This window comes from Thermobia domestica, chromosome 6, assembly GCF_964235325.1.
Source record: "Thermobia domestica chromosome 6, izTheDome1.hap1.1, whole genome shotgun sequence".
Classification (NCBI taxonomy): domain Eukaryota; kingdom Metazoa; phylum Arthropoda; class Insecta; order Zygentoma; family Lepismatidae; genus Thermobia; species Thermobia domestica.
Window position 1 is genome coordinate 180,806,491 of NC_137459.1, and position 576,716 is coordinate 181,383,206.

Sequence of the window (576,716 nt, forward strand, 5' to 3'; positions counted from 1 at the left end):
CATGAAATTAGACTAACGAAAATAAGAGTTATGATAAAGACTTGTGTTGAAGCCTGAAACGTTATACTTTGTTCATAATTTGAGTGATTATCTATAAACCATTTTTCTCTTCATTTCGCTTCAGCAACTTATGCACTAACACTAAATGGTAAAAAAAAAAAAAAAAAAAAAAAAATCGTATTATTTTAGGCCAAAAATTTTATGAATATATGGAATCTTGTTTATTTCTTTTCTGAGTTGTTTTTCTATGGCTAAGCTAGTTTAGATATGCTTCTTGTCTCTGAATTTTTTTAATTGGTCATATACACATATTTTAACTAAATACAAATATGATATTTTATAACAAACAAGCAAAAAAAAATCTATAACACCGTTTTATCTTTTATTTCGAATGTGTTGTAATTTTATCATGTAAGTTTCGTAAAATGTATTGTGCACTTATATATACACTTTGATCAAATAAAAGTAGATAACTAAGTTTTGTGTGGAATGTGATATAAATCAAAGCATGATAATGAAATATCATTTAGTATATTGCCTTTAATCTACAAAGGGATTATGTCTTTTTTCTCTCTCTCTCTCTCTAAATGATGATCAATTACTCACAAACTGTCATGTTTAAGTAATGTTGTCCACATTACAAAAAGTTTCTCTACCTTTCACCTCCTGTGTGGGAACGAGGAAGCCTAGGTAAGCTATCAAATACCTTACTTTTTAATAAACGGTGTATTCTGGAAGGATGGCATTTAGTTTCTAGTTCGCTACATTCGTAGTGAAACTGATTTTCATGTTCTACAAAGCAATGGAAAGCATTTTAAACTTCTGTTACTACGTTTCTCTTCTATTTTACCTTTTAATTAACTATTTAGCATTATTTTAAAATGTCATAAATGCTCCAAATACAAGGCTCTGTTTACGGACAATAGAAGATCTTTAAATTTTGATATCATCATCATCATCTAGTGCAATTATACTGGAAATGAAGTGCAATTGACGGTAAGAACACGAGTCTAACATAATTACTCCCATATGGCAAATCACTGCGCAAAAATACTTTTGTTCAATAATTTACGAACATATTCCTTTATTTACTGCGTCTAATATTTAATGTACTAATTAACTGTATTGTTCCAGTGCTCCCTAACACATTCCTCAGCAGATCGGGAACTCATTGGCAATCCACCTTACTCCTCAGAATTTACACTTATACTATTTGTTAATATTCCCTTGCATTAGAATCCTCTTCTGTTCAAACTGTTCATTGCTCTGAAAAACTTATGCAAAATACTTTTCTGAACACCTGTGCAATTTTGTGCTAATTTGTAGAACATTTGCTCACTTCTAACTAGCACACTCAGTACACACTAGAATAAAATTACATATGTTCATAAGAATTTTCTGCGAAGTTTTTCACACCACTAAACAACTTCAAAAGAAGACGATTCCAGTGTAAGGAATTTACATTTTTATATTAAAAAATAGTGCAAGAGCAAAGCCTGAGAAGTAAGATGGATTTCCAGGGAGTTTCTCGATCTGCTGAGAAAGGTGTCACGGAACACCGAAACAGTACTGTTAATGGTACATTAAATATGAGAGAAATAAAAAAGTACGTATAAAAATTATTATAACCATGCATCATTCTATAACCTTAAATACTTCAATTTATCTTCCAATAGTAAAGTTGGCACTCGTGTTCGTTATGTTCTGTTGTGACTTCAATAGGTTGAAGAAAAATTGCGATGAACATAGTGATCGTTTTCTACATGGGAACGAGAACAAATGTAGTCCGATGACGATAGCTGATAAAAATTCGAAAAATTATGGAACTATCCGTCAGCTGAACACATGCAAGATTTCCAGATGACTCGACTTCAGCAGTGACATTTGTAATAGACATCCTGAACCTAGATTAAACTCCGTTTCAGATGGCAATTATCTACAGCAGCTTTTCTAAACTTTTTCCTTTTCGTTAGAATATATTAAGGGTCATCCTACTCTTGTCAACTTCGAAAGGAGATGTATCAATCTTTTATGTTGAGAGTACATACTAATAGTAACATTTATATTTCTTTAAAAACGTATTATTAAAATTCTATTAATATCAATACAAAATTAAGGGAAAAGATTACTTATTAGCTTTTCATTAAAAAAAAAATGAAGAATATAAGGAATATTCTATAATAAAATCTTGAGGTGCCGTATCGGACCTAAAGTTTGAAAACATGAAAAAAAAAAAAAAAAAAAAAAAAGAAAGAAAGAAAAAGTACTTTTGGTGTAAATTTTGAAAAATATTATTTTATATATTTATCTGAACATGGTACTTTGCATGTAAAATAGATCAGGCCCGAAACCAACCACACAAGTTTAGGGGGCTATGAACATGTTGGGGGGGGGGGGAGTCTTCAAAAATTCTCTTACAAATATCTAAGTTGTGATTTTTGTATTGAGGTCCGGAAGGGCCAAGTCATCAAAAATTCTCTTACAGCTAAATTGTGTTTTTTGTATTGAGGTCCGGAGGGGGAACAAAGTTTAGGGGGGCCAGCCACCCTCTAGTTGCGGGCCTGATGTAGATCATATCTAAATGATATAAACAATCCTACAATAATAATAATGGGACTGCCGGAACTCTCTGGCCGGATTAACATATAAGCCTAAGTCAAAAAATGCGAAAACTAGGCTAAATTCTATATTTCCGATATGCATTTTGAATTGAAATAAAGAGCTTTGTAGGACATTAAAAAATATAATTTGTTTTGGAAGCGGGCGTATCAATATTCAATAATTTGTTGCACTGTTCAGGCGAGAGGGATTAGCTTTGAACTTGCAGATAAAACTTATCTGAACAACTTTTCACTTCTAGAACAATCTATCTATTAAAATGCTACAAAAGCAATAAAAACGCCTGAACTCCTACCTCTAACTTGATTTCAAACCGTTGATTTACGGTTATTTGTGATTTCACGTTTAAACAGACAAATATTTTAAAGAATGTGTACTTTAAATAAATTATTTAAATACATCTTTTTTTAAATAAAATGTATGTTTTAAAATTATTGTTCAAAGCCTTTGTATTTTAATAAGCCTTCTCCAAAATCAATGCAAACGAATTGTGCTGACATCTTTGGAGTTCTTTTAAACTATATGTTTGTGGACATTTATATGTTTGTGGCCAATCCTTTCGACAATGAGATCTCGGAAACTACAGGCTCTAGAAAGATGACGTTTTCACTGTTCGATTGCAAATTTTGCATAGATTGTCCAGTTCTAATTGAATATTTAAAAAACATGACCATTACTTCTTTATTACATTTTTACAGGTACACTGGAAGTGTTGAAATTAAAAAAAAAAAAAAAAAAAGCAAGCAAGCAAGCATCATATTCTACGCATTATACATTCCAACACCACATAGTTGTATATGTCTCAGGCGTTTGTTTCATGGCCAAATAATAATGAAAAAAGGAAGGATAACCATTTCTCCAGTCTAAGATGAATCTTTATTTTAGGAGTATTTTGTCCAATGAACACCACATATAACTGACATTATAATTAATTGTGTATGTAATATATTTGCTTATTACATACTGCATGCAAGAAGAAAGAAAACTCTGATCATACATGAATTAGATACTTCAACCGGAAGTAGGCTCAAATCTTGCAAACGGTCCGAGATATTGAAAATATAATCGAAAAAATCTCCCCTTTATAGTATCCTTTGCCGAATTTTTATCACGTCGTCTTTAACTTTTGTCTGTAAAGGGACATGTACAGATGTTGTGAGGAATGGCAGGGAGATTCATGCTCATATGCGAATGATGCGCTGTGTAAAGAGCGCAGGTTCAGCTAGTGTCTTTTAACAATTAGTTTTTCAACAATTTAAAGTTGGTGTCTCAACTTTTACCGCGGATTTCTTACCAAATGAAACTGAAACTGAGACGGACTCAGAAAAGAAGTACCACCCTTCTAAAAGACAAAAAAACATCCACAGAACCTCTCCAGCAAATGAGACTGAAACTTCCTTACTTTGCTAGTGGATTTACAGGACCCAAGTTCAGCTCTTCTATTTTCATCTTTTTTGGAAGATGTACGCCTTGTTTCTGCTGATTGTAGAGAAAAAATGATTGGCTCAAACAAAATTCTTAGAGAGACAAAATAGGTGAAATATTTGTGGAGGAAACTGCATCATCACTTAAGTAAACTGAAAGAGTTATATTTTGACGGAAGATGTGATGAAATAATGATCCGGAGAAAGAACAATAACTCTTACCGGGTTTTTGCAAGGGAGGAACACATTGTTCTTATACATGAGTCAGGGTCCAACTACATCGGTCATGTAACACCTATATCCGGAAAAAGGAACGGCATTGCTGAAACCATCCGAAATTTTCTTTAAGAAAATGATATCGATATGTCGGGACTCGTCGTAGTAGGTTGCGATGGAACGTCTATTAGTATGGGACAGAAGAATGGTGAGGCGAGGAAGTGATTTTGAGTTTAACGCCACCTTCAGCAGCGAGGCTATATGAGACGGGATCTACTGATTAACGTGGAATCCGAACCACGTAAGCTCCCGCCGGGAAAAATACGACAGAAGAATGGTGTTATAGCCCAACTGGAATAATATCTCAAAAAGCCTCTTCAAATATTTGTTTGTCGAAAGGCGCATCATTGACGAAATTGATGGAAAAAGTGCTGGACCTATACGTTCACACGACCAATTGGAGTGGCGCTACAAGACTGCGAGAATACGCCGGTGCAACGGTCTCACAATGTGAGATTGTCTTGGACTGCCGACTAAACCTCCGACCAATAGTATCTTCTCTGCATTTGTAAAACTGTCTCAAACGGTGATTGCGACACTGGAGTGACAGAAGCATCCTGAGAAGTTACATCATGTTAGGTGGCTGACAACTGCTAATACTAAGTTTGTGCATTGCAACGGAGAATCCGTCTGAAACGCTGCAGGCATTCGTCCAGTACATTTTGAACGTGTAGCTTCTCTTTGGTTTTTCAGCAGGAAAAAAACATCGTGCATTGAAGGTGGCCGACACCTGTGTTTCTTTTATCTGCTTCCCGCTGCATGGACAAGTACAGAAAAATAATCGATCCTGTGTTGACGTGAAACGCCTGGTTTGCCCACCTTCTTCTGACAATAATTTCTGATAACGACCCCAAATGTAAGGATACTGGGTTGGAGAAGAATTCTAAAAGCACAATTTTTCATCTTCTAACATCACTCGAGAATTCAAAATTCCAGAAATTGTTATCGACACAGGCAACTATGTCGATATGATTGATTGGTCTAAGTGCCAATTGTCTGAACTACCATTGACACGACTCTTAAGTGTGAAAAAAGTACAAGATAATATTAACTCAGCATCTTATCCGGAGAAGATATCACTTGTTTCCCTGTTTATACACAAGCAGTCGAAAGACATGTAAAAATTGTGACGGAGGCTGCAGCATCAGTGTGACAAAGAAGAGCGCCATAGATTTGTTTTGGCAACACTTAAATCTCGTGACCGCATTCCACGATTTTCCACTAAGGCAGAGTACAAAACAACTACACAGAAATACAGCAACGGGTTGAACATTTCACAGTAAACCAATGCAAGGGTGGATGGAAGGGCAGAACTCAACCTGCAGTCATCTCCTCGTGGTAAGTTATAGGATATTCTCGAAAAAAAGCGTTTTTTTAAATATAGGCGGAGAGCTGCAGACAAAGCATTATAAACCGTACGAGTTGTCAAAATGAATGCGTTCTATTTTCATCGGAACAAGAAATGTAATAAAGAAATATATCGACATTATGTTAAGGGAATTTCGGCAAAACCTTCGAGCTCAGGTATTCCTATAGATACCCTACAATGCCCATTATTATTATTTGTAGCATTGTTTATATCATTTGGAGATAACCAGCATGTAAAATGCCATCACCAGAGAAAAAATTCTATTTTTGAAAATTTTCACCAAAAATATGTACCTTTTTTTTTTTAATTTTTTCTCAAATTGTAGGTTCGATGTGACACCTGAAGACTTTCACCTATCGAAAAATGAAATAAAAATCTTTTGAGTTTTACGTCCCACGGTTATGCCGGTTAGGCTAAAGGAGACTTGTGATGATGAGTAATGAATGAAATGGTGGAATGAAGAAAGTAGCAGGAAACGGGGGAACCCCGAGGAAACCCACGCACACGGTGTTTGTCCACCACAAAGTCCACTTGGCGGGGACTAGGATCGAACTCGGAACCCCAAGCACCAGAGGTGAACGCTCTACCAGTGAGCGACCGCGGCCCCTTCACCAATCGAGTTCAAACTTTGCACACTTACTACATCAATTTCGCCAAAAGTTAGCAATAGCCGCAAGCTAGTTTCGAAATAAGTATTTTTTCGAACCACCCTAATACGCAATGACTAACTTTACTTTTTGTCCTTTTTGGACTAAAGTTCAATCTAACACGGCAGGGTTCCACAAATTGTCGCTAAGATCTTATTGCCATATATCACATCTGATAGAGCATCATGAGAAATGAAAATGAACAAAATTTAAGATGCTATGGACCAGAAGGAGAGAAGCTACGGAGCTTTAAAATTTGAATATCCAAAAAATTATATCATGGAATTATGTATGTTTAAAGTAAATATCTTGAAAATTATTAAAACAATCAAAACAAAAGTTGCACAATTTAATGAGAAAAAATGACCTATCGAAAACCACAAACAGTGTTGCCATAGATGAAACAGTGTTGCCAACTTAGCATAAAAATATGTTGTTTCAAATAGCACCATATACAAGTGTTCACAGATTTAAAACCCACTATTATCACTAGACATAACAGTGAAGTGTAGTGGTACAGTGTTGGACACTGTTGGAACTACGCATGCTGAAAATGTACAATGGGGAAGTTTGATATGTGGCAACACAGGGTAATAAATGAATGCATTGGAAAAAATGATGGATCTGCATTACACTTCCGTAGCCTCGGTGAATAAACAGACAAATCGCGAAAAAAAAAAAAAATGATACACGCTTGGAAAGAAAAACATGTTTTCTAATTCTGTAAAATGATTCTCCAGATTATCTTATCAATATTTGGAAGAGTAGTTTCTTGCCATATGTCTTTCGTGTTAAGTGACGTACTCTTTTACTTCCTTTCCCACATTCCATATGATTAAGTTTGTACACTGTAATATTATCATATTCATACTGGAAATATAATTATTTTATTACTACCTCATTTCGTTTTTAGTCGACCCGGATAACGTGTGCTCTAGAAGGCTAGACAACTAACCTATTAGGGATGAGAGTTCCAATTCTGCCTCAGACATGTTTTTGTTGTACTTTTCACTTTACATTTCATTGTTATCTTCCTTTGTCATAGTGGTTCGGATCCTATTTTACACTATAGGTCCCGTCCTATATAGCTTCGAAGCTGACACAGGACATTAAAATGGCATCACTCAATTTCGTTTTTCAAATGCATCAATATTTTGTGACACTGGTGACATTTTGCTATGTTATACTATCGGTGTTATGCATTTGAACTAAATTCATAATATGAGACCCAGATTCCATTATTATCATCTGTTGTCTCATATCAGACTTCTCCATTGTACATTTTCAGCACACGTAGCTCCAATTGTGTGCAACACTGCACAATTACACTTCACTATTATGTTCAGTGATAACAGTGCGTTTTAAATCTGGGAACACTTGTATATGGTGCTATTTGAAACATATTTTTATGCTGAGTTGGCAACACTGCTTCATCTATGTCAACACTGTTTGTGGTTTTCGATAGAGCATTTTGTTCTCATTAAATTGTGCAACTTTTGTTTTGATTGTTTTAACAGTTTTCAAGATATTTACTTTAAACGTACATATACCATGATATAATGTTTTGGACTTTCAAACTTTGAAGCTCCATAGCTTCTCTCCTTCTGGTCCATAGCACCTTAAATTTTGCTCACTTTCATTTCTCATGATGCTCTATCAGATGTACTATATGGCAATCAGATTTTAGCGACAATTTGTGGGACCCTCCCGTGTAAGAAGACCACAACTTGAGAAACGCTCATCTAGTCTTCAAGACTGCAGTTGGAGCTTCACCGTAGTGCTTTGGTAAAAGCTACAATCAAATTTCTCTATTTTTTTGCTGTTGCTAATATCGAGCGTAGCACTTCTGGAACAGCTCTTCATACTATCAGTCATCTGCTTAAAGGTAAAATGCCTTGGAAACGTCATTTGGGTATCTTCGAACTTACACTGATAGTTCACAAAGATAAAGGCCTTACTGTTGTAAAATAATTACGCACGTACACATGACACTACAGACATTTGATTGTACACTGTGTAACTCTGGATTCTGTATGTGCAAGAAGTACTTACCATTTTCATGACTCATCATAATTTTTACTAAAATGTGTTATAAATCAGCGCGTTCCACGAATAACACTAAGGCCCGTCTCCTGAAGAAACCGAGGCAGATAGAAACATGAAATTTTTCGTATCCTTCAAGGGACATAAAAGGCAACATTATGGTGATAAGGAGAATCCCCCAAGAGGGGGGCTTAATGGAGTTACGGGGATAACTATAAAATTTTAAATAGCAACCCCCATCGTGTGGTTTGAAAGCTGACATGTAGAGACCAGTTCTCGAAATTGCTTGTCGCTAGCGTGTGTCTTTCCATCGTGGCGGCCATCCGTAAGTACGGTTGAAGTACTCGTAGTTACCCCCTTGCAACTCCTTTAGGCACCCCTGATGGGGGATTTTCCTTATCAGCATAATGTTGTCTTTTGTGTCCCTTCAAGGTTACAAAAGGTTTCATGCTTCTATCTGCCTTGGTTTCTTTAGAAGGCGTGCTTTAGTGTTATGAGTGGAACGTACTTCGACCGTACTTTACGGATGGCCGCCATGATGGATAAAGACACGCTAGCGACATGTAGTTTCCAAAACTGATCTCTACATGTGATTACCTTTCAAACGAGGTACCACACGGTGGGGGTTGCTGTTTAAAATTTTGTAGTTACCCCCGTGACCCCTTTGAGCGCACCTCATGGGAGGTTCTCCATATCAGCATAATGTTGTCTTTTATGCCCCTTGAAGGTTACAAATGATTTCATGTTTCTATCAGCCTTGGTTTCTTCAGGAGACGGGCCTTAAGTGTTATTCGTGGAACGCAATATATATATGCGCCACGAACAACAGAGCACTATTATACAAGTGAAAATACAGCGAAAAATATATGTATATAATTGTACACCTTTCGGATCCTCCTCTGGAAACGGAAATTGTACTACGTGGCAACGTCGCCGATAAAGAATTATAGAGTACATCTAACAATTCATCAAATAGTAACATCGAAACTCTCCAGATGGCAGTTAAAATCGACAGGCATTGAAACTAGCACCACCTATTACTGTAACAATCGATGTAACTGCTTAATGGATACGTAAAGATGCTAATGGTTCCAAGTTAATCTGAGACGTGACTTATGTGAAATCTTTAATTTCCTATAGCGGCTGAAGGAGGCTGCGGAGAGTATACAGTTATATAAAATTTTCACTTTATTTTGACCTGAAGAATAGCGCTCTGTTGTCCCCGCGCGCCATTTGTAGTAAGCAAAGCTTATTTTTGGTAAAACATACAATACAGAAATTTGTGATTTATGCGTATCAGCTATAACGCACAAGTGATACCTGCTTAGTTGACTTCCGTATCGTTTACTCAGATGCTATTTTATTTGTTCTTGTAATTGAAAGATTCGTTTCAGAGACTATATTATATGTTGATTTACAATTTAAAATAAGGAATCCGAATTGTGTGTGTTTCCCCATACGCAAGTATTAAACAAGTCTGAAATGAAATTTAAAAAGGATAATAAGTCTGCACTTTACTTTTGTAGTATATAATAGGTTGAAGACAAGAGAGAAAAAGTTATGCCAAACTCATATATATGTATCAATTCGAGGCAAGAGAAAATTAAAAACGCCATTATTAAGTATCAAATACTATATTTTAAAGCCCAGTACGGTGTACAATTGCAGTTTATTTTGACGGTATACAGATCTATTTGAAACTTGAATTAAGACCACTTCCCAGCCTGGCTCAGGTCAGAAGGATTTCCGTATCTTATTCAACGAACATTTCACACCTGTTATTAATCAAGATCTTCTACAACATTGCTATTAATTAAAAACCCAAAATGTATAGAACATAAAAGGTACAAAACCACAAACCTCCAGTACATGAATATTTACAATACGTATATAAAATAAGTTCAGCTTATTCACGTGCATGGAGGGATACCAGTTAAGGAAAAGCAAAGCATCAATTCTGAAATTACACAGAAAAAAAATACAGACAGAAAGGAAGATATAAATCTACAAAAATAATTTATAACACATTACCACAATAGATGACAGGGAAATAAAATGAAGTTTCTTAAACTGAAAAAGAGGAAAGAAATAAAAAATTCAAGCACACAGCTTTGCTTTTTCAATCATTTTAGTTTTACATCATTCATACAGAATTTTATGTTCTTTCAAAACGTGAAAATATTCACTCCAAATGGGACAATTTATTTTAATGACGTTAATACTGAATTTACAGATCGAATATTTCATCAAATGTGCATTAGTTGACATCTTTGTAATTTTATATCTTAGGACTATATGAGCCGAGAACTGCTACTCTTAAAAATTGAAAAATTAGTTTTTTTGTTTATTACTCAACAAAAAGATGGCGCAACTAAGTTGTTTTCGATTACTTCTCAGAAACAGTTTCTTTGTAAATTTGTGAATAATTTTATATCTGCTTTAAAAATGGATAAATATTTATGTATAGAAAATCAATTTAATTTCTTACATACTATTATTGGGAACATTAGCATCAACTTTACAATATCTCACCTTCGAAATTTTCACTCTGTAAAGGGGAAAAAAAAAAAATATTATAGAACTCTGTTAAAATGATTTTCCTAACCTGTAATTTGCAGATACGACAATTAGGTCTGTGTTGACCAGTCGCACAAATGTAAGTGTGTATTAGCTCTCTTTTGACAACCTGAAACCTACGAAATTTTCCTTGAGTTTACATAATGAGAAATGCCAACTTTAAAAGATAGCATGATATGATGATAATAATTTCTAATTAAAAGGTGGTTGAAGATTAAATTGCGTGGTCAAATGGGGAGGTATTCTTTATAAGATAAAATCTCTTTCAGAACGTAATTCATTGGATAATTGACATAATTAACCGATAAGCTTTGTCGGCTATAGAAATATTAACTGCTATACTTTATGGTATTACTTTTAAAACAAATTAATATAGTTTTTGAGTCATCGTGGATCCTGAATTACGGAATACGAAAACAAAATCGTTTCCGTATTTAGACAATAGAGGACAGCAAAAACGAGTTGTATAATCGTAACATATTATTCCCTTAAATATATTTTTCAACGAGAAGTACTAGTCTTTTTCCATAGTTATAATAAAAATAATACAAGATGATGTGCAACAGAAAAACGAAATATATTTAAGCATTATTTACTAAATATACCAAGAACCTTTAATCTACTTCAATAATTTACTTGGCAAAATAGGAGTTAAAAACAAAGAACTTATCGATAAAAATGTTTCATGTCCGTCAAATCTGTTAATTTTTCAAATTGGTTCATATTTTTTGTGAAGTAGATGTATGAATTGCAACGTGTATGTATCTTCCATTTTTTTCTCTCTTTCACCAAAAATGCTACTTAGTTGAATTGGACATTGTTTAATTTACGCTACGTGATTACACATGATTGCATACTCATTAATTTATATATTACTCATTCAATATATGCATAGAACGAAATAGAGTGAAAAAAAAAAAAAATATGTCAACATACCGCACTTTATGTAAAGAAAGAGATATGGAATATTCATATAAGAGCTACTCAGCAAAATCTTCAGAAATTCAATTTTGAGTTTCTTTACACATGCGCATCTTCTTGCACAGACAAAAGTACACACACACATATATATACAGACCAGACCACTCGTTTACATATTACATATATATAAATATACACCTATTCGATTCATTGCTATTTATTTCCTAAACCAAAGGTTTATTTGTATATGTTTTGGTGAAAGTTCTGTTTATCTTTCCCAATAATAATCGAACTTGACATGTAGCATGTCTGGCCTTTCTCCATTACTTCAACATATTGTAAACGCAGCTTTGTGCTGCTCAAGGAATTGAATAAACTTGATATATCTCATGACAGAGATTTATCTGTAGCAAGTGGATATGTACACTGAATTCAGTTACAGAAAATGCGCAGCAGTGAATTCAACTGAAAGTTTCTAATTTCAATATTTATCAAATTCACTAGTCCCACGTCCAAAAATAGACCGTTCTGAAGATTCACCAGTTTTAAAAACACAAAATTAACTAAGACAGAATTAACGAACCAGAAACAAAATTGCTGCCAAACAATTACTCCACGCATTATACAGTAAATATAAAATTATTTCACTTTCCATATAAATCTTGTAATTTTTAAATTGGCATTATACAGTATTAGTCTGGATCTTTTATTCTTTTCGACTCCTTATCTTTAGTCACATGCAGTGTAATTCACATATTAGCTAATACTTTGACGATGCACATTACGTTCCACACTTGATACATTAGTAATTACTGAGAAGTCAAACCAATACTCTGTACTTTTAATTATTATCAGGTATCCAGTAAATGAACAGATTAAATATGGAGCATATGACAACCACTTTTAATCTACAGTAACAACCTAAATTATGTTGGCAATATGAATAGAGGTGGATATTGACACTGACAAACAATAATACATGTACGAATATAGTTCTACAATTTTTCTTCTCCCATATGTCCTTGGAAATACATACCAAAAACAAGCACAAGACTCATTTAAATTTCACGTCAAGGACTACGAGTTTACAGGTTTAGCTTTAAACGAAGTAATAATCATAGACGGAACACAAGTTTAACTTCACAAAAATAGAAACTTGTTTAAAATAAATTCCGAAGGCATCACTGTGCCTGTGTTCCCATTTTCAGGTATTACACTTTCAAATGCAGCTCCTTAGTAAACAGATTTTCAATTAGCTTACCTTCTCCAACCCAAGAGTATACTATAACAGGTAAAGAAAATAAAGAAAAATAAATTAGAGAAGCTAGGAATGACCTCCAGCATTCTACTCTCTCCATTTTTCTTTCTTTCTATCTTTTTTTTTAATTTAGGCACTTTTCTTGCTTTAGAAATGATAAGAAATATCATTTAAAATTCTCTACTTGTCTATAATTTATAGTTATACACAATGTATTACTGAAGATTGGTGTTTAATACGGAAATTAAACGAGGCGCGTAATATTTGATTATAACACTTATTTTATGTTTGCTTCACAACCAATATGTATTGCATTTTTCTTTCCCTTTTCAATAACAATCAATAGTAACATTATTTGCAAAATATTCTTAATTAGATTTCATACATATCTACTCAGTGACCGACCTTCGATAGAATTAACATTTATGTACGTTTATTGATAAAAATATGCGAGTACATATATGTGTATATGTTGACAGCTGTGACAATTATCTTATATACATGAATACAGTGCCCTTAAAATAACAAGTGTTGAAAAACTGAGCAGAGTTTTTGATAAAGCTCTTCTGCGGTCACTTATTGACAATCAAGAATGCCGTGACAATAGTTTGATAGCCATGTACTCTTCCTCTGTTTGCACCTTGTATTCAGTAAACCAAGAGAAGTAATATACATTACAAACAGATATGACGAACACTTTTAATTAGTAATTTTGCAAACAGTAATATCATTAATATCAGTTAGCTAAATTATAGCATCTTTATACTGTCTAAAGGCAGAAACTTGTTTTTAGATCAGATGTGATGATGAACAGGCTTAAAAGAAAATGTCTCAATTATATAAAAACTGGAACATGCTACAAGTGTTTGATATGGTTTGAAACACATTCTAAACTACAGATGTTCAATTACCATTCAAAAGTGCTAGCCGGAACTCATTAGCATAACATGTGTAATGAAAATGCAAGTTCTAAACTATCTTAAAAGGAAACTGAACATACATACACATGCGAAGCAATTATCTTAAACTGATTATCAGGGATTACTATGGTTGAAAAGTAATGAGAAAGCAACTTACATTAAGAAATAGTTTAATACATACCCCATAATCTAAACAAATAAACATGTGCATTTTAGAGGCACAATACAACTCTACACACGGCTTCTTACGATTTTAATGAAAACTGTCAAATATATGTAATGCAGAAACATCTGACTTTCCATTATATATGGACACATATCATCATCTAAAAGAACGCAATATGCTCTTTAATTATTCTATTTTTACAACGATTTCTAAAAATTTGGTATTTTATCATGTCCATACATGACCAAATCAAGCTGTAACGGTTCAAGTTTAACTTTAAGCAAGAGAAAACAAAAATCAATGTAACTATTACTTGCATCTCTTGGAAGCAAAAATACAAAAGAAACACAAGAAAACTTAGAATGACTTGCACATAAATGACAAGACAACGAAAGCGTACGTAATTATATATACTCACACCATACTAGAAAATAGTAATAGAAAACAAGGTGATGAAGGATATCAATCATATTAACTCTTAAATTTAAAAAGAAGAAAAAAATGAACCTAACATAATACGCTTACTTTATTTCTTGTTTTTCACTTGCTTCTTTTCTCTACAAATATAATACACAAAATATTTGTGAAACAATATAATTATTTTTAAATGTGAGTGTACGGCAAATCGTTTGATAGATTTCTACAACATAGATCATATTCAAAAAAAAAATTTTGTAAATGTACACTCTTGCAAAAACAGAGGAAGAAAACACAGCGTCTGAGAAATCTCTTTTTTTTTCTGTAAATGCAATTTTCTTAGCTCTGAAGACATAGTAAGCTGGCTAAGAATATGAAGCAGCTATTTAAAAAAATAAACAAGTAATATGTAATGACGTTCAATACCAAAAACTATTCAATTAAATTGTGTGTGCAAATACTAAACTAAGTTTACCCTTTAATTCAGCAGCTAAAGTAATCAAGCTTTTTATTTTCTGGCAAAAATGACCAAAATAACTATAAAATGAAGAGCGTAGAACAGAACTCTGCATAAGCACAATAATTTAATATATACATACTTTATGACACGAAATATATTCAAATGATATTAACGTATTCATCACTTACTTGCAATTTTGAATCTTTGTCGCAGGCCTTCAAAGTAAATCTCTTAAGATATATCAGACGATTCATTCAATTTTCTTTACTGATAGCTCTACTACTTAATAAGTATGATAAGAATATTAAAATATCTGGAAATCGATAGGTCAACTCCCGTCAGAATCAAATTTCTTAGTTATACATTTACTTGTTTCAATTTCGCTCACAGCACTACCGATGACTTTCCAAATTGACATCAAATCTATTTTACACGTAATGATACCAAAAGGATAATACTTCTTTTTAGAAGACTACTATTGAGAAACGCGTTGAAAAATATACAGTAAAATCCTAATTACCCCTTCTGCATCGAACTTAGAACAACATTTTGATAAAAACAATGGATAGTGACAACAATGTGTATGAGGCATGTACATTGTGTGTTTGCTAACGTACTTAATTATAAAACTAAAAATCTATATCTATTTGAACCAATGGAAGAACTAGCAAAACAAACTATTGATCGGCTTCTTCTGAAGGGAAAAAACATTTACTACTACTCAAATTAAAAAAAAAAAAAAAAAAAAAAAAACTATGTTTTCTACCAGTTGTACACGTAGCTCGATCTTCAAGGAATGATAATAAATATTTTATCTCTTTTAACATATACGGGACATACCAGTAACAAATTATACAATAAGCTTTCGCAGCTACAAGAACGGATGTTCAAACATCAGTTGAAATTGCCAAAGATTACATAAAATATATGAATTAAGATAAAAATTTCAATTTTATAGCATCATATTGTGTACCCTGTCTTTAGTTCTTTTCGATTTTTAAAATAAATTAAGGATGCAGATTGCTTAACATTCTCACATTCTCAACAATCATTTAATGCAATAGTAATTAACTTCAAATATTGCTCTAAACCTGATGTTTGAGTACATTATATAGTATATATTTCTAGAAAAATATTATCTTATACTGAATGAAGGAAAGCTGACTTCTTTACCTTTGCAATACCTTGACCATCATGGCATGTCCCTTAACACCACCGAACGAAAAATAAATTTTGATGGTCAGAAAGTTGATTCTTTCCAACCTTTACTAATATCTAACTAAAGTATTTCTCTACAAACAATTATTTTCATTCTGTTCCAAATATAGTTCCCTAATTTTTCGCATACTTCCTTTTAATTTAGGGAAACGAAATGCCCAACAAAATCTTGAAGCCCAATTCTTCAGTACACAATAATTTACTTGTTGCACTAAGACCAGTTCGTTCTCACGAATTCAACCAGGGATGATTCAAACATTCTGCTGCTGTTACACGCTCATTAGGGTCAAATGCTAACATAGGAAGAAGGAAGTCTGCAAAGTCTTGTGCCTCTTTACGGTCCCATTCGTATTTCTCCGTTAAGACCTCAAAGAGTCCCCAGGGCTTCAGCCTTGTAATGTGTCTCAGTTCACCTGCAGAGAACCATGGCGAATAAATAAATAAAATATACATTTAACTTTTAAAATTCACATAATATATTTCATGATATTACAACTATAATTGACAGTGATTTTGATAAGAACAAAAAAACTTTTAATTTTTCATTAACAAAGAATATATATATATATATATATATATATATATATATATATATATATATAATCAATTTTTAGGGAATTTACTTTTTGTGGATGGTGGAAAATTGATTATGTAAACAGAACCCTTTTCCCGTAGTATCGATGGAAAAAACATGTGGTTTAACGTTTTCTACAGTTATTAGTGGCATGCTTAATAATAATAATTATACCATTTAATGTTTATAATTCTTTTTTCCAAAACCGAAGCCTAAAAGTGAAGATGTGTGAGATTCTACAGCTACATAAAAATTAGTTTTTTTTTTTCTTTCTTTCTTCAGTTTTAATTTTGGTGGTTCAAAAATGTCCCACACCTGGATTAATAATCAAGAATAAGTACAACAGCAGGAGTGGAATTACTGATGAAGAGCCTTGAAATAATCTAATACAATATTCTTTTGGGACACAAAATTAGTACTTAATTTTAATTTGTAATTGAGCCTATTACCCATTTTTCATATACTGAATTTATTTTACCTGTACTTATAAAATCCACACGTTCGATTTTCTGTACGGATTCCTTGAAAAATATTCAATAAGAGAGAGTGACTAAGTTCTGCATTCAAGATAGAATTTCAATCAAAAGAAGGAAAGAAAGAAAAGATTAAAAAATCGAGAAGGTACGGAAGTTCTTAACACGTCGTACTAGAATTAATCGCAACAGCAAAATACAACTCATAATTACAATAGTTAACAAATACCTTGGCCCAAACGATAAAATTAGCTACTTAATACTCAATTATGCAAACTAAATCCGAACCTGTGATCTGGATATCTTCACCCCACAGTTTGTTGTTATACAGTGTATCCGAAAAGTGACTCAATACTGATCTCAACAGACATTTACTTCTGAGACTGTGCAATCAATGAGAGCCTGCTAACACCATTCAGTTCCTTCTTGTGTGTACTTATTTCGGTAATTATATTAGATGACAATAAATTCAATGAAAAAATAAATAAGTATAAACGCCCCAGCACATACATATCTTTGCTACAAAAATCTTAATCTCTCAAAAACAGCTTTATCAACATTCTCCACAACACATGTACCTATTACTTTCTGTATGGGTATCGAAAATAACAAATGTACCACGTAATGCTCACAGAAGACAACACAAAAGTCAAGAATTGACGAATAACAAGATTCCCGGCGGAAGCCGATGTCGTTTGTATCCCACGTTAAGATCTAGGTCGTCTCATAAAGAATCGCTGCTGAAAGGGACGCTAAACTACCTTATCATTATGATTATATATATAATCATAATGAGCATGCTATGCTTTGTACAATGACGCAGATCTCAATTAGCTATGGAAAAAATGGTTAAGGGCTATCGGGTTTGTGCCGATATTTCTCACTGACTGCGTACATGAAAGTTTAAACGTAAAATATTTTTATTTTTGTGAAGTCAGGTTTGCTCAACTTTCGGATACCTTGTAACGCATTCAAAGCATGGTTCCCATACCATACCAGCTTCTATGTGCTACTCTTTTATTATTATTACTATTATTATACACTATCAAAATTGTTGAGGAATTTAAAAATGTGTTTTATGAAGCTTTTAACTTAGTCTTAGGTCAAAATGTATTACCTCAAAATATTGTCAGTATTTATACCCTAATTGGAATTCCAACCGTTATTGAATTAGATGTAATCGAGGTCATTAAAATAATTAAACCAAATACCACTTCAGGTCCAGATCACGTTCCATATTATGTAATAAAAGTGCAACTCCTTTAACATGGAAGCAAGTTTATTTTGTACCGACACAGAAATCAGGTGATGGAAAAATGCAAGCAACTATAACTTTTGTTAACGAATTCTCGAAGATATTTGAAGTAATTACACATAAACACATACATTTCAATGTAAGAAATTATTTTAAATGAGTCCCAATATGATTTTTATACGGACAAGTCAATTGTAACCAATCCACACTGGTTGATTCATTTATATTGAGCCTAAGTCCATGTTCAGCTGTACTGCGCATGGGCAACCCACTGCCGTGAGACTGCTACGAGGCAAGCAGCAAATCTCGTTAATCACGCGGTAGAGCAATGTGATCGATCGTAATCTGATGCCGCCGGAACTGAACAGATTCTGGAAAGGGTTCATTGTGGCTCTTTCCGAAAGTAAGTTCACGGTGTCGCAACTCTCAGAAATGTGACAAGTGCATTGTTTTCGTGTAGATCGTGCTACTGTGACTTGTATTATACAAAAATATGCGAAATATTCCCACTTGGGCCCACCACATCAACACCAGCAGCTAGAAACTGGCCTCCTGCGAAGAGGACTTTGCCACTATTGTGTGTGGTTCGGCTATGGCAGCTTCCGAAAATCAACCAAACAACGTGCGATCGCCAGGAAATGCCACATATCGCAGGCGACAATCAACCGCACCATTCATAGGGATTTACATTTCACAGTCGTTCGTGTAACTGATCCATGGTTCTATGACTCACAGCATTTTACCCGAATATATGTCTTTAATTTCACCTCATTACCACAGATTTCCTCGTTCCAAGTCTGAAGGCTATTAGAGGCGACTATGAGGAGCAAGTTGTAGCTAGTTATTGTACAAATAGGGAAGCGTCAACAAGTCATGCGATATTCTTCTATTATTTGTACTGTGAAGAAGGGTGTTCCTGACACCAAGTACAGACTGAATTCAAACATTCAAATATTATTACACATTACTTGCTACATTGCAGAAACAAGACTATATGAGACCCTACAGCTTAATGGGAATCCGAACCACACAAGCTCCTACTGGGAACTGAACCCGGGTTTCCTGTGCCAAAGACGTACGCTAACCATATAGCAGAGCTCTTTACACGTGACTTTACAAATTGTGACAGCAATAATAAATAATAATTGTCTGTATGTATCAGTAGAGTACGTACTTTGTGTATAATTTTTTGTTTGTCTGCCAAACCAGGAATGCTGAAAAAAGTAAAAACCGATTAAATAATTAACGTGGAGAATACAACCAGATTCAGCTACTGAAGAAACAAGACTAGAAATTTAATTTCTGCCCGTTGCCATTTATAGTGCTTTTACATGCACTTCATCTTCGACTTTTAAGGAACTCTTCTGATAATTGCGTTTATTAACCGGAAACAGAACAATTAAGCATTTTTAAACAGAATTTAAACTTACAGAATGTAAACAAGCAGGACTTATCTTTGATTTGACAAGATTTGTCGAACTTAAACTACGAACAGCGCTTATCAAATCAATGTACATTAACTGATTAATGTTTGTGAATCTTCAAACAGAAAAGAACCTATCATTTGAACTCAATATCATATATAACCTACCTCATTGTATGCTTTCACCAAAAAGTTAGTGAACCTTAGAATTTCAAATAACGAAAGTTACGAACTAGCTTTAAAAATGTCCAGGATCAACAATATCAGCATAAATGCTTCAATACATACTATAATTTCCAGCGAAGCATTGTAATCAAGAAGGCTGTCAGAATGCAGGCAGGCGAGTGACACATCAGAATGCATCACGGCTGTCAGAAGCCAGTTTTTATTATTACTACCTGAGCAGTGATACGAGAACAGTCAATGTTCTAACTCGTCATCACGAGTTTCTAATCTCCAATTTCGAATATTTTACTATATACATATATCTGCGATCTTGATGAATGTTCCCCGCTATGTCGAATACAATTCTTTCTCAGATCACTTTTGTACTTGGTAAATCATTCATCGTTTTCAATGCTGATTTGTACTTTACAATTAACCTGTGCTTTACCAAAGGCTAAAATGTACCAGTTTCCACCAAAATAAATAACTTGGGTACCCCACATGTGGTTTTCAGGAAAGAAATGTAACTTTCTGTCAAAATGTGTGTCTCTCCTGGTTTTGTCTTTAATTAACAACAAATATGATACGAGAATCATGTCATAAATAATGCACACTTTTTTTTTGGTCAAATACACGTTTCTTGTTTGGAGAAGACCTCTTTACAGGCCTCCAATATAATATCCCTGCTTGGCACTGACGAAATCGCAACGTCCGGGTATCTTCTGTATTCCACCATGAACGCCATGTTTGTGAAGCTGTCGAATGGTTCGGGTAACGGTTGCAGAAAGCTCTTTCAGTCATAGAAACCGATGTCCACGCACACGTTGTTTGAACTTTGAGAACAGGTTGTGGTCTGGTAGACTCATGCCCGGACTGTAAGGAGCATGAAGTGACATTTCCCTGCCGTTTTTGCGAAGCTTTTGACGCACAATATTAGCGGTGTGCGGGCGAGCGTTGTCGTGGAGAATCAATGGACTCGCCCTGAACAACTCCGGTCGGGTTCTGTGCATTTTTCTGCACAGTTTCAGCAAGGATTCACAATAATACGCTGTTATGATACTTCTTCCACATGGAACTCTGTCCGTTATAATAGTGCCTTGGTGATTATACGCAAAAATAATCATTTGTTCAACCTTTGAGATCGGAGACACTTTTTTAGTCTTGAAGATGCAGCTCTCTACTCGTTGGGTTGTGATTTCAACTCCGGCTCAAAGTCTCTGATGCATGTTTTATCAACAGCAATAATGCGACGCAGAAAGTCCTCACCTTCAACGTTGAATCTTTGTTTCACCACCGTTGCATTGTCCAGACGTGTCTGCTTCTGTTCTGCAATCAAGAAGTGGGAAACCCATCTGGAAGAAATTTTTCCCTTCTGTAAATCACTTGTCAGACTTCGGTATACTGACGCAGTGGAAATCCTGTGATGTCAGGAAGTTCCTCACATGTCACACAACGATCTTGTTCAAATGCATCTGTCACAAGTTGCACACTTCTTTCATCGGTTGATGATATCGGCCTTCCCAATCTTCCCTCATCCTTTATGCTCACACGACCACTACGGAAACGAGTAGGCTAACGAGAAACTGTACTACTGTCCACTGTTGTCTCACCACAAACTTCACGTAAGGTACTGTGAACTTCTGTGGGGCTTTTGCCACGTAAAGTTTTAATCTTCATGTACGACCTCTGATCTTCAATAGACATGTTACCCGAGACACCTGCCGCCTCCATTTCCAACAATTGCCACAGCCACTGTATTCACTAGAGAGCGCACAAGCATATGTCTTGCTGCCTCAACTCCTCAGCTTCACCTGACGAAATGTTTACCTCGACTTCATCATGCACTCCGCAGTGTTACCAGCGTGTGCATTATTTATGAACTGGTTCTCGTATAATAAAATTATTATAGCAGTGGACAATGTTTGAAGTGGGCAACGGTCACTTTTATTGAAATGGAAACTTCACATAGTTTTAAGTAACTTAACGTTAGCCATCCTAACACTATTGTTTCAATACTTTTTCTTAGTTTTTATACTGATTTTTATTGTTTTCGAAACATACAAACGTTACAGTACATTTATCAATTCCGTAATACACCAACACGGGTAATTGAGTTAGCCCATAACGTATTTCTCAATCTAAACTAAACAATAATTAGTATATTACTAAGTATACTTAGGTGTTCGACTTTTATTACAATAAAATTATAGAAGCAGACCTACTTTTCTCCTAAAATATTTTCATTACATTTTTTATGAACAATAAACGTTGAGGTAAATCTTATGCCGAATATTACTCTACTTATGGCTCTAACAGTTCGATTTTAAAACACACACATATTTTCCATAAGTAGAAGCTTTGCTTTGTATATACTTAAACACAAACAAACTATTTGCTGAGCAAAACAATATATTCACATAAAAAAAAAACTACATACGCGTTACAGTTTCGCCAACTAACATTTTGGCTTCATCAGACACTATCCGAGAGAAACTGTAACACGTATGTAGTTTTTTTATGTGAATATATTGTTTTGCTCAGCAAATTGTTTGTTTGTGTTTAAACACACATATTTATCGTTATGTTACAGAATACATTATTGAACAGCTAATATTCTGCAGGAAGTTTTACACTCAAATTCAGAAAGACGTAATAGATTCCTAGTTACTGTGTAAGACTAACTAGCCCGACGAAGTTGGAGCTAGTAGGTGTGGTATTTATTCGACGATAAAAAAAGGGAGAACAAATACTATCGCTATGACATCTGTATAGTCGCTCATACATCCTTCAAATTTGTAGCTATTGTACAAATTTGAAGGAACTGTAAAACGAACTTTTATGTGGGACTACTCAGAATGGTCTTCCGAGGAATTCTGGTTAACTTGGACACGACGACACAGTATATTTTCCTTCTGGAATATTTAATCGCTATGAAGATAAATGTACTTCAAGAAGAACTGAAACTAATCATCAAGCACTGCAACACTCTTAGGTCACCAGTCAATACGTGTTTGGAAAGGATAGTGAGTCCATTTCATGCTATGTGAATAAACTCCACACCAATACAGAACCATCACCATCCTTCAGGATGTATTACCGATAACTAGTATGAGCATCCACTGGATGTCTGCATCACATCTGCAGTTAAATGTTACCACAAATGACACACGCTCCCAGTTCTAGAGGATTCAATCACCGTGATAAGGAAACTAAGTGAAGTGCTGCGTCCAACATCGTGGCATTAACATGAGGCACTCTGATAGTTCTCCTGTTAAACCCATTTAAGGAGGCTAAAGCCGCTGCACGCTCTTGCCGTGAACAAGACAACAGTATCAGACGCCATTGGTCACGATTAACTTCCTTTAGTTATATTTGTTCACAATGAGTAGTGATACCTTCCATAACATCCAATGGTAAATAGAAGAATGTTAAATGTTCGCAAAGCTACGAAAATTGAATGCTTCAACAGTCTGGAACCCACTTTTACGCACCCATTAGAAAACGGTAATTCATTGATATTTTCGAACTTATTAGACACGGTAATTTTGTCTAATTGCCATACTCACAGTGGCGGCATTACTGCTGTATCGCCGGACCATACGAAAATCAAAAATTATATGCGCTACAGGAGAAAAATGCACAAGTTCTTATGCCATACGTTTACACTGTATTTAGAACAATACTCACTACCAAGCAAGCCAGGGTCACAACCTAGTATTTCAAGGACAGGAACTATTCTCCCCAAAAATGCTATGTTTTGACCCTGGCTCACTTGGTAGTGATTATTGTTCTAAATACAGTGTGGACGTACGGCATAAAAACTTGTGCTAGGTGACCACTAAAAGCACGAAAGCACCAACGCCATCTAATAGAGACAGAGCAGAAGCACAGCAGGGGGCCCCGAGAGGCAGCGAGGGGGTGGGGACCTAAGGAGCAGGCGCATCAGCGGCGGTGGGTATACGCCTAAGCGAGGATAGTGGAAAAATACTTTCTTTATATATCGTAAAATGCACGTTGCACGTATTGCACAGATTTGGCTGAGATACTAAATGCCATTCAAGAAAAGTACCAAATGTACTTTTACATTAGGTTAGATTCGAATAGGTTTGGTTAGATGTTCCTTTTCTTTTCTGTAGTTTCAATTCGTTTCCACACTTACGATAACTGTTCGCTTGTTTAGTAGATCTTGTGTTTCACACAATTTCAACAACTGACATTCCTTATTTATGTACCTATATAACTCGATAAAACTCAAACACAATGTGTCACAATTTTGTCGTTTACGCATTTCCACGTTGCCTGTCTCATAAATCATAAGTGTACCTTTCGGCCAAACAGTCCCTTCCGCCTCCATATATAATGCCGCTTACAATATCAAAAACAACAAGTATTTTTCTTAACTTCAACTATTCCCCTCACCTGCCTTTCACTCACTCTTCCTGACAAACCAAAATAAATTCTCCAACTCATATAGTAAATTTTATAAAATTGGTCCGGCGGCATTTTTTTCCGAAGTTGGTCCTCCTGCTAGTTTTTTGGTTAAAAGCGTAATAATTGGTTCCTTTGTGTACCAAAGTTTAATATTTAAATCAAATAGTATTACCGAGTGAGAGTTAGCGAGTGAAGGCAGGTAAGAGCCCCGCAGGGCACGTTGTTTTTTGTCTTTATTACAACTAAATGGAAAGGGAGACCTGTGTTTTAGAACCTTTCCACCATGTTGGATATGTTACCGTTACATAGACAAGTATAACTTTCTCCAAGTTTCTTTACAGTTATTTCCTTACCACATTTTGTACGTCTATTTTTAAGATTTATTAAACCATGACTTTTACTTACTTTTAATAGATTTTCCTGATTATTACCAGCCATGTTTACAAAACAAATGCTCATTACATTCCCATAATCCTACCATGAAGTAATCTTGCGCGTAGTATTTCCCTCTGCTCGCCAAAGAATTCCATATTTAGAATAGTTTATGTAAGAAAATAAACAACTTTCGCTCTCGTTGTACATTATCAAGCACACAAACAAGCAAATTATTCATTTCTTTCCGGTAAATTTACAAAATTTTGCTCGTAACGGATGACCAACTATGGAAGTTAACCCGGTCCGGCGATACACCAGTTAACCCAGAGTGGCTGCTGTTTAACCTGGCATATCGTAACATTTCACCGATTAAGTCATTTGTCAGGTCATCATGTGATTAAGTTTCCTTTTCCTAGTAAACCTGATTTGGAAGCAAAAATGTGAGTTTTGGAATTCTGCAACACAGGTTCAGAGAGAAAGGGCATTATGTAGAGTCGTTTTGACGTATGATTAGGGTCGTACTAAACGAAACATACGTTAGTCGAACTCTTTAGTATGGCACTAATAACACTTCAGGCGACTCTCCATAAGGCCGAAAGTGACAAAATTACCACACTCATCGTGCCACTGTTGATAATACATTGTTTGGGATATGTCGGTTCTTGGGGGGCGAAAACTAGGTAGAGAAACGGATTGTTTACAGGAAGAATGAGTTCATGTTACGGAAGGATAAATGATGTGTGAGTAATCAGTGAAGTCAATAGAACGGAAACGCAATGTGTGTAATGGAGGAGTGGGAAATGTTGCAGGGAATATTTGCAGTTAGCAGAAGAGTACAAAACAGGAAAGGTAAGTACAAATACAAGTTACAGCAAAATACCTAACCTAACCTAACCTTACATAATCTAACAAACAAACTAACCTAACAGTCTAACATATGTTCGCCATTATTTAACAATTAAGTAAAAGTATAATGAGCACATACCGAAAAATAGCTACGATTCTCTTAACTAAGCTGCACCGGCCGATTGGCGTGCATGAACAACTAACAGTCCGGGATCATTCATTCCCAGGCTACGTGGAGTATCATCTGCGTGTATAGCAAAAATTATGCAAAAAATCCACAGTGCCAAAATCAATATTGTTTTTGTAACAATAGTAGCGCAATATCTCTCTCAACGGCTCATTGTAGTCCTGTGAAAATGTCATAGCATTTCCATGTTCATCTTGAACGTCAATGAAGATTTCCTGATACTCCATTTTGGAAACAATAATCAGAGTTGCCAAGTAAGCTCTTTTAGCTACAGGTGTAGATTTTTTGTAGCACTGAAAGTGTAATTAATTTTATCAATTCTGGATATTTCGTGAAATTTGTTTTGTTACGCTGCACATTACGTACGAAAAATTTGTAGTGTATTGTGAAAACGAATGTTGGTTGAACGTGTTGGAAGCAATGAAAGATACATATAAGGCATTTCGTATTACATATATTTTTCGTTTCGTATTGACTCCTACGTATTTTCCACCGTCATCCAATTTCAGCAGCATTATTTTATGCATAAATATTACTGGGAAACAACCGGAGATATTGGTGCAAACAAGGTCAGTTAAAAGCTTGTACAATCCGCGGCAAAAAACCTGCAACATGAAGATGTAAGTTTATTGTGAAACTACGCCTAACAGCACAGGGAATGAACATAACGTCTAAGTGAAACGAATCACGCCAGGATAAACCTCGATCTCCTCCCGTGCACACTTATTTTGGAGCAAAAGACTTCGTCATTTCACAATAAACTTATATGGTCATGTTGCAGGTTTTTTGCCGCGGATTGTACCAGTCTACCGATTTATTTCACAAGTGTTCTTACTTTATTCTTTGATTCAAATCTGGCGCTGGTCAAGTTCGGATCCACAAAATTCTGCACAATTTACAGCTAACTTCAATGCTCTGCATAGAAAAACAAGTTTATAAGTAACAAGGTTAATTGTGGATCGAGAATAGTCAGCCAAATTAAAAAGAAATCACTGTCTTACTTTAAATGATCCCTTAAAACGTTCTGGACTGTTCTTACCCTGGCGTATGCCCAAATAATTGTGTACGTATTGATAAGTGCAAACGCACGTTATACCTAAAAATTGATTCTTAGGGTGGGAGTTTCATTCACTGGTGCAGATTCACCTTACGAGGACTTCTGCTTACAGGGTAAATACGAGTCCGACTTTATGGAATAAATATGATCGTGTAAAAAACGTGCTAGGTGGCCCGAGAAGCGAAAATACTATCTAACTGAGTCAGGGAGGGAGCGCAGTAGGGTGAAAATTCTTACAGAACTTCTTACAGATATAAATACGCGTCCGAAAGTATGCCATAAAAACAACCGTGCAAAGAACACAAACTAACTTGTGCTAGACGGCCAATGAAAAGCGAGGATGCTAGTAGACCTAGTTTGGTCAGGTGCGCAGCACGGGGGTATGTGAGCATGCAAAAGGGGTGTCAGCGCAAAGTATGCGCATAAACAAGTATACTACAAAAACACATGATATCGTGTAAAATTACATAGGTTAGAGGATTTCAATTGTTTCAAACATGTAATTCTATACTTGTAAACACTAAATACTGGTTTCCTACATAATGCAGAAATACTCTAGCGGTGGAAATTAGTACGTTATACAGTTGTCTTTCATATGCGCTGTTTCATTTAAACATTTATATACCCGTTGTAAGGTTCCATACTTGTAACATTACACTTCTGAACATGAAATACTGACTTCCTACATTATGAAAAATCCTCCAACGCTGGGATTTAATATCCTACACAATCTTCTTCCATATTAACTTACTCATTTCAACCGCAAAATTACTATTTTCATGACACATTATTGTACAGTACCCCGATTTCTTGCAAGTAATACAGCTGTATTTTATATTTACAAGTAGTGGGTTACTATTGTAAAAACATTACAAGTGTTTTACGACGGTTATGTGAGTGATCATGGATGATTATTGTATTGGAAGAATTGTAAAAAACTATTTTTCGCTAGCGCAGTACTTCTGCAGTGTACGAAAGCTGTATTTTATGTTTACAATGCAGCGTTACTAATGTTAAACTATTATAAGTGATATCGGGACCCGTATCATCGCAATAACCAACGTGTTTTCCTTCCATTTGCTTACGCACATACCCACCGTCGTTGACGCACCTGCTTTTTCGCACGCACTTTCATCTAATGCGATGGCCCATATGATTCGCCAATCCTGACTTGTTTAGGTAGTAATCGTAAATTTTTGTACCCACCTAATACAGGTTGGCCTATATTTATTTTGCACTGTACTTTTTATGGCATATGTGCGCATGCTTAATTTATATGCAAATTTTGGAAGAATTGTAGTTTTTCAACGATTACAAATAAAATGAAATCTTTGAGTTTTACGTCCCACGATTATGCCGGTTAGGCTAAAGGAGACGGTGATGATGAGTAATGAATGAAATGGTGGAATGAAGTGGGAGGAAACGGGAGAACCCCGTGAAAACCCACGCACACGGTGTTTGTCCACCACAAAGTTCACTTGGCGCGGCTGGGATCGTACCCGGGACCCCTAGCACCAGAGGTGAACGCTCTACCACTGAGCCACCGCGGCCCCTTCAACGATTACATCACAACTGTATTTCATCTATGCTAAGTGAGGTATTCCCATGTTGTGCAGCGCAAAACTTTGGAGGACAATAGAAGGAACTTAGTGAAAGAATTATAAATTTAGAAAAATATTTCGAGTGGTGCGTTTAAACTGAACGTGCACGTCAAATAATGTATTTTACGTGATTATCTTAGTTTTATTGTCAGCTTTCTAGATTTCGTGAAACGATATGATTGTTTAAAAATTGAGCTTTATATGACCCGTCAAGATACTTCCGTGTATGATACTAAAAGATAATTAAAAATAGGGTTTCCAATGTTGAATTTCTTTAAATATTCTATCATTTGCACACGTTCGACTAGTAATATTTATCGATCGTAACTCTTCTATAAGTGACCTCCCACAATTACAACCCATAGTTGTACAGATAAAGAACGCGGGTGCACCCATATACTGTCTACAAGTGAAAGGAATTACATAGTGACTAGCATTATACTGTTTCTTTAAACAGTTCATCTCTTATAACAATCCAATTCTAATAGCGTCTTTCCATATTAAGAAAACACGTCTTCATAAAAACGACGTCGCGGATATCACTGCAATGACTGCAAACATAATGTTTCATCGTACACGTTGTGTAATGCTCTAAGAACTCTCATTTTCTTACGGGCTCCTCACTTTTACTGGATATAATTGCACAACAGAATTGATTGGTAACACTTTCGAAAGTGCGGAAGCCCGAGTGAATTTATGCCTTGTTTTTCACTTGAATGCCATGCGCAAAAATAAGTTGCTTACATATTCTTTGTGAAACTATACAATTCACCCGTAGTCTCCAGATTTTTGGCAACACTTATAACGACCATCACATGTAACTCAATATTGAGTTATTCGGCGCACAATTACTTTAGAAGAATCAGTACCAATACATGCGAGAGATTGTGTAATTTTACATGCTATGATTTGCACTTTTTCTATTTAGGTTCGTGCCAGCGTATTTGTGCCGCGACCCACCCATTCGCACGTGGCTGAGCGAGGACAAGTGAGTATCAAAGAATGCTACGGTCCAGGGAACGCATATGTGTAACAGAAAGGGCAAACAAGCTTTCCAATAAGTTTCTGAAAATGAAGGAGTGTTGAATGGATTGTAGGAAAATTGAGCAAAGGGGATTAGAAGAAATTTGCACGAACGATAACAAGATATTACGTAAATCTGGGAAATGTACACCGATAAACTGCTGAAATTTTATGTACTGAAACTCTTCCTGGGGTACTTGGTAATCAATTTTAATACCCGAGCATATCCCTATAGCCGGGGAGAAATTTAAGTGTCAGGAATGTAAATAATAACGTAAATACTTCTTAAGGTTGTACGTTTCATGATTAACACGATTTACTGTGTTTTGTCTAGAAAGGTAGAAAAAATAAAGTAGAAAATAGAATGATACAGGAAGAAAATATACAAATATTCATTGGTATATAAAATTGTACATCATTAGTCACCTAACTATACAAGTTGTGAGCAAGGAACTGATTTACCCTTTCTTTGAAGAACTCCTGCTTTCTTGAAGCTTCCAAATCGAGGGATGTTTGTACCCAACTATGTGGGAAAACTTATCATCTCATGCTTTGTAATAATTATTCGTTTCTGAGTTCACATTTAATGCAGCGTCTTTTATATTCCAAAATTCTAGGATAAATATGAGATTATTTCTCTGTACTGTAAAACCTTCTGCATGTACCGCCCCAAATTTATTTTTTAAAACGTCCTGAAACTTAAGTAGAGTCACAATGATTAACAAGGTATGTTACTACTTTTGGCTTAACTTTTCGTTCGTAACTTCATTTAATGGAAAAAACGCTGAGTCCTCTAATTTGCAGCAGAATAATTCAAATTGTTCTGTATGTTTCTGCAAGTCCTAAACTCTGAATTTTTCTCCAGAAATTTAAATGAAGAAAGTATTCCTGTATCAGCCTGTCCTCTCAGAGAATATTTCTAACAACATTAATAACTGCTCCTAGAAGTATCAAATCATTCTTATGGTAGCAGGAAGAAGTTATTTCGATCGCATTTATCCATCAGGACCTGCGGAAGCAAACAAATATAGAAATCGGGTAACAAATCAACATGCACGGCAGTGCATGGTAGACAAGTTCTGCGGAAAAAAAAAAAATGAAAACTGGCCTGCACTGCCGTAAGCACATTAAAAACGAACAAGGGTTTTGGGTAAAATCGCCGATTTCGAGGCTCTGTAAAAACGATTCTATTAAAGGTAGAAACATGAAGTTTAGAATTTAAGGAAATATCCGAGAGATGTACTCATATGCCAAATCTCACATTCCTAACTTCAACCATATTCGAGTACTGGACCTCTAAAATATACAGTTTTCAGGCTCACTGGCTCACTCATCAAATTGATTAGGTGCTTCCCAACGAGATAGAGACATTAAACTTTGCATAAAGGTACTCTATAATGACTTGAGTATGGAAACAGTCCCAAATCTGAGAAATGTGCTATGGGCAAAAAGCTGTCCTTAACCAGGAAAAAAATTATCTCACTCACTCACTCATCACATTCATTAGGTACTTCCCAATGAGACCTTGCATAAAGGTACCTATAATGACTTGAGTATGGAAAAAGTACGAAATCTGAGGAATGTCCTATGGGAAATTTTTATGGGCTTAAAACTGTCCTTAGCCAAGCAAGAAATTGTTTCACTCACTCCCTAATCAAATTGATTAGATACTTCCCAATGAGGCAGAGACGTGAAACTCTGCACAAAGGTACCCTATAATGACTTGAGTACAGAAAAAGTCCGAAATGTGAGGAATGTGCTATGGGAAATTTTTCTTGGGCGAAAAACTTTCCTTAGCAAAGCAGATAACGGTTTATTCACTCATTCATCGCATTGATTTGCTAGTTCCCAATGAGATAGTGACATGAAGTTCTGCATAAAGGTACCTTATAATGCCTTGAGTGTGAAAAAGGTCCGAGGCACCCTATAATGACTCGAGTACAGAAAAAGTCCAAAATGTGAGGAATGTGCTATGGGAATTTTTTCATGGATGAAAACTGTCCTTAGCAAAGTAGAAATCGGTTCATTCATTCACTCGTCACATTGATTTGCTAGTTTCCAATGAGACAGAGACGTGAAACTCTGCGTAAAAGTACCTTATAATGACTTGAGTGTGAAAAAAGTCCGAAATGTGAGGAATGTGCTATGGGATTTTTTTATGGGTGAAAAACTGTTTTTAGCCAAGCAGAAATCGGTTCATTCACTCACTCGTCACATTGATTAAGTACTTGTTTACGAAACATTGACGTAAATGTATGTATATTGGTACCTTATAATGACTTGAGAATGAAATTTGAGGAATTTGCTATGGAAAATTTTTCATTGGCAAAAAAACTGAATCGTTCCCGATTTCTGATTGTAAGGACAGTTATTCAACACATCATGTGCATAATGATAATGTTGTCAATCGTCCGAGTGGTCGAGTGGGTCCCGGGTTCGATTCCCCGTGGAAGAGCCTTTGAAATCTTAACTCTCCTCGATGTTTCTGTGTCCCTATCGTTCTAAGTTAATAGAAAAACGAGCTAAGGTCACTGAGAAAAATCCGTAATCCGACAGCGGTATATTGTACAAACATAGGGGATCCTTATGTTTACTACAGAAATCAATACTTAATATACGTTATCCATATGCTACACACGTACTGCCCTCTTTCCCGCTTAGATGTTACACACAATGTCGTTGCTGGATGTCTGACATCTAACAGTCTTCTGTACATTACGTACGTAAGCTATAAGTTACATACGGACATCTGTATGTGAGATCCTGACCGCCTACATACAGTTTTTTCGTTCGTGAGGAAAGTACATTTATTCGGAACACTTATACGGAAAGTATGTTTAAAATATACTTTTTCAGTTATACGTTTAGTGTACGCTAAGTCCAAAAACTACAGGATTTCCACATGTAACCTACGTTTTTAGTACGCTACGTACATTTTTTCTCAGTGTACAAGTAAAATAAGTGAAAGCTAGTAATAAGTAGTTAAGGAAGTTAATGAGGCACGTTCTGTGAATCAGTTAACTTTTAAAAACGTGGGCTAAGACACGTATATACTGCCGTAAATTTCATGGTTGGAAACCCAGACAAGGAAAGCCAATATTTTTTTCTTTTTTCGATGAAGATTTTTCCTTTATTGCAGTCATTGGTATTAAATAGATATTGAAATTAATTTGATAAGAGAATGTAGAGGTGAGGATATTAAGAATTAATGAAGTTTTCGAAGGAATGAGAAATCCAATTGTTCGAATTTATGTGAGACTGGCAACAAAATGTAACCGATTTCGTAAATATTTTGGTACCACGAGTTATATTATAGTTACCACAGTCGTTATGTAAAAATGTTTTTGATGCTTCGTGTCTCTATCTGTGAACAGTGTGCGAATCTCTTACGTATCAGCCTTCTCATCAACAGTGAATTCCGTGCCTTTGCTCTTCATATTTCCTGAATTTGCCCACCTGGGGGTTCGCCCCCATACCCCCGTCTTTGCTCGGCTACTTCCTCACACCTCTTAAGCTCACAATTCTACCAAATTTCAAGTTTCTTTTACTATTTCAACTATCTAAAAGATAAGATTTTGTATCCCAGGAAAACGCCTATTTAAATAACATGGGGATTTCTTAATCTCCCTTTAGAATCCTTGAAAATTAAAAATATTCACTTTTAGCAATTTTCCTCTAGGTTAGTCCCGGGAAGCTACAATCGTGCCAAATTTCATCATTCTAATCCTGCCGGAAGTGCCTAAACATTTTGGGGTGTAAAAGGTGTCCCATATAAATAACATGGGAAAGATTTTTCAGTTCCCCATAAAACCACTCTAAAGTTGGAATTGTTTGTTTTTACTGATTTACTTAGGTAATACTAATAAAAACTACAAGCATACCGAATTTAAAGTTTTTATTCCAAGTTCCTAAAACATGAGATTATAGGTCCAAGAAAAGACCCATTTAAATAACATGGGAAAATTCTTCATCCCCCTTCACCATTTCAACTTTCCACATCAACTGGAAGCATCCCTTTAATTTATGTCAGTTCATGTAGTTTTATATACAGTTAGGATATGAACTCCATAATTTCGCAATGTGGAAAGGTAGAGAACAACTAAGTATAATGAAACACCAACCATGTCTAGTGTTGTAACAGCGAAGATTCAGCATCAAGGGTTTTGGGCCCTGTTGATGCTCTTCGTATTTAGGTAATGAAAAATGAAATGTTAGCGATCGTGATTTTGTAGTTCGGGTAAATGAATTAGAATCTCGTTTGGACACAACTCTCTGACAGATATTTAATAGAATAAATCCTCCCCGCTGTTCTAGTAGCTAACATGTGCGCCTTTCTTGTACAGGGTCTTGGGTTCGATTCCCGGTGGGAGAGCCCTTGGCAACTAATGTTGCATGTGACACATTATGACTCCTTTAAAAATGTACAATTTTAAATTTAAATCCAGCAATATGCCACAATTGAGAATCCCAATATACGATATTGACATGGTGAACTACAAAAAGAAGTGAAATATGAACAAAAACACCAGAGGTACAAAAAGTGCAGCCAAGTTCGTCAGCCTCAAAAAGTGTTGAGATGAGGATGGATGAGTTAAGTTCCTTGGCCACTGCATCTGAAACGAACACTGGAACTTGACGCGAGGTGTCAAGGAAAATTATGTTAACGAACTTTAGGGATAGTGGTGGTGGGCGTGGTGGGTTTGGGACCACCACCAACCTTAGGAATATCAACTTTGCTCAGGTGCTAAGGCACATATACCTAGTACAGTATACTGCAGTAAGATTGGTGGTTGGAAACTCAGACAAGAAAAACTTATATTCCTCCACGAAGTGTCAAGGTAAATGTTGTTGACGAGCCTTAGGGATGGTGTTTGTGAGCGTGATAAATTTGGGGGGTCACCACTAGCCTTAGGGCTGAAATGTCCCGGCCGTGAAACTAGGAACAGACATCTTAATGTATTCGAATATGTTAGACACCTCGCGCCAAGTTCCAGTGTTCGTTTCAGATGTAGTGGCCAAGGAACTTAGCTCATCCCTCATCTCAACACTTTTTGAGGCTGACAAACTTGGCTGCACTTTTTTCACCTATGGTGTTTTTGTTCATATAAATAGTGTACGGAACTAATTAATGTAACACTACGAAATAAATATAGCCCTGGAATACACAGAGGGATGCTGGAGCACCCCAGACGTTATACTTATCGCCACTGTGGCACTGTTCTCAGGCACATTGGTTGGTGCTCCCGTGTATTCTCATTTTGGAGCGTGACATTCACGGTGGTGGGTTTGAAGTAAATTGTCACCTTTCAGAAGAGAATATATTCAAGGGGTGGGGTTCTGCAACACCCCACCTGTGTATTCACGTACGTGAAATTCAATTTTTGATGGAATTCGTTTTAGATACTTGGCGTGCATATTTGTTTAATTGCATGATGGCAAAAGTGTGTGCAGGGTCAAGCAAGTTTACAGACTTTGTACTCAACACGTTTGAAGAAGATTATGATTCTGAAGGTAATTTCATTGTGTCCGATGACAATATTGAAATACAATCGAAAGTCTATGATGAAATTAGTGCAAGTGACACTAGTGACATGAAGGGAAACATCAAAAATGACCCAGCCATAAGGGAAGCCTCTATATTAGGGAGAAACAGTCGTAGATGGAGTTCTCAACCACCCGTTCGGAGTTTCTAAAAGAACTGGGGATGTAGTTAGCTAGACCTTACATGTTGGAGCGTCTCAAGAAGAATCTTCCCACTGATTTGTCTACTGGTATCAGAATATCCTTGGTATTCAAGAAGAACCATCACCTGCAATTTGTTGAACACCTAGTCTTCCGTAGCAAGCACGATGTCGAATGTACCCTAGGAATAAGGACAGAAAAACTAATCTTTTTGTATCAGATGCAAAATAGCTGTTTGTGCTGAGCACAGAAAGGAAGTCTGCATTTCGTGCAGTAAGGAATAGCTGTGTCTGTTCAGAAATATATATACGAACTACTATTGTGTATTCTTTTAAGTGTTAAAGTGAAATAAACATGTTTAAGTTCGTGTACTATAATTTTAGTAGAGTTTAATTATATGGGGTATGGTGGCACCCCACCTGTGAATTCACGTAAGCTTTACTTTTGACTGTGTATTCCAGGGATACAAGTCTCAAATAGTAAACCTGGAATACTAACGTAAGGAGCACGCAATTGTTTTACATACATACTCTAAACGTAATTAAGAAAGATTTAATTTAAATTCAAATAAGTATCTCAATCCTTTGAGCATCATTCATAAATTAATTTTGTAAGAGGAGAACTAATCTAATCTTATCCTGCAATATATAGTCCTAAAACAACTTGCAAAACTCAAATTTATGGTCTGTAGCCGTAGTCATGTTATTCTAATAGAAGTCAAAACAAAAGGCATTTCAACAAATTTTATACGAAAACTTACTACTAAATACTATAAACAATTACCTTTAATCTTAAGGTCTTCCAAAGACAGATTCAGGTGAACGTTCTGATTGCCGCTGGTATCTAATTATCATTTTTCAGGATTTTTCTGAAGTAAAAAATTGCCTTAGCTTCTTCATTAAGTAGACTAACAACTGTTGAATATATAAAAGATGAACTGCATGTAGTTTCCTATGCAAGCTTCTTCATTTTCATTTTGCTATTTACACAATCAACTTCAACACGGTTTAGAGGATGTTTATAATCCTTAACAGATCTCCGAGTTTCCTTTACGTTGCCCGTATTCAAAACTACTTTGCAGTTAAAACTGTGCCTCTCTATATGTCTCCAACATATACCCGACACTATAGGTTTCTCTTCGGTGTACAGGAAACCATATAACGGTATATTATCATAATCATTATCAGTGACGAGAATCTTTATATCGACGTGCAATACATTATGCAAATCGAAGGTCAAAATTGTATTCCTTTGAATAAACAGGATGTTATAGCTCCATCTCTGATCGTTTATCAAGGCAATTAAAGGTTATTTAATCACAATTTTAACTTGAACTCCAAAACAAACTTTTTGCAAAGGAAGTTTTAGCAGATGCCTGTGTATCACTTAATTTTCCTCCTATTGCTGTCGACTAAATATCCGTTTACCGTTGAAGAAAGAAAAAAAAAAAAAACTAGAAATGCAGCATGATCATGGCTATAGTCAAGTGTGACTAATCGTAGCGTCGTCAGAAATATTTTAGAAATAAATTTTTCGTTCTGTACAGATGATGAGTATGAAAAATTTACCTCTCAGATAAGTTTCGTGGATTCTGAGGTGAAAAGTTGAAGTGTTTATATAGTATACACACAGTTGCCTTACGATTCTCACTCAATTCAGGATGTTCTGGTGTAAATCTGAATTATCCTTACTTGTACAACATAATACTACTTTCAACACTGCGCATCAAAATCAAAACTTTCCGTGTGTATAAAAATAAGTTTAGTAATAAATCTATTCCATCCTGATACTGACTTCTTTGTGTGGTTAACATGTATTTATAGAGGCTTAAGCTTCTTCTGAAAAATGCTTTCAACATCATTGGGAGACATGTTGATATATTTTTCCTTTCTTCTTATATACACCTCAGTAATGATTAAAAATGATGGTATTTGTGTTTGTATCAACAAATTGATTGTTCGAATCGTTAATTGACTAGCAGTCTTGCAAAACTACCTGTAATCTCTCTTTAATAAAACTGTTTTACTAGCCAGCATACAGTACCCATATAGGTCATATATTAATTTCAGATCAGATTTGAGGAATTCGCGAAATAGAAAATGTAAACTACAACGTGTAAATTAATTCTGATTATGTTTTTATATGTTCGTGGTAAAAGAGGAGAAACAGAAAAACTGGCATCAACAACCGGCACGTATGAGCAATAATTCACAGGCGGTGGTCCACACATTAACGGCACAAATGAAAGCTCCGCCAAGTGAACTTTGTGGTGGACAAACACCGTGTGCGTGGGTTTTCTCGGGGTTCTCCCGTTTCCTCCCACTTTCTTCGTTCCACTATTTCATTCATTACTCATCATCACCGTCTCCTTTAGCCTAACCGGCATAACCGTGGGACGTAAAACTCAAAGATTTCATTTCATTTTTTCACAAATGAAAGCTGATTTAGGGTAGAGTATGATAGGGCAGGGTACGTTGTATTTGAACCACTTTTGCGAAACTTACTCCATATTAAAAAAAAAAAAAAAAAAAAAAACTCATTATTTCTATGCACCAAGTTGCGTTTATCGCAATAAGCACACTTGGTAAAGGACAGAGTGGACTGTGATGGTAATCAGAAATGAATGCATGACACTAGTGAAAAAGTATCAATTTAGGTGTATTGTCGAAAAAGAATGCAGGAAATAAAGGAAATAAAGTAGACCGAAATAAACTGCAATAGAAAGATAAGGTGAGATTTTTTTTTTTTTTTTTAAAGAAAAAACCCAAACTTTGTGTCACTCGCCTGCTTGCTTTCCCCGGTGGGTCACCAAACAACCTCACTTTTGCAAGCAACCTACTAAACTTTTTTTTTTTTTTTTTTTTTTTTAAATAGGAAGTTTGGAGCCAATTTAGCGAAGAAAATGATGTATTTATAGCTATTGTGCTTTTACCCTTGGGTAAATACGTATTAAGTCAACTAACAATGATTGCTAACAGAAGTTATTATTATTATTATTTAATTTTTGCGCATACAATTGTAATACACTTACAGACTTCAAAACAAATATTCGTTCAGTTTTTCAGATGGTTAGTTTTTTCTTTAAGCGTCTATTTTGTATAGGCGCGTAAGCCTATTTCGCTTCTTACAAAGGTATGCGGTAAATGCCGTAGCGCCGTCATTTTCGAAGATATTGATTTCAAACGAAAACCACTTGAAAGAGATATGAATGTGCAACATTTTATGTCTAATGCACATTTACCCTACATACATTTTTTTTTTTTTTTTTTTTTTTTTTTTTTAATGTTGAATGTGGAAGTTTGAAAAACGTAAATTAACATATTTGAAATTAAAAATCTTAAAGAAAGAAAAAAAAGGCCCATTGAACATGTTTTCCTAGATGCAGGCTGCGTCGTATACCATTTCCTTAAAAGGTCTAATTGAGTGTCTTATTCTTTTGTTACATGTCTTCAAACATTGCGATTTTTCGAAAATAGATTATCTTCAAACTGTAGTATCATTTATTCCGACAAGCCATACGCGTAAACAGCACATACGTGTGTTTTGGTGGCGCGATGTTGCCATCAATTAAAGTTCTTTGAAAATTTGGATATTTTAACCGATTATTGCTAGATGTATATATCTGAATATGTAGGTATTTTAGCCCCTTTGTCTAGCAGAACTAGGCAGGCCACTGAACTCGTAAAGCAGAAGAGACTCTCCATATAATTGCTTAAATAGTAACCCAAATAGGACTTCCTATTAATGTAGTGGTCTTCACTACATTAGGGATTCCGTAAAATAAAACATGGTTTATTTTTTATTATTTAGTTCCTTCAAAACATGATTAAAAATTAGTTTGCCCCAGTCAAACATTACTACAATAAAACAATAAGCACAATTGAAGAAAAAAATAATGGTGAGTCTAATTTTTCCTTTAAAAACGAAATGAAATGAAATCTTACTTTAACGTCCACGATTATGCCTTTTGGGCTAAGGGAGACGATGATTAAAGCAAGTGAATAAAATACAAGATTTGGTGGAATGAAAAAGTGGAGGAAACGGGAGAACCCCGAGAAAGCCCATTGACACGATGCTGTCCACCACAAACTTGACCGGGGATCGAATCAGAAACCCTACGCACTAGCCACCGTGAGCCACTGAGTTTTTCCTTTAAAATTTTAATTTCATCAATGACAATTTACTTTTTTCAAACGTAAAGATAGGCGTTTCAAACATAAAGATACTTTTTTCAAACGTAAAGATACTTTTTTTCAAAAGATCCGACATTTTTTTACTGTACATTTAAAACATGAATGAGCGCTCATTTTCTGCTCTCTAAATATAGTATTAATAGTATCCAAAATAATTTATAATAAATATTTTCAGCAATCTTTTAATCAGAGATTGGGTGATTTGAAATGGATTGACCCTCTTCTAAAGAAACTCAGCGCAGAGGAATGGACATCGTATATAAAATACGGTTATTAAAGAATACTAATACTAGTTTTTTACCGCAAAGGCACGGTATATGTAGCACATCTGTATTTGTAACCGTATTCGTAATCTGCACAAAAATATTTGTAATGTATAGATATACGAGAATATATCATTCCGTTATGAAATTTCGCAAATATGCAAAAGGATTAAGTTTATTCTTACGTCAACTTTGGAAAACTGTTAAGTTGTCTTGAAGATTTTAATCTGTATAAGAATTTAAAAATCTGTTAAAGATCGAATAATGTGACTTACCGGAAACAGTCGTCGAAGACGCAACATCGAAGATAAAGTTCTGAGAAAACTAATAAAATTGGTTTTCACAGAAGACAGGGACTTGACTTGAAAGCTCATTAAGCATTCACAAGGTCGAGGAGTATTTTTGACTGACTGAGGTTTATCACGTCAGTATTTCGAGTGTTTGCTCCTGGTGAAAATTAATGTTACAAAGCACACAAACCAGTAGAAGAATATAATATACAGTTTTTCACTATGTAAAGCGGTCAGCAAGTGTGTTTGCCCACGCCTATTTTTTCTTTGCCGAACTATTAGGAATCAATTGACGAACTTTAATGCATTTTTTTTTGCTCCAAAGCTAAGGAAGACAGCGATAATGATAACGAACAAATCATACAATGAAGAAAGTGAGAGGAATCTGTAGAACCCCGACAAAACCAAGACACATTGTGTTTGGCTACCACAAAGCCCACTACGCGAGAGCTACGATCGAACCAGAGACCCTGTGCAGCATAGGTAAACACTACCGCTGAGCCACCGTAGCCCTTGATACATAGTGTTGGTGCTAATTTTATTTCAAAACTATTCAAATCGCTCTATCATTTCTGGAGCAACTAACAATTCGATGGGTGTGCATATTTGATGGAGATTTTACCCTCTATGAAGATTTCCATATTATAATACATATTTGACTTGTCAAATCGAACAGAATGCATATTGCTATGTTGCTACATTCTATGGGTATAATCTGACCTGTGAGGATTACTTAAAGACATATCAGGTTGTCTAAAGTATAGAACTATGGGGGTCAAATTCAGAATGAATTCTATTGAGATTTGGAAACAGCATTATGCACTACATATGCACCACTTCGTTCGATGATCTTTCCCCATCTTTCCGGTAACACCATAATACCGTTGCTATAAACCTTCTGTGATTTATGGTCAAAAAACTGTGTCACGTAATCTTCGTAGGCCTATTTAAACTAAACAACCTTCAGAGAGTTTTGCAGAGACCGAAACAAACGATAGTTATAATAAGTCTTTATCTTGCGTTAATTTGAACATATTTATTATTTCTGTCAAATGAAAATATTGGACCAGATTGCTTCGCAACAGAAGCTTATTTATTTATTTATAGACTACAATGACTCATGGTTTACATTTGTTCTTCAAGCCGTGAGAATTTTTTGATAACGGACTTTACACGCAGTCGAGCTGAGAGCGGCAAAACTGTACTAGCCAATGGTGCCAACTCTTCTGGGAGCTCTCGGAGTGAAAAATTATAATATTTGAGGGGTTTTAAAGTGTTTTATTGAAAATCGTCCTGGGTTTGAGACTAAATGGTCTGAGCAGGACAGAGCTGGAAAGGACTGGTACTCATTCTACTTTTGGCAGTCAACCGTTGTACTATTGAAACATGTGAAATGTGCCACCTATGATAGTTTTTATTTTATTTTTATTCAATCTTATCGCCTTATCTATATTATAAAATTGAATTTTTTATGTTTGGTCCTCCTCTCCTTTTAACCTATTCGTTTCATTAATTTTCACTACCTTCCAGTAAGTAATATATTATACGAGGCGTCTCCGAATCTTTTCGCCTTATCTATATTATAAAATTGAATTTTTTATGTTTGGTCCTCCTCTCCTTTTAACCTATTCGTTTCATTAATTTTCACTACCTTCCAGTAAGTAATATATTATACGAGGCGTCTCCGAATAGTAAGTAACGTTCTGAGGGAAAGAAGAAAAAAACAAACGAAAAATACTAAAACAGGATGTCTACCGATACTGGAAATACTTGAATTGTACTGGAATTTAATTTTGATACTGGAAATACTGGAATTTTGATCCACATACTGGATAAATCATGAAACTGGCAGGTCAACAATATCTTTTTGAAATTGTTTTAATAGCATTAAAAACAATTTTGTATTCATTGAGATTGTAAATTTTTCCAAAGCAATGGGTGGAGTGGAGGGCCGTGAGGGAAGATGGGAGGCCCTTTAAAAAATGTTAAAAAATCATTTTTATTTAAAAAAATCAAAGCTAACTAAATTTATTAAAAACAAAATATTTTTGGTAGTAAAAATTACAAACCTAAAATCATCAAGAGTGTGATTATTCCTAGAGAACTTTCAAAAAATTATTGTATTAGGCACTGGAATTTTGCTGACAGTTATACTGAATATACTGGAATTTTGAAAATGAAACTCAGTAGACACCCTGTAAAACAGGTTTGATCAAGCTAAATTTATTTTCACACGAAAGATTATACCAACTATTTTTTGACATAGTTTCCACCAATGTTCAAACACTTGTCAGAGCATGTGACGAACTTGTCCAAACCTTCTTCAACGAAACATCCCGCCAGTGTCAGTTCCGCTCATGCTCGCTAGTTTCACTGGTTCATTACCTCTCCACTGACGCCAGTACGGTTGAGTTGTCGCGAGTGTGCTGTGTCCCGTAATCGTTTACAATGTTTAAAACAACTGTCGAACACGCCGACTGTGACATTCGTTCTTTTGTGCGGTTTTTGAATGTAAGGGATGTTAAGCCGGCCGAAATTCATCGTCAAATTGTAGAGATTTACAGTGAAGATGCAATGAGTGATGAAATGGTGCAAAAGTGGGTGAGGCAGTTCAATGAAGAAAGGACAAATGCCCACGATGAACCACGAAGTGGGCGGCCTTTATGGAGTTATGGTTGTCTTCACTGGCGGGATGATTCTTTACAAGTTCGTTTGGGCTATGAGGTATGGGGTTCGAAGGGGTTTGGACAAGTTCGTCACCAGCTATGAGAGGTATTTAAACATTCGTGGAAACTACGTCGATAAACAGTTTAAGGTGTGCTCTTTCATGTAAAAATAAATTTGAACTTTTTTTTTTTTTTTTTCCAAAATGGTACTTACCTTCCGGAAACGCTTCGTATATGGGCAACAGACTCGCAAAACACACTGAGGCTATTGAGACCCACAACACGGTACACTTTAGGGATGAAATTATTAATTTACCTGAACGACTGGCATAGGTGCCACAGATAAGTGTTATTTGTTACATTATGTGGTTCCGCAAAGAATTAAGTTAGCTTACAGAAATAAACCAAACGTAATGTATATAGAAGTTCAGTTCTATTTATGTCTACTCAATCTAATAACAGTCCTTTCTAATGAGATGAACTCCCAATCCATACTTAACCTAATCTTTTATCATACAAGTAGACTGTGTAAGTAGGATATCACCACAAAGGAAATTAAAAAAAAAAAAAGTTAAAAAAATGCCGAAATGAACAAACAGCAAAAAGCCCCTAACAACATCTAGTCTAGCATTAATCAACTGGATATGTATCAAAAAAACATATTTTTATGTTTTTGAATTCAGCCCGCCATTACATAAAGGAGAAACAGCTCTTTATAAATAAATTCTTAATCGAAAAGTACTTCTATATTAGCAAAAACTCACCTTTTTTGTTAAAAAATTCCCTGGAATACTTTCCTGAAAATGTAATTGTACGAGGCATTTCTCCTAACAACTCGATAATGTGAGCCAAATGATCTTCATCCCGCGAGTAATCTTCTCCAGAATGAGGTTCAAACAAATAGTCTCCAGTTGCCAACTCAAAGGCCTGAAACAACAAATAACGGTTTCATCATAGTGCTTTACTATCAACGGATTCTGGACTATAGCACAGTGAGAAAACCGTATTGTTTAAACACTTGAATTACGTGCCACTAAGAAAATAAATAAGAACAAACAATTTTAGATATCTCGTTTGACGTCAGAACAAAAAAGTAAAAATGAACAGCGTGTGATGATATTCAACAGTCGACCACGTTTGAAGTAATGCTCAGATCGGATGTCAATAACAGAAGAGTGCGTAGCCAGACCAAAGTTTGAGTAGGTGACAGAGATAAAACACTAGAAAGTGAGAATATACTATGCAGAAAATCACTCCAGACAGAACTGTAATGTGAAATAGTGGAGAAAGAACTGGAATGATAAAAATAGTAAAAAGAGAGAACTATAGAATATAAAATTAGTTAGAAGACTAGGAGCGATTTGAATAATAATTACATTCGAAGAAAGAAGGGGTCTTTCTACCACTTTATTTTTTTAATATCCCCACCACTAATAATAATAATAATAATAATAATAATAATAATATTATTATTATTATAAAGGACTGGTTTATTATGCCATCAGTTCTAAACATTTCTCTATCTTATTTTTTTACACTTCAAGCAGCATAATGGTTCAGGAGTACTTGCTTCTCTCTGGTGGAATGGGTCTCTGATTATATCCCATCATGTGAGTTTGTTGTGGACAACGTCATATCCGTGGATTTTCTGGAGATTCTCTTGTTTCCTCCCACATTCACGTTCCACCAATTCTGTAAATTTTCTATTTCATTAATCATGCATCTTCTTTAGCCTGAAAGGTATAATCGTTGGACGTTAATTAAATTAATAGATTCATTTTATTTTCATTTGGACACTTTCCCTTATTTGCTATTTCAACTACCATAACATACACTGTTGCCATTCTTGTTATTATCAGTCTTTCTTTCCACTTCTTTCTCCACTATTTCACATCATAACGATACAGTCACTATATTTGCAGTCATTTACGAGCCATGTTTCTCGTACTAGTGAAGGATTTTTATTTATTTATTTATTTATTTTAACGTCCCACAATTACGCCCTCTATGCTAAAGGAACCAGATGATTAATAAGTGAATTACTATGAAATCAATTTTTTAAACTAACACCACGTATCAGTTTCAATACATTATGTCTTCAGATTTTCCCTGGCTTCTTGGGAGATGGTCACCTCTCATATACCTTCCGGGGTTCAACTTTCTACTTAGTCTGTTAACAAGCACATTAGTGTTTTATCCTGTCTAGAAACTTACTCAAACTTTTTATTGGCCATCGTAACATTCAAGCACTACTCGAAACATGGGCGACCATCACATTCAATCAGATGCATTCTTATCCTTCTTTTTCTCATACTCTGAAAACAAGACGATTGCCTCGAAAGTTTAAAATTGGCTACTTTTAGTTCTTCCACAAAGTTTCTTACTGAATTTACATAATTATTCTGTAAGTACATTTTAACCGTTCAGTACACGGGTTGTGCCTGAGAAGCACGCAGCAAGCAGTAAGAATATATATTTGTTTTTTTCAATAAATAACAGATAGATACTATTGTGTCACTCAGTGTACCTTCCTTTGCAATTGCCGAGAGTCAATTGTTCATATTTGGATAGTTCGTGCTTGAGTTGTCTGTGAGAGGGAAGTTATGGTTTTTGTTGTGTGCCTGTCAGGCACCAAACGTGTGCTCACGTAACATAGAAAGCATTGATTGAAACTTTTGTTGGGGCACTCGTAATTTGTGTTTTGTAGACAATGTCAAAGAAACTGACTGTAGAAGAAACGAGAAATTTGACCAAAAATAGTGACCCGTCGGTATTGCATTTTTCGGACGATGATTCGGACTCTTACGCCACTTTTCAACATGCTAGCTCTCATAACAGTGAAACTGGGTTTCAAAGCTGCCCAGGTTTCTCATGTTCCGAAGAAAGGGAGAAGTGTTACTTTCGCCAATGCCAGTGAAACCTGAGATAGTAGAAAACCAGAAATTATAAGATTTTACGACAGGACGAAGGGTCGGGTAAATGCAGCAGATGCAATGTGCGCAGAATATGACATAGGTAGAAATATACGCAAGAATTCCATATCAAGAGGGCAGTTTCTCAAGAACCTAGGACTTAGTTACCGAATAAATGAGGGAACAAGCTCAGCTGCGTTATCAGCTGCAACACATCAGAAGCCCACTGCAAGACAATCAGAATTTATACCAGAACAAAAGGAAGACCCACTGCAAGGAAAAAGACGAAGATGCTGCAAGTACAAAGACATTGTGCAAAAAGCAGCTGTGCCTCAAACACTGTGCAATGTTATGCACGGAATGAATTGAGGACAATTTGTATGGGTGAAAATGACTCGTTTTTGACCTGTGGTTCAAACAATACACCGCACACTTAAAAACCTCAATACGTTCGTTTATGCTAACATACACTATTCTTAATATTTCATGCGTGCAATCAAATGCAATTTCCCAGAGGTCGTAATTTTACGGCGTAATATTTGATTGCATCTGTTATTAATACGGTAAAACAAACATTTTTAATAAATTTCGAGAATATATATTAAATAAAATATTCGGTTTCGTGTTTTGAACATTATATATCAACAAGTAACACATGTATCCTTTGAAACATAAAAGTATTTTATTTAAAAAGTCTTTTATATACCTTTAACTTAATTAGATTTTGTGATGCCTCACAGGCACAACCCGTGCACTATCGTAACAACAATTTCACCCGTGTACTGAAAGGTTAATATTCTCAATTTCAAGCTTTGTTCTACCAACACACAATTACATACTTGATGGGGGAATGTGGATGGATGGATTGATTAGTTTAGTGTCCATTTCTGCAGCGAGGCTATGTGAGAAGTGGACCTATAGCTAACATTGAATCTGAACTACAGGAGCTGGGAATCGAACTCCGCTCATGGAAGAATACTGTTACATAATAAAACGGTATATGAGACCCCAAGAAAATCTAAAAATTTGTTGGGTAAATATGACAGTAAACGCATAGCATTGTACTTACACGACACTAGAAGTGTGAGGACGTAATTTTGTAGCAACGTACCTCGAAAAGCAAGACTGGTTTCTCAAATTATATAGAAACCAGTACAAATATTATCCAAATATTGATGTTTCGGAATCATATGAAGCAATTAATATAAGGGATATCTGGGCATAGGGAAGAATATTCAAGTAAAAATACAACAGACCTGTTGAAGAAAAACTTGTTGCATATTATGATATTGATATTGGATTTCAATATTATTTTTAGTTTTCTTTAAATAATGATTATTATTCTTGGGTTTTATGCAACCAGACACGACAGTATTCGACATTTGTTTACTGTCTGTTGGTGGTTAGTTTAGAGTTTATTGTACCTTTTAAGCAACGAGGTTATATAAGATTGTATCTACAATTTAAGATGCGATTCAATACACACAAACCCCGTACAGGAATGGAACCGCGCTCACTCGCCTGAAAGGCTGGAACGCTAACCATTTAAGCACGAGAGAGCCACTATAATGTTTATTCGTCAAATTGATTCATATTATTATGATTTAGTATTCTTCTTCAAGTAATAGTTAAAATATTTGAAAGTATAATAACAAAGTACTTCCTGTTTATAAACTGAGCATGTGCAATTTCAGTTCGGTAAGTTTCTGACCAGTAAGAACTATTGAATAAACCAACTAAGAACTATTTTACAGAGACTTTTTAATATCTTCAAAAAGTTTTCTTACATTACTTGAAACTTGTGCCGTTTAATTACACACGTGCTTTTATGGAGAACTATAGTAATAGTTTTTGTTCTTTCTTGTTTTTATTTATTTATTTATTTCTCAGTTGCTACGACCAGATCCGAACTGGTCTTTCAGACTGCGAAGCAAAAACGCTTCACTCGGTAAATGAAGCAGATGTAGCCAAATCAAGCAGGCGCCAAGTTGATACCTATTAACAGTGTGAATTTCTAATTGTCGTGTGCCTTATAAACTATTTTCACTTTTTGTAAATTCGACAATTTGGATGTAAAACATTCGCAGCTCATTTTGAATATTTCTTGATTGTTTGGAAGTCATATTCCTTTTTATCTTGGAATCAATATGAGACATGGATCTACAGTTTAACATAGTGTCCAAACACATGTGCTCAAACCAGGGATTGAATTCGGGTTATGATTCGGTATGTTAGCAACTCGTATGATTTGAAAATTTTGTGTAGTACCAAATATAATTAAAGAAGACATGGTTTATTAGTGTCCCTTTGTTCCTCGTTTTAAGTTTTACACTTTTTTTTTTTTTTTTTTTTTTGGTCTGTCTTCCAAAACAAAGATAAGAACACAGGACTGTGATGTAGCTAATACTTCAGTTACTTCAGCAATAATGCACAAAATACTTTCCTGAGACATGCCATTTATTTTATGGATTACCCGACAATAAATGGCAGTAAGTTTCATAATTCATTTCTATTTCCTACGTACAGGATTACGAGTTTCTTTTACTGACATCCACTTGTTTCACTGACAAAAGAAGTACCCAAAGCTCTAACACCTTATACCAGATTGAGAACGTGTTCAAGATGTAATGTACTCACTTCAGCACCTATCAAAGCCATTTATCTGTAGAACTCCACCTAGCGTCATCTGAATATTAGTGTACTAGCTTCGATGCATCAAAGTTGTACAGGCAGAACAAAGTAAAAGTGAGTTAACATACAAGTGTGAGCTTGTTCTACACAAGTCGGGATTATTGATCTGTCAGACGATGCATCTGTACTAGTAATGTCTGAACGGGAACAAGTTTAAAGACAAGAAAAGCACAGTCTTAAAGGATCCACAATAACGTGTAATAGTCATTTCCCTCAAACAGATCAACATGAGACAAAAAGGCATTTGGGAATCAGGAAGTATTTGGCAAACACAAGACATCTGCGTCAAGTATAACATAGCCAGTAATGTATATTGGCTTCTGCACACATACGTCTAACGTTTTCACGTGCACTTCACATCGGACTCCACAGACCGATCTTGTATTGCCTCGATAGCTTTGAAGCAGCAAAGCTCATATGCTGAATTTCAGATGGCACTAGCTGGCGCACACGTAGTTTTACAGATGAATGGCATTTCACAGGTGCTGAAAGGGACATATTATATCTTAAATAATGTTTCTTTTAGTCATTCGAGCTCAGGTTCTTCACTTGTGGATTACGCAAGGTCTATTAAGTCTTCGAATAAAATCATTAAGATGGTCAAAAATTGTGTGTTAAATGTTACATTAATATACTGATTTTATTATAACATAACCAGATTTCCATATTATGCGAACTCATTAATACTAACCATACATGCTGTGCTCCAAATATCTGCTGGTGGACCATAACCAGCACCCAGAAGAACTTCCAGACAACGGTATTGCCTAGTCTGAATATCTTCCGTGAAATGGTGATACTACAAAGAAATAGTCAGGTAGAATCAAGATACAAATGTTTTTCCACTATGCAGACAGATTATATACAAGGGTCACTCATAGTTCCTTCAAATCAACTTTGTAAAAAAGTACTATTAAAACACATACTTATTATACTGAAATATGCTATACATTCACATGAAATATGCTTTAAATTCCTTACATTCAGTAATTTCACTCATGCTGCATTTCTCTCTGTATTCAAGAACCTATTCGTTCAATAAATACAGAACAGATTATAGCATGTGAAAAAATTATGAGTAAAAATTCATGTATATTATGTCTATTTTAATGCATTCCATAATGGACATATACGGAAAGATTGATGATTCATGGATGCCAACTCTTTCTGCAACAAGGAAGGACAGTTCGTTAAAGCAATGTTCAATGTACTAATACAATACCCCGGTACATCAACTATTTATTGATTTTAGAAAGGCTTACGACTAGGTTAGGAGAGAAACATTGTACAACGTCCTTACAGAATTTGGAATACCGAGAAAGCTAATCAGATTAATTAAGATATGTTTAAATGAATCCCAAAGTGAAGTCCGGGTAGGAAAAGATTTGTCCACGAGCTTTCACGTCGGGAATAGCTTGAAACAATGCATTGTTGCCATTATTATTGAACTTTGTCCTGGAATACGCTATAAGGAAACTCAAAGAAAGCAACCAGGGCCTAGAGTTGAACGGTGTTCACCAGATTATTGCATATGCCGATGATGTAAATTTAATAGGGGATGACAGGAGAACAATAGAAAGAAATGCAGAAGTCCTATTAAATGCTCGCAGTGAGTTGGGTTTAGAAGTAAATGCAGAGAAAACTAAATACATGGAAATGTGTCGAGACCGTAATACAGCAAATTATGGATGCGTTAAAATATTAAATAATACTTTTGATAAAGTGGATAGTTTCAAATATCTAGGATCAATATTAACAGACAAAAATCATATTCACGAAGAAATTAAAAGGGAATTCGTGTTATTATTCGGTTAAAATTCTCTCGTCACGAATTCTATCGAGTAATTTGAAGCTTAAAATATATAAAACTATAATCATGCCTGTTGTTCTGTATGGTTGCGAAACATGGTCGCTTGCTTTGAGGGAAGAAGATAGACTGAAAATATTCGAGAACAAGATCCCGAGGCGAATATTCCCGGACCCACGAGGAACGGGAATGGCGGAAACTTCATAACGAGTAACTACATAATTTATACGGTTTGCCAAACATTGTTAGGGTCATCAAGTCTAGGAGGCTTAGTTGGGCAGGTCATGTAGCTAGGATGGAAGAAAGTAGAAACGCTTTCGAAGTCTTGACTGGAAGACCAATTGGAAAACGACCATTAGGAAGATCTAGGCGCAGATGGGAGGACAATATTAAGATGGATCTCGCGGAAATACTGGATCCAGTTAGCTAAGAATAGAAGTCAGTGGAGAGCTTTTTGTGAACGCGGCATTGAACCACCAGGTTCCATAGGCCATAGAGTGAGTGAGTGAATTAGATGTCTTCATTCACGTGAATTATCTTTCCTTCTTATCAAATAGTTTTTATCACAAACCAAATTCAGAATCATTTGAAGTGATCTAAAATTACTAGTTTATTCAAGCTGTATGTGAAAGTTTCTAATGGATTCATTATCGAAAAATATATTTATTATTATCTGAATTATTCACTGGCATGATAAATCAACCTATTTTCGCAGTTCTTACATAAGTAGACATCATGAAAATTTTGTTTTATTTCAGACGGTAGAAACACGATCAGGAATATTACTGATTATCTCACTTACTTCAAATTTTGATTCTAAATGAGCCATGCACTTTCACGATCTAGGCTTTTGCCTAGAGTCTTGATTACGAATGATGATAATAGAAGTAAAAGAAATAAAAGCATCAAGGAAATTAATAGATTCACCTGGAAAGAGCAGTGCAGACGCCTTTTTTCGTATATTGCTGCAATTCACTCATCCAGTAATTGTGTAGCTCACTCTGAAATGTGTTCATTTGTCTGGCAAGTGAAGGTTACGGACTCATTTCTGTTTTGTTATTGTGCCACTATTCAGTGTATTTTCAATTACAGTCTTCTATCTGTTACCTAACCAATCCCTATTTATGATAATTCTTGACAGTTTTACAATAATAAACGAATTTTCAAACATCAGTCTTCTGAGTTACAAAATTCTTGAGACTATAATATTGTGTTGTGCTTCTTTTAAACGTTTAGAAAAATCTAAAACAGTGTGTCCTGTTTTCACATCTCTAAGATGTCTTTAAACTGAATTTGTCTCGTAGATCCATTTTTATTTCCTGATCCGTATAATGGTTCTTAAATTGGGTAATATTTTGTCCAAAGCTTTAGAGGTCTTAATTATACACGTGACTAGTACCGTGAAAATACCCTATTAAGTATAGCCGTCAATCTCGGAACACAGGTAGTCTAAATCTTTCTTTACTACTGTCTCGGTTTCAGAAGAATCAAAAATGCAAAATTCTTTGTTGCTTGATTATACCAATTAAATAAGGTGAATATGAGATATCCATTCCGATTAGCAATCCTGAATAATCATTCTTTCCTTAAAGCTGATTTCAAAGCTCGCAAGTTTTTTTTTTTTTTTTTTTTCACTTCACATATATAATTTAGTAACTGATGAATGAGCGGAACTACACTGAATAAGTATACTGTGTACCTGCGTTGGGCTTATCATGAACAGTGGTGAAGAAGTAATGCAGAAATTACATTTAGTAAAGAAGCTAGAGATAATGTAAAGTATTATAAAGTCTCGGTACGGCAACATTGAATACTACCGTAAAGTACAAACGGCAGCTACTATTGGCTAATATTTTAGTGCACAATAAACAGGTCTCCTTACGTTTGGTACCTACAATCATCTTTCCACATTAGATATTCTATGATGCAAATAAAAAGGAAGCGAAGACTGTGTAAAGGGATGAAGTTCAAGTTAAATTCTGAGAAACTGACCAGATGAAGTCTTCAGCAAGTATCAGAACGAAATATCGCTAACTAAAAATACAGCAACGCACTTATTGTAATTAAGAATTTTATTATTTATTTTAATTAATCCATACTTCAATGAATTTCTATTAATTACCTATTAACAGCTCCATTGAGTCTTCTAAGCACTTACAAAATAAAAGAATACACTCTGACCTCATTATCTGACAGCGACCTATATCGACACTTAAACGAATTGCAGCAATACACAGGACACAGATGCTGCACTACTATTCCCCAGTAAGTCCATCCTTTTTATTTTTATTTATTTCTTTTACTGCTATTTCTATCTTCCGAAAAAAAAAAAAAAAAAAAAAAAAAACAGAAAAGTGGGAGTTCACTTTTATCTGTCAAAATGTTCTATGAACTCCCCTACTCTTGGTCTCTTTAGAAGTAATTTATTTTTATTTTTTTAAAGATTTATACATAAATACACGATTTAAAAAAGTGCAAGTGTTGTTACATACATTCTAAGTCTAACCAAGAAATATTAGAACCGGACACAATAATTTGACTTTTATTGTGTTGCTACAGGTCGAGAAACACAGAAGAGTGAGCAGAGTGACCAAATGGAGAAATTAAGGGTGAGGTGTTATTGAATATTTACACAAGAAAGGTTTAAAGCCGCAGGAGATCCACATCAACGTGATTGGTACTTTAGGTGATAAGTGTCCCTTCATATGCCACAGTAAAGAAGTAGGCAGCTGAATTCAAGATGGGGAGAACCTTTATTGAAGATTACATTCGATTAGGAAGATCCGTGGAAGTAATAATTCAAGAGAACACTGACAAAGTACATGAAATCATCATGAATGATCGGCAAATGACCATCAGGAAGATTCCTACGACAGTGGACTTACTGAATTATCACCCAGAGTCTGGGAATGAGCATGGTTTCCGCGAGATGGGTACCAAAACTTATGCCAACTGATCAAAAGCTCACTAGATGCAACATTTCAAGGAAAAACCATCTCTTGCAGGCCAAATGCCTTTCGCACTCGATTCATAACAGTAGATGAGACCTCGGTCCACTATTACCAACCAGAGACCAAACAAAGTTCCAAGCAGTAGAAACACCCCTCATCCCTCCCTCTCCGAAGAAGGCCAAGTCAGTGACCTCAACTGGAAAAGTGATAGCTAAAGTTTTCTGGGATTCGGAAGGTGGATCTTCCAAAGGAGGCCAACAGCGACAGGGGAGTACTATGCTGATCTTTTACGACAGCTACGTGATAATATTCGGCCGAAGCGTCCTGGGAAACTCAGGGCACGTGTGCTCCTCTAAGACAATGCCCCTAACCACAGGTCAGCCATCGCAATAGCAGCAATTCACGATTGCTGCTACGGATTGATTTCTCACCCACCTTATTTGCCTGATTTGGCACCTTCTGACTTTCATCTCTTTCTAAAGCTCAAAAAAAGTTGGAAGGTCCTTATTTTGACACTGACGATGACGTCATGCATGTCGTAGATGAAAGTTTATACGTCTTCGACAAATATTTTTTTTACCAGCGGCGTTAACACACTTGAACATCGATGGACAAAATGTATTGACTTGTCAGAGGAGTATGTTGAAAAGTAACTCCATCCATAAACTCTCTGCTGCTCCGTTCATACGTAGGCTCAGAACTTTTGAGACAACCCTCGTATGACGCTCTTCCGCGTACAAGTCTACAAATTAATATTTAAGTTAATCACCAAAACTAACCCTCTCTACTGGTCTAGTGGCTAGCGGTGTGCTTTTGATGCAAGTGGTCCCGGGTTCTATTCTGGTGGGAGAGCACCAAAAAAAAAAAAAAATAGTTTCACAATCATTCACTTTCATTAATCATCCGTCTCCTCTAGTCTAAAGGACGTAACCACTGGACGTTAAATTAAAACATTGTATTTTATTTAATCACAAAAACTGTCAACATGTTGATTATTTTTAACGATCGTCTAATCAAATTACAAGCAAGTATTTAGTCTTGCACAGAGATGGTCATGGTACACATTAAGGGTTGCTTTCACATCTCAGGTCACTTGCATATAATTAAAGTTTCACAGACACTACTTTGCTTTTATGATTTAATCCTTCAGAGACGAAAGTTGCATATAAAGACAGAGCCGATCGTTCCGTTGAGGACGGTTGTAGTTTATAAGCTTCATTTGCATTTAGTTTGTCAAATATGTAATTGAATACACAATCATAGGCTTGGATGGCTTTTAGGGTGTCTTTTAAGTCTCCAAAGCCGTTCTTGGGCAGTTAAAATAAATAAAATAGGATTCCGGGAGATTCTTGTTGCGTATCCCTCAATCAGTTTTCATTCGTCGAATTTAATTAAGCTAAAACATACACTTTATACACAAAATAAGAATACTACAGCTAAAGCTGATTGAAAAATTAAATTTGTATTCTATGAAAAAATCTATATCCTTTAAAATTACACTAACAATAATGTACAAAAAGTGGAATTGCACATCACTTTAAAAGTCAATTGAGCTGAGTAAGTTTTTATTCCCCAATAACTTTGTTTAGTCTAAGCTTGAGACGTAGAAGTTCAACACTTAATTGCATTCAGAACTGACTGGCACACATTAGACGCGATATACACTGATGTTCAAAACAATCCAAGACTCAATCTCAGATGTTCTATATCATTATTCCTAAGTAATAATATAGCAAACGAACAGGTATATTATATATATATATATATATATATATATATATATATATATATATATATATATATATATTGGATCAAAAGATCCAATATATTTAGTCAGAAATTTTCTTGTAGTCCTTATATCTGGAGAACTACATATAGTGTAGCTAAACCAAAACTACCACTTAACTGATTATGATGTGCTTATTCCGTAAAAAAATACGAACACTCGATTTAGGGGCCATTCAAAATTTTTGTAGGCCCTGATCCAAAATATCCAATGTTTTTCATTCAATTATAAATTTTCTTTGTAGGCCTTATATCTGGAGAACTACATACAGTGTAGCCAAACCAAAACTACCACTAAACTCAGTATGATGTCCTTATTCCGTAAAAAGTACAAAATCTCGATTTAGGGTCCATTAAAAATTTTTGTGGCCCCTGATCCAAAAAATCCAATATATTTCATTCAACCAAACGTTTTCTTGTGCGTCTTATATCTGGAGAACTCCATACAGTGTATCCAAACCAAAACTACCACTTAACTCAGTATGATGAGCTTATTCCGTAAAATATACGGAAACTTGATTTAGAGGCCGTTCAAAAATTTTGTGGCTCCTGACCCAACATCTAATTATTGGCCAAGATCGCAATCTTTTGATCCATTTTTTGGATCATTTCTAAAATTCTTGTTTTCATTCCTTGGAGACTTTTCTTTTGTAAGCCCATATATAAAATTCTTACGTAGCTGAATGAAGGTAAAAACCTTTATGAAAAAGATGCACATTCAAGTTGCTTTACACATAGCTGTACATGTCTTTCAACAAGTGTTTGGCATACTTACAACCCAGCAAGCATTTCCTAGATCAGCTATTTTTACTTTTATATCACAAATGTCATGTACTGGATCTGGCTGACTACTTAGCTGTTTATGGTCTGGACAGGACGCTACTCTTCGAAAAGTTTTCCCTGCAAGGAATAAACACGTACATTTAGTGAACTAATTACCATTTTTGAAGGAAGGATAGGTTCAAATTAGTTTAGTAACATATTATTGATTTTTTTTAACTTATGCAATTAAGATTATATTCATTAAATTCCATTTATTTGTAACTGTTACGCAATGCTTGCATAACTGCCGCAATTTTCCTAATGGTTGCGCAGTACATTCTTAAAAAGTACGTATATAAGGAACAATAAAGACACTATCACAAATACAACACAAGTTTGCTTTAAGCGTTTCTGCTACATGCTTCATCAGATAAGAGGGAAGAAGAAGAAAATAAAAACTAGAGAACGAAAAAAAAAAAGTAATTTTTCTCAGTTTATTCGTTCTCAATTTAATGAAACTTTTCGAAAGGGCTTTTGCTTTATTTGTGTTTTGTAACGGTGCTTTTACTATTCTCTGGGTAAGTACCGGTATTTTGTTTTTTCCTTTGTTCCATGAACAGTTTAACAACATGGAATTTATCTTATTACTACAGTCTTTAACCAGTAGGACAAATTGTATTCGTCGCGGAATTGAGGTACACAATGGTAATCCATGAATTGTTTCAAGGAAAATAGCAGACCATTCTTCATTCATGTTGTGTACCACTTACTGATTCAGTGATAATGGAGGAGAAAACCTACGTGTTCCAGTTTATCCTGATGTTCCTCAAACCACGCCTAAACAGATCTGACTGTGTGCATCAGAGCACGTTGGCTTGGAAAACTGAGTCATATTCATTAGCAAACAACATTGTCCTTTGCACCTAAAATGTCTCTATAACCAATTTTAGTCATTCGTTCCCTGAGAGTAAAAATTTCTGCCCACAAAGCGCAGAGCCACCGACAAGTTCAACAGTAGGGAGTAGTCTTTCCTGACCACAAACTTCTTTGTGCGTCCGCCATAAAATAACCTGGTTTGTTATAGGAAATAAGATAAAGACTCATTGGACCATATGTTTTCGGCACTTTTTTTTTTTTCGCGCTACCGCATTAACAGACGTAATCAGAGGTTTTGATAATGCACACCACCGCGAATTGCCTGGTTAGTCACCAGCAAACATTGTCTATGTCTTATGCACTCGAAGCGCGGGAGGTGATTCCTGAAGAACACATCTAACGCTTGTTTGGTTTGATGCCACGACATATAAACCATCTGCAGTTTGTGAAGACATTATGCCATTACTGATTTATTAAAGTTAGAGGCGTTGTATTTCAAAGTCGTAATAATTTCTGTATCGTCATGCAACAGGCACAAATTTCAATCCAGTCACATATATTTTACTTTGTATTTCGGATTTCGATGTGAATAAGTATATCACATATAAAACAGAAAGTTTAATTCACAGGCTACGGTGGCTCAGTGGTAGAGTGTTCACTTCTGGTGCGTGAAATCATTGGTTTGATACCAGCTCGCACCAAGTAGGCTTTCGGTGGACAAACACTGTGTTTGTTGGTTTTCTTGGGACCGTGAGTTTACGTTTCCACTTACTTCATTAATTCCATTATTTCATTTATTCTCATCATCACTGTCTCCTTTAGAAATACGACATAATCGTAAGACGTAAAACCTAAAATATTTAATTTCATTTTTTAAAATTTAACAAATTAAAGCACTAAAAATTAAAAAAAACCGGATAAAACAATAAAGAGCATCACGCGAAGGACTTATGTACTAACATTACAATCTTGTAAGGCTCACTAGCTTGATCTTAATGAAATCATTAAGTTTTACGTCCCAGGATTATGCCGGTTAGGCTAAAGGAGACGGTGATGATGAGAAATCAATGAAATGGTGGAATGAAGAAACCGGAGAACCCCTAGAAAACCCACGGGCACGGTGTTTGTCCACCACGAAGTCCACACGGCGGGAGCTGGGATCGAACCAGGGACCCCAAGCACCGGAAGTGAACGCTCTACCACTGAGGCACCGCGCCCTCATAGCTTGGTCTTAATAATAAAGGCTAATAAACTCTTTGCAGTGGGAAAAGCTAAGTATGTTTTTCTCATAGGCAACCTACAACTCTTTGCTGGTATACAGGTTGCCCAATACCATGGATTTTAATCGATAGGGTACGTTAAAGTCACCGTTACGCGTGAAGTTGTAATGGATTGGCTGCATTAATAAACTCAGCCGAGACAATTACTTCAGCTGTCCACTGAAAAAAAAATCAAAATTCGCTCTTGTTCAAGTTATGTGGAATAACGGACAGATACACTAACATTACATTCTTATAAGGCAAACTAGTGCGAACCTAATAATCTGTTGCGACTATGGTAAAATAATAAAACTATTCTCAGCTAAATTCATAGAACTCCATAATAAAACATCAAACATCCTATTTTATATCAGCATCACGAATGGGACATACACTTACATAGAGCGACATGAAAAGAAAGAAAAAAAAAAGCATAAATCTGGGCTTATTTGCATGGAATTTTAATTCTTAACGCGTTCAGATATTGTTTCTTCGGAAAGTCCTGACAAAATTCATGGAAGATAGAATTTCGATCTTCGTACCAGGATAGACTTAGATAAAGTAAAAAGGATGTATAATATTTGCTTACGATCTAGGTAAATTAAAAATAAATGTTCATACAGAAAATCATTGTTCATCACCTTCTCTTTCTTGGGAAGATTCTCGAATGTCTGATATTGCCTGGCTCTCACTCCTTCCAAGCGGCGCTCTTTGGTTGTCTGAGTCATGGCCATTGCAAAAATTATTAGGATCTGATGGAATCTGCAGAGAATTATGAGAACCGGCAGGTTGAATTTCAGCATGCTCCATTTCGGCAAAGCTTTTACGGTTTTCGAGATCTGAAAAATATCAAAGTACATGATTAGCAAATTCTAATTTGTCAAAACTACACCAAATTTAATCCGTTCTAGTACATTGGCTATAAAATACTTATGGTACTCTTGATGCATTATTACTTTAGTTATAATTCCAAATATGTATTCGTAAAATCAGTAACATTGACAAAATTAGAAAGCTCGATATATAAATAAAAAAGTTACAATTTCACAAACATTTTAAGAACCCAAAATTCACATTGCTAAAAAATTCATTGTTTGGTATTCACATCGTGAATAAATTTAAAACAAATGAAAGACACATATACTTACATATAGTCTTACAGTTATTTTTCACATATTTGAAAATATGTCACTCTTTTCAATTTGTTGTTAGAAAGGTCATATACATTCTAATCCTAAAATTCAAAGGTATACAACAAAATTTCTAACTTGTTACCACTGTTGATAAATCAACTCCCTAGTACTCAGTTAATTTTCCCTCTAAATTCCTCATTACAAAATCCAAACACCACGCACTTTCAACCACATGTCTGTTTATAAAAAGGATATGGGACCAAAAAACGAGAAATTAATCTGGTCACTTTTTAAATTTCAAACTTACAAATTTAAAACATTGTATCTACAGATATCAGTAGTCTTCAAGAAAATATTTTCAAACAAAATTATGTATTCTTCTGACAAATTTTTTAAAAAATATCTAGTACATCTCGAGTTACGAACTTAACCCCTTTCGCAACACTGTTGTAAATTGAATGTTCGTAAGCCGAAATTATTTTTCTCATTAATTTAAACGTAAATACAATTAATCCGTTCTAGCCACAGAAACGTTGTACTTTATGTATTTGTTACATTTTAAAGTGCTTTCTGTGATAATGAATGTAAAATGAAAATTACATTATTGCTTCTAAAGACACATAAGTAACAGTAAATTGAACAAAATAATATGAGGGCTAAAAAATCAAAGAAGTGAAAAAAAAAAAAAGAACAAGCTTTCTTTTGTTGGATCAAAAGATCCAATATATTTCAGACAGAAATTTTCTTGTAGGCCTTATACCTGAAGAACTGCATATAGTGTATCCAAACCAAAACTACCACTTAACTCAGTTTGATGTGCTTATTCCGTAAAATATACGGAAACTCGATTTATCTAGAGGCAGTTCAAAAATTTTGTGGCTCTGGACCCAACATCTAATTATTGCCAAGATCGCAATCTTTTGATCCATTTTTTGAAACATTCCTAAAATTCTTGTTCATAGCAATCCAACAGATAATATTTACGGTAAACGCGCAAAATCACTACTGAGTGCATGGAACTGTTGGTATAAGAGTGAGTGATTGCGTCTGTATCCCAAAATATTGTTCATTAGCCAAGCAAAAACATTGATCAATTCAAAATTTGTTTGTAAACATGTCTTCGTAACCATTTTGGATTCACTGTATACGTTTTTATTTATTTTTTTAACTATTATTTTTAATAGTTTGTAAAATGAAATGTAATTTTTACACTCCTCTTCATTCTTTGCATCTTTTTCCTCAGCATTTAAATATTAAAATCAATTTTCTTCCAGCTATTTTAATCATCATAATAGTTTAAAATATCAAGTTCTCCATTCATTTTAAAAATGAAATAAGTAAATAAATAATTAAATGAAAATACAAAAGGTACAGGTCACCACACTAAATTTTCTTGCTCTAATTCCTTCAACTAAATCATGTGCTGCGAAATACGAAGAAAATTGTAAGGTGTTTTCGGAAAACCTTACCTAAAGAAAACTCACCCCGAAAAGTAAACTACTACTTGTAGATTTTGCCATAAGAAAATCACTTGTGCCATATATTAAGGTTATTAACGAAATATTTATATAAAAAATAACAATATTGCAGAAGTCATATTTCACAAAACTAAAAAACACCAAAAGTAATCTACTCCTTGTGGATTTTCTCATGGAAGTTACTTAAGTAACATTATATGAATATTTATGAAATAGTAATAAAATTACCTGAGTTGGTTTTGAGATAATCGTTCGGAAAGAAAAAAAAATCTCACTGCCAAGAATAAAATAACCTTTGTACATTTTTTTTAAAGGACAGATGAGCTATGTCACATTATCAGCTTATTAATGAAATATTTATTTATGAAATATGAACAAAAGCGGGTGGGTGTGTCGTTTGAGAAAACCGTCCGAAAAAATTCACTCCTCGTATATTTATTCAGGACAAATGAGTTATGCCATATTGTCAGGTTATTTATGAAAAAAACAAAATATATATTTATGAAATATGACAAAATCGTTTGCTCAGTTGTTAAGAAAATCGGCCGAAAAAAAATCACCCTCAAGAAAAAGCTACTCCTCGACTTTTCCCAGAAAAATGACATACCACAGTATGAGGTTGTTAATTAAAAAATGCTTTATGAAATATAAACAAAATCATCAGAGCAGTTTTTTGAGAAAGTAGCAAATTTTGATTTTCACCCTTCGGTAAATTCCCGTTGTTTATGGGGGTAAGAAGAAAATTCGATACACCCCTGGAGAATCACAGAAAAACCTTAAGTTTAAAATTTGCTCTCGATATGGCTTGTTGAATGGTGTGGCCTCTAGGCGAGTGTACATCAGGCCGAACGAACGGACAGATGTAGAAACAACTTCTTCGGTATGTATGGGTCGTGAAACGTGTAAATCCGTTGAAATCTCGATTTTTTTACTTTCCTTTCGTCGCTCGAAAGTAAAAAATAAAAATAAAAAATTAAATCTTCCTATCACTCTGTGTCTTATACTTGCTCAAACTGGAAGTGTATATATATACAGAATCGTCACAAAAGGTTGGGGATATTGTGAATAGGACAAAAGAAATAGGGACCACGCAATAATGTAGCCTGGTGATGACCGATGAAGTGTTAGAAACACAAAACTGGTACAAGAGTCCACTAGCAAGCCAATAATAATAATAATAATAATAATAATAATAATAATAATAATAATAATAATAATAATAATAATAATAATAATAATAATGCAAACAAAACAACAACTGCACGTATGCCCAACGGGAAACAACTGATCATACTTCCATTTACATGTGTTCCTATTTGAGTGTTTACAATGCCTTAATGTGTAAGAATTCCATTTGTACTGTGTAGTTAGTTGCCTGACACGTTGAAGTGCCCCTGCGTTGAGTGCATTGGTGGTGTTCTGCAGAAGAAAGTGCTATTCCATCTAGACAGTATGAATGAGCTCGTGCAGTGTTTATGGGGTCTGTGGAGGACTAGAAACAGCAGTTTTCAACATGAATGCCCAGTTCATGTGGTGAATATTAACCACACATCATCATCGTACTGCTCCTTCACGGTGTGGGTGTCCGTTATTGTCCACACACAGAAATCTGTCATATACTGGTCGCAGATTGGTTGGGCGAAAACTGAAGGACATCCTCTATATACTGTTCACGAGTTAACCTCCTCGTACAAGTCTCAGCATGTTCGATATCCAAACAGGATGCCCGACCAAACCATGACTTCGCCACTACAAAATAAATTACCTTCTACATGTTAGTACTCTTCATCACGTCGCCAAACCCGTTGTTATTGCATAGCAGGCAGAAATTGTATACGTGTTTAATCGAAAAAGAAGGCGTAGCCGACGCCATCCTTGCAAACGGACGCCAGATGCCCAAACCAGGTAATTTCATAATAAGTTGGCAGGTCTCGAGACCGTCTAAATGCTATTATGTGAATATACTGGTCTTGTCATCTTGCTGCCACTCTTTGGCGACCATTTCCGAAGTCAGTCATACATACGGTTGGTCTTTCTAATCTGTTTCCACGTTTCTGAGACTTTCTCATTTGTAACTAACAAGGCGTACTACTTCAACCTTATATGACCTACTTCAAGCAATGTTACTATTCCAGTTTGAACTAATTGGGAAATTGACACTGTGACAGCTTTCCGTCATTTGAAGCTTGCACTGCTCTGTAGACACCACTCATTACCTATTGTGTCAATGAGACAATAGCACGAAAGCAAAGACCAAATGAATCGAGCATAGACAGTGAGGTCTTTTGCTTTCAAGTGAAACAACACATTGTAGCAGTCTCTCTCCTGGACGTTCTCAGGCTTTCACGAACATGACACGGTGTCTTGCCTAGTATAACAATATTCCAAACCTTTTTGTGAAAAGTGTATGATGTTTATAGCTTTTTCTCTGTTCTTCAATTATTATTTTCTTCTCCCTCTACTTCTTTCCATCCGTATCCAATGAAGCATTTAGTGAAAGTGCTTACAGTACACTCTTTCAATGTGTATGTGATTACGTCTTCACTATTGTCTGGTAAATAATTACCAGAAAATAGAGAAGACGTGATCATATACATTAAAGAAGGTATATTATAAACTCCCTCGCTAAATTCTCCATTAGAAGAGAAAAAAAGCAGTTCATAGATAATAAATAAAAATAAGTAACAGGAAAGTAACAAGTGTACCCAGAGTGAAGATAAAACTCATGGGGCGAATGAATTGTTAAGAATGCAGAAATTTGAATGAACAAATGAAGAGAAAAATATGAATTTATCAATACACTAATAAATTCCACATTGTGAAACTACGTAGATTTCCAAATTATACGAATTCAATACTTAACTTGAAGTAGTACATCTATAATTACTGGTTGCAATAGAGGAATAATATTCAAGATAGATTTTATTCTTCGGATGTTGAATCCGTATTAAAATGCCATTACTCGCTATTCTGTACTGTTTTTGTTCTATGGCGATAGAGTGAACTGCTATTACTCATATTAGTGATCGTTGATGCGGATCTGAAGAGGCGATAGTTCCGTCAACATAAAAAGCTTGACAGTGGGTCCACTTAAAATGTAAATCATTGATTGATTTGAATTTAGCATCCCTTTCAGCAGTGAAACTATAGAAGACATGGACTTACACCTTAAAGTGAGATCGGAACCACATGAACTCCCACAGTAAATCGAACCCCGGTCAACCACGCCAAAGACGAGCACGCTAATAGCCGTTAGGGAGCTATTAGGGGCGCACGTGAGGTAGGGAACATCATCACTACCGGAATGATAGAAACTGTATTATCTACGGTGGGTTGTTGGAAGGTCAAACTGGTATCGAATATAGGACAAGTTTTCCATCTGCTTTTTGGCATTTCTTCGGTGGAGGACAGGGGTATTTCACAAGATCAGTTCTAGCAATGCGGCTGTAGAGGTTCGGGAGCCTTCCGAAGAAGATTTAAAGGCGGACCAGAAAAGCCTTTTCGATTTCAGGCTGGAGGCAAGTGCATTAGTTTGTGTAGGGGATGGATTGTATTAGCGATAATCGGAGACAAGTATGGTGACCGTAAAAAAAAAAAAAAAAAAAAAAAAAAAAAAAAAAAAAAAAAAAAAATCGAGATTTCAATGGGTTTACATCTTTGGAAGCCCCTACATACCGAGAAAGTAATTCCTCGATGCCTTTCCCTTCTGTTCTGATGTACACTCCCCTCACGGTTATGCTGGCTAGGCTAAAGGAGACAGTGATGATGAAATAATAAATGAAATGGTGGAATGAAGAAAGTAATTTACTCTTGGAGGGTAAGTTGTTTTCGGAAGACTTCCTCAAAAGCGACTCACGCAATTTTGTTCATATTTCATAAACAGATGTTCCATTGAGAAACCTGTCATATGGTGTAATCGGTTTTCATTTAGAATTTTACAAGCTATAATTTATTTTCGGGTGTGATTTTTTCCCGGATGATTTTCTCAAAAGCAGCTTACGCAATTTTAGTTCATATCTCATAAATAAATGTTACACTAACAAACCTACATTATGGTATAAATTATTTTTCATTAAAATATTAATAAAGGATAGTATATCCTTGGATGTGAGTTCTTTCTCGGACAATTTGCTCAGAAACTGTTCAGTTGATTATTTGCTCTTTTTTCACTAATAAACACTTAATTTATATTTCTATATTACAGTACAAGTAATTTTGCATGAAAAAGTCCGCAAGTCGTAGTTTACTCTTGGGGGTGTACCTGTTATTTTTTTCCTAAGCACTTTTCATGCTGCATTATCACCCATTTACATTATTGTCATCGTTTATTTTATTTTATTTGTTAGCTTTTTGTAATTTCCTAATTAATTTATATTTTCACTTCATTTATACCTTCGTTCTCCAACACTTTTGTCGACCACTGTTATTTTTGCCACTAAACTAACTAACTTCACCCTTCATTTGAAGATTACGATGCCACGCACCGGGACGATGTAAAGTTCTTTCCTGCTATTTAATTTGTCTCTGTTTTCTTCCTACTCACTAAATCACTAACGGCTGGAAGTACAAGAATGAAACAAAATGTTGGGTAAACAATATATGACGGCACATCGAATGGAGCGCTCCGCATACCTCACAACGCCCCCTATCATTAGGCTCCGAGAAGTTACTAGAAAAATTTAAACAGGTATGGTATGTGATTATTCACATTATTCAAAATATCATGCAAAAACAAATTTTGTAGGAAAAAGTTTGCCGCTCTGGGAAGGATTCCTTTGTTTTACCCTCATATGTACGAAATAATACCGAATAGAAAAAGTAGTCACCTTCTCTAGAACTACTAGTGTTGATTCATTTCTATCGTATCGATGGCGTTTCACTGGTAACAACTAACTAAATGACACATCGTTGCTGACATATTGCAAATTAAGTTAGCCTAGTTTGCCAGTCGGTTATGGAAACTGTTCAACATGGGTTGAAACAAATATATGAGAGAATGAATAAACTAAGCCATTGTGTTTGCAAGTGCCTACGGGTACACAGTAAATGTTGCACGATTTGTTAGTGTCAAAGCGACCTGTTCAAAGTGTCCACAAGGAACAGTCTAGCAACTGTAAGAACACCAAACAGTGTCAGAACAATGGTCGCAAAAACATAATAATTCAGAGAAATAGAGCTGACGAGTTTAACGCTTAATCAAAGAAAATAATTTATGAACCTGCTGCAGTATGTCAATACAAGTCCATCCAACCAACTTTCGAAAAAGCACTGCCGAGGAAACTTCACACAATGGACACTTGGAATCAAATACCACGAGAGAGACTACTTCTCACTGCATAAAGCTGAAGCTTGTCACAAAGGACTTAAGAACACAGACAATGGATTATAACGGACTGGAAACGTGTATTGTTTTTCAGCGAGTCGCGTTTGTGTCTGATTTCTAATGATACAAGGCGTCGAGTGCATTGAAAGCTCACTTACTTCCAGTGTGTGAAGAGTGATTTAACCTGGAGAAGAATTTTGTGATAGTGTGTGGGTGTTTTTCATACCACGACTTGGTCTCACTCCTATAGGCGAATGAACATGAAACCAGCATGTTTATTTACTCATTCTCAGTGATCAGGTATTGCAGTTTCTCCATCTTCATGATGAATAAATATGCAGTGGAAACTCATCTTCCAAGATGAGAAGTTCCATGTTCACATAGTCTCAAAGCATTTGTACAATGTCGCGCCTAGTCTGGCCTCCGAAGTTTTCAGATTTAAATCTAATTGAAAACTCGGTGAGACAACTGAAGGAACGGGCGAAACGCAGAAGAAAGAATCCTCGTACTCTGCTGGAACTAAAGGATAGATTAATAAGCGAATGGATTCACACCTTCTGTGGCATACCTGTGGCATCTCGTAAAATCACGAACAAAATATCCTGCAGTTATTTTGATATTAAGTAGGTTCTACGGAGATTACCGATTTATTTTTTCCTGTCTGCTTTCTACTCTATAACAAATTACAATCATATTCCAGCTTCCTTACTTTAAACACTGCTGCTATTGCAAGCAGAGGCTAAATCCATTTGAAATCACCAAATTTCATATTAAAAGAGTGCTGATAATATTTATTTATTCATTGCAATTTTTGTACACAAAGTTGTACTATTTTTAAAGAGTTGAAAACAAGCGTTTATTAGATGTTCCGTTTTTGTTTGCGCAATCATTTTATATACAATGTAAGTATTCTTTGTTCTTTACAAAGTTTTGAGGTAAAAGCTATAGCTGTGTTACTTTTTAAGATACTGTTTTGTAACGAAAACCACTTGAAAGGGGGTTAAATGCACAATAAATAATGACCAGTGCACTTTTAGGCCTATTTACACCTACAAATGCCTTTTAAAAAATACCGAAAGTTTAAAGGTTAAAAACACGAACTGTCATTTTTTAAATTAAAAATTACGAATGAAATATAAGACTCACCGTTTTTCCTCTAGCTGTGGGCTTCATGGTATGCTATTTCCTAAAACAGTTTAGCATCTGACATTTTTTTTTTTTTTTTTTTTAATGAGTCTTCAAACATTGGACTATTTCGAAAATCGGTTATGTTCAACCATAATATCTCAAAAGGGACAAGTTTGAAAAATCCCAAATCGCCAGAAAACAATCGTTATTTGTGAACTAAGAAGTGTTTAAAATTTGATCGTTGAGACTTGACTACTTTCTAACTTACGTTCTTCTTTTTCTTTTTCTTTGGGGCGGGGCGGGGGCGAAATTCGGTTTATTAGGAACTAAAGTACAACTGAACTGATCGTTAATTCTACAACTAAACTACAGATATTAGGTATTACAACATATAGAGTTCTGTTCCATTGTGCACGTTGTTTTATTGTAATAACAGTTTACTCGGACAAAGTAATTGTTAATCACGTTTCGAAAAAAAAAAATATAAAAAAATAGTGAACATCCCTTTAATAATAAATTGTCCTGTTTAGCTTACCGTTTACATAAAATACAAAAGAATACAAACAGAAAACACCTTCTTTAAAATTGGTGGCTAAACGATCCTCAGTCGGCTGCCTTTATACTGAAGCTAAGACATCTTTCGTTGACCACAACTCTTCCAGCAAGCTATAAACGGCACGTGTGTGAAGTTTCGATGAAACATTGTTGCCATCACTTTAGACCTTTTAAAAATTTGGATAATTTACCGATTATTTCTAGATGGATATATGTGAATGTGCATGTATTCTTGCCTCTTAGCCTAGCAGAACTAGATGCGTGCCACTAGACTCGTAAAGCAGGGATAGAAAAAAAGTCGACTAAGGACCGTTTGGCCGCGCCGACTTCAAAAATGTCTTTTGTGTGTATTCTTTTTATATTGTATTTAAACTGTAAGCTAAACAGAATAAAGTGGTCTTAAATACTTTATGAATTTCATAAGCTCAAACAGTATAGAAGACAAAAACAGTGTTTAAATATTTTTTCCCTCAAAACATGATTGATAATTAGTTTGTCACAATAAAATATTACAACAAAACAATATGCACAATTGAACTGAACTGTATGTTTTAATATTTAACATATATAGTTTAGGTTTTAGAATGAACCATCAATTTAGTTGTACTTCAGTTGCTTAAAAAAAGTAAAGTATCAATTATCAAACTTTAACCACCTAATAATTGACAAATAGCAATTGTTTTCTGAAAATTTGAGATTTTCCAACTGTCCCCTTTTGAAACATTTCTGATTGAATATAAATGATTTTCGAGAAATCCCAGTGTTTGGAGAGCCATAACAAGAAAGAGACTAGACTCTCAGTCATCAAACATTTGAAGTAGTAGTATAACACAAAACCTATTTCTAGAAAGGAAAAATAAAGGGTTCTCATTTTTTCTTTGACTTTTTAAATTTAAAAGTGACAGTTTGTATTTTTCAAACTTGAACTTTCACTATTTTTTAAAAGGTATTTGCAGTATGATAGCTTTAAATGTGTACTGGACTAAAAATACTGAATATTTAATTCGCTTTTAAGTTGTTTTTTTTTTTTTTGACTGAATTTAATATCTTCAAAACTAATTGAGCCGCGGTGTCTATAGTAAACCTTTGTAAAGTGCAAAATATGCTTACTCGCCTATATAAAATGGTGGCTCAAATAAAAGAGGAACACTTAGTCAGCAACCACTATTGATTGATTTGATATGGATTTACCCTACATCGTTAGAAACACTTGAGATATATATATATATTTGATAACATCAAAAAATGTAATTTGTTGCAAATAGTATTTATATGGGCGTAATATGAAATTCAATGTTCAAAATGTTACGAAATTAATGTCGCAGAATAACTAATTTCTGGTGATGTTCCATTCTTACTATTTACAGAGATTTGAGGACGAGAAATACAGAAAAAATAAAGTATTTGCTGCTGTGCAAATGTTGTGAATATATTCGGATAAAAATTAGGAAACAGCATTATGATGTTTTATTCATCTGTGTCTCTGTGCCCCGTGGCAATGTTCAAGGGAAAAAAATGAAAATCCCACACAGCTTTACACCAATTAGAGAAAATGCGATTACTCTTGTACAGATCTCGCACGTTTTTGCGTTGGTTTGCAATGGTTAAAGCTCGAAGAGTATAGTGTGTGATCCGTGACTTTTGGCTTTCTTTTTTAAAGCAAAAGTAACACCAATTTCTGGGTAAACTACCACTAATTTCTTGAAAAGTAACATTAAGTAATCTAGGTTCTTGGTAGTAACAGATAACATTAAATTCCTCATACACTCAACAAATATAACTGGCATTAACAATGACAAACATGCAGAATACCGGCAACAATGAGTACTTCAGCACCAATTATGCAAACGCTGTTTTGCTGTTTTATTTTAGACCAATAGTAGTAACATAAGCAGGACTGAATTCACCTAACGCACACTATTTTATATATAGAGAGTTAAAAAAAACAACGTTAAATCACATATTCTGAAATCACTTTGAATCATTATGCACAATCAGACGCCACTAAAAAAAAGTATTGAAATATTTTAACTCGTGAGACGTACCTTCTGAAGAACAGGACTAAAACAAAACATGTTCCAAGTAATACCACACCAAGAATCGAATATGCTTACAAGTGACCATGTACAGTATCGATATATCAAACCTTATACGCAACCTGCTCTTACTGTCAAAGAATTTATTAATTCAGTAACAACTGATATCAAGGTAGCGATAGATCTTTGTCAAAAACCTTTAACCCATGAATTAGAGCAGTGTCGAAAACGGAATAATCAGGATAAGAGGACTTTCACATGGGTTATTTCTCCATACAAGAAACTGCCTACAAGATTACAGCATACAGGCATTTGCACCAAATTGTTGACAGTTTATTTTATTACTTAACTTTAAAAATAGATCTTTCGCACGTTAATACGTGTTGCAGAAGTTATAAAATCAATCCATGTCTCATACTTAATTATCAATAATAATCTGTAATTATCTTACTCTTCGCCGGTATATACCTAGAAATATACCGTTATTGCTATCTCGAGCAGCGGGAGGTGCAATTCTGGGGAAGTTTCACTACCATACTTATTAACTTATTTATCTAAAGATAGAGGTAGTTTATACATATATGCATTATTGGTGCTGATTATAAAATACTACCAAACATTTAAAGCAAACTTTATCTCTGCTTTATATCAATGCTCCAACGTTTTCTACTACTATCGGCAGCCACAACTACCACTTCCTTCAGCAAGTCAACTGACAATTTTGCAATATTTCGAAGAAAGCTGCTCATATTAAATCGAAAAGCCTTTAACCACTTAACTGTCTGCTTTTCTTGCGAAGCACTACACAAATAACAATAATAAACTCACTCGACTTAGATTTCTTGATATCACCGTTTTGCTGAGGATTGGAAATCTTCGGCCCTTGACATTTGGGAGTGAGTTCATTGTCACCAGAGAGGCCTTTGCTAGCCTGCTGAGTATTGTTTATATCTGTAGTGTCTGTACTATGTTGGTTGTCAGGGCAAGAAACACTGGGAAGGTCTGGCACTGGAATTTCTTGGAATTCTTCTCCATCACCACCACTTGGTCCATCACTTTCTGGTTCAGCTTCTTCCCCCCCAGAATGGGCACCACTTTGACTCCTACCCTCCAATTCTTCCATTTGCTGAATTTGCTTTTCCAAAAGTTCCGCTTGCCTTTTGGCCTTCTTTTTCAGCTTCTTTTTCTTGTTCTTAGACATTTTGGTATTAAGATCTGGAGCCTGGAATTCTTTCGGTGCAGTACTCACTACAAAATAAAGAAACACGAATTATACATTAGAAAACTGTTATTACAATAATATGCATACAACAATCAGTTTTGTACGCTCAGAACTTCATTAGCAAACACTGGTGGAATTTTAAACGCTAATTTTCTATCTTTTGTTCGCGACTGAGAGAATTAAATAAATAAATTCCGTACACAACACAGAACATACATGTCAATTCAAATGTTATAATCTGAAAGCAAAGATAAACGTTACCTATCTAGACATTCTCTAGTGTAGCTTATCAATTTGTGCAACTGATGCCTTCCTTTAATTATGATACTTATGCGTATGTTATCTTTATGCAAATTTTTATATAAGGTTATAACAGATATTTCAATTAGAAACATTCCTAACTCACGTTTAATAACACTCAGATACGTAAAAGTGGTATCAATAGAAAAAGAAATTCAAAACATTTTCAGATCTGGTAAATCACTCGTAGTTATACAATTCATCACGGGCGCGATATGAGAGAAAGGTCTACTAGCATGTAAAGGTGTATTAGATATACACGACAAATTTTGCAACTTTTATGTGTTTCAGGTTTACTAACTTTTTTTTTTAATTTCTTTTTCTAATGTATATCATTACAATAAAAGCTACTCACCTTACTTTGAAATTCTGTATTCTCATCTAAAGCTGAAATTATACCTTCTTTCCCTCATTGGTATGAGTAAGATTATTAACATTCAAGTACATGACACTGAGGTTATAAAGGACAGGACCTAATATTAAATTGGGAAGGTTTTGTATTCCTTGCAGGGTCTGAACGTAGTAACTTATAGAAAATGAAGTACTGTATTAAGAACTAGCAATACATTGTGGAGAACTGCAGAAAAGAAAACTGCTAATTTCTAGCACAGAGTTTCATCATAGAAATGAATAAAACAAAGATCATTTTGTGCAAAATGTTTTTTTTTCTTTCTTTTTTAAACGACAATATTTATCATGTCTATAGGATCGTAACGTAATTAATCTATTGAAGTTAATTATTTCCTCCGAATTTTGAACGAAAATTATTACATTACATAATTTATTCAAAAGATTCTCAAAATCTGCATAAGACAAATGAGCATCAATAAACATGTTGAGTATGTTGCCAAAACTAAGTTCGTAGAAAATCGATTTAGTTTAATTGTTATTAATAAAAAAACTGATAAATCCCAGATTAAAATTTAGCAGTTTCCTACACAATATTTTTGACTCTTAACTCAATGCACAAGGATTAGTACATCTAAAAAACTATCTAGTAATTGAATGGCTAGCATAGTTACTAGACTTTGATGTACATCAATCAGATGTGTTTCTGGCAATAATTTTTCAATTTCTAGTCAGAATTTAGTCTCAGTTAGCAAATATGAAACATAGTAGCAATACTACTATTATAATAATATGAAGGGAACGATACAATAATAAATGGTAATATTGATAGCATGAGACAGTGGAAGAAAACAACAATATCCCACAGCAAACGATGTACGACTTTCGTTCTAAAAAATAATTTATTACATTTTTTACAAAATTCTTTCAGTCTCCTTCAAAGTACTCTCCATTAAATGAGATTCATTTCTCCGTCTTCTTTCCCACGGTTTGAAGCACCTCTAGAACTCTGCAACTTTTATATCGTCCGATGCGCTCTGCGAAGTTCTTTTTACAGCCTTTACACCATCAAAACATTTTCCTTTTAGATTTTGTTTAATTATCGGAAAATGTCATCATGTTGGTCAAAAACTTTGGATTACTTTTAATCTGATTTTTTCAAGTCCTGGCTCAAATTTATACGAATGATTTGATCCTGTGTGAGCAGGCGAGAAACAAACTTAGCGGCAACATGTCTCATTTGCAAAACCTCATGCTGGCACGAGCTCCAACTCACTCCTGCCTGTTTTGAAATATCATCGATCATGAAACAACGATCCTCGCTGATTTTGGGGCAGATTTGTTCGATGTTTTCGTCGTTTCGAAATGATGAAGAGCACCCAGAACGAGCATGAACTTCAACACTCATCTCACCACACTTAAAGTGTTCAAACCACTCAAAAATTGTGTGCGGTTCATAGTATCCTTCTTGAAAGCCTGTTAAAGCATTTGGTAAGTTTTCGTTTCCGATCTTCCAAGTAGGAAGCAAACGCACTCCTCGTTCCTTTGAATCTGACATAACGATTTCGCAGACGGCAAACGAGAACAGTTGAGAAAAACAATAATACGATCAAACGTTCACCTCCTACGCAGACGCCGCTTGGCCAACTGATCTGGGAAGGTCTCTATTAGACCCACTTAGCAGAAGAACTCTCTACTACGCCTAGGAACGGGAGCGCTCTTTCAATCCGGTTTCTTTTGGGTCCCCCCTCGTACATTATGTATGTCTATCTAGCACCCCACATAGATTGACCAGAAGTCTTAATTCTGATTCGATGCTTTAGATGACTCTATTAAGAAGCCACAATGGCCAACGAAAAATAATTAAAAATTATATCTTCAAGCTAAATTATGAATTTCAGAATATAATTATTTGCATTTATTTGGCTAGTTTTACGTAACACATCTACGCATTTCATGTAAGTGGAAACCTGTCTCCTACCGAAGTTTACGCACTCAATTAGGAATTAGGAATTATATATCTCGACTTTCGGTATCTATGGACATTTTGGCCCATCAGGGATAAAGGATGACTCCCTCAGCGATTACACTACCTGGGAAAGTGATGAAGTAAGGAGAGGGGTAGGGACCGTTATGTTAGATCCATCCAGGCATGCCTAGTGTGGATGAGGAAAACCCAAGGAAAAACCTCATTCAGGATGGCTAACGTGAAAAGGTTTTTACACCGATCCGGCTGTGTCTTCACTGGGAATCGAACCCGGGAGCGCTCCAAAAACGAGAGCGTTGGCAACTTTAAATATGCAAAATTATACCATTTTAACAACTATGTTGTTATATGGGCATACTCGAAAAAAAATGCCCTATTTTCATCAACTGTCTGCTTGACTGTTGTTTTACATTAAAAAAAAAAAAAAAAAAATGACTCAATGATGATATTACTTTACCCATGTTCGTCCGTGTCTATCAGCCTTGAACAAAATTATTCGCGAGATGACGGAGAAGCGCTTTTGGACTATAACCTGTTACCAATAAGTTGCTGTAACAACCAATGTATTCTACAGGAGTATCTAGAATCCTTAGGATCTAGGGCTAACTTCTAGAGCAGGTAACAAGAGTACACGCCACATGTGACCTGTTATTTATTCCCCTTAGCGTTTACTCGAAACTGTTAAACATAACCACAACTCATGATGGTTTTATCGCAAGCATAAAACCACAAACTTCTACAATCTCAGTTACTCGTAACCATCGTTCATAATCCATTGTTCGCAAAGACTTTATTAGAACTATATCAACCCTTACATTCCTAGGCTAATACATAATCATTACATACTTCCTGTACAACGTTGATTTATTGGGTTTAGAGTACACCTTCGTTACCGAGGCTAAAAAAGTCAAGAACTACTACTTAAAGTAGAACCCGAGCCACTAGTAGGTTATTTATCCGAGACTTAGTAGCCCACTGGCGACTCAACTCTGAATTACGTAGTCATGAAGCTATTCAGTAATCTAAGATTCCCGCTCTGATACGTGGTATTATAATGGAAATGTGAAAAAAAAAATGAAATCGTTGAGTTTTACGTCCCACGGTTATGCCGGTTAGGCTAAAGGAGACGGTGATTATGAGAAATGAATGAAATGGTGGAATGAAGAAAGTGGGAGGAAACTGGAGAACCCCGAGAAAACCCACGCACACGGTGTTTGTCCACCACAAAGTTCACTTGGCGGGAGCAGGGTTTGAACCCGGGACCCCATGCACCAGAGGTGAACGCTCTACCACTGAGCCACCGCGGCCCCCAATGGAAATGTGAGTAAGAGAAGTTCTTTGTTCCGCACATTTTTATTTCCGGATGACATTTATAGAAACTAATGTAACTTAACTGTAAATAAAATTGTGCTTGTCACGGGTTCCAAAGGTCTCCAGTTATATGATGCTGAAGCTACAGTATACAGTTTCCCTTGTTTCCTGTTATAAAGTTGAGCTCCAACTCTTGAGAATGAATTCGAACAGTGGAACCAACCTTTGACAAATCTGCTGGAGCATATATTTTGATTGTTGGAATTCCTTATTATGCGGTTTTGTTCAAAGCCATCTCTGCTTCCATTTTAATAATTCAAATAAGTGAGGCAGCTATGAGGAAAACTTCGGCAAATACTTTACCTAATATTCTTTTAGTTGAGGCACCTCCTTTGATGCTTCACATTTTAAAATCGCCTCTTGGTGTTTCATAGTTGGGAAAATACTCCTTGGAGAAATCGTATGTCCCAGATATGTAATTTCAGGTTGTAAAAACTGGCATTTATCCAAGCATATTTTAACGTGACATGAATGTCAACACTGTAGTACTCTATTAGTACGTTCTAAACATTCTTCTCTATATCACGCTTAGTTATTAAAATGTAGTCCAGAAGTGCGAATACTCCCAGAAAATCTTTTTTAAAATGTGCACTATTATCCTCTGAAATATGTGGGGACTGCATATCAACCCAAATGGCAACCGTTGAGGATTTAAAAGCCTACAAGACGTGTTAACTGTACGAAAAGGTTTGGATTCATCATCTGCTAATATTTGTTGATACGCTTACCGTAAAAGAGATCATTCCCAGCAAACTGTTAAGAATATCTTCCGGATTTAGCAGTGGAAAACAATTTTGTCTAGTGCTTTGTTTAATGTTACCTTATAGTCTATACACAATCTAAATCTTCCATTCTTGTTTTTCCCCCACTACCATTGGGGTAGCCCAATCCGAGTACTGTACCGGTTTCCAGATACTTTGTTTGACTAAGACTTCAACATCATTCTTTGCTAGGTCAGAAACAGTAAACGGTAATTGGTAATATTTCCTAATATCTGCACTGCATTCGGCCTAATTGGAATTTGACACACGAACCCTGAGATTGGCTAACCAACAGAATCTGAGAATACGCCAGGAAATCTCTGCTTTAAGGTGTTACTAATGTCAGTCACAAATGTATCATTCACACTGTGAGAAGGGTATTGTGTATCAGCTTTTGAAGAAATTGTCTTCCATATGTAAACATGATATCAATCCATGGCATTCCCATAATGAGATGATCTAACTTACCTGTCACTACCACAATAATCATCTTCCAAGAAAATATATATTTCACGACTAAAACTGTTTTTTCGCCTTGCACAATTATAGGTGAGCCTTCAGCCGCCTTTAAGTGAATAGCTATGGCTTCTAATTGAAGATTAGTAAAACATGCTATTTTGAACGACTGTGGCTGCATCTCCTGTGTTAACCTCATATTTCAAAGGAATGTTGTTGCAAAATAATAGTATAAAATTAAAATTTTGAGTTTTACGTCCCACAGTTATACAGTTAGGCTAAAGGAGACGGTGATTATGAAAAATGAATGAAATGGTGGAATGAAGAAAGTGGGAGGAAACTGGAGAACCCCGAGAAAGCCCACGAGCAAGGTGTTTGTTCACCACAAACTCCACACGGCGCGAGCTGGGATCGAACCAGGAACCCCAAGCACCGGAGGTGAACGCTCTACCACTGAGCCACCGCGCTCTTCTGCAAAATAACTGTATCCTACATATATTAGTTTTATTAACCATTTGTTTTCTCTTTACCAAACTAAAGAAAAGTGAATGAGCCTGGTTTTTAATTTCACCATGCGTCGTCGTCAATTGATAACTATAGATATTTCAATATTATTCCACAAGACTGTAATATACTTCACCATCGGTCTGCTGTATATTCAAGCATATAGCACATATAGACCAGCTGCACAATAATAACCTGTAATTAACTAAGGCCATGTAACCGAGAATAATATGCAGAAGATATTCTGGATGTAACTCTTTAGTCATTTTAAATGGAATGAAGTAGAAAATCGATGATAAACATTTTAGCAAACAATTCCTTGTTCACCCATATGTTATTCGAATTTACACATACTCAACGATCAATTTAAATATTTGATTTTCTTGCTCAATTGTTAAACTGCTTACTAAGAAAATATGCGAATACTTTCAATCCACTACAGTATAGATCTGGAAAAAGTTTATTTCGTTTGACGTCCGGGCACAGAGTTTTCGATTTGTGTATATAGGTCACAACTTTAATTTAAAAAATTACTGTGGTTCATCGGCGTCCTTTGGAGAACACCCGATATACAGGTACTTACCAATTTAATAGAACCACCTGAAAAAGGACAACTTACCAGAGTAATATGGAGTTGCACCACCTTTTGCTCTCAGAACAGCTCTGATGCGACGTGTAATGGAGTCACAAAGATAGTGAATGGCAGCACGTGCAATATTATATCATTCTACGTGCAGTGCATCACTACGTTTCGTGAGAGAGGATAAAGGTGGAAATCTGTGCCAGATTTAGACATTGGAGAGTTATATATATATATATATATATATATATATATATATATATATATATATATATATATATACAGAGAGAGAGAGAGAGAGAGAGAGACGTACCCACATGCGCAAAAAAATTGCGTGTATACTGTAAATCAAGATTTTTCGCATTTATTCCATTTTCCTTACGTTTATGAGTAAAATTCAGTTATTAGTATGTGGAGTATGTGGAGAAAGCTATCCATCTAAGGAAGTATTTTCAAAAAATATAATAAAATAATAAAAATATAAGCAAAAAACAAAATTACGCTCAGTTTTGTGTATACTGGCAATCATGCTTTCTAGGGATTTTTCAGTAGCAGAGCACGATTGCGAAGGGAAATTGACAATAGGCAGTGAATGAGCTGGGGGAAGGAACTGGAAAGTGGAGTAAAATATTGAATTTATTGGTTTAAACCTAGTGTCTAGATGGTGTGCCAAATATAAATTAGCATCTGTAACTAAGATGTACGAAAATATAGAATTAAACAGAAAAACTCTTATCTTAAGGTTCGAAGCGATACGCACCATGGTTATGAGCATTATTTGTTAAGAAAAAGAGAGCAAACAAAACGTAGTCTCCGTGGTTAGGTGGATGGAAAGGCGGACTAGCAGTTATTTTATTATTTTGACACGAGATCGATTCGCATTTTTTTTTTCAAAACATTATAGGAAGTGTGTAATTTTGATGTTAATAAGAACCGAAACAATATAATAAGGAAATAACTTATTGATAGTATCCTTTAATCGACGTATTTATTCAGTATTAGAATAAGTGTACTATTGGAAACAGCGTTTGTTTTCAGTTTATGGTCTTGTTTGTTACACCTCCCCTGCCCGTTCTTGAACAGTAGACAACTCACTTCGGATTTGTGTGTCAAGAACAAGAAAAAGAACATACGCGACCTTGACAGTCTTTACAGTCTTACCCCTTGTTACATCGACATGACGTTACATCGAATGTTAGAATAGCTTGTTGTCATGGAAGAAAGGAAAAAGCTGATGTCAAATTATTGATTGTGTGTGTGTGTGTGTGCTTGTTTTTTTTTTCTTTTTAGAGTATTTACTCTCTCTCTCTCTTTTTTTTTTTTTTCATATCCACAAGTGCAAGAAATGCAATAACAAGTCTATGCAAGGAATAAAGAATGCTTTCGTTGAACGAAAGTAAATTATACAGATCTATGTATGCGGAACACGAATATTTCCAAAAGATAGCATGAATATGAACGATAATCATACCATATTTCTACATTATATAGTAGCGTGAAAAGCTGATATTAAAATGATATATAAAACAGGCATAAGCTTTTTTCTAGCATGGCAACACATTAAACGTAACTCATTAAATTTTGGGGATTACAAATTATCACCTTACGTGTCGTTGTATTCCTATTCGTTTTCACGTTCGAGCGACGAAAGAAGAAATTGTAGTGATAGTGATAAAAATCGAATTCGAGATTTCAATGAATTCAAGTTTCACGCCCCCCACATATCGAAAAAGTGATTTTGATGTCTGTTCATCTGTTCGTCTGTCGGATCTTCACGCTTCTACATGCATTCAAATAGAGGCCATACTGTTCGACGTATCTGGACCGAATTCTAGACATGAAGTTTTTATAACACTTTATCGTTTCGAATTCTATATTCTCCGACACCTAAAAATAAGGGTAGTTTACTGAAGGATGAAAATTTAACATAATTAAATTGTCTCAAAACAGCTGCACAGATTTTGCTTACTTCTTTACAAGATTTTGCTTATATTTTATTAATAACCCTTCGCCGTAGTATAAATCATTGCTCTGAAAAAATACATAAGGTGTAATTTACTGTATGGGATGCGTTTTTTTCGAACAATTTTCTCAATCACATTTCATAAATAAATGTATCATTAATAACCTAACAATATGACAACTCGTTCGTTGTGTGAACATTCAGAAGGGGTAGTTTACTCTGTTTATTCTTCTCCGACGATTTACCCATTAACACCTCACGCAATTTTGTTCATATTTCATAAATAAATGTTACATAAATAACCTAACGATATGGTATAATTCCATCATCCTAAAAAGCTAGAAGTGGTATATTACTTTTCGGAGCAAGGTTTACCCTACGATTTTGTCGAGAACGACTCAGGCAATTTTGTTCGTATTTCATAGATAGCATAACTCGTTTGTCCTGAAAATATATACAAGGGATATTTTATTCTTGGGGATGACTTTTTTGACGATTTTCTCAGAAAGTACTCAGACGCTTTTGCTCATAGTTCACATACAATTATTTCCTTATTAATTCTAATATATGGCATAAGTTATTTCTAACACAAATATGATCAATGGGTACTTTACTTTTGGACGTAAGTTGCTTCGAACAAAGTTTTCCAAAACACATTATTTTATTCGCATTTCCCAAATAAATGTTTCAGTAATAGCTGCAGCGTAACACGTGTCAGTTTAAGAAATTCCAGCGAGAAATTCAGTGAGTTTCATCCGCACCCATTCTTAAATATATCTTTAAATGTTACACCTATTCTGTAATCACAATTTTCCTAACAAAATCGAAACTTCTTTTCAAATGTGCCTTGTTGTGGCCAAATGGTTCAAGTGCAATGGTTCTGGATTTGATTCCTGGTGAGAGCTAATGTATTTTTATCCAACGTTAAGGTATAGGTAATAAGTAGATGCAAAGAGAAAAGTGTTTAAACAAGCCTAACCAAGCTAATGGATAATGCAAAGAAATAATACAATATTACGAAGTTGTTAATATTAGATATTTGCGTGTGAAATGTCCAACCGATGACTGTCAACTCCAAAGGTAATAAACTGAAACATCCAATACCAGGTTAATCAGTGGTCTCTAGGTAAAGCTATCCTACTAGGAAGTGATTAAGATACCAAAAAATGTTGTAATCACTGGGAAACATGTTAGGAGAATATATTGGGTGAGAGAGTTTAATACTTCAACTCATGAATAGTATGCACCTTCGTTGAGTACTGAAGTGCGTAGGCCTATATAGGTTTGCATTGAAATGAGCATGAATACACAATATCTGTTCAACATTACGGGGAGCTTGCGGACAGGTTTGCAGTACATTTCACGGGCTTCGATATTGTAACGATCCTAGCAAACTCCTCAGCCTTCCCCACTGTACATTGTAAGTTAAATTCGTGCTTAATTAAAACTTTATTTGTTTAAATTTAACGCTGTTAACCGGTATCACCTGTGCTCTACGGGCAACAATCCGGCAGTAATTCTTTATTTTTGCCCTTTGTTTTAGCTTTTACAGACATAAATGAATGTCTTTGTTCATAAATTTCTTTGTCTATGGTTTTGCATATACGTAGCGTGGACATTAAATTTTGACTTCTACGCCATATGCATCTAATTACAAACACACCTATAGAACGAACACAACAAACTTGGAATATATATAGTTTGTGTATGCAAAATCATACACAAGGCGCTGCACGGGAGATCCGTGTGCATACATATGGCAGTCAACTTCCTAAGAAATTTATAATAATAATAATAATAATAATAATAATAATAATAATAATAATAATAATAATAATAATAATAATAATAATAATAATAATAATAAACAGAAAACGAAACAGTTATTTACATAATTTATTTATTTAAGCATGTACGTGCAATGGACTTAAGTTATCTCTCTCTCTCTCTCTGTTTGAAGACAACAACCCTTAGGGTACCAAGACATAGAAAAGGACTTGTGGCACTCACGACTATAGGGTGGTGTGGTTGGCACATCGGGTTCATTTGTTATTAGTCCCAGCTTTCTAGACCGGATGCAGTTATTCTCGGTAGAAAATACAAGAAAATATACCTTTCTAATACTACTAAAATAAATAATTACACTCATTCCCTCAATGTGATACTTGTTTGTTTAACTGTATACAGACAGCTGATCCGTGGAAGAATCGTTGGTAATAATAAATAAAATAAACTCGACAAATATTCTTGTAAATAATAGGTAAAAGTTTGCGTCACACTGTTCATTTTGCTGGGCACGCCAGTGGGCCGTGTTATCCGGTTGTGGCACACTGGAATATAGGGTATGGCTTTCTAATTTTTCCCAACTATTTTAACTGCTTCAATTGAAATGAATCTATAATAATAAGACAGTGCATTTAGTCTTCTTACCCTTCGATTTAGAAATAAGGTCCGCTAGAATTGTATATATAAAAAATAATAATACCCAGAATTTTATAGAATAGTTTGTTTTATTCGAAATGACATACTTCCTGCAACTGTTTGGGTTGGAATTATTTGAAATCAAATCTTTAAGTTTTACGATCCACGGTTATACCGGCTAGGCTAAAGGAGACGGTGATGATGAGAAATGAATGAAATGGTGAAATGAAGAAAGTGGGAGAAAACGGGAAAACCCCGAGAAAACCCATGCACATGGTGTTTATCCACCACAAAATTCACTTGGTGTGAGCTGGGGTCGAACTAAGGATCCTATGCACCAAAGGTTAACGCTTTATCACTGAGCCACCGCGGCCCCTCTGAAATTATTTATAGGAGAGAGTGACTGCTTTATGAAAACTTGATATCGAACACATTTGTTTGAAAATACCAGCTTTTTGTGAAATATTGCTTAATATTCAGGAAAACCTAAGTCAATAAAATAACAATAATAATAAAAACTCTCTGGACCTAGTGCATTGGCACAATTCCACGAATTAAAAAGAATTTATTTATTTCTCATGTAAGTGTAGAAGGACTTAATCCCTGTTGCTTTCAATATACGAACAAAGTGTTCAACTGTCAAATGATATGCTACATAAAATGCCCTATGCAACATAATGTAGTATAGAGTCATCATTTCTAGGTTGTCTAAAGAACACTTTTGTTTTAGCAAGAAAGGAAGAAAATAGAAAATGCTCAGTTTTAACCTAGTAGAAAGTTTGCAGATTTAAGGAAAAATGCACAGAGTTGCTGGATATTAAATGTAGTTCGGATTAATGGAGTAAGACACTGTAAATAGTTTATTGTTTGAAATATACTGGAAGTGACCAAGCCATTACCTATGGAAATATCGAAAGAGACACGTTAATGGTGTTAGTTGCAAACTGTTGTCGGAAAGAAACATTTAAGGAAATCTCTAAAACTCTGAAATCACAGATCCAAATTGACTGACTGTTAAGTAAAACTGCTAAATCTGACTAAAGAAAGAAAAAAAATTAATGACTTGTGTTACAGTTTCAGACATACCATTCTCATATCAAAACTACGATAGAAGTAAATTATGAATAAAGGTGAAATTACGGTTCTGGAATACCAACAAATGATTTTGCTAGATGTAAATTTTGGGAAAACTTTTTTATAAGGCTTTAGATTTATTTATTGGTTTGTTTGTTTATTAGCTTCCCCATGCCGTAAACGTCGTCAATACCTAATGGCCCACTTGCCGGTAAATGTCCATCGTCGATATAGCGACGCGTCAAAGGATTGCCGCTCGTGTGCCACTAGTGGCAGGGATTCGTCGAGTCGAAGCAGATATCTAGAATCGGGGGGTATTGAAGTTACCACCGCGTAACAGCAAGTACTTTATTTTGATCCGCGCTCCTTTGAATTGTCACGGAGAATCACAAAGGGACCAACACGAACTATCGCCAGTCATGTGCATGCGGTTATTATTTTATATTATTTTTCCCTGACTAATTGTTATTATAAGGACAATACTTGAGCTCCGGGGGTGAAGAGTAACTACTGCCTTTACATCATGAAATGAAAAATCTTGAGATGGGTGCGTATAATTGTATGAATTTAGATGTCAACTGTCGCCGATCACTAGCAAGTGAATATGGGAGAACGATGAAAAAAAGTAAATAGACGCTTGCCATTTTGTTATAAAGTTACATGGCGAGTGCATTTGATCTGATTCCAAACAGTTTTCCTCAAATATTTAATATACATGGTTAAAGGAGCACTCTGATTAGAAATTTTAAAAAGACTTCAACGATTTATCACTCTACAAGCTGTGTCTTCATAATCGCCTCCGTGGCGAATTCGGAAGAACATGCAACTAGTAACCCTCAGGTTGGTGGTTCGCGCCCAGCTCAGGGCATTTTTTTTACTTTTTTAAAAATGTTTTTAGACTCACCTTAATGCAAACAAATTACGCATATAGGCGATTTAACGTATTTTAAGGGAATAATTTTGTGGTTCGTTGACATTCCGTTGCTTCTCTGCCGCTAGTGGTATAATTTTCAAAACGGAAGTGGGACCACAGCGGGACCGCCAATTTTTGGGGACATGTTGCTAGTTGCCTATCGGTGCTCCACCGACGCTTACGGCATGGGGTTCTCCCCTTACAAGTGAGGCAGATTGTATACGACCAAGAGTGTTTTGGAACAATGGGGAACATCTTCCGACTTCAACTTCTGAATAATCCATTTAGGATCAAGTCGAATCAAGGCTGCCCCACGGGAAGGTAGAACAAGTGAGACAATCGTTCCAAGCACTACGCTTGACAGCCTCCGTCTCATTCAAGACTTAGACTCTTCAGGAAAAGTAACAAGTTTATTAATTGTAATTTATTCTTTGAGTCAAAGTATTTTGCAATAAACCATCGTTTTGTAAGATATTTTTACGATTGTATACTATTAATTTCGAAAATTGTACTCATAATATAATTTCCCATCATGGATTTGAAAAAATCAAAGTTGGAACAAAGAAATATCTCAGATCCACATGGTCTTCATGTTTGATATGGAAGTCTCATCTTCATTATTGACCCTTAATTTATTTTAGTCCTAGGTAACGCGAATCGACGGGATGACTCTAAGTGAAAACATCCATTTAGATGGTTAAGTAATCAGGAAATTCCTGCTGTTATTTCACGAAATACAACAGATCTTGAGGAAAAAAAAAAAAGAAAATTTTGCTTACCACGAGGAGGGAGTAAATCACCTGCTTACGTTTGCTTAACTAGGAAGAAGGCAAGGGCGCCGATCCTGCGGGGGCCGGGCCCGCCCAAAGCTCATGTAGGCCTCCTTTGTATTTATGAATATACAATATTTGGAATAAATTGAGTGTAATTTGTCTTAAAATCCTCATATTATATATATATATATATATATATATATATATATATATATATATATATATATATATATATATTCTACATTTGAATGCCCCCTCCCCAAATTTACAGAAAAATTGGCGCCGTTGGAAGAAGGTCTAGTGAAATGAATAAGAATGTGATAACGTAACACTTGAACAACTCTATCTAATGGAGGAAAGTAAATTAGTATTCAACACTTCTTTCAATTTTAAGCATTTCTAAGATTCTCGTAATTTAGTAGCATCCCGGATTTGCATTTTTGAAATATGGGAACTCTATCTATACCTTAACGTGGGAATCGGTTTCGGTCCATGCACTTAAGCCGCTTTGCCACAAGAGGCACATAGGAGGTTTTTTTTTTTTTTTTTTTTTTCGATTTCCTTAGGAATATTGCGAATGGTATGACTTTTAAAACTATAAATATGTTTAAAAAAGAATACACATCGACACAATAAGATGATAATCTGATACCTACGAAATATATTGAATTGTTTTTCATTTGTTTTCGCGCTACCAAAACAGTACTTATGCTTTTTTTAATTACTTTTTTTATTCCAGCCTTTTAATATAAGCATTTCACACTATTGTCTGTTCTAGGACGATACAATTCTAGTTCATGTATATGCTAGTTTTGGAATACAGTAGTATTTCCCTTATCCGACATAAACAGGCAGGCTGAACGCCGGATATGAATGTGTTCAGAAAAGAGCTATTAAAAGTAAAACTTATGATATAATTTTACATATTACGCATCTAATAATAATGTTTTATAACAAATAAATGCACTGCACTGAATCAGGGACGTATCCAGCGTGAGGGCCTGAGGGCTGTCCCCTTCCGAAACTTAAGCACTTTTTAATAAACTTGCTTTTACTCTTTTGAGGTTCTTTTATATCAGTTTACTTGGAGTCAATGTCCAAACTTTGGGCAATGTGCTGTTGTCTTGTTATAATTCTAAGAACATACCATAATGCCATTATACCAGGTGGAATTAAAGAACAGTTTTAAATAGGATTAACATTTCGTTTTTGTTCTGTTTTTAACTTTTAATATATTAGAACGATACACTCAAATGTCTTCTTGCTATTTTTGTCATGTGATATACGTAGCAGACAGTTTTCTTTAGTTACATTTCTCTCGAAAATATGTTTCATTTTGTTTGTGCTATAATGCAGTTTACGAAGTAAACCGGTTTATAAATGAAAAGTAGGAAAAAGTTTAAGAGAAATACATTATTATTATTATTATTATTATTAATTATTATTAATAATAATAATAATAATTATTGCATTATTGCTGTTGCATTATTATTATTATTATTATTGATATTTTTAAAATATTAGAATTACGTGCTTACGAGGATTCGTGTTGGACCCCCTCCGAATAGAAAACCTGGCTACGTGTCTGTACTGAATGATAGACATATGAGTCAAGGTGTAGACGGGCGCGCTAGGCGATCGACTCCAGAGCATGAAAAATAGATTAAGACCACAACTTGCAATTATCATTGCAGATAGCACTAATCGGCAAGAATATGTCGGATCATACGGTATGTGGAACAAAGCAAGGTCGGATAAGCGAGACCATGGTGTATTGGTGTTTCACGCACCTAAACCTGTAAAATGTTTGTATAAACAATTATCCTTCACTTCCTTAGCTAAATTTGTGGGTATGATCACACACCTTGCCTTATAAAGTATAGTCTTATAAAGAAAAAAAAAATATTGTTTTAGCTAAAAGCTAAAGACAAGCCAACTTCAATAATTTACTTCAGTTTTTTTTAATTATTTTTTTAATAATGGCAAACTAGTCCATTTCATCACGATAAATCACGTTTGGTACTAAGATGTCTTTTTTCTGTCCGTATATATCCTTCACACTTTGTTGGAGACAAAATTGTTCTTTTCCCAAGAAAACAGAATGAGAGAAGCTATACAACAGCATGAACTAAAAACAACAGCTATTACCAATAGTACTCTAATCCTGGATAAATACGTCATTACAGCAAAATATCAATAAGTTATGTCATTATATTGCTTCGGTTCTTATTAACATGAAAATTATAATGTTTTATAATAAAAAAAAAATAAGGAAGGGATGGGATTCGATCTAGTGTCAAAATAGTGTAACAACTACTAATCCACCACGCTACCCACCTAACCACGGAAACTACTTTTTGCTTGTTCTCTTTTTCTTCACAAATAAATGCTAATATCCATAGTGTATGTCACTTCCAACCTCAAGACGGGAGATTTCCTCTTCGTTTCTATATTTCCGTATGACATCTTGGTTACAGAAGCTAATTTATATTTGGCAAACCATCTAGACACTAGGTTTAAACCAATAAATTCAATATTTTACTCCACTTTCCAGTTCCTTCCGCCAGCTCGTTCACTGCCTATTGTCAATTTCCCTTCGCAATCGTGCTTTGTTACTGAAAAAATCCCTAGAAATCATGATTGCCAGTATTCACAAAACAGAGCATAATTTTGTTTTTTGCTTATATTTTTATTATTTTATTATATTTTTTGGAAATATCGTCTTAGATGGATTGTTTTCTATTATCTCCACATACTAATAACTGAATTTTACCCATAAACGTAAAGAAAATGGAATAAATGCAAAAAGTCGTGAGTTACAGTATACGCGAATTTTTATTGACCATGAGAGTCCGTCAGTCATTTTAACAGTCACAGAATAGAGTATATATCTTCTCCATAAAGTTTATCAACTTAAATTTCAAAAAGACAAAGCAATCTTTCTATTGCTTTACATGAATTCAGTATTGAGATAAGGATATTGTAAGTTATTAAAAAAAATAAGGAACACCGACATGGCGGTGATGATCATCGTGATGTCATTTTGTGTAACAAATACTAGCCAACTAATGCAGATGAAGCAGACCAGAAAATAATAAAGCTAACACACTGATAATACATACAGCATATTGATTCCATAAATTCTCTTGGGTGGTGTCACTTGGTTTCTATAAATTAGCACACTTATTTATACTACACAGCTAATTACTTCAACTACCTCATCATCAAGAGTACACACTATGTAAAAATTTCAGTGCTGACCTAGAAATTAATTACAAACTATATACCAAGATAGTGCGGATACACTTCTCAGCCACTATATATGCTTACAAAAAATACAAATGAATCACATTTCATGCTCAAATAATTAACACAATTTCTTTTTCCGCCATACAAGCTGACGGATACAAGATTGCCACTGTAACCCTCATAGGTTTCTTGAAATTTTCACAGAATACAGCACTAATACCAGAAATTTCCATGTAGGATCATGCAGAAATTCTAGGGAAAAAAATATAAACAATTTTTCTACCGGTCTTTGAATTACTCATTATACTAAGGGAGAAGAATAAAAATGCAAATGAAAGGTAACGAAATAATTTGGTACAACAGTATAGTGGAAGAAATCGTGAGTACCTTATGGTGCGTATGGGCAAGGTGTTAGTCCAACATGAAACTCATACCATGAGTCACAAATCTACAATTTAAAGGTCAGCGCTTTACCACTGAGCCACAATGATCTTTGAATCTGACACCTAAGGTGTACCAGAGCTAACAAACGAAAGACAAAACCACGAACAGAAAAAAAATACATAATACTAATGGATCGGATTTCTTTTTAAAACCAACACACATGACTCAATTATTATATTTGTGAAGACTCCGTCTTCGTCAAAATGAGACTGTACTTGATTGACTAAATGAGACCAAGAAGTAACTAGTAAAGTACAGAATAAGCTTTACGTACCGAGAGAACCTGGAAGCTTAATGCCCATTTTATGCCACTGAGTAGCCTCTGCTGCGAGCTTCCTCACATATGCTTCTTCCACACATAGCAAAATGTTCTCAGGTTTGATGTCTGTATGGATAATCTTGCACTTTGAATGGAGATAATCCAGACCTTCAAGAACCTGTTACACGAGAAAATTATTTATTATATACACAGATTTATTATTATTATTATTATTATTTTTATTTTTAATAATACAACGTAATATATTCTATGAATAAAGTTACCGACACAAGTAAAAACAAGGTCATAATTCAAACAGAGAAAAACATTTCTGTAAAATTATTTGGTAATTCGTAACACGAGAGACGACCAGAACCATAAAACAATAATTGATATGCATGAAACTTTATGATCAACTAGCAGCGTTCACCCCGCTTCGCTGCGGTCACCCCGGAACTTTGTTAAAAAACCATAGAAGATTGCAGTAAATCTTAACATTATATCGCCTGTCATTTATGTTAACCCGCCCCGCTTCGCTGCGGTCATCCCGGTGCTGGCATATTGTAAAAGTGTCTGTAAAAATAAGCAAATCAATTAAAAAATTTTAAACAGAAGATTCAAGCTATTTTCCGCTGTATATCGCCTGTCATTTATGTTAACCCGCCGAGTGACACGCTCATGCGGGTTGCATATAAATACGTTTATTTTTACCTATGATGAACTAATAACAAAGGATTTGTACGTTATGGACACTTGAATGGTCAATTATCTCAAGACACTGGTAATTAAAAATTAAAGTGATATGATAAAAACCATCTAGGGTCCAAATCCTAATAACCCCCCAAAAATGAAAGAAATTGGTTCAGCCGTATTAGCGTGATGAGCGGACAAAGGATTTTGTACGTTCTCTTTTATATATATAGATATATAAAACTAGCAGCGTTCACCCCGCTTCGCTGCGGTCACCCCGGAACGCAATAAACTTTGTTACTTAGATAATTTTTACTTTTTCGCTTTCAAGTGATTTATAGCGCCTGTTAGTTATGTTAACCCGCCGAGTCACAGGGTCATGCGGGTTGCATATAAATACGTTTATTTTTATACCTATGATGAACTAATAACAAAGGATTTCTACGTATGGACACCTGAATGATCAATTATCTCAAGACACTGGTAATTGAAAATTAAAGTGATATGATAAAAATCATCTAGGGTCCACATCCTAACAACCCCCCAAAAATGAAAGAAATCGGTTCAGCCGTATTAGCGTGATGAGCGGACAAAGGATTTTTTGTACGTATTGACACCTGATTGGTCAATTATCTCAAGACACTGGTAATTGAAAATTAAAGTGATATGATAAAAACCATCTAGGGTCCAAATCCTAACAACCCCCCAAAAATGAAAGAAATCGGTTCAGCCGTATTAGCGTGATGAGCGGACAAAGGATTTTGTGCGTTCTCTTTTATATATATAGATTATACAGGATTCACACACAATTCATCGGGTTACATAACATTTTGTCTGTGGAAGTCTCCAGATTATTATTATTATAAACAAGGGTAAGTCGTAATAGATTGGACCAAAAAAGACTTTTTCCAAATCAAATTTTAATAGTGCTGAAAAATTGGATCGTCTATCCAAACGTGCATTGAAAAAAAAAAAATAAAAATAAAAAATCTGGCAATATCTTCAGTTCGCGCATCGAGGTCACAGTTTCGCCAAATCGTCAAAAATTGTACTCTTTTTGCAACATCCTGTATAAAATACAGTTTACTTCTTATAGTTCTAATAGGACGGTAAGTTTTTAGTAGGCATGTAACAATACACATAAGTAAAGAAACTCGAAACCGAATAGTATGTTCGGTTCACTCATTAAGGTCCATATTTCGAAATTGTCAAAAATCGCACTTCCTGGAACACCTTGTATAAAATACAGTTTACTTATTATTGAACAAAATTTTCTTCACGACCAAAGAACGCTAAGAGTTGTTTCATCAGCAACGCAGACTGAAAGGAAAAGGCAATAATTAGGAAAAAGAAAGAAAGAAACACGAAGCTGTAATTGCTACTGTTCAATACCAAGATGACATTACATCTTCTGAGATGTGTTTGGACGAAGAGGATACCGAGACCGTTAAACACAGAACTGAAGGAAACATACAAGCTGAATGTTTATCAGCACAACCTCAAACGCAATTGAAACTGACTGCTACAGCCTCAATAAGTGATCAGTTCAGTTCATCGGACAGAGCAAGCGCAGAAGTTGCTTCCAGTGTCTTACAAGACTTTGCTTTAATTACAGAATCGGACATGTCCTTGGTTATAAATAAAAGTAAAATTAGAAGAGAAGCAGAAAATTAGAAAATCATTACAAAATACATTTGAAGTGTCACTAAAACTATATACTTTGATGGTAGAAAAGATGAAGCTCTGGTACAAGAAAACATAGGCAATAAAATGTACCGCAGAGTAAGAAAAGAAGTATATTTATATATATATATATATATATATATATATATATATATATATATATATATATATATATATACAGTGAAACCTCTACTAACGGACACCTCTTTAAAGCGGACACTCTCTAGGACACGGACAGTCTTTCTTGTCTTTTATAGGTATTATTTACCTCCGTATTACGAACACTTTCTCTAAAAACAAGTTGGAAAGCGCACTAAAAATACACTTTTAGTAATCCATACGTATGTCACCAAGGAAGAACATGTGGGTGTGACAACATTTTGCCTCCTCAACTGTCTGTTCAGCAACCCAGAAGAAGAGTCTCTGTTTCACAACACCCTCATATCCTTTGCTTGCATTCCACTCCCACTCAACCTGCTTCAGAAACAAAAGTGATTGACCAGTTGCCCACTGTTTGGAATGACACATCATTCTATTGTCCCGCTGGAATCTCTAACCAAGCAGAAGTCAAGTTTGGTATTTTTGTCCACGGGTACGCATATTGTCTTTTTAAAAAGTCATTGCTGGACTGCAATTAACTCACAAATTAAAGCAACACACCAAAAACGTAGTAAGTAGCGATAAGTGTAAAGTGCAGAAAACTAACATCTTATCCCCATGTTGTGTCTCGAATTGGATGGCGCAAGATAACGCAGGTACAGTAACATTTTGGTAATATTCATAAACACGTAATTCATGCAAAAATATTTTTTTCCTAATTGCATATTACCTTGTTTATTACTTTACGTAAGAAAGTATGGAAACCTCTCTTAGGCGGACACCTCTCTATAGCGGACAATTTTTGATTCCCCACGGCTGTCCGCTTTAGAGAAGGTTTCACTGTATATATATATTATATATATATATATATAATGCTTCTTTTCGTAAAGTCTTCGATTTTTAAGTTGCTATGTGCGAACTGAAGATACTATCCAATTTTTCTTTTCTTTTCTTTTGTGTATTACTACGTACCCACGAAAAAGTTACCGCCCTATTGAAACTATAAGAAGTAAACTATTTTATACAGAGTGTTCCAAAGAAAATACGATTTTTGACGATTTTAGATTTAGTTCTCGATGTGCGAACAAAATCTGTTACGAGATTTCAAGAACAAACAAACAAAAAGTTACATGTTTGAATAGATGGTTCAACTTATCTCCACTATTAGAATTCAATTTGAAAAAATCGCTTCTTTGACACACCCTACGTTGTAAGTCTTACAATATTTACACAACCTGAACAGCAGGCGCGTGTCTGCGCCGTGATAGACCGTAAGTACAGGGTCAAAGGCCGAAGAGGTAGTGTAGCAAGCGGACTATTTAACATGGAGGCCGCCACTCTGTAGCTATCTTCAGACAGGTTTTAGTGGCAGTGAAGACGAGTGCTGAACAACGTCTAATACGTGAACTGTCACTGTATGAGTTCGAATTCGAGCATATCGCTACGGAAGCAACCGAAAACATTTGACATACGAAACAGGAAGGGGTAGTTAACCACTGTACAGGAACTCATCAGTTCCAGAAATTTCGTGCAAGTTGTAAAAATGTCAAAGATCGGCCAAGATCCAGCCGCTCCAGGATACAGATTCTGATGTCATGCAACACACCATTGAGGAAAATACAAGAATTGTCAAACCAACTCAGCATATCTCAGTTTAACGCAGTGCATCACCTTCACGAACTCAGAAAAACTATCAGGAGCTGCCGCACTCTGCCACATGAGTAAACCCTAGCTCAGGCCAAGAGGAAAGTGAATATGTACCGACAACTGATGCATATTCGGCATGATGTGCGTTTCCTGAAACAAACTGTCACATGTGATGGAAAGCGGATGCCTTTCCGAAATACGAATGTACAAAAATAGTGGTTGACAAAGGGCCAACTTTCAGAACTGGTCGTCAAACAGGACGTTTCGAGCATAAAACAATGCTGTATGTGCGTGGTGGAACTACAAGAGGGTAATTTACTTCGAGTTCGTTCCTAATGGTCGTACCATCAATGTCGACCTTTATTCCGAACAGTTAGAGCGGATGCATGGTGTACTTCGCCAAAAATATTCTGCATTGGTGAACGAAAGCGCAACCTGCTGTAAAAGAATAACGAAAAACCATACTCGACTCGAAAACCAACAAAAAATTCAGGAACTTGATCGCATCAAGTTGATGCCACACCCGGCATATAGTCCTGACCTTTCCCCTTCGGATTACTACCTGTTTCTGTCCATGGCACACTTCCTGAAACCACGATGCTTCAGTAACCAGCAAGAGGTGGAAACAGCAGTGACTTTCTTCTTTGCTTCTACGCACAAGACATGGTATCGACGCAAAATCAAGGTACTGGCGAAAAGGTTGCTCGAGACAGTCCAACACGAGGGACTATAATTAGAATTTTGACTTGTTTTCATTGTGTTTAAGAAATACAGGAAGTTGTGTACCAGAATATTGCAAGATTTATGACTCAACCTTGTATAAATATTTTACTGTTTTACGTAATCATGAAATAACAAAAACAATAGTTTTCTTATAAACAAATATAATAATGCCAAATAAAGTAGAAAAAGTAATATGACAATTATACTTAGAAAAAAAATATCCCACTACACGTTGGTCTTGCATGTACCCATATGTAGTTTATTTTATTTATTTACTGAAGGCTGATGACAGCTGTTGTACTGCTGTCAAGAAACGAAACATTTGAAATTATACAGTGCAAGAAATGAACCTTCGTTTCTGTGGCAATATTCTTAATATCACAAAGGTTCGTTTCTTAACATATACTATAGTCAAATGTCACGCGGATTCATTTCCTTTCTGATATTTGAAACGCTATAAACGATGCATTACTTTTCTGTCGTCATTTTAACCAAAAAACAATAGGAATAAAAGAACATTTCTTGGCTAATACTGTGAAACAACTAGATGTATCATCACTAGAGCTTCAAACAACTAGGAAAAGATAGGTACTTTCTTTTGGTGACTAAAAAACTGGATTCCTGGATCTTGAAATGCAGGGTAAGTGAAACCCACTAAGCTTGTAATACAATAACAAAGTACACATGGTGCCTTTGTCAGTTCTATGGTCAGTTTCCGGTAAAATGCTGCGTAGTGGATTGTGGTATTGATGAGAATTTAAGGCAACTAAAAGAAAATGTCCGACCTTCTAGAGGACACTTCTCACGGAAGTTGAACTATTGTGAAACCAAAGAACCGTTCTGTTACGGAGGGAAGAAAAGTAACTCATTTTGGTTAAAAATCATGATCACAGATACATCCCATTATGCTATCCAACTTTTAATTTGCATCGCATTTCTATAATTTTGTGTAGAAAACTGCTACGCGATACTGCTATAAAAAGGTGATATATATCACCTGTCGAATGTCGAAAGTGGAATTGAGGTTTGATTTTTTGTAAGCCTATAGTAGAATATATTGCATCTAAGAGCATTGTAAGTGCTAACGAAGACGATTTTAATAAATACGGAAAGTTCACACAAAATACTGATCTGTGTAGGTAACGTTGAGGCTAAACGTCTTTACAGCACACAAAATTAGTTTTTTTTTTTTTTTTTAATATTCCAAAAATACCAATCTTAAAAGTGAATTTTCGATGTGATTTCTTCACTGATTAAGCCTTTAAAGTATATTTTCTGACCATATTTCATATTTTGCTTACGAATCATTCGATATCCTTTACCAATGAATACTTTCTCAGTACTCATAAGGAGAGGCACCTGAGATGTAAACGCAGTGCTAATTACATTACCATCTGTATTTCTCGGAAGTTAAATAAGCGTGGATCTTATCATAGGCCTCATTGGCTTGTCCATTTTTACTATTTAATCAGGATAACCAAACGTCCTCCCCTATAAACGCCCTCTTTTTCTTCTTCTTCTTCCTGAGTTTTAATTAAAAGTTACTTAAGAAGGTTGTTCAATACAAGTAATCTCTCAAATCAGCTTTTGCTAAAGTACCGAACAGAATCAGCCGCGTGTTTAAACCACTAGTGGTCTTGTGTTTTGTAGTTGGCATTGCTAATGACGTCATACAGTCTCACTTGCTTTATCTTTCAGTTCGCATTGAGTTTAGCGTTCCCATGCTGAGGGATAAATCCCACTGTGTAAAGATTTTTCTGGTGGAGAGGGATTGAGAGATAAACCATTGTCCCCTTACATAAATCTTAAGAGGATTTTATTTCAAATACCAATACTTGAAGTGAGGCGTACTCTTTTCAGTTGCATGAAATTTGGTAACCCTATGTTTAATAAATAATGTGTCTTCACCCAAATTCATGGGCAACTATAGAATGGTCATCTTGATTTACTCGTAGAACCTGTAAAATGTATCATACAACAAAACTGTCATTGAGGCTTAAAGATTAGGCCTAATGTTCTCAATCACATTATGTATAATATAAAAACACCACATGGAGACCAGAGGTATTTATAAAACACAGTAATTTACTATTACTTTTCTTCCTATTGTAGTGACCAATAATCTATGTGTATAGAATGTTTTAAATGTACATTTTCATTTCCTCCAGAACAACCTCCAACTACTAGCTTTTTAAGCATATAAACTACTACAAAATTTCCTCTTTTAACTATCCTTTCGATTATTCTCACATTCATTCTACCCTTCATGACAATCCACCAAATCACAGTTTTATCATCCAACAGGGTGCTAGCCTTTACTGTAAGAAAAAAATTAAAGGTATTAAGTGTATCATCATTCCCGTTTCATTTCTTTCGCTGAAAAAAACCTAAAGTACTCCTAAGTGCAAGATTCTTTCCCAAGTGACAAATAGTTCCCTTTTATGAAATTTTAAGTAGATCTGTCACGAGTAAAGTTTCGTCTTCGCCTGGATATACAGAGATTACATTATAAACACTAGTTACGATTAAGACATTTTGTAAGAAAAGAAAAATAGTGTAAATGTAAACAGATTGAACGTGTTTTACATCCTTGTATAACAACTAGGTTAAGGTTGGTTTAAAGAGACAAGTTTTGCCGCTAGATGTCACTACAGTCTTCTTATCTCTCATGTATTTTTTATCTTCCAAGAAAATTCACGATTTCTCTTACAAATTTCAACCTAGAGACTTCAAATTTTTACAGAAGGAACTTCATAACCTTTTGAAGACAACAATCCGTGCCGATTTTTTAATTTAGAATTTTCTTCATTGTTGAAATGGCTTGATTGTTGAAATGGGTATCCAAACCTTTAACAATGTAACTGTTTCAATAATGAAGAAAAAAATCTAAATAAAAAGTCGGCAGGGATTGTTGCCTTCGGTAGGTTATGAAGTTCCTTCTCTAAAAATTTGAAGTCTCTAGGTTGAAATTTGTGAGAGAAATCGTGAATTTTCGTGAAAGGTAAAAAATACATGAGAGAGATACGAAGACTGTAGTGACATCTAGCGGCAAAACTGGTACCTTTACACCAACCTTAATGCGACGGAATCTACTATGAAACTGGGATCCGATACACAAGTTTATACGAGATGTACTCCCAGCAAGAGAGAACAAATACTGGAACAACTTAACATAATCTTTGAACGAAGTAACTTATGAAGCAGTACGCAATAGTATTTTGCAGAGCTCACAGAATCTGAATCTCTATCCTCATCAATCTGTTAAAGGCGTAAAAGAAATGTTCTAATTTCTATAGAATAGTACTAACTACTACTATAAAAAGTATTTTTACCTGTCTTATAATTGTTTTTACATTTTGCAAAGGTATTCCTTGGTAATTGCTTCTAATTATTAATTTTAGAAGGTTATGGCCTAATACTTCAAACACCATGCAAACATGTGTTCCATTGACTCCACTTATTTTGAAGTCATCCAGAAGCTGAACTGTCTTATCTCTCTTAGGGTCATTCATATCACTTTCACGAACCTAAAGTATAAGAGAAACATTATTTACTACATTGGAATAAATAATAAAATTCAGTAAGTACTTACATACTTCACAACTATTACTGTCTACTTGTTCAGTACCTGTCCTAGTTGCCACTTAACTATACCAATAATATATTATACTAAGTTCAATCTATGCCAAATATTCATTCAAGAGAAGATATACCCTACCCTCAGACATTATATTCACTTTCACATTTGTTTACACTCAGCTATTAGATTGTTGACAAATTGACAAAAGAAAACTGATTTGACAATAATAATAAACGTTAAAAGTATGTGCAAGTAAAGCTAAGGAAGATTAATGTCGAATAATGGTTTTCCAAATAAGATAAATCGTTTTGTGGTAAGCACGTCCTTATTCGTGAAGTGGCGTTATTTTCCTTCGTTTTCTGTATGAAATCATCTCTCGAAGCTTATTTCTATGCTTTCTGAAACCGCACTAACTAAAATCCCTGCAAATCAAGAACACACACAAATCTGTGTATTTCAGTTGCAACACTAACTTGTCGGATATACATAATTTCGTGGGACACTTAACTCTCAGCTTTCAGAAAGAAATAAAAGACTTTGTGATAGAACACTACGAAACTAATTCTTCTACTAGTATTAGCTATCCTTTCACACTATGGTACAGAGAAAATAGTTTAAAAAGTTCATCCATTCTTCCAGTGTTCTACACTGATACATTATATAAATGTTAATAATCTCTAGGCAGAATCTTAGGTGACAACCATAGTCAATCCCAGAGTTACAAACCATACTCAATCCCAGAGTAACTTTAAAACCAAAGCTGTTCCTCATAAATGCACCCGTGATAAATTAGCTTGCATCGTGGTCATTAATGCTCAAGTTGAACCAGGTAATATTTTACCCTCTGGTGTTTAATTCGAATGTCTTGAACACGCAAAGCTATATAAAACCATATAACATGTTTATTGTAATGTACGCTGTTGTTGAAAATTTGGACATGTACGATTCATTTCAATACAAACTTCGGACATTAACAGTTAATTAGAAAATTGATATATGTTCTTTCATTTTCATATTCTAATAGAAGATCAAAACCAAGATGGCGGAAATGTGTGGTTTGTGTGAGGATGCCGGAAAAATAAATATATTCTACGATGTATGACCAAAATGATTGTCGCATATCTATAACTGTCTTTTTGTAAGAATATAATTTGATAATGATTTTACAGGATACTTTCAATACTGATACTGTGTGTGTATAATCGGGAAATGTATATTTGTGATAAATTTCATAGGAAAAGAATTATAAATAAGACAATTAAAATGAGTAAAACGAAATGTTGCTAAATGGACAAGAAAGTTATATTTTTGTTTTATTGTTTTTATTTACGGCTCTTTTCACATGAAATTTGCCAGATACATGTCTTTGCCGATTATACACATACTACAATTATAAGAAATACCGGGCGAATTAGTTATCGAATTATATTCCTACAACAACATATTTATAGACATGCGACAATAATTTTGGACATAAATGTACATAAGGATTGTGAAAGAAAATTCTTTATCGAATGTAAAAACATTATCATTAGTAAATTACGTAACATGAACAGTGTAACTAAACAGAGCTAGAAGTGTGGGCTTAATATCCACTCCATACGCACAGTAGCGAGCACAAGGAAAGATGAACTGAAGTAATCCCAAGCAAATATCCAGCCAATAATTGAAAAGGAAAATCAACTGAAAAACAGGGGAGCAAGACAGCAAAAACCATGAAAATGTAGAAAATGACTCAATAATGGTCTTAATGATAGTCCTCTCATATTCGAACAATTTGCATTGAAAGTATGGTGCTATGAGTCAGAAATACAAGAAAAACTTTTTGTATTAAAAAATCTCAACTCGGAAATTCCTAAGAGAACCAATTAAAATCAGAAATTGTGAATTTGCAATTCGAGGTAGTAAGATAAATATAACCGAAGAGAACATATGAAGATCATAAATGCAAATGCCAAAGCAGTTTTAATGGCAACTGCTTCTACTATTGGGATAGAGACAGACACTGACAAAGAAACTCATGCAACGTACTGGATACCTTACACGTAAATATATACTGATGAAAGTCGTGAATTGACGGAAGTGAGACTAATTTATGAGGGTAGTCAGAAACAAAAGTAATGGAAAACTAACGATTTGACCTATCGGTTTTCCGAATTCCATACAAATTTGCGCGACTGCTCGCTTAATGCAGAACGAAGTGACTACTTGACAGATTTGTCAAAGAAACTAGTTGAATGGTAATTCGTATCGATTAATTAAAATGGAGTAAAGTATGCTCGAAAATATCTGTAGAACAATTACAATAAAAGATCCAGTAATGTAAAAAAAAAAAAAACTTATGTAACTTTTCATTTAAAACCCCATCATCTCAATCATGAAAATTTATATTAACGCAATGCTCTCATGTCGATTAAATATATTAACCTGCTGTGGATTCAAATGAGACATATTTTTGAAATGTTGTATTTTGTTTACGTGCACATGCAAAGTCATAGTTTTTGTACTGATGAAACAATATACATTCTACAATCGTATGGAATCAATTAGTGACAGAAAGAACACCCTGATTAGCAGCCGCTCTAACTTTTGGACCCACATTCCCCATCATCTGTTCGAAGTAGTTTGCAATGAATTGACGTATTATTTTTCGGGCTCGTTTATTTCCAAACACGATATATTCTTGGTTTATATGGTGGCTGGAATATTTTTGCTTTTAAATAAGCCCAAAATTTCTCAATGGGACGGATTTGTGCCACATTTAGTGGGTTGCGCTCTTTGCGGAAAAAGTTCACCTCCTCCCGGTCCAGCAGCTGCTGCGTCCCTATTGCATAGTAAGAAGAAACTAAATCAGACCAAGAAATGTAATCACCATTAGGAGAGTTTTCTTTGATAGATGGGATAAGTTTCTTTAGAATGCATTCATTTTGATATATATTTTAATTAATTGCACCCACTGATTGCTTATGAAAATATGGCCGAGAAGGACCTTTTGTACTTATTGCCATGGAGATGAGTAGTTTCTGTGGAAATTTAGTTTTGAATTTAAATTTTACGGATTCAGGAACAGGAATGTGACCAGATTCAAAGCACCGACATGTCTCCACTAAAATCATACCCATTCATATCAATATATGTTTCATCATTCATTATTACGTCCCTGTCATCATTAGAGGCACGGAACTAGTCCCTGGCAATTTTGTTCAGAATGACTTTTTTTTTTTTTGGTCCACACCTGAATATGGAGAATCCTTCTTTGTCTTCCTTTTGATCTCCAGTTCCAGTAGCCCTTCCTCACAACACCCTCACTTACTTTTAATGCCAGTGCAGGACTTGATAGGGTATATTCGTCACTAGCGTCCATCAGTGACTCAATGTTCTCTTTGATTTGTTTTCGTCATAATCATTTTTTTCTTTCTTCCCCTTCTCTCTCTCTCTCTTTTTTTTTTTTAATTGAAATTCCCTATTTGATCCTTTTTAATGTTCTGTACACAGTTGCACGACTCAATACTTCTTTTTGAAAGTGCTTCACAACTTCAACAACAGAGAGTCCCGCATCCCTCAGCAAGAAATCTCGAACATGAGTCCGATTGACTTCCGCTTTAGACGGCTGCATATTTCCCGCTGACTTGTCTCCTCAGCTGACTCTGCCTGTAATCGAATTAACAGAGGGTGTAATGTATGAAGCTGTGCAAACAGCAGTCTGCTCGGATGTGTGTCATGAATAATACGTGTTCAAAAGTGTCTGATTTGAATCCACAACAGGTTATACAACACAATATCTAGCTGTTTCTCCATCAACACAAAATGTACTTTTTTTCTGATAAACTGACGGCTTTCCAGAGAACGTAAGTGACTAATTGAATTTTTATTTCTTTTATCGAGGTTTTTTTTTTTAGTATCATTACTATTCCTGTGGGAAAGTACCCAAGTACTTACGCATTTGAGCAATTTTATTTCATCTAAAGCAGTTTCCGTATAATGAGCTGCACTTTTCACTACTTTCAAAGCTACAAATCGTTTGGCTCTGTAATAAAATGAAAAATAGAAGCATTATTATTTTCTTACTCCTTTAATTCATAGGTAATAAAACTAACACAAATACAACATCTACACATAACACTATATGTTATATTAAAACATAATACAATATAACTACTAGCGTGCCTCGGAATAATTTTAACCCGAAGAGATTGGAATAACTGGGATGTCTTAAAATATATGCCGCACTGCTTATTGAAACAAAATGAATTGCTTATTGATTTTTTTGTTTAACGAAAAATATCGCGTTCCTTCTGATATGCACTAACTTCTATTTGAGATTAATTCTATCCCTTTTACTCTGATACTCTTCCCAGATTTCAAAAACAAACAATAAGATTTACTTCCCAAGCCAGCCTAAAGGAATATAAAAGCCATGTTTCACTGAAATAGAATAAATTTTACGAAAGTTACCATAGATAGCCAAAAACACAAATACATGATGAGTCAGAATTGTACTTGACTTCAAATACGTGATGGTTAGGAACAATGACTGAAATAAAATATTATCTTACAGACTGATACGAAAATACGTTGTTGAAATTTCATGTTTACATACGGACAATTTTCAAACGATTAACGTGGATAAAAAGAAAGAAAAGGTAGAGAAACAGTGATATGCGGAATACTAGTGATGGGTAACTCTGGAACGATTCGCTGTGAGTGGAACGAAAAGTTTGTCATATTTTTATGAAAGAGTGTATTTTAAGGGGGATAGTAATGGTTCTAAACTTACACTGAAAATAAAGTATCTCACGAGTAAAACAACTTAGGAAGATGGAATGGAATATAAACTTCTCCTTATAGATAAGTTGGCATGTGTCCTAGCGTTTCCAAGTGTTACAGGGAGAGAGGGAGATTTCTTAAAATATTTCTTGCCACAGTAAAATTGATGGTGTCTCATCACGGGAAAACAGCTGAACCGTTTGAAATGACTTTGGGAACGTATTTACTACCTACCTCAAGCTGGGCTTTTGTCGTGCCACTTTGATTATAGGGCGTATCCTAAGGAGGTAGGGGGTTTAAAACTGTATGCCAAAAGTAAAGTCAAAAGTACAGTGTCACGTTTTTTTATCATTATCTTTTCATTGAAATGTGTATTCTAAGGCCAAGTAGGTTCAATTATTTTTTTCATAAACCTATCCTCCCCATGCGACAACTCATTTTCTTACAAAATGACTCCCCCTTGCGCAAAATATTGCAGAATTAGTTTCAAGGATAAACAGAAAGCAATATGGAAAGGTGTTCATGAGTAAGCATTATCCTGTGCAGTATTGGAGTTTCGCGTCCCTTTCAACACCGATGTTATATGTGACATAGACCTACTGTTTAACGTGTAATAGGAATCGCATGAGTTCCCGTCTGGAATCGAACATAACCTCCCGCGTCGGAGTCATGTTAGAGACAAGAGAAGGAGCTGTGATTTTCTTTAACATATATGTTCTAATGTACATAATTGTTGTGATATATTTATAGACTTCTTACATTCAAAGATGAATGTTTTTTGTCAGCAGAACTCAGATTATTAAAAAAAAATGTAAACAGGATTCGAACCCACGTTAAAATGGACATTGGTACACGAATCCGTTACGTTGTTCACTAGAATAAGAGCGCATGGCTATTTCTCCATTTGCTTTTGTTATTGTTCTCTTAACGGTGTACTTTCCACAGGCTTGAATCTGGTGTCATCTAGTATGTTAGTTCTTCGCTTTTATATTCTGTTTTACCATTACTGTCTACATACCATTTGAATATACTTAGAGGCAATATTTGGACGGTTTATTTCTATTAGAGAATACGCATGTTGCTTCTGGGTTAATTCTGCATTCGGGGGGAAGGGAGGCAAAACTAGGTAAGAAACAGAAAAGATTACCGATCTATACAAACCATGAAGGTAAGTATAAACTTCCCGTGAAACACCTAACATAACCAAACGAAAACCAGGCTATATTTAGCAAGAAAAAAAGTAACAATTTTTAGGAAAAAAAAAAGAGTCCCCCCCCCCAAAAAAAAGCAAAATTTATTCTTGCTCAGTAACAGAATGGAGAGAAATTAATTTTCGTTGCAAACGATCCGAGGAACGTAAGGATCCAGGTTCAACTTTCTTGGACTTAGAAGTTTTTGTGACCAGAAATGTACTACTCTTTAAACAAGTATAAATGTGCTATACTGTATCAAAGACGTTATCCTCCGCTCTAGTCTTAACCTGTCACAGCTGGTCGAGAAAGTCAGCTGAAAGAATTTTCACATACGTTAGTTTTAAGACATTTGGTCACCCATCAAATTAACTGTTAAAAAGTAAGGCAAAGAAACTATTTTTTAGTCAAAACTTGTCGTTAATACTTCAAAGTTAAACCGAAAAAACACCTGAGATAAAGCTTGGGACATTAATTTTTTCAATTTAATTACTTTCAAATTCCAAAAGTAAGAAGAGAAAATGATGTAGCAATTTCATTGTAGCAAGTGCACAATCTGTTGTGAAGAAGAAGAAGAAAAAATGTAGAATATATGTTGAGATAGATAGATATTTATATAATGGTAGTTACAGTTTCGTGTTGCTATGACAACAGAAAGATTTTCATGGAGATTTGAGAATAAAAGTAAGTTGTGCTGTGTATAATTTTAATGTGTGATAATAGATGGTTCTTGCAAAAATATATATAAAAACTAAATGTGCTAATGGTGGTGTGTTATTTATTTTAATCTTCAAACTGGGTAATATAAAATATAAAGAAAATCTCGTTATATAATAAATGGTGTTTCCGCATGGGAGATACCTTGAGATTTGGTTGAAGCAAAGTAAGCAATCTCATAAATAATCGTCAACACGGAGTATACTTTATTAAGAAGTAAAAGGAAAATCTATCGTAACCTTAAAATGGATATACACAGAGTTGAAAGTATTAGTGATGAAGTTGGTGATGTTGAAACACCAGGATCGGATACATCAATGAATGTGGCTGACCTTATAAAACAGCTAGGTCAGCAAATGAATACTAAATTTGAGCAACTGACACAACAAACAGCAAATAGATACTAAATTCGAACAAAAGTTAGAACAAATTACACAGTCTATGACAAAGCAAATGAATACTAAATTTGAGCAATTGACACAGCAAACACAGCAAATGGATAATAAATTAGAGCAAATAACACAGCAAATCAACTCTAAACTAGAACGAACAGACTGTAGGATGGAACGAATTTTGCACATATTTATCACTGTACAAAGTTCGGTGGAAGCGGTTGAAACTCAAGTTAACGAGCATTGCAATCAGATTAGAGAATTACAGCAAGAAATAGATACTATCAAGGAAAAGATTATCACCGTAAATGGTAATCCTGATGCGATCAACAGAGACCATATGCCAATTGAACCCAGACTAGCTATAGAAGAAAGTGATATACTTGAAAGCTATTCTGAGAGGGGTGATAGTGCCTCTAGTATTGGGAAACAAGAGAGAAGACCGCATTCATCACATCGCAGGAAAACCAAATATGTAAAGTCTAAACATTTGAAACAGTCTAATAATAACCATCATTTCCGATTTAGCGATATAAGATCGTTAACCAAATTTAGTGGAAGGTCGGAAGACATACCAGCAAGTGTATTTTTGGAAAAAAACGAAGAAGAATGCGACTTAATTGGTGTAGACAATCAAAATTTCTTAAAATTTTGCCACACGTTTTACTACCACCTTGCTCTGTTTGGTTCAAAGCGATCAGGGTGAGTTTATGTAATTATTTCGATTTCAAGAACGCTCTGCTTTCAAATTTTGAAAATGATTTTATGTTGGCAAACCGAGACGCTTTGGTTTGAAACAGATGTTATGATCCAAAAATTGATAAGAATCTTACTGATTTTGTGATTTCCGTCTATAATGAGTTGAAATTAATTAATCCATACCAACAGAAATCCCGAATTATAGCATCAATCCGGATATTGTTACCTTTTCGGTTGCAGTAAATACTGATTTCTGCACAATGTATTAATTTCAATCATCTAATTATGATAGTGCAAAATTTCGAAAATCAATCAATGGTGCAAAGTAATACTAATCGAAACCAAACTAATAATAACCGAAACCAACCCAATCATATTCCAATCCGAAATATCAATGTGGGGGAAGAGTGTAGTCCTAATGTAAGAAGTAATGACAGATTCAATTATACCGGTAATAGAACCGAACCCAATTTCAGAAGAAACAGAAATAATAATCGTAGAACATTTAGAAATCAGGCAAACAGTATATCTAATTTCTCTCGAACTGGATTTCGTAGTAATTTCATAGGTGGCAGAAATTCTCAAAATAGAAGCCAAAGAACTGGAGGAATTCATAATATACAGGACTGTATTCAAGATTGTACGATTCAATGCAACCTAGTTGAATCTTGTGGTAATGTAACTTGAGCTAAAGTTATGGCGTCCGATAAAATATTTTCAATTAGTTATTGTTCTGTTTCACTTTGAGTATTGTTATGACTTCTTTGTAATTCGCTTCACTTATCAATATTGTGCTTCCAAAGTCTTTTACAATCATCTAAATTATCCCCAAATGGAAGAAATAAGTTATGTAGTATTTCAATATACTTTAATTTAATTTGTCAGTGAGCTAGAATTATACTGAATTAAACAATCTATTTTAGGACCTAAATAATTAGAAAAGGGTCGCATTTTGAATAAGTCCTCTTCGTCGGTAATTTTATAGAATTAAAATGGAATTGATTATTAAATGAATGTAAGAATATTATTGAGACAAAATGAAATTAATATATATGTATTATAATTTATATATGTGAGGGCTATTCGGAAAGTAAGGTAACCACGTATGTAAGATATGTAATGAAAAATGAAATGAAATTAAGTTTTCCGTCCCACGTTATGCCGGTTAGGCTAAAGGAGACGGTGATTACGAGTAATGAATGAAATGGTGGAATGAAGAAAGTGGGAGGAAACGGGGGAACCCCGGGAAAAGCCACGAGCACGGTATTTGTCCACCACAAAGTCCACACGGCGCGAGCTGGGATCGAACCCGGGACCCCAAGCACCGGAGGTGAACGCTCTATCACTGAGCCACCGCGCCCCCAAGATATGTGATGGTCCAGGATTCTTTCTTCAATTGTAACCAATTTAAGAAGTCCTAGTCGGGAGCCATATATACAACGATATAGTATATATGATATCTGTGAATTACTTCCATTTTTAATTGTAGCTATTTTGGGCAACGGTGCTTAAAAGTGCACAATCTATTGTAAAGAAGAAGAAATGTAGAATATATGTTGAGATAGATAGATATTTATATAATGATAGTTACAGTTTCATGTTGCTATGACAAGAGAAAGTTTTTCATGGAGATTTGATTATAAAAGTAAGTTGTGCTGTGTATAATTTTAATGTGTGATGATAGATGGTTCTTGCAAATATATATACAAAAACTAAATGTGCTAATGGTGGTGTGTTATTTATTTTAATCCCCGAACTGGATAATATAAAATATAACGAAAATCTCGTTATACATACTGACTACTTTCTATTACTCTAGTCAGTCACACACCCTTTGTAAAGACCATATGCAAGAATGATATAACTTCAATCTTCGAGTTTATTGATGAATACTATAATGGCTAATTCTTTGGTTAAAGCGAAATTCAGAATTTAGATAAATTCTATGGTACTAATGAGAACGTATTTCTTTCAGTGTCACGTACTTTAATATCTATCATCCTACTATTCTACACGAGGTACTGCTATCTATATTACGAGTGGTAGTTAAATAAATTAAGTTTCTGCATTCTAAAGCTCAGTTTTTCTTCATGTCTTGTTTAAGAAAAGCTAAATGAAGGTTAGAACATTTAATTACTTGACTAATTAACATCCATGTTTAAATTTCTTTATACGTATTTCTGTGAATTATTGGCGTCTATTGCCTTAAGTCCGTCACGTATGAGGGATGGCGTCCCTCGGCGAGCACATTACCCGGGAAGAAAGGCGGCTGGGACCTCTGTTAGGTATCATCCTGGCATTTGCCTAGTGTAATGAGGAAAACCAAGGAAAAACTTCACTCAGTATGCAGGGCCTGAAAAAGCTGCTGTACCTTTCCGACCGGGTGTTCCCACAGGGAATCGAACCCGGGAACGCTCGCGCCAAAGGCAAGAGCATTAGTGACTACGCTATGCAGGGTCACAATCAGGGTGGGAAAAAAATCATGATTTTTAAAAAAAATCATTTTCGATTATTTTTTTATTTAAATCGATTTTTTTTTATTTAAATCAAATCTTTCTCCTCGTATAATACAAGTCGCGAACTGAAGAAAATGCATTACGAATTGGTATTAAATGCCAATTATGCCATTTAAGTGAAAGTATTGGGGGTTGAATTTTGAATTAATCCCCAATCGTTAACCTATATCAATCCCAAACAATGCTTCTTAACAATTTCAAATTATGGCTTTTTTTTTTTTTTGAGCATCATCCCTATTTATCCTAGGATCATGATTCATACCACCTCCTCTTCAGAATAGAACAGCCTTTAAAACGGTAACATTCACATTTTCCCTATCATGTCCCTGAAGCGGAAAATTTTGAGAGAATTTGGGATTTTTTCTGATTTTTTTTCTTCAAATTTTGATCCCGTCTGGACTTCCCTATGTTAACGCACAGATCTCAAAATCAACTGGGAAATACTAAGGATGCACTGAACGAGTGTGTAGAATTTCAGTCTTCTGAATGCAAAATGTAGGCCCGCCAAAAAATAATAAAAATAGGCACAACAAAAAATATATTTTTAAAATTTATGACGTCATCACATCCTATGTCTCGACGCAGACAGACGTGAAATCATATGTAACGTGCTCTACAATGCCTTCAGTCCTGAAAAAACGAAGTAAAAAGCTTTACTGGTACTTTTTTAATCGAATAATGAAGATTTTATCATATCACCTAAAAATAGATGATGTAATTTAAAAGGTTAAGCCTTAAGGAAAAAGTACAGCAACGCTTATCAAAGTGACACTTATTTTCCACAAAAGTTACTGATATTTGGCAGGGGCATATTTTTAAGGAAACTGAACTAGCGTCAATTTTCGGAGAGGGGATAGGACACTTCTAAATATGACCTATTATCTGGGAACAAATATATAAACGCACACACAAAAGAATCTTAGTCTTAAATGTCGATGGTGATTTCCCCGTTGGAATAGTTAACGATTTACAATATAAACCCTATGTTACGAAGAGAAGAAAACAGGATTGCCCTGTTACCCGTTCAAAACGGGATTTTCCCTAATTATCCTCTGCGTGACACTTGTTTTCATACTATGCTGTACATACTGTACATTTGAGTCTCACTGTATTATGATTATCATCTTCCATAATCGAAATAGAACAGAAACGGGACATTACTTATTTTCACTTTAAATTATTTCGGAATTTGATTTAAATCAACGATATTTATTTAAAAAATCAAGCGATTTAAATCTTGATTTAAATCAATCCACCCTTGTCACAATTGACAATATTTCTTTGTTACACAGTACAAAATTGCAACTGAAATACTATATAGGCCTCCCTAAAATTCTTCGTAACCCACATTTAATTTCACTGAAGTAGGACCCGAAAACCATTGTACGTTTAAGATACAAAACTACCGTGAAGGTATGTTTTCGAACCTGAGACCATCATGTAAAGCAGAATAATTGGGTACGATCGAATTTCGACTATCCAGGTGTCTGTTTCACACTCGCGCGTCATTATCAGCAACCAGACACAATACGCTGTAACAGAAATGGGAAAAATTAATCGATTTTTTCTGATATCATATCTTATGTAGCTGGAATCCTGAGTGAGAAATATTGAGCCGGGAAGTGCTATAATATTAAGTTCAACCGTCACAGGTGTTTAATATGGATTTGGCTTGTCCAAGCATAACAAGAGTAGTGGTAAATCCATGTTGTCTAAATTGTTGTTTGTTGAAGTTTAATATCCCTTTTCAGCACCGTTATAAGACATAGACCTACGTTTAAGATAGCATAAGGACCATCGTAATGTGTACAAATTTATATGCTTTCCCACCAAGAATCGAACCCGGGACCCCGTGCCCGATGGAACCTCCGCTACGCATTAAGCCAGTAGGGAGGTCTAAGATGTTTAATGTCAGAACACCGACATCCAAGATGAAAAGCGTGTGGCTGCTCAGGGAAGGAACTGAGTACTCTAGTGCTTAGTGATCTGCCGCGGTAAGTCACAGAACAGTGGAAAGAAACAGAAGACCTAAGGAAATCACGCACACAGGACTTGTCCACCATAAAGCCCAATTAGCGCGAGCAAACCTGGAACATATAGAAGTTAGGGAATCGTAATTACGAAGGACAAATGTCGGGTAGTGACTGTCATTAATTTTCTGAATATTTCTTGGACAATGGGGAATATATCGTCCCCCTCGATGTTACCTCGAGAGGAAAGAATCGAAATCATCGTTTTGGCTGGAGGACGCAATTAGGAGGTCGCTCATTCAAGACTGGTGCTATTATTGCTGAATTGCATCCTCTGAATCGAAAATGTTTGTTTTTAGTCTCAGCTGCCTCCTCTGAGAGTTGCTCAATAAGCAAAATAACATGTTTTATGATTACTGGGCCATGAATTAAAACTATTTAGGACTGGAGTCATCGGGTACCAACTATATAGTTTCACATAAAGTTCAGCAGTGGCAGTAGCGAAGTACTGAAATTTCTCCACGTCTATTTCGTGGAGACTAGAAATTGCCTCCAGAATAATCTTTAATTTTTTTCTATCAAGTTCAAATCTACACTAGTTATTTGGGCAGCAGCTTCGTGGTCAGCAAAAATCTCCTTGAAGTGTTCTCATGATCGTACTGCCATGGACTTGCTTACGGACGTGCACTAACAAACCCATCTCTTCTCTGAAACTAGTTTGAATTTCTTTTCTTCGTCTCTTTAACTATGGTTTTCTCTTCTTCTGATTTAGCTTGCTATTGTTCAAAGAAACTTTGTAGGCTAAGTGTAATATTGATTCGAAAAACCTGATCCTTGTATGAAGGACAGACAATCCAAACAATGATAGACAACAAATTTCATGCGTCATAATTCATGATGCAGTTTATGAACTTCAAAATTTTCAGTACATGTCATTTATTATAGAATTAATTGCATGAAACCCTACTTGAAAAATTAATTCTACTTTTCTGTATAAATTCAATCAACTAAAGATTAAACTCATAGGTTTATGTCAGGAAACTGCTGTAAGGCCTTCTGAACTCACGTAAAAACCAAACTAGATATAATTTATATATATATGTATTAATGGGACAATTTCGGGCAACATTTTATTCTTGGACTAAGTTAACAAATGACTGAACTTTCAAATGCAAAAGGAATCATTGATCAACTAGACTCAGAACAGAAACAAAAACACTTCCTAACTTGTAAACTTTATATATTTTTCTTGCAAAAAGCTCGTGACATTTCATTACATATTTAACCACCAAGACTTAGAGGTAAAATGTTTACATATCATGAAATTAGAACCTCTATCTATACCCTTTAGAACAATATAATTTTTGTTGATAATGACTAATGCAATTACTAAAATTAATACCTCAAAAACTGTACTCGCGGAATCACTAATTTAAAATCTTTGGCCAGAAAAATTGAGTGGCTTCAGCAATTATTATTTACGTTAATTTTATATTTTAATAATTGAATTTATATTTACAAGATCCGTCAGTTATCGAAAAACAAGAAATAAACTTTATTTCATATATTTTTCAAATTTTATTTTTTCGATTTTTGTCCACGTTTTAAGGTAAAAAATACTCTACTGTGCAGCGGGAGCTCATGTAATTCGGATGCCACGTTAATTAAAAGGTAGGTCCCGTCTCATGTAGCCTCACTGCTGAAAGGGACGCTAAAATAAAGTCAACTGAATATCTATGGTCAGTTCTAGAGCTCAAATCTGAAGCAAATATCCTCCTTCATCCTTGCTAACTGAACTGAGTGCTGCACTGGATGGGAAATTGTATAATATTCCTCTGGAGACTATTCGTGATTTATGTCTCCATTCTATGACGAATTACAGCTGTTTTGCAGGCGAACGGTGGTCCCACGCCGTACTAACACAGTTAGTCGCATTTCTTCAAGTGTTTTCAATTGCATTTCTCCAAGTGTTTTCAATATTTTCATAACATCTGTATGTGAGTAGATATAATACATAGAGTTTACATTTTGTTGTTAAACAACAATTACATACAGGGATATCAATCGTTTTTCCCGCTCGGGAATATGTAACGCATTCAGAAACTTAACGCTTTCTTCACTGGTTTCAAGTTCCACACTCATCTCCATTTTCGACTTAGATGAGGTTTCAAATCAAATATTTCAAGTCTATTTTGTTTCATTTTCAGTAAGTGAATCTGTCAGCCATAAAATTGCAATATTACCATTAATTTGTAGATTTTCCAGATCTTAAGAATATTTCCTAATATTCCTTGTGTCTCGTGTTTGGAAACTTCAATGATCAATATTAATGATAGTTAATTAAATGTTGTCCAAACACTATAAACGAATCACTTCTACTTCAAACATGTTTCTGTCACACTAAAACTAAGCATTTCCTTCTGAAGATACGTTTGAATGTCTTGTTAAAGACAAAATACAATTGCTAACTTACACAAGGTCCCAGCACAACCACACAGTGGAAAAGTGGCCCCAGCCCAGTTTTCTTACTACGTGATACCTATTATGGAAAAGATCACCGATCTTGACAGGATGATAGCCACCTGTAAAACAATTTAAATGTGAGTTATTTTTGTTAATTAACATTCTATAACTTGAACAGAAATACATAATAACTTCTATACTAAATAAACAGGAGTACGTGCATATAACTATATTGGCTCCTGCTGGTTCCTGAGTCCAATTTACATAAAATAAATGTAATAGACGCATTTTGAAACAACTTCTAGTATTACATGATAGTGTTATTCTATTGGCAATTGGCATACTACTTTTATCTTAAATAATTAAAGTAATTAATAATAACTATATGCTAGGAAAGTTACTATAGCACATTTAAAATATGAATAGCATTGTTCGAGAGAACTTAGCCACCCAACTTTCTTTGAAAAGCTTGGTATTGTTGTATATGAAACTAAATCAACCAAATGTGAATTATCTTGATGTGATCCTTATTTCAAGCCAAAGTGTCAGTTTTTTTTTTTTATGATATTTCGAAGAATGTGATTTTTTGAAAAAAGTTGGTGACTATTAAAAGAAATACTGTAAATGCATACCCTAAATTATTCACTGAAAACAAAAGTACGAACAATCCCTACCAAGAAACACAATTAACGATTATTACTTAATAAAGTGTGCTAAAGGACACATTTTCCACAGATAAATTTAGTTTCCCGTTGTTCATTAAAATAACAAGAGAATTTTCTCTTTTCTTCCTCTATGTGGTTCTTCTAGCTGATTTTTTTTTTCTCCCCCATCCTTTAATCTGAGTGGCATTCTGGTCATTGACCTCTGAGTACAACAGTATTGTCTATTGTGGGAATGGCTGCTTTTCGAGTTACCGTTGCTTGCTTAAGTACACATTTCTCGTACAAAACAAACACGAAAGTTAGTGTTACTTACTCAGTATATATGTAAGAAGTATACGATTCACTTATGTGGACAACATATACAGGTAATTTTAGTATTTGAAATTCAGAAACGATTTTGTTACCATGTGGCTAAGTTCCAAATACGCAGGTGGCCAACTTACAGAGATGGCTATGTTAAGAGGGCCTACTGTATCTGTATATCCACATGTATGTGCGAGAAAGAAACATCACATAAAACTTTAAAAAGTAGCTTCTTTTAAAAATTTCATTAACATATATTCTAGTTATCTCATATCTTCCGATTGTCAAGAATAACTTATGCAGTCATTTCACTTGAACCTGAATTTAAAAAAAAAAAAAAAAATACTTCAAGCATACTGTGCTTTGGCTTAGGTGATCTATTTGCTAATATAGCTGTATTCGACCAATACCTATCTATGTATGTTAGAAAATAGGAAATAATTCAAACGGTAATTAAACTGTTAAAATAATTGTTAAGTGATATGAAGTTTACTATCCTTTTCAGCAGCAAGGTTGGGACTGACGCAAACCTTATTAACATAGGATCCCAACTACAGGTATTCCCAATGTGAATCAATTCGAGTCTCCAGAATCAAAACAACGGTAAACGTTTAGCTACACGGAAGCTGAAATCATAACTGTGAACTGTGACTAAGATAGAAAAACACGGTCAACTAGTGAGTAACAAACCGAATACCATTCTCTTATTTGCCTAATGAGACCTAAATGGACAGAAAAGTCTGAGAGGAGCATAAAGTTTATCAATGATCTAAACATGAACAAAGAGGCGGCTATGAGATTCTGAAAATGTCTCAAACTCTGTCAAAAATGTTCAAATACCATCATCTTGTCAGCAGGAAAGCACTTCTGATTCAAATATTTAGAACAGTCGTTATAAACAAAATAACTTCTAGCAATATTTTAGACATTCAGTAGTATGGGGTGTAGAAATCACCTACACACAATGGCTCAAAGAATTCGATACACTTCATCCTGATAAATTTATAAATTATTTTACAATATTACTTAACACTACTACTTAGCAGTAAGGTTTAGTTACACTATTCTGAAATAAAATAGTACATACATTTATGTATTTTGGTAATTGAAAAAATTCTGTCAATTTGAAAAGCCTCCGAGAAAGTATGAAAAACTGTTTTTGCTGTAAGTTGGTACCAACGTATCTAACTGTTATGTAAAGTTTTAGTACGATCTGAAGATCACTTGTTATAGTTGCTGGTTCGGTTAGTCTATCTCAAAGTGTGTTCTGCGATTGACGAAAACATTGAAGAGAGTTCAGGTTCTGGATATGTGTCACACATCCAGTCGCACCATTTTAGTTGATGTTTCGGGCATGACAGTTAGTTCTGAAGGGCTGAATCTCCTTCAAAAAGAGCACCACAAATAGATTGCTGATGACATGTTTGAAAGAGATCATATGGTCCCGCATTCATGAAAGGTATCATAACAGGTGAAAAAATATTGGGTTATGAGTAACATGCAAACCAACAAACAAGCTTCGGAATGGACCGTCAATCACGAGAGACAAAAAAAAGTAAAAGCCGCTCGCAAATCCAAGTTATGTCGATTTTCTACCTATCTTTCTTTCTTCGTTGACTATCGTGGTGGTGTCCACTCGAAATTACTTCCTAATAAGCAGTCAACTAGCAATATTATCTGAGTGTTATGAGGCGTCTGGAAATATTCTCCGGAAATGGCCAGACTTGTGTAAGGACAATTCTTGGATTTTGAATAACGATAACCCTTGTACGTAAATTGCTTAATAATAATAATAATAATAATAATAATAATAATAATAATAATAATAATAAATCGACCAAGCAACATATTCGACAAATATGGCCCAAGTGACTCTTTCTTCTTTTTCAAACTCAATTATTACTACGTGCAAGACGTTTTAACTTCATTAAAGCCATAAAAAATAACTCGCAGAACGTGCTGAAGACCATACAGGAAAGTACGTATAGAAAGTATTTCGGCGACTGGATTATTTTGCGTAAGTGGATCGCATCAAATGGGGCCTATTTTGAAGGCGACAAAATAAATTTGGATGGTTGAAACAACATATTGTCTCTTAATAAACAACTAACCGTATTTTCTTGACAGAATTTATACTGAAATTAAGGTGCCCCATATAAAAGTGCCCTTGCCTGATGATACCAGACTCGAGCAAATCATTGCCTGATTATCTGACGTTAATTCTCGGCGTTAACGGAGTCCATTTTCAGAATATCTTCTGCGGGTAAGCTAGTGTTCACATTTTCCTACTCTTTCGACCGAGATCAGGTATTACCACGTCACGCTACTTTTGCGTGGGCCACCTTGTATTTTGACAGCAATTAAGATTTTTCTCATCCTCCGATTCATATGTTAAACAGAAGAAAGTTAGGCACATAAATATTACATATTTTTTTTTTTTACTCAATTAAGGCACCACACGAAAAAAAATAATTGAATGCCAGCTGAACACCTATATACATCCAAATTATAAAAGAAAAGACTTTCTCAAAACAGGAAATATTATATATATATATATTATATCTATATATATATATATATATATATATATATATATATATAGATAAATTTATGTATATATATATATATATATATATATATATATATATATATATATATATAGATAGATAGATAGATAGATAGATAGATAAATTTATGTATATATATATATATATATATATATATATATATAAATTTATCTACATGTACAATTAGTATTTACATAATATTTTGAATAGATAGAAAGACTTGTAAGAGCGCCGTTGTTGTTTCTAAAGTAATGCATCATCTTATCGTTTTGTACTCTTACTCATAAGAAAGATTCATTTTTTCTTCGAAGTCTCCCTTACAGGTTTGCCTTAAAAACTGTGAATATGTACAGGATTGTAAAAAGTGGATGGTTGATGTTCTTGTACAAGTTCTTAATTAGAGTAAAATTACATAAAATATAGCAAAACTTACATGTATGACGAAAATTGTTTACTTCGGAGACTAATGATGGTAACTTACAAATAAAATAAATGCAATATCAATTATTAAGTTGCGTTCCTACATTATTACAGGCAATTCCTTCTCACTATACTGCTATCCGTATTTTTCATGCTATGCTTATTAAATAAGCAGGAACTACAGAAATCTTTCAAATTGGAAAAGTAAAATTTCATCAGTATTGCGCTGAAAATAAGATATCTTATTTATTACTGTATCATACATAAAAATACTTATCAATTTAATGTAAACACCTGGAAAAGTGCAACTTACCTGATTAATAGGGCATTAGATCACCTTTTGCCCTCATAGCAGCTTTGAAACAAAGTGGATTAGAGTCACAGAGGTCATGAATGGTAACTACTGGAATATTACATTTTGCTTATGGACAGTGACGTGGCGTGACACTTTGACGATTGTTACCGGTTGCTAATACTACAAGTAATTCTTGTTTCTCAATAACAGAAAATCTAGTACTCACTTTTTCTTTCAGAGTATCAACATTTCAAACTATAGGCATTGGCAAAGTGGTCAAATCCTACTTCATTTACTCTTGACCTTTCTGAACAACTGTGCCTCTTCAGGTTCTTTCATTTTTTTACTAAATATTATTGAAACTGTCTCTCAATGATCTTAGATATTCTTCAAACTCATCTGTTTTCTTTCTGCAGTAACCTACATCATGAACTTTCTTTTGTAAGATATTGAACAAGATTTCTTATCTTGATGCTACAACAGGAAAAAGTTCAAGTAAAAAAATGAAGTCAAAACTTTGAAATGTTTGATAGAATAGAATTTTGCTACACAAACTCTGGTTTGAGAATCCTATTCGTCCGTTTTATCCATCATGGATTTAAAGACTCCTAACAGTTCATCTTTAAAGACATACAGCACATCATTTACCCTACTTCTATAGTTCCATACCCTGTGTTTGAGACTGTTGGGATACTTTTGTTGACTAAATAATCCAGAGCTGAAGACTTCAAGGAAGAAGAAGCAAGTCCCAACACAATTAAAAAAAAAAAAAAAAAAAAACTTATACCCTTTTCCAGTAGCGTAACTTGAAGCTTCAGTGCTCCCGCAACCTTTAGTTATGCGCCCCCTAGTTTCGATATATTTTGCGACCCTGGAGCTCGTGCACCCCCTCCGCCACGAGCGTTGCGGGGGTGCTATTTACGCCTGTGCCCTTTTGTATAATCAACGGACTTTTCTAAAACTAAATTAAGTGTATGGACATAAGAATGAAAATATAATTAACAAGAGGCTGCAGTTCTCTACCTCACCAACCATAACTGGAGTTTCATCGTATGTTTGAGCAACAAGTTTTCCGTATTGAAAATTAGTTAGACAGTCAAACTGCGGCACGATGAAGACGATTGCACAGTTCTTTTTCAACACATCAAACTGCATCAAAGTCCAAATTCAACTAATAGGCAACGGCTAGAGTTGGAAATTTGTTGCATCGAAAGTTTTCTATAGTAAATTAAAAATAAAATATTTTCAACTTAATTAGGATAAATCCTAAATAATAATAATTTCTCGAATTGGAAGGAGCGCAGGCAACATCTCTGCTTCGCTCTAATTATCATTGCTATTTCCCCTTGCTCTTTAAACAGTTCCCATATAGCACAATGTGTTTCATCGATATGCATTTCTATATATTTAATGACACTTCAGGGACTGACAATATCTTTGCTCCTTCAGGCATGAGATAACCATCTAAATTTATATATACCGTTTAAACAAAAATAAAATCTCATTTTTTTTTAAATAATGCCCGTAAGCTCAAATTAACATTCAATGAGAAACTTTATTTTGAACCAAAGTAAACCTATATTAAATTTTTGTTAGAATATCCTATGGAATATATTCTTCTTGTTCACTGTTGCTGTATTATTCAAATTTAAAGATAACGTATTAAGATACAAAAGTCGTGTAAAAATGATAGATTAACATATAAATAATTCACTGGAACATCAGTCTCACAGTAGCATGTGTTAAATGCTATTAGTATGAAAAACCTGCTACTTATATTTGTCCGAAATTGTATGCTGTTAAGACAATGAAATAACCTTATGAACACTGAAATTACAGCGAAGTTTCTATCCTTAGAATGGGGAAGCAAACGAAACAATATAGTAGAGTTACCGCCCGCTCGATCCTCTACAGCGAGAGGAGAGCGAATAGACTCCTAAGCGGGCGGTGAGGAGAATATACATGTCGATGATATTCTAGATTATCCTTGTTTTGACAGGGAATGTTCCTATTTTTTCCTGTTCCACTCAGCCGAACGGTAACATAAGGGCTATTCCGAAAGTCCAAATACGAGCGCGCAGGATGCTTGTGGCTGGCACACTGAAAGGTGCTGCTGGAGTGAATGACCGCTATCGGGGTTCGCGTTACCTCTGAAATCTGCGGTATCAACAACAGTATGCTCCTATTTGGTGTTCGTATGTTGCATTCGTTCACAATGTAAATGAAGCATAGGCCATCCAAACTTAAAAAAAAAAAAAAAAAAAAAAGGAAAATGTAAATATCTTCCCATGCCGATAATGAAATTTGAAGATATATGAAAACAACAAAAAACTGTAATATTTTTACCGTTACCGCCGGTAACAGCGGTAATACGCACTACACGTCCCTGCTTATGGAGCATTAATCAGTTACGTGAGACAGGATAGGGACGGAAATCTGAGCCTGATTCGTGTCTCCAAAATGGATCACAGACGTTCAATTACTTTAAAATCCGGGAATTGGGCGAGCCAGGATTTTGTTCAACTGCATCCTGATGTTCATCAACCCATGCCAGAACAGCTCCAGCTGTGCGAATGGGCACATTATCATTCTGGAATATGGAGTCATTGCGCGGAAACATCTAGACCGCTGAATGCACACAATCCTCTAAAATGGGACATAATAACTGGCAGTGATCCGATCAGTAAGCGTCAGCACAAGATCCACTGAAAAACAGAGTACTGGGGGTCCACGTTTTACGGTTGGACGAAGATACTGTTGATCACACGGTTCTTTCGGCGTCCGCCACACACAAACACACCCTTAGTAAGAAAGAAGGTGAACGATGACTCCTTCGACTATATTATAAGTTTCCAGTCATCGGCAGTAAAAGGTGCATGTTTGCGGAACCATTGGCATCGTGCTAAAGCGTTATGATTTCTTATTAGCGATTTCTTCCATGCAGCCTGACTCGTATGTCCATATCATGTAACTTGCGATGAAATATGATTGTCGACATAGGCTGAGGGAGGTGATGCTTGAGTTCATCTGCTCATTTGCATCAGAGCCGCATGGCGATTCTGAGTGACAATCCGTTTTAATGCTCGGCGGAACCTGTCAGGGAAGTTTTCTACCAACCACTGATCTTATTAGCCGATGTAGTTTTGCCATGAGTTTTGTGGGCCATCATCAGATTGGACAGTGTCTCTCGCCACATACCTAATTCACTTACCATTTTCGTCACGCTCGCACCAAATAGAGTTCCAACAATTAGTCTTCTTTGGAAATCACAGAGGTTATCCATTTTACATTGTTACCGTCTGTTCGATTCACTTAATACTGCATTTGTACTGTTCTTCATGTAGCACGGAGTTTGCCCCAACAAACCATCATCGACAGCTCAGCGGATGGTCGCCGCCTGACTGTTGGCAACCCAGATATCTGACGTGTTTCCATTCAATTGATACTATTATATATATACTAATGGGATAAAAATACAATACAGAGCAGAGGTAGCAGTCCCTAATGAGTCAAACAGAGGGTTTAAGATACAAGATGAAATCATTACACTTAATGCTCTGTGTAACAGCGCCGCGAAAACTTTAGTAGTAGTTCAAAAGTCAGTCGCGCGTATATCCACCATCGACACAACAAGATATACAGAGCATGAAACCTTTCGACGTACTCTCGGAATATAGTATACCATGTGTCTGTAACACCTTGTCAAATTTCATCAACTCTAGGAAGGTATCTGGAGTGAGAAGTTTTGTGTTTCTGTGGACATGTTCAATCGGTAGGAAATCAGGTAAACGAGCCGGCTAAATAACTAGTAGAACATAGGGTACATCCATGAAGCGCAGAACGCTGCATACAGATGTGATTGCGTGTTATCCTGTTGGAAAGGGTTAAATGCTAATCTGCACTAAAGAAATTACATTTTGGGTAGCATCTCATCATGTACAGCTGGCTGGCCAAACACCCGTCAATACGTATTAAACGAAAGCGAGCACAGACGGCGTCCCACGACACAATGCAAGGTATCGAGCCGCTCTAACAATACAGAAATACTGACAGTTTTTCAATTCGTTTGGGAAAATGAGAATGTGTCATTCGGCTCTCCATACGCAGCGTTCCCGGCACCATTGTAGCACGCTTTTATGTTATGCAGTAAAAGAGAGTTGCAACAATAGGCATCATACAAATATGGCCTACGCTGGAGACGACGTTGAACTGTTCGTCGCAACATTGGTCGCTGCGAAAAAATCCCGAATTCTTATGCGGGTATTCGGAACGTGAATCTCCAGCATAGTCAGCATAGTCATGCAAACTGTCCTCTCGGTTCGTGGTAGGACGTGGAATCCGGCTCCAGCATGTTGTCTTTCTGGTGCCTCTTATTCCATATTAGCATCACAGCGGCTACTTTCTGTGCAACACGGACATCAGTATCACGGAAGGATAATCCACAGTTGCGATATGCCACAAATTCTTTCGTAATCAAAGGAGAGAATTTCCCGTATTTGACGACAAAGCATCGTACGACCATCCAGATAGTCTATTGTTGTCACTACTGACACGGCCACTACTGAACTATGGCTCTCTGGCCTGCCTTCGATTGTTGTTTCTAAGGAGCGTGTAGAAGCACGTGATGCGCCGTGGAGATACATTAGTAATCATTTTATCCTACTTCACTCTGTCTACATCCACGGATGTGGGATCAACTTGATAACTTCTTTATGCTGTATTTTAAATTTCCAGTAGTATTATATATTCTTGCCTACATAACTCTCTCTCTTTCTACAATTTACTTTGCCAGTAATTTCATAATGAGTGAACAGATTGAATAATTTACTGTAATTTTCCTTAAAATAACATTTCTATATGTTGCAGAATGTTGACCTCAAATCGGTGTAAGAAGTTTTATACAGAAGGTATACACAGAGACCATAAATCAAGGTTTATTGAGGAATTAGAAAAACAAAATCTACGCTTATTGGACAGGAGAGATACTTTCATGTATAGGTGGACTCGTATCAAAGAAAGATAAACTCATTCCCTTATTATCACACTCGTAATATGAAAATATACCGGTACCTATGATTGTCAGTGTATGATCAGGTTTCGTCGAAACGTTCTGCTGTTCTTCAGAAACGTGTTAATTTTAATATGCATCAAAAAGCTTCAAACTAATTACGCGCACTTTTAGGAAATGCATTACAATATTTATACGGGGGTGTCCCGAAAGTAAGTTTATAACACATACTTATCAATAATCATATAGTATGTTGTATATAAACCAATGCACATTGTGTGCTACAGTCATCACTGTTTTCTAACATGGTCACCAATACAACTGAGATATTTGTCTAACTGTGAGACGAACTTGTCAATGACATTACTAAAATATGGGGTCCTGACTCTCGAACCAGAGTTGCACTACTGTTTTGATATCTTCGTCTCTGCATTGTAAATTTATTTTTTTAGAAGCTTTCGTATGACTGATATTAGACAACATGTAACAATATCAAAATGTTTATCTTGTTTCAGATGGCAACGTCATAGCGGTTAAACGTTGAGTCGACTAGAGTAATATTTCAAGCAGGGAGTGTATGATATCATTCGATTTCTCAATGCAAAGAACGTGTCAGCTGCGGATATTCATCGTCAGTTGCTGGACTTCTTTGAGAAAATCGTGTTGAGTCAGTATGTGCCAAAATTGTGCAGCCAATTTCGAACCGGGGGGGTGACAATAGTGAACTGTAAGCGGAGTGGCAGACTTACAGCAGTTGGCACGGCAGGCAACAAAACACACGTGGAGCAAGTAATTCTGGAGAATCTCTATCGCACGATTTCGGTTTTGTAACATGGTCAAGTTTGCTGCGTTATAGAATAATTTCACACAGTGAAACCTTTTTGAAGGCCACAAAGCAAAGAAAATAGCTTGTACCCTATTATTCTTGCAGAAATATGCCGTTGACAGCTAAGATTTTTTGAGTGTACTGTCACTAATGATGAGACCAGAGTTCATCACCATACTACATGAACGCAAAAGGCAAGCATGGAGTGAAGCACGAAGGTACTCCATGCAAGAAGAAATTCAAGGTTGAGAAGTCTGGTGTTACTGATCGATTTCTTGGAGAGGAGAGCAACAATTAATGCAGCTAAGGTGCAACATTGGAACGTTTGTGTGCTGTCAGGCCGGAAACGTTCTGGATTGTTGTCAAAGGATGTGCTATTCATGCACGATAATGATCTGCCACACACTGCTACGGGCACTCAAGCACTGTTGGGCCAGACTCGTTCAGTGTGTGTGGAACATCCATTATACAGCCCTAATCTAGCACTCACTGGTTATTATCTCTTCCCAGCCTAGAAAGAAAATCTTGGTAGACTGATTCCAACGAATGTCAAATCAGTGGTGCAACGCTGACTCAACAGTCAGGACCACGCACTTAACGAAAGCGACATCAACAAACTGGCCTCACGGTTAAACAAATGCCTCCATCGTCTTGGCGACGATAAAGTGGTGATGTAAAACACAACCTACATCGGATTATATAGAAAATAGAAATACGATTATTGGCAAAAAGAAAAAAAACATGCCTTGTAAACTTATTTTTAGGATGCCCCTCGTAGGGTGGACCATCTATCTATATGGCACTCTTAACTTTTAAACTATTCGACAATATACGCTGAAATTTCGCATCATGAAAATACCGGCAGGGAGACATTGTTTGGCAGACCCTGCGATACCATCAGTTTAACAGTGTGGCCAACCAAGCATACTATTTTTTTCAAAAAGCATTGTATTAGGTTATTACATATTACAGATTTAAATGTTAAACTAAATTTCAACAGTATTAATTTGTTACTCAGTGTTGCAAACTAAGGATAATGCAGTGTCACAAATATCCACCTTTTGCTGAACTCTACAACAGTAATAACGCAACTGAGACGAACTGGGCAATGTACACTCATGTCTTGTCCAAAACGATTATAGCATATCTATAACTCTCTTATTGTAAGAATATAATTTGATAATGATTTTGCAGGGTACTTTTAATACTACTACTATGTGCATAATCGGGAAATGTATATTTGTGGTAAATTTCATAGGAAAAGAATTATAAATAGGAAAATTAGAATGAGTAAAACAAAATGTTGATAAATGGACACGAAAGTTATATTTTCGTTTTATTGTTCTTATTTACTGCTCTTTTGACGTGAAATTTGCTACATACATGTCTTTGCTGATTATACAGATATTAACATTATAAGAAATACCGGTCGAATTCGTTATCAAATTATATTCCTACAACATATTTATAGATATGCGACAATAATTTTGGACATGAGTGTGTATCCAAAGTATGTTAATGTATAATAGTATAATCATGATAAGACAGATTTGGAATGAACATGATCAAACGTACAGTCCGCAGCAAAAAACCTGCAACATGAGCATGTAAGTTTATTGTGAAATGACGAAGTCTTTTGCTCCAAAATACGTGTGCAGAGTAGGACGCCGAGGTTTCTCCTGGTGTGATTCGTGCCACTGAGACGTTATGTTGATTCCCTGCACTGTTAGGCGTAGTTTCACAATAAACTTACATGCTCATGTTGCAGGTTTTTTGCTGCGGACTGTACAAGGAATTCAAAGTTTGACTTTCCTCAAAGGCTTTTATTTCGGAAAAAAATACATAGATGAGTACTTCATTCAATTGCGTAGACAGTTTTCAATAGATGTAACGATCACAATGCCGTTTAGACCTCTACAGCAACTTGATATCTCAAACTGTTCTGGAGATATGGTAAAAAATGTTAATGTTTGCAACACTGATTTAAATTATGTAATTCCGAGAACTTGTAATTACTCCTACCAAAAACCATTGCATTATTATGGAAATAAAGTAAATCAAAAATTGTTTTAAAATGTTGCCACAAATACGCCATTTTAAGCAATATATATCAAACTTTAGAATTTTTTCTATCTCCTGAATGGTTAGAGATATCAAATTGCAATAAAAGTCATTATCATCTTCATGTCTATTGAAAACTATGTATGTAATTCGATGTAATACCGTCTAAACACCTTTTCGAAATAAAGTCCTTTAAAAAAAATTCAATTCCTTGTAATTTTGCTTTTACTTGTTCGAAGTACGTCTGATGACCGTAGTGATAGACGGTATGGTGCTATGATGTGCATTGTCCGGTCCGTTTCACATACGTTACTACCAGGGGTAAAAGTGCGGGGGAGACACTGTACCCCACATGCAAAAATATGTACGGGGTCCCCCAGTTGCTAAAAAATTACAATGGGCAAAGATAGGCTGGGGGAACGGCGGGACATCATACCGCTACCTACCGTACCCCTACCTTTTCAGATCTACTTTTACCCCTGGTTATGACTGTTGTAGAAGTCTAATATTTAGTTATTTTTCCAAATTCGTAATACTGTAGCGTTCTTAGTTTGCAACGTTTCATAATACATATGGTATTGTATATTTTCCTTTTATATGTCATTTGAAATATGTAGTACCCTGGCGTAATGACATTTGAAAAAATAAAAACTTTATGTTGAGTTGGCAACATTCTAAACCTTTTGGTATCACGGAGTATGCCAAATAATGCCACCCTTCCGATATTTGCATGTACAAAATTTCAGCGATTTTTGTCCATCAAGATAAATGGTCCACTCTGGTCAAATATCTCGGAAGTTATTCAAAATGTTTTCAACAAACAGCGATGAATTAGCAGCAGAGTGTAGATGACACTCATTTAAACACTAGACAAGCACCTCATACAAACTTATTGTACAGTTCATATCTAACATTCCATACCTCGGCAGTAGTCCCGTGGGTCTTCTTGTTCATCATCATCGGACCCAAGGATTTCCTCATCATCATCTTCAACTGTTTCATTTGAAAATGAATTTCGAGGTTCAGACCTGCAAACAGAGAAAAGGATACGGTAAGAAATTGTCACGCAATATACTCACACTTATGCAAGCTAACTTCTGTACGTGTAGATTGTTTAGGCTTATATTTGATGAGAATTTTGCAACTATACTTTCAAAAAAAAAAAAAAAAAAAAAAATCGTAGGTTGCTATCTTTCGTCTTTCAATCTCACGAATTTCGATTTCCTACCAAAGATTTGTTCTGGAGTTATCATGAAGAGTTATTATAACTTTTAAAAAATAATATATTATTTTATTACTTTGTTTTATGTAATAAGTTGACTACCTTCATTCTCCATCATTATTTTTTCCTTTCTAAAAAAAGGTGGCTTCACTTCGAGGTAAATATTGCTTGTCTGAATTTTCCGCCTCCAAATTTAGCAGGGATAACGTGGCTTAGTAGAATTCTCATCTCTAATATGAGGGTTCCTTGCTTCGATCGCAAGTTATGTGAGTTTATGGTGGATAACATCGGGTCGGTGGGCTTTTCTGTTAGTTCTACAGTTTCCTCTCACATTCTCATTCTACCCATATTTTCATAGTCAGCCACCTTCATTAATCAAACGTTTTCTTTAGGCTAAAGAACGAAAGCACAGGCCGTTAAATTAAAGCTTCAACTGCATTCCTTTTTAGCTCAATTACCAAGGATACTAAACCAAATAACTACTAACCACTAAAACCAATAGGCTATAGATGTTCTGAATGGAGTGAATTCTTTAACATGCAACAGTTATGCTACAGTTATGCCCTGTAAGCTAAAGGAGACGGTCGATTAATTAAAGAATTGGTGAAATGAGAAAGTGAGAAGAAATGGAAAAGTGCCCGAAACGCTCACGGACACGACCACATCTCAAAACAAATTCACATGGTTTGGGACCGAACTTAGAGCTCCTGCATTAAAGCTGAGATAAGCCGATACGTCAGTAATGTAAGTCTATAATTTAAATATAAGGTGTTTCAGAACCACATCGAAAATCTTTGGGAGGTGATTCCTGACACTAACAAGGAGAAGGCACACTTTGGTAAGTGAATTTCGGGACCATTTTTTGTGAGGTGGTAGTGCACATTTAAAAAGTTGATATTACAAACTGGGAGAGCGCAATGGCCAAAAATAACGGAGAAAAACCGTCTTCAAAAAGTTTTCTACTCGCCACATATATCGTACGACATGTAAATTTATCAAGTGACGGCGTGGCAGAGTGTAAAAAATCTGCGACTCATATGAAAAGGATCCCGGGTTCGAGTCAAACTTTGTTTTGTTTTTTGCTTCAACCAATAAAGTAGCCATTTGTAACTATAAATAAAATATTAATTCACCATATGTTTACAATGAATAAAACAGTAGAAATTTTCAAATCACTTGTAAAATCTTTCAATGTTCCATGTTAACTGGCAAAAAAATTTAATCTATTCCGTAAATATACTGATATCACGAGTTACATTATGGTTACGACAATAGTTGTGTAATAAATGTTCTCGACGCTTCGTGTTTACATCTGCTGACAGTGTGCGAATTACAAAGGAGTTGAGGGGGAAATCCCCTTTGCTAATACTGGATGTAGCCATAACCAAAGGAGATTTCCTCCTCATTCCCCTTGTAATTCGCACACTGTCAACAGATGTAGACACGAAGCGTCAAGAGCATTCCTTACACAATGACTGCGGTAAGAATATTATTTACGGAATAGGTTAAATTTTGTTCCTAGCTAACATGGAACATTGAAAGATTTTACAACTGAAAAATTCTATTGTTTTAATTCATTTAAACTTAAACATATGGTGAATTAATATATTTTGCTTATAGTTATAACTGGCTACCTTATTGGTTGAAAAAAGTTTGACTCGAGCGGGAATCGAATCCGGGACCCTTTGCGCTTGAGTCTCAGATTCTACTCACTCTGCCATGCCATTGCTTGAATAACTTGCGCGTCGTACGATATATGCGGCGAGTAGAAAACTTTAAGACGGTTTTTCTCCGTTATTTTTGCCCATTGCGCTCCCCCAGTTTGTAATATTAACGCTTTAAATATGCACTACCACCTCGCAAAAAATGGACCCGAAGTTCACTTGCTAAAGTCTGCCTTCTCCTTGTAAGATAAGAGAAAAAGTATAGACCAACCTAGGTGCACAAATGTCTAAAACATTAAAAAATGAACTTTAGCTCCAAAACTATGGGACCTACCATAGTTGGGTCAAGATTTTATTTAGAAACTAGTGTCTTCCCTATCCAAATATCCACGTTTCAGAATCTTAAGGTACTCACGCAACAATTCTTGTACTGGGAGTTTGGCTAAGGAATATACTTTGAAGTACTCACCAACTACCTCTATAAAAATTGTTCCGGAAGTACAGCAGGATTTTGAAACATGGCTATTTAGATAGGACACATACTATTTCCTAAGTGAAGTTTTGACCCGACTACGGTAGGTCCCATAGTTTTGGAGCTACTGACCTTTAAAGTTCTTTTTTTTTTCGTGTTTTCGGCAGCCTATGACTTCGAAAAGGAGCATTTTGTGCACCCAGGTTGGTATACACTTTTTGTCTTATCTTGGTGTCAATAACCACCTCCCAAACGTTGTCGGCGTCGGTTTGGAACATCCTGTAAATTTTCTGTCTCATTTAAAGCGCAGATGCACAGTTCGGAGACTCAACAAGTAACTCCGAATGGAGAAAAAAAAAAAAAAAAACACCATCGAGTTCAATAATCATTTGTCTCCGCTACATTTTTTAGCTATAATTTCGTTGCATTATTAATTCTACAGGTATTTCCACATTAAATATAAAACACTATTAAACATCCATTTTCAAGTAATAAGAAATAATATGTTAATTTTATTTTGTTAAAATTTCGAATATTACACGAATTTACAACTTCTTTAGTTCACTTGGAAAATCACGGGATAAATAGCTGGTAAAGTAGAGTCAGTATTTGTATGTTTTTGAATACATGAATATTAGAACCGTAGTGGAAAAAAAACACATTATTATATGAAACTCTCGTCCCCCTTTCCTCACATAGACGAACCTCCAATTTAACTATCAATGAATTTGGGTAACTTACGGGTTTAAAGTCATATGCTATTATTTTAGTTATAACGCTAGGATAAAATCCTCTGTAGGTAAACTCTGACTTGCTTTGCACTAAGAATGCACTTGAGAGTAATGTTCTGAACAATTAACAACAATGATCGAATTGGTCACAAATTTCATGACCCGTGACCCGGAAGACTCAGACCCATGACCTACAAGATCCGATGATTCGGACAGACCTATGACCAGGAGTGACCCAGTGACCTGAACACTAAACGTCGTCATACCCATGGGTAGTATGAGTGAGGCTACTAGTGCAATACTAACAAACGTGATTCTCTCCTCTCTCATTGCCTTTTCACTAGATACAATTTTCTTTCTCGCTTGTTTGCGTGAGTGTGTGTCAAACATTGCACTGAAGTAAAACTACGAAGCTTAAAAGTACAAACGTGTCAAAATTACAGAAAAGAAACGTTCAGAATATAAAATATACCACTGATCCCAAACTGTGTTTTATTAAGTCTTTCTGTCTAGCCTGTGTTCAAAAACCGAAACCTGTGTATTGGGAAACGAAAAAAAAAGAACTGTTTGTGAAAACATGAAATATTAAGACATAGTATTAAGAAATGACACCTAGAACAAACAAATGAATGCTCGAGCTCAAGCAATGAACATCATTAATCAATTATAAAATTCTGCAGTAATGCTGAAGAGGTATTAATTCGGCAGTTTCTGGATCGCCGGGTCCATTAGGGTTACTGAATCTTTCTGATACTCTGGGTTAGTCCGGGTCACGGGTCTGTCTGGGTCTCCGAGTCTGAGAAACGAGACGCAGATCCGGATCACCCGGACAAAAGTAGTTTATCAGTGATGGAATGGGTCACCGGGTCACAAGTCGAAACATATCTGCTGTAAAATGTTTTATTGATGAGGGACTCGTATTTTCAGTCTTTTCGAAGTATAGTCACAAAAAGCTTTAAATCGTGTGTGTGCAATGAATACGCATATATATATATATATATATATATATATATATATATATATATATATATATATATATATTGGAACAATTATCTGCTACCATTTAATTCAAACTAAAATTCATTGCAAAATTATTCCCATTATTTTCGTATCATTTTATCCATTTTCATTACCTCATACGATAGTTGTGAACGACTATATTTACTATGTATCTGTCTGCAGAAAATATTTTATGGAGATTTATGGATAAAACTTCTGCATCATTTAAATATTAATTAGTGCTCTTTGATTACTATTTAATAGCATAATTGCTCACTGTCCTGACAATTTCCACTAACCAACAATTTTTATCACTATTAAATACAAATTACTTAATGTACCTGTCAAAGTTTAAATAATTAACGTGGAATGTAGAATTGCTACATGTTCTTTCAGAATTTCAACTCATGTTACGAATTAAATGATTTTGTAGATATAATTTATTTTAAATATGTAGTTTTACCATTGCATTTATTTTAAAATCACTTTTAAATTAACGGCATTCGCTTTTCTGATTTGTGGAAGTAATAAAGTTACACAGCGTGGTAGTTCAGTCTAATATAAGAATATCTGAACATACCACAACCACCTTACTCCTAGGGAGTATTTAAACAATATTTCGGAATGCGTCTGACCATTGAACACTGTTCTTCAGATACGCCTTCCGAATAAGCAAAACTTCAGTACACGAAAGATACTGACTGGATTCTATAATGTCATTACTATTTATATGTTAAGATTTTCAACAACCAAACTCGAGTATCGGAGAAATTTCTGGAAGATTGATCTTTGATATTTCATAAAAGATTAAAGCATCTTTTTGAAAGTTCTGTACATTTTACTCAAAAACCAGAATACTTGGATGTGTATGTATACTGTATATCCCCAATATTGAAAAATCTTACTTTACGTTAAAAAAAAAAAGTCAGGATCTTGGAATATGGAATCATATTTGTTTCATGTGTTATACCAGGGAAGTGAACAGTGCAACACAAAAATGTCTTTCTCTTTCCGATTTACTCCTGAAGAACACGTCATAGGGAAACATTAGAACTAACGATCTGACGGTAAAGCCAGCACGCGATGTTATTCATGAAACAAGAGCATGTCTACAGAAACACATTCAAAAAGTAAAGCGTAGATTTAATATCTATAGTACAGAAGATACTTAAAAAAGAAAAAAAAAGACGCTAGAAAAAAATATGCTATGAACAAGGAAGATGTTATCAACACACTGAACATGTAAATGATGTTTGAAAATACAAGATCAATAGCAATATTAACGACGCACTTCAAATCCTGAAATTCAACGTCATGTAAACTGATAAAAATCTCTAGCAGAAATTTGCAAATATCAACTTACTTAAAAATCATATCTGGGAGACTTTGTTCCAAAAAGAAAAAAAAAAAACAATATAGAAACTGTAAACTACCTCTCACAAAGACAATTCAAAGCTCGACAATGATAAACGTGAAAATGAAATGAAATCTAAGTTTTACGACCAACGGTTATGCCGGCTAGGCTAAAGGAGAGTGTAATGATGAGAAATGAAGGAAAATCGTGGAATGAACAAAGTGGGAAGAAACGGGAGATCCCCGAGAAAATCCACGCACGCGGTCTTTGTCCACCACAAAACTCACTTGGAATAACAAACGTATTAGTAATATTTCGCCAAAGTTGCATTCTTCCCAAATAAACTACATATCATACTTTACATTCGTTTCATCCACGCTCTATACAATTCATCTACAAACCCCATAAAATTAAAATCTTTCCATTTTACGTCTCACTATTATATCCTGTAGGTTGAAAGAGCCAATGATGGTGAAAATGAATGAAATAATAGAATGAAGAAAGTGGGAGGAAACGGGAGAACCTCAAGAAAATCCACGTGCGCGGTGTTTGTCGACTACAAAGCTCACGTAACGTGATCTGGGATCGAATTACGGATACCACGCACCAGGAGGTAAACGCTCTACCACTAAGCTACCACGGCACAGAAGTTACCTACATTAACATGACTATACATTTAATTCAGACGCGCTATAAGACACGCAGAACATATTTAAAAATACAATGTTTTCGGAGTACAATTTGACAACTGTCAGAAAAAAAAAGAGAAAAAAACTTCTGATAAAGCACTGAATTAAAAATGTCAGGAGAACTCGTCTCCAACTCAAGTATCGAAAATTTAATTAAGTAACTCTCAATAAAGAAGAATGTAAGTGTTTAAAATAACTGTGATTTGTCCATAGGAAGTATTATGGGTACAATGCATAATGTGACCTAACAAAATCTCAGAGAGTAAATAAATAAATGCAAGAAAATGTCCTAAATTATACACAGAACACTGAAATGGAGAAATTCTTGTTATTCTAACAAAGGCTTCGTTCAGAATTCAAGTTCTTGTGCAAAAATGCAAGAGATGGCTGGATATTTCACTCCCGTCACGGAAAGAAAAATGTATCCTCAAATCATCTATGCTCAATAACTTTCCTATTCGTCCGATGATTTATGTAATCGTTGTACTCCCATTTAAATAATAGAACACTCTTAAATTGAAGTTGAGGCCAATTATTTTACAGCTATAAAAATACTTCAAAACGCAGAAGCTATTGAAAACTGACTTACGTAACCCATTATGTACCTCCATGATATTTAACATACCTTTCTGAAGTATTTCGTTTTATCGTAGAGTAGCTGCAATGTGAAACTGTTAGCAGGGAATGTTTACATTAATATAAATTGTATCACAGAAAGACAGGAACTATTCAAAATTGGCAACAATATCCAGTAGGTGATGCTGTGCAAAACGCAAAATCCGTGCGAGAAACATTTTCCCATTTAGTCGCCATGGAACAGTAGTGTGTTGCGTTTCGCAAGTTTGTGGTAAAAACTTACTGCAAGAAGAATAACAACGTGATGGCTGCTTGTCTCATATTACGACGGGATTTTACAGTAATAAGGTATGAACAAATCCCATTTGCTGGTGCAATGACCACATGGGTGCGTAATTTTAAAGACATTGATCCGAGTTTGAAAAAAAAAAAACATCTCAACAAGGATCGTGTGGTTCACATATACAAGACAACATTGAGGCTGTCCGAGCTGCTGTCACTCGAACCACGAAGACTACAACATTCCGGTACAAGCTAGTTATCGACACTACGGTTGGATTGGTCAAATGTTCAACGAATTGATAAAAATTTAAAATCTGATTCCACTAATTGCAAACAGCGCAAGAACAGACATCCAATAATCACCTGCAACGCAGACTGATTGTCAGTGACTGACGACAAAGTTGAGCGAGGTCAATGATTTTATAAACAAGTTGTAGATGTAAGATGAAACTTACTATTTCCCCCTGAATGGATTAGTCGATAAACAGGATTTTCGTAATGGGCCGGGTAAAACCCACGTCAGTTCAGTTACACAAGGTTATTTTGCGCACCAACATAGTAACCGCATAATGCACTGTCATTCTAAGACGTCATGGAACGTTACTTGCTGAGCAAGCATATGGGACTTGCGATTCGCATACCTGTTGATCGTGATAATGTTATTCTGGACTCATTTGATGGGCGGGAACTGAATTGATTTTTTTCTACATGCATGAAAATACCTGGTTTCAGCAAGATGAGGGATGTCCCATACTGCACACAACCCCATGACACTTGTTTGACCAACGAGTAACGTTTCATCCTATATTCATTCATGTTAACGAATTAGTCCACTTACATGAAACCAATAACAGACATATTTTCATCTTTGACCGGAATACATAAAAATCTTTGATCTAAAAGATCGTAAATATTACGGTGCCACAGTTCACTAAACAAGTGTTTACTTAGCATGCGACGTTATATAGGCACTAATTCTCTATAAAGCCATTACATAATTTTGTCTCAATATCAACAATCATAGATAATGAACATAGGCAAAACTATAAACGGGCCGCTTGGATGCCACGTAAATACCAAAAAAATGCCTACATTCACTTCTATACATAGGTACATTTTTACAGTGGTGTACCCAAGAGCGGTTTCGGGGTGTAAAACTTCCCTTGAGTAAGGTAGGGGAAGGTGGAGGTAGTTGCAACACTTTTCAAGTCTGATTTTTTTACTCGAAAGCTATTATAGATACAAAAAATTTATTGTGTGGGCTAAAAGATACATGTCTTACAAGGAGAAAGCAGACTTTGGTAAATGAACTTTAGATCCATTTTTTGCAAGGTGACAGTGCACATTTAAAGTGTTCATATCACAAACTGGGAGAGTGCAATGGCCTAACATAGAGGGAAAAAAGCGTCTTAAGGTTTTCGACTCGCCACGTATATCATACGATGCGCAAAGTTACCGAATGACAGCGTGGCAGAGTCTGTAGCGTCTGTGACTCACGCACAAAGGTTCCGGGGTTCGGTCCCCACTGGAGTCGACTCTTTTTGTTTTTGCTTCAACCAATAAAGTAGTCATTTGTAGCTACAAGTAAACTTTAATTCACCATATGTTTATAATGAATTAAAACAATAGAAATATTCAAATCAGTTGTAAAATCTTTCAATGTTCCATGTTAACTAGCAACAAAATGTAATCTATTTCGTAAATATATTGATATCATGAGTTATATTATAGTTACCACAGTTGCTATATAAAAATGTTCTTGATGCTTCGTGTCTATAGCAGTTGACAGTGTGAGAATTACAAGGGGGATGAGAAGGAAATTCCGTTTGGTAATACTGGATGTTGCTATAACCAAATGAGATTTCCCTCTTATTTCCCTTGTAATCAGCGGCGCAAATCTGTCTTCAACATTGGGGGGGGGGGAGGACGGGTAAGGCCGTTCCCATATTTTCTTAAGTGATGTTCAAAATATTTATGAAGTTGAAAAACAATGCTGTAGAAGATCAGGGGAGCAGAGTTTGTGTTCAACATTGGAAGGCGGGCAGATTTGAGGCTTATTCTGGGGGATATCAATTTCATCTCACTTTCCTTTGTGGCAATCGGACACAAATCATCACATTTCTCCCCAAAAAACACATTTTAAATCGGATTATTGGGGGGTATTGTTCCCCAGTTCCAAGATTGGAGGGGACACGTCACCCTCATCCCCTGTGCCAATTGCGCTAGTAATTGGCACACTGTCAACAGATGTAGACAAGAATCATCAAGAACATTTTTTACACGACTGTTGTAACTCATGATATAAATATATTTACGAACTAATTACATTTTATTGCTAATTAACAGGGAATATTGAAAGATTTTGCAACTATTGTTTTAGTTCATTATAAACATGGTGAATTAACATTTTACTTGTAGGTACAAATGGCTACTTTATTGGTTGAAGGAAAAAAAAACAAAAAGTTGACTCCAGCAAGGATCGATCCCGGGAACCTTTACACGTGAGTCACAGACGCTACTGACTCTGCACATCGTATGATATATGTGTCTAGTCGAAAACTTTAAGACGCTATATTAGGCCATTGCGCTCTCCCAGTTTGTAATATGAACTCTTTAAATGTGCGCTATTACCTTGCAAAATTTAATTTACCAAAGTCTACTTTCTCCTTGTTAACTACATACAAAAAAAAAAAAATCGAACCTGTTTTTTCACTTATACCGTTTCTCCCGGGCAGTCTAGAAATGTTCGTTTTTTTTTTAGTTTGTTTCTTTCCCTTTTTGCGGGGGTAGTCCCATTTTCTCGGAAATTCTCATTGCACCAATCCTTCCAAAATAATTAAGTATTATTAATGTCTGTCTCTTTTAGGACACTGGTCATGATTGTGGGTTTTGAACCTGCAGACGCAACGATTTTATTTAATTTCACTTTATCATTACATTCAGTCCCTGTTGTAGTTACGCAACCACGAACAACACATCAAAAATCCTTCATCATTTTAATTCTGTTCAAAATGTAGGTTTGTCGACTCGACGAATCAATGCCGTCACTGGCACGCTAGCGCCAATCCTTCGACCTGTCGCTATATCGACTATAGACACATTCAATTTGAAACTTAAACCGCACCCAAACTAGTTAACCGCTTAACCAATATTTTGGAACGTTTCTAGTGGATAGACTGTAGTTAGTCTTTCTATTGTCTATTGTTTTAACTCATCGGGCCACTTGAGCAGTTGTATATAATGTTGCGGGCAAATATTAAAAGAATGAAAGCAGTGTTCTTCCAAAAATAACTTTCTTAAAAACGTGTCAACGTTTTTGCAGAAATACTAAAAACTCAGTTGTTAATATGAATTTAAAACTTTAATCCACTGGAATCTATATCCGGCAAGTTTGAAAACATCCTTGTTTTAACATTTTTCCATAATGGATATTATTAATACAAATTTTATTTATTTCAAAACTATTTTAGCTTTCCTTGTGTTCTAAAAGCCAATGGCTTGAGTATCAGGTTGTTTACATTAAGGAGCACCCTAATTGGCCATACTGAAAAGACCTCAACGATTTATCCCTCTACATATGACATCGCCTTGGTGGCGAAGTCGGAAGAACACGTACCTTCGCGCCCATCTCGGCGTACTTTTTTAGTGTTTTTTAGACTCACTTTAATGTAAACAAGTCACGCATATAGACGATTTAAAATATTTTGGGGGAGTAATCTTGTGGTTTCGGACCAACTATCCACAATCCGACAGACGCTTGAAAAATTCTGGGAAAAGAATATCACCACATACCATCTATTCATAGACTTTAAAACAGCCTACGATAAGGTACAACGGGCGAAAATGTGGGAGGCACTCCAGGAACTATGTATACCGGACAAACTAGTGAAACTATGTAAAATTAGAAAGCAATGAATCGAGACAGATCACAATTCTGAAAGGTGTCAGACAGGGAGATGGACTGGCCCCAATATTATTCAATTTGGTGCTAGAAGCAGCAGTTCAGCGAGCAGGAACAAAAAGAACATTAATGACCAACACAACCATTAAATTTTAGGATATGCAGATCACATTAACATCATGGGAAGAAGTCTTGAAGCAATAAAGGAAGTACTCCAGGACTTAGAGAGGGAATCGAAACCGGTAGGGCTGGAAATAAATGAGGGAAAAACCAAACTATTGGTTGTGTCTAAGAACAGAATGAACCAGAGAAGACTCGGAACACACTTTTAAATTGATCCATACAAATTCGAAATAGTAAACGAATACACCTCTCTGGGATCCACAATCACGTCAAACAATGACCAGAGCGCAGAAATAAAAAGAGTTATAAACAGCAAACAGAGTCTACTTCTCATACTAAGATCCAATTTCACCTCCACAAACACCGAAACGAAAATATACAGAACCTTAAATAGGTCTACAGTTAAATATGGACCTGAATGCTGGACTACACGGAAGGACGAAATACAACTACTAGAAGTTCTGAACGGAAGATATTACGGAAAATATATCGTTCGTTGTTGTATCAGATTCGGTATGTGTTTTCATCTATTTTCACTGTTCTATATAATGATGTAGACATAGTAACACATATAAAGCTTAGCCGTTTACAATATGTAGGGTATAGTGTCAGAATGAGAGAAGAAAGAGAAGCAAAGAAAATTTTCTTACCTGACATAGAAGGAACAAGACGAAGGAGAAGATCGAGGAAAAGAAGCGGGACATGGTATTGAGGGAATGTGAAGGACACCGGATTAAAAAACTGGAAAACAAATGCAGAAGACTGAAAGAGACTGAGGCGAAGGCTCGACTAAGAGCTGTGGGGCCATAGAAGAAGAATTTTGTGGTTCATTAGCGTTTCGTCGCGTCTCTGTCGCTGGTGGTATAATTTTCAAAACGGGGGTGAGGCCACAGCGGATTGTTGCTGCGGAGCATCCAATTTTTGCCGAGGTCGCTTGTTACTCATCGCTGGTTCACCGACGCTTTCGGCATGCGGTAGCTTGAGTTTCAAGTTCTTTACATCATAAGTTTTCTTTTTCCACATTTCACAAAAACAAAACTTCAATACAAAATAACGTAATAGGCAGAAAATATTATAAAAAGTACGTTTGAGTGCGCGGGCCACATCACGTCTTCGCGGACCAACGGTTAGATTTTTATTTCTCCAATATCGAGTAGACTGGATATAATGTTGAACTCGTCAATCTGCAATGTATATTAATGGCTCGTAAAATAACATAAATACCCGAAGAGATATATTTACTGTAGTTTCACATAACATATACCTCGATGCCCTAACAGGATGTTTAAACTTTATCATATATAAATGCTGCAACATCAACTAATACTACTTCTATCAACCATTTTCAACAATTTCATCTGATATTTAGATTTGAATTCTCTTGGTTATTGTTTCTACTTGACACTTTCTATTTTATTAGGACCGAAAAAAAGTTTTACAATATTGGAATCGTAAATGCTCAATTTGCTGAAGACGCTTCACACCAAGTTTTCCCTAGTTTAATTAACAGCGATGTCTTCGAGTTGTGAGATAAATGTCGGTTTCAATCCCGGTGGTCCGAGGTTCGATTCCCGTTGGGTAATTAAAGGAAATTTTTATCATTTGTAATATTGACACTTCCAATGCAAGGTAACATGGAAAATATTCAATTTCTCCCGATCTTACAAGGAGAAGGCAGACTTTGGTGCCATATTTTGCAAGGTGGTAGTGCGCATTTAAAGAATTAATATTACAAACTGGGGGAGCGCAATGACGAAAAATAACGAAAAAAAAAACCGTCTTAAAGTTTTGTACTCGACTCATATATCGTACGACGTGTAAATTTAGCAAGTGGCGGCTTGACAGAAAATGAAATGAAATCTTTGAGTTTTACGTCCCACAGTTATGCCGGTTAGGCTAAAGGAGACGGTGATGATCAGTGATGAATGAAATGGTGGAATGAAGAAAGTGGGAGGAAACGGGAGAACCCAGAGAAAATCCACGCACACGGAGTTTGTCCACCACAAAGTTCACTTGGCGGGGGCTGGGATCGAACTCGGGACCCCAAGCACCAGAGGTGAACGCTCTACCACTGAGCCACCGCGGCCCCGGCGGCTTGACAAAGCAAGTAGAACATGCGACTCATGTGCAAAGGGTCACGGGTTCGATTTCCATTCGAATCAAGCTTTTTTGTTTCAAACAATAAATTAACCATTTGTAAGTATAAGTGAAATATTAATTCACCATATGTTTATAATGAATAAAACAATAAACATTTCCAAATCACTTGTAAAATCTTTCGATGTTAACTAGGAATAACATTTAATCTATTCCGTAAATATTATTGTTACCATAGTCGTCGTATAAATGTTCTTGACACTTCGTGTCTACATCTGTAGACAGTGTGCGAATTACAAAGGGAATGAGGGGGAAATCGCCTTTAGTTGTAGGAGCATCCAATATTAGCAAAGATGGTTTTCCCCTCAGTTCCTTTGTAATTCGCACATTGTCAACAGATGTAGACAAGAAACGTCAAGAACTTTTATTACACAACGACTGTCGTGACCATAATATAACTCGTGATATCAGTATATTTACGGAATATATTACATTTTGTTTTCTAGCTAACATGAAACATTGAAAGATCTTACAAGTGATTTGAAAATTTCTATTATTTTATTTATTATAAACATATGGTGAATTAATATTTTACTTATAGTTACAAATGGCTACTTTATTGGTTGAAGCAAAAAACAAAAAAAAGTTCGACTCGAACGGGAAAGGAATCCGGGACCCTTTGCGCATGAGTCGCAGATATTCCTCACTCTGCCACGCCGTCACTTGATAAACTTTGAGATACGTCGTATGATATATGCGGCGAGTAGACAATTTTAACACTGTTTTTCTCCGTTATTTTTGACCATTGTACTCTCCCAGTTTATACTATTAATTCTTTATATGTGCACTACCACTTCCCAAAAAAAGTTCACTTACCAAAGTTTGCCTTCTCCTTGTTAGTGTTGAGACGACTGTCTACACTGCATTTACAATAGAAAAGCGAAATACGAAACACGACTACAAGATGATGTCAGACGTATCAACCTTGATTCGTACTGTCTGGGAACGTAACGTGTTTAGCAAACAATTGATGAATGCGTAGGGCATATCATTAGTATGGGTCAAACATATGACTAACCAAACACAAATGTTACTGTCTCCCCGCAATTGCTTATAAGTTTCTACTACTACTATACGAGCATTAGTATCTTGTATATAACTTTACAATGATTTTAATTAGTTAATAGTTTGGGTGGAAGGTGAAGTGACGCGGCAGGTAATTGTTAGCGCATTGAGCCTCTATTCCGCGGATCCGGGTTCAAATCCCGGCCAGGTTTAAACTTCTTCAAATGTTTCAATATCAGTTGCAATGCATACTCAGTGTGACAAGCAAGATCATCATCTCTCCAGAAAGAAAAAAATATTGGAATGAGAAGAATTGTAGAAGGCCTGTCAATGGAGGCAATCACTTACAAATTTACTTCCAGCAGTTGTTCTAGATTTGGTATTTTCATCTACTTTCATGCATTTTCTGATTCTTGCATGATCAGTACTTTTATTTCTCCGAACATACAGTGTATAACAAAATAATAGATTACAGGGTGACAAGAATTAACCCGTACGAAAGTTTGTTGCCATACAGTTATTAAACCGAAAGCGTTTAACAAAACAACACGAAATACCAAGAACATGGGTATTTATGAACAATATGTTCAGCTGGTTTCAGAGTGGCCGCCTTTGGCAGCACTACAGACAACTAATCATGTTTAGAAATGTTCGGCGATAGGCAGCAGGTCCTCGGGCGACAGTCGGTTCCACTCACGACGCAGCGTTTGCTTCAAAGACTCCAAACTTCTGTGGCGTCTATTGCATACCCTGGCTTCCAAAATCGATCGTACACTGTAGTCCATGGGGTTGAGATCCGAGGACTAGGGCGGCTATTCCGCAGACGAGATGAAGCCTGGAAACTGGGTTCTGCACCACTTTTGCGGCCGTTTTGCCCTGTGTACCGGAGGAGAGTCCTGTTGGAAAGTCCATTCCGTATCACCGAATTTCCGCTTGGCCCACGGAAGTACCACGGTCTCGAACATGTCGTGGCAGTACATTTCGTGGTTGATATTGACCCCTTAATCCACGAACACCAGGGGGGTCTTGCCTCTTGCGCCAATTCCGTCCCAGACCATGGCGACTGGGAATTTTGGCAGTGTTCAAGGATGGATGAGGTGCCAGCAACCTTTGCGGACAAGGTCCTGTCACATTGATGGTTGTGCGCTTCCTCTACGGTGAACAGCTTCTCGTCGGTAGACAGAATGCACTTTCATCGCTGATTTGCACCCGGCGCATGAGAAGGTGGCATCATTCGAGTCGCACACGCTTGCTTTTGTCTGTGACCAGCTGATCGTTTTCGAGATTGTACGCCTTGACGTTGAGTCCTCTTTTAGTTATTTGCCGAAGATTCGCTGTTGATCCCGGTATCACTTTTTTTTTGTCTTGTGGAGACTCCCGGATTTCCTTGCATTCGATTTTGATAATCTTACGGTTCTTTGACATGTTTACTGTATGCTTTGTTCCTCTTCCGGCAAGGTTATCTTCATGGCCGAGCTCCTGGAATCGCCGAACTGCATCTGAGACTGTCGCTTTTGGAACACCAAAAAAACGAACAATTTCACACTGACACTTTTCTTGACGAAACAGTTCCAATATTGCAATGCGTTTGGTTGTCAAAAGGAAATTCCTAGTTAGGGAGCCGAAAAAGCATATACAGACAGGCACACAAGTATCCAATAAAACAACACTTATTTGGGTACTGGACACTATATTCCTGGTAGGATATGTGAAACTTTGTACGAGTTAGTTCTTGTCACCTTGTATAGAACAATATTGAGAATAATATGTGGTGTTCATTGGACAACTCGATCCGAACAATAGAGATTCACCTTAGAATGGAGAGCTGTTTCGTTATTCACCTACTTTACAATTTTACCTGCATAAACACCTGGATCAGGGCTAACATATGCTGTTAGTGCCGAGAAAAGTTGGTAAATTGGGTTGTATCTGTCCAGGCATTCTCTCAACTGCAAATGACCTGGACCGCAAATAATGGAATTAGAGCACTTAGGAGGAGATATTTTTCCTGGTGACTGTACAAGAACGTCCGTTAACGAGAAATATATTTTGGTTCAGAACCTCAAAACAGACGCGGATCTTAATACAGAATTTATAGTTGTAATTCTTCCAACGTTTGTAAGTTATAGTTAAGCGTCTTCTTCCGGGATCAAGGCTTTATGAAGTGTGCACCTACAGTTTAAGGTGGAATCCGAACAACCGTAATCCGTTCAAATTTCAATAATCCCCCATGGGGACTCGGAACGCGGGACTCATATGAATCAAAATCATATGTGCTATCCACTACACAATCGGACAGGGCTCCTATATTTCATCATAACTATAAAGATATTTTAAAATATATTCAGATTTTTTAAAAGTAAAGTTTGTACCTGAACTTCTAACTTTTACTTTCGAGCGTTGATACGAGAAAAGTAACACCTGTGCATACTTAATTATGACTTTGATTACTTTTTTTAAAAAAGAAAGAAAAAGAAAGTATTTATTATATTATTATCGTTGGCACCACCGTAGCCAACAGAGCTACCTCAAAAGCTCACCAGATGGAAGTCTGTAGCAATTGTTGTGACATTCCTTGTTAAATATATTTGCCACTTGAAAAACAAATAATATATTGGCGAAAAAAACATACCTGTAATGAGGGTTTGCAATACTTACGAGACAAACTAGTTTTAATCACCGATTATTATAAATCTGATTTTAATAGGTGATATCTATCAACACTAATTGCGCAATGTGATTAGTCAATTATTGACAATGCACTTGTAACACTAATGAAATGAGCAAAGGCGTCAATTAAAGTCGAAGGGTCTATGCATCTTCAGGAGTTAAATAAAATTATTGTCATTATTTTTTAAACATGAGCGGAAATGACAGTTACAGCATGTTTCCTCGATTTGCATTAATGCCTCAATTACCACAGGTAATTAAATACATTTCAATCTAAATTTTATGTAATATTTATTTTATTAGTCAACAAGATTATTTGTTCTTCAAATACTGTGCATAATATTGTTTTAATTGTGTTCTAAGTAAAGCGAGAAGTCTCAAATTGTCGTTTTTGACATACCACAAAACTGAATAACACAGAACAAGAAGTATGGCATGAACAATGCTGTTAGGTTTCTTAGAAGTATCACAGACTAGAATTCAGTGAAAAGCATACTGAAATGAATTTTTAATGTTACTAAAAGTATTGCATGTTTAAGTGTTATCTTCCATTCTCCTCATCTATGCATATACTGACGGTCGCTGACGCGCCTGCTCCCTAAGGACGGGCCTCTTCTCTTACGCTCGGGCCCTCCTGCTACGTTCCTGTTCTGACTGTTAGATAGCATTTGTGCGCGTTCATACTGTATTTATACTGAGCTCTCCTGAAGTCAATCTGCTACTAGTAATAGAGCTCTTCACTTAGTGCATGCTTTGCTAAAAAAGATAGAGGTCTAACCGAACCCGAAAATGTAAGAAATGTGTCAAAATCTGGTAGAACTGTCTGATCCAATAATGCCGAAATCGGTTACAAAGTTTGTTTACACGGCAGGTATTGACAAATATTTAAGATGTTATGTTTAGCTATGCTATGCAAATGTTACTTTTACGTACTAATGTTAAGCGCCTTAATGTAAAGGAAACTAATGATAAGTGGAAAAATAGTTAGCCATCACAAACTTTGCCAATGATCGAACAGGTAATCGTTCACACTAGGGATGAGCACCATTCATTATAATCATTACGGTAGATAAATTATACCTAATTTTATCTGAACCAATCAGTGGAATTGTTTCTTGGTAAGTTTATGTTTTCAAATTAGTTTTCCTAATCTATACGTATTTACTGAAAACTGTCTTAGTACCTAGAGGGCAATTCTATAGTTACGGACGAAACATTTTGAAATTTCGAGACAGTGTATTTAGGAAACAAGTACAGTGAGCTAGCCAATTTTTCTACATAAAATACCTCCTATCGTGAACAGTTTACAGCCGAGTTTTCAGAACAATATTTTTATTCTATATTGAATGAACAATTACAAAATGTGAGCTACGGACGTATGTCAGAAAATGTGACAACTTACAGGTACAGATGGCCGTTCAAGTTTACTTTTGGCGCACCACTGCAAATAATTGTTGAAAAATTATATATTTATTTATTTATTTATTTATTTCCATTTGTGAATAAATACGGTTTCCAGATGTATGGCATAAACTATAGTGCAGAAACACAAACCAACCTGTGCTAGGTGACCACTAAAAAGCACAAATGTTGTCTAACCGAATCAGGTAGGGCGAAACCGTTGGACCAACGAAGCGCGTCCCAAGGGAGCAGGCGCATCAGCGGCGGTGGGTATACACGTAAAGGAAGGTAGTGAAAAATAGTGGGTTTTGGCAAAGATAATAATTTCAGTAGCACTTGTCATAGCTTCATTCTAATAACCCTCCACTTGTAAAGATAAAATATAGCTTCTGTACACTAAAGAAATACACCACCGGTGAAAAATAACATCTAATAGAGTCATCTTTCATATGCACTCATTTATTTCATCCATTGCAAAGCAATTGCAATGATTTAACAGTAGCAACCCTACACTTGCAAACCTAAGGTACAGCTGTATTGCTTTGCATAAAATTCTGTCGCCTGCAGGAACGTGTTCGTTATTAGTATGTCTTTTTATACAAAGCATTCAATTTTACCTGTAAATCTTCCAAAATATCATGCGCCAAAACTACGCCACCACCTAGATGGCAAACCCACTATTTCTCTGAATTATTTAACGAAACAATAAGCATTTAATTACACACAATATGTGGAAACATGCAACGGCGCCGACTTTCCTAAAATTATGTGGGTGCATATCAATGGTGGGACGTGCTGTATGTTTTCAGGGAAGTCTCGATATTTGATTTGATTTATTTTTATTTAAAATGTTATGAACAGTCATAAAGGGCTATGCTGTGATAAAGTAAAACATACCGGTATTATAAGGATAGGTTGGGACTGCCCTAGCTCAGCGGTAACAAGGCTGACTTACACGCAATAGAAACGGGTTCAAACCGGGATCCAAACAAACTCCTGTGGGTGCGGCATATCCACAACATTATTTGTGTGGGTTCCGAAGCCCCGGAACACCCTCGTAGTCGGCGTGCATGGAAACATGTAGCTGAATGGAGCTGCACATGAGTAAAATCTAATTGTACGAAATTTGAATATACAAGATAAAGAAAATGTTTCGGACGCAATATTTTAGTGTTATACATGTAACCGTTCTGAAATCTATTAGAAAATATCAGTGTACAGTATAGATAATGTCAAGAAGGGTAAGTGTACAAAGTACTCATACAGCAAGTCATCTTAATTCAGAAACTTGGTTTCTTTATATTTCGAAGTTAGTATTTCTCTCTTGCCCACATCAGGCTCCTGTAAAATACACACTACTTCTGAGACATCTATTACCAGGGTTTGAAAAAACCCAACCTACCTGGGCCCATATGTTCTTTCGGGTACTTTTTTTTTTAATATTTCAATGTCTTTGGGGTAAAAGTGTTAAAATGTGATTTGTATTTCAAGATTGTCATAGTCACAACTTGCAACAATTTTCTATACACTGTTGTTCTGAAAAAGTGGCCGCTCTTTGAATTTTAAATTTGATTGCCGAAAAAATCTATACAGCAAATTTAGAATGTCTCGTATATACACTCAAAATTTCAAATTAAAAGATCGAAGATTGCGCTCTGTAGCGTGGATACCCGCTATTTTGAAAAAAGGAGCCATTTTGAAACGTTACGTTGGATCGAAGCACAGTGGTCGAAATAAAAAAAAAAGCTTAAAGAACGAAAATTGCGTTTTGTAACGCAGATGTCTGCTATTTCTTTTTTTTTTTATAAATGGCCGCCATTTTCAAATTTTACGTTGGTATGCCCCAAAATCTATACAAAGAATTTAAGAGTGTCTCCTGCTTGTACCCTGAAAATTTAAACTTAGAAAACCGAAAGTTTTACCCTATATTGTGTGTGGTACAGGCAGACAAGCGAACAACTGTAGATCGAGCAGGGGCGGATCCAGGTCGAACTTCTGGGGGGCGGTGGGTTTTAATACTGCTACTTTGAGCTACTTTTATGAGCTCCAAACTCTGGGATGGGTTTTATTTATGTATATAAAATAAGAAAGTTCCTCTTTCTGGGGGGGGGGCGATTGCCCCCTGGATTCGCCACTGAGATCGAGTTGATTTTGAGTTTAACGTCCCTTTGAACGGCGAAGTTATATGAGACGGGACCTACTGATTAACGTGGAATCCAAACCACATAATCTTCTGCCGGGAATCAAACCCGAGTCCAAATGTAAATAGAGATCCCAGGAGCCTCAGTGACGTTCGCCAAATTTGAATACCAAATATATTAATTTAAAACAACGATATAATTCATGTTTTATAAAATAAATGTTTCAAGATATCTTATACGAAATAAATATTTTCCGTAAAATAAATGGTTTTATCGCTGAAGTTCACTTCCAATATTTTGTGCGTTCAATTACGGGATTTTCCGAGCACTTCTTTCACGACGGGTTTTTTCCCGAAAATGCAGCTTTGTTTACTGTACATCGAAACTTTGAATTCAGCACTTGAAATAGTAAGCGTTACGTAATCTTCGGAACTCCGAACATTAAGCTTCTTAAATTGGACGAGAATTTTTACGCTATTGTTGGTGTTGATACTACAGAATGCTTATTTAAAGAGTAGCAAGAAATGACTGAACTAAATTGTTGGAAAACCAAATTGTATTGAAGAATAATAATTACAATTATAATTGCTTATGTGTCTATAATTATAATTACTTGTGTTACCATCGAAGGTAAGAAATAATACTAATAGTCTTATTAATGTATTTACATATTTACTGGTAGTACCGCCACTTTTTCCCTTAAACCCGTCAAACGTATGAGGGATAACGTACCTCGGCGTTGCCGAGCACACAATTCACGGAAAGTATTTTCTAAAATATAAAATTGCATATTTTACTTCAAATAGACTATAACCATAATCCATACATTAGTTTGTTGTATAATTATCTCAAGCTAAGGTAAGTTTTATTATTATTATTATTATTATTCATTCAGTGCATTTAGAACTTTATAAAGGTCCTATGTTGAATTATGTAGGGTACCTTAATGTGACTATCTTGTAGACCTTAGATGCTTACGCTAAGGTATACACGTTAATTCGCCCAAGGAAAGTCCAAAATCTGATAAAAATCATTTTCAGTGTGATCACCTTAGTCGTACCAATAATATAGTATCAAAATCTCAAAAACCTAGGTGGGTTTTTCAGGTGGGATCAACCAGAAAAATCCGTTTTTCCTGAGCACACAAACTTCTTACCTGTCTACTTCACAAACTTTATGAGAACACCTTTATTTGTTTTATCTACTACTTGGACTACAAATATGTGGAGATGTCCCCTTTCTGATTCAATGTTCACAATAGCCCACCGACCAAAGGAGATTGATGTGACATTGTTCATTTGGGTAACTTCATTAGTTAAACATTTTTCTTCACTACGTAGTTCACAATCTTTGAAAGGAAACAATGTGCCATCCTCTTCAGAGAACAATCCGACTTTCACCACATATTTGTCGATACAGTAATACGTAAACAGTGTATCTGATGCATATTAAGAATACTTCGGATTGCATCCCAGAGTTTTGCCAAGACATTAGCATATTGCGTAATTTCCTTTGAAGGCACGTGTATTAAAATCACTTTTTGGGTTATAAATTAAGCACATTTTTTTCAAGAAAAGTTACACAGTCATGTACAGGAGCATGTCTTGCCTTAACACGTTGCCACACATGGTGTTTTAGCGTTCCTACATCATCATCAACTGCATACCTTTCCGTGTGGTGCAAGAAAAAAAAATGTCCCAGTTCAAGAGGAGACAACAGTCTACTGCACCAAAAGTAATGTTGTATAAAGTAAATGTTGAATAGCCAAAAGTTATTGAAATGTTGACTAGCACCATCTGAAAAAATCTATTATTTTCAGTTTAGGATTCTTACTTTTCAAGTCTCCAAACAATTTTTGATTGAATACATAAACAGGTAATTATCATTTGCATGTATTCTGGTAAGATGGCATATGAAAGTATTCCAGATTGTGAGTGTGATACTGCAGTTCTAGTAAATAGTTATTTGGTCACTGGACTAGTGTGCACTTTGTACTTCATCTTGGTAAATTATACTAAAATTTTCATTGGAGTCAACTTGTAAAATACATCGTTCTTCTGACACTAGCTCACACTTGACTTTTTCAGAATGACTACTTTGCTTTTTCTTTACAGCCCGCAGCAAAAAACCTGCAACATGTGCTTGTAAGTTTCTTGTCAAACGACGAAGTCATTTGCTCCCAAATAAGTGTGCAGGGGACGACGCGGAGGTTTCACCTGGCGTGATTCGTGCCACTTAGACGTTATGTTGATTCCCTGCGCTGTTAGGCGTAGTTCCACAATAAACTTACATGCTCATGTTGCAGGTCTTTTGCTGCTGACTGTATAAAACAATGAATTAGAAAATATGGCCATTTGCTCTCCAACATTCCTAAGGCGTCTTGAACAGTCTTCTTCAACTGTTTTGAGAACCCCTCCTGCATTGTCAGTTCCCCACTTGAACCAGCTAATGATTCTATCTGAAAGGTGGCAAATATTTTAAGAGTTCTTCGTATTTTATTAAGATTCCACAAATCTCACATTTGCCAAACATACATTACCTATTTGTTTCGTTATCACAAACTATTGCCTCTATGAGTCGTTTGCTTTTTATTGGAAAGTTATTAATAGCTTTGGTGACGCTAGAAGGAAGAAAGTCAATGTTAGCATCGTAACTGCAGACAGACATTGGCTAGAATTTCTGATGAAAGCAGTACATGGTTAGGTCGAAGTGCTGCAAAAGATGAAAAACCAATTTTAACATCTAATTTAAATAGTTTAATGGCATTTAGTATCTCCCCCAACTCGTTTCATGGCTCCAGAAGCGAGTACCTTGTTTTTGTCTAAATTGTGATAGAGGTAGAAAATTACGGGTCGTGCGGGGCTTGTAACCCCTTCGCTCGTTCAGCTATATTTTGTACGGTAAGTAACATTGAAGATCTTACATGTTCAAGATTGTGAGAGATACTAAATGTCAGCAGAGTAGTTCAGAAACTTAACCCACTGTCTGTACAGCTATTTCTTCTGTTGCTTTTCCTGCCATCCACTACTTCTGCTCACAATTGTATCTTTTCTACCTGGCGCTTGGTGTGATCCCATTCATAAAACTTAATGACCAATGTTTTTATTGCATTACGCAAAGCATTTCCATTGGTAGATATTTTTCCTGTTTCAATGTCAGATAATTTGGAGAGCTTTTCTATAACAACCTTTTGTTTAGTAGAACTTCTTCGTAGAGATCGTTTCACTTTAGCCAATGCTTTACCAAAGAACTGTTGACTCTTATGTCCTTTGATTGGTGAATTGCTAATAAGTCTTGCAGCTATCGTTAGCATTCATTGCTTCTCCACTCTGCCGATTTTCTTGATGCTTCTTTACGTTGCGATGGTGTCATTTTAGCACGGGCTTCCCTCTTCTTCAATCGGTCCTTTTCTCTACCAACAACTTTCTTGCGTTGCGGAGAAATTTTGCCGATGCTTCCGTACACGTTCTTTAACTGGAACCATTATTTAAGGACACCGAAACAGAAGGAATATACCCAACGAAGCAAGGATGTAATTACCCAAGTGCATTATTGCCTGATCAAAGATTTTAATGTTCAACATGCAACACTATACCGCATATAAAGTACAATTAATCAACCTTCGCTTGAATAGAGTGTTACGTCTGTAGCGGGGTTCTCATAAATTCTACAACAGCTGTAAGTCATTTGAAGCTGAAAAAAGGTTTGTTCTAGGAAACCAAGAGAGCATCACTTCACAACTCCACGTTGCAGTGAAAAGCACCAATTAAAACTTTTGCATTACGTCTGTTAGTTGACTGGGAACTAAGACCAAACAAAATTGATTTCAATTGATCTCCGCAACTCCTAAGACCGGTCTTCATTGCAACAACACTGATTTTACTAACATGGATATTTTTTTCTTTTCTCCTCAAGAGCCAATGCGAATCGTCTACTAGTGTTGGCAATGTCCCTTTCGGTTGCAAAGATCAACTAATGGGAGAAATGTCTCTTTCGGTTGCAGATAATTAACTAATGGGAGAAATGACTTTTTTGGTTCCACCACCAAGATTATGCGATGTATTGAACTCAGAGTACTTCGCAAAAAAAAGCAAAAAAAAAAAGTGTAAAATAGAAATCACTGTATATAAGCCATCTTTCTTTTTCAGTTACGATTGTAAGCATACACTAGTATTTTATCATTTTTATTCGAATTTAAATGGTCGTTATTGAAGGAAATCCTTATCAGTTACTGAAATTATCTTTTCCTTTTCTATTTACAGGTAATTCCACTTGTCCTCAATCCAGTTTGGCCCGTCGATAACAGGTACCAAGTGGAATTTGATCAATATTCCTATTTTGAATGGTCGCCGGAAAGAAATAATCCTTTTGTAGAACCCCAGGCAATACGAAGACAATATTCTGGTCATCGCGTATACTCCCCGGAGTGCAGCTATCCAGTTATTGCTAGATCATATTGCCCAGTAATCACACAGGTACAGTTTTTCTGCCCTAACCCACAGTGCTCAGCTCAACAACGTAAACAGTATGGGACTATTATTCTGTGGAAACCGAATGAAGCTGTCAGAACTGAAACTTCGAGTTGTGATTCAAATGTCTATTTTTCTCAAGACTATTGTGATAGATTCGTGCATACTCCTTCTGTAGACAATGATTCAAGTTGCTATGAGTTTTTAGAACAATCTGACGTCAGTTATCTCGATAGCTCTGATGAAATAGTACTTTCTTCAGAAACGTCATCTAACAGTTGGCAAGCTTCCTCCTATTCAAGACTACAATCGCTACCGGACACCGAATATGAGCAAGTAGACAATTTAGTGCAAGATATAGAATCACCTCAGCTTAGTGACGATACAGGACAGATTGTACTAACGTACTCCCAGGTGAGTGAGTGCTTAAGATGTAACAAATATGTTTATTCATCCGTGCGAAATGAGGATACGGATAAGCACAAGCTTAGTGTAGCCCATGGATCTGACGATAGCTCGTCTGAGTGTGATTTTTCTTCCGTAGAATCAGTGCTAAAATATACTTTGACGAATTCCGTGAGCCCAAGCAGTGATGATGATAGTAGTGATGATGAAAAAGTGAATATTCAATCTGAGAAAAACATTCACTTGAATGACAATAATGAGTCACGTGCTCAACTTGCAGAACAATCAACAAATATAAAACTGTCGTATGCCGATGTTCTTAAATTTGCACTCGGCAAAACACCTAAATTTCGTAATCAGCAATATAATGTTGCTGACAGCTATAGTTTCATAGGGACTTTTACAGCAGCTAATGCAATTAAAAGCAATACTTCACGTACAGCATCCGCAACTGTTGACAATGATTGTGTAATGTGCAAACTTATAAAAGATATCCAAACAGAAGAATACTCGACAAAGAGACCGACAGGAAGTAGGGAATTGTGGGACGATGGTGTAGATTGGCCCACTCTTGAAGAAGTGACAAAATGCAAAACTGATTTAGACAGCGTTTAATACTGTTGAGAGTTCCTCCTCAAGTATTCCCAGTAGTGAGTACCTGGTAGCTGTGTGAAATATTGTCAAGGACGCAGGAAATGTGAAAAAATAGTAAACCAAAATCAAAGAGCTCTTTTTTTTAATAAAATATCCAGCACTTTTGTGAAATTAATTTTGATTTCAATAGTAAGTGTACGTTCTTTTCTCGTTTGTCTCATGTGGTTCTGTAATTTGACTTTGGAATACAAAGTTCTAAGGGTATTCACTACTCTCCCACCCACCATTTTTTAAAAAGAATTTACGGAATAACGTAAAAACGAATGAGAATTATTAAATTCGAGAAAAAAAAACTATATCGTCAATAACTTTTATTTTGTAGGAAGTTTCAAACACCTATTGGGATTCTTTTCTCAACTGCAACGCAGACAATCTAAACAGATTGATTTATTTAGACCATTTGGTTAGGTTCTTTCCATTGTACCTAGTAGTTGAGAAATTTTTCCCTATTAGAGTTCGAAACTTTCTACAAAATAAAAATTAACAACGACATGGTTGTATACATAATATATCTGTACATAATATTGTGTAACAACCATTTTTAGGAATATTTTTCAATATTTCTAGGTTTAAAGAATTGTAATAGGTCTTCCTACAGAAGGTTTTATGTATTAAGATCTATATGTTATACAAATTAATCACTGATTAGGCATAGTGCACTGATCGGTCATTAAAAGAACATTTGGAGCTTGAAGCAAATGTATACAAGACACATTCTATAGGGAGTTTCTGTTATTATATTCACATACTAGTATCAATAGGTTCTTATACTTATTTTAGTAACTCTGAAGTACATCATTGTATATAGTCAGTTAATTGTAACATGATATAATAGGCCATCTTGAGAACGAGAACTCGAGAAACGTGTTCGAAAAATCTATAATTATTTGAAAAAGTTTGGTCGTCACAGGAATGCTTCCAGGTCTAGTATTGTTATTTAAATTAACATGTGTTACTTAAGTTCCATTTGAAATTATTAGCTGAGGTTTAATATAATTTTGCTCATATTAAGTGACACACTTTCAAAAATTATTTTGTTTGTTATACTAAATTAACAAAAAACATCTATATACGAGAAAAGTTGGGGCGTAGTGAAGACCCTATTGTAATTTCTTTTTTGTTAGTTTGATTCTTCATACATTATTTGTCTTAAGCAATCAGATATTAACAGATACTTTGGCTGTGATTGTTGACTGTGATACTATTGAATTTTTATAGCCCATATTTAAACTAGTATCAACCAGTTAAAAGAAGTAGAAACAAAATCTAGTATTGTCAAATGTGATGTTCCTGTCCAAGAGTGATAAGATTTGTTTTTATTGTTATATTTGCCATGTAATGAAGTTCATTTGTATAAGTAGGAATCATATCTTAAGCTTTCTATTGGTAAGTAACTTACTAGCGATGTTTATGGAAATGACAGCTATCTTAGATAAGTTCAACACAAAATGTAGTTTTCTTATAATTGAAATAAATGATTAAAGATTATCTATATCATTAATTGTAAGGTTTTAAATATTAGGCCATGTTAGTTGCTCAAATAAAGTTCTAATGAAATGTTAATAAATAAAACTAGTCATTGTTGCTAATTAATCTTCACATTATTATATTTTTATAACTTCATATCAGCATACAGTAAAATATATTTATTTTCTTACTGTCTTTTACAATTTTGTGAAAGAAAAAAACATGAATGCATTAAAGATTTCAAAGAAGTAATCTAAAGTAACTCTGTAGAGTACTGTTTAAAAAAACTATAAAACTAGAACACATGACAATCTTCGTACCTTTTATGTTTAGTACTAAAATGTATTATTTATCTAATGTAAGTGTGTAAAACTATATTGTATTATTTAATCCAATTTAGTGTCTGTTATTATACATGAAATATTTTTACGAATGCTGATTAAGTTAGTGTATATTACTAAAACGTGTATTGTAGTTGCGGCTCATTTAAAAAAAAAACTGACACATTCCCATTATGTTAATCAGTTATTTACAAAGGCAATATGATTATGTAAACAAAACTGCCTAAAAGTCCTTAAATATATATAAAACGATAAACATGCCTGTTCTCCCGTATGATTGGAAACATGGTCGCTTACTATGAAGAAAGAACATATACTGAAAGTATTTGAGAACAAGATCTTAAGACAAATACTCGGACCCAAGAGGAACGGAATTGGGGAATGGCGGAAACTTCGCAACGAGGAACTTCATAATTTATACAGTTTACCAAACATTGTTAGGGTTATCAAGTCTAGGAGGCTCAGGTGGGCAGGTTATGTAGCCAGAATAGAAGAAAGTAGGAACGCTTTCAAAGTCTTAACTGGAAGACCAATCGGAAAACGATCATTAGGAAGATCTAGGCGCAGATGGGAGGACAATATTAAGATGGATCTCGCAGAAATAGAAATACAAAGTAGAAACGGGATCCAGTTGGCTAAGGATAGAAGTCAGTGGAGAGCTTTTGTGAATGCGACATTGAACCTCCGGGTTCCATAGGCCATGGAGTGAGTGAGTGAATTAGTTAAACAAAAAATGCCTATGCGCCTCAATAAGTAAGTCGAGCACAAGAAACTGGACTTTGGTTTTAAATGACCAAACTCAAAATTGTAATTAATATAGTTAAATTTCACATGTTCGAGTACGCACTTCTACAATCTCTCTATACGGTACAAAAGAAGAAAGCCTGACTGACTGATCAACGGCTAGGCCAAACCGCTTGAACTGGAACTTGAAATATAGGCTGTACATAGGATTCCTGACGTAAGGTACCATTAAGGAAAAAAATTGGAAATCCGATGTGAAAGGAAAGGAGAATTGGGGATTACAATTGAAACGATGAGCTCGAAAACTGGCCATCTCCACATTTTGACTACATTGAGATTATGGCACTTTCCAGCTCAACTGATGTAGACACACATTTAGAATGCAAGCAAGTCATCTCCCTACACTGGTCATATACAATACTGAGCATTGAAATCTCCCGTTAGTTTGAAAAAGACGTATCCTGGGGATTTTAATTTTTTGTCTCTTCTATAAAATGGAGATGACTCGAACTCAATGATTTAATTATTGATTCGACTGCTAGGAGAATCTTCCCAGAAAATAAAGAATGTAGCAATTGCACTTCACTGCTGCAAAAAATACCCAGCCGATCGAGATGCAATTCGGTACATAAAAGTATACTAAGATGTGCCAGGTCTGAAAGGATGCTATTAAATATACAGGGTGTTTGAAAAACTACTCCCTAGTTTTAAGTATAAGTTTAATTGGGAAATAAATGAAAACTTACATCAATGAGTACATATCATGAAAGAGAATTTCTTCAAGTTTTGTTTTGTTTAAGATACGCTCGTAGTGAGCAGACATGTTAATGAAGGTGATTTTTAGGTGAATAAGCGAATAATTCAAGATTTGTTTCAGCATTTGTTAATACGACTGGTTCTCCGTGTCATTGTCCGTGTCATAAGCATTTCAACTGGAGCGGTTTTTTTTTTGTTTTTTTTTTTAAGTTAACCCTTAATTTTTCCATCTTTTCGCTGTACATTTTGCTGTCCACGCTAATAATGTTACCTGAAAAACTTCAATGTTTTACTTTATTTGAGTAACGTAGCCCATAGTGAATCAACTCATCTTCAACCTAACAGTAAAGTAATTTTTAAGTGTTGACTTTCTGTGCCCATCACGGAATCGATATTTGGAGAAAAAAAAATCGTGATGAGCACAGCTTTAGCTGGAAGTAGAAGCACAAGCTCGAAATTTGAATTAAGAGATTTTAAATATTTGGCCTTCGATTTGACCTTGATGTGAGAAATCGGGACCAGCAACAATCCATTTATTTGATAGGCTAATATCTAGATTTTCTTTTCGGTGTGCCAGTAAGCGTCAGGTTAATCACGAATGACACATAATTAATGCTCCAATGCTCCTTGCATGTGCCAGGGACTTATATGGGGCTATAGCCTCCTCTCAAAAATATAAAAAAAACTCCATAAATATCCTTAGTAGGGACATACGACAAGAAGGTATTTTTTGTTAATTGATGTGAAATTTGGCGTCACTGTAGCAAAAGAGTATGCGGTTTTCAAATCTGGAATGATATTTTGGTAACGCACCATCTTAGGGGGGCAGAGGGGGCGAAGCATAATTTGGTGGATCTTTATAAAAATTTCAAATTTTATTTTGGAAATTTCAGGAAGCGTTAGATTAATCACAAATGATACAAAATTAATATTCCGATGCTTTTTGCATGTACCAGTGACTGATATTGGGCTACAGCCACCCTTTCAAAATTCATGTAATTTACGATAAATATTCTTCGCAGGTCTTAGGGGGGCACAGGGGGTGAATCAACAGATGATGGATCTTTATAACAATTTAAAAGCTTGTTCCGGAAATGCCAGTAAGCGTCAGATTATTCACAAATGTCACAGAATTAATATTCCAATGCTCCTTACATGTGCCAGTGACTTATATGGGGCTATAGCCCCCTTTTAAAAATAAAAAATTCACCATAAATATCCTTAGTAGGGACATACGAGAAGAAGGTATTTCTTTGTTAATTAATCAAAAATTTGGCGGCATTGTAGCAAAAAAAAGTATGCGTTTATGAAATCTGGAATGTTATTTTGATAACGCACCATCTTAGGGGGGGCAGAGGGGGCGAAGCATAATTTGGTGGATCTTTATAAAAAGGAGGTGGGCTGATAAGGGCCATTTTTCGCCCATCAGGCCCGAGATGTGAAATGCATGGATTCCAATAGTATACCTCATAAAAATAAGAAAACAAATATATTTTGATGGAAAGCGCTATAAGTGAGAGGTAAAAAATAAAATAAACAAAGACGTAAGTCGTGTGTTAATGAGGAACGTAAACACTAATGTCATGAGTTGGTATCCGAGAAAGCAACAGTAAATAGAACACTAACGGCAAGAATAAGAAGAATGAAGTCTACTACGACTATGAGATCAATATATTACATCGGAAATAATCAAGCATAGATAATAATCAGATAGCTGGAGACACTTGTAGCTAGTTTGCAGATTAGGCATCGTGCTTGCTGTCGTCATCCGAATCGCCACTGGACCATCCTGCAGCGGCATCTTGTAGTGTATGAGTATATTCTAGACTCGGTTTCTTAACTGCGGTGGAATTGTGGCGCTAGTAATCCAGAAACCATAGTACGGAAGCAACATGCCCACAACATCCGACGACCCGTGCGCCTACTTTACATTGACAGTACCACTGAACTCGGAGAACAGAAGCATCGTCATGATGTATGTACAGAGAGTACATACCTTTGTCACTTAAGTGCTCGTGAGTGTAAGGATCGGAGACATCAGGTAACGATTGTTGGTCGTTGTTTTTCATCTTTCCCTGAGTATTGCAATATAACGTATTAATGACTTCCCACCGGTACTTCATTGACGCGTGGTATGTATGATTCTTCGATATATATATATCTATTGCAGAATTTCATGCCATTCTGCGACTGGTTTTCCTGCTCGCACTTTTACTCATACCACTTTCAGAAATGACACGCCTTCTCAATACTCCATAACGTGCTGTCTATTTTTGCTGCCCTACACACATATCCGCGCAAACAATACATTTTCTTTATATATCTTATTGACATGCTGAGCATGTATTTTCAATCACAATCGGTAACTTACATCAGAGCTGGAATATCCAGTTGAACTCGTACATTACAGCGTATAAACGGTATTCATCGCTCTATACTCTCGCGCAATACATTTTGTTCTCTAATAGGTAGAAGGACACACTGAACCAAAATCAGTTAGTACTCATATCAAAGGTTACACAGTGTTATATTATGACGAGTCAGATTTATTTTGGTTCATCGACTCCTTCTTCCTATAAGCCTCCATCAAAGACAGCAAACATTACCAAAATGTCGCAAAACGCTGAAACGGACTCTTTTTGGGCACTCATTTCTATGACTTACTATTTTCTTTATCACGTATCTATTATTTTTACATATGCAACATATCTTCTAGTATACAAATACATTGCAAACTTGTCGGAATCGGACACTTCATTTTTCCGTTGTCTGATGGGCGAAAAATGGCCCTTATCCGCCCACCTCCTTTCAAATTTTATTTTGGAAATTTCAGGAAGCGTTAGATTAATCACAAATGATACAAAATTAATATTCCGATGCTTTTTGCATGTACCAGTGACTGATATTGGGCTACAGCCACCCTTTCAAAATTCATGTAATTTACGATAAATATTCTTCGCAGGGACGTACGGGAAGAAGGTAAATATGCTTTACAATTAATGTGGAATTTGTCATTATTGTAGAAGAATGTTTTGATTTTTTTTTTAAATCTTGAATCTAGTGTACCAGTAAATGAATATCGTCTGTCAGTGTACCAGATTGAGGATATAACTTTGTTGTTTTGTCATCACCGGAATATAATAAAAGATTTTTGCGTTTTTATAAAACAAATTGGACTCCTTTTATAGCATAAAATCACACATACAAGTTACCTGTATATTTTCTGCCCACTTCAGCGAACCAACTCGAACACAAAATGACAATGGAAAATGCCGCGGGTATCACGAACGAAAAAATCTTAATGAGAAGTAATATTTTAAAAGTTAAAAGTGTAATAGGTGACCTTTAAGTTTCAATAATGTTTTCTTTATTCATAAAAAAAGCATATATTTTCCCTACTTCTTCCACAATAACTGTATGATCCCGCTTTCCACGCAGTAGCTTACTCGTATACTGCACTTGTAAGCACGTCAGGAAATCGTATACTACGGACACATGGTTCTTATAACCGTGTTTCTCTTTTCAATTTTTGGCTTTATCATTTCAAGTAATTCTTCAAATAATTTATCCGGCATTCCAAAATAGTTCGTGTACATTATACTGTCTTCAGTCCTAATTACCTGTACGAGGTTAGCATGAATCCCATGTTCGTATCGTCTTCTAATCCAATCTTTTACCCAGACTTTTCGATTTCTTTTCTTTTTTAAACATAAATACAATGATACCATTGCCACAGACGTAATAAAGCTAAAAGTTGCAGCATCCCTGTCTTCCATTCCAAGGTCTTTATCTCACTACGGCGGGAACAAATTAGCGAGAAACAGGAATTGTCCTTTTCTGACTGACACGGTGCTCACACATACACACACACACACACTCACAAACAGCGTGGTCATCTTTTGTTTGTCTAGGAGACACTCAAAGTTTCTGAAGTAGTTCGCATAATCTCCGAAAGATGTCAGACCCTATAGACCATGTGCTAGAGATATCTACGGAAAATATCGCTGTGTGTAAATAGAAAATATCTCACCTGCATATGATAAAAAAATCTCTACCCTTGATGATTTATCATAACGTCTAAAAAGGGCCTTAGAAAGGCTTCCGGGAGGCAAGACTGGCTGCTGTCGGAAATGAGAATACCATATCTGCCTACACATCGTTTTAATTGTATTTTATAACAAGCCTTGTCAAACAGGGTGCACATTTTTCCTACTTTCATTTTTCAGCCATTTTTGATCGTAAATCTTGATTCTTGTGCGTTGAAAAAAGGAGACTCGACAGAGGGAACGCAACATTAAAATTATTATTATCAATAATATTTTGCTTCCCATACTACGGAATGTAACTTTAAAAATAAAACATAACTTTAAAAAAAATATATATATGGGAAGATGAAAGAACAAATCATGATATTTCAGGCGTGTGCGTAAGAGTATGTACAAAATAAATAAACATTACAATAGTTTTGAGGGTCTAGATCATTTGGACCAGATATTGGTACTCAAAGGATACGCAAGTCAAATATTTTCACTTGATTTTGAGTGGTGGACAAACACCGTGTGCGTGGGTTTTCTCGGGGTTCTCCCGTTTCCTCCCACTTTCTTCACTCCACCATATCACTCATCACCACCGCCTCCTTTAGCCTAACCGGCATAAACGTGGGACGTAAAACTCAAAGATTTCATTTTTTATTTCATTTCACTTGATTTTGAGACAAAACCTGATTTACACACATACATACATACATGCACACACACACACACACACACATTATATATGTATACAGTTGCGGGATCCAGGATATGATAAAGGGAGGAGCTAAACCATAGTTTGCCGCTTTATCCAGTGTGAAGCAATATTGAGGCCCATATGTATACCAGTGTATACCTCAGCATCAAGGAGGGTATTATATATATATATATAGGTGTGTGTGTGATCTAGTATTTTGATTCCTGACCAACGTTACATTTTAGGAATCTATAATTACGTCACTTTGGAACAAAGAGACGTTTATCCTTGTTTCCCCTACGTAGTTAATACCACTTCATAATTTTAGGGAAAAATACCTGGCAGCATATATCACTTCTACTCTACTGATTCACTTAAAGAACCAATTACCGGTTGGTCGCAAACTGGAATTATTATTTTCAGCTGAAGAATCTTATCAAAATCTTAATGAAATTTGGCGATACTTGAACAGTAATGTCCTTGTCGCAAATTAGAATGATCACAAATCGCACGGAATCAATAAATATAGACCCTATCTATATTAGTCCGTATATTCACATTCGTGCATATTTCTGTTTTGTAGTTGACCATCGATCACAACAGAGTTAATACTTGATCTGTTGACGATTTCCGAGTGAAACATCGCAACCAAAATTTCGCGACCCACAATCTCGCCTGGCGAAAACCTCACGGACCGAAATCTCGCATAGCCAAAATCTTCTCGGACGAAATCTAGCCTGGCTAGAACATCGCGGGATAAAACTTAGCCATCTAAAATCTCACGGGACCAGACCTTGCAATAACAATTTCTTCTTTATAGAATGTATATTTAAAATACTCACTGCACTTGGAAAATAATAATAATTATTATAAATAAATTACAAGAGGGAACATAAGCGATTTTATTAATTTTTAAAAGAGGAAAAGAAAGATAGGTAAGCAGTTAGTTCCCGACTTACTATTATAACATTTTCGTTGAAAAAAAATATCTTCATAGTGCAGAACAGGAAGGGGGCCATTTTTTAGGGGAAATTTACAGATAAAACCTGTTACCTCAGAAAGAAAGAACTTACTTATGTAGGCGGATAACGTGTAACTCATGTAACTGAGATACAGCAAGTGATATCAAGTAAATCGATAAGTAATAAAGAACTTTTATTATATATATATAATATATATTTTATATTATATAAAATATATAATATATATATAATAAAATAAAATATAATAATATATATGGGCGGGTTCTCCCAGGTGAACACTTCACTCACTTGAAAGCAACATAGACATATATTCCGAAACTTTCGTAAGTCATTAGCTCCAATATGCCTCTACATGTAACTATTCGCTGAGATTTTCACATAGAATCAATGAAATATTTAGATCTATGACGAGAGGGAAATCAGACTTTGTTCTTATCTGCTGTCAATTTGCATTCCATCGGTTTCTTCATCTCCGGGGACAACCCGAAGTTTACACACGTGATCTAGTGGGGGGGCAGAGGATAAAAGAAACCTACATGGTTAGCCTCCTATCTGCTGTTCGCATTTTCGCGGATCCCAAGAGCTTCAGGTATCCTCTGATATGATTGGCTGATACAGATGCATTACGAGTCATAAAGTACATATAGCACGTCAGCTGCTGTCGGCACTTGTGGCCGAGAGAGCTAGTATAACATCCTAGTAAGGAAAATCATTTTTCGTGTGGGTTCAAACCCTGCCTCCTGCCTATGGAGAGTTTTTTTTATTATTTATAACACTTTTTTTGTTAAAATAATATTCAGAAAGTGATTTAACGATCATTTTTTAAAAATTTTCATTAAACTTCTTTCATTAAAATAAGTTTGCCCTTGTACTACACACATCCAAAGTGATTTAACGATTATTTTTTTAAAAAAAATTACATTAAACTTCTTTCATTAAAATAAGTTTGCCCTTGTACTATACAGATCCATAGCAAAAGTAATAGTAGTAGTAGTAGTTGTAATAGTAGGTGACGTCATCGGTAGGTGGCCAATAAGAATGCTACTTCAGCAATGTTTTGGATGAACCTCTTGGGATCGGCGAAAATGCCTGCTGTTCTGCTCTGATGCAAAATGTAAGCCATGCTTTTAAATTTTTTTAAAAAATAATTAGCGCGCTCTATTATTATCCTAGCAAGAAAAAATAAAACTGAACTTGCAATATTAATACTAACAAACATTTGGACGAATTTCGAAATGTATAAAATAAATAGTTTTTATAATATTTTGGAAAGAAATATGCCACGTTATTATATAGGAAAGTTCCGAGTTTTAGACACAGCCTTAAGACCAAGCTCAGCACCAAGAGGCAAGAGGGTGAGAGTCCAAACTGAACGAAATTAGTGTGAAAACCATAGTTCTCGGGTCGCTAAGCTAATTGGCGAAAGCCCCGATGACATCTAAACTGAAATTTAAGAAAGAAGTTGCATGTCAGATGGCTCAGGTTGAATGTAAGAATACACTGACCCCCGACTCAGTGAATGAATCATCGGCTCGGTTCGGTTCGGTCCAACTGAGCCGAGGGCTTGAGCCGGCTCGGCTAGGTAAGCTGTTGGCTCGGCTCATTTCTCGCTTCGGCTTGGTGGCGACCGAGCCGTGAAGCTCGAGCCGTTAACAACACTACTACTTTGAACCTGAGGCAAAATCGATTTCAAAGCAGTAGAGAACATACCTCGTCTTCACTCACAAAATACTCATGTGAAATTGTTCGGGATAACGTGATGGCAAATGTTACATGAAACTGAGCTCATTCTTGAGACAGACTCTAACAAACGGTGATACTATTGAGAGCTATTAAGACGTTTAAGTGAAAAATGAGATCGTCGGGAAAATCTATCTAAAATGCTTCTGATACACCGAAACAACAAAGTAGGGGCCTGCATAGGTGTAAAAACGATCTAGGAGGAAATAAAATGTTCTCACCAAAATTAGTACGCTCAAACCTTTTCACTATTCCCTTCTTAATAGTAATAATATATTTGATTTTCAGTTTAGCGCCCCTTTTAGCAGCGCGGCTATATGAAACGTGAACCTATACCTTAACGTAGACTCCGGACCACATGATCTCCCGCTGGGAATCAAACCTGGGTCTCCCACGCCAAAGACGTGTATAATAATAATAATAAAATAGTATGAATTGCATTCTGGTAGTGATGATGGAAGTATTACGGCTGACAGTGATCTGGGCACTAGAACTCCGGATCTATTTTCAGGTTTACGAAAATCTTACGTATCGATGCAACAAGCGATGTGCACTAAGGAGGAATCACGTTGGGATGTATAAAAAAAGCTTTACGCCTGTACACATTCTTATTTTTGGATAAATTATTAAGTTCTCCACCACCTCCGTGTAATACATATACCATAAAAGCATGAGGCAAGAATAACTGAAAAATTACAAAATGAAAAAAAAGAGCATCGAGTGGGATTTGAACCAAGTTCAAAAGTACTAAATCAGAAAGAAAGAACTTAGCACGCATGGCTATCGAAACAACTACGAAGTTTCATTCCAGTTTTATGGATAGAGAACGAATTTCTTACCAACTCTCGTTTTTTCAACGAATTTTGTGGTCGAAAAGTGTGCGTGCTTTACCTACAACCAAATTTTCTGCATTTACCAGTACTATGAAATTCCAAATGTTACACTACATAAAGTTACAAAAATGGAACTGTGCATTTCAAACAGCAAACTCTGAGCTGTGTCGGAAGTCTGGTTATTATTTTTCTGACTTCCCCTACCATTAGTCGAGTGCGCTTTTGCCAAACCTACAATTTTAAGAGACTTATAATTGCATGCCCGAATTTTTCTATCTTGGAGAAGTGCACATCAGAGTTGGCGTGGGTCAATGAAAACTTGACCCACCACCCACCGTGACCCACGACCAACTGACCCACCACCCACCATGACCCACTCTGACCCACCATCCACGGTGACCCACTCTGACCCACCACCCACTATGAACCACTCTCATCCACTTTGACCTACTCTGACTCACCAAAATCCATCGTCATCAACTCTGAACACGATCCACGGCCTCTTCTAAACTGACTAAAGAGTTTACACTTGTAATAAAACAAGACTGTGAAATTGTCACTAATTGGAGTTTGAATTTCTAGTCAATCGCTCAAGCACCACTCTGTTACAATAACAGCGGATCTGACCTAAGGTATAAAATGGTAAAGTGTTTGTCAGTGAGGAAATTGAAACAGTTCGAGGTGGGGGGAAATTAGTGTGTGCCTAAAATATACTTGTACTAAGAGAGTATTCTTTCAAGTGTTAATTTCTGAACGCATTCCAAAAGAAACTTCTATTCGCAGAAAAATACCCCTGTACAATATGGAAAAAGTTGTGTTTTTTCAGTTCACAGTATTTTTCTCACAAAAGACTTGAAAAATCAGTTGTTCATACGGTATAAAGGTGCTCGGTTACCCTCTCTGAGAGCATCTCCATAAAGTATGCTCATAATTGTAATTTGTGTAATCACTAAAACACCATGTTAAATTTAAGTTACAAATATGCATACTTGCAATTATTATGAATATTTATTCAAAGTAGTTTACCTAAAGCAAAGAAGAGACTTACTAAAAATTAGGTACAAAGTTGAATAACACAAATAAGCCATTAGTAATACAAGTATACATTTTCCTAACACGTAATTTTCCACCTTAAAACAAATCTGAAATCGGATTTATTTCCTGTTGGTAACTTTTTGGCGATAAATAATCCGCAGTGGAATGATGTCCATCCTTCAGCCAAGAAATAACTAGCTCGTCTACTTTGAGCTTGTCTAGCGGTGGGCCATTAACATTGATGAGCAACAAGCTAGACAATGTTTGACCACTTACGAGGAAGGTCCATAAACCGTGAGAGTTGAATTTTGATGAAAATTTGTGACAAGATTCACTTCGAGTTACTAAGTAACGTAGTAATAGTCACTCGATGCGCAAATGCTTCGTTGAGCTTCTACACCGACGCCATCTTGAAATCCAGTAGGGAATGTCCAAGAATACCCTTTTGCCACCAAAATGAAAAAGCTTTTGATCGATATGACTTCAGTATTGTAAACCTAGGTAGTGCATCTATATGTGGGACTACTTCCAATGCATGGTCGCCATCTTGAAAGGCGCCATATTGAATCACAGTCAAATATGATAAATAGCAAGGGGGTCATGTGGGGTATCAAATAGCACTAGAATTTACTCCTGAATCCATTTCCGCAACCAAAGTTTACATATCTGTTTTCACTTCAGAGTTAAGAGGTCTCTTACTCACAGGAATATATAAAAAATGTGCGAGTTAGGCTTATGTTATGAAACACGTTCGTGCGAGCACTTGCAGGATTTTAACTAATGCAGTAGTTAATGCAGTATAATAGCTACCAAGCAATCAAATCTTGATACTAGTAAGAGAAATCGTTAATTAAATTGAAATGTCTGTAGTGAAAAATGGAATAGCTGCACTGTAACAAATTATACCTATTTCAATGTGCGCTATATATATGAGTATGTGTGTTGCGATGATGCATAGCATTGAAATGCTGTAATATAAGTTAGTGCAACGGCACATATAACTTTACAAGAATATGTCTTGAAGTTATTAGAAAATTAATAGAAAAATTATTAGAAAAATAATATAAACTGGTGCACATAAGCAAATATTAACCTACTAACCTTTTGCTCTTCAGTTGTGATGATGGAGATCCAAAACGAAGTGATTAACACACAGCATCATGGAAGAGTGCAAACTTAACAAATTCACTTTCGTCACAATCTTCATGACCACAGACACTATTTTTTACTAGTCTCCAGAACATTTGTAAATGAATCAACTATTGCTCCTGTTACGTACCCACATTTCTGCCATGCATATCAAGCATTTCCTTTAGGACTGGCGCACAAAATTGACGATACACAACAGAATGCATTTTCTTTATGAACATTCTGCTATATAACTTGTACACCGAACAAGTGAACACCTGCTACAATTACTTATTTATCACAGTTTTGATATGAAAACTAGTCTTGCCCTTATTATAAGCAAGTGTTTTATCGTTAAAGGTGGAAAGATGCAGATATTTAATTATTTAATATTGTAGGAAAAAGCAAGAAAGTGGCTTGTTTTATGGATAGCAACTTGGTATTGAATCTTGTAATATTTATTGCCATCTATTTTTAGCAGTTGTGTATGTATTCTCTTATCACTAATAGCAGAACAGACACAAGAAAAGTGAATTCTAAGTTTCCGGGAGTATCTTCTTCTAAGAATAGGCTGTGAATTGATAATTTAAATCCACTTCATTGTTCAATGCGGGAGCAATAAATCGATTGTATTTAGGCAAACTGGCAAAAAATACATTAAAGTATTTTAACTTCGTAATATGCACGGTACATTATAGGTTGTCAAGTATGAGTATTGGAAAAGAACGCAATATTCTGCAACAATGATGGTCTTTGCCTAAGGTTTCAAGATTGGAGAAGAAAACTTAACACACTATAACGGACCACGTAAAATTGCCTAAAATAGATTTTTTGCTTGATAGAGTTCAACGTCCCACACTTATGCCTGCTACGCTAAAGGAGACGTGGACCTATTGATTATAGTGGAATCCGAACCATTTTGGTCGTTCAAATAATACGCACCAGTTTATATCATTTTCTAATATATATCCGAAGAATCCCTTTGGTATTCTCTGCTCGTCAGCACTATTAGGCATGTGTTTCATCGACCAGCAGTCTATTCCATCGCACTTTGAAATAGGTATAACTTGTAGCATGCTGCTATTCCATTTTTCACTACAGACATTTCAATTAAATTAACGATTTCTCTTACTAGTCTCAAGATATGATTGGTTAGTGGCTATTGCACTGCATTAACTACTGCATTAGTTAAAATCCTGCAAGTGCTCGCACGAACGTGTTTCATAACATAAGCCTAACTCGCACATTTTTTATATATTCCTGTGGGTAAGAGACCTCTTAACTCTGAAGTGAAAACAGATATGTAAACTTTGATTGCGGAAATGGATTCAGGAGTAAATTCCAGTGCTATTTGATACCCCACATGACCCCCTTGCTATTTATCATATTTGACTGCGATTCAATATGGCACCTTTCAAGATGGCGACCATGCATTGGAAGTAGTCCAACATATAGATGCTCTACCTAGGTTTACAATACTGAAGTCATATCGATCAAAAGCTTTTTCAGCTTTGTGGCAAAAGCGTATTCTTGGACATTGCCTACTGGATTTCAAGATGGCGTCGGTGTAGCAGCTCAACGAAGCATTTGCGCATCGAGTGACTATTACTACGTTACTTAGTAACTCGAAGTGAATCTTGTCACAAATTTTCATCAAAATTCAACTCTCACGGTTTATGGACCTTCCTCGTTAGTGTATTTCTAATATTAGTCATCTGTAAATTCATAAGGGGAAATTCCCGTTCGCACTCTGTCGTGGAAATTGATAATATTTCTACCCGATTTCTGCAACTTCTCATCGACAATGTACTTGTTAGATTTAAGTAAGTCTGATAACGATTTTTCTTGGTTAGGTTTGAAATACTCAGCAAGAAGTATCATCTCTCTATCACCATACAACATCTTTTCCATATCGACCATGTCAGTTGGTAATGTCGACCCATGTAGAACAGAAACTTCATCTACCACGCCTTTGATAGAAAATCTTGTGAATCGATTATCAATTAAAGCCTGATAAACTGATGACTTCTTATTTGTTTATAAATTTAATTTTTGTAATTACACATGAAGGTTTGATACCATTACGAAGTTCCCTCCCCCGTCTTGAAAGCGAAAGGGAACGAGGTTCCTGGAAAGTGTTCAGAGTTGAATGATAATTTCCCTCCTTCTTCAACTTCAATTACCACACTGCTGTTTGCCATGTGCCAAATTACGATGAATTTCAATTAAATTATCATAGTATGATTATTTCCTTGTTGAATTATCAATACTTTTCACTGGAAAAAAAGATGAAATTTCAAAGTTCCAAATCAAATTAAGTAGACCAACGTAAAGGGAGAAAAAGTGTAAAATTTTCCATACAATTATGCGTACAATCCAAACTTCAAATTTTCGTGTAATTAAGCTTACAGTACAAATTTTATGCCTCTTTTTCTCACAACTTTATGGGTTGATTGCCCTGTGCTGTAAGCGCTCCAAATAATAAACATAAGCTTCAGCAATTATTATAGCAGAAAGCAATGAATATATGAAGCCAAGCACTGTATTTTGTGTTTCTAATTTTTTTTCTTAAATAACATCGATCGTTTTCGATCATTTTTACAAACCAACTCACTACCAATTTCTCATATATAGGAAGTCCCCCCCCCCACATAAAGGAGAATTTAAAAAAATGCTAGGACACACACTGTTTATTTTTAATAAAGAGTTAATACACTGAATTTCATCTCCGTAAGTTTAACGGCTTGCGAGATACTTATTTTTTTCCCCGCAAAATTTCGGATCCTCACTACCTCCTTAGGATAATATGCATTATAATAAAAGCAATATAACATCCCAATTTGGATTAAGGCCTAACTATATACCAAAAATAATTTCATTTGACTTTGCAATTTGACCGTGATGATCAGGCACACATAGTTACATTCAGTTTTTTTTATATAATAATTTATATATTACAGTGATTCAAAAATGTATTTTTTCCAGTAGTTAGCTCCAAAAACCCACAGGTCTCAAAAGCCAAGTTGTAGTGTAAGTCCTATTGCTATTATTACTATTAAAAATATCAATATCCAAAAGTGCCTGAAGTTCTTTTTTCACTTGTTTCTGTCTACTTACCTGAGGTGAGTATATCTAACCAAGTGAAAAAGAAAGGGAAATGAAGGTCTTGAAAGTAAAACGGAGACAAATTTATCAGTCTTCAGAAGATACTGTCTACAATACAGTGAGCAGAGAGGGTCGGTAGATCATACTGAGTCGGTGGGTCGCAGTGGGTCACGGTGGGTGGTGGGTCGCAGTAGGTCATGGTGGGTGGTGGGTCGCAGTGGGTCATGGTGGGTGGTGGGTCACAGTGGGTGGTGGGTCACAGTGGGTCATGGTGGGTGGTGGGTCACGGTGGGTGGTGGGTCGCAGTGGGTCACATGCTGTTGACCCACTGACCCACCCAGAAAACTTGACCCACTTGACCCACTCCATCTCTGGTGCACATCTCGGGAAAATATCAAGAGACTTCGAGAAAAGCATATTGGTACTTATTTCGCAGGGGTAAAAGTGGATCTGAAAAGGTAGGGGGAACGGTAGGTAGCGGCATTACGTCACGCCGTCCCCCTGCTTATCTTTTCCCACTGTAATTTCTTTTACTAACTGGGGGACACCATACATATTTTTCGCAAGCGAGGGATGGAGTCCTCCCGCGTTTCCCCTCATTTTTACCCTTGCTATTCCGCTATACTGAAATGCGAAGAACAAAGAACGTTAAGTCTACTTTCTCATGAATCAAAAATACTGTGCAAAATTATCGTACAACGAATAGAAGGGAAAATCGAAGAACGGCTATTGGAGGACAAGTTTGGTCTCAAGAGAAAAAGGGGAAGATGGGAAGCAATACTGAGTCTACGGTTGATCATGGAAACAGTACATCAGAATAAACAAACCAATCGTGATAGCATTTGTAGATATATATATTTAAAAGAATAGCTTTTGACAACTTAGATTGAAATATCATGTTCAGAGCATTGAAGAATCTGAAGGTGTATTACAGAGACAGAAAAATAATATACAAATTTTATAGGAACAAAACAGCTGAAGAGATCAGAAGGAAGCAAGAATAAGTAAAGGAATGGGGCAAGGATGTGGACGTTCACATCTTCTGTTTAATGTCTATAAGGCTGTAAATGTAAATGTTCAGGTTCTAAGCACAATAAGGTTTGCTGATGACACAGCATTGATAGCGGAGAACGAAAAGAATGTGCAGGAAATATTTTGAAAATTCAACCACCAACTGGAAAAAACATGCAAAATGAAGGTAAATAAGAAGAAAACCAAAGTGATAAAGTGCACAAGAGCAGGGTAGGAAGAGGCAAACGTATGGCTAGACGGAGAGAAAATCGAAGACCTTAAGACGTTCCCTTTTTACGAAGTTAATATCCTTGGATGGAAGAAATGAAAAAGACGTAAGTTCCAGAATAGCGCATGCCAAACAAGCATTCAATAGGAAAAGAGGACGACTAACATCAAGTAATGTGTCGTTGGACGTTCGTAATGATTAAGACCCTGGTATGGTGCATGGCGCTCGACGGATCAAAGACATGGGCACTGAGAAAACTGAAATATCCAAGCTGAAAGCGTTTGAAAGGTGGTGGTGACGGTGCAGAATGCTGCCATATCATGGACCGAAAGGAAAAGGGATGAATATGTACTAAAGGAAGCTAATGAAGAACAACAAATCATGAAGATAATAGGAAAAACGAAACAGCATGCTTGGCCATCTTACTCGGCACTCCGACTACTTTACTAATTAATAGGAAGTACCAAAAAAATCAACTCACCACGTTCACGTGAATAGTAATGAAATTGCAATATCAGAAATTGTCTTCACATATTTATACAGTAGAAAAATATATCCACGACTAGGATGACACATTCACTTGTCACGAGCCGGGATAAGTTGTGACCAGGGGGAGGGAATTCCTCTCATCCACTCGTTAATTCGAAACCTGCGTGTCACACTATGTATTGAGATTGATACTGAAAAATTTGAGAAAGTTTGAACCTGGCAGGGATTTGATCCCGGGTTCTCCGAATAGAAGTTAAATGCGCTAACCACTTATCTACTGAGTTTTTATTATACATGTACAGGACTATACAAAACTTTACAGAATACGGTTGGCTCCGTAGCAAAACACTATAATAAGCACTGAACATATAAACACATACAATTAAGACTAATATAACAAATGAAAGCACTTCCTCAGGGGAAGCTAGAAGTAACGAACAAGATATGGAGAACTCACGAAAGTTCAACTTCTAGAAATACACTAAAATACCGCTTGTCCAACGCAGAAGAAAAGAGCTTATAACCAGTGCGTTTAAGAAAGACGTAGCACGTGTGGGCATCCATCAATGGGACGTAGCGGTGAATATAAATGATGGTGCATGCGACTAGAAAAAAGAACGGCATGGTGTTTAGTGAGTGGGAAAAACCGGAAATAAAATGTAAGCCACTGTGAAGAGATGGTGGAAGTCGTCGACAAACTCTTCCTAATAATGTGAGGAAATTCCAAATAATCGGAGCACCAACGCAACAAGTGTAACGGTGGGAGAGCGTGTTTTCCTGGGTACATCTAACACACTGCGCGTCAGGGAGACGATGCAGCTCAAAGAGACGAGCACGAGTGGGTATTAACTGATAAACCTCTTGAAATCAGGTCACCTGGATACAGAAAGGCAAAACAGTGGCAGAGATGTTAGCCTAAACTTGACACCAATGAATCTGTGGATAATGCTGGGGGATCCGCAAGTGTCGAATTTTAAGTAGAAGACTCAAGCAAATGGTACAAGGTACGTGAAGTATGTCCCTCAGGACATAGTGCCACGCCTGCATAGGTCAGGTACTATATTACCGAAATAATGTAAGACGGGCAACAATCATAGAATTGAATGAACGGAAGATTGAGAGGAAACTCTTAACTCGACCAAAAACAACTGATCCAGTGGTGTATAAAGGACCAAGCGCTATGGATGACTGTAAAGAAGTCAAGCATAAAGATGGTGCGACATTTAAGACAGATATTGACCAGTCCTCATCGTCCCATAGAACGGGGAGGGTAAAGGGACGGACGTGAACGGACAGAAGAAACCGCGTCAAATATTCCACAGTAATAAAGATTTAAACCCTTCACGTAAATTTCCGGTAATGGATAAATGTGAGCTTTATACCAGTTTGGAAGACATAAATATTAACAAATTGGATACGATGCAATAAATGAAGACAACGAAATCACTGAGAATACAACAGATGACGAACCTAGGTCAGTGGTGGACGTACCGTTTCCCAGAACGAGAGAATGAATAGTCGTAGAATGTCGGTGTCATAAAAGTAAATTAACTTGGTAAATAGAAGTACTTTCATCGAGGAAGCGGTAATAAATTCATCCAACAAATAGTCTTGGAGGGAATCATGGAAATAGTTTTTTACGCGCTGTTTGATACTACTGATATGTGCAAGGTTAGTAAACGAAGGAGGGGCTACCCAGAACTCAAAGTTCTCGATGCAAGAAATCATGTAAATGAAGATCAGCACGCGCAATTTGTCCGCGACACTGAAAAAAAGCTACGAATTTTGGCAGGGCTCACCATGAGCTTACAGTTGGGTAATATCTCTGCATACGGCACCACTAGAGGAAACGAGAAAATTTTTCTCGTGGTTCGTCTAGTAACATACACTTATTATTCATCTTCCAATAAGAAGAGCCTCTGGAAGGTGGCAACAAAAAGGCAATTTAAAAATTATTTCAATTGCGGCATAATACGAAAAACAAGAGGGACTGTAAAAACGTGTAGGACCGCAGAACAGAGGCTATCTGTGGTATAGGCTCTATGGATACGACTTTTAGTAGTAACGAACAATATGTAAACACATGCTTTGAATCAGACATGAATAAAACGTGATTTAATTTCATAACTCGGACAAGCTCAACCAACGAAGAACAAGACGCGACAGATATTAGTGAGCCCCGGGGGTCGATAATGCCATTAAAATAACCGACTAAAATACCAACAGAAATCCCTGGGGGCAATAATGATGGGATCGTCGTTGCTTAAAATTCCTACATTTCCTGTGCACGTACAAAGCCAAAACGGCCGTACAGGCCTAGAAGACAAATATTCTAAATATAACAACGAATGGCTCAGCCATCGGGGGCCAGTATTACTCTGTCGTAGTGAAATCCCTTCCGAATCAGAAGCGCAAGCGCAATCCCTGCTGTGCGTTCTATGTTTAAAATTTAATCATACTCACTGAGAAAATCTAATGACTAGAACGTTATTTATTGAATACAACAGACATCTGGACATCGATTGTCAATAAAGTGTTTGAGTAGGGAGTTATTATGCTCTGAACTAATTCAGTGTATATTGAGCGAAAGCACCTGAAAATAATCCACTGTTGGCATTATATACCATATAAATAGTAAATAATAATATACTTACTAAAGTGAAAGAATACATGACCCGTCAAAACTATAAACACCACACACGTTGTAAAAAGAACACGTTCGGAAAAGAATGCCTTTGGGACTCCAAAAAACTACCACAACACATACTAGCAAAACAAACACTGCTTGAGTCGTACTGAAGGTCAAGTACAATAGGCAGCTGCAGAGAATGTAAACACTATTCGTCATGGCAGTTCTGACTCAGAGACAGAACGAACCTGACAACGGAACGAACCTAGTTTTCCTTCGGTCTGTACCGAGGGCATCTTCAGAAATAAAGCTATGTTCTTGTTTTTGTAGAAACACGACTCAATTTCCTTCGTTTTTGCTTATATTTAGATATAATTGACACTGAGGTTTGTTATTCTTGGGAAGTTACTAAAGCATCTTTATTCTCAATAGGAGAAGCACGTAAAACGGGAGAAACTTCGTGGCAGGATGAATTAGATGAAGCAATAGGTAAACTTCCATTTATGTGAAGGTAGGAGAGCTGGGTGTGAGTCGGGAGCGCGTGGAACTGTTGACGTCATTTAATAACGTTGTGGATTTTAACGTCGGTAAAGCAGGAAACAAACGTTTATATTACAGGTGCCCGAGAGGGCCTGAGTTCAAGCCAAGGTGGCCGGCGGGGGCCCGATGTGACGCACGAAAATGTACTTTCCCAATTTCGGTCATTCGGAGTGGGGTATGTTCAGCGACAGTGGCAGCAGATTTTCCTTTCTTCTGGGCACAGGTGGAGATAGTATGTAAATTTGATTGACATTGAAAACAGAGACGGGATATGTTTCTGGAGTTCCATATGAATAACTCGCAATCCGCTGTCTATGTCAGAGGGGAATGTGGCACTCCATAATTGGGGTTCAACTTTTCAAACTAATCCATACAGACCAAAATGTTCTTCGAAGAATGAGACCTTCTAGTGGATAATCGTACACACGTATTAATTTCAAAGTCCCCAACTGCTACGATCCTGACGTCACTGATCTTACCGTCCGTGTGGTGAAATGTAACAGAAGGCGGAGCGGTTGTGGCAAACTGTTCATAAATGCATTAATTTTTAAACTTAATAACATACTTTATGACTGCATATAATTGCAGTGCACTTAGATTATCAAAAATGAAAGAAAAAATGAAAATGAAAAGAAATCTTTAAGTTTTACGTCCCACGGTTATGCCGGTTAGGCTAAAGGAGACGGTGATGATGAGAGATGAGTGAAATGGTGGAATGAAGAAAGTGGGAGGAAACGGGAGAACCCCGAGAAAACCCACGAGCACGGTGTTTGTCCACCACAAAGTTCATTTGGCGGGGGCTGGGATCGAACCCGGGACCCCAAACACCAGAAGTGAACGCTCTACCACTGAGCCACCGCGCCCCCTAAAAAAAAGAAAGGAAACTGGCCGCTAAAACCAGATATATTCGGCTGGGATTTGGCCTAGAACTGCAAAATATCCCGTCGAATAGCAACTGAAAATGCAGGTCTACTTGTATTCCATATCTTGATTACTGGATTAAAGTGCTAACCATTGAAACCTCCAGGTACTACGCACAAAAAACTGAAAGTGAGAACTGTAGAAATAAGCCAAGAGCCACGTCGGTGAATATAGGATTAGCTATAGCTTTACTCACCCTGACCACTGGAATTGGCGAAGGGACCTCTTCGAAAGCGCGAGCAGAACTGACCTACAGCGTCACCTCATCTTCCACCGAAACTATTAGCTAGTTAAAATCGTTGCATGTGAGACTATACCCAAGATAATAATTCCCGTATAAAGAGACGTTCCTTATATGAGTATCAAAACGACTTACTCGAGATCTTCTTGAACTTAGAAACAAGTTATACAGATCTTCGTCAATGAGGAATATATCACGAAACGTTCAAGTTGAGGCTACCTCATCATTTTTAATGACAGTTTCGATTCACATTAATAACTCTTCCTCACCTTTATTTCTAAATTTCACAGAAAAGGCGACAAGCATTATTTTTGCATTCTTTGAATTGTATCAACACATTTAGAAATAAAACGTTCTAATTATATCTTGCCTAATTACAAGTTTATTTTCTTTGTATGAGGAAACTAACACATTTGGAAAGCATGTAACTTGTGTGGCAGAGACCTGGGTTCGAATTCTATATTGGCAATTATTCTTTCATTATTTGAAGTTACGGTTTACGTAATTGGTATTGTAATTATTTTATTATTATTATTATTATTATTATTATTATTATTATTAAAGACTTGGATAGACATTTTGTTTTATGAAGTTCTTGATTGAACTTCAAGTCTTCTTCTGATATGGAACATATATGGAAAGTTTCTGAAATAGTGATTTGCTTTAATATTTCTAGCAGCAGTAGTAGTAGTAGAAGAAGCTTACAAGCAATTGCTGGGAAACAATAACGTTTGTGTTTGATACGTCGTATCTTTGACCGATACTAACGATATACCTTACGCATTCCATTATTCGCTAAACACGTTACGTTCCCAGACTCTACGAATCAAGTATGATACGACTGACGTCATCGTGTAGCCGTGTTACGTAGTTTTCTATTGCGAGTGCACTCAAGAATGTCGTCTCATCACTAAGACAGCGAGAAATTGGACATTTTCCATGTTATCTTACATTGGAACTATCAATATTACAAATGATAAAAATTTCCTGTAATTGCCCAACGGGAATCGGACCCAGGACCACCGGGATGTAAAACCAACGCATATCCCACTACTCTAAAATAGCGCTGTAAATTACTAGGGAAAAAACTTGGTGTGTCTTCAGCAAATTGCACACTTTTACGATTCCAATATTGTAAAACTCTTCTTTCGCTCATAATAAAATAGATGTGATGTAGAAACAATAGTGAAGAGAATTCTATTCTAAACTGTCAAAGAAAATTCTTAAAAATGAGTGACAGGAGTAGTACTAGAATTTCACTTTCCGGATTTCGAAAAATCCGGATTTAGAATATTCTGATTTCGGAACATTCCGGAATTTTTCGAATTCCGGAATATTCTATATTCCGGAATTTTTCAGAATTCTGGATTTTTTCGAAATCTGGAAAGTGAAAGTTCCGATTCCGGAAAATAAATTTTCCGGAACTCGGATAATTTTCGCCATCCCTAATATATATATATATATATATATATATATATATATATATATATATATATATATATATATAGGGCTGGATGCAAGTATTATATGACGCGAGCGCACCAGTAAATTTGATTTAAACTTGATTTTTACTGACTTTAGGCATTTGTAGTGCAAGAGGAAACGCCCTGGAAAAGCTCTGTGTCCGGTCTCGGGAAATAAACCCACGACATTCCGAAATCGAAGTCAACGCTTTACTAATTGATTCACAGCCGCTTTGTATCGGTAGCCTAAAATTTGCGTCATTTAATTAATTTGAAAATGAAATGAAATCTTTTGAGTTTTACGTCCCACAGTTATGCCGGTTAGGCTAAAGGAGACGGCGATGATGAGTAAAGAATTAAATGGTGGAATGAAGAAAGTGCGAGGAAACGGAAGAGCCCCGAGAAAAAACACGCACACGGTGTTTTTCAACCACAAGGTTCATTGGCGGGGGCTGGTATTGAACCCGGGACAGCAACACCAGAGGTGATCGCGCTACCACTGAGCCACCGCTGCCCCCTTTAATTAATTTGATTCTCCAGATCACGAATTTCTCTAATCATGGGTACTTCTATCATGCAAAAGACTCATCAGAATCAAATGAAGGCAGAAATTTTTGGAAAATGTTGCTATCAGGTTCTCACTTTAGGTAATGATTATTTTCAACATAGGGGGTTCACATGCACCCCTAAATCCGGCAATATATATTATATATATGTGTGTGTGTGTGTGTATTTACAGAGGGCTCCCACGGCTCCCACGAGTAATCCCAATTTTGGCCCTTTGTGTCTCAGTCCGCTACTGAGTGCTGCTACGCCATCACCCCGACTCGAGACATCTGTTTCGACTCGACGAAACCATGCCGTCACTGGCACACTAGCACCAATCCTTCGACGTGTCGCCATATCGACTTTACAGGCAACTGGGCCACTAGGTAATGGCGACGTATATGGCATGGGATATTGGCTTTTACAACCCAAGAAAAGCTAAAATAGTTTTGAAATAACTAATATTTGTATTAAATATTGTCCATTATGGGAAAAATAAATTTAAAAAAAAAAACATTTTCAAATTTGCCACTTTTCCATATAAATGTAAATTAGACGACCTGAGTTTTTAGTATCTAAATTTCACAAAAACGATGATAGGTTTTTAAAAAGGGGATTTTCGGAAGGACATTTTCATTTTTAAATTGTGGCCCGCAAACTGATGCCCAACTGGGCAAGTGCCCCGATTCAAAACAAAATTAAGCATCTCTCACCTAGAGAGACAACATACTTATTTTTTTGTTTTACACACACACACACACACACATATATATATATATATATATATATATATATATATATATATATGCGCGGATCCAGTGTATGGACAAGGCTAGTAGCCCTGGGCTGTTAGAAGCATCGTAAACCATAGTTTCGGATTGTAATATAAACCGGTTTCAAACGATTAACCGAAACCAAACTGAAAGAAAATTGCTTCTATTTTCTACTGATCATTGGCGTGTTCTTCCAAAGTGAGTTCTTCAGAGAAAGTCATGGTGCATCGTAATTTCGTTCAAAAGTGAAACAGCAGATCCACAATTACTTATCTAAAAAGAAATCATTACATACGAAATAAATATGATGATTCTCAAAATGTTCAATCCAGATTCTGTTTCAAACCAAACAGAACCAATAATGATTTGGTTTCTCAAATAAACGAAATCATTGGGTTTGAAACCTTAACCGTACCCAAACCAGTTAACCAATATTTTGGAACATTTCTACTGGATAGACTATAGTTACTCTTTCTATTGTCTATTGTTTCAAACCCAACGGACCATTTGAGCTGTTGGGTATCATGTACATGTACAAATGTTGGGCAACAATTAAAAGAATGAAAGCAGTGTCCTTCCAAAACACACTTTCTTAAAAAAGATGACAATGTTTTTTGTAAAAGTTAAATACGAAAAACTGAGGTTCTGTACCTCTCTCAATTTTAAAAGTTGTTAATATGAATTTGAAACTTTACTCCGATGGGATTTAAATGGAAAAGTTGCGAGTTTCTAGTTGCCCATCGTAGGTCCACCGACGCTTTCCGCATGGACTATTTTGAATTACAGGTTGTTTACATTATAAATTTTCTTTTTCTACATTTCACAAAAACAAAACATCCACACAAAAACGTACTAAATAGAAAATATTTCTAAAAAGTACGTTTTAGTGCGCGGGCCACACATCACGTCTTCCCAGGCCAACAGTTAGAGATTTTGATTTCCGCAATATCGAGTAGACTGAATACAATATTGAACTCGACAATCTGCAATGTATGTTAATGACTAGTGAAAGGATATAAAGAAATACCCGAAGAGAGATATTTAAACTGTAGTTTCGCATAATATTTAGGCGAGATGCTCAAGCAGCGCGTTATACTTCCTGACATCTAAATGCTGCAACAACATTCACTAATACTACTTGTATGACTCATTTTTAACAATTTACTTTAGATTTGAATTCTCTTGACTATTGTTTCTACATAACTCGTTTTACCATCACCGAAACAAGAGTTCTAAAATATCGGAATCGTAAAAGCGTGCAATTCGCTTAAGACACTTCACATCGTTTTTCCTCCTTAATTAAGAGTGATATCTTCGAGTACTGGGATATGCGTTGGTTTCACATCCCGCTGGTCCTGGGTTCGATTCCCGTTGGTATATTATAGGAAATTTTTATCATTTTAATATTCATACTCCCAATATAAGGTAAAATGGAAAATATTAAATTCCTCTCGGTCTTGTGCTGAGACGGCTTTCTTCAGTGCACTTGCAGTAGGAAAGTGAACTACGAAACACGACTACAAGATTACGTCAGCCGTACCAACCTTGATTCGTAGTGTCTGGGAACGTAACGTGTTTAGCGAACAATTGGTGAATATGTAAGGCATATCATTAGTATCGGTCAAACAAACGACTGATCAAACAATATTTGTTTCCTAGCAATTGCTTGTAAGTTTCTACTACTACTACTGCCTGAAATATTAATCCTTAAAGCAATTCACCATTTCAGATACGTTCCATACATGTTCCATATTAAGAAAGAGACTTGAAATTCAATCAAAATCTCTATAAAATGTAAAATACGTAGCCAAGTCTCGACTTTCCAATAATAATAATAATAATAATAATAATAATAATAATAATAATAATAATAATAATAATAATAATAATAATAAGGGAATGGAATATCATAATTACATTACAAATTCGTTAACAATACCTTCCAATAAAGAAAACATAATTGTCACTACGGGATTCGAACTCGGGTTTCTGCCATACGAGTTTTATACTTTACCACTGTGCTAATAATTCTTCATACAATGAAAATAAACCAGTAGTTATGGAAGATAAAAATAGAACTTTCTATTTCTACACGTGCTAATACATTTCCAAGAATGCGAAAATTATGTCTGCAGTCTTTTTCTTCTTTGGAAATTAGAAGTTAAGGTGGGGAAGAATATTAGAATGTAAATCGGAACCATCGTTAAAAACGATGAGGTAACCTAAATTTGAAGAACGTCTCGTGATATTTTCCTCATTGACGAAGGGCTATATAACTTGTTTTTAAGTTAAAGAAGGAAATCTCGAGTAAGTCATTGTGACACACAAGGAACGTCTCATACGAGAATTATTATTTTCTGTATAGTCTTACATGCAACGATTTTAACTAGCTAATATTTTGGGTGGAATATGAAGAGACGCGTTAGGTAAGTAGTTAGCGCATTAAACATATTCCGCGTACCAGGGTTCAAATACCGACCAGGTTGAAACTTTTCCAAATGTTTCAATATCAATTTCAATATATACTCACAAGGGGAAAGCACACTTTGGTAAATGAACTTCAGGGCCGTCCTTCGCGAGATAGTAGTGAACATTTGAGGTGGTAATATTGCAATCTGAGAGAGCGCAATAGCCATAAATAGTGGAGAAAGAACGTCTTAAAAAATTGCGATACGCGCATATAAGATACGACTCGTAAAGTTATCAACTGACAGCGTCGCAGAGTTAAGAACATCTCCAACCCCCATACAAAGGGTCCCGGGTTCGATTTCTGCTCAACTTTTTTTGTTTTAACCAACAAAGTAGCTGTTAGTAATTACAAGTAAAATATTACTCCATCATATGCTGATAATGCATAAAACAATAGATATGTTCAAATCAGCTGTAAAATCTTTCAATGTTCGATGTTAACTAGCAACAAAATGTATCCTATTCCGTAAATATATTGATATCACCATTTATATTATCCATTTCAACACGGGGAAACAATTGTGAGGGTTCATTAAAATTGATGTTGAAGTGCCCCCTCATATTTTGTGCTTCGAAACGGCGTACAATGATTGTGTAAGTCTCGTTCAACGATTTGCAGTTGTTTTGGTTCTGCGATAGGTTATTTTTGGCGCGTACAAGAAGAAAGAAAATTAGCGTTCTCAACAAAGCCATGACTCCCGCCGTGTTGAAAGGTTATGGTTCGCAGAGTCGTTGTGTAAAACATGTTCTTGACGCTTCGTTTTTATTTCTGTGGACAGTGTACGAATTAGAAGGGGAATGAGCGGCGAAATTCCCTTTGGTAATATTGGATGTATGCTTTCGCCAGCGGCGTCATTTCAGACTTTGCTAAAGGGGGCAATAGCACCACCGACATAAGGCTTTCAAGTTTTGTACTAGTACATTACTAGAAAATCGATTAAAGTATATTTATTCTTCATACTCCTGGGGGCAATTGTCCCTCATGCTCTCCCTAAATGACGCCCGTGGTTACAACTGTCAGTTTTCCATGCTATTGCTGCTGAAGTACAATTCATTCCCCCTTGCAAGCCCGATTAATACGTACACTGTTCTTAGATATAGACACGAAGGATCAAGAATATATTTTACACAACGAATGTGCAGCCATACCATAACCCGTGGTATCGATATACAAAATTTTTGCACAATAGGTTACATTTTGTTGTTAGTTGACATGGAATATTGAAAGTTTTATAACTGATTTGAACATTTCTATTGCTTTATGTATTATAAAGATATGATGAATTAATATTTTTACTTGTAGATACAAATGACTACTTTATTGGTTAAAGCAAAAAACAAAATAATGACTCGAGCGCGAATCGAATCCGATGCCCTTTGCACGTGAGGTGTGGATGCTCCTCACTCTGCCACGTCGTCACTTGGTAACTTTACGCGTCGTGTAATATATACGGCGAGACGGTAACTTTAAGACGCTTTTGTCCGCTATTTCTAGCTATTGCCCTCTCCCAGTTTGTAATATTAAAACTTTAAATTTGCACTACTACCTCGCAAACGATGGCCCCAACTTCATTTACAAAGTCTGCTTTCCCCTTTTCCCCTTTTCAGTGTAACAACCAGGATCGTCTCTCCAGGAAAAGATGTTGGAATGAGAATTTGAGAAGGTCTGTCAATTGAGGCAATCATTTACAAACTTATTTCCAGAAGTTGTTCTAGATTTGATATTTACATTTACTTTCAAGCATTTTCTAATTCATACGTGGTCAGTATTTTTATTTCTCTGAACATACAGTATATAACGAAATAATGCATTACATACACAGCAATATTGAGAATAATATGTGGTGTTCATTGGACAACACACTCAGAACCATAGAGATTGATCTTAGAACGGACAGTTGTTTCGTTAGTCACCTACATTACAATTTTACCTGCATAAACACCTGGATCAGTGCTACCAACTGCTTTCAGTACCGAGAAAAGTTACGTGTAAGTTGGGTTGCCTCTGCCCAGGCGTTTTACAAACTGCAAATGATCTTGATCCCAAGTAACAGAATTAGAGCATTTAGGGGCGAGATACTTTTGCTAGTGGCTGTACAATGTATGTACATAATCTTTTCTTAACTTATGGTAGTAAACCAGTGGGAAAAACTAAGAATTCCTGGTTTCCGCTATTTTGTATTTCCTGTAATTTAGTTAGACGTTATTCACTTTACCTCAAAATGTGTACAATATTTTTATTCCTGGATTCTTTTGTCTGTATTTTTTAAACGTACAGTACCGTAAAACGGGGTTACTTTGCACAAAATATGAAAAAGTCGCACAGTTCTCTCTCAGTAAAACGATAAACTGTAAAGAGAAAGTTTCAACTGCCATCTCCCACCATAAGATAGAACATCTAACAGTATTTTGACTATAACAGTGGTGGTTAACTTCTGTTACCGGGATTTTTTGTTTGTAGAGGTATGGAAAGCAGACACTGTAAAGGCCGACATACTTTGAAAGATATCGCCTACAAGAATTTCCGTCAAAGTCAGTTTCGTAGAATACTATTTTGTATAATGGGACTTTGAAACAACAGTCTAAATTGAAGTGTGAAACGTTTTAAAGCCATAAAAAATAAAACTGGAAGAAGGCGGTTTCAGCCTTTAATCGGGGTTACTTTGCACCGGTCCAAAGTAACCCTTTAGATAGGAAATTACTACTGCTGGTACTTCCTGCCTTCTAATTTTAGGCGAATTTCCTATTTAGGTACATGCCGGAATGGATTTATTGTTGGAAAATCAATTGCGAACAGTGGCGGATTCAGAAAATTAGTTTGAGAAACGCATCGTTTTTTATTTTTATTTTAGAAATCTCTAGACTTTTGGGGGGCTTGAAGCTTATATGCATACGAAAGACTAAGATTAAATTTAAAGAGAAAGAAAGGAAGAATCATGCAATTTGAGTGGGCTTCAGCCTTAAAGTCCCAAACGCCGTAAATATTCCACTGATTACGTTTGGGATTATATTCTCGGACATAAAGAGCAACAAAGGCAAATCAGTTTACGAGGATTTTTTTCTGTCTCTGAGTTGGCATTTTTGTGTGGCATATGCTAAACTACCAGAATGTGGTTCCTGTGCCAGTTCCAGAAAAAAAAAAAAGATTTCTTTACAAATATCGATAATTCATACTAAGTATGGTACCAGTACCATCATTCTAATATCAATATTTGTAGACTGCATGCAGTTTTGTGTAGGAAGTGAAATGTATAAATACTGAAGGGAAAACCTTGCACAGAAACATTATGTTCCTATGTTGAACATACTTCTTTTGTATGTTGTATGAGGTTACTATGCACCAAAGTTTATATTTCTATAACTATGGATTTGAACGTTTACTAATGCACTTGCACAATTTTTTCCTTATATATCTAGCAATTATATGTTTCAAGTACAGCGTTCTAAATATTACATTTTTAAGTTACATGCAATTTCATTTAAAATTCCTTAATTCTTTTGCAAAGTGACCCCGTCTTACGGTACATGAATTCACGCTATAGTCCAGTTGCAAAATCGTTTCCTAAATAACCTCAGTGTTTGTTCTGCGATCCACACATGACTCAGCAGACGAAGAGCAACTTCCACTCACTTTAGTCAATGCTCTGTATCTTAGATTACTTTTTTGCAATATTGAAGCCCAATCATTGTCAAAAATATGCCCGGCAGATAATATTCTATAGAAACAGTTAAAAATTAACTTTTGTTACTGACTATGCATTTGTTTATAACATTATTTAAGACATACAGATAACACACATAAATCTCTTTATTTCACATAGCTCTCACTATCATGCGAAGATAGTTACATTATTCTTTTATGGCATAGATATCATTACGTTTCTAAATTCGTTCTGCCACGTGCAAGAACTTAAAACAAAGCGGACATTGTTTAATAATAGGCACTCTACACAGTAATGACTCATGTGTACACAAAATATACAGCAGTACTAAAAAATAAGGTTCCGAGATTGACTATATATGAACAGAAATAGCAGCCATGAGAGGAGTGCTCAGCACACGATACCTCTATGTAGATAATGCCCACACATACTGTATATATATGCCAATATTAAACATATTGAACCTACGTAACTTATCTGGAATTGGGACAGATCTCACAAGGAAAGGACATGAATCTGTCAACGGGATTTCCTAACCAAACCCAGTCCATTCGATAAACATAACAGAGATATGTTCATGTACAAAAAATTAGATGCCATGGACAACGGAGTAAGTCTCTGGGTCCCATTGACCCTGTTAGTATAAAGAAAATAAAAGACTCGCAGTGAAATAGCTATTGCATCAACATTGTTCATTGGAAAGTCATGGTTTATAGTTTATTTTCTTCAGCATGAAACAAGGTTTCCAAAGGTGCTATGTATTGGGGCCCGTAACGTACCTGAACAGGGAAAACTGGGAGAATGTCAGAAAATTCCCTCCAGAAATCCTTCCCATCAACTTTGGAATCCTCTGGAGTGGCCCGGGTAAAAGCACACAATCCAAATGTATCGAAAAATATTATAGTGTGTAAGAAATGTGTTCCAAGTTTCGTATTGATAGAGAGAATAGGTATGAGGGGAAATCGAGGCATTAGTATACAAGCTTTTTCCCTCAAATCTATTCAGTCTATCACAGTCTTGGGAAGTAACGTAACGCAAGTAACGCGTTACTTTTAAGTAACGTTTCCTAGTAACGCGTTACATTTTTTCCAAAGTAACTGTAACGGTAAAGCGTTACAAATTTTTAAGTAACGTACCTAGTTTGCGTTCCTTTTTCGCGTTACATTTCGGATGAGTAACTACAATATATTTTTTTTTCGGAAACAAATGTTATTTCCTGTAAGTGAATTTCTCAGAATGGAACAATGGAGCATGAGCGACGTCAGTGACCGACAATACCTACACTGTTCGCCTTTTCCCGTTTCGCCTTATGACCTCTAGCAATGAAATTAGCATGTAAAACCTGTTATCACTTTTTATCTTAATGCAAGGCGGAACGGGAATCTCGATGTGCATTTTCCTGTTTCGCCTTACGAACTTTACGTTGGTAGGCTTGCAAATACATTCATAGATACAATTTGATTTGTTTATCTACATAACAAAATATAGTGCCACTTGCTGCTTTTGGAAGATGAGGACAGTCTCAGGGAAAGCACGTGTACTAATTGCAAGCACCTGGAAGATTTTGTCTTAGATTTTGACAGCTCCAAATCAATACATTCAGTGAGTGAACTACGAGCGCAATGGCATTGGTAGTCTATTTTACTTTGAATGGTGTTGTTTTTATAAAGATGGAGAATAAAAATATTTTATCGTTCGAACATTTGAAAGAATACTTTTTCTTAAAAGCTGAAGATAATGGTGAACAGCAGTGACGTATTTAGGGGTGGGGCTTCCGGGTTTAAGCCCCCCCCCCCCGAAATCTTACTTACTATAGTAAAGTATATAAAATATCTCGCAGAATTTTCACATTTTCAGGCAAAGTTCCACCGAAACAAAATCGTAAGTACGCCACTGCTGAACAGAATTTAAAAGTAAAGTGGTGCCCCGGCGGGAAATGTTTATCAACAATTAGGGTACCATAATGAACGACATTCAGTAAGGGTTTCATATGAATAAACGGTGTTCTGGTGAGCAGGCCTACTTTATTGATGTAATGTTGATGGTATGTAATATTAGGGTTCTTTTAAATCAGTTTGCATATCCTAAAGTCCCGTTGATTATAGAGTTTGAACAACTAGCTTTTAAAAGCATGTATCGATTTTAGAGTTATTGGCAATTTTGATTCACCCCCAGTTCATGTGTTCTCATTTCGTCAGTTGTAGTGTAATGTTTCTCTATATTCTGTATTTTCAATTTTACATAGCAACATTGTTATTATTATATAATTAGTTTAGCAAAATAATAATAAGCAACCATTTTTTCTAACTCATAGGGATGGGCACGAGTCAAGCTAAAACTCGACTCGAATCCAAGTCGAGTTTCGAGTCGAGTCAAAAGTAATATTCTCGAGTCGAGTTCCGAACCGATTCACTGTTTTTGGCGTCGAGTTTCGAGTCGAGTCGAGTTTGATAAGTGGCTCGCTCGTTTTAACTCGTTTTGAAATCATAGGCTGATTATATTGGAAAGCGAAAGCCATGAGAAATGTAAGCTAAGCAGTAATATGGAATACTTTTAGTGTTGCTCACGAGAGGGGACACTGCTCGCATATCGTCTCGTTTCGATAGCGAGACTACAAGAGATTTTTTATAACAAGCTTAGCTCGGCTCGGCTTAACTAAGCCGATGGCTCGAGCCGGCTCGCTTGGGGTGAACCATCGGCTCGAGCTGGCTTAGTTGGGATAAGCCATCTGCTCGGTTCGACTCAACTGAGCGAAGGGGTCTAGCCGACTCGGTTGGGTGAGTTGTTGGCTCAGCTCACATCTCGGTTTGAGTCGATAGTGAATGAGATGTGAGCCGATCTGCTTAAGTCATTGACAATTCTAAACCAGGGCCGAGCAGTTTTAAAGATATTTGGCCAGTGCCCTATAACTTTTAACAACGTTTGGCTCGAGCCCGAATACTCAACCTAGACCCTCAACCCAAATTCAGAAGCTCGTGAACAATGTCCTTGACTCCTAGACTTCACGACTACCGAGGTTGGCAATCAACTACTTTTTTATTATTCATATATAAACCGCCTATCTTTCATGTTTATACACAGTGTTGTTATAATAATAATAATAATAGTAATAATAATAATCATAATAATAATAGAATAAGAAGTTGTAGTAGTAGTAGTACCATTGATAATAATTATATTGTCTATGTAAGATACTTGAATAGAGTACTCGAAACTATACACCAGATTTGACTCAACTCGACTCGACTCGAAACTCGACCCGAATTCGAGTCGAGTTGGAGGAAATTTTTCAAGCCGATTTCTCGGGTCGAGCTCAAAAGATGTCTGTTTCTAGTTGAATCGAGTTTCAAAGAAAACTTACTCGAATTCTCTCGTACCCATCCCTACGAGTAACGCAGTATGGCATTTTAATTAATGTTACATTACATTAAAATGTTCATATAGTTGTCAAGTAAAAATTTGTCCTTGCATTTCATAAATCGATTCAGAACGTGGAATAATAATAATAATAATAATAGCGGTAGTAATAGCAGTACGGAAAACTGAAGTAATAAGATTTTTTCCACATATTCAAAGTTTCGGACCTAAAAGTAACGCGTTACATTTTAAGAGAAAGTAAAGTAACTTGTAACGCGTTACATTTTTACAAGTAACTTACCCAATACTGGTCTATCAAAACGAAACTTGGTATACACATTTCCTATACACACATTCCAGAAGTTCGAGACTGTAACTATTCTTCTCTGCAACTCCGAAAAATATGGATGACACTAATATAAGTTGGTTTTGATTATTTTTATATATCAACCCTCTCACTACTCCCAGGGTGCTAGGTGTCTCAACCCTACAATAATTTGTGTCAGATTATGTGTGTAACAAGTTTGGTTGAAACTGCTTGAGGCGTTCCAGAGTTTTGGAGGTGCAAACACACACACACAATTATATATACAGGGTGTTAATGAACTATACCGACAAGCTTTAAGAGGTGATTCCTCACATCAAAATAAGATAAAAAGTTCATATGGACCTATGGCGAAAAGTGCATAGTTTGAGAGCTAGAGCTGTCCAAAATCGCGAAGAAGTCAGATTTCAAAAGACGCTATTTCGAATTCGAGAGACTGTGGATATTGGTCCTTATCAGCGGAAGGAAGTCACGCATACGAAATCCAAAAATGCATATTTCATTAATGTTCAATGGGTGTACAGATTATTCCCTGCAGGGTAAAATTCCCAGACATGATATCAACCGAATTTTGAGATACGCTCTGATTTTGTGATTGGTCCAAAGTAGGCAAACGATAAGCTTTGATAGCAGTGAACACGGAATCCTTTGGCGTGATGTCGGAATTGTTAAGGATTGTCAGCATCACGGTCTCTCGTACTCGGAAAAACGCACGATGCAATGTTTTCTTTGACGCTAATAAGTGAAGAAAATGTGAAATATACCGTGGCGAAAAACATCACGTCACACATTATTCTGAACTCAAAAAACATGAAGCTGCCGCTTCCTAACACTTCCGCTTTTCCTCCGAAGCACTGGATGTCCATTGTTGTCAAGGTTTAATTCCTGCCTACTTTGGACCCTTCCAGGATATATTTGAAAACTCTATTGAAGACATATGTGAGAATTACACCCTGTAGTGAATACCCTCTACACCTATTGATAATTGAATTATGCACTTTTGAATTCTGTATACATGGCTTCCTTTATGCTGATAAGAGCCACCATCCACAGTGTCTCGAATTCGAAATAGGTTCTATTGAAATTTAGCTTTTTCACTGTTTTGGATAGCCCTAGTTCTGGAACTATGCACTTTTCGTCATAGGTCCATATGGACTTTTGCTCTTATTTTGATGAAAGGAATCACCTCTTATAGTTTGTCGGTATAGTTCATTAACACCCTGTATATATAAGAAAAATATTACCTTAGACAGTTCTACAAGTGGAAATTAAAACGATGAAACTTCATGATCAGCTAATCAAACTTAGATCTATGATGAAATGCATCTGTATCAATCTGTCAGTCTCTGTTGAACTCCGTACTGCCAGATCTATGAAAATCAAAAACTACAGATATTTGACACTAACTTTGGTCATCTCGACATTTTATATTCAGTCCTCACCCCTCATGCAGATTGGGAGTTGCATTTGAACTTAAACTGACTGCAAGTTTCACTATTCATCTCAGTGACCACAAAAACTATGGATAAGACACTGATTTGGACGTTTTTGATTATTTTACTTGTCATTCTCTTCCCACCCACATCCTTAATGGCGCGAGGTATGTCTTACCCCCTCGACTAAATCTGAGTTTCAATGTCAGCGGAAATGTCACTAATCAGATTAGTGACCCCAAAAACTGTGGATTCGACACTAATACTGGTTGTTTTCGATTATTTCTACATATCACCCCTTCTCTCTTTCTAAGATGATTTATTACCCCCACAGTATATCTTCCAGATTTTCATACGTGTACGAAATATGGTTGAAATTGGTCCACGCATTCCAGTTATATACTGGAATATGCACACACTCATCCATCCATCCATCTATGTACTCCTATGTATGATGCTGCCATTATTTGAGAAAAGTTTACTGCAAAAATTATCTTAGTTCAATCTTAAGGCAGTTTGAGTCGAACACTGCAAGCCCAGAAAACATTGCACTTATAGCAAAATGATTAAAACCCCATGAAGAAAACCAGAAACGAGGAATGTAAATACCATTTTTGAAGATATTACGAATCTATCTTGTCCCAAAGGTGGGATGTATCACACGGATGTGATTATTTTGTATTTGTGCACCCATTCTTAATCTGCACCGTTGAGGTATCTGGTAGTATATCATTTTTGAAGGTATTAAAAGTCTATCTTGTCCAAACGCGGCATATCTGTAATTATTTTGTATTGGTACAAATGTTCTTAATCTAAGCCGCTGAAGTATCTAGTTGTAGATAAACGTATGGCATTTCGTGATTTGAAATCATCACTTTCGATTCTAGAATATAATAAATTAATAGCTTAAAGTAGACTGTTTTCAAAACACTGTCTTTAGTTCATATAGTGTGCTCATGTTGTTTAGTTACTAAATTTTATTCTACTTGACATGGAATAAATACTTGTAAACTTTACACGTTTAATTACAACCTTTTTCCATTCAACAGTGAACTTTAATCAGTACGATTCATGTGGGTTGCCAGTAAAAATTGTTAAATATTGCACTCTCCTAGCGAATGTAGAAGACCGGCGATTGTAAACTATTAGGAATAAGCGTTATCCACAGACAACTTACTGTTATTATCATGAGATAAATAATTTATTATTATTTTCAGTGGAATTCAGTTCTATCCCAATTGCAGTATCTCAAAAATGTAAAAATTCTAAACTATATGTAGAAGCCTATGATAAGTCCAACATTACACGAAAAAAAATAAATAAATAAACGATAACACTGGCCGACGTCACTTTAGTTACATAAAGGAAAACCTCTGATTCTGACTAATTTCAGGATGCTGAATTCGAAATTGATAGCCGTTTTACTACATTAGCTCGTATTTTGGAGTTATGCATTGCTCCCAATTTTGCCATTTTGTAGGGAGGGCTTCAGTTGTCATCGAAGTAACTGGTCTGATAATGCTATTTGAGTAAGAAATAAATTAGATTTCACTCAGTTGGCGAGAGACAGGACCCCCTTGTTGTTGGCATGCATATTATATATATAAAACTATGAATACCGGGAGGACGGGGATGAGTGAAATGCTTGACACGTGTGTATCTCCCCCTGCTTTGTTTGTTTGTTTTTAGACCACTGAAACCGTTTTAAAAAATGGGGTCTATGTGGCAACCATGAGCGGCACGATGACGCGGGCGAAAAAAGCGCCGACTGCGCCGTTATTGCGTGGCTTAGTCTTGCTCTTATGCATTGCAGTAAGTAATCTCTCAAGTGTATAAATATTTTGTCGGGAGAATTGACTAGGAATTTTTACATCAGTAACTTCAGTTTTATTTTATCGTATTTTTAGAACTGTCTGCCTGTGTTTTCAGTATCTTTTAGTGATTTTATGGAATAACTGGTTGTGCTATTGCTCTAAGTTTCTCTTTCCTGTGCAAAATGTCAAGTTCTTCCCGCAGAGGATGTAAAAACTCACCTGACAGATTTTGTTATATCTGTGGTGTATTTATGGTTGTCGCAGATTAGATCGATATGTGATGACGTTTGGAAAGCATATTTTTATTTTGGCTGCAAGATCGGTGATCAAGATAAAAGCTGAGCCACTCGTATGTTGTTTGATGTGTTATGCGACTGACTGCCTGGCTTAAAGGAACCAAACGAAGGATGCCTTTTGCTGTTCCGATGATATGGAGAGAACCCCGGAATTATTATGATGATTGTTATTTCTGTATGACGAATACAGCAGGAAGTAACAAGAAGAAACAACGTGCCATCGAATACCCAAACTTGCAATCCGCGATCAGACCAGTGCGCCATGGAGAAAATTTACCTGTACCTACTTCTCCGAAAGATTGGGGAATTATCGATATTACAGCGCCTACAGGAAGCGATAAGGACACCAACTCAATATCTGCAGATGAAGATCCGAGAGACAGTTCCTTCCACGTAAAAGATGAGCCTCACTTCATCCTACAACATGAGTTGAATGATTTTGAGAGAGAGGTACAACTTCCGAAAGAGAAAGCTCAACTTTTAGGTGCTAGACTCAAAGAGTGGAATTTACTGGCTCCTGGAACTACTTACACTCACTAAAGGAAAAGGAACGAGCCCTTTTCAGAATACTACAGAATGGAAGGTTCCCTTTGCGTATGCACGGACATCAATGGTCTGATGAATGAATTAGAAATTCAACATGAACCATCCGATTGGCGTATTTTCGTAGATTCGTCTAAGTACAGTCTGAAAGCAGTTTTACTTCACAATGGAAATAAACTGCCGTCTATTCCTGTGGCACACTCTGTTTCGATGAAAGACTTGCAAGAATCTCGCACTCATTTTAAATCGTATTAACTACAAAGAATATGTTTGGCAAATTTGCAGAGATTTGAAACTTATTGCAATATTACTTGGTCTGCAAGGTGGATTTAGAAAGTACTGTTGTTTTTTTTTGTGTGTGTTTTGGGGATCAGGAGCCACAGAAAAACGTTTTTCACAAAAAGAGTGGCTCCCAGAGAGACATTTAAGCCCGGTACCAACAGTGTCAAGTATAAGCCTCTGATCGATCCAGCCAGGGTTACTGCTTCCACCTCTTCATATTAAGTTGGGCCTCATGAAGAATTTCGTAAAAGCTATGGACAAAGAAGGTGAAGGATTTAAGTATCTTAGACAGTGTTTTCCAAAAGTAAGTGATGGTAAAATTAAAAGGTGTTTTCACAGGATCTGATATTCGCAAACTTACCCATGACGAATTGTTTGAACAGAGTTTAAACGACAAAGAGTTAAATGCCTGGCGTGCTTTTGTTCAAGTTGTAAAAGTTTTTTTTTTCGGGGGGGCAAAACTAAAGCTCAAAATTACTAGGCTCTGGTACCGCAACTTCTGGTTGCATATGAAGCTCTGGGATGTCGCATGTCTTTGAAAATCCACTTTATGCATTCCCACCTCAACTTCTTTCCAGAAAATCGTGCAGATTTAAGCGACGAAAAGGGAGAACGGTTTCACCAGGATATATATAGTGTTTTAGTGCTAATACACAAACAGAATATATAGTTTTTTTTTTTTTTTTTAATGGTTTGATTCAATAAATTAATTTTAAGAATTTTTAACACAGAATGTCGTTCTTGACCAACTGTCGAAATGAAGTTGATTCCCTTTCGGCACGCAAACAGCTCATTGGAAGGTGCACTTCATAATAGCTCGTTTTCCCTATTATGGTAAATCTGGCAACTATGCGTTACACAAAAATGCGAGCTAATGTAGTAAAATGGATATCATATTCATATTCAGGGACCTAAAATTAGTCGGAATCAGTGAGTTTTGTTTTTGTAACTTTTCGAAAGTTTAAAAACGTCGGCCTGTGTAATTATAGTACTTAAATTATCATTGTACAGCTTATATTGATCCACAGGAAATATTATATTTTTAATTCAAAAGTTACTTAGATTGAAAAAGTTGTCCCTTAATATGTGTGTACCCTGTATGCCATAGTTTAATCTGAATGCAATTACCTGCCAAGTTATTTACAGAATTCAATTCAAGAAATCAAAAACAACTAGCTTTCTTCCATGTAGGACAATATAAAACTGTCCCTATACTAAGTTTTGTGTCTACACATCCAGAAGTTCAAAATATTCCCACTCCCTACGCCGAGAATTACTGAAAGACGTTCCGTATACCACATTACGTTTTTTTTTTTTTAATTTAATGGTTCAGGAAAAACACAAGTAATACAGTTTATACAGGTAGTAGTAATACAGCAAGTAATAAAATAAAACTAATTTTTATTCCCTTAAATGTTAAAATTTACGAGTAACATTGTTCAAGGGAAGAGTAGGTCCATAACCCCTTGTGTTTTCTAGTGGCAATAGCAAGTAGTAATACTTACACGGGAGGGTCCCACAAGTTGTCGCTAAAATCTGATAGCTACATAACACATCTGATAGAGCATCATGAGAAATGAACATGAGCAAAATTTAAAGTGCTATAGACCAGAAGGATAGGAGCTACGGGGCTTCAAAATTTTAATTGCCAAAAAAATATATACAGGGTGTTTCAAAACAACACCCGCAACGTTTGGGCGGTGATTCCTGGCACCAAGGTAAGACGAAAAGTATACACCAACCTGGGTACACAAATGCTTCTTTTCGGAGTTATAGGCTGCCAAAAACATGAACAAATGAATTTTAAAGGTTCCTAGCTCCAAAACTATGGGACCTACCGCAGTCGGGTCAAGACTTCACTTAGGAACTAATATGTGCCCTGTCCAAAAATCCATGTTTCAGAACACTAAGGTAATGACAAAACAATTTTTTATAGAGGGAGTTTGGCTACGAACATATAATTTGAAGTACTCACCAACTACATCTGTAAAATTATTGCGGAGGTACCGCAGGATTCTAAAATATGGATATTTGGATAGAACACATACTAGTTCCTACGTAAAGTCTTGACCCGACTACGGTAGGTCCCATAGTTTTCTCTATGGACCTTCGGAATCCAAGTTGTCATGTTTTCGGCAGCCTATAACTCCGAAAGGAAGCATTTGTGTACCCAGGTTGGTCTATACTTTTTGTCTTATCTTGGTGTCAGGAATCACCTCCAAAACGTTGTCGTTGTTGTTTTCAAACACCGTGTATAATGGAATTATGTGCGTTTAAAGTAAATATCTTGAAAACCGCTAAAGCAATCAAAACAAAAGTGGCACAATATAATGAGAACAAAATGTCCTTTCGAAAACCATAAACAGTGTTGGCATGGGTGAAGCACTGTTGCCAACTCAGCATAAAAATATTTTGTTTGAAATAGCACCATTTAGAAGTGTGCACAGATTTGAAATACACTATTATCACTAAACATAACAGTTAAGTGAGTGGTACAGGGTTGCACACTATTGGAGCTACATGTGCTGAAAATGTACAACAGAGAAGTCTGATACGTGGCAACAAAAGGTAATAAAGGAATGTATTAGAAAAAGTGAGGATTTTGTACTATAGTTCTGTAGCCCCGATGAATAAGCAAACAACTCGCGAAAAGAAAATGATACACACGAGGAAAGAAACACATGTTTTCCAATTCTATAAACTGGTTCTCAGGGGAGACTTTAGGATGGGTAAACAAGCTCCCTCGCTTATGGATACATATACACATTTGACTGATTAATGACAGTAGAAAATTACGTTTACAGTAGTGGTTCAGGGTATTTATCTACCATTTACACTCACCAGCGAACATACTAGAAATAACGTATCCGACGAACATAGGGTCATTTTCGACTCATCAATATTTTAATTATTTTTTAAGGAGTACATAGTGTTATTACTAGGTTCCCACCTAATTTAAAGCTTGATATTAGTGATGAGTATATTGGAATCAGTGGCGGATTTAGAAGGTAAAAATTGGGTGTGGCAGCCAGAACCCAAACTATGATAGCTTCAGCACCTTCTTCCTGCTGTCTAATCAGTTCACGAAATCTTTCATCTGAAGTTTTCAAAAACTTTTGCTCGCACATTATTACCGCACAGAGAAAAGACATGCACAGTTTACTTGCATTTTTCTTCTGCACGAGAGAAATTGGACTAGAATGTTTGATATTTACTCTGACAGGCAGTGTTACCAGCTCGTGAAGGGAAATTTCACGTCCGTAGACATGAAATTTTCCAATATGATTCAATGTTTCCTACAAATAAATAACGCACACAAACACATCCAGATATGCATATATATTATATTAAAATGTGTTTCCATTAGTACATATTTTGAAGAAAATTATCTCATATCCTATATATCTGGAACAAAATATCACGCATTTACGCCATTGATATGAATTTGCCGTTTTGTTGGATTTTTGCCACCGGGATATGTTATCATTTTACTCACTCACTGCTGACATGTTCGAGAATGCTAAGGGAATGAGGAAAAAGAAGAAATGATCATGCTGAGTGAAAATGTAACAAATCGAGCGGTGTTAGGCAGAAAAGATAAATAAAATATCCTTCACGTAAACCTCGAAGACTGGGTCATTCAAAACCCAGACAAAGAAATGTTTGTTTGTGATTGACAAATAAAGAATACTAGGATAATAGAAGTGTTACTGCATGTCTCGTAGGTTAAAAGTAGCATACCTAGGGCGATAACCAAAGAAAGGAAAAATAGGAAAAAAGTTAAAACATTTGTGGGTTAAAAAATGACCCGTTCTTCGTTGGGCGAATGTTAATATAAATAGCGGAAAATATATTTACTCTTTATTGTATCTTTTATAGTTCTCTCCAGTTTCCAAAATGTTTGGGTAGGCTCGTGTCTACACGGCCTACCCGCTAGAACCACCGCTGCTGGTTCTCCAGATTATCTTATCAATATTTGGAAGAGTAGTTTCTTGCTTTCTGTCTTTCGTGTTAAGTGACGTTCTTTAACTTCCTCTCCTACATACCATAGGATTATGTTTGTACACTGTAATATTACAATATTCCCATTGAAAATATTATTTTATTACTACCTTATTTCGTTTTTAGTCGGCCCGGATAGCGATGTGGTCTAGAAGGCTAGAGAACCGACATATTAGGCATCGCGGGTTCCAATACCGCCTCGAACATGTTTTTGTTGTACTTTTCACCTTAAATTTCATTCTTATCTTCCTTTTTCATAGTTATTCGGATCTCCTTTACATCCTATACAGCTTCGAAGCTGACACTGGACGTAAAAATGGCATCACTCAATTACGTTTTTCAAATGCACCAATGTTTTGTGACACTGCTGACATTTTGCTATGCTATGCTATCTGTGGATTAGAACTAAATTCATAGTATGAAACCCAGATTCCTTTATTGCCATCTGTTGCCACATATCAGACTTCTCCATTGGACATTTTCAGCACACGTAGCTCCAATAAGTGTGCAACACTGTACCACTACACTTCACTGTTATGTTTAGTGTTAATAGTGCATTTGAAATCTGTGCACACTTGTATATGGTGCTATTTCAAACAAATATTTTATGCTGAATTGGCAACACTGCTTCACCTATGCCAACACTGTTTATGGTTTTCGAAAGAGCATTTTGTTCTAATTATACTATGAAACAGTGTTATGTTCTCATTATATTGTGAAACAAAGTAAAACTTTTGTTTGGTTGCTTTAACGGGTTTCAAGATACGAAAGCAAACGTAATTCCATGATATAATTTTTTTGGTTGTTCAAATTTTGAAGCCCCGTAGCTCCTATCCTTCTGGTCCGTAGCACCTTAAATTTTGCTCATGTTCATTTCTCATGATGCTCTATCAGATATGCCATGTGGCAATCAGATTTTATTGACAACTTGTGGGACTCTCCCATGTTAGTAAACGAGGCAACATTTGACTCCCTGACAATCTCCAAGTGTCCTGTGATGACCTTTCGAAGTACAGTATTATCGCTGATTAAAAAAAAAAAAACTTGGTTTAGTTCATGATTTTACTATGGTAAAACTTCATACGTAATGACCAATTTATCGCACATTTTGTTCCACGGTAGTAATCAACTACATAGACTCGAACCTGTTTTTGTGTTAGTGCTATATTTAAAATATTTGAATGTCTCAATGGACCTTAGTGTGTACTTCGTAACAAGTGCGTACTATCGAGTTAGTATATATACTATTTAGACACATACTTCTATATAGAGAACGTAGCAGAAGAATTTGCAACATTATGACATTGCACAGCTATTTTAAGCAAGGACGTTTCAGCCTCCGCACGCATCTGTTGTTGTTCTCCTTTCAGCTGGTTCTCTCACTTTTTTTTTTTTAAACTTCAATATGGTTTGAGAGATTAATAATAGCTACCACTCTTGTTTCAGAAGCCGGTTTTCAGTGTTTAAATGCAAACTGTAATTCTAACTATGAACGTAATAAAAAAAAAAAAAAAGTAGTAAGAACATTTATTTCCAGAAAGAAAGAAATATAAACAGAAAAATATGTTCAAAAACGCAGCGTAAAATTACTTCATCTAGAAGTGCCACTAGCATTGTCATATAAATTCTTATTTGCAAATGTTAATATGGACATTTTCAAACAACAGTACTTGAGAATTTCACAGCACAAAATTAGTAACTATGTCGTGAAAACTAAACTTTCACTTCTCAAACGCAAATCAAAATATACTCAGTCTTGTATCTCAGTATGTTTTTCTATTAATTATTACAAAGTTATCAGAATAATGAAGTCACTTGAAGAAAATTCAACTTACCTTATCAATACGGCATGGGACTACCGCAGCTTACCAAATACCTCTAACTCGACCTCGAATAAAAAAATTTAACTCATGAATGGTATTCAGAAGAATATAGTACCATTCTTCATGCAGTACAGGACTCAGTACTAACAGAGAGTATGAAGAGGTGTAAATGCTAAAGGGTCTGATTTCAGGAACTGATCACAGGTCTCCAATTACATCAAGCCTGGGGATTGGATTGACCAGGAAAGGTGCAGTTCATCTCGACGTTCATGAAACCACGCATCAGCTCCAAAATTATGAAATGACGCATTGTCATCGGTGCATTTGAAAACTGTGTCAATTGGCGGGAACAATATACAAAATACACGCAGTCACACACACACACACACACACATATATATATATATATATATATATATATATATATATATATATATATATATATATATGCAGTCACCTATAACTGTCTATATAATTGCCTGAAAGAATGCATCCTCTGAGCGTAATCACAGAGCTACAGGATACCAAGAAACTCCGGTCCGCAACACCACAAAGCGGGCACCATGTTACACGATAGGAAAGAGACAGTTCTGATAATCAGTTTCTTTGGACATTCTCCATTCATAAACACTGCCGGTTATTGGAAATAAGGTGAAATAGGACCCATCGGACTACGTTACGCGTTTTCGATCATCCTTAGTTCACTTTATGGAATTCCGGCACAATTTTCTAAGCGCTAAAGTGTTGTTGGCGATTATCAGTGGTTTGGAAATTAAAACTCGACCGTGTATGCATAATTCAGATTATGTAACTCGTTTCGCACTGTGGTTACTGCGATAGCCGCCCCATTCGCTCTATGGTCCTTAATGACTAACCCTCTTCAAGGCTCGTGATCCCTGTCACTAAAGATTCTCTTTCGTCCACTGGTACTCATCACAGATGTTGTTTTGCCAAGAGCTATGTAGACCACCATCACCTTGGACAATTTTTCTTGTCACGCATTTAACATACTAGCTACCTTAGGCACACTTGTGTCAACTAAACGGCGTGACAAACATCTTGGCATCTGAAGGCGGCGCTCCAAGTTCCCTTTAAATGCTGCTAGCAAATGAGAGGCCAGCGGTATTGCCACGTTTATTTTGTACACATCCACGTCTATCCTCTGAAACCTGATCGCGCTGTAGTTTGTCCGCTTAGCCATAGCCACTCCCCTTAGCACTCGGCAACATCGCGTCAGAGCTTGCGTTTTATTCGTTTAGCTGAAATGCCAAGATGTTTGTCACGGGCTTTAACAACATCTATAACACACGTCTTCTTTCTACCCACCCAACACACTACCAACTACGGCCAAGCGCTATACATGCATCTTCAGTGTTACCACCTCACACATCTGACGTGTTGCAAACTAGCGGCAGGGTTAGTTACCTACGACACAAGAGTAGACGCTGTCTCGTCATGAAAAGGTATCGTTACAGTGATATCTTGTCTCGGAAAACCTACTGGAGAAACTCTGTTTTGTTTCGTCTTGTGCTTGACCGTAACTTTAATGGTTGGTTTCTGTTATTTCGATAACTATATGTATACGGTATCTCCTTATAAAGATGACACTAATATTCATTCTTCAAAACTTAATTCCTTGTAGTTATTTAATTAAAGCCGATGTTGGAACATTTACTACTAATACAGATTGGTACATGCTTAAACTGATTACATAAACCCCATACAAAAATTGACATACTTCAATAACAAACTATGTAAAGCTTGGTAGGCATTAGGAAATGTGATGTGATGTTCAATTTAAATGACCAGTGAATTTGCTCCAATAAAGAACGAAATGTAACTGAATAATGGTGAGGTAACTATTAGACCGACTGTACAAACAGAATGGAATGACAGACAAAACTCATGCAAACAAGATTTGAATGGTTCAAATGAAGAATGTAACTGAAGTCCAAGTTTGAAGTTTTTCGCATTTTGAGTTAACTATGTCGTAATATAAAGCTGAGAGTGTAATTTGAGATTGTCCATCCATGACATAAAAATGCTGTTAAATGAGTGAAAAAAATTCTAGAAAAGAAACCAATGAAGGAAAGAACATCCCAAGCGTTACTTCACCTTCGATTGTTTCTCTGTTAAGTTGGAAAATGTGACAGCCGAGTATTATCCTGTATCATTCATTTATTTACCACAAAACTATAGTTTATCAAGCTAGGATTCAACTTACACGACTCTGCACTCTATAATAGACATCACAAAATCACCACTTAGTAATTAATGTGTAAACTCAAATATTTTAACAATTCTGGACTCTACTCATTGTATACTCAAAAATTATCGAACAAAAAAGTACTAACAGAGACACTAAAGGAAGCAAACTAAAATCTATTAATTTTAGCCACGATAGAGGAAAGACTAAATTGTATAGCGATTTGACTTGTTATTTGTTAGTAAGAACGGATTAACATACTGATGACGGAAAGAAATGAAATAAAATATTTCAGTTTTACGTCCCATGGTTATGCCGGCTAGGTTAAAGGAGACGGTGATGATGAGAAATGAATGGAATGGTGGAATGAAGAAAGGGGGAGGAAATGGGAAACCGAGAAAACCCACGCACACGATGTTTGTCCAGCACAAAGTTCACTTGGCGCCAAGTGGAATCGAACCAGGGACACCATACAAAAGAGGTGAACGCTCTACCACTGAACCACCGCGGCCCCACTGATGATGGAAAAGTTGAAAGAAAAATGACATGAAAGACCAAGAACAAAGTACAAGGACAATACAAGAAGAAATATTTAATCAATATGTCAAACAGCACTACATACTGTACGTAAAAAAAATCTCGCCTACAAACCTTTGTTAAGGAGAAAACAGGTTGATTAAATATATCTATCAATTAGTTTTAATCAGTCAGGGATTACATACCAGCCCTTTCCTGGTGGAACTGAGAAAAAACATTGGAAAATCTTATCAGAATGATCGTTCGTGCGTGTCAAACCCAGTGTCTTCTGAATGCCAAGTTAGAACAGTAAAATGTTCACTGAAGGTCCTCGGTTATAGTCAGTCTTTATAATATTCTAGAGGTCCGTTATCGAGTAGCTTATATTGTGGTTTTCTTTGTTAAGCTATAACGAAAAAAAAAATACCATACAAGTCTAAACGAAATATTCCGGGAGGTACAGAATACGGAGTTGCTGCCAAACTCAACGCTTAATGCGGACACTGGCCCTTCTGATAATAGATTACTCCGATTTCCTCTTCCTCACTCTCACTGTTTTTGGCTGGCTGACTGGCTGGCTGTGTGTGTCTATCTGTCTGTCTCCATATTTTTGCGTTCCTTTTACAAATGCAAGCTAAAAACTATACTGTGATCTAATCAGACTCTTGTCTCAGAGAGAAATTTCACAGATGACAAAGAACTGCATTTCTGATGTATAAAATAAATTTTCATTCGAAATATTTTTAAATATAATTTTAGCAGTTTACAGTAGAAGTGGCTAAGTTTAACAATGTCTAAGTAGGCGATTTAACCAGTCACTTCATTAAACACGTATACACCATGCTACATCTAGACAATTTATTGATTTAAATCGAGTAATCTGCAAACCGGTCCTAAATGTTCTAATATTTCTGACTTTGTTCAATACCTCAATGTTTACTTTCTCGAATTCATTTTTAGTGTTATATGTACACTATAAATTTCTCATATCCGAAAAACCAAGTTGATCTACCTAATACAGACCCATGATATTATCTTGAGTTCACTTATGAACAGTTGGTGTTACAGATGCGCTTCAAAGAAAACTATGTACACTCAGTTTATAGAAATCTTAATCGGCGATTAAAAAGGAACTGAAGGTTTAATTAACTGAATCATATAAAGATGTGTATACACTTCATGTAACACAACAACATACAACACAGCACAAACACCTAGTATTGTGGGATGTTATGAAGCAAAGAAGAGCGTACATACGGAGCACAACACATAGTCTGCATCAAACCTCACAATATCTCCAACGTAATCTACAACACCTGTAGAAATATAGTGTTCACTGGATGCTCAGTTGGGTGTTTCTAACGATACAGTGCCTTACGACACGTCTGGTAATAAGAAACATATGCGTTTATTTATTTTTTTTTTATCTAGTTTTGAAAATTTAACTTTTTTTAACGTGTTGTTGTTAAATTGCACTTAACATTTTTCTATGATGGATTATATGTAGTAAAGTTGTGAAAAGCCAACGTAACTGCAACATGAATTCTATGTGTTATTTCGGAAAAAGTTCGACAAGATCTGTCACCAATATGTTTCGCAACAAAAACTTACCTTTATCTTGCTACAGTCCTCAAATAAAGATGAGAACACTAACTAACTTCTAAATTAATATTTACAAATAGTTCGATTTGAGTGTTTGTTTGGAATACTAGGAAGAAATAATATTTATTCAGAAATGATAAAATTACACAGCATTATTTCCATATAATGGGCGGACGCCAAGACATAAAATTTATACTAATTGAAGGATCTCATTATGCTGAAGAAAATGTATGGGCAAGTGCAAATTCTCATACGTGGTTTTAGAGAAAATCGACAGAAACGACTTTTTGTAAACCTTAAAAACTGGTGCTGTACGATAATTATATCACCAATTACGATAAAACTCATACTCAAGCTTTTCACTATGACCAGCAGGATAATAATATACAATATGGATGACTTATGAGATACAACCTGAAATTAGAACTAACCCATAAACTGTAATTTTGTTTAAGCATAATGTGCAAAGATGATACATCTATCCATCGGTAATGTCACTAAGCTGAACAATATGATATCCCCAGAGGTAAATTTCCATCTATGGTTTTCGAAAAAAAAAAAGTTTTGCTGTAAATAATGACGTTCGTTACTGGCTTCTACTCTGCAGGAACATATTGTTTATTTGTGTGGGTACCGTGTATAAGACACACTGTCAACCAGTAGGTTGCTCATATTGTTGTTCTGTCTTCTAACAGTACGACACATTATCTTGTAAGTACTTAAAACATGTTAATGATATTTGCTACTTATTGTATTATCGTTTTACATATTTCAAACACTATGAATGTTGAATCAAAACATTTAGCACAATTAACATATAGACACAAAACAAAAGACTCGAAATATTTCAGGTCTCCAAATGGCTAACGCATGTGCTTTCTTTGCGTGTAGCGTCAAATTTAACTCAGGTAGGGATCCTGTAATCGGGCACAAGCCGACCAGTGGTTCGAATCTCACTTCAAACAGGTAAGTTGTTTCATATAGCCTCCGTGCTGAAAAAGGAATGTTACTTCAAATCAACCAAGCTATCGAATTATTTCACGATTCAAAGATCTTGGATATATTCAAACAGCTCTTTCCCCAGAACATAATGAAGTAGAAATGTACTTTTGCATTATATGTCTACTTCTTCACCATTAAAATAGCCCACATATTTGTAACTCTGTACTTGTTGGATAGGGAAACGCAGAATATACTTTTGCTTAAACGCACAAAACTCCCCAAGTAATATTTGTTTCCGAAACATTAAATCAGTAACAAAAGAACGGAAATGTTGAATTTATATACACCACCTATTTTTTAGATTAACACTACCTAGATTAACACTTAACTTAATAAAGAAAATTTGTTTGCCTTTTGACAGCATTATTACGTAGAGATTCTAGTAAATTTATTGTTTTAATGCCAAGTAAGAATACGTAACTCAAATACTATACTACAACAACAACAATTAATATTATGTATCGGACGGTTTCTTAATTTATGATTCATACCTTAAGTCACTGCCACCATCATCATCATAATCATAATCATCACCACTGTCATCGTCATAATCGTCAACATCACTACGATCATCATCACTACTTGACGCCCCACAGATGCACTCTTCCTCGGAGTTCTGGTCCAGAAGCACTGAGATTCTGTGCCACTGGGGACAAGTTGTTGTACATATCACATGGAAATTAGTAACATGGGCTAATATCAACACAAATGCTGTAAAACCTAATAAATCCAAAACACAACGAACACAATGCTCCAATAAACATTGTGGGTATACAACATTAATAGAGAAGAGATCCAAAACTACGGCATGAGAATCTTTATCACTCCACTCAAGTCTAGTATTACTGTTTTGATGGGATTTCTCATCTAAACCTGACCAATTTCCACGTAACGGAATGCAAACACCATCCTCAGTCATATTGTGCTCTAATAACACGCAACCACAACCATCACTAGTATGTAACACACAAAAAACACGTCTGTATCTTCTTCATTTTAACTTTTCATGTTCCAATCACAATGCTTGTTTTTCTTTTGGAATAACACGCACGATTTTCGAAATGTTAACCATCGATCGAGTTAGTCTTCACACTGATCAAATTCACTGCTGCTTGAACTTGGAGAAAGACGTAGCTACCTCAAAATAGATAACCTACGGGGAGAGTCGCCAAAAGATGGCATATGGAGAATGCACACAAATCGCATCAACGTACTCTAACATACAGTGTTGACAACAAGAAAGGTCACTGCCTAAGAAATTCCACTGCTATTTTTATTCTCTCCTTAACAACTAGTACTACTAGTGTTTAAAAATAAAAGGGGAAGAGAGGGGAGCTGCTGAACTCGATCCATCAGTCAGCCATGAATTACATGGAGGCAGTATTTGGGCTAGATTTAACTCAAGTTTGGAAGAAAGGAAGAAAAATCAACTTCCGAGTAAAATTAGGGCATTTTATACAAAGTACGCAATTCACACGAGAATAATATGTTCATATAAACATAAGGTGTAATTTAAAATAATATTTCACTTGAATACTATGACTCTCGATTCCCAATAATCCATGCTGAAATGGTATAGTTGCTACTCGGAAAAAATCTAAAATATAATTTTTTCAGCAGAATTCCATACATTTAATTAATTAGATGTGTAGTAAGTAAACTGTTGTGTAGTAGGTCAAGGGAGCCTCCATTCTAGAAAAGGGGCCGCGGTGGCTCAGTGGTAGAGCGTTCACCTCTGGTGCTTGGGGCCCCGGGTTCGATCCCAGCCCCCGCCAAGTGAACTTTGTGGTGAACAAATACCGTGTGCGTGGGTTTTTTCAGGGTTCTCCCGTTTCCTCCCACTTTCTTCATTCCACCATTTCAATCATTACTCATCATCACCGTCTCCTTTAGCCTAACCGGCATAACCGCGGGACGTAAAACTCACAGAGATTTCATTTCATTTTCCATTCTAGAAAGGCCATTACTTCCATGTTTTTCTTTCAATGTCAGAAAAACAAAATATTCAGATCTTCAATATCACAATAGACCATTTATCGAAAGACATGTTGACATTTTGTTCAGTTATCATAGAAACAAACCTTTATTGAAGTACGAGTTTAATCTTACGAGTGTCATTAGAAAAAAATACACAATGTACACACTAAGAAAGTGTAAATATTTACTTTATGACCCATTTATATGATTATGCATCACTAGAGTCATTGAAGTACGTGAATGAACAAGTTTCGTTTACCACAATTAAATATATGTTAATCGAAGTCAATTCATGTAGAAACGAGTTTCATTAACACACACACACATAAAAAGTGAGCCTTTATTATTAGCTTTACATTCCACTGATTTTTATCACCTTCACCACTTACTTTAATTATTTCGTACACTCTGTAGTATGCCTATTCTTTAACATGTGGCAGAATACTAGCTAAAAAAAGAAAAGTGTGCAATTCTACAAAAACGGAACATTACGTTTTCCCCGTTCCATTAACGCGAAAAACAGTCTTTTCTCATAATATTCCCATCTCGTCCTCCAAAGCTTCGTGATCTCTCAAACGCCTAATTCATGAAAAATATTTCATGAATACTGGTTCTCTGAGTATAAATTGGCATTACTCTCTGCACAAATTGAAATACACATTTTGCATTGTTGACGTGCGATACAGAAGCTGGGGCAGTTCTACAATGTAGTCACAAAGCCATGTGCTTTCCCAATTAATACGAAGAAAAGTATTCAAAATTAAACAAATGATGGCATTTATTCTTGTATACGAATGATGAACAATCTGACACAAGTTTTAGTTATTTTAGTATAGTTTACAACCCTAATTGATATTCATAGAGGATCTAGAAATGCAGCGCAAGTCTCGATGCTTCATATTGCCCTCTGTTTACGTGTTCAGACTTGGTTCTTTCTTGTGTATGCCTGCAGTCACAAAACATCATTTAAACCTCTCGTCTTACCTACAATGTAATCAAACCCACAGTCACTGAGAAGTTTTTAGTTTCCTCTCTGCTTGTGGTCATAGTCTAGAGGAAATCCATCGAAACTAAAAATTTCAATATGTCTAATTTTTCTCGGTGGCTTTTACCTAATTTGAGAGTGCTGAATCTGAATCTGCCGGGTGTACAAATGTACACATTGAGTGTTTCGAGTAATTCAAGATGGCGGCCAGGATGGCGGTTGTAAAATTGATAGGAATATTTTTGTATATTTTATCAAGATGGGTATCAAATTATGTTTTTTGGGTTGCAGATTTCAATAATGTCAAAAATGTTATGAAATTGATACAAATCGAGGTATTCAATATGTTACCCAATATGGCGGCCGTAAAATTGACAAGAATATTTTTGGAGTATTGTATCGACATGGGTATCGAATTATATGTTTTTTGGGTTGCAAATTTCAATAGTTACTTCAAAAATCTTATGAAATTGATAGAAATCAATATATTCAATATGGAATATTCAGTTTCGCGACCCTCGAGCTAGGTACATACTTAGAACAATATCTGATACACTGAAATTTTGGATTGGGTGTTGATGCTTTCTCCGTCACCGCAACTCACCTTGTTTGCGCTCCAGAACATTTTTGAATATTCGTTTTGAGGCGCCATATTGAATATCTCGATTAGTATCAATTTCATAACATTTTTGATTTTATTATTGGAATCTGCAACCCAAAAAAACATATAATTTGATACCCATCTTGATAAAATATACAAAAATATTCCTATCACTTTTACAGCCGCCATATTAGCCGCCATCTTGAATTACTCAAAATGCTCAAGGTGTACATTTGTACACCCGGCGGATTCAGATTCAGCACCCTTAAATGAGCTAAAAACCGCTGAAAAACATTTGACATACTGAATTTTTTTGTTTGGTCCAAAAGTAGGGTTCTTCCTCCAGACTATCAGCGGGAAAGGAGAAAATAGGGTGGAGCATCTAAGCTCTGTGTTGATTACAGACGTGCACCCAAGGAACAATAGGGAAAATTAGTTCTTCTAACAAAAAAAAAACCGTCTCATAAGATTTCAAGGGCGAATGAACTCCCGACGTAGAATTTGAAATGAAAAATAGAATACGTAATACAGTTTACAATTTCGGAATTTCATGACACCTGATGCATCTTTACGAAACTTTTCTTCAACCATTCCGGGAACAAATAATTATTCTTGAACTTCATTTAACATTGATTTATCTCTGAATGTTACTGTTAAAGTATGCATGCAAAGTCACAGACAACTATGTGTTACAATTGTAATTCAAATAGATAACTATAAAATAACAGGTCATAATTATGTGGATTTAGGTCAATTGTCAAATCATGTAGACGGAGTCACGAAAATTTCATTATATTTGGTCCACACTAGACTTGTGGAACTTCATGCATATTTTGCAGCTTCCTCGTGAATACATGTATAATTAGCAGGCGTCTTCCGTGGGGAATATCAGGATTCGATTTCCGGTAAGACGTCTAAGACTTTGTGTTGAAAATTAATGATCGAGTGTATAATTATTTGGTTAAGAAACGTTAAAAATGAGATCCAGACTTGAATTTCCATCATCGTGAAAATACAATCGTGCTCCTATTTTCATCCTTCATTTGAGTTTTCCTCTGAGGATACTACAGGCGCACATCGTACGAGTTTAGCCAAACTCATCCGATCGGAACCACGCCTGTTATGATATAAGCATAAGTAATATTATGTTGTGCAGATTTACGGTTCCCGAGTTATTCGCGTTCAAATTCTGCGACGTATTTTCGAAAGCAAAAACCCATACACCAAACTCACCGAATCGGCATCAAATTTAGGATCGTGGAAAAGCTTCACCTACTCTAAAAACGCGCGAAATATTTTGTTGTGTAGGCATATACTTCTCCAGTTATGGGCTGTCAAAGTTTACGTCATATTTTCTAAAACAAACACACACACATTATATACATATAGTGTGTGTGTGTGTGTGTGTGTGTGTGTGTGTGTATACAAGGGGTACAACTTTGCTTCCGCCGTTTTCCGATATGTAGCTACAACGGTAAGTAGCGGTCGAAATAAACAGATCGCAGACGTCAGGTAGTTAGCTTGAACCTCTGTCAACATAACCCCATTCAAGAATTAGTCGATTTTTGTATGCATCGTAAAGTTGTTCTTGATTGAAAATGTCAGGTTTCGAGCAAAATTCTCGCCATGTGCGAGAGGTTCTACTTTTTTGTTTTGATATGAAGAAAACTGCGACTGAGTCTCATTGAATGCTCTCAAGTACTTGTGGTGAGGACGCTATTAGTGAGACAACGGTGACTTTAACGTCGAAGACTGGCATAGTGGTGGAAGACAAAGTTTTCGAAGATGCAGAATTGGAGACATTGGTGAGCAAAGACTCGCGTCAATCTCAAGAAGAATTGGCACGATCATTGGGAGTCACACAGGAAGCCATTTCAAAACGGCTCAAAGCCATTGGTATGATTCAGAAAGAAGGAACTTGGGTCCCGGATGAGTTGAAACCAAGAGACGTTGAACGGCGTTTGTGTGTTCGTGAACAGTTGCTTCAGAGGCAAAAACGGAAGGGATCTCTGCATCACATTGTGACCGGGGACAAAAAATGTGTTTATTACAATAACCCTAAACGCAAAAAAATCATGGGGATATCCCGGCCATGCTTCCACGTCGACGGCCAAACCGAACATTCATGGCTCCAAGATCATGCTCTGCATTTGGTGGGACCAGCTCGGCGTCGTGTACTATGAGCTGTTAAAGCCAAGTGAAGCAATCACAGGTGATTGTTATCGAACACAATTAATGCGTTTGAGCTGAGCATTAAAGGACAAACGGCCGCAATACAGCGAGAGGCACGACAAAGTGATTGTGCAGCACGACAACGCTCGACCCAACGTTGCGAAAGTGGTCAAAACGTACTTGGAAACGTTAAGATGGGAAGTTCTACTTCACCCGCCGTACTCTCCAGACATCGCTCCCTCTGCTTATCACCTGTTTCGATCAATGGCGCATGACCTGGCTGACCAACACTTCCGATCTTATTAAGAAGTCAAAAAGTGGATTGATTCGTGGATCGCCTCCAATGATGAAACATTTTTTCGACGCGCCATTCGTAGGCTGCCCGAAAGATGGGAGAAACTAGTGGCTAGCGATGGACAATACTTTGAATAATGCATGGGTAAGCAATTTGTTTCATTAAAGCGTCATATTTTGGGGGAAAAACGGCGGAAGAAAAGCTGTACACATTGTATGTAAAGTGATCCGATTAGAATCAAATTTGCCATGATAGCTAATATCTACTATCATGGCAAATTTGATAAAGGGATATGAAATATCTTGTGTGAGCTTACAGTTCAAGACTTAAGGGCGGTGAAATTTTGCGTTATATTTTCGAAAGCAACACTCCTTACAACATATTTAACCGGTCGGAATTAAATTTAGCATTAGTGGTAGAACTTCAACTATTATAAAAGCATGTGAAATATTGTGTAGGATTGTGGTTTCCGAGTTACTGCGGATCAAATTTTGCGTCGTATTAAAATAAAAGTATATGTAAAGATATGATCAAAATGAAATTTGGAATGACGGTTGACTTTGACCAATTATATAAGCATGTGAAATATTATGTTGTACAACTTGTGGTCCTAGAGTTACAAGCGGTCGAATTTTGGGTTATATTTTTGAAAGCATTAATCTATACTCCGAACTTATCCAATCAGGATCAAATTTGGCATGATGGTAGGCCTTGATCTGTTTATTAGCGTGTGAAATAGTACGTTGTGCAGACTTTGAGTCTTTAGAGTTATGGATAATTGAATTTTTGCTCTCGTTTGCACAGTAGTAGCCCGATTAGAGTGTAACTTGGCAGGCAAAAAGGTTTTGTACAACAGTCAATTGTTACGCACAAGCGATTGGTGTCTAAAAATACTTAAAATTTTCAGCGTTGCTGTTCTTTCCAAAGGTGTCAATTATGTTTTGACTGGAGAGAGAAGGCAAAAGTGCAACGTTCTTGCCAGGTTATTATTGGTAATCTGTTGTTTGAGATAAGAGACTTTATTATAGTATTTTTTCTTCTTTTTTTAATATGTAACTTTTCTCTCTTCTGCTTTGTTATGTATGACAATGTGAGATTTACAAGTGAAAGAGATAGTCAATAATTTTCAGGAAGAGTTGGACAAAAAATATATATTTCAAGACACACTTTCATAATATTTTTATATTTAATTATCTTTTGTAGTAAATTGTGTATAGGGTGCTCCAAAATATGCTTACAAAATTGAAAAAAAATCCGGAATGTATATGCAGAAAGTAGTCCTAGCACCGCTGTTAGTCCTTGTAGGAAGTTCACTTGCACTTTTTGAAAGAGTTCTCTTTATAAGGACTTGATTTCGCTAAATTGAACATATTCTGGTGGAGTGCAAGTGCAAAGCTTAAGTAAAACCTCTAATGGAACAAAATTTAAAAACGAAATGAAATCTTTAAAATGAAATGAATTTTTTTAATTTTTACGTCCCACGATTATGCCGGCTAGGCTAAAGGTGATGATGAGTAATGAATGAAATGGTGGAATGAAGAAAGTGGGAAGAAACGGGAGAACCCCGAGAAAACCCACGAGCACTGTGTTTGTCCACCACGAAGTCCACACGACGCGAGCTAGGATCGAACCACGGACCCCAAGCACCGGAGGTAAACTCTGAGCCACCGCGCCCCCGGAACAAAATTTAATTTCAAAGAATGGGGAAAAACTTGTAACACCCAACTGTTAGTGTGAAACTACAACCATTAAGTTACAGAAGGGGTCCGCTAGTGACTTCAGAAAAAGGAGAAGCTACAACAGTCGCAGTATTTTGCAATGTAGAGAAGTTTGTTCACCAGTCTCCATCATGATGGGAAAAACAAAAAGTAAGAATTCGAGTATAGGATACCTTCAAGAGCAGTTGTCTACGTTCCGATAAATCAGCATACATAAATGCAACTTTATTTCTCTGCGTAGCTGAAAACGCATTTTGCTCTTCGAAAACCAGAAGGAAAAGTAATGTTTATACTGCTTTGGCATACATCACATTGTAACTCAGTAGGGATAGTGGAATTTACAGAGGTAAATGGAATCCTATTCATTTGTCTGGCAAGCCATACGGCACATTATCTTCAACCTTTGAATAGGGTGGCTTTTAAGTCACTGAAGGGTTACTTTTGCAGTGCTGCAGTCTATATCACTTGTTTTTGAGTTAAAGAAGGAAACCTCGAGTAACTCATTGTGAGACGCATAAAGAACGTCTCCTTATACGAGTATTAGTACGAGTATTTTGTAAATAGTCTTACATGCAATGCTTTTAACTAGCTAATAGTTTAGATGGAAGATGAAGTGACGCGATAGGTAAGTGGTTAGCGTATTGAACTTCTATTCGTCGGACCCGGGTTCAAATCCCGGTCAGGTTCTAACTTTTCCAAATGTTTCAATTTTAATTTCAATACATACTCAGTGTGACAAGCATTATCTTCTCTCCTCGAGAAAGAAAAAGATGTTGGAATGAGGAGAATTATGTGTTAATAAGTGTCTATGTTAATGTGTATATACCGATTGGTTTTTAGAGAATCGATTGAAAAATTCAAATTAAACAATATACTGAGAAATGCTGGCAACTTCAATTGTTTTCCACTTATTGAATAGTTTGAACCCTTCATATCGAGTGAATAATTTAAAATAAAGTTCAATACGGTAATTCTGTATGCAAGACCAACAATGGAAGTATGATTATGAAATCGAAAATTTATTATTATTTTGCCTGTGATATTTGTGCCTCACATCAGAATTTCGAGAATATCTTCAAAGTGAGAAAAAAATAAATACTGGAGTTCCGAAGAGCCGGTTTCGCTGCTACTACCAATGTGACTTCCTTCTTATAGAACACTGTAGCTGCTACTGTCCACGGGAAAACAACGTATTGATCAAACTATATACCCAGCTTTATTTGGAATTACATTATAATACCTGGCAATCTAACAATAAGGAAGTGGGCTTGAGTCTTGTTCATGGGATCACCGAGTACTCTTGAGTTTTCCTAAATAATGTTTGTTTCCTTCCGAGACCTGCCTACTTTCGAAATAGTATTACCACTAGATGGTTAAAACTTAGTAATGCGTACATAGTAAGCAAACGTGTATACCAGTATTTGTAACTGGATGTTCGTTTACTCAGTATGTACATACAGTGATGACTTCAGGGGTGGCCCGGGAAATCCCTCCGAATCTACGAATTCCCAATTGGGGAAATCTCTGATCGTGCTTAATAAGGGTAGCAGTATTTTCGCAGCCCTAATTTAATCCCTTGTATATTGAAATTCTTCCTAGGAGAAATCATCTGAAATCATCACTGTGTGTGTAGGTAAATCACTAAATAATTACTGAATTACAAATTATTTACCTAAGTACTTATATATATTACGTGTATCTATTGGTAAGTTAACTATCAATTTATCAATGCTGAACCTATCCCGGTACTGAAGTGATCCCATTATAAAATAGTTAAATATGAATTGAGGAATAACCAATTTACTTTCCAATTCTACCGTATTTTGTTGTTGACCCACAAATTTTAATACGTACAGAGTAAATAATACATGTCACTGCTCCCTAGTAAATCTTTCATTGTCACCGCTAACATGGAGAAAATTAAAATCGAGTAACTATAGAAGTACAACTCTGCTTATTGCAGTGCATGAATCCGAGTGCTGAGCGCTAACACGCATAGATAAAACACATGATATTCGAAAATGACGTACTGAGGAAAATATTCGTAGCAACTGAGAGAATAAATGGGTTACCTGCAATACAGATGTCCAAAAATGAAATATTTCAGTTTAACGTCCCACGCGTATGACCGTTAGGCTAAGGGAGACGGATGATTAAGGAAAGTGAATGACGATAGAAAAATTGATGAAATGAGAAAATGAGAGGAAACGCGAGTACCCCGACAAAAGCCAGGGACATGATAATGGCTCCCACAAACTTACTTGACTGGAGATCGAGTCAGGGATGAGTGGCGGATCTAGCCCGGGAGGCAGTGGCGGCGATTGGACGTTAAAAGTGGGGGGCAAGATATGATCTGAATATTTGCATATCAGTGTTAGTTTTTCTGGTTACTTCTAACACTTTGCTTGACGAAAGGTTGTATAACTAACAGGATACTATATATTTCAATTAAAATACCGTATATCGTATTTCATATTTTATTAAGTAAATCGACAAGACCAACGCAAGTAGGTACTAGTCCTTTGTATTCTTAAGGAACGAAAATGTAATAAAAGATTTGATTCCTTGCTCATGAACAACTTAAAATTCTGTCTAGAAAATTGTGTGATCAGATTATTTAATAAGTTTGCAAAGCAAATAAATAGAAATAATAATATTAATCATAGTCATGAATAATGAGGCTTGTTTTGTAAAAGTTACATTGAAACTGGGGATTAATGAACGACTTGTTTAATTCCACATATGCCATTAAATGTATGTTATTACTCTTAGAAAATGAAAACAGTAAATACTACAAGCATGTGCTACGACATTTAAAGAAATATGCAATTGCAATATTAATTGCTTTGAATTGCAATTAAAACGCAATTCCTGTAGCTTTCTTAACTCCACGGGAAGACAAATAACCAATACGTACTCACGCAACGGCAAATATTATATGTCGTCATTTTTTCTGTAAACCAGTAATACATACAAAAACTACATTTCCAAATGAAACTATATACATTAATGGGGTATTTCAAAAAAGTGAGAGGGCAACTGCACCCCTTTGCCCCCCCTAATCACCGCCCATGCCGGGAGGCCTAGATCCCACAGTTTTTTTCAGTGACAAATAATTTAAGCTATTGTTTACATATTTTTCTCTCTCATATATACCCTTACCTTCTAGGACCGTCACTGCCAGGGATTCTACGCACCAGAGGTAAGCACTCAACTACTGAGCCACCGTGCTCCCCACATATGTCCAAATTTCGCGCGGAAGATTGTTCAAATGAGATATGCACAAGTAGTGCCGCACTGGGATTGGGTAGATCGATGAGGTGGGTGCATAAAACGGACAAGATCTGAAGGCGGTGGATACAATAGTTTTTTTTTTTTTTTTAAATTTGCGGAGCATTGAATCTACAGGATTCTTAGACAATGAGTGAGTCAAGCAATACGGACATACTTTCAATTAAAGAAAACCATTCACCCCGATTACGTTAACTAGTTGTTTCGTCCAAGCCTTCAACCTGCTATAAACCAAGGATTAAAAACGTGCCTCATTACGAGCTATAATTGTTCCCCTTTAACTTTTATTTATTTATTTATTTATTTTATTTTATTATTATTTTTTAATTTGACCATCAACGAACGACTATACAAATATTAATGCTGAAATCTAAATATGGTTATGGCTCTTACCTTACTAATGAAGGCCAAGTCATGTTCATGTTCAATATCATCACTTTCCATTTTGAAATATTTCAATTGAAACAATGCAGTTTTTAACATGCAACTGAATCGTCACAATAATTTTATCTTGCACATGAATTGTCTGCACGTGACATCTATTAACATCAGGCAGATAGATAGTGTGAGTAGCAACACCTATTAGCGTGGCTATTTATAATCAGGAATTAGCGTAACGCACTGACATGTTTGTATTTTATATCTAAATACGATACAAAAATGAAAAGTTAATACACACCAATGACACGAATGTCTGATGAATATAACGCAGACGGTTGTGTGAGTATACAGTAAAATAAGTGGCACAATGGAGCGCCTAAGTGATTAAGAGTGACTGAGTTTACCAGAAATCGCATAGTTCAACTTTGCGAATGTGGTAGAAGTCAGTATAATGTCAGTGGTGTGTTACGTGTACAGTTATCAACTGTTAACAGTACTAGCGCAGTTCAAACGGGACGAAAAGACATGCGTAAACCCAAGATCATATTCACTGGAATGAACGACATATCCGAAATGTATTGTAGTCCAGAGTGCGATATCCACTCTTCAAACCTGAGAATTACATCGAAGTCGAGGTTGAGATTGGCACGAATCATTCTCTAGTATTTTCACAGTGCAGGAATATACAGACACAACAACAAAAATTAGCCTCGGATTACGAACTGCAAATGAAACGAAGACGTAATTGGGACGCCACAGTGGGTAACAAACCAAACATATCTAAAAACATATTATATTCTCCGATGAAACCTGATCTTGGCCATTCTCAGACACTGGATGTGGAACAGAGGTGTCATTAGGGCTTCAGTGGTGGCAATTGCACCACCTGAGTTTAACGCATACAAATGTGTTGCAACTTGGAACCGAAAAATTGTATCGCAAATTGTGATGGGTTTATCATTGTGCGGTGCGTTTACCATTATTAGCAAATTGAGCTATTTTTATAAATATCATTGCCTATCCGTCATGAGAGAAGGGTTATCTTTTCGGATGTCACGTGTAGTAACCGTTCAGTGATAAATGTTCCCTTAAAGACCTGCTATTCCCCTTTAGGTGTCTTTTAGGTTCTTAGTAACAAAATCAATCGAGCACGGACCACACATCGCACTAAACAGAATTGATGCCAATGATATAGGCTGCGAAACTTGATCCATCTGGAAATAAAGATCCTCAATTGGCATCTGACATGCAAGATCACAGCTTTTTAGACACTATGCACTAACAAAAACACACTAATACCTTTTCGTCCCCTTCTAGATCTTTATAGCTGTTTCAAGTTCTGGTGAGGAGTTTATAAATGACACGTCTAACAACTGCTTCATAGTATTGGACCTGATATATGTATATTTTTGCTACGCTCCTTCTTTCATAGTAATGGTTTAAAAAATACAATACACTGAATCAACGAAGCATTTGATTATGAGTTGGAAAATAAATATTTGTATGGAATATTTTATATATATATATATATATATATATATATATATATATATATATATATATATATATATATATATATATATATATATATATTGTCGAAAATGAAAGTTCACTTCCTGAACTATGTAACGCGTTCCCCATTTCCTAAAGGTATTATGAATTCAGCGCTTGATAAAAGGCTCCGTCCTGACACATTCAAAACTAACTATCAGTTAGACAATCTGTACAATAACAAACTTAGCACTTTTTAGAATATAAGTGACATTATTTTTTTCTCAGGTTTACTTTTCTTCATTATCATATTTGTGTGTGATACGAAAATTTACATATTTTATTATTTCATATTCGCATCGCATCAAATGCTTAAATACACACACTAATAATAATAATAATAATAATAATAATATTTCCTACACTGCAGAAAATTCGATACAAAACCCACAAATTGCTATGCAAATTTCAATTTCATTAACTATTTGCTATTAAAAAATCGCTTATAACGCGTTTATATATAAGCCTTCCCGTTCAAACAAAATTTGAAATACTGCTGACTGTAGAACTGCTCAGAGACCACAACTCACCATAATTCCAGCATCCCATGGTGAAGTACGGCAGCGTAATTGCCTTGGTGTGAAATAATATTTAAGATGATGGTAGTTATTTTTTTCCTTTCTTTTCGCGATTGGTACATCACTGCTAGGAAATACACAGAGATAATTAAAGATGGATTACTACTCCTCTTTGAGATGAAGCAAACTGTCGCGAGACACCACGAAATGAATGGATGATGGGAATACCGTGTCGTAGGAAAAAGTAAACCATTAGTTGAAGGAGGCAAAATGGGGCTAAAACTCTGCCGTAGCCCGGATAATCTCTGGACATTACTCCTATAGAAAATGTTGAACACCTTACAGTACATACTTATTTCTTTTTTCTTGGGTCATATAATTCAGTGCCAGTACTGATATTAGCATTTTCATATTTTTGAAACATTATCAGTTTCAGCTGTAAGCCTTGACCGAATTCGGTAGATCGTCACATTCATACCTATTTCGGTCCCCCACGGGCAATTCTTTCCTAGAAATCAAGTTTACGGATGCTATTGTGACTCGCCACGGAAGTCCCCCAAAGTCTGAAAGTTTTAAGTGCACTATTACTATTGACCTAAAAGTATGCTAACTTACCATAAATTAACAGGCATTAATTACGAAGAAAGGAAATGTTTAAAAGTAATTGTCAAGCCAAAACATATACAAATTGGAAGAAAATCTTTTCCACCGACCTCGCAGTTTACGAAGATATTGTTCAGTTGTATTCTGAATCGAAACTACATGATTGCTGTGGGCCGGCTGGTGACTCACTCGCAAGAGTACGAAAGTCGGATCGATCCTCTTCGATTGTCCCAGATGTTAACAGTGACTAGCGGACTTTATGAGATGCAGGAAGACGCTGTTTTCATGCATATATGAAACACTTATTTCACTCTGTGTCAAGTATTTTAATCTAGAAACGTTTATAGAAAAACAAGTTGGAATCTACATTGGCATTCAGATCCTGCTGAAAAGTTAACAGTCTAGCCTTCAAACAGGAAAATGAACATTATGCTCAATCGAACTTTAACATGCATCGAGTTAATGACCTTTGGTTACAATAAAACAAACCATATTATATATATGTATGTTTTCCACGAATGATACAGTCAGAACGTAATATCACAGTTTGGCAATTCTGGACAGATACAAGTAAAATGTTTTAAATAAAAAAAAATGAAGCAAATAGTAGGGAATTAGGCAACTCTTACGTCATGTATGTATGTTGTGATCATTAAATTACAACATAAAAATTAATCAATTAATAATCACCTGATTTATTTGTTTCAACTTAATACCTATCGTCCAATGCTTAGATAAATAAGAATGGGTAGCCTAACTTTCAATCACTAAACTAAGTGTTAACTAACTTTTCACAGACACGTTTTCGATTCACGATTTTTTTTTTTCGTATTGATGAACAGACCCACACCATATGTGGTAATAAAAATAGTGCAGGGCATAATTATTTGTACAGGTAAACATTATTTATTTTATACTTGCCACTGAATTCGTTTTAACAAAATTGAACAGTTTCATTCACGTTACATCCTAAGGAATACCCAAACACTATGGATTTCTTTTGCTATTCATCACCACGTTATGAGACTTACACTGGAGACAGAAATACATACTAACATTTCTATAACGATATCTTCGGTAGAACCAGAGGTAGGTACTAAATATATGTTCTATTTTTTTTACTAGGGTGACTTTTGCTCCGGTATATTTAATTCATTGCTGCTGTTTGAATCGATAACTTTTTTTTTATATCTACAGCTCTAAATCTGTCTTCAGAGTGAAGCACAAATTACTACCATGTGAGCTATTGGGAAAATTTGTTGAATATAGAGTGTATGTCCAATGAATATACAATACACGAATTCAAGAGTGAATATAAGCTATGTAACGAGGGACATGAAATAATTAGCTTCTGATGTATTAAGAGGTTTTGGTGAACACTTTACCGACAGCCATTTACCAGATTTTGTAGTTAAAGTTTATATAGTCCACAAATTAAGAATATATGTATTACATGTGTTCATGTGCCTACATTATGCAACAGCTTTGTTTACACAGTATATGCGTAAATTATAAGAAAAATGTGCATTAATATACAAAAAGACGGAAACTCGTAAAATTTAACAGGTTACTGATATTTTTTTTATGTAAATGATAGTAAACAGTAAAAAGGACCAACATTTCTCATCACATACACAAAAAGAGCAAGAATCGTACAATATCAGCTTATCACCTGCCGATACATTAGTGTGGACGAAATGGTCTGTGTTTCACACATTGCAATTACAGCTTGCTTACTGATGCTACCACACTATTATTTATAAGTATGTTGTACTGGTACTGTTATGAGAATCTATTTACGTACTGAGCCATTATGTTTCACGATGGGGACGAGAAAATAATTATGTACTGACCTGAAAGAAACCATTACGGCTCGTTGATTACAAGAATTCTCTCCAAGAGACATTGGACTCAAAATGAACACACCGCATTCAACAGTCAAATATCCGGTAGTCTAAAAAGTATTGACCCTTTAGTGCATGAGATGGTGATATTGTCCTAAATCTTAGGGTATACAAGGTGCAGTGGATCAGGCATAACACCATTTGACAGTTCACAGATGAAGCTAGCAGATGTGCAAAAGCTGTTGAAATTATTATAAACAGATGTAAGATATTGCGCCGTAAAGATGAGTTAACTTTCCACAAAACTGTGTTACATTTTACAACTTTATTTCGATATGACACTTTTAATGACCTTCAGAGTCTGAGAGAACTTGACTGGGAAATTTTAATGCATCCGCCATATAGAGCCCAGGCCTGACATCATCAGACTATTATTTGTTTTGGTCTCTGTAGAACACCCTGAATAGTTTTAAGTTAGTTTCAAAGAGGCCTGTGAAAATCAAGTGTCACAATTTTTGACCAGAAACCACAGAACAGAAATTCTACAGCGGCGGGATTATGGTGTTCCGGAAAAATGACAGGTGATCAAACAAAATCACAGCAGATGTGTGGTCAAGTTTGACTTCCAAAGACTCAATGCTTTTTAGACAACTTTGAAAGTATTAAAACTCTGATACGGTGGAACAAAGGATTCAGCAAGACGAACTAAGAAAGAAGAAAAGACTCTACGAGCGTTGGTGAAAGAAGTTAAACGAATCCCATAACTAAGATGCACTAATATCTGTTCACTGAGGGTACAAACAAATAACAATCAACTGTCCAACCAGACAACTCTCAGAGTACTGTGGATGTACAATTATCATGGCAGAGGCAAGATAGAGACCACACAGAAGTACAGAAGATCTATTTGCATGAGTTAGATTTTGTAAAGAGCTCAAAACAAAGATTCATTCGGCATTTTCAATCCAAGTTATTTGAGCATATGAAACAAAAATAAATATTTCTGCTTTGGACAGAAACTTCCAAACGCAATGAACTAACTAGTACATTAATGAAAGTTGGAGGCAGATCGATAATGATATGTGTGTGTGTGTGTGTGTCATGTTACGAAGCTGCAATTGTTCAGATTGTTGACGGCAAAATATATAAATGAAGACACTTGAATCTGTTGAAAAACAAAACAGAATGTAGAGAAAATGATTTGAAGTCTTGTTATATGTTAAGAAAATTATCCCAAAACACTGTTGATATTTACAATGGAATGCACTCAAGCAACTCTAAGCTCCTGCTCAACACCCTGACTTAAACCCACTTGAATATGTAAGAACTGGTTTGGGAAAAAAAGTTCCATCAAACCTTCACATTCAATGCCATCACAATGAGAAACAGTTCTTACAGCTAGGGGACAATAATAATAATGATTGCTGTCATCAATGGCCTTAAGCCCGTCACGTATGAAGGGTGAAGTCCTTCACCAAGCACATTCTCGGGAAGGTGAAGAAAGGAAGCTAACTGGGACCTGTATGGTGGGTAGCAGCCCGGCATTTGCGTGGCGTAAATGAGGAAAATCCAGGGAAAAACTAACTCAGGATGGTCTGAAAAAGCTATTACGCCTTTTCGACCGAGTGTTCCCACCGGGAATCGACCCTGAGACCGATGACAGCAAACGTGACAACGCTATGCAGAGCCATTAGAGAGAATTTTGTTTAGTATGTACGATACAAAGCTTTGTTGCATTGCTCACAGTACTGAACCTTGCCTCGACTGTTCTGTCCCTAGTCAATATACGGCCGGCCTTGGGGAGTGCAGAGCACAGAAATAATGAAAAAATAATTGAAGGTTACTAATTTCTAAAAATAACTTGTACTAAAAACATTTTTTTTTTAAATTTAATGCCGCACAAACCAGGAATTTCCGAACTCACATTCACAATTAATTATTTTCTTATCTACGCTCTGCATTTGCATTTAACATACGAGAATACTGGAAGACAGTGAAGAAGAGTTTGAATAGGAAATATTATGTTTCGTTTACAAGTAGTCAAGTTACACGATCAGGTTTGGAAACGGGACTCTTACTACGGAATGCAAAAAATAATAACATTTTGGAAATGTTGAAGATCACGTCTGAAGACTGAGAATATAAATAGAGTATTAAGAAGATGACAGCAATGGTGACTGAAACAAAGTGAACTGTGACCATTATAAAAGTTGAAGGGAAGAAGTAGAACAGGTGGCTAGTTATAAACCGTAACCGAAAAGTAAAACCACGGAATAGGAATGGCAAGAGAAATGTTAGGGGGAAAAAATGTTACTATTATGGGTCGACATCCGTAAATAATTAAGAAAAATACTCATCAAAAGTTTCGTTTGAAGTATTAAGATTATAAAGTAGGAACACGGACATTACGAAAGAGAGACAGAAGACGAATGAATGCTATTTTTTAATTGTGTTAATTTATTTTTGTGAATATGGGCACAGGAAATGAACACGTCAATCCCATCTAAGCATGGGGAAAAGCGCAGAAAAAGAACAAGGTATGGAAACTGAAGAATGATATCTTTGTAGGGAAGGGTCAGGTAATACGAGAAAATAAATTGGATGGGCGACTAAAAGAAAGAAAAATAAAAGAATTTTAAGGGACATTATTTAATGTATGGAGAAAGGAAAAATGAAATAGAAGATGCTGATTTCAGGTGATGAACAATATTAACGAGGGTAGTTTTTATATAGCAATGAAGAGACTAGCTGAGCACCCTAGAGCTTGAACACTGTTCAGTGTTTGCGGAAAGTAACTTTTCGTTGTGAATTTTGAAATGCGCTGTATATGGCGTAGCACCCTGCACATTACAACAATAGTTACTTTGGACCATGACACTTATTTCACCTGACACATGTAGACTTGGAAATAAGATTTCCTCTGCTGCTGATTACAAAAATTCTAATTACAGAAGTAATAACCTACCACATGTTCTTACCACCATACACAAACTAAAATTCGATATCCTACTTTTCAGTGTGAAAGTGGAGCAAAAAGAGATTTTTTTTTCATATGTCAGGACGGAAATAAGAAACCTGAGTCTCGTTTCCGGTCACCTGTGGAATCAGTCAGAACCATTACTTTTAAAGAAGAACCACTCAAACGACAAACGATATGATACTACGACAATGAGAATAAAAACGATAATACTAAAGGGATTGTGAAAGAAATGGGAAACGACCTCTGAAAACAAGTAAGTAAATAAATAACATTTTAAAAAATGTCGGAGGGGAAACATGACAGAGTCAGCGTAAAGAAGTGTAAACAATAATTTAATGAGGAACTTAAATGTTGAAGGAATCAGACAAGATTATAATTACTTTAAAATCTAATACAATAAACGCGAAAACCCGTGAAGTTACCCGTTACTTTCTTCGTAAGAAAAAATGAATCGTATACGAAAACTACGATTGGAAAATAGAAGAAAGCAGTAAAAACAATAACAAAGATATAAACGGAATTAAGATAGTTCTCCAGACTACAAAAAGTAGAAATGAAATATTTAACGTCCCACGATAATGACAAGGGAGACTATGATTAAAGCAAGTGAAATGATGATGGAAGAATTAGTGAAATTAGAAAGTGGGAGGAAACGAATACCCCGGGAAACCCACGGACATGATATTGTCCACCATAAACTTACTAGGCTAGGGATCGAGCCAGGAACCCCACGCACTAAAGGTAAGCGCTTTACCACTTATTCTATTTCTTTCTTTCCTTTTTATCCTCCGAACTCTTCAACTATCATCAGCTTGTTTATATCTCTAGATTTATGTCGTGTTGTGATTAGTACACTGTATGTTTGATACTGTACGTGCATATGCACTGCGGAAAAAGAAAAAAGATAACTGCAACTGTTTCTAACAGCACTATTTATGTTTTCTTTGAGTATAAGAAAGACAAATGAAGCTGTATAAAAAAAAAAACAGTAAACTATCCCTTGTGCACAATGTACTGAGAAAAGACTTATCCCGTATTGTAGACTTATTAATGGAACATTTGTTTATGAAATGTGAAACAAATCATTTGAGTCCTTTTTGAAAAAAAAATGTTAACAGAAAACAACTCCAGCAGTATACTACTACTCGTGTATTTTTTTCAGGACACGTGAGCTACACCATATTCTCAAGCTACTGCAAAAACATTTATTTATGAAGTATAAACAAAATCGAGTGACTTCTGTTCGACAAAATGTTTAGAAAGAATTCACCCCTATAAGAAAACTACCCCTTCTATACTCCTCTAACATGTAAGAGAATTACTTGTGCCACAGTATAGGAATATCAATGAAATATTGATGTATGAAATTGGTAGAGCGTTAAGAAAATAGCATTTTTTTCACTCCACAGTAAACTAATTTAGTTTTTGGAGGTAAAAAGAAAATTATAAAACATTAAAATTTTCAGACTTTACCTAGGCTATCGTTGCTCGAAAGTGACGAAAATAATCCGATATTGATTCACTTTTACTACTCGAAATGTCTCATACAGAGAGTTGTAACTAACTTTTTCTGACAGCGGCGGGATTGGGAAAGTCCCCCCTGGAATGATATGAAGTTACCCTGATGAAAAAATATGTGATTTGGGACTCATCGAATTTAAAACCTCAATAAGCATTTTTTTGTTCCTTTCAGAAACTCCAGACAGTGGATCCAGATTACCTCTAAGCTTTATCTTACGTTAGGAAATTTATTTTGTTGAGAGGATGGGGTAATAGAAGTACAATATATTATTCTGAGTTCTTTAGGAATGAAATGGTGTGATGGGCTCTTTACATGCTTAAAAAATTATACCGAGAGGACAATTCTTGACACAAAGCCTTAAGAAATAGGTATATATTATTTCTGGGAGCAATAATACTAGACGTTATAGTGAAAAGTGATATTTTATATATATATATATATATATATATATATATATATATATATATATATATATATGATTTCCATAAAATCTGACCACTATCGAACTGATATTATCGCCGACCTTCTCCATTCTACGCACAAATATCACACACTGACTGATGGAGTTCGATTCCTGTCACAGTCTTCTGAGTGATTCTGCTATGCCCCGTGCGTCTTCCGTCAGCCCAAAGACTTTATTTAAAAAGTAGAGAGTGGTCAATGTTTTGACTGATGAGAGTATATTTTTTCTATTGATATAAGTAATGAGCATTCCTAAAAAGCACAGTACAATGTCTTAGACTATGTGTTTAAAATACAATAGGAAGAACAAAAGGCTGAAGTCTTGAACTGCTAATTTCAAGCGATTGCTGGCGTTTTCAAGAATAAATAGATGTCTCCGCAGAGGCTGCTATCAATACTTTTTGTATTTCAGTCATTTTTATCCTTCTTCTGGTTGTTGTTCCACCTTAATAGGCTCTATTACACTTACTACGACGTTTTCTCTTCGTTCTAGTCAGTAGTATCATTTCAGATTTTGTTTGGGGGAGGAGGGAAAGACTCTTTTGCCATTTACCCTAATTTACTAACCACAGTAACTTATAAACAATACTACATCTTGAAAAGCCACTTTTCTGGACCATGACGTTGAAAAGAAATTGTTGTATTGGATTCACTCACATAATCACCGTGATTCTTCAACAAAACATTCGTTGTCTGGTATTGCAGTAGTTTAATAAGCTAGTTCCACAACTAATTTATCAGGATTCGAATGTTCATTTCCATCACAATCCGAATGCTTATATTCTTAGCATCACTATCATTCTGCAACATATTCTTTACAGAAATACCTAACAAGCGGGGCAAGTGCTCTCGTGGCACCCACATTGTTAGCTGAGAAGCCAGTGGGGGAAAAGGGCTTTTGGACACACCCAGAAAAAGATGGGAAGAAGGTAAGGTTGAGTACTAACTAGGGATAGTAAATTCAAGAACTTTTACTTTCCGGATTTTGGAAAGTAAAATCGGAAAAATTCGAATTTGGTAAAGGTCTGGATTTCAGGGAATAAATCCGAATTTAGGTAAAAGCCAGGATTTGAAAAAAAATGGGAAATCAGAAAAATTCCGGAATTTTTCCGAAATCCGGAAAGTAAAATTTCCGATTCCGGAACATTTTGGCCATCCCTAGATTTTAACCATTCTTACCAAGCTGGGTTAGTGCAAGAAAGGATCAATGGCAGACTTTTGTTTCTGTAGTGTTGAACATTATGTTCCTTAAGCCATTATATTCCTTATATTTAGTTAATAAGATTCCTAATTAAAACCCAATAAGAAAATATGCGAGCACTTCACCCTCCACACTAATGTTTCAAACAACATGCATTGCGTTTTGTCTGTAATAGTTTGATCTATGTCAAAAACTAGACAACTAACAACAGAAGCTAATTCCCATTTACTACAACTTCATTTGAACAACGCACGTGATTAACTGCACTGTAACTAGTAATGATGAACATCGTAAACATGTGATAGTGAGAAAGTTACATTTGGTTATGGCAAGCATTTGTTAGTCACGCTACTGACTGCTAAAAATCAGAGTACTCAGGTCTTAAAGGTAAGAGAACAGAGCAGCGAACGAGAAAGGCGCCAACGAACCGAGTCACAAAATCGATAGAAATCTTAAATAGACTCATGCATGAAAACCGCAGTCCACCTACAGCCAAAATGAGTAGTTCACTTCACACAACGTGCCTGATTTTTATCCGACAAACAGAAAAAAAGTATACTCCACTTGGGAAAATTATTAAAATTATCGTAGTCATAGCTTCAGTATATTGCGTTTAACACTAAGGATTTTGACACAAGCGTTTAATCTTATTTTTATACTAATTCAGTCTCTTCCTAATGCAAAAAATAAATAGATTAAGCATGCCTTGCATGTATCCAATATTTCATTTCTGAACTCAAAACTGAAATACGGAATTTGTATTATAAAAATAAATATATCTATGCAAATCACTAAATAGATAGTTTAAAACAGAAAAGGTTCTCTATCTCAAATATAAACTTTCTTTTCTTAAGTATATACAATTATACTTCGAGAACTAAGTTCGAAAAATGAAGATGACGAACCTAAATTGGTACTTGCCCCTGGTGAAAAACATCCGTATAACATTAAATACGACATTTCCCCTGATTTGGTTTTCTTCATAAGAGTGACATCTGGTTTATACCCAAGTAATTTCGCTTGCTTCAATCTCGCGATTTTTTCCTTTTCATTTGCGTTTATTTGTAAATAACCATCTACGGACTTTGTAAACCTAACGTTCTTTGACAAGTTTTATTCATGCTATCAGAACGAACTGGAAAATCTTGATCAACACACCCTGAAACTAGACTGACTGGAATGAGTCTAACCAAGGTTTTTAATGCTAGCAATTATGAATAGTTATATTTTACCTTCTTAATTCTCGTAGTAAATGCGGACTTATGAGTCGTCTTTAAATTTAAATTCTAAATAATACAAGAATAAACCGTACCCATAAATAGTTTACGAGGAAGAGGACAATAATATATATAGGCCTAATAGCAAAGGAATCAGAGAATGATTATGAACAGATGACCTACTTTTCCATTCATATATTTTAGCGTACTCCAAGTATGTACCTCAGCTTCGAACTTAGGCAAATATGGGGTAATTTGTACAAATTACGACAGTTCAAGTCAAGCCCTCCCCTCTGGTCTAGTGACTAGCGCCTCTCCATTTGGTACACGTGGTCCCTGGTTTGATTCCCAGTGAAAAAAGTGTTCAGTCCGGGGCTGACTATCTTTATTGGTTTTCGAACTGGTACTTCATTGATGGCCAGTAAGTAAAAATTATCCAACCCAACTATCACAAAGGTGGTGTTGGTTGCTTAACTACCTTATAAAATCCTTAAAGTTATAGATCTTGTCATGTGTTGAACACGTTTGCTTAAGTTCAAACTGTTCTCGTATCGGAAAATACCATTGAGAGATTCATACATTCTATCATATTTTAATACAAGTTCAGTTCATAAAATTAAAGCCATGAACAGCCATTTTTATATGATGTTAGTTCAACGATAGTAAAAGTTAATTATTTATAGTGTTTATTATTTTACCTTGATATTGTGTCAATATATTTGAAATAGGAAACTTGGGTACAGCGTCTGTAACCTCTCGATCGAATTTTAACGGCCTAAATAACTGCTATGTATACCCAGAGATGCACTTGTTCCGCGTAACATCTTACATAAAAAAGTATCTTTAGATCCAAAAAGGCCGTAGTTTAGGTTTATGCATGAACTCTAAATGATAATTTTGCCCATACTTCACTTTTCAATATACTGTGTCTTTTTCCTTCATCATCCACCTCTTCCTCTGCTTCGATTGCAATATCTTTGGGGGCGGTAATTCTCGTCATACAGATCCTTTATTTATTTCTCCCAGACTCTAAGGTTGATGATCAGTAATTAGATGACTTTGTTGACCTTCGCTTCCAAACGTGCATATAATTTTGTTAGCTTCCTGTCCTAATTCTCGTGCTTTCTGATATATCATATCTGCCGCGCTGTTGAAGTTCCATTATTTTTTCTCATATATCTGTTCCATATACTCCTCTTTGGCTTTGTTCGTCTCTCTTAATTCATTATTCAGCCTTCTGTATTCTTTGATGCCCGTCGCTTTCGTCCTTAGGAGTTCCTCCATCATCTTAAGCATCGCTTCAGTTATCCATGGCTTTCTCGGTGCCCTTTCCATCTTGAATATTATTGTGTGTATGTTTAGTGGAATATTTAATTTTTCCCAACTACGCTAAGTACATTAACATCCACGCTAAGAAGAAATGTATACTTGTATTACTGATGATTATTTGTGTTATTCAACTTTGTACCTATTTTTTTAGTAAGTCTCTTCTTTGCTTTAGGTAAACTACTTTGAATAAATATTCATAATAATTGCAATTATGCATATTTGTAACTTAAATTTAACGTTGTGTTTTAGTGATTACACAAATCACAATCATGAGCATACTTTATGGAGATGCTCTCACATAGGGTACCCGAGCACCTTTATACACTATGAAAAACTTATTTTTCAAGTCTTTTGTGAGAAAAATACTGTGAACTGAGAAACCATAACCTTTTCTATATTGTACAGGGGTATTTTCCTGCGAATAGAAGTTTCTTTTGGATTGCGTTGATAAACTAACACTTGCAAGAATACTCTCTTAGTACAAGTATATTTTAGGCACACACCAATTTCCCCCCACCTCGGACTGTTTCAATTTCCTCACTGACAAACACTTTACCATATTATATCGTAAAGGTCAGATCCACCGTTATTGTAACAGAGTGGTGCTTGAGCGATTGACTAGAAATTCAAACTACGATTAGTGACAATTTCACAGCCTTGTATTATTACAAGTGTAAACACTTTAGTCAGTACAGAAGAGGCTGTGGATCGTGTTCAGAGTTGATGACGTTGGATTTTGGTGAGTCAGAGTAGGTCACAGTGGATGAGAAAGGTTCATGGTGGGTGGTGGGTCACTGTGGGTCAGAGTTGGTCACGGTGGGTCGTGGGTCAGAGTTGGTCATGGTTGGTAGTGGGTCGTGGGTTACGGTGGGTGGTGAGTCAGTGGGTCGTGGGTCAAGTTTTCATTGACCCACGCTAACTCTGGTTTTGGCATATGGATGCGAAACCTGGACGTTAACAAAACAGGAGAAACCCCGTGTTGAGGCAGTGGAAATGTGGTTTTGGAGAAGAATCACCAGAACGAGCTGGACTGAAAAGAGCAATAATATGGTGCAGCAAGAAGTGAATGAGAAAAGCCAACTAATCAAAGTAATAAAAGTACGAAAAGCAAAACTCGTTGGTCATTTACTTAGACGTGATGCTTTCTTCCAAAACATTTTCTAAGGCAAGATATTACGGAAGACGACGGGAGGATGACCGAGAATATCTTATCTTAAGAATATGATCAGTGAGATGATATATACTTCCCACAAGGAGATTGAAAGGACTACTGAAAATCGGAAGCTGTGGCTGCAAAAACAAGGCTTAGCCTTTTTTAGGCTTAGATTTTCTAGATTGCTTGCCGTATCACCGGACTGATTCGAATCAATGTCTGCTCCAGACAGTGTCTTCACGTCTCGTACACTATTCCTGAAACGATGCTTAACAATAATGTAATATATTTGGTAGCGTTTCTTACCTCCTGGACTTTTTCACGAGTGCAGCTTGGTTTTTCTTTTCTTAAGCCACACATTCTTCACCAATACATCATGCTGCCTACAGGATTTTGGCCCCGTGCGTTTCTTCAACCTAATCCAAATGGTCCTACCACCTTATTCACATCTCCTCCTATTACTACGTTATTGAAGTCTCCCATAATCTTTCCTCTTGATGCAATACGTTACTAATCTCATCATATATATTCCATGTACGTTATTGTCATCATGGCCGGTTGTTGGGATACACACTTTTTCCTAATCAGACACTGTCGATGACCGAAGTATGCAACGAGGAAGCTTACAATCACAAAGTCATGTGTAACTGTCACAAAAACTCCTCATAGCAGTAGGTGTGCCTCCCAAGAAACTGGGATTAGGAATCTATCTTCTGGATTGAGGACTCACAAAGAGCATCTATACAAAATGCAAATGATACACCACCAAAATGGCGACGGCACAGGGAGTTAGAAGATTGGAGCTTAATGTCTCTTTCCAACACAAAGACTGAGACGGGATCTACCGTTTCAAGTTGGATCTGAACCCGGGGGTTTATATCAAAGGAAAGTAACCCTACCTAGCAATGAACTCTAAACTATGCACGTTAATACTAAACACGAACGGGCAGTGTGGACAGTTTGAAGAGTGTGTTGTGGGGTTTACTAATTATTTACAACAGCTATTTACTAAATTTCTGGATTCGATTCCTGGTGTGGCTTCAAACAGAAAGGCTACCTCTAGACTTATGCCTCGCCTTGGAAGTTATACATATTCTCATATTTTTGAGAAACAAGAAATATGGTTAGAAGCTACACTTAAATTGCTCACAATTAACTATATTCTATTTTATTTATTTATAAATATTTCTGGGCATTACCGACATCTATGGCCTTAAGCCCGTAATGTATAAGAGATGACGTGCCTCAGCCAGCACACTATCCGGGAAAGAGGGATGGAAAAAAGCGGCCTAGGATCTATGTTCGGTACCACCAGCATTTTTGTCTGGTGTAAATGAGGAAAACACATGGCTGGCCTGAAAAAGCTGTTACACATTTTTGACCGAGTGTCAACCGAAAACCGAACCTGGGGACCATATTCTTATTAATATGTATATACAAGATGATAAAAATTTCTATTATAGATTTCTAGAGCTTGTAGTGGATATGTACAGTGTACTTTGATAGGAACTCATGTCCGGATACACTATGTCCGTATACTACACGAAAAAGAGCGAAGTAAGTGTAAACATCGCATCCACCTGCCGAGAGAAAAAAACAGTATTGTTGGTACCAAGTTTGTGAACGCTGTCAAGTAGTTGCACTGTATTTGCATCCACCTACACAAGCGTCTAAATGTGGCAACCACTAACGTCGATATGCATTATACTTACAATGCATGTTCCAGTACACTCGCTGGAATAGCCATGGTGTTTGCTGAATAGGTTCCGGTAAGGTTAATACATAGTATATAAGGGAGATCTTCGCCTGACTCAATATTATCTCGTAAAGTAAATACGTCATATGTCCAAACATAAAAGAACCAACTTGAGTTAAATCGGGCAAGCGTCCAGGCCAAGAAATTGGATCACCATAGTCTACCATCTATACCGAAATGTTGGTTAAAATTGATACGAAGACCATGTACAAAATATGGTGGTGCATCGTCGTGTTCAAATCACATTTTGTTGACGAATGTTCCACACTGGCTTGCAAGCAGTTAACAACACGACTAAGCACACACAGTGCAACAGCAGCCACGATGAAGAGGTAAAATTAGGTAGTAAGCGTCGCGTAACATCAATATTCTGGCTTGTGAAGCCTCGACTGTATACGATCTACAGATAGTTACATGCATTTTCAGGCTTTCTTTGCTCTTGTTTTCAGCGTAGCAATCAAACGGAGCGTACGTTCCCGGATATGTGCTCCAATTCAAATAAGCTCTACAAGCTCGCAATGGGATTTTTTTATCACACTATATACACATAAGCACTAATGAACATTATAGGTTGCATCCTATCAAGACAAATTTTGTAGACGTAGTTAAAATATGCAGCTGTTCGTATAGAAGTTCCATAACTAATATATGAATAAACTAAAATTCTTGTTTTACACTTCTATAAAATATATTCTGATATATATATAATTTTCGGAATTATGACTTCATTACATATTTGGTCCCACAATTACTACTCTCAATCAACAAAAATTTAAATGTAGGTAAGTGTTTCTACACTATCAAATGATACATGAATAAACTTCATGAGCGCAGATAATTTAATACATAGAATGCAACCAAACGGCGCGTTCAACAACACGTTTAACAGGCCTAATCATTATTAAACTAAAATACCGCTAATTTTACAGTAATTATGTGATATCTTCAGTACAGTAATTACAGTAATTTTGCGTCCAAAACAGCTTGGATCCGACGTGAAATGGATGTATACAGCTCTTGAATCGTGGTGTGTGGAATTTTGTACCATTGTTCCTCCAAAATATGCTCCAGTTCCTTAAGGGATGCTGGTGGAGGGTAATGAGACCGAACACGCCTTTGTAACTCAGACAATAATGACTCAATGATGTTCAGATCTGGTGACTGTGAGACCCAGGGGAGGTGTGATAGCTCCTGGTCATGCTCCTCAAACCATGATTTCACCATTTTTGCAGCGTGATAGGGTGCCAAATCATCTTGGTATATGCCATTACCATCAGGAAACAATATCTGGGTCATGGGTAGAACCTGGTCCCCAAAATGGCCTCATACGTCTTAGCATTCATCATTCCATTCAGGGCTATGATGGGACCTGCAGAAAACCACGATATCACCCCCATGCTTTACAGTTGGGAGCAAACAGTCTGTGTCATAGGCCTGCGACGATGTTCTCCATACGTAAACACGTCCGGCTGTTGGAAACAAGGTGAAGGTCGATTCACCGGATGACATTACGTGTTTCCACTGCTCATGACTCCACACCTTGTTATCCTTGCACCACTGGATTCGCCTCTTCGCATTTACTGCTGTGACCAGGGGTTTGGCGATAGCGGCCCTGCCATGAATTTTCATTTTATGAAGTTCCCGTCGCGCTGTTTTCGATGAAACCGGGTTCTGTAGGCCGGAATTGAGTTCAGACGTAATTTTCATTGCAGTGGTCTTCTTTTTGCTGCTACAATCCGTTTTAATGCCCTCCGGTCCCTATCTGACAGGATTGTCTTTCGGCCACTGTTGTACTTTGCAGATGTCGTTTGCCCATGAATTGTGTATGCGCTCGTGACATTGGACACAGCGCCTTTCGATAACCCCACAATGTTCGCCACTGTTGCCACTGAAGCTCCAACCAGACGGGCACCAACGATCATGCCTCTTTGGAAGTCTGTCAGGTCGCCCAACTGCACAACTTTCACACCACGACACTTACAGGTAAACTAGTTACTGCTGACGGAAGAGGAAGGTCCACATTTCACACTGAAAACAAAACACGATCGGCAACTGCAACACGTGTTTTACAGTGGAGGACCAAACTTATGTGTCCTGTATGAAGTGTTTTTAGAGTTTTTTTGTCTATCCCCTGTAAGTCAATTTAGCAGTAGTATTGCCCACGAGTCAAGACGAGAAATGAAGTTATCTCGTATCGTATCGATTCACGGCAAGCTTCTCGTCTCGTCTCGTAAATATATTGTGCTTGAAATAGTGCAAACTACAAAATTAGTCTTTGTAGATTAATTTAGACCAGTGTCTAAATCCATTATGACTCGTGCGACGTAAAATGAAGTGACTATTTTCCTGGAGGCTTCCACACCTAGAATATTCTGATGGACTGCAGGATATCTCCGTGTTCTATTTGATTCAGTTGCGCAATATTAATGTAGGAACTCGGGTATTTTTACTTTGACACATACCAGTGGCAATAAAACATGCCGGTTGTATGCCTCGTTACTATTCGAAATATATTTAGCACTTTGTAGACATATCTGTCATAGGAAATATAGGGCAATCTGTATATTAGTCTTTTTCCATGCCTGAGAGGACAGGAAGTCAAAAGACTATTTTCGGGAAATCTACTTCAGCGTAACTATTTAAATTATATCGCAGAGGAGCCCGAACAATTCGAAACATTAATGGAATAAAGTTAAATTAAGGCAATGTCAGCGAACATACAACTGTAGGTTAATTCTGAAAATTTTGTGGTGAATTACTTTTGGAAAATAAGAAATATCGCTAACGTCATTTGGTTGTTGGAGATCACAAATTGAAGCTGATCCCCGAAGCAGATTTGCAGAGAACGACACAAGAGGGTGCAGAGGAGCTAAGTGTTGATCACTCGGCTGTAGCGTGGTTTTTGGAGAAACTAGAAAAGTTGAAACGATAGATAAATTGACCACGCAAAGAAATCGACGCTTTGTATCTGCTCTACACTCTTCCTACTTCTACGCTACGAAAGCGATCCATTTTTCGAACATAGGTCTATTCATACAGGCAAGGAAAACTAAATATTGTACGGCAACCAACATATTCTATCAATGTTTGGGTGAAGTCATATATGACCAGTCGACCTTCATGTAGTTTTAACATATTTTCATATATTAAAAAACGGGAGAATTTTAGACAAATGATTTTTGTGATATTTTCCGAAACATTTAACTTTCTTTTCTGTCTTAGATACGATGCTACCATAGCAATCTGATTATGTTGTGCGTTTCAAGTACACAAATATGTTCATATTAATTTTACAATGTTATTATTCAAGTCACTTTTCTCATCTGTTCGCTGAACATTTAACCCAATTCTATAAGTATTTCTGAACCTGCATTTACAATTCAGGTATGCTTATAACCAAAATTTTCTTCTAACCTACGTACCAGTACCGAAAACTAAGCGTCATAATAATACAAATCTAATATGATAAATTGACTTATATGTTTTGACCGTAAATTAGCAAGATGGCCAGACTCGTATTTCCGGACCTGGCACCAGTAAGTTTTTGAGTCCTGGTTATAACGTCAATATTCAAACGCAAACACAAAGAACATTTTGTTAATACACAAGCGACGAAACTTCATTCTACTCCTACTAAAAGCTCATATATACTTATGGTGTTTATATAATGTAGCACGTTTAATGACTACAGTTGTTTTACATAACTAAAGAAACGACTATTTATATATATTAGGCAGTAAATTGCAGATTAAGTAGCATGTTCAATCTTACTAGGAAGGAGAAAGATATTCAGTGTACGTACACAAGAAGCAAAACAATTACCTCGGACATTTGATAAGCTCGGATTCTGTTTCTCGGATATTTGGTAAGCTACGAAATACGCATTAGCATTTTCGTGTTTAGTCTATAAAGCATTTTTAAACATTTTTTTTGGGGGGGGGGAGGTTCGAGATGGGACGAGATTTTAATTAATGATACTTCTGGTCTTCAAAACGAGATGAGGAATTTCTCTTCTCGTAGTCAACACTATTTACTACACATTTCACAACTGTGGACAGATAGTGACTTTCTACGGATACACACTAAAAATAACCAGTAAGTAACTAGACATCTGCTTTATAATGGAGTAGATGGGCAAATCCCAGTAAAGTAACTTCATGATGTATGTTCTACCACCAGTTCAAGAGGGGAAGTAAAACTCCGTTCAGAGTACGTAGCGCAACGCCCCGAAAATTACCCGACTGGATATTTGGCAGAGTAAGCACACATACGCTCCATATCACTACATCCAATAATAGCGCCTTTGCTGGTAATTGCACACACAACCTACCTACATGGTAAAACTGTCGCAATTAGAATTGTAGTGTGATAAATCAACATTTACACACTTTCACTTCGATGAACATGTGCGAGAGTTTGTGCAAGGAGTGCTACCTGAGCAAACAGCGACAAGCATGAAATATGTTGCTGGTGAAATTATGGTATGTTGTTGTTTTCTTTGGCACATTGTCTATTAGTTGATCATGGCAAAATGACAGCTGAATTCGACTCAATATTTGCATTGTAAAATACTTAAAGACACAAAAACACTGAATATTATTTTCTAGTATGAAACAATTCTACTTGAAGCACTACAAACTTCAACCGGTGTGTTGCAGCTGCAGCTACATGTTGCAGTATGCACACAACGATGTTCGCCCTCTTTTGAATCTTTCATAATCTTGAATGAACCCTATCAAACACGTGTAAAATGAGTTGAAACATCGGGGCAAAACCAAGCCGACGAGTCAAACGTCTGTTGCCCATTTAGCCGACATACTGCGCAAGAGATAGTTGAACATAGACCATTTACTAACAAGAGCGAAGCTTACTTAGGAGTGGCTACCTTGTAGACCCTGATGTATCACGGCTTTTCTGACAATATATTATTTGTCAAGTTACTTTTCGATAGGTAGTGTTTCGCAACAGTGAGCTGTACGCAGCTGCAGTGTCAACTTGTCAATTAGGTCATGTCACACACTTGTATGTACTAATCATGATTCTGAGAAAGATAACCTCAATTCCCCTTCGTTCCCGTGTTGTAGAGCAATAATTCTCTACAATCTTCAATTTTTGAAGATTTTTAAAGAACATTTACAATTACTTGTTAAAGGACAAGACAGAAAAGAAATAATATGAAAATTTTCTCGAAATTGACTCCATACAGCATACGAATTGTCCTTCATCTGACCTACTCTTGGTAAGCCGTTGTCGAACTAATTTTATCGCTCCCTTGGCGAATAAATGATCTACTTCCTTGATCAAAACCTACCCATTGAAGAGAATGTACCTCTCTATTGTAAATCCAACCAACAACTTCTCCCAGTTTCCTTTAACATATGTTGCTAACATTTCTTATGTGAAGGTATCCGAAAAGACTAACAGACAGTACTCTCGTCTTTGGTACTTGCGGTTCCAGTTTGAGCCTCAAGACTCAATTTCCATTTGCTATCAAACTCAAACATTAAATTAAATTCAATTACGTTCCTACTGTAAGATGTTTGAGTTTCTACAAATTAATTAGATTGCAAAGACATTTTCATTACTTTATCTCAAATATATATTCGTTACATAAAAATATGTAATAAATAGCTTGTAATAACTATCTTTACAATAACATGAAAAGTTGTTTGTATATAATAATATTAGTGAATGTTTCTATCAACTTAATGGAGTGAAATACAGGATTCACATTTTCGAGAATGAACATTTGTTTTTTTCTTTTCCTTAGATTTACGGGAATATATGGGTTTAACGAACAGTGGCGGTGCAGTCGATAACACGTCTATCCACAAACTACGTGGAAGGAATCCGTTTCACGATAGAAGTTCTGTATTTTATCTCATTCAAACAAGGCTCGGAGGTTCACCCAGCCTCTATGGGTACATGAGGAAATCTGAAGGTAAAATTGGTTTGGTTATTTCCTAGACAATGGGTATTTGTCCATGAAATGGTTCATGCCCGCCAATAGTTTACGAGAAATCAAGTACAACATAATACAAAAATACATACATATATACATACATACACACACACACACACACACAAACTATATTATATATATATATATAAATTATACAGGGTGAACCAATATGATCTACCACATTTTAAAGGCTAATAAACAAGAAGTATTGCACGAGGAAATGTGTTTAATGAAAAATATTTTTAAAAAGTACTAAAAACAATTTTTAATCCCTATGTTCCGATTTGAAATGAAACAACTGACAATACTGTCTAAAGAGTATTTCTGAAGGCTAGAGTTTGTAATTGTTTAATATTCTGACATACGAGCACTTTTAGGTCACTTAGATAATTTTTTTCAACGCTGAGCCCACTCTTTGAAAATTCACGATCCACTGCAACTTACATGTTAGTCTTGCGTGGAATAGCGAACTTTAAGCGAAAAGCTCTTTGCACAGTAATCACAAAACTACTGCTTTTGAAATTCGACTGCATACGAACGATGAGCTCCAGACTAAACCATAATGACAAACGAAAACAGCAGGAGAGTGTGAGCAGAAGGGATTAACACTCCTCTCGACCCTTCAAGTAACAGCACTATAGCAGGTAAAGTAATAGGGGGATTTATTGGGTATTATTGACAATAATTCTGTCAACTGATGTGTCATTTAAACACACAAGAGAACAGAGTAATTCAAATCAGCAGAAAGTACTAACAAACTGTTTTCAATGCCATTTTGTATTTTCGAATAGACAAGTTTCTACCTGCAATGTTTTTTTTTATTTCCCTTTAAAATGTGTAAGGTTTTAGTGGGTTACGCTATATATATATATATATATATATATATATATATATATATGTGTGTGTGTGTGTGTGTGTGTGTGTGTGTGTGCGCTAGCATAACTGTACAACGTCTGGAACAATTTTATTTAAACTTGGTACACACATACACATATACTTACAGTCTGAAAAAGTACTATTGGGGTAAGACCTTCCTAGCATACCAAGGGAGAGTGGGAGGGAACCCATAAAATGATCGAAAACGACTTGTATTACTGTCAAATCCATAGTTTTGTGGCTCCATGTGATGATTGGTGACAGTTCCGATGGCCTTGAAGTTCAAGTACGGTCCCTAGTGAGGGTAAGACCCCTAGGAGGCAGGAGGAGTAGGAGAGGTGATATAAAAATGATCGAAAACGGCCGATATTAATGTCGAATCCGTAGTTTTCGGGGTCACGACATGAACAGTGCCATTTCGATACCGTTTAAATTCAAATGCAGTCCCCATTAATATACGTGAGGGGGGAGAGTAATTATACGTGAAAATAATTAAACATGATCGATATTAGTGTCGAATACATATTTTGGGGGTCCCTGAGTTAATTTGTGACAGTTTTGGTTCCCTCTGAGTCCAAAGTTAGCTCCCAGTCGGGGTACGACCCCCTAGCACTCTTAGGGAGAGGTAGGGGAGGGGAAGACATAAAATGATTAAAAACAACTAATATTAGTGTCGAATTCCATAGTTTTTGGGGATCGCTTAGATAAATAGTGATACTCCAGATGTCGTTTAAGTCAGATTTAATGCCCAATTTGCACCCGGGAGAGTGAAACTGTAACAAGTAAAAATATCGAAAACGGCCTAGATTAGTGTCGATTCATTAGTTTTCAGCGTCGCTAAGGGAACTGATGCCAGTTCTGATGCCGTTTTAATTAAAGTTCAGTCCCCAATGCGGGCAAGACTCCCTACCATTACCTGGATGAGTGTGGGGACGGTAGACAAAAATATAAGAAATGACCGATATTAATGTTGAATGCATAAAAAGTGACACTCCAGATGCCATTTAAATTCAAGTTCAGCCTCCATTAGCATCCTGGAAACGTCATGTAAAAATAATTGAAAATAACCGATATTAGTGTCGAATCCATAGTTTTCAGAGTCCCTATATTTATTGGTGGCAGTTCCTATGATTTTACGTTCAAGTTCGGCCTCCAGTAGGGGTAAAGCTCCCTAGCAAACCTGGGGAGAGTGGAAAGGAAAACACAAAATGGTAGAAAACGACCGATATTAGTATAGAATCCATTGTTTTTGGAGTCGCTGACATAAATAGCAACACTTGTGATGAAGTACAAATCCAAGTTTAGTCTCCTATAGTACCACCGGGGGAGGCGAAATGGTGACATGAAAAAGTGACCAAAAAACAACCGATACTCCCTATACCATTAAGTCTATGTTTAACTCCCATTAGCACCCATAGGATGATGGGAATGGATTGATATGTAAGAATAACAGAAAAGGACCGATATTAGTGTCGAATCCATAGTTCTCAATGTCGCTGAGATCAATAATTACACCCTCGATAATAAATCCAAGCTCAGCTCCAACTACCATGGGTGGAGAGAAGAAGTAGAAAATAAAAAGTCTCAAACGAATGGTATTAGCGTCGAATCCATAGTTTGGGTTCATCAAGCTATTAGGTTACAATCGCGATGGTACCTAATCCCAAGTTGATTTATGAACGGGCATATCAGCTGAATTAGGAATTTACAGGAGTAACACTGAAGGAGTTAATCGCATATCTACATATATCTGGATGTATGTGTACGGATGAATATTCCAACTTATCTCCAGAACGTCTGAAAAAAATATATAAAGTACATATACACATACACCTGGAGTGAAACATAAGCTCAAGTATGCTTACGCCGGGAGCTAGTAATATTCTTCGACACAGAAAAAAAAAAAACATTTTAATGAAAACGTAATGACAAAAATCCGTAAATGTTACCCTTTTCACCCCGCCTCTCATTCCTTCTCACTTCTCGCCCCACTCCCCTGCTTTTTGCAAAGGAAATAGGTTTATGGAAAATATTTGAACCTCTTTTTCCCTTAAAATATACATGGGGGATAAACTTGGACTTAAATGGCATCAAGAAGTCACTATTCATCTCAGTGACCCCGAAAACTACGGATTCGACACACATATAGTGAAAACCTTTCAATAACAAACATCAATAGATATGATAACTTATCCGCAAATTAGGGGTGTCACAGGGGAACTCACAAATTTAAGTTACTCATAGCTCATATGATTAGTAAATACATTAGTTATACATGTAAATATAGGCTTATACCGAAATACTGTATTCAGTGTTCAATGCGAGAATGATGGAGAATTCCTCCTGTGTAACTCTATGTTTATAGGCGTGCGCTGCAAAATGTAATGCTTCTGTAAATTTTATTCTCAAATTCAAGTTATATCTCTATAAAGAGTCCCTTAACCCTTAATTAGTCGCATGCGGAATTTTGTTCCGCACTTTTACATTTCTCTTTTTGTTTTCCTTACTTTCCATCGTATGCTTTTGAACTTTTGTCTAGCTGTCTTTTAAAGTTTCATGATTAAACAACAATACATATTTGAATTGTTGCCCAAGCCACTGGTGAATATTTTGTTATTTATTTTGGAGTGATGCAGTTTGCGGAGCAAAGTTCCGCGCGCGACTAAATACGTTACCCTTTTTTTCTCCTACAAATTCTACGCTTTCTTTCAGTTTATTGTTTTTAGGCGACAACAATTAAGCGATTCGGTGACTACGAAACATATCACAAGCAAGCGCCACCACCATTATTTTTTAAAATTTATTTTACAAAAATATATTTTCAGGTACAGTTCATTTGTAAGCAACTGAAGTTATAAGCGGTTTATATGTGCATTGTACGCTCTGAAAATAAATACATAGAGAACACAGTCAGTCTTTTCTTTCAAAATGAATCATCAAGAACGTGATGTGGACAGAATTAGAAACATGTTGCTGGAAGTTCTGGCTGAAGACGACAATTTAGATGTTCCGGATATGGAAGATGGTGATGAAGAAGATATCATTGAAGAAAGCGACCATATCTTTGCCAGTGAAGAATCAGCAGATGAAGGTGAAGTGTTGCCACAAGCAGATCATGTGAAATAACTCTCAAATACTACTGCACGGGGACCATATCTTCTAGGAAAGGACAATGTCACTAAATGGTACGCACATGCTCCGCGGCAAATTATACGAAGAAAAAGTCAGAATATTTTGACCCACTTACCAGGAGTCAAAGGACATGCTAAAGAAGCGAAAACGCCGAGCGAATTTTGGAGTTTGTTCTTTAGTACGTATATGCTGGAGAGAATCGTTGAATTTACAAACCAGTGCATTGAATCACATAGGGACGCTTATAGCAGAGAAAGAGATGCTCAAAATACTAATATAACAGAAGTAAAGGCCTTGCTGGGCCTTCTGTATCTTGCAGGAGGACTGAACTTGCAGAGGAGGATAATTAGTCAATAGCATAAAATAACTTAAGACGACTATTAAAACAAATATTTTAACCTAAAATTAAATAAAAATTTTTAAAAAACAAATATTACACGAGTTTTACTATGTAGTTATTATGCGGAACAAAATTCCGCACGCGACTAATTAAGTAACTTTTTTCACGCGACTAGTTAAGGGTTAATTTCCTTACTGACTGTAGTTGTCTGCAATGCAATTCTGAAAAAACAGGAATTAGGAAGTGTATTTCTGGACCTTCGGCATGTATGGCCTTTCAAGTCTTTCACGTATGAGGGTAGACGTTCTTCGGCAATCACACTATCAGGAGAAGTGATGAAGAAAGAAAGGAATGAGGAAGAAAGAAAGCGGTTTGGGACCTGTATGTAAGATACCATCCCGCCGTTTGTCTGGTGTAAATGAGGAAAACCCAGGAAAATTTTCTGTGTATGGCTGACTTGAAATAGCTTTCACACATTCCCGACTGAGTGTCCCCACTGAGAGTTGAAACCGGGACCGCTTCTGCGGACTATAATTTCTGACTGGAACTTGCTTGAAACTCGTGGATTACTTGGAATAAACTAAATATTTATTTTCAAGTTGGGGAAAGTATTTTCTTTCTTATATATATTTAAGGTGAGAATTATTATCTGCTATGAAGAGGTCACTAAATCGTTGGGGCTAAAAGACTGACTGACCTTGTCTGTATTTGAAAGTGTCCATAAAGTGATGGTCCTCTCTCATTATAATACGTATACGTGCCGGGAGAAAAAAAAAACTGTCCGTTAAGGGAGAGTTCACTGTGATTGTCGTTTTCGATTATCACCCTCTTTCCATCACTGTCTCTAGGGAAGCTAAGGTTGTCTTACCTCCGTCTGGAGGGCTAAATATAGACTTAAAATTGCATTAGAAATAAAACTATTCACAACAGCGACAACGAAAACTATGGATTCTATACTAATATTAGACATTTTAGAATATTCATATGTAAACCCTCCCCACCTCTCTGGAGGAGCAAGGGGTGTTTTAGCCCCAAGAGGGATACCAAAACGTAAAAGTAATCCAAAATGGCCGATATTAGTGTCAAATTCGTAGTTTTTGCGGTCGCTGAGATCAATGGTGATACTTTCATTAACGATGATTTTCAAATTTAACCACTATTGTATGCGGGCCAGGAGCCACCGGGGGTGCAGAATTGCGAGACATGTAAAAGTAATGGAAAATGACCAATAATAGTGTAAAATCCATATTTTTCGCTGTCGCTGAGATGAATGGTGGTACTTCCACAGACGTTAACTTCCAAATACAGCCCCCATCGGCTGCGGGCCAGAGGAGTTTTTTTTTTTTTTTTTTCAAAACTGGAACCAGAGGATCATAGGGGCTTTTACCGGGATATGTAAAAAGTAGTAGAAAATTGCAGATGTTACTGCCACATTCATAGTTTTCGCGATATTGGCTGGGGGCCAGAGATTTTTTCACAATTCGAACCAAGGGGGTCTCAGGGGGCGTTTACCGGGACATGTAAAAGTAGTAGAAAATGGCAGATGTTACTGCCACATTCATAGTTTTCGCGATATCGGCTGGGGGCCAGAGATTTTTCACAATTCGAACCAAGGGGGTCTCGGGGGGCCTTTACCGGGACATGTAAAAGTAGCAGAAAATTGCTGTTAGCAGTAGAAAGTTATTGCTGTTCCGCCATCAACGAATTTCGAGGCCGTTTCCTTCACATCGTTTCTTGTCGTTTGGAGCGCCTATTTTCATGTCTTGTGCGTCACTAGAAGTGCGTCACTAGCGGTGGCTCAGTGGTAGAGCGTTCACCTCCGGTGCTTGGGGTCCCTGGTTCGATCCCAGCTCGCGCCGTGTGGACTTTGTGGTGGACAAACACCGTGCTCGTGGGTTTTCTCGGGGTTCTCCCGTTTCCTCCCACTTTCTTCATTCCACCATTTCACTCATCTCTCATCATCACCGTCTCCTTTAGCCTAACCGGAATAATCGTGGGACGTAAAACTTAAAGATTTCATTTCATTTTTTGTTCCGCCATATTTGTAGGCCCATTTTGGCCCACTTCCAGTGACGCACAAGATATGGGAATAGGCGCACAAAGCAATACAAAACACGCACAAAAGATGCAAAACAAAGTACCTCGAAATTCGTTGGTGGCAGAACAAGTTAATGACTCCGTGAGCACCAATATAAGTATATACTGTGGTTCTTACCATCAACGCTGAGAACTGCACGGTCCATTTTTTTTTTAGCCAAAGCAGAAGCCCAGCCGGGATAGTGATGTCAACCGGCTCGGCTCGGTTCAACTGAGCAAACAGCTTGAGTTGGCTTGGTTGGGATGGCCCATCGACTGTGTTCAATTGAGCCGATGGCTTGATCCGGCTCGGTAGGGACGAGTCATCGACACGGCTCGATTGGAGCCAATGGCTCGAACCAGCTCCATTGAAACGAATCCATAGGCTGGGTTCGAGTCAGATCAACTGAACCAATGGCTCGAACCGGCTTGGTTCGATTCGGCTCGTGTGAGCCATCGGCTCGAGCTGGCTCGGTTGGGTGAGCTGTTGGCTCGGCTCACTTCTCGGTTTGGCTCGATAAGTGAATGAGCTGTGAGCGAGCCGCTTGAGTCGTTGACAACCCTAAACCTGGGTCGAACAGTTTTGAACATGTTTGGCTGGAGTCCTATAACTTTTAACAATTCTTGGGTCGAGCCCGGATACTTACTCCTCCTGAACTCAAACCTAGAACCTCGTGACCGATGTCCTTGCCTCCTGAAGATTTTTTGACGACCGAAATCGAGTCAACTAATTTATAGTATTCAGATACAAACCGCCTATATCCCATGTTTCTACACGGTGTTATAATAATAATTAGTTTTAGTAGTAGTAGTATCATTGATAATTATATTGTCTATGTAGGGTACCTGAAGAGAGTAGTACTTGAAACTACACAACGGATTTAGCTCGAATTGGCTCGACTCGACTCGAAACTCGATCCGAATTCGAGTCGAGTTGGGGGAAATTTTTCGAGCCAAGTTCTCGAGTAGAGCTCAAAGATGTCTGCTTCGAGTCGAGTCGAGTTTTAAAGAAAACTCGCTCGTGCCCATCCCTATTGTATGCAAGATGGGTATATAGTTCTTTGGAGGGGGATAGAACCATAAACATAATATATTTTAAAAATACTTAGTTTCACGGCTTTCTTCCCAGGGGAACGAAGGGATGGTAGTTATCCAACATGTCTTATAAGTACCTTATTTGAAATATATAAAACAGTAACAAGTGGACAACACAATATATACACATCATCTTATCTTCAGTTTTAATTGCTGATTTCAATTGCAATTAACAATTACAAATTTCAATTGCAATTAACAATTAAATGTTTCAATTGCACCCTTTGCGATTGACAATTAACAATTAAATGTTTCAATTGCCTGGTGACCAATTAACAATTGACGAAAACTTAATTGCAAATTTTATGATTGAATTCAATTGCAACTGAAATTAATTGTCAATTACAAATTGAAATCAATTGCAGTTAATTTTCAGAGCAATTACTTTCAATTGATTTGCCCAACACTGCCACACACTGATGTGTCGCCCAGTCCCATAGTGTGTGAGTGTCACGAAATTTTAAGACAGATTGTACCAGTAAACGTCTCCACCTGTAACAACAATATTCAATACTGTAGTGGTCTTCAACCTATGGCTCGCTGAAACATATTATGAAATATTGATTTAGTAATTCGGAAAACGCGAACCATTAAAACAAACCGATAAAATGTGACGTGACTCCATTTCAAAAATAAGCAAAGATAAGGTATATCGTGGACAAAGGAATTGCTACAGGGTATTTATCAAACAGTACACGATGTCAGTAGTTGAAATCCTCTATCCTGAAAAAAAGTTTCCGAGCCTCAGTTTGTCCTGTGTTACTGCGGGAAGGAGAGTGAAAGTTGTAGAGGGAATCGGGAAATGGGTGAACAGTACATCCTATCCTTTTGTGAAAAACTTGTAAATTATATTCTGTTAAAAAGAACCACGAAATGTAGTGATATTTTGAATGTTGTGTTGTCATCCTTCGAAAGATACATCGTAAGTATAAAAATGTATCCGGTGTTATCACTGACACGACCCTTGCAATGATTGGCAAGAATGGAACTTTTGTCACATATTTGCGTAATGAGGCAAGTAGGCTTGAAAACCAACAAATGGTATCCTATCACTGGATTCTGCGCCAGGAATAGTTTGTGCGCCAAATGTACGGGATTCAAATATATTATGAAAGTTATTGTTAAAATTGTGAACTTCTTAAGATCCCGAGAACTGAACAGCCAACATCTGCCAGAGCTTCTTAGTGATATGGAGGGAGAATATGGTAACGTGCTCTACAGAAATTCGTAGGGTTAGTCTTTTTTTGCTCTTCCGTTAACATTCTCGGTACCCAAAGGGCGAAGACTTTTTTCAAGCGCACTTCGCTGAATGCTGCCGCATGAGATCCTTGTGACCTCACCTAAATATTTGGTGGTCACTCTTTGGTCTGCCAACACATCATCTTAGATGATTTTGACGTTATCACCGGTGAAGGACGTCAAATGGCAATCTTCACGACGTTTGTCTTCCGTGGATATTCTGCCCAGATTAAACTCCTTGCACAATCGTGCAACTTTGGAATATGGTGAAGCATAGTCCCTCAGTGTTTAAACTAAGTCAGCGTAAATATATTTCATAGACCTTTTAGTTTTCCAGGCAAAGATACTTGATGACAGCTTGCACTTTGTTTTTCTCCATTTTCATATACTGCGGCTGCTCCTGTTGAAATGAATTGTCTCCCTAATTCTTAAGTGTATTACAAGTGTCTGATTATCATTACTTTTCTACCATTCTTAAAGAATAATAGCAATGACGTTGATAGAGCTGAACGACTCAGAAATCCAAACTATACATGAAGTAGGAATGTGAACATGTCGAACAAAAAGAATCTTTGAATAACATTCGTGCTTGGCAAGTATCGACTAACATCATGGCGATTTTGATGACTGAAGGTTAACGTACCTTTTCAGCGCCCAAGCAATGTAGATGGGACTTAGTGTTTCAAGACAAATCCAACCCGAGGCAAGTACCCCACCGGAAATCAAATACGAAACAACGTGCAGAAAAAGCACATGCGTTAACCATTTGGTCTCAAAGGGGCACATGGCAACTTTGTGATTATATATATATATATCCCACAGAAATAAAAGGTCCACATGAACTCTGTCTTGTGCAAAATCTATCCAGTTAGGATTGCTTACCTAACACAATTACTTAACACATATCAAAGATCCTGCTTGGCAATGTGAAGTAAATTACCCGATGAGAATTTGAAATGTAATTGATGTTTGCCGTGATTTAACATTCATTTAAAATTTCAAGTCGAAATGGCAAAACTACTACTATACATCTCACGTCAAGTACTGTATTAAAATTGGGATAAGCTTTATAATTCTGAAAGAAAATGAATCTCGGATTACCGCGATTTTTAAAAAATGACAGATGCATGTCAGTGCAAGTGCACTAATAAGGAAAGCTGAGCCAGAGTTCGTATCGAAAGACCCATTCCACAGCCTGAACTACCAACCTTCCCGCAGACACGGATCAATAGTTGAATTGGTCTCGCCTTGCACAACTCTCAATTCCAACACACATTTTATATATATATATATATATATATATATATATATATATATATATAAATCGTCAAATGCTTAAACTTCAAACGAATCTTTAAAAAGCAATAAACAGAAATGATGAACAGCTCACGTAACAAAAGCTGGCAATACAAAGAGCCGGGCCGAGAAAATACAATCGAAAAATACTATAGGTGATAAAAAAAAATGCGTGTGCCAAGTTTTGTACTGATATACGGAATAGAAATGAGGGGAAAAGCTTGTAAACCAACACACGTTTTCCCCTCAAACCTATTCTGTCGATCAATACAAAACTTGGTACACACATTTTTTTGTCACCTATAGTATTTTTCGAGATATATTTGGATTGTGTGGTTTCACCCAGGGCCACTCCAGAGGGGTCCAAAGTTGATGGGAGAGATTTCTGGAGGGAATCTTCCTGACATTCTCCCAATTTCTCCTGCTCAAGTACGTTATGGACCCCAATACATAACACCTCTGGAAAGCTTGTTTCATGCTGAGAAGAATGAACTATAAACCATGACTTTCCAATGAACTGTTTTGATGCAATAGCTATTTTACTGGGAGCCTATGATTTTCTTTATACTAACAGAGTTAATGGGTCCCAGAGACTTACTCCGTTGTCCATGGCACTTCTTTTGTGTGTGTGTGTGTGTGTGTGTGTGTGCATGAACATATCTTTATGTTATCGAATAGACTAGGTTTGATTTGGATGTCCGGATGACACGTTTATGTCCGTTCCTTGTGAGTTCCTTCAATAAATATGAACACTTCTTGATATTGTCATGTTGATAGAAGGTTTTCTAAGTTTTCATCCACCTGTTTATGCAACTGGCAAAACTAATTTCCTGAGCCAAATGTAATAAATGAGTTTTTCTAATTTGATCATTCTCATTACAATAAGTTTTTCTAATTTGATCATTCCTAATATTAATTGCACACATGTTAATGTCTGTTCGGACTGAACCCTCTGAACTTTCGATTCTTGCGGAAGTTGTCGGTTTGGAACAATTATTTACTAATGTATACACACTCTCTCTCATGTATTATATATGAATTAGGATTCCGTCGAATGAATAATGTAAGAGTCCGTAGAGTGGCCTTTCTGGATAATACGTGCGTGACTCCAGGTTCGATTTCCAGTGGGGTCTTTGGTCGTATACAACCCCGAGTATCCCACTTTAAACAATAGGTACCGTCTCATATAGCCTTGGTACTGAAAAGGAACGTTAAACTTCGAACCAACCAACCAAGGAATCTGTAATCCCAAGTATATAGGTTCACAAAATTGCACTCATATACGTAAAGAATAAGTCGATGTAAGTTACAAGCACGCCCCTACGACAGGTCTGAATAGTTCAAACAGACGAGAATATCTGGTAATAAGGATGTCGCATACCATTGCCGTGTAAACATTATGTCAAAATGTTTGATTGCAATATAGCTTACACTAGGATAACACGGAGAAAGCAGACTTTGGTAAATGAACTTCAGGGCCATTTTTTGCAAGGTCAAAAGTGCACATTTAAAGTGTTCATATTAAAAACTGGGAGAGCGCAATAACCTAATTTGACTCGCCGCACATATCGTACGATGCGCAAGTCTTTAAGCGACGGCGTGGCAGAATCAGTAGCATCTGTGACTCACGTGCGAAGGGTCCCGGGTTCCATTCCCGCTGGAGTCAACTTTTCTTTTCTTTTGCTTCAACCAATAAAGTAACCACTTGTAGCTACAAGTAAAATGTTAATTCACTTACGTTTATAATAAATTCTCCTTTGGTTATAGTAGCATCTAGTATTACCAAAGATGTCTTTCTCATCCCCCTTGTAAAAAATGAAATTAAATCTTTGAGTTTTACGTTCCATGGTTATGCCGGCTAGGCTAAAGGAGACAATGATGATAAATAATGAGTGAAATGGTGGAATGAAGAAAGTGGGAGGAAACGGGAGAACGCCGTGGAAACCCACGCACACGGTGTTTGTCCACCACAAAGTTCACTTGGCGGGAGCAGGGTTTGAACCCGAGACCCCATGCACCAGAGGTGAACGCTCTACCACTGAGCTACCGCGGTTTTATACTAGTGGAACACTAGCGCTACTGCAAGTACTAGTTGATAGGAACTTTTCCAACAGTCATCGTATTACTGTTGAGGACGTACATAACAGCAGAAGAAAGGAACTTTAGAAATAAGGTGAAGTTACTGAATCCACAGTGACTAAGGAAAGTTAGGACGCGAGACAACTATGCAAGATGCTATGGTTTAATTCTAAGTTAATTGGAGGCCATACCTTTTAATATTTTGAAACACAGTAGTTTCACAAGAGAATACTTACAGCGATATTGCTTTCTCATGGCTCTTAAGATTGGCCAGTCACAATATTGAAAAAGTCCTTCGTTCCCGTTGTCTGTGTTCTCGTTTTGTCTCGTACATCATTCCAGATATGTATTCCTCTCGACCAGTAATATAAGTGTTCTGTTACTCATGTATAAAATGTTTTTACAAATAAAAACTATAGAATATAAGCAAATAAAAAAAATCTTGGCATAGTAACGGACAACCCATGTGATAACAGTACATCCGAATGCGATCAATCAAACGTTCATTTCATAAAAGTCAAACCTACCACGCTTTGACTATAGTATGACGTGCGATCACGTTATAATGAGTTAACTGATTAAACGCATATATATACACTATATGATCAAAAGTATCCGGACACCTGGCTGAAAATGAATTACAAGTTCGTGGCGTCCTCCATAGGTACTGCTCGAATTCAATATGGTGTTGGCCCACCATATTCTTGATGACAGCTTCCACTCTCGCAGGCATATTTTCAATCAGGTGCTGGAAGGTTTCTTGGGGAATGGCAGCCCATTCCTCACGGAGTGCTGAACTGAGGAGAGGTATCGATGTGGGTAGGTGAAGACTGGCACGAAGTCGGCGTTCCGAAACATCCCAAAAGTGTTCTATAGAATTCAAGTCAGGACTCTGTGCAGGCCAGTCCATTACAGGGATGTTATGGTCGTGTAACCACTCCGCCACAGGCCGTGCAGTATGAACAGGTGCTCGATCGTGTTCAAAGATGCAATCGCCATCTCCGAATTGCTCTTCAACAGTGGGAAGCAAGAAGGTGCTTAAAACATCAATGTAGCCCTGCGCTGTGTCAGTGCCACGCAAAACAACAAGGGGTGCAAGCTCCTCCAAGAAAAACACGACCACACCATAACACCACCACCTCCGAATTTTACTGTTAGCACTACACACGCTGACAGATGACGTTCAACGGGCATACGCCATACCCACACCTTGCCATCGGATCGCCACATTGTGTACCGTGATTCGTCACTCCACACAACGTTTTTCCACTGTTCAATCGTCCAATGTTTACGCTCCTTACACCAAGCAAGGTGTCGTTTGGCATTTACCTGCGTGGTGTGTGGCTTATGAGCAGCCACTCGACCATGAAATCCAAGTTTTCTCACCTCACGCCTAACTGTCATAGTACTTGGAATGGATCCTGATACAGTTTAGAATTCCTGTGTGATGGTCAGCATAGATGTCTGCCTATTACACTTTACGACCTTCTTCAACTGTCGGCGGTCTCTGTCAGTCAACAGACGAGGTCGGCCTGTACGCTTTTGTGCTATACGTGTCCCTTCACTTTTCCACTTCACTATCACATGAGACACAGTGGACCTAGGGATGTTTTAGGAGTGTGGAAATCTCGCGTACAGACTTTTGACATGAGTGACACCCAATCACCTGACCACGTTCGAAGTTCGTGAGTTCCGCGGAGAGCCCCATTCTGCTTTCTCACGATGTCTAATGACTACTGAGGTCGCTGATAATGAGTACTTGGCAGTAGGTGGCAGTACAATGCACCTCATATGAAAAACGTATATATATTAGGGTGACCAGACGTACTGATTTTTGCAGTACAGTACTGTTTTTCAAAAAGCTGCCGTGCGTGTAGCGTAGAGGCCTAGAAAATAGAGAAATGTCCTTTTTTTTAAATGTCTTACGACATGTCCTGATTTAACTTATTTTCGCTAAACTTTAACGTTTCATTTTTATTCACAACTTTCGAATCATAAGTAGACTGATACTGACTGCACGTCGCCATTAACCAGTCAAACTCTGCCCCTTTCCTGCCTGAACCCGTATAATAAAGGCTTCTGATTTTGGTTTCTCATACCTTACCCTGAAGACGAGAACAGTGTTGCCAGTTCTCAAAACTTGGGACGACATGGAATTCACCTGGTTGGTTACCTGAGAACAACTATATTGAAAATAATTTGTTAACATTTTTGGAAATATTTTGCAAGTGAATAGATAAATAACCATCAAGATGAACCGCAAATGTTATGCTTTAACATACCTGTTTTCTTTCCCATGAAAGTGACTCCTTTATGTTGCTCAATCAAATTGTTTTAAATTGTTTCATCAATCTTGTATTTGTCATTTATGAAAGTATTTGTATTTGTGATGAATTTCTTCAGTATTTTTGTTGGGTACTTTTTTTAAAAAACAAAAATGCATGATTAACTTAAGGTTAACGTTAAATGAAATAAGGACATGCGAATTGCCGACATAATAGGTTATCATTAGGGTCAGGGGTTTTTCACTATTTGAAATTGAACATTTCGCATTTGAAATTAAAAATTTCCTATTTTGTCGCATTTTGAGATATGACATTTCTTATTTTGTCGCTCAAGAGAATTATTTTCAATCTCTAATATACAAACTCTAATATAGGCCCAATGTAAGTAATAAACAATACTACTACTTAGGACAATGAAGTTATTCTTTAGCAGTTACTAACAACATATTACTTTTCTTCTGTCATAAGTTTTTTTTTATTTTTTTATTTATTTTATTTTTTACCAGGCATGTACTTGAACCACGCACGAAATGCAGAGTGGTCAACTGTGGGTATATTGAACTTAAGCAACATCTCGGTAGTCTTATTTATGAACTCAATCTTTTCTACTTTTGCCTCCTGTGTATTTGCAAAACCTTCCAACATAATTTGTCCCTTCCAACTGCTTGCTTCACAGTCAATTGTCTCTGATACGTTTATGTCCTGCCGACTTTGTTTTGTACAGTATTTTTTTTTTTCATTCCGTGCGTGAATTATAGAATTTACATATTAACGTTTGGATATCACTTACGTACAAGCCTTCACTGGCAAATTCACTTGCGCGACCTTGTTCCGTCCCCTTCTTATTCATCATTTTTACAATTATAAACTCTTTTAGCGTACGTATTCCACAAAAACACCGAAGTGAGGATTTCTGCTGTTTTAACGACACTGAATGTCCCACATTTCACAACTAGAACTATGAACTTAAAACAGAAGTAATCAGCGTTGCCAGTTGCAAAAGGAAAATGTTGCTTGCAAAATTCTACTTTTTATTCTTGTATTTTAACTGAAATTAGCGTTTTTTTTTAAAAAAAAAAATCACAATATGTCGCGTTTTGCGGCATATTTCGCTCTAAATGTCAGTTATCGCATTTTATCGCGACTTCAAAATACTATTTCCTTACTCAATCTGACATAGTTCGTTGAAAAACCACTTCTCGGCTTTGTCGGAAAACTTTCGCGTTTTCGCAACTTGCGAAAAACTCCTGCCCCTAGTTATCATATACCAATATACTTGTGTCCTACTTTTCGCTTGTCAGAATCTGGTCACCTTTTATATATATATATATATATATATATATATATATATATATATATATATATATATATATATATATATATGAGAGAGAGAGAGAGAGAAAGAGAGAGAAGCAACCCTTCCACCAGTTTCGTTCTGGAAAACAACACGAAATACCACTACCTGCCAAAAATGAGAAATTAGGACAAGTATCGTCAGAAAGTAGCATTTCTATAATTAATCTAATGTAAAAACCAATATGCTACAAAAGATTAATGGCTACTTCCAGTGGTTTACATTTCGAGCATTATAAAGGTATTTTAATTGTTACAATATCTTAGTGTGTCATATAAGTAGGGGAAAACCTCAAATGAATGAAACAAACGTCGTAATGATGGTAAACAACTTGAAAGAATGCAATGCTTCTGGTAATTAATATATCTATGTATCTAAGCTAATGTAAATGGCGCAGTTCTAATTTACTTAAAGTACAAAAACACATGGAGATTAATTTCTTTCATTTTATTTTTTAATAATAAGTAATTACGTTTCCAGCTTATTGTTGGAATACCCTTACAAACACGTTATATTTTTGCTGTTTGTAGTCTCGGGGAAGTGAGTCAAATCTCAGAATGGAAAAGAAAATCCGTTAGACAATACTTAATTATTACACCCGCATGCTATCGCAAACAATAAATTCAGCCATATACCTCTGTTGAATTCGTACAAGTAAATTGCCGAATCGTGTCCTGCAGTGAAAAAAAAATATCGTGATTTTTCATTTCGTAGTTAAAACGAAGATACGTCCTTCGTCAGCCATATCGAATCGTGAGTGTGACATACTCCTATTGTGTGTGTTGGAGGGTAGTTATGTATCAGTTTCTTCTCTTTATGCTAAACGTTTCAAAATAAACACGAAATAGTAATAACACTTCTCACTTCCCTTTATTCACTACAGGGTGGAAATTCGCAAAATTTGACAGAAAGTGACCCAAATGACGAATCATATGAAAATTTGTATCGATTCAGGTAGTGTTTTTGTGATGATGTACTTGAGATTCTTTTTTATCTGGCGCTCCATTTTTACATAATATATTGAAAAATCAGAAGCCCGGGTAAAATAAATACTTGATGGTCTTACGCAGGTCCTGTGTAACACGTGTAATCAGCAGGAAAAAATACATTGTATGATGCAATATAAATGTATTTATTGACTGACACTAATCAACAAATAACAGTCAGTATTGCTATTTCTTTTAGGAGAATTTAATATATTGGCTGGTTTTAGGGGAATAAGCCATATAAAGGAATTTGAAAGTCTGCTTAACCTTTCCAAGTAAGCTCAGCAGCTCCAAGTACGTTAGTAGTCGAAGCTCATTTTATCATTCTTACCACTTTTAACTTTTGTAGCTGTAAGAATATATTTTAGCAGAGTCATATTTCAGATTATTATACTGGAAGCTAGCAAGGCAAATTTAAATCGAATCTTTCTCTCTGTGTGCAATCGGAACAAAACTGTGTTGACTCACTATATAGTATTAAGGAGAATAAAAGGAACCCACATCTCCTTCAGAAAGCACATAGCTATGCTCTTCCATAGTTATGATTGCAGTATGCATATGGTTATATATATATATATATACAGTGGCGGATCCAGGATATGATCAAGGGAGGGGCTAAACCATAATTTGCCGTTTTATCCAGTGTAAAGCAGAATTGAAGTCCATTTTATCCAGTGTAAACCTGAGCGTCAAGGGGGGGGCTATAGCCCCGTAGCCCCCCCCCTTGGATCCGCCCTTGTATATATATATATATATATATATATATATATATATATATATATATATATATATATATATTAGTGTTTTATTTCTGGCGGTTCGCAACGGTACGCCGTAATTTTCCTCTTCTTCTTAAAAGAAGGGTTGACAAACTTCGAAAATACCAAATAGTAAATATATGGTTTTATTGAAAATCAGTCTTTATTATTTTCTTTTTTTCCCCTCTACAGAAGGAGTTGCGAATATTTGTTCCTTCTTGAAGTCAGTTAATAGTATTCAGTGAATAGAAATATTTGGGCCCCTCTGTCTCTCGCTTGCTAGGACGTCTTCGCGCCTCCCTTTTTTCATTTTTATTTTGTACGGTAATATAAACCATATATGATTTCAACCAAACACATTTTTTTTCTGTGAAAACGACTTCTCACAACGAAATAATCTCAACAAATTTGTCTGTCCTGATGTTCCACAAAAACTGAAATCCAGTACAAAAACTCTGTTGGGACCCCACGTCTTTACTTTCTCCGTAGAGGAGCATTGGCTCAGTTCATATTTTAATGCATCCAATTAACTGTTTTTATTCATTATTAGGAAGATGATTAAGTAAAAACATCCACTAGATTTTTTTCGCGAAGTTTATCCTTTAATTTAGTAGAGGTTTGTAGAACATTTTGGTAGCATGATTAATATTCTGAAGAACAGTATGTAAACAATGTGCTGTATGTGTGTTGTTATTGAAATTCAGTATTTGTGGAACTCTTGATGCCTTTCGAAAACAAACAATAGCGGCTTACTTTCTCCCCTTTACAAAAAGAGAAAAAAGCAAGAAACAAATCACTAAGAAATATTGATTATCATTATGTTTAATTGTATTATAAAACTAAGATATAAAAATTATACATTTTTAAAGCATCTTTATATACATGTACGTAAGAGATTTTAGTTATAAGACTGCAGTGATATACTAATGGCCATAATAATAATAATACCTGAAGAGTATGCAATTTTTTAACCATTATGAACCTGTAGTAAAGCGTACTGGCACCTTTAGTTTGAGAAATAAAACGCTGCAGTATATATTCTCTCGACGCGATGGCTCAGTGGTAGAGCATTCACCTCTGGTGCATGGGGTCGTTGGTTCGATCCGAGCTCGTGTCAACTGAGCTTTGAGGTGGACAAATACTGTGTGCATGGGTTCCCCTGGGTTCTCCCGTTTCCTCCTACTTTTTTCACTCTTCCATTTTATTTATTTCTCATTACCACAGTTTCTTTCAGCCTAGCATGCATAACGTGGGACGTAAAATGTAAAGATTTCACTTTCTCTCTCTCTCTCGAATGCAGAGCCATTAAAAAGAAGCCAGTGTTGAAGTATTTGAATATCGACTTTATAGTCTCCACTAAATGTGATACCTATTTATTAATTATACTCGTGCAATAATTTCAAAATAAATACTATCAGAGGAGGATATTTTTTCTCTACCTCACAACAAACTCTACATTTGCCTACTCACTTCCAACTAAAAGAAATATTAGGCCTATGTGTGAGTATCCATTTTTGCTCGTGACTGTAAAAACTGGTATACTGTTGACTTATATATAAAGCTAATATGAGTTTGTAGAACACTGTCGACATTGCCTCGGACTACATATGAAAACTCAACCCGAGATACGCTTTAAAAAACTCTGAACATAGATTGTAGACCTACATTGTAAAAATACTTGTAATATTATTAGAAAATAATACACACATTATCCAAAACCAACTCAGGTCTTCTAATTGAGTTGAGTTCATTTTCAATTTAGCGTCCGTTTCAGCAGCGAAGCTATATGAGATGTGGACTTACAGCTTAATGTGGAATCCAAACCACATGAGCTCCCGAAGGGAATCAAACCTGGGACGTCTTCTAATAGAAACTTTTTAGGTATACACCCGGGGTCAATAATCGTTTGTATCTACCGACATTGCAAATTTAACGAGAAAATTACATTATAAGAGTTCAAACATAAGATATTGTACACGTTATACCCAGACATTATTATTATTATTATTATTATTATTATTATTATTATTATTATTATTATTATTATTATTATTATTATTATTATTATTATTATCATTCCATGCAACCTAGTGACTGAAAAACGGGTTTTGATGGGTGTGGTCCTAAGTTCGCTCTTTAGTGCTATATATTTCTGGGCTTTCGGCATCAACGCTCATTCTAATCCGTCACGTATGAGGGATGACGTGCCTCGATGAGCACACTACTGGAGAAGTAGGGAAGGAAGAAAGCGCTCCGAGACCTTTCTGTTAGGTATTTATTATCCCAACATTTGCCTGGCGTTAATGAGGAAAAACTCAGGAAAAGGCTTTTAAAGCTTTCCGACCGTGTCCCCATTGGGAATCGAACTCTAGCCGCTCGCACTAAAGGCAAGAGCGTTTGCGACTCGTTACGCGGGGCCACGCTCTGTGGTACCAATACGATATTCTGAAGCATTTGAGGACCTACCCAAATTAAGAGATAAAAAAACTCTTAGGTAGAAAACTAAAAACAATTACTCTGGAAGTCGGTTAGACCATATATTACCCAGCTGGCATTAACCTCCTTCCGCCAGAATAGTCTGCCATAGTCTCTAGTGTCAGGGAGTGTATCATCTCTCCCTCTACGGCGTAAGAAATTCGAAAATTCATCGCCATAGAAACAATAAATCGTAATTATTACCCCATTTATTGCCAAACCAAATCCAGCCACGAATGCTGATGTCAATCTCTCTCAAAACTCATTAAATGTCCCTATCTTCTTAATCGAACCGAAAGGTCTATTTTGCAAAAGCTTTGAGTACAACCGTATGGCACATTTGTTCTTCCCATGGGAGCGACGTGTATCGCCCATGTACACATCTCAATTATATCACAATATGATATTTAATGACCTGTAGATATTGAAGTTTCAGAAAACTGTGTGACTAAATCCATGTAGTCATTTGCTCCTCCATTTTGAGCATCAAGTATGTCCGTTGTTTACGAAATGCTTAGTGGCTATAATCTACAAATAGTGTTGCCGACAAGACAAGAAGTGCCTTTTTAAATTCGAAAGGAAACAAGGAACATGACAATTCACGTGTTGTTCTCGTATGAGACGAATTTCTCGAGTCTCGTAGACAATACTAGTTCACCTATGTGACAGACCTCAAATACAATTTAGTGTTACAAAATTCATAGTGTAAAATTTACCAATTTGTGAAGTAGGTGTGTGACGAACAAACGGAGGAGCATTTAACAATTTAAACATGTGATGGTCATCAAACAATATACTCCAATAATAAGTTTGGTTTAAATGTTGTTATATCGCATCCTTTGTGGACCTCTCGAGACGTGCAAGGATTCTGACAACTTCTAGATGAAATTAAGTATATATAAAACAAAAACTGAGCATAAAAGTTGTACATGAATTTACAAAACAAGACGACAAAAAATCGAGAAGATAAACAATTCTTCGAGAATAGACTCGGCTTCCACAAAATTTATGAGACGAGACGACAAAACTTTTATTCTCGTCTTCTCTCGTAGGTAACACTACTTTACGGTCATAATAGACGTGGTTAAACAAATCCGTACTTTTCAAGTCAGAACAGTGAAGCTACAACACGGGTTTGGAAGCTCGTTAACAGTCTGTTAATTATAACGCTAAGTAGAGACTAATATGCTTCCCACAAAAGACAAAGCAACGGAAATTTCATATTGAAAAGAACCCCGAACACTAGCAACTGACCTGTTTCCTACGCTGTTAGACCACATAACTAAATAATTGGCCTCAACTTGATGATATAAATTATTATGGTTTAAAAATTTGCAGTTTTAGAGGTAGTTTCTTCAACATGTAGTTAGGTTATAAACAGGAACTACATACTTCTAGCACCACTTCTGAGGACGAGCCTACATCTTTAACTGCAATTTCATTTAAACTAAATAATAATAATAACAATAATACGATTCTGCACTGAACACGAAAGAAGTTAATAACGTTCCACAATCCAGCACCTCAATAATTCCTTTATTAGTCTAGATAGTTAACCCTTGTCCACCATCCTCAATTAAATTCAATTAATGTTAATTAAATTAAATTTAACAGGGGTAGGATGTTACTACAATATTTCATTGGTATTCAATACGCACGGAAATATACATACTCCACGTATGTTCCAGATTCGAGCCAATAACTCCGCTAGAATTAGGAATCTTACAATGCGCTCGTTTATTTATATAAATATACAGGAAAATTGCAACAAATGGTGTGATTATGAATCCCAAACTTGAAACAATTGTCCTATTGCTCTTTAATGCATATTTTCAATCCGCTCGTTTCCATTTGTATTAATAATTATTTTGTTGGATTCTCTGTCTTCGTCCCTCTCCCCTCCGAAGAAAGAGATGCAAGTGGCAGGCATGATCAACAATACCTGTAAATCTGCCGATCAATATTCAAATCAGAGACACCTAACGCAACGTAGAATAATTACGAAAACATTTCAGTTCCGAGCGGAAGGTGAAATATTCCACTTAAGTACAAATAAAACGTATAACGAACAACATCAAATAAAATTCTTACATACAGAGAAATGTATAACGCGAGTAGGGTAAAATGTCGAAGGTAAAACGAAACAGAATGATTATTTATTGGGTTTATCATCCATTTTTGTTTCAAGAAGGGTAGAAATTTTTTGTACGAATAAATGTAGAGTAGTGCAAGTGTAGGAAAGCTTTTACGTGCATATAAAAAGTACATCAATAAAGTGGAAGAAGGAAATAGTGTGCAGAACAGAACAGCAGCATAAGACACATAAGTCTGCTTACCGCTGAGTCCAGGCAGCGCGAGAGTAGTGTGTCCCTGGAACGTGTGGGGACTTCTCAGAGACAACTGCAGGTGGCCACGAGGGATTCACGGGGCGAACAGAGGGGGGAGGATACGAATGACTCTTCAAATCCTTAAGAGAAACGCGAGGCACAGCCAAATGTTGTTGTTGCTGATGCTGATGTTCCTGTTGTTGTTGTTGATGATGATGATGCTGGTACTGATGTGACTGTTGGGGACTCCGTGAAGACAGCCCAGGACGAGGTGATTGTGAACCCGTGCCGTAAGGGGCCCGCCAAAGGTGATTCGAGGAGGACGGATTATGGTAAAGGAATGGATGGTGAGTATGGTAGGAGGAGTGACGGATACCTGTCCCCCACAGTCCTCCTACCAATTCAGAAAGTTTTGGTCTGGTCCCGTAGAGCATATGATAGTCGACGCTACCCGGAGGTGGAGGGGTGACCCCCCGACCCACCACGGACGGGAGTCGTCGCCTGGGGGGCCCAGCCCAGGCAGAAGCCGCGTGTCGATGCTCTTCTTCGGGGCTTGGGCTCGGGCTGGGACTCGAGGTCGACGCAACTGATGTTGTCCAACGCTTCATGGTGGCGCCGGAAATGCTATCCACCCCCTCCCCCATATTGCACTTAATTCCCGGTTCGCCATGTCGCTTCTCTCCACTATAGCGTCTGCTAGGCACGGAGATGACTGCGACCGTTCCGAGTTCCACGCTGCTGCTCACTGCCAGTCTGCACGACGATGATCAGATACACTTTGCCAGGCTCGGCACGGTCAGGAACATCCAGCTTCGATTCACGCTGAACGTAATTCATTCGGCACGGAACGGCACGGTTCTAGGATCAATCCAAGCTGGAGCCAAACGACCTAAAGACCTACTCAAGGCTCGGAATTTCCCTCGCTCACCAAACAAACAAAAACTTCAATCGCGTATGATAAGAATCTCACATTAAATATCCTGGAGTTTATTTTTTTCTCAAAATCTAATACAGGCATTGAGGTTAGATACAGATTAACCTATTTTTTTTAATGCCAAAGGAAAACCACGTCAAATATGTCCTTACATGCATAAAAATTTCAAAGAAATTAGTTTTCTCTATATAATATTCATACATTTTCGATTTCTTCGTAAATAAAATGCGCTTTGTCTAACCACTTAAAAATAAAAATAATAAATTAATTAGTTCTTAGGTCAGCAAAATGTAGTGTTTCACTATTATTCTAACACATTACTGCAAGAACTAGTGACTTTAAGTACATATAATAGAATGTCATTATCAATTTATTTTTACTTATACATTTACTAACTATAACTAATTTTGATTTAAAATTCTGGATAGACCCTACAAACTTATTTATTTATTGTAACTATATCTCCAGACTAAAGGGGCAATTTCCTTATATTTCATGTATTTATTGGGAGTATGGTATGAACATATTTAGAACCTGTGTATATGAAAAATGCATCTACTAAGAGAATAGTGACCGATCGAAGTTTCTAACAAAACTGTGCCAACCACACCACAAGAAAATGAAATAAAAGAAATATATTTACATTATCTAGTTCTTCAGAATTCATAATAGGGATTCCTGGTCAAAGTTCTGGCTCACAAGACTAATTTCATGACATGTTATACATCATTGCACAAATTATTATGGATAGGAAAATAGTAATCTTCAAATATTTATTTTTCGCTAGCAGACTTCAAACTAACTGCTATTCACAAAGCTGAACTAATGAACTTCATTTTCAACGAACTTAAAAAGCTCGTTCCTGAATTTAGAGAGAGAGAGAGAGAGAGAGAGAGAGAGAGAGAGAGAGAGAGAGAGAGAGAGAGAGATCTTATTTGCGAATTTTTCAATTTTGAGCCCTCCATTCGCTAAAACATCAAAAACTATCTCAAAGAAGTGGTGAAATTTTTCGCGTCACTCTTACCATTCCCGAGATACTGGCCAAACAAGTTCCGATTTCGGGAAATTTAAGGAGCCATATCGCGGGAACCGTAAGTCATAGAAAGATATTTTTACGATTTTTTTCAATTTTGAGGCTTCCATTTTGAGCATGTGTCTTCGCAAAGCAACATATCCTAGAACGTTTTAACAGAACTCTTAAAAAAGTACGTGGAAAAAATTTAGTACTGAAGGAAATTATAAATTGATAGCTACATTACAAGAATTGTTTAATGAGTATAATAATAAAATACTAGAATAATTGATATAAAACCTGTAAAGGTTAATAAGAAAAATTAATTCTTTTGAAGTTCGTTCTGGCAATGTTCTTGGAGCATTCTCAACTGGTTTATATATAAAGGAACCATATTCAAGTATCAGAGACTGTATGTTTATTTGATTACATTAAACTGAAAGAATCTTATTGTAAAACTAAAGTAGATTCATTTAACGAAAGTTCACTACGAGATTGTACTACGGTTGAATAAAAATTGCAGTACTGGATTCAATTTTAGAGAACTTCATGGTAAATTACTTTTATTTAAATTTTGCTTGAAAACGATAATTTAAAGATATTTTTCCGAAAGATGTTTCATTTTTTCTTCCTCTGTAAAGCTTTACTTAATTGTTTTATTTCCACCTCTGATGGGTGTGTTATAGGTTTGATCCCAGTTCACACCAAGTGGACTTTATAGTTAGACAAACAATGTGCAGGTGGGTTTTCTCAGGATTCTCCCATTCTCTTCTACTTTGTTAATTCCACCATGTCATTCATCATCATTTCAACCTCGGAACACAACATAGGACGTTAAGCATTTTTTAAAAATCATTTTTGAGGTCAAGCATTAGTAATTCAATCCATACAAAAATTTACGGTAAATGCTTACCACTTCTAGATTATCGTTATTAATTTGCAAAATTTCGTGGCGGTCGGTTGTCTTTTCTGGAAGTTCCTATTCACCCATGCTAAATTGTGGCGCCACTCATATTTCAGTAGGCAAACGCGTAACATTCTTTAGAGGCAACTGCACAATTGGTCAGGTTTTGTTGTTCTGTGCTGCGTAAAACTAGCGTTACTTTCTTATGCCTTTATAACTCCCCTACGAAAATTTCCGTGATCTGACACAACTAAAAATACACTTTTTTGAGGTACCTGATCAGTTCGGTACCTGTTTTTTTTTCTATATTCCGCAATATAAACGTAATGAGGGAGCAACAAAACATAATAAACAAGACCTGTGTGAAGTGCACATAGGCCTACACTTTGTTCAATTATCAAAGTAAGATGTGTTAGTGTTGCGCCTGAAGATAGTATCTAGACCAAATTTACCTAATGTAGCTATAGGCGGGGACAGTAAACTAATGTCAAAGGCAAGAGTAGCCAATCCTTTCCCATTGGCTTCCAAAAAGTACACAGAAAACTAGGATAGTAGTGGGCTTTCTTGCTTCGCAATCGGGAAATCCCCGTTCAAATCTCGTGGCCGGCCATCGTGATACTATACTTTTCCAGGATTTACACAGTTCTACCAGGCAAATGATCGGAAGGTATCTCATCTACTTCATTTCCCATTATTAGGATTACGAATGCGAAACTTATGTCATGGTAATACGTCTGTACGTCCATTACTCCACACGATAGCTTTTGAACGAAAGCAAACTTTGAAGTTTTTTTTTTTTTCAATGGATAACTAGATGCCGAATTTGTTAATGGAGTCAATCCGTTAACATATTCACGGGCAACTGTGATTAACAGTAGCTGCCCATATAACATTTTCTACCGTTGGAACAAAGATCTATAATTCTAGAAACGTTAGAAATCACACACAACGCCGTTAGATGGAAGCAAATATCCTACAGCGTTGACATCTATCGGACGAAATTGAAACTCCTGGAAATAAAAATAAATGTACGTTACCCGTGATCCTCTTTTCAGCTTTTAGCAGAGTTTATTACAAATTACTGTGAGCTTTAGTAATTCCAAGCAAATTGACCTTGAAGGTTGTAGCTAAAAGATTTTTAAATAAATAGAAGTTCCAAAATTGGAGTAAAGGGGTAGATTAAGCATCTGAGAACGGAAGTATGCAAGAACTGATTAATTATAGCTTCCTTACAGTGGCATTCACTCGCACATAGCAATTACTATTCCTTTCATACATGGTGCCAGGACATCTTATAGTCCATGGAAAAAGAATACATAGAACTAAATATTCCTTAAGGATACACAATCTAATACAAAACGCATTCCTATTCTACATCGGAAAGATGTTAAGCTATGCATTACCATAAATTAGAGAGAGAAACCATGCCCCACTTACACATCTATTACACTTCTCCAACGCACAAATTGCTTTACTGTGGATAGCAATGGAATTGATTTGCTCAGCAGCACAGTAACACCCAATATAACGCCGAATGAGACTAAAAGCAATGTTAAAGCGTCCGACATAACAGACGACTCCCTCTTCTGATTAATTGACATATTCTCGAACAACTTATACCGCGCAGCGACCCTTGGAAAGCTAATATTGAACAGACGAAGACGCGCACACAAACGAAATACAAGCAAGCCAAACTCAATCGTTCCTAACTTATCAGCACAGCAGCAAGTCACCTCCCTCGGCTTCTTGTCGAGAATTTGTAGCACTGATGGGGGATAATCATGAGTCACGCACTTTTAGCAAGAAACGAAAAGGGCAGTGTTTGCCAGAGAACTTTTTATTTTATTTTGATATATATTTAAGACAGTCTTCAGTAATAGGTTAATAGGAAGAGAGAATTAAAAGAAAGTAATAACTGTAATGGCGTAAGGTGAAAAACTTACTCATGAATTAACTAGACTAGTGGCTTAGATCCATACTGAACTCAGACTGAACTAGGCCTCCTTGCATCTCTGCGCTCGACTGCCAACACATACCATGAGAGGAATGTGGTTAACCCTTCTCGTATGAATTATAAAATATTAGTTCATAAAAACACTTTTTTTCATACTGATTAAGAAAAAAGAACACGATTATTAATTGTACGAATAATGCAGGGAACATTGGGTACATAAGGAATTTCTACAGATACAATTACAAGCCAGATTTTGAAATACAGGATTTGACCAACATTCAGACGGAAGTTTAAACAGTCATATTTCTTGCATTGTTAAGTTATTTATGCACGTATGAAGAGAGATTTTTGTCTTTAGACCTGAATTATGTCTACCCTTTCTTCTGCGTATACTTATGAAATTTACTGTTGAAATAGTTTAAAATTATTAATTCTATTATATTATCGACCACAAAATTGTATAGCCTTATTAGTTGGGTTTAGGGTAAAGCTAATCTTATTCACACGAATTGTTCCCCCAAGTCTTCGGCTTGCTGTATGTTATACGTTAAAATCGTCCCTAATTAGAAGTTCTAATCCTTTACATTTATTTATTTATTTATTTATTTATTCATTGAGTTAGCCCGCCAAGTAGCTCCCGGTTACACAAATATTAACACTAAAATCTAAATATGGTTACTTCCAGTTAATGGTAGAGTGCTTCATGTGGGTTGGCGCAAAAGCTTGTTTAAATACTGCATTGTTCTAAAGGTTAAACGGTAGCAATTGTCTGCAGTTTATGTGCTGTGTTTATATTGCTTAGTATATTGTGCTTGACATGAAATAAATACTTGTGGACTTGACATAATTACTACCTTATTTCCATTTAATGATATTGCCTTAATACTAAACAGGAAAGTACTTCATTTTCGGGATCACTACTATTCATTTTCAAAGAAAGACAGGCAGTGAACGTAGATGAGCAGTGGTTGTTAACTATTAGGAACTAGGGTTATTCACAGACTGAGATGATTTTGTATTACAGATAATTCTTTACCACTCAGCGGCAGATTTTTCTCCGGAATTATTAGCTGAAAATACTGTTTGATCGTTGAAGTTTTGCGTCCCATTTCAACACTGAAACTACGAAACAGGTGGACTTACACTTTTGAAGCTAAAATAGAACTATCGTAATGCATACCATACTCGAACAATGAGAATCAAACCCGGAACTACCTGCACTAAATGCGCGAGCGCTAAGCACTAGAACAACATGGGAGCAAAAAGTGCTACTCTATGAAAATTTTGAGTAGTATTCTGCTCAATAAATTTTCAAGGTTATTTTTTAACTAGTTAGTTTCGCACACACTACGATCTGTGAGAGTATCTCGCGTTTGTAACTAACTACTAGATCAGAAAATCCTTTATTTATTAATTTTGTTTACTTAACATTTGATACCTTTGAAGAATCAAAGGCATCTTTAGCGCAGACCTATAATTGAACACATGATCCGAACCACAACTGGTGGAATGAACTAGTGTTCCTCTTCCTGAAGGACCAGATACCATAGAGACAAATTATGCTTGTCCCAACATGGACTGAACCGAAATTCAAACACAGAGAAAGCACATGTGCTAACCAATCGGCTACTAAAAAGCCCTTCTTATGCGAATTGTTTTCTCAATATCTTGCAGTAAGGTATTCTCGCAACAAAGGATCTACCCTGTATCTGCGGTTAACTAGATGAGTATGAATCATCTGATTAATGCATTTGTGTTATCTGCAACTGTTTTCAGACATTAAACAAATAATAAAGTATTAATAAAGTAAGAAATTAAATAATAAAGTAAACAAATAATAGCATACTACCTCTGACATACTTAATACTGTATAAAGAATTATAGTCGGAACTGATTACATATTACACTATCTTTGGGGAAAGATCGAACATTTCAATTTAAGGTGAGATTGGGGTAAGGTACTTGAACAAATCGAGAAACAAGGAAATACAAGTGTCAGTTCCTTCGAAATACGACTGGCCTGTTGCTTCTCAGTCATTTGAATGAAAAATAAGTAATCTTCCGGAACGGTTTGACATTATATATTGCTGTAAAGACTTTATAATTTTTACGTCTCTCGTTACCATTTATATGATTGGACATGACAAGCACTTTTTCGAAATAAAGTCTTTCGAAAAAGTAATTTTTCAATTCCTTGTGACTTTGTACCTATTTATTCGAAATATAAAATGATCATAGCATTCGGCATTAAGGTACCTTAATTGTGCACAGCGGTGCACCCATGCAGGGGTTCCACCGGTATCGCCCCCCTCCAAAAAAAAAACTTAATTTAACTTTATACACATTTGCACATTTTCCTAATAAAATCGTACTCGTCTAGCAGATAAATGATTGTTATAGCCTAAAGATTTGATATTACACTTCCTCTGTATTCTTTCTTTTCTTATAAAATCAATCTAGTTCCATCCTTTCTCTAAGAATATAGGTTTAACGGTTACTTATCGTCTTTTCCAGTACAGAACAACACCAGTTCAATACTATATAGAAGTAATGTCTTGTAATATCTGAGCTCCCAAAATTTGGACCCTTCCCAACAAGAATTTCTGGGTGAACGCCTGTTATGCATTGTCCCCTTCTCACTTGCGTTGTTATTGTTGTATAGGCCTCCAAAATTTTGATGTTTGTGTTATTGTAGTATCGTTACTTTGCAACACTGAATAGTAAATGTGATAATGTAAGCTTTCTCTGAATGCTACTCATTCTAGCATTGGAATTACGTATAATTTAAATAAAATAACGTGCCTGATGAAGGCGATGATATATTACCAAAACTGTAACACAGATTTGTAATGATGAGGGTTTGTTTTGGTCAGATTATATATTTACTTAAATAAGTTTTCGTTTAATATGCATATTTATAATGTCTAATAATTTGTTGTAAAGCCACTTGAAAATTATAACTTATGTTAGTTTGGTAACACATTTCGGTGTTTTATATCTATAAGTTTAAGTGTTACAAAAGCGTTACAAGTTAAATGGTCTAGCCTGTATACGCAGTATGACTGGCTACTCACAAAAATATTATCTTTCGTAATAATAATTCATGATCATGCCGTATAAGTAGTTTAGTTCACATGAACATACTCCATACATATACGAAACATATCGGACAAAAAAATAGCCACCCAGCAGAACTTACTTAATATGGGGTAATATCGCCTCTGAGCTGGATAACCGCCTGGAAAGTGTATTGAAGTAACTCCACGAAATTTTGCACATGTAATATACTGACAAATCCACACACTTATCATTAGATATGATAATTCCTACAACATATGGTGATACCAATTAATATATTTTACCCGGCTGCTTTAAATAGTCCCAAAACACTCAACTTCATTTAAATCTGAATAATTTGCAACTCAGACCATATTTAACAAGACACACAAATATTCCTCAAGCCATGTGCAAATATTTTTAGCCCTGAGGACAAAATAGTGCTCCTCCTTGAAGATAGAGGTGTGAACTACAAATAAATCATGAAATAGTTCAACAAATGGAAAGTCTTACTTAATAAGAAATTCCAAATAAACATGCTACTGTATGTTCACATTCATGTGTGTACGTGGGCCAAAATCACGGTGCAGAAAACATCCCCATACCAATAATGTTCTTCAGTTTAAACTGTACATTCTACACACTGAGGGTGAAATGTTTTATTGGGCTTTCAATGTACTAGGCGCCTTACATCATTAAAGTACAGGCACAATCCCAACTCGTCGGATCATACTATACGTTTGAAGTCAGCCTAGTATCTGTATTCTTCAGTCCACTGATGATGCGCATATTTATGCAGCAAGAAGTGTCTTCTTTCGCGATACTCGCTAAAAACGTTCATTCCATGAAGTTCCCTTCGCAATGTTCTTCAGAAGTTGGTTAACATGGGTCTGCATTCACGAACTATATATCATATCCTGAATCGTTTCAAAATGGCTTTCCTTGACCAGGCGTGAAAGTCATTGGCAGTGGGCCTGGGTCAAGATATTTTTGGGAGTACTGGTATGACGCAGTTTTGCGATCATAAACAAGTTAGACCATTCTTCGTAGACACATTGACAGACTGTTTTCGCAGTTTATTTTATTAAATCGGCAACTTCATTTACTGTGTGCCCATGGCCGCATCCACACACAGAATGCCCCCTTTTGACCATCCTGTCATATTTGAATCGCTACATCTTGACAGGCAACTTCTACACCGCCGACTAATACAGTCAACTCCATTTAAACGGATTGGTCATGTTCAGCCGCGATGGATTATTTAGTGCTCCCAATAAGAAGTCATCTATAACGAAAGAATTGGACGAACTTAGTCCTAGAGTTTTTTTTTTTTTTTTTTTTTTTGTCCGGTGTAGTGCGTAAACATTATTTTTCTCTTCATGATTATTCTCCCCTTCGAGATACACATGTAATGTGTTTTGTATTTCATGCCCTTATAGAACAGCGAGATTATGAAGGATAAGACCTACTATTAACCTTTACTTTACCGCCGGCCAGCAGGGTGTACGCTTCTCCGTACCGCGGGAAATTTAAATGATTTTTAACAGTTTGTAGTGTATGAAAGAAAAGCTTCTAAAATAACTACTATTGCGTATAGAGACATAAAGTAAAAAGCATTTTGTTGCCAAAGGTCTCTGCTATAATTTTGGGGGTCATTTGAGATACTTGGTACAAACCGAGCAGCGCCACGGGGCGCCAAAGATCAAAAAATCTAGAAAAAATGCTAAATTTGGGGTGAAAACACCCCCAACTCCCTTCGTTTCAATTTTGTTTGTAAAGAATTGTATTGAAAATGTACGTACATCCTTCCGAATGCGAAATCTTTTTGGTTGAGGTCTTAGAATGAAATAGTAATGTTTCTATAAATTATTTTCTGACACCTTGCAAATGCGAAAAAAATGTGTAAAATTTATGTCATTGCAGTGTACCAGAAAACATTTTTTTCTGACGTTACGAAATGCGACTAAGTTATGAAATTACTTTTGTATTCATAAGGAAGGTCCCTGGTATAATGTTTGAGTCCTTTGACATACTTGGTAGAGACTCAGGGGGCGCCACGGGGCGCCAAAGATAAAAAAATCTAGAAAAAATGCTAAATTTGGGGGTGAAAACACCCCCAACCCCCTTCTTTTCAATTTTGTTTGTAACGAATTGCATTGAAAATGTACGTACATCCTTCCGAATGCGAAATCTTTTTGGTTGAGGTCTTAGAATGAAATAGTAATGTTTCTATAAATTATTTTCTGACACCTTGCAAATGCGAAAAAAATGTGTAAAATTTATGTCATTGCAGTGTACCAGAAAACATTTTTTTCTGACGTTACGAAATGCGACTAAGTTATGAAATCACTTTTGTATTCTTAAGGAAGGTCCCTGGTATAATGTTTGAGTCCTTTGACATACTTGGTAGAAACTCAGGGGGCGCCACGGGGCGCCAAAGATAAAAAAATCTAAAAAAAATGCTAAATTTGGGGGTGAAAACACCCCCAACCCCCTTCTTTTCAATTTTGTTTGTAAAGAATTGCATTGAAAATGTACGTACATCCTTCCGAATGCGAAATCTTTTTGGTTGAGGTCTTAGAATGAAATAGTAATGTTTCTATAAATTATTTTCTGACACCTTGCAAATGCGAAAAAAATGTGTAAAATTTATGTCATTGCAGTGTACCAGAAAACATTTTTTTCTGACGTTACGAAATGCGACTAAGTTATGAAATCACTTTTGTATTCTTAAGGAAGGTCCCTGGTATAATGTTTGAGTCCTTTGACATACTTGGTAGAAACTCAGGGGGCGCCACGGGGCGCCAAAGATAAAAAAATCTAAAAAAAATGCTAAATTTGGGGGTGAAAACACCCCCAACCCCCTTCTTTTCAATATTGTTTGTAAAGAATTGTATTGAAAATGTACGTACATCCTTCCGAATGCGAAATCTTTTTGGTTTAGGTCTTAAAATCAAATAGTATTTTCACTATAAATATTTCTTCTGAAACATTGCACATATCTCCAGTAACAATCCAATGCCTTTTTTTTATTATAGACATTGACAAAGAAGTAAAATTATGCAATATAAATGAAAGTTAGTACTTGTACTTACCAACAGCCTGGTCACAGCTTGTGTACAATGCACTCAGGTCCCTTAGGGTCACGTGGGTCACTGTCGCGTGTGGTACACCCCGAAGCATGGATCAACGCACAGGTGAACCTTACACTCCGAGCACACATAATTTGATCTCTTCCTTTTTTTACTATTGGAGCACACCACACAGTCCTTGCATTCGTGAACTTTCTTGGGCCAATGTTTAGAATTGGCAGCTTCCAACCTTTGTATTTTTAGAGGTGGAGGTCGACTTATTATGTGCGACGGTCCTGGAACTGGTGGTGTCCCCAGAGCCACCAGTTCGTAAATCAGTTGTAGTCTATAGTCTCGTAAGGCAGGGGAAGGTCGAAAGAAACGTAACAGAATGAAAGAGTTTAAAATAGTTTGGTCAAGAAGGTAGAAGAAAACCTTCTTTGTCCATTTCATTGTCCGTCTTCGCACGTTATACGTGTTCGTCATCTTGTCAGCATTGTCAACGTAACCCATGTGTTTATTGTATTCCAGAACAATGTGCGGCTTGATCGCGTTTTTATGTTCGTCAAGGAAGTTACCGTCGACAGGAAAGTTGTGAAAGTTTGTCAGAAGAAAAACGTCTCGTTTATCTCTCCAACAAACCGCACATAAGTCATCCCTGGTCCGTACATGTATGTCCCCTCGTGTTGTTTTGAAAAAGCGGTCTTTGAAGTCGTCAGGCATCGAACGTCTGTTCTTGTTGACGGTCCCGCAACATTGCGTACGCTTTGTTGCAAGATCGTCAAAAAGATCAGGAGAGGAAAAGAAGTTGTCCATAAAAATTTTATGGCCAACTCCTTGAACTTTCTGTGTCAGTTCAATGACCAATGCGTGTGTTGAAGTCATTTCTGTTGTCTGTCTGGTCTTATCTTTGCCAAGGTAAACGATCTGATCGACAACATACCCCTTAGAATCACAAAGCATGTAGAGTTTCACCCCAAATCGTTTGCGTTTCTTCGGGATATATTGCTTGAAAATCACTTTACCTTTGTACAGAATCATGGCTTCGTCAAGCGATAAGTTTTCTGTCGGTTGGTACAGTTTATCATATTTGTCACGTAGATATTCGAAAACGTCCCTCAGTTTCCAGAAGCGGTCATAGGACTGGTCGTTCACGTTAGGTGGTCTGCTATTGTCAGAGAAGTGAAGAAAGCGTAAAATGTGAAAGAAACGATTTCTGGAAAGATTTTCGCCGTACCAAGGAGAGAACATGATGCCGGACCGATTCCAATAGTCTGAGTACCTGTCTCGTCTGTTGTGTCCCATACTAAGGTGGATAGCAAAAAAACGATACAGTTCCTCCAGCGTAATGGGTGGCTCTATTTTGGATGGCTTGTGTCTTGCAACATGTTGTTGATAATACCTATTCGATTCTGTCAACAACATGTTGAAGAAATCACCATCACAAAATAGACAAAAAGCGTCAATGGGGTTTGAGGATGCAGTCAGTCTGTCGGTCTTTGGTCCAGCTTGCAAAGTGAAAGGGAAAGGTGTAGGGGAAGGTTTAGATCTGTCCCGTCGAATCCACTGCCTGTAGTCTGGACGTGTTTCGTCGTCGCTGTCGGAATCGTCTTCACTCAATGTCTCGGGTTCGATGTCTGGTTCGTCATTGTCACTAACGTCCAAATCATCTACATCTTCTGTGTCGGTCTCCTCCCAGAGGGCTTCTTGAATTTCTTCTTTGGAAAGGCTTGTTGCTGCCATCTCGAAATGTAAGCGAACCTACTACTCTTGATTCTACTCTCTTCTGCGTAAAAGAATTCCATCCACACACACACACCGGAAAATGAACCACATGGATTTGTACACGAGGAACAAACAGCGCAGTTTGAGCTCGTGGGTGTGAGGGGTGGGGGGTTAGAGGGCAAATTGTGTATATAGCCCACTTGTTAAAACGAATTGGAGATAACATAGCTTCCTGCTCGTGGCTCATAAATTATTTCCGTCGAGATATGTTTAGTCTACACAGGGAGGAAAACACGATTTCTCAATTTCACTCTTCCCCCCCGCACTCCTAGCTGTGGTAAAAAAAAAAGAAGAGTTTTCTTCGCCTTCTTCCAATGCGGACTGTACTATACGTTGAATCACCATGACATTCCCTGCGAAACATTTATAAAATCCTGTGAAACGTAGAGTTTTTAAAATTTAAAAGCCATTCTTTTTAAAAATCACAAACCTAAATTTTTATTGCTGTTAAAAGCTAGAAAAAAGTAGGAACAGCACACTTATTTTTTAAAATGATGTGCCTTATTGTATGAAGAGATAGTCCATACTGAAAGAAACCAAAAAGGTTGGTTCTCAACCGGTGTGTCGCTGGTAAAAGTAGACCTTTCGCCTCTGTCAGTACAGTGGCAGCGGGACGAACGGATGTACACTTTTGACAGTGTACTGTCAATGGTAAACTAAAGGTTAACATTGGTTCCGAATCACGACAAAGTTTCCTGAATCCGATATAGTTCGCGGGTCCCGAGACCATCTGCAAGATCAACCCTCACAGAACAGGTCGTTCCCCACCACGCTATCTTGCTTGGCCCACGCCACCGGTTACACGCGTAATGAGATTATAAAAGACAGTAGGAAAGCTGAATGATACTGAAATGCAATGTTCTCCAAAAATTCCTGGACCTTCCGGCAACCAGCATAACATCTATGTTTGACAGGATTGCATCATAAGACAAACGATAGAGAAGGAACTAAATGAATGCATCCAAACTTTTCCATATAATTGAAGGATTTCTTACTACGGAACAAGATTATACTTGCCTCAAAGAGGATCGGGAGATCATCCACATACAACTAAATATGAGACTTGGGAATATTAATAAATGAACTGCAGGCCGTAATATGAAGTTCTCTCGGAAGTTGGTACAGCAATCATTACAGAGGCTTAATTAAACGTTAAGAGTTTTCCTATGGGTGCAATTACTTGGTCATATACTCTAATATCTTGAAGATCAAATTTAACAAACTTAAGCTTGTAATAGCATCTGTAATCACTTGAAGTACTCGTATGTGTGTGTATGCTTATATATACTGTATATAACAATATGAAACCTGTCTGTCGGACACAATTGAGCCTATTGAAAGTGACCAACTTACAGACAATAAATATATTTTCATTAAAAAAACTTATTGATCGTAATAAGCCTTTCTAATGCAGCTATTAAGCTGTATTAACTATATGGTTGTTTGTATTTTAGAAATAACCAGCACAAGTGCCTATTTTTCGTAGGGAAAGAATAAAGTTCAATGGACATGAAACTAGGAATTGGAATATTGCAAACTGCCTTTAGAAACGGAGTTTTCGAAAACGCTCCTATACTCATTAGTTTCCATGAAGAGTTCATATACCGAAATTCACACCTTAAGCTTAAGGAATCCTCACACGAAGCTTTTTCTGGATGAAGAATCATTGAAATTTTGATCTATATATAGGCTATGTTATAAAAGAGTAAATCCACTGACTGACTCACTTTTTTGTTCACTCACGAATACATCTTCGAAACTACTACCCTGAAATTTTATGCAATTCTTCACTTTGCACCCCAGGCTTTAGGTCAGACACGGTTTTGGAAATACGTATTCTAAGGAAGGTTAGGGGTTAAAATAGTTTCTGGGGTGCGACAAATCTCCACAACTTTAAGGCGTAGGAACCTCGAAATTTTGTACAAATATCCTCCTTGCACCCTAGGCTGTAAATAAAACGAGGGTTTGAAAATTGCATATCCTAAGGGAGGACTATTGCATATCCTAAGGGGTGATTCTTTTCGCGTTCAACAGCCATCAACCTTGAAATTTTGTATAAATGTTCTTCTAACACCTATTAAATAAAGCACCTCTTAAGGAATTGCGTATTCTAATTTGAAATTTGACGTTTGAAGCTACAGTAGTAGTACTGCCTGAGAGAGTAGCTTCCATTTTATTTATTTTTTTTACATAATATATGTCATATAAACTAGCTGCAATGCGGGAGAAGAATAGGTGAATATCTGGAAGGTATGTTTGAACCTACTTTACCCCATACAAAATGTGCTTAAAAGTCATTTCAAACCATGTAGCCGCTATTCTTTGTAAAAAATTTAAATACCCTTTCTCTCCTATAGGATACGCATTTCAACCAAGGTGTAATGATAACTCGAGTCGACTGAAGTATTTCAAATATTCATTTTAACGGCATTCATATTATTTATGAATATAGTAAATTGAAATGTAGAAATTGCCCCATTCCCCTCTTGGAAGCGGGATTTTCAAAAACTGAGACACATGTCCAAGTATTTTTAGTAATGAGTATATATAAAGTTCCCATGTTTGAGGTGCTCTTGAAATACTTTTTGGCGTTTATATCTTGAACACCGATTCCTCCGTAGTACACGCAATTTAAAAATTCTAAACAGCTTACGGCCTTTTACATAGTTACATAGAAGTATTCCAATGCAGCGCTGTGGCAAGTTAACTGTGTGGATTTTTATAAAGGGACAAATATACAAACATTCTGCTTTATATACGTATAAAAGAAAGATATTAAAATTATTCCACAATTTAACAACATATGTAATAAACATCGTAGTTTTCCATTTGTCACTACGTTTCAAATGTTGTAATTTCAACATGCTAATTAGCAAAAGACCGCCACGATAAATTCTTTATCCTCCTCCTCCTCCCATATACGTGTATAACAATAGATGCAAGAAGATCGTAAGTTAAAATAAATGCTAACAAATTCATATTGTTTCAACAAGCGAAACATTAACAGTGGCTCTTTTGTGCAAATGAAAACACCTAGATTGTTCCTGCGTATATTGTTGACTAATTAGTTAGCAATGATAATACTTGTCCTTTTATTTTATTTTATTTTATTTATTTATTTATTTTTAAATTTTGCAACGGGAATCCGATCTTCATCTATATACATCGAAATAAAATGAAATTTCTAGTTTTACATCTCACGTTTAACCCTCTAGGATAAAGGGGACATGTGGGTAACGACAATGACTATGAAATATCAAGTAGTCTAGAAAGTACTGAAGACTTTTGGGCACGAGATGGTCTTACAGTCTTAAATCACAGGATATATATATGAGACGCAGCGGAACAGTACTAACTTGACAGCTGACAGCAGAAGCTAGTAGACGTGCAAAAAAGTTGGAATTCTTATAATCAGACGCAAGATAGTGTGTCGTAAAAATGTGTGAACTTTCGGCAAAACTGCACTATTTTTTACAATTTTATTTTGATAGATATGCGAAAGGTGGACAAGACCGTACAGAAACTTGCAAGGTTTATAGGCAAAATACGTTATCAAAAGCAACAACCGAAAGATCGTTCAGTTCTTTTTTGTTCTGGAAATGTTGATGTCCAAGTTGCTCCCTGCAATGGGTGACCAATCACAATAAAAGTGAGTAATATTCTAGCTAAAGCCCACTAGGATCAACATGTAAGCAGCCATGATATCACCGACGACAAACTTCGTCACAAAAAAGCTGGATATTAAACCATCTGGAGAAAGCAGGCTACAGAAAGAAACTTGTCGTTTGGGTCCCACATGACCTGACTCAAACATTTACTCAATCGAATTTCTATCTACAAATTTCAACTGAAACGTAATGAATTCGAGGAATTTTTGAAACATCTGAGCACGAATGGTGAAAAGTGAATAACTTAATACAACAATATGCGGAAAAGGTGGTAGATGAGGCGAGGAAAAGCTCCACAGTCTGGGCTAAAGCCTACACTGACGCCCGAGCTCCCTCGTGGCTAAGCAGTTAGCGTACGCGCCTTTGGCGTGGGAGACCCGGGTTTGATTCCCGGCGGGAGCTCATGTGGTTCGGATTCCACGTTAATCAGTATGTCCAAGTCTCATATAGCCTCGCTGCTGAAAGGGCGCTAAACTAAAATCCACTTCACTCCACTGTAGATTCAGTGGTACTGCAAGGGCATCGCACATCACGAGCTGCTCGAGTCGATATGACTCGCATCTGTACTGTCGACAATTAGCTCGACTGCACCTAGCAATCCAAAAGAAATGGTCGGAACTGGTCAACACAAAGGGTGTGGTACACCACACTGACAACGTCAGACCACATATATCTTTAATGAGGGGTCACGGTAGCTCAGTGGTAGAGAACAAGCTCTGGTGCGTGGGGTCCCTGGTTCGATCCCTGGCCAAGTAAGATTGTAGTGTACAACATGGTGTCCGTGGTTTTTTTCCGGGGATACCCTCGTTTCCACCCGCATTCTCATTCCACCAATGTTCTGAACTTCGATGGGAAGATTTAACGCATCGGCCGTTAAACCCTAACCTGGCTAATCATTTGTTTCGGTTCTTGCAGGACTTCTTGACTTGCGTTAAGATAGTTTCAAAAGAGGCCTGTCAAAACCACCTTTTTTCACCAGAAACCACAAAAAGTATATAGGATGCCGGAAAAAAGATAGAAAGTCATCTAATGAAATGGTGCATATCTAGTTTCATAATGTTACTTCCAAATCACTATAAATGTATTCCCAATTTTGATCTCCAAAGGTCACAATGCTCTTTAGGCAACCTGATAACTGGTGGATAAAAATGTGGAAGAAAACGGAAGAACCTCTAGAAAACCACGGACACGATGTTGTTTACCAGAAACCCGAGTGATCATGGCTGTTGTATCACAAGAGAAAAAGCAGTTGAACCATTTGAAATGAACTTTTGAGCACTTAGTATCTATCTCGAACTGTGCTTTTATCATGTCACTTTGAATAAAATACGGGGCCGCGGTGGCTCAGTGGTAGAGCGTTCACCTCTGATGCTTGGGGTCCCGGGTTAGATCCCAGCCCCCGCCAAGTGAACTTTGTGGTGGACAAACACCGTGTGCGTGGGTTTTCTCGGGGTTCTCCCGTTTCCTCCCACTTTCTTCATTCCACCATTTCCTTCATTACTCATCATCACCGTCCCCTTTAGCCTAACCGGCAGAACCGCGGGACGTAAAACTCAAAAGATTTCATTTCATTTTGAATAAAATACGAATTCCAAGGGGGAAGAGGGGGTTCAATATTTATGCAATATTTATGCAAATATATATGTATGTATCTCAGGAACTCCTTATGCCAGAGAGAGAAAAATCGGTATACCAACTCCTCATTAAAAAAAAAAAAGCGTAGAAGTGTTCCAGCATTTTTAAAGAATAATTCTGCTTTTAAGGAGGGGAGAAGGAATGCAATTTCTATATGTTCTTTCTCAATATTAAAATCAACGTTGTCAGTGTCATCACCACGGGAAACCGGCTAAACAGTTTGAAATGAATTTCGGAACATACCACCTGCTCATATGATCAAACCGAATATATTAGACGGCTTGTGGCAGTGAAAACTGACTGGAAAGAGATTACTATATGACGAAACTGGCAAAAGAATATGCTCGCTCTTGGAAGAACAAATGCAAAAGTTGAGGAATAATTCGCATTCAGGAGAGGTAAAGACACAAGAGATACAATTGGATTATTAAGGGTAATCAGTGAAAGGTTCGTGGAAAAAGGGAAAAAGGTGTATGTTGTTTCATTGATATAGAGAAAGTTTCGGCCGTATGAATTGGAAATTGTTGTTGGGAGTTCTAAAAAAAGTGGCTGGATTGAATTGGGAGTTCTAAAAAGTGGCTGGATCGAAAAGATCAAAGACTCATAAGAAACATACATATGAACCAGCAAGTAACTGTTACATTAAAGAAGAAAATGACAGAAGAGTGCAATTGGAAGGAGGATTTGACCGGGATGCTGTCTCTCAGCAACATCACGTAATTAATATATACTGTATCAAGAAGAAATAGCGAAAAATAGTCTACATTATAGAGACGGCATTTCGGTACAAGGTAGAATGATTAGGTGTATATAGTTTACAGATGAAATAGCGTTTGGTGTAGAGTATGATTTGAAAACTTGAGAAATGGCTGTAAAGAATATGGGATGAAAATAAATGTTAGAAAGACAAAAACTACGGTGACTTGAACGAAGTGGTGGTTGTCAAGAATGAAAATAGAAAAGGTGGTCAGTTTTCGATACCTGAGTATTATTAGTTATAGTATGAAGTGCGAACATGAAATAGAAACAAGGATAGGAATGGCGAAAGAAGCCTTTAGGAGAAAGAAAATTCTATTCTGTGGGGCCCTGAAAGAGTTGAGAAAAAGACACATAAAATAGTTCGTTTGGAGTATTGTACTGTGCTGGGCAGAAAGATGGACATTACGCTGAAGTGATAAAAAGCGACTGGAAACTTCTGAAATGTGAGTGTGGAGAAGAATGGGGAGAATTAGCTGGACCGTGCAGAAAACGAACGAGGGGGTGTTAGAAATGGTGGGGAAGGAAAGAACAATTCTAGATATTAGTGGAAAGAGGAAGATAATCTGTTCGGACACTAACTAAGAAGGAACTATATCATGAGGTACGTACCAGAGAGTATTGTGGCAAGACAGAGAGGAAGGGGCAAAGGAGGCTCCAATTGATAGACGGTGTTATACGTAAAGATGAAGTGGTTATCTGAAGATCGTAGAGTACGGAAGCTTCTCAGTTGCAGGAAGTGACCTGCCAATTATGAAAAAAATATCCATGATGATAATGATAAGAAGGAATGGACATGTAGTGCGAGAGAAAGTACATGTCAAATTCCCTATGGAAAACAGCTCTTCTTTCATGAGTTGAGTTGATTTTTGGTTTAACGCGCCTTTCAGCAGCGAGGCTATATGAGACGTGGACCTATTGATTAACGTGGAATCCGAACTACATGAGTTCCCGCCGGGAATAAAACCCGGGTCTCCTACACCAAAGGTGCGTACGCTAACCGCTTAGCCACGGAAGAGCTCCGTCTTCTTTCATGTTGTATTTAGCAGTAATGTAAGTGTTACTACAGACCCAGTGCTCTAGTAGTTTCTAAATGGAACCTGCCTGTATTGGTCTGTATTTATTCTCGGGTGGTGTTTTCTTCACTATTTCGGTACCTTACGAATTTCCTTTGGTGTTCCGCATAAATCCATCCCACTTCTGCAATATCATCTCTATATAAAAGAAGTAGTCCTGACCCACTGATGAACGTCTGGGGCAAACGTCTTAAGCTAGAAACTTGAAATTTGGAGAGTACATGTGAGATTCGTGACGTAAGATTAGTGATGAGCAAATGCAAGACCAAGACCAGGGTGGTCTTGGTCTTGGTCTTACACATCCAGTCTTGGTCTTGGTCTTGTCCTGGAATCCTTGGTCTTGGTCTTGGTCTTGGTCTTGCACATGCAGTCTTGGTCTTGGTCTTGCATGCAAGAGTCTTGCAAGTCTTGCATTTAAGAAACCTCAAGCTTTTCATAGGTAAATTTTACTACGGATATAAGGGATAATAAGCTCTACGATGAACCAATAGTAATGGAAATACACTGTATGTTTCTAAATGTAATATAGTTTAACTTCGTGTAAGTATGATGATAGCGTACAATATAGGTGATAACCATTATTTTTTTTTAATGGACGCCCACGCTTCACTACTTATAAGATATGCCTAAATCACAACGTTTCGTAATTTGTTTATATTTTTTAAGAGATCCAACACTCCACTGGTTCCCAAACTGGGAAAACTACCTTTGAGACATATGAAAGAAAATCAAAAGGGCACAGATTATTGAAATACCATGAATTGCAAAATTATTTTTACACACTAAAGGCGTCCGATTTTTCTTCTCAACCACGATTAGCTAATCCTTGTATTAAACAAACTTCCAATTAAATATTGAGATTCTGTTTTATTGATTCCAATATGTACTCTATGGGGCATAAACATGGACATTACGCAAAAGCGATTTAAAAATTGCAGGCTTTCGAAAAGTTGGCATGGAGAAAAAAGGAGAGAATTAGCTGCGTTGAACGTACAACGAATGAGAAGGTGTTAGAAATATCAGCAGTAGGAGGAAAAGAAGAATTTTAGATATTCTTAAAAGGAGGAAGAGGAACTGGTTAGGATATTGGCTGAGGATGAACTGTATTATATGGGACGTGCTAGAGGATATTGTGGAAAAAAAGAGAGGGAGGGAGCGAAGGAGACTGTAGTTAAAGGAAGGTATTAAAACAGAAAATTGCCACGTCAAGACGAAGAGTCTAGCTGAGGACCACCGAACATCGAACCTTCTCAGTTGCAGCAAGTAACTTAGTAATAAGGCAGAATAGCTATGATAATGATGATGCTATGTTTAGCATCTAAAATAGCAACTGAAATAATAATAATAATTAGTTAGTCACTTTTTACTATTAGTAAAGCGCTCTCCGATATCGATCATTTTCGATTATTTTTATATTCCTCTCCCCTCCTCCTTCCCCATGTTGCGAGACAGCATTAGAAGTGTCACTGTTCATCCCAATGATTTCGAAAACCATGAGTTCGACATTGATGATAGTAATTTTCGATATATATATATATATATATATATATATATATATATATATCCTTCCTTTCCCAAGTTCCGCTGCTGAATTTGCATCTAAACGGGATAGGAAGTATCACTTTCACCTTAGCGACGCCGAAAACTACGGATTCGACACTAATATTTGATCATTTTTGCTCATTATTATGCATCTCCCTCTCCCCAAAGTTACGAGGCTGAATTTGGTCGTAAACGGTATTGGAAGTTCAGTATTGAACTCAGCGACCTCGAAAACTATGGATTCGACACTAATATTCGTCTTTTCGATCATTTTAATATATTTTCCCTTCCTTCCACCAAGCTACGGGATTGAATTTGAATTTAAACAGCATCGGAAGTGTCACTGTTTAGCTCAGCGACCCCCAAAGCTATAGATTCCATTTTAATATCAGTCATTTTCGATCATTTTAAAATATCTTTTCCCTACCCCTCCCCTAAACTTCACCGTCAAAGATATATGACAGAAACCATCTCAGATTCGATCCTCATCTATGATGAAAATGAGATCGAGTTCGGTCGGGTGGTTCAAGAGTTATTAAGCTTTATTTATTTTTGTTTATTTTCCATCCCATTCCTCTCCCCTATGTTCTACCATCAAAGTGATTTGATAGAAACCACCACAAGTCCGAACCTCATCTATGTTGAAAATTTGATTGAGATCGATCGGCTGGACCAAGAGTGATGAAATCACAATGACAGTCACTTATATTTTTAGCTTTTTTACATATATCTCCCTCCTCCCCTCCCCTTGTTGCACCATCAAAGTAAAATTATAAAAATTTCTCCAGGTGAACTTCATCCATGTTGAACATTTGATCAAGATCGGTCGGGTGTTTCAAAAGTTATTAAGTTTTATTTATTTTATTTATATAAATCTCCCCCTAACCTCCTCCTCCCCTACGTTCTACCATCAAAATGAAACTCTAAAAAACTTTCCAGGACCGAACCTCATACATGTTAAAAATTTGATTGAGATCGGTTCAAGAGTTAAAAGTCACAAACTTAGTCACTTTTATTTTTATATATGTTAGCTTTTGTACATCTCCCCCTCCACCCCTACGTTGTACCGTCAAAGTGAACTGACAGACAGCATTACAGGCTTGAAACTCATCTATGTTTAAAAAAAATGATCGAGATTGGTCGTTTGGTTCAAGAGTTCAGTTTTATTTATTATTTTATAACTCCCCCTTCTTCCCTCCCCTAAGTTTTACCGTCAAAGTGAAATGATGAAAACACTCCCAGGCCCAAACCTCATCTATGTTGAAAATTTGATCGAGATCGGTCGGGTGGTTCAAGAGATTAGTAGTCATAAAAATAGTCACTTTCAATTTTACAACATATATTTTTTGTTGTAGTATAATGTTATATTGCTCAATCCTCGATGTGCAATATACCTGAGGAGGCTAAAAGTTATATTAATAAACAATTATTCAACGTACAAGCATCCGTTCATGAAATCAAACTTGCGGTCACATGGACTAAGTTTTTGTCAATGTCATGAAAATATTATTTCGATATTAATTTTATGAGCACACACTAAAAATTTCCAACGGACGCTTGAGTCTCGGAGCCAAGGCCATACCCACGTAATCGACACCTATGGTGTACGGTATTACCGATGTTCAATACTACATTTCTCTTTATTTTTGGAAGAAGAACACCACTAATATGCTTTCAAATGAAATGTATCTAGTTTAACGTCCCACGATTATGCATCAAGGCTAAGGGAGACGATAATGATGAGAAATGACTGAAATGGTGGAATGAAGAAAGTAGGAGGAAACAGAAAAACGCCGAGAAAATCCACGCACACAGTGTTTATCCACCAAAATGCTCAAATAGCGCAAGATGACACCTATGTGGCTTGAAAACGAGCAATATCTACAGAAAATGCAAACAACCAATTCAGAAAACAACATACTGTAGCTATATGCTACAGGGGCAGATCGACTCACACGGATTGCATAAACTACTGGGAACACATTCACTTCAGCAGCATTTTTACTGAAGCCAAGAAATCCATCTTCTCCTTTTTTTACATTCTAAATAAAAAAATTGAAGTAGTGCCGGTACTTGAACAAGACTCTTGGGCAAGAGTCCTGGTCTTGGTCTTGCATCGGGATTCCTGATCTTGATTGCAAGACTCTTGCAAAAACTGCAAGATCAAGACTCTTGCGCTCATCACTACGTAAGATATCATTAATGAAGATTTTTTTTTTTTTTTTTTGGAAATCTGGCGCGAAAGGGGTAGGGATATTGCAATTATTATAATAAGATATCCATATCTCAAAATCCGTTAAGGTTAGAGACATGAAATTTAGTATTTAGACTTTTCATTTAGAATAATTAGGAAGTATTTTGGCGTTTTTTTTTCTTTTGACCTAGAAGAGAAGAAAAAGGGGCGTGGATGATTCACTTATTAAGGGATGAAAACTCAGAATTTCAAGTGTTCTGTCCCTAAACTTAAAGGATGTCGAAATATGGACATCTTACTGGAAATTTGGCTTGGAAAGGGTTAAACGGGAGTTGCGATTATTATAAAAAGGCGTGAGGGTATAAATGTAGTATTCACTAAACCTTATTTTTCTGGTTAGAAGAACGGGGACTAGTTTATATGTAAAATCTTACATGGCCCTAAGTTTTAACACGATAGAAATTAAACGTAAACATTGTTTAAGTTAAAAACTATTCTCTCAGAAAAGAAACTGTCACCAAAAGAAATCCTTAGAGACAGAGCTACACCGGAGGTGTTGAAATGAAATATCTAAGTTTTACATCCCACGGTTATGCCGGTTAGGATAAAAGAGACGGTGATGATGAGAAATGAAGGAAATGGTGGAATGAAGAAAGTGAGAAAAAATCGGAGAACCAGAGAAAACCCACGAGCACGGTGTTTGTCCACCAAAAAGTCCACACGAAGCAAGCTGGGATCGAACCAGGGACCCCAAGCAGCGGAGGTGAACGCTCTACCACTGAGCCACTGTGTCCTAACCGGAGGTGTTGCCAGAAACTAAGAGACTAATGGTTTCTGAAGACATTATATTGATATTTCTTTTCATTATGTATTTAGTTACACTGAGACATAACAATGGACATTACCAATATTGTACTACTGATTGCCTACAAAAGCTAAACTTTCAACTATTCTCCAATATGCTAAAAAAGTAAAAGTACTCCTTTGTTTACTCATTTGCAGTATGTATTAATGTAATGAATTTATTTACTTGAAATATAATTACTTTCATAAGCAGGTGTCCTTTCCATCAAACACAATCCTCATTAAAGTTTGTTTCATTTTTTCATTCTTTTTTGTCGTAAACGAAACAGCAACAAAACCATAATAAGCAATCAAGTCTATAACAATTAAACAGTCCGACGTTTTTAAACTTTTGAAAAGTTACAGAAACAAAACTAATTGATTCTGACTAATTTTAGGTCCCTGAATATGAATATGATATCCATTTTACTGCATTAGCTCGCATTTTTGTGTAACGCATAGTTGCCAGATTTACCATAATAGGGAAAATGAGCTATCATGAAGTGTACCGGCCAATGAGCTGTTTGCGTGCCGAAAGGGAATCAACTTAATTTCGACAGTTGGTCAAGAACGACATTCGGTTTTAAAAATTCTTAAAATTAATTTATTGAATCAAACCAGTTAAAAAAAAAACTATATATTCTGTTTGTGTATTAGCACTAAAAACTATATATATTCTGTTAGTGTAGGCTTATTAGCATTGACATACACAGAGTAATTTATAAAGTCTAATGTTTAGAGCTGCAAATAATACCATCTGCTTTACTTTTTTCCTTTATGAAATGTTGGGTCCTCTCTCTTCACCGACCAGCAATAGTCCCCCATCATTGCAGGGTTCCAACGTCCTTGATATCGAGTTTCCATCGTTCTTATATCCTGGGTCTCAATTCGTAAAGAAAAATCATTCGCAACTATGTATTCTCCATGGGGCACTTTGATACGACCTGTTCCAAACAAAGCACTGTCTCCTGATTCTCTGGGTATCTCAGCCTGTTTGCTGAACTGTACACTTGGTGACATTGGAAGCATGATCTTATTTCATTCTTTTTTTGTGTGAGAGTCCCATCAGACGTCAAAGCAAACATTTAATTCACACCAACCTAATACATTAATTATAATAGTTTAAGATACTTTTAAAAGAAGTTTTGGGTATTCTAGGAATCCGTCGAAATGTCTGTCAGAACAGTACAACAAATTTTAATTTCAAATGAAGTAGTGTATCAAAATATAGTGTTTGAAAGAAGTAGTTCTTAGAATGTGTTGTCTCCTGCAGCTTGTTTCATGGATATGTGGTTACTTTTTAACACTGTGTAAATGAAAGATAAACTCATTCGCAAATAATTAACCACATACCTATGTTTATACAGATGCAGATTTTGTGTGCGGGTGTGACGTACAATTGTGGCAAGCATTGTTGTATTCCAACGCAATCAATGTATGTATATGATAAGGAACTATCCAATATATTCAGACGTTCTCCCCCTCTGTCTAGTGGATAGTGCACGGGGTTCGGTTCACGGGGCTCGGTTCCCAGTGGGAAAGACATGATATCTGAACGTATTTCGGTGATTGCACCTTAAACTGTATAGGTCTATGTCTCATATAACCTCGGCGCTGAAAAGTGAATCGCCACTTCATAGAGTTAGCAAAACATTATACTATATTCGGAACTCATACAAATATTACGGTAACTGAAGACAATGGTTGCTTAGTTTTGAATTTAACATTCCTTTTCAGTCTGAACCTATATGAGATACTGACTTACAGCTGAACGCGCGAACTGAAATATTACCTTCACCAGGAACCAAATCAAAGTATCCTGTGCTGAAGGCGCGTACGCTAACCATCAGCGGCGAAAGAGCTCTAGAAACTATGGGTATTGAAGTAAATAATAAAACGAATTATGGCATAAATTTTACTGTATCCTTTGACACACAACAAGGTATGCCTAGAAGTTTACGCTCATTCGCCTGAGAACAATTAACTTTAAGAATCATTTTGCGAAGTTGCCTGAATACGTCGTTTTGTACATTATGTTCTTTGTACTCATTTCGATATCTTCTCCATTATATATATAATTTTTCGAATACAGATGTAATGGTTGCTTGGGAACTTGGAGGAAATATAATTTAAATAAGAATGAATAGAATCAACTCAGGTGCCTTCGGGTTATTGGTTTTTATAACTTCTGAAAAACTACGCAGTAGAATCAAACCCGCAAGATAATTATTCTAGATTCCTGTAAATGAATACCAAGCTTACTTACATAAACATTTATTAAGAATACAGGGAAGGAAGTAAACAGAATCCTGACACAAAAGAAAAAAAAATCTGTTCTTTCGCTATTGCTATGGTGATTGCGTTCTTTCTTCATCGCTATGGTAACTAAGTCCCGTAACTCCTATGGCAACGGTGCTGTTGTACTTGACAATGGGTGATGCTTCCACAAAATATTACATCTGTAATGTTCACAGAGACAACTTCGCGGAAATTATGTAATCACACTGAACTACACTAGTTGCTTCGTTACTACACTATTCTCAATTGTAACGACGCAACTGGTTGGGAATCGAATCCCTTCTCCAACAACAACAACAACAAAAAATCCGTTTTAAAGTAGTCTTGAAGAAGGAGCTTTTGAAACCATCGAAAAGACGTCAACTACCCCTGCGTTGGACTGAGTTGGCAACGTGCCAGTAATCAATACCTGCTACTCCGCTGCTGAACAGTCGGGAAAGCAATACACGGAGAATATAGGACAAAATAAAAACTTCTCCACTGGCATACTTATATAACACAATCATACCTTTTGAGGAGAAACTGCAGATATAGCAATTCATTAACAATTAGAAGTTCAGAAATTCTTAGAACGAGAATCTCAAATTTGCAAAGTACTTGTCCACCACTACAATCACCTCATGTTGTTGTTGTTGTTCTGTACACTTATGAAATGCATAAATCACATGCATCGCCACAAGCACCGCTCTTGCCACATCAACAGGTAACATAGGAATTCACAACGTTCAATAGTTTATTAAGGAATTACCACCGGTATGCTGAAGAAGCATATAAACTATGAAATTACAACGAGGTGTGGTAAATGAAAATAGTTCAGTTTACTCAGTTTTATTAATAAATTAAATTTACAGCATGTCCCCTCGATCCGCACCAAAAACGAAAATGTGCATACATTATTAGTCAACTCCAACAGTCTGTACTTCAGAGGCCAATAGCACGATTATTTGTATGGAATCTTTCGCATTTATCTTTAAATTACATTCACAAAGTAAAAGGTTATATCTGATATAAACTAAGTGATAGAAAAGGAAATAATACCTGAAATTGCTAAACTTCTAGATTATCATCCATACAATAGTATTCATTTGCTTGTCTTGGTCCATGTCACGCCCTTGGAAAACTCTAAGGAAATTCCTCAAAAACTAAATTTTTCAACTTATTCAAGGGTCTACTCCAATAGCTTCCTCCCTCTCTCGAGCATGACTATTAAAAGCATGTTCCTGTATAAGCTTAATTGTTCTTGTATAACTTATAAACTTTTGGTACGCACTTTCAGTACTAATTGCATCAAATGTTTCATCATTTCTCCTGTAACTCCTAGAATTTCAATAACACTTTGAAAAAAAAAATGAAATGAAATCTTTGAGTTTTACGTCCCACGTTATGCCGGTTAGGCTAAAGGAGACGGTGATGATGAGTAATGAATGAAATGGTGGAATGAAGAAAGTGGGAGGAAACAGGAGAACCCCGAGAAAACCCACGCACACGGTGTTTGTCCACCACAAAGTTCACTTGGCGAGGGCCGGGATCGAACCCGGGACCCCTAGCACCAGAGGTGAACGCTCTACCACTGAGCCACCGCGGTCCCCTCAATAGCACTTCGAATCACAAGCCTTCTGTGGGAAATTTAAATACAGGTTTCTGTATTTAAGCTATTGGAGTATATCTATAGGAAATTTAAATACAGGTTTCTGTATTTTATCAGAGTGACTATGTTGATACAATATTCTAAATTAACTGTTTCATTCTGATAAAGACTGAAAGATTTCTTCATGTTCAACATTCTTTTCTCAGCACCGAGGCTATAGGAGAGGAGACCGGACCATTATTCAGGTTTATCAGAAGTTCACTCCACTAAGAACGAACCCAAGACCACTGTAACATTTTGTTCTTACAAAGACCCGGTAATTTTACAGAGAATGGATTTATTTCATCTGCTTAGTGCTTTGTACTTGAGATCATCATCATCATCATCATCATCATAGGTGTTTTATCGTCATTGGCCGGTCACTTGCTCCAAACCTGAGAAGCTTCTATGTGCCATGTTAGCCAAGCTTTTCGTTTTACGCAGAAATTTTGTTTTAATACTGTCCATCAACTGCGGCATGTTTCGCCCCGTCCCTCGTTTTCCTGCCACCGCACCTTCTAGCATGTCCCTCATATGATACAGTTTCTTTTCAGCCAATATCGCAACTACTTTATCCTCCTCTTTTCAATTACATCTAGAATTGCTCTTTTCTCCCCCATTATTTCAAAAACTTCTAGACTTGTTCCCCGTTCGACCCAGCTAATTCTTTCAATCTTTCTCCACACCCACATTAGAAGCTTCCAATCTTAAATTCTACCGAGAACGGGAATCGAATATAAACCAACCGTTAAATTTGACAGAAGCCTTCCTCAATACAATAAACATTACGGAAAGTAATGTATCCTACCTCGTTAGGCAACAAACAATTCTCTGGAGTTGGCATGTACAGTATGCCATTCAGGAGGTTTCATTAATTTTGTTTCACACTGTAAAACTACATAGAGTTGAGTTGATTTTAGTTTAGCGTCCCGTTCAGCAGCGAGGCTATATGAGACGTGGACCTACTGATTAACGTGGAATCCGAACCACATGATAAAACTACATAGACTTCAAGAACTCGTTCAATGTGAAAACATGACGGAAAGTAAAATAATAATAATAATAATAATAATAATAATAATAATAATAACCATAAAAGTTTTCTTAACCACAAAGCTTTTATAAAACGTACAAAACAAAGTCTTTTTGTGGGATAAAATAATGAAATTGGACAAACACTATAACATAATTTGCCACAATTGATTAGAATACGATTACCTAATGCTTTTATAGTATTAGTGCGTTTTACCCCACTAAAAATCCCTTTTTGTGCACTTTTAAAAATTACTCTTTTTGAAAGGTATGTTTTTTCCTGTTATTACTAAGTTTTAGCTGCATGAATATAGCTAAAAAAAAAAAAAAAAGCATTATTCTTACATTTGCACACTATTTTAGCACAAGGATTTCCTTGAAAGGATCAACAACCGTTATAACTATTCCCATTTAATTGAATGGCAGCAAACCTAAATCGAGCCATAGTGACGACCCATGCTGCTTCAAGAACACGTGTAGTAGTGCTGCTGTACTGCTGGATGTACCTGTACATATTTCCTATCATCTGCGTGTATAAGGCGCATCCTTCATTTGTTATATTTTTGGGTAGGTGGAGTTTACACACTCGATATTACGGTACCGTATATATGTCTTCATCTGCCTACATCTACCAGTATTTCATATGAAATTTCTAATAGTTTCCTTATTATAATGAAAAAAAAGCGAATATTGGTAAAAGTCAAACTATCAGAGTTTTAGCAAAAGAGAAACCTGCAATTAATACCCCCTCCCCAAATAGGTTATATAATTGAGCATTTTCCTCTTCTATTAGTCAATCTTTTCCTCATTAGTACCATATAGGGTATAAATTGGTGTATCTGGAAACGTCACACTTCTTAACTCAATTCCTCTTAAATATGGTAGTAGCTCAATATTCTTTGATAATGTTGATTTTATCAATGCTAATTTTATATTATATACATATTCAAAGTAACTGAGGCTGAATATCGGTTAGTGTTGTAGTACTTACTGTACTTGGAACTGAAATATCACAACACTCCGTATAGTAAAATTGTGCCTCCTGCCTAAATGCTGATCCTTCTAATGAAAAACTGCTATCTGCAATTCTGCTTTCCCATTTACAGGGATTAGAGAACAGATCCTAAGATCCAGATGCGTAGCAAATGTTGTATCCCACCACTCTAAAATTTTATAATTTCAAAGTTAGTATATCAACGACAATTAAATACTAATAAGGGAACAATTATATCCAGGCAATCAGTTATGATTTTCAAAAACAAATAAATATATAATAAAATAAAATGAATTGATGTTTCACAAGTGTCTTTTTTAAAACTACATTGTTTAACAGGACAATTTAAAACTTTCTTCATCAAGAACTTGCACTAACCATTTACCAGGATGAGCTATACAGGGTGTTTCAAAACGACATTAACAACGTTTGGGAGATGAATCCTGACATTAAGATAAGACGAAAAGTATAGACTAACCTGGGTGCACAAATGCTTCCTTTCAGAGTTATATGCTGCCGAAAAGATGGAAAAATTAATTTTAAAGGTCCATAGCTCCAATACTATGGGACGACCAAGACTTCACTTAGGAAGTAGAATGTGCCCTATCCAAATATTCATGTTTCAGAATCCTGCGGTACTTCCGCAACAACTTTTATACAGTTGGTGAGTACTTCAAATGATATGCCCGTAGCCAAACTTTTTTTTTATAAAGTTGTTGTGTGAGTACCTTAGGATTCTGAAAAAAAAATGAAATCTTTAAGTTTAACGCCCCACGGTTATGCCGGTTAGGCTAAAGGTGATAATGAGAAATGAGTGAAATGAAGAAAGTGGGAAAAAGCGGGAGAACCCGAGAAAACCCACGAGCACGGTGTTTGTCCACCACAAAGTCCACACGGCGCGAGCTGGGATCGAACCAGGGACCCCAAGCACCGGAAGTGAACGCTCTACCACTGAGCCACCGCGCCCCCTAGGATTCTGAAACATGCATATTTGGATAGCGCACATAGTTCCTAAGTGAAGTCTTGACTCGAGTACGGTATGTCCCATAGTTTTGGAGCTATGGACATTTAAAGTTCATTTTTTTCGTGTTTTTGGCAGCCTATAACTCCAAAAGAAAGCATTTGTGCACCCAGGTTGGTATATACTTTTTTTCTTACCTTTGTGTCAGGATTCATCACCTGAACGTTGTAGGTGTTCTTCTGAAACACCCTGTATACATTTTTAGGACTGTTTCCAGATACGATTTCTAATTATCCCGTATTTATATATATATATATATATATATATATATATATATATATATATATATATATATATATATATTTAATACAGTTTTATTTTAATTATTGACAATTATTTTCTAATGCATTTGTCTTCCACATTTGTTCTTTTTAAAATCGGTATCAATTCAAACCGTTTTGTAAAATTCGCCCCTCTCTCTACCGCCTCGCACGTTTAGATCTTATATAAAAGGCTTCGTTGAAACACGCATAGCACAAGGATTTGAAGCTGTAAGTACATACCGACATGACTCAACATTCATAGTAATACCGAAAGTTTGACCCCTGGAACCTTTATCATTCGTGGACTTAATAATAGAACTTTTCCCCTGATGGAAAGATGTGACACGTGAGCCTTACGATAGTACGTTAATATTTCCAGGACTTTCCCAGTATGTGTGATATGTTATCCAGACTTAGACAAGAGAGGTTTTGGGGGAAGCTTACTAAAGAAAAATGTAGCTTCAAGTGTTTTTCATTGGACCTCTTTCGGAACAACACTACTTTGCCTTACAAAAGAAATCTAATGAAGAACATACAGTCTGATCAATAGGCTTATAAAGCATTCAAAGCATATCATGAAGGAACAAAATTAATATAGATACTGGAATTGTTTCATTTCCCTGTATCCGACTGTTTCCTGCCTTTCGTCGCTTCACACGTGCAACGAAGAAGAAACTTCAATTCAGGGTCAAATGAACTTCAAACAACGAAATGAAGCGAAACCGCACGACAGCTCGTTGAATTGCGAGATGACTGAGCGATCGATTTGATGAAGATGAAAGGTATATCATATCAGTTAATTCTTGTCTTCCTCTGCAAACGTTGTTCAATGACCCGAAAAGACTTTACAACGTGCTTCGGAATGTGAACTGCGTCTTCGCTTGTCGTCAATCGATACCACTTTCCTGAAGATATACTCTATTTGGCTCCACGTATGACTGAAACCATGCATGTGATACAAAGCGTAAAATCTTGTATGTGAACGAAATGGTCTGTTACAATGTCCAAAGTAAGCGTAAGCGATAGTAGTTCCATTCGTGAATGTTTTTCTTATAATTGTTCATTGCAGCTTAAATTGATTCTTAAAAAATAAATTGAAATCTTACTTTAACATTCCATGTATATGTCTTTTAGGCTAAGGGGAACATGATAAATTCAGTGAGTGACTATGGAAAAGTCAATGGAATGAGGAAACAAGAGGAATCTAAGAAAACAATACAGTGAACCAAGAACTCATGTGTCCTAGGATCAAACTAGAAAACTCTCGAATTGGAGGTGAAGACTGCTACTAAGTTAACATGCCGTGCTCTTTTGCTAAATTCGTATTCTATTAGTTTTACGTGTAAACATGGTCAAATAGTGACTTCCTTTATTAAAACATGTATTATAAAATTTCAAGCTTATCCTAGTAAATCATCGCGAGAGAGAAGAAATCCCCCCTTACTGAAGGATATCATCTCCTTATCCAATTGTAAGAAGAGAATCGCATTATTATCTCCTTACGGTATGCTTCTTCGGGCTTTTTCTGTATTAATATTTTCTGATTCTTCTTCACAAAACCAAACAAACTTAATTTACATTAAAAATACTGCAATAACGCTCTTCATGGAACAAGTAGAACGTTATTATATTTCCTCCTATATATGTGTATGTGACTTATCAAGCATGTATGTACGCGTGTAATACGCAAGATATATTACTTTTTAAAAATTGATTTCATCCTCTCAAATAAATTTCAAAATACACAGTTTGCTAAATTTGACTTTGAGTTATAAGCATTTTAAGATTCAACTTACCCCGAAAAATCAGTATACAGACTTAGGTACATGTTTTAGAAATTGACGATAACTTCTGATATACTCATATTTCACAAATGGGACTTCGGTATTGGAATCTGTGTGCCCCAAATAACAGGAAACGGAACTTAGGTGAAAATATCAAAATTTGCACATTCGCGATTTTGGCACTGGACAGATTGTATGTAGTAGTAGTAAATATGGTAACAATAATGTAGCATGGATATTATCATTGAGTGACTAAGAATGCTGCAGAAACTACAGAAATTGTACATTTTGACTTGATTTTCAGTTTAGCGTCCCTTTCAGCAGTGAGGCTATGTGAGACGTGGACCTACAGTTTAACGTGAGATGCGAACCAAATGAGCTCCCGCCGGGAATTGAATCCGGCTCTCCAGCGCCAAAGGCTACAGGAATTATGAAGAACATGATTTTCTTTCATGAGAGTCTGCTCTTAAACACACGTGATACCGATAAAACGTGATTTCAACGCATCAGTACGCTTTAAAGAAGTGTTACATACTACTTGAAAAAATAATCAAAATCACACATTTTCCGTTTATTTCTTGTTCATTCGAAATAATAACAGTGGAAGTCCGTAAATAGTTTCAGCGTAATCTTTACTAATTTAGTCAATTATAACTTCTACGATACTACATCTTTCATCTATAATGAAAACAAAATTACAAATTTCACATAACATCGAGGAAATGAAGTAGTCCACGATAAAAACACAAATCATGTAACAAAGTAGTACAATACTGTGCTGGCAAGTTCATTTTAGGAAGCTTGAAATACTTTTTAACATTGTTCATGATATAATCTTTCACTACAATTTCCTATTAAAGCACTGTTATTAGTAATAATGTCCTGCTCTATGTGTTGTTATTATTTGCTGGATACTTCATAGGAACAGTCACAGTCCACATATTCTACATTAACCGAAAATGAGCTTTGGACAACTTAAAATTAAGATGGAATTTTAGTCAAAATAGCAGCCACAAGCAATTATTATTAATAAAAAAAAAACACGAATTATGAGTGGCAGCTTACAGAAGACAGCAGTAACAACGTGGGACAGTACTGACAAAGACAATCTTCTGGTTTATATTGGAGAGTGGACAGTAACTCTCACATTTTCATCTTCCATCATTTCCCAATCCTCTCAATTTTATCATGTGGCAATTTGTTTATACAAAATAAATGTAGTAACTGCGAAACATGTTATTACATCATGCCCTTTCATGGCCAAACGGCAAACGCACGTGTTTTTGCTGTGCGTATTCTCAGCGTCATTTCATATGCATGTCATATTGTATTTCCAAAAGAGAACATTCTTGGTCATAGTAGTACTAAATATTTGAAGGACCATTAAACATATATTATATATATATATATATATATATATATATATATATATATAATGATGAACATCTAAACAAATCTCGTGTCATGTTTCAGTAATTCGATGTTCAGTGCCTGAAGTACTTCACTATTTGTGTGTCCGTTCTTTTTCTTTCTTTTTTCTTTCCTGAAAATACTACCATACAAACCTACTAATACTCACAGGCTAAGGTAGCTGCCCCTATAGCCCGGCATCCCGCGGCGCCGCTGAGAAGGCGGGGATAAGGAGAGAGAAGGCGGGGGCAGGTTGGGGGCGTGGCCTCACCACCACGGCCGTAGTCGCCCCGTCCATCCTCCAGCGGCCGTAGCCCGGGACGTGAGCCGAGTCACCATGGTAACACACTGGAACACTGAAAAATCGCTAGAGACGATACGCAGAACTTCTCTTCAGAACGCTGCCGAACTCACGACTGCAGTCAAATATTAACTTACTGCCCCAAACCATTCAACAACGCATGTGCTGTAGAAAGGGCTGCAACACTGCTGCTCCCTGTCGAAAACGCACGTGATAGTTCCTCAAAAGTTTAGAATTATCATTATTGAATCATCAAGCTAGAATGACAATCCAAGATCACGAATCACCACAAGTTTCCAAAAACAAAGACATTCATTCTCAAGTAAGCAACTACGTGATACTGCAATGCGCAGCAGCTATTCCAGTAACAATGTTTTCTAGGAAAAAAGAAACACGAACATATCTACATTTCTGTGGAATCAAAGAAATTCCATCACTTTCTCAATTCTTATTTATACGTATTCACAGTTACCGTCTTTGTATACGTATCTATAGAAGAAAACATTCATTTCATTTACAAAGTCTGTATTCTATTTCGAAAGAAGAACTGAATTTTAAAAAATGCTAAACCATAATAATAATAATAATAATAATAATAATAATAATAATAATAATAATAATAATAATAATAATAATAATAATAATAATAATAATAATAATAATAATACACTGTAATAATAATAAAGTTTCATTTTTGTAGACATCATCAAGTAGGTTTTTTTCAAGGTGATGCCAAAATCATATTTACGATTTTAAAAAAAATCAGTCTGTGGCATAACAAGTTGTTACGTTGCACATGTGTTTCAGAGAAATAAGTTGTTATAAACAATCTCACTCTATATGGACGGGAAATTGCAACAAAGAGAAGTAATACCACGTCCAACACTTTACACTTTCAAGCTATTATTATGTATAATACAATACAAAGTGAACACATTTTCTTAACTTACGAAAAGTTACATATTTGTCTACGACTAACATAGGTACACCTTCAATATTGGATTTTTATAAAATATGATGAATATCCGTTCCCTATTACGAGAAACAGGCTAAGTTGCGGTTTGACTTTCGCTAAATGCGTTTAGTGGCGTTGGAAGAAGAAAAATACAAGGAACATATTTTCCTTGACAACAGCTGCAGACACCCCTAATTAGTTGGGTAATCATCGAAAGTGCTTTATATTGAAAACTGTAGCAACATCTTTCATGAAACCTGGTAAATAGGCCTATCAGTTTCTGGATACGTGAAAGTGATTTAGCTAATATGAAGTTTCCGGAAACCGAATTGATGAAGTTTACAGGAGAGAGAGATATTCGGAGGGTTCAAACATTTTATCTTGCAGACTGTTGTAACGATTTTTACGGGATTTTCCATATTTTCCTTGGTACGAGAAAACTATTTACCTTAGTCAACATTTTGAAAACTCTTTTAGGGTCGTCGGCAACAATATCTTCGAGAAATGCTTCTGTTTTGAAGCAAAACATTTTGTCCACTTACCCTGACATCTTTACGGATTCTCATAACAACTGAAGTAAGTCTAATATTATCTTCTTTTATTATTATCTGTGAACTTAAGCTGTTTGTGGTTAGTAGTATCGATAACTTACCGAATTTTACCGGCTGACAGGTTTAGAATACAATTATTATTAATCTATTTTGAGGATTACGAGCTGGTGCCGTCAATTTTATATTTCAGTGTTGGCAATCCTAATGATTAGGGTTTTCAAGAGTGTAAAAGTAGGCGTAAGCTGCCACCATATTTCTCGGCAGTTGATGGTAACGATGCAAGAACAACACTATGCTAACCTTATGAAACTTATATGTAATTCATGAGTATTACAAGAGTTATCTAACATTTGCTGCGAAACGTTAAATATAGTATTTATTACAGCTTGTATGTAACCCTTCGGAAATAAAAGTTATTTACACTAGGTATGCATTAATTGCGAATTTACACCACAGCGATCGACCTAGAATTTTTTAGTGCATCAATTGTTTTCGTGAACAGCACGACATAAAGAAGTTGAATTTGGTACATCAGTGAAAACCATATAATAGCTTTGAGTAACTATGTCCGCAGAACAAAACGAAAAGGGCTTAGCTTTTTTTCCTATTGTTTACAATGAAAATTCGCACGACAAATGCTTTTCTAATCTCAAGGTTTGATATGAATTTGTAACTTGCATAAGCTGAGTTGATACGTCGAAAAATATGAGAAGTAATGTCGGTATCTCACGGCTTGAGGTTCAGTTGCAACATTCTTTTTCCTTCTGTAGGTCAGCACTTCAAGATTTCCAATCATTCATCACAATTTCAACTTCGTGTCAAGAAATTTATCACATCAAGTTTACATCAGATTTATGTGATTCTTTCCCTTCACCCCCACATCCGACCATGGTTTGATTAAGTAATTACATCCTTCTTTCCTAATTGATTTATACAAAGTAAGTATTCTCTTCTTTTCTTTGAAATGAACTGGAATTATATTGTTATTTTACTGATTTCTTCTTCAATTCTGATTAAATATTCCTTGCTTTGTCAAAACAAATGTTCATTATATCTTTATATAAACGAAATAATATGTAAATGACCGTAGTCTACTGGTTAGAGCGTTGAATTCATGCCCGTGTGGTCCCGGGTTCGATTCCCGGCCGGTTTTTTTTAATTTTAGTCGTCCACCCAGCATCGTGAGGCCAACTGGGGATCTACTTGAAAACAAGACGTGACGGCCACCAGGTCTACAAAGTTCCTGTTGCTCATGTTAGGGACAGCACGTCGCAGCGCGCTGACCACGTGCTCGCTGCTAGGCTGGACGTAGTTCAGCCGGTCGCTAGCGGACGGCGCTGGAGCAGGCTTAGGCTCACAGATGGGCCGTTACGCCAAGTGGTTTGGTTTGGTTTAGTAAGTAAATGAAATGTGACAAACGTTACCATTATCTCACACGATTTAATTTCCGAAAAGTATAAAATATTTAAATATATCTGAAGTTGAAACCAGTATAATTTCAGTTCATTTTTAAAAAATGTGAACAATACTTCCCCAGATAACAGTAACAATAAATCAATGCGTTAAAAGCAATTATGACAAAAGTACTCAACACCGTTAAGGCAAACAGTCCGACAAATCCGACCTGACTGGATTCGACCGCACTTGTCCGTATACCATGTATCGGTACGGCTTATCTGCATTAAGGATTGGAAGAAAGTTCCGGTTTCGCAAGGAACCGGTTCCGGAACAGGTTCCAGGCCTGGATCCGAAAACCCGGTTCCAGAACCGGACCTTAAGAACCGATTCCAGACTAGGATCCGAAAACCCAGTTCCAGAACCGGATCTTAAGAACCGATTCCAGATCTGGGTCCGAAAGCCCCCAAAGACCGGTAAAAAAGGCACAATGTTCACCATCAAAACACTGCAAAGAGGACCATGCGCTTGTGCCCTCCCCGCCCAGACTCGCTTATGCTCCCCAGAAAAAAAAATGGTCCACCAGTGGGTATTTAGCCAAATCAGTTTGCCTGTTTAGCCAATGAATTTATCACTTATCCAGCTTGTTTAGCCAAATGGGAGCCTGCCTGTCTCACCATTTCATCTATCATACAGCCTGTGAGCTATTCAGGTTTAGCGTAGGGATGGCCCCAAAGTTCCGGTTCCAGCAGAACCGGTTCTTAGAGATCCGGTTTTCAGAATCTGTTCCAAACCTGGATCCGAGAAACCGGTTCCGGAATCGGATCCGTTCAGGGCCGAAAACCGGTTCCACTAGAACCGGTTCTGGCCATCCCTAATCTGGATTATCTAACAATTGTGAATTCGATATTAATACACACACCACTCATTCACTCGCACACAACGGATGTATCAGAAGTCCGGAACCAAATCCATTGTAAATAAAGCTACGAAAAAAACTGGAAAGAGAGCAAATTAGTTGCATCAGCTGTTTGGCCTTCACAGGGATAAAGCGTTCTATGTTTAATTAAGAAAAAATCGCTCAGTTCAGCAGGTTATTCGAATAGGACAAAAGGGACAGAAAAGTCACAAAGAGAACGTGCTCATTGTTGTGTGAAGGACTCTAGAAAACCTCAAATCCGTTCCCGAAGAAGGCTGCATTGTTGGTATGGTGAGGGCTAAAGGGAACATTCTGCTGAACTGACAAAGTAGCCTTTTCATTTACTGTAGGGTGCCTTACAGGTATATGGTCCAAGCGGCTGGTGCGACTGGAAAAAAACATTTTCGATTGAACATCAGGAATTTCCAAGAACTTTCAATTTTTTCGTATCTTTACTCATAACGGAGTTGGCCTATGGCACCGGATTTTTAAATATTGTGTGTATATAAAAAAGTAAATACAATTAAATTATTCTGATATCTGTGGTATCCTTTATTTTCCTAAATATAGGAAACACTAATCGTATACACTTTAAACATATTCAAACACATGTCTGGCTTCTGACCTAAACACATTAATGCGAGTAGACTTCGTAATTACGAGATAAGAAATTCCTACCCATAGTTCGTCACGTTGAATATACCCCATTCCCTCATCTTTTTAAAGTGAACTTAGTAAATGCATGCTACTAAATGAAATGTGAGTATTCTGTTTATAAAAAAAGAGAAAACCTCAACATAGAATTAAACACAAGCGAATGATTATATTCATATTCCACCCCTTCTCTCCCACAAGTTCCGTGACTTGAACTGGAAGTGTTCAGAAGAAGCTAGTAATATGGGTTACATTCCATTTCCCCCCTCAACCTTTGTGTTGGAGCACATGCGAGTGAATAAAATATTCATATTTTGTGAATCAGAGAGAGCCATAAAGTAATACCATTTCTTAAGGATTCCTCACCAGTCCAGATCTTTCTACATTTTTTTAAATAACGTGTAAGTAATAAACATTCAATTTTGTATTATTATTTAGCACTTAGTGAAATAGTTTTTTTTTTTTTAATTAGTACTGCCTACAAGACAGCAAATAAGGTTTTCTTCTCTAGATTCTCAACAATGCTTTTCTAGACTCGTCTCATGGTACAAATTTTATTTTTATTTAATTTCATCTAGAAATTAGAGAATACTGCTTCCGATTCACGAGCAGTTTAAACCAATTTTTAAAACAAAAAATCCTAGTTAATCTTAAACACCAACTTTTTAAAGAAAAACAGTCCTTTTATTTTATTTATAGAACTAAATAGAAAATGAGCTGTCAGAGCTATTTAGAAAACTAAATAGAATTGTTTTTTTAAAAAAAGCTATAAAAATTAGGTATGTGAATGTTATGTGAAAATATTAGTTAATCTTTCGAGATCACGATTTAATTTTCAGCTCACTTCCGTTAATTAGTGAAGTGCTGGCCGTGTGTAGAATGGGGAAGCCGCGCGATCTATCTGAGTTTGACCGACCTCACGTTGTAATGGCCCGGAGAGACGGCACGAGAATTTCGAAAACTGCAGGACTTGTCGGGTGTTCGAGGAATGCTGTGGTGAGTGTATCTAACAAGTGGCGAAACCAAGGGAAAACGACGTCCAAACGTCGAAGGGTTGGGCGCCCCCACCTCATTACAAATGTCGGACCTCGTAGGCAAGGCAGACTGGTAAACTGCGGCAGAACTAACATCAGACTTTAGTACTGGGCAAAGTAAAAGTGTCTGAAGAAACAGTGCATCGAACACTCCCAACGATGGGCCTCCGCAGCTGGCGACCCATCCATGAGCGAATGTCACCACCACGAAATCGGAAAATACGACTGAAATGAACACGTGACCATCACCACTGGACCTTGGCGCAGTGTCAGAGCGTTGCATTGTCTGATGAACCCCGATACCTTCGTCATTACGATGGGACGGTGCGAATCCGTCATGTTCCAAGGAAACAGCTCCTTGACACCTGTACTGCGGGACGGAGACAAGCTGGTGGTGGCTTAATTATGCTCTGGGGAACATTCATGTAAGCATCCATGTGTCTAGTGGAGCTTGAGCAAGGCACCATTACGGCCGTGAGGCGTATCGCACACTGCTTGCAGACTACGTACACCCCTTCATGACGACCATGTTTCCCAACGGTAGTGGCATTTTTCGACATGATAATACACCATATCAAGGCCAAGAGTGTGATGGCGTGGTTCGAGGAAACAGAGGAGAGTTCCAAGTGATGTGCTGGCCCCCAACTCGCCGGATCTGAACCCAATCGAACACATCTGGGATGTGGTTGAACGTGACGTCAGAGCGCATCGCCCCCTCCCCGGAATTTACGGGAATTAGGTGATCTGAGTGTGCACATGTGGTTCCAACTTTCTCCAGCGACCTACCAAGGATCACTGCGTCCATGCCAAGACGTGTCGCCTTTGTTATCCGTGCCAAAGGTGGACATACTGACAATTACGTAGGTAATCTTCATAATGATCTGGCTGATGTGTGCGTATATTTTAACTCATATATTTCGTGTCAACTCTAATTTCGAAACGTCTCGTCTCGAATTCTAGTCGAGACAAACATTTTCGAGTCAAAACAACTCGACTCGACTCGTGCGCATCCCTTCCAAGACCTCTCGCACCAGACAGGAAAGCTGGCAAATATGCTACGCGGGGTCATTGCGCAATATTCGTGGAGTAAACACAATGTCTAGAATTGTTTGAATTAAGCAACTCTTACCGTACATAGGTTCGAGGCAAAACCATCTAAAAGTAGCAAGGCTTCTAGTATCATATGAATTAAAAAGATGTGTCATCGCATGTATTAAAATCAACATGTTTGTAATTTACTACCATGTTTGTAATTTAACTGTCCCATTATAGATTACCTCCTGAAATGCCCGTTCTTCGCACGAGATAATAAGCTGACGGAATTATTTCATTCTCCTCTCCCTTTTTATATGCATTTCAATGGAAGTGTAACTACAAAAACGAATAATACACTCAATGTTTGCATTAATTGAATTCTACTTTCTTAGTCTACGGGCATAAGATGAGGCAGGAACTATGTTGCAAGATTCGTTTCAAACGGATAAGCCCTGATTCCGTGTGATATAATGGGATTCCGTAATGCGATCACAAACAAAATACATCTACTCCAATGTGGGGAAAATAATATATAAATAGCATCTTGCGCCCCCTTTAAATTGGAATTTTCAAAAATAATTGGTCATGTGTCTGATTACTTATAATGAGAAGTTTATATGCAGATTTTCTTCTTCCTAACTTGAGGGACTCATGAGATATTCTATTTTCCGCATTAATTTTGAACCCTATATTCCTTTGGAACACACACTTAATCAATGTAGTGATTGAAACCTAGATCGAGGTAGATACTATATCTGTTCCAAAATTCATTTCAAAGTTTTCAGCTATTTTTCCGTGATGCGATCACAAACAATAGTCAATGTTGCTTTCAATGTGGAGAGAAAAAATAATAAAAGAAAATTCCTCTTCCCTCTTAAAATGGTAATCTTTAGAAATGCTGAGACACGTGTACTCTCATCTTTTAACGAGGAGTTTTTATGCCGAGTTTTATCTCCATACCTTCAGGGACTTTTGTGGTTCCTTATTCTTGGCCAACATTTGAATCCCAGTTTACCTCCCATACATATTTCAAAAAAAAATAATTTCTTATTCATTGCTCTCCTAACAACAGGAATTTCCTGTTCAAATCTCAAGTTTCCAAACATTTTAACATGGCCTAAATGTTTAGTGAATCACTTTCACTCTTCCATATAATCGTACATTTCCCTCCCTTCCCCTTCCAGGAGGGGAATTTTCAAAAACGCTTGAATACGTATTTCCCTTCCTTAGGGATGCGCACGAGACGAGTCGAGACAGAATATTCCTGACAATATTCGAGTCGAGGCATCACTTTTACAGCACATTTTCGAGACGAGACAGCCTCAAATCTTGTCTCGTGCGCATCCCTACCCTTCCTTTTAATTAGGGGTTTAGATAACGCATTTCATACTTCCAACTTTAAAAAAATATTACATTTAGCATTTTCTAAAAAAAAAAAAAATGGAGAATCGTAATATAGAAGGATTCCTCCTTGCCCTCTTTAGAAGTGAAATTTTCGCAGATGCTGATATACTATTTAATCATTTTTATTTAAGAGTTTATATACCGATATATATATATATATATATATATATATATATATATATATATATATATATATATTATATCCAACTTAAGCAAATCTTCAAAGTGGGCACTTTCTCAATAATAAAAATGGAAATTTGATTATTATAGTAATGACCACCTTCTCACCCTAAGGACCGGAATTTTCCAAAATAATGAAACGCGTGTTTCACTCTTTCTGAGAGTTTATATGCCGAATTTGTCATATTCAACATTAACGAATCTCCACTTTCGGCTCTTTGTGAATAAAGAAAGGGAAATTTCAATATTAAATTATGTCCCCTTCTCCCCCCCCCCTCTGGGGCAAAATTTTCGAAAACACTGAAACACGTATTATCTTATTTTTAATTGAGTTTTTTTTATCGAATTTCACATCTTCAACTTAAGAGAATCCTAACACGTTGCACTTTCTCAGATCCATGAGCCACCGCACTAAACTTTATCGTTCCAATTCCTTGAACTATATATATATCATGTTGTGCTGCAGTTCTTGTGAAATACGAAGAAAACTGTAATACATTTTCGGAGGACTTCACCGAAATAAGAAATAAAAAACATAGGCAAACCTTGTGGACTTTTCCATAACAAATAACTTATACTATGTTATTGTTATTAATGAAGTATCTGTTTATGAAATAAAAACAATACTATGAGTGGTATTTTAAAATATAATAAAGCACCCCAAGAGTAAAGCACCCCTTCTGGATATTTTCATGGAAGTGATTTATGCAACATTATAGGAAAAATAATGAAATGTTTATGAAATATGACCAAAATCGCTGTCGTCTTCTTTTGAGAAAGTAATCTGAAAAAAAAAAAAAAACAAAATTCACCCCAAGAACAAACTATTCCTTGTACATTTTTTAAGGACAAAACGAGTTATTCGATATGAAGTACGAAGAAAATCCCTTGAGTCTTTTTCAGATACTCGTCCGAAAACAAATCATCCCCAACAATAAACTACCCTGGTAGATTTTTCAGGATAAATGAGATATCTTATTGTCATGTTATTAAATGAAATATTTATTTATGAAGTATGAACAAAAAATCGTCTGAGTCGTTTTTGAGAAAATCGCCCAAAAGAAAAACTCTCAAGAATAAACTATCCTCGTACACATTTTCAGCACAAATGAATTATACTATATTGTCAGGCTATTAATGAAATATCTATATATAAATAATTGAATCACGTGTGTTGTTTTTAAGAAAATCGTCCTGAAAATATCACCCTTAAGAATAAACTACCTTTCGTATATTTTTTTCGCGACAAGTGAGTTACGCCATATTGTCAGGTTAATGACATAGGGACTATTTATGAAATATGAACAAAATCGCGTGAGTTACTTGCGAGAAAATCATTCCAAAGAAAACTCACTTTCAAGAGTAAACTAACTCTCCTCGATCTTTTTTGAGAGGAATTACTTATGTCTCATGAAGGTGGCTTCCGAAAAATTAATTTATGAAATAATTGTTAGAGCTGTTTTTATTTTTAAAAAGACAGTAATTTCTGATTTTTACACTTAAGTAAACTACCCTTATTTTTACGGGTAGGAAGATATTTTAAAAATCTCTGGAGAATCGCATAAAAACCTTAATTTTAAAATTCGGTTGAGATAACGTTGAACGACATAGACTTTAGGTGAGTGTATATCAGGACGAATAGATGTCGAAAAATCACTTTTTCGGTATCTATGAGTCATAAAACTGTAAATCCACTGAAACCCTGAATTCGATTTTTTCACGAACAAACATACTTTCTTCCCCTTTTCGTCGGTCAAAAGTAGAAAAGAAAATTTTAATATTATAGGAATGATCCAACTTTTACCCTTTAGAAGCAGTTTTTTTTTTAATCACTGGAATACACATTTCCTTATTTTTAACGAAGAGTTCATATACCCAGGTGAGAAATTTTGTACCTACTCGTGAGTCACCCACTTCTACTCTTTTATATTATAGAATAATTTACTATTATTGTCCTTCATATTATATGCTGAGGCAACAGTTAATAGAAAATTAATTTTATATATATATATATATATATATATATATCCTCCTATGATTTATATGTATGGTGAATATTCATACCCTCTGATGTAGCATCAAACAAACAAAAGTATGGCATGACAACATTACTCTAATCAATAAATCTACGGTTTTTCCTCACGAAGATTACCACCCCAAACTTTACAATAAACTGTTTACTACGCTACCAGTGCGATTCAAATTTAACTCCTTTTTCGGTTAATGGTCATGAATAATGTTTCGAGGTTATGCATATATTTCCTAGTCACGCGAACCTTCCTTAGAATTATCTTTTGGTGAATAACAGAAGCACGCAACCTGTTTCAGAAAGCAGCACACCAACAAAAATCGGAGGAATATTAAACCTCTGGCCCACTTTACTATTTGAAACACCAGCATTATTTTCAACTTTAGGAAAGTAAGCCTTTCTTTCTTTTCTGTTCAAAAATAACTGTTTTTCTTAAATTTACATGTGATGATTCATGAAGTTAAAAATAAAACTCAAATACATTTCATTACTCAAAAGACAAACTTGTTTGATTAAACTTTCAGTATTTCCAGTATACAAGCATATACACTACCACAAAAGATACGTATTTTGATACTACTCTCAAAGTACTGAAAAATAAAATTTGCTCTTTTAAGAGTACTTGACTAACTAGAGAAATACGTAAAATAAACTTATAGAGACATAAACCTTTCTTTAATCTAGCATTGATATTATTATTATTAATCCAATATTATAATTTAAACCAAAAGACAAAAGAAGACAAACGAAGTGGTCCAGCACTGCTCCATCATTTCAAATTTTTCCGCCTATCATGATTACTTTACAATTTAAAATAACAATTAAATTAGAAGTTTTTTAATCATCTCCACCTTAAAAGGACTGCATTTTGGTGTAGTATAGTATCAGAATTTTTGACTTTCCATCTAATTTCACACCCATTCAAGTGTCACTAATGGGAAGTCTTGTAAGTGTTTGCTTTGGAACTAATAGTTAAAAAAAGTGCAGTATTGGTAATATAAACACCAATTTCAACACCAAAGCACTAACTTTGAAATTTACCGTGTAACATATACTACCTTTCAATTATTTCATCATATCTTCACGTTTAAAAAGTAAGTAAAAATCGTCCGAGTCAAAGTTTGGAACCCTCGGTCTTCAATTTGAATAAGTTTTATAGGAAAACTTAGTATCTCATCAGGCTCGGCTACCATCGACTCAAGTACGTCTTGCAGGTAGTATCTAGATAGAGAACAGAGGGAAAATGTAATTTCCGCTGTACAGATCTGTGGGAATTGTAATGGGTCGAGGCTCACTTTTCTGGACTTTGTCTCTGAAACAGTTCCCACCCAGCCTTTTTTTGAACAGAAGTATACACCTTGGTCGCCCAGATCTGAATTGCTCCTTCGTGGAAGCGGTTAGCGTACGCGCCTCTGGCGTGGAAGACCCGGGTTCGAATCTCGGCAGAAGCTCATGTGGTTCGGATTCCACGTTAATATCAGTAGGTTCAGTCTCATATAGCCTCGCTGCTAAAAAGGAACGTTGAACTCAAAATCAACTCAAATCTTCTTATTACTGAATTTTCCTTTCCCCTACAAAACGTCGTATCCTATCAAGTTAGGAGACTTCACCAGTAGTGGAAGAATAGTCGAGGTGTTATAGGCGCTGGTCTAGTAATCTTAAGGTCTTCAGTTCAAATCCATTCTACTTAAAAATAATATTTTTAAATTCAGTTTGTTCTTAGAAGGTGAATGGTAAGTTATCTTGCTTTAGTATGGTAAGTTAGTTTGCTTAAAGTTCTCCATCTAGAGATGAGATGCAAGAATCACGCACATATTGACCGACAGATTGGAAATAGATCTTATTGAAATACTATCAGGAACATTCATCCATTTTCGTATTGTTTTTTTTTTCTGTTTATTCTGCTTCACGAAATTACAGCTCTCGATTACTTAAAGTATAGCAAGGATGTCGAAAATATACATTTTTACTATTTGTCGTATTTGACACATAACATGTTCTTTTACTGATGTAATAGTTTTCACAAATTAAACTTCACACACTGCACATCATGTTCTTATTTTCTCAGATTGTTGTTTCTTTTCGATTGTATTTTCCAAACACACTTGAAACCAATAACACTGAATAAGACTCATATCATTTAAAAGAACAAAGTAAAAAGGAATTTCCACTTGTCACTTAAAGCCGCGCCGTTTCCCATTGTCTCTTGCAAACCAGATGACGTCACAGCCACGACAGCGCTCCAGACGACGTGCGCATGCAACCACCTTGTAGTCTTTCCAGCATGATCCATACATTAATTTGTTCTATAATTATCTCAACCTAAGTTTTTTTTTTTCATCCAAGTGCCTTCAGAACTTTATAAAGGTCTTATGTTGAATGTATACCTTAACACGAAAGCATCTAACTCGCCCACAGAAAGTCCAAAATCTGATAAAAATCAGTTGCAATGTGATCACCTTATTTGTACCAATAATATACTAACGAAAAGATCAAAAACCCAGGTGGGTTTTAAAGTTTTTTTCAGGTGTGTCCAACCCGAAAAAAGCCGGCGGGTTTTTGGGCTGGGCCCACTTGGGCAAACCCTGAAGGTATGGCCTTTGGGTGAGTATATATCAGAGCGAACGGACGTGATCGATGTCGCAAAATTACTTTTTCGGTATGTATGTATGGGTATCTCGATTTCGGTATCTCGAATTCGATGTTTTCACGATCACTGTACTTTCTTCTCTCCTTTTGTCAGAGTTAAAACAGTTTATGACGCATTTCGTTTCTCACATTTTTTTAGTAGTCGTTAGAATTAAAACTGTTTTGTTTCTTGAAATATTTAGCTGTTTGTGCGGAAAAGACATTCCTTTTACCAGGAGGAAGCTAAAAAGGCTCAAAGATGGTGGAAAGATACGCAAGTGCGTGTGTAGGTGTGTGTAATTGCTGGGTGTGTATATGGATGGAATTTATTTCCCTTGTAAAAAAATAATCCACTCATACACACTGCTGTAGCGTTCACATTTCAGCTGCTTTCGGGTGATTTTGTCTGTCTGTGTTTGATCGGTTCTGACAACGAGTAGCAATAGGCAAAGGGATAATGTAGGCAAAAGCCGTGGCCTAAGTACCCTGAGCTGTCACTGGTAAAGAGCAAGAACATCATTATTGAGGGGAAGACTCCATAAGCATGTGCGTTACTAAGAGTTTAATGAAATATTTACTTTAATGTTCCACGATTATGCCCCTTCGACTAAAGGTGACGGATAATTGATGGAAGTTCGTGATTGTGAAAGAATATGGAGCAAAAGGGATAACCTCGAGAAAATACATGGTCGCCTCTCTAACAAAAGGTGAGCACTCTACGACTATAACTGAGCTCTTGTGTCCTGCATGTTACGAACCCGGAGTCTGTTGCTGTGGGAAAGCGATGGCTGATCTATAAGTATACCCTTTACAGGTCTCCACTACACAACTCACCATTCTTCTTATCGTTTGATGAATAAACTAGCGTATACTCTGCCTGTTACCATGGACAATATTTTACATATCTTCCTCTCCCGGCATCCCATTCCTCTTCGTCTTCGATATCGTATGCAATTGAATAATACAAACACGACAACCTTATGTAAGCCCCCATCCCTCCTAAGGATACATAATGCCCGAAACTTTACCTTATTTGCAGCTTAAGGTCCAAGGAGAACGTCATATTTAATACAAAATTTCAAAATTCCATATCTAATAGTTTTGGAGATCTGGTGAACGCAAAAAAGCCTCCACTCCCTTAGAATACACTACTCGTAAAATCTTGCCTTATATGCAGCTTAGGATGCAAGAAGTACATTTATACAAAATTTCAAAATTTCATAGTTTCTGAGTTCTCGAGAACGCCAAAAATAAAAGGCCCCATCTCCCTTCAGGATATCCAGTCCCTTGCTTCATATGCAGCAGCCTAAGGTACAAGAACATCATTCTTGAATATGCAAAGGACTCGAGGGCAGGACTTTCTAACACACAGGGCCACTGTAAATGTTACATCATATGAAAGAACACTGGGCAGTGTTGTGCTGTGGGCTCCGTGTTGAACATTCTAACATTCATGCGGAAAATGTAAACGCCTTCGTGATAATGCAAGTCCTCATGTTGTTGCTTTTGTTCGTGAGAAACTCAAGAACTCTGGGTGGGAGGCGCTCGAGCATACGCCGTACATTTCTGGCCTGGCTCCTTCAGGCTATCATCTCCTTAGTCCGATGAAGAAATTCTTGGCCAGCCAATATTTCAATTCCGGTGATTAAGGCAAATTGGTTGTCTACTCCAAAAAAGACGGACTTGTATGAATAGGTTATTTTGAAATTTGTGCCACGATGGAAGGAATGTATTTATTACAGACTTTGAGATTATATTGAAAATTAACTTTAATATGAGTCTTTATTTCGAACATAATCTTGACATGCTACCTATTACAGTTCCTTTCATACACATTGTTTTGACTTACATTCTGATCAACTCTCGTATTATCGATTTCCGTCCGAGCCCGCACAATTGTGCGGGTAACTCTTCTATATCACACAAGCGAGAATTTTTCATTTTTCACGCTCACTACGGCTTCAAAACACGCACAATTGTGCGGGTCCACTTTCTCAGAACCTACGATGGACCTACGCATTGTTTTAATAAAAAAAATTCTATACATGTTTCATGTAGCATGGAAAAAACGGTTTCATGAAAATAATCTAAGAATTTCTACTCCCGTGCGGAAAGGGTTATACCTATACTGTACAATTTTTAAGGTGTTAACAGCTTATCAGTCAAAGAGATGTTTCGACAGAAGGTAGTTCAAATCTTTGTTTAGAACTGTTTTGGATACATTTTTTTTTTTTTTAATACACAATCTCCTAAGTTTGTACCCTGTTCTGCTTCAGACTATCTACACATTCACCTGACCAAAGCTATGTTTAGTTATAGTATTGAAGAACACTAACTGAACAAGATACAAACTTATCCTTTGTTGAGAGGAACTTGCTTTCTGAGTTAAAACCATAAAAAATGTATATTATCAAGAATGCAAGGTCCCAAAAGTCACATTTTTAGTTCCAATTAGTATGGCTGGTAGAAGAAAAAATGCCCGGAATACAACTCACATTCATGCATTTATATCAATGCAATAACACACATTATCAACGATAACTTCGATCTATTTTGTCCTTAAATTGCTTGTTTGGGAAATGCAGACAAAAGTGTATGTCTTCTTAATGTGTGTTTGTGTGTGTTTCGATTGGGTTTCCAGTTACACTTTTGAAAGCGTTTCTACTTTCTTCCATTCTGGATGCATGACCTATACACCTGAGACTCCTAGACTTGATACTAGCAATGTTTGGCAAACGGTATAAATTGTTCAATTTCTCGTTATAAAGTTTCCGACATTCTCCATTCCCGTCCTTCTTGGGCTCGAATATTTGCCATAGGATTTTATTCTCAAATAGTTTCAGTCTGCGTTCTTCCATCCTAGAATGGAAGAAAGTAGAAATGCTTTCAAAGCCTTGACTGGAAGACCCATAGGAAAACGACCATTAGGAAGACCTAGGCGCAGATGGGAGGATAATATTAAGATGGATCTCGCAGAGATAGGAATACAAAGTAGAAACTGGATGCAATTAGCTAAGGATAGAAGTCAGTGGAGAGCTTTTGTGAACGCGGCACTGAACCTGCGGAAAATGAAATCTTTGAGTTTTACGTCCCACGGTTATGCCGGTTAGGCTAAAGGAGACGGTGATGATGAGAGATGAGTGAAATGGTGGAATGAAGAAAGTGGGAGGAAACGGGAGAACCCGGAGAAAACCCACGAGCACGGTGTTTGTCCACCACAAAGTTCACTTGGCGGGGGCTGGGATCGAACCCGGGACCCCAAGTACCAGAGGTGAACGCTCTACCACTGAGCCACCGCGCCCCCCACTGAACCTGCGGGTTCCATAGGCCATAGAGTTAGTTAGTTAGTTCTTCCATCAAAATGAGTGATCACGTTTCGAAACCACACAGCACAACAGACATAATTATCGTTTTATACATTAAGAGTTTGGCCTGAATAATGACATGAATTCCCTGCTTTCAGTTGACATTTAATTTCTTCGTGGATATAGTTTTGGTCTGCTAATGTTGAGCCTAGATATTTGAAAATATTCACTTTATAGATAAGATCACTTTATAGATAGATCTCGAAACTTTATAGATAAACGCTAACCATAACAACCGAAGTTCCAGCACATACCTTTGCAACCCATCAGAAACAATGATGCAGGAAGTACTGACGGAAGTACGCCATACCTGACCCATTCATACTTATATCGTTGTGAATTGTGCAGAAACTTGAACTCATGTTTCCATAACAACAGAATGGAAAAAAGTAACCGAAAAAGTCGCTCATGTCTTTAATTCCTTGTTTTCTTCCCTTGAGTCCGAATACAAATCCAAATCTCGATTTAGACTTTAATATGAAAAAGAAATAACTTACAAATTCGGTACCAATCATGGTGCAGCAGCTACAAGTTTACGTTTTGTAACACAATTATTAAAAATTGAATTGTGTTTTATTGCAGAAACAGCGAAAACATTCTCTCTTTTTTATTTCTTTCGCTCCGGATATTAAAAGAAATCCCGACTGCAATAATGAAATCGTACTTGCGACATCATCCGCCATGACAGATTGAAATAATCTGCTTTTCAGTTTACCATATTCAGTTTTTTTCTCCTTTCTTTTTCTTCCGTCTCCACATTGACAAATAGTTTATAGCAATGCGAATGTTCTGTGGTGCGAATCAAATTTTGCAAATTGTATTACAGCGTCTATATGACTTAGGAAGGAAAAAATCATTTCAACAGCAACTGATTTCTACAAACGAACGTGACTTCCTGACTAAAACTGGTACTCTGTTGTCATTGCGTGTTAAAACAACATTCCAACCAGATAGATATGAACGGTGAATGTGCCTAATTTCCAAACTCCACCAAAAGCACGTCAATTGATGCAACTCAAAACAACTACAGCGAAATTAGATACAATTACTGAGTTACAATCAGCTGGATAAAAAGCAATTTATGATACAGAATAGCCCCTGATATGAAGAGATCACTCGAAACTGGCCCAAATGGAACAAAATTTGCTTTCAATCTAACTAAAAACATACAGAAAATTATCGGGGCTAAATGATGTTCTCGTCTTTCGTGAAGAGACCTGGGTTCGATTTTTGATGTGAGTATACGTAGCTGGATCCTACGTTATATATCATACAGCGTCGGTGATCAACAATCACGTTCAACTTCAAATACTGGGGGCATGGTGGCTCAATGGTAGACTGCTTACCTGTGATGCTAAGAGACCTGGTTGAATTCAAGGCCTCGTAAGTTTGTGGTGGTAGAAAACACTGTGTTCTTGGGTTCTTGCATTTCCTCCCAAATTCTCATTCCGCCTAATCGTTCATAGTCATTCACTTTCATTAATCACTTGTTTTCTTTAACCTAAAAGGTATAAACCTTGGGACCTTAAATTAAAGGTTTACATTTCGTTTTTCCGAACTTACACTACACGTAAGTATACATGGGTAACATCTGTATTAAACACTACTCCATCTATTTTTTTCTATTCGTAGAACAAGTGAGACATTTTGGGTAGTAAGGACGTACTCAAAGTTATATGCAATTTGAACACCCGGAAATTATATCTGATGTGTTCGAGTAGCTACTAAATACTAAATTGTTCTGCGGCAGCCACTTCTCGTTACTGTGTACGTAGTTTGTACTAATCATTCCACTTTCCCTTACAAAAGTACAGTTTCAAAATAAAAGGACGGTTATTTTGATAATTCAAAGTGAATTTTCAAGAAATAAGCCTTTTAAGCTTACCCTTGTTACACGGAAATGCCTGAATTGATCTATATATTTATACAGGGTGTTTCAAAACAACACCAACAATAACGTTTGGGGGATGCCTGACAAGATGATGATAAAAAAAAGTAGTTCATTTGAACTTATGGGGAAAAGTGCTTAAATTCCCAGCTAGGACTGTCCAAATGCGTGGAAAGGTTACAATGCAACACGCATTATTTTGGACATGAAAAAATGTGGAGTTGCTGTCCATATCAGTGTAAAAGAAGACACATGTGATATCAAAAATGCATATTTCAGAAATTTGCATTATGTGTGCAAGGGATGCCCTACACGGTATATTTCCCAGACACGCTCCCAACAGGATCCTCATATGAACTCTGACTTAAAGGTGGGTCAAAAATAGGCAAAAAAAAAAAAAAAAAGTAACTCTTGACAGCAGTGAATAACGAATGCGTCGGCGGGAAGCCTGGTGTGTTAGTGAACACCAGCAACACGGTTTCTCGTGTTTGGATAACACGTGGTGCGATGTATTATTTGACGCTTATACGTGTAGAAAAACGTACACCACTAGTAAATCTTAAATATTAAAAAAAAAAAAAAAAATCGGCTATCATGGCAACATTAAAGTTCTTCACTGCGAATGGATGGGTCGGGAAATGCATTGTTGAGCCCTTAAACAATCAAACTTCAATTTCCATATTCTGTATATTGTGTCAAACCGAACTCCTTCATGTAGTGTATACTGTGTACTTCTACATGTTTAATATTACAGTTCGATTATTTAGTTACAATACAAATTAATGTAAAAAGAGGTACGGTGACTCAGTGATAGAGCGCTTACCTGTGGTGCGCGAGGTACTTGGTTCGGTCCCCGGCCAAGCAAGTTTGTGGTGAACAACATCGTGTCCATAGGTTTTCTCGAGGTGCTCCTGCTTCCTCCCACATTCTCATTCCTCAATTGTTTCATCATTCACTTACCTTAATCATCGTCTCCCTTAGGCTAACGGGCATAATCATGGGACGTTAAACTGAAAGATTTCATTTTATATCACTTCAAATTAATGTAAGTTGTTTTCCCGATGGGAGAGACTTAATTTCGTACGCATTATGGTGGTTCACATTCCACCTTAAATTGTAGGTCCACGTCTCATACAGAATTGGGTGCTGAAAGGGGCGTTAAAGTCCTATTGAACCAATTAACCATATGCTATTACACGTATTATGTGTATGCATTAAATATAATTAAACGGCACTTTTGCCACTTTATGAACTATGCTAGGATCTCACAAATACTTAAATTTGGTAAATTATAAAATGAGATTCATAGCAGCTAGTGGCGGAACAGAAAGAGAGCATAATGAAATGAAATGAAAATGAAAAATGTATGAAAAAAAATGAAAAAAATGTATTTGAAAGAAATGATATATTTTTTGTCAATATATTTTACCAATAATCTGCACTCAATTTATTGTTAGCACGAACTAGCTAATATTTCCAAATGTTACAACAGATAACATTTTGCGTACCCTACGAACCTTCAATCCTTTTCTGTATGAATGAAGAAATAACTCCGTAGCTCAGCGGCACATTCAGAAAGGGGATCCTCAAGGGAAAATATCACTCTTTTTGTGTTTAGAGCTCCTTTGTGGTTATATGATCAGCGTATACGTCTTCGTCGTGAAGGATCCAGGTTCGGGCTCATGTGGTTCGTACCCCTCCTTAAGCTATATGGCTACGTCTCATATAGCGTCGCTGCTGAACGGGACGCTAAAACCCAAATCCATCAGCATCTTTTATGTTTTATCACGAGACGACAAAAGCACTTTTTTGTCGCTATTATTAGGTCAATATCTGCTCTCGGTCTATTGTAGTACAACTATCTAATATCCTCAAGTGTTACAACTGGTAATATTTGCGCCCGCCCCCTCCTAATCTACTGTTCTTTTGTACAAAAATGAATGAAGAGCTATAAACCTTCTGCGGCCAAAGGTCTAACTTACTGGGAAAAAATACAAGAATTATTCGAGACGATTTTTGTGAGGATACGCCCAGTCATTCCTGACACAAAAATAAACACTTCAAGACTGGCCAAAGATAGATATGTATTTAAAAGATAAAAAGCCTGAGATTTCAAACTGAATATTATGAGAGAGATTCTTAACAAGCTGTAGAACGAAGGTTGTAAGTCAGTACGTTATAAACGAACACGCAATACCAATTATAACATTTCAAAATTTCTGGCGCCGCTCCTGTTTCAGCAGTAACGTGTAGCTAAAAGCAGTTCCTGCCATGTAGCTGAACAGACTTTCTTCCATAAAATTTTATCCGTGGGCAAAATCAAAATGTAAAGGAACTACACTGGGACATTAGTTGCTGAAGTGTGTGTCCTGCGCAAGTCATGTAATCCCAGTTTAATTTACCGTAGCTCTGGCGAGGGAGGAAGAAGTTGTACAGCGGGGTACACTTCTAAATGGTACACCTTAGCCGTAAATCTCCATTTAGAAGTGTCCCCCGCTGTACAACTGCAGGGGACTTTTAGGTTGTATCCTTGGAACTAACATCACAGCTGAACAATTTATGAAATGAAATTTTTGAGTTTTACGTCCCACGATTATGCCGGTTAGGCTAAAGGAGACGGTGATGATGAGTAATGAATGAAATGGTGGAATGAAGAAAGTGGGAGGAAACGGGAGAACCCCGAGAAAACCCACGCCCACCTCAAAGTTCACTTGGCGGGAGCAAGGTTTGAACTCGAGACCCCTCCTGAACAATTTAATACTTGTCCCGTTCGTATAACAGAAGTCATGAGGGAACAAGAAACAAGATCCATGCAAAATGCAAATACTCCCTTTTATTCTTGAAGTCGTATAAAAATACAACTTTTTTCTACTTAATTTCTTAACTTCATAATCGCAATGTGGAAAAGCTACAATCCATCTACAGAATGCGTAGTGTATTCAAAATATTTGTTTTTCTTCTTCAAGAATATGAGAAAACTAGGCCTGTCTGTTAATAAACGATAAATTATCAAAAAAAAAAAAAAAACGATTTATTATAATGTAGGGTTGCCGAAACTTTCAAGTTGAACTTAGCAACACACCCATTATATATATATTATATTATATATAGGGGTTGGACAAAAAAATCTAAAAATACTTCATAAAGGGCACGTAAATTTGGCTCTCCACTGTACAACACGTGTTGCGGTTGCCGATCATTTTTTTGTTTTCAATGTGTCATGTGGACCTTCCTCTTCCGTCAGCAGTAACCAGTTCACCTGTTAGTGTCATGGTGTGAAAGTTGTGTGGTAAAATGTGCGACCTGAAAGATGTCCAAAGAGGCATGATCGTTGGTGCCCGTCTGGTTGGAGCTTCAGTGGCAACAGTGGCGAACATTGTGGGGGTATCCAGAGGCTTTGTGTCCAATGTTACGAGAGCATACACAACTCATGGGCAAACGACGTCTGCAAAGCACAACAGTGGTCGAAAGACAATCCTGTCAGATAGGGACCGGAGGGCATTAAAACGGATTGTAGCAGCAAAAAGAAGACCACTGCAATGAAAATTACGTCTGAACTCAATTCCGGCATACAGAACCCGGTTTCATCGAAAACAGTGCGACGGGAACTTCATAAAATGGAAATTCATGGCAGGGCCGCTATCGCCAAATCCCTGGTCACAACAGTAAATGCGAAGAGGCGTATCTAGTGGTGCAAGGACCACAAGACGTGGTAACACGTAATGTGGTCCGATGAATCGAACTTCACCTTGTTTCCAACAACCGGTCGCGTTTACGTATGGAGAACACCGTCACAGGCCTATGATACAGACTGTCTGCTCCCAACTGTAAAGCATGGGGGTGGTTCTGTTACAGTATGGGCAATGATATCGTGGTCCCATCATAGCCCTGCATGGAATGATGAACGCTAAGGCGTGTGAGGCCATTTTGGGAGACCAGGTTCTACCCATGGCCCAAATATTGTTCCCTGATGGTGATGGCATCTACAAGATGATTTGGCACCCTGTCGCGCTCAAAAACAGTGAAATATGGTTTGAGGAGCATGAACAGGAGCTATCACACCTCCCCTGTCTCCCACAATCACCAGATCTGAACATCATTGAGCCATTGTGGTCTGAATTGGAAAGGCATGTTCGGTCTCATTACCCTCCACCAGCATCCATTAAGGAACTGAAGCATGTTTTGGAGGAACAATGGTACAAATTCCACACACCACGATTCAGGAGCTGTATACGTCCATTCCACGTCGGATCCAAGCTGTTTCGGGCGCAAAAAGAGGCCCCACACTAGATATGATTTTCACACTTTTGCAAACGTTTTAGATTTATTTTATCGAACCCCTGTATATCGACTGTTATTTCAAGAATGACATAACTCAAAATTCCTAACTTTGCAGGAGAAGCGTTTGAAAGTTTCAAAACGGAATGAAAACAAATGGGCGGAAGAACGACACAAAGTGCTCTTTAGAGATTTTTTGGAAGCACATCTGTGAAATTTTTACCAGAGATAAACATCAACATTAGCTTTCATTTTCTGTCCATAATTTGATTTGATTTTAGTTTAGCGTCCCGTTCAGCAGCGAGGCTATATGAGACGTGGACCTACTGATTAACGTGGAATCCGAACCACATGAGCTCCCGCCGGGAATCGAACCCGGGTCTCCAGCGCCAAAGGCGCGTACGCTAACCGCTTAGCCACGAGAGAGCTCTTTCTGTCCATAAGTCAATAAGGACGATTTTTGAGTTACGTCACTTTTTAAATAAACAGGTAATATATCAAAACCTTTATTCCCAAATCTGCGACCCCCTCAAGAAATTCCTGTATCTGCCCTGATCATAACTAAATTTATTATAAGCAGTTTGTTTACATATTATAACCTATGAGTACGGCACTAAAAGTTTAGATATGAAACAACTAATGATAGCAATCAATTGTTTCAACGGTTACCAGAATTAAATGATGTTTGCATTTGTGGCAATGTAGTCGCCGACAATTGCTTATTCCCATTAGACAAGACCTGCTGCATAAACACCAACTTTACGAAGGCACCTTACGTGTTAGGTGGGGAGGATTGCGTGCTACAGTGAAATTTAGAGCTATCTCGGTAATAGTCCACTACAAGAAAGGCCACCCCTACCTAATTGGTCTAAATGGGCTAGTCAGACAAAGACTGTCTTATGATTTACGTCAGAGTCGTTTTGACGTATGATTAACGTCATACTAAAGACCTGATTACTGCAGGAAACATATGTTAGTCGAACTCTTTAGTATGGCACTAATCACGCATCAGAACGACTCTGCATAAGGCCAGAGTGTTCTGGGAGAAGGCAGTTGTTTTCCATTAGCAAAGTTGGCGGAAATGATAGTGATTGGTACGGGAACTTGGACATTAGTCTCAGGCGTGGTCAAAGTGACTTTAACGGCTGGGATACTGTGGGGTGGAAGGTAACGGGAAACCACCACTCCATTTTTCCCTAGTTTGCTGACAATATAAAGAAAACGTATGTATAATGTTATTTCGTAGGTGAAAATGTAGTTCTAGAGGTAAAATATCCCCCATTCGGAACTCCGGGAAGGGGTGGCTTGGGATAGACTATTGAACAAGAGAGCAATCATGTGGGTAAGATAGATAAAGGAAAACAAGCAACAGCCTAAGATAAGGACGTTACACGTAAGCACCATGTTACAGGGAAGGAAGTTAGAAAATAATAAAAAACAAAAATGAAATGAAATGAAATCTTTAAGTTTTACGTCCCACGGTTATGCTGGTTAGGCTAAAGGAGACGGTGATGATGAGTAATGAATGAAATGGTGGAATGAAGAAAGTGGGAGGAAACGGGAGAACCCCGAGAAAACCCACGAGCACGATGTTTGTCCACCACAAAGTTCACTTGGCGGGGGCTGGGATCGAACCCGGGACCCCAAGCACCAGAGGTGAACGCTCTACCACTGAGCCACCGCGCCCCCCATAATTAAAAAAAACAAATGATACAAAATAATTTAAACTTGGTTGAAGTTTGTGAAGTCAGATGGAAAGGTAATGAGGAATTGAACAACGGAGAATATAGAATGTTTGACTCAGGTAATGAAAAGGGCGGTCATAATAGTGTCGGAATAATTATTGGTAAGCACTTAAATGAAAAGGTAGTGAAAGTAGAATTTGCTGATGATAAACTTATAAAGTTAAGACAATGAAAAGAAAAAGACAAGCATCTAATGGTAATACAGACATACACAATGATGACTTCGCATACAACTAAAGAATCAGAGGAATATCATGAGAAAATAGAATAAATTATAGACAGAGAGAAGAGAGATGCGTGTGTAATTATAATGGGAGATTCCAATGTAATTAAGGGTGAAAAAAAGAGATGTAGTGTCGTAGGCAAATATGGTTTAGGCGAAAGAAAGGGAAGAAGAGGGACTGATTAATTTCTGTAGACAGAATTCACTAGTAACTGGGAATTCTCGGTTTAATCAGCACAAAAGATGGAATTGTTCAAGAAGGGCCGAAGATATCAAATAAACTGTTACGATTCACGACAGGTATCGGAATAGCTTGAATAACTTGAAGACTCTTTCCGGGGGTCGACATTTACTCTTTCATAACCTTGTGCTTTCCGAAGTGGAAATTCAACTGAAATATATAGGTAGAAGAAAAGTAGACAACATGTTGAATACTGAAGAGTTGAGAAACGCGAAAGGATAGGTGCAGGTAGTAACCGACGACGGGCTCATATTAAATTCTTCACACAGCAGGCTGCAGAAGAAGTAACAGGTTACAGTGGACACAAAACGGCTAAGAGACCATGGGTTACAGATTTTGCAGAAAATGAGGGAAAGGAGGGTGTGGAAACAGGTTGATACAGAAAGACAGAAAGATGCACAAGGAAGTTAAACAACGAGTTACGAAGAGAAACGAACAGGCCAAGGTAAGAGTTTTACAGTAAAGTCTTAGGAAGACAGAGTATGTTGAGGGCTTATATGAAAGTAGGGAGAAACCATGTAGCTTAGATGTTGCGGTAGAAAATGAGATACGCGAGGATGATAAAGGGTTTAGTATTCTTCGGTATGAGTGAAAAAAATGTATGTCCGAGATTATGAATGGAAAGGCAACTGGGATAGATAATATACCAATCGTATTCAATAAGAATGTAAGAGACAAGGACAAGAAAGAATTGTTCTGACTGTGCAATGAAATGTACGAAACAGGAGAGTGGTTAGAAGATTTCCTGTGGCTAAGAAATCGAACCAAGAGAGATGTGAAGATTATAAAACTATTAGTCCCATATGAAGCAAACATTTTGCTTCGAATAGGAATAAAAGATTGTATGGAAGGTCAAATGAAAAAAAAAATGAAGAGGAGCAATTCGGGCTTCGGACAGGTAAGGACACAAGAGATGCAATTGGATTAGTAAGGGTAATCAGTGAAAGACTTATGGAAAAAGGAAAATAGGTGTATGTTTTATTTATTGATCTGGAAAAGGCTTTTGACTGTGTGAATTTCGAAATCGTTGTTGGGAGCTCTAAAGAAGTTTGGGTTGGAACGGAAAGATCGAAGACTCATAAGAAACTTATATAACCAACTAGTAAGTGTTAGAATAGGGAAAGATACGACAGAGAAGAGTGTAATTGAAACGGGAGTTCGACAGGGATGCTGTCTCTCGAATACATTATTTAATATCTATCTAGAAGAGATGATGAAAAAGAGCCTGCATAATGAATACGACATTTCTGTATGAGGTAAAATGATTAGGTGAATACGGTTTTCAGACGATATGGCACTTGCTGCGGAATTCGAAAAGAAAATTAATATAATGTTGTAAAACGAAGTGCTGTAAAGAATATAAGACGAAAATAAATATAGGAAAGAAAAATGCCATGGTGATTGGAACGAAGTGGTCTGTGTGAAATATAGAAGTAGGAGGGGAGAAAATAGAACAGGTGACTAGTTTTCGATACCTGGATAGTATTATTAGTGATATGAAGTGCGGATGTGGAATAAAAACAATGATAGAAATTGTATGGCCTTGAATAAAGAGTTGAGAAAGACTCATAGAATGTTTCGTGTGGGGTATTGTACCGTGCGGAACACAAACATGGACATTACGCAAAAGTGGTAAGAAGAAAAAAAAGACGACGACGATTGGAGGCTTTCGAACTGTGGGTGTGGAACAGAATTGAAAGAATTCTGGGTTGAACGGAAAACGAACTAGAGGGCATTAAAAGTGGTGGTGAAGAAAAGAACAGTTATAGATATTAATGAAAAGAGGAAGACAAACTGTTGGGACATTGGCTAAGAAAGAACTGCATCATGAGGGACGTGCTAGAGAGTATGGTGGCAGGAAAGGGAGAGACGGGGTGAAGGAGGATACAGTTCATGGACTGTAACAAACAGGCCGTACTGCAACCCAGGGACCCACCAGGAAGGTACTTTTTAGGGGGCCCCATTCATATGTATGTACTGCCTTATTCCCCAACAATAAAAGGGAATCCGGGAGTGTCATTCGGATCAAGTTCTAGATGCTGAAAAGTCTTAAAATGCATATTTAGAACTTTTCTAAGGCAGTAATTTCTCCACTGGCACTTACTGATCTGACGTAATAATGCCCAATTCTCCCTCTCTTGCAACTGTACAGTGATCTGGGCATTACTCGAGCAGACAGTTCTACGAAATTTTGACACATTTCTCACATTTTCATGTTAGGTTAGAGCTTTATATTTCTTTCAGGAGAGCATGCTCTAAATGAGGAGCTCCATTACTACCTGCAGACTGATTTAAGGCGGGCTCAGTATAAATACAGTGTGGATATATGGCATAAAAAACTACAGTGCATAAAACACGATCCAACTTGTGTTCATTGGCCACTAAAAGCACTAATTCTCAGAGAAGGAGCGCAGCAGATGTGCCCGAGCAATAGCGAGGGATCAGGTGCGTCTGCGACGGGGGTATACGCATAACGATGCTAGTGGAAGAGCACATATACAATACTATCACTCAAAATTCATTTCAATATGCGGTGCACTGACAATAATTACTTATACTCACACTCTTATTCCTTCACAAACAATGTTTCACATCGTACTTTATCTATAAATTTTATATTTGGTAGAAACGTATGGTGGAGTGAACCATCCATCTGTAGAAACTGCATTACTTTACATCTCCCACTAAAATAATGGTGTACTGTGTCATGAAGTCCTCATAAGCCCCCTGGTGCATATACAAATATACGAGCATCAGAAGTACCGTAACTTATATATTACACAAATGCAACACTTCTTCATTCTCCTGTGTTAACAGTAAATTCCTGACTTGGTAAAAGATAATAGAACGAATGATATTCTGATCATCTTCTATCATCCTCAGAAGTAACACAAGCTGAAGGTATGCACCTAGCATGAATCCCTGCAGAGGATATGTCTCTCCTCCACTTTCACACAAGCAAGGTGGAATTGCTATAAACTCAAATTTTGCAAAAGGTACCTCAATTAAACTGTCGTCTACACAGTATCAAAATATTAAAATAACTCATTACTTCAAAACAATATTCTATATCATGTGACATCAAAATATATATTTTTAAGTTATTTTTAATATGATCTAACCCATTTTTTTTACTATACTATAGAAATATTTGACTTAACATCATACATTCACATGAAATACGTTAGTGAAATACATTAAACACTACCTTTTAATAATTTTTATCACTGTCAATAGCCTTAATGTTGTCATAGTAAAGCATGATAAAATTGTGCAAATCCCTACAATAAGGTAATCGAATACATATCCAGTCTCATTAGACTAATAATGTATTAATAGGGCCTATATAGTTCTCTTGTGTTTACATGTTTTCCTGCTTACACTATTTGAGCTGTGTGGCTATTAATCCACATTATAAATCTTCTTTAGACTGGGAGATAGAATCAGAAATGTACTCTATAAAATTCACTCATGGGTATGGGGTTTTGTATAATTTTATCTATGATTCTCTTACACTATGCCCATATTATGTAGCTGTAATCACATATAAAATCTTGATGTATAACGTTGTAATGTTTGAAGATAAGAGTTATCAGAAACCGTCTCTTGTAAAGATATAAAGATTTTCCTATTATATTAAAAAAAAGAAAAAAATGATTTGAGTTTTCATTTTTGATCCAGGACTTACCGATCAAGGGGGCTCTCAACACTTTCGCTACAGAAATTCAAAAAACATAACATGTGTCACTCCTATATAATTCATGGACCCTTTTAAGCGTTTTGAGGGATGGCCCTTCGTAAAAATATTTCATAGACCCCTCCTTGTATTTTCTCGCTCGAGAGCCCCCTTGTACTTTACCGCTCCAGGGCTCCCAATAGTCTTAATCCGGCCATTTATCTATACTATAAAATTGAACATGACAATGTTTGTGACTCTTAATCTTTGGAACCGCTCGACTGATCTGGATCAAATTTTCAACGTAGATGCGGTTCTGGCCTGGGAATTTTTAGCTATTTACTTTGATGGAACAACTTAGGGGAGGGGAGGAGGAGACATAGAAAAAATAAATAGAACTTAACTCTTGAACCACCAGACCGATCTTGATCAAATTTTCAATGTAGATGAGGTTCGCGACTGGAATGACTTTTATCATTTCACTTTGACGGAGCAAGGTAGGATAGGGGTGGAGGGGAAGATATAAAAATCAATAAATATAAAAATAAAAGTGACTATGTTCGTAAATTAATTACTTTTAAACCACTTGATCGATCTCAATTCAATTTTCAACATATATCAAGTTCAAACCTGGGAAGTTTTTTATAATTTCATTTTGACAGTAGATCTTAGGGTAGGGGAGGGGAGGAAGGGAAATATATGAAAATGAATTAAACTTAATAACTTTTGAACCACTCGACCGATCTCGATCAATCTTTCAACATAGTTAAGGTTTCAGCCTGGGATGTTTTCTTCATTTCAATTTTACAGTGCAACGAAGGGAAGGGCAGGAGGGAGATATATGTCAAAAAAGTAAAAATAACAGTGACTGTTTCGTGACTTCATCACGCTTAAACCACCCGACTGATCTTTAAAAAAAATCAATATAGATGAGGTACGGACCTGAGGTGGTTTTTATTCATATCACTTTAACGGTAGAACTTAGGAGAGGGAGAGGGGAGGAGAGAAATTATAAAAATAAATGAAACTTAATAACTCTTGTGCCACCAGACCTATCTTGATCAAACTTTCAACATAGATAAGATTCGGACCTGGGTTGTTTTCCTTATTTCACTTTTACGGTGCAACTAGGGAAGGGGGCGCGGGAGATATATAAAATACGTAAAAGAAAACAAGTAAAAGTGACCGTATTTGTGACTTGGTCACGCTTTAACCACAAGAACGATCAATATGGATGAAGTTCGGACCTGGGGTGGCTTTTGTCATATCACTTTGACGGTAGACTTTAGAGGAGGGGGAGCGGAGGGGACAGATATATAAAAAATAAATAAAACTTAATAACGTTTGAACCACCCAACCGATGTAGATTAAATTTTCAACATAGATGACGTTCGGGCTTGGGATAATTTTTATCATTTAACTTTGACGGTGCAACGTAGGGGAGGGGGAGAAGGAGGCGAAGATATATGTAACAAAAAATAAAAATGAAAGTGACTGTCTATGTGACTTCACTCTTGAACCACCGGATCCATCTCGATAAAATTTTCAACCTAGATGAAGTTCGAACATGAGATGATTATATATATATATATATATATATATATATATATATATATATATATATATATATATATGTAGAGAGAGAGTCAAAATGACCGATATCAGTGTCGAATTCATACTTTTCGGGGTCGCTGAGATGAATAATGATACTTCCGATGTCGTGGCCCGCAACACGGAATGGAGAGGAGATATATAAAAATAATCAAAAATGACCAATATCAAGGAGCGCTTTAGTAACAGTAAAAAGTGACGGACAAACGAAACATATTACTATTTTTTCTTAATTTAACCCACGAACCGGGTAATTGAAGCTAGTATTTTCTATACGGAAAACAACTGTGCTATAAAATGTAAATTATTATCTATCTTCTAGTTATGGCATCATTTGAGATTTCAATTTAGCTGAATACTTCAATGTTAGCAAAACTATAAAGTGTAGTAGGAAATCACGAACCTTTCAAGGGTTAAATTTCGAAAAAATGTGAAAGCTTATTTTCGTAACATATGAACTGGCAACGCTAGTCAAGGATTAGCTGACTGTATTGCTGACACTCAAGGTATTATCGTCCTTCGTTCCGTTATGCAAATAGTGCGCAACGTGTGCCTTTTTGTACATATACCGCTTGTTACGATACAAGGCAGAGGGCCCACTAAAAAAATTCACAGTCCAGGGCTCACCAGGAAATTTCCCGGTTGCCCGCTTGGCCAGTCAAGAAAATTTGAAGTTGCTGCACCACAGTTACAATCAGGCTCGGACTGGCCAGGGCAGGAGGGCAATGATTCCTGCCGGGGCCCTCTCTAAATATGAATCTATATATATAAAATTGAAAATCACTATGTTTCTGACTAAATTTCCTGAACCGCCTGACCGATCTCGATCAAATTTGTAACATGGATTAGGTACGAGGCTGGTCTGGTTTTAAGCTATTCATTTTGATGGTAGAACTGAAGGGTGCGGGAGGGGGTTTAAAATAAATAAAACTTAATAACTCCAGAACCACTCGACCGAGCTTCATCAAATTTTCAACATAGATGAGGTTGAAGCCTGGGATCGTTTTTATGATTTAAATTTGACGCAGCAGCGTAGAGGCGGAGGAGAAGGAGGGGGAGATATATAAAAATCAATTTATATAAGACTTTTTGTAACTTAATAACTCTTGAACTATCCGACCGATCTCAATTAAATTTTCAACATACATGAGGTTCGGTCTGGAAATATTTTTGTAATTTCACTTTAACGCTAGATCCTAGGGGAGTGGGACGGAGGAGAGGTATAAATAAAAACTAATAAAACCGAATAACTTTTGAACCACCCAACCAATCTCGATCAAATTTTCAAAATATATGAGGGTCGGGCCTTGGGTGCTTTTTGTCGTTTCACTCTGACGAGCAAACCTAGGGGAGGGGGGAAACATATGCAAAAAAAAATTAAAATAAAAATGACGGTCTTTGTGACTTCATCACTCTTGAACCACCCGACCGATTTCAATCAAATTTTCAACCACCATGAGTTTCGGGGCAGGAATTACTTTAGGCTATTCACTTTGACGATGCAACGTAGATGAGGGGGAGGGGCAGAGAAATTTAAAAATGATTTAAAAAAATGACCGATAATAGTGTTGAATCCATAGTTTTCGGGGTCGATGGAGGAAACAGTGACATTTCTGACGCTGTTTCAATCCAAGTGCAGCCCTGATAGTTGGAGAGGGGGAGGGTACAACGTAGGGGAGGGGGTTAAACATTTAAAAAGGATCGAAAATTACGAATATTAATGTCGATTCCATAGTTTTAGGAGTAACTGAGATTAACAGTGACAATTTTGATGCCGTGTGCCGCAGCACGGAGGAGGGGAGGGGAGGGGAGCTATATATAATAATGATAGAAAATGAGCAATATTAGTGTCTAATCCGTAGTTTTCGGGATCATTCAGATGAACAGTGACATTTCCGATCCGGTTCAAATCCAAAATCAGCCCCGCCACTTGGGGGAGAATTTTATATATATGAAAATGATCGAAAATCGCCACTATCAGTGTCGAATTTATAGTTTTCTGGGTCGCTTAGATGAACAGTCATACTTTCGATCCCCTTTAAATTCAAATTCAAAGTCGCAGCTTGGGCGAGGGGGAAGAGAGATTTAAAAATGATCGATATTAGTGTTGAATCCACATTTTTGGAGGGTCGCTGAGATGAACGGTGACACTTTCGATACCATGGACACACAACATAGGGTAATACATGGTCGAAAATAACCGATATTAATGTTGAATCTATAGTTCTTGGGATCGCCGAGATGAAGAGTGACACTTTTGATGCTGTTTACATCCGAATTCAGCCCCACAACTTGGGAGAGGAGGAGATAATAAAATGATCGAAAATGACCAATATTAGTGTCGAATTCATGGTTTTCGAGGTCGCCGAGACGATCAATGATCTTTCCGAAGCCGTTAAAATCGATGCCATTAAAAACGAGAATAACATATTTCACGGGTACTAAGCACATGAGATACGCAGTTGTGCATTTGAATTTTCATTTCAACCTTGCGAAGCGGGTAATATATGCTAGTATTGAATAGCATGGAAACTAAGATAAAACGTGTCTGCTGTGTTGGAGCAAAGTAACTCGTTGTAATTTGTTACGTTCCCAGAGTTCGGTGCCCCCCAGTATTGAATGTAATCTTTCTTGGTGTCTTATTATTGGAATGAAACTAACAGTATTATAAAGTCATGTTTGAGGCCCTTTGTGGTCTGGTAAGAATACATTTCAACAATACGAAGAATGAGGCCCCAGCATCATATTGTCTAAAAGTGTATTGGGGCCCTCTGGTAGTCGTTTGGCAAGTCATTGCAACACTACAAAGAAACAGGTCATCACCCTGAGGCCCCATTATCACGCATAAATGAAACTGACAGCTTTATGAAGAAAAGCTCCCCCTTAGTCCGCGACATAAGAATATGAACCTTAGTGTACTTTGTGAGGATCCTACAAGCTACATGGGAAGGAAAGATGGGGTCCTCCAAGTGAGGCTCCTGCCGGGGCCATATAACCCCCCGCCTGAGACTGGTTACAATATCGTTCCAAATAATTTAGAAGTTGGTACTTGCAGGGAGAAGAAATTCCCCCACAGTGTGAAATGGTATCCTCAAGACTAAATAATATGAAAGAAAAGATAGGATCTTCCCAACAATTAAAACTGAATTGAACTTTTCCCATGGCCAACTCGAATGTTCAGAAATACTAATGCCTTAATTTCACTTGCTTGGAGAACATATGAAATAAAACGCCAGATTGGATGCGCGGTTCTCCATTACAAATTAAACACTGGCTCAAGCTATTTTCCATCAATATTTGCATTCGTCTGTACTGTCAGAAATAGGGATCATTATACTGAAAGCTTTGACGAAGTCATCACTTTCTTCTATTCCATTCTTTTTAAGTAGAACATGGGGTAGCATGAAAGAAGATATATTAAATTGATAGAGAGAAATAAACCGATATGAGCATATTTTTACAGAGTTAATAAGTTCGGCGCTAAAGCCCACTTCCACATGGTGAGTTTAAAATATTTAATAAATATACTTCATATGTATCCAGACATTATACTTGTGAATTGCCTCAATATTTGGGGCCTAAAGATGTACCATTAACATATGCTAGCAAAGCCACACGTTCTGCGCAAGCGCAGGACACTATTGCTGTCTGAATGATTGAATATGATACAAAATTAAAAATATTTATGGCTAGCAAAATAGCTTTCATAATATGTTAATATTTTTAATTAATAATTCCAATATAATTCCAGTATCTTCATATGAACTTCAAAATTACTGTACGCTACCAATAGTGAAGCTTTGAATTCATGAAGCTAATTAATGAAACATACATAGTTAGAGAAATGTGTGTGAATAATCGAATAATTAAATTTTGCGTTTCTTTTCATTGCTTATCGATTTTCATGAAGTGGAATGAATCTACAGTATTGGGGTTCAAGAAAGAAAATTGATAAATTAACTGGAATTTAATTACGTCTAGATTTTCGGAAAGTCCATTTAGAGGCGTCTTCCACACGATGTATATGCCAAAACTGCAGTGAATTCCAACTCTCGTCGTCAAAGTTTCTAATCTAGAAACTATAGAAGCCAGAAGGATTCTTTATTATTTAAATATTTTCGTTAAAAATTAACTCCTACTGGACGAAGAACGAGCATTTCTGCTACTACATGCTTAACATTTTTGCCCCGGGTACATGTTTGCATCGGTTGGTTAACTGGGGTGTAACACTTAACAACATCGAGGCAATGAATAGGGTTATACAGAACAAGAGTTTATTAAAGATGACATTTCTAGATTTAACAAGGAGATTTATATTGCCCAATAACTCTTAATGGCATAGCGAAAAAATGGTATACTTTCACAATACCGATTACGAAAATAGTAAGCTTATTTCCATCGCGATTACCAGCTGGATGTGCTGTATTTACTTGGGATTTGAATATTGCAAAAATGACAATTAGTTTGAAATATATATTCTGGTACTTATACTAATCTTGAAATTTAGGCGGTTGCCTGTACTAGTGCTGTTAAAACTCTCGAATAATTTTCTTATGTCATTCGAATATTCGTTTCCAATATTCCAACAATTATTCGTTATTCGAACAACTGTTCGATAATTAATCATTATCTTAATAATCGTCTGAATAATTATTCGATTCGCGAATTTTGTGAATCCATTATTAGCATAACAAATTATTCGAATTTTAACAGCAGTAGTATCTACCCCTAAAAGAGGATATTTCCTAACTAGTGAAAACCCGATCTGACCACTTATAGGGCACAGAAAATGACTTGTCCAGTTAAAAGAAAATGTTTGGTAACCCTAGACACGTGATTGTACGTGGTGAATGTGAAGGAATTAATATAGGATCTGAATCACACTCATTTCCACAAGGAATCAAACCTAGGCCTTCCGCACCCAAGTTCTTGAACAGTGTAGCCAAGAGGATGCAGATAATGCTCTTCGAATGTCCGTCTACAAATTCTGCTATCGTCCAAACCTACTAGCTCTTCTGTTTATTCGTGATTCTATGGACGATTTTAATACATTTCACAAGGTTAAAAATATTGGTTCTCCAAAGCAGCTGCAATTGTAAATAGCCTTTTTCATGTCTATGCCGTAGTCCTATTTCATATTCAACTCAATTCATAGTGAAATCATCTCGCGAAACGATGTTAAGAAATACATTTAGCAGCTTTTATTATTGCTTTTTTCTGCATGATTTTGGCTGCAACATTAGATTAATCTTTTCCTCTACAGAAAGGGCCACCCAAAAATAGAACGCACAAATTATAATGATCAAGAAATAAACACCACTTATGATAGAACTTCCTGTGCGTAACGTGAAAATATGCAGAAACCAATGTCGTAAAAGCACCCTTTAATACCTCTTAACACGAGTGCGAACTAATAAACATCAGTAAAATCAAACCAAACAAAAACAGCTTCGGAAACCTGGCGCCACATGTACATATAAAACGGAAATTAACTGACAACAAACTAAGTTGAAATGCAGTTACTCTTGCTATTAATCCATGGTTTCCTGTACACCTATTTTTAAGTTAGATAACGTATTTCCGAAACATGAGATAAAAAATAAACGTTAAAGATATTTGCACTTTCGAGGAAACACCGACTGAAAGATGACATACATTTTCTTTGTTATTTATTTATTATTACTAGCACTCTTCTAAAAAAAAAAAAAAAAATATATATTTACAACATATTCACAACACATTCCTAGGACTACATTCAGACACTCACTGTTAGTGGACAAATATACAGAAGTTGCGAGCGGTCCCGGGTTAATTCCCGGTGGGGGCACTCGGTCGAAAAAGTGTAAAACGCTTTTTCAGGCCAGCCACCCTGAATGAGGTTTTCCTGGGTTTTCCTCATTCACACCAGGCAAATGCCGGCGTGGTACCTAACTTATAGGTCCCAGGCCACTTCCTTCCTACCCCATACTTTCTTCCTTCCCTTTCCCCGGATTGTGTGCTCGCCGAGGGACATCATCCATCAAACGTGATGGACTAAATGGCCTTAGATGCTGAAAGCCCAGAAATCGAAATCCTAACCTAAATATGCAGAAGTATATCTTTGTTTCAAGAAGAACTTGCTAACATGATCTTGCCCAAAAGAAAAAAAGATGGGTTGCACTTGAGGAAGTTTTGAAACCCTCTCGTTTTTGAAAGACTTCTGAAATTTGGAAGTTTCACTGTACTGAAGTTTACAGTGTTGACCACAGATCATGACATAATCGCTATGTGACCTGATTTTATGGAAATAAGTTACTTTTGTGATAGTCAATACGATAAATATCCACTTTTATAAGCGTTAAGTTTCATACCGTACGAGCTACGTGCTGTAATAATTACACACCCCAAAAGGATTTTGTTTAGGAGAGATTCTCTTGCTTAGTATTAGATAAGTTCAGTAATTCACATTACAAAAACCTTGAACACAAGTTTATATTTTACACTTTACATAACGTAATTTATGAAAAATTGTAAATGCTTAAGGTTTTATTGCACAGCAACTTTTCTAAATGTTCATGAAGTAAAGTATTTTATGCACGAGCGTAAGCTGAATGTTTATACAGAAGTTTATAGTTCTTTAAAATTTGAAATGGATGACTGATTTTGACGTTATTACCAAGGTTTCTATTTCGAACATATGAACAAAAAGGGGGGAGGAAACAGAAACATTAGAAACTTAGTTTATAACAGTTAAACAAGGAAGTTTTGTGAAGCTGCTAAATTTTATTACTGTGTATCTACTGATCTACTATTTATTCCTTTCTGCGAACACTGTTCAATTTACACTCTTCACAGCAAGTATTTCAAAAACTGTAGAAGAAAAGTGTTTAAACTGAAAACTGTAATGTAAGCATACTCATAAGACACACACACATTATATATATACAAACACACAAATGGGTGTTGGGCTTTCATGTCTATTTCAGTGTTAAAATTATTGGACGTTTTTCTTGCCTACAAGAATGAAGTTATCGATTCCCGGCGGCAGCTCATGTGATTTGGATCCCACGTTAATCAGTAGGTACACGCCTCATATAGCGTCGCTGCTGAACGGAACGTTAAACTCTAAATCAAATCAAGAATGAAGTTAGGAAACTCAAACAATATTCATTGCAAATTTTTAACGTACGGGGGGTCAAGTTTATATAGCCTATTTTCAGGTATTCGTATACATATCTTAATATTGTACATGTTTACTTTTGCATAATACCTTACTCAAAGAGGTAAAAATCCTAAACACTTCCTTCAGTACATCACTGTCACACCTATTTAACTTTTTGCAAGATACCGCACGAGTGAAAGGGTGACGTAATTTATCGGCGTAATTCTCCTGTAACTACCAAAATATTATTATTATTATTATTATTATTATTATTATTATTATTATTATTATTATTATTATTATTAATAATAATAATAATAATAATAATAATACCCACTAAAGTTGTTAATGTTTCCGAAATAATTATTGTTCTTGCTTCGTTCGTCATCTAAGAGGATGACGCCATGCTTAATTTATCATCTTCGTAATTAATGTAAAGTATTTTTTGACAATGGGAAACAGGTCGGCAAAACAATCCTATCTTCCTTAATAGTATTTCCTAAATACTAATTACACAGATAAATTTTAGTGTTACTCTTCAATGAAACGTGAATGAAACGGGAGTGGGAACGATGAGCAGCCATAGGAGTAATGATACACTGAAAATCAAGCAAAAAAGTGCCTCGAATCGAACCTAGGATTCGTGTTCTGCTGAAGGTAAAGTCTCTGTTAATTATATAATTATCTGCTGGGAAGTGAACTAGAAAGTTGATTTAAAAAAATAACCCCCCCAGTTTTTTTAAATACCTATCCATCATTGTGAAATAGAATCCATCGCTAAGAAAGAACTAACTATTATGAAACAATATCTCCACTTCAGAGATAAGCGGCAGAGGTTCGTTTATATTCAGTGCAGAGGAAATGATCTATTTCTAAAAGAAGTCCGTTGTCTGTGGATAACACTAGTTCCTAATATTTAACAATCCCCGCTCCGCGACGTTCGATAGGAAAGTGCAATGTTGAACAAACTTTACTGACAACCAATGAATCCTAATACCTAGGGTTGCCAAATTTTATAAACGAAAAACCGGGACACCAATCTCAGACGACAAATAAGATCAGGGTTCCTACTCGTTTGATCAGAGTCAATCAGTTACCTGTCTTTTCCCGGTTCCTTCTCTCAATTTTCCACTTCATTCTATACATAGTTAACACAAATGACGCCCTAAAAGGGATGTATAAAGAAAAGGTAATGTAAGAAGAGCTGCTTGGCGTCTCTTATTCCGAATTCCAATTTGTTGTTTAACAGGTCCTAAATATTGTGCCAATTACGACACACCCTCCCATTTATGGTTGAAGAGATACTTTTTTTGTTTGTTGCTTCATTGTCTGTCAGAAATTACTCTAATAGAAATACAAATTTAGCATTTTGCAAGAACAAATACATTTGCACTAAATTCAGAGCGATAACCAAAAACTAGAGCTCTTGAAAGACTACGCGAGCTCTCCAAAAGTTTGTCAGAAAACAAAATCCAGTATCAAAATAAACAAGACACATACCTTATCTCGTTTGCTGCCACTTGACGCCGTATGGCATCATCCATACTATTGCTGTGTGCCATTGACGCCATTTGGCGTCAAGGGGTAGTTCTGATTGAATTAGTCCCAGAAGCGACAGTCCTATTAGCGACAGGAACTGTTATCTGTTCTATGAGCGACCGATACATTTACATTGAGATGATGGAAGATGATATGATTCCATCTCGTAAAACATGTTTGCCTCTGGCGTTGTTAGCGCCCGAACAACCTTGGTATGAAATATGTACGTGCCTGTGATACTGTTCGTCAAATATATTTTGCCTCTACTGTGAGTGCAAATAAAACTTAACGTTATTTTAATTTTCGAGTTAGATTTGACATAAAACATATCAAATAACTTAACGAGACAACAGGGATATTTCCATGAAAAATATATTCCTAAAGGTAGAACAATCCAAAACGTAAACAAACTCTTTAAACTATCGCCCCCCCCCCCTATTGTAAGCTACTAAAACGTAAACTAATTGCTTAATTTGCCTTCCTCCCTTGTTTTGACTTATACATAAAAGCTTGTCGTGAAGCAATCTGAATTCCTTATAACTAGACGAACTGTAAAGTCCTGCGAGAGATTTGTAACTTGTGTAATAATTTCTTCGAATACACCGTGCTTTTAGATTTCTTTGATATCCTCAAATGGTGAACACCTTTTTTCCATGGGCACCCGATGGGAAGGCAGGGGTCGTCCCCCTGGCTCACAAAAATGTATACGTAATATAGCAAACCACGCATATTAAATACCAGATATACCAGACGTGATACAGCAACCATGGAGATGCCCCTCCCTAGGAAATTTTCTTCGGGCGCCCATATCTCTTTCTGATTTCTTTCTTATGCTATAAACATATTCAATCTAAACGTATGCTCCGTATCATTTTAACATGAAATTTTTAATTATATTAGAATCATAGACAAAGGCGGAGCTACTTTAAATATTTACTTAGTTCTCCCCTTGATAGAGTCAATGTATTCATATAAATTAATTCAAAAATATAATATTAGGAAAAACGTATAAAAGATTGTTAATATAATGAGAGCATTCTCACGTATTAAATTCAGGTAGAGCGAAATTTTTCATAGTACATTTTGTTAGGTTCTAAATCACATTAGCATAAAACAAATTAAAGAAGAGATAACCTTATCTTCTTCCATTATCTTAGTATGAACGAATCGGTGACTCATAGGGCAGTTAATAGATCGAATCGGTCGCTCATAGGACAGTTAACAGTTCCTGTCGCTAATAGGACTGTCGCAAGTGGGAAGACACCTTCTGATTCTAGACATTCTCTGTAAATTGGCACGCAGCTATTAGAGGTCTGCACGGGCTGGGTCCGAGCCATCGGACGTAAGCCCAACCTGGACCTACAAAGCATACATCACTTCTGGACCGGGCCGGGCAGTAAATTTTTAAATATAGAACCACATTTCTCGGGCCTAACTTTGTAAATATACTGTACAGTACAACAATATTTATTGGACCGTTCTTTCTGGAGAACTTTTAAAGCACAACTGCAAAATTAAACTTGTAATTGCTGAAAATAAAAATACAATTTTGCGTTAACGATTACGTTTCTGTAATTCGGGCTTAATTCAGGTTCATTTGATTATCATACGAGCTCAGGCCGAGGTCGGGCCTAAATGCTAAAACATGTTTAGGACTCGGGTCGGGCCGCACAGTACAAAATCACGGGCCAGACCGGGGCAGGGCTAAAAATTCCGGCCCGTGCAGACCTTTAGCAGGTATAGAGCTTTTATACTCTGGTGACACACAGTGTTGGCATTGTCATTTTCTGTAGTGTGCTTGGTTTTCACTAGATGGAGCCTAGTTTGTTGCAAAAGGCTGAATGTTGCAAAAGTGTAGGTGGCAGATTGGGTTGGGATGGGATACTGAAATCAAGGTGGCAGCGAAAGAGTTAAATATGTGTAACTGTCACTTCTTGTGCTAGAGTAAGTTGTTACGGAATTTTAGCCTGAAAATTACTGAAAATTTTATGAGAAAAAGAAAAATATAAATCCAAATTATTGAATTCGTGCACACATGGGAAAATATATTAAAGACAATTCAGTTCTCAGAAGAAATTCTGCCTAAGAAGACAGTTTAATGCAGTTAGCATACAGAAAATGAAAGCAGTATCACAATTGTTGATTAAAGTTCTGCGCTACCGATTGAAGTATAAAATAACTAGTAGTTAAAGAAAATCACAGGGGAAAATGCGTTCTTTTCTATTGAAATATTTTTTTCCCTTTTGGAAGCTAAACTATCCATAGGACGAAAGAATAATGTGATTTCAAACTTCCTGTTGTTTGTTCAGTATAATTAATTGGCTACGCAAATCTTCCAAAAAGTAGATGAGACATACTACGTAGTTCTTGCAAGTTGATTTTTTTTTTTAATCTGAAGAAGGAAAACCGGAACAGGTGTTCCGAAAGCCTTTTTCGGGGCAGTTAATTATCTCACTGACGGCCGGGACTGTCCCGGAAAACCGAACGTCTGGCAACCCTACTAATACCATTAAAACACATTCCTTACCAGTCTTCGGAAAAAAAAAAACTGAGGGATAAAATTATAATTGCTATGCCGATTTTCGCAAATTTTTGGTATGATTGACGCAAATAGTTATGAAATGTGATTGTGCTGAATAAATTCAATGTCAATGATACTATGAGTGCTTATACATATTTATCCTTTCTCTTTTTATCTTCTAACTTTCATACATAAACTCTGACAAGATATTATAATGTTATCGAGGCTGAAATTTGTCAGAAGTTTCACGTAAAATACTTTTAGTATTACATTACTTCCCGGCTCATGACCAAAAAACTGGGACAGATTAACGGACACTAACACTCCTCACCTTTCTTGATTATATATATATATATATATATATATATATATATATATATATATATATATATATATATATATATATATATATATATATATAGTTCTAAAAAAAATTGCGCCCACGGACCATAGAACACTATTCTACAGGCCAAAATAAAGCGAAAATGTTATATGATGAAATGCTCTCCGGGGCCTCCTTCAGCCGCTACGGGACATCAAAATTTCACAATGTGGCAACGTCGCAGATTAACTTTGAACCATTTGCATTACTATAACAAGCAGCTGAATCGATTGCTACACTAATAAGTTATGCTAGTTTCAATTAATATCTACTTTAGCTGCCATCTGGAAAGAATTGATAAAATTATTTGATAGATCTAATGTATGGTTCTTTATTTGCGACGTTGCCACATAGTGCAATTTGTCTCTCCAGACGAGGACTTGAAAGGAATATATATATATATATATATATATATATATATATATATATATATATATATATATATATATATATATATATATAGCTAGCTTTATTTTGACTTGTAGAATAATGCTCTGTAGGTCCGTGGGCGCCATTTTTAGAACACCCTATATATACGGATTTTGTTTTCTTTCAGTAACGATGTTTATTTATATAAAGATTTACTTGCAATATAAATCACTGTTCTGACATTTGTATTCGAAGCCTTTTGCTCCCACCAGGTATTGAATCCAGGACCATGTACGCACCGGAAACATGCTGTACACTATAAGGTTAAAGCCGTTTATACGTTTTTTTATCTGCTTCTAGACTTTGTTATACAGACAAGCAATGGCGCAGATAGCAATGTCTATTAGCATAACTGTTTATTATTACGATTAGTATGACACAGACTGAGACGGTAGGATTGAATCTTTCGTGCATGACTTCATTCGGAAAATTACAGTTTATGTATCACAATGAAGAATAAATGGTAACGTGTTCCTGTGTAATTAGAGAAGTTCCAGGATCCACCTTCGGTGTTGGTTCTATTCAATCAACCATTATTTTTACATATGCTCAGATACTGCAGTTTAGATTTCTGGGCTTTGTCCGTAGTCTGATGGTTACAGCAATCGAATTTTGTACGCAAGCTCCCAGGTTCAAACCCTGCTAGAAGCTCAAAGATGTTCCTCACTTTATTATGAGATTACAACCTTGCTGTTTTATAACAACTTACACCGTGAAAGCGACAAACCGGAGTGCATTAACCCTTACGTACTACACATGTTTTCTGTCACATTACTACTACGCAGAGCCTGTCCGACTCCGAACAATATATTGCGGAACAAATTTTCTATACACTTAAGTTCATGTTATATTTTGATAACCCATTCTTTAGCTTTGGTTTTATGGTGATCTGCTATTCTGCGATTTTGAAGATGTCTAGCTTTAGTTTATACATTTAAAAAGGTTATTTTTTACACAATGATATACACTTGTTCAATTACTTGATGCAGTATTATAAACTGTGAAGCTAGTATAACAAAACAAAGGACACAGCTCGAACGTAAACTTCATTATTCACTTGTTTGTTTAGCACCACCATACGGAAAGGCCACATTTTAAAAGATGATTTTGGCCTGTACTTCATTGTGTGTGGAATGTTCTGTACCTTGTTCACAAAAACAGCTTTGACAACCAGCCTTCAGATTCGGAGATAGCACCAGGACCCATGCGATATCTCAATATAGATATCGAAAATAGATATTTACAAAATATCGAAATTTAATCGATATATCGAAAAATATTGAAATGTAAATATATCTATCAGTAACATTCTTTGATATCGATATTTGGAACTATCGACCCATCGCTTCATACATCGATCACTTAATTCTAGTGTACACAAGCCCAAAGTAACAGGCGATGAGATGGACTTCCAAAAATTCCTTTTCGCTACGTAAGAGCCATACAACGCGAAAATCCGTTGAGATCTCGAATTAATTTTTTTCACGGTCACCATACTTTCTTCCCTCCTCTCATCGCTCAAAAGTAAAAAGGACGCAATAAGCAAGCTGATGTTCAATTATCGAATCACTGAAAATGACACTATTGGTTATAGTATGGTTCAATCATAAACTACGTTTTTATAAGGAAAGGGAAAACATTGAAATATTCATCAGTAAAATGGTTCGATATCAATATATGAAAATATCGATCGATCTATATCAATGTGGATCATGGTAGTAAATAAACGTTGGCTCGGTCCACCTGAGATTTGGTCTGGATGGGGAACTCTGACTCCCCGCAAATCAGGCGCATCCTAATCAACAACTTCATTTCCCAATGCAAGGACTTCCCTGTGAAGAAACGCAATGGGCACAGGTAACGGAGATGTATCTAAAAGGTGGCAGTGAGGTCAAAAGTTTAAGGTATTAACCAAGGAACTGGCTTGTTGGTCATTACCACACAGAAGGGGCAGATGAGCCTTCAAAGCTAACCTTCGAATGTCCCATTTCAATACCAACAATATATGAGATGTTTTGCTTAAAGTCGGATCTGAATCATAAACTTTGTGAATAACACTTACTAAGGATTGACTCCGCTTATACGTACATAGAAGGTACGAGCAAAAGACGTTTAGCTATGGAGAAGTATGTAGCCTATCATAATTCTAGTCAAAAGTAAAATGAAAAAATAAAGAAATTAGAGACTGTAAGATAATACTATTTATACATTTTTAATTTCACACAATTCTTTTCAAGACTATCGAGACGAAATCACAATAAGTATCTGTTGATCGAGACGAGACCAAATCTCTGTATGTCGATCGAGACTATATGCAGCCTCGTCTCATCTCGATACCATTGAAAGCACACTATAATCGTATAAACATGACGCAATTTTGTTTCATCTTGAGTTAAAGAATGAAATTTCTTACTGTTAGTATTTAAAGGCACCTGTTGTGGAAACTATTCTCACGCAGCCATGAAAATTCAAGTGTAAGAACACTATTTCCGGTTTGCAAGATGTACTTTGAAACATACCAAACGATAAACTATGTATCCTACCCCTGGTTTACTCGCGTGGCTACACTACGCAAATGCGCTAACGCACTAAGACAAGACTAACTTTCAAAAAACTCCTAAGTGAAACGCTGCAATAAATGGAGGAGGAGTAATATAGAATATAGTGGAAACGCTGTCTTATGGACCTTACATGGAGAGGGCAATTTTAGGGAGGAGTGTCTAGTATACCCCCTCATAGCCATGATCACGCATTGAAATATATGGAATTTAAAACTCAAACCAAAACTGATGACTCACTCTTCAAAGTTATCTTTTTCTTTCCTTCTGTACAATAGTGTGTAATGAAGTCTTTTCATAGTAAGAGAGTGACGAAAATCATCAAGTATGGACGGGTCTCTTAAGTTCAAAACTTGGTTTCAACCTGTGAAACGGCTATAGACAGAGATGGCGTGGGTCAATGAAACTTTCTTTACTTGACACAAGACTCACTACCCACGAAAACCCATCATCATCATAAACTCTGACCCATGATCCACGCCCTCCATTTGACTAAAGAGTTTTCACTTATAATAAAACAAGGCTGTAAAATTAACACTAATTGTAGTTTGAATTTCTACAGTCAATCGCTAAAACACCGTTCTGTTACAAAAGAGGTGGATATGACCTTTAGGATATAAAATTCTGAAGTGTTTGCCATGGGCCATATTATGGTGAATTTCAATTTAATTATCATATATAATTATTTTCTTGTTGAATTACAGATATTGTTCAGTGGAAAATAGTAATAAATCTGAAAGTAACATTTCAAGGTAAAGTGGGCTAAAGTCAGGGTTGGCAAAAACCATAGTTTTCATTGAAAAAAAATTTTTTTTTTGTTCAAACCCTATTTTGTTGTTTAAACTAGGTTTTTTTGGTTTAAATAATTTGCTGTATATATATCACATATGAACAGAAATAAGTTTGTTTCGCCTTGGTGTTATTATGCAACAACCGGGTTATGCTGGAAGGGGTCACATAAGCTTAAAGCGGAATCCAAGGCGCTTCTCGCCTTACATCCGAGAGAAATTGTCCTCCATTTGAACTCAAAACCGGGACTAATTGGCCACAAATGCGATACGTCTACCAACTCACTCACGAAGGACTCCTGATAAAAATACGTTGTACTGATATTTACATACTTGTTAATATAATTGTCAAGAGTCATTTCAGAAGGACAAAAAGACAAACAGTTGCACAAGTGAAACCATTATAAAGAATTACATATGGACAATTTGAAAATACTGCAGAGTACAAAAGAACTAATTTAGTCCAAGTTTGTTCATTATAACATTTATTACTCCAAATTAAAGAAATACAACAACTTTATTTGCATATCAGTAAGAAAAGTGAATAAAGATACGAATTATTTGAGTCCATTTTGCATTTTGGCTCTGACCCATTTATACATAAATAGATGAAAATGATACTTCTGATTTCAATAAATGCCTCTCGTAGGGCTTATATGACCTCCCCCCCAAAAAAATACGGTTTCGCTGTATTTTATCAATAGTAAACATTATTAAAACGAAACAACATTTAGAATTTTTCTTTGATTGCAATTGCATAACAATAATAATAAACTTTAAAAAATCACAAACAAAACATTGAGAAACATAAAAAGTTACTCTGTATATAATCTCTTTGAGTAATAAATGGGGAATTTAGGTCTGAATATAATACAAATAATATACGGGAGTGAAACGTAATAACCCACAAATGTGTGTTCATCATAATTTTACGAACACTTACACTTTTACGAAAATTTTCCGTTTTTTGGTTTAAACTAGTTTGTTTTTCTTTTTTGAAAAAAAAAACAGACAGTTTAAACAAAGGTTTAAACCATCTTGGTTTAAACCAGCCAACCCTGACCAAAGTAAAGGAAATAACGGTGTAAAATTCGACTATCTCTCGAAAGTTAAGTAGTAAGTCTTACTGCTTTTATTACATTTACAAATATCAATATCCAAAAGTGCCTGAAGCTCTTTTCTCACTTAGATATGCTCAGATAAGTAAATACAAACAAATGAAAAAAGAAGAAAAATGGTGGCCTTGAAAGAAAAATGCATACACATTCATCATTGATCAGATGATGCTGTCTACAATGAAATTGAGAAGAGTGGACCGGTGGATCACCGTGGGTGGTGGGTCACAGTGGGTCATGCCCTGTTGACTCACGACCCACTGACCCACCCCATCTCTGCCTGCAGACAGAGTGAACGGATATACAGAGATCGGACCTTGCAGAAGGTAGGAATCACGAAACGTAAATAATCTGAAATCTTGAAATCGATTCTTATTCATTAATAAACTCTTTCAGTGTTATAAATAAAATGTCATACTTATAAAACTAAATATTATATTGGCATCTTCAGAAGAAAATCTCTCTTACGAAAACTTTACCTTGTCGAATGATTTACAAAAACTAGACATCTTCTCTATGTAAATTTGCACACAATTTTAACGTCAAGCAGGTGCCAAGCTTTCCTCTTGGCACACACTATATTTCTAATTTAAACCATTTACACAGAAAAAAAAAGTAGCTCGAGGCAAAGGAGTTTGAACCATAATTGTTAACTAGGCAATAATTACCATTTACACATATGAACAAAAATCACTAGTGGACATTTTCCTGTGCTTGGACGAAGCGAGATAATTACATGTTGCTTACAACAGCATAGTATTTCTTGTTATTAAAACAGTATACAGAATGATTTACATGAAATAATAAACTTAAACGATTAAGAAACCGGAGTTCTTATCGTCGTAGAAACAAAATCTATCCAATGACGCTTATCCTTTGTGAAGTCAATACCGTCTGCATCATTATTATTTACTTCCTTAAGATCACTCTTCATACTATCCTTCCATGTCTTCATTTTTTTTTCTACCCGAAGGTTTCTCCCTGCCTTTCACATTACGACTCTACTGATCTTGCGTATACTACCCATGCAATTGGAATATCCTGCATATTTTAGGGTACGGTTATACCGAAATTCTCCTATTGGATCCTTCCCATTTCAATTTTCCTATCTTCAATCGCCCTTCATTATTAATAGAACAGCGTACTTATACTGAGTTCAGCTATCAATCTTTCTTCACTCAGAGGAAAATTAGTATTGGCAGCAAAAACGTTCCACGAGTTCTCTGCGGCTTCGGCAGCAACAGCAAAATCTTCAGTACAGGAAACATCTGTAACACTGTTTTAAACGTCACTAAGCAAGCAGAACCGCTGTGTGTGTGTGATTAGCCAGTCAACGCGCTGTACACTTGATTGTTCGTACCTAAAAGCAAATACGTTTGTTTCTTGAAAACGCAAAGGAAATATGAAGTTTGGTTCACCATGCGATATCACCAGGTTCCATCTAAAAAATGGTTTGTTTTGCTTCTTCTGTTCCACTGAAGAAGCAAAAGAGAAAAATGAAATAGGAAAATTTCGGTATAGCCGTACCCTTAGATATCTCAATTTTATTATCCGTACATTTGGTGACTTGTAACTAATTAGAAGTTCCGCAGTGTGTAACTTTCTCAGTTCACTGTTAGTTTCCTTGACGCGTCAATTTTCCTCTCACATTGTTTCCGAAAACACCCATCGTCTCTTTTGCTCTCCGCATCAGTAACCAACTTTCACATCCACATAATACTACCGCCTGAATTTTGATTATACACAGTACACAGAAACCCAACGATGTGTTCATGTTGTAAATACACAAATTTAATTGTTAAATAAAACAATATAGCCAAAAAAAAATACATTTAAAAACAAAATACTCAGGCTATTTCCGATTAATAAAATTATCTAATGCTCTACTTAGATCTTCATAATGTGTTATAAATAGCTTTTAGAAGTACTGCACATTCTTTGGCCAAGTTCGTTGAGTAAAGATATGAAAAAATGGAAAGAGAGTAAAGTTATTGGAAATTATGGCCTATTAATCTAATCAATAGAAATTAAAATTGTACTTTTCTCTCAAACACATCGGTTGTTTAGGCTCCCCACTGCTCAGGCGCTCTATGTTAAACGAAAAATCTTCGTTTCCAGTTCAGCAGATTGATGGAATGGAACGTAAGGGTACGTAAAAATTGTACGGGGATTGTTCAGATTGTTGAGTGAGGCAACCTAGAACACTTCGAATATGTTTCCCAAAAATGCTGTGTTATTGGTTTGGTGAGGATCAAAGCAACAGTATGCTGAACTGGTAACGTTGCTTTTTCATTTTGTATAGATCCCCTTGCCATTATGTAGACGAAACGGAACGCGAGATCGAGAAAAAAAATCACCATTTTAGGTTGAAAATCACCGACAACTTCTCTCTACATTTTTTTTCGTATCTTGACTCATAATGGAGTTGGCTTATGTCTCCGTACTACTGAAGGCTCTTATTAATTTAGTACAAACACCTGAAGAAAGTGCAACTTACCAGATTAATATGACATTGGACCACCATTCGACCTCAGAACAGCTCTGATGTGACATGGATGGAATAACAAAGGTTGTGAATTTAACTAGAGGAATATTACAAAATTTCGCGTGTAGTGCATCATTCAGATGTATGAGAGAAGACTTAGGTGGAAATTTGGCGGATTCGTGCCTTTAAAACGAAGCACAGATGTTTAAAATATGTTTAGGTCTGGAGATTAAGTGGGCCAGAAGAAGTTTCGAATTTTATCCATGTTCTTTAAACGCCGCCGCAACAGCTCCAGCTGTGTGAATGAGCGCATTATTATCCTGTGATATGGTGTCAACGTCCAAAAAACATCTGAACCAGAGGATACACATGATTACCTAAAATAGTAACGATCACGGACACTAACTCGATCGACAAGCACAGTACCCACTGAAAACCAGGATATTGTGGCCTTCAGCATCACGAAAACGCCGCCTTGTTTTACGGTTAGGCGGAATCACTGTGAATCATAAGCCTCTTTGGGTGTCCGCACAAATAACACGAAATAGTCGTCTTAAATCAAGTGAACGATAACTCATCCATTTATATCACACATTTCTAGTCATCAGCGGCCCAAGTTGCAAGTTTGTGGCACGACTGGCGCCATGCTAAAGCGTTATGGATCCTTATCAATGATTTTGGCCGTGTAATCCGACGCTGTTATGTAACTAGTGGTGGACTATGATTGTCAACAGAGGCTGCAGGTGCTGCTGCTTGAGCTCCTCCATCCCTTGCACCAGTTCCATGTTTTTAGTGACAATTCACCTTAATACACTCCGAGACTTATCATTGAGGATTTTCTTTCGAGTACTGTTCCTCTTCGCTGATGTGATTTGTCGTGAGTTTTGTAGGCTATCATCATCTTGGACACAGTCCCTCGCAACACACCCAACACACTTACGACTTTCGTCACGGTTGCACCACATAACCAAACCCAATCATCTGCCCTCTTTGGAAATCAGATTACTCATCTCATACTTTTACAGTCTGATTAGTTCACAACACACCACCGTTCTACTGCTCCTCACATAGAACGGAGTTTGCTCTAACACACCACTACCAATAGCCCGGTGCTGCAGTTGCTGCCTGACCGTTGCCAACCGAGGCATCTACGTGTTTCTATTGAATTCATGAGGATCTGTGTATAAACGTTTTCCTTTTTTCTACTTCCTATTGTAAGAAATATGAGTAGAAATATGCCAAATGCATCTACTAGAATGAAGAGAAATTATATTTTTGGGAATAAATGGCACCTATGGCTTACCTCCACCACGCATGGGATATGACATCCTTCAGTGATATTTCCCGGGGAATTAGGGAAGGAAGCAGTCTAAGAACATTATGTTAGGTACCACCCCGGTATTTGCCTCGTGTAAACGAGGAAATCATAGAAAAACCTCACTCAGGACGCATGGTCTAAAGAAGCCTTTGTATACGGTGTATATATGAGGATTTTAAGACAAATTGCATTCAAATTATGCAAAATATTGTATATTTATAAATACAACACGAGGGCCCACATGAGCTTTGGGGGGGCCGGGCCCCTAGGATCGGCGCCTTTGGACATGAGTATACCTTTTAGACTGTGTGTCCTCATTGCGAATCGAACTCCTGACGCTCGCACTGGAATTCATACAGAGAGAGAAGAAAGCCGATGTTTATTATGTTCAGTGAATTCATTTTGTATAACGGGGCCGCGGTGGTTCAGTGGTAGAGCGTTCACCTCTGGTGCTTGGGGTCCCGGGTTCGATCCCAGTCCCCGCCAAGTAAACTTTGTGGTGGACAAACACCGTGTGCGTGGGTTTTCTCGGGGTTTTCCAGTTTCCTCCCACTTTCTTCATTCCACCATCTCATTCATTACTCATCATCACCGTCTCCTTTAGCCTTACCGGCATAACCGTGGGACGTAGAACTCAAAGATTTCATTTCATTTTTCGTTTTTGCTACGCGCATCCAATTCGTCTTTAAACTTTTTAAACGTTCTAAACCAAACGTCTTCTTTCACCATTTCAATGAAAAGCAAGAGGGTGCAGCAAAATATTTGATCCAATGCTTTAAAACAAGATATGCCATTTACGAACACATTACCAGAGCTATATATATATATATATATATATAAGTATTGATGAAATACTGTTTTTCTGGCAGTGATCTAGTTTCCGAAAAGCTGGAATCCTCTATTTCCAAAGCTCATTGAGGGTTTTTATTACCAGATGCAATAAAATATCGAAACGCACATGCATTCTGGTCAATTCAGTGATTGGTCTCCAGTAATATGATCTGTGTAGGTGGCGGCTCTTGATGGGAATTCACGTCGGAGACAAATAGTTTTATCACTTCAAACTGGGAAAGGAAACTAATGTACTAAAACTTCAATACAAGAATTAGGATTAGGTAAGTTATCTTCCCCATTAGTTTCAAGTGATAAATCTTTGTTTATCGATGTGTTTTTTTCACGAGCAGCCACAGGTTTTTGTTACTGAAAGACGCACCTGAGGAGAAAGGTCGGATTTTCGAGGGGGGCATTTTCCAGTGACTTTATATAAAATCATTCTGTAATCAGAAAAGGTAATAATATACTGAATATACTATTTTCTGTCAGGAAAATCACTGATAAATTACGATTAGACGGGAATCGTACTTGTACCATTTATATTGATATTAATGGACAATATTAAGATGGATTTCGCAGAAATTGACACAAGTAGGTGATCCCTTCCCCCAGCCGAATGCCCCTTTAGATATGTATTATAATGTACACCAAGTAATGGAACACACTTATTTTCGGTATAAAAAAGAAAGAAAGAAAAAGTTATCCCCAAAATGTCTCTGCCCTCCCCCAAGAAATTAAAGCTTGCGTCCCGCGTCGTCACTGCCTGTAGATCAAAATGTTAAACTTTCGGTTTTCTTAAAAACGGTTTTTCAATATATTTTTTTTTTTTTTTGCTTTATGTCACGTTTTTAAAGTTCTATTTTCTTTCTACATATTTGTTAATAATGAAGAAAAATTAATAACACAATAATTTTAGAAAGTACTCATTTTAATACAGATAAAATACTACTGAATAAGCTAATAGTTGTTTTGAAGATCTGCAAATGCGAAATATCGTTATCCAACAGGTATGACGTCTGGAACTGCTTCCATAGATCTCTGGGTTGTGCGAGAAACCTAGAACAGCCTACAAATTTATTCTCAGACATTTTTCAAATGCTACATTGTTTACTTCCTAGATTTCCAATATTCTTTATTGCATTTGTAGTTCACACAAATACTCATATTAGTAAACAACTAAGGTTTGGGAAGGAATCTGCTACTTGAAATTTGTTTCTAATTACTGTTTTTACGTTTTCTTACTAGGTATTCAAGCTATATCTACCGAACAGAGAATTACACATGCCATCATCTACCGGACTACTAAACAGTTCTGTCTTAAGACGGCTGAAAATAATTAGAAACACTAAATGCACGGTATGTCGTAGTTGTCTCTTTAGAAGTCATTAAATTGTGGATCGTAATAACATGAAGTTTTTATTATTTTTGAGTTTCAACGTGCTCCTTATTGCTTGAATAGCTGATAAAGAAGAGTACAAAGAGATTGAAACTTAGCAGAATTCCAAGAAAGTGGATATACATTCAGTTTTACAGTTTGTTTTAACTATCTATAGATCTGTTTACTTGCTCTAGACTTCTGGGACAAAAAGTTTTAATTGCTGTATGGGCCAGAGATTGGGAATTTGTAATAAAATTTGCATTCAGTAAATAGTCGTCACGAAAAATACGCAAATTCCCTTATATATATATATATATATATATATATATATATATATATCGGGTGGCCCAAAAGTAGGTATATACCCCTGTATCGATCAAGTATAACATTCTAGCTTATGGGTTTATTTTCTTCCGCTGTTTCGAGCTTAACGTATAAGTAGAAGGGCTTTAAGAACAAATAATAAAGAAACTGATGGATAACAATAAGAAATTATATGAAATACACCGACCTTATCAGTAGGGGACTCTATACTATCTTGGGCCACCCTGTTTGGGAACCTTAATAGTTTGTCAAGTGAACACCGCGCCGCCATCTTGCTGTCCGTCATTTTGAATATCGCTCAAAAAGATTAAATGGGAAGGGGTCTTGTCACATAAAACAGGTATCCATATGTGCTGTGACATTCGACATACAGCTGAATAGAATAGAAGAAAGTAAAAAGGGAAAGATGGCATTACACAGAGTTAAGGAAAAACTTCTTTAAAGATCAAGTTTCTGTTAAAAAAAAAAAAAAAAATCAGATTTACAGGAAATGAGGGAAGATCATAAACAGCCAGAGAGAAAAAGAGAGATTAATTAATAAAATGGAAACTATTATTTACAATTAACTGCAAGACTGGCAATTCGGTGTACACTGATCAAAGAAGAAGTTACACGACGACAGGCTGAAACAACTTAAAGACGACATTAGATTGAAAAGAGAATGTAATACCATTCACAAACATATACAGGAAAATGGATACTGAAACCTGACCAAGAAAGGATGTTAATTTCGGAACAATGTGTTAAGGGAGTTAATTTCAAGGAAATCAGGGACAATGTGAGAAAGTGGAAAGACAAGTCAAAAGAATGGTCAAGCGTTAATATGGAATAATGGATTAGCCCCTAAGGTACTTCGGTAAGTACAGCCCATTTGTTTTAATTGTAGGGAGTAACTTTTTCAAAAATTTGGAAGCAAGCCAAATGGGATCTACAAAACACACTTAAATAAATAATTATTTCCAAACTTTTTTATATAGACCAGAAATTTGGATTAGCAGTTTATGACGTCAGAACTGTTGGGTAGGCCTACCCATATTTAAGCATTATACAAAAGATCTTGAAGACATTTATTAGTTGATGTAACAGCATTTTACAGACACTATCTGACTCACTTTCTAAATTATTGATATTCTCCACTACCTTTAAGTTATTCAATGAAATTTTTTAAAAAAAAAAGGTGAGACTGGCAAGGTGTTTAACAAACAATGGAAAAAGCTACTTATTGAAGGAAATAAAAAAAGAGGATGAATAATATGCGGACTTCTTTAATTGGTACATCCACTTTGTTTTGCACATACTTCCATAAACGACTGACTGGTGAAGTCTTACTTTTAATTAGTGACTGGACAGAAAGTGGTCATTATAACTAGAAGTGCTAGAAGACTGGCTGCAATGGATAAAGAGTAACATAGATAATTTATATATACAGGCGATCAAGGCCATACTGGTTAGGCAGGAAACCTGGATATTTTCCGGTGGGCCCTGGACGGTGAATATTTTAGTGGGCCCTCCGCCTTTCTCATAAGTAGCGGTAGACCTGTATATACAAATGGGCACAAGTCACGCACTCCTCGCATACGGGAGTAACGGAACGGAGGAAGATAACACAAGTACTGGCAATACAGTCAGCTAATCCCAGACCAACATTGCTAGCCCGTGATGCTGCGAAAACAGACTTTCACATTTTTCGTAATTCAACCCTTGAAAGATTCCTGATTTCCCACTCTACTTGATAAATTTTGCTAATATTGAAGTATTAAGCTAAATTGAAATCTCCAATGTTGCCATAACTTGTAATTAAAAAATAATTTACATATTACAGCACAGTTGTTTTCCATATAGAAAATATACGGGGCCAGATTAAAACGATTGGGGGGCCCTAAAGCGAAAAATACAAGGAACTCATCAAAAACTTTTATGATAGGCCCTCTCTCAACATGTTCAAAAGGGCCCATGAATTATATAGGAGAGACTCATGCCATCTCTCTTAAACTTTTATGGTAAAAATGTCTTCAGTATGTTTTAAAATTTTGGGGGTCTTCCTAGTCATGGAGTCTTAGAGCAAAAAATGAAAATTCAACATTTTTTTTTTCTTTTTCTAAAATAGAGGAAATTATTTGTATCTTTAGAGGAAAATCACAGAAGCAGTGATTATGTTACAGGTGAGTGGCTTTTTAAATTATGTATTTTAAAACGCGTGTTAAGTGCATCATAAGGGGCCTTGTGAAGATGCAATTTTAAGTCAGTTTTGTTTCTGTCCCGCCAAAAATGCTTAAAAGAAATAAATAAAATTCATTCATTCGCACCTTACTTTAAAAGGATTTATCTACATAGGGTTTTCCTAAGAACTGTGTGGTTCAGTGTGAAATAAGTCCTTTGTGGATCCATGGTCTTGGCTTATGCAAAGTAAGTACAGTATGCTATACATTTGCTTTGAGTTGTACGTACTGCCATTACGCAGTACGTACATGTTTGGGGAGGGGGTAGCACATACATGTATATGAGCCCCCTAGGAAGTACTTTCAAGAGGCCCCCTAGGTTGCAGTGCGGCCCTGCAGGCTATTATATTTCATGTATTTTTTGGAGGTATTGTCTGACAAGGATACTGCTGCGAAACGTTACACAGTGTCGAAACGTTACACAGTGTACGGTTTCCTGTCAAATATGTGTACCTTATTCACAATCAGTATCAATTTAATATAACAACATATACTAAAACTGGCTCATTTTGGCCTTCGTTGTTTCCATATAATATTGTTTTATCTATACAAGCAGCCAACTTACAGAATAATAGAAATCAGATTTGTCTTTTGTGTTCTTAGAAAAGAATGGCCATCTTTACTGATCCAATATGCTGCGACACAACAACCAAGAAATTATTATTATTAATATTATTATTAATAATAATAATAATAATAATGCGTATATATTAAATTTATATATATTAAATCAATTTTTGTTACGATATCGAAATGTTACACAGTACCTACATTTCTTTCTCAGTCTTCGTTTACTTAAACTACATTAACAATAAGTAGATTTATCCTTGGGGGCGGGGTTGTTTAACCACGGCCGCTATACGGAACATTGGAAAAAGCCTTCTAAATAAAAAGGGGCAAATGGCACAGGATTAAACTGGATGAGAAAAATTCCCAAAATTCAATGGCAACATTATTTTTTACGTTATTTCAATTTGTTCAAATATTATTATCGTCTTGTGTTATGAGATTAATGCCGTATTAAATTCAGTATGACGTCAAAAGATGTTCTTATATTTTCAAATAACAGAATTTTATACATATATAACTACTAGCATATATTACCCGCTTCGCTGGGTTGGAATGAAAATTTAAATGCACAACTCCGAATCTCAAGTGTTTAGTACCTGTGAAATATGCTGTTTTCGTTTTTAATGGCATTGATTCAAACAGCATCGGAAAGATCATTGATCGTCTCGGTGACCCCGAAGACCATGGATTTGACACTAACATTGGTAATTTTCGATCATTTATATATATTCCCCACATTGCGGGCCATAGCATCTTAAGTATCACCGTTCATCTCAGCGACCCCCAAAAATGTGGAGTCAGCACTAATCTCGGTCATTTTCAATTATTTTCAAATATCTCTTCCTCCCCCTCCCCCAAGTTGCGGGATTGAATTTGAATTTAAACCGGATCGAAAGTATCACTGTTCTTCTAAACGACCCAGGAAACTATAAATTCGACAATGATAGTGGACATTTTCGATCATTTTTATATATCTCTTTCTCCCTCTCCCCTTAGTCTTGGGGCTGATTTTGGATTTAAATCGGATTGGAAATGTCACTGTTCACCTGAATGACCCCGAAAACTACGGATTAGACACTAATATTGGTCATTTTCGATTATTATTATTATTATAATATATAGCTCCCACTGCCTCTCCTCTGTGCTGCGGCACACGGCATCAGAATTGTCACTGTTAATCTCAGCTCCTAAAACTGTGGACTCAACATTAATATTAGTCATTTTCGATCATTTTTAAATGTTTACCCCCTCCCCTACGTTGTACCATCCCCCTCCCCAACCATCAGGGTTGAACTTATATTGAAACAGTATCAGAAGTGTCACTGTTTCTCTCATCGACCCCGAAAACTATTGATTCAACAGTAATATCGGTCATTTTTTTTTATCATTTTAAAATTTCTTTCCTCCTCCCCCTCCCTAAGTTGCATCGTCTAAGTGAATAGTGTAAAGTAATCCCTGCTCCTAAACTCATGTATGTTGAAAATTTGATTGAGATCGGTCGGAGGTTCAAGAGTGAAGTCACAAAGGCATCCATTTTTATTTTAATTTTATATTTTACATATATCTCCCTCTAACCTAGGTTGGCTCGTTAAAGTGAGAAGACTAAAAACACCCAAGGCCAGACCCTCATATATGTTGAAAATTTGATCGAGATTGGTTGGGTGGTTCAAAAGTTATTAGGTTTTATTAGTTTTTATTTAAACGTCCCCCTCCCCTCCCCGCCCCGCCCCCTAGGATTTATCGTTAAAGTGAAATTACAAAAATGTTTCCAGATCTGAACCTCATGTATGTTGAAAATTTGATCAAGATCGGTCGAGTGGTTTAGAGATTTAGAGTCACAAACATAGTGATTTTCAAATATATATATATATATATATATATATATATATATATATATATATATATGTATGTATGTATAGATCTGACTATATATAATCAAATAATCATTACTGCACAAGGTAAGAAGGCATGCAGGCATGCATGTTGGAATAACTCAGTCAATGGTTAATGGAACCCGAAGGTTTATCGCACAGAAACAAAATTTCTTCATTGAATTCATAGTTTTCAGAGGCGCTCAGATAAAAAGCGATACTCCCAATGCCATTCAGTTCGTTACATTTTCACAAGTTCAGCTCCCATTAGCACAAGGGGGATGAAATGGAGACATGTAAAAATATAGAAAACGACCAATATGAGTGTCAAAGCCTTAGTTTTACGCGCTACTAATTGCTGGCAGTCCTGATCCACCCCCCCCCCCCAAAAAAAAAAGAACATTTTATTGAAAAAATGTTCATTATCAAAATTTAAAAGAACTATTTTAAGCAGCGTAAACTTGAGATTTTCAGTGTGAAGGTCTAAGCCTCAATATACTCTCAATCATACGGTGCTGTCTTGAAAAACATAATTGTCTGAGCTCATAGCTTTTAAGATCCAAGGCGATACAAGATGTAGATCTACAGTTTTACGTAGGAACAAACCCACGCGATAACTATATCGAATAACGCGTTTTGAATGTTAAACACCTGGTTACTGTAAATATATAATATATCGTTCAAGAGCCCAGAAATAATATAAATTTAAGTGGGACTACTTTTGATTCATGTACCATATGGACGAGGATTAGGAATAAGGACACAAATTCTAAGTTTTCTTAAACAACTTTCGATGGTTCAAAGACATTAAATTTTGGATTCTTCTGTTTCCGGTAGATTTGCTGTGTAAGTAGTTTGTCATTTCTTTTCATGAGTAGAAGTTCCTGCTTGTTGTATTCCTGTTCTGTTCTCAAGAAAATTTTATAAGAAAGTAAATCACTTTTAATTTTCTGATAAATCTGACATCCTGTAGTGATTGTGCAGAACTGCTGGTTTCTCTACAGATTAAACATAAAAAAATTGTTTGAAATATATGAATTTGGAAGGTTAAGTACAGCGATGAATATATGGAATTTTAGTAGAAAATACAAGATGTAATACACTGCTACCCATTAAAAAGATTCCGTTTAAAAGTACTGTTCCTTCTAGAAATGCGTTTGACCAAATATCTAAAACGGACGGACAAGTTTCAATATAACTTCCTAATGTTTGGAATCTGTAAACAAATTGGGCAATTCATCCTGACATTCTCAGTAGAAATGCCACAACATTACTTTTAAATATATACAGATTTAAACGACACAAAATTTAAGAGCTTACACGATAATCGCTTAAAACTCTCCCCTAAAAGGGTTCAAAACATATTCTTTTATATACATGCAAGATAAAGTAAATTAGTATTAACTGGTTAGACTTATTACAACATTCTTCAAGCTGATAGTACAATCACATCTGAAAGTAAGTAATGGAATTTTCTCTTGTTCTGTAACTATGATCCTTCTACCCTAACCTGGTAAAGTGTAAAAGTGCCATTCAAAATTATAAAGTGACGATTTTTTGAAGGAAAAAACTAATTTTAATCTTGTAATTGAATTCGCTTATATGAATTTCTACACCTCTTGAAGTGTAAGGATTTCATTTGAATTGTAGAGAAGCTCTTCATAATGAAAAAATTTTCTTCGGACTAAACTAACAGATTAAGCAATAAAGGAAAATTCTACTACAAGCATGTTCTCAGTTATTTTTCATGTTTATTTTTAATAAACGAAAAGAAATTCATGGATTTAATTGGTTATTTTGAGACTAATTCTTTTTGCATACTACCCAACTTGTCTCTCAATTCTTAAAGAATTTCATTCGTTTATTTCTTCAAACACTTCTTTCTAGTACCCTAACATCAATATATTCTACAGATCTGGATTTCTAAGAAACGGAACGACAATTTTACACTCGATAAGTTATATATGTAGCATAATTTTTGAATTAATTTTCGAATAATCGTCTACCTCTTCACTTGTCCGATGCATTTAGATTTAACAGATGGGATACGAACTCGCTTCCGCTACACTCGACACAATTAAGCCCATTCTACTAGCTCAATTGGATAAATCGTTAGATCCGTTATGGATTCACTCACAAATAAAACAATTTGGGTTATGTAAGGATAATCTGAAAGAACACAGTCTCTACATTAACTACGACATACACTTATTTTCATTACAGTCATCTAGTATGACCTTATTATAGTTTTTTGAAGGTAAACCATCATTCTCAATTCTGTAAAAATGAGATCAATCATACATTTAAATGGAAAATTGCCCTTCTCATTCTTTCAGCAAATGTCGGTAACTTTTCCACTAACACCTTTTTCAGAATAGCAATTAGAATTGAAGCTTCGGTGCAATGCAACAACGTTCCAGTCCAGATTACTTAACTGAAAATATAGTAGGGAAGTCACTGAAATTTGCCGAGAGAGTAACTTAAAATAAAGCCCATCGTACTGTACCCACAGCGGAGTCAATTGAAACCGATGTTCAAGTAGGTAACGTGGACATAAAACACCGAAAAGCCACAATAAGGTAGAAGAAGTATATTATATATATATATATATATATATATATATATATATATATATATATATATGTATTAAAATTTCAATGACTCAGAAAATGTAAATAAAGAAGGGCCCTGAAAATTCAGATATTCACTATGCGTACATTATCACCAGATATACTTTTTCTACTACAAAACACGATTATCTACAAAGATTAAAATATAAATGTTCAGATTTCGTTATCTGGAAAAAGAAAGAAAACTACGTTAAAACTCAAAAAATCAATTTTTTTTTCCTATATGCTATCACTCACACAAGGCTAACGACGTAAGTTATTTTTGTAGTTTTTCCTACGATAAACTTTTTTTTTTTTTTTCCTGATCTAAATGTACTATTCGTAGTGCTCATTTTAGGAAGAAAAGTTTAATTTTTTGACCGCAAACACTACATTCACGTCTTCCGGATTCAAGTAACTTATTTAACGAGTTGCACAATTGTTAGGTAAGAAACAACAAGGAAAATGTTTAGAGCTTGCAGACTTCGTAGAAATATTCAAAATTTTGCAGCATATTTCCAGATCTTTGTGCTCTTGCACCACAAGTGTTTTCATTATGCCTGATATTAACACGTTCGATCCGACCGACATATATTTATGACGGCCTTAAAATCACGTTGAATCCGATTGTCATACATATATGACGAGGCCTTTAAAAATTAAAGAGAAAAAAATTGGTGATGACCTTGATGTCAGCTGGACTTGTAATCCCTTCGTGGTTCCTTCCTGAGTCGTATGGAGGTAACCCTATGTGTGTGTGTTCTGTTTAGTCTGCAATTTCTGTCAACACATAAATTGCGTCTCAGTGTAGGAGGAACGCGTTTTGATAATCGTTTCTTTGTGCCCAGTCAGGTCACATTCTCAAGCACAATCACAAATAAAAGCTCTATTTTTTTATCCTTTTTTTTTTTTTTTTTTTTTTTTTTTTTTTGACTTCTAGTGATTATGTATATTGTTCAGATGTGATGTTTCAGAACACTATCAATTTTGACGGTGTCGTGATCGGGCTATTTTTCGTATTTTTCTTTGGTAATTTCGGGGTATTGAAAAATGAATGTTCCATCAACAAGTAAAGGCATTGTGCAGAAACAACATAATTTGCAGCATTAGCGCGTAGTGAAGATAGAATTGCCGAATTTGTGTACGATTCCGATTTGGATGTTTACGATACTGACGATTTCAGTGGCGTATCGGAGTACGGGGGCAGCGAATCTTCTGATGTTGAGGCAGTAGTTCCCCTATTCGGAAACGGGTGCGCTGTATGGACACAGATTAAAAATTGGGATGGACTGCAAATATTCAGCAAACTACAAAATCTGTTTTCTGCGGAAAACCCGGCATAAGTGTCAGTGCTCATGGCGAAACTTCAGCACTTGCCATATTTCAGTTGTTTTTTGGTACAGACGTGTTTGATATTATTTCAAGAGAGACAAACGGATACGCACAGCAGCAAATTCGGAGGATGAAAGAAAAGAGTCGACTGAAAACAAAATCAATGTTCGCGAAATGAAAACCCGTAATTGCATTAGAACTAACGAATTTTTTTGCGATAGTGATTCACACGTCTTGTGCGTAAACCGTCTCTACGTGATTATTGGAACACAGAGTCGATAAGTTGGATCAGATGCTGTCGTACTACAGTTTTCGAAGGAAATCGGTAAAGTGCTGAAAAGAACTTTTCTTTCGGTTATTTGATCTGGCAATCGCCAACACGTACATTCTCTACACAAAAAAGATGGTGATAAAACCACCACTCAGAAAATTTCTCGCAGAGTTGGCGGAAGGACTAGTGAGTGATGCAGGTCTCGAGATCAGTGAACTATCCCGGTCTTCGTCTAGTGGGAGGCTTGTGGCGACCGGTCATTACAAATACCGTGTATCTGCATCGTCAATGCATGCTGCTCGTGCAGGACAAAGATGCAAAGTTTCTTCCGACCGAGAAAAGTATTGGACTGACTACATTTTATTGCCCAAAAAGTGACGTTGGGCTGTGTGTAGGAAATTATTTCGAATTATAACACACAAAAGAAAAGTATTGGAAAATCTAGGTTATGCAGAACGTGTACTATAAGTTATATCTATATTTGTGGATAGAATTTTGTGACTGTGTGTACGTTATATGTAAAGTTTACGTTGTTGTAAAAACTCCCAAATTCAATATCATATTCGAAGAGATGCCAAACTGACTGAAATAAAGGTAGGTCTCTGAATTTTCACATACAAGTAAACTGTTCATTTATCTCTGCATGTGGTAATTTTTGAACCAAAAGCATGTGCAGAAAAAAAGATATGCATTTTTAAAATTACCCCTAAAAAGTGCCGGATTGAACGCTTTAAAAATTTAAATGGCCTTCGGGCTGAAAGTGTTAATTAACCTCTTCCCAGTACCACAAAAATACTAACCATCAATCGCCAGTTACAGCTGAAACTAAAAATCGGGTACAGTATCTGTGTAAAGTGATAAACGACCAAGTAACCAACGTTATTACGAAGGAAATATCTAAATTTTTGACATGAACGCCAATCTAAAATCAAGCAATATGCAATAAATCAATAACTATGTAGTAATATATCTTTAATGAGGTTCTCAGTATTGTTTTGAGTTTGAAAATTGTTGAAGTGTTCATCGGCTTTACGTATTTCATTCGAACTACCTGTCTGCCAAGTTTATTCAGCCTTTCAGATCTACCAGGCTGAACCGGAGAAACATACTATATACGACACAGTAAGTCATTACATATGACATACTGAGACAGACAAGACTTTAGCCCTTATTTTTCTTCACACCACTGTCGACGCCGTTCCACCTTAATTTCGAAAGTTGGAATTCTAGATGTGATTTTGTTCGTAACCATCATATAAAATGTCTCTTCAATAACGAACCGTTTTCTCTGTGACTTTCATGCTCAACTGAAGAAAACACGCTTGAGCGTTGAAAGCTATCGACAAGTATGTTAAAATGAAACAAACAGCAGAGTGCAGCAAAACAAAGGTTCTCTGTGAGCCAATTATATTACATTACCTGCCTTTACTTTGAATTATATATCAGCTTTTTTTTCCCCTTTTTTTTTTTTTGTAAGTAGTATCGCATCGCAGTTTGCAACACAAAATTATAGAATACGATGCAAACAAAATATTGCACCGCAACATGCGATACAATTGTGATCAGAATTCATGACCGGGGCAAACTACTTCTGGAACACAAAATAGTATTTACTTATTGTCTGTCCTTCAAGACAGAATGATTCTCTTTCGACGTTACATATATTAGTAAATGTTTAGCGATAAATATCCTCTAACTTGAAAATCTTTTAGGTATATTTTAGGTTTTCAGTAATGCAAACCAATCCTTTACGGACTACAACATATTCTGGAGATTGAAGTAAAACTGAAGACAAAGATACCGAGTACTTTGACATTATATTGCACCTGGAAATAAGGGGCCTTAATGAGACTTCGAGATGCAAGACCCCATCTTACGTTTCGGAAACCAGATCACCAGAAAAACACCGGACTTTAGGACTACTCTCTTTTCTGCCCATCTATCTTTCCACAGTTGATTCAATCTGTGGTAAAAAATTCATAAATGACGCACCTATTCGTTACACAGGATTTGGTCCAGAAATATTTTTTCTAGGCCCTTTTCTTTCCCATTGAAAATGAAGAAAGAAAAGTAGTGGTTAGTTTACAGCTTTCAGAAAAGTGAGAAAATGAACTGGATTCGAGTAGCATTACACTACATTAGTTAGGATATGAACACTTGAGACCAAATTTACTATATTTTTATCGTAAAAATTAAGGACTGCATAATTTCAACTCTCAGTTTCGTGATAGCGTTACGGATTCAGCACTTAATAGAAAACTCGATACTGTAGCATTGAAAATCTGCTACCAGCTTAGATAATCTATAGATTAAAGAACTTTAAAAAATAAAACTGGCATTACTTTTTCTTTATGTTGCTTTTCGTTTCATTATTATCTCTTATACAGAAAAAATTATTTCCTATTTACATAAAACAGAAAATATGATTTAAAAAACATAATCATGACAATTTCCTACCCTGCGATACAAAACTTTTGACACAGATTTGAATCTGTTTAGCAATTTGCAACGCAAAATCTAAAAACGCTGATAGGCCTATATAAAGGTTGGTCAAAAACTAATGCACAATTCTCCGTAGTTATTTTATTTGCTCTGATAAGAGGATAAAATTTTGTAAAGAAGTTCATATATACGTATATATACCTTAATTGATCAATATACTAGTAACATTTTCTCTTCTTTTTTCAGGCACGTGGTGACAAAACCAGGGTTGGCTGGTTTAAACCAAGGTGGTTTAAACCAGCTGCTTTTCAAAAAAAACACTTAGTTTAAACCAAAAAGAAAATAGAACGAAAAATGCTTTAAATCGTGTGAACTTCCTGGTGACGTTTCTACATATCAAACCATCTGCATTAGTTTTATCTCCTTTTCACCTTTTAATCAAGGTGCCCATGTTCAATTCTCGGTCGAACCACAACCCTTCTTTCATGTGTAAACCAAGTAGCGGTTTGGATGTCACTTTAAAGCGAAAGTCTTCTTTATAACCTCGGTATTGCATAAAGATGTTAAACCTAAACATACGAAACGAAGGCAAATTGTATGTGTTTGCTTGCCTGAATGCTTGTTTTATAAAGAAGCAAAGGTTGCCTAAATGTATTGATAGACATTGGCAAAATTTATCGACTGCCTACGTAGCTTCCAACATTAGCTTGGATTGGACTTCGTTTTAATTTTATTGAATGATATCTACATACTAAATTTAGAATTTAATGCCTCAGTTTTAGCGTACTGATTATGATACGTTGACCTTAGATTTTACAGGCAAAGCAATAACAGGATTTGCTTTGCATTTAAAGTAATAACAGAATTTTCCCAATGGCTAAGGCGGGAGTTTCCCCGATTTATATGTAATTCTGTATAATGGTTTCCCTTGTGCAACTATTTATCTTTTTGTCCTGAAATGATTCTTGACAATTATATTAACAAGTAGTAAAGATCAGTACAGCGTATTTTTATCAGGAGTCCTTCGTGAGTGAGTCGGCTGACTCACTGCATTTGTGGCCAATTAGTCCCGGTTTCGAGTCCAAATGGAGGACAATTTCTCTCGGATGTAAGGCGAGAAGCGCCTTGGATTCCGCTTTAAGCTTATGTGATCCCTTCCAGCATAACCCTATTGTTGCATAATAACAGCAAGGCGAAACAAACTTATTTCTGTCCATATGTAATATAAATACATAGAGCAAATTATTTAAACCAGAAAAACCTGGTTTAAACCCAAAAAACCGGGTCTTTTTGTTTTTTTCAATAAAAACCATGGTTTTTGCCAACCCTGGACAAAACTCACGTCAGTAACAGTCAACTGCCTCCACAAATCTGGCGATAACGTAATCCTAGTAATTCACAGAAACTCCTGGAAGTGTATGGCAATACCACAATGGATCGTGATGAGTACTGTCAGGTTTGAAAGTGGTAACTTTAGTGTATACAGTCACGTTCCAGTAGATTCATACCATCCACCAAATACGGAAAACGTGACAGCCGTGGACACGTTCATTCAAGTAAACAGATGCATAACCACAAGTGGTGATTTCAGGAGTAGGTCAGGAAGAAAATTTCCCCCGGGGTATTATCTTCAATTGTACTGAACATTGGTTACCAGTAATTTTGCAGTAGTACTTTTACTCTGCGGAAAACGAATGAGAGGGTGTTAGAAATGGTTGGGGAGAGAAGAACACTTTTAGATGATATTGAGAAGAGGAAAAGAAACTGGTTGGGACATAGCCTGAGAAGAAATTGTATCCTGAGGAACGTGCTAGAGGGTTTGGTGGCAGGAAAGAGAGAGAGACGGCGAAGGAGGATACAATTAATGGACGACATAAAATCTGAAAGAACATACGTAAAGACAAAGAGGTTAGCGGAAGACCGTGGTGCATGGAAGCTTCTGAACTGCGGAAGTGACCTGCCAATAAGGGTAAAACACCTATGATGATGATGACTCACTTTGTATTAAATGACTCTCCCCTTATATATATACACACAAACGGAAGATCTTCTGAAATAATCATGAACACAGGGCAATTTATGGGGCATACAGGTATGTTCAAGGAAAGCGTTATAACATTTATAGCATATCGGAGTAACAACAAGCTTATTGTGCAAATCGGAAGTGTTTTACCAACATGTTTTCACGGTCTGCAAAGAATGATAGGAGAGATGAAGAAAGCCAATGAAGTTTACAAAATTTCATGGCACTACTATATGTATGTATATATACACTAACAGAATGCCAGTTTTTTCGGATGGGAGAAGGTTAATTGGAAATACATGAAAGCTAAAGCTATATACAATTTACTAGTTTTAAATACTTGTTAACAATTTTGCTAAAATTATGCTCACAAGTGCTCACTTAATTGTTCTGCTACTAAATAAAACCTCACGTCAAGATTGAATCAAGTAGTTTTCTCGCATCCGGAAATAGTGAATTCACCCAAATCCATTTAAATCGGTAGGAAAATTTTTAGCCAATCCGAAATATCTATGTTTAAAGGTGCCTGTTTCATCAGTTACCTTATGAGACCGGTTTCTTGCACTCGAAATCGGAAGATTTTCTCCGTTTCGTGGAAATTATTACCCAAAACTTACATCCTTGAAACTGAATTTTCCAGAAACTAACTCTCTGTCTTTTCCCCCGCCGTCGATAATTAGCCAAATTTTCTTCTTATACGAGATATTCATATTGTGTATCTCAAAATATATAGCATACAAATTTTATGATTCTATGCTGAACGTCTCAAATAATTTCGTAATAATAATGTAAAACTTTTCAATAAATCTTCGTAAGCCTCGGAACAGAATTACTCAAAGCTCAGTCTTAGAAACTTTTAACCTCCTAGACCAAGAATAGGTTTATCCTCCTTTTCCGCCCTCTTAGATCTCGAATTTCAGAACTTTGTGTCTTATCCGTAGTCTAGAGTCTGAGGAAGATATTTTTGAGACTTTCAATTACCTGTGCCCAACTGTTTTGGGAATCTGGTGAGCAGAGAAGAAGAAAAAAATCCCAAGCTCGCCTTCTCCCTTTATTTCACGTTTCGTGTAATTTCATTCTCTCCTCAGCCTAAGATTCAACCAGCAAATTTGTACAAAATTTCAAGTTCTTGTGCCCAAAAGTTCCTAAAATTTGGTAGAATCCTAAGAAAATGTTCAAGATCCCTTCTTTATTTTCTTGTATAGGGTGCAAAGGAAATATTTATATACAAAAACTATTAGGTCCTATGCCTAATAGTTTGAGATCTGGACAACAGCAAAAACTATTCAAGCTCCCTCTCCCCCATACGACCGCATTTCAAAAGAAAAATCTTACTTACAGCTTAGAGTTTAAGAGCAACTTTTATACAAAACATATCTTATATTTTTGGATATCGTCGAACGGCAAAATATCATACAAGCTCTCTTATTTGCCTTAGAAGACGAATTTTGCAAAATATTGCCATATCTACAGCCTAGAGTACAAGAACATTTATAAAAAATTTAAAGATTCTAAGCCTAATAGTTTCGGAGATTAAAACAAAATCAACTAGGACCCGTTATATCCCCTGATTGGCTTTAGTAAAAAACTCGTAACTACAGCTTAAACTGGAAGAAGAACATTTATACAACATTCCAAGGTTGTACGCCTAATAGCTTCGAAGAACTGTCGAAATCCCCCCCCCCCCCCCCCAAAGAAAAAAATAAGCCCTGTTATCCTCTCTTAGAGCCCACACTTCGTAAAATCCCGTCTTATTTACAGCCTAGGGTCCCAGGGGAATAGTTATTCAAAATTTCAAGTTCTACGCCTACCAGTTTTGGAGATACGGCGAACGACAAATCATTCGAACTCTGTTATCCTCTCGTAGGGGTCTCATTTTGCAGTCTCTCATCGTATCAACTACTGCCTAGGATTAAAGGGGAACATTTGTACAAAACTTCAAAGTTCTACGTCTAATAGTTTCGGAGAAATGTTGATGAATGAACCTGTGTATTTAGTTTTATATATATTATAAAACTAAATCCAAAGTCAGGGCAGTGTGCGACTATTCCTGACCGACCTTTGTATATGTATGCATGTCCCTCTGCAATTAACTAAGCACTTTCGTAATAAACAAGTTCTCAATGCAAGAAATCGAACAGGTACATTATTATTAGTTTGAAAATTACAATAAATGAAGTATTAAGTAATATTCTCGATTAAAAAAAAAAAAAAAAAAAAAACGTATGCAAGAGGAAGAAACCTAAATAATTATACAAACATACGGTAAGAAATTTTCCTTTTCTACGATACAACATTAAGGACAAAAATTGTCACACTTAACCTTTACATCGGTAACTCTTTTTTTTTTTTTTTTTTTTTTTCTTCCTTTCTTTCATGCATTCATGGATAGGCAATAATCGTAATATAGGAGTAAGAAATTCCGATTTTAAACCTACCTTCACCTAGATGTATTTCAAAATTACCACAATTATGACACGTCTTTATTACATTTCACTTGTCGCACTGTGAACATTACTGACTCAATCTCGTGATAAAAACAAACCACAACAGAACAAACCTGTACGATAAATTAAACTCTTACAAATATGAAATACATCAATTGTCTATTTTGTGTCTATAAAATAGTCACTTTAATTTACAAAATGCTTGTTAACATTGGAATACATTAAACTAAACTAAACTTTATAAAATTCATCCTTCATTACTGATAGAAGTTTTGTAGTCTTGGCAATAAGTGCAAATATTTAAGTCTACATATTGCCCCCGACTACAATTCAGAAAACTTTATTAACTTAACATAAATAACAAAGCAATACCAAGTTGCAAAATACAGAGAACATGATAAAAAGAAATAAGATTGTAACATCATGGGATTCATGCATGCATGGGGAATACATTGCTTTAAAGTCGTCTATCCCCCCCCCCCCGACCCTCTCAACCTTACACAAATCGTGAATATATTGTGTTACTGTTTTTCTTATACATGTGGTCTGTGAAACAGTTATACATAAATCGAAATTTGCAACAAAACAGCAACGCAGGTCCCTAGCTAAGGGTGACCAGAGCGGCTCAAACACCTTCAGCTCCCTGAAACTTAACAGTTGTTTCATGGTATGTATGAAGTTGAATTTAAGTCATACCCCCACATCTAGAAGATTTCGGCATGTTGTTTTATTCTTTCGCTACGGGCTCGCAACCACGAAAGTTAAAAAGCTACAAAATCTAAAAATGCAAAAACAATTACAAATGGTAACAGTAGTTTCTGACCTAGTCACGTACTATAAAGAAGTGAAAGTACTCATGTCGTGATTACCGTGCAGTATTGCTCTCTACGAAAAATTCGTTAACTATACTTGTCATTTTATTCAACTCCAAATCGATAGCTAAAATATATTCGTCTGTTATACAGTGATCTGTGTTTACATTATGGTATGTTATATATGTAACCTTAAAATTTTAAACTTCTACCTATTTCTGACGATTGTAATACATCTAATGCTCTCAGATGTTTCTGCAATTAAATTGTATTATTATTATTATTATTACCTTAGAAAGCAATCTATATAAAGGACATCACTGAAGTATCATACTGTTATTTTAAACTAATCCTTTATTTTAGCTGCCAATTTTACTAATTCCAACTAGATTTTCTGAGTGACTGCTGCGGGAAATAGGTACAAACGTAACTTATTAGCATGAGGAATGAAACCAGCGATCTCTTGTCATAAATTGTGTGCCACATTCTCTACTCCAGAGGAATAGACCAGCAATTTCACTGAGTTGAAGATTGTTATAAATAGAATTTCTCAACTGAACAGTTCTTAGCTAGTATTGAGTATGAATTTTATCATATAAACATGGCTTATCAAAATTTAGTATGATTGAAATCGCACGATCAAAACAGATTTCTAACATAACTTCTTAATTTTTAATAAAGGATAAGATCCTACATTACGGCAGTGATAATTGATTTTGTGCTCAACGCGTTATTTCGATATGATTTTAGAAATTGTGTTAAAACAAAAATGAGAAACGAAACTAAGGATAACTAATATTTTCAAGTTAATATGTAAAGGTTCGAATTTATTGACAGTAAGACAAGTCCTTGAATAAAATGAAATGTATGTAACTTGACTATAGACCGCTGCAGCAAAACAAATGCTAAAATCCTAATTTTGTGCATTGATCGTGTATTCCGTGCAATTCACAATAATCATCATCTTAACACTTTCAGTCTCTATGTGCACAGTTTAACGTGTTATATTTCATTGTAAGAATGTCAGTTAATATCTGGTGCTCTAGACAGACACCAGATATTGTTGTCACTAGGGTAACTAATTTACATGGTTTTAGCTACTTAACCGTCTTTATTTCAAGAATGCCATAACTCAAAATTCCTAAACTTTCAGGAGAAGCGTTTGAAAGTTTCAATATGCAATGAAAACAAATGGGCACAAGAACGACACAATGTGCTCTCTAGCGCCTAGTTTTGGAATCACATCTGTGAAATTTTTACCAGAGATAGACAACATTAGCTTCCATTTTCTATCCATAAGTCAATCAGGGTGATTTTTGAGTTATGTCACTCTTGAAAAACAACAGGCGATTTATACACGATTAAATTAAAACCTGGTTCGAAAGGGATCAAATAGTCGGGGAAATAATTAGACACGCGCAGTCACGTTCAAAAATTTTGAACACAAACCTCTGGGGAGCCCCACTGCTTTACGTACCGCCACAGAATTACAGCAGACTAGTACTAGAATTAAGCAAATAAGTCTCTTTTTCATGTTGAAGCTTTCCTAGCAATGCAGAAGTGCGTTCACTTTTTCTGAGGCATAGCTTTATATTCGCACAAATAGAATGCCCAATTCTTATTCGAAATTTAACACAGGATATGCCAAAATGAAAAGAAATAATGATAATAAAAGAATACTTAAATTGGGAAACGAGTCTCTACATGCAGTAAAATCTCGTTCCTTTACATTTAAAAATCACCTATTTAGACTACAATTTCTTCAAAACGTCAGTTTTTAGTTTTACAAAGAAAGAAATAAAATGAAACTGAAATGATGCGTTTTATACTGAACAATTTACATCGATGGCTCGGTTCTGACAGCAAACATTAGGGGTATGAAAACGTCAAAACAATGATTGACTCTACGACGAGAATCACATTTTTTAAAAATTATTTTCCACAGACAAAAAAAACTGCCTTCACTTCGCATGTTATTATTATTATTATTATTATTATTCTGGCATGTTTCATGTACAATTATTTCGCTCCCAACAGAGAAATAAACGTGTGTACATCCTCTCACTCTGACCCTCTATCTGTCAACGCATTGCTGTACTTTAAACTACACGTTTCGCTCTGAATTTTTTTTTATGCACTGCAGAGGTAGCACGAGCCTGTCTCATCAGCACTCCTAGCGTTAACTTACTAATTTAAGTCGTACACTTACCTCACTCTGTTAGAATAGGGCCTAGACGAACCATTCTGCTCTCTGTTTTTAGCTTTGCCCTTCGCATTTCGGTGTCTTTTCTTTTTAGCTTGAATGGCGAGCACTGTAAGAGAAGCAACTACGTGTAAGCAAATTTCTTCTTCAGAGCACGAGCAACATTATTATTATTTTTTATCTTCTTAACAATATTCCCGAGAACTTACCCCTTCGATTGACATCACTCTTCGTACTCATTTTTTGTGATTTTCGCGACGAATCGCACAGAAACTATATTATGGCGTTTTCATAATGCTCTCTTTGGTATCCCTCAAGGTGGCAGCAGAAATGCTTCTAGCTTTAACAGCTGAGTAGCTGCTGCGCAAGTGTAAATGACCGTGTGGGAAAACTTCTATTTTGTAGCAGAAGAGTCAGAGAGTTGTACAAATGGAAGCAGCAAAACCGAAAGTGACAAATACATAGTCTTACAGTTCATAACATACTTTATTAAAATCCCCAACAACAAGTAACAGGTTGAAGAAAATAATCAAACGAACTGTTCAGTAGGCCTATAATGTATACAATTCTAACCAATTTCCTTTTCCGCAACCTTGCATTAACTATACACCAGAATGTCCTGAAGGGAAGCAACTAATTTTTGCCCATTAAATAAACATAAATGTGTTTCTGATGTGTTATCATAATACCAATTGTAACTCCCTGACCTGGTTATCTCGAGGTATTCGAATTTTAATTAACTTTTTACTATTTATTTCTGACGATTGTAATACATCTTATGTTATCAGATGTTTCTGCAATAAAATTTATTATTATTATTGCAAAACAACATTTAAAAAAATTATCACACAAAAAGTACATATTTATATTTTTAAAACTTTGAATTTCGTCCACTAGATGTCAATCACTGGAGGAGGTTTACTGCCATCTAGAAGCGCGATATAAAGCTTCTAGAATTATACACCTTTTTTCTATAGAAAATGGGATATGAATAGCCACTGCTAAAGTCGTCGTTACCCATGAAAATGTTAACGGATTGACTTTATCGGCCATTAGCAAATACGGCCCAGACAATCGCTCAAGCTATATATTGCATAATAATAATAATAATAATAATAATAATAATAATAATAATAATAATAATAGTAATAATAATAATAATAATAATAATAAATCGCATCCGTTCAAGAGTTATCGTGAAGAGTAACGGATGACAGGATGTAATAATATTACGATCTTACAAGTTTCACTTGCACAATCCAAATAAATAGGCCTACTTGGTACACTATCGGTGATAGATGTTTCATCCCTCCCTTGGGGGAAAAATGTGAAAATGGGGCCTCAAATAGAGTGTAATACCTCATTCAAGGTCATATTTAACACACTTGACGCCCTAGGCCATTAAATATGTGCCACTCTCTCAATAGCAATAAATGCAGATGTAGAAAATTTAAGACAGTGAAGTGAGTAATCAATATTTAAGTGGGAGTGGAAATAATAAAGCAAATACAATAAAATAATATGTAGCTTTCAGTTTCACTTAATAAAATTACGGTTAATTTAAATTGAATAAAAATAAATTAGTCCGAGAAAATTTTCAGCTCCGGGCGATGGTCCATTCTGATCCACAGAGGCGGACTGGGCCGCCCGGATACCCAGAAATTTCCGTGTGGGCCCTGCCCTCTGCAAAATCATTTAAGATCCCTAACAGCACAGGATATGCTAGGCATGTGCCATTTAGGTGTCCCAGATACTTCTTAGGTACCCGACACTTGGCACATATGATATTCATGTGCTAAGTATGTACTTCAGCTACCTACAGTTTTAGGTACAGTAACTGTTACACCTAATTGATATTTGCAACTATGTACCACAAATATAGCATTTATATGCTTAGCTCAGTTTCGCACTCTAACAGTCATTTGGGACATACAGTATATCTGTCATGTTCTAGGTACGTCCTTTAGCTACATACTGTTTCAGATACTCTAACAGCACAAGATGTGCTAGGCATGCGCCATTTAATGTTCTAAATTCATCTCCCACATTTGATGCATTTGTTGCTTCTTTCTCTAAGCGATTGTGTAGTAGAAGCAGTAAACGCATAAACTTTATTAGATGGCAACTGTCGTTGATCATTTGAAAGTGAATATGGAAGAACCATGAAATAAAGTAAATAGACACTTTTCATTTTGTTATAAAATTACATTACAAGTAGATTTTATCGGATCCCAAACGGTTAAAGTCGAATATACGCGGTTAAAGGAGCACTCTGATTAGCCAAATTCAATAGACCTCAATAATTTATCTCTCTACAAGCGACGTTGTCTTCATCGCCTCGTTGGCCAAGACAGAAGACCACGCGGCTAGTAATCCAAAGGTTGGTGGTTCGCGCTCACCCTCCAGTGCATTTTTTTTTTACTTGCTTAAAGTGTTTTTTAGACTCACCTTAGTGTAACACATTACGCATATAGGCGATTTCATATTTTGGGGGAATAATTTTGTGGTTCGTTGACGCTTACGTAATGGGGAACATAACTAGAACATACTAGGCACGTTCCCCAGGTGCATGTAAGGCATGTGCCTAGGGGCGAACATAGACTGTGACTATCACTTGCCATCCATGTGATTTCTCTCTCAGAGGTACATAAGGCACATACTGGACACATTCCCATGTACCTGAGGGAACATGATGGGCATATGCCTGCTATGTGATTGTGCTGTTAGGGATATTGCTGATTTGTTATAACTAATTCAAAACTCCGTTCTGTTCATAGTAACCAGTGGCTTAACTAACAGTCCCGCAGTGCTAGTAAAGGGGAGCACTAGGGAAAAGGGGTCCCTGCCTTACCCTTAGCCTTGTTAGTTGAAAAATCAATAAGACAATTTAAAAAGTCTCAAAAAATCATGTAAGTTATTAACTCGAAAATGTAATCTCGTCCATAATTTATGTATTCAATAATGTGATGTGTAATACTGCTTGTAGACGATCCAAGAAAGCTTGAACAAGACTCTTGTTCAAGACCATTCAAGACTATTTGATGAAAAAGACGTCAGCACTGACGTCATTTTTGTCTTGAATTTAATAGTTTCGTTCAAGAAATTTTGTTTCGGTCCTGTTCTAAACAATCCAATTCAAGAGCATTCGATAGCCAATCAGCGCTCGAGTTGAGAGCAGGAAAATGCTTAACAAGTATGATGAAGTCGTGAGACAGAGCTGCAGTTGAATAAATATCTTTTCGTTACTCTTTTCCATAATTATCTGATATTCCAAGTGTACATTATAATAATAAACAAAAGCTAATATCTGCACTGGAAGATATTGTTAGTATTTTTTGTTGATAATATACACGATTTATATAGTTATAATGCTTGCATGCCCATAACTTTTGTTAAATTTTGAAGCAATGAGAAGTATTAATTTGAGAATTTAATATACAAGAATACCGGGTGTAGATTAAGAAAGAAGAATCCATTAAATAAAAAAAGTACATAACTGACTTTTCTTGATTTAATAAGACGTTGTGCACTGTTATTAATCTCTAATAGTAGTAGTGGCCCCGTTATATCGAGCCGAGTCAGCAAAAATTTTTGTGACGTCATAGGTCAAAGGTCAATGACCTTGGCCAGGGGTCAATGACCGAGGGGTACCTAGGACCACCCCCTCTAAATTTTGGCAGGGGTACCTTGGCCCACCCCCTAAATTTTGGCAGGGGTACATAGGACCACCCCCCTTAAATTTTGGAAATTGCCAAATTTAAAAATTTGGTATGGTAGCCTAGGACCATAGTATGTACCTCTATCAGTATTGGGTGTCTATGTCGTTCCCTTTCATGGGTAAAAAATTGCCAAAAATTCAAATTTCGGGGTTTTTTGACCTAATTTATCCCCTTTGATGAGGTGTTATTACCTTATATAGTTATATGGACGTATACAGGGGTCCATTACCTTTCATAACATATGGGTATATTAATGCACCCCTTGAAAAATTTGGGAGGGGTACCTTGGCCCACCCCTTCAATTTTGGAAATTGCCCAATTTAAACATTGGGTATTATAGTATAGGACCCTAATATGTATCGTGATAAATTTGGGCGGTCCACCTTGTTTCCTTCTAGGGGTACAAAATTGCCAAAATATAAACGTAAGCAATACGTTATACCACGTGTTTGGTTTTCGACCTAATTTATCTCCTTGGATGAGGTCCTATTACCTTATATAGTTATATGGTCATGTATAGGGGTCCATTATCTATCATAAGACATGGGTACATTGGTGCACCCCTTGAAAAATTTGGGAAGAGTACCTTGGCCCACCCCTTAAATTTTGGAAATTGCCAAATCTAAAAATTTGGTGTGGTAGCCTAGGACCATAGTATGTACCTCTATCAGTATTGGGTGTCTATGTCGTTCCCTTTCATGGGTAAAAAATTGCCAAAAATTCAAATTTCGGGGATTTTTGACGTAATTTATCACCTTTGATGAGGTGTTATTACCCTATATAGTTATATGAGCGTATACAGGAGTCTATTATCTTTCATAAGATATGGGTACATTGGTGCACCCCTTTAAAAATTTGGGAGGGGTACCTTGGCCCACCCCTTAAATTTTAGAAATTGCCCAATTTAAACATTTGGTATTATAGTACAGGACCCTAATATGTATTATGATAAATTTGGATGGTCCACCTCGTTCCCTTTTAGGGGTACAAAATTGCCAAAATATAAACGTAAGCAATACGTAGTACCACGTGTTTGGTTTTTGGTCGATTTTATCCCCGTTGATGAGGTCCTATTACCTTATATGGTTATATGGGCGTATACAGGTGTCCATTACCTTTCATAAGACATGGGTACATTAATGCACCCCTTGAAAAATTTGGGAGGGGTACCTTGGCCCACCCCTTAAATTTTGGAAATTGACCAATTTAAACATTGGGTATTATAGTATAGGACCCTAATATGTATTATGATAAATTTGGATGGTCCACCTCGTTCCCTTTTAGGGGTATAAAATTGTCAAAAATATAAACGTAAGCAATACGTTGTACCACGTGTTTGTTCTTTTGGCCCATTTATCCCCTTGGATGAGGTCCTACTACATTATATAGTTATATGGTTATGTATAGGGGTCTATTTCCTATCATAAGACATGGGTATATTGGTGCACCCCTTGAAAAATTTGGGAGGGGTACCTTGGCCCACCCCTTCAATTTTAGAAATTGCCCATTTTACACATTTGGTATAATAGTATAGGACCCTAATATATATTACTATAAATTTGGGTGGTCCACCTCGTTCCCTTTTAGGGGTACCAAATTGCCAAAATTTTAGTACAACCACGTGTTTGGACTTTTGACCTAATTTATCGCCTTTGATGAGGTGTTATTATCCTATATGGTTATATGGGCGTATACAGGGTTCATTACCTTTCATAAAACATGGGTATATTAATGCACCCCGGTAGAGGTACCTTGGCCCACCCCTTAAATTTTTGAAATTGCCCAATTTAAACATTTGGTATATTAGTATAGGACCCTAATATATATTACTATAAACTCGTTCCCGTTTAGGGGTACAAAATTGCCAAAATATAAACGTAAGCAATACGTTGTACCACGTGTTTCGTTTTTTTTACCTAATTTATTCCATTGGATGAAGTCCTATTACCTTATATCGTTATATGGTCACGTATGGGGATTCATTTCCTATCATAAGACATAGGTACATTTGTGCACCCTGGAGGGGTACTTTGGCCCACCCCTTTAATTTTGGAAATTGCCCCTTTTACATGTTTGGTATTATAGTATAGGACCCTAATATAGATTAGTATAAATTTGGATGATTCACCTCGTTTCCTTTCATGGGTACGAAATTGCCAAATTTTAGTACAACCACGTGTTTGGTTTTGGCTCAATTTATCCCCTTGGATGAGGTCCTATTACCTTATATGGTTATATGGCCATGTATGTATTGGTCCATTTCCTATTATAAGACATGTGTACATTGATGCACCCGAGGGAGGGGATTCGGTATCATAGTACATGCCTCAACATGTATCATGATAAATTTGGATGGTCCATCTTGTTTTCTTTCATGGGTAAAAAATTGCTAAAATATAAACATAAGCAATATGTTGTACCATGTGTTTGGTTTCTGGCCCAATTCTTCCCCTTTGATGATGTTCTATTACGTTATATGGTTATATGGACATGTATATGGGTTCATTTCCTATCATAAGACATGGGTACATTGACGCATACTTTAAAAATTTGGGAGGGGTATCTTGGCTCATCCACTCGGTTTTAGAAATTGTTTAATATAAGCATTTGGTATCATAGTACAGGACCTCAATATGTACCACTATAAATTTGGATGGTCCACATCGTTCCCTTTCATGGGTAAAGAACTACCAAAAATCAAATTTTGGAGGTTATTGACCCCGTCTTATAAGGTTTTAACGCGTTATATGGATATGTACAGAGGTTTATTACCTTCATATGTTTATGTTCCCTTTTAAATTTGGGAATTATCAAATAACAAAATTCGGTAAACGTTTTCTAGGACCCATTGGTGTCCCTCTTATGGCCAAATATTCAAAATTTAAAGGTTATTGACCGGCTTTATTATTGAATAAGTACAGGATTTATTACTTTTTTCATAAGACACAGGTGTGTTTGTGTACCAATCTTAAATTTTGGGAGGGGGTACATTTCTTATTGTCATATCAATAATTGGTAATTGTTCTTAGAATTGGGTGGTATCTCTTTCTTTGGGTAAATCATTGTCAAATATGAGTATGATCACGTGATCAGTTATTGACCTATGATGGGATTAGGAGCCCAGGACATTGGTACATTTAAACTTTATAGGATAATTTGAGAATGCGTCATTGGTATTGATTATTACAGCCAAATATAAACGTAAGCAATACGATGTACCACGTGATTGACCTTGATGAGGTAGTGTACAGGGATACATAGCTAACCTTATTGAATCTTATGACTCATAGTCTTAAGGAAATACATGCTACAACACTGGCAAAGTTATTGTTGATGCAATTTGATTGGTGGATCACTATCTTTCGTGCAATCTGATTGGCTGATCACTATCTTTCGGGCAATCTGATTGGTTGCTGATGTTCAAATCTTTGCTGCATTCAGTTTTATTTTAACATTTAAAAAGTTTGAAACTTTGGTTTGACATTTTTTCGTTTGAAATTTTTCGTTTAAAAATTTTTGTTTCGAAATTTTTTGTTTCAAAATTTTGTTTGAATTTTTTGTTTCAAAATTTTGTTTGAAAATATTTTGTTTAAATTTTTTTTGTCTAAATTTTTGTTTCAATTTTTTTGTTTAAAATTTTTCGTTTGAAATTTTTTCGTTTCCAAATTTTTTTTTCTGTTTCAAGATTTTTGTTTGAAAAAATTTTTCGTTTCCAAATTTTGTTTCAAATTTTTTGTTTGAAAGTTTTTGTTTGAAAATTTTTTTTGTTTGAAATTTTTTTGTTGCAAAATTTTGTTTGAAAATTTTTGTTTAAAATTTTTTCGTTTGAAATTTTTCGTTTCCAAATTTTTTTGTTTAAAATTTTTTTTTGTTTCGAATTTTTAAAGAACCGGAACTGTTAGAACTAAAACCTCTGGCAACATTGTGATGCACGTCAGTACATGGGGTTGTACTTGAAATGAAAAAAAAAAACACTTCATTGAAATGGATCATTTTATTACACTCCACATACATCCATACCAGATAGTGGTTCTGGATATTGTCGATACAATGTATTTTGAACTTCGTGCACTAGTTTGTCTTTAGCATATAATTTTAATTCCAATTGAAGTCTTTTAAGGTCTATTGCAATATCAATTGGTGGAAACTCAATGTCCATTTGATCACAAATAAACTGTTTATCAATACAGGTATGCACCCACGAACAACCATCACAATATCTAGATACATGTTGTACAATATGCATAAATAGTACTTTTTCAGGAATATACTTGTTTTGTTACACACTTCCACTGCATGTTTCACACACTGAAATACGTTGATAAATTTGTTCCATTCAGTTTGTGTTAGATACACCATGTTGCGAGGGACATGGAATGTACTCTTTTTACGTAACAGCACCATCTTCTCTTCGAGGACCACTTCATGATTTGAGCCTAATGATTTGACTATGGTCACATTTAGCTCATCATTCATTTGGTCGATTCGTGCCATTCTTCACAGGTCAGTTGTACACCAAATTGTTCTGCTTTGCCCAATCGAATCACTGGTTCAAATGTTCTAGCACTGATACCAATCATCACATGTTTTGTTTATTGGATAATAGCTTGCGAAGATGAACTCTTTATCGTTAGAAGTACACATCTTTCCTCCTGAAAAGCACTTGCTCAAATGATTTCGTGGGATGACACTGTATTTGCTGGTTTATAGTTATTGCTGATGTCGAATGTGCTGATTCATGATTTCATCACAGTTACAGACGTCATGCCGACCAGCCAAATTCATACAACTATGTCTAATGTGCTGACGTTTGAATCACAATTGCTGACGAATCCGGCTGTGTACTGATGACTTCGACCCAAGAATCCTTTGTAACATAAAGATACAGATCCAGTATTTAAGAAACGCAGCAGTTCTTGTTGTTTTGATGCCTCCATGGGTAAATATCTTGCTGGTAAAATTATATTCTTATCATTTTCAAGCTTCACTACGATTCTTAATCCAAATCATTTGGCTAGCTAAGATTCTATAAGGTACATTCTGTTGTAAATCAGTAATCTTGGTAAATGATTTCATCACATCACGCGTATTTAGAAACTGCAGACAAGTAGCCATGATGACGTTACCACGAATACTAACTCGAACGATGATGCAAAACCGATGTCGTTGCATTATCATGTTCTGACGTGCACCACAATGTTGCCAGAGGTTTTAGTTCTAAACAGTTCCGGTTCTTTACTAATGAGTGCACAAACTTAAAAGATGTCAAACCAAAATTTTCCAAACAATAATTTCAAACAAACAAATATTTCGAACAAAAATCTTTGAAACAAAATTTTGAAAAAAAAAATTTTTGAAACGGAAAAACTTGGAAACGAAAAAATTCAAACAAAAAATTTCAACAAAAAATTTTAAACAAAAAAATTCAAACAAAATTTTGAAACAAAAAATTTCAAACAAAAAATTTGGAAACGAAAAATTTCAAACAAAAATTTTAAACAAAATTTTGATACAAAAATTTTTTTAAATTTCAAACGAAAAATTTTTAAACAAAAAATTTTGAAACAAAAGTTGTCAAAGAAATTTCAAACAAAATTCTGAAACAAAAAATTGAAACAAAAGTTGTCAAAGAAATTTCAAACAAAATTCTGAAACAAAAAATTCAAACAAAAATTTGAAAGCAAGAATTTTCAAGCAAAGTTTCAAACAAAAAATTCAAACTAAAAATTTTACGTTTCACGGTTAACCGTCAAACTTTATCCGGTTTTTTAACTATTCGATTAACAAATAAACGGTTTTCAAAAAAATTCAAACAAATTTGAAACAAGAGTTTTCAAACAAAAACTTTCAAACAAAAAAATTTTACGTTTCACGGTTAACCGTCAAACTTTATCCGGTTTTTAACTATTCGATTAACAAATAAACGGTTTTGATCATATTTATCAGTGAGTGCAAAATGTTGAACGAAACCAAGATTTTTAAATGTTAAACAAAACTTAAAACTGAATGCAGCAAAGATTTGAACATCAGCAACCAATCAGATTGCCCGAAAGATAGTGATCAGCCAATCAGATTGCACGAAAGATAGTGATCCACCAATCAAATTGCATCAACAATAACTTTGCCAGTGTTGTAGCATGTATTTCCTTAAGACTATGAGTCATAAGATTCAATAAGGTTAGCTATGTATCCCTGTACACTACCTCATCAAGGTCAATCACGTGGTACATCGTATTGCTTACGTTTATATTTGGCTGTAATAATCAATACCAATGACGCATTCTCAAATTATCCTATAAAGTTTAAATGTACCAATGTCCTGGGCTCCTAATCCCATCATAGGTCAATAACTGATCACGTGATCATACTCATATTTGACAATGATTTACCCAAAGAAAGAGATACCACCCAATTCTAAGAACAATTACCAATTATTGATATGACAATAAGAAATGTACCCCCTCCCAAAATTTAAGATTGGTACACAAACACACCTGTGTCTTATGAAAAAAGTAATAAATCCTGTACTTATTCAATAATAAAGCCGGTCAATAACCTTTAAATTTTGAATATTTGGCCATAAGAGGGACACCAATGGGTCCTAGAAAACGTTTACCGAATTTTGTTATTTGATAATTCCCAAATTTAAAAGGGAACATAAACATATGAAGGTAATAAACCTCTGTACATATCCATATAACGCGTTAAAACCTTATAAGACGGGGTCAATAACCTCCAAAATTTGATTTTTGGTAGTTCTTTACCCATGAAAGGGAACGATGTGGACCATCCAAATTTATAGTGGTACATATTGAGGTCCTGTACTATGATACCAAATGCTTATATTAAACAATTTCTAAAACCGAGTGGATGAGCCAAGATACCCCTCCCAAATTTTTAAAGTATGCGTCAATGTACCCATGTCTTATGATAGGAAATGAACCCATATACATGTCCATATAACCATATAACGTAATAGAACATCATCAAAGGGGAAGAATTGGGCCAGAAACCAAACACATGGTACAACATATTGCTTATGTTTATATTTTAGCAATTTTTTACCCATGAAAGAAAACAAGATGGACCATCCAAATTTATCATGATACATGTTGAGGCATGTACTATGATACCGAATCCCCTCCCTCGGGTGCATCAATGTACACATGTCTTATAATAGGAAATGGACCAATACATACATGGCCATATAACCATATAAGGTAATAGGACCTCATCCAAGGGGATAAATTGAGCCAAAACCAAACACGTGGTTGTACTAAAATTTGGCAATTTCGTACCCATGAAAGGAAACGAGGTGAATCATCCAAATTTATACTAATCTATATTAGGGTCCTATACTATAATACCAAACATGTAAAAGGGGCAATTTCCAAAATTAAAGGGGTGGGCCAAAGTACCCCTCCAGGGTGCACAAATGTACCTATGTCTTATGATAGGAAATGAATCCCCATACGTGACCATATAACGATATAAGGTAATAGGACTTCATCCAATGGAATAAATTAGGTAAAAAAACGAAACACGTGGTACAACGTATTGCTTACGTTTATATTTTGGCAATTTTGTACCCCTAAACGGGAACGAGTTTATAGTAATATATATTAGGGTCCTATACTAATATACCAAATGTTTAAATTGGGCAATTTCAAAAATTTAAGGGGTGGGCCAAGGTACCTCTACCGGGGTGCATTAATATACCCATGTTTTATGAAAGGTAATGAACCCTGTATACGCCCATATAACCATATAGGATAATAACACCTCATCAAAGGCGATAAATTAGGTCAAAAGTCCAAACACGTGGTTGTACTAAAATTTTGGCAATTTGGTACCCCTAAAAGGGAACGAGGTGGACCACCCAAATTTATAGTAATATATATTAGGGTCCTATACTATTATACCAAATGTGTAAAATGGGCAATTTCTAAAATTGAAGGGGTGGGCCAAGGTACCCCTCCCAAATTTTTCAAGGGGTGCACCAATATACCCATGTCTTATGATAGGAAATAGACCCCTATACATAACCATATAACTATATAATGTAGTAGGACCTCATCCAAGGGGATAAATGGGCCAAAAGAACAAACACGTGGTACAACGTATTGCTTACGTTTATATTTTTGACAATTTTATACCCCTAAAAGGGAACGAGGTGGACCATCCAAATTTATCATAATACATATTAGGGTCCTATACTATAATACCCAATGTTTAAATTGGTCAATTTCCAAAATTTAAGGGGTGGGCCAAGGTACCCCTCCCAAATTTTTCAAGGGGTGCATTAATGTACCCATGTCTTATGAAAGGTAATGGACACCTGTATACGCCCATATAACCATATAAGGTAATAGGACCTCATCAACGGGGATAAAATCGACCAAAAACCAAACACGTGGTACTACGTATTGCTTACGTTTATATTTTGGCAATTTTGTACCCCTAAAAGGGAACGAGGTGGACCATCCAAATTTATCATAATACATATTAGGGTCCTGTACTATAATACCAAATGTTTAAATTGGGCAATTTCTAAAATTTAAGGGGTGGGCCAAGGTACCCCTCCCAAATTTTTAAAGGGGTGCACCAATGTACCCATATCTTATGAAAGATAATAGACTCCTGTATACGCTCATATAACTATATAGGGTAATAACACCTCATCAAAGGTGATAAATTACGTCAAAAATCCCCGAAATTTGAATTTTTGGCAATTTTTTACCCATGAAAGGGAACGACATAGACACCCAATACTGATAGAGGTACATACTATGGTCCTAGGCTACCACACCAAATTTTTAGATTTGGCAATTTCCAAAATTTAAGGGGTGGGCCAAGGTACTCTTCCCAAATTTTTCAAGGGGTGCACCAATGTACCCATGTCTTATGATAGATAATGGACCCCTATACATGACCATATAACTATATAAGGTAATAGGACCTCATCCAAGGAGATAAATTAGGTCGAAAACCAAACACGTGGTATAACGTATTGCTTACGTTTATATTTTGGCAATTTTGTACCCCTAGAAGGAAACAAGGTGGACCGCCCAAATTTATCACGATACATATTAGGGTCCTATACTATAATACCCAATGTTTAAATTGGGCAATTTCCAAAATTGAAGGGGTGGGCCAAGGTACCCCTCCCAAATTTTTCAAGGGGTGCATTAATATACCCATATGTTATGAAAGGTAATGGACCCCTGTATACGTCCATATAACTATATAAGGTAATAACACCTCATCAAAGGGGATAAATTAGGTCAAAAAACCCCGAAATTTGAATTTTTGGCAATTTTTTACCCATGAAAGGGAACGACATAGACACCCAATACTGATAGAGGTACATACTATGGTCCTAGGCTACCATACCAAATTTTTAAATTTGGCAATTTCCAAAATTTAAGGGGGGTGGTCCTATGTACCCCTGCCAAAATTTAGGGGGTGGGCCAAGGTACCCCTGCCAAAATTTAGAGGGGGTGGTCCTAGGTACCCCTCGGTCATTGACCCCTGGCCAAGGTCATTGACCTTTGACCTATGACGTCACAAAAATTTTTGCTGACTCGGCTCGATATAACGGGGCCACTACTACTCTAATAATATTAAATAATTGCGTACAGATTGATAATATGCTCGTAAACTGAAGTATCCTGTAAATGATTACATGTTATCCCATCGTAATCTAATTATTTTATCACGAAATCCACACGTAGTATTGAGAAGTTATTTTTTAAGGTAGAGGTTGCTTTCAAGAGTGCAGATTAATTTTGCCAGCGCTTTCCTGTAAGGTACAAATGTGCATCCTAACATATGCTACATACAAGACTAGGCAAAAATAATAATAAATTAATAAAATCGAGATGCTATTTAACAGTGTCGGGGCAGGAACGTTGAAGGGGGTCCACGGGAGAGTACGTCCGTACGGAGCAGGCGCGTCATCGACGGAGGTTATAGTACAAGAATAAGAATCATGTATAAATGAGAATAGTGCAACAAACCCTTGACATCGTATTCACTCATTTGAACTGAACTATATCTCTTGTAATGATTTGATACTGGTAACATTAAACTTCTAAACATAAAATACTGGTTTCCTACATTATACAGGCATGTTTCGACAGTGGGAATTATTACGGTATATCAGATAATTCTCCTTCATACACACTCACACATTTTAACAGTATAATTACTATTCGTTTGACGGGTTATTCTTAACCAGTACCAAAACAGGGATAGATTTGTGAAGAAAGTCTGATGCAGATATGGGCGGTAAGTCCTGTAGCTGAAAAATATTATCATTGTTTCGCTTGGTTTTCTGTGATTTCAGTCTTTTTTTTTTTTAACCGTCTTCGATGCCAAAGCATAAATAACATCAAAAGACAGTCATTGCCTCGTGATACACACAATTTTAGGAAACAGTTCGATTTTTTTCTTTCTGAGTGTCGTTCTGTCATCAGCACGCCATTTGAAGAATCAGATTTAAAAAAAAGCTTAGTATAGGGAACGATTTTATACCTAAGCAGCATTTTACTTTTTTAACGTCAGCTAACCTAACTCGCATTTAATGTAAAAGGGACAAACTACTTAGTGAAAATTCGACGGAATTGCTGCAAAATCAATTGACCTGTTTTCTAAATTATTTAATATAATCTATTAAATTACAAATGTCTGCAGAAAATTTCGAAAAATATTCTAATATTATAGCTATTCATGCGCAGATCTGAACTAAATCAGTGGCCGCTGTTTCGCTTTCATTTGTTTTCATAGTTACAGTCTCTTGTTTTGGACTGCCATCTATTAACAAGAATATAAAAAGATTCAGCACCTCTATGATCGTGTAAAAGTTGTTTCAAGTCCATTCGAGACTCTTGTTCAAGTGTCTCGAACAATACTCCTTTGAACGTGTAAATTTGAGGTATTGAATGGTCTTGTTCAAGCTTTCTTGGATCGTCTACAACAAGCATAATGGATAACATATTAAAAGCATGGAGCTGATTCTCCTACGGTAAGGAAACCGTGTTAGACATGGAGTTGTTGGACGTGAGTGGTGGCCAGTGGCGGATCCATGGGGGGCGATCGGGGCAATCGTCCTTCTCCCCAGAAGAGGGAATTTTTTGTTTATTTGATATATAAATAAAACCCATCCAGAGTTTGAAACTCTTTAAAAGTAGCTCTAAGTAGCAGTATTAAAACCCACCGTCCCTCAGAAGTCCGTCCTGGATCCGCCCCTAATTGTGGCGATAAATAATGGTCCCCTGAGCACACCGGTGATGTCAGAAAACGGATCCAAAACTCCAGAAATCGGGCCCCGAAGTTTCGAGCTTGGGTCCCTTTAATTCACCGATGAAATATGTAGTTCTTGGACTTGGAGGGGGCAATGGAAAGGACGTGGTTCCCTGCGAACAGCGGTGATGTCACAAATCGTGCCCGGGGTCTAATGCCTCCAGATAAGTATAGGGTCGGGTCCCTTTTATTCACCAATGGAGTATGGAGTTTTTGCACGTGGGTGATTGCATTGGAAAGGGTCGTTTCCCCTTAGCACACCGGTGATGTAAATCTGGCTCGAGCCCCAAGCCGAAGAAATCGGGTCCCAAAGGATGTTCATGCCATGCTCTCCGTGCTTTTTGCTCACAAAAGTAAGTTTCCTTATTATCCAACCTCAATTTTATTCAATTGAATATTACAAGACAATAATGTGATGCTGCATGTCAGTAAGGGACAGCGCAATATATTTGATATCGAATAGAAGGGACCTGAGGCTAAACATGTGAGGCCCGAATTCTTGTGTTTAAGCCTACGGAACTGATTTCTAACATCGCCGCTGTGCTCAGGGAATCCGGTTCTTTCCAACTCCACAACTCGTGTTTCCAACTCCATGTTTAACACGGTTTCCTTACTGTAGAAGGATTTTCATGGAATATTCTCCATGTTCTTATCCAAGAATAACAAAGACATTACAAAGCTGTGGGAGTTAACATGGCATTGGATTGGGATAATTTCTTTTTATCGTATATATAAAATACTCAAGAAATACTGAACCCCAATGGAAACGCACCACTCCTTTCTTGCAAATCTTATTTTTTAACTTAATATTTTTATTTTACTTTTTCTTGTTTTCAAAACTCGGGTAGATGGAGGTCTTCATTGCTGATGCAATCATAATTTTATTTTTTGAAAGTTCGAGTCGATAAAGAGGAAGGGGATAGCAAGATGGGGTTTCTAATTCAGTATACCTAGCAATAGTGCACGAATATTGACGGGGGCCCATTTGCGATTATTGGGGGAGTTGGGGGCACGATATCTTAGTTACGCTACTAATACTAACATTAAAAATAAAATAATTTGAATTGTATTTATGCGTGTGTTAAGTGGAATAATTCATCCTAGGAAAATGTATGGATTACACAGGTCATATGGGTCTTTAATACGAAGGGGATCCCGAAACAAACAGATCACGAAGAGATCTTACAATTAATCATTGTCATAACTTGGAACCCGAGAAAGGATGAGTTTTCTGGTATTTTCTTAACACTTCTTTTCACAGCGATAAGCAACAAAGCATAATCTTGCCCTTTCCAATCCATAGAAAATAAATTTTACAATCATAAAATCACACTTTTTAAAATTAAGTTGCAATATCGATTGTTTTCACTACCATCTAAAACCTCTAATGATAAAAAGAACTGTGCTCATTGTTGTAACTCGAACTTGTTTTTTTTTTTAAGATAAAACTGAAAAGCGTTAAAAATAAACTTCATTATAGCTAAGTAAACACTATTCGGAGTATTCCAGTTCAGTTTCAGTACAATTCCGCTAGGTCTGCGACCATTGCTAATGATTAGAACGTTCAGTATGCAAATAGCTGCGGGGAGCACAGTGGTAGAGCGTTCACCTCCGGTGGTTAGGGTCCCTGGTTCGATCCCAGCTCGCGCCGTGTGAACTTTGTGGTAGACAAACACCGTGCTCATGGACTTTCTTGGGGTTCTCCCGTTTCCTCCCACTTCCTTCACTCCATCTTTTCATTCATTTCTCAACATCACCGTCTCCTTTAGCCTAACCGGCATAACGTGGGACGTAAAACTTAAAGATTTTATTTCATTTTATTTGCAAATAGCTGCATATTTGTGATGCAAAAACTGTAGTAAGGATTAGGCTCTATATCAGAGATGGAGTGGGTCAGTGGGTCATGTTTTCTGAGTGGGTCAGTGGGTCGTGGGTCAACAGCATATGGCACACTGTGACCCACCACCCACCATGACCCACTGCGACCCACCACCCACCACGACCCACTGTGACCCACCACCCACCGTGACCCACTGCGACCCACCACCCACCGTGACCCACTGCGACCCACCGACTCAGTATGATCTACCGACCCTCTCTGCTCACTGCATTGTAGGCAGTATCTTCTGAAGACTGGTAAATTTGTCTGCGTTTTACTTTCAAGACCTTTATTTCCCTTCCTTTTCCACTTGTCTTCTTACCTGAGGTGAGTATATCTAACCAAGTGAAAAAAGAACTTCAGGCACTTTTGGATATTGATATTTTTAATAGTAATAATAACAATAGGACTTACACTACAACTTGGCTTTCGAGACCTGTGAGTTTTTAGAGCTAACTACTGGAAAAAAATACATTTTTGAATCTCTGTGATATATAAATTATTATATAAAAAATTGAATGTAACTGTGTGCGCCTGATCATCACGGTCAAATTGCAAAGTCAAATGAAATTACTTTTGGTATATAGTTAGGCCTTAATCCAAATTGGGATGTTATACTGCTTTTATTATAATGCATAATATCCTAAGGAGATAGTGACTATCCGAACTTTTGCGAAAAAAAAATGAGTATCTCGCAAGCCATTAAACTTACGGAGCTGAAATTCAGTGTATTAACTCTTTATTAAAAATAAACAGAATGTGTCCTAGCATTTTTAAAAATTCTCCTTTATGTGGAGGGAAGGCACTTTCTATATATGGAAAATTGGTAGTGAGTTGGTTTGTAAAAATGATCGAAAACGATCGATGTTATTTAAGAAAAGAAATCAGAAACAAAAAATACAGTGCTTTGCTTCATATATCCATTGCTTTCTGCTATAATAATTGCTGAAGCTTATCTTTATTATATGGAGCGCTTACAGCACAGGGCAATCAACCCATAAAGTTGTGAGAAAAATAGGCATAAAATTTGTACTGTGAGCTTAATTACACGGAAATTTTAAGTTTGGATTGTACGCATAATTGTATGGAAAATTTTACACTTTTTTCCCTATACGTTAGTCTACTTACCTTGATTTGGAACTTTGAAATTTCATCCTTTTTTCCACTGAAAAGTATTGATAATTCAACAAGGAAATAATTATACTATGATAATTTAATTGAAATTCATCGTAATTTGGCACATGGCAAACAGCAGTGTGGTAATTGAAGTTGAAGAAGGAGGGAAATTCCCATTCACCTCTGAACACTTTCCAGGAACCTCGATCCCTTTCGCTTTCTAGACGGGGGAGGGAACTTGGTAATGGTATCAAACCTTCAAGTGTAATTACAAAAAATAAATTTATAATCAAATAAGAAATCATCAGTTTATCAGGCTTTAATTGATAATTTATTCAAAAGATACCCTATCAAAGGCGTGGTAGATGAAGTTTCTGTTCTACATAGGGATGCGCTCGAGTCGAGACATGTCTCGAATCTCGACTCGACTCGACTCGAATTCGAGTCGAGATTCGAGTCGAGACACACTTTGTAAAATTCGAGACGAGTCGAGACAAACGTATTTCTCGACTCGAATTTTCGAGTCGAGACACGAGTCGAGTCGAGACGGCTCTTAAAAATCTCGACTCGACTCGAATGTTTCGAAAATCTTTCTAAAATTTTTAATATTATTTTTAAGAAAGTATTCAGTCAGAAAAGGCCTTGAAACCAATTCCAGCTTTTATTCCTTCAGAAAGGTACAGAACGCATAAAATTAATAGTTAATCTTTAAAGATCAAGATTTAATTTTCAGCTCAATTCAGTTAATTAGATCTAATAGTTAATGTCGTTGTATTTGGTTGTACTGCATATATAATAATAATAATAATAATAATAATAATAATAATAATAATAATAATAATAATAATAATAATAATAATAATAATAATAATAATTGATTATCTAGTTTGTATAAAACTATTATCCGTAGTCTAAATCTAGTTTGTATAAAACTATTGCGATAAAGTGAACTTCATAAATTCTCTGAATGAGCAGTTGGTAGTCTATAGTAATTTAGCATAGTTATAATTATTGTGTTTTCGTTCCCATGAACGCAATAGGGTTACGTAACTTCTTGATTATTCGCTTGCCCAACTATTCTGAGGCTTTAATATGTTGCAGCATATCACGAGCTATGGATAATATATAATGTAACATTTGTTGTCCATCACATATTATGATACGAGACTATTTTACATAGTATATCTTATCTAATATAAATAAAATAAAGAGTTTGTTTGTGTGTTTGTCTGTCTGTCTGTGTGCGACCTGGGGACCAGACGAGTGGACCGAGAGTTCCCAAAATTTGGTCACGGGTACCTTAGTCCAGGCCCCAGATCAAGACGAAACGTTTTTTTTAAATTTCGAACCAGGGGGGTCTCGGGCGGGACGTTTACTGGGACCGATCTGGGGACCAGACAAGTTGACCGAGAGTTACCAAATTTTGGTCACGGATACCTTCGTCCAGGTCCCAGTCTAAGGCGAAGCGTTTTTGTAAAAATTGGAACCAGGGGGTCTCAGGGGCTGTTTAGCGAGACATGTAGTAAAAGTAATCCAAATTAATCGACATTAGTGTCAAATCCATAGTTTTCACGGTCGCTGAGATCAATGGTGACACTTCCATCAGCGATGACTTGCAAATTCAGCCTCCATGCGAAGAATGGGTATATTAAGCTAGTATTACAATAAATGGACTGCTTGGATGCCAAGAACTAGTACAGATAACTAGTACCATGCACTTCTATGAATAGGTATTTTTTAAAAGGATTTTTGTAAACACTAAGTTATAAAACAATGAACTACATACAGTAGTTATGGTTTTGGTTCCCAACATAAAAGAAATATGGATTGTTCATGAGATATTGAACTTCAACTTTCACTCCTGGAAAATTTCAATTTTGGAGTTAGGCCACTTGGCATCAAAGCAGTTCACTGTAAGATAAATACATTCCGCACATTAGTAACATAGTTGTTCAGGGGCCTTCGATTCCCATCCTCTCAAATGAAAGCTGAACGATTGTTTGATACATGCTGACTATATAGGAGAAATAGAGTATTAAGTTTTCGAGCTTTGGTGCGTATCCGTATTTACACTCTGATATAACTCACTCTCACACTCAAATCGAGCTAATTGTTTAATGCATTTCGAAAGCTTTTGTTTTTATGCAGCCCATTACGGAAAATCTATTTCATAATTATAACATTAAGTACTAAGAAACTATGAACGTAAAGTGGACTCGACCTAGCCCCGTGGCCGCTGTGACTCAGTGGCACATCTTTCACCCTTGGTGTGTGAGGACTCTGATTCTGTGTGTATGTGTGAACTCCGCGGCTAGTGTACGCGTCTTTGCCGTGGAAGACTCGGGTTCAATTCCCGGTGCGAGCTCATGTAGTTCGGATTCCACGTTAATCAGTAGGTCTACATTTCATATATCCTCGCTGCTGAAAGAGACGGTAAAGTCAAAATCAACTCAACAATATATATGTGTGTGTGCTTATGTGAATTTCCTCGTGGCTGTATGGTTAACACATACGCCTTAATCGCGGGAGACTCTGGTTCGATTTACGGTGGAAGCCCATGAAGTTGTTACCGGTATCCCACTTTAAACGTAGATCCGTGCCTCATATAACCATAGATATAATATATATGCCTTTGATACACTTATTTTCCGACTTGGAAGCCATCGAAAATTTCCGGACACAGAGTCCCGTAGACCGAAAATGAGAAACATGGGTACAGAGTAAAACTGCCATAGAAATTTAAGCTTTTTAGGCTAACTTAATCCTTACATATAATGCAACTAGCTTGGCCAAGTTATAATGGAGGAAATGCTATCATTTGCAACACTCTGAGAATAGAAAATGTAACAAACAGTGGCGGATAGTATTCATGTTTTCTTGCAGAGGTCCTTACAAGGGTTCGCTTCCATCTTCCTCTCCCCAAGAACTAAGATAAATTAAAAAATTGCTGTTACTTGTTAATCTTGTACAAAGGACGCAATTAAAGTCCCAGTGTAACACCCCTTCATATTTAGATTTTTCCCCTGGAAGAAAACCAGTTATTATTGTTTCTTGATTTCTCAGTCTCACCTACATAAACATACGAATAGAATTACAGGATAGGACATGTTTAGAGTGCTTGCACGTAACATCTAACTATATTTCTCATCAAATGTGTCACAGATGAAAATTTCCGTTTGTACTGCCTCTATTTTCTGGTACATATGTTTCATTTATGTTATGTTGCTAAAATTCGTTAGGAAACAAGTACAGACTGCGCCTGTGTGCCTGACAAAACGCAAATGTACTGGATAATTATTTCTTCACTTTCTTCCAGAAAAAAAGTAACCCATCTCATGTAGGCTAACAAAAGGAGGTAGCGGACCAAAGATAGCCGTTGTTTACCTAAGGTCGTTACACAGCAGGGGTTTCATTCAGTCAGAGGGAAAAGAAAAAATAATTTAAGGTTTCTACATTTGTTTTGAACTGCAACATACTTCTTCCTTTTATTTTAAGAACCATTTCCTTCTCATTTGTCTGCACCAGAAAAAAATGCAAAAAATCACTAGAATGTGCCTATTTACCCAAAGTACGTACTAGATCACTAGTTCAATAGTAAAATCACTAAATCTAGTACGAAATCATAAATGTGGCATCCCTGGGTTGGAGCGAAAGTAATGGTTGGAGTAAAAACTAGTCCGTATTTCTACTGCGTTCTGTTGTTGAATTCACAGATATGTTCAAAAATAAATTCAAGAAGTAAAACAAGATCCTACAAAAGACTGTTTACTTGCTCACTGGTTTTCGTATTGTGAACTGAAACTCAAGTGCGCAGTCATGTTGAATACTTCTGTCCCTTTCTACTTTACAGCTTGAGGTGGGATGAGGGTCAGGATAGATCTAGTGATATACCGCTAAAGGAAGTGCTTCAGTACAGAGTCGGAAGCGGTATGTATTGTTTATACTACTTACAACGTTACCCCCCACATAAAATATAAATTCACCCTTTCTCCTTTCCCTTTTCCGAATACAATGAACCGACTCTTTTGCTGAAAAAAGATGCTAAAAGAAAATTGAAACATCTGTGTCTAAACTTTCTTTGAAGCGCAGTCTTTTGTATTTGTAAGGTTTTGCGAGTGTTTTCGAGACAGCCAAATCTTTTACCAAGGACTCCTGCTGCGAACTGACCGTGAGTAAACACCCGATCTCGCTTTGCTCAATTTCTCTCGCACACGTGAAATGGGTTTGTTGTTTCCAAAACAAATAGGAAGTTACCTTGAGCTTTTGCATTTTTGCACGCACACAGGTACCATTGTTGTTTTAATGATCAGAAGAAATATCAAAACCATCCGATATATATGATACGAAACAGCTAACAGAGGGATGCAAAGATAAAAGTAGGCCTATACCAAGTTTTCCGCGTGGTACCATTACGGAGAATAAATATTTGATAAAGTCACGTAGATGCGCTTAAACCTATTCCATCTGTCCTTATAATTTTTCTGGTCTCATCAATTTCTCAGGAGAATACGTACAACATATGCCCAAATTCCATATATACTCTTTCTAAACTAATGAGTAAACTCATTAAGAACACAAACTGATATCAATAAACAGGAAAGAAAACAATACTTTATACTTCTATCATTCATCTCGATTGATATAGACTATATCTTCTGTTTGAACAATATCATAGTAAAAAAATTGAAGAGTAGATTATAATCTTGTTATGTGTGTTATTAACAATAGTGTTTACAATCGCCTTGCTCGTGTAATAATCAAAAGGTTTATTAGTATATATCTCAGTATCAGTTTCATCTTAACAGGTATAACATATATATGTAAGTTCACATAAAAATTAATGTTATCCATTTTCTAGAAAAGTACGCGTGAGAATTTACACTAATCGATAACATTTTGCTCAGCTTAATGAAATCTATTGATTATTATATTTCATTTTTGGATTTTTTAAACTGGGAATGTTAGAGAATATCTAGTAGGGCTAGTTATTGTGCGATGATTTTATGAATACGGTATTTTCCTTTGCTTTTAAACGTGCCAATAGTTAGGAGTCTTAAGCTCCAATTCATCGTTTACCAGGAAATACACTTGCTTTTTAAGAGCCCACTTCGTCATCAAATTTAACCATCCCGCTTGTCTAGTAGTTAGCTCGTGTGCCTTTGATGAAAGTGATCCCAAGTTGATTTCCGGTAGAAGTGCATTAAATATTTAATTTCATAATCATTCACTTTCATTGATCATCCCTCTTATTTAGCCTAAAGGGCATGATCCTGGGAAGTTAAATTAGAAAGAATATTTAATTATTCTCATCATTAATTTCAGAACTACCGTAGAATCTAAAAATAAAATGTTTCTACAGTACAATTGAGAAAATGGAATTTTGTAGAAAATACGCAGTAATTTCTTACTTTTATACAAAACGGTAGTAATTCTTGTGATCGGTTACCAGATAAGATAAAATCTGGATATTCCATATATAAGTATTTGTTGCTTTACAAAAGCTTTCTTCCTGAAGTGTTACCTCTCAGGTGAAATGCTATTCTTTCTTGTTAGTGTCATTTAAAGTTTATGTATTCCAGGTTATATATTTTGTCCAATTATGTTATTTTTCTGATTTATTGCTTTGAACATATTGTTTAAGTATTTAAATTGTCATATATATATATATATATATTGCATATTAAACTATGTAGTTGTGAAAGAATTAAAATGGCAGGTATTATGGTATTCTAATTCCTACAATACAAAATTTGGTTCACTCTGTAAATATTTATTCCTGGACTATTTGTCATTAACCATTACACGTTCTGTCATGTTGTTAGTGTCATAATGAAGAGATTGATAAGGATAAACAAAAAAATATATATATATTATTAAATTTATCCAGAAATTACTTGTTTTTAAGCTGACCCATATCACTTTGTTCTACTCAGTGATATGGGCATGCGAGCATGTTGTTTTGTTAAATAAATATTGTAAAATGTAGTAATTTTAATTTTTCGGAGGTTTGGAAATACTTTAAGTGGCCAGTACTTCATATTTTGGTGATGTATAGTTGAATATTAAAAAATGTGAATTATATAATTTATTTTATGTAATAAATACGAATTTGTTACCATTGCAACAAGTCGATAAGTTTTTAAGAATTGGGTCTCTACTTTGTGTAACATTCTACGAAATATTTGTATACTAATTTTTGTATTCAGGGTGATTTTTTATGTATATAAGCAACTGGCGAGAGATAATGTTAAGCGTTACTTCCAGCGAAATTGGCTTATTAAGTAGAACAGATAGGATCGGATCACGGAAAAGTATGTATGCAGTTCAAGTTGTGAAATATACCTGCATATGGAAGGAAGCCTATTTGGTATGTGCCATTACATTGCATTGTAACACAGATTGCATTAAAGCTGAAGCAGTTGTCAATAAACCTCAAAAAGAATGCATTTTCTATTTGCCTTAAGAAAATCTCTGGACCATTTTAAGACCTAAAGAGACATGTTCCGGCAGAAGAGGATGTCTGGTAATCTTTCCTTCTAGACGACTCCATAATAAGTCATTTCTTGTTCAAAGTACAAAATGTAAAACCTAATTTCTGTAAAAACATACGTAAGGTATTTCTTTGATACGTTAAGTTGAACAATTTCCACCAACATAAACGCTACGGTTCAAATCACTATCATCAGCTAGATAGACATAAATACTATTTAAAACAGCACTATCTTTAACATTATTGTCAACATTGAAATTTTGGCCTTGTTCCCACGGTCTCCACATACTGAAGATCACAGTGAAATTTGACTTATAAAAGCAATGATGATTTTTTTTTTACAAAAATAGTAAAAATTAGCAATCTATCTCGCGCTAGTACTATAACGACTAGCCCAAAATCAGCTTAGGTTCTGTTGGTTGTATGTAGGATTGTCTAAATCTTTGTGATGTTTGTGAATTATATTCTTTTCATTCTTAGTGGGCGAAAGTGAAAATAAAAATATAACACTAAGGAAAGTGAAAGAAAAGAAGGTACTTAATTTTACAACCTGAAACTTTAGTGAGCTAAAAGAGTAAACACTGATACCTTTTTCACATTCATACTACGTGAAATGAGTTATCAAAATTATGTGACTTCCATATATAAAACGGGTATATTTTTTATATAAGGGGTTTCTCAGTCGCCAAAAAGTTATACACACCGTCAACCAAGAATTACCTCGTGAAAGTTTTCCGTATATATTCAGGAGAGATAAAAGGTTGTTGCGAAACGGACAAGAAAAGCATATCGATAAAGCTAAAGGGAAAAGAGTCACAGACCATCAGATCTCTTTCAATGCAATATATATTCTGGCTGACAATATGAAAAGACACACCAACGTCATAGAACAGATTGACGGAGGAGAGTTGTCTTTTGTTGTTATTTGACTGCTGCTTTGTGGTTCCGGAAGGAACGGAACAAGAATATCAAACTGTACATAAGGAAAACAAAGTAAAATGTTCATCTTACTAATGACCCTGAATTTGATCACTAAGCTGTGGGAAAGAATGTTTTTCTTTCCTTTCTTTCGGTTTTGATGTTTCGATGCTTTTAATGTCGCTTTCAACACCGAAGCTTAACTCATATGTGATCCCATTGGAATCGAATCCGTATGCTATACATATGAGAAGCTCTATGTTGACATCGAGTATATATTTAACAATATACCGAATTGTGAAGTCATAAGAAGTATATTCGAGTCGATTTAACTTATTTGAACTCGCATAAAATAATCTAATATTAGTATCTTTGTAGCAACTTGTGAGATATTTATTCAATCTTTAGATGTTTGTCAGCCTTACCCCATTTTTTCAATATAGTTTAGAAATTGTATTTGTGTGATACTCAGGGAACACAAAATGCTACTTAGTAAATAACCAGTGGTTTTGAAATAGTCTTTGTTACTACTTAGTTTATCATCTAAACAAATTAGATGGGGCACTATGGCTCAGTGGTAGAGCGCTTACCTCTGGTGCGTAGGGCTGTGGTTCGATTCCCGGCAAAGTAGTTTTGTAGTGGACAACATCGTGCTCGTGGGTTTTCTCGGGGTACTCCCGTTTCCTCCCACAATTTCATTCCAACAATTCTTTCAGCATCACTCACTTACTTTAATCATTATCTCCCTTAGCCTAACAGGCATAATCCTGGGACGTTAAACTCAAAGATTTCATTTCGTTTTTTAAAAACCAATTAAATCATAATTAAAAAAATGAAATGAAATTTTGAGTTTTACGTCCCACGGTTATGCCGGTTAGGCTAAAGGAGACGGTGATAATGAGTAATGAATGAAATGGTGGAATGAAGAAAGTGGGAGGAAACGGGAGCACCCCGAGAAAACCCACGCACACGGTGTTTGTCCACCACAAAGTTCACTTGGCGGGAGCAGGGTTTGAACCCGAGACCCCTAGCACCAAAGGTGAACGCTCTACCACTGAGCCACCGCGGCCCCCTAAATCATAATTAAATTGAAGGTTTATTCTTTTAGGATGGGAAACATATTGACACCCATGGCCGTAATCAGGCTTGAAGATTTCGTCGGAGAGACATAATTTAGGGTCAGGCTCTTAAGTATTCTTTTAATAAACAATGCTGAACAAACTAGACAATCGTGTTTTAGGATTGTAGAAAATGACCGTGAATTATGTTCAAACACAATTATTATTATATTTATTTCTCTGACTATTGGATCTTTACATTAAAGTGTTAAACAAAAGAGAATAATTATTTATATAATAGTATTCAAGAGTTTTCTCGTCATGATTAGTTTTGTAAACAATTCAATTACACTTATTTGGTGTTTATTTCTAAATAATAAGTCCTAATACAATTTCATAAAGTTGTAATTCTTCTTTAGTTTGTATCACTTTACGCAATGACAAATCCAAAAGGTGTGTTGTATCGGTGCAGTACCAGTTTTTCACGTTTTTCAAAATGTTCCAAAACCCAAAGAATAATCTTTAATTTCTAATATTTTAGTCGTCACAAATTACAATTTTATAATATAGTCAATGTTTATAATTACTGGGCAGCTGGGCGTTTAAACTAATGACATCATAAAAAAGTCAAAACCATAATTTTCAGTTGAATTGATTCTGAGTTTAACGTCCCGTTCAGCAACGAGGCTATGTGAGACGTGGACCTACTGATTAACGTGGAATCCGAACCACATGAACTCCCACCGGGAATCAAGCCCAGGTTTCCCACGCCAAAGGCAAGTATGCTAACCGTTAGCCACGAAGGAGCTCCACCATAATTTTAGTGGGCGATAAGAAATATCTCGCCAGTGCTTTTACAATAAATAAAATTTTATAAGTATTAAAGGATAGTGGTAAGAGATTTTATATTAGGTCTTTTATTTATGAGATGAGTATTTTGAAAAAAAAAAGCTAAAGAATAGGTTGGTGGAACCACAAAAGACTCATAAAATAAACTTTCTTATAAATACATACGCACCTTACTCACCTTTTATAATTGCTATGCTTACGTTCTCCATAAAAACAGAAATTCTCTTTTAGTGATACTTTGCACAAGATCATGAAGTGGGTTCAAATTTAATTAAAGGCAAAATACAATACAATAATCCACAAATATTGCCTCAAGTGAGTTTAAAGATTTCTAAACACTAGTGCGAAACCGGGCTCTGCCGTTGCGATCGATTTACAGGTCTTAAGACGAAAGTAAGAAGGGACTTCCGCACACAGTAAGTAAAAACAATTAATATGCCTGTAACTTTCCCCCAAATGGGTGTATCTTAAAACTAACCTCACCATTGTTTTCCTAATTAAATTCTAGCCCGAAATTATGTATCATATTACCCTATTCCCATTTTGAAAACTTGACCTTAATTCAAAATGGCGTATTTCAAGATGGCTGCTATCAAGGTCATATCTACCATATGACTTCCCCCAAGGACTTATATGTATCCACATGGTTGTTCTTCACTTTTCTTCATTAACGCTCCGTTTACAAAGGGTAGTAAGAGACTTCTGTAGTAATATCTAATAACCATATCACAACTCTTAAAAGTTATTAAAAAAAAAAAAAATAGAAAACATGCACCATGGCAAAAATTTGTCATCACAAGTAATGATGCATACATGCCTTCTATCAGCAAAAAAAAAGTTTCATTGTAATTGGAGCCGGACATTTGAGTGATGTCCCTTGTGGGATGTGATTGAACGTGACGTCAGAACACATCGCCCCCCTTCCCGGAATTTACGGGAATTAGGTGACCTGAGTGTGCACATGTGGTGCCAGCTCTCTCCAGCGACTTATCAAGGATCATTGCGTGTATGCCAAGACGTGTCGCCGTTTTTATCCATGCCAAAAGTCGACATACTGACAATTAGGTAGGTAGTCATGATGGTCTGGCTGATGTGTGCGTATATTTTAACTCGTACATTTTGTCTCCACTCGAATTTCGAGACGTCTCGACTCGAATTCGAGTCGAGTCGAGACAGAGACTGTCGAGTCGAGGCACGAGTCGAGACAGAAACATATTTTCGAGTCGAGACACGAGTCGAGACAGGCTTAAATCTCGACTCGACTCGACTCGAATGCATCCCTAGTTCTACATGGGTCGACATTGCCAACTGACATGGTTGATATGGAAAAGACGTTGTATGGTGATAGAGAGATGATGCTTCTTGCTAAGTATTTCAAACCTGACCAAGAAAAATCGTTATCAGACTTAAATCTAACAAGTAGATTGTCGATGAGAAGTTGCAGAAATCGGGTAGAAGTATTATCAATTTCCACGACAGAGTGCGAAAGGGGATTTCCCCTTATGAATTTACAGATGACTGATATTAGAAATAGACTAAGTGCTCAAACATTGTCTAACTTGTTGCTCATCAATGTTAATGGCCCACCGCTAGACATGCTCAAAGTAGACGAGCTAGTTATATCTTGGCTGAAGGATGGACATCATTCCACTGCGGATTATTTACCGCCAAAAAGTTACCAACAGGAAATAAATCCGATTTCAGATTTGTTTTAAGGTGGAAAATTACGAGTTACGGAAAATGTATACTTGTATTACTAATGGCTTATTTGTGTTATTCAACTTTGTACCTAATTTTTAGTAAGTCTCTTCTTTGCTTTAGGTAAACTACTTTCAATGAATATTCATAATAATTGCAATTATGCATATTTGTAACTTAAATTTAACGTGGTGTTTTAGTGATTACACAAATTACAATTATGAGCATACTTTATGGAAATGCTCTCACATAGGGTACCCGAGCACCTTTATTCCCTATGAACAAATGATTTTTCAAGTCTTCTGTGAGAAAAATACTATGAACTGATAAACCATAACCTTTTCCATATTGTACAGGGATATTTTCCTGCGAATAGAAGTTTCTTGTGGAATGCGTTCAGAAATTAACATTTGCAAGAATACTCTCTTAGTACAAGTATATTTTAGGCACACACTAATTTCCCCCCACCTCGAACTGTTTCAATTTCCTCACTGACAAACACTTTACCATTTTATATCGTAAAGGTCAGATCCACCGTTATTGTAACAGTGGTGCTTGAGCGATTGACTAGAAATTCAAACTCCGATTAGTGACAATTTCACAGTCTTGTTTTATTACAAGTGTAAACTCTTTAGTCAGTTCAGAAGAGGCCGTGGATCGTGTTCAGAGTTGATGACGATGGATTTTGGTGAGTCAGAGTAGGTCAAAGTGGATGAGAGTGGTTCATGGTGGGTGGTGGGTCACGGTGGGTAGTGGGTCAGAGTGGGTCATTGTGGGTGGTGGGTCACGGTGGGTAGTGGGTCAGAGTGGGTCATTGTGGGTGGTGGGTCAGTGGGTCGTGGGTCACGGTGGGTGGTGGATCAGTGGGTCGTGGGTCAAGTTTGCATGGACCCACGCCAACTCTGCTCTATATGCCATCCTCTAAGCGTGGAGCTGTTTCGTTTGACGAATTTGGTTTTTCCTTAAAATTTGAAAGTGATGAAATCGAGAAAAGGTACACGATTAACATAAAATCGAAAGAAAGAAAAATTCCGATATCAGAAACGTAAAGAAGCCGAGAATAATGCACTTGTCGCAGCTGGAAGTGATCCAAAGCAGCGAAAACTGCTTCTTCTATCAACTTCTGAAACGGTAATGGTAAGCTTTATATATATATTTTTTTTATATATCTTTCGTTAATTTATTTGAATTTGTGGGATGTCAGCGACAAAGCAATTTACCTCAATAGAAATAACAAGAGAAGACGTTACCCACGGGCAGTGCCGGACTAGTGGAGTCCTTCAAGCTACTCGAAACCCCCCCCCCCCCCGAGAAAATAAGAAGTATCTAAGGAAAAGTAAGAACAAGATGAAACTTTTGTTTGCGCGCTCTAGTGAGAAAGTGAAATAGTACTTGGCTATAGATACGCATACATAACTTTACATTTCGTGGGGGTGGGGGTTCTCGAGCTAAGGGTTCATTCCTAAAAGGGCAGTCCAGGCTCCAGACCAACTCGGTATTCATCAAGGCCCTTAAGAGGACTCCACACCTCCAGAAAAACGCACAGTACAGACCTTCCGTTTTGAACAGATTTTTCAGTTATGATTAAAGATAGAACTGTCAAGTTTTTTTTTATTAATATTCTTCACAAAACATGTCGGCACAAATCCTTCAGAACAAATATTTAAAAACTGTTATTTTTAATGAGTAAATTTGGTATAAAGATGAGGGGGGAAAACGTAATTTTCACATGCAATTATCTCCAGAACCCTACATGCTAATGGAAAACCGTTTTGAAGGAATAGTGCATTGTTCATTGCACTTCATATTCGCAATATAACTTCTAAAGTATGTTTCGATATATTGATACTGTACGTGGAAAACGAAACCCTTGTAATAGGTCAAAATTTCTCTGCACTGTAGCGACACCTTGTGCACTGTAGTTCGACAAGCCCTAAGCCCCACCCACAGTTGAACTCGGAGGGGTACAATAAAATAGTTCGCAAGGAAAGATCCGCAAGCAACGTCTGCTGGCAAAGAAAAGCTGCGTGATTTTGTGTATTGATTGTGTTAACAGCCGTGATAATTTTTGACGTGTGCATTTCAAGAGTTCAGTGAAGTCCCCAACGTGAAGCCGAGGAAGAAAATAGGAATGTATCTACATGAGCGCAGAAGCAAGTCCAAAATAAGAAAAGTGTTCATTCTGGAACAATGGAGACGAGAGAACATGGAAAGATAATATTATGCGTATTCTAATAATATATTTATTTTATAGTTTTTATTCTATAAATCTATTCTAAAATATATACAGGATGAACCTGAAAGATGTGCAGAAACTCCGAAAGGTGATTCATGACATCAAAACAAGACAAAAAATCCTCTTGCATGTTCTCGAATTCTAAGTGTGACAGGGGTGCCAATTTAGAGTCGAAAATCGAATTGTGACAATTGGAACGTATGAGAAAGATGTACACATACTTCGGGAGGCTATTCGTGACATCAAAAGAAGACACAAAATTATGTTGCATATTGTCGAATTTCGCGTCGTGTACGCTGTGCACATCTTTCTATTCCGTTCCAATTGTCAGTATTCGACTTTGATTCCAAGTTGGCACCCCTGTTACTCATACACGACGCTGAATTCAAGAACATGCAACAGGACATCTTGTTTCCTTTTGGTGTCACAAAAAATCTCCCGAAGTATGTGCACATCTTTCTGTTCCTTTCCAAATGTCAGGATTCGAGTTCTGATTCCAAGTTGGCACCCTTGTCACTCTCACACGGCGCGGAATTCGACAATATGCAAGAGGCAAGTTTTTGTCTTCTTTTGATGTCACGAATCACATCCCGGAGTTTGTCTCACATCTTTCAGGTTAACTCTGTATATATTCTACAATTTATTCTTATGTTGGTCGCTCTCTTCATATAGTGGCTTTCGTTTCTTCCCAATCAGGTTCGTTTGTATTCAGCCAAAAATTGCCACTGACAAGCTTAAAACAAAAGTAATTTTTCAAAAAGCTTCGGTTCGCACTGATGGCAACTGTGAAAGCAATAACCTTGGGTGTTACCAGATTCATGAACCCAAATTCTCCGTTCAGAGACATGAAATTTCACGTATTTTCCACCGAACGAAGAAATTTCACAAATATATAGACCCTATATAATGTGAGCTGCTTGCTACAAAATACAGATAATAAAGTACACTGTTTTTAGTTCGAACTTCAAGGGGCTAAAAAAACTTCGAATTAACCCGAATGCAGAAATTTGCAGACAGCACAGTTTTATACGTAACACTGCAGTAATACACAGTCTATTCTACCTAACACCAGCCACAGTTACTACTACCAAGCAACGGCGCCGACTCTCCAAAGGCGGGACGAGTTATCAGGGGGTCTCAATAGAGTCTACTTTTTGATTGATTTCCTTTTAGTTAAAATCTTTTATGAACACTGTCATAAAGGGCTGTGCTGTGATAAAGTAAAATATACCGGTACTTCAAGTTGAGGCTGCCCTAGTTCAGTCAGTAACACGCAAGAGAAACGGGTTCAAGCCCGGGTCCAAACTATGAAAATTTTGTGGGTACGACGCACCCACAAGATTATTTGTGTGGGTGCTGGAGCTCCGCAGCACCCACGTAGTCGGCGCGCATGCTGCCAAGTGCAGGAACAACTCCATGATGCACAGAGGAGGTATTGTATGTTCTCTCTATGAACATAGAAAAGTGTTAAAATCAAATATATCCAAAGGGATGATAAATTCTGGATAAAGAATATGGAGAAACAGCTACAAATTTACGTTGTGTGTGTGTTACCAGAACTTGTTGATCCGAGACACACACGGTCAATGCAAATCCGAAATCTTCCAAGAATAATAATCCAAGCCCAAAACAAAAAAAAAAAAAAAAAAAACTAAAGACATCAAAACTGACGGAAAAACTCATCAAGAATAAGAATCTTACTGAACAAGGTATCAAAGCTAGTTGAATTGGTTATTTCTAAGGAGGTGTCTATTGTAACTGTGGGGTTAAATTACTAACAAGGCACTAAAGTACGAAATTTAATGGTACAGGCTTGCAAACTTCGGAATATATATATGATAGAAAATCACCAGGATGCATCCACGGCTGTGGTCTCATGATAAAATTATATACCATAATTGAATGCTGCATAATTACAGTAGCGTACGCAGGAATTTATTTCGGGGGGGGTCCAAATTCAATGTGACAATTTTATATTAAAATACCTAAAATTGCCTCTAAAATCAGGCTAAATTTACACAAAAGTCGAAATTTCGGATGGGGGCGGCCCGGACCCACATGACCCACCCTCTGCGTACGTCTGTGCATAATTACTACAAAATTAGAGCATTTAATAGTAAATTCTTAACTTTGCCTCTTCTACCTTTAGCTCCTATTTCTTAGATACATCATGGTGGTCTGCTACCATGTATATGTTCCGAAGTTATCAACGATTGCCATTAAAATGGAGTGGTTCAGTATGGCTGTTAGTACTTTCTAATTATACAATAATGTGCCAATAGTGACATTCATTTTTTTATTTATATTTTGAGCAGCACTGATTCTGGTTTTCGATACTGCTTTTAGTCATTGTAACGTTGTGTAAGTTTCGTTTTGATTACTTGCATTGTTTAAGGAGATTACATTTGGAAATGTGGAATTGGGTTGAAATTCAGAACCCTGTAAATTCACAACAACGCAAACACGAATCAAACAACTATCACTGTATCGAAAGACGCTCAAATATCTATTTCGCAAACCTTGAGCTAAAGATGCCTCCCTCGTTAGAAACATTGGCTTGTTTTCCGAATTGTGATCCTAATTTTGTCAAACATTTTGACTAATATTCTCCAGTGTACATACAGCGTATTGTATGCAAATAATGTTACAAGGGAAAGTCATAAGTCTTGGAAGATTTCCACAATCCAAACACCATCATCCGTAAGTATTATCTGTCAGGAAAGTAAATGTAGACCTGTTTTCTGAGTCTGGCATTCCTGCGCTCCATCCATGGAGAGTATGAGAATTAAATTAATCAAATGTTTACTCAGGAGCAAGAAGAAAAGTCTAATCTGAATAAGACATTGCAGAGGGGCACAAGCTGTGAATACGAATAGTGCATAGTGTAAATAAAGGACGACACCGAAAGAGAAAGCCAGAAACAGCTGCTAAACGGAGAAAAAAGAATAAAAATTGTCGAAGTGGGAATATAAAACACAAATAGAACAAATACACCGACAACTCAACGTTCACAAAACCATGATCTTGGTGTAGTGGTTTAAGGTGCTGGCTTTCAAATGCAAAGGACACCAGTTCATATCTCCGGCAAGGACATTTTTTAATTGTTTTGGTAATAATACATGCAGCTCATGAGAGATGATAAAAGGGGTCGTATTTAGTCTTTCGTAGAAAATATTATTGGTAATGTTTAGTACTGATAATACTTTTTGTCTTTGCGTATTGCTTTTATTCTTGTCTTCATTTCGAAAGAGAAGAATATCCGAACAAATGTCACCAAAAATTCCTGTTATTTTGAATGTAAACGTCATTTGCAATTAGTAAAGTTTGAACGTTCCGACGTAGCTGCAAAAAGTAAAAAAAAATACCCATGGAAGTGGAGGGGTTCGAAACCCATACTCATGGTTATTAAAAATACAATCACTATATGCCTTAAACCTCTCGACCAAGTTTCTACGTTTACTACTACGAGGATTGTGTTTAGGTTAGGCTTGTCAACACGTTTTGCGAAGAGGCACGGTTTAGCTCTGACGCAGCACAAGTGCGAGAAGGGAGAAGGGTGCAAGACACTTTTTCTCTCTCCCTCTGTGTGTCTATCTATCTATCTATCTATCTGTATATATATATATATATATATATATATATATATATATATATATATATATATATATATATATATAACGCTATTTGTGAATGTCATAACCACCGTAATTTTCAGCGGATTGAGACGAAACTTGGCACAAACATTAATTGTTGAAATATCTTGACTGAGTTCGTTAACCAGAATAATCAGATGAAAATGTTCAAAATGGCGGCCCTTCAAACTCTTAAAAAGTTCCAAGGGAACCAAATTTTGCCCATAAATGTGTATTCACAAAGTTTGAGTAACTTTTCCTCTTTTACTGAAATATTTGTGTGGAGGGACTTATCCTCTTTTATTGAAATATTGGACCCTATTAATCACATAAAGAAGATTCACGTCCTTTCGCTACGGTCAGGCATTTTCTTTTGCAAGGGGGGGATATTTTCCTATCGGAACAAGATGATTATTAGTTAGGAATGAAGTTACACATTGAAAGTGAAGTAACTTGTGAAACGTGTTATTTGAAAGAATAATATAATAAATGTACTTTCCCCTAACACAGAGAACTGTAAATCATGTATTTCGAGTTCGGGAGCGTGAATGGCGAGGAGTGTTATTTGATTTGCTTTTTAGTAACACATTGCATTGCAAATAGTGGTAGGCAACATCAGTGCTAAGTAAAACAACAACAACAACAACAATAATAATAATAATAATAATAATAATAATAATAATAATAATAATAATAATAATAATAAAATAGGTGTTGTTTGTGGCAAGGCAATATCTTCCTCAATTCTTCTTCAAACGTAATGATTGTAACGCCATATCTCCCTTACAAACAAAATATTAGCAATTTATATCGAGAGAACGGTAAATGGTAGAGTGATGGGAGCAACGTTGGACAGTATACACTCATAGTAATCGGAAAAATATGCGATTTCAATGCAAAAAAGGAAGAGTCATTGTCATAGGGAGTCATGGGGCCACGGCAGAGCCCTCTTTAGGCAAAATGTTGATAACTTGTATCGAGAGAACAGGAGGTGATAGTGGGATGGGACTAACGTTGGACACTGTGGACCCATAAGGCGCAATGACAAAATTTGGGGGGGGGGGGCGCCAGCCAACCTTACTTATTTCCACATGATAATATAAAATTATATTGTGCGAAATACACACACGAGTTAGCTATTAATATTTCATATTATTATTATTATTATTATTATTATTATTATTATTATTATTATTATTATTATTATTATTATTAATATTATTATTATATTATTATTATCAACAGCGTCTTTTCATTACGTGTGCATGTTTGACATGAAACCAAAGAGAAGATCCATCATTCGTAGAAAGAATAACCAGTTACTTTAACTGTGAAGGACGGCGAAAAATACGAAAAGAGTGACTACCTGTAGAAAAGAAACAATACTTTCTTTCAAATGGAAAAAAAATCAAGCTAAGATGAATTCGACCTCGCATGAACGGCGCGAAAAGCCAGTGCTTTGTCCACTTTTTGTTTTTTAACTCACTCACCGAACGTGTTTCAGTAACTTACTTATTGCTATTTTTACTTCCTTCACTCGTTTAACTTCTTGCTTTTTGTAATAACATAACGACAGGGACACGAACGCAGAAACATCGAGGACAGTTAAAAATCATAAAGGCTCTCCCGCCAGGCATCGAACACGGGACACCGTACACCAAAGGCGCACGTGCTAGCCACTGGCACGTGCCAGCTGGGAGGGCACCACTCACCCTCTGTGTTGTTATGAGGTATTTATGAGGTTTATATATGAGGTATTTAGACCTTCATACTCTTCATATAATTTAATAAAAGGGTCATGCTGGGAATAAGAAAAAGAACATTCCTTGGATAAAACGGAAACTATTGGCATCAGAAATATTTCTCTACGAGGCATGCGCAGCAATATAATTCAGAATAGTTACTGTTTAGTTCAGTAAACGAAAAAAGGGGTATAGAAACCAAACATGTCGCGTCAACGAGATCGACCAGAGTTGACAGAGGCGGAAGCAGATGTGTAGTAATACAACAACTTGATTAATTTGATAATTCGTTCTGTATCCTGTAGTAGATCGTATCACAACTTTACGGAAGAGTATAGAAAGTCTTACTAGCACTATCATATAGAAACCTTTACTAACCCGACACAAATGGATGTAACTGTGAATACTACAACTTGGATTTAACGAAAGCCGTTTAGACATTCAGCGGTTTGCAGGGTTTTGTAAGACACAAAAAGATATGACACAATTCTTCATACCTCAACTTCCAGTAACTAGATATATTCAATTTCTGGTTAGATACTGAAACTGCTGTCGGATTTTAATACATGACGTATTGCAGGATACAAAATACTTTGCATTACTTGTTTGTTTCTAGACAGCTATTAGTTTAGTGTTCTGAAAGGTCGTGTGTAAACTAGGGATGGCCAATTCCGGAATTTTTACTTTCCGGACTCTCGAAAGTAAAACCGGACAAATTCCGGAATTCGGAAAAACCTGATTTTGGAGAAATTCCGGGATTCGGAAATATCCGGAATTTAGGAAATTCTGATTTCGTAAACATTCCGAAATTCGGAAAAATCAGGAATTTTACCGAATTGCTGGATTTTCTGAATTTCGGAATTTTCTAAATTCCGGATTCTTTCCGAGCTCCGGAATTTTACCGAATTTCATAATTTTCCGAAATCCGGAATGTGAAACTTCCGCTTCTGGAAAATGAATTTCTGTTGGTTAATCTGTAACGTAGCGGACATAAGTCTTTGACCAGGTAATGGCTACTGCTTTGAAACAAATGCAAAGTATGAGAATTAAATCTGTGTATCTGTAGTTTCGTGTGGAGATAAAACAAACGTGAACCAAAGGTTTAAGAACAAATCAAGTTATTAATATAAAGTTTCGCGAAGATTATTCACAAAAGAAATGCGAAAGACGCTTCAAATCGAAGAAATATAACACACAAATTTGCAAGCAGAGACGAAGTTGAGTTGATTTTCAGTTTAACGTCCCGTTCAGCAGCAAGGCTATATGAGACGTGGACCTACTGATTAACGTGGAATCCGAACCACATGAGCTCCCGCCGGGAATCGAAGCAAGCACAGACAAAGAAACCTAACGTAACCAGACTAAAGACGAATCGTTTACCGCGTAGCGATCGCGGTTCAGTGATCAAGGTGCTTCTTCGGATCCACGTCGTACACTTTTTTTTTTACTTTAGGATTTTTAATGGCGATTGATCGGCGATGACATACGTTTTATTATATTCAGATATTTGAATACTCGGATGTTTCAATACTTGAACTATCAGATCTTCAGGAATAATAATAAACTAATAATAATTATTATCTAGTAGAAGATTAAAAGCTAGGAGCTAATCATCGCTCAGGTCATACCATTACAAGCAGAAACGTGACATTTGGAAAGAATATTTCGGTTTGGTTTAATGCTGTCCACGAGAAGAGGAATTTGTCATCTCATTTCTAAAACAAACAAAATAACATGAGAATTAACATTTTACATTCGAGACGGTACAAGTCTAACTCAAAATCTTCGTCTCGCTTTGGAGATGAGAATCGAGACGAGACGAAAAGTATCGTAAATATTTACCGTCTTGTCTCGATTCTTTAAGTAAGTAACAATTGCTCTGTAGACTAGATCTTATAGGCTATTTCGTTACATTGTATTTCAGAGCTCATTGAATTATGGTCTGTGTAGGTATTTTTGTAGCAAAGCTTTTATATTTACCTTTGCATATCCTAAAAATTAGTTTATTATATGCCTTACTGTTGCGTGATAATCAGTTATTTTTATTACAATTATTTTCCTTAAAACATACAGTACAATACTTTCTAAATGAAACTTTAGTGGAACGCTCTAGTTTAAAATTTTGGTAGTTGCAAAGATGTGTCTTGAAAGTACTTGCAGAGGTTTCGGCCTTTCCCCGAAATCTCTACTGTTAAGGAAGTTTTGCCAAACTTTAGGTCAAGTTTAAAACTTTTAATGCCATTATTATTATTATTATTATTATTATTATTATTATTATTATTATTATTATTATTATTATTATTATTATTATTATATCAACACCGTGTATAATCTTTAAAAGATATGTGGTTTGTATCTGAATAGTAAAAGCTAATTGACTGTCGATCTCGGTCGTCGAGAAGTCTTCAGGAGGCAAGGACATGGGTCACGTTCTGGATTTGAGTTCCAAAGGCGCAAGTATTCGGGCTCGAGCCAAAAATTGTTAAAAGTTATAGGCTTCAACCAAACATGTTCAAAACAGCTGGGACCGGGTTTAAGCTTCTCAACAGCTCGAGCGGCTCGGCTTACAGCTCAGTCACTACTGAACCGAATCGAGAAGTGAGCCGAGCCAACAGTCACCCAACCGAGCCGATTTGAGCCATCGGCTTAGTTGAGCTGAATCGAACCGTACCGATGGACTAGTTTCAACTCAGCTGGCTCGAACCGGTTTACATGAGCCGAGTAAGTGACCCATCCCAACCGAGAAAGGTCGAGCCATTGGCTCAATTGAGCCGAGTCGATGGCTCGTTCCAACTGAGCCGGCTCAGTTCATCGACTCAATCGGGACGAGCCGACGGCTCATCCGAACCGAGCCGACTCGAGCTGTTCGCTCAGTTGATACGAGCCGAGCCGGTTGATATCACTACCCGGGTTGGTCTTCTGCTTGGGATCAAGAATTCGACCGTGCAGGTTTCAGCCTTTATTTTAAGAACTACAGTATATACTTATATTGATGATTACGACATTCGAGGCTGTCTCGTAATAATAAAAAAACTCTTGTCCTCTCGTTATCTAGACGAGACGAGATACACTAAATTGCCCCACGAGATGCACTAAAATTACGAGACGAGATGCACCCTGTCGAGAGCAACACTAAAAGTATTCCACATTACTGCTTACATTTCTCATGGTTTTCGCTTTCCAGTCTAATCAGGCCATTATTTCAAAAGGAGTTAAAACGAGCTGAACGAGCGAGCGAACCATTATCAAACTCGAATCAACTCGAAACTCGACCTCGAAACCAGCGACTTGGCTCGGAACTCAACTCAAGAAAATTACCTTTGACTCGACTCGAATTGAACTCGAGTCTAGTCGAATTTTGGCTCGACTCGTGCTCATCCCTATTCGTATTTGTATTTTATGTTTGCACTTCTACAATTTCTACTTTTTTCTCCGTTTACCGCTGTTTCTGGATTTCTCTTTCGGTGTCGTCCTTTATTTACAACATGCACTATTCTTATTCCCAGTTTGTGACTCGCTTCAATGTCTTCTTCAGTTTAGGCTTTTCTTCTTACCTTGACTACACATGTGATGTATTTAATTCTCACTTTCCGAGCAGGACCGATGAAAAATTATTATTATTATTATTATTATTATTATTATTATTATTATTATTATTATTATTATTATACTATTGAACTTGCACTGCGAAATTACTGTATAATACGATATCCAATTTTACTCCAATGTATGTTATTTAGTTTAGTAATAGGCACTAAATTGTCTCCAGATCATCGAATAAATTACTTCGGGATGCACTTTGGTGGAAATATCATTACAAGAACATTACCGGTTCGTTCCAAACATCAGGGCTGAACTTAGCAATTTTTAGCTTATGATGTTGCATGAGAAGATAATGTAGGGGTGAAGTGCTGGACTTGTGATTAATACAGCTAATCAATATAGCTTCAAATGTTTTTCAAGTTATTTTATTTTCAAAGCAATCGTGAACAATCAAAGTGTGACTTCTCATACTAAATGAACAATCCTTAAGAAAGTGGAAGCAAACAATTGTATCATGATAGAGACGATTTACGCATGTTAATTGGGAAAAGGCAAGGAAATTACTAGGACATTCGAAACACTTTGTTCATCTGCACTATGCACTTTTTAATTTATCGTTCTAAGAAAAAACACTACACCATTTGTTATTGTTAAACTAACTTTGGCTAGGGCAATCGGTGGAATATGATGGCCTTTGTAATAGGCACATTTCCGAAGAAGTTTGCCTATTGTAGAAATTCACATGTGTGAAATTCGGAAAAATTTCGTTTTATCGATCTCCGCCCTCTGATTCATACCCCTGATTAGATATACTTGCTTCCTCATTTTCATTGTATCGCTTCTCTAATAAATGTCAGTGGAATTTTTACCAAGTTTTCACTTAACATCTCAAACGGGTAATACGCTCTCTTTTACCACCTCTCACGTGCTGTATGCAATATTAAAAAATCATTCTACTTATAGTGGATTCGAACTTACGTCGTTTGTATTTTCAATCTAGCGTCTTAGCCACTACATTCGTGCGCTCTAACCATCTAGAATATGAGAATTAAATCAATACAGAGAAAGCGGAGAAAAAGAAAGTAGAAATTGTCGAAGTGGGAACATAAAATACAAATACAACAAATATGCCAACAGCTAAGCGTTTACCAACAACGATCTTGGTGTAGTGGTTAAGGCGTTAGATTACAAATCCAAAGACCGGCGGTTTGAATCTGCTCCAAGTAGTATATTTTTATGTATTTTTTAAAATAATTCATACAGTACATGAAAGGTGGTAAAAGAGAGCGTATTACCCGTTTAATATGTTTAGTGAAAACGAGTTAAAATTTTCGGCGAAATTTATCAGAGAAGTGGGACAATGAGAACGAGGAAGCAGGTATATTTAATCAGGGGTATGTATCAGAGGGTGGTAATCTCAAAAACTCCAAACAAAGCGTCTGCCTCGTGTCGTTTTCCTAGACGAGACGTAACAGGTCCTTGTCTGGATTCGTAGCGTTTTAAATGTCTTGAAAGCATTCCATAGCCCTCTTGTCCGATTATCAATTCTAACTTTTAAACTTCGTTACATTTCGAAGACGCATGGCTTCCAATTTTACTTCTATTATTATGAGGTTTACGAAAGAAAATTAGATGAAAGGAGACTAGATAACAATTTGTCTCGTTTCGGAAACACGAGATAACACCGGGATAGCCACGAAACCAGTGGCGGATCTAGAAGGTAAAAACTGGGGCTGCCTGAATTCAGACTATGATAGGTATATCATGACCTTACTATAAATTTTCAGAACTATATAAATAATAGCTTAAATTATTTTCGTCAATCTGAAAGTGAGGAGGCCTAGGCCCCGTCCCCGAGCTAGATCCGCCACTGCACAAGACGAAACAGAGGCTTTTTCTCTCCTCTCCAAAATGAGACATTTTCACATGACGAGACGAAACAGGCAACCATGTTGTGTCTAGCGCATCATAACCATTCCTTTTATAAAATTCTGTTTTCATCTCATTACCAAGTTATTTCTTAAAATCCGACCTCGGATCATCATCTTTTCATTGACCGTCATTGTTTCCTTCACTAACTTGTGTTCATAATTGTAATTTTAAAAAAATGATTCTATTTTCTACGGTTTTCATTCCACGGTCAGTCTACGGTTTTCATTCTACCACTTGTGAAGTGGAATTAACATATGATACGTTATAATGGTGTTGTGAAAGTTTGTTATGTGTCTAATTGTTTGAAACCAGTGTATATTTAGACAATCGATATTATGTGGGGTTAATTGCATTCATCTATTACTACTTAACTTTCTATGTATGGTATATCTATAAGTGTAGTATTCTACGTTTCCCATCGTAGAACAAAGTTGTTTGAAGGCTCTGGATTAAGTGTAATGGAATTGTATAATAGTCTAGGCATGTAACTTTGAGGGGGAAATGGAAGTTAGAACTACAGCATGAAGTGTGGAAAGATGGATCTTTCTTTTCTTTCTCTTGAGATGTCTGTAATACATTGCTTGTTCCGTTCACTGTATCTGTCCTCGCTGCTTCCTTCAGGCGTTATTCAGCGTGCCTCGGTGGATAGCCTCTGCATAGCAAAATTCACGAGTGTAATATGCATGATTCACTGTGTAACGCAGTGTTGCAATAACTTCGCTTTGTCGTTAACAAATATAGTGCTTTTGCTGTCTTGAATATCAATAGAACTGGTTGTGGAAAAAATTACTGAATACGAATCTGTTAAAAGCCTACTTATATAGTTTAATATTGTAGTCTCAATATGGTCCCCTCTTCCCAAAACTTGTGATTGTTTTCACAGGACACATTTGGGGAGAGGGGAGTTGTGTAAGTCACAATATTTTGGCATTCGGGATATTAGTGATATGTTGTTCGGATCTTGGAACCTTACGTGATAACTAAACTAACGAACTAAACTAACAAACTCTATCGCCTATGGAACCCGGAGGTTCAATGCCGCGTTCACAAAAGCTCTCCACTGACTTCTATCCTTAGCTAACTGCATCCAGTTTCTACTTTGTATTCCAATCTGCAAGATCCATCTTAATATTGTCCTCCCATTTGCGCCTAGGTCTTCCTAATGGTCGTTTTCCGATTGGTCTTCCAGTCAAGACTTCGAAAGCGTTTCTACTTTCTTCCATTCTAGCTACATGACCCGCCCACCTAAGCATCCTAGACTTGACGACATTAACAATGTTGGGTCAACCATATAAATTATGTAGTTCCTCGTTATGAAGTTTCCGCCATTCCCCATTACCGTTCATCTTGGGTCTGAATATTCGTCTCAGGATCTTGTTCTCAAATAATTTCAGTCCATGTTCTTCCCTCAGAGGAAGTGACCATGTTTCGCAGCCATACAAAACAACAGGCATGATTATCGTTTTGTATATTTTAAGCTTCAAATTCCTCGACAGAATTCGCGACGACAAGAGGTTTTGAACCGAATAGTAACACGAATTCCCTGCTTTTAGTCGACATTTAATTTCTTCGTGAATATGATTTTCCTCTGTTAATATTGATCCTAGATATTTGAAACTATCCACTTTATCAAAAGTATTATTTAATACTTTAACGCATCCATAATTTGCTGTATTACGGTCCCGACACACTTCCATGTATTTAGTTTTCTCTGCATTTACTTTTAAACCCATGTCCCTGCAAGCGTTTAATAAGATCTCTGCATTTTTTCTATTGTCCTCCTATCATCACCTATTAAATTTACATCATCGGCATATGTCATAACCTGGTGAATACCGTTCAACTGTAGGCCCTGGTTGCTATCTTTGATTTTCCTTTTAGCGTACTCCAGAACAAAGTTAAATCATAATGGCGACAACGCATCTCTTTGTTTCAAGCTATTTTCGACTTGAAAGCTCGTGGACAAAAATTTTCCTACCCGGACTTTACTTTGGGATTCATTTAAACACACCTTAATTAATCTAATTAGCTTTCTCGGTATTCCAAGTTCTGTAAGAACATCGTATAATGTTTCTCTCCTAACCGAGTCGTACGTCTTTCTAAAATCAATAAATAGTTGATGTACCGGGGTATTGTATTTACACTTTTTTTCGAGTATTTGGCGAATGGTAAACATTTGGTCGATAGTTGATTGATTTCGTCTAAATCCGCACTGATAATCTCCAATAATTTCATCTGCGTATGGGGTCAGTCTTGCTAATATTTGAAAGTATTTTATAGGATGTTGACAGAATAGAAATGCCTCGATAATTATTACAGCAGTTTTTTCGCCTTTCTTGTGAATTGGAACAATGATTGATTCCTTCCACTCTTATGGCAATTCTTCCTTGTTCCAGATAAGGAGAATGAGTTTGTGTATCTTGTTCCACAATTTTTCGCCTTCAGCTAAAATTAACTCAGCCGGAATTTCATCTACACCCGCAGAGGAATGCCTTAGGTGATAACGCTTGCAATTATTACTTTGCTGTTTTATGGCTGTTTGTATTCGGCATTCTTATTATGTAAGCATCTATTTGTCATCTCGTTGATTTGAATGGAAGCAACACACTCTCAGATCCGGGAGCATATCTCTATCTCGCTGTCTCTCTCTCTCTCTCTCTGCAATACGCAAATCTCTGAAGAAATTTGCCTATCGTAGAGACTCACATGGGCGAAATTCGGGAAAATTTCCAGTTTTTCGGGTCACCATTCTCTGATACAATCCCTGATTAAATATACTTGCTTCCTCATTTTCATTGTCCCACTTCTCTGATAAATTTCGCCGAATATTTTAACTCGTTTTCACTTAAGATATTAAACGGGTAATACGCTCTCTTTTACCACCTTTCATGTACTGTATGAATTATTTAAAAAATACATAAAAATATACTACTTGGAGCAGATTCAAACCGCCGGTCTTTGGATTTGTAATCTAACGCCTTAACCACTACACCAAGATCGTTGTTGGTAAACGCTTAGTTGTTGGCATATTTGTTGTATTTGTATTTCATGTTCCCACTTCCACAATTTTTACTATTTTTTCTCGGTTTAACAGCTGTTTCTGGCCTTCTCTTTCTGTGTCGCCCTTTATTTACACTATGCACTATTCGTATTCACAGTTTGTGCCCCTCTGCAATGTCTTATTCAGATTAGACTTTTCTTCTTGTCCCTGAGTAAACATTTGATTGATTTAATTCTCATACTCTCCATGGATGGAGCGCAGGAATGCCAGACTCAAAGAACAGGTGCACATTTACTTTCCTGACAGATAATACACAATCGCTTAGAAAAAGAAACAAAAATTGAATCAAATATGGAAGATGAATTTAGAACATTAAATGGCGCATGCCTAGAACATCGTGTGCTGTTATGGTATCTGAAACAGTAAGTAGCCTACCTAAAAGACATACCTAGAACATGACAGATATATGTTCCAAGTGTCGACATAAAAACAAATGAAAGTTAGAGTGCGAAACTGAGCCAGGTATATAAATGCTATATTTGTGGTACATAGTTGCAAATATCAATTAGGTGTAACAAGTACCTAAAACTGTAGGTAGCTGAAGTACATACTTAGCACATGAATATCATATGTGCCAAGTGTCAGGTACACCCATATCCAAAATGATTGTCGCATATCTATAAATGTCTTCTTATAAGAATACAATTTGATAATGATATTGCAGGGTACTTTTAATACTGAAGCTATGTGTATAATAGGGAAATGTATATTTGTCGTAAATTTCATAGGAAAAAAATATAAATACGAAAATTAGAATGAGTAAAACGAAATGTTGCTAAATGGACAAGAAAGTTTTATTTTCGTTTTATTTTTCTTATTTATTGCTCTTTCGAGATGAAATTTTCCAGTAGTATAAAAATGTACGTTCTGCGCCACTGGCCCTCTACCCACTTTCCCTGTCCAGCCTGAACCAGACAATGAATTTCCCAGTGCCGCCTGACACACTATGCCGGAAGATACAGGGAGGATTCGAGAAATCGAGCACCTTGAACCGTCCACCCACGGTCTTTTACGACTTCCGTTTTAGGGGTGTATTTGTTCCCTTTTATGAGCACTTTTAGGGGGTGTATTCACTCCCCTTTATGAGTACATTTTAAGGGGTGGACTCGCTCCCTTTTATAATAACTTTTTCAACCCCTATTTGAACATAGCAGATAATACATAAGACTACGTAACATAGCAGTTCCAACCCTTATTTTACCATAGCAGAGAATACATGGAGACTACGAACACATAGCAGAGCAGATAATACATAAGACTACGTAACATAGCAGGGATGTATTCGTTCTCTTTTATGAGCACTTTTTAGGGGGTGGACTCGTTCCCTTTTATGAGCATATTTTCCAACCCCTTATTTTACCATAGCAATGGAGACTACGAACATATAGTAGAGCAGATAATCTTTAAGGGGTGGACTCGTTCCCTTTTATGATAACATTTTCAACCCCTATTTGAACATTTTACCATAGCAGAGAATACATGGAGACTAGGAACAAATAGCAGAGCAGATAATACATAAGACTACGTAACATAGTAGGGATAGTACATTTTTAGGGGTGTACTCGTTCCCTTTCATGATCACTTTTTCAACCCCTATTTGAACATAGCTGATAATACATAAGACTACGTAACATAGCAGGAGTGTATTCATTCCGTTTTATCAGCATTTTTTTCAATCCCTATTTTAACTATAAACATAACAGACAATGAACACGTATGTAACATAGCAAAGGGCGTGTACCAAACACACAACCGTATTCGTTCCACCCCTATTTAAACATAGCAGAACTAGTAAAGGAGTATGGCTTATTTTCCAACCCCTATTTTAACATAGCAGAAATTACATAAAACTACGAACACATAGAAGAGCAGAGAATACATAAGATTCATTCCCTTTTTTGAGCATTTTTTCAACCCCTATTTTAACTATAAACATAGCGGACAATGAATACCTATGTAACATAGCAGAGCTGTATTCGTTCAACCCCTTATTTTAACATAGCAGAAATTTATGAACACATTCTCCACCCCTATTTCAACATAGCACAGATTTCGTTCCCAACCCCTAATTTAACATAGCAGAAATGACACGACACAAGCATGTCCTCAAACTACTGACCATCGTGAACAAATGTCAAACTCGTAAACGAAGCAACATATCGAGGTGCTGCTTCCACATTTAGTAATTGGTCATCAAAGAGCACATGTCCCAAAAGTGTTGACCATCGAGCTCAAAGGTCAAAATACTTAAAACCCAATAACTCGGAAACGGAGCCACATATTGAGATGGTGTTTCCACATTTAATAATTGGTAATCAACTACTACAAGTTTCAAAATAATGACCATCGAGGTCAAAGGTCAAAATACTTAAAACCTAATAACTCGAAAACGGAGCCACATATTGAGATGGTGTTTCCACATTTAATAATTGGTAATCAACTACTACAAGTTTCAAAATAATGACCATCGAGGTCAAAGGTCAACATACTTAAAACCTAATAATTCGGAAACGGAGCCACATATTGAGGTGGTGTTTCCAAATTTAGTAATTGGTCCTCAACTACTACAAGTTCCAAAATAATGACCATCGAGATCAAAGGTCAACATACTTAAAACCTAAAAGCTCGGAAACGGAGCCACATATTGGGATCGTGTTTCCACATTTAGTAATTGGTCATCAACTACTACAAGTTCCAAAATAATGACCATCGAGGTCAAAGGTCAAAATACTTAAAACCTAATAACTCTTAAACGGAGCAACGTATTGAGGTGCTGTTTCCAAATCTAGTAATAGGTCATCAACTAGTACATGTTAAAAAGTACTGACCATCGAGGTCAAAGGTCAAATATTTAAGCCTTAATAACTCTTAAACGGAGCAACGTATTGAGGTGCTGTTTCCAAATCAAGTAATAGGTCAACAGCTAATACATGTTAAAAAGTAGTGAATATCGAGGTCAAAGGGCAAATATTTAAGCCTTAATCACTTGTAAACAGCGCGTCGAATAAATTTGGGTGACCTATTCAGTTTTATACCAAGCAGAAAAAAGTGAAGAATGAATAAATTTGAGTGGCTTATTTGCTATTGTACTAACGAGAAAGAAACCAATGATATAGAATTCTCAGCTAGTTAAAATGGCATATATCTTGTACGATTTAAACAAAAAAGAGATAAATTTGAGTGACCTATTCAAAATTGTACCAACGAGGAATGCCATTTTAACTAGCTTAGAATTTTATATCATTTTGTACTACTCAAATAAACGAAGGAATAAATTTGAATTAACCTAAGAAAAGCGAAAAAGGCCCATTTTAATTAACGAATTTATACTAACCAGAAGAAGCGAAGAAACACCATTTTAACTAACTCAGACTTTTATACCATTTTGTACTACTCCAATAAACGAAGGAATAAATTTGAATGAAGTATTCAGTTTTGTACCAACCAGGAAAAAAAGACCGAAAGAGGACCATGTTAACTATTTAAATAAGCATAGGAATAAATTTGTACACCGAGGAAAAGCAAAGAAGTAGCATTTTAACTAAGTAAGAATTTTGTACCTTTTTATGCCATTCAAATGAACAAAGGAATGCATTTGGATAGAGTATTTTGTTTTGTACCAACCAGAAAAAAGAAGCGAAGAATGAATAAAATTTGGGAGGTCTATTCTCTTTTGTACCAACTGGAAAAGTGAAGAGGAGCCACTTCAAATATCTTAGAATTTTATATCATTATGTACTGTTTAAACAAACGAAAAATGACAGTTTTAACTAGCTCAGAATTTATGTACCTTTTGTACTACTCAAATACACAAAAGAACAAATTTGAATGTTCTGTTTTTCTATCAAACCAGAAAAAGTTCATAATTTCTGTACTTTTTCGTGCTATTTAAGTGAAGGAAAGAAATAATTTGTGTCCTCAACTTTTTATACTAACGAGAAGAAATGAAAGTTCAATTTAACTAGCTGAGTATTTAAATATACGAAGAAATAAATTTGAGTGACCTATTCAATTTTGTACCAACGAGAAGTGCCATATTTAACTGGCTCAGAATTCTGTACCTCTTTATACTATTTAAACAAACAAAGGAATAAATTTGTACTAACCAGAAAAAGCGAAGAAGTTTCATTTTAACTAACTCAAAATTTTGTATCATTTTGTAATACTTAAATAAACGATGGAGTATTCACTTTTGTAGCAAGCAGAAAAAAGGAAAGAACTAACATTTTGTACTAATCAAATAAGCAAAGGAATAAATTTGGGTGGCCTATTTAGTTTTGTCCATTCTTTAACTAACTCAAACAAACGAAAGAATAAATTTGAATTGCTTAAGCAAAGAAGGTCAATGGTAACTAGCTCAGCAATTTGTACCTTTTTGTGCTATTAAAATAAACGATGGGTTAAATTTGAGTAACCTATTCAATTTTGTGCCAAGTAGAAATAAATTGAAGAATGAATAAATTTTGTTTGCTTCTTTACTAAATAAACAAAGGAATAAATTTCTACTAACCAGAAAGGACCATTTTAACTGACTCAGAAATTCCAATACCATTTTGTACTATTTAAACAAAACGAAGGGATAACTAACGAGTGAACTTTTTAATTTTCTAGCAAGAAAAAAACGAAGAAGGGCCATATTTTATATCATTTTGTACGAACCAGAAAAAAGTGAAGAATGAATAATATTTGAGTGAACTATTTCCTTATGTACCAACTGGAAAAAGTGAAGGGCCATTATAGCTTTTGTATTATTCATATAAACGAAAGAATAAATTTTTACTTACCAGCAAAGTCGAAGAAGGTTCATTTTAACTAACTCAGCATTTTATACCTTTTTGTGCCATTTAAATACGGGTGTCCTATTTCCTTTTGTACCAACGAGAAAAGAAGCGAAGAAGGACCATTTTTAACTGGCTTAGAATTTTATACCTTTTTGTAATATTTAAACAAACAGAAAAAAGCTACACAAGTAAACAAAGTAATCAATTTGTACTAACCAGAAAAGGCGAAGAAATACCATATTTAACTAGCTCAGAATTTCTAGACCATGTTGTACTATTTAAACGAAGGAAGAGATAAATTTGAGTGATTATTCAATTTTGTAGCAAGAAGAAAAAAGCGAAGAAAGACCATTTTAATTAACTCAGAATTTTATATGATTTTGTAATACTCAAATAAACGAAGAAATAAATTTGGATGGATTATTAAGTTATGTGCCAAGCAGAAAAAGGAAAGGAATAAATTTGTACTGACCAGAAAAGACGAAGAAGGACCATTCAGCATTTTATACCTTTTTGTGCTATTCAAATAATCGAAGGAATAAATTTGAGTGGTCTAATTTTATTTTTGTACCAATGAAAAGAAAAACAATGAAGGTGCATTTTAACCAAATTAACATTTTATAAAGTCCTAAGGTACTTACGGAACAATTTTATAGAGGAGCGACTCTAGAGTCCAAAGTTTCCCGATCACTAAGTACATATTGGAATGTAAGATTTACCCAACCAGAACTGCCATTGGTTACAGACGAAAGTTGCGTCATAATTCAATGTTAACTTAATTGTGTAGAACAGACTCCATAGCAATTAGCGTTCTAAAGAGAACTGATGAATGACGACGAGTCATGGCAATTAACAAAGAAAGAAGAAACAGCATACTTGGCCATTTTGGATCACAGTACTGATAGAGGAAAAGGCAGAAGGAAAGATCATATCAAAGTAAAAATCAGCTCACCAAAGAAAAGAAAAGTTTTGAAAGTTCCATGTTGCACACCATCTATAGAAAAGTGCTGAATTATTTATTCTGTTGTTGCAGATGTTTAAGCTTCTCAATATTAATGCACTTTAAATAAAATAAAAAGGAACGGTACGAACGAGTTACCTAACATTTGTGTTGTTAGTATAGTGAGGGTCCTAAGGTACAGTGTATTGAGCGCAAATTAGTTTGTTATATAACATAGGGCAGCTTACTAGTGTGGAAGGCAAACGGCTATTGACATTATTTTTAGTGTAATTTCAAAGCTCCTTATATAGTGCATTTTTTACTTGACGGGAAAGGGAATGCTACTTTAAAGTTATCCTTTCTCTGGGTGACACAAGAATATACAAAATAGTACAAAATCTAGTACCACAAAAAATAGAACACTCAAATATATTTCTTTGTTTATTTTGCTTTTCTTCTGATTGCTACAAAATTGAATAGATCACTCAAATTTATTTCTTCGTTTATTTGAGTAGTACAAAATGGTGGAAAATGGTGACCTAGTTAAAATATACCTTCTTTGCTTTTCTTCTGATTGCTACAAAATTGAATAGATCACCCAAACTTATTCCTTCGTTTATTTGAGTAGTACAAAATGGTACAGAAATATTGAGCTAGTTAAAATTGACTTTCTTCGCTTTTTCGCGGTTGGTCAAACGAATATGTCACACAAATTTATTCCTTCGTTTATTTGAGTATTACAAAATGAAACTTCCTCGCTTTTTCTTGTCAGTACAAATTTATTCCTTTGTTTACTTAAATAGTACAACATGGTCTAGAAATTCTGAGCTAGTTAAAAATGGCATTTCTCGTTGGTACAAAATTGAATAGACCACTTAAATTTATCCCTTCGTTTATTTAAGTAGAACAGCATGGTCTAGATATTCTGCTCTAGTTAAAAATGGCATTTCTTCGCTTTTTCTGGTTAGTACAAACTTATTACGTAATTAAATGGCATTTCTTTGCTTCTTCTGCTTGGTACAAGTTTGTCCCTTCGTTTGTTTAAATATTACAAAAAGGTATAAAATTCTAAGCCAGTTACAAATGGTCATTCTTCGCTTTTTTTCTCGCTGCTACAAAAGGAAATAAGACATCTATATTTAAATGGCACAAAAAGGTATAGCTTGTTAAAATGCTGAACTTGTTAAAATGAACCGTCTTTGTTTTTCCGTAGAAAGGTGAACAAATTTGCGCTCAATACACTGTACCTTAGGACACTCATTCATTCTTCTTCATTCTTCATTTTTTTTCTACTTGGTACAAAATTGAATAGGTCACTCAAATTTAACCCTTCGTTTATTTTAATAGCACAAAAAGGTACAAATTGCTGAGCTAGTTACCATTGACCTTCTTTGCTTAAGCAATTCAAATTTATTCTTTCGTTTGTTTGAGTTAGTTAAAGAATGGACAAAACTAAATAGGCCACCCAAATTTATTCCTTTGCTTATTTGATTAGTACAAAATGTTAGTTCTTTCCTTTTTTCTGCTTGCTACAAAAGTGAATACTCCATCGTTTATTTAAGTATTACAAAATGATACAAAATTTTGAGTTAGTTAAAATGAAACTTCTTCGCTTTTTCTGGTTAGTACAAATTTATTCCTTTGTTTGTTTAAATAGTATAAAGAGGTACAGAATTCTGAGCCAGTTAAATATGGCACTTCTCGTTGGTACAAAAATTGAATAGGTCACTCAAATTTATTTCTTCGTATTTTTAAATACTCAGCTAGTTAAATTGAACTTTCATTTCTTCTCGTTAGTATAAAAAGTTGAGGACACAAATTATTTCTTTCCTTCACTTAAATAGCACGAAAAAGTACAGAAATTATGAACTTTTTCTGGTTTGATACAAAAACAAAACATTCAAATTTGTTCTTTTGTGTATTTGAGCAGTACAAAAGGTACATAAATTCTGAGCTAGTTAAAATTGTCATTTTTCGTTTGTTTAAACAGTACAAAATGATATAAAATTCTAAGCTAGTTAAAATGGCATTCCTCGTTGGTATAATTTTGAATAGGTCCCTCAAATTTATCTTTTTTTGTTTAAATCGTAGAAGATTATATGCCATTTTAACTAGCTGAGAATTTTATATCTTTGGTTTCTTTCTCGTTAGTACAATAGCAAATAAGCCACTCAAATTTATTCATTCTTCACTTTTTCTGCTTGGTACAAAACAGAATAGGTCACACAAATTTATCCGACGCGCTGTTTACAAGTTATTAAGGCTTAAATATATGACCTTTGACCTCGATATTCACTACTTTTTAACATGTACTAGTTGATGACCTATTACTTGATTTGGAAACAGCACCTCAATACGTTGCTCCGTTCAAGAGTTATTAAGGCTTAAATATTTGACCTTTGACCTCGATGGTCTGTACTTTTTAACATGTACTAGTTGATGACCTATTACCAGATTTGGAAACAGCACCTCAATACGTTGCTCCGTTTAAGAGTTATTAGGTTTAAGTATTTTGACCTTTGACCTCGATGGTCATTATTTTGGAACTTGTAGTAGTTGATGACCAATTACTAAATGTGGAAACACCACCTCAATACGTTGCTCCGTTTAAGAGTTATTACGTTTTAAGTATTTTGACCTTTGACCACGATAGTCATTATTTTTGGAACTTGTAGTAGTTGATGACCAATTACTAAGTGTGGAAACACCATCTCAATATGTGGCTCCGTTTCCGAGTTATTAGGTTTTAAGTATTTTGACCTTTGAGCTCGGTGGTCAACACTTTTGGGACATGTGCTCTTTGATGACCAATTACTAAATGTGGAAACAGCACCTCGATATGTTGCTTCGTTTACGAGTTTGACCTTTGTTCACGATGGTCAGTAGTTTGAGGACATGCTTGTGTCATGTCATTTCTGCTATGTTAAATTAGGGGTTGGGAACGAAATCTGTGCTACGTTAAAATAGGGGTGGAGAATGTGTTCATAAATTTCTGCTATGTTAAAATAAGAGGTTGAACGAATACAGCTCTGCTATGTTAAATAGTTGTGTGTTCACACCATGTTTGCTACGTTACATAGGTATTCATTGTCCGCAACGTTTATAGTTAAAATAGGGGTTGAAAAAAATGCTCATAAAAGGGAATGATTCTTATGTATTCTCTGCTCTTCTATGTGTTCGTAGTTTTATGTAATTTCTGCTATGTTAAAATTGGGGTTGGAAAATAAGCCATACTCTTTTACTAGTTCTGCTATGTTTAAATAGGGGTGGAACGAATACAGTTGTGTGTTCGGTACACCTCCTTTGCTATGTTACATAGGTATTCATTGTCTGTTATGTTTATAGTTAAAATAGGGGTTGAAAAAGCGCTGATAAAAGGGAATGAATACACCCCTGCTATGTTACGTAGTCTTCTGTATTATCTGCTATGTTCAAATAGGGTTTGAAAAAGTGATCATAAAAGGGAACGAGTACACCCCTAAAAATGTACTATCCCTGCTATGTTACGTAGTCTTATGTATTATCTGCTCTGCTATGTGTTCGTAGTTTCCATGTATTTTCTGCTATGGTAAAATTTTCAAATAGGGGTTGAAAAAGTGATCATAAAAGAGAACGAATACACCCCTAAAAATGCTCATAAAAGAGAACGAGTACGTCCCTGCTATGTTACGTAGTCTTATGCTCTGCTATGTGTTCGTATTCTCCATGTATTCTCTGCTATGGTAAAATGTTCAAATAGGGGTTGAAAAAAGTGATCATATACATCCCTCCTATGTTACGTAGTCTTATGTATTATCTGCTATGTTCAAATAGGGGTTGAAAAAGTTATCATAAAAGGGAACGAGTCCACCCCTTAAAGATTATCTACTCTACTATGTGTTCGTAGTCTCCGCTGCTATGGTAAAATAAGGGGTTGGAAAATATGCTCATTAAAGGGAACGAGTCCACCCCCTAAAAAGTTCTCATAAAAGAGAACGAGTCCACCCCCTAAAAAGTGCTCATAAAAGGGAACGAATACATCCCTGCTATGTTACGTAGTCTTATGTATTATCTGCTCTGCTATGTGTTCGTAGTCTCCATGTATTCTCTGCTGTGGTAAAATAAGGGTTGGAACTGCTATGTTACGTAGTCTTATGTATTATCTGCTATGTTCAAACAGGGGCTGAAAGAGTGATCATAAAAAGGAACGAGTCCACCCCTTAAAATGTACTCTAAAAAGGGAATGAATACACCCCCTAAAAAGTGCTCATAAAAGGGAACAAATACACCCCTAAAACGGAGGTCGTAAAAGACCGTGGGTGGACGGTTCAAGGTGCTCGATTTCTCGTATCCTCAATGTATCTTCCGACATAGTGTGTCAGGCGGCACTGGGAAATTCATTGTCTGCTTCAGGCGGGACTGAGAAAGTGGGTAGAGGGCCAGTGGTGCAGAACGTACATTTTTATACTACTTTGCCGGTCTTACATGTCTACATACATGTCTTTGCCGGTCGTACACATACTAACATTGTAAGAAATTCCGGGCGAATTCGTTATCAAATTATATTCCTACAACATATTCATAGGCATGCGACAATACTTTTGGACATGAGTGTACCTAAAAAGTAGCTGGGACACCTAAATTGAACATGCCTAGCACATCTTGTGCTGTTAGGGGTGACATATTTTAATCTTTCCACAGAAATATCTCATAAACCGCTGAACATAAATGAGGCAAACAAAAACTTAAATAGGAAGTACAATGGAGCAAATCGAATGGTAATGTCGCGGTGTCCTCAAAGACCGCCCTTCATGGGGGTCCGGGGCCCAACTTTAAAATTTGAAACAGAAACATGAGCCGAGTGATACCTCGTTTGATAGATCTTTAAAAACTAAAAACCATTGCAGGGAAAGATTTTCCATATGGACCACGGTATTCAAAATGGCCGCCAAGGCATGTTGCCTGTATCATATAAAACGTGCAATACCACTAATATGAAAACGGTTGACCGAGCAAAAACTCAAATAGAAAATGCCATGGAGCACATCGAATGGTAGGCCTATTGTTGGGGTGCCCGTCAGGGTGCCCAGGGACCAACTTCAAAATTGTAAATCGAAACATGGGGAAAGTGATACCCCATTCGATATATCTTTAAAAACTAAAGAGTTGTTGCAAAAGATTGCTCATATGAGTCATGGTTTGCAAAATGACCACCAAGATAAGGTACCTGTATCAGATAAAACATTTGGTACCATTAATATGAAAACGGTTCAAGATAACTGAACAGAACAAAACTTCGAATAGGAAATTACAGAGGGCATTTATCATTCCACGGCTCGAGAATGTTGCAACAGAGAAAAAGATGATTAGAGTGAAAGTGCTATAATGCAAAAGAGAAAATCTAATTCCTAGAAAATTATTGCTCCAATCTCCCCTCTAACCGGTCGGTAAAATGCAAATGAGAACCTTAGTTCTTGCAAATTGTATCTACGCAACAAAATTATCTGAAATGTGTTTTTATAAAGATAGATATCTCTGTAGTCGGAAAAAGTAGGTAAAATTCTTGTTAAATCGTACCTTCCATTTTGATTGCTGGCAATGATTTGATGTAAGAATGGATGAACTGCAATGCGAAACAAATTTACCGAACAATGCAATTTTAGAACAATGTGTACAAACGTTGGTTTGTTCAACAGTCGTCTGCACAATATTGGTTTGATTCTTCTCCTTCTCTGTCTCCTTGCATGTGATAGAAATTAGCTCCACTGAGATGATGTCCACAGTTACATTTCGAAAAACTTTCTGCGGTAATTTCGGTTGTGATCCTCACTAACGAAACGGTTCATATTGATGCAGATGCCTCCCAGACATCTTGCACGCATTGCGTTAAATTATCAAGGGCGAAAGGGCGGGTAAATTGTTTGCAAGTTCCAAAAATTTATTATTAAAACTCTGCTTCTCATTTCAGTTGCTTCTTTCTTCCCATCTAATCACACTTTGCAATATAAATGGTGTTAAACTTGAAAGCGAATTTCACCTTATTTTTATTCATTACTGTATCAGTCACTTGTATATCGAAGTGTTTCAGACAGGCTCGCAACCAGCCACAGAGGTTTGGGGGGGGGGGCAAGTCATTAAAAATTCTCTTACTCATAGCTAAATTCTGTTTTTTGTATTAATAATAGCATTTTGTGTTAAAGTCTAGGGGGGACACGAAAAGTTTAGGGGTCCAGCTTAACGTCGAGCTTAACGTCCCATGAATATTTACTGAGGCTAAGGGAAACGGTGATAGTGAAATGGATTATATTGGTGGAACAAAGAAAGTAGGAAGAAACGGAATATTTCCAAGAAAACCTACGCACACAGTGTTTATCCACCACATAACCAACTTGGCGATAGCTGGAATCAAACCAGGGATCCCATGCACCGCACTGAGTCACCGTCATCCCATGTAAGATATGCAAACATGGATCCAAAAATGCTTAGTTTCTGGGACGAAGTATGAGTGTTCAAATACGAATTTGAGTTCAGAATGAGGGTTACGTAGGATCGTATTAAAAATATGTCAGTGATATAAAATAAATTAATATATAAATATAAAAATGAAAGTAACTATGTTTGTGACTTCACAACTCTTGAACCACCCGACCGATCTCGATTAAACTTTCAACATGAATGAGATTTGGGCCTGGGATGTTTCTTTTTCTTTCATTTCACTCTAGGTGATCGGAGTTAGGAGTTGTCTGCTGTACAGGCAGACCATTGGTCGGTCTTTGACCTGTGGAATACTTCCTAGACAAGTGTGGAGTTAATATGAATAACTCATTTTTTTTGTCTAAAAGTTGAGGCAATGCCCCCATAGCTCCGCCCGTGGGTACAACGTAGGGGGTGGGGGAGGAGGAGACATGTAAAAATAAAAATAAAAACTTAATAATTTATTGAACCACACGACCGATCTCGATCAAATTTGCCACATACATGAGGTTCTGACCAGTGTGCGAATTGAAAAATTTTCCCAGGGGGGGATGAATTTCACCCATATGCGCACCCAGTCCTTCCACACACACACACACACACACACACACACATATATATATATATATATATATATATATATATATATATATATATATATATATATACTAACAAGTACAAAACAGTTGAGATGTGAGATCTTTCATAAATTTTCACTCAAGTAATATTTAGGTTAGCTACGCAATGTAAGAATTGTTCCCTTTTTCTATCTTAGCTTTATGTCCATTTAAAAATACTCCAGAGGGGGAAAATGTTATCCCTGACAGGGATAAAAATTTTTCTTCTCCAGGGTGGGAAAGATTTTTGTTAGGGGGGGAAATCCCTGGCATCCCCCCCGCCAATTCGCACCCTGGTTCTGACCTGGAATGGTTTTAATAATGTCTCTTTGACGGTGCAACTTAGAGGAGAGGGAGGGGAGATGTGTAAAATACATAAAAATGAAAGCGACTACGTTTGTGACTTAACTCTTGAACCACTAGACCGATCTCGATCAAATTTTCAACATAGATGAGGTTCTGGCCTGGAATGTGTTTTCTCATTTCCCTTTGACGGTGCAACTTAGGGGTGGAAGAGTGGGGAGATATTAAAAATGATCGGAAATGACCGATATTAGTGTCAAATCCGTAGTTTTCGGAGTCGTTGAAACGAACAGTAACACTTCCGATGCAGTTTAAATCCAAATTCAGGCTTTTATTTCCAAAATGAAACGTATTGTTCCCATATGAAGAACGGGCATTCTGCTAGTAATTAAATAAAAGAAACATAATGTTTATACATTGTAGAGTAGGGTCGGGTAGTATCGGACACCTACGAGTGTTTCAAAATATATTTCATGGGTTTTGGAGTAGAAACTGAAAACAACTAGTTCAATATCAAGTGCAAACTTTATTCTAACAATACATGCAATTTCCGTATGGAAAACGTTCATTTGCACAGGCAAGTAAGGAAAACGGAAATAGGCAAAATTGAAGCATTTCTAAACATTTGTCGTGTAGTATCGGACACTATACTTACCTACAGTTAAAATCGTAAAACATAGAGTTACCCGTTTCTAAGACATTGATTCACAGTTGTTGCATACGTAAAGCTCTGGACAACGCTCTAAATTTGTACAGTTTTCATGAGCCCACCCACTGCAACGATAACATCGTATCCAATATTTTGAAATGACTTCCCAGAATTATGCAACGCATATTTTCGTAGTCTTGAGCTGGTTCCTGTGGTTCTTCCTGGGATCCATTTCGGTTAGTTCGTTGCTTATTTACATTGACTTGTTTGGCTGAAATAGACCTGGATCTGCCATTCTCCGTGTTTCGAGCCTTTGTGGTTACAAGAGAGGCTCTTGCTTCTAGATGACGCTGATAAGGACTAGATGTCGATATCTCATTTTGCGCAACACATCTATTTCGTCGCTTCATCGAGTTCTAGGAAGATGTTGGATGGGAAAATACTTAGGTTATGATATGTTTGTAAAATACATGTGGCCACAGAGGCTTTCATATTTGCTTCCTCCCATATCTTTTTTTTTTTTTTTTTTTTTTTTTTTACTTTCCTTCTCTTGACATTTCTCGTGCCTGTAAAAGAGGTTCTCATAATATAACGACAGCACAATCTGGAGAATGAAGGACAGTTTATTTTCTATGAATTTAATGACTTTCCATTTGTCCGATACTACACGCCAATAAAGTGTCCGATACTATCCGATTCACACGTTTGCAATTATTCACGAATTGTGTGTCACACATTAGGTTTGAACAAAAGGTTAATATATGAACTTACTCCCACATAATGCGCGTTTTATATAATGGGTACATTACTCTCTCTGCTCTTACCTGCTTTACATTCATACTTCCGACAATTTCTTGAATACACACAGAGTGTGTTCAGGAAATGCACTCACGCTCGCTTCCATTTACCTGCTTCACGCGCCTCAAAGCAAATGACTGCCCGACTTCGACACGGTAACAGATGTTCTTGCCTGCCAGCAGACTCTAATTATATTAATTTCAGAATAATCTCTTCTGTCCAATACTATACGCTGTCCCCATGGGCGGCGATTCGGGGGGGCAAAGGGGGGCAGTTGCCCCCCCACTTTTTCGAAGTGATCAATTAATGTATATAGTTTCATTTGGAAACGTAAAGTTTTTGTATCTTATAACTGGTTCATAGAAAAAATGGTGCTATATAATATTTGCCTTACATGAGCACCTATTGGTTGTCTTCCTGTGGAGTTAAGAAAGCTACAAGAATTGGTTTTTAATTGGCACGCGAAATTGCCCAAAAATTAATCGATTGGAGTGCAACAATTGCAGCGTACTTTCATTTCTTTTTACAAGGGCTCGATATATTAGTTAACCTCTTTGAAACTAATTGAGAGAACATTTCGAAAAAAAAAAAAAGACTTTCACAAGTTATTCTTTAATTGCACAGAAGTCGACACTTACTAAAATGTCTTTTCTTCTTTCTAATAATAAGGAATATTGATTAAAAAGAGAGTAATAAGAGAGAACTTCTACCTTTTCCATTGTTTTGCAGTGTAATATACGAGTAAGTGGTGTATTTATGGGTGTACGAGTGTATATACAATTAAATTTAGTGAAGTCAACGTAATTCTAGATTTTAGGATTATTTTGTATAACTGGAGTGTGGACTGATTCTAAGTATTGTTGTGTTTTGATGTGTTCCAAGAAAGTGAAAACTGTACCTAATGGTAACAAACATGTTTCGGGAAGCTACAAAAGTAAATATTTCTTTAAATGTTGTAGCATATGCTTGTAGTATTTACTGTCCTAAGAGTAATAACGTACATTTAATGGCATGTATGGAATTAAAAATGTAAGTTGTTCATTAATCTCCAGTTTGCAAAACAAGTCTTATGCATTACTATGATTAGTATTATCCTTTATATTTATCTCTTTTACAAATTTGTTATTAAATAATCTGGTCATACAATTTTCCAAGCAGAATTTTAAGATGTTCTTGAGCAAGGAATCAAATCTCTTCTTACACTTTCGTAGGGCTAGTGCCTACTTGCGTTGCTCTTGTCAGTTTACTTAAAATATGAAATACGATGTACGCTATTTTAACTGAAAAAGATAGTATCCTATTAATTATACAACCTTTCGTCAAACAAAGTGTTAGAAACAACCAGGGAAGCTAACATTGATATACAAATATTCAATCATGTCTTGCCCCCCCCCCACTTTTAACGTCCAATCGCCGCCACTGGCTGTCCCATACTATCCGACCCTACTTTATAACGAAATTCTTACTACTTCAAAAACTAAGCTCTTCCAGACTCACGCAGATAAAACTTCTTATCTACCTAACTAACTCTATTGCTTAAGACACCAGAAAGTTGATCGTCGCAAAAATAAAACAAAGCTATTGGATTATATTCCCTGAGAAACCAATCGAATCGTCATTGATTATTTTTTTTTTCAATTTGTTTTATTTTCCCTCTCCATCCTTAACTGTATATTGAAACCGAAAGTGATAGAAATCCGCCAAAACTTTCGGTTTCAATATTGATCTATATACAGGGGGCCCACAAAGGGGGGCTATGACCCAAACTGCATCATTGAAATATTTGGGGGGTTAAAAATCTATATAAATATGTTTGAAGGGGTGTAAAAATTAATCGAAAAGAAGTTTTTTTTTCATGGAAGAACACCTACGGATAGACAATTGGGGGGTGCGTCTTAGGCATAAGGAGGGGGCACCACTGCTATATGTGTCGAGTGGGGAGGATTGCGTGCTACAGTGAAATTTAGAGCTGTGTCGGTGGTAGTTCACTACCAGAAGGGCTACCCCTACCGAATTGGTCTAAATGGAGTAACCAGACAAAAGAGTGTTCTGGGAGAAGGCAGCAGTTCTCCAGTAGCCAAGTTGGCGGAAATCATAGTGCTTGGTACGGCAACTTAGACATTAGTCCCAGGCGTGGTCAGAGTGACTTTAACGACTGGGATACTGCGGGGTGGAAGGCAACGGGAAACCACCACTCTATTTTCCCTAGTTCGCTGGCAGCAAAAAGAGAACATATGAACAATGGTCTTTCGCAGGTCAAAATGTAGTTCCGGAGGTAAAATATCCCCCCATTTTGATCTCCGGGAGGGGGATGGCTTGGGAAGGACTATTGGACGAGAAAGTAATAATGGGGGGAAGACAGACAGAGAAACAAAGACAAGGAAGAGCAAAAGATTTAGGATAGGGACATGAAACGTACGTACTATGTTACAGGGAGGAAAATTAGAAAATCTTAAAGAAATGAAACAAAATAATTTAGATTTGGTAGGCGTTTTTGAAGTTAGATGGGAAGGCAATGGGGTATTGAACAGCGAAGGATATAGAATGTTTTACTCAGGTAATGAAAAGGGCGGTCATAATGGCGTAGGAATAATTCTTGGAAAACGTTTAAAGGAGAAGGTAGTGAAAGTAGAATTTATTGATGATAGAGTTATGATGTTAAGACTTAAAGGGAAAACGAAGGATCTAGTGGTAATACAGACATATGCACCGACGACTTCGCATGCAACTGAAGAAGTAGAGGAAAATTATGAGAAACTAGAAGAAATTATAAATAGGGAGAAGAAGGGTGCATGCATAATTCTAATAGGAGATTTCAATGCAGTTGTGGGAGAAAAACAGGAAGGTAGTATCGCAGGCAAATATGGTTTAGGCGAAAGAAATGAAAGGGGCGAGGGACTGGTGAATTTCTGTAGACAGAATTCACTAGTAATTGGGAACACTTGGTTCAATCAGCACAAGAGAAGAAGATATACATAAAAATCACCAATAGACGGCGGAAGATATCAGATAGACTGTGTTATGATTCAGGACAGGTATTGGAATAGCTTAAAGAACGCGAAGACCCTTCCCGGGGCTGATATTTTCTCTGATCATAATCTTGTGCTGGCCGAAGTAGATATTCAACTGAAAAATGTAGGCAGAAGAAAAGTAGGTAACAAAGTGTTGAATACTGAAAAGTTGAAAAACGAGGAAATAAGAAATCTTTTCGTTGAAAAATTCGAAGAAAAATATTCAAACCAGGAAAGAATAGGCGCAGGTAGTAACGCACGGTGGGAACATATTAAACGTTGCTTACAGCAGGCTGCAGAAGAAGCAGTAGGTTACCGCGAACATAAAACTGCTAAGAAACCATGGATTACAGAGCAGATGTTGCAGAAAATGAGGGAGAGGAAGATGTAGAAACAGGTTGATACAGAAGAGGGCAGAAAGTTAAATGATGAATTACGAAGAGAAACAGACAGAGCGAGGGAAGAGTTTTACAGAAGAAAATGCGAGGACATAGAAGAATTAGAAAGAGTTGGGAAATATGAGGAAATGTACAAGGAGGTGAAATCTATGGAATTTCGGAGGAAACAAGGAGGTATTATGATGGCGGTAGAAAATAAGAATGGGAAGGTAGTCAGCGAGAGAAATGAGGTCATAGGAAGGTGGAAAGAATACGTTGAAGACTTATATGAGAGTAGGGATAGACAATGTAGCCTAAATGTTGAAGTAGAAAATGAAGTAGACGAGGATGATAAAGGATTTAGTATTCTTCGGGATGAGTTTGAAAAGGCTATATCCGAGATTAGGAATGGAAAGGCAACCGGAATAGATAGCATACCAATCGAATTCATTAAAAATGTAAAAGACAAAGGAAAGAAATAATTGTTGCGACTATGCAATGAAATATATGAAACAGGAGATTGGCCAAAAGACTTTCTGAACGCGATCATAATACCGATGGCTAAGAAATCGAACCCAAAGAGATCTGAGGACTATAGAACTATTAGTGTTATATCTCATTCAGCTAAAATTCTGCTCCGAATACTGAACAGAAGGTTGTATGAAAGAACAAGTAAAGATGTTGAGGAGGAGCAGTTCGGGTTCAGAAGAGGCAAGGGCACAAGAGATGCAATTGGATTATTAAGGGTGATCGGTGAAAGATTTATAGAAAAAGGGAAAGAGGTGTATGTTCTATTTATTGATCTCGAAAAGGCTTTTGACCGCGTGAATTGGGAATTGTTGTTGGGAGTTCTAACGAAGATAGGGTTGGAATGGAAATATAGAAGACTCATAAGAAACTTATACATGAACCAACAAGTAAGTGTTAGGATAGGGGAAGAAATGACGGAAGAGAGTGCAATTGGCAGGGGAGTTCGACAAGGATGCTGCCTCTCGCCAACACTATTTAATGTCTATCTAGAAGATATAGTGAAAAACAGCCTACATGATGATGATGGCATTTTGGTAGGAGGTAGAATGATTAGATGCATAAGATTTGCAGACGATATGGCGCTTCTTGCAGAATATGAAAAGAAAATCAATAATATGTTAGAAAAAATGAGAAAGGGCTTTGAAGAATATGGGATGAAAATAAATGTTAGAAAGACAAAAGCCATGGTGATTGGAACGAAGGGATCTGTGTCAAATATAAAAGTAGGAGGGGAGAAAATAGAACAAGTGAATAGTTTTCGATACCTGGGTAGTATTCTTAGTAATGACATGAAGTGCGAACGTGAAATAAAAGCAAGGATATGAATGGCGAAAGAAGCCTTTAGGAGGAAGAAAAGTCTGTTTTGTGGGACCTTGAATAGAGAGTTGAGAAAAAGACTCATAAAATGCTTCGTGTGGAGTGTTGTATTGTATGGGGCGGAAACGTAGACATTACGTAAAGGTGACGAAAATCGACTGGAAGCCTTCGAAATGTGGGTGTGGAGAAGAATGGAAAGAATTAGTTGGGTCGAGCGGAAAACGAATGAAAGAGTGTTAGAAATTGTGGGTGAGAAAAGAACACTTTTAGATAGTATTAGGAAGAGGAAGAGAAACTGGTTGGGACATTGCCTGAGAAGAGATTGTATCATGAGGGACGTCCTAGAAGGTATGGTGGCGGGAAAGAGAGGGAGGGGGCGAAGGAGACTACAATTAATGGATGATATTAAAACAGAAAGATCATACGCGAAGACGAAGAGGTTAGCGGAGGACCGTGGAGCATGGAAGCTTCTCAGCTGCGGCAAGTGACCTGCCAATAAAGGCAGAATACCTATGATGATGATGATGACGATGATTAACTTCTAGATCTTCCAAAAACGGACACTTACCCAAAGTCTTTCGAAGCAGAGCTCTAGAAACCCCACACAAGTTTTCCAAACGAATGACGTGTTTCGTTCATCTTAGGCTTCGTAATCTTATAATTCTTATAATATCTGCTGACGCGTAGGACATATTTTGGAGTCCCATGATGTTACTTCCTCCCTTCATCTGATTGTTTGCCCCTTTCAGCTCCAAAAATTTTTCTCAAGACTTTGTTTTCGAATACTCTTAGTTCGTGTTTACTCCTGCCATATTAATGACAAAGTTTCAGATACGGAGTGCTAAAGGTAACGCTAGGTTCAAATATATTTTCAATTTTGAGGTCCTTAGTATTAGTCGCAATGGCAAGAGTTTTGCTGCTGGTAGTAACATCACTCCCGCAATCGCTTTACTTAAATTTTCTGTGTTTATTTCATTCTTCTTTGTTACTATTCCTCCACAGTATTTAAATCTGTTCACTCCCTATACTTTAGTCCCATCGATGGTAATGCTTCCGCCATACCCACTAAAGTAGTGTGCACCCATCACAACATACATAATATTGAGATGTCTCCCTGCTTCTTCAGACCAAATAACTTCTATCTATTAGTAGTGTCTTACTACTTCCTTAACTATCACGTAAACGTTCTGAAAGGGTTAAATAAAAATTAAAAACTGACTTAAAAGAGGTTCTCAGTTTAAAATATATGTGTGTAGGGGAAGGCGTTGTACCTTTGAACATCTGTGCTTTTCTCGAATTCAGAGCTATCTAGGTGCAGTGATTAAAATTCATTTGAAAGATTAAATGAAAAAAATGCACTACAAACGCGTTTGGCTGTTGTTTACTGAGTGTTGTGTGGAGTAATGTTCCTTTTAATTTTTTCACACCCAAAACGAAGATTTTTTGTAGTTACATTTTGAGTTTTGTGCTCTTCGGTTTTCGGAACTTGTGATATTTATTGGTCCAAACTTGGGGTGGAATCATTGGTGAATACAGTAATATTTTTAGTTTTAACTTCTGTTCAATATTTAAGCTATTGGAGAACTTTCTTTCGTAATGGTGACCCTTTTGTACCTATGAACATTAATGCATCGTGTACCTTTGAACGATAAATAAGACTGTTTAAAGCTACACAATGTAAGTAGTTAAAACAATTGATATATTTTATATAGGTTAGGTTAGGATATAAAGTTATTAATTATAATTTTAAGTAGTTTCTATACATTCGCTTATTATATAACATAATGTTAAGGGTTGTATATGCTCAACTTTATTGTTCACAAGTTTTTGTTAGAACTTCTCTTCAATTTTTAATTTAATTGATAAAATTTGAATTCTGGGGAGCTTTTTATAGCTAAACATTTTATTGCAATTTATAACTGTTAATATTTGTGGCTTCTTTTTATATTATTGCCGCAGAAACATTGTAATTATCACTGTTCAAAGGTACAAAAGGGTCTGTTCAATGGCACACGACCAATATGTACCTGTGAACAAAACGGATTTGTTCTTATTTTATCTTATAAAAGCTATTGTAATTATGTAACACGTTTAAAAATTATCCTATCTGATAGCAAAGAGATGACACTTCAAATGTACGAAAAAAATTGGGGGAAAAGTGCTGAAAACTAGCACCAAAATTTCGAAGACTCTAAAAGTGTTCACAGGTACAGCGCCTTCCCCTATGTATTTATGTATGTTTGCATTTTCGCAATTATATTGAGAACCGTTGATCTTATTACGATGCGGCTTTCACTAATCAAATAAGCTATTCCGAAGGAAGGCTTTTATGTATAAAATATTTTAAAGATAATTAATTAATTAATTAATTAATTTTTTTAAAAAATCAAATAATTCTTGCAACGCCTGATGAAAAATCTTATCCTAAAATATGCAGAAACCAGATATTCAACAAAGTAACGTGGGCTGCATATAACGAAGATAGATGGCATCTTTGTAGCCAGATTTCTCCAAATGTTTTAAGATTGTTTGGTGATAGAAGCCATGACTGCTTACATACTGGTCTTGATCAACCTTTGCTAGGATATAATCACCTTCCAGCAAAATGGAAACTTACAAAAGTTTGCCCTATTCCTAAAAACAATGGCAGTAAAGAAATTCAAAATTATAGGCCGGTTTGTATTCTAAACTCATTTGCAAAGATATTTGAAAGCATAATTTATAAGCGCATTGAAAATCACGTTAAACCAGTAATATCGGATTATCAACATGGATTCGTTCCTGGCAGATCCACCGTAGCAAATCTCGCTGTCTTCATTGACCATCTAGTTGATACATTGGAGAGTAATAATCAAATAGATGTAGTTTATACAGATATTGCGAAAGCATTTGATAAGGTAAACCACACGTTGTTAGTGAATAAACTTAAATTTCTCAACTTTTCTGATCAGTTAATTGCTCTTATGAAGTCATATTTGATGGACAGAAAACATATGATGAAAATGTGGTTTATAAATCCTGTAGATCATTCGAATACATTCAATTTTCTGGAGTCCAACAAGGATCTAATTTAGGGCCATTACTTTTTATAATATTCATTAATGACCTTCCTAATTGTATTAAAACATCACATAAACTACTCTATGCGGACGATCTAAAATTACATAGGAGAATTACAACAGCACAAGACTGTGTCAGTTTGCAGGAGGATCTAGACAGAATAAATGAATGGTGCAAGAGCAACTTGTTAAACATAAATTCAGATAAATGCAAAACCGTGTCCTTCACTAAGAAACGGAATGTTGTTAAATTTCAATATAAGATAGATGGTAAACAATTAAAGGGGGAACAAACTGTCAAAGATTTAGGTGTAATGTACGATAACAAATTATCGTTTGAGCGTCATATAAATCAAATTGTAAATGACGCAAACAGAAATCTTGGATTCATTTTGAGAATGGGAAGGAAATTTAATAAGTCGAATGCTTTACTGAAATTATATTTTTCATTTGTTAGATCAAAATTAGAATATGCGTCTATTATATGGAACCCCCACACGAAGACAGGATCTATTAGAATAGAAAGAGTTGAAAATAAATTTCTGCGGTTTCTCGTGTACAAGAAAACAGGCATCTTCCCCACATATGAAAATAGTACTTCTCTTAATAAACATTTTAACACAATGTCTCTCAATCACAGAAGAGTCTTAAATGACACGATATTCTTGTACAAAATATTAAATAACAAATTAAATAGTAAGGATTTGGTCTCTGCCTTTCATCTCAGGGTACCCAATGGAAACATACGTGTGGGCAATGGAAATTTCTTTTATTGTAAGAAATCTCGAACAAATGCAACAAAACAGTCACCAATGTGGAGGATGGGTGCAGTGTACAACAAACTGAGTAAATGTAAAAAAGTTCTAGATATTCACGGTGAGTCAGAATAGATTTCGCAATATATTACAGCTATTCTATGTAACTCTACGAATACTGTAATTAAGTAGAATTACCTGCTGTGTTCTTCCTAAATAAATAAATAAATAAATCACTTGTGATTGATCATACACTGAACGAGCATCTTGGACATCAAAACTTCCAGAAGGAAAACAACTGAACCATCTTTTAGCTGTTGCTTTTGAAAACGTATCTTGTTCATAAACAGTACAAATCTTCACGAACCTGCGCAGCGTTTGCATCTTAGTCGAAATAAAATTGTGAAACGTAGTGCGGTTTTACGGAAATTTCACTCATATTCACGGTGCAATACCTCACGTATGATTATATGATTCACAATACTTTCAGCATATCTACTAGTTTCAACTCTCTGCTGCCAAAAAATGACGTTAGTCCAGACACTACGACTCATAACCTGATTTTAGGGTTGTAACGCTATCTAGTACGCAAAAGACTCACAACTATTTAGACTTGCCGAAAGCGTGGGAAAAGTAAGTTTGAAGCAGTAGATATCGAAAACCAATAAGCTTAAGGATGGTGGTCTATGAAAGCCTGGAAATGGCGATGGTTTTCAATACGTACCAGTAGTTGCTCGGTTCACATACATAGGTGGCGCTTGTGTTTAAGACGCTACAGTACAAGAGTGTGGTCATTGTGCTGCGAGTGTTGAATAGGACAAGTGGCAGTGCTCGACTAAAACACGGTGCGTTGTTCAAATCAAGAACAGGCCATAATGCTATTCATGTACGATCGTGCAGATGGCAATGGGCATGAAGCGGCACAACTCTATCAGAAGCGTATTTCTCATGGTACGGTTGTCACTCATTATCAACAGCATGTCCTTTCAACAACCTCACACTTCGTAAGGGATGTACCCAACATTTCTTTTTCCGTTTAACATACTTTCGGTACAAATACACAATCACAACTAACTTTTCGACATCCATTTTGCAAAATTCAGACATGTGTCGCTGTCGTCCCAGTGTGGCTTCGCCCTTACTGTTCCCACGCCTTCGATCCTCGGTTATTCTGCTAATATGCCCAATACGCTATATGTTCGTAGGGCTTCTTTTGGTGCTTATCTCGCTGTCAGGAATCAGCTCCTGACGTTTGTTACACACTAATTTCGGGATTCCATTTCTGAAGCCTAGGGGGCCGGGTCACATTTCTGACATTACCGCTGTGCTCAGGAGATCCGGACCTTTCCAACGCCACCACCTGCTCCCAACAACTCCATGCTCTTTATGTTCATCCCCTAAAATAACTCATGGGTGCAACCTGGGCCCTAAAGCCTGCTGTGGGTGCCCCTGCGTGCCGAAAAACGAATTTTTATATGTAATATCCGTCTGTTCTTCCCGATGTAAATATGTTTACTCGCCTAGAAGCCATACCATTCAACCTATATAGACCAAATATTAAACTTAAGATTTTTATAAGATTCTCTTTTTTTTCTAATTTTCTTCCTATTCTTTAGAACAAGGGTGAAAATCAAAATTTGCTATTTTCTCGAAAACGGTTTAAACGATTTTGTTCATCTATACTAATAAAATAAAATAATGTATGTGTATTTATTATGTCTGTCAAGAGTGTCAAGAGTTTTTTTTTTTTTTTTTTTTTTTTTTGCATAGAAAGGAGTGACCTAAAAGGTTTAAATTTCTTACACAGATGGACCTTCATCACTCTGTATAGAGCTCTTCCTTCCATTTTTGGCCTGGGGGGTGGGGGTGAAATGTTTGCGAAAACGTATGTTGTTTGTTACGATTCTGATAATGTCTTACATGTATCCAAGCCCCATTACCTCATGGTTGTATGGGCTTATATAGCAACAGAGAATAAATACCGGAGAATAGAGTAGGAACTTCTCTCTTTTAATCAACGTTTTGAATAAGAGGCGAAAACGACCTGCCCTTACTCTTTTATCCAGGTCCTGAATAAGGACTTGACGGGTCCTTACAGCTAGTATTTCATATATCAATATTTCATTAACAATCCTATTAGTTGGTATAAATAATTTTTCGACGGATATAGAAGAGATTGTTTAATCTTGGGAGATGACTCTTTGCGGAAGAATTCCTAATAAAAGGTACGGGTCACCGCTCTAAACTTTGTCACTTCAATTTCGTCAACTATTCCCCGTTATACTGCAGTTATAACTGAAACATTTATTAGTGAAATACAAGCAAAATTATAGGGTTTTCCAAAGGAAATTTCGACCGAGTAAAGCCTAATTTTCAGAAGTAACCTATCCCTTGTAGATATTTTCATAAGAAATAATTTACGTAATTCTATAAGTTAATAATGAAATATGAAGAAATTAATCGGAATTCTTTTTAACAATAAAAAAAATACAAAAAGGAAATAATTCCCAAGAGTATACTACTCCTTGTCGATTGCTTCAAGAGAAATGGCATACCGAGTATGGTGATGTTATTAGTGAAACATTTAAGAAATGTAAACATAATTGACTAACGTAAGACGTTTTTTGAGAAAATTGACCGAAAAACCCACCCCAATCTATCCCTTGTGAATTTTTTCAGGAGAAATGAGTAACACCACATTATCAGGTTATTAATGCAATATTTACAAAATATAAACAAAATCGCCCAAGAAAAAAAACATCCGCAAGCATAAAGTACCTCTTGTGCATTATTTTTTTTTGGGGGGGGGGGATAAATTATTTGTCATATTATTAAGTTAGTATTAAAGGCCTAATACAGAATCGTTCTGACCCGTGATTAGTGTCATACTAAAGAGTTCGACTAACATATGTTTCCTGCAGTAGTCAGATCTGTAGTACGACGCTAACCATGACAAAATGACTGTTAATTTATGGAATATAAACAAAATCGTCCGAAAAAAAACTTACCCCCAAGATTAAATTACCACTTGGATATATTTTCAGGAGAAATGAATTATGCCATATCATCGGGTTACTAACGAACTATTTTTAAAATATGAACAAAATCAGTTCAGTCGTTTTTGAGAGAAATCGCCAGGAAAGAACTCATCCCCAACAGTAAACTACCCTTTGTGTTTTTTCCACAATAAATGGTTTATGCCATATTGTCAGGTTAGTAATGAAATATGAACAAAATCACCTGTCCCTTTCGAAAAACTGGCCCGGAAAAAACTCACCACAAGAATAAACTACCTCCTGTATATATTTTCAGGACAAAAGAATTATGTCATACTGTCAAGTTACTAAACGAAATATAATTTATGAAATATGAACAGAATCGCTTGAGTTGTTCTAAAAAAAAACAGCCCTAGAGTAAATTATCCCTTTTGGATTTTTCATGGAGAAATGACATACCAAAATATAGGGTTGTTAATGAAATGCTGACGTATGGAATTTGAACAAAATCGTTAGAACCATGTTCGAAGAAATAACTATTTTCAATTTTCACCCCTCAGTAAACTGACCTTAATTTTGGGGATAAAAAAATTCCAAAAAAGACCATTCCGAATTCTATAAAATTCTTGCGTTTAAAAGTTGGTGCGGATACGTTGAACGGTATGGCTAACCAGGCGAATGAACATATTTACATCAGAACGAAAGAACAGACAGGCATCGAAATATCACTTTCGGCATATAGAGGCCAAGAAATGTGTAAATCCGTTGAAATCTCGAATTAGTCTTTTTTTTTTTTTTTTCATCACCACTGCCCTATCCTTTCTCGAAAGTAAAAAAGACTTCGAAAATTTTGTTCATACTTCATAAATATATATATTTCATTAATAACACAACACTGTGGTGGGTATTTTCTCTTCGGAAATCCACAAGGGATATCTTATTCTTACAAGGAGAAAGCAGACTTTGGTAAATTTACTTCGGGGCCATCTTTCGCGAGGTGTAGTGCACATTTAAATTGTTAATATTACAAACTGGGAGAGCGCAATAGCTACAAATAATGGAGATAAAGCGTCTTAAAGTTTCTGACTCGCCGCATATATGATACGACGCCTACGGTTATCAAGTGACGGTTTAGCAGAGTGCATAATGCATAAAAGAATAGAGATTTTCAAATAAATTGTAAAACTTTTCAATGTTTCATGTTAACTAGCAACAAAATGTAACCTATTTCGTAAATATATTCATATCACGATTTATATTATTGTTACCACAGTCGTTGTGTAAAAAAATGCTCTTGACGCTTCGTGTCTCTGTGGACATTGTGCGAATTGCAAGGGGGAAATCCCCTTTGGCTATATCATACATCCAATATTCTCAAAGGGTATTTCCCCCTCTTTCTCCTTGATATCAATATGTTTGTGAAATAGGTTACATTCTGTTGCTAGTTAACATGGAACATTGAAAGGTTTTAAAACTGATTTGAACATTTCTATTGTTTTATGCATTATAAACATGTGATGAATTAATAGTTTACTTGTAGTTACAAATGGCACTTTATAGGTTAAAAAAAGCTGACTCGAGCGAGAATCGAACCCGAGACCTATTTGCACGTTAGTCATTGATGCTTCTCATTCTGTCACGCCGTCACTTGATAACTTTACGCGTCGTATCACATATGCGGCGATTGGAAATTTTAAGACGCTTTTTCTAGGTTATTTCTGGCTATTGCGCTCTCCCAGTTTGTAATATTAACACTTTGAATGAAAGATGGTCGCGAAGTTTATTTACCAAAGTCTGCTTTCTCTTTGTTAGATGTGAGTTTGAACGATTTTATCAAAAACGAGGATTAAGTTCACATTTCATAAATAAATGTTCCTCTAATAACAATAGTCAACGACATTTTAGTTACGAGGAATGTGAATAGTGTTTTAAGCTATGCTAAGTGTGCTGAATTCGAAAATAAGCTTTTGCTGTCGGGCTAGGTTTTCTTGTGACACACTACCTCTTCCTTATCGAAATCCTCCAAGTTCCTTGAAAACGCTGCATATGGGTTATTCTGCTGTGATCTAATTTAAATAATTTGCAGTCAAAATATGTGCAAGGAATTCAGATACATGCCTTTGAAGCTACAAACACTTTCCAAGAAATGAGTGACCTTTGGCAGTATTGCTGTTGAGTCATGTCCAAACACACAGAATCGCGTTGTGATTGTTGGCATCAGCATCGCAGCATTGAGAGTTCTGATAGCGTAGGAAGTGCCTGCATCTTGTTCTAGGTTCATTTTGTGTGTGTGTTGTAATTATTCCAAAGAAGAAATGCTCGTACCTGTGTAAATAGTCCTAGTTCTTTTAGTTATATCTTGTGGAGAGGAGACTGTAAAATCGCAAAAACAATTGACCTTCCTTGTAAAAAAAAAAGTGCTACGAACTTTATTTCGGGTGTAAGGTTGCGAATAAGACAAGAAATGCTCATTCTCCCCCAACATATGCTGTTTGAAGTGTCTTAGACTCCTGATATGTTGGTTAAAAGGTCCATAACACATGGCGTTTGTATGCTTTGGAGGGAACGGGGGGATCACACAATAGATTGACAACAGGAATGACGTCAAAAGCACAGAAGTGTGTGCAATATCCTAATGTACCACCTGCTATGAGACCTGTACGCCACAATTAGAAATTGCTGGTACCAGAAATGTGACAGTGAGTGAAGATGAATCCGATAACGAGTATGAAGATGATGTAGGATGTGGAGAAGTTACTCATTCCGACCCAACAGTTGAAGTGCCCCAGGGTAAGCGCTTCAACGAATGGTAGCGTTCCGCTATTCAATTCCCCAACAACAGAAATCCCTTGGAAAACTTATCCTTGTACTGCAGCACAAAGACGGAACTACTCTTGTGGTCTGTTCGAAGGTAGAAGATGGGTCAAACTAACTCTATGGCCTATGAAACTCGGAGGTTCGATGCCGCATTCACAAAAGCTCTCCACTGATTTCTATACTTAGCCAATTGGATCCTACTTTGAATTTGATGGGTCAAACTATGTTGGTCTTATTTAGGTAGAGTCACCCAGGGTAAACACCCATTTCCACTTGTCCCCTGCAAGGTATGTTTCACATAGTTTTTTTTTTTTCGTTCGTGAACCTCTCCTAGTTGTGATGCTCTGTGAGGTGCTGTCCACGCGCTTCCAATCCAAGATTCTTCTGGATGATGTTGGAAGCTGTCTCTTTTGAGATACCGTGTCGTATGCGGAAACTTCCTTGCGTTGGTGTATTGTCGTGTATCACAGTTCTTCTAATAGCACGCACTGTATTCGGGGTTCGAGCGGGCTGGGGCCGCGTTGTTACAATTTCTGACCGGCAAAGTACTGCAGGAATCTGTTGGGGCACGCCATCGGATGATAAGACCAACAACAGCTTTGCTGATAATTAAACTATATTCTTTGCACTATTTTACTACTGTTGAGTGGCTATATGGACGACAGAAATTCCAAATGAACCCTTCCCAGGAAACTGTCCCTTTTCCTTCAACGTTCCACGAATCGTGCTGAACTGATACTGTTGTCAAGTACAGGCCTCAGTGTAGCAAGTATCTAAACATTACAGCAGTTAAATGCGTCGTTTGGGAGGGTCGGTGAAGATCGACTATTTTTACTGTGTGCAATCTTTTTAAAATAATTTCATCGATATTTATATAAGTAGAGTGTGAAATGCAGCGAGATGGCCACAATAAGAGAAGTAGGCCCTAGAAAGTGCACTAATTTTGCGTGTAAACTTTAGGTGAAATGTGACAGAGAAAACTACACCCGCACTAATCTTCAATAAAACAAAAATATGTATTAGCAGCTTTTATTTTTATAAAATGCATCCTGTACTAAAATCAAGATAAAGTTCAGAAGGAAGTACTCAGTACTTACTACTGCATGTGATAAACATCAAAGCTGTTCATACCATTATCATGGTTTTGTTTTGAAGAATAAACATCTCTCTCTCATTGAAATCATTTTTCATTACTGTTAATACAGAAAATATAATACAAAAAATATATATTTTTACTTTAAAATATTAAAAGAAAAATAGTTATTAATCATGTCATCTAAACAAATACTATTATCTTCATTTATATAATTAAATGTTATGTTTATAAATAGATGTATATTTCCTTTGAAAAACAAAATCATGAGTAAATATATATTTAAATCGTACTGATATTCACACAGTCACATAGGAATGTTTGATCTACGTCGATGACGTCAATGGAAAAGACTAATATATTTTCACTCAACTTAGAAACCTTTAATCCTTCGTAAAAATTAATAAATTACCTACTTCGTCCGAACAGTGACTAGCCTTTCAGCACTACATACAAATGTATATTAAAAACTTTTTTATATATATATATATATATAAAATGAAGAATCATTCTAAAAATGAATTCTTAACACTTAAATGCCAAAATTAACAGAAACATTCACATATAAATTTTTGATTTACATTATGTAATTAACCATGTAAAAAGTTTCATTCAAATGCTACATAAATACACAGCAAGTTTCAACTGAATGTTAATTTCAGGTAACACATTTATATTTGTAAATGCATCCTAAGTCTTAGTAATTAAAAAGAATGTATTTAATAATTTTAAAAAGAATAGTTCAGGATTTGAAATTAAAACCTGGTAAGTTAGCTACCTCTTTAACTCAACTACTGTCAAATTTGGCCATATTTCTGTGAATCCATACAAATATAGTAATGTGGGTCCATGTAGATGTAGAGATAGTTGGCCAGTTGTAAGCTGCACGTTTTATCTAGAACTAGAGGTAACCAACTTTCAGATTTCACTGAAACATTGTAGGATTACGGCTTTCACATGTTTAGCAACCAAAACACACACATGTCAATCATCTCTCTTAAAACTTCTTCCAGTGATACCGTAAACAATGCACAATTCTGAGCTCTTGTTTTCGAATAACATTATTTACATGTAAAACTGCAGAGAAAGATGTGAAAAAAACGTATCTAATTTGAGATTTTGGCCAACCGTTAAAAGTGGAAATACGTTAAACAACTAACACATTACAATAGGAAGTATAAAACTGGTAACATAATACTGATTATATGTAGGGAAGGAAAACTTCTTGAAATACATGTCCATGACAGAAGGCAGAAAAGACATAATACATACTCAAAATGGAAAGGGAAAACGATCTGCAAATTAGTTTCTTATTTCTTTCATAGTTCTTATTTTAATACAACAGTCTTATGTATAATATGTGAAGGAAATTACTATTCTGTCTATAGACCTTGAATTGTAAAACGGGAAAATTACCAACTCCAGTTTCTCCTAAAAACAACATATACCTATTAAAATTCTGATTTTCGATCTCGCTCGTGGCTATATGGTTAGCTTACGCGACTTTGGCGCAGGATACTCCAATTCCAACTGGGAGCTCATCTACTTCAAATTCCACGTTAAGCTGTAGATCCACGTATCACATAGCCTCGCTGCTGAAAGGGATTTTAACTCCAATACAACTTACCAACAAGAATTCTACTTTTCCAAGGGTTTCTGAAGTTTAAAACTCATCTGAGTGTTAAAAGATTTAACTTGACATATTCACGGATCTGTTCACTCCAATAAAGTGTAGCTATCTATTTGCAACATTAGCATACATGTCAGAAAAAAAAAAAATTGAAGATGAAACGTACATGCTAATATAATGGATTGCAACAACAATTTTCTAAGTAACTTTCCTCCGACTTATCACAAATTTTTGTCAAAGTAACACTATTTGTATGAGCAATTCTATTTCGCTTCACAGAGATTCGTAAGATTATTATTATGATATCCTATGCGATATTCCTTGAGGTACTGTTCTTGGCAAAATGAGAATGCTTCATCGTAACCGTTCTTCCGCATAAGTATATTTTGATTTTTAATTTTATAATATAATTGATATATAAGTGGGCAATTGGCTCAATGAAATATAATATAATGAGATATATACGTATATCAGGTAGTATCAGATAAATTCAACGCCATTTATCATGGTACTCTAAGAAATAATAAACATTTAACTTGGATTTAAACGTATTAAATAGTGTGTAGAAACCACAGTACCACATTTACTAGTTGCAGTTTAACACGAGAAGAAAGATAAAAAGAATCAGCGCATACGTTTATCGGAAACTGGTTAAGGGATTGTTGTATTTGCCTATATCAGGTACATACACAATTTTATATATATATACAAAGATAGCATTTTGAGATCTTGAAATGGAGAACATAGTAACAGAGAATTTCTTTAACGATGTTGCTGAATCCAAATAGTAATTTTAACCTATCATATATTTAATGGGGGAGCTCCTTCGTGGCTAAGCGGTTAGCGTACTCGCCTTTGGTGTGGGAGACCCGGGTTCAATCCCCGGCGGGAGCTCATGTGGCTCCACGTTAATCAGTAGGTCCCGTCTCATATAGCCTTGCTGCTGAAAGGGATGTTAAATTCAAATTCAACTCAACTCGTATTTAATGGGAGGTATACATGAAATATGGTAAGAATGTGTTGGAGTTGTGAAGTTGACTCGAAAGAATATACAGGAGTTAGACAAAAAAATCTAAAACGTTTGCAAAAGTGTGAAAATCACACCTAGTATGATCTGCGGCCTCCTTTTGCATCCAAAACAGCTTGGATCCGACGTGGAATGGACGTATACAGCTCCTGAATCGTGGTGTGTGGAATTTTGTACCATTGTTCCTCCAAAACATGCTCCAATTCCTTAAGGGATGCTGGTGGAGGGTAATGAGACCGAACACGCCTTTCTAACTCAGACCACAATGGCTCAATGATGTTCAGATCTGGTGATTGTGGGAGCCAAGGGAGGTGTGATAGTTCCTGTTCATGCTAATCAAACCATGATTTCACCGTTTATGCAGCGTGACAGGGTGTCAAATCATCTTGGTAGATGCCATCACCATCGTGGGTCATGGGTAGAACCTGGTCCCCCAAAATGGCCTCATACGCCTTAGCGTTCATCATTCCATGCAGGGCTATGATGGGACCTGCAGAAAGCCACGATATCACTGCCCATACTGTAACAGAACCACCCCCCATGCTTTACAGTTGGGAGCAGACAGTCTGTATCATAGGCCTGCGACAGTGTTCTCCATACGTAAACACGAATGTTGTTGGAAACCGGTGTTGGAAACAAGGTGAAGGTCAAATCATCGGACCACATTACGTGTTTCTGCTGCTCATGAGTCCACGCCTTGTGGTCCTTGTACCACTGGATACGCCTCTTCGCATTTACTGTTGTGACCAGGGCTTTGGCGATAGCGGCCCTGCCATGAATTTTCATTTTATGAAGTTCCCGTCGCACTGTTTTCGATGAAACTGTGTTCTGTAGGCCGGAATTGAGTTCAGACGTAATTTTCATTGCAGTGGTCTTCTTTTTAGCTGCTACGATCCGTTTAATGCCCTTCGGTCCCTATCTGACAGGATTGACTTTCGACCACTGTTGTGCTTTGCAGACGTCGTTTGCCCATGAATTGTGTATGCCCTCGTGACATTGGACACAGTGCCTTTCGATACCCCCACAATGTTCGCCACTGTTGACACTGAAGCTCCACCCAGACGGGCACCAACGATCATGCCTCTTTGGAAGTCTGTCAGGTCATCCATTTAACCGCACCACTTTCACACCACGACACACACAGGTGAACTGGTTACTGCTAACGGAAGAGGAAGGTCCACATGTCACATTGAAAAAAAAAAAAAAAAAAAAATGATCGGCAACCGCAACACGTGTTGTACAGTGGAGGGCCAAACTTGCATGTCCTGTATGAAGTGTTTTTAGTTTTTTTTTTTTTTTCTTGTTTACCCACTGTAGTTAACTGGGCACAGAGAATTCGTACAACTAGCTTTAATTGTTAATATATTAATTATGTGTTACGTAAGTTATGATGATAGAGTTAGTTAGCTAGTGATGATAGAATTTTTGTAAGTGTTGAGGAGTTAATGCGATTGAAAAAGCCATTTGTAATATTTGGGAAGTGTTTAAAATGAACCCTACTAGAATATAGCTGGAAATAATAGAGGAAACAGTTGAGTCTAAAGCATAAGACCTAATTGATTAATATATAATCGATGTAGTTATATATTGACATCTTCCTTTTTACGGGAGCAACTCTTTATTAGATTCCTCCTAGATTACAATATATTTCAGCTAGTAATTCCTAATGTAGCACCTTCCTTTTTCTAAATACCTGCAAATAATGAAACTCAGGATATTGAACTCAGGGCGCAGAAAAAGAAAGAAAAAACACTCTCTCAATTGTCGTTAACGGAGAAGTTTATAAATAAAATAGACTTCCTCTTCCCGAACTACGACCTGCAAATGGGTGATCTTAGGGAGTTCATTGTATCTAAGTTTCAATTTTAGGGCCACCATAAAGGATATAGGTTAATCGGTGATATATGACTTAAAGTAGGATTTGTGGGGTTATCTACTGAACTAACTAACTCTAAACTCTATGGCCTATAAAACCCGGAGGTTCAATGTCGCGTTCACAAAACCTCTCCATTGACTTCTGTCCTTAGTCAAGTGGATCCAATTTCTACTGTGTGTTCCTATCTCTGAGAGATTCATCTTAATATTGTCCTCCCGTCTACGCCTAGATCTTCCTAATGGTCGTTTTCTGATTGGATTTCCAGCTAAAACTTTGAAAGCGTTACTACTTTTTTCCAATCTGGTTACGTGATCTGCCCATCTGAACCTCCTAGATTTGATGACCCTAACAATGTTTGAAGCCATTACTATAATATCTAACTTCCCCTTTCCTTATTAAGAAAGTGCCCATTGTGAGGAAGTTGGAGATGTGAAAATCGGTATATAAGCTCTTAAAAAAAAAAAAAAAAAAAAAAAAAAAAAAAAGTGTCTGCGAAAATTCCGCTTTTAAAGAGAGTAAGAGGGGGGGACTATTACTATAATAATATTTCCCATTATTTACTCAGAAAATGTTTAGCGTAAGGATTCGTTTAGGTTGAAGGTATACAATTCGTTATAGAAACTCTTTACTAAAAATAAGGGTAACACGTATTTCAGCGTTTTCGAAAATTTTCCTCATGGAAGAAGGTGGACAATTATGGAAGAAAAGTGGTTCACTGAAAATCCAGGCCATACTAATATACCTAGAAACGTGAGATTTGGGCAGAAAACTCCTTTTGTTATGAGAACTACGGAAACGATTTTTTTTTTTTTAAATGCGTGTGCTAAGGGAGGTAAAGGGGATTAAAATGTTTCGTCCAGAATAGATTAGCACATAAATCCTTGAAGTTAGGGAGATTAAACTCGGCGTATAAACTTTCTAAAGGAAAGTGTGTTCAAAATTAATGCGAAAAATAAAGCATCTGACAAACTGTTTAAGTTGGGAAAATGAAAAATCTGTAAATATACTCCACATTACAAACAAGCGGATACTTGACCCAGCATTTTTCAAAATTCTGTTTTTAAAGGGGAAAGATGCAATTTCTATTTTTTTTTTGCCATATTGAAATATATATATATATATATATATATATAAAACTGTAACGTTCCATGGTATGCTCTTTATACTGAAGGAGACGGGTGATTAATGAAAATCAGTGAGTATAAATTTTTGTGCTTTCACACCGGGAATTAAACGTGTACCAAAGACACATTCGCTAGCCACTTTATCAGCGGGAAGGGCTTCGCAACATTGGAGTAGACGTTGTCTGTTGTTTGTGATCGCATCACAAAAACGTGTTACCCGTTTGAAATGAATGTTAAAACATAATTATTGCCTCAAGTTTTTTATCATGTCATATTGATTAACGGCTTATCCTAAGGGGCGTAGGAAAGTTCAAAATTTATGTAAAAAATAAAGTATCTCATGGGTTTTTACAATAAACTGAAATGTATATTATTCTAAGGAGGATAATAGGTTCAAATGTTTTCCATAAACTTATTCTCTCCATGCAAAGAACGTGCGTTTTAGCTAATAATAATAATACGGTATGGAACCTACGCATGTTCGTTATTCGTACACATGGCGAAAAAACTTTACAATAAACACAGTACTACAGACGTAATCATTTAACGCAAAGAATTCCTAAGAGTAAACAATATCCTTACAAATTTTACACTTGCAACAGAATTGCATTTTTAAAGACTGCTCTGAATCTATAGTCGTGATCTAAGGACTATTACAAAAGACATGACAAACCTAGATTACCAGATCAATATTTTTGATATTACTGATTCAATGCTCAGCAAAGGATGACAGAAACAATTTTATTTTTCTATTATTACCTTTCTTTCTATCTTCCTCTTTCTCCTCCTTCTAGTGTACTCACTTTATTCATTTAGTATTATTCATTGATTTTATAATATAGTATTTTACAATGATGAATTCCATAAGCAGATGACTACGGAATTTTCATATCTAAGGTAACAAAAATTAGAATAAACCTAAATGTTTCCTTACGTGCAATATGAAGAAATCAACGCTTTAATTTATAGCAGTTAATGTTCAGAATATCGCTGGTATGCTGCACTAAAACTACGTGACTAATTTACCGAAATAATGCTATATGAGAACGAATGTTTCTTCAAATACCCCTACTCATTTAAAGGATATTACCAATTTCTATAATACATTCGTAGCTACTTCTTACACAAAATCATTTTAAAAGATTCACTTTATACAATATACATACAAATACTTTGGCATATCAGAATTTAAAATTCATCATAATTGATCACGATATAGTTTTAGGAGAATATTATCGCGCCACCATTTATTTTGAAATGGCGACATAAACTACAACTTTTCTACATTTGTATAAGGCAGTGAAAGAACAAAGATACTTATCGTACCTACGTTATACCTATTTATATCGAGATTTTCCAATGTGTCAGATCAAAAGATAGAAAAGGTATGTGAACAATGCTACCCAATGACTGGCATAATTCAACGATGACCACTTCGATAATGTATGTGCATAATTATAACCCTCTTCTTGAAGTTTCGAAGACATATCGAACATTACTCCTAAATAAGCTAGATGAAACATAGCAAGAATACCAAACCCAATGTTAGCTATAACAACCCAAAATTTCTTATCCTTGCTTCGATGACTGCAATCCTTTCGACAAGGGCGGGCCTGTATACAGGCTCCGAAGATCACAGTTAGTTTTTGTCGTAATACATATTCAATGTAAGTGTAGGCCCCCAATGACAAAAGTACAGCAGCTAACTGAAAATTTAATCCATGTAAAAGAGAACTCACAGCATAGGTTGACAAAATGGCAGCAAAACTTCCAAGTGGTTTTGTTGTCCTGAATACATCTGAAAGAAAAGAAGATAATAAAATCCATTATTTAAGAATTTATCAGCAAAGTTACAGTAGGTATTATATTACAACGGTAAATTTACTTATCCATTAGTAACAGAGTTCTATGGCCATTTTACACTGGGAATAATTAACAATGAAACAATGGAAGAACATTTTGGAAGTCGGTTAGGGCCGTACAACTCCAGAAGTGCATCATGTCACTGAAAAAACATCAACCAATGGCCGGACGAGAGATTCGAACTGGGACTTCCCAACACACAGTGCACAGTGGGCTTAAGTCCCCAAAAGCTGGTTAAAATAAGAATACATTGGTCAATTTGCATGATATTACGAATATACAGGTATTCGAGGTCGCTGATAACGAATAGGATATGAGATCATAAATCAAAAATTCAATATGGCGGGGTTAACATTCTTTAAATAGGTTGCAAACTAGTTTCGTCATATTTCTGAGGTCGCTGATAACGATTATGAGATCAGACATTAAAAATACAACATGGTGGGCAAAATATTTTAAAGCTTCGCCAAATAGGCTCAAAACTACAGACGTGTTCAAATTATTAGACTCAACATTCAACTTCTGAATATTTTACTGTTCTTACAATATTACGTGAGAAAATACGTTCGAACTTGGTCCAAATTACTACTTTGTAACTCTGCCCTAATTTCTAGTAGGTGTTGCATATGCTTTTCTGTATCAATAAAACAATTGCGTAGTAACATTCAAATATAATTACTATAAAGTGTGTATATCTAAATTGGAAACAAAAAATGAAATGGAATACTTACGAGAAAATTCTCTCTCTCACAAAGATTAATATTACTTATGAAATCCCTTATTCTTTATTGTCTTTTATCCTTTGTGGCATCCTATGTACCAGTTTAGCATATTTTGCCTTCAAGTCAGCATCGTGATACCACAAATTGTTGATCATCTTGAATCAATTGAAGTTTGGTTCTAACGTGCTTTTTCTCTAGCTCTTCTTTCATGAAGCTCCAAAAGTTTCCAATCGGGATTATATCAGGACTAGTGCGTGGCCACGGAAGAACACTAATTTCGTTGTCCTCGAAGAATTTTGTCGCAGCTTTGGCCCGGTGGCTTGGGGCTCCATCATGCATAAAGATGAATTGTACGTCATCAAACAAGAGTGTAGTCTGGGAAAGCAGTTCTTTTTGAAGAACTTGTAGGTATTGGTCGTGCTTCATTGTTCTCTCTATTATATATAATCTTCCAGACCCAAAGACAGAGGTCACACCCCAGACTATGATTGAAGTAGGATGCTTCACGGTTTATTAAAGACATTCCAACTTGAATTCCTCCCAGGTCAACGTCGTACATATTGTGAACATTCATCAGACACAAAGATACGTGAAACACACTATTCTCCAATCGTCAGCAGTCCAATATTCTAGGCCTCGTGCCCAATCGAGGCGCTTCTGTGCCATGATTGGAGTAGACTCTAATTTTTGTTTTCTTTCTTGACAGTGTGCTTTTATTCCCTCGGCACAAAGAATCCTTTGAACACTTTCAGGCCAAATGTCTGCGCCGTACTCAGCCATTTTTATGCTTAAGTCTATTAGAAGTTGCACTTTGGTTACCCGAGTTTTCTGATACCTGTTAGCGACAGGTTTGGTTTTCGCCCACACTTCCCAACCCTACTTTGGCTCTTGTTCATTTCAACAGAGATTCTACTCAGAGATTTTTGTTCTATCCCAACTCTACTAGCAATGTATTGCCACGTATATCTTATTTCCACCAGAAGTATTTTGTTAGCTTCCATTTTACGTGGAGAAAGGTCTTTTGCTTTTCCCATTATGCTGCAATTACAGGACTACACAGAATAAAAGATTGATGCACGAAATACGTCACGATCATTTTAAACTGGCCCATTCGAACTGTTGAACAATTTGAATGCCGTTAACTTCTTACGACAGCAACAACAACACTTCAGACTGTAGCTTGTTGATAGGAACCACAATAGCTATCTACAACTGAAACACTACTTTCTGAATTCCCCCCCTCACTAATACCATCTGCTGTTCAACGATGATATTACCACTTCAACTGTACAGTAAACAAATGAAGGATCCTATATTGGTGGTTTAACCATTAAATTAAATGTTCTAGAACTCCGAAATTTGGACTCCTACATCAATTTTGCATTTTTCGTGCGTGAGTCTAATAATTTGAACACGTCTGTAGTTCCATCATATGTTTGAGGCCAGTGATAACGATTATAAAGTCAGAATTTTAACATTCAAAACGGTTATGAAGTAAATTGCAATACAGTTTGTAAAAAAATAACTGCATCACTTGCTAAAAGTATGGCAGGACATGTAAAGAATAACAGTAGTTACTTTTAGTAGTGATATGCATTCATAGATTTTCATAAAAACAAATCACGTGTGGTTCTCTTACACAGTCTTTTGTTTTGTTGTTATTTGTTTCCCCTTTTTGTCACCAGGCTAGTTTCGTTGAAAAACTGCATATGCAGCTCGGGTGGAGATTGATAAAGTAATGCACATTGTTCTTATCGCGTGATTGTTTGCCTGATTGGTGTTGCAGTGTTTGCTTTTATAGTGTTCTGAAGTTTATAAATATATAAGCAGTGTATTTAATGCGAATAGATTGTTATTGATTTGACGAATCATGAGCTTGAGAGACAGTTCACCTCGCAAACAAGGACAAATATTGGCCCTACACAAGGAAGGAATAAGTCAAAGAGAACTTGGTAGAAAAGTTAACGTTCATCAGTCTACAGTATCAAGAATCATTAAGAAACAGCTAGAATTTGGACGCTGTTCGCTTAGAAACAGGTGTGGAAGGAAGAAGAAAACATCTGCGAGGGTTGATCGAAAATTGAAGTCACTAGCGTTGCAGAAAAGAAGCATGAGTTCACGTCAACTGGCTGCACAAATGAAAATGGAGTTAGGTATTAGAGTGAGCCATTCAACAGTAGTGTCTAGACTGAAGTCTTTTGGATTTGACAAGAAAAAGCCGCGAAGAAAACCGCAACTGACAAAGAAACATAAGGATGCAAGGAAAATTTTTGTGCAAAGGTACGGGGAATGGACAGAGGAAGACTGGGATCGTGTGATTTTTTCGGACGAAAAGAAGTTTAATATTGTTGGAAACGACGCTGGAGTGAAGATTTGGTTGCGTAGGGGAGAGGAATTAAATGATAATCGTATATCTGAGACACAGAAGTTCTAAGGAAGTGTTATGTTGTGGGGTTGCTTCACATCGAGAGGAGTTGGAAAAATTGAAATTTGTAATGGTTCAGTTAACAGCGAAAAGTATATACAAATTCTTGATCATAAATTAATTCCAACAGCTAGGACTTATTTTACAGGGGCAAATCTGAACAAATTCTACTTTCAGAATGACAATGCCTCATGCCATTGATCTCGTTCAGTCAATAATTGGTTTAAGGAGATGGATATAGAGAGAATCTGGTGGCCTCCTAATTCACCAGATTTAAATCCTATCGAAAACCTGTGGCATATTATGAACAAGAAACTGCGGAAAAGGTGTTTTGAAAACAGGAACCAGCTAATGGTAGCAATTGTACATACTTGGTACCATGATTTAGACATGTTAACATGCCGTAATCTTGTTCACAGTATGCCCAGAAGAATTCAGACTGTCAGGAAGGCTAAAGGAGGCCATACAAAATACTAAATGAAGGACAGTATTAAAAATGGTGATATTGTGTTATTCAGTCACTTAGAAATCAAGAAAAAATATTTTTTCTTGCTAAATGTTACCTTTATAAGATAATTTTTTCAATTAGTTTTTTGCAAAATATTTTTGTAATATAGTTAGGGGTACTTCATTTTACAGTAATTTTGTGAATAATTGTAGACAAAATGCGTTTGAACTAATTTAGCAGTTACAATAAACATCCAGTAACATGCTGGTTAAATTTTAAATATGTTATGCTGTATCATACAATTTATATGACCCAAGTAAGAAAATTTATTGCCATAAATCTAAGTGATGCAGTTATTTTTTTTACAAACTGTATAACAAAATAACACATATATTTATTATTACTATAGTATCAAATTACTAATAATTGTTACAAATAGGTATTCTTGACATTTATTGGGAAACACGAGCATAATTTTGTAAGGGAACTTATGGGCAGCTATTTTTGGATCAAAAGATCCAATATATTTCAGACAGAAAGTTTCTTGTAGGCCTTATATCTGAAGAACTACATATAGTGTAGCCAAACCAAAACTACCACTTAACTCAGTATGATGTGCTTATTCCGTAAAACATACGAAAACTCGATTTAGGGGCCATTAAAAATTTTTGTAGGCCCTGATCCAAAAAATCCAATGTTTTTCATTCAATTATAAATTTTCTTGTAAGCCTTAGTTCTGGAGAACTACATATACTATAGCCAAAGCAAAACTATCACTTAACTCAGTGTAGGGTGCTTATTCAGTAAAAAAATAAGAAATCTCGATTTAGGGTCCATTCAAAAATTTTGTGGCCCCTGATCGAAAAAATCCAATATATTTCATTCAACCAAACGTTTTCTTGTATGTCTTATATCTGGAGAACTGCATATAATGTATCCAAACCAAAACTACCACTTAACTCAGTTTGATGTGCTTATTCCGTAAAATATACGGAAACTCGATTTATCTAGAGGCCGTTCAAAAATTTTGTGGCTCCTGACCCAACATCTAATTATTGGCAACGATCGCAATCTTTTGATCCATTTTTTGAATCATTCCTAAAATTCTTGTTTGAGAATTCCGTTTGCGTATAATATTGCGTATGTCGTAAAATCAATATGTGGACAGGATTATGTGGAATTCATAACTGTTTTTCTGCATTTATCTACTTTTTTCTTTAGTTTTTGTTAACTGTAATGAAAATTTGTGGTAACTTCAATTGTTTTCTCAGCTTAAATTATTTAAATGTCAATTCTGCATACCTTCGTCTATTTTATCTAATTTGAAAATCCAAAGAGAATGTTGAAAATTAACAAAGTTATGATACTTTAAATCAAAGTGTTTTTATGTTCGCGTTCACTACATCTGAACCGGTCAAATGGCACTTTTCAAGTGACTGCCTGCTCCGCAGGTATAACAAAGAGACGGATGTTTTAACGGAATTAGACACTTCAAACATTCTACTATACGAGCCAAGGCCTGAAAATTCTCGAATCGAAAATTTGTTTTTTGATTTCTGTCAAGCTTTTTGCAAATTCAGTCCACTGGCTGACAGCGAAGCATAAAGCTAATTACTCAGCCACGCGTAAATTACACAGGGAAAAACAAAATATCTGGCTCCTCTTCTCAAATTGATTTCAGAACTTCCAGTCTAATTGACAATTCAATTCAATATTTACGTATGGGCTGCTGTAGGCTTCATTGATTGACAAAGTCATGTTCAAGCTTTTCTTTTACGGGAAAAGCCACATATACTATCATATTAAGAACACCTGTCTTTCATCTTTGTTGTAAAAGATTTTTAATCAAAGCTGCACTTAAATAATAATAATAATAATAATAATAATAATAATCTTTATGCTTAAATAATGATTTAAAAGAGGCAAAGAAGACGTGATCTTGATTTCACCTACGGATAACAGTGTTATCAAACAAAGATATAGACAAGCTTTCCTTATTATTGTTCAATGAAATTCTGAACAATTTTATCTTCTTTTTACTGTCGTTGTGGTTGGTTTACTTAACCGTAACCGATCTTCTTTGGTTCAAGTGTGTTTGGAATAATCCTCACGAGACTAAGTGGGCACTCTAACGCCAACATAATCCAGGGACTTCAGCAGTGCTTGACTTCGAACTTAAGGGATTTGATAAAGCAGTACAGTTAGGGGGTTGACGGACTATTTAACTCCACGTGACAGAAAGATGATACCACTCAAAAGCGATGTAAAACAACTAGATCCTTTCCATCGATTGATTTACGTCCTTTGTCAGCAGCGAGCCTCCATCGGACGAGATCTCTAGTTTAAAGGATTAGGAATTAGATTTTTGGACTTTCGGCATCTATGACCATGTTAGCCCGTCATGTATGAGGGATGACGTCCCTCGACAATCACACTGCCCGAGAAATGGGAGAGGAAGGAAGGAAACAGCCTGGGATCATTATGTCAGGCACCATCCCGGCATTTACTTGCTATGAATGAGGAAAACTCAGGAAAACCTCACTCAGAATGGCTGACCTGAAAAAGATTTTCACTTTTTCGACCGAGTGTCCTCACCAGGAATACAACACGGGATCGCTTGTACCAAAGGTGAGAACGTTAGCGACTACGCTACGCGGAACCATACTTGTGGTTTAAAGTGAGATGAGTCATTATAATCTGTTGAATGTTCTCTTATTGGGAATCGAACCGGGGCCTTCCTACACCAAAGACACGTGCTCTAACGCCACTAAATTAGGAGGATAAAATGTTTCCGAAATATGAGTATGGAGAATAGGTACAATTAATTCGGTCGAACGTAAAGTTACTAAGGACGTACTAGAAATAGTGGTGGATGAAACAACAACAATGGAAGTAACTAGAAAGAGGAAAACCAACAAGTTAGGTACTGTTTGAGAATAAACTATATTTTGAGGACGTGATGGAAGAAGAAGAAACATAATTAATGGGTGATCAAGACGAAGAGATTAGCTAAGGACCATAATCCACAGAAGATTCTCAATTTGTAACAAGTCGAATAGTTGGAGTTTGTCACCCCTTTTCAACATCGAGGGCATATATGAAACGTGGACATCCAGCAGCCATAATGCGTTCACATTCCAAAGCTCTCTCCGGAAATCAAACCCTGGACTCTGTGCACCAAAGAGCCGCGCATTAGCAACTACAACAAATGAGAAGGCGATTTGTGGCAATCATCACACAATGATGAATTAATACTTAACGAAGATCATAGTGACATGTGATAGTTTCTTTACCGAATCAAATAACGAAATTCATCCTACCTAAATCCCTATGATATAAATCAACAATTTTCTACGGTTTAGGAACTGCAGCAGTTTACAACGTTAATGGCAACATAGTGTGGCATTATAAGTGAGGTAGTGATCAGTGTTCTTGCTTCATAATCATGAGATCGGTTGAAAACTCTCTACTAACTATCCACATTTGAAGCTTTTCCCAGTGCTTTCTCTCAGCTCCATCATAAGCACTCACGAATATACATTCAAACATAGATTATATCGTCGACTTCCTTCTCTTCCTTGTTATTGTTCACTGGTATTGATTCTAATGTAAATTTGGCTCGCAGACAATATCTGGAAGTTGGGTAAATAGATAAATAAATAAATAAACAGTAATCTAAAATGAAGTAAAATAAACAGTAATGTATATCTTTAATACACATAAACCGAAGGACTAATATACAGGTATATATATATATATATATATATATATATATATATATATATATATTTACATCTATATAGATATACATACCGGTATAGATATAGATGTAGGATATATATAGATCAATAGTTTTATAATTGTGTTTATATGTTTTTAAACAATAAAGCATAAGCAGAGACTATACGTTCGAAAACCATTTTCAAACTGCGGCAAGCAGTTAGCGTACGCGCCTTTGGCGTAAGAGACCCGGGTTCGATTCCCGGCGGGATTTCATGTGGTTCGGATTCCACGTTAATCAGTAGGTCCACGTCCCATATAGTCTCGCTGCTGCATGGGACGTTAAACTCAAAATCAAGTCAACTCCAACTGCGGCAATTTTTGGTGTCATCACGCATTATGCCACACAACTGCCAGTCTGAGAAGTTGCACATCCAGCAGACATTCAACGACTGAGATTTAGGCAATACTTGGAAATATTACAATGGAGTCACATTTTATAAATTTACTATCTCAGAAAATGGGATGCATTTGTTTTCTACTAATATCAATTTCGCTAAAGCAACTGCATTGTGATGATGATGGTAATGCAACTTTTCAGATTTACTTATATCAGCTCCCTCATAATTATATGGATAGCATACGCAACTTTGGCGTAGAAGACCCAGATTTGATTCCCGGCGAAAGATCATTTGGTTCGAATCCCACATTAAGCTATAGATCCACGTGTCACACACCCTCGCTGCTGAACGGAACGGTAAACTCAAATCTCAATTCAATCGTATCCAGATCTACTAATGAAATAGGTTACTTTTTTTTCAAATTTACATTACAAATTAAACAGAGAACTTAAAAGTTCATAACCAATATAAGTCACTAATAAGAAAAAGGATAAATTTTTACTTTGCAAAAGCCAATTAGAAACAATATTTTTCGGAGAATTTTCTCCAGCTTGTAGTAAGTATAATCATAAAAGAAGAAATACAAGTATAAAACCATGGAAATAATTCATATACAAATAAATGATGGGAACATTTATTCTTGGGAACATTCATGTACTATAACAAATATTATTTGTGAGTTAGTAACACTATCATTCGAGCACTGCAACACTCTTATGTTACTGCTGTGTTGGGTGATAGTGAGTAATACGGTTGGCAGTACAGTAGCATTCGTGTGTGGAATAGGCGAAACGTTTGTGTACGAGTTTCAAGGAAGGTATGTGCGTAGTTAGTTGGAGCAAGTGTATCCAAGGCTGGCAGTGCTTTAGGTGTATCCAGAGCAACTGTCCCCAAGATAATGAAGGCATACGGAACGTGTGGCAAAACACCATGAAAGAAGAGAAACAGTGGGCGAAAACCACGCCTAGGTATGATCAAACATTGAAAAGAATTGTCGCCAAGGACTGTCGATGGTTGGAAGAGTAATACCGTCCCATGAGTAAGATTTACCTTTGTTTTAACAACATGGCGGGGAGGCCCAAAGAAGCGTTGATCCGCACTGCCTGCTTTCCACGCTTAAACACGACGGCAGCTCTGTTCTTGTGCGAACTCAATTTTACAGTATTCCGTTGATTCTATTATTACTTTCAAAGAACAAATCATTGCCAGTAAACATGTGAAAATTTAAGTGACTGGGTGCATCTTATGTATAGATGTTATTTCCTAACAACGATACAATTCTCCGTGACGACAATGTGCCAACAAGCAGCCAGATTTGTTCAACTAGGAACACCAAGATGAATTTCAGCTTTTCTCTGGTTTATTAGACTAATAAGCTAAGCTGAATTTTGTTAATCCAGTATGTTTTCGATAGTTTGATGTTTATCTGTATATATAATACTCATAGATTTTATCATGTTATTTTATACGTACACTCATATCATGGTATCGGTATGGGAGCAGATACATAGGGAGAGAAATGCAAATTAAAAAGAAACATGTACAGAAGGGTACAAAAGTAAATGTTAAAAATATCACAGTGTAACAATGCACACACATGAGTGGTGGTACATTGAACTGGGTTTGTGCCATATTAACTTTGACTAAATGCGTATTCTGAGGGCGGGAGAGGAGCAGAAGTTCAAAAATCTATACGAAAAATTAAGAATCTCACGATCCTGTCAAGTTAGAAGATGAACTTTAGTATATGAATCCTCAGTGAACTTGTGTCCCAACAGTTCTGAAAATTCCCATTTAAAAGGGAACGGAGAATTTTATACCATTTCTTTCTTTACCTTGAACCGATGTTGCCTGTTTGTGTTCGCATAAAGGGTATCGTTTGAGTAGACTGAAATGAATTTTTGAAGATGGTACTTACCTTGAGTTGAGCTTTTATTATATTACTTTGATTCAAGGATGCATCGTAAGTGAGAGAGGTAGTAGTGGTTCAAAATTTATGTAAAAATTACAGTAACTCACTAGCCCGTCAACTTAGGAACTCAATATATAAACTTCTCATTAAAAATAAGTGAATATCTCTTACAGCGTTTTTAAAAAATTTCTATATCTATATATCCACTGAAAGCGATGTTGCTTGTTCTTTGTGATCACATCACGGGGAAACGGTTGAACAGTTTGAAATGAATTTTGGAACGTAATTTGTATCTACCATGAGTTGAATTTTTATTATATTACTTTGATTAAAGGGTGCATCATAATGGGAATAGAGGGGGTTCACCATTTCTTTCAAAAATACAGTATCTCATGAGCCCGTCAAGTTAGGAAGAAGAAACTCGGTATATAAACTCCTCATTAAAAATAAGAGAACATGTCTCTCTCCGTTTCTTGAAAATTTACGTTTTAACAGAAGAAGGAGAGCATTTTCTATAATTCCTTTTTACACATTTAAGCCAACATAGCTTATTGTTTGTGACTTATTGTGTGTGTCACTGGAAAACGGTTCAACAGCTTAAAATAAGATTTTGAACATAGTTAGTATCTACCTCAAGTTGGTACTTTTATCATGTAACTTTGCTTAAAGGGTGTGTTCTAAGAGAGACAGGGGTTCAAAAATTATGATTAAAATAGAATATTTCATTTTTTTAAACAAATTATTATTTCCATTGACATGTGTATCCTAAGGGGTAGAGGAAGTTCAAATATTTCGCATGAAGCTAATTTTTTCCATGAAATAAAAAAAAAAAAAAAAAAAAAGCATTTCAGCTCATCTAAAATTAAAAAGCAATGCTACTTCATTCCGTTTGTTTTTGAAGTACATACTCACGTATTAGAACAAACAAATATAAAATGTCTTTCTCCATGTGTCAGTTGATTACGAATCGAAAATGTGGCTCCGCGTAGTGTAGTCGCTAACGCTCTCGCATTTGATGCGAGGGGTTACAGTTTCTATTCCCGGTGGGAACACTTGGTCGAGGAGGTGTAAGAGCTTTATCAGGCCAGTAATTTTGAGTGAGGTTTTCCCCATTCACACTAGGCAAATCCGGGATAGTATCTAACGTAAGTCTTAGGTCACTTTCTTCCTTCCCTACTCTTTTCTTCCTAATTCCACGGGAAGTGTGATCGCCGAGGGATGTCATCTTTCATACGAGACGAGCTAACATGACCATAGCTGCCCAAAGCCTAGAAATCTAATTCCTAATCCATAACAAATAGAAAACGCTTCATTTAAAGAAGGGAATTTCTAAACACACACATCTATCTTCTCAACACTAACGGCATTCAGATAGTGAAACTTCTAAATTATTCTTGCGTATCTAGTCGAGTATGTAACGTATAGTACAATTATCGTGTGTTAGAAAGGCTCTTTAATCCTAAAATGTATTGTAAAAATGCAAATTTGGCAACTTGAAATGAGAATAAACAAAATAAAATAAATTTCCATTTCCAGAATTTTAGTTCTACCAAAAAAGACTTTTTATTTGAAATAAACATATATTTAATAAAACCGTTTTTTTTATCTCTGGCTCATGAACTTGAAGTACTATCCCAATGTTTCCTTGGTGTGTTTCGAGAGAAACTAAAGGAATCTTCACTCAGAACGGCTGTCTTAGGGATTTGAATTCTGAGTGTAATAGAGAATTTTATTCCTATTCCATATTATCTTCTCTTTATTAGTCCGCAAAATTGTTTACTTCCTTCTTTCTGCAACTCCAAATATAAGCGAGTGTCAATTGTGCAAAGTGTGCTACGAAAATCAGACAGGGTTTCACGGATTCCCTTGTGCAATATTTTTTTAAACTTCTTTTTTTTTCATTTTTGTTATTTTTAGTTTAGTTCAATGTCAAAGACGTTCCCCTATTTAGGAAGTCTAATATCCTCAGATGGAAGACGTGAAAAGCCGTAAGTTCAAGAGCAGCACAGGCTAACGTAAAAAATGTGTCGTTGAACGTTCAAAAACGATTTATTAAGACGCTGGTATGGGGCGTGGCGCTTTACGGATCAGAGACGTGGACATTGAGAAAAGCTGAATTATCCAAGCTGGAAGCATTTGAAATGAGGTGTTGGCGCAAAATGCTGCGCATATCATGGACCAGGGTGGGAAAAAAAATCATATTTTTTAAAAATCATTTTTGTTGATTTTTTTTATTTAAATCGATGTTTTGATTTAAATCAAATCTTTCTCCTCGTACAATACAAGTCGCGAACTGAAGAAAAAAGCATTAGGAATTAGTATTAAATGCTAATTATGCCATTTAAGTGAAAGTATTGGGGTTGAATTTTGAATTATCCCCAATTGTTAACCTATATCAACCCCAAACAATGTTTCTTAATCCTTTTAAATTATGGCTCTTTATAAAGGTAAATTATAGACTTTCAGTCAAGCAGCTACAGCATCATCCCTATTTATCCTAGGATCATCGTACATACATCACTCTCTTTAGAATAGAACCACTTTTGAAACGGTAACATTCACATTTCCCTATCATGTCCCTGAAGCGGGAAATTTTGAGAGTAATCGGCATTTTTTTTAAACTTTTTTTTTTTTTTTTTTTTTTAATTTTGATTCCCTCTTGATTCCCCTGTGTTAACGCACAGATATCAAAATGAACTGAGAAACACTAAGGGGTGTACTAAATGTGTGTACAAAATTTCAAGCTTCTATATTGAGTAGTAAGGGTGAGATAACTATTTAACAATGCCTCAGATGACCCGGACGTAATATAAAAATTTCCTCAGACATCCCTATTTATCCTAGGATCATCATTTGTACATTATTCTCTTCAGAAGAAAACAAATTTTCAAACGGTACCCTTCAAATGTCTCCCTTATGTATTGGGGCGGGTAAATCACGAAAAAGTGGAATTTTCTGTTAAAATGACATATTTTTAAAAATTTTTATCTCTGTAGACCCCTCGCCCTGTTTTAAGACAGAGATCTGAAAAATACTGAACGGTGCACTGAGTAAATGTGCAAAATTTCAATGTTGTAGGTGCAAAAGTAAGCCCGCGAAAAATAATATTCCCCAAATACCCCAGATTCCCGTACAAAACATGATCTCAGGTAACAGTTTCCTGAGACATCCCTATTTATCCTAGGAGCATAGTACGTACATCATTTTCTTCAAATAAAACAACCTTTCAAACGGTACCATTCATATGTCTCCATCTGAGACGGGAAAATCACGAAAAAAGCTAATTTTTTGTTAAAAATATCCTTTTTTTTAAAAAACATTTTTGCCCCTCTGGACCCCGCTGTTTCCACGCAGAGATCTGAGAACATCTGAAAATTATTAAGAGGTGCACTGAACGAGTGTGCAAAATTTCAGTCTTCTGAATGCAAAATGTAACCCACCAAAAAATAATAATAATACGCATAACAAAAAATATCCTTTTAAGTTTATGACGTCATCACACACTATGCCTTAACGCAGAAAGGCGTGAAAGCGTATGTAACGTGTTCTAAAAATGCCTCCAGTCTTGAAGAAAACAAAGTAAAAAGCCTTATTGGTACTTTTTTAATCGAATAACGAAGACTCTACCCTATCGCCTAAAAATAGGTGATATAATTTAAAAAATTAAGCATTAAGGAAAAAGTACAGCAAATTTTATCAAAATGACACTTTTTACCACAAAAATTACTGATATTTGGCAGAGGTCTATTTTAAAAAAATCACAACTAGCTTGCAGCATGAAGTACATAAATTTCTCCTAAAGTTATAAAATTAATTAAAAAAAATAGAGAGGGGATAGGACCCCTCTAAATAAACCCTATTATCTGGGAACCAACAAATAGACACGCACAAAAAAGAATTTTCATTTTAAATATCGATGGTGATTTCCCCGTTGGAATAGTTAACGATTTTAAAACCCAAACCCAATGTAACGAAAACAAAGTAGGATTGCTCCGTTACTTGTTCAAAACGGGATTTTCCCCAATCATCCTCTGCATGACACTTGTTTTCATACTATACTGTAAATTTGAGTCTCATAGTATTATGATTATTAACTTCCATAATCGAAATAACAGAAAAGAAACTGGATTTTACTCATTTTCACTTTAAATTAATTTATTTCGGAATTCGATTTAAATCAACGATTTTTATTTTAAAAAATCAAGTGATTTAAATCTTGATTTATATCGTGATTTAAATCAATCCACCCTGTCATGGACCAAAAGGAAAGGGAATGAAGGCGTACTAATGAAAGCTAATAAAGAACGACAGATCATGAAGATAATAGAAAAAAGAAGAAACAGCATGCTTGGCCATCTTATTCGGCACTCCGTGTTGATAAGAAAGGCAGAAGGAAAACCAGGAAGAGGAAGACCAAGGATAAAATATGTGGAAACAGTTACGAAGAAGAGACCTTATGAAACTATAAAACGGTGTTCCCAAGGGAAAGGAAAGTTTTAAAATTTCCATGTTGCCCACCAACATATGGTTGGGGTGAACAAGAAATTCAATGTCTGACGATTATGCACCGAGGCTAAGGGATAATGATCGTAGCATGACGAAAGTAGGAGAAAACGAGAAATCTCCAATGAAACCATGCACACGGTGTCTGTCCACCACAAAACTCACTTGGCAGAAGCTGGGATCGAACCAGGACACCCTTGCCAGAGGTAAGCTACCGCAGCTATACAAGGAAATTTCATAGTTTATGTGTACAATAGAACATGAATGCTTAAATGGTACTTTTACTGCGAATATGGCTTTAAATATACGTATAAGATTTAATTAAACCCAATTTTATCCAATAAGACCCAATTGTACCCAATAAAACTTACTTTTTTTTTTTTTTTTTTTTAAAAAAAACTATGTTTTGATAACACTCTTAGAATATGATATCTACCTCTTCCCAGACAGGAATTTGTTTTGATCTCCCAGTGCCACACATGTGTGTAAACGTGATCGAAGGAACAGTACGATATATGACATATGAATGTACGTCCCTCATGACGTGAGCTCCTCCGTGGCTAAGCGGTTAGCGTACGCGCTTTTGGCGTGGGAGACCCGGGTTCGATTCCCGGCGGGAGCTCATGTGGTTCGGATTCCACGTTAATCAGTAGGTCCACGTCTCATATAGCCTCGCTGCTGAGCGGGACGTTAAACTCAATAACTCAACTCCCTCATGAAGCATGTCATATAGCAACCCTCATGAAGCAACAAGTCTACTACATGGTTTCACGAAAAGATCATTTGATCCTTATTTTACGAACGTATGTGTGGTATAGCCTAGCATTTCCCAATAGTAATAAACTTCAGTCATACCTAAGACGAAAAATCTGTTGCAAGATGCATGGTTAGGCTTATTTAATGATTTTCGTAACGTAACGGCAACACATAATGACATTTGATTTGATTTATTAATAACGTTCGCAGTAAATTGAATTAATAAGTGAAGAGGCTGGACCGATCTGAACCATTATATTCAATAAACCACAACGAAAATCACACTTAGGTCCTACCGGAGACAACCCTACAGGCAATACGACAATCTTGATTAGCTTTCATTGTCAGTTATTTATGACACTCACAAATGTTGATTCAATCTTAATTATGTTTTTAGTTAATGCTTATCCATCTCAAAAGTAAATTTACATCCAAATTATAACATAAATTTAAACACATGTTAACAATGGTAGAATAAGAAAGTAGGAGGAAAACGGAAGCATTCCGATAAAATTTAGACACGATGGTGTCCACTTTAAGCTCATACGAACTAAATTTATTTATTGATACGTATTTCTGAGTAGTACCGGCATCAACGACCGTAAGGCCATCACGTATGAGAGATGACATCCCTTGGCGATCACACTACCTGGGGAAGGGGGAAGCAAGAAAAAACTAGGGAAGAAAGGAAGCGGCCTGAAACCTGTACGTTTGATATCATTCCGGCATTTGGCTGGTGTGAATGAAAAAAATAATCACTCAGGATAGCTGGCCTGGAAAAGCTATTACACCTTTTCGACCGAGTATCTCCCCGGAATAGAACCTAGGATCACTCGCACTAAAGGTGAGAGAGTTAGTGACTACCCTACGTGGAGGCACTCATACGAATTAGAACTGAACTTACGACACTTCGTACCAGAGGTGAGCACTACAATACTTACCACTATGTCCTACGATGCTAGTTAAAACTGCGTGTAGATTTGTAGATACTTTTATTTAAAAAATTGTTCATCTTCATTACTTACCACTGGGCATAACTGAGTGAACAGAAACAGGATTTAAGGATATCAACTGACGTATATTCACAATAATTTGTAAACATACTGTTTCGTTTACTGCATTTAACATTGATGTACTATCAACTGTACTATTTCAGTGATCCCTGAAATCGTTCTCAGAGGATCTGAGCAACTTACTTCACTTCTTAGAATTTTGCCTTGCAGTATTTTGTATGCATTGTAAATAATGATGAGATCAAAAAACTTGTTAATATGATAGTATATCTTCCTTATGCTAGAGTCCTCTTCCTTTGGATGTCTTATTTCTATATATATATATATATATATATATATAAAATGCGGAAGATTTTTACGAAGAGTTATAATTTTGTGCTAGTTGTAGAAATCTTGCTTACTTTCAACAAGGATTTTGTGAAGATGTTATTATAATCTCAAATTTACAATTGAACGTAAAGTATTAATTGTATGTTACACTCTGATGATTACACATTTCATTTACTTGCCGAGAACTTTTCAAAATATACAGGGTGGCCCAAAGATAGGTATACACCTGCATTGATCTAGTATAACATTCTACTTTTGCTTCGGCTCTTCCGAGCTTAAAATGTAAGTAAACACACATTAAGAACAAATAATAAAGAAACTAAGTCTACCTGATGAATAACAATATGAAATGATATAAAATGCAATGAGCTGATCAGTACGGTACTGTATACCTAATTTTGGGCCACCCTGTATAAATGTTTATAATATATAGGACATGCTTAACCAATTTACTACGAAGTAGCACTATAAATGTGATAATGTTGAGGATTTCAACGAATTAATGCAAAATAAAATCTAAGAAGTGAGAAGTTGCACGTCAGCTGCCCAGATCTGCCGAGGAAGATGTTTGGGAATCCGAAATAGTACAGTTAATATTACATTAAATGAATATTAGATACAGTAAGCAAGACTGCGTTTAAGAATAGAAACATGGTTATTTTTGTTTAATAACCGAAACATTATAACAGAGAAGGAACAACTTAAAGAGAAAAATATAAATTAATGAAGAAATTAACAATACATAAAAAAATAATAACAAGTAGCAGAGTCACGTGTATACCATGTGAAGGACTTTGGTTTGTATGGCGTACTATTTTCTTAATTAATATTAAACCGAAAGTGGTAGTATGTTTATATCACTTCCGGTTCTAATAATAAGACTAGAGGGGAAATGGAATATATACTTGGAAAGCTTAATTCATTGCAGAAAACTTGTTTTCGCTATCTGTTACTGTTTCTACTCTATACGTTCAACATTAAAACCGGAAGTGGCTGATTTTTACCACTTTCGGAGATGAAAATGGATATGGAATATGATCTTGGAATGCATAATTGATCACAGAGGAGCGATCAACGTTAAACAGGATTCCGGTTTGAATAGGAGTTAAGAGAGAAAACGATACACTTTCTTAAAACGCTAAATTGATTTAAAAAAAAAAACTTTTCACTATCTCTCATCGCTTGTGTTCTATATACTGTCTTATTGAAACTGAAAGTTGTGATGAATTTCTACCATTTCTGGTTTTAGTTAAGAGTTAAGAACGGAAATGAAATATATTCTTGGGATGCTTAATCAATTGCAGAATGCAGTTTCTCTCTCTTACCGAGATCTCTATCTATCTGTATAGCGTTCACCGTTAAAACTAGAAGTAGTTGATTTTCTACCACTTCCGGTTTTAATAAAGTGAAGATGGAATTTATTCTGGGACATTTAATTGATTGCAGAAAACCGCTTCTCACTATCTGTTACTACTTTTACTCTATAGCGATCAATGTTTCAATTGTTTGTGTGCCTGCAAAGGCCCAACAACTGCCTCCGTAGGATAGTTGGAATCCAGACTGTGTTACTTTCTAAAATCGTATTTCTGCAATCTAACTGGTTATCGTTGTTAATTATTTTGTTTACTTGTTCGTATACAGCTTGTTGCTCTTGATGCGATAAACAGGAAACGGGCATAATGAGTTGAGTTGATTTTGAGTTTAACGTCCCGTTCAGCAGCGAGGCTATATGAGACGTGGACCTACTGATTAAACGTGGAATCCGAACCACACGACCACACGCAGGGAATTGAACCCGGGTCTCCCACGCTAAAAGACGGACATAAGTAGACATTTTTTCAATGGGTTGCAGGTTCAATCCAACATCAATAAATATTACCTTCTTCATTTATGAACGTCAAATTCCACCTTATCACTTATAATTTATGCACCACGAAAGTATAAAGGCAAAATAAAATTAAAGCACCGAAAATGCTTTAAAAAAAGAAAGAAAGAACATTTTAAAAATACTTCCTCTCCAAAATCTTCAAATCAACATTCTTCGTTTATTGTATTAAAATTTATGTCAAGAACATTCTCAAAACTTGCAACAACCTAATTCAGTTCTGTAGAAAACCAAACAAATGCGTCTGATTGTGCCAGGTTCGGCCTATTCGGTGGATGCACTGGAAGCCAAGCTCTCTCCATTTCCGAAGAATAGTCATGACGTATGCGGTCTGGCGTTATCAGAGTGGTATACTAGACTCTTCTTGTTGACAAGTTCCGTCTGTTTCCTTTAAATTGCTCGATGCACTCGCACTAATTGTTGACAGTCTATCGTTTTGCCTGGGGGCAGCAGCTCGTGATGTACGATACCCTTCCAATCCCACCAAATACACAGCATAACGTTCCTGGGCGTCAGTGTGAGTTTCGCCATACACTGGAGCTTCTTCTCGTTTCAAGTACGATCTTTTTCAAGTTAACCATTTCTCATCACTCGTGATCAAAATTTCAGAAACAGTTCGAGTTCGTTATGTTTCAGTAGAGATTTGCAGAGAGAAATTTGATCGAGCAAATATTTTTGAGTCAGATCATGTGGCACTCAAACGTCGAACTTCTTTTTGTAGCCAGCTCTCTCCAAATGGTTTAAAAGTGTTTGATGATGGATGTTTAGGTCACTGACGATGTCATGATTGCTTACATGCTGCTCTTGCTGTACTTTTGTTAGAATATAATACACTTTTTTTGTGATTGTCACCCACTGTGACGAGCATCTTCGACATGGAAATTTCCGGAACGAAAGCTACTGAACTATCTTTAGGCTGTTGCTTTTGATAACGTATCTCGCCCATAAACAGCACAAATTTCTCCACATGTTTGCGCAGCATTTGTGACTTTAGTGAAATAAAATTGTCAAATGTTGCACAGTTTTGCGGAAAGTTTATTATCTTTAGGCCCAAACCTTCTATTTGATTCTAAGAATTCCAACACTTCCTGAACAGCTACTAGCTTCAACTGTCAGCTGAAACTGACGTTACCCCTGATCTTCTGCGACTAATATACCATATACCTTGCGATTTGAGACACTAACGCCATCTCGTGTGCATAAACCTCAATAAGAAGTGCGATTTAAATTAAGGGAACTTTGAATTTTTGTAATAACTTTTTTATTTCTTAAGAAATCACAACAGATTTTAATATAATAAACAAATGACAACTGAAAAAAAAGTAGTTGTTTACTATTTGAAGCTATAGACACCAATGCGGCCGATTTCTCGAAGCGTGAACCGGAACTTCCTGAAAAGAGTTTGTCCACTACATTTTGCCACTTCTTTTGCTATTTCCGATCACTTTTTTTGCACATCTTTCACATGCTTGATGAAAGTACGCTTTTTGACCATTTCACGTTTAATTAAAGCCCAAAAACGCTCAATGGGTATAGCCTGAGGAACTTTTGGCACGCTCTCGTTTTTGCCAACAAACTCAATATCAGCGTCAGTAAGCGCGTAGCGCACATTTTTTTCACATAATGCGAAAATGCCATATTGGGCCAAAACACAATGCCATATCCGGTGAATTCTTCTTGTATCCATGGAATCAAAATGCACTCTAAATAGCAGTCACCGTTGATTATCCCACTTCGAACAACAGCAGGCGAAATTTTGCCGTTTGTCGCGATCGCTTGCCAGATCAAAAACTTTTTCGCATACCTGTCTTTAGCTTTTACGAACTTGCTAGGACTAACTTGTTTATCAATGTACGATACATTCTGGAAACATGCGAGAACGCAAAGTTTTGGTAAAATTAAGTTTCATCGTTCATGATTACAATCTTGTTCGCGAACTTCTTGTCGGAGAGTTTGTGGCAGTTGATCTTAGCACGCTGCTTCAGTTCTGCTGTATAAAATGGTGCACTTTTACATGTTTCAACCTTGAATCCGTGTTCTTTCTTGATCTTCCTTGCAGTGAATTCAGAAATTTGATATTTTCGTCCTAAAAACAGTTTGACAAACTAAGGCACTTCAACAATTCTCGGCTAATCGCACTTATCAATTTTTGTGTACATTTTGAAATTGGGCGACCACAATTATTCTTTCTTGATGCTTCACCAGTTTCTGCATAATTTTTTAATATTCTATGCACTGTACTATAAGGATATTCACACTTAAAGTGGTTCAAAGCAGCCATAAAGTCACATGAGCACTAGTTCTCGTAGAATTGGATAATCCGCTTGCGTACAGCCTTGGTCTGTTCGGCTGTCATTCACTTCCCGTTCATGTTTACGCGCTCACACTTAGTGTACGCTTGCGAGACACTATGACGAGCAAAGGGTGAAACTTTCATTGAGATCGAATGAGTTGTTTTGTTTTATACTTGCTTTTTGCCAATAACCTTAACTTAAATCGCACTCCTTATTCTTTAGAGTAGCTGATATATTGTATGAATAAAATTGCGTGAGTTCGTTTTGAGAAAATCGTCCAAAAAAACTCATCCGTACGAGTACACTACCCCTTGGACTTTTTTTCTTTTCTTAAAGAACAAATGTGTTATTTCATATTGTTAGATTATTATTGAAATATTTATTTAAGAAATATAAACAAAATCACCTGTCTGAGAAAGTCATACGAAAAGAACTCGCCCGGAGTAAACTACCACTTCTACATTTCCTAGAAAATGACACATTGCAGTATAGGGTTGTTAATGAAATATTGATATATTAATAAAAGAAAATCTTTATGGCCGTTTTTGAGAAAATAGCTAATTTTGATTTGTCACCCTTAAGTAAACTACCCCTATTTTGGGGGTTAGGAAGAAAATAAATAAATAAATAAGTAAATAATAATAATAAAAAATAATCTTACAAAAGCCTTAAGTTTAAAATTTTGTCTCGATACATGAATGGTATGGTCTCTAGGCGAGTGAACATATTTACACCAGGGCGAGGGGGCGGGCATATATTCAACAATAACTTTTTCGGTATGTAGAGGCAATGAAAGGTGTAAATAACTTGAAATTTCGAATTCGATATCTCCACCTACCGTCACTAGAAAGTAAAATAAATAAATACAAATAATAATAATAATAATAATAATAATAATAATAATAATAATAATAATAATAATAATAATAATAATAATAATAATAATAAATAAATAAATAAAAATAAAAAAGGTAACTTAATTAAGGAAATTTAACTGTAAATTTTAATATTAGAAAGTAAAAACCTTATTAAAAACACGTTTTTCCATATGTTATATAGTTACTTTCTATGGCTTAGCGTGTCTTTTGTGCGATAGTTAGCAACTCAATCCATTACGTTGGGTTTATAATATATATATATATATATATATATATATATATATATATATATATATATATATATATATATATATATTTAAAGTGTGCGCACGTATTTAACAACTAAAAATGTTAAAGTATATTTCAATCGTTTAAAAGTTTTTTTTTCGTTACTTGGTTTTAGAACAACATGATTTTCTTTGAAAATTTTTCCACTTATAAATTTCAGGTAATACATTTTCAGACAATTTTTTTTTTTAAAATAACTTTATAAGAGAATATAATTATAATTGTAAAGTTCAACATTAAAAAGTAAAGTCACTACTAAAAGACACTTCTTTCTATATATTATGCAGACACTCTTTATGATTTTTTCGTTCAAAACTTAGCAACTCAACTGACTATTTTGAACCCGTTTTACGGCCTCGCTTATTTCACCTTACAGCACCCAAACCGATGTACTCAAGTTTGGCAGTCCCCAGGGTTGGCTGGTTTAAACCAAGGTGGTTTAAACCTTAGTTTAAACCAGCTGGTTTAAAAAAAAAACTGCTTTAAACCAAAAAACGAAAAATAATGGGAAAAGTGTAAGTGTTCGTAAAATCTTGATGAACACACATTTGTGAGTTATCGCGTGTTACTCCCTCATATTATTCGTATTATATTCAGACCTAAATTCCCCATTCATTACTCAAAAAGATTATACTACAAAAGCATCTTTTTAAAAATAAGTTTATGAATGTTTCTTTTGTGATTTTTGATAGTTTGTTATTATTATTATTATTATTATGCAATTGCAAAGAAAAATTCTAAATATTGTTTCGTTTTAATAGTGTTTACTGTTGATAAAATACATCGAAATACCGTTTTTTTTTTTTGGCGGGGGGGGTCATACAAACCCCACGAGAGGCATTTACTGAAATCAGAAATATCTTTGGTATCTATTTATATATAAATGGGTCAGAGTCAAGGTGGACTCAAATAATTCGTATCTTTATTCACTTTTCTCACTGATATGCAAATTAAGTCGTCGTATTTCTTTAACTTGGACTAATAAAAGTCTTAATGAACTAACTTGGACTAATAAAATTCTTAATGAACTAACTTCGACTTAATTAGTTCTTCTGTACTCTGCAGTATTTTGAAATTGTCCATATGTAATTCTGTATAATGGTTTCATTTGTGCAACTGTTTATCTTTTTGTCCTTCTCAAATGACTCTTGACAATTAGACAATTATGTTAAAAGTACGTAAAGATCAGTACAACGTATCAGGAGTCCTTCGTGAGTGAGTAGGCAGACGTATGGCATTTGTGGCCAATTAGTCCCCGTTTCGAGTTCAAATGGAGGACAATTTGTTCCGGATGTAAGTCGAGAAACGGTTTGGACTCCGCTTTAACCTCTTAACGTACAGATTTTCAACCCAAAGTTGTTCAATTTTTTAATGTAATTTTTTTTTATTGTTTATTACAATATTCACATAAGAACATTATAAATGGTGGTGATAGTGTTCATTGTTGACCGACAAGACTCGTAAATGATTAGAAAACATAAATGATTAGAATGACATAAAGAAACATTAGAAAACGTGTATATTCGACCTTTTGAAAGAAGAATGGGTAAATGGAAGCTAGGATGAGTATACTCGTCGTTTTGTTTTCGATAAAAATAAAAGACGAGTATACTCGTCCCTTTACGTTAAGTGGTTAAGCTTATGTGACCCCTTCCAGCATAACCTGGTTGTTGCATAATAACACCAAGGTGAAACAAACTTATTTCTGTTCCTATGTGATATAAATACATAGAGCAAATTATTTACCCCCCCCCCCAAAAAAAAAATCTAGTTTAAAAAAAAAAAACTTTTTTGTTTTTTCAATAAAAACCATGGTTTCTGCCAACCCTGGTAGCCCCAAATGTAGATGATTCTTTTGGCATGGGCCAGATTATTATGAAATGTTTTTATTTGTCTGGGACTGTACTTTCTATATATATATATATATATTTTTTAAGTCTATGATAGGTTCGAATCTTCGATGTTTGGTTTAATATTTTCCTCCGACTCTTCCATTGGACTATTTCTTACACTGAATAAGAGTGTTCTCTTGTTAATTCATGTAAAAAGATATTATCCTTACATTCAGTTCGTCTACTAACAAATCCGTTTTAATACTTAGTTGCGGATTTCTCTCTATATATTAAGTTTTCCTAGTTGCGATTACGTTAGGATGCTGTAAATTGAACTTAATCTCTTGTAATTTTACACATCATAAAAGTACAGTGAATGCAGCAAAAAAATGCTTCACAAAAAGAACATTTTAAAAATACTTCCTCTGATAAATCTTCAAACGAACATTTATTGTTTGTTGTACTAAAATTTGTCAAGAACATTCTCAGAACTTGCAACATCCCGATCTTTGAAACAATAAAATCGCAGTTTAGAATATTTGTTTTAACATAGTTGGTTCTATGCGAATGAAATGATTAACATGATGAATATTCGATTGTTAACTTTCAAATCAACTTTGTAATATTGTAACTCCTAATAATTCTTATACAATCTTGCATTTTTTGCACGATAACCTTGAATTGCCAAGAGAAAAAGTGCCTGCTTATGTTCATTTTCTATTTATTGCATTAGGAACAACACCAAACTGTTTATAGACAAATCTACATAATAATTAACAATGATAATCAGTTCGATTATAGAAATAAAAATTAGAAACAGTAGCGCTGCCCGCTTCGAACCAGATCTGTGAATTACAAATCCGATTATGCTACCGAGGCACTTATCAGGCCATTACGGGCACACAAGCAATCTAACCACAAATTTAAATTGTATACTTTTGGTAAAACTTCTACTACTCCAATTTTCTCATCACCCTCTGAGATTAACGATTTACCACTTCATAAGTAAACTTACAAATATCAATACATTAAATATAACATCAATTTCATGTATGCAAGAATAAACCCAACGTGGGAGACCCGGGCTCGACTTTCAGCGGGTGCTCATGTGGTTCGGATCCCACTTACGTGGTAGTTCCATGCCGCGTATAGCCTCGCTGCTGAAAGGGAACTTAAACTGAAAATCAAATCAAGAATAAACCCAAATGAAATCTGCATATCATTCGTTGAAAGCACTAGTTGTGTTAGGATAGAAAGACCTGCTGCACCGTTGCCAAACTTTGCAAGTACAGTGTTGCCATTTCATAAAGGTACGTACCAAGGGGGATAAGCCAATTCATACATGTAAGTGTATATATTCTTAATGTAATAAAATCACAAATGAAAGAAACAAACAAAAAAAAAAAATCATTATTATACATGAAGATCAAAATGTTCTGTTGGTGAAGTTGAACTAAGATTTCTGTAATGCCTTAATTTTGGTACAAAGTAGGGCTTGCATAGCATTATTTTTAAAATCGCACGAACAGAATTTGTAATCCTTCTGAAACTGTTGGAAGCATAAAACATGTCGTTAATATTTTCTATGTTGACAAAATGGCGCTTATGAATAGTCAGTCATATTAGTATCTGTGGTAATATACTAATATACAGTATAGTGGCCTTTCTAGCAAATTAAAATCAAAATAGTTGAGATAAATAACAACAATACGACAATAATTCATATAAAAAGACCAGGTTTTCAAGTAAAAGATTATACCTCACTCAGCCTCCAAGCATCGAGTCCCAGAGCTTTGAAAATAAAATGGAGAAGACTCTGAGGATCAATCACTTGGACATAACCTAAAAACTAAGGAAAAATGACCAGTGCTTGGTCAACTAACAGAATCTGCAATAAGTAAAGTATAATATTGGAAAGCTTAAACTGTCTATTTGCATACTTAAATATTAAACTTAGTTCTGTTATTTAACTTATTGCGAGCTTCTCGTGGCTAAACGGTTAGCGTATGTGCCTTTGACGTGGGAGACCCGGGTTTGCTTCCCGGCTCATGTGGTTCGGATTCCACGTTAAGCTGTAGGTCCATGTCTCATATTGCCTCGCTGCTGAAAGGGTCGCTAAACCAAAAATCAAATAAAATCAGTTATAACTGCTTTAATGTTGAATGAGTGTGTAAATTATTTGTTAAACAGTTAACTTTACATACTGTGTTAGGTGTCTAAATGAACACTATTAATTATTTACAGTTGAATGATTACATTATTACAAAAAAAAAAAAATCCACCATATTACTTTTCCATATGCGGCAAATCCTCTGTAAATCATTAATTTCATTAATGAAATATTCTCATTCGTGACAATAACAAACTGTAACCATCACTCTCTTTAAATACGTTCACCAATTCACTGTTCTTTTTTGTTACTTTTATGTTCGAACATATCTTTAATTTATTTCTTTGATTCTTTGGCTGTACACGACGTTACAACATTTTTGACTCTTCCTAACTTTTGACTTTCTACATCCTTACCAAATTTGGTGGTAATCCATCAAGTAGTTCTTGAGATTTCTTGTCTCCCAGACGGCCAGACGGACACACGGACAGGGTAAATAAGAGAGTTCTAGTAATCGAACTTCTTAAATTTGAAATACTAATGAAATTAATACTACTACTAATTAATATTAATGAAAATATTGGGAGATGGTAGTGAATATTGGGTGATGGAAGCTCATAAGAAAAATGAGGTGAAGGAAAGGTAAAAATAGGTATGTAGAAAACAGAGCGAGTGTAATGAGGTAGTGTATTACACACCCTGTTTCAAAAAGAATATAGGTATTTCGAATATATATATTTATTAAACTTTAAAACATACTAATATGAAATTTTACACACATATTTACGAACCTCTCGAGTTCAAATTACATATGTTCAATATGTCCTTCATCAGCGACTCGAATAATATCACATCGATACTCAAATTCTTCCCATACTCGGGCAAGCATGTCCTACGTCACTGGTGTTATGGCAGTACGGATCTGGTTATCCAACTCTTCCAGGTTCTGTGGGAGTAGTGGTACATAAACGTTGTCTTTAACGAAACCCCACGGGAAGAAGTTACAAGGTTCAAATCCGGTGACCGTGGAGGCCAGCTGAGACATGCTAAGTCGCCAGCTCCTTGACGACCAATCCAACGGTACGGTAGGGTTTCATTCAGGTATTCACGCACTTGGCGACTCCAGTGTGGGGGTGCCCCATCTTGTTGAAAAATGACGTTGTCTTCGTGCAGCCTCGGAAACAACCAGTTTTGTAACATAGCAACATATTGCTGACTGTTAACCCGTGTTTCCATTAAAGAAGAATGGGCTGTAAACAGATGATCTGGATATCGCTCAAAACACATTGACTTTGGGCGAATCTCGTACATGTTCAATGACTGCATGTGGGTTCTGTAGGCCCCAAATTCGAACATTTTGTTTCTTTACCTGACCACTAACACGGAAAGTCGCTTCATCACTGAACACGATGCGTTGTGCAAAAGTGTTATCATTGTCAATAGCATCCAGAATCTCGTTACAAAATGCCACACGTTTGCGTTTGTCATCAGGACGCAGAGATTGTAACAGCTGTAACTTGTACGGCTTCATAACCAACCGACGTCTCAAAACACGGCAAATTTTTGTCGGCACTTGTAACTCCTGACTGGCACGACGAGTTGATTTTGAAAGACTACGTTGGAAAGCAGTTTGAATTCGTGCAACATTTTCTTCAGGAACACGAGGGCGGCCAGGACTCTCTCCTTTACATACACATCCTGTATCTACAAACAGTCGATACCATCTGCGAATGTTCCACCCATTCGGAGGATCAATTTGGTACCTCAACCTAAAACGTCTTTGCACTGTAATCACGGAATTGCACTTCGCAAACTCGAGAACACAAAATGATTTCTGCTGCGGAGTAGCCATTTTAAACATATGACGGTTACCAAGCAAAATAGAAGACAACTGACATCTAGCGGCTATTAATATAAAGTAGACTATGTATTCGTTTCTCCAATAGCCGAGCCGAGGCGCAACGATCGATAGTTTGGACAAAATAATTCTTCGTAATACGTATATTCTTTTTGAAACAGGGTGTATAATGTAAAGATTTAGATGGCAGCTCCCAGATATGGTGGTAATGTAACTGTCTTTCCATGTCTTCACAAAGGCCATGAAAATTAAAGGATTTTGAAAACATTTATGCAAAATATATGGTAAAATATAATGTTGTGAAGGACTGTGTGTTCTGGGACAAGCAGACGGGAAACTCGGGCGCTACAGGAATAACGTTGATAGTTAGTGATCGAAAGGTGTGTTAGAGTTTCACCAACACATTTGGATTAACAGGAGGTACATTTAAGGATTTATTAAGTTGAAAGAATTACACCTATCGGAAAAGAGAAAGTATCTCTGTGATGGAGTATCGGAAAGTCAACTTGATATTGAGGATAGATCAAGTTCTACATTCAGGTTTCTGGAATTCTTCGGTGAAGGAACAGAATGTTGCAAGGGACCACTTCTCGTAATGATGATGTGAAGGTTGGATGCCTTCGGTAAACGATTTTAAAACAGTTGGGAAAAGTTTTGTTGGAGAATCAAGTGGATTTGACTGCGCATTTTGTTTGAGACAGTATGAATAGTCCCAGTGCTGGTTGAACGTGGGTCCAAATTAGGAAAGATTGATTAGATGAATAGGAAAGATTCATTACTTTCTGCCGCGAATGAATGCTGGGAAGGCAATGCATCAAAAGTTCGAAGTAGAGAATATTACAGTGACGGGTCTTTTGTTTTCTTTTATTCTCACACTGAACTGTTTCCTGATTAGGGTGAGAGAATATCAAAGAATGGAGGGTGCTAACGAGAGAATCTTGAGATAATCATAGAGGGATGATGTAGTATAAACACATATAGCTTGCTTCTTCGAATGCCCAAGGCATATGGTAGGAACACTAGATGTGGTTGGGGTGGGAGCTCTCGAAGCGGACATGCTGAATACTTTTAGTAGGTTTAATGTATACGTCAATCTCCAGATGTTCATTTTCAAATCTGACATCACGGAATGTGGCTGTATTGTTGGAGAATCAAGTGGATTTGACTGCGCATTTTGTTTGAGACAGTATGAATAGTCCCAGTGCTGGTTGAACGTGGGTCCAAATTAGTAAAATGTTATCGATGAACTGAAGCCACAGGAAAAGTTGAAACGCGAAGTATTTGTTGTTTAGGCATCCCATGAATTGAAGGTGGCTATGCAAGTGCCATTGATCTAAAGATAATGGTTATATACAAACGTGAACTTGTTCATGGTTAGAATAAACTGGGCACAACTACACATATTATACATATATATATTCCTAATATGTTATTACAATGTATAACATGAGACAATAAACTTAGATCTATTCATTTGTAGTCTTACGCAATTCTGTACTCTGCGCTAAGTGTACTTGGCAGCTACAAGTTATGACACAACCAATGCCCTAAGAACTTAATTACATCATCCCATCACAGAATGCTTCTTGTGTCCGTCTAATGAGATAATCTAGTTGGTGTTGATAGAATGTAAATTCACTAGAGATATTCAGTGTAAATTCCACTAGGTCAAAGTTTACAGAGGCAATAAAAAGATTTAATTTGTGCACAATTACAATATCAGTGCCTCCGTCTGCCAGCCTTTCCTTTTAAAAGCTTAGGAAAGGAAGTCTTATTCTTTATAATACTATTCAGATTTTTTTTTTTTTTAATATTTTTTTACTTCGCTTTCTACTCTTTCTCTTCTGGCTGCCTACCACACATACTCGTGTGTTTGTCTGCTTTCTCTTCTTGGCACATTCTTTCCTCTTCCTTCCTTACGTTTTTTACTTTACATTTATATTTTCTTCTTTTATCTCATTGTGAACTCTTTCCTATTCCTAGTCCTCACCGCTGGTCTATTAACTAGCGCGTAGAACTTTGGAGCATGGAATTGGGTTTGTTTTCTATTTTAATGTAGGTCCACGTCTTAAATTGCCTTGGTGCTGAAAAGGAACGCTACATTTCAACAACCAATCAAACATATTTTCCACTTCTTGCTTAAGATAAATCGTTCTTGGATCTTTCCATTCAATCATCAGCGTCCAAGTTTCTTGTTCTAACATGGAACAGCAAGAAAGGATAAAGAAAAACTAAACCAAGTAAGATGAACGAAAAGAGAAATGAAAATAAAACAATGAAAAAAAAATATGAACTAGATGAATGAAGGATTAAACGTAAGCAAAAAACGAGAAGAAAAGGCGTATGAATGAAAGCCGACAAAAGAAAGATTCAAGAAAAGATAGGTGAAAACGTATGCAAACAGAAGAGAAAGAAAATAAATTAAAGCAAAAAAGAAGAAAATATACCGTAAGTTGGAAGAAAATATACTGTGAAATAAACTGTTACGGTGAAGTAATATTACAAGAAATGCATGTCCTTTTAAGCCTTGGTTTAGCGGAATTTACTCAGATGGAGGCATTAGTGAGTTATTGTACCCAAAGGGAGCATTGTTAGATACGCAATTGGTGGATGGTTACTGATGCGCTACTCCGTAAGACATATTAACAGTCATATTATAATTCAAAAATCAATCTACATTTATAACAGGACGAAAAATAAATAAATAAATAAACGTTTAAAAATATTCAATTTACTCACAATTTTTGAGCCAATAGTGCATTGGCATATGCCAATACACTACAACTTGGACCAGTGATCGAGGTATCTCAATATATTGTGGACGAGCTACTGAAAGACTCCATGGCACATCATCATGGTGTCCGAACCCTGCTGTTAATGCAGACGCTTCTGACACAAAACATACAAAATAATGACTGGATCTGAACGACAATGCGTCTCGATATGCCACCCACCATCTGAAATAAAACATTTTATCGTTTTCATATCCGTACTCAATAAGTTGTCTACAGCTATAAACATATATTAAAATAATGGAAACACTTTAACAAAATGCAAATTGCTTCATACATATAAAGCTGTCCACTTCTAACCTGCAGCAGAGCTTGCATTCTTCGTAAATTGAAGAATGTAACTCGTGAATCGTTTCCGGAGAAGGAGTGGACCATTCTTTATGCAGCCCAACACTCAGTTGCCTCAGCAATTGTAGAGAAGGAAATTTGCACTGTAATAGATGCCTTGAAACCGATCATAAGTATTCAATAATGTTTACGTCGTAAGATTAAGCAGGCCAGAGAAGATGATGAAGTTCATCCTGACATTCCTTAAACCAGCCTAAACAGGCTTGGCTATGTATATTGGCGCATTGTCACCGTGGAAGACTGGGGAACAGCAACTGTACCAGAAAACAGGATGCATCTGGTCCCCTAAAATGTCCATATACTCACTGACAACAACTCGTCCTTAAAGTATAATGGAACCAACACAATACCATGAAATTGCGGTCTACACCAGAAGAGAGCCGTCGCTCTGTTTAACAGAACAAAATTGGTACAGTCCGCATCATATATCTTTTTGAGTCTCCTTCATACATAAAACTGGCATGTTTGGAACAAGGAGGAAAGTCACTCATCGGGCCACTCTCTTTCAATCATCGGCAATCTGTGTTGTATGTTCTCTACACCATTTTTTACACTTTACTGCATTGCATTAAACGTTTTGAATTCGTAACCCAACCGCGGATATTGAGGCTATGAGGTCCATTGTAGTCGTTCCATATCTTCATTCTATTCTGTAATCAGTTATGCCTCCTAGTTCTACGGTTCTTTGTACAACCCTTTTCAACGTTTAACGATCCCTGTCACCAAAGTTTGATTTCCACCGAACTAATGTCATGGTACGAATTATGGATGCCATCATAATCTTAGACACGGAAACACTGTTGCTCTCGATACACCTAACACACTGACAATCTTGGACAGACTTGCTCCAACGAATCAAATACATACATTTTACCCTCTACATTGGTGAGGTCTCCCACTTTGAAGCATCAATGTCTAGTATACTGCACACACAAATCCGTACTTCACAACATCAGGAGCGTCATTTGGGAAGGGCAGGGACAATTGTCCCCCTTGAGTTTGAAAACCATATGCTTTTTAATAAATTGTATACTGATAACAAACGTCAACATATTGTGTTAGTGGGCAAACTCCGCCGTGTAAAACCTCAAATGACGTCACTGTATCGCACAGTGTACTAGTTACTATTAGCCGACACAGCACTAATACAAAACAATTACAGTGCACGTATTTTTAGTGTTAATAATTCAGAAATTGTACGTGGTGTTACAGTACATGGGTGTTTCCATTATTTTGTTAACTATTTAATATATATTTAAGAAAAGCGTTTAACAGTTATAAGGACAATTTACGATTTCAAGACCCAGTAGCAAGAAAGTACTATAGAAAGATAAAAATCATACTTTAGCAACAAATTAAAATTTATTTTTACGATAACAAGATTATTACTTCATACTTGGCAAAGAGAAAAACTTGAGAAGTTTGCAGACAATCATTTACTTTATTCTCGAATATCGGATACTTTTCAACAGGCCAGTATAGAATTAGTAGACGGAAGGGGAAATCAAACTGGCGCCCCTCACTTTCGTGTTAATGCTCTATCACTGAACTACCGCGACTTCAACTGCTTGTTTATAGCGACAAGCATAGACCCGAAGACCACTCGACATATGCACTAAACTCAATTAGCTCACTCAAACTACTGAAGCCACCTCCAATATACAGCTTACCTCCACGATCCATCCGGAATTAACCAATGAATCCAACATGTTGACACTGTTAGGAAAAGGAATGCTAAAATTATACTAAAAAATATTCTCCACACCCATCTGGTATTCTGAAAAGAAAATGCAGACCTATAATTATGGAAGTGTAAAGTTATACAGTGAAACCTCTCAATAGCGGACACCAATGGGACATGAAGTTTTGTCTGTTACTGAGAGGTGTTCGTTATAGAGAGGTTGCAGAAATTTTATTTCTCATAACGGTAATTGTATGCAGTAATATACAGTAAATACAATATGTATGAGCGTAAATACGTAAAATTCAATATGAAATAGTTTTATTTAGTACACATTTGAATTACTGGGAGGGATGAAGAAGAAATTCATTTCTATTAACCCTTAAGAGATCCGGTGTTTTTGGGCTATTTTTTAGACTTTCAGTCAAGCAGCTACTGCATCGTCACTATTTATCCTAGGATCATGGTTCATACTTCATTCTCTTCAGAATGGAGCTGGCTTTCAAATGATACCACTTGCATGCTCATATCATATACCAGGAGCGGGAAAAATTATGTCAAAGGGAAAATTTCGGAGGGAAAATTTTTTTCTCGCACTTTGGGCCCCCCTGGAGCGACCCTGTGTGAACGTAGCCATCTAAAAAAATCTGATAAATAGTACTTGGTATACTGAATGTGTGTGCCAAATTTCAAGTTTCTATCTTGAATACCAAGGGCGGGAGAAATTTTATCAGGAATTCCCACCATGCCCCAAATTACCGTAAAACACCATGATCTCAGGTAAAAAATTTCCTGAGACATCCCTAATTACCCTAGAGTCATGTCTCGCCCATCATTCTCTTCAGAATAGAACTGCCTTTCAGGCGGTATGACTCACGTGTCTCCATCATGTATCTAAGGCGGGAAAATGAGGAAAAACGGGATTTTTTTGGGTCTAAATATCCTTTTTTCAACTTTTAGCCCCCCTGGACCCCCTGTTTTAACGCAGAGATCTGAAAAAAAATCTGGTAAATACTACTCGGTGGGCTGAATGTTTATGCACAATTCCAATTTTCCAGGTGCAAAAGTAAGCCCACCAAAAAAAATATACCGACAATGTCCCATATTCCCGTATACAGAGGGAAATTTTTAAACATTCCCTGAGACATCCTTAATTACCCTAGGGTCATGTTTCGCCCATCATTCTCTTCAGAATAGAACTGCCTTTCAGGTGGTACCATTCACTTGTCCCCATTATGTATCTAAGGCGGGAAAATCCCGTGAAAGGGATTTTTTGGTAAAAATTTCCCTTTTTCAATGTTTAGCCCCTCTGTACCCCCCTGTTTTAACGCAGAAATCTAAAAAAAAATCTGGTAAATGCTACTCGGTGGACTGAATGTTTGTGCACAATTTCAATCTTCTAGGTGCAAAAATAAGCCAGCACAAAATTAGTACCGAAAATGTCCAAAATTCCCCTATACAGAAGTATATTTTGATAAAAATTCCCAGACACTTCCCTAATTACCCTAGGGCCATGTGTCAAACATCAATCTCTTCAGAATAGAACTGCCTTTCAGGCGGTACCATTCACTTGTCTCCATCATGTATCTAAGGCGGGAAAATGAGGAAAAACGGGATTTTGGGGTAAAAATATCCATTTTTTCAACTTTTTGACCCTCTGGATCCCCCCTGTTTTAACGCAGAAATCTGAAAAAATCTGGTAAATACTACTCGGTGGACTGCATATTTGTGCAAAATTTCAATCTTCTACGTGCAAAAATAAGCCCGCCAAAAATACTTTACATAAACCCCCCAAAAAAGTATTACACGAAAATATAAATTTTAGACTTATGACGTCATCACCTCCTATGTCTCGACACAGGAAGGTGTGAAACCATTCCTAATGTCTTCTGCAATGCCTCTGGACTTAACACACACACACACACACACACACACACACACACACACACACACACACACACACACACACACACACACACACACACACACACACACACACACACACACACACACACAAAAACGAAAAAGCTCAAATAGGAGAGTTATAACGCAATGTACCATGAAACACCCCGTATGGTACAAATTGTACCATGGGATCCCCAAAGGGTTAAATCATAGCCTGTTATTGCTGGGCAATGTTTAACGAAAAAGGCATGTTTTTTCCTTTACAGCGGTAATAAAACTCATTAGCAAGTGTCCTCTAAAAATCCTCAGTACGACTGCAAAAGAAACATGTGTGTGTCATCGCAGCATCTTCGTTGACAGAATGGATGAAAAGGCAAGTTCTTGGGGGTGCATGTATTTATTGACCCAGGCCCAATCACAAAGAATATCTTTTAGAGAAAATGAAAAAGGCAGTCGGGAAACTCCAACCCAGACTTGTTCCAGTATCATGAGTAAAATAAAAATGTTTCTTTTCCAAAAAAGTAAGAGAGGAAACATTGCTCGTTGAAAATGTTATTGTAAAACAAACAATATTTGTTTTGTTATCTATGAAATTGTCGGTAAAGATGCAAGGTCCAGACGAAAAGGATTAAATTTGTTAGGGAAGGGAAGATCTTTCCTAGAATTCCTAGCCTTACGACTAACCCTGCATGAGTGTTATTGCTTACTGAAAATTTTCCAGGATTTTCGTCAGAAAGCAGTTTATTGCGGAAAATATTTCAAGTTCAGCTCTTCTGTTTGATGGTTCACCAGGTCTGGACTAATGAGAGATACACTTATGGGGAAAAGATTTCTCTGTATACTGTAATATATCGCAGAACCGAGAACAATTCCTGTCCGTTGTGAAGAGGTTATTCAAACGTTTGGGGGAAGAAGGACTGTCCGCGTCCGTATCTGAGAGTGTCCGTAAAAGGGAGGGTTTTGTTCCGTAAGAGACAAAAAAATCTGTCCGTATTATAAAGGTGTCCGTTAAGGGAGGTTTCACTGTATTTAATTTCTTACAGCATAAAATGGAACTGTGAATCATATTTTCTTCGTTAGTTAAGATATTCAGATGTTAGAAACTCATACAAATCACAATATGAAACACTCATCTGGAATTTCTGACCCTATCATCTGGCTTGATAAGTGAACCAGATCTAACATTACTCGCACAATTTGTGTTTAATATTTTTATTCTCCCTTTTGATAAGCATCGGTGAATGTGCTTATATATAACATATACTCTTGATCTGGGTAGTTTGCATTTCCACTGTCATTGATAGGGCACAACGTTAACAGAAACATGTTGGGTTAGAAATGCTTAAGAATCAACACAAGACGAAAAAGAGAAAGAGGAAAATTAAAAATTATGTCTATGTAAAAGATACGTACAAATCTGTAACTACTAATCGGTTGAACACCAATAATAAAACAATTCACGAAAAAAAAATCTCTGAAGTCTTTATGCATGAACTAGGTATAAATATAAAAATGTCCGACACAAGTAATTACACTATCGAAGAACGCAAAATGCTCTTTTCTTTAATATTACGTTGTTCTTACTTCTTCCTGTCTCTACTGTATTTGATGAAATGTCAGTGAAAGAGCTTGTCGTTTAATTTTATTTGCATTATCGTATAGGGTGGTTCAGTAATGTTGGACAGCCCTGAATAAATCGGAAACCAGAAGAGATATTAGCAAGAGTGTGGTGGATCCATATACTTGTGGAAGGGGGACGTCTTGTGAGGTACCACACAATGTTACCAGGTCAACAGTGTTGCCAGCTCAGTACAAAGTTGTATTTTTTTAAATGGAACATATAGAAGTTTATGCCATCCAAAGAATTAGTACAGAATGTGAATACCAACAAGCGAAACCGCACCTGTCAGTGTTGCCAAATAAGGAAGTTATAAAGCTTCAAAGATCAAGAAATTAAAGTGTCCGTAGAGCAAAACTAGCAAAAAGGCAAGAAAAATAATACTACGGAATGAAAAGGAGTAACCGAAAGAGTAAACCAAAGAACGCACAGCATCCAGTGAGTAACAGGGTTGCCACAGTAAAGGGGGAAAAAATTGAAAATTTTGCAGTTGCTATAGGAGGAAAAGTGCCCATATGACATAATGCTGGAAACACCATAGAAAGTCTATGTAAGATTCAGGAATCCTAATAGCGTTTGCTCGAAAGCGATATCTCTAACCGTCGAGATACACCAAAGATGTGCGGGGTTTGCAACACTGCATAATTGATTTGACGATTAGACCCGTGTAGTTCTTACACTTTGTTGGGCGTATCATTTTCATTACTCGTTCCTGTAGTTTGGAGGGCGAGGGAATTATTATGCAGTGTTGCAAACTCCGCACACCTTTGGTGTATCTCGGAAACGGTTAGAGATATTGATTTCGAACAAACGCTATTAGGATTCCTGAATCCTTCATGAACTTTCTATGGTGTTTCCAGCATTATGTCATATGGGCACTTTTCCTCCTATAGCAACTGCAAAATTTTCAATTTTCCCCCCTTTGCTGTGGCAACCCTGTTACTCACTGGATGCTGTGCGTTCTTTGGTTTACTCTTTCGGTTACTCCTTTTCATTCCGTAGTATTATTTTTCTTGCGTTTTTGCTAGTTTTGCTCTACGGACACTTTAATTTCTTGATCTTTGAAGCTTTATAACTTCCTTATTTGGCAACACTGACAGGTGCGGTTTCGCTTGTTGGTATTCACATTCTGTACTAATTCTTTGGATGGCATAAACTTCTATATGTTCCATTTAAAAAAATACAACTTTGTACTGAGCTGGCAACACTGTTGACCTGGTAACATTGTGTGGTACCTCAAAAGACGTCCCCCTTCCACAAGTATCTGGATCCACCAAACTCTTGCTAATATCTCTTCTGGTTTTTGATTTATTCAGGGCTGTCCAACATTACTGAACCACCCTGTATATATATATATATATATATATATATATATATATATATATATATATATATATACGAAACATTGTCGCTTACTTTGAGGGAAGACCGCAGACTGAAAGTATTTGAAAATAAAATCCTGACACAGATATTCAGACCCAAGAGGCTGGAGAATGGTGGAAACTCATAACAAGAAACACAAGAAAGTGGATATAATTACTAAACTGTGCTCTTGGGTACATATTTTAAAATCAAAATCCCATCTTGTACTCCTAACTTCCAATCGTGTTTACGTCATTTTCCTCACAATATTTCGATCTGCTCTGGAATCATTCTCAAGTGCATAATTTATCTTACAATGTTAGGCTCATTACGTCTATGAAGCTCAAATGGGCAGGTCATTTCGCCAGAGTGGAAGAAAGTAGGAATATTTTCAAAATTATAACTCGAAATCCAATCGGAAAAGAACATTAGGAAGAACCAGGCACAGATAGGACAATATTAAATCTCGGACAGATAGGAGTACAAAGTAAAAAATGAATCCAGTTGGCTAAGAACAGAAGTCAATTGAGTGCTTTGTAAATGCAGAATTGAACCCTTGGGTTCCACAGGCCATGCAGTTAGTTGTTAGTTATACACAGTTCTATTTTGATCTCACCTCTAGTAGTTCAGTGATAAATAAACCGTTTCCCTTTCGATGCCTCTTAGGTTTTCAGTAACACATACCAAATCACCAGGAACTACAAGTCATGTTATAGGAGACTGGATGCAAAATTGATGACGAACAGGCCACGTGGAATTCGCGACATTTTATAGCATGTAAATATAAAGCTCCTTACGTGGTTTTCAAAATACAAGATCCCCAGCTTATTTTCTGGAAAACAGATCACTGGATTCACGTGGCAAAAACGAACAGTATCCCCATAGCATTTGACTACATTGTGAATTATAAAATGAACGCTTGAATTTGTATGAAATTAGATTGTCTCTGTGTTATAAAAGAATTAAATTTGTCTCGTGGACTGTGTAATGCTGATTTGCTGTTTCTACATGCTATTACAAATTCAGAACTTAATAAAAAGCTCCATTAGATATACAGGGTGTTTCAAAATAACACCGACAAAGTTTGGGAGGTGATTCCTGACAATAAGACAAAACAAAAAATATAGACCAGCCAGGGTACACAAATGCTTTCTTTCGAAGTTATAGCCTGCAGAAAACATGGAAAATGAACTTTAAGACACCATAGCTCCAATACTATGGGATCTACTGTAGTCGGGTCAAGACTTCACTTAAGAACTAGTATGTGCCCTATCCAAATATTCATGTTTGAGAATCCTGTAATACTTCCGCAATAATTTTTATAGAGGTAACTGTGAGTACTTCAAATTATGTGCCCGTAGCCAAACTCCCTATATAGAAATTGTTGCATGAGTAGCTTAGAATTTTGAAACATGTATTTTTGGATAGCGCACATATTAGTTCCTAAGTGAAGTCTTGATCCGACTATGGTAGGTCCCATAGTTTTGGAGTATGGACCTTTAAAGTTCATTTTTTCATGTTTTCGGCAGCCTATAACTCTAAAAGGAAGCCAGATTGCCCTATACTTTTTGTCTTATCTCGTGTCAGGAATCATCTCCCAAACGTTGTCGGTGTTGTTTTGAAACACCCTGTTTATAATTGTTTTCCATTATCATACTTGTTTGTGATAAAAAAAAAAAAAAAAAAATGCTAATTTTTATTATTTCCTGTCGCCTGAGTAAAATAACTATTTTCCTTCGCTGCCGTAAATGTTATAAAAAAAATTGGAACAGAAATTTAAATAATTTGTTTGGCAGTTTGATAAACACACTAAAAAAGAGAAACAAAAAACATATACATACATATTATATATATACGCGTACACATAAGGGTTGTTACAAAAGTTCTAAGCCTATCTATGAACGGAGTAGCAGAGAGTTTACGGAAGTTACTATTCAACATAGTCCTCTGACAAGTCAACATATTTTACTCATCGATATTCAAGTACGTTAATGCCGCTGTTAAAAGATGATTTGTCGAAGGCGTGTAAAATTTCACCTATGGCATGTATGACGTCATAATCAATGTCAAAATGAATACCTTCCAACTTCTTTTTGAACTTTATAAAGAGATAAAAGTCAGAAGGTGCCAAATCATACGGCTAAGATGAGTGGGGGGACCAATCCGTAGCCACAATCGTGAATTGCTGCCACTGCGATGACTGACTTGTGGCTAGAGAAATTGTCTTGATGGAGAAGCACACCTGCTGTCAGTTTCCCACGATCTTTCTGCCGAATCTGTTACTCTTCGCCTCTTTCACCTCGCTATCCTTTTCAAATCACAGAAAACTGTAGCCATCACTTTTCCAGCTGAGAGTACTGAGTTGGCCTTCTTTGGAGGGGAGGAGGCGATGAGGGGTGTTTCAACCGCTTGGAACTTTTTGTGGACTCTGGTTGGTAATGGTAGACCCAGGTTCATCTACTGTTATGAGTCGAGTACGAAAGGCATCTACATTTGCTTCTTGAAATGTTCGTCTGGTGAGCTTTTGATCAGGTGTCAAAAGTTTTGGCATCCATCTCGCGGAAGCCTTGCTCATTCCCAGACGCTGGATGATTATTCGGTCAACACTTTCAGTAGACCGACTCCACTGTCAGCAATCTGTCTGATGGTCATTCGCTGATCATTCATGATGATTTCATGCACTTTGTCAATATTCTCCTGAGTTAGTGCTTCCACGGGCCTTTCTGTTCGAGTGTCATCTTCAATGGAGGTTCTTCCCCCTTTTAAATTCGACTGTTTATTTCTTCACTGTGGCGTATGACGGGGCACTATCATCTAAAGTAGCAACCATGTCGGCGTGGATTTCCTGCGGATTTAAACCTTTCTTGTAGAGATATTCAATAACAGCTCTCGCCTTCTCCACTTGGCCACACTTTGCTTACTCTTCTGTCTTTCTGGACTTGTAACAGCATGATAAAAGTTGATATTAATACCAAATTTAATATGCCATCATAGGAAGGTTCAATAAATAGAGCATAAAAGTATTACATGTCTAGTTCTATTTCTTGACTAGACTTAGAATTTATGTAACAATCATCGTATATATATAGGTGTGTGTGTGTGTTCGTATGTGAAGGATGATCCAACTAGGTGAAGTAGAGTTTGTTTGTGTTATGGTTATGCAGTAACTATATTCATTATAATTAGGGTGCTTGTTTTATATTACATTTTGTAACTAAAGTTATTTAAATTTAATATTTTCTATTTTCAAATAGTTAAGAGAACCCATAAATACACTAAATGTTATCCCTTACTGTTTACAAAAGAGTACTTTTGGTTCACTCTGTATGTGCCTGAAATGATACCAAGAAAACAAACAAACAAAAAGTTATAACTTCGTTGTGATAACTTAGTTATAACAAAAAGTTATAACTAAGTTGCAAAGCAAAAACGAACACAGCATTGAATTCCTGAGAAAATTTCAGATGAAAACAAGGTATCACAACATATGGTTTACATGTAAGAAAATGAAAGTGAATTCAAAATGGCCGTCATCGACATTACATGTCCTAAAAGTTTTCCCCTCACCTGTAGTATTAACCTACAGTGTTAGTTCTGAAACCATTTTAAAATCCTGCCTTTTATTTGTCTCTTTCCATACTTTTGAACCACCCGTATATATTTGGAGACTGTTTCCCCTCTTACATTTTGTTTTAACTCTGATAATAACAGCGTTACACTATGTCAGGGAACTTTTGAGATACCCTATAGATAGATAGATAGATAGATAGATACAAATATTGATAGATATAGATACGGAAACGCTAATGTGCAACTTAACCACTTAGCCCATAGCATCATACACCCTATATTCAACGCTGAATTAAACTGAATTCAGTTGATTACGGACAGAAGACAATGGAGAGGTTTGTAAATGCGGCATTGAGCCTTCGGGTTCCACACTCCACAGAGTTAGTTAATACGTGAATCGTTTAGAGAGAAATGAAGAACCATTCTTCATGTATTGCGGTACTGAGTTGCCTCAGCGATTATGGAAGAGGAAATCCGCACCGGACTTGCTGCTCTGAAACTCACTATAACTGAAGCTCAACAGCGTTCAAGTCTCGGTCTGAACAGACCAGGCTAAGTGTTAAAATGCATCTGATGTTACTCAAACAACACCAGAACAGGACTGTATCAGCGTACTGTCATCTTGGAAGATTGCTTGTTAGAAAATATCATCTACACCATAGGACGCACCTGGTTATCTAAATTGTGTATATAATTGCTGGTAGTAATTCCTCCTTTGAGGGTAATAACAAGATAAATGAAATGCCATAAAATTGCGGTCCACATTAGAACTAAGTCCTTATCACGTTTAACGTCACGAAGTAGGCAGTCCGGAGCTGACGCCTCTTTGAGCGTTCACCAGACATAATGTAAATCTGGTCTCCTACTGCAAAAAGGAGAAAGATGATTCATTCGATCATATTATTATTCTCCAATCATCGGCGATCCATCGTTTATGTTCTCGGAGATATCTTTTTCACCCTACCACATTTGTGATAGAGATCAGTTTCCGAAATTGTAACTCGATCGCAGATGTTGAGCTTATGCAGCACTCCTAAGTAAGTTTGTGACTGTAGGAACAGATTGTTCCAAATGCTTACTGATTTCTGCAGTTAGTTTGTCGCATTAGTTCTAAGGTTCTTCATGACAATTCCCTGCTATATTAGACTTAATTTTCAATGATCATTCCTCTTCTCTGATGATACCTTGTTACAAATTTTGTGTGGCGCCATTCCACTTTAAACTGCAGGTCCATGTACTATACAACTTCGGTATTAAAAGGGATGCTGAACTCCAATCCAATACCCTCATCAATTTGGACACTGTTGCTTTCGATACACCTAACACATTGGCAGTCTTCGATATGCTTGTCTAACTAACAGCACACCTAAAATTTACTCTCTTGGAAAATTGGAGGTCTCCCAATTTACACGACCAACGTCTGGTGCACAACACACAAGAACTCATACTGCACTGCCTTGCGTACTATTCACTACCACCCAAAATAAAACTAATACAAGATAGTCGTGCTGCAGGAATGCCTAATGTTACTAACTCATAAATATTATGTGTTGTAGCATGTGTGTGTTCATTGTTTTTATATCTTTGTATACAGGGTATTAAATGAATTTCGTGTCATAAGTTTAGGAGGTGATTCCATATATCAAACGAAAGAAAAAGTTCTAATACACATGGATGGGAAAGCTCCTTCATTCAGAGTTATAAACCGCCGAAAATTCAAAACATCACGTTCAAACGCCCTGGCTTGATAACTATGGGACCTGTCGTGTGGGTTCTAATTTCCCTGCAAACACAGTCCATGTTTTAGGCAGAAGGAGTGTGGTGTTGACCATACCACCTACATTCGTTAATGAAGTGAAGGAAATGTATAATGCTACATTCGTATCTCTCATATGCCTTACTGGCATGATTTGTGCACAGTTTCTCTTACATTCTCGTCATTTTATGCCTTCTTGGTAGCGCAGTGGTGTCTGTGCTGTGTTGACTAAAGAGTACATCGGTTCGATCCAAGGTAGAAATGCATAGTGTTTTGGATTCTTCTTTAAACCGTAGGTGCAGTCCAAATGAACAGAACACAAAATCGACTTCAAATAATAAAAATTAACACTCTCCTCTTTTCGTCATTTTGTCTGTGTTTCGGGCATTGCTCTTGGTAACAAAATAGAGATTAATCTCTTTCCTGCGGTGTCGTCGACCCAATAAATCACCTTACATGGTGTGGCCTATCATTTGAATTGTTCTCTGACGCTGCAGTGGGGAATCCCCAATTACCTCTTTGCATTGATCATTGCGTATGTATGACAAATGCAACAACGTCATTTTACGTTCGTATTTATTAATTTGCGCTGCCCCTTTGATGAATCCCCTTGCAGTTCGTGCTGTTCCACTCTGTTTACACCATCGTTGCCGTTGGATATGACTTTTTCCACATTCTTTTGAAGTGACATTAATATCTCTATTCGTTCAATAGATATTATAATTAGAGGAAGATATAAGGAGATATTTCGCAAGGTTTCTGCTAGAAAACACCACAGACTTAGACCTATGTTCATTTGGACCTTTTTCTTTGTTTGAAGTTGTAGAATCACCTTCCGAAGGTTTTCGGTGGAGTTACCTGCCACCCCGTATAACGATGAGGTTTGAATATCTAGATTGTTTACAAGAAAATATCAGGTTTGCATTCGAAAGACAATGTAGATCCAGAGAAGGGCTCCTTTATATTTACCAGGTTTATATATTGAATGTATTCTGCTGTGTGAGAAAAATTCCAGCTATATTTTGAGTTAAAACTAAGTAAAGATATTTCCTTATAATATGAAAATTCAGTAATAAGTGATACGTTAATATTTAATTAAACAAGTCTGCGTTAGGTAAGAGGTCGGTAGGAGTAAATGTTTGGTAGAACATTTGCAATTTTCGTCCAGATCGATTGAAAAAAAAAAAAGTACAAAAATGTGTCAATAGGATCAAATAAGGTATAAACGGCAGCACTAATATGGATGTGAGTGATAATTCAGTACTGATTGCATAATATATGTTTAGCTGAAGTAATTCTCAAAAGTTTACTTTATTTTTCCTCTATTATTTTTTATATAGCGCACTTGCAAACCAGAAAACTGTTTTGAGAAAGTTTTGAAAATATTTGGAATAAGTCCAACATAATTACACATCAAGCATATATACTACGTAATGGAACACAAGTACGAAATCAAACAATTAGAATCATAACTCTGTACTGTAAGTACAAAATAATAAAAGTGCCAAAATATGAAACATTTGTTAATATAAAAAGCTTTTCTACGCACCATTGGCATGCTTTCTAGAAACATTGGACACGAGGAGGTTTTGATTTTTGATCCTGGAGCCCAAGAAGATTGTCGATTCCTCAGTCTCATATTACATGACAATGATGCTTTCAGTTTCTCAAAAACTTAAGTGTTTGCTACTTTGAGTGCTTGTCCAATAACAATCCAGAATTATTAAAAATGATATTACAGAACATCCAGTTCGTAACCAGAATCTAAGATAAACACAATTCCAAAATCTTCAATGACAATAATAAACAAACACACAAAATTTCAAATTATGCATATTATAAATGGAAACTGGACAGTTTTCTGCGTAAAAGTATTAAAATTAAACATACCCATTGAGGTTTGTTAAAAATTGCGATGTAATCCCTATATGGAACCCAGGGACCAAACACACAAGTACCCACACATAAAGCATACCCTGCAAACTCAACTGGCGATGGAAGACATTGCAGGGATCCGATATCAGTATCGAAAGCAACTGATATAACCTTCATAGCTATAAGCATCTGAGCACCACGTATTTTATGCCATTCAGTTTTCTTCACAAATGCAAGTTCACTGAAACAGAAAGATATATCTTTTATATTCACTCTTCAAATACCACGAATACCAATAATTTGAAATAAACTTAACTGGTACTTCTTAAATGTGTTTCAGCTTAAACATTTACATAACCTGTTTATAACGTACAAACATATCAGTGAGTCATGCTCATTCCTAATAATAAACAGTCACGCTAATATATAGATACTGCTAGTTGGGCTACCTGCCTGATGCCAATAGATGTCGCTAGCGTGCAAGCAATTTGAAGGTTTAAAACTATTGTAATGATTTAATTACATCTTAAATGCCGTACTGTTTCCATTTTATTATCTCAAAATAGGACATGGGGCGTAACTTTATTTAGGTATACATTTGTATAATAACAAGTTAGTTGGTGGATAAAATAAATAATAAAAAAGTTCAACGTAAGCAATTAGAGCTCTTAATTAAACACGATAGTGACAGAGGACTGAAAGCTCGGCGTAAGTAGCTTATCCTAACAAAATTACTAAATTTACAAGACATGAAATAGAACGTGCTCAGATTTAATAACAGAATTGACTTTAACATAAATAAAATACTCCTAGAAATTTCGTGTGTGTGTGTGTTTGTGTGTGAATCCATATAGCATTAAGATCTATGCATATACAACTATACTAACAACGAACCTTAGTACTCATATGGAAAATTTTGGAGCAGTGTTACGAACTCGCCATTCAAACTCATTGTTGCACATTCTTCCGAGTTTAAACTATTATCAAACAAGACAAAAGTTTTATAAATTTGGTTTCATTAAAAAATTAATTAATTAATCAAGTAAAAACTAATCAAATAGATAAGCAGTATGTAAAATTAGTGGTTCCTTAAGGTGTAGTCTTTAAACATTTTTGAACTGAGGAAGCAAACTTCTTACGCTTTTCGCTCACCACTTGTAGCTCCTTAACCGAAAAATTTACTCTAGTCCAAGTTTTCCACGGTGGTACTGATGACAAGCTTTATGAATAAAGTAAATCTATGGTTATTGTGTCTTTGTGAAATAACGGAGTAAAACTTATTTGTTTAACAGTAACATTTGCATTGATAAACTTATGAAATATCCGAAACGACTGAAATAAAGTTTAAAATACTCACGATACTAAAATATTTTAATTTAAAATATGTGTATTTTCTGTTGCATTTGATCATATTTTATCGTATTTATATCTTCTTGTTTTAGGCGAGAAACCAATTTAGTTAGAATTGAACTTTCCCTCTGTGTGGGAAGAGGAGGAGGAGAGACAGAAATCCACGCTATTCCCGACTGGAAATGGAGGTCGTTCTTTCAAATATCTGGAGAGAACAACTTCGGTAAATCATTTAGGATAAGTTAAAAAAAGAAACTCCCGCTTCCCGAGTTAAAGCTTCCTCAATTCATATATCCACCATTGTTGAATTACTTCTACAAATTGTCACCAGATGCTATACGCATACGGAAAGTAGATGATGACATGGTAGTTTAATGTTCCTCTATATTATATAGAAAACAAAAGTAATTGAAATCTGTGGAATCTTTCAGAGCTACTTTGATTCTGACGTGATCACTTCGACAAGGTAAACTGCACATACATACTATTTTATATGCATTAATAACGTGGTAAACGTATTACATCATATTCAGTTAGAAGTGAGTCTTCGTATTACTTTCCCCACTTTAAATTGATTTAAGGATAAATGTGATTCAGCCCTGCTGTTATGTTATCAATCTAAGGTAATATCACCATCTTAAGTGTTCTGGCATCAGAGACAGATCACTTACTACACATTGAGAAGGTTTTACGACCACATCCTCAGTTTGCGGCAAACGGGGTCATAGTAATAGAGCACTCACCTTTGGTGCGAAAGGTCCCTGGTTTGACCCCAGGTCATGTGAGTTCATGGTGAACAGCACTGTGTCCCTGGATTTCTTGGGAGTTCTCCCGCTTTCTCATTCCAATAATTCTTGCATAATCATTCACTTTAACTAACCCTCCGTCACCTTTAGCCTAAAGGGCATAAGAGTGGAACATAACTATAAATTTCATTTCAATTAATTTGCTTGCTGCAAATGACCTGACGGCATCATCATGACGATGAGACTATATTACCGTTATTCAGTATTCACAAATTTAAAAGAGCACATTTGAGTTATTTTTGACTGTGTTCCAGCAACAATTTCATTAACTTCATAGCGTTCTTTCATTTGAATTCATTAATACATGATATTGCATAACAAAAGTTTCCGTTCATTCTAAAATCAATTTCAACGGGTACAACAGTCTTTTACCCCAACGCTGTGATCCATTGTGGAGAAGCTTCAATTAAGCAACAGTGAACTTCGAAGTCAAAAATTAATAGCAATGAACAGAATGTGCTGACCACACATCTCTCTACACCTTTGTCACTAAAATATTGTCACTAAAACAAGCCTCGAAAGGTATGGAATCATACGATAAACTGTTCCCTGAACCCAGTCACTTTATAATCATACATTGGTATTTCTGACGAAGAAAAAAGTGCTCTCAATTCTACTGCCCAGTCATTATTTTTAGTTCCAATTCAATTATGATTTACAAGATTGTTAGTGTAATCAATAATATTAATGTACCAATAAAATTTGCATTACGTACCAACAAGTTAATCTAAAGTATATTATCTACCCCATGTCTAGAATGTTATTCACATGCCGCTGAGTATAGTTGCAAACTTAAAGCTTGTAGCATATTCAATCCAAGCTATTTAGTGCATAGATGACTCAAAGACATTGATAATTTCAAGTTCTAAATATTACATAACTCAATCTTCACCATTCATGCATAACACAAAGGGAAGAAAAACGTTTAGTATGAACTTACCACACTACGAGAAAAAGTACAGATGCCACAGCCGTTGTAGGTCCTCGGTATTTGTTGAGGAACTTTGAAACAACAAACAAGACCAAGTACGTAGCCGCCGCAAATCCAACGACATAATACATTGTAGAACGGAAGAAATGATGAAGAATAAGTAAACCAGTACCAGCAGAGACAATATGACATACCAACAACGGAATTTTAACTGGAAAGGAGAAAAACCAAGCCTGTACTTTTCTATTTAAATTATTATTTGTATTTTATGAATCAAATGTTATGTACGAGATGGCAAATGCCAACTCTTCCATGTATTCTGTATGTGAAACTACCCTCCAACAAGTCTTACAATAATTCAGGTACTACCTTCCATCACATTAATGACCTTTCATTAATCCTTTCGAGAATACCTTTGTTGCAGTGTGAATTTCTGTTGTTACTTATGATATAAACAAAGGTTAAGTATTAAGAAAATAATTTCACATTCATCAGCACCCGATGCCGTTTGACACGTGATTTAGAAAATCACGTTACAAGAATTCCTTTTCCTAACAATGTCATTTTACACTAAGAGATGTCAATCAGAGATTAATATTAATCTACTTTATTGGGATCTATAATTTACAAATGAAGTACAAATTTACAACTAGACAGTCGTCTGTATAAGGTGTGAAGGAGACGATAAAGAATTCCCTGAAAGACCAGACCAAAAAATGAAATATATATATATATATAATTTTCAATGCTCGTAGCATCACATAGATTTGATTAACTCAGCATGGAAAATTATTTTTTTTTTTTCTTTTCGAGAAAAAGTAACTATCAGAGCAAAAGAGAGTAAAATTGTTAACTATATTTATAATGAAACTGAAACTTAGGAATCACTTTCAACATTTTTAAGGTATTCTAGAGTCAACACAGGAAGCTGAGTTGCAGGCATTAAGTATATCACTAGCCACTACAAACAACAGCTGAAATCCATGATGCTGACCTCTGTCGTTCAAATGTATCGTTTATTACAAAAGGAACAAAACTGAACACTTTAAAATGATACCTACGTAAGACTACGTGTCACTTCCTACTTTTACGTAGTCTAGACTAGTTTTGGGGAGCTGGCCTTTTGGTATTATGTATGTATTGTATTATATTTGGTATGTACGAATTGGAAGAAAAAGTCACTATAGCGTTCTTTGTACTTATAGTTTGCCATTTAATGCCGGCAGTCTCAGTCAACGTATTTTAAATACTGTACCTCTTAGTGTATTTCGATCAGTGAGAGACATGATGTGAAACTACACACAAACAACACGTCTTTGGCTATTGGGCGCAGAAAATTTCGCTGAAGAATACAAGGTATGCGTCACATAGGACTCTAAATTATGGTTTTTCATGCGTTCTACACACGGTAAACTCATGAGCGTAAAATTATTTGGTTACTTGCAAAAGAGAAAACAAAACTTTTATTAAAAAAAAAAAAAGAAAAAAAAATCAGACAGCATTTGTTGCTATCATGTTATGTTTAATCTCAGTTACTTCATTAAATTACACTTTAAATGTTTGAATAATAGATTGCTGTAACAGAAGTAAATACTATTTTTTCAGACTGCCTTATAAATGGTCTTAAACGTAATTAAGTCCTTACTGCTATATCACAAAACACTACAATTCATTATGGTCAATGGAGTACATGATACAGGAGAAACAGTTTCCTGAGAATTGTAGTTAATTAAGGATGTATTAAAAATGAAATTTTTGTTTTGTAGAAATCAGTACGTATGGTATGCGCAAGGTTTATTCACATATATACAACACTTACCTAGTTATCGTAAGAAAACTTGTGTGGAAATATTTAAAAATCAATCATTTAAGTTTGGTCACAATGTAGAGCAGCGTTTCCCAACCTTTTTCAACTTGCGGCACACTACGGGTGTTACTTGGATTCTCGCGGCACACTTATAGATATTATTATTTGTAAATATAAAACACAGTGGTATTTTTTCTGTTATTGTTGATCTCCTCACAGAGAAAAAAGCTCGATCACTGGTTTTCCCCCGTGGTAAATAATTATGCTTATTTTTCATTCAAATTTAAAAATAGAAAACAAATGCAATGAAAAATTGGACTCAGGTTTTTAAAAATACGCTTTCTTTTTAAAAACTGTATCCAACCTTTTTACTAAGAAGGAAGGTCACTAAATAACGAACAAACAAACAAATATCTCTTATTTTTAAAACACAAATGTAGTTTTTTTTTTTTTTTTTAAAGGATTGAATGATATTTTAAATTTTCAAGTTACGAAATAGTTTGCAACGGCATGATGTAACATCTAAGGCATATATAGCATCTAGGATGCATCTAGGCAGTGCATATATAACATAAGGATAGGTATGCCTCGTCCTGATTCCTGTAGTAAGCAAGAGGTTTCCGTATATTTGTACAATATACCGCTGTCTGGAGAACGGATTTTTCTCAGTATATGAAACTTAAAATTGTAGATTCATAGTAGAGGTTCATAGTAATGTGAAATACAAATATACATTTTTCTCTACGTTTTGCAATTTGATTGCTATAAAATTAATAATTTTGTTTCGATTTCTCGCGGCACACCAGCGGCCCATTCACGGCACACCAGTGTGCCGCGGCACACCGGTTGGGAAACGCTGATGTAGAGGATCAAAAGTTAGGAATGGAGTTCGTTGACAAAAGTGAAAACTGGAAGTGGCAGAAAATCAACATTGATCACTATTGAACAAAACGGTAATAAATAGCGAGAAGCAGTTTTCTCCAATCGATTAATCGTCCTAAGATTACATTTCATCTCCTCCCTTAACTCTCTACTTAAACCAGACGTAGCAGAAATCAACCATTTCCAGTTTTATCTCGTGGTTCGTGAAAACCATAAGAGGTACCGTGAAAGGGTTTTCTGTAATCAATTAAGTGTCTTAAGAATATGTTTCATCTCCATTCAAACATCTCTACTAAAACCGAAAGTGGCAGAAAATCATCACCACTTTCGATTTTAACGGTGATTGTTATAGAGTACAGACGGTAATAGATGAAGAGAAGCGGTTTTTTCCATTTAATTAAGCGTCCCAAGAGAATACTTCATCTTCACTTTATCCCTCTATTGAAACTGGAAGTAGTAGAAAACTTCCGGTTTCAATATTAATTTAGAAAATATCAGGACATACAACCAAACTCCTTCCCGTGGCGCACATGTTACACTGCTATTTGTTCACATTTACGTTTAAAATTTCTACTATTATTACCTCCTTAATAATTGGGTGTAACAGTGTAACTGAAGTATAGTCTTACAATCATAAGTTACTATTTTATTTTATTAAGGGCAAAAACGTACTGAACGGATTCACTTCCTCTAAAGACATTTGAGGAAACGTTTACCATTAAAAAAGGAAGAAACATATCCCGTGCAAATCGAGTAGATATCAACAGAACTTACCTCTTAATATGATATATAACCAATTACAATGAAATCCATGAATTTCAAGGTATTTTCCAGATCACATTGTTTTAAAGAACTGAAAATTTTATTCATCATTATGAATGGTTCACGACCTCAGAATGTATTCTAGAAAAATGTCGAATCATGAGTAATGATAGGTTATAGGCCGTTATAGTGAAAATAAAAAGGAAGTTTCAAAATTTTAAGCTATCTTGCACCTTAGAAAACTGGATTTTATTGTAGAACAAAAAAAATTTAACGTATGTGTTGCTCAAAACGATCCAATCTGTGGCTTATAGAGAAATTAATGACATATTAATTTGGCTATGGGCTTGAGGAAACTGCCCTCGTTCAGTATCACGCGGAGATACACATGGGACTTACTTGATGACTTCATATTGAAGTGCATAGTATTCCAGCTACGGACTGGAACTTATGTTGAAGATGGTATGGATTGTGGCAAGTGAAAACATTTATTTCACCACTCTGGATTTTATTTTACAGAAAACTTGCTATGGGCTTTAACACTGGGAAATAACTTTCGCACATCCGTAGCAGGAAATGAAGTAATTAAAATACTGCCGCATTATTTTTCTCGATTAAAATATATTAGATTAAATTACTAACTGTTGACATCTTTATTTAGCTTCTTATATTCACGTTTGTGACGACATTAATCAAAATAAAAAAAAAAGTTAACATTTGATTATACGAAATATACTATAGTACAAATACCTTAATGTACTCATACTTTTCTGTATCTCCATTTAGTAAAATACCATGGCCATTTCCCAGCAAATAAAACTACATTCACTACTGTGGCGAACTTTACTTCTACTTTTCGTATTTTTAATGATCTCTTCAGGAGATTTTTCAAAAGAAAATACACATCTGTACTTAACATTTGTAGACTAATACTATTACAGCATTCACGTCGACGTATCTAAAATATGCCTACCAACTTGTGTGGATATCCTAAAAAGGAAGCACCATAATAACAATTTTCCAACATGCGTGAGGCCGTCTCTCATCGATGGCTCGATACATAGCTCCCAAAGTTCTCGAATATTAACTCCATCATCCATTTCATCTTCTTCATACCACAGATTGGCTCCAGCTGTGTACGGGTCGTCATACATCGGTGGAATATCATCCACCTCGTCAAATAAGTCGTAATCGAAATCATTCATTTTGTCTTAACTTTTACTGAAATAGAGAAGAAAAAATAAAGAAATGTGATATACATGAGCAAAAGAATGTTACACCTCTTGTGTCTGAAACTTCTTAAAAATCATGTCTATTAACCGATTATTGCCGAATTGTGTTATTTTTACAATAAAATATGGCATATCTCCCATACTCTTAATTTCGCATACTAAAGTATATTTCAAAATTACTTTTTGTTCCTTAATTTATACCTAGGTATTTCTGTTGTAGAAAAACACGATGCCTGCTGCAATAAAATTCGTAACCAAAGTTGTAGTAGCATGCACTAACAAAAATAACCACACAATCAAGAAACAAGAAAAATGATGTAAATCGTTATAGGACTACATATTTCATAAGATAGTTTTTATATATATAGTTTTTATATATATATAAAAACTCTAGAAAATTTTTGAAGTTTGTATAGTATCCTTGGGAAATTTTGGAAATATTCGCAGAAGAGGAAAATACTTTTCCCGTCCTTAGTATTGAAGATAGGAGATTGGTATTTCGCACAAGTAATTAGTACCATAAGAAATATTTTTTAAAGTGACTTCCAGATCTCTATGTTAATTCTGGGCCACGCCAGAGGGCCCCAAAACGGGAAAAAGGGATTTTTTTCTGCAAAAATCCCTATTTTCCTCACTTGTAATCTCCTTAGGAACGTCCTAGGGACATGCGGGTGATACCATCTATAAGCGTACTCTATTCTAAAGAGAACGACGTATGTATCATCATCCTACGATAATTAGGGACGTGTCAGGAAATTTTTGAAGTTTGTATAGTATCCTTGGGAAATTTCGGAAATATTCGCAGAAGACGGAAATATTTTTCCCGCCCCGTCCTTAGTATTGAAGATAGGAAATTGATGTTTAGCACAAGTAATTAGTACACTACCGTACGTTGTATTTTTGAAAGTGATTTCCAGAACTCTATGTTTACCCAGGGCCGCAACAGAGGACCCCAAAACGGGAAAAAAGGGATTTTTCAGCAAAAATTACTATTTACTCAATTTTTCCCTCCTTAGGGAATTCCGAGGGACATGAGGGTAATACAATCTGGAAGCCTGCTCTATTCTGAAGAGGATGGTGCATGAATCGTGATCCTACGATAATTAGGGACGTGTCAAGAAATTTTTTGAAATTTATATACGGTATTCTGGGACATTCTGGGAATATTCGCAGAAGAGGAAAATATTTTTCCCGTCCTTAGTGTTGAAGATAGAAGACTGGTATTTGGCACATGCAATTAGTACACTACGTAGTATTTTTGAAAGTGATTTTTGGAACTATGTTTACCCAGGGCCGCGTCAGAGGGCTCCAAACCGGGAAAAAAGGGATTTTTCAGCAAAAATCCCTATTTTCCTCAATTTTTCCCTCCTTAGGGATGTCCGAGGGACATGCGGGTGATACCATCTAAAAGGCAGGTATCAGCAAAACGAATGTATAAGCAAATGGAAACGATACACTGAGGAGTTGTGGCAAAGCAAAAGTCAACCGTATACTTAAACTACAGAAAACACAAACGAAGTAAATGAGAATTACAATGGATTTTGCAACACTGAGGAATAAGTACGAGAAACCTTTCAACGAAATTATTAAAACGAAAAAGGTTCCATGTGTCTTCACATTATGTTCTACTATGCGTGCTTGAAGTAAAAAGAAAAACACACTACAAACGACGGCAACGAAGAGGACGTTGCTCATCATCATCAACATTCGAAAGGTGACGCACTGACCAGGTGTCAGCAACATTTTAATATAAAACAGGAGAACATACCTTAGGAACTATCAATCTCGCCCGGTTGACCAAACTATCAACTCTCTAAGGCGCCTGGCCATTGAGCTTCATTTCCTCTGTAAGACGCCCAGTCATTGAGAGTAACCTAACCAACAAGCCCTAAGACGTCTGGTCATTCGGTTCCTTTCATTTTTAACCTACATAATTGGAGAAAACTTCACTTATTTTAACATACTTGTATTAAAGAGGAACATTTTGCAATAAAAGGTGATGGGAAAGTCCGAACACCCGTATACCGTATTTTGCTCTACCATATAGAACGGTGTCTTCCCGTTTCGCCTACAGACCTTCCAGCAATTTATATAATTATCTCAATTTCATCTTATTTTGTAAGTAAAACAAGTACTCCCGTTTTGCCTATTCCCGTTTCGCCTATACTCACTCAACAAGAGATGTTTAGTGTTTGAGGTAATATTTTATTGTTTGAGGTGGGAACACAATATGAAGATAATGAAAATATTAATACACCGACTAAATGCAGTCATGCCATTTTCAAGTTAAATCTATGGAAATTGGTCAATCTAGGGAATAATAATTTAAACCAACTACTTTATAGAGAAGAAAATTCCAGAATTAACACTATATAGTAATCCCTTTATTGTCTAAAATTCTCACATTAATTAATAAATGCTGTAAGTTTGGCTTCTCTCTAATTTGTTTCTAAGTTTCTATGCATAAATTTCTCAACTTTTTTTTTTTTTTTTTAAATTTTAATTTTAAGATTACGATTAAGGTAAATTGAGTGTGTTATCATAAGTAATATTTTTAACTGTGATTCAGCAACTCTCAAATCCCGTGTTGTCTACTATCACCATATTCACTTTAAACGTTACGCCTTGACTCAAGACTTATCCCAGCCCATCAACCCTATAGAACTAATTCCTTCAATATGAGAAATTTGGTTTAAAAATTAATAATTTGGCTAAAATAAGTTTAAAGAAATTCAGATTTGGAAGGTAATTATGTCCCATTTGAGCTATTCCAACCTTTGCTCCAGAGCCGTGTTAAATACTAAGAAAGCAAAACAGCTTTATTCCGAGAAACTGATAGTCAATTTATCCAAATAGGAAGAACGAGGGAGAGAATTAACTCTGTTCACTTCACCACTGCTACCTTTGGTTCGATACTCGTCCACCACTCTGGACATGAATGAAGCATTCCAAATTGAATTTAATTTCATGCTATCCTGATCCTTCTTTCCAGAACTCAATTTTACTCTACGTACAACATTATAAGTATTTCTGCATTCAGGCAGAAAAACTAGTTATAGTGGTTTTCAAAGCTAAACCAACTTGTCTTATCAGCAGTAAAACTGTCATATGGTTTTTATCGGCCACGTATGGTTTCTCAACCAGTTGGATGTTGCCGGTATTACAAAAGCTTAGCCACTCTCCCTGTCGCCAGGGTAAACAATGAAGCCTCGAACTATTCTTTCTGAGTGTTGCAAACCAATAAGCAGATAAATAACACAATAACCATTTAAAATAGGAATAAATACGTACAGGTCATTCAACAAGTAATTTTTTCTCCTTTTAATATAATAATAATAATATGATAGTTTTTACGTCCGAGACGTTTCAGGCTATTGTGCATTTTCGGTAATGCTCGGAAAATAGAATCGATCCTAGACCGTCCGTTGGACCGATATTGTATTTTTACCCGTATGAATCGGGTTTGTTCGATTGAACCATATGAATAAGGTTGGCCTGATAACCCTGTTTTTATGAAAACAAGCTAAGTCTGTCATGATTGTAAATAGTGTGTTGTTTCACTCTATTATTGTAACACAAATTGTTCTAATCATCATGTACGAACTTATAACGAGTCTATCAGGTCAAACGGTCCAAACGGGTTTATCAGGTATAAGGATCGAGTAAACCAAACGCAATGGGTATCGGGCAGATACTGTTTACCTGAAAAGTTACTAATTATAGGTTAAAATCACACTTAAGAGCTCTAATTGTTTGCAATCACTTTATATATATATATAGTTAGCCCACCAACGAACTTGCGGATAAATAAATATAAATGCCCAAATCTAAATTATTGCATTATATTATTGCAATGAGCATGAACGTGATTTACTATTAGGAGTTAGTGTGATGCACTAATGTTAGTCTTTTATAAATAGCATTATTATTATTACTGTTGTTTATACCCTTCATGCAACTTAGAATCAATCTCACATAAAGCACTATATCAGACCTGATTGAATATCATTTTGAAAATTCTCACATAAATAGATAAAATAAACAATTGGAACTTGACACTTCAAGAGTTTAAAACATGTCCTCATTTTCGTTATCCTCACTTTCTGAGGACGATTGATCCATCTCGATGACAGCATGATCCTTGTCTCCATCAAAAACATTTTGCAAGACACGATAACTTTGTTCAATATCCTGGGAAAACATTATTATTATTATTCGACAGGCCACCTGTCTATAATGACAATTTAAAACTTTTTTCTTTAAAAAAGAAATCATTAAAAAGCATCCTATTAAGTACCTAGATCCTCATATTTATTAATGTATGCAGGTTAATATCTGAGTAATAAAGCTATCATTAATTTCCTGTGTGTAGTATCCTAATTTGTGGCTTGTCCAGTTTTCATCGTCTAGTAACGTGACGGATCACATTAGAAAGAAACTAATCAATTATTGGCCTGTCTAACTATGTCATAAAGTTAGAAATAATGTACTTACGAGCAGAGCAGACAAACAAGCAGAATCTTTATTAAGCCTATTACTAATATTATTATTATTAGCAATAATAATAGGCCTAATGATAAATAAATTCCTGGCGCAACAACCCTTAGAAGGCCTGGACTTATGGCACTCATTCCTGTAGGGTGATGTGTTGTCAGCGGATCGGCTACCCCTGCCATTAATGCTTGCTTTCTGGACTGCAGTTCGCTACTTTTTTCTTTCACGTAGCTTCCAATTGTCCTCACGACACTGGGTGGACGTCGCAGCGCCAACACCGTCTGGTGAGTACGAATAGTCACACCTATCTTTCCACTGACAAGCCCCAGGACTGCTTGACTTCGCTGATCTCATGGGGAGTGATATTCCAGTGTGACTAGGACGTTGGTAATAAAATAAAAATGCTTATTGAAATAGTGAGAAAATTAGCTAGGAAATATAGATAAGTACTAAACTGACTCCCTGGAGCTACGGTCCATGAGGGGCTGTGCCTACCCAATGTCGCAATGCAACAAGCATCAGCTACGCACTGAAAATATTCGAGATAGGAAGATCTCGGTTTTTAAACTGTGTTGCTATTCTTTTATGGAGTGCTCGAATTGGAAGATCTAAGAAAGTATACCCCGCATACTCCCCCTCTTCTATTTAGAGCATTGCCTTTACATCATTTATGAAAAAAATATATATATGCAAAGGCTTCGATCGGGAGTAAAGAAGATTTGCTCTATTCGATAACATTTACATACTTCCCGACATAATAAACATCAAAGTAATTTGTGTTTTAAGCTGAACAAAATAGAATAAAATCGCTTTCATATATTCTCACATGATGTGGGCTGACTGCAAAGCCTAGCTACCGAAATATACGTTCTTCAATCACGCTGTAAAAGCTGCAGATGCCAGACGGAATAAACGCTGTACGATGCTACTACGATAACCATAATGGGGTTAGCCATACTGAGAGCTTTGAACAGCTCTACCTGAATTGGAGCGGCAACGCCGAAATCTAGTTACAATGAAGGATTTATGGTAGGGACAAGTAAACCTTTAGATCTTTATCTTCGAGGAAAAAATTGGTTATGTTCTGTCGCGTACTATACTTTCACCCACCACTAAGGCTGAAAAATACATGAAGAAATTTTCCTAGCAGGGCAGTTGAAGGGTATAATGGTTCATCTCTCAGAACCACGGGAGTACCGACCAGTCTTGTAAAATTCGAGAAACTGATCTTGAATAGGTAGTCACTAGCCTTTTTAAACTGTTCCGTGAGTTCGAAAAAAAAAAAAAAAAGTTAGACGTTACGATTATAAAGTATAAGTAAACCAGTAGTCATTCATTCATTCATTCTTCTTTTTTTATGTTTAGTTTGTTTATGAGGAGTCGTTTTATATCAATATCTTTGTAAACTTTTTGCACTTTACAAAGGTTTGTGGTAAACTCAGTAGCTCCTTTATTGCTGAAGATATTTATTTGAAACACAAAGACAATTTAAAGTAAATTAAATGTACTACTTGATACTTAGTGTACATTTAAGCCTGCTGTACTATAGATATCATTAAAACATTTTTGAATGTTATAGTTTAAATAACGAAAACCGTAATTTCTCAAATTAAATTTTTGAAAGAACTAAGTCACTTTCAATTTTTCCCTCTATAAAGATTTCATCATATTCAGGGTCGTAGCGTCCAATATTAATAGGAGCCCCGTCTAATGATGTGAATAACGAGCATGGAAAATGAATGGACCAGAACAGTATTAGATGAAATAGTAACTGATTATTTTAAGTATTTTAAACGAAATGTTTAAAATATATAGGAGCTACAGAGTTTAAAGCAAATATTTATGAAGTTCAAAATTAGCTCAAACAGCTAATAAAACGGTTCGTCATAAACAAACTAAACATCTAAAAAAAAAAAAAAAAAAAAAAAAAAAAAAAAAAAAATTGAAGGGCTACTTGTTGTATAGTACAACTTTGTGTACAAAGGTAAGAAAAACTATTTTTTGATAGCGACCATATTGGTTGATTTGAAATGGATTGACCCTGTGCTGAGCGTCATTTAGTTGGCACTTTCTAAAACGGTTTTAAAACCTCCTATCTTCTCTCTTTACCCTTATACTATTCAGAAAATTCGAATATGCTTTATAAGATCTACAATGTTACCAATATCTAAGACAGAATTACAAAAATAATCGTGATTAAGTCTTTAGTTTCGTGTCCTAAGATGAGGTTGAGCTAATGATATATATTGCTGGAAGGTCCGTAGACAAAACGGCAATAGGCCAACGGGAATGAACCTATAGAACAGAAAATTTTACATTATATATATGTATACATACATCTTTCGAATTGGTAATCATATGACAAGAGAGTCACCATACGACTTTACAGAGAGATTTAGGTTCCATAATGAAAGCGAATATTAAAAAAGATATTCTCCCATCACATGCAGCAAATTCCAGTTTCGAATTTTGAGCAGATTATATGAACGAATAATAAGGAAGTTGAAGACTAGTTCTTGACTTAGATGAGAAAAGAACACTAAAAATAAAATAAGTTTGTATTGAGTAATACATAAACGCTTTCTGCACAAAAGGAAGAAAATATAGTAGAGGTCATTGGTTAAGAGAGTCTTCTGATCTTTGTGAACAGGATAATTTTGATGAGATATTAAGGAAGCTTGAGTCAAACGGCAAGAAACTTACGTATGAAAACACTTCAATCACAAAACTTGAAATTTACAATAATGTTTTCCAATGTTCAAGCTTCGCTTTTAGTATACGTGTCTGATGAAGCCATTTGATAGTCTCCTATCAGATAGATAGTGTCTGATGAAGCCAAAGTGGATAGTTGGCAAAACTGTTACACGTTAATAATTCTTACAATAAACGTTTTTCTTTCTTTCTCTCTCTCTCTCTCTCAGCGAGTAGTTTAACTTGAAATTTACACATGAACCAAGCATTAAAAGTCGGAATAGAAGAAAGCACAACTGTAAGAAGTATTCAACAAAAAAGAAATATGGCATATCACGATATAATTCAAATATATTTACAAGAGCAGTGAAGAAATGTTCAAGTAGTGAATAGGAATTTTTGAGTCGAGATAAAATGTCTAGCGTATCTGCTTTGCAAATGATATGGCTATTGTGGCGGAATCTGAAAAAAAAAAAAAAAAAAAAAAAAAAAAAAAAAAAAAAAAAAAAAAAAAAACTTTGGCAAAGAGAGTAAAGAGAATCATGCGAAATTTTTATCATTATCCGTTAAGACGTTAACAGACTGACTCCATTAACGAACTCGATCATCATAATTGCTATATACTGCAAAAGACAATTCAAAATTATGCTTACCTTATGAGATATATAGATAACCACCATCAAAGTCATTGTTACCGGTGGTGGACAAACACCGTGCTCGTGGGTTTTCTCGGGGTTCTCCCGTTTCCTCCCACTTCCTTCATTCCACCATTTCATTCATTTCTCATAATCACCGTCTCCTTTAGGCTAACCGGCATAATCGTGGGACGTAAAACCTAAATATATCATTTCATTTCATTGTTACCGGATAAGTTGTTATCACATTGACTCAATTAAAGAACTCGGCCTAAATAACTATTCTAGTGATCTATTGCAGAAAATGGAGTTCAAAACTTCACTTAGGATACATGTATGGGTTATGGAATCTATATAACCACCGATATCCATTAAGACGTTAACGGACTGATAACGAACTGGGCCGAGCTAATCGCTTTAGTTATATATTGCAAGAAAACAACCTAAAAATTCCCTTACATATATGGGATATAAATATTCACCGTAAGTAGCTGTTACCCGTTAAGATGTTCACAAATTGACTCCATTAAAAAGTCGCCAGATATAATCGTTCTGGCTACTTACAGGGCTCATAGTGGTCTGGTCTCTTGAAAATAGTTGAAAAGTGACCAATATTATCATCATGCCCTTTTTTGCTTTGTCAATTTCTCCATCACCTCTCTCTTTGTTGTTTTATTTCATCTTTTCTTCTTTACTTCTTCTTTTTGAGCTTCCTCCTTTCTTATGTTTTCTAAGTATGTTTTGTAGTTACGGTAAGCAGATTTAGCAGATGTAAGAAGCTTCTGAGTAAGTGGAACCAGTTCTGGCCTATTTCCGAATTTCTTCATCCCAGACATTATATATAACTTACCATTGAGAGTTCTCAAAGCCATAAAATATTCAAATTCATCACCTACTCTTAAGAAGAACATATAAGAACCATAACACAAGATGAATATGATAACTACACAAACATACACTCACAACGTTGAGCAGAGCGTTAACTATTACGAGAGAAACTAAAAGACTATTATGATAGAAGAAAGAATAGACACAGAAGGGTTCTCAACCCCACCTTGAGAGCTTAAGCATCCACCAACCATCTACTGTGCTGTAGAAAGAATGAAAGCTGAAGTGAGAATAAAGCTGACTCTTTCACATGTGGCAGCAAGTACTGAAGCTTTCAGAAGAGTACTGAGTAACAAGTTTCTGCCTTTATCCATTTACTTGTATATTTTTCTTAGAAAACTGCGAATGCAAACATAAATCACTCAAAAAAGTCACTTTACCTCCCAAAAAAGTAACTTTTAGTGACAAATTTGAAAAAAAAAGTAACTTTTAGTGACCAATTGAAAAAAAGTAACTTTTAGGACCAACTTGAAAAAAAGTAACTTTTAGTTAAAAAAAAGTAACTCGCTATGAGCCCTGTACTTACTACAAAGTGAGAATTCAAAAATCCTCTTACCTCTTTGGGATATGAAATATAGATAACCACCGTTAAAGTCACCGTTAAACGTTAAGATGATAATGAATTGATTCCATTAACGAACTTAGCACAATATCATCAAAATGATTATTATGAAGAGCATATTATATTGGTTGCTCACTTTCCAAAAAGACATCAAATATTGAGTACAGCAATACACTGATAAGACACGTAGATATTGCAAAAGTCGACAAAACAATGATTCTTGGAAATCTGTATCTTGGAAAGAATTCAGAAAGTAACCACGGTGAACAGAAGGCCAATGAAAGGCAAATTCGTGGTGATGAACATATTGGTAGAAGTAGAAACCAGAACACACTATCTCTTAATCCATTAATTGGACATTAAACGACGGTTGTTTTCCTGATAGCCTAAAAGTAAATAACAGTACCTATATATAAAAAGGGTGATACAGGTAACCCTAGTAACTATCGCCCTATATCCCTTGTTGCAGTGTTTTCTAAAATAATATAGTATTGTGTTAAAGAGCAAGCATTCCCTTACTTTGAACAAAATTAACTTATTAATGTAGCCCATTTTGGTTCCAGATCGGAGCTATCCACTATTGATGCTGTCGAGACAGTCGTAAACGAAATACTAAATGGTTTTGAATCCGGCTCATATACGTGTATTACTCTGATTGATGTAAGTAAAACCCTTGACACAGTTGTACACGATATCTTACTTATAAATTACAATTCTATGGAATAAACGACATTGAACTATCTCTTCTGAAGACTTTCCTCACTAGCAGACGGTAAATAGTAAAGTTTAACAATAAGACATCTGGTGAGTTCGAAGCTTTGACCGGCGTTCCTCAGTGCTCGGTACTAGGCCCATTTTTATTCTGTGTACATGAACGACCTACCAAGTTGTCTGCCGTATAAAACAATAATGTATGCTGATGACACTACTTTTATTACAAATGACCATAGCATACTCAATGTAAACATTAAAAATAAAGAAATGTTAAAGGCTTCTTCTTTATCGTTCCAAACAAATAACTTGGTATTAAACACGACAAAAACAGAAACTCATTTCTTTTACCCAAATAAACCACCGTGTATCTTGAATAACCAGAATTATGTGAAGTTGTTAGGCATATACTTAGATACAAAATTAAACTAGGCAGTACACACTCAGGAACTATGCAAAAAAAAAAAAAAAAAAAAAAAAGTCGCTCGTGTTCTATATGTATTGCGGAAATTAAAAGGTCTGTAACCAAGGAAATGATGATTTCAGTATATTATGCTCTCTTTCGCTCACATTTATTCTATGGTAATTTACTATGGGGAAACTCTGCAGGTGCAAAGGATGTATTCAAATGGCAAAAGAAGGCATTACGTCCTATTAAAGGTGTACCTGATACGGAGTCCTGTAGGGATATTTTCAAAGAATACGGAATCATGACAGTTCCTTCAATAAATATTTATTGTAGTTTAATGTATATTAAGAAAAAACAAACTAGTTTTAATTTGCGATCTAACGTACATGATCATAATACAAGGTACAAAGAGAATTTAGAAACGCCGTCTGTCAGATTATGCAAGACGCAGCAAAATTTTAAATATAATGCAATGAAACTGTTCAGTTTGTTACCTTTACATGTACGTAATTTGGAAAACAAGCAGTTTGCCAATCACATTAGTAATACGTTAATAGATAATTGTGTATATATAGTATTACTGAATTTGAGGAATGTATTTGTAATCTATAAAATGTAAATGTCAGCTGATAAAAATTTGAGGGTAAAGTTCTGCAGAAGGCATACTTCCTTAAAGATTCAAAACATGGTAGCAGTACTCAACTAAACCTGCCATTACCTAATCTACTACTACTATTGCTATTGCTACTACGGAACTTCACCCAAATTTCAGAGAGATAATTCAATAGAGGGCGTAACCCTATAGCATTCTATACTCTTGTCGACCTCTTCAATTTTATATGCCAGAGACGCCTATGCAATAGACATGACTTGCGACTTCTTCATGCGAACCTAGATTGGTGTTGACCTTCCTATACTGACTCGCGCTTACGACTGTCGTTTCGTATTAAGAGGTCCCATCACTACGAAATTAAAATACCGCTAATTTTATATTAATTGTGTGATATCTTGAAATATATAAAAGATCATCGAAAATTGAAACAAGAGCTAGCTGGACATTATTTTACATCAGATATCATTATCACGACTCACTTATCTGCTTTCGATTTACAGCCATTTAGAAAATCGGCATTTATTTTCACGTTTCTAAATGGCTGCAAACCGAAAGCTACTACATGACTCGTGATAACGGTACCTCGTGCAAAATACTATTGTCTAAGGCGCTCTTGTTTCACATTTCGATTATCCTTTATCTATTTATAGATATAACACAATTACAGTAAAACTAGCTTGTAACTAGCGTATATACAGAGAGAATTACAGATAAGGACATATTGTGGACGATATTAGAAAAATGTTAGTATAGGAAAGAAAAGAACAAACACTCATCCAAACAATCATACTAAAAATAAAAAAAAATAAAAAATCCCCCTATATGAACCATACAAAATAACTCATACTAGGAAAAGTTTAGGAAAAGAGAAAATATTTTATCAATCCACATACGTCCATCTGAATTCACCGTGGATCCAACTAGTAAAACTATTTGCAAAAGTTTCAGAAAACATTGTCATTATAACCAGAGACAAATTAGAATCATAAAATCCAAATAATATGTTAATAAATAATATCAATTCCTATGGAAAAATTACTTTCAATATATAATTATTTCTTTTTAAGTGCAAAATAAATTCTGATGTGGGTATAATCTCCAAATCGATTTTAATAACATAACACAATACCTGAGGAAAATAGCATATATACAAATACATGTATCCGACCTTCAAATTTCATTTCATATCCTCCTTCCAGCAATCCATAAGCATACCAAGAAATCATGGGTTCCCATTATGTTTGTAACAAATGGAGACGAAATACATAACAAGAAGCCGAACAAACATGACTAGATTAGCAGGTGGCCACCCTACATAAATAGAAAAAAGAGAAACAGTACGAAAACACCAAAAACAATTTACATACATATAAATATAATATTTACAATTTACTGAAAATTTCAATATTACTCTCATATCATTACTCACAGGTCTCTCTATGTTAGGAACAGTACAGTACCAAAAATTCACGGTACAGACCTCCTCTCACGAAATCTCTTTACTAACGCCACATGCGTTCTTCTCACATCTCTCGGATTTTCCACATTCCGAACGAGTAATGTGTTGTTCGTCAACAGCTTAACGATCTCGAACGGTTCAGACCATCTCATAGATAATCCTTTATTAATCTTATCTGTCAATGAAGATTTCAGTTGGGATTTTAAAAGAACTTTCTGCCCCACCTGATAATCAGTGGGGACCCTATTTTGGTCATATAACCGTTTACGACGTTGCCACGCTCTCTCCATATTTTGAATAGCACATTGCAAAGTATCGCGATCTGGTTTATTCTGAAATAAAATATCGATCCTCCATTTCACGTCTAACGGATCATTGACGTTATAATTATATTTCATCTCCATGGGAGAAACACGTGTCTCCTCGTGGATAGAATTATTCAAAGAGAATTCTATCTCTCCCAACATCTTATCCCAATGTATTATCGTAAGATTTTGGATAATTTATTAAAAGATAACATAATAGAAAAATCAACGAGTCCATGGGCATTTCCTGCCTTCTTGGTGGATAAAAAGACGGGAAATAAGAGACTTGTGATCGATTACTCTAAATTGAATAAAAGGTTAAACATTGTTTCTCAGCCTTCTCCCATTATGGAGGACGTTCTTTCGGCTTTGAGCAAAGGAAAAGTGTTTTCCGTAGTCGATATGTCTTCAGCGTATTCACAATTATTATTGTCAGAACGTTCCAAAAAATATACTTCTTTTGTAACTCATCGCGGTAGTTATATGTACCGAAAGTTACCTTTTGGATTAACAATGGGTAGTTATGCTTTAATGGAAGTACTTAATAAGTTATTGTATGAGTTGAAGGATGAAGGAATTGAATATTACTGTGATGATATAATTATTTTTAGTAAAAATGTAGAACAACATAAAGTCTTGCTAGAGAAGGTACTTACTATTTTCCGTAATAATGGGATTACAATATCACCAACTAAAAGTCTATTGTTTCAAACTAAGATAAATTATTTAGGATTTGTGATTTCAAATGGAAACTTGGAAATGGACCCTAAAAGAATTTATGTTATACGAAATTTACCCCCACCAAAAAATCGAAAAGCTTTAATATCTTTGGCAGCATTTCTCCAGTTTTATGGGAAGTTTGTTGAAGGATTTAATGAAATCATGTATCCTATACATAAGTTGCGCAGTATACGGACAAAATTTGCTTGGAAATCAGAGCAACAGGCCGCTTTAGACAAAATAAAGGAGTTGTTTGAAACTCAGATTGTTTTAAAGTTACCAGAATTAGACCGGAAGTTCATAGTGCGGACGGATGCAAGCACCCGGGCCCTTAGCAGGGTCGTCGAACAAATGGATAGCGCCGGGAATATTAGGCCTGTGGGTTTCTATTCGCGAACGCTTAAGCCAGCGGACTTTCATAAGAGTGTGTATCATCTTGAGTTGCAGGCAGTGGTAGAAACTCTTGAACGATATGAATTGTATTTACGTAATCGATTTGATCTTTTGATAGATAACCAAGCATTGACGTACGCCTTGAGTAATGTAAAGCGGATGAAAAAGTATGGCAGCTTATTGTATAGGTTAGCATGCTTTAATTTTGATGTTAAACATTTGTCATCAGTCCAAAATATCGGTGCAGACTTGATTTCACGGATTTATGATCCTTTCAATTTCGATATTTATGATACTACTTTAGGTGAGGAAGAAATTAAGAAAAATTTGTTAAATATAAATTTCTGGAATAATCCCAATTCTTCTATTTCCATAAAGGAACATCAGTTACGGGACCCTGAATGTTTACAGATTATTGAACAATTGCAGCAAGGTAAGGAAGTTAAATCGTTCAAATTAGTTAATGGGATTCTTTGCAAGAAAACCAAGGCTCATATTCGTCCGTTTAAGATATATGTTCCGAACGCTCTTAGGCCTATGATTATGGATTTGTACCATAATGACCCACTATTGGGGTCACACCTAGAGGTTTATAAATCAATCAATAGAATCGCCATGAGATACACGTGGGATCGTATTTTTACGGACGTTCATGATTATATTACTTCGTGTGAATTATGCCAACGCGCGAAAGCGAGTAATGTTACCCCGCGGGGAGAGTTAATCTCTGAAGTAAGCAAAATTATTAATTCCCATTGGGACATTGATACCTTAGGTCCCCTACTAAGAAGTAGGGCTGGGCGATACATATTGATAATTGTTGATAGATGCAGTAAATTTTTAATGTTAGAGCCTTTCAGGGAATTGAAAAGTTCTCTTGTTATTAGGATATTACGTAAATTGATGAACCGACACGGTTATATACATATTCTTTCCCATAACAACGCGTCAATTTTTACATCACAGATTTTTCGTGATTTTCTTGCGGGATTGGGGATTAGAGATTGTCGGGTATCACCTTATTTTCCAGCGGCAAATTCAGCGGAACGTCCGATAAGAGTAATTAAAGATATTTTGAAAACATATGTTCATGATAAACAGGAACATTGGGATAAGATGTTGGGAGAGATAGAATTCTCTTTGAATAATTCTATCCACGAGGAGACACGTGTTTCTCCCATGGAGATGAAATATAATTATAACGTCAATGATCCGTTAGACGTGAAATGGAGGATCGATATTTTATTTCAGAATAAACCAGATCGCGATACTTTGCAATGTGCTATTCAAAATATGGAGAGAGCGTGGCAACGTCGTAAACGGTTATATGACCAAAATAGGGTCTCCACTGATTATCAGGTGGGGCAGAAAGTTCTTTTAAAATCCCAACTGAAATCTTCATTGACAGATAAGATTAATAAAGGATTATCTATGAGATGGTCTGAACCGTTCGAGATCGTTAAGCTGTTGACGAACAACACATTACTCGTTCGGAATGTGGAAAATCCGAGAGATGTGAGAAGAACGCATGTGGCGTTAGTAAAGAGATTTCGTGAGAGGAGGTCTGTACCGTGAATTTTTGGTACTGTACTGTTCCTAACATAGAGAGACCTGTGAGTAATGATATGAGAGTAATATTGAAATTTTCAGTAAATTGTAAATATTATATTTATATGTATGTAAATTGTTTTTGGTGTTTTCGTACTGTTTCTCTTTTTTCTATTTATGTAGGGTGGCCACCTGCTAATCTAGTCATGTTTGTTCGGCTTCTTGTTATGTATTTCGTCTCCATTTGTTACAAACATAATGGGAACCCATGATTTCTTGGTATGCTTATGGATTGCTGGAAGGAGGATATGAAATGAAATTTGAAGGTCGGATACATGTATTTGTATATATGCTATTTTCCTCAGGTATTGTGTTATGTTATTAAAATCGATTTGGAGATTATACCCACATCAGAATTTATTTTGCACTTAAAAAGAAATAATTATATATTGAAAGTAATTTTTCCATAGGAATTGATATTATTTATTAACATATTATTTGGATTTTATGATTCTAATTTGTCTCTGGTTATAATGACAATGTTTTCTGAAACTTTTGCAAATAGTTTTACTAGTTGGATCCACGGTGAATTCAGATGAACGTATGTGGATTGATAAAATATTTTCTCTTTTCCTATACTTTTCCTAGTATGAGTTATTTTGTATGGTTCATATAGGGGGATTTTTTATTTTTTTTTATTTTTAGTATGATTGTTTGGATGAGTGTTTGTTCTTTTCTTTCCTATACTAACATTTCTCTAATATCGTCCACAATATGTCCTTATCTGTAATTCTCTTTATTTCTCGATTCGCTCGCTTTCAAAAAAGATTTTTTTTTTTTTTTTTTTTTTGCTTGCGAGTGGGCCGGGGCGAGGGTGTAACATATAATCCATAGATTTTGTCACTGGGTATTAAATATTTATAGAAAAGGTGTCTCTAGGAATAATTTATATTATTATATTGTACCGAAAAAGCTTTTTCGTTTTTGCCTATTCTTTTGTTTTTGTTGGTTATGCCCCCTGGTGGGAGGTTCTAGCACGACGGATGAGCTATCTCTATAGGTGGCCATAGTTGTGCTGGAACGTCCGAGGGAGGAAGTATAATGGTTGTTTCGCTACTATTATCATAATTTGTGATCGAGTTATTGTATCAAAAGTTATTCTATATATATAATCTACGAGTGATATTCGAAGTATAATTCTGTTAAAAGTTTAAAATTCGGATATAATCATGAAGTTTAAAGTGGAGTGCTGTAACCTCATGTTGGCTATTTGTTCTATTCGATAGCACGGATTGGCTTAATAAGGCAGCGAGGTACGTAAGTTTCATGCTTTTCCTTCTTTCACTATATTGTGCTTACAGTTAAAGGGCCCTTTGCCATTTTGTTAGTTTTAGGCACTTTGCCTATAACTTTTCTACCTTTTTTCTAAACTGAATTAGATTCCTGCATTATTACCAATCAGCGTGACTAGTTAGAACAAGTTAGCTGGTACTGAGGCAAATAAGTTACGCTGCTAATTGGATAATAGTCTAAGATTGAATCTATTGAAATTCTCTTTCCACTATTACGAAGACCATAATGAAATACTGACTGTTGAATTGTTAAATATGTGTTGATTATTGGGTTCTTGAAAGTTTAAATATACTGTTTGAATTTCTAAAGGAGATCGGTTGTACGAGTATTATTTTATGAACTCAAATTCTCCTACTACTATTCAGAGATTTATTTTCATAGTGTTGCTTGTTAGTAGCGATAATAGATTACGTATCCTTTCTATATTTCAGTGTGGAATTACGGAACCACTAAAATTAATATCGGGGGAACCGATCGATGTGTTCTCCTCTCCCACCCATACATATACGCTAGTTTTCGAATTTGAGGTTATATATGGTTTAATTGAAATTAAAAAGATACCGAAATTAGCGTAATATAAGTATGGTTACACATTATTCCAGCACAACTATCGGGTGTAACATATAATCCATAGATTTTGTCACTGGGTATTAAATATTTATAGAAAAGGTGTCTCTAGGAATAATTTATATTATTATATTGTACCGAAAAAGCTTTTTCGTTTTTGCCTATTCTTTTTTTTTTTTTTTTTTTTTGTTGGTTATGCCCCCTGGTGGGAGGTTCTAGCACGACGGATGAGCTATCTCTATAGGTGGCCATAGTTGTGCTGGAACGTCCGAGGGAGGAAGTATAATGGTTGTTTCGCTACTATTATCATAATTTGTGATCGAGTTATTGTATCAAAAGTTATTCTATATATATAATCTACGAGTGATATTCGAAGTATAATTCTGTTAAAGTTTAAAATTCGGATATAATCATGAAGTTTAAAGTGGAGTGCTGTAACCTCATGTTGGCTATTTGTCCAAACCCCCCTCGTCCTTGAAGCTTTTTCGGTACAATATAATAATATAAATTATTCCTAGAGACACCTTTTCTATAAATATTTAATACCCAGTGACAAAATTATGGATTATATGTTACAAGCTGTATTTTAATTTCGTAGCGATTAGGCCTCTTAAAAGGATCGTTCTTAAATCACCATCTTCCAGCTTCGGTAACAGTAGTTTTGAAGAAATCTGGCGAGAAATCCGCAGTCATGATGAGGTTTTCCCAATCTAACACACAATGTAATTGGTGCTTTCTTTTCCATGTTGAAACACCATCGAATTACTGAGCAGCGTATAGCACTGTTAAATTTCACTCCTAGACAGGGTTGGCAAGGTAATTTACTTGTTACGTATTTTACATAAATTACGCGTAATTTACTAGTAATATACGTCATGTAGAAAACCAGTTTTTTACGCAGACGTAGAAAACTATATTTCTTTCATTAAAATTAAGATCATTTTGAATAGTCGGTTATATTGTAAGCTTAGTTTTCTTATTTAAGCATTAAAACATTATTATCTTCTAAACATTATATTGAAAAGTAATGTTTTCTTGTCAAATCATAGTAATAAAAGGTAATTTTTTATAGCCCCTCGCCGGCCCACTACTATTATCCACCTACTAGCGCACACACAAGCACAACTATCCAACATATAAGCACACACATTAAAAATATGTGTTGGTTCGGATATGTTTGAAAGTATCAAGTAACCTTTTGATTATAACAATTTATTGTTATAGCTTTGCAGCTTTTAATATAAAACTCGAAACATTTCAGTACTTTGAAACTTCTATTAGAAAAGAAAAAGAGATTGACTGTTAGGCTCATTTCACCTTCATATTACACACTAACACACACACATAACTGATACGAAAAATACTGAACAGAATATTAAAATAATGAAATTTTAGAATAAACTGATTTGTTTTTCTTCCACTTCCCAACGATACTATATGTACCACTTCACTTAGCACTGGGACATATTGAATTTTAGATGTAAAAGTTATTAGATTCTCATGTTGAACACACACAACTGAAAAAATATAAAAGCACCCAACAGAACATTATACTACATTTTTCGGAATGAACTCATTTATTTTGCTCTTTTCTTCCAAGTCCAACAACAACACTAAATATATTACTTCCCTTATCACTTGACTATCATTTGAACTTTTAATGTAGAAATTTTTGATGCTCATAATAAATAGACAAAACTGAAGAAAATACTCAACAGAATATTGAACTACTTGTTTCTTCGTTGTTTTTGGAAAGAAACAATTTTCCTTTCTTCCTAGTTCGAATAACTTACTGAATATATTTCACTTGGTTCCAATAACAATGAGTACGTATATAATTTCATTTAAAACTTAGCCATTATTTTAATTCTAAAGAAAAATTTTACATGCCATTTCCATTATAGTTTAATATAATTCGAACACGATACTCTTAATCACACTAATATTCATAACTTTAGTGGTCTTGTAATTTGAGGGTGTAGTATATTTGAAGTAGTTTCTTCGAACGTTCGAAGCTGAGCCGGTTCCTTGTGACGTTATGGACAAAAGACCAATTTGAGAAAAGTCTTTCAATTTGTGCTAAAGATGCTGGGATGTTCAGTAACTTCATAGCAAATTCCGACAATTCCTTATGTTGCCGAGTAGCGAAATTGTTGTAATTCCCTTCTTCATAAGTGCTTCAAATTTTCCCCCATATACTATTGCTGGTAGCTTGTTATTCCTGAAGGGCCGAGATTTTCCAACATAAACTCCTCCACTTGTTCGTGATGCTTTTCTTAGACATTACAGAAAGTCGTCACAAATGGAGACCACGAAGACTTACCATTGTTGTTTTATTGCACAATAGTTTCTCCCACGGCTTCTCTAGCATAAAACTTTTCTCGATTACAGAGGGTTTAAAACATGAAACATGATGAAATGGGTTTTGAACAGTCACGCGTGCAAACCGTATTATACAATGCTACTTTACAAAGCAAATACAAAATTCCCAGTTTATGCTTACGGATTAAGTTTTGCAAAATCCAGCTAGATTCCATACAATTTTAGGAATAAATTTTTTAAAGCTCAGCGCGTAAAACGTTTTCTTTTAATTTGTAGACCTGTTTCTAATTTTTTACGTACTTTACGTTTTTTACGTAAATTACGCGTTTGTTACGCGTATTTTACACGTCACGTAGAAAACCTTTTTTTACGCGTAATTACCCAACTCTGCTCCTAGATTACTGGTTGGAGTAACTTAACATTTGCTCCAGTCTCTCGACCGACATACAGCTCGTAGCACTGCTGTTTTTCTAATGGTCCGCTTCCTCTAGTTGCAAAAACTCAACCTGGGAAGTTTATTGCCGAGCTCTGTTTTACATGACTATGCCCCGTGCTCTATATGCCTATAGATTTTTGTTTTAAGTTCATCTAATGTCTTAGGACGTACACTATTAGAGATTCAACACTTTTACAAGGTATTCTTCCACAAAATCATTTCGTGTCATATCGTGGAGTGTTTGTGTTGGAGCAAGTGGAGGCAGGGAAGTAACACAAGAGAATATTACTTGCACTTCCCGTCGCTCATATTTTACTACCCTTGTTATGTGTAAAGAGTAGTAGCATTTGTTCGACTATGGTAGTTTAAAGACTAATTACTCTTACATTTTTCACTAGTTTGTGTTACTTTCTTTCTTATCGGAAACGAAAAATAGAATATTTACTTTTACAGTTATACCCTTGACACCAAGGAAGATAGATGACTAGTGAAAGCGAGTGATTGTGAAACAAGTGAAGAATGGTAACGTGGTAAAAAACGGAATAAACCCGAGAAATTTTATACACGATATTATCTCCAGGAATTTACTTGGTCAGGGATCAAACTAGGGACCGCTACTACCAGAAGTAAGAGATCTACCGCTGAGTTACCATCTCCTCTTTCTTATTTGTTCTATTGCAAGGAGTCAGAAGTTGATCGTCCAGGTTTTACAATAGTTCGTCCTGAAAATGGCAATTTTACGGTTATAATGAGTAACTGCATATGAAAGAGGACTGCATTAGATATTAATTTCCACCGACGGAGTATTTTTGCACAATGTAAGGAAGCTGTATTTTATATTTACAAGAGTAAAGTTACTAGTATGATACACTACAAGTAATAAAGGAAGCAGTGTATCTGTTCGTCACTTTGAGTACTATCTTTAATGTTTTCTGCACAAAATGCATTTCTGTTACTGGTGGCCAACGTGTCGACCGAGAAATCTTGAGAGTCAACCCGCGTGGTTTTGCCATATTGTCTGTATAGATAATTCTTATTGCTTCATGATCCCCTCTAGTGGTGTATCGAACAAATAAATTGTGAGCCAGCGATTTCTAAAATCACAAGTAGCCCTCAATCCGAAAAAAATAAGTAAATACATAAATAAAAATAAATAAGTGGCCATCACTGATATATGTCATATATGTTAAAACACAGCGAAAACCACATTCAGATACTTGCAAATGGAACATACAAGAACGATAGAACTGATGCTTGTAATGGCGAGCTAGTACTGGTTGGTGAGTTCAGTCACATTAATAATAGTTCGCCCTGCTCTGATGAGGAACAGATACAATTCTGCTTGTAGTGGCACCTAGCACAGGTTTGTCCATGTTTTAAGTATCAACAATTTTTTTTACGGTACAATAGGTTGTACGCAAATTATCGATCTGTGTGCAATTATTTGGGTACGCACCTCGAGAATAAAATTCCATAGTGTCTTAGGTAATCATGTAAACCAAGAAATTGGGAGAACTTTTTAAAATCATTTGATGAACTAAAGTAAACCTGCACGCAAAAGGACTGTCTAATATATTAATTTTGATGGGGGAGCATTTCTGAAAAATATAAGAAATCGGTATTTTGTTTACAAGTACTTTACTACGGTTAAAATAAGTGAGTGCATTTGAAAGACGACTATGGTACATTAATTTCTACCAGCAGAGTGTTTCCGCAGTGTAGGGAGCGCGTATATTATGCTTAGAAGCCCTCTAACCTGCACAAGTGCGGTGTTTTTATGTATATATAAAGCGTTTATTCCACTATCTTATGCATACACTGTTTCTGACGCACCTGCTCCCTATGGACACACCGCTTCCCACGATTCTAGGAAACAATAGCAAAGGAAAAATTTCAATAACTCCATAAACTATCCATGAACTTACATTAACTTCTATAAATATTGGAGAGTGATTCCAATGCCAATTGAGAATGCAGTACACAGAAGTGCATGGGAGAAAGAAGGGAAAATACATTTTTGGGAGGAAGAAGGAGTTTAAGATAGTTAAATAATTGTTTGTCGTGTTGTGTATATTTATTCGAATCCGTGGTTATTCCCCGATGTGGTGAATCTGGTCATGGAAGTCAATTTGGTGTAGCTACCTGAGACAAAGCTCCCAAAACCAACTGCTGCTTCTAGAAATGAGGTTCGTGTTATATGATTATTAAGCACGTTTAATACTTACAGCAAATTAAGAGTAACAATAATACTATATTCGTGCACACTTGTGCAATATATATGTTATTTATTTTTTTACTTTTTGCATATATATCGATTCTATTAAAATATACTCCAAATTACTGAGTGTGATTGACATGACTATATGTTGCATTACATGCTTTCTACCGAGTCTATTTTAGTATTTGAAGTTTATGTTCAATGTCTATTTTGATAATCAGTCTCTTTTTCCCTTCCCATTGCCTTTACCCTGTCTACACTAGGTTAAATGGCATTCATGCTTTTTAGTTGCTACCTAGCACAGGTTGGTTAGACTTTTGGACAAGTTTTTTTTTTTTTATTGCAATCGTCCGGACGCTTGATTGTACCCGTAAAAGGTCACATCAGTTTGAACGCACATTACCAATCTGTACGCAATTACTTGGTCAAGCACCAAAGTAATAAGGATTAAGAATGGGCAAGTTTTTACTAAGAGTCGGGCAGACTGTGCAACTGATCCATCAGACCCGCTTCCCGGAGCAGTTTAGGAATCACATTGAAGTTGCTCCACACAATCGTGTCATAATGTCACGTGGTATTATCATGAGGGTTAAGGTGGAATAAAGAGAGGGCTGATATTTAGTATCTCCCCCAATCTTGCACATATAAGATTTACAGTGTGTTACTTACTTTACAAAATATAGCTGAGCTAGGGACAGCTAGCGAAGGGAGTTAGAAGCCCCCAGGACCCTTGTACTTCTATCTTTAGCACAAAAACAAGGTATTCGGTTCTGGAACCATGAAACGAGTTGGGGGAAGATACTCAATGCCATCCTGAAACGAGCCCTGCGGGGCTTCTAACCACCTTTGATCACTCAGCTATGTCTCGTAACATAACTAAATTACTTTATTAAAAAAAAAAAAAAAAAAAAAAAAAAGTTATGTGTTAAAAGTGGACTATATGACAACACCAAAGTCCCAAACAGTTCCACCAAAGTGATTGAACATATAAGAACCGATTGAAGTCACTGTCTGAGTCAAAGATTTTGCCGAAAAATGTCACAGTAAATCATTCAGAGCAAATTTTGTTTGTTAATTTGACAGTATATTGTATATTTGCGCCCTTTTAACTAGACATAAATTGATATGCAGTTTGAAAATTATGAGCTGAGCATGATCTAAACGAATTTGAAGGTAACTGTTGCTGCTAAATAACCGGCTTTACCTTGATCCGTTGACAAAGTGATTACTATGGAACATACAAAGTATGGTACCGGTAATATTCCGCACTGTCAATGTATTAAAAAATATAATTACTCTTTTTTGATATAAAAGACTCAAAACTTTATATGTTCAAATTATTTAAGGTTTACATTCTTCGTATTTACATTGAGCGCATGAACAAATGTCAAATGTATAGAACACTCTATCCTAGCAATGCACTTGCCTGATATGTGCGTACAGTTTTCTATCCTTGGGGAAAAGGACGTCAATTTCCACTATCATAATGAGCTCGATGTGTTTTTTATGACTTATTTCTCATTAATTTGTAATATCAATAAGTATGACTATACCATATACTTGTGCCAAAATACAAACAAAAACAAATGACTATCAGGAAAATCATAGACAAGAACTGCTAGTAGGCGCAGTTCATACAGGAACCTTTGATGTTATTGTAATGTGTGAATTCTTTCTTTCTTGCACACTATTATCAGTGAAAGGGGGCGGGGGTGCCTCAGGCAAAAGCCTAAATAGGCCACAAGTGTTGTATTGGTCAAATAGTGAAAGTGAAAGGTCAAATAACGAAAGTAAATAATGTGTGAATTCACTCCTGAATGTTTGTGTATTTTCCAGTCAAAAAAAAAAAAAAAAAAAAAAAAGCCATGGCAGGATGCGGAATCCTGAAGGGTTGGGTAACTTTCCCCTCGTCATTTTTGAAGAAAAAATCCTCCAGTAATAACTTATTGGGGGTGAGTGAAATCAGGGGTAAAAGTGAGGGGGATTGCGCGCGAACACCGTCCCCCCGCCTCGATAAAATATATAAGGTGTCCCCCCAGTTCCTAAAAAATTACAATGGGCAAAGATAGGCGCTGGAACGGCCTGATGTCATGCCGCTACCTACCGTCCCCTAACCTTTCCAGATCATTTTTACCCCTGAGTGATATGAGACTGTTGTTAAAAGTTTATAAATTGAACAGTAACGACGCTACAGGAGGCGAGGGGGAGCGACCGCCACCCCAATATTTTTTCTCGCTCCCTCTTCGCCCCACACCTTTTTATCTATGTACAGCCGGTTAACTCAAGATCATTAACTTCTGCTGCAAAATTTGCCACTGAAATCTATATGACATTGAAATCCTTGCTGTTAATTGACATGTTTATAGATATACATGTGTATATTGACATGTCTTTGTTTATCACGTATTCTTTAATGCTAGTTTTGATCCCTAATTAAATGGCAGGAGATAAGGACTCAGAGAAGACAGTCACTAATTGAAAGATATGATTTTATTTTAATCTTTTGCCTTCATTTGTTCTGTGACGTTCTCGACATCCTGAATATCGTATCAGATTACCTACAAAAGTCAGAATGTGATCTAGCAGCAACAATTACGCTTGTTCAAGCTCAAATTTCTCATTTCAGTGATCTCAGATGTGAAATATTTGATGAAACTATACAAAATTCAAGAGCATTTGCCAGATATAATGGCACTTGTGTTTTGGCTAGAGAGCATCCTGCTGATCGTGCTAGAAAACTCCCCAAGAAGTTTGCAACCTTTATTACTGAGCTGAGAAGCAGTGAATGAAGAAAAGTGAGTATTGACGACGATGTGAAAACAATGATTTATTTTCCCATATTAGACAGAATTATTAGTGAACTAAAAGCCATGTTCACTGATGACGGTTTGGTTCTGAAAGGAGTAAGTGCTTTGAATCCAGGAAGTGACTATTTTTTAAAACCTGTAATCCTTTTGTCGGTAGCAACGCACTAAAAATGCGACATAAAGACTGGAAATGGAGTCAAATTGCTTCCAAAAGTATTCGAAAGGTACGAAAAGGAAAGTCAAATCAAAATTTCCACCTCATCGAAACTGCTGCTTATGTTGGAATACTAGAAGCTCGCCTTCATTGAAATTCAGAAACTATGCATAATCGCAATGTACACCCTGTATCATAAAGCTTGGCCGCACTCTTTATTGCTGTTTTGAGGCAAAAATTTTCTAAGTCCAACTTCGGGTGTCTTTGTGAAAAAGTAAATCAGGTTCGAACCTCCAAGTCAACCTTGGCAATCGGGAAAAAATTTTTGCAGATGTGTTTTTCTTCTTTTAAATATAGTAAGACTTGTTACCAAGTGTAGAAAAATGCAACATTGATTGAAATACTTAAGATACAATATTTAGAAACCTTGTATTAATGTCAACACATGCTTGTTTGTCATTTAGCTCTCAATACGCAAAAGAACATTTCCTCTCCGTATGTAAAGGAATCTTTCCATATGTAAAAGAATGCTGAAAGTTCAGATATAGAACATAATTCTCGCCTGAGTACTAAAATAAAAGTCAAAGTAGAACAACAAGAATTTTAGAAATGATAGAAAAAAATGGATCAAAAAATTGCGATGTTAGAAAAGAATTTTAGGAATAATCCAAAAAAATGCATTAAACGATTATGATCCTGGTCAATAATTAGTTTTTGGATAAGGGGCCGCAAAAGTTCGGAACGGCTCCTAAACTGAGTTTTCGTTTTTTTTAACGGAATAAGCACATCATACTGAGTTCAGTGATAGTTTGGGTTTAGCTACACAGTGTTGGGCAAAATCAATTGAAATCAATTGCAATTGATCAATCAATTGAAAGTAATTGCTCTGAAAATTGATTTCAATTGCAATTCATTTCAATTTGTATTGACAATTAATTTCAATTGCAATTGAATTCAATCATAAAATTTGCAATTACCTTTTTGTCAATTGTTAATTGTTAATTGGTCACCAGGCAATTGAAACATTTAATTGTCAATTGTCAATCACAAAGGGTGCAATTGAAACATTAATTGTTAATTGCAATTGACAATTGAAACTTGTAATTGTTAATTGCAATTGAAATCAGCAACTAACACTGAAGATAAAAAGATGTGTGTATATTGTGTTGTCCACTTGTTACTGTTTTATATATTTCAAATAAGGTACTTATAAGAAATGCTGGATAACTACAATCCCTTCACCCCCTGGGAAGAAAGCCGTGAAACTAAGTATTTTTAAAATATATTATGCTTATGGTTCTATCCTCCTCGAAAGAACTCTATATGCCCGTCATGCATACAATAAGGATGGGCACGAGCGAATTCGAGCGAGTTTTTTTTTTAAAACTCGACTCGAAGCAGACATCTTTGAGCTCGACTCGAGAACTCGGCTCGAAAACTTTCCCCCAACTCGACTCGAATTCGGATCGAGTTTCGAGTTGAGTCGAGCCAATTCGAGCTAAATCCTTTGTGTAGTTCCAAGTACTACTCTCTTCAAGTATCCTACATGGATAACCCAATTATCAATGATACTACTACTACTACTATAACTAATTATTATTATAACACCGTGTATAAACATGGAATATAGGAGGTTTGTATCTGAATACTAAAAATTAGTTGACTGTCGATCTCGGTCGTCAAGAAATTTTCAGGAGGCAAGGACATCGGTCACAAGGTTCTAGGTTTGAGTTCAGGAAGAGCACGTATTCGGGCTCGAGCCAAAAATTGTTAAAATTTATAGGACTCCAGCCAAACATGTTCAAAATTGCTCTGTCCGGGTTTAGGGTTGTCAACGACTCAAGTGGCTCGCTCACAGCTCATTCACTTATCGAGCCGAACCGAGAAGAGAGCCGAGCCAACAGCTCACCCAACCGAGCCAGCTCGAGCCGATGGCTCACCCGAGCCGAACCGAACCGAACTGATTGCTTACCCCAACCGAACCAGTTCGAGCCATCGGCTCAGTTGAGCTGACTCGTACCCAGCCTATGGACTCGTTTCAACGGAGCTGGTTCGAGCCATTGGATTCAATCAAGCCGACTCGATGACTCGTCCCTACCGAGCTGGCTCAAGTCATCGGCTTAATTGAGCCCAGTCGATGGGTCATTCTAACCAAGCCATCTCAAGCTGTTCGTCACCGGAAGTGAGTCAAGATGGGCCTACAAATATGGCGGAACAAGTCATTGCTGTTCCGCCACCAATGAATTTCGAGGTAGTTTCCTTCACATCGTTTTGTGCTGTTTTGTGAATCTACTTCCATGTTTTTTGCGTCATGAGTAGTGGGTCAAAATGTGTCCCCAAGGTGGGACGAAAATGACCCAATGTTCCGCCATCAACGAATTTCGAGGTCGCTTCTTTCGCATTGTTTAGTGTCAGTTTCTTGCCGTTTTGAGCGCGTATTTTCACGTTTTGTGTCTCACCGGAAGTGGGTCAAAATGGGCTTTCAAGATGGGACGAAAATGACCAAGAGTTCCGCCACTATCGAATTTCAAGGTCGTTAATTTCATATCGCGTACCCTTTTGTGCGCCTATTTCGACGTTTTGTGCGTCACTGGAAGAGGGTCAAAATGGTCCTGCAAGGTGTGACGAAAATGACCCACTGCTCCGCCACTACCGAATTTCGAGGTCGTTTCTTTCGAATCGTTTAGTGCCTTAAAAAAAGTTTTCTGCACCTATTTCTCGTCTTGTGCATCACCCGAGGTGAGTTAAACGGGCCTTTAAAGTTTGAGTTAAATGGCTCACTGTTCCGCCACTATCGAATTTCGAGGTTGTTTCTTTCGCATCGTTTAGTGCCTGTTTTGTACGTTTTGTGCGTCACCGGAAGTGGGTCAAAATGAACCTACGAATATAACGAAACAAGTTAATGCTGTTCCACCACCAACGAATTTGGAGAACGTTTTCTTCACATAGTTTAGTGTGTATTTTGTACCGTTCTGTTCGCCTACTTCTAGGGATGCATTCGAGTCGAGTCGAGTCGAGATTTAAGCCTGTCTCGACTCGTCTCGAGAAAATGTTGTCTCGACTCGTGTCTCGACTCGAAAATATGTTTCTGTCTCGACTCGACTCGAATTCGAGTCGAGACAAAATGTACGAGTTAAAATATACGCACACATCAGCCAGACCATCATGACTACCTACCTAATTGTCAGTATGTCGACCTTTGGCATGGATAAAAACGGCGACATGTCTTGGCATACACGCAATGATCCTTGATAGGTCGCTGGAGAGAGCTGGCACCACATGTGCTCACTCAGGTCACCTAATTCCCGTAAATTCCGGGAAGGGGGGCGATGTGCTCTGACGTCACGTTCAATCACATCCCACAAGGGACATCACTCAAATGTCCGGCTCCAATTTCAATGAAACTTTTTTGCTGATAGAAGGCATGTATGCATCATTACTTGTGATGACAAATTTTTGCCATGGTGCATGTTTTCTATTTTTTTTAAATAACTTTTAAGAGTTGTGATGTGGTTATTAGAGATTACTACAGAAGTCCCTTACTACTCTTTGTAAACGGAGCGTTAATGAAGAAAAGTGAAGCAAAACCATGTGGATACATATAAGTCTTGGGGGGAAGTCGTATGGTAGATATGACCTTGATGGCAGCCATCTTAAAATCCACCATTTTGAATTAAGGTCAAGTTTTCAAAGTGGGAATAGGGTAATATGATACATAATTTGGGCTAGAATTTAATTAGGAAAAGAATGGTGAGGTTAGTTTTAAGATACACCCATTTGGGGGAAAGTTACAGGCATATTAATTGTTTTTACTTACTGTGTGCGTAAGTCCCTTCTTACTTTCGTCTCAAGACCTGTAAATCGATCGCAACGGCAGAGCCCGGTTTCGCACTAGTGTTTAGAAATCTTTAAACTCACTTGAGGCAATATTTGTGGATTATTGTATTGTATTTTGCCTTTAATTAAATTTGAACCCACTTCATGATCTTGTGTAAAGTATCACTAAAAGAGAATTTCTGTTTTTATGGAGAACGTAAGCATGGCAATTATAAAAGGTGAGTAAGGTGCGTATGTATTTATAAGAAAGTCTTTTGTGGTTCCGCCAACCTATTCTTTAGTTGTTTTCTTCAAAATACTCATTTCTCATAAATAAAAGAGCTATTATAAAATCTCTTACCACTATTCTTTAATACTTATAAAATTTTATTTATTGTAAAAGCACTGGCGAGATATTACTTAACGCCCACTAAAATTATGGTGGAGCTCCTTCGTGGCTAACGGTTAGCATACTTGCCTTTGGCGTGGGAAACCTGGGCTTGATTCCCGGTGGGAGTTCATGTGGTTCGGATTCCACGTTAATCAGTAGGTCCACGTCTCACATAGCCTCGCTGCTGAACGGGACGTTAAACTCAGAATCAATTCAACTCAAAATTATGGTTTTGACTTTATTATGATGTCATTAGTTTAAACGCCCAACTGCCCAGTAATTATAAACATTGACTACATTATAAAATTGTAATTTGTGACGACTAAAATATCAGAAATTAGAGATTATTCTTTGGGTTTTGGAAAATTTTGAAAACCGTGAAAAACTGGTACTGCACCGATACAACACACCTTTTGGATTTGTCATAACATGTCTTACATAGCTTTGGTTCGATTCTCAACACGGACTGCAACTACCCGTTAAATTGTGCATCCGAAAGGCACTCTTTGTTAAACCTCGCTTATCACCGCTCATCTTAATAATATATATAACTTCACCGCGAAGCAAATGTTGCATTTCTCTCTTTCATCCTAACACAAAACAAAACTAACCACAGCTGTGACACGAAGGAGCTATTTCGAAAAGAAACAAGCTGTGCTTCATAGAGATGTGTACCAAATGATAGAAGTATAAAGTATTGTTTTCTTTCCTGTTTATTGATATCAGTTGGTGTTCTTAATGAGTTTACTCATTAGTTTAGAAAAAGTATATATGGAATTTGGACATATGTTGTACGTATTCTCCTGAGAAATTGATGAGACCAGAAAAGTTATAAGGACAGATGGAATAGGTTTAAGCGCATCTACGTGACTTTATCAAATATTTATTCTCCGTAATGGTACCACGCGGAAAACTTGGTATAGGCCTACTTTTATCTTTGCCTCCCTCTGTTAGCTGTTTCGTATCATATATATCGGATGGTTTTGATATTTCTTCTGATCATTAAAACAACAATGGTACCTGTGTGCGTGCAAAAATGCAAAAGCTCAAGGTAACTTCCTATTTGTTTTGGAAACAACAAACCCATTTCACGTGTGCGAGAGAAATTGAGCAAAGCGAGATCGGGTGTTTACTCACGGTCAGTTCGCAGCAGGAGTCCTTGGTAAAAGATTTGGCTGTCTCGAAAACACTCGCAAAACCTTACAAATACAAAAGACTGCGCTTCAAAGAAAGTTTAGACACAGATGTTTCAATTTTCTTTTAGCATCTTTTTTCAGCAAAAGAGTCGGTTCATTGTATTCGGAAAAGGGAAAGGAGAAAGGGTGAATTTATATTTTATGTGTTGGGTAACGTTGTAAGTAGTATAAACAATACATACCGCTTCCGACTCTGTACTGAAGCACTTCCTTTAGCGGTATATCACTAGATCTATCCTGACTCTCATCCCACCTCAAGCTGTAAAGTAGAAAGGGACAGAAGTATTCAACATGACTGCGCACTTGAGTTTCAGTTCACAATACGAAAACCAGTGAGCAAGTAAACAGTCTTTTGTAGGATCGTGTTTTACTTCTTGAATTTATTTTTGAACATATCTGTGAATTCAACAACAGAACGCAGTAGAAATACGGACTAGTTTTTACTCCAACCATTACTTTCGCTCCAACCCAGGGATGCCACATTTATGATTTCGTACTAGATTTAGTGATTTTACTATTGAACTAGTGATCTAGTACGTACTTTGGGTAAATAGGCACATTCTAGTGATTTTTTGCATTTTTTTCTGGTGCAGACAAATGAGAAGGAAATGGTTCTTAAAATAAAAGGAAGAAGTATGTTGCAGTTCAAAACAAATGTAGAAACCTTAAATTATTTTTTCTTTTCCCTCTGACTGAATGAAACCCCTGCTGTGTAACGACCTTAGGTAAACAACGGCTATCTTTGGTCCGCTACCTCCTTTTGTTAGCCTACATGAGATGGGTTACTTTTTTTTCTGGAAGAAAGTGAAGAAATAATTATCCAGTACATTTGCGTTTTGTCAGGCACACAGGCGCAGTCTGTACTTGTTTCCTAACGAATTTTAGCAACATAACATAAATGAAACATATGTACCAGAAAATAGAGGCAGTACAAACGGAAATTTTCATCTGTGACACATTTGATGAGAAATATAGTTAGATGTCACGTGCAAGCAATCTAAACATGTCCTATCTTGTAATTCTATTCGTATGTTTATGTAGATGAGACTGAGAAATCAAGAAACAATAATAACTGGTTTTCTTCCAGGGGAAAAATCTAAATGTGAAGGGGTGTTACACTGGGACTTTAATTGCGTCCTTTGTACAAGATTAACAAGTAATGGCAATTTTTTAATTTATTTTAGTTCTTGGGGAGAGGAAGATGGAAGCGAACCCTCGTAAGGACTTCTGCAAGGAAACATGAATACTATCCGCCACTGTTTGTTACATTACACAAAATAGTTATATATATATATATATATATATATATATATATATATATATATATATATATATATATATATATATATATTGAGTTTTAGTCAGGGTTTCCATTCTGCAGGAGAGGGGGGATAGTAATACCTGACGAACATTTTCTATTCTCAGGGTGTTGCAATGATAGCATTTCCTCCATTATAACTTGGCCAAGCTAGTTGCATTATATGTAAGGATTAAGTTAGCCTAAAAAGCTTAAATTTCTATGGCTGTTTTACTCTGTACCCATGTTTCTCATTTTCGGTCTACGGGACTCTGTGTCCGGAAATTTTCGATGGCTTCCAAGTCGGAAAATAAGTGTATCAAAGGCATATATATCTATGGTTATATGAGGCATGGATCTACAGTTTAAAGTGGGATACCGGTAACAACTTCATGAGCTTCCACCGTAAATCGAACCAGATCTCCCGCGATCAAGGCGTATGTGTTAACCATACAGCCACGAGGAAATTCACATAAGCACACACACATATATATTGTTGAGTTGATTTTGACTTTACCGTCTCTTTCAGCAGCGAGGATATGTGAAATGTAGACCTACTGATTAACGTGGAATCCGAACTACATGAGCTCGCGCCGGGAATTGAACCCGAGTCTTCCACGGCAAAGACGCGTACACTAGCCGCGGAGTTCACACACACACACACACACACAGAATCAGAGTCCTCACACATCAAGGGTGAGAGCTGTGCCACTGAGTCACAGCGCCCACGGGGCTAGGTCAAGTCCACTTTACGTTCATAGTTTCTTAGTACATAAATGTTACGATTATGAAATAGATTTTCCTTAGTGAGCTGCATAAAAACAAAAGCTTTCGAAATGCATTAAACAATTAGCTCGATTTGAGTGTGAATTTAAAGTTATATCACAGTGTAAATACGGATACGCACCAAAGCTCGAAAACTTAATACACTATTTCTCCTATATAGTCAGCATGTATCAAGCAATCGTTCAGCTTTCATTTGAGAGGATGGAAATCGAAGGCCCCTGAACAACTATGTTACTAATGTGCGGAATGTATTTATCTTACAGTGAACTGCTGTGATGCCAAGTGGCCTAACTCCAAAATTGAAATTTTCCAGGAGTGAAAGTTGAAGTTCAATATCTCATGAACAATCCATATTTCTTTTATGTTGGGAACCAAAACCATAACTACTGTATGTAGTTCATTGTTTTATAACTTAATGTTTACAAAAATCCTTTTAAAAGCACCTATTCATAGAAGTGAATGGTACTTATCTGTACTAGTTCTTGGCATCCAAGCAGTCCATTTATTGTAATACTAGCTTCATATACCCATTCTTCGCATGGGGGTTGTATTTGGAAGTCAACACCTGTGGAAGTATCACCATTCATTTCAGTGACCGCGAAAACTATGGATTTGACACTAGTATCAATCAATATGGGCTATTTATACATGTCTCGGTATTCCTCACCCGCTGACACCCGGCCCGCATACAGTAGTAGCTGAATTTGCAAGTCATCGCTGATGGAAGTGTCACCATTGATCTCAGCGACCGTGAAAACTATGGATTTGACACTAATGTCGATCAATTTGGATTACTTTTACTACATGTCTCGCTAAACGCCCCCCTGAGCCCCCTGGTTCCAATTTTGTCAAAAACGCTTCGCCTTAGACTGGGACCTGGATCAAGGTATCCGTGACCAAAAGTTGGTAACTCTCGGTCAACTTGTCTGGTCCCCAGGTCGGTCCCAGTAAACATCCCCCCGAGACCCCCCTGGTTCGAAATTTAAAAAAACGCTTCGTCTTGATCTGGGGCCTGGACTAAGGTACCCGTCACCAAATTTTGGGAACTCTCGGTCCACTCGTCTGGTCCCCAGGTCGCACACAGACAGACAGACAAACACACAAACAAACTCTTTATTTTATTTATATTAGATAAGATATACTATGTAAAATAGTCTCGTATCATAATATGTGATTTACAACAAATGTTACATTATATATTATCCGTGGCTAGTGATATGCTACAACATATTAAAGCCTCAGAATAGTTGGGCAAGCGAATAATCCAGAAGTTACGTAACCCTATTGCGTTCATGGGAACGAAAACACAATAATTATAACTATGCTAAATTACTAGAGACTACCAACTGCTCATTCAGAGAATTTATGAAGTTCACTTTATCGCAATAGTTTTATACAAACTAGATTTAGACTACGGATAATAGTTTTATACAAACTAGATAATCAATTATTATTATTATTATCATTATATTTGCAGTACAACCAAATACAACGACATTAACTATTAGTTCTAATTAACTGAATTGAGCTGAAAATTAAATCTTGATCTTTAAAGATTAACTATTAATTTTATGCGTTCTGTACCTTTCTGAAGGAATAAAAGCTGGAATTGGTTTCAAGGCTGTTTCTGAGTGAATACTTTCTTCAAAATAATATTAAAAATTATAGAAAGATTTTCGAGACATTCGAGTCGAGTCGAGATTTTTAAGAGCCGTCTCGACTCGACTCGTGTCTCGACTCGAAAATTCGAGTCGAGAAATACGTTTGTCTCGACTCGTCTCGAATTTTACAAAGTGTGTCTCGACTCGAATCTCGACTCGAATTCGAGTCGAGTCGAGTCGAGATTCGAGACATGTCTCGACTCGAGCGCATCCCTACCTACTTCCACGTTTTGAGCATCACTAGAAATGCGTCGAAATGGTCCATCAAGGTGTGAGGAAAAAGAGCCATTGTTCCGCCGCTATCGAATTTGGAGGTCGTTTCTTTCGCATCGTATAGTGCCTGTTTTGTATCCTTTTTTGCACCCATTTGCACTTTAGCTCGACAACGGAAATGGGTCAAAATGGCATACAAGTATAGCGGAATAACTTAATGTTGTTCCGTCACCATCGAATGTCGAGGTCGTTTCCTTCACACTTTTTGTGCGTGATTTTTGTCGCTTTGTGCATCAGTGGAAGTGGGTCAAAATGGGCTTTGAAAGTGGGACGAATATGTATTTTCTGACATATTTGTGGGTCCTCTTTGACCCACTTTCGGTGGTGCAAAAAACGTGAAAACATGCGTTGAAACGGTACCTAACATGCACTAAACAATGCGAAAGAAGCGACCTCGAAATTTTATACTGGTGGGACAATGGGTCATTTTTCTCCCCACATTGAATGCCCATTTTGACCCACTACCACTGATTCACAAAACGTGGAAATAGGCTTAAAAACCGGTAAAAAAACACGCACAAGACGATCTGAAGGAAACAACCTCGAAGTCGTTCGAGACGGAACAGCATTAATTTGTTCCGCCGTATTTGTAGGATAACATTGACCCATTTCCGGTGACGCAAAAAACGTGGAAATAGGCTCACAAAACGACACAAAAATGGCACTAAATGTTGCGAAAGAAACGACCTCGAAACTCGATAGTGGCGCAACAGGGGGTCATTTTCGTCCCACCTTTGGAGGACCATTTTGGCCCTCTTCCAGTGACTCACAAAACGTCTAAATAGGCGCACAAAATGACACAAAAGAAGCATGAAAGGATGTGAAATTAACGACCTTGAAATTCGAAAGTGGCGGAAATCTTGGCCATATTCGTCCCATTTTGAAGGCCCATTTTGACCCACTTCCACTGACGTGGAAATAGGCGAACAAAACAGGCACTAGGCGATTTGAAGGATACGACCTCGAAATTCGCTGGTGGCGGAAGAGCATTAACTTGTTCCGAAATATTTGTATGCCAATTTTGACTCATTTCCGGTGACGTACAAAACTTGAGTAGTATTTGCGTCACCCTGCCTAACTTTGGACTTTGACCCCGACTTTTGTGACGTGATAGTTCAAAGGTCAATGACCTTGTTCCGGGGTCAATGACCGAGGGGTACTTAGGACCACCCACTCTAAATTTTGCCAGGGGCACCTTGGCCCACCCCCTAAATTTTGGCAGGAGTACGTAGGACCACCCTCCTTAAATTTTGGAAATTGCCAAATTTAAAAATTGGTATGGTAGCCTAAGATCATAGTATGTACCTTTTAGTAGTATTGGAGGTTTATGTCGTTCCTTTTATGGGTAAAAAATTGCCAAAAATTCAAATTTCGTAGAATTTGACCTAATTTATCCCCTTTGATGAGGTGTTATTACCCTATATAGTTACATGGGCGTATACTGGGGTCCATTACCTTTCATAAGACGGGTATATTAATGCACCCCTTGAAATTTTTGGGAGTGGTACCTTAGCCCACCCCTTAAATTTTAGAAATTGACCAATTTAAACATTTGGTATAATAGTATAGAACCCTAGTATGTATCACTATAAATTTGGGTGGTCCACCTCGTTTCCTTTCATGGGTACAAAATTGCCAAAACTTTAAATTTCGGACGTTTTTGGCCCAATTTATCCCCTTGTATGAGGTCATATTACCTTATATGGTTATATGGTCATATATAGGGACCCATTCCCTTTCATAAGACGTAGGTACGTTTGTGCACCCCTTGAAATTTTTGGGAGGGATTCCTTGGCCCACCCCATAATTTTAGAAATTGCCAAATTTAAACATTTGGTATCATAGTACTGGACACTAATATATATCACTATAAATTTGGGTGGTCCATCTTGTTTCCTTTTAGGGGTACAAAATTGCCAAAATATGAACGTAAGCAATACGTAGTACCACGTGTTTGGTTTTGACCTAAGTTATCCCATTTGAGGAGATCCTATTACCTTATATGATTATATGGCCGTATACAGAGGTCCATTTCCTATCTTAAGACATGGGTATTTTGATGCACCCTTCTTAAAATTTAGCAGGAGTACATTGACCCACCCCTTCAATTTTGGAAATTGTCCAATTTAAGCATAGTACAGGACCTCAATATGTATCATGATAAATTTCAGTGGTCCTTTCATGCGTGCAAAGTTGCCAAATTTTTAGTACAACCACGTGTTCGGTTATTGAGTTAATTTATCCTCTTTGGTAAGGTTATAAGGTATGGACGGGTATCCCCTTTCAATTTGGTAGGACCTTAGGGTGTCAAATGCTAGTACAGTTACGTGATCGATGATTTGGTTTTGATGCGCGAGTCTTTGATAGGACGACGGGTCCCTGGTCAATGATTCCTAGGAGTTAGGTGGAAATTTTAACAAGATTCATGTCATTTAAAACTTTTTTCCTTTCAAACTGAAAAAATCGAACCAAAATTTTCAAAACGAAAATTGAAACGAAAACATTCAAACAAAAATCTTCAAACTAAAAAATTTTCAACCAAAATTTTGAAACGAAAAATTTTGAAACAAAAAATTTTACAAACAAAAATTTCACTAAAAATTTTCAAAGAAAATTCTGAAACAAAAAAGAAATTTTCAAACAAAATTTCAAACAAAACATTTTCAAACTAAAAAAATTAAACAAAAGATTCAATCAAATGTTTTGAAACAAAAATTTTCAAACAAATTTTTGAAAGGAAAATAATTTTGAAACTAAATAATTTTCAAAACAAAAAGTTTTAAGCAATATTTTTGAAACGAAAAAAATTGAAACTAAAAGTTTGAAAACATTTTCAAAGAAAAAATTGTAACCAAAATTTTGAAACAAAAATTTTCAAACAAATTTTTTGAAACAAAAATTTCAAAACAAATAAATTTCAAACAAAAAAATTTTAAATAGAATTTAAAATCAAACATCAAATTTCACGGTTAACCGTTAAACATTATTCGGTTTTTAACTATTCTATTAACAAATAAACGGTTTTTTACTATTCGATTAGCAAATAAACGGTTTTCAACTATTCGATAAACAGATAAACTGTTTTTTCCGTTTCTCACCAACATTTACCAGTCAGTGCAAGAATTTACAAACTAAAACAAATAATTTGAAGTCACTTTAAATACGCATCATATTTGAAACAAGGTGTTATTGTTCATCATGGATACATGGTGGAAACATCCATTTACCTGTATTCTCGCAGGATCTAGTGGGTGTGGAAAAACGTATTTTGTGAAGCGATTACCGTCACATCTCCCAACCATGATCAATGCGAAATTTCGTAAGTTATACTGGTATTTTGCAGAATGGAAGACGTGTATGCAACATTGCCAGTTCCAGTAGAATTTCACGAAGTACTTCCACAAATGAAAAATTTTCAGCCTCAAGATGGACCACATTTGATTATTTTTGATGACCATATGCAAGAAGTGAATATTGATATTGTTGATATGTTCACGAAAGGATCGCATCATCGAAATATTAGTGTGATTTTTATAACACAAAATGTATTTCATCAAAGTAAAGCAAATAGAAATGTGAGTTTAAATTGTTCGTATTTGGTGTTGTTTAAAAATCGCGTGACAAGTCACAAATCAAGCATATGAGCTATCAAATTATGCCTGAGCATCCACTGTTTCTACAAGAAAGTTATGCAGAAGCAACAAGAAATCCACATGGTTATTTATTGATAGATCTTAAACAAGAAACCCCAATGAAATGCGATTTCGTACAAATATTTTTCCCGACGATTTGCATCATTATGTTTACGTACCAACAAAACATGTCTAAATTATTGTGCATGTGAAAAGGATGACAGTCTGTCACGATGTCTCCTACAGTGAAACACGCTGATCTGCTACGTGTTCTGCACAAAGCTGAACCAAGATTGCTTAAAGCTATTATTGCCAATGCAGACGCTTCATTAATTCATAGTATTTGTGAATGTTGTTATAATGTCTTAAAATGCAATGTTAAACTGACAAGTGCGCAGAAGGCAAGATTAAAGCGTTACAAGAACACGCTCCGCAATCTCGTGGACAATACAAAATCATTGGATAAAAAGAAGAAACATTTAGCCGTACAACAAGGAGGATTCTTACCTGTATTACTTGCACCTATTGTAGGAAGTGTGTTACCCAGTATTTTGTTTAAACAATAAACATCATGGAACATGGCAAGAAGATGGTTTTAGTGCCACCAGAAATGCTTCAACGAACGCATGCATCATCATCCCGTGTGAGTGAAAATCAAGAATCTAATCTCGATCGTAAAATGCAATCTACATTGAATACATCGTATCCAAGTGATGAAGAAAAATGGAATCAGTACAATACAATATTACAGAAATATCTTTACGTTATACATAAACAAGAAGAACCAATACCACTTACAATTACATCAATGAAACCTGATGGTGACTTTCCGAATATCGATGATAGCACGAAGCAAGAAATTTTAGCCGCAATGCCACAAATGTATCGTAAGAAAGCCGAACTACTATTCCGGCGTTTAAAACAAGATGACGCAATTACGTGGAATCATAAAGGAACAGTGTACATTAACAATAATAAACTAAATGGATCCAATATTGTAGATTTAATGTGTGATGTGACTCGACCGAGGAAACATTCTAATCCTCAAGGCTGGGAATTGTTTTGCAACTACCTTGCATCATCAAACACACCTCAAGAATTGATTGGTAATCCACGAAGATTAAACTGTATTGTCACGCGTAATAGTACAACAGCATCTGAAGGATCTGCACCACCAAAACCTGCACCTGAATTATTTTCTTCCGGAGAAGAAGAAGATGATGATGTTTTAGAAGTCCGACCAAAAAGAAAACGTATCATTCCACAATGGTCAACGTACAAACCATGAAGAAAAAGTTGAAATCCATTTATTACAATCCAGCACATCCTGCATCATTTTCTACAGCAAAGAAATTATGGCAAGCCACAGGAAAATCTATACCTCTAGTCAAAATAAAACTTTGATTAAACAAACAACCTACCTACACGTTGCATCGTCCTGTACGTCGTCGTTTCCGTAGATATTTTTATCTTATCCACAATATTGATGATCAATGGGAATGTGATTTAAATGATTTACAATCACTTCAAAACTATAATGACAATTACCGTTATATTCTTACAGTGATTGATGTGTTTAGTCGGTACGGGTGGGCTGTACCACTAAAATCAAAAAGTGCCAAGGATATAGCGAATGCATTTGAAATGATTTTCCAGGACAGGAAACCAACTGTGCTACGTAGTGATCAAGGAACTGAATTTACCAACAAGACACTACAAAAGTTTCTCAGGAAACACAACGTGCAACATGTTACAACAAAGGATCCAGATATTAAAGCCAGCATCGCAGAAAGATTTAATCAGACATTGAAACATCGTATGTGGAAATACTTTACCAAATATCAAAATATTGCCTTTACTTGTAAAAGTATACAATGAAAGCCGACATTCCAGTATTAAAATGGCACCTGCAAACGTTTCTCAGGACAATTTACTGGAGGTGTGGCATAACTTATACGACAAAAAACTACAACGTTCAAAACAAGATACGGATTTATCTGTCGGTGATACTGTTCGTATTAGTAAAACAAAACGTACCTTTGACAAGGGTTACCTCGAAAACTGGACTTGGGAAATATTTAGAGTAAATGCTATTGTACCAAGAAATCCACCAGTATATCGACTAGAGGATTTAAATAATCAACTCATCGATGGTGTTTTCTACAGAGAAGAATTACAACCAGTACCGCTCCCTTCGATGTTCCTCATCGATAAAATATTACGCACAAGAACAAAAGGTCGCAGAGAGGAGTATCTCGTCCAGTGGAAAGGATATCCTACATCATTCAATTCGTGTATCCCTGCAACTTCATTGAAAAAGAAGAAGAATTGAACCTGATCAAGATTTTTACGTTACACTTCCCAGTAATAGTTCTATGGATTATTTTCTAGAAAATACATTGACTTCATATATTACGAAATTACAACAACGTGTAGAGTTTCGCCAGAAATGGGATGTGGCAATTGCAGAGATTCATTATCCACATTCTTTACTGAACATTAACAGTGAGAACAATAAAATATATTACAAATAATCAAGCAGTAATGATCAGGAACCGTGGAAGGTTACAACGATTCCTGTACGTTATTACAAAAATATACGGGATCTTATTAATGCAATTAATACACATCATAAAGAAACCAATTTATTTATATCCCATGATGCAACTAATAATATATGCCTCATAAGACATCTCAATAAGGAAATCCATACTTCTGTACAATTCTCACCAAGAGTTAGTTTAATACTTGGATTTAAACCGAAAAGTGATTTAAAAGATATGCAAAAGGGCAAATATACACTTGATGTAGGATTAGGCTTACCATCACAAATGTACGTCTATTCTGACATTATTGAATCTGTCATTGTTGGAGATACAATAGTACCCTTGCTACGAATTGTCAACATGGATCCTGTGAATCATACTTTTGGAAGTCATGCAGTACAAATCTTTAATCCTGCACATCATGTTCCGGTGGAAAAAATGAATTCTGAGCAAATACAAATCGATATAAGGAATAGCACAGGTCATCGTATGCCATTCACCTTTGGAACAGTGTGTACAAAATTACATTTCCGTCGTCGTCGTCATGACTGATCCGTATTTGCAATACTACCAAGAACAAGCGTTATCCGGTATCGGCAACGTCTATGTGGGAAGTCCCTATCAAGCAGGACATGGCATTGGAAGTTTCCTTGGTGGCTTATTTCGTTCAGTGTTACCACTTGTGAAGCAAGGAGCTAAAACTGTAGGAAAAGAATTATTAAAATCAGGTGCCAATATGATTAATGATGTGATCTCGAATCAACCGCTGGAAGAATCGTTTCATCAACTATGCAAGAGGCAAAATCAAATTTACAAGAAAAAGCTAAAAATAAGTTCAAAACTATGCTGGGAAGTGGATATCATAAACGAAAATGGGATGACTGCTCTCAGTTTGAGGTTGACATTCCAACGATCAACAACACCATCAATCCTACGAAGAGACGTAAATTATCACATAAGAAGAAGACGAGATCATTGGCATCGTCACCAGATATTTCTGATTAATTCAACGATGGCTTTCTTGCATCATCAATCCTGTGAATGTGTAAAAAGTGAATTGGATATTTTTTCAACGTTACCCACGCAAATCAGTGCTCTGGATTATTGGCTACAAACCAATTAGTTCAATAGCTGAAAATTCACCAATAGAATTTGTAGTGAGTGATAGCAGTGATGAATATATTGATCTGCCACAAACCTTATTGTACATCCAAGCACAAATTGTGAAATCAGATGGTTCTTCCTTCACTGAAAAATTGATAAACCAATTGCACCTGTCAATGATTTTCTAAATGCTATGTTTACTGAAGTACAAATCTACTTGAACAATAAACTGATTCCGTTTCCGTCACATAATCATCCATATCGTTCGTACCTGGAAAAACTGCTCAATTATAGTGATGGAGCTAAAAATACACATTTACAAACAGCAATGTGGTTTCAAGATACGGCTGGTCATATGAACGCAACCACCAGTGAGAACAATGGATTTCAACAACGCTATTAACTGACAAAACAAAGTATGAAATTCGATATGATTGGACATCTTCATTGTGAAATTTTAAATCAAGATAAATTTTTAATTCATGGAGTGGAATTACGTGTGAAACTTATTCCTGCAAAACCAAACTTTTGTCTCATGGCCAGTGAAAGTGGTGTCAATGCAAAAATCAATACTTTAGATGCATCGTTGCAAGTGAAAAAAGTCAGCATTAGCCCTGGTGTCAAATTGGCACACAATAAAGTTTCACAATCTACACCGGCAAAGTATCCTCTGACAAGGGTTCAAATGAAATCATTTACCATCCCGAAGGATATACAATCCGAAACTATTGATAACCTGTTTATGGGAACATTGCCAAATCGTATTATTGTAGGATTTACATCGAATGAAGCTTCCAGAGGAACTATTACCAGCAATCCATTTGAATTTCAACATCTAAACATTAATTTCTTTACATTGTACGTGGATGGAAAAGCTGTACCTCCAAAACCGTTAAAACCCAGCTCTGAAGAGAATCTTTACATTTCATCGTACCACACATTGTTGTCAAGCTCTGGCATACATTTTACCAATACTGGAAATACAATTTCAAGAGCCTACTACAAGAATGAATATACACTGTTTGTACTTGACATTGTACTTGGTTATGTATCATTTCCATTCACGATGTTGAATACATTACAATTAGCTAGTGCTTTAAACGGTAGTCCATTATATAGAAATCATTTTACCGGGGTATTTGCAAGCGATGAGTTGCCCTTACGGATTTCTCTTCCTCTGGCAATCATTGTAAATACAGATACATCCACAAAATTAGGAAGCCATTGGATTGCAATTTATATTGATAATCGCGGTGTTGGAGAATATTTTGACAGCTATGGCCTTCCTCCTTATGTACCACAACATGTTACATTCTTAAAACTTCATTGTATGTACTATAAATATAATAATAGCCAAATGAAAAGTCTTGGTTCATCAGTATGTGGCCATTATGCTTAATTTTATTTGTGTTGTAAAGCCCAAGGAAAATCTCTGCGTGAAATTCACTACTTGTTCACAACAGTACCGTCGGTTAATGATCGTAGACTACTACAATATACCTTCCAGGCAATTTTATCATATTTATCATTGAGAGTGTATTTGCTTTATCATAATCTACTTTTATACTAATCATCTTTTTTTCCTCGTTCTTTTTACAGAATTCACAATACGAAGCTTTGCAAACCGGTGCTATGCGGCAAAACATGAAACAAATAATCACAATCAAGAAGAAGAGGAGGTCTAATGAAGAAACCCAGCTCAATATACAAACATTGTCAATACCTTAGTGTAACAAGAAAGAAAAAGAAGAAACCAAAACAATGAATAAAATACAATTTATGCTTATCTATGTGTTTTTATTGTTCATTCCGTCAATATGACACATACAACATTATCAGATTCAAAGTAATGTTCTCTGCGATATAAGACGAGAACCCAGGTCATAAAATTTCCACCTAACTCGTAGAGAACATTGACCAGGTACCCTTAGTGCATCAAAGACTCGTGCATCAAAACCAAATCATCGATCACGTGACCGTACTAGCATTTGACACCCTAAGGGTCCTACCAAATTAAAGGGGATACCCATCCATACCTTATAACCTTATCAATATACCCATGTCTTATAATAGAAAATGGACCCATGTATACGCCCATATAATCATATAAGGTAATGGGACCTCATCAAAGGGGATAACTTACAAGCAATATACAGAACAAGGTACGATTAGGTCCGACTCAAACTTCGCCCAGAGAACATATAATAGAAAAAAGAAAAATGCCAAATTGGAGCTGCCCCCATCCAGAAACACCGGAGATATGCTCCGCAACATAACGCACCACGCGACAATATGATATAAGGTAAACGTCGCAAGATACCCGTTTATGTCGGAAACGGAAAATATGGGCAGCACCAGGATATCAAGATATTTGATATGCTATAACACTGACTTGGCGGCCATCTTGAAAGCCGCCATCTTGGATATTGCGTAAGGTATTGAAATGAAAATCGGGGTGTATGATATATCAATGTAAGGTAAAATGCAAAAGGAAAACCAATGATGAAACCGCGAAAAACATATGTGTAATGGTATGGACGGGACGAAGTGTAGAAGACTCGGGCAAAACAAACGTGTATTCGAAGGGCAGAATAATAGGGCAAGACCCCACGATAAATGGTACGCGAGAAGTAACTGCAACAGTGTCTGTACATGGAAGTGCATCCGCCTTGACAGATTACGCCTTTCGAGGATATTCGGATTCCGTTTGGTACAGTGAAAACCACAATTGCAACCCGCGATACGATCACTCGCTTGGAGACTACATAAGCTACAAAGGACGTTCTCTTATGGAACAGCAATTCGGCACCTCACTCCGGAGTGTTGGACATATCATCTTGGATTGGTGATCAAAAGCACAACCTACCTGTGATTGAAGCCCACTTGTGGACACCGTTTTTTACGTTTCTTGTTCAATTTTCTTGCTATTTCGTGTAAACAAAGGACATTTCGGCCCACGTTTGTTTAAAGAACACTATCTGAAACAAAGTGTGTACACATGAGAAAGACCAGCAATTTCTAGCTTACATTTCTTTACGAATGCTTATTTTCCTTTGCGCGGTTAGCTGCACTGTTTCTCGATGGCCTCAAATAGTCACAATATCAGGGAAAGGCAGTATTCTGCATTGACTCCATGAATTCCATGAGTTGTTGTGCTCCATTAGAAGGCTAGTTTACAACACAATGAGACGACTCGAATTGTGTCTACTGGTTTCACTGACACATATGGAACGAAGTGAACGTGACAGCAGGGGCCGGCCAGTGAGAATCTATAGTATGTTAGTGGCATTCGCAAGCCAAAACGCGCAATATTTTGTGTAGTGAATGTGTCCGCAGTATCGTTCATCTACAAACACCAATGTAGAGCTGCAATGGTGAACCCTCTGAATGTGGTGTTACTCCAAAGCAAGTGTAAGTCCAATGGACAGAACAGACAGTGGACGAACGACAAGCAACTGAACATATGGTGGAGATTTTGAACAACCACGATGTAACAGAAGTGTATGTGGATGAGACTTTCGGGACCAGTAGACACAATTCGAGTCGTTTCATTGTCTGGTAAAGTAGCCTTCTCGTGGGAGACTACAACAACCCAGGGAACTCATCGAGTCAATGCAGAATACTGCCTTTCCCTGATATTGGGACTGTTTGGGACTGTCGTGAAACAGTGTAGCAAACCGTGCAAAGGAAAAGATACATTCGTAAAGAAATGTAAGCTAGAACAGGACTGGCCTTTTTCATCCGTACAAACTTTGTTTCAGATAATGTTGTTTAAACAAACGTGGGCCGAAATGTCTCTTGTTCACACGAAACAGCAAGAAAATTGAACAAGAAACGTACAAAATGGTGTCCAGGAGTGGTCTTCAATCACAGGTAAGTTGTGCTTTTGATCACCAATCCAAGATGATATATCCTACACTCCGGAGTGAGGTGCCGAATTGCTGTTCCATAAGAGATAATCCTTTATAGCTTATATAGTCTCCAAACGAGTGATCGTATCGCGGGTTGCAATTGTGGTTTTCACTGTACCAAACGGAACCTCAATATCCTCGGAAGGCATAATCTGTCAAGGCGGATGCACTTCCATGTACAGACACTGTTGCAGTTACTTCTCGCGTACCGTTTATCTTGGAGTCTTGCCCTATTATTCTGCCCTTCGAATACACGTTTGTTTTGCCCGAGTCTTCTACACTTCGTCCCGTCCATACCATTACACATATGTTTTTCGCGGTTTCATCATTGGTTTTCCTTTTGCATTTTACCTTACATTGATATATCATACACCCCGCTTCTCATTTCAATACCTTACGCTATATCCAAGATGGCGGCTTTCAAGATGGCCGCCAAGTCAGTGTTATAGCATATCAAATATCTTGATATCCTGGTGCTGCCCATATTTTCCGTTTCCGACATAAACGGGTATCTTGAGACGTTTACCTTATATCATATTGTCGCGTGGTGCGTTATGTTGCGGAGCATATCTCCGGTGTTTCTGGATGGGGGCAGCTCCAATTTGGCATTTTCTCTTGTTTTCTATTATATGTTCTCTAGGCGAAGTTTGGGTCGGATCTGTTTGTGCCTTGTTCTGTACATTGCTTGTTAGGTCAAAACCAAACACGTGGTACTACGAATTGCTTACGTTTATATTTTGGCAATTTTGTACCCATGAAAGGGAACGAGATGGACCACCCAAATTTATAGCTATATATATTAGTGTCCAGTACTATGATACCAAATGTTTAAATTTGGCAATTTCTAAAATTAAGGAGTGGGTCAAGGTACCCCTCCCAAAAATTTCAAGGGGTGCACAAACGTACCTATATCTTATGAAAGGGAATGGACCCCTATACATGACTATATAACCATATAAGGTAATATGACCTCATCCAAGGGAATAAATTGGGTCAAAAACCTCCGAAATTTGAAGTTTTGGCAATTTTATACCCATGAAAGGGAACGAGGTGGACCACCCAAATTTATCATAATACATGTTAGGGTCCAGTACTATAATACCAAATGTTTAAATTTGGCAATTTCTATATTTTAAGGGGCGGGCCAAGGTACCCCTCCCAAAAATGTCAAGATATGCACAAATGTACCTGTCTTATGAAAGGAAACGGACCCCTGTACACTCCCATATTTATTTTTTTTATTTATACAAGTAACAATACAGAACATAGTGGACACACACACTGCACACACAAATAGTATATCTATTTTTAGGCCGGAAATTCTCCGGTACTCCACAGACTTATTATCAGGCCTATACAAAAAACTTAGTTTACATACCAGCCTATATGGCCGGATGGCCTCCGGTATTCCACGAGGCCAAAAAAACCCCACTAAAACACATGTATGAAATACATAAAGACAGACAGACACATACATATATATATTGGTGGCAACACTTCTAATACACACACCACAACTATAAAATTATTTTATTTTTTTCTTTTACATTTATTAGCACTACGACTGGTAACCTCCGGACCTCCTTGAGGTTCCAGTCCTTGGGGTTCTTTAATATTAATCAGTATTATATTATAAATCATTTTTATCGCTGTTACTTTTTTTACTACAATTTTAATTAACTATCATTTAATTTATTATTAATTTTACATTATCTTTCAACAAGAAGACATATACATAATACGACCTAATGACATAATATGATTATGATAGATGGCTCTTCACAGAAGCTTTCGCTTGTGAGTGAGAAACCATCTTCATAAAGTATATATAAATGAAATTTTATCATTTTCTCCTCTTTTTTCTCTTTTTCTTTCTCCTCTCCTCCATTATTTTTTCTTTTCCCTTCCCCTTCTCTGTTTTTTCCTTTTTTAAAAAAATAATAAAAAAATAAACCCCCCAGTAGTTGTAGATAAGCATATTTCAAGTGACTTTAGTCGATTATTTACTAATTTAATACATTAACGCTCTTAAGTCATCATTCTTTATTTCCTTTAACCAATTAGTTATTAGTATTTTTAATCTATGCATTTTTCCTTCTTCCCTAATTTCTTTTGGAGTATTATTATAAAGTTTCGGAGCCAAATAATATGCTTGACTTTGTGATATACCCTTATTTACTTTTATTGTTTCAAGATCTTTTTGAGTTACTTTTCTTGTTCCATACCCATGAGAAATTTTATTCCATTCATTTTCATGTTTTTTACATAGAGTAGGACTGCTTTTATATATAATTTTTCAACAGTTAAGACTGAAAATTCTCTATACAGATTTTCTAGACTGTCTTCTTTGTTTTTAATTAAACATATTCTTATGATATTATTTTGCTGAACTTTTAAAGGTCTTATATGCGTCTCTTAGGCAGATCACCAACTTAAGATACCATACTGTAATATATTTTGTGTTAGTGCATAATATACCATACGTAAAACTTTTAATTCTAAACACCCTCTTAATTGTACAAATTTATACAGCAATTTTCTTAATGTCTTGGCTACATGTTGAATATGCGATGTCCACTTTAAATGTTTATCAATTTTCACTCCTAAATAATTTTGTTCAGTTACTTTATTTATTATATTACAGTTACAGTCTAAAGTATTAATGCGGTTATGATATTTTAAGACAAAATTTTGTGGCTGTCAGGTTATTGTTGGTGAGAAAGCAATATAATTGGTTTTCGTTAAGTTTAGTACCAAGGAATTTTGTTCAAGCCATTGTTTTACTTTCTTTACTGTTATTTCCGCTTTTTTATAAGTTTCTTCCCACTTTTTCCCTGTTATTGTTATAGTGGTGTCATCTGCAGAAGATTGAATATAACCATATAAGGTAATAGGACCTCATTCAAAGGGATAAATTGGACCAAAAAACCAAACACGTGGTTGTACTAAAATTTGGCCATTTTGTACCCATGAAAGGGAACGAGGTGGACCACCCAAATTTATAGTGGTACATACTAGGGTTCTATACTATTATACCAAATGTTTAAATTAGGCAATTTACAAAATTTAAGGGGTGGGCCAAGGTACCCGTCCCAAAATTTTCAAGAGGTGCATTAATGTACCCATGTCTTGTGAAAGGTAATGGACCCCTGTATAGGCCCATATAACCATATAAGGTAATAATACCACATCAAAGGGGATAAATCAAGTAAAAAGCCTCCGAAATTTGAATATTTGGCAATCTGTTACTCATAAAAGGGAACGAAATAAACCCCCAATACTACTAGAGGTACTTACCATGGTCCTAGGCTACCACGCCAAACTTTTAGATTTGGCAATTTTCAAAATTTAAGGGGGTGGTCCTAGGCACCCCTGCCATAATATAGGGAGTGGGCCAAGGTATCTCTGTCAAAATTTAGAGGGGGTGGTCCTAAGTACCCCTAGGTCATTCATCCCCGGCCAAGGTCATTGACCTTTTACCTATGACGCCACAAATGTCGGGGTTAAAATCCAAAGTTAGCCAGGGTGACCCCCATACTACTACGTGGAATAGGCGCACAAGACGGTAGAAAGCACGCACAAAACAAATTGTGTGTATATGTGTTGGGGAATATCCCAAGTTGAATACAACATTTGCTACGTATATGACTATCATTGTCACCGAACACCGGAAATTCAAAGTCGTGTTTCTTCACATTGGGTTTGTGTGTTCATGTTAGCTCACTGATAGAGTACGGGCTTGCCAATGAGGTCTTGAGTTCAAAGCCAGCAGCGAATTTTTTGTTAGTACAATTGCACAAATATCGTTTACAGTGAGTGGTTTACTCCTAGAAATATTTTCAGAAACGTTTAGGTAGCCCTGAAAACGGCTGTTTTCCGAAGTTAAAGCGGGGACATTAATATTGTGTCCAAGACCCTTCTGAATGTTTTACACGCTCCATTCTTCTGGGCATGGGATCTATTAAATGGGCGACTAATCTATCTCCTTCCCCTATCTCCAGCCATGTCTCGGAAACAAGATCCCACTGGTCATCCTGAGTTCTTGGAGGATCTGCCTCAGGAAAACTGTCCCTTAGAGTACGCTTCATCTCTGCTTACATATTTTCCATGGGATTGAGGTCTGCTCAACGAGGCGGCCAGTCAAATAAACCAATCTCAGGCTGCCCTGCCAACCATTCCTGAACCACACGGGAAATATGTATTGGCGACTGGTCTTGCTGGAACTGAATTACACCATCAGGCTGAAGTACTGGTACGGATGCCCCATGGTATTACTCATAATGTCTAAGTACTGAGCAGATGTCTTTTAATTCTGTGAAGCTGTCCTGCACCGCTACTGAAAATCCAACCCCAACATGAAATAGATACATAGCCACTGCAATTGCAAGCAGCCACATATCCAGGGTCATATCGAGTGCCTCTCGGACGATATACAAAACGGCGTCCTCCATTCGATGCTGTGAATATGGATTCATCTGAGAAGACCACGTTTTTGCAGTTGCTACCCACATTTGCATGTGCAAACCCGAGGCGGTAAGTTTTGTGTTCGTTTGAGAGCTTTTCCTTCACCTAAGTCTTCGCAGAGCTGTCTTCTTACTACCAGGAAAGTGAGAAGCTTCTCTTAGCTGTCTAGACGTCCTTAATGGCTCTAACCGAGCTTCGTTTACTAATCTCGCATCTTCTGCCTCGGTAGACACATGAGGACCACCAGAAGATTGTAAATTACCAGCCTGATTTGTAGCACCATATTGCCGAATCCATCGCCTTCCTGTAGTGACCGGGATACCTACTCGCCTGCTAGCTGCAGTTGCAAAATAGCCTTCCAACTTCCATAAAGTAATTATTGCTGCACGTCTATCCATATCTACCAATGCTCTGAGCTGTGGCAGGAAGCAATAGGTAAAAGCTAGTAGCTGATATGTGATTGGTTACTTGCACGACACGACTATTGTGGGGAACGACTTGGTGAACGACACACGAAAGAAATCTTAAAATGGTGTGAGAAATATAACAATAATATTAAAAACAGTTTTCATAAATGAATGTTAATACATACTGTTTATAACTGTTTAAAAATGATTTGTTATACTGACTTTACACCTATAAAAACATATACCATATTCCAAACACATTGAGCGACATAATGATGGCTGTTTTAAGACGAACACTTTCGAAGTCCAACTTCGGGTATCTTCCCTAAACAGTAAACTAAAGCTGCTGGTTCGAACCTCCAAGTCAACCTTAACAATCAGGAAAACTTGTACAGATTATGTTTTGTCTTCTGTTAAATATAATAAAACATGTTGAAATGGTATGAAGTGTAGATACAATATTTAGAAACTATGTATTCACAGTCTCGTTTCGTCATTGTGATTTCCATACGGAAAAGAACATTTACGTATGAGCTCACTCATATTGCATTAGAATCAGCTTCTCAAGAGCAGTCATGTTAGCTCAATGCTAACCCCCAGTGTTCAAATCATGAGTTCGTGAGTTCGATACCCGTTAGGTTGACAATTTTTTGATATTTTATTTTCCTTAATGAATGAAAATTATGTAAAATTATTACCTTAAAATACAGAAGTTATATATCTATATCTTATATATATATATATATATATATATATATATATATATATATATATATATATATATATATATATATATATTAAATCTATATATATATATTTAATAAGCACCACCAGACCTATATCGCAGCTAATACTACACGTAGAGCCTTCAAACAAAAAATTGCATTACCAAATCATATGTGTAGAATGCAATAAACATAGTAGAGAGACCAGCGGCGTCTCGTGAATACCTCCAACTTCAAAATTTGACATGGAAATAGGGGTTGGTTGTGTATCCATTGAAATAAGCGCACAATGGGAGAAACGTCGAGAGGAAACACCCTCGCACCATCTAAATTTCATCTAGTAATGCGACCCTGTTGCTGCCAACGAGGAGGAAATAGGACAACGTGTTTCCTCTCGACGTTTCTCTCATTGTGCCCTTGTTTCAATGAAGCCACAGCCATCCCCTGTTACCATGTCAAATTTTGGAGATGACCCCGTTGGAGATATTCACGATACGCCACTGATGTCACTACTATTTTCATTGCATTCTACATATACGATTTCGTAATGCAATTTTTTGTTTGAAGGCTCTACGTGTAGTATTAGTTGCGATATAGGCCTGGTACGTTCTTATTGAATCACCCGGTATATATATATATATATATATATATATATATATATATATATATTCCAAATTTCTTTTCACCACCATTTTCACTACATTGAATTTCAGTATGTCTTGTTTTCTTTCAATATCCTAACTACTGTAATGCTTTCACAGTTTGGCGGTCACGATAATCAGTCAGGAAGAGGAATAATTGGGATAAAGTCTTTTGGTAAATACAAAGTACAGTAAACATGCATAGCAAGACTGGCTATTTTTAGTGCAGAAATGAAACATTGGATACCATCAGTTTTCTCTTCAATCACATCGGAAAATTTTACAACAGCCTCCGTTAGAATTCTCACGTCTCCTCTAGCAACCTCTTTTGCAGATCATACTCCTCGCTACTCAAAGTACGTTCTTCGTACTACGCGAACAACCGCTATTTTCAGCACTTCCCTATCGGGATCAAATTACTTAATATCAAATAATGGACCAACATAATGTTAGTTAGCCGGAATATTAAACAGATATGATAAATCTCCTTTTTCAAATTTTGATTATGGCCTAAAGGTTTGGGTAAATTAGACAGCGTAACTCCCATTAAAAGTATGTATCCTTGAAAACAAGTTTATTCCCGACCAGCAACTCAGTAATTTTTATCCTGTATTTGTAACTCTAGAAGAAAGATGCTGAGATTCAACGAGACTTCTAATTGCGAAGAACATGTCAAATCTTGATCCGTTGTGCGAAAGCTCTTTGACTTTTTCGAAAGCACGATCAGCTCTTAGCGTATAGCTAATAAAATCACCAGTGCTCTTTAAAGAAAACTCATTATTTCGATTTTCATCCCCGTATACATGACACAGATCTTCTAGTTATTTACCATTGTACGCATAACAGTCATTACATATTCTAAAAAAAGATATGCTCCTGCTCTCCCTCAGTATTCGTATCTACCAGCATAGTCTTTACATCAAAGACAATGTACAAATACTTTTCAACCCTGGTAAGACGCTTTGCCTGAACATAGCAAATATGGTCCCTTTCTACACGTTTATTACTCAATTTACATAAAAGTTCATCACATTTGTTTTCAGATTTCCTACGACGTAGATTAAACATGATCTCAAATTCACTACACACCTTTACATAATCACATACACTCTTGCCCCCTTTGTTTACACTTTTGTGATTATCATAACACTCACTCGTTGGAAATAACCCATGACAATCATTACATTCATGCTTAATATCATCCTTAACTGGTTCATGATACTGCTCACATTTAAGTTCTCACTCGTGATAAATTTCTTCATTTTCGTATTCTTTCAAACAAGATTTACAATATCCTCTTTTTTAGAGTAGCTTTAGCACACTAGAAATATGTTGATCATGTTCGTCTTCACACAAAATGAATATTTGTTTACCACCCTTTATACCCAGATTTGACACATTAAATTCACACATTTCAAGGTTCCTTTACTACACAATGATTTGGTAGTTGGGTGCGAGGTAGTTTCGTATTTCTTAACGTCTTGTAACGTACAGTCATTATTTTTCAGCCTCTATCTCTAATTTTCTACTTAATTCGATTGCTTTCTTTAAGAGTCGTTCCGGATTCTTTTTAATTTGTATACTTGGTCATATTTTTGGTCGGTCCATACAATCCCCAGAATTACACTCTTATGGAGCCAGTACCCATCTTTATCCATAGGAATTACTTTCCCTTCCAAAAACTCCTTTAGTGGAAGATAGTTTTGACTAATCCGGGTTCGATTCTTTCTTCTCCCTTTGCGAAGGTTAACATAATGAACTTTAGAAGCCACAGTATCTCCAAATACATAATTCTCATTGGAGTTGAGGGTGTTTTCCACTAAGGAGAATAGAACTTCAGGGATATATTCCGATTTGCGTCTCCAGGAGACATATTGACATATAGAGGCTTGTTCAGCTTTGAAGCAGAGTTCTCAATTGTCATTCCAACACTGGCATTTTCATCAACATCTCTTAACGTGTGCTGCATTACAAAATCAAATAATGTCCGGATGTAGGTTTCTGGGATTCTATTTGCTTTTCTGATGTACATGTAATGCTTATCTCGGTAAGCTTAATCCCAAAATATGCGTAATGGCGTGATTTTTCTACGATTTTAAAATTTGCAGCACTGCTACCAATCATTGACTTAGGTGGTTTCCCAGAACGCTCGGAACTTAGTCCTGTAAGTTCATAGCTTTCCCAGAACTCTCAGAACTTGGAGCTGCAAAGTTCATGGTTTCATTTAAAAGCTTACCAGCGATCTCAGCAAATAAGCCGTCTGTCTTACTTGATAACACCAGCTGCTTGAGCTTTTCACAAGCTTGCTTTCACCAACGCGAAATAATCCTGATCGATTCAAATCGGTAATATATGCAGCAGTTTTGCACCCCACCAAAATAAGTTGCTCAGCAATCCCATAATGCTTAAATAAGCAATGCAACAAGCGGTCAGAATGAAGATTTTGCACACGAATTCCTTTGGAATGGTAACTATCTATCAGACGCTTCCATTCCAAGGGGTGGTGGTATCTGCAGCGTCATATCCGCTTGTGTCCTGAATGGACAACAAATCTTCAACTTACTTAATTACTAGCTTATGTGCAATCTGTAATCACAAAATTAATATGTTATGTCAAACTTGTATAAGACTTGTTTTACCAGTTCACAGCTCTTCTTATTATTATGACCGTATATAGTAATTTACAGACGCTTCAGTTTTTTGTATCAATCAGCAAACGTAGCACTGATCTAACTTCTTCAATTAATAGAATTAAACTATCCTCCATAAACTCCAATCTGGGAGCTTCTGAAGACGATCTGTACGCGACGAATCACTGAACAAAACTAAATTAACTTTTGTCTCATCACCGCTGTGCAATGTTACTTCTTACAAATCGTGACGTAAATTAATGTCACGCAAGATTAACTAAAACTTTATCAGGAGTTCCTCTCGTAGTATACAAAACTAAGTTCCCGTAGTTATGCTAACACAGAGCAGACATAGACACGTTTGTACCGTACCAATCCTACTTCTGGACTGAGCATTGTAAAAATTTTCAGTTGATTATATACGATATGATTCCAAAAACTTCACGTAATTCCTAGAATCCTCTATCTTCCAATCCATGGATATTTTTTTGTTTCTTCACATCATAAAGTTTAAAGTTATTAATATTAGCAACAAAAAGACAATGCAAAAACATATATTAATAAAGAACAATATTTCACGTTTTCTATAAAACGATTATATAGATTTTATTCTATTCTTAGTTAATGTTGCAATTAATGAGAACTCAATGGTAGACTGGGCAACTTTAATGCATGCTATCACAGTGTTTTGGAGCGAAAACAAGGAACTTTTTACATGTATATATATATATATATATATATATATATATATATATATATATATATATATATATATATATATATATATAAATATATATGTATATATACAAATTACGGAAAACAAAGAGCACGTCCTCTCACACTCTCATTCCACCAATACTTCAATCATCACCTCTCCTATAATCCCGAGTTAAAATCCTATTTCTCGCCTAGAGGGCTTCCTATTGAACAAAATCGTATCCGTGGGAGGGTTTTTCCTCGTAGCGCTTTCTTATTATAATTTAGTTATTTAAAATTTAAAACAAGGTTCTTAAAGTAACACTGTACTACGAAATAGAATTTACTCCTAACTAATGGCGCTCCTGAAAACCTGAGTTTAAATTGCTGGTAGAAAATCCTAACCTTATGGTGTAGGTTCACGTTTTATAGACTCTGGGTGATAAACGGGAAGAGAAACTCAAAATCAAACCAGTTAAAATTCACTAAATGTTTTTGCGTGCTTACATGTAAATAGTACGGGGTGATATGTGTCCTATTCCTGTTGGGAACCCACATTAACTGTACTCCTGCTACACATAGGATTTTCAATGAACCCACGGCGCTGCCAATTTTGGGGCAAAAACATTTATGTGTACATATAATCATGTCAAACAGATTCCTGAATATACAATATTCATGAAATTTAAATTATGGCGTAGCCACGATAATCTGTACGGTCTGTCGCAAATACCCTTTCATCGGGTTCCACGGCGTTGTCGGTATGGGGCGCTACTTAAGAAAAGTATCTATTTGTATATATAGAATTATCAAACAGATTCCAGAATGTATAGTGTCCGACAAATTTAAAAAAATAAACATGTAGCTATATTAATCTGTAGGTCTTGCCGCATATACCCTCTCAACGGACCCACGGATGTTATCGTTAAGGGGGACTATTTAATGAAACTATCTATGTTTATATAAAAACTAAATATTTACTTACATGGCATTGCCGGATTCCAAATATATACTGTGTAACAAATTTAAAATAAAAACCCACAGCTACATTAAATTGTAGGTCTTGCAAATTGTTAAACTCAAATGAACGTCAATCGTATATTGCTTTTAATATACGTTGAATTACTCCTGGGTTGAATTCTCAGCGGAAGCCCACGTGGTGCGGATTGTCGTCTTCTACCGGCATACAAAGTTCGTTTTTAAAATTATGAGAGTTAAACTCATAATAAAATTGTTCCAAGTAACAATGATACGAAACGTTAAATAAGATTATGAATGAATAAATAAAACAAGTAACAATATTATTAGACGTTGAAATTTGTAGCAGGGTATTGCATTTTTTAAAAAAGTTATTTTTCGTTTAATTTCCAATATAGTTTAACTACTACTTCCCTACACCTATGTATAAAGACAACCATTTACATTGTAAAAATCATTTACCGAGTAATTCCTTCAGAAATATCTCTGAATTTTTCTAAAAGTCTGAAACAGTACAGAACACTAAGCCCTTCTAGTACGCAGTTTCAAATTTCACTAATAGGTGTCACTTATCGCATTATTCAAGTCCGTAATTGGTATCGTAATGTCTAAGTGCTATAAAACTAGACTAGTCAAAATAGAGTTGTTTACAGTTCAAAATATTTCCCTTCACAATACGAAAACATAATAATAATATTTGAACACTCTACCCTCAATTTTCAGTAAGGAGCACCGACAAGATGGTATCCCAATATTTATTTCTAACCGCTTATGATTATTATTATTATTATTATTATTTTAGAAACAAGTTTCTTCCACAATTGGTACAAGTTTCCAAATATTTATGTCTTTGAACAGTATTGTAAGAACTAATGCTTTGTTCCCATAATTATTTCATAGATTATAACATAGTTTTTCAAGAATTACAATTTTATTCCACAGAATACTGTTAATAATGGACATGTCAAGTGACCACATGGCAATCAGCCAGTGTAAATGGTTGTTGAAAGCAATGAAATCCGGCTAAATTCATTTTACATGCTTTAAGAAGGAAGAGGCAAGTAATATATGGATAATTTCCCAGCAATTTATTTATAAATCCCACTGTAATTTTTGATACTATGAAACAGCCTTTTTTAATCCTGCTTCCATGACATTTTCTCTTGGTCCCTACAAAGTTAATACATTTCAGTTACGCCCCAGCTATTATATACTGTGTATAAAATGAGTAACGCTTTTCTACAGTATTTTTTAAATATATTTTGTTCTTTCCCACCATAGATGTTTCAAACAGATAATGCATGCATCCTTTCCCGTTGGGAACCCCTGCTTCAATTCCTGTTTTTTTTGGGGGGGGCGTGTGCACGCACTAATTACTAAATCATGTCCTGTAGCCTTGGTATTCAAAAATGCTAAATAATATCATCCTTTATTTTTAAAATACTAAACTTCTTTCACAAGGCCACTATTTCATAAAGCTCACAATACCAAGCAAAGTAAAAATATGCCCCAGTCGTATAGGAAAACGATGTCTTCCCCACATAATGCATACACGTTACTAATAATCTACGATGTTCACTGAGATATAAACTTTCTATCCATAGCAATCGATAATTACTTCTGAAATTTTATTCTCCTATCAAATTTTACGCAATACTAACATGTCTGTTTCTTTCTCTTTAAGCGCGGCACAAAAATTTATAATCAAATAGCAAAAATATTTAGGAACAGATGTTAGCACAATCAAAATAATTTGTAATGACTTTTCTTAAAAGACAACCTGAAAAGGCGAAAATTGAAATAGCTGAGCATAAGACTATGATATTAAATCAGATGTCCATAATTGTAGATACTAATGAATTATTTTTTAAAATCTTATTTCACTTTAAAAATCGAAAAATGATGCGCGAGTCTATTTTCATCATTTTTATTCCAGCAAATTTAGCTTTAAGATATGTTTTCCAAAATCCGAATCCTCTGCACTGAAACTCCGAAACGAAACGAGACGAGAAATTCCCATAAAGTCAAGTAAATTTTTAAACATATTTTCAAAATAATAAAATATATAATAAATATTAAATAAGTTATTTCTTGAAATATAATTCTAAGCGACTTACCACAACACTAATGGATCGAAACACACGTATCTAGCACTAAATTCATAAATACTACAAGATGCAGAGATTTCTCTACACGGCGTATACTTCTCTAAGACTGATTGCAAATAGAAGTGGAGCGGACGTTGACACGTACTTTTATGTTAATTTTAACCAATAAAACATTGGATTCAAACGTAGTTCCGCTTATGTACAATGACCTCTTCTCATAAAACTATGAAATTTCCCCTTTGCGAAATACAAAACAAGCTTTGTAGGTGTCTAGCTTTCTCTTTGCCTTTAGTTTTCTAAAACACACTTTTTTCGTCGACAACCTCATATTTCCCGGTTGTACAAGGAAACATGCGATTGTCCAAAACACACATTGAATAAATCGGTGTTTAAATTTCACAGCATGAAAAGACCGGGCTCGTCAGCCAGTCTCAATATTGTTAATATAATTCTGTAATTAAAAATACAACCAACCCATTTTTCGGTAAAATCTTTATCGTTTTTTTTCCAGGGGATCTTCTAAGTCATACAACGGGGTACAATTGCATTCTATTTATATAAAAGCGGTGTTCCGTTGAAGAACCCTTAAGTTCAAACAGGTTGAAACAGGTCAATTTTCGAGACGGTCCTATGAAAAAACAGCCCAAATATTTTATTGTAAAAAGCCTTTGGCTATTGAGTACACATAATCCAACCATGGGTAAGATTATTCTAAGACACGCAATATGTTAGTATTAATGTCTCGGTACAATTCGAGACGAAACCCTGTTCCCAATTTCTATGGTTTAAATGCCTTGAAACGAAATATTTCCTAAATCTCGCCGCAACTATTAGTATATCCAAATCTTCAACACTATTCAATAAGATGCACTATAAATGTCATCATTGCAACTTTTTACCTCTAATACTGAATATTTCTTAAATAATGCTGTATATAATACGCAACAATTATTCGAGGCAATCAAAATGATACACCCACAGTCAAAATCTACATATAATTAATTTGTATGATCAAAATGAAACCACATCACAGTGCCAACATCCGAGACAAAAATTTGTAATATTAAATTTACAGTCTCCCTACAAAATAACGGTCTGTCTCCCTGTTTTTCTTTTACCACACCACAATCATTCACTTATTATTCCTTTGAGTTTATCCGCCCCACAAAGAATCAATTGATTTCTTTGTAATTTAAGACACAACTTACGTAATTTCAACAAAGAACATATCTAAAATAAATAATCATGAAAAAGCAATGTTGTTAGTAATAGGTAGAAACAAAGTCTTAACAATTTTAACAAGGGGAAGTCGCCACCAATAAAATAAATTTACGTAAACCCTACATGAGCTATATACTCAGGCAGTAACTTAAAAGAGCTCATATATATTATATATCAATCAACAACTTACTGTTATTTTAAGAGCTAGATTCAACAAAAATCATCTAAAGTTATCAATGTCTTCCTGCAAATATAAAATCTAATTTCTATAGTTGAAACCAATAAAACGCACACAGCGAATCACGTATGGAAATAGGTCCAGTATGTGTTTCAATAAAAAACTATAAACTTATACCAAATAATATATTCGGTAATCATTTCAACATAAAAAACTAAATTACATTTAATTGACCTCCCAATAGATCAGTACTTCCAATATTCACAATTTTGCAAGTAGTGTTGAGCACGAAGTTCCAACTTTGTCCGTTAGGTGGCTCTGAATATAGTAGCAATTCTTTTGTGCATGAAAAGTAGATGGCTGTAGAAATGCCTTATCTAGGATTACCAAATAGAAGCTTCACTCTGTCGACTGCCTCGATGGCATAGTCAGTAAGAGCATACAGGCAGTACCACAATGATAGCGAGTTCAAAACTGGACAAGGCCAACAAAATTTAATATCATATAGCTTAATATTAGCACCGTCACCAACAACAATAAGAATAAATGACAAATGAAATATGTCGTGTTAAAGAGAACATAATTCAAGCTATCTGCCAATTCAAATGTTGTGCCAATGTAAGGCAAGACATATTCCTAGTGAAAAAGAAATGAGGGTGTGGCATACAACGTAAGCTTGTACAAATACATACTAAAGTTATTCTCTTTGCACAATTTGTTACCATCACCTGCCCTTCACCTTATTTGCGTTGCATTTATCTCACATGTTTGACCTCTTCGTCCTAAATAATCGTCTTATCCATATACTCAGGATTATTACCACGTCCGTAATACCTGTGTAGTAGGGCGGGGCGAACTTCAAGAAATGTAAACAGAAGCTTTTGTCTCTAGTTCTAAAAGTTGATACAGGCAAACATAATTTCGTATGTAAAATTTCAGATTTTTATCTTTTGATTTAAGGGTCTCAACTTTGAGTTAACAATGAAGCTATTATTGGCATATGATAAAAAGTAGATTTTTTCTGTCCAGTAGGTTTATTGTTCTAAAACATGCGTTAATTCTTTTAAAGAAGTATTACTTAATTATCTGCTTTCAGAAACGCGTGGTTAGTATCCAAATTTCCAAATTTCCTCCTTGATTCCTCGGATGAAGCAATCATTCCATGTCTTGCTTTATGACCAAAAACTTTTGTGGAAACACTGGAAACTTCTTTTACAACTCGTTCAACTCCTTGTGAATGACATTGAATTCCTGTAAATTCCAGTGGTCCTATTTCAATCTTTGCCAGCAATTATTCATTTGACATTGAGTTTACAAGTGGAGGTGGCGTTGTGACGGAAGCATCCCATTCAGTCATCTTGTAGTAGTTTTCTGCTTCGAGATGAATCATAATATTTGATTTACAAAATTTTCTCACTCCAGCTTGATTGGTCGTTCTTGCAACAACAATCTTGTTTACTGCATCTTTTCTTACTTGAATGTCTGGATGTGCAAGATTTGCAAGAAGAATATTTTCACTGTGGGCAAAATAACAATTTAACTTTAGAGATCTTATTGCAGGTTCCTTTATCTCACTATCGGGTAAATTTATCCAAAATAAAATAGAAGTTACGTGATCCATCAGTGCAGTTGGAATGAGTTTTTATCTCGAACCAACTTGGAGCATACACTCTAATGATAGGTTTTTGGATGGATTTCTTGTGCTCATGAACAAACGAAGGGTTCGATTGGCGAGCGTCAACCACCTGGCGTGATTAAGGGCACCTGGAGAAGCAGTTTGCAAAAAATTTATAACAGCAGCATCAGCGTTGTCTTTTCACTTTGCACTGCGATGCAAGCCTTCAGCAAATACTTTTGATCAGAGCTAAAATCATTTGTGATATTCACACAAAATTCCTTGACATTTCCAGTGACGGGCTGGAAATCAACTATTGGAACATCCCGTGGACCAAAACTTAGCATCTTTCCGATATGCCCCGAAAATCCCTTTGGACCAGTTGTTTTGCCGTCAATATATTTAAAAATTTCTCTTAGTGGAAGCTCATTCAGATGCAATATACAAATGAGCCACTGTAAAAGTAGATTTAAAGCTGTTTCCAGTCGACGTTTAATTCCAGAATGTTCGTCGGTGTTTGAATTTGTTCCATCACATACCACAGCACGCAAAGTAGCTGTCGAATCAGCTACTTTGCGTGCTGTGGTATGTGATGGAACAAATTCAAACACGTATAACAGAGAGTATTTCAAATGAAATATCTTCTGCTTTGCCACTTTGTGGAGCAATATAATCCACGTATTGCTCACTAGGATATGCAGTAATAACGTAGTGATCCTCCTCCTTTGTTAGTTGTCCTCCATCTGGTCCAAATAGTCTGGTTTCATATATGCGCCCATCAAAACCAACACAAACTATTCTGCGCAAGTCAAACGAACCAGATTCTGCTCCCTTGTCTCTCCAATAAATTCTCTGTATCCGCAACTTCGTTGGTTCTCGTATATTTTCCGGTTTATCCAGTTTCAGGTTTTTCAGGCATGCATTAAATAATTTGCAAGCATCTCGGTTATTGACGCCAGTTCTTTCCATCATTTGGCTTAAGCTTGGGTCCTGATGTCTATTTTGTGCTGGCCGTTTTTTGGAATCTGTGTCTTCAGAGTTGGATGTGTTTGCTTCATAAGATGATTCATCTTCCAAGGCCACACCACTTGCTTCATTTTCTTCCATAAAGTTCAACTGACAGGCAGTAGTTTTAATCGTACTTAGGCTTTGCAAATGCTTTTTCCTAAACCGCTCTTCGTGGTCCTTCCTCTCTGCTTTTTCTGAAGTGAACTCGAAATAATCTTGTCAATCGAACCGATTACCATTTTCCAACCCAAAGTACGATCTACCCAGAAATTCCACTCAATTTCTGGTACTTTTATGGCGCATTTACACAACTGTCTGTAAATTATTTTGTTTTTAACACACTTGCAAGTACAGATATCAAATACTTGTTTGAAATTACTGAACTCCGCTTTGAATGTAAGTGATGTGCGCTTTGCTGGTGGATATTTCTGGAGCTGTTGGGCAAGTCGTATGAGCTTTGAAAGTTTGCCCAAAACGCTGGAATATCCAATGACTGGAATGCTAGCTTTGTTCCAGATACTGAAAAGATCATTCGCCACATATTTTATAATATCTCTCGTAGAAGGTGTTTTTCCCCATCTTCAGGTAGCATTTAACTACTTTTTTCTTCGTAGGGAGTTGTCTTCCAGAAAATAGTTCAGGCTGACCAAATAAAGAATGGTGAGACTCTGATCGAGTCAGTGGTCCTCTCGAAAATGAAGCCATACTCACTATTGGTTTGCTATACTGAAATGCATACAATTTCACAAAATCGTTGTACTCGGTATGGAAAATTTAAAACCAAATATGAATGTAATAAATTAAGAGATATACTTCACACCCACTAGGGATGAGAAGTCCGATTTTTCTGAGGTGGTTCACCCTCTTAGATATTTGATGATAGCGTGGTGTATTCCCACTCACAGTGAGAACCCATTTTTTCATGAGACGGGTGTCCTCAAATCGAAAGTATAGATGATTATTAAATTTTTCTGCTCCCACTAAAAGTGAGAACCCGTTTATTAATGAGACGGGTGCCCTCAAATCGAAAGTATAGATTATCATTAAATTGTTCTGCTCCCACTAAAAGTGAGAACCCGTTTATTAATGAGGCGGGTGTTCTCAAGTCGAATGTACTACCATGAGCAAAATAAATGACGCGTCTCTTTATTTTGAAGTTTTTTGAAAATATCTCCGTTTTCTTTATATGTTCGAAATCTCGGAAGGTTTCCCCAGCAGGACAGGTTAATAACAAACCCGTTTTTAATATTTGTGTTAGATATTAGCTTAAAATAAAGAAATTAGAAGCAAAAAACATTAAATCGACAGAAATCTCGAGAGTTACCAACTCTGCTAAAGTGGGAAATTTTCAAGAACGCGAGGGAATTCTGCAGTTCAACACGAAGCAGCGACATCTATGTCAGTGAGAGAAGCGTGGATTAGATCTACAAACGAAAATTTTAACGAAATATTTCTAGTATGTCTTATTATATGCATTATCAGCGAACTCCAAATATATGAATCTATGCTAAGTATTAACGTATAGATAGTGCAAATAGTGGAAATTACCTATGGAAAAAGACGAATTGTTAGCCCAATCGTAATGAAAAATCGTCTTTACTGTAGAACAGGTGCAGCTTACGTAAGAAAGCAAATAGCTCAGTTAGATAAAGCAACGAGTTTGTATACTGAAGGTAGACGGTTCGAATCCCGTGAAGGACTGTTGTCATTTTTATCACTAAGGTTATTTTATTTATTTTTTATGTGGGAAAGAATCAAATTGTAACGTATGTGTAAAACTCATGACGATACTAAAAAAAAAAAAAAAAAAGAGAGAGAAAATATCGTCGCATTTGCATTAGTGTCTCTAATTTTTGTTTGCAAACAGATTCGTAATTATTTCACCTGTGCTCACTGATGCATAACGAATGTTTTCCAGTAAATGTTAATTCTAATTTGGAGAATTTTATAGTTTCACAATTCCTCACTACATAGTCTTCTATCTACGTGTTTGGATATTTTGATAACAGATTTCCCTATTAAATGTTTAATTTTCTCTATAAATATTTGTCTTAAATTGAAATTGTTTTGAATTTACTACATAAGCAAAGTTGCCCGAAGGAGGAGAGCTCAAGTAATAGATATTCTACGTAAAAGCAACCTATTGTAGAATGATGATGCTTCTTACCTTCAGCACATAATCTTAACGTTAGAGAGTCAGAGAGAGAAAAATCCTGTTTTTCCTCCTCTATGACCACTCATCTTAAAGCTCTACCTATAATGATTCGTGTCACATAATTTCGGCTCTCCAAAGACATTCATATTTATTATTATTATTATTATTATTATTATTATTATTATTATTATTATTATTATTATTATTATTATTATACCTGAATATGCCACCATTACATAATGTTGTAACTTTAGACATCTTAGTGTAATGTGCTTTCTTTAGTAATAATTTGAGCAACCACGTCACAAAATTTAAAATGTATGAGGGGGCACGACGTTTTATTTCCCCTCCTCTCTTTTCAGCACCCTCCAACACAAGGTATATAATTTCTGAGAAGCAGGGCAGACAAAATGAATAAGAAATATATTTAGAGCATCCTTTCCTCCTTCGTGAATGTAATATCACGTAGCATTTTTTATTCTACTGAAGACGACCCTAGGCCGTTATGGTTAGGTAACAAAAGAAATACCTAATATATTTATAGCGCCCCTTAACTGTAATATTACCTCTTCTTTATTTGTTCGAGGCTTCCCTACACAACCAAGGGTGACAAAAAGAATAGGAAAAGTGTCTAAAGATTACAAAAGACTTTATATTTTGTCAGAAACAAGGCAGTATATACACAACATTGCTTTCGTTAACAAGTGTTTCACCCTTGAGTCGCTTATAAAATTAGGCAGAATAACTTTTGCCGATCATTGTTCTAGAGGGATTCGTCCAGGATGGTTTGGTGTCGAGCTAATAACGATAAGTATGTTTATTTACATCACTGTTAAAGAAATAGTAAACTTTCTGAAAGGAACTTACTTAGGAAACAGATCTTCCTTCTACTTAGCCAGAGCCCACTCTGAAAAATTGCATCTGGCGTTCTGAGTGAAAGTTCTATGGGACTATTAGAAAAATATATTCCCGTTTCCACGCTGATGGTAGAATTTCTTAAACCGTTATTGAATTACGTTCGAAGGGTAGGCGTAAATAGCGCCCCCGCAACAATGTGGCGTGGGGACCGCACAAGCTGCAAGACCAAAAAGTATACAGAAAGTACGCAGGGGCGGAGCAGGCCAGATTTTCACACGGGCAAAGTGACTTTTTGGCGCCCTTCCCCTAGTAGTAGCCTATATTTTACATTTTATCATAGTGTTTTTAATAGTTTAAACCAGGAGCGTCATTTCAGATTTTGCTTTGGGGGGGGCAAGACCTCTTGATATAAGTAAAATTTCGCGTTTTTCACTGATTTACTACTATTCTAATGATAAAATCTATATACATCTCAAACTCAGGGGGGGGCAAATGCCCCTCCCTGCCCTCCCTAAATGACGCCCCTGTTTTAAACCCATTTTCAAAAAGAAATCCTTACCTAGGAAAACTTCACAAAGAATATGGCCCGCTATAAACAATACCAACTCCACCCCCCTGGTCTAGTGGCCCTTCCCCTAGTAGTAGCCTATATTTTACATTTTATCATAGTGTTTTTAATAGTTTAAACCAGGAGCGTCGTTTCAGATTTTGCTTTGGGGGGGGCAAGACCTCTTGATATAAGTAAAATTTCGCGTTTTTCACTGATTTACTACTATTCTAATGATAAAATCTATATACATCTCAAACTCAGGGGGGGCAAATGCCCCTCCCTGCCCTCCCTAAATGACGCCCCTGTTTTAAACCCATTTTCAAAAAGAAATCCTTACCTAGGAAAACTTCACAAAGAATATGGCCCGCTGTAAACAATACCAACTCCACTCCCTGGTCTAGTGGCTAGCACGCCTGCCTTCTGTGGTACCGGGTCCAATTCCCGGTGGATTACTGTTGAACGATAAAAGTGGTTCGGATTCCACTATAATTAGTATCCACATCTCCCTTGCCCATTAAGGCATAACCGTGGAACGCTAAACTCAAGCAAACAAACAAACAATACTTAATTCCCGGCACTCTTTATTCTACATGCCATCTCTCAATTTTTCGATACAGGCCCCTTAGTACTATGAAACTCTCTTCTTCCATAGTGAAATGGAAAAAGATCATATAATTGCCGCTACTTTACAAGGATATAAACCAAAAACGTCAGTAGAAAGCACATTATAAAATTTACTTTTTGAGGCTCGTTTTGGTGCCCCTCTTTCTCTGGCGCCCCGGGCAGTCGCCCGGCCCTTAGTCCGCCCTTGAAAGTACGGACGCATAACTAAGGACTGCGGAGGAGAGGTTAACCTTCATGTTATGCCACTGGTTTGACGTGTTTGAAATGTTCAGTAAGTGATCGGTTAGTGAAATAAATTCGACAGTTACTGATGTTTAAAGTTTAGCTAAGACAAAGCTACCTAATCAAATACATTTGATATCGGGACTTCACAATTTGATTTTTCCTCACATAAAAAAGATAAAAACAATAGTAATAAAAACCCTTACTCGTACTGGGCTCCTAACTAACTAACAACCTAATTCTTACAGACTAGTTTTTCTGACCAACTGAGTTTCGATTTCTTACGCGAAAGAAGTCTATTATATTAAGAGGCATGCTTTTCATTATCAAAACTGTTCGAAGTAATACGAACATGGCTTAAGAACAGAGACGGAACTGAATTACCACTCGATTGACCTTGAGGGCAAATCACCAAAGCGTAGCTATAAACGTAAGTTCAGCATGCATTTCTCTGGAGTTGTGTTCATTATTCCTATCTGCCAGTCATGCTTGTTCGTAGGAGTAATATGTTACAAACCTGACCTTTCGATACAGCACAATAGCAAAAGAATAAAAGGGAAGGAATTCTTGCCCTTGTGAACGTTGGATACCACCATGTGCAATAAAACTGTCGCGTCTCCTTGAAGTGATATTTTATCGAAAATAACTCGTTTTCCTTTATATAGTCTATCCGAAGTTTTTGAGGGTTTCAAAATGAGGAAATGTTACTGACAAACAAGGACGCATTTAGGGGTGGGTCCAGGGGGTCCGGACCCCCTCTGAAACCCCAACTTTTCTGTAAATTTAGCCTAATTTTGGGGATTATCTTTTAAAATTTTATTATAATTTATCCTAATATTGAAGTCGGAACCCTCCCGAAATAAATTGCTGCATACGTGTCTCTGACAATTTTCAATATATTCGTTAAATAATAAAGTAAAATAACTAAATTAGGAGCAAAAAGCTTTAATAATAATAATAATAATAATAATAATAATAATAATAATAATAATAATAATAATAATAATAATAATAATAATAATTGAAGCGAGCTTAACGAGTTTCAACCGTACGACTCAACCAACGTTTGGGTGCCTGTTCGTTCGTCTGCTCCTCTCATAAAAGACATTTCATTTTAATGAAACTAGTAAGTGCCTTCTTTTAGCTCTGCGGAGTAACTATTGCTCTAATATGAATCTGCAAAACATAAGAGGTAAAATTAACCAAATGGTGCAAGTTTCCACTTATATATATAAAACAATTTTGCAATATCAACTACGTGAATCTTGTCCCATAAAGAAGCCGAAACCCCTACACCGAAGAGCCCTCCGAGATTTGATCATTGTCCACACGGACTGAAATTGTCATTTGAAGCCAAGACTTTAATATGAAGCCAATAATTTCTTTAAAATAGACGGAAAATTCGGAAGTTATAAGCATTTTCATATTTTTGCCTTTTCCCATAAGGGAGCCGTAGCCCCCTATACTGAAGAGCCCCCCCCCGGAGATTTGATCATTGTCCACTCGGACTGAATTTGTCATTTGGAACCAACACTTTAATACGAAGCAAAATATTTCTTTAAAATAGACGAAAAATTCGAAAGTTATAAACATGTTAATAATTTTGCCTTTTCTCATAAGGGGGCCGTATTAGCCTACACTGAAGAGCCCCACGAGATTTGATCATTGACCACTTGGATTGAAACTCTCATTTGAAACCAAAACTTTAATATGAAGCCAAAAATTAAACTTTTACATCAATTTAAACTGACTGGGTTCCGGTTCCCCCCACTGTTGTTTAGTTTAGTTAAGTGGTAATTTGTGACAGCTGCACATCATCAAAAGAATGTTTCACTTCCCCTCCCCTCCCCCAGGAGTTCGTGCTGGATCCATCACTGGAATCAATAGACACTCTTCCTATTCTTTTTGTCACCCTTGATTGTGTAGGGGCTCCCTCGTACAAATAAAGAAGCGGTAATATTACAATCAAGGGGCGCTATATATTAGGTATTTTTTTAGTTACCTACCCCTAACCGCACAGGGCCATCTTTCGTAGAATAAAAAATATTACGTGATATTCCAATCATGAAAGGGGAGAGGATGCTGTAAATATATTTCTTATTCATTTTGTCTGTCCTGCTTATCAAAAATTACTTTCTGTTGGAAGGGTACTGAAATGAGAGGGGCAAAATAAAAAGTCGTACCCCCTCCTACATGGTTGCTCAAATAAGTACTAAAGAAAGCATTTTAAACTAAGATATTTAAGATTTAAAGTAGGAAACTAAGATATCCTTACATTATGTAAGGATGGCATATTCAGGATGATGATTATTATTATTATTATTATTATTATTATTATTATTATTATTATTATTATTATTATTATTATTATTATTATTATTATTATTATTATTAAATGTTTTTGGAGCACCGAAATTTTGTGAGACGAACAATGATATGTAGAGGTTTAAGATGGGTGGTCATAGAGGAGGAAAAACAGGATTTTTCTCTGTCTGACTCTCTAACGTAAAGATTATGTGCTGAAGGTAAGAAGCATCATCATTCTACAATAGGTTGCTTTTACGTAGAATATCTATTACTTGAGTTCTCCTCCTTGGGTCTAATTACCTTATGTAGTAAATTCAAAACAATTTCAATTCAATACAAATACATTGTAAAACTTTTCCGTAATTAAACATCTAGGGAAAATTAAACATTTAATAGGGACATCTGTTATCAAAATATCCAAACACGTAGATAGAAGACTATCTAGTGAGAAATATTGTGAAACTTTATAAAATTCTCCAAATTAGAATTAACATTTACTGGGAAACATTCGTTATGCGCCAGCGAGCATGTGGTGAGCAGTGAGCACAGGGGAAATAATTACGAAACTGTTTGCAAACAAAATTAGGGACGCTAGTGCAAGTGCGACAACGGCATTTTTTCTTTTTTTGGTATCGTCATGAGTTTTACACATACGTTACAATTTGATTCTTTCCCACATAAAAAAATAAATAAAATAACCGTAGTGTAGTGATAAAAATGACAACGGCATTTCCAGGGGATCGAACCCGCTACCTTCAGCATACAGACTCGTTGCTTTAACTAACTGAGCTATTTGCTTTTTACGTGAACTGAGCCTGTTCCGGTAAAGACGATATTTCATTACGATCGTCCTACCAATTCGTCCTTTTCCATAGATAATTTCCACTATTTGCTCTATCTTTATGTTGATACTTAGCATATATTCATATATTTGGAGTTTGCAGATAATGCATATAATAAGACATACTAGAAATATTCGTTAAAAGTTTAGTTTGTAGATTTAATCCACATTTCTCTCAATGACATAGATGTCGCTGCTTCGTGTTGAAATGCAGAATTCCCTCGCGTTCTTGAAAATTTCCCACTTTAGCAGAGTTGGTAATTCTCGAGATTTCTGTCGATTTAATGTTTTTTGCTTCTAATTTCTTTATTTTAAGCTAATATCTAACACAAATATTAAAAACGGGTTTGTTATTAACCTGTCCTGCTGGGGAAACCTTCCGAAATTTCGAACATATAAAGAAAACGGAGATATTTTCAAAAAACTTCAAAATAAAGAGACGCGTCATTTATTTTGCTCATGGTAGTATAAGGCTAGCTGTGACTCCCCTGTGCTCTCAATAGGAGAAAAGCACGGTGATGTCGATCTTACTATCCTTCACAGTGTAAGCTCCTTCAAAAATATAGATTTTCTTGTGGCTCCCCTGTGGTCTCAGACGAGAAACACGGTGATATCGACCAAAGACTGATCCTCCACAAAGTGAAATTTTCATCTCATAAAGAATATTTTTTTAGAGTGGTGGGTAGTAACAATACTTTACTTATTGAGTTGGAAGGTGATGGGCATCGATTTAGGTAAAACATTTATTAATTGCTGAAGAACTTGGAATGAATGGGTGTAAAGAAACGGAAACTGGAGGGTTTCGTCCACTCCCTTGGCCAGGGATGTGGGAGCATCAATTATTCTTTATTAAACTCATAGTTGGTCAAAGAGGTGTGAAACAATCATTTTTATTATACACAGTAGTAATTGCCCCACCAAATCGAACTCTCGATTATCCAATTTGGGTCCCCATGGACCATAGTGAATGAATCAGGGATGCTTTGGCCCGGGATTACGTCACCTATTGAAATTTTGCTTATGCTTATTCAGGGGCCACGCACGATGGTACCAATGAGTCAGAGGTACCTTGGCCATGCTATGACGTCATTGAGTTGGGAGTATTGGATCAGTGGTCATGATGATTCTTTAAAATTACTAAAAATATGGTCTTGATGATTCATTACGTTATGAAATAGTACAGGTTTACGAATGCTTTTTATTTTTCGTTCCCTTTTATGGCATAAAATATGGAGATTGTTATATCTTTGATGAGATGGACTAACACTTGTGCAAATGAAATCTTTAGTTTTACGTCCCACGATTATGCCCGTTAGGCTAAAGGCCCATACAGCAGAGATGAACGCTCTACCACTGAGCCACCGCACCTCTACTGGTATGAATGAATTAGAGGTAGTTGGTTCGAGCTAATATGTTCGTTTGACGTCACTGAACTGGGATTTTTAGCTTTGGAGCTTATGGTGGCTTGTTTCGTTCCCTTTTATAGGTATAAAATTACCAAAACAAGGTTTGATCTCTTTCTTGATGATCTATTACAGTATGAATTAGTAGACCCCAGTAATAGTATAAATTAGTATTAGTATTAATATGAAACTCGAAAACTTTGGAGTTCCTTCGTGGCTAACCGGTTAGCGTATGCGTCTTTAACGTGGGAGACCAGGGTTCGATTCCCGAAAGATGCTCATGCGGTTCGGATTGTTATCCCTTTGATGAGATGGACTAACACTGGTTACGTCCCACGATTAGGCTAAAGGAGACGGTGACGATGAAAAATGAATGAAAGTATGGGAGAAAAATGGAGCATAATGTTGCTCACCACAAAACTTCTTTCTCGGGGTTTGAACCAGGGACCCCATACAGCAGAGGTGAACGCTCTACAACTGAGCCACCACGTCCCTTATTGGTGCGAATGAAGTAGAGGTATTTGGATTGAGCTAATGTGTCGGGCTGACCCTATTTCACTTTTGGGACCCACATGGACCATAGCGAATGAGTTGGAGATGATTTGGTTCGGGATTTCATTACCTATTGAATTTTTGCTTATGTTTACTCAGGGGCCAGGGATCACTCAGGACACATAAGATCACCTTGATTTACATCAGGAGTTGGGAGGGGTATAGGACCTCGTTCCCCTTGATGAGTATAAAAATATCAATTTCGGAAGTTTTTTAGCTTATCCTATTATCTTTCACGAGACATTTTCGTTATATAATAGAGTACTATGGTTTACTTTTTAAATTTGGGAGTCATCGTTTCCTTTGGAGCCTTATTACGTTATATGGAGACGTATTTAAATTATACCCTTAAATTTGATAAGTACTTTGTGATCCATTTTGTTCCGCTTCAGGGGTGAACATGGATACCTTGCAATCGTCCCGAGTTCGATTCTTGGTGCTGGTTTAGGAAATGTTGAATTTAATGTCCCCGCGAAAACGATGGTGATGAGAAATGGGGGAAAACATGAACTTACTTGACTGAGGATTGAAGCAGAGACCTCACACATTAGAGACAAGCGCTAAGCGATCGTACACGTGTGTTGATTACTATTCAATGATCCCGAGTTTGATTCTTGGTGCTAGTGTAGATAATTTTAAAGTCCCTCTTGAAACGATGATAAGAAATGATGAAATGAGAAAACATCATAAATTTATTTGTTTGCGAATTGAAGCAGAGACCTCACACATCAGACATAAGAGCTGAGTCACCGTACTCCATTGAGAAGTTCAGTTTGTTGATTACTATGTAATGGTCCCGAGTTCGATCTTTTGTGTTAGTTTCAGGAAATGTTGAGTTTAACGTCTCCTTGAAATGATGATGAGAAATGATAGGAGGAAACATGAACTTACTTCGTTGTGGATTGAAGCAGGAACCTCACACGTTAGAGACAAGCGCTGAGCCACCCATTCAGTGCGCACAGTTTTGCGTATGAAAAGAAGACGAGCAGATTTAAACAGATTATGTTACATTACACATTTCAGTGCGAGCAGTTTACACTAGGTTTATGTTTCATATAGAAAGATAGAAGATCTGTGTTGTCATCTTTCTACTTCGTGTGCGACTTTGACCTTGAAGAAAACCTTGCTGACTCAGTGCTAATCATTGGCATTAAAACGTATACACATAATCTTATTGTTTAGTTGGTTGTATTTAGAGATGAATTAGACATTTAAGGTTGTTGGTTCGAATCTAGTTGTGTTTGCTGTAACTCAGTGCCTGAGCGATACTTACCGAAATTTTCCAGTGTTGCCAACACTATCAGAATGAATCGATTCATTTAGTCGGAGCAGTTTCGTGACGAAAACTGATTTTTATTTGTACACAAATTTTTTTTTTCTGAAACAGAATTTTGTTTGTACATATTTTTTTTTCTGAAACAGTTTTGTTTTGTACACAAAAAAATCTGAAACCGAATTTTGTTTCGTACACAGAAAATTTTTCTGATAATTTTGTTTCGTACACAAAAATTTTTCTGAAACCAATTTGTTTCGTACACAAAAATTTTCTAAAACAGAATTTTATTTTGTACACAAAAAAATTCTGAATCAGTTTTTGTTTCGTACAGAAAAATTTTTCTGAAACAGAATTTTATTTTGTACATAAAAAAGTTTATTTCGTACATGAAAAAAAGTTCTGAAGCAAAAATTTAGTTTGATTTTTTTTCTGCAAAACTGATTCAGAAAAAAGAAATTGAAATCGAAGTACATAAAAAGAATTTGATTTTAGGATGTGAAATAAAACACAGAGTCATGTTTCTGTACATTTATTTTTAGCATGTGAAATAGAATACAGAATTTCTTTTTCTTCAAAGGAAGACGTGTCCGTGACGGGTACAAATTCTGTAAAGAGAAAATAAAACATATGAATATACATGGTAATATTTATTTTGTTTCCTGTGAAAGAAGAAAACACATTATTAACATCGAACTAACTGATCAAGAGAGAGTGAGGTGAGAAAAGAAACGCAAATGTGACGTATTTGAATTCCTTTTTCTCTCCTTCACTGGTTTCTGCAAGGTGATGTCATCTGAGTTTGTCTCCGCTCGTGCATCGTTGAAGCATGTCTCGTGTTGCGGTTGATTCTTTGCCATCTTTGAAAGGTAATATTGGTGGGATTAGGGAAAAATATGGCTGTTATTCTGTTCTGGCTTTTTTATACCCATAGGGCAATGTCTTGTATGTGTCTGGTATTAATCGGCGTTTTTTATAGTTGAAACTGTACTTCTTTTCTTCAGGTTTTGTGACAAGATGATGATCGTGGGTTCTGTAAATTTTGTGGGGCGTGCTAATGGAGATTTTTTCACTGGATTGATTTATGATCATTTGCTCCAAACTATTGAAATTTAACTTTTGACTTGCAGTATAATTGAGTGTGAATCGACGAATTTTGCATAGATAACTGGTTGATTTCGTGTCGGGGTCGTAGATTTCTAAGGCGTGTTTTGGGCCACCAGACACGAATTTTTTAATGTATGCTTTTGTTCCAATTGATTCCAGTTCATTTGACATTGAACCAAGAAATACTTCTGGTTCTATTGTGGGGTCTGATGGTCGCTGCGTGAATATCACGGAATCTGTATCGAAATATAGTACTCTTTTTTGCAGCAATTCTAAATATTTGTAAAGTTCCAGACGAGCTTGACACGTTGTAAATGCTCCAAGGACAACATTAGCATTGTGATTTTGTACTGGAACATCATCTTCATACTGCCAATAAAGGTATAACAACGAATCGTTAACAGGTAAAATTTGGTTGACTTTTATATCTGGAGCAGTTAATTTCTGATACAGTTCTTTGGGGTCGTTAATGATGGTCGTTTGGCTGAAATTGTCTCTTATAGCGAGTCGTCCCCAGAAGTCATTCAAACAGAGTTTTGCAAGACTACGACGTGCTGAATTTGAAATTATATTTGCTGCATCCAAAGTTATGCCTTCCCGTTGTTGTACCATTTGAATGCATTTGAATATACTGCTGCTTTTCTTCTTCGGTGACGCAATTGGCAGGCCAACCAGAAGCTTCCAGCTTCGATTTCAAAAATGTGTTAATGTATTCGCTGAATAATCCGCCAGTCTTGGTTTCTGGATCATATACGGTGATGTCGTAATCCCAAATTTCGTAAATTTCAATGACTTGATACCCAAGTTCAATGGCTGTTTGAATTTCATAGGACACCCACGTTCCTGTTAGACTTCGTTCACTGTCGGTATGTGTACATTCAGAATCTTGATTTAATGCTGTGGCACAGGCAGCACAAAATGGAAACAACAACTTCTTATTTGAGCGAAATGGCAGCACTGGATGAAACACATTTCTGCTAGGCAAAATCTTCAACTTGACTAATCCGTTGACATCTTGAATGGCGGGCATTTCTGGATCTCCCTGTAGATATATTCGTGGATGCCCTATTGAATACCGTCCACATTTATTCACATAAGGATACAGGGAAACGATATCCAAGAATTTTATTTCTTTGCCTTCATTTTCATTTGCGACGTAACATAATTTAATGGCATTAACACGGCCACCATAGAAACTGGGGCCGCGGTGGCTCAGTGGTAGAGCGTTCACCTCTGGTGCTTGGGGTCCCGGGTTCGATCCCAGCCCCCGCCAAGTGAACTTTGTGGTGGACAAACACCGTGTGCGTGGGTTTTCTCGGGGTTCTCCCGTTTCCTCCCACTTTCTTCATTCCACCATTTCATTCATTACTCATCATCACCGTCTCCTTTAGTCTAACCGGCATAATCGTGGGACGTAAAACTCAAAGATTTCATTTCATTTTCACCATAGAAACTGTCTCTTGGATTTAATGGTGTCTTATTAGTAGAAGGATGTGTGCTTAAAGAAGAGGCCAATGCTGGATTGGATTTTAACACTTGACGAAATTCACATTCCCACATTTCATGTACTTTATATCCCATGGATCGTAATAACTTCATTTTACGCTGTGTTCTCTCGTAGCGATAGTTCATCGTTTCTTCGGAGTTCTCATAAATGGGCTGGTCACGTCCTGTAGGGACACATAGAGTACAAGCATGACTTCTGCACCTTTGAAACTCATACACGTGTTCCTCTTTAGTGTCGGTATCTTTGTAGTAACCGTCCAGATGAAAACCAGCAACATAAACTTCTTTCCCTCTCGCAGCATGTAGAATTGAATGGCCCTCTTTTTCTTCCATGTAGGCAAGCCACTGCAAAGCAATCCGTGACTGATTGTTTCTGTGAAGGTATCCTCGTGCAGGAAGAATGCTAATAGTATTGGGTTTTAAAAAATTTCGTCGAAATACTAAATTACATGCACTCGCCAAAGTGATAGCCTCCAGGAAAGGATTGACGTGAGTTTCTTGTTCAAAAGTGTCATGAAAGATATACAAGCCATTCGAAGTACGTTGACGTCCTGGACACAATAGTTCACCAATTCTTCTTGGAAAATAAACGTACCGTTCTGGTGTTCGTTGTACCATGTCATGAATTTCTCTCGTTCATCCACTTTCATTTCATCTGCACCATAATAATGGATGTCCGGTAATTTTCCCACATACGTTTGATTTGCAGCAGTATTAAAAAAGTGTGGAAAATATCCTTTGGTCGCTGGTAAATGAAATGCTTTGGATAATTTACTTAAAGCCATTGGCATGAAATTTAAGGAGTCAATAAAAGATAATTGATTCACTTTCATGCTTAAAATTTTTGCTCCGTTCAAGATCAAAGTAGGTTTAAATTCATGTTCTTCCACTAAGGATTTAAGAATAAAATGACCATCATATCCCTTAGAGTTATGTGCCAAAGATACAATAAGTTTGATGGTGGGTCGTGGTTGACGTAAATACGCAAGAAAGGCATTGATCGGCTCATCTTGAAAAATATGTTCCCGCTGTCCACAAACTTGACACGGATGATGTATATCTTCATCTTGAACACAGTTGTAACATACTTGTTGGGCCATCAGTAAATTGGGCTTATGAATGAACGTGTCTTCATCGAAGAAAGTATCCTGTGTGGCTTCGATATCATAGAAAACAATCATAGCCTTCTTGGCATGTAACACTGATGGAACTCCATGTTTTAATTGAGTCGTATCAGGCTTCATGTAGCATTGGTAGGTAGACATAACGTGTTTACGACACACGTTACAAAAATAATCTGTACAATGATGTTCTCTTTCTCCAGTATGGACAAACGAATAAATGCGTAGACATTTGGAACACTGTTTTACCATCTTGCATACTTGCTGGCCTTTATGATATGGTACAGTCAGATGATTTGTATAGCATGTTTCATCATAAAATTCACGATTGCATTCTGGACATTGCTTCTCCGTATTGATCTTATTGCATGGCCGTTTCTGCAAACATTTTTCACACATGGCCGAACAGTTCTTGACGTGTCTATTTCTGTTATTATATTTTTTGGCATGCAGCACAATAACATACAGTAGAAAAAACGGCCGTTAATGATGTGATGATGTCATAATGAGAATTGATGCACATTAAATTGATTGGAATTTTGTCTTCGCCACCAGGCCCTTCATACAGAATATCTTCTCCGGAAAAGTTAGTGTATACGGTAAGTTTATAATTTGTCAAGTAGCGTTGCAATTGTCGCAATTTTTCCACGGATCCCCCATGGTCTAAATTCACTGATGATCTGGATAAAAGTTCATGTACGTCAGGGAGAACGACACACTTGCTCTGGTTCTGATATAGTCTGTACAGTTTCTTATTTGTATCCTTATATTTCTTTAGGCCAATAGCAATCACAATTGCATAAGCCAAACATTTCTTGTCGGTGTTTTTTACTCGTAAAATGCCATTCTTGCGTTTTAGTAACTCGTCGTTTGATAAAAGACCTCCACGCACCAATCCAAATCCACGGGGCACATCCACATGATGAAAATGTACAATGAACGGTTCGTTCATGAAAAAACTATCGTTACTTTGAAGGATGCGATCAAAGGAAGCCCATAAAGTCTCCAGTGTCAAATTACTTGCACGCCGAAAAGATAAATAAAACGGTTTGTTCTTCTCATCGTGAGATAAAATCGATAATCCAACCATCGAT

At 36.2% G+C, this 576,716-nt stretch overlaps 3 protein-coding genes across 9 annotated transcripts; 1 reads left to right on the forward strand and 2 right to left on the reverse strand.

Moving 5' to 3' along the window:
• Positions 1-9,993: 9,993 nt before the first annotated feature.
• LOC145688344 (SRSF protein kinase 3-like) lies at positions 9,994-364,253 on the reverse strand. Of its 5 annotated transcripts, XM_081762483.1 has the most exons (13): positions 363,999-364,253; positions 363,796-363,898; positions 124,343-124,449; positions 111,287-111,395; positions 100,502-100,589; positions 96,315-96,509; positions 88,156-88,318; positions 70,344-70,763; positions 58,504-58,701; positions 55,741-55,865; positions 49,114-49,221; positions 43,584-43,746; positions 9,994-16,728 (listed from the first exon to the last, which is right to left on the reverse strand). In XM_081762483.1, the coding sequence occupies exons 1-13, from the start codon at positions 364,027-364,029 to the stop codon at positions 16,544-16,546; spliced, it is 1,995 nt and encodes a 664-aa protein (XP_081618609.1). In that variant the 5' UTR covers positions 364,030-364,253; the 3' UTR covers positions 9,994-16,543. The 5 variants fall into 5 exon arrangements, with proteins under 5 accessions (XP_081618609.1, XP_081618610.1, XP_081618607.1 ...); XM_081762484.1 differs by lacking the exons at positions 363,796-363,898; positions 363,999-364,253 and adding an exon at positions 292,236-292,472; XM_081762481.1 differs by lacking the exons at positions 363,796-363,898; positions 363,999-364,253 and adding an exon at positions 261,494-261,672.
• LOC145688345 (uncharacterized) lies at positions 25,046-150,418 on the forward strand. 2 transcript variants are annotated; one of them, XR_014131880.1, is made up of 2 exons: positions 25,046-25,860; positions 149,071-149,205. XR_014131880.1 is itself a non-coding variant. In XM_081762485.1 (2 exons), exons 1-2 carry the CDS (start codon positions 141,457-141,459, stop codon positions 150,295-150,297), a joined length of 1,290 nt encoding a protein of 429 aa, XP_081618611.1. In that variant the 5' UTR covers positions 141,387-141,456; the 3' UTR covers positions 150,298-150,418. The 2 variants fall into 2 exon arrangements, 1 of the variants encoding a protein (XP_081618611.1); XM_081762485.1 differs by lacking the exon at positions 25,046-25,860 and adding an exon at positions 141,387-141,519 and having other exon boundaries at positions 149,071-150,418.
• Positions 364,254-443,961: 79,708 nt separating the features above from the next.
• On the reverse strand, positions 443,962-522,512 carry por (Protein-serine O-palmitoleoyltransferase por). Of its 2 annotated transcripts, none has more exons than XM_081762486.1 (7): positions 522,285-522,512; positions 498,276-498,523; positions 493,861-494,062; positions 490,780-491,005; positions 478,668-478,774; positions 476,597-476,814; positions 443,962-446,417 (listed from the first exon to the last, which is right to left on the reverse strand). In XM_081762486.1, the coding sequence occupies exons 2-7, from the start codon at positions 498,505-498,507 to the stop codon at positions 445,984-445,986; spliced, it is 1,419 nt and encodes a 472-aa protein (XP_081618612.1). In that variant the 5' UTR covers positions 498,508-498,523; positions 522,285-522,512; the 3' UTR covers positions 443,962-445,983. The 2 variants fall into 2 exon arrangements, with proteins under 2 accessions (XP_081618612.1, XP_081618613.1); XM_081762487.1 differs by lacking the exon at positions 522,285-522,512 and adding an exon at positions 522,063-522,083.
• Positions 522,513-576,716: the final 54,204 nt, after the last annotated feature.

What these genes read in the sequence shown, in the direction of transcription:
- LOC145688345 (XM_081762485.1), top strand. Translation starts at nt 141,457, where the DNA reads ATGAGCGGAAATGACAGTTACAGCATGTTTCCTCGATTTGCATTAATG. An exon ending in TAATGCCTCAATTACCACAG is followed by an intron (nt 141,520 to 149,070) that starts GTAATTAAATAC and finishes TTCTATTTACAG; the next exon opens with GTAATTCCACTTGTCCTCAA.
- LOC145688344 (XM_081762479.1), bottom strand. Translation starts at nt 257,850, where the DNA reads ATGGGGGAGGGGGTGGATAGCATTTCCGGCGCCACCATGAAGCGTTGG. An exon ending in TAAGCTTCCAGGTTCTCTCG is followed by an intron (nt 70,764 to 88,155) that starts GTACGTAAAGCT and finishes TTTATTTTGTAG; the next exon opens with TGAGTACTGCACCGAAAGAA. An exon ending in ATCTTCCCAAGAAAGAGAAG is followed by an intron (nt 55,866 to 58,503) that starts GTGATGAACAAT and finishes TATTCCTTGCAG; the next exon opens with GGAAAACTTTTCGAAGAGTA.
- por (XM_081762486.1), bottom strand. Translation starts at nt 498,507, where the DNA reads ATGAATGATTTCGATTACGACTTATTTGACGAGGTGGATGATATTCCA. An exon ending in ATTCCGGATGGATCGTGGAG is followed by an intron (nt 476,815 to 478,667) that starts GTAAGCTGTATA and finishes GTTTTATTTCAG; the next exon opens with ATGGTGGGTGGCATATCGAG. An exon ending in GCACTATTGGCTCAAAAATT is followed by an intron (nt 446,418 to 476,596) that starts GTGAGTAAATTG and finishes CTTTTCTTTCAG; the next exon opens with ATGTATTCAGGACAACAAAA.